This window comes from Colius striatus, chromosome 3 (genome assembly GCF_028858725.1).
Source record: "Colius striatus isolate bColStr4 chromosome 3, bColStr4.1.hap1, whole genome shotgun sequence".
NCBI classification, from domain to species: domain Eukaryota; kingdom Metazoa; phylum Chordata; class Aves; order Coliiformes; family Coliidae; genus Colius; species Colius striatus.
In genome coordinates, this window is record NC_084761.1 from 12,663,841 (window position 1) to 13,240,556 (window position 576,716).

The following is a 576,716-nucleotide window of genomic DNA, read 5'->3' on the forward strand; positions in this document are numbered from 1 at the left end:
GAGCTAGAGTTAACTGTAAAATGTTCTTTCAACTTAAAGAGAAAAAAAAGTCAGGAAAAAGTTTTGGCTGAAGGGTAAATATAAATGTTTCCAGTGAAAATTTTCTGAGGGGAGAACGGTTGTTTTGGAGCATTTCTCTTTCTCAGCTCCATGGGATGCCCTTAGTTCTTCATGTAGAAATGTGAGCTGCACAGAGCAAAGCTCACTAATGTTTGAGTTCCTCCTTGGGATGGTGCCTTTGCTGCTGCTGCCCGGGGAAACAAACTCTCTGGATGGGGAATGCAGAGTTTGCATGGTTTTGATCCCAGGCTAATGGACCCATGTGGACAGTTTTAACCTCTGGAGCTGGAATGTCACCCATCATCAGGGCACGAGCACATGCTCTCACAGTTAATGACATCTCCTGTCTTAACTGAGGCTATGAGGGACAGTTTCAAAGTCATCACGTCGTTATGAAATCTGCATCTGTTTCCATTGCACAGAGCAGAGCTCTCCAAGCACACGTCACTTTTTGTTTTCCTGGCACTGCATCTCTCTCTGCCTTCCGACACATATGTCTCTTGCTGGAATTTCTTCTCCCAGCCTCCAGCACTCAAACAGCCGAGCAGCATTCGTGTGTCTCCAACAAGTAGCCACTGAGCCTGAGAAACGCATTAGCTGCCTGACCTGGTTCCAGCCAGGTGTGAAAAGATGCAGTGGCTCTGGCTCCGCTCCACCTTTTTCGACCATGTGAGGAGAGGCAGAAGGCTTCTCCGCTCTCCACCAGTTCACATCGTTCAAGTCCACTTAAAAAAAAACCCAAAAAAGGACTAGGAGTGGTGAGAGGATAGACAGAGCCAATCATGGGGAAAGCTGAGCAGATTAAAAGGCATTTACTGAGCTTTCTGTACTAGAAATGAAAGAAAAACCCTTCAATTAGCTGTCTGCCGAGGAGTTGAGCAGGAAGGGATAAAAGCTGAGAAGCTTTTGCTGGAGCAAGGGGAATTGCCAGCCAGAAGACAACCTGTGGGCTCTGAGACAGGTGGCTTTGTCAGAGAGTGTTCAGCATGTGGCTGGCCTGAGAGTGCTAAGGGGGGACCTTCCCCTGAAGCTGCCAAAGGGCTTCATCCTGCTTCTCTGCCTTTGCTTGCTTGCTTCTGCAGCTCTCTTGCTTCTTGGGGATGACCCACTTTTTCAGTCCTAAATTCATGCTTGGAGCATGGGAGCTTCACCTTGGCAGTTGCTTGTGTGCTTGAGGAGGCAACGTGGATGCTGGGCAGTGTGGTTACATGTCATGATCCTCATCCTGCACAGCCAAGGTCCTGCTGCCCCCATACCTGCATATTCCAGATATCAGCATGCCCAAACCCTTTGCCAGTGCTTTGGGTCACTTGTCACTATTTTGTGAAGCAAACAGGGCACTTGGGAAGGGAAGAGGCAGCTGTTCTGCCTCCCTGGGCTTTGAGCATCCACTCCTTGCACAGAGCTCCCTTTACCTAACAAACAATTATTTAACAAACTATGCAAATAGTATAATTACTGTTATTTGTTTAGCTGTTATAAGTGTTTAAAATGTAAATGTCAACTTTGGGATTTTTGTGAGGTACCTGTGAGTTGTTGTTAGCTTTCTCTCTCTCTCCTGTGTGTGTTCTCCCTGGATTGCAATTTGATGAATTTCTCCTTGTCCTAGAAAAAAAAGCTAACGTGATTTCTCTGCGATTACAGCAGAAGATGCCGAAGTGAGGATTACTCACCGTAACTCCTCTTACTTAGCAGATCTGAGTGGGAGGCAGGATTCATTACACTGAGCAGAGAAGCAAAGAGGAAATGTCTTTCAGCCGACAGCTTGTGTCTGCCGAGGCAGCATCCACCTTGCTGGTGCCAGGGCTTCCCTCCCTGGAAGGCAGAGGGTCAGGCAGGGCAGTGACAGTGTTGTTAGGACCTTGGCAGCAGGCTCACAGGGACCTGTACCTGGTCTGCCACAGCTCCTCCATGCACTCTGGTTTTCTAGGAGGTGATTTTGTTTCTTTTCGGGAGGCTGGAGGAATAGAAATCACGTTACAACTACCTTGGTATGGATCTACTTGCATGCTCAAAGCAGAGCCCTGGCGCTCAGTACAGTGATGTTTTCCAAGGGTATGTCCCACCATCACCTGTCCTGTTTGGCGTTTGGTATAAATTGAGCTCTGAGGAGATGGTCATTGCTAGATCATAACCTGAAGTTCACACAACTGATCCAAGGCTTGTTATCATCACCCATGAAGGACATGGGGAGTCAGTCCATGCTCTAGATGCTATTGAATGGCTCTTGCAGTCCAGTCTTATCAGCTGGTCCATGCTAGGAGGGCTGTTACAGAGAGAGAAGGGCCTCTGCAGCTGCTGCACATCTGCTGCTCTCTCACGGCATCCCATACGCACTGGGAAGGACCCAGCCATGCTGGGAGTTAAGAGCTTTCTCAGATCAGATGCACAGCTTCAAGATGAATCCAGTTGGATTCATCAACTGGCAGCAAGCCTGGCACTGGTTTGCTGTTCAGTTGGCTCAAAAGCCAGCCCAGCAGTTGGCATTAAAACAGAAAGGCTGCATCACTCCTGTATCCCACCCTCCATCCCCTTCTTGCTGGGGTATGGAGCTCGTGGTTTTCACGTGAATCCCAGGGTGGGAGAGAGATAACAGGTTTTCACCTCCAAGATGAAACAAGGGAACTGGAAAAAAGAAGTCAGTAAACACAGCTAACAGCTCAGCTCCTGGAGGGGCAGGGAGAGCTTCACACCCAGCTCAGCACAGAGAGGTGAGCTCAGAGTGTGGTGCACTCACTGCTTCTGGCCGGAGCGGGTTCAGGACTTTGCATGCAGGTGCTGGCACTGAATGGGGAGAGTCCTTGCCCAGCATGGAACCAAGTCTCTGCTGGGATCAATGGTTGCCAGTGAGGGTGGGTTGTGGGGTATAACCTACACAGGGAGGTGGTGGAGCACAAGCTGGGCCCTGTGGCATGGCTATGGCATGGCAAGAAGATGCTGAATCAGGCATTCCTGCTGCTTGAGGTTTCCCCTCTGCTCTCAGGCAGGACATGAGTTGCTGGTACAGGAGCACTTTGGCATGCTGGCAAGATGCTAGGAGTTGGTGCGTGTCTCAGACACGTTCATCTCCTAAATAGGGCTGTCTGTACTCTCTGGACTACCTTGTTAGTACCCCACTGTTGGTGCAGGTACCTACAGGCAAGAGCGATGCTGCTGGTCCCTGGGCACTTTGACCAGACCGTCGGGCCATGGGGTGGAACCAGCAAACCGACTTGTTTCTTAATTGCAAAGACAGGAATCCAATGACCTTTGGCAGATTTCATAGCCCAGCAGGCTTGTGTAATTGAAGCTGGTGATGATTTGTCATGGCTCTAGGCTCTCCCTATCTATTTCATTCCTGCTTGCTCCCTCAGCCTCTCTTATTCCCCCTTTCTCTTTCCTCCTTTGTGATCTCATTATCTCTCTGCCTCTCTCTTTTACTCTTTTCAACCATAGCACTTCCCAGCATGAAGAGGTACCTCAGGATCTATTTGTCTTCGAGAGATTTAGGTTTTGTGCCTCACACTATTTTTTCCACTGCACATCTGTTATCCAAGAAAGTCTCTTTCTACCCATGACCAGGAGACTGGCACTCACCAGCAAATCTCAGCCCATTCCAAGAGAAATCATAAATAATGCATTGCTTCGGTCAATACCCCCAAAGCAAAACAGCTCTGAATCCCAGCTTCCCAACCCCCATCAGGTGAAGGCTGAAGCAACTCTATCATTTTTATTCAAATTCCCTCATAGGTGGTGGGTTCAATGCTATTAACATACTTCAGTTCAAGCCATTCTTATTTTAATTAGCCTTAAGTAATTAGTTCTAATTCATTGCCATTTTTTTGCTCTGCATATTTTGGGTTATTTACTTCCCTTGCTAAGTAACAATTTGATGTAATTATGTGCTACTCATTCTTTCTATTTACATATGCTCACTCAGATTTTCTCTTGAAATTGCTACAGATCCTTTGAATTCCCTCTTGAATTGTTTTCTGAGTTGTCAGCGGTGTGGAAATTGTGGGGTAGAAAGAGAATTGATCCTCTTTCCTGGACATCCTTGGTGCCAAAGGCAGTGACAGTGCATGTGAGCACCTGGGCTGGCAGTGGGCTGCTCTTGGCAGGGAAGATCCATTGCTAGGCTTTGTTCTTGGGAGTCTGGATTCCCATCTGAAAGGAGTTTGGGAACTGTATCCAGCTCTCTCTGTCTTCCTCTTGGGCTGCTTTAGCCAGGATGCCAAAGGGACCAGTCACTGTTGCCACTTCCCTTCATTTTCTTTGTGCAGCCAAAGATGCTTTCACATGGTTTGTCTTTCCAGAAGTGCAGTGCCTCCATTCCTCAAAAACCTGTCCCCTTTAAAGTGCCGTGGTTTGTTAAACATTTTGAGTTCTTTGAGCAATTTTGCCATGTTTATATGTATCAGTATCTTATCTGGAATGTACTTTTATCTCAGCCATTTCTCCAAATCCTCTCAAGGACCATATTCTTGTCTTCATCTCCTTTCCTCAAGGATTGCCCTTCTCTTAACACCACCTCTATAGCTGAGGTTCTCAGAGGGTGATGGTTTAGTCATCTGAAGGTATTTGCTGATCGACTACTCTGAATCCATCTTTTCCACTCCCTCAAAGCTTGATTCTGAGAGCCCTTAACATGACTTCCTGCAAAAATGTGGATTTCTTGCTCACATAGAATGTGTGTATACCTGTGTGTATATGCCTAGCATCTTTTAAGTGCTTTATCCAACTCCAACTGAATTTGGTAGAGGGTAGCAGTCTCAAAAATAGCAAGTTCCCTCAAGGTTTGAGCAGACGGGAAGAGGTAGAAGAGCAATGCCCTACTTCTACTGAGGAAAAAGATGCCACGTTGTGCTTAGCCTTTATTTGGTGCCGGCAAATTCATTTGGGAGAGAGCACACAACTCGTCCCACCCACAGGAAAGACTTCAATCAGCACACTCACCTTCTCGGGAGCCCAAGACAATCAAGCTCAGGGAAAGTAGGATTTCATAGTTCTCATGGAACCACTTGTTTTTTTTTCAAGTAGCTTTTTCACTAAAATCTTATCAGCCCTTTGAATCCATGTACCATTAGCAAAGCTGCTTGCTTCATGAATATGCACGTTCACAATGTGTAGCATTGGCTTAACCGCTCCCATTGAAGTTGATAATAAAACTCCTGCTGACTTCAAAGAGAACAGAGTCAGGCAATGCTGAGTGCTTTGGAAAATCCCACCCCTGGTTGTTATTTTATTTTTAACACATCTACTCAGGAACTGTGGGGTGGGACTAAATACTCAAGAATGAGTAAAGAGGGAAGAAAGAAAAGATCAAACAGGCGAAAATGAAAATCCAGATTCTGAAGTAAATATTTAACGACCTGTTCTTGTATCTAAGACTCACAGTGAAAGTAGTTCTTCTTTTGTGTGAGGAAGGGTCACAAACTGCTGCTTGGAGGCATGAGAGAGTTGCTGAGCTCCTCACACTGGCCTCCATCCATGATCTTCTCATGCAGTCCACCAGTGGAAGTTTAGATCAGAATGACACAGTGTGGGACCTTCAAACTGTGTCGAGGCTACACATGGTCATGGGCTAGAGTGGAATTGATTCCTTAAATTCTGCCCCTGCACTTGAGTTTTCCATCTCTAGGAGGGCCAAGAGATGGATTGATCCTCTCTAGGCAAAGACCCAAAGATCTGCAAACTGGCAGACTACAGTTCCCTTCAATCCCTTCTTAAATATTCCATTTCCAAACTCCTCTCTTGGCGTCTGTTGTGCAGGAAGAAGACATTGCAGAGTTTTACAGCTCTTCAGCTTTTTTTTTCAGCTGAATTATGTTTTCAGGTCTCTGTTTTCACCGTACTTAGTGCCATTAGCTTCCAAACTGCCAGGGGAAGGTGAAAGATCCCTACTATCACCCAATTTAGCAGAGAACTATTAATCCAACTTGACTTCAAGGGGGCACAAACAAAATTGTAGCGCATGAGTGATTTCAACCAGGCAGAACTCCCTGCACGTAAGCGCATATTTACCTGTTTTACTGAATCAAAGCATGCTCTTCTTGCAGGGACTTTGTGTTTTAGTGTTGGCTATTTTGGTATCTTCTTCTCCTAAGATTATTTCCAGTGGAAAGAACACAGTATTTTTCATTCCAGCAATATTTTTGGTAACAGTTACTATTTCCCAACAATATGTCTGTATTTTAGGACAAAACCAAATTACATGTTGGAAGTTCCTTTCCCCACTGCAGATTCTCCAGCACTACTCACGAGCCAGTTACATCAAGACTATAATCTGGAAGAGGCACAATAGACGCTATATTAAGTTTTATACAGACTTGCCATCAAATTACATGCAATAGCTACTTGATCATGTTGTATCAATCCATTTTTGCCTGTCCATCTGAAAAGCAATTGCTTTTGTCTTGATTGCTTATTTTTTAATTCAGACCCTGCAAAGGTTTTACCTATAATTTTTGTCTGAGGACAGCAGAATTCTCCTGCTCATCTGTTTTAGTCCAATATGATTTTGTTGGTGCATAGTTGCAAGATAAGGGGTATAGGCAGAAAGGACCATCTCACTGTAACTCATTTTAATTGCTTTTTTCTGATTCTTGTCGTTTATTATCTATTCCTCAAAGACTGGCGGCAGTGAAGACTCGATGCTGTAAAACAGTTGTGCTAAAAACAGTGACAAATATTTTTTTCTTTTGCTCTCCTGCCTTCCGCTGTGCTCCAGAAGACTGTACATTTTACCATCAAACTTCAGCAGAGTTAGAACCTGTCTTTTCAGCTTGGTAGGCCATAAGTAAAATCCTACTCTGTGGCTATGCCATATTATTGTTATTACCATACAAATCCAAAGTACTTTGTGTAGGCTGTTTTCCTAATAATCAAGTACTTTAGGAGAAAACAGGAGGATTGTGATTGTGGAAAATCATGCGATGTTCCATCTTTTGCCCATTCCCTGAGATCAAAAGGGTTACTTTTTTCTAGCTCTGTACCTTGTACAAACTTTGTACCTGTACAATTAACTCAAGTTGGTGTGAGTGAGCACAGAGCAGGGCATTATCTTGTGGTGCTGTCTTGTATAACAGACTTTTTGTGAAGGTCCATCCTTTAAACCTGGTCATGAAAAGGTCTACAGAGGTGGAAAGAGTCTCCAGTTTGGATTCAATACAAACCACTTCCAGCTTCTGTTCTGGACATCTGTTGTTTTTCTGGTCAGTACTTTTACTTGAAGCTTAATACGAGTTTGCTCTAAAAACAGTTGTGAGGAACTATACCTGACTCAATAGGTTTTGTTGTTAACAATTAAATAGGTTTTGTTATTAGAAAATTCTAAAAATTGGCACCCTCTTTTTTCTTTTCTAAATGCCAAAGGAATCTTGGATAGTTGCAGAAGTAACCCATAGAATGAGGAGAAATCAGGAAGAAATAAGTACATACAAATGCTGCATTATCTACCTAGTTCAAAACGGTCTACTTTGCTCTAGACTACAGTTTCCTTCTGAGACATATATAAAAGCACCTTATAGCTTGAAACCTTTAGATGTATTAAACCCACCCCAAAATGTTTATTTTTGTGTATGGACAAGAGATTGCAGCTTTTGTTTTGAGTTTCCAAAGTCATAATCAAAAGCAGTTGGCATTTTTTTGAATACTTACTTTGTAGTCTGGTATCTGTCCTACACTACTTAATTCATGTAAATTTGAAGGAATGGTTGCAGGCAGGATGGGATCAGAAATATGGAAATATAGCATCTGGGTAGAAAGAGTTGGGTTTTGCAGCATTTCCATTGAAATGATTTTTTTTCTCTACCGGATGAACAGATGCAATGAAAACAGAGAGTCTTATCTGCAGCCTTTCTTTTGGGGAGATTCAATGAGTGAATCATCTATCAAAAGATTATGTCATTTGATTAAATAGAAGTTATTTATAGCATTTCTAAATATAAACCAAACTGGGGCAAAAAAAAAAAGGAAGGTTCACAAGGAATGGCCACTCTACAGAGTCAGATGCTTTTCCTGTACCCAAAAGTATTTTTCAATTCTTGTTTTTTCACTTTGGTTGAGTGAAGGCAGTTCGCTGTGCACCCAAGGTGTTTAACAGACTACAGTCCTGACTCTCATATTTAGATCTTATTCTATGGGCTGAGGATATGTTTGCTCGTAGATTTCCTTTTGTTTCACAGTAGAATAACAACAACATACCTCACGGTTTTCAGGAATCTGCCTTTTTCTTAGGTTTCGATACAAATTCTGGAAAGCCTGAAAATGTAGCAATGAGGTGATAGGAGAATTTGTATCTTGCAGGAAATAAAAAGATTTTGACATTTGTTTGCATTCTGAATAGAATATTGAGTTAGTATTAAAATAGATTTCAGGTTAATTTTCATGTCACTTAGACAGGAATGTTTGAAGATTTTATTATGTGATAAAAAATGAAAAATTCTCCTGAAATCTTGAAAATGAAATGTTTGCTTTATCAAAATGTCTCTAATTCTTTCCAAATTTGATTTTACCAGAACTGATTCATACCAGGAGAAGTTTCATTTTTGCTGAAATGCAGCTTTCTGGTGGGAAAGTCAACTAGTGTCTGACCAGGGCTGCCTGACTGTAGAGCCATCTGGTCACAGCCTTTGCCAGGAATTAAATGTTTTTTAGCCCTTTGACCATTGGTGTGATATCGTAGTGTTGGGCTTTTTGGTTTTTGTCTTTTTCCCGACTGAGATATGTCTTCTTATTAAAATAATTCTTCATTTGTTCTGAAAAATTTCCATTTTTTTGTGCATGTATCTAAATTCCCTTGTAAGAAGGCAAGCCAAACTCTTTTATCTTACTTCCCCTTTCATGAAAGTCTCCTTTGGCCAGTTTTATTTGTGGTTTTGCCTTTTCCCTTGATTATATATTGGAATTTATGTTATTCTGTCTTGCTTTTGGTTTACAGTGTTCATTTTTGGAGCTTGAAGCCTTTGTATTTCTTTATCAAGGGAGGCAGGTTTTTTGGTAACTATATTTTCTTTACATTGTTAGCAATTCCAAGAATTTTTTCTGAAATTAGAGCTTTCACTGCTTCTTGTAAGATATCACCATGAGTAATCCTGAGTCATTTAATTTTACATATTTTAAAATATCTAGCCTGCAATGGTCATACTGACATTTGTGTTCTTTGTCAACATACTATTTAATACTGAGTCTAATGCTGTTTTCTGTGCTTTCCAGTGAACAATCTGAATCAAAAGAATACTGTTATCTGAATGTTTTCGATCAAATATTTAAATGTAAGCATGGAAGGTGATTATTGACTTTTGAGTTAAATGATGTAGTCTTCTGCAGAAATCAATTTTCCTTATATATTCACCAGCTGTATTTAAGAACTAGCATTTGGCTAGCACTTTTCAGGATTTAAAATAGAAAAATCTCTCATGTGGTATCTTTCCTTAAGAGATCTCCCAACACTTCACAGTCACATTGGCCTGTTTTTTAAATACAGGCAAATTGAGGCACAGCTGAAGAAACTTATCCCAAGTAACTCAGTGGCTAAATCATGCAGAAAAAAGAGAAACCAAGCCATCAGTGCTGTTATCTGTCCTGCTTGGCTGTCATACCGTTATGTAAATCTGTTCAGTTCACTGGAGTCTAATTTATATCACTAGGCTCCACGAAGCCCGTGTGTTGAATGTGTGTGTGTGTGTGTTCCTAGATAGACAGGTTCATACTTCATATGTCTACGTTACTTCTACTGTCACACCATGAATTGAAGGCCTTGCTCAACTCTGTCTTGAACACGTTCCCATGAGCTCTGTGAACAGCCCATTGAATAAGCACGATCTATCCTGGTTTTCCACACGAGTCGCGAAAAACACTGCTGTTTTGTTTTGGGTTTTTTTTCTGAGAGGTGTAAGTCAATTGGTATAGAGAACCCAAATCTTTGAGGCATTTCCCTGGCCCCTAAGCATGGCTTCCAGCCATGGGGTTTTTGTCATCAGCTGCATTTTGCTTCTGGCAGTAGTACAAACTAGGAAAGAGCACAAATCTTTCTCTTTGTGAATTAGACCCAACAACTCAGGGAAGTTTAAAAATCTCCATCTTTGTCTTCAGACTTGTGAATTTTAGTCCCACTCTTCCTGCATGTTTGTTGGCTTTGGAGAAGGATCCTGACATGCTTTTTGTAATTTATCTGCCTCACTCAGAACCAGTTGCAAACATTTCCTTTAGAAGACTATTTGTGAATGGTAGCCTGGCCTTCCTTTGGCAACTTCTCCCATTTATTTCCCTATTTCTATTTGATTTTCTCATGTTGAACTTTGAAGTTCCAATGTCTGGTTTTCCCGTAGAGTTCCTGGAGCTCTGGTCCTGGGTTTTGCACAAGTAACCTGCCCCATGATTTTGTTGCAGGAGTGGAAGCTGGAGAGGTTTTGCTATGATGGCTCTAAGAGGTCCACAGAAACTCTTAGATATTGGCACCCAGTGAAGTCACAACAGTAATCATCTCATTGGTTTCCAGAAGATTCATAGCAGGAAGCTCCCTGAAAGACATTAGGATTATTTTTTAAGTGTAGGTTTTTAGCATTCACCCTGGACTAAGGCAGTAGTGAGACATGGAGACTTTTGTATACAAAAGTTTGTAACCAAACCCTTAAAATTGCAAGATGTGGTGGCTCAAAACTGGGAAGATGGATACAAGAATACAGATGATTTTTCAGAACTAAGTTGTTGATTTTTTAACAGGTTGCTAATCTCGGGAAAACCCAAGCTTGGAGAAAGGCTTGACCTCAGTTGAGACACCGGTCCCTTCTTTCCTTCCAGGACTGCAAAATCACAACTTTCAGGCCACACTTTAAAAAGGATTGGATATAATCTGTGCCTTTTGTGTAACATAGATGAATTAGATGAGATGATCTGGCACCAGAGTGTCCTTGGGTCTTAGTTAAATATCAACATCACCACTGTGTGTGCTTATGATGAGTAGAGGATCGTTTCTTTTCCATCTCTTGCCTGCAGAAAGGACTCACAAGCTTCTCTCGTGTCTGTTCAAGGTAGATATTGGCCAAGTGTTTCACAGCCTACCATTGCTATGACACTGTATTGCCACAACTTGGGTTGCTCTCTCCAGTTAAGCACTGCCTGTTTTAGCAACATAAAGGTTAAGTGTCTAGGCTAAGTTCATCATCTAGACTCCTCCATAGTCAGGGAAAAAAGTTCAACACCTCCAGAATGTAATTCATCCCATCCAAAACTAGATGTCTAAGACAGGAAGAATGAATCACTCTCTGGGGGTTGGTGCACATCTCTCTGTTCACAGATGATAAAAGAAGTCTAGACAATTACTTTAACCTAGACATCCAGCTGTAAGACACCTTCAGCTGTGAGAGATCTAGCTGTGCTTTCAGCTTCCTAAAGACAGATTTCAAACTCCTTGTTGAAATGCGAAGTAGCTTTCTGATTTCCCTGCAGCTTTCAAGCTGAAGTCACTTTTGACAATCAGACTTCTTCTGTCTCAATGAGACACATATGGCAGTTTTACCATAACTGAATAGCTTTTTAATGAAAGGGTTTTCACCCTCGGTCCCATCTGGGAGTTATCCATGAGAAGCTGATGATGGTCTGAGGAGTATTTCTTTCTAGTACTTGCTGAATCATTGCCACTGTTAAATGTTGCTGCATAATTTCCTCAGAAGGAATCTGTTCCATGTAGATAATATTAAAAATGTGGTCCCCATTGGTCACTTTGGCTGAACACATACCACACAGCATGTCCTCCATGAGCAAGAGCACAAGTCTTTGGCAGCTGCAAAAACATTTGTGAGTTCATTTCTCGTGGTCTGAAATTCATCTCTCATCCTCCCTCTTGCCTTCCTGGGAGCTCATTTGTTAAAGTGTTTGGGGAAAGACAGACAGGGAAAGGCAATGGATGACCGCAGAAGGAAAGGGAGAAGGCGATAAAGTGAGGAAACTTTAAGGAATTGCAGCATGTCCATGGACCCCCAGAGAAGGAGGCTGCAGTGGAGGCAGATGAGAGGAGGTAAAGCCTCTCACACTGGACAAGCTAAGAGCTTCCATATTCACTGCTGCAATTTCTCACTGTCCACGTTGTCCCATGGAGATGACCATTGCAGAAGCAAGACTGTCAGAGCAGCCCAAGATGCTTAAACATCAGCTGCTTCCCTTTCCAGCCCACATCTTAGAGCAATATCACCTTCAGCTGGTGTTTCCATGAAGAGATCAGTGAGTGGAGGCAAACACAACCCGAGTCCAGCCCCAAGTGTCTGTCCTTGCTCCCAGGATGGTGTTTTCTGTCCTGTTTGATTGCAGAGCACATGGGTAAGGACAATGGTATCTCCAATGGGACAACATGGTTCTCCAGCAGAGGTGGGCAGATGTGTTGCTCTGTGGGTAAGGTGGACTTTCGTAGGGGGGACTTCAAGGTACCAATTTGTCAATCTAAAGCTTTTGTCTCAGGCAAGTTGGAAAGAGGAGAGGCTACTCACCTTTGGTAGCTCTGTAGAGAAGATCATCTCAAATTCACCTTGAAATACACAAAGATTTCATTCCTTTGATTTTTGCTTTTAGATTATTTTTTTTGCCCCTGCCGTTTTAAAAAATTCAATTAAACATGGAAGCATAGTCTTCAAGGAAAATACTGAAACATTTTGGCCATTATGGTTAATAGAAAGCATTTCATTTTTGAAGATGCCTCTTGTCTCTCTTTTTTTGGGAAAGGACTGTAGGTTTGGATGAATCCCGAAATGGGTTTGTTTTTACTTGTGTATGTGAATTTTCTAGTTGCCAGAGAAAATAATTTGCCCAGTGATGTTACAGGTGTCTCTTTGGCTCCCCTGCCAAGACATCTGCCCACTGCTGCCTGCAGGAGCCTTTGGTGGAATCTGAGCCGAAGCGATGGATGTGTTTCTCTCTGGGAGTTCCCCGCTTCAGTCCTCGCTGTGTCAGCTCTGAAGGCAGCCTGCCAAGATTCAAGCAAATATTCAAGTAAAGGTTGAGGTATTCACCAAGCTTGAACTATTGTACAAGAAATACCCTGAAGCAAAAACAGAGCCACGAGACACCATCATACAGAGTCGCTTCCCCCACCCCGGCAGGCACCATGCCGTACCAGACAAACTCCTCCAGATAGGATCCAGGCAGAGATGTTTGCTTAACACAGCAGCTCTTTGAAAAGGCAAATAAATGGACAGTGAAGCTACACAGACATGTCACTGTGCAGCGATTTCCGTTTGGCATTTACGTTTAGTGCCAGGAAACCCTGACTCATGAATATGAAATCAGAAGGAAAGGAAGAAAGCAGTTGTTCATTATTAGAGCTTCAAATTGCGCATGTGGTGGGAAATAGCATTGAAATCCACATGGGTTAAAAAGAGAGGGGCTGGCTCTGATGATTCCAGAAGGCTGGAAGACCCTAGCTCTGCAACCAGGGGATGTGCTTTTGTGAGGCCCTCTCTACTTGCAGGCTTTGCCCATGGGGTCTTACTGCGAGAGAAGAGCCCTGAAGCTCGGGGCTACCTGTGATGAGACTCTTCATTGCATAGAAGCAGGGCAAAGCAGATCCTGAATATTCTTAGAAATCGTCCAAGTTTATGCTGAGGCAACGGTGACCAAAGGCAGGGAAGATGAGACACTTAGTACTTATCAGGAATAGGAGAAGTAACCAAGAGCAACCTCTGAGGGAAAGGAACAAACTCAGATAGAAATCCTGAGGTCCGGAAAAGGAAGCTCACATTTAATTGGGTCTCAGTGGGATCAGGATGAAGGAGCCCACAGCTCCAGTCCTTCTGCAGGTGGGATACCTGTCTCTGTCCCACACCTGTGCTCCAGAACTGAGATAGCTTCTGTGAGCCTGGCACAAGCCTGGTTCCCTTTAACACAAGCTGGCTTTCTTCCACCAGTGAAGGTGGGATACTACCTTCTTTCTGCACGTCTATCACTTTGCAAAAGATGAGCTTGTTCTGCCTCAGGCCCCCAGGGCCAGGCCCCAGGGAGGGATGTGGGTCAGAAGAGTGGATGCTATCATGACAAGTATTTTTGATGGCACTGATAAGGAAGAAGCAAGTAGAGACATTGGTGCAAGGTGGCAAGCAGCTCTTAGCATATAACCCTAGGAGCAGCTCAAGGCAGCAAGGAAGTGTGCCATCCCCATTATTGTCCTTGCCTGAAGCAACCCAGCTGTGCTGTATAAGTAACCCTCTATTACCTTGTATCTTGGTAATTCCATCTCCCTTAAAATATTATGAGAGCCAATCTATCAGCGTGGTGCAGAGCAGCTCACAGCAACAGCAAAACGTTTGGCAGATACTCCAGGCCTGGAGCATGCGAGATGCCGTAGTGATGGCCACAGCGTGGGCTGGGCAGGTGTCTGGGTGATGGGTTGGGTGGGCAAGCAAGGATGTCTGGCACTGGGCAGATCTGCCAAGGTGCTTCTCACTCCCACGTCCCCGTGCCACCTCTGCCCTTGGTCTCAACAGCTGATCATGGCTGTTTTGCTGGCCCAAGTTTTGCCCCTAGGCCAGGCCATGGGAAGCTGCCTGGCAGGGCCCTTCTGCACCCCATGCTGGCTATGACAGCTTCAGAGAGTCGTTAGCAAGCAAGGCGCGCTCGATGTGAATAATTAAAATACCTGCTGTGCTTTTAAATAGTTCAGAGCCAGCCTTGGAGCTGTGTGTGAGTGATGGTTGCTGTCTTTGGAGGAGGCCTAAAGAAAGAGGAGGGAGGAGAGCTGATACCCAGTGGGCTCAACGCTCCTTCTGGCAGGAGGAGAGGTGGTGCTGGCAGCTCCCATAGGGATGCAGTCCCTACCCCTGCGTGGAGACCAGAGGCTGACACTGCTGTTCTTGCTGATGAAAGGGCACTTCTCAGTGCAAAAGTCTCCTCTCTGCCAAAGGTTTGAGAGTCATCTGAGCTCAACTCACATGCTGGTTCAGCCCCACACACCCATAGGATGAGGACATGGGGCTGGGGAATGGGGACGACAGCATGGCTTTGGGTGCAGCAAGTTGCTCCATCAGTACAGGCAGTGTTGGATGCCTCTCCTGAGCACATGCAGGCAGAGTCTGGGGAAGGATGTGCTGTCTTTTCCAAAGATGCCATTTCCCCAAGATATCAATTAGACACCAAAATGAAAGCAGTTTCTACATGAGCAATTAACAAAGAGTTTCCTGCAGTCCCTTGGCAGCCGGACTCCCTCTGTTCCTGTGATGCTGTCACTACCCCCAGCTGCCTCTGAGGTTTTATCACAATAGCACTGAAGGGCCCCGTCCCCCACTGCTGAGGAGCTTTATGCAATGGGGGAAGATATCAAACACCATGTCGGTGTCAGTGCCGCTGGAGCGTGGAGCTGGGAAGCTGTAAATGCGTCTCTTCTTGTGAAAAAAATGGTTTTCTCGGCAGGGGATGGAAGGAAAAATGACATTCCCCATGAGTTAGTTTCAGATTGAATTAAACAATTGATTGACCATAGAGATATATATTTATATATATATATATATATCTTTTGCCATGGAGAGCCTGGGCAATTCCAATTTGGGGTCACTGTGCAGTGATTTTTTTCCTCCATTGTTTTTTAGTTAAGCCAATGATCCAAAAAATTGGTTATTTTCACAGCTTTGCTGTAAATACCTCCAGGGTAGGTGAAAGCAGAGTTTCTAGTAGAGACAGGAACAAAAAGGCCATTTGAGGCCTGGGGCATGGCATGGTGAGGGAGGGAAGGAAGGAGAGGTGCATGCTGGCAGCTTTGCAGAAGTATGTGAGAGGCATCCTGATGTTTTTGCCTTTCCCTAGGCTCACGTTGGGAGTGGGAGCTGCCGCCTGCCCCTCTCACCCATGGCCTTTCACCAGCCAAAGGCAAGGGCTCCTGAGCTGAAGACAACAAATTAGTCTTCTTCTCCCCTCTCGCAGAATGCTATCCATCTAAAGATTTCCTTTAATTTAGAGCTGTGTAGAGTTTGAAAAGCCCTTCAAGTTCACTTGGGCTGATGAATTGGTAATTGAGTGTACCTGGATGTCGGTGCTGTCTCTGCCTCTCTCTGCATTTGTATCAGTCCGTGTTTGTTTTCCCGAGCCGTAAATCACTTGGAGCTTGGAGAGGCTTTTATCAAATCCTGCTAGGAGCCAGTCGCTTTCCCTTTCACAAACACATCACTACTGCCACATGGAACCCACTGGCTTTGCTGCTCATTTAAAAACAATGAGGATGTTATTAAATGGGAAAAAAAAAAGAAGAAATTCCTTAGCAACAGGAGGAAGGAGGAGGAATGGAATTGCTTGCTCCTTCAGTCTCATATCTGTCCCATTGATCTCCTAATATGCTCTCCTTTGAAAGCCTGATTTATTGCCCCGTGCCCTTTTATCCCTCTGTGTGTCTCAGTCCGTTAGAGCACACGTTGTTCTCAGCTTCATTAGCAGCCAGGCAGGTCAACTGCCAGCCTGTGGCACAGCCTCTCCTTCTCTGCAGGATCTGGCACACCAGCAATGGGCATGGAGAGTTCAGTACATGGTTTAAGGGAGTCAAACTCTTCATCTTAAGATCTTCAGAGTCTCCAATGTATCCGTGGTGTCCACCTCTTCCATGGCCCTCTCCATCAGGTGTAGAGGGACCGTGACTGGCTCTCTTCCCACGTTACCCACATCCACGGCTGATATTCAGCCGTAATGCTCTAATGCTGACAGGTTTGGCGAAAGGGTGTTTCAAAAGAGAGGGGCAACAGTCCTGGTTTGCAATTCTTGGAGCTGCTCTGGTCCCTCACCCAATGGGGGAGCTGAAACGGCAGTGCTTTCTCTCTAGAAGGAGTAATTAAATTTAACTACAGAATCCCCATCTTCTCATGCATGGCAGCGTGCAACTTTCCTGCATCTTCACTAACTAGATTAGAGATTACGCATGCCGGGATCACTGAATGAGAAAGCACAAGCTAGGAAGAATCTGGTCTGGCTTTCAGATCCCAGCTGGTATTTGCAGGACTTACGCCTAGGAAAAACATCCTTTTTTTTTTGTTTGTTTGTTTCTAACCTCACAAACTTTGTCTGGCAATGCAGAAGAGCAAGCAACAGGGAGCCACACCATCTGTCTTTCAACAGCATTTTCTGAAATGGAGCTACACTTTAAAGCCTCATCAGTTCAGCCTTTCACTTACGTGACCATCTCTAAAATAGCCCATTATTTTTTCTTACCCCGATAATATTCTCATCTGACTTTCACTCTCCTGGAAATGACCAATCCAACATTCACCCACCTGCATTCAAATATCTCTCATTGTTCTTGCACTACCGTCCGTCTTCCAATTTAGAGTTTACATGTCATAACTGACCTCCAGCTACCTGTTGCCTCCCTGTGACACTTCTCAACCTTGTCTACCTGATTGATTAGCCTATTATGCTCTCCCCTCTCCTGATGACTTACAGATTGCCCGATGTCTGTCACAGGCTTGCTTTTGTCCTCTAATATTTATTCTTGGAGTTTTGCAACACCCTCCGGCTGGCATTCTCTCTCCCTGTTCACTCTCCTCCACCTGCCTCTCTTGTGAATGTCTAGTTTGGAAAAAAAGAGAAGAAATCTTTTGTGAAAAACCCCTACCTGCTGTGAGTTCACACATATGCTGGTTAAAAACCACCTTTAAGATGCTGTTGTTTTCAATGGGGCTCTTTGTTTTCTTTGCACATTTGCAGGTAATAAAATGTCACCAGATCAGACTGTGATCAGTGATACTGCTTAGAAGGCAGCTTTCTCCAGAAAATGTCCTCACCTGCATAAGTCAATGAAACAGCGACAGAGCTGGGAGCAATGTTGTGTTTAAAGATGCGTGTGGGTAGGAAGGTTCTGCCTCCACTGGGGGAGAGGTCTGGGACGTGTCCCAGATCCATCCATCTCCCTGCACTTGTCAGAGGTTGTCCAGCTCACTGATATTGTTCCAGGCTTGTCCCAGCTCTGTCCATCACTCTGACATTTAATTAACTGCCCTGCTCTCCTGCATCTTGCACTGGATTTGTGTTGTTTTTCTGAAATACCTCTTAGGTCATGTCTTAATATTACTATCAGGAGGAATAATGAAATGGTTGTCACTAATATTGCTGTTATTGTTACTATGCTGATGATAATAAAACAAGACGTTGAATATCACAAAGATGAATACTGTTACCATCAGTGTCACTTCTTCTTGCTATACTGGTTGTCTCTCATGCATAGAGAGCCCTGGCCAGCCCAGCATCCAAAAGTGAAAGAAAAACAGAGAGGATTTTGGAAGCAACCAGTAAGGGCAGTAAAATCTCACTTAAGATTTAAAACCCCATTTATGAGATCAATCCTCAGGTGTAAGGATGATTATTCAGCTTATTAAAATCTATGTGTGCTGGGTGAGTGGTGCTGGTGGTGGCTCCTCACTCCTCCAGAAGCTCTGCATTGGTGTCTGTCTTGAACCATCTCCACTGTGCATGCCCAGAGCTATTCACCTTCCCTGCATCTCTTTCAGTCCCCATCTGACACTTGTCCTGTTCTTCTTCCTCAGTCCCATGTTCCCTTCCAGCATTTCTTGCAGTCCCTCCTCTACTGTCGGGTGGATTTATTTTCCCTTTTAATTACTGTGTTGAGCAGCTGATCTCATTTGGACCTCCCCTTGATCCTCTTCTTGTTCACATCTGGTCTCTCCATCTCTGTGTCTGATCCATGACTTGAGTAGCCGTGTTGTCCCTGGGATGGCTTCACATTAATCTAGCCATCAATCAAACTTTTATACCCCCTGATGAAACTCCCTCTTATGTTTTCTTTTTTTATTCCCTTGCAGTTCAGATACTGGGCTTGGTGACCATCTTGCAGCATCCTGAATGCTGTGTCCATTGTGCCTCCCAACCACTGCAGACAACAACTAGGAGACATTCATGACTGTAGCAGGAACCAGCAGCAGAACACAGGTGCAAAGGTAAGGGGTGACGTTGTTGACTGCATCTTCAGAGTGAGAGAAGTAGTTGGCATGAGATTGTTGGCCATAGGAGAGAGCCAACAGGGATCCCGAGGATGGAGCAAGTCTCTCAGGGGAGAGTTCAAGTACCTGGAAAGCTTCCCCAGGAGTGGATGGTGAAGGGGAAGCCTCATGGCATTCATTTCCAAGTGGGAAGAGGCTGGTGCAGACGTGGACAGGGATCCAGAGTTGTGTTTCTCACACTGCAGCTCTTGGGGTGATTGCTGGTGGGCTTTTTCTCTGAGTGTTGCCCATGCGTGGACCTTCCAGAAGAAAACCTAAATGGCTGAGCTGTGCTTGCTGCACTCCTGAAAGTGTGGTGGCACATCATGGTTATAATTTTAATATTTTTTTTAAGACTAAATCCACATTTTTCTGTTAAGATTTAAGGAATGTAGAAAAAATGCATTTTTTCCCCCGGATGGGAAATTCAGTGTGTGCCTTCACGCCGACTTCTACAAAATCGTGTTTTGCAGAGCAGAAAGAGAACATCAGGTTCATGTTGGTGATGTAACTTAGTTTTCTAAGACCAAAGTTTTCCCTGTGTTTCCTGTGGAGACGACTAGCTGTGCTGGGCACTTGGAAATTTTCTCCCTCTTTCTCATCTCCACCTTGACATTATGAAAAGGGTTTTCATCAATCCGTCAATAGAAAGATAACTTTTGTATAAAAGTGCGCAGTCGACAGGGCTGAGGTTTTTTTTGGGTAGTATATAATTTTTTTTTTACACTGTTATTATTTAAAATATGCTTTTTAAGAGGACAAAAGGAAATAGTTTAATGGAAACAAATTTCTATAGCAAAATGTGCAGCTGGATAAAAAAAGATTATTTCCGTTATTGCTTGGGTAGACAGGTGAATTTGGAATTTGAGTACAAAAGGTGTTAAAAAGTGTGCTTAAACTTCTCTTCAGCATGCTGTTGAGATTGAAAAGAGTAATTTTTGGGGAAAAACTTTCCTCCTAGCCTCCATTTCCAGCATTGTGAAGTCTATAGCTGCGGCCTTTTCCCACAGCTATTATCATGTCTTCACCTTTTCTTCTTCCACCTCATTTGTCCTTTTTTTTGAAGAAAATGTAGTGGCTGGGGAAAGGTGTGCAGGTCTGCAGGCTGGAGCTGGTCTGGGAGTGGGGAACAGCAGTGCTGGAGGTGCATGGGCATCTCTGAAGGTCAGATTGGACTGAGAGGATACAGTCCCTGATGGGAGGGAGGGAATGAATGATGAACAGCTAGTCTGGCCTGAGGATAGTAATTTTGAAAGTATCTACAAGTCTACAGCTCTTAAGACCTCCCAGAGTGACTTTTAACCAATTAGGAGCCTAAGCATCATTGAAGATAAGCAGAGATTAGGTGCTCAGCTCCCTGCAGGATGACACAAATATCTCAGTAGTGCAGACAGACTTTGTCACTCTATAGCTACCCTGACAGGAGGTTGTAATGAGGTGGGAGTTGGTCTCGTCTCCCAAGTAAGAGTGATAGGACAATAGGAAATGATATCTAGTTGAGCCAGATGAGCTTTGGATTGGAGATGATGAACTTTTTCATTGAGAGAGTTAGACACTGGCACAGACTGCCCAGGGAAGTGGTAGAATCCCTATTTGTGGAGATATTCAAGAGCCGTGTAGCTGAGGTGCTGAGGGACATGAGCTAGTGGTGGGCTTGGCAGTGTGAGGTGAGTGGTTTGACTTGATGATCTTAAAGGTCTTTTCCATACACAATGATTCTATGATTCTATAGAGAGTGTTGCCTATCCTGATGGGTCCAGAGTCAGACAATGAATTACAAATATAAGTGCCAAAACAGCAGGCTTGGGACACAAAGGATAAAAGACAGTTGTGTTATCTGAGCTGATAAGCCCTGTGTCTTGAAGACACTTGCATCAAAGGCTCCTGCAGGGTTTTCACAATTGAATGTTTTACCATTCAGCACTGAGTTACCAAAAATGTAAAATAGGACTCGCAGAGAAAGCTTCCTGCCTGCCACAAAGGAACAGAATAAGTTTGTTTTGAGAACTATTAGGCTGAATAATTTGGGATTGGTCTCCGTGGACACTGTGAGATATTGCGCTCTGCCTCCTTCTTCTCCCCAGCCTCTAATTATTGTCCCTTCTATTCATTTCTCAAAAGCCTTTTCACAAGCAAGAGGTATTTTCAAGGGTTGCAAGCATTCATCTCAATGTACATTTTCATGGCTATTCTCCTTGGAAGAGCTGCAGAGCTAATTTATTTTATTAGACCAAATGAAGGGAGCTTATGAAGGTAGCCTGTGCAGCATTGTGTAGGGGGTCAGGGAGCTAGAGAGAAGAGTCTTCTGAGATTGCCACATTTTCTTGCAGAAGCTGAAAAGTAGATATTGCTCTTTAGTTTGGTACCATTCCTCTTTACATCAAGTAGACTCTGTTTCACACAGCCAATGCCCAGATCTTCTGCGTGGTCCCATCAGTGGTCCAGCCACGAAGGCTTAAGAGCAGTAACGTTTGTAGGGAAGCATAACATCTTTGTGTTGCTCCTCCTGGGAGCAGGTACCAAGGTGACTGATGAAGGTCCATGTGATGGGGAGCCCTGAGATGGGTAGGTAGCTGGCGACTCCTGACTGAGTGGACCCTTCTCTGAGCAGCTTCATGCAATGAGCAGATGACTAAAAATCATCTCCTGGGCAATTCACTTCATCAATTAAATTGTTTGCTGTGAACAGTTTGGCCTTTTCCAGCTCCAGGATTTCAGCCTTGTAATTTTGCTGGCAGAGGACAAGGATGCCATGTCCGTGAAATCTGCCTGCCAACTGCTTCCCCTGCTAAGCATTTTCTAGGCTAACAATCCTGAAAACCTTGCCAGCAGCCCCAGCTCTGTCCTTTTCAGGGCAAGCCACTCATTTAAACGTGAGCACCTCTAAATGACTCCATCTGCTAAGTGACGTTAGTAAAGAAAAGATTATAGCAGGAGTTATTGCTGTGTCCTCGGGTTATAACCCTGTTATAAAATGGGCTGGAAGAACAAGGGGACTGTGAGGAGCAGAGGCTGAAAACCACCTGGGTGACTGTCAGCTTGATTTATTTTCTTGCTTATTAGATAAATTAGAAGACTGGCAAAAGAAATGGTTTCCCACTCTTAGCTGCTTGGTAACCTGCCACGTGGCACGAAATGCTGGACACAGGGAGATGTGGCTCCTTCCCACCTCCCTGGCTCCTCTCCTCCAGCCACCCCAGCACCGGGACAGGAGGGCAGGGACATGGGATAGGACTGAAGTCTGCTGGCGCCAGGCATCTCCTTGGCTGTCCTGTCATCCTAAACCACCTCATTGACCCCCCTGACCGACTGCTGACAGCCACTAGTGTTTCATTTTTCTCTAATACTGTTGATTTTTTGAATAGCAGCACTTTTTTCTGGGTGAAAAACAACAGTACTGGTATCATTTTTGAATAGTAGCTTTGATGACAGAGCTGTTCATTACATTCATTTCACAAATCAGACAAACTGAAGCAAAGTAACCCTGTTTGTGGCAGTATTGCTGCCCCTTAGAGATGGTGGTCAACGTTCTGATCTTTGGTATTCGGGTGACTTGTAATCCATCTGCCTCGAGCAGACACCCCTCTTGCCTATGAACCAGGCTAACTTTTGTCTGTCAGAAGGATGGAGCTTAATGGTCAGACTTGCTTTAAATCCCTGGGTAAAATTCACTATCCAGGAAGTCAGATTACAGTTACAATGCCTTCTAACCTAGAAACTCACTGAAATCTTCAGACTACATCACTAAATGTTGCATTTGGATCATTTAAGCCATTTTCAATATGTTTAGCATCATCTGATGCACTTCCATAGCATGAAACGAGGCCGCTGTTATACACACAGTGTTTACATATGAGGAAAGCTTCCAGCCAGGATGAGCTATTAAGAAATGGCATTGTGGAGGAATCTCCTCTGCAAACAGATGCCACAACCAGGGGAGAAACAGGGCAGGGAACTCTGAGGGAAGGACTCCTTGGGGAGCCCAGCACTGCCATGCCTATGCAAGGAGGTAGAGAAATACCTACCCTGCAGAGCAGATTTTCTCTGTTCTCTGTGCCCTGTCTTCTGCCTGTGGGACTTCTGCAGTAACTGCACAAAGTCCTTGTCATCGGCAAACATTGGGAGGCCGTGTGTCTCCGTGGCTCAGCCTGCTGCCAGGTGTGCATACCCATGTGTGCAAATACTGCTGGGAGGAGATGGGGCTAATTCCCTGAGACTCGCAAGGAATCGGCTTATGGCCTGAAGCTCTGATTACTCTTATCTTAGCGTGTGTGATGGTAACCACATCCTGAAGTTATCCAGCTTTTATCTTAGCGTGTGTGATGGTAACCACATCCTGAAGTTATCCAGCTTTTCTAAATATCCAGGGGCTGGTTTATGAGCAAATTCCAGCCCCACTTTCTCCCCCAGTGGGTTTGAGGTGCTGTGAGTTGGCACAGACGCAAGGCTGAATGTAGGGGAAGAGGTTTGGATCCCGAAATACAGCTGATGGGAAGTGCCTGAGTGCTATGCCTTGATCCCGCCTGCCAGACCCGATGGAGCCCGGCGCAGAGCTGCACCATCAGCCCCTTTCCAGCCACCACACCGGAGCTGAGCACTCAGGCAGACTCACCTGCAGGGATCCTGGCAGCTAACAGGCCTTTGAAACAGACGGCAATGGAGAGATGCTGTCAAGTAAAAACACGGAGTGAAGTGTTTGGCTGATGGGATTAAGCCACAGACAGATCCCACCCGTCTGCGGCGCGAGATGCGGCACCGCACGCTCCCAGCCGCCGCTGCTCCCCGACTCCCACTGCTGCCCGCCAGGCCCAGCCCGCTTCGAAATTAAAGTGGGCAAATCAAAGTCCTTCTCCCCTGGCTCCCGCTGTGCCTCTCAGCCACTGACATTAACACCGAAATGGCTGACATTAGCGTTGAATGGATTTTAATAACCCCCTTGCGAGCCTGAATTACCCGCGCAGCGTGAGGTACGGTGTGTGTTTGGAGACCTGGCAGTGAGGAGTGCATCGGGGGCTAAATCAGCTCCCCAGGCTCTGGATGTGGGGCCTGGCCCTCTCGAGGAGCTGTGATGGCTTCTGGCGATGCAACCCCTGGCATGGGACCCTGGCAGCTGCTCCGGCACCTGCTGCCTGCACCAGCAGGTCTGCAAAGGGCCTGTGGGCTTTGTGGCCCTGAGGATGCTGGTCCAGACAGCTGCCTCCATAGGATATTTCCCCCATTGGAGCAGAATATGGGCTGCTGCAGGGTGGTAGGAACCCCCTAGTGCCATGAAGGAGAGTGGCCTCAGTGTCTACCAGCACGTGGCATAAAGCAGCAGCCCTGGTTTAGCAGAGCCCTGTGGATGGAATGCTAAATGAGATCATGCCTGGCCCAGCTGAGACTCTGGACTAGTATATGAAAAGGTAGCAAGAAGATTAAAAGGTGTCCCCAGGCAGAAGAAGGTATTTATTTCCTTCTTTATGGCTGAGATGCGCGTGGTGTGGCAGTCACAGGGACAGTGACCTTCCCTGAGCACTGGCACGTGGGCAGCAGCATGTCCCCATGGGAGCTGATCTTGAGGACAAGGCGCTGGGCAGAATAGCTCCTCCTGAGAGGCCACATCTGATTTTCCCTCTTCCATTGGGGAAGGGTATTCTGCCTGGGCTGAGGTCTTGACGTCTTCATTGCCAGCCCTGCAGCTCCTCTGCAGAGCTAGAAACCCACACTTCCTCCCCTTTTGCAAGAGAGAAAGCTAAGATTGGTAGATGGTTCTCACTTTGGGAAGATGAAGTGCCTGGAAACATACTCCAAAGTCACTTTTCCTCAGTTGGAGGTCCCAAGATCTGAGTGATCTGCAGCCTCCTTGGCTGGTCACAAAATTTCAGCACTGTTTGGGTGAAGAATGATGGTTTATAACTGCTGTCAAAACCCACATGTATTTCCAGCATGGAAACAGGACTATCCACAGGAAAAACGGACACCAAACCACAGCTGGGATAGGCCAGCAACTGCTTCAAGTCAGACTTGACAAGGCTTGTGAAATCACAAGGCCCTTTAAAGAACTGAGGACTAAACCCAGCCCCTTAAAAAGAGTCTGTGCTGATGATTGAGTTATATTTAAGAGGCTCATTCATACTAAGTTAATGCAAATAGTTTACATGGAAAATATTTCCCATTAAGCTCATCTCTACGTAAAATGCTAACAGATTGAGATTATGACTCTAATGATTATTTTTATTGCTGGTTTGCATTTAAATGGCATAAATTTCCCCCTACTGTTCTCTCTTTGGGTTAAATCAATAAAATCTATTAAGAAGGTTTGTCTTCCTCTAAGATTCCTCCCTCTCTTCTTTCTGTCTCATCCCCACCGTTGCCCTTTCTATCCACCCACCACCAGAGATTTTTCAGAGCTGCCTCCACGATATTGGTGCCGAGGATTTGAAAATCCCCTTTGGCAGTGCAGATTGAATCCGGTCTTTGCCGAGATGGGGGACTACAGAGGAGCTCGAGTGCTGTTTCCTTTCCTCAGCTTGGGCCATATTGCAAGGAGATCGGAGTCTTCTCTCAGCCTCTCCACTTCTGTTTTAACAGAGAAGCCGTACCTATCTGTATACCTGTACCTCCTCAGCTATGGATGCTTCTCTCACCAGCATCTATGGCTTGCTGAGCAGGTGCTGGATTTCTGTTTGGAGAGGAATTATCCTGGTATATACACAGAGAAAGCCATTAAGACGCTGACCTTTAAATTGGGCTTCTTCCTGTTCTTGTAGGGAGGAGGTGGGTTGAGTGCCCAAATCTTATTCATTTTAATGACAAATCCCTCACATGGAACCTTTGAAATGCTCAGCTTTAATGCAATTCATCTCCCTCTGCTGCAGCCTGGCTTTCCTGTGCAGGGGATGTCTCTGCTTCCCCTGTGTAGTGACAGACCCTATAGATTTGCTCAATAACCGCTGTGCCCAGGTATCACCACATGGATTTATGAGCTTAGGGCAGTGCCAGTGCAGGGATCTCCTTGCTCCTTAATCAGTATCACTGACCTTTCTTTCCTCCATTACTCTCAGCATCACTTTTTTTTTCCTAGCTTAATTTGCATAGGTTTCATGTTATCCATGTTTTTACTTTGTCCCTGTTATCCCATTACCCTGGATAATCAAAGTTGGCTGTAATAGGAGCAGCAGAAACAATTTGCTTACCCTCCTATTATAGATATTCCCCCCACTAAGTCTGAGAATACCTGCAGTTCTGTAGTAATACTAATTAACCGTGCATACGTATAGAAAGTAAAGTGAACAGCACTGGGATCCTTTGGGATGGTGAGGATTAGAGAAAGATAAGATACTATTCTCCTCTTTCTCTGTGCTTCAGTGTCCCTACGCTCAATGAAAATTGCTTTGCACTTATGCAAGAAAATGTAATATGTGGTGGCTGGAGTCACTGACTGCAGAGAAGTGGAGTTAGAAGGAGCAGATTTCCCTGCCAGCAAACCCACTGTGAAAGTAGTGATCCTCTCTAATGTCTTGGTCCTTTTTCCTGTTCCCAGAGTGGTGTAGGATGGGGCTGGTCTTTACCCTGTGCTGGTTGCCAGGCCTCAGAGCCCAGTGGTGCTGGGCAGGGCTGTATGTGGGCACTGGTTTCGCAGGACTGCAGCTATGCCCCAGAGATAGGCTCCAATATCATCCAATATCCTGTCCAACCTCAAGGGCTGGATCAATGGCAGTGCCCATTGCAGTACAGGATACCTGCTGTCAGACAGGGCTGTTGCATCCATCAGGATGCTCACATAATCTTCCTTCATCTTGGGCAGCTGGCACAGCAGCAGTTACAGAGCAGGCCAAAGTTCCAGGGAAAATAAGGCACTTATTCCTTCATGAGAGAAGGAAAGTCATCAGGAGAGGGGAGATTCAGTGTCTGGACAGGTTGCTGCTACCACCCCAGCCATCCCTCTTTATTTTGCACTGCACAGCACCACAGGCTCTGGCTCACCACAGCCCATCTGAGACGCTACTTGGGGCGATCTCACACCATTTGTGTGCAACACCCTCTACAAGGCTTTCTCTCGAGTGACAGCCAAATGAAGAGTTACTTAACGCAGCCAGGCATGCGTGGAGGACTGTCAGAGCTCTCCATGCAGGAGAAATCCCACTCAAGTCCACCCACCAGCTCCTCACCAAGCGCCCCAGCAACTCTTCCGGCAGTGGGGACAGACACCCTCAACACATCCCAACAGAGCATCTGGGACTGGATCTGGAGCCACAAGCACAGACACACTGTCTGGACCCTGAGCCTTGGGATGAAAGCTCCAGGAAGGTGGTTAGAGAGCCCCAGCTCTCCCCCTGCCCCTGAAACTGTGAGGAAGCTGTCATTTATCTGTACTCTGATAATCAGTGTACCGTTGATACCCTACTCATGTTTGGGATTTTACCACGTCTCTCATCCCCCAGGTCTGTCAAGGAGCTTTACGCAGCCATGACTCAGAATGAGGCGTCAGTGGCAAGAGGCTGTAGATACAGCCAGCAGCTGTCATGTGGAGGGGATAAATAATGTATACGCACGGATACATGCGTGACCTACGAGCTCAGGACCTTCCCTTCCTTAATGGTATCAGCTCCCTTAAAGGATCCCTGCATCATGCCATGGCTCTGGCCATGCCAGAGGGCTTGGATGACACAGGTTCCCCACAACTGTCCAAGGTATATGGGGATGGGCAATAAAGGGCTAATAGGGGTGAGAGCTTTGTGCTGCAGGTCCCTCTTTGCCTGCTTGGAGCAATTTAATAATTCCGTCCTTGTCACTGAAACTTTTCCTGGTTATTGCTCACCATCATTTCTGTGTGCAGCTTTAAGAATAGGTACCTAAAATGCCTTGTTCTGCTCCCAAGTTTTGTGATCAGTAAGGTGCTTTGAAACTGCACCCATGGTATTCATCCTTTAAAGCAACCCAGGTGCAGGTTGTTGGTACGGGGAGCTGCAAAGGGCTTTTAAGGTGCTTGGGTGCTAGCCAAGGAGATTTGCTGGTATAGTCAGGACCCAACCGGCTGCACATGGAGGAGCTACATGGAGCCTTGTGCTGCAATGATGCAGGTGCCTCACCCCAGCAGGGAACCCCGTCCTGAAATACTTGAACCTCAGCTGAAGAAGAGGGGAGACTCAGATTTGAATGCTGGCTGATGTCAGCCCTGAAATCAAGCCCTTTGTCTTATTGCCAGTCAATCAAGACATTTTGGTTCTGATCAGGCAGAGTAAGCTTTGATTCTAAGAGTGAGTTTAAAACTGAAAATATGGGTTTGACTCATGGGAAGGGATGCTTAGGATTGGAGATGGGACAGTGTATCACTATGGGGAATTTCTTGTTGATTTTACATAGCTGAGGAAAAGGTAAACTTCCTATTAACTTCCCCAAGAGAATTTGTAATGATTTGACCCTTAAAATTAAAGATCTGGAGCTAAGTGTCTGAGCTACCAACTCTGCTGGTGGAGTTCAAGCAGCGTGCTGAAATTGCCAGCAGCATTCCACAGCAATTGCACTCAGCACTGTTCTGTCTCTTCAGCCCCTGACATCATCTGGGAAAAAAAGAAGGAAAAAAAGGCAAAGGTTGAATGAATTCATGGGCTTCGTTTCCCTGCTGTTCAAAGAATACAACAGACTGGGTTTTAACTGGCATGGAGTTCTCCTGCTTGGTCCTGGAGATGGACAATCAGCAGGCAACCCAGGGAGGAAGGCTGTTTGAAGTACTGGGTGCCAGCCACCCATCTAACAGGTCCTCAGAGGGCTCCTTACCAGTGCAGCACCAATTTGGGGACAGAGGAGCATTGCTTCATTTCTGATCATTAATGCAACGGCCTCTCCTCTGCTTTCCTTCCACTGATCTTCTCTGTGTACAGAGTGAGCCACGTATTGAGTAGTTTGTGCTGGAGATCACAGTGCAGAGATAATGAAGCTGTTTTACTTGTTGTGTTTCATAGAATCATTTCAGCTGGAAAAGACCTTTAAGGTCATCAAGGCCAACCACTCACCTCACATTGCCAAACCCACCACTAACCCATGTCCCTCAGCTATGCAGCTTTTAAATATCCCCAGGGATGGGACTCCACCACCTCCCTGGGCAGCCTGGGACAGTGTCCAACAACCCTCTCAGTGAAAAAGTTCTTCCTCATCTCCAATTTAAACCTCTCCTGGTGTAACTTTTTCCTCTTGTCCTGTCACTCGTTACTGAGGAGAAAAGACTGACTCTCCTTCCCCACCTCACTGCAACCTCTTGTCAGATAGTTGTAGAAAGTGATGATGCTTCTCCTCAGTCTCCTACAGCCTAAATAACAGCTCCCTCAGCTGCTCCTCATCAGACTTAATCTCCAGGCTGTTTCCTGATGGTGCTGCTCAGCCTCATCACACAGCTCTGCCCCACACTGGGTCCAGGGCTGGAGCCTTTGGAAGTCAGATGCTCTTCAAGCTGTGGCAGCATGGGCTGCATGTCCTTGTGGAGAGAAGCAGGAATATCTCAGGCTGGCGTCACCCTCAGCTGAAGCTCAACACCTTGGCCAGATGTATGTCAGCACTGAGGTACAAACCTACTTGGGTCAGTGGAGATGGGGTGGGTGTCACGGGGGCCATGAAGCTCCTCCAGCAGCTCAGGGGTGGGCTTTGCCTGGGGACAATCCTCACCCATGACAAGGGTCACAGGGAGGCTATGGCAGTGTGCAGTGATGCACGAAGCACAGGGCTATCTCAAGCACAGGTAGGATGGTGAACAGTGACCCACTTCAGTAAGCACAGTCATCTTCCACACCAACGGGAGATGAAGCTTTTGAATCTCTTCTTGATTCAGATCTAATAACAGCATCTTTGCCAACTCCTTTCTCCTGTGCCCAGGAGCAGGAAGGCTCTCTGGGCAGCAGCTTCAGTTGATGATTTCATTAACATTTAGAATGGGATCCTGCCTGCTCCTCTTTGCAGGTTCAGCATCTCTTCCACCTTTCTAGTTGCCTGCTTTCCTTGATCTCACCTCTCCTTCCTGAGCTGGCTCATGGCTTTGTGTCCTGCAGGCTTCCCTGTCCCTCCATCTTTCTTGCTCATCTACGATTTGACCCCAGGAAAGCACTTTTACGTGTGTCCTCTGCTCTCTGCTCATTGTGCTCCATGTAGAGACCTGCTTTGCCCCCAGAGCCTTTATCATTGCCACTGACACACTTTCACGTAGTCCTGTGTAAGACAAAAACCTTAGCAAAACATTGTCAGCCTGCCTGTCCCAACCCAAGCTGTAGATCTCAGTCCCCAAAAGCCCAGTGGGGTGGATATAGTTATTGCTAGGAAGTTTTATATTTATCATGACCTTTCTGACATTACAGTAAATGCATTTCAGAGCCCAAGAAGTGTAAAAATAAACTGCAAGGAAATCAAGACAGCTAATTAGCCAAAGGTTACTGCTGGGCTCTGTGACTGTCAGCCCTTTTGAAGTTCCCCTTCACACAGGCAGATGTGTGTGCAATGTTACTGCTCCTTTGAATAAATGTCTTGGTTTCCAGAGTGGCTTCATAGCTGGATGTGACTGAACACATGTGAGGCCTGTCACAGCAAGCCTGGGCAGGATGCTCATGTCCTTTAACCTCGCACTTCTGCAGTGCTGAAGAGCGTCTCGTGGAGTGGCTGATCAGCACTGAGCTACCTCCCAGCACCTCGTGAGAAAGGATGAGCTGGGAGGTGAGGTGAGGCTGGAGAGCTGCATTTCTGCACACTCAAGCCTCTGTCCTGGAGATGCTCTTTCCTCCTTGGTGTCCCTGCCTTCTCCACAGTGGTCACAGTGGAGGAGATCATTTGTTTGTTTCTCTGGCTGGGCTGAGTGCTGCACCTGTGACCCAGTGCCATTGGAGTGCTGCTTCCTTGGGATGAGGAGCCTGGAGAGTACTGGAACACATCCCCCAGCACATCATGGTCTCAGCTGCCTTTCCATCACTCCTCAGTATCTGATATTTTCCTGAGAATAAGCATCTTGTGTGGTGTTGCAGGTACACCAGACATCACAAGAGGAAGGGGAACAGGGTCCCTGGCAGAGCTGAGAGCTGACAGAGAGGTATGATTTCCATGCCAAGAGCAGGTCATGACAGAGGCCTAGGCAGACTAGTGTACTGTGTCCACAGGAGTGTTTTGTTCATATGTGGGCAGTGAAGGACCCCTGGGACTTTGAGCTGTGTCCCTTCAGCCCAGCCATTCACTGGCCATGAGCTGTGGGAGCTTTCTCTTCCCTTGCTCAGAACTGCTCTGCATAGGGATTAGGGAGAGTTTGGGCACAGGCACCTAATAGGTAGCACCAGCATCATCTGTGCTGTCCTTTCCCTTCACCTCTTGGGTTTTCCTCCTTACCTTGTTCTGCTTCTTTTGAGCTCCACTTTCCCTTGTAAAACCCTCCTGCAGCTCCCCTGTTGCTCTCTGCAGGTTTCTTCTCTCTCCCCTGTTTTCTGCTGCTGCTTCACTCCCTCCTGCTCGTGGCTCGTGGCTCGTGCTGAGTTACGTGTTTGCTCAGCATCGCTCCTCCTGGAATGTTAATTTGCTGCTCGTTTCCTTAAAGGCTTTACACCACAAGTTGAGGCTTTGTGTGCATGTGTGTGTGTGATTCAATTAAACAAAACACAATGAAATCGTGGTAAACAGAGAGAGACACAGACAGACAGCAATTCCCCACTCTCTGAAGGCTAAGCCTGTCTGCCTGTGAGCTCAGCCCCAGCATGGCTTTCTGGTGTCACCATGTGGGTTTGCTTGTAGCAGCCCTCTGGATCTCGTGGTTGGGGTTTCCATCCCTCTGCTGGGACCCTGGGATGGCAGCTGCTTCTGTGTCGCTGTCAGGAGCTGGGGCTGCTCCATGAGATGAGAGGTGAACCTCGAAGGAGCTGGCTGTTCACTTCAAATAAGCCCTGAAATGCTGAGACGTCTCCAAATGTTCAGCCTCCTCCATCTTTCTGCACAGCTCAGTCCCTGCAGCCCTTGAGGTGCTCTAAGCCTCCCCATTCCCTTCTCCAAGCCAGCAACTTCCCTGCTCCTGTCTTATGCTACCCACATTCCTTGTCACCCTCCTGGTGGCAGATTTCCCCCCTGTCAGGACCAAGCTTTCTCCCAAATCCCATGTTCTCCTTCCAGTGCAAACTGAAAAATAGCAGCTGTGCCTTGGTGGGTTTGTTTCCTCAGCTGACGGATGAGCTCCCCTCTCACTGCCCCGTGCCCTTCTCCATCATTCCTTTTCCTCCCTCTCTGCCTTCCTGCCTTATTTTCTTTTCCCTTTTTCCCCTCTAATCCATTCATACTGTGGCAATATGCTTCCTTAGCATCCTTTGCTCCCAGCCAGCTCCCTGGCAGGTTTCTCACCTCTCCCCACGCGTGCAGGTGTGGGTGTCTCTCTCCTGGAGAGACTGTTTCTGCTCACTCATCCCCCGCAGGCTCCCTGGCTCTGCACATTTATTCTGTGAATCCAGCCTCTTCCCCCGGGTGAGCCGCTGGGCTGTAAATCTGATAGCTAAAGTGGGTCAGTGTGAGGGGAAGGAGGTGGTCCAGGGAAGGGCAGAGGGAGAACAGGCATGAGAGGCCGCCGGTGCCAGATTACGGGGTGTCAGGGAGAGGAGAAGGCGAAGACGATGTTCTTAAAAAGTGACGGTTTCAGGGATTTTTAAAATGTATGTGAAATGTGATTAATGAAATCCTGGCACTCAATATCTTCTCCTTAAGAAAAAATACCGACAGCAGGAGTGATCCCTCTGCTTCCCAACAGCAGCCCCCAACACACACAGCCCTCCTGGGGATGTGGAAGCTCACGCTGCCATTTCTGCTCCTCTGAAACCCTGGCAGGGACCTTGTGCTGCTGAAAGGGAAACATACCCAGGAGAGCAGACTCTCATTAATTCCTGAGGCTTATGTCTCTTCAATGGGGCAATTACCTCTTGCCTACATACCCACCAGCCACGTTCAAGGCAGGCTCCAGAAATGTTGCAGAGAGATGATCCATGCTTTGAGCCTTTGCCCTCTGTCCCTTCCATGTAATACCAAGCCTTCTTCTTTTACCTTTGGAGGGCTGCTTCTAGTACCAGACAGTCCCATACTTATTTGAAGAGCAAGAAGGGGCTCTGCTCCCCATCCTCTGGGTGATGGCAGTTGTGGTGGCTGTGAGCTGACACTGTCTCTGACTCCTGTCTCTGGTGACTGCGTGAAGCAGGATGAATGTAACAGCATGCCCCAACATAGTTTCAGCTCCTGGCTTTCACAGACTGAGATTGTCCTCTCACTTAGTCTATGTGGACCTTCTTGCTGTGCAAAGCCAAAAGATGTGGCTGTCTTTCCTGATATACAAGCCCAGTCTTGGAGACAGGAAGGTGAGGAGCTGCCTCATGGAGCAGAGAACCAAGGGACTGTCCATCTCCCTCCTGAGCATGGCCAACACCTCCATGTGGGCACCCATGATCCCCACACTTTTGTCCTCATGGACCACATGGGTCCAACAGCACAGGAATGAATTTTAGCTGACAAAGCTTCTGCAGAGTTTCCCGTGAATGCAGCCAATGCACCTGGAGCCGTTCCCAGATGTCTCTCCTCATTTATGCCCCCTTAGCTATTTTCTGAGGACCAACCTCCATCTCCAGCATTAAAAACAGTCCCTTCCTCTTTGATTTATGGATACTAATCCATGCCAGCAGGTAAGAGGCATTACATGTCTGAAAATGTATTCATTATTAAATTGCTTTTGTTCCTTTCCTTTCTCCTCCATCTCTAAGGCTGCACCTTTCTTATCTCTCTGTAACGTTTGAACCTGCACACGGCACTCAGAAAGACAACTTCCAACATGGACCAGTCAGCATCACTCGGTAGGGCAACCTTACAAGTCCCTGCTTCCTGCCCAGTGGCCACACTCAGTGTCTGGCAGAGGGAAGAGCCCCATCTCCCAGGGCATGGCTGCTCCAGCAAAGTGCTCAGCCTAACTGCTGCTGTGGGGGGGTTCGTGGGCTCCAGTCAGTCCCACGGCACTTGTTCTGCTCATAACACAGGATAGGCCAATGCATGAGGTTGCTGGCAGCCGTGCCTGAAACAGTGCCCAGGCAGAGATCCAGTGAGTGCCAATTTTTTCTGCAGCCATTCAGATGCTGGCTCCAGATCAGTAGTGGCTAAGGCTGTCCAGCCCTCTGATTCAGGGACTGAAACTCAGATAAAATAATGTCAGTTCCACTGGCTCCAGTCCCTCACCTGCTCAGGCCGTGCTCCTGGCTCTGAGTTGGTGGCACCTTTGCAGCACGCTGCTGACCGGCGAGGCCATGGCTGCTCACAAAGTATGTGGCAGATTAGATTTAACAGCCAACATTTGGCTCCTAGTGAAGAGAGAAAAGAAAGATCTCAGGACCTTGGCATAGGGCTGGTTTCATTCTCCTTTTCCATGTCTATGATGTGTCAGAAATCAGCCTATTCTGCACCCTCTGCACAGCCCTTGGACTCCTTGTGGTACCCAGGATGATGCTTCTCCAGGATATAAATCTCATCCCACTACTCTTAGTGCAGTGTGCTTCAGGGACAGCACCCTCCAGGAGCGATGGTTATCCCCCTTCTCCTTCTTGACTGCTGTGGTCTTTCCCAGCCCCGATTCCTAGTGGCAATGCTCTTCATCCCACCAAGACGCACCCTGCCCTCCATGGCGATACCTGCAGACTCATCTGCCTGTTCTGGTTGTTTTTTCTGGTCAAGGATTGGCGATCAGGAAGTTTTGGGGATCCCACCTCCTTCCAGGCTTTTCAGACCCCTCAGCACATTCATTTCCCATCTCTGGACCTTGCTATTGGTAGTGTGGCAGCTTGGCTGGGACAGTGAGGTAGAATTATCTCAGCTGTCCTGCTTCATAACCCAACTCTGCAAAGTCCCTGAAGCTCAGACACCTCCCCACCACCATAGCTCTGAGCACAGTACCTTCACAGTGGCAGGAACCTGCTGCACACTCTTGGGCTCTGTGCAGCCCACATCCTCTCTGAAAGTTGTGCTTTTCTCTGTTGCTTAATAGGAAGTGAAAGACAAGCTTACCTGAATGGCTGGACTCCTGACAACACAACCTGTCCCATCCCCAGCCCTCAGCTCCACCCGGGATAAGCCACTGGTTTCTCCAGCCCCCCTGTTCCCCCACTGTAAAACAGCAGCTAGAGAAGAGGTCAACTGAAAACTGACAGTACCTCTCACTCTGGCTTAGCCTGGCTGAGCTGAGCTTCCCCCACGGTGCGGTGCCTCCCTCTCTCTTGCCCACAGCTGAAGGGATTGTCCCCGCTCTGCGCTGCCCACGCGACTCCCCCCGTCCCCACGCAGCTCTGGGCCTCCCGCAGCTCCCCACCGCACAGAAGAGAGGAAGCAGCAGGACGTTAGCAACTTCAGGAGCTCAAGAGCAGCTTGAAAAATATTTGTGTTCTTTTCGTAAGAATGAATCTGTCCCAGTGGTAATAAGGCTGCTTTTGTTCAGCAGGCTCTTAGCAGTGATTATTGTTGTTTTTCAATTTAAAAACCAGACGGTCTATTTATAATGTATTGCGTGTGGACTGAGATGTTTGGTTTTCTTTAACCCAGCCTTTAAGACATGCTCTCAGTTCCACTACTGACAATCCAAGAAAGCAGAGGGGTATCTGTCACTGTAGACCGCTCAAGTGGATAGTCAAAAACAAAGTTAAGGGAGAAAGGCTGCAGTGATGCTTTGAGGAACTAGTGGAAGATGCCAGATGGGAAAGGTCTGGGGCTGTAGCTGGGAGGTCATTTCGGTGGTGTTGGAAGGACTCTGGACATAGGTATAGAGTACTTGGACTACCTACAGCCATGCTGCTATCTTTTTCTGTCTTGCCCAAAGCAGAGGTGGATCGGAGCTGACATCAGCACCACTCTTAGAGCTCTCAGCATGGAGACCAGGAGAAAAGCCAAGCTCCAGTCTTTGGCCTGGCACTGGCTCCAAGCTGGCAAAGACCTCTGAAAAGTAGCTAATGCCCATGGATGCTGAGGGGACAGTGAGAAGGATGATGGTCCCAGGGGTGTGTTCTGGCCTGGGCTGCCCAGGTCTTGCACATGTGATATGAACACCTCTACATGCTTTGGGCATTGGTCCAGCACTGTCCTGGCATGGGCCCTTCCAGTGTAACAGTGTGGATTGCTCTGGCATGCCAGCCCTGAGTGCTAGTCAGCTACCAGGACTTGCTTTCGTTTGCCAATGCAAGACATTTGGAGCATCCTGGCCAAGGATGCTTTAGCACAAAAACATCGTAAGCTCCAGTCTTCAGATAACTTGTAGCAGTGTTGAAGGCGCTGCTTTGGGTGCTGTTGAATACTCCTATACAGGACGTGAGCTACTTTGGCACCTTGGTACACTGCTTTCCATGCACAGTCCAGCATCACCACCAGCACTGAGCAGGAGTGAAAATTCACACTGAAATGTGAATGACCCAGTCCCTGTTGGCCAACCTTCAGTTCACCTGTTGACCCAAGAAGCTGCTTGTGGCAGACTTTACTGTAGGCAGCTCTTCTGCAGGCCTAGTTGCCATGAGTTTGTGACCAAGCCAGAAGCCACGGCTCTGCTGTCTCTGCCATGCTGAGGCTACCATTTGTTCCTCTGCTTGCTGCAGCTTGTCTCACAATGTTTCTGTCTCCGTTTCCCCACGTAGCCCCTTTTATTCCCACCGTTTACTTATTTTCTTAATTAAATATAGATTATGGCACTGGGAATAAGGGATTATTACTTATTCATGAGATACTTAGATTTTGTAGTGTGTGCAGAGCAGAGCCTATCACATGTCTGTGTCTGTATCATTACCATGTCAAGGGCTGGGGCTTCATCTGAACCTTGCTCCTCAATTCTCACCCCATGGGCTGTGCAACCAGAGGAGCTCTCTCATCTCTTCTTTGCTGTCCCTTTTCTAGTTGAGGTTTCTCAGCCTTTTCCCAAGGGAACCATTCTCCCTGCCCCTCCATTATGCCTCTGCTTTGCCCCTTCCCAAGTTTGTTTCCATCTCTCTCTCTCTGGATGCTTTCCCCAGCCCTCCCACTGTGCCTGCAGCTGAAGCTCAGCCGTTTTTCCTGCCCCCCACAGAAGAACGGGGACTTATCAGGAGGCAGCTCTGCAGGAGATGCTTTTTTACCAAAGTTTTCTAGGAAATTCTTCGCAGTGCCTGGGTAATTGTTGACTGAACTTCAACCTGCCCTAAGGAGCAAGAGGAGGAGGAGGAGGCAGAGTAAGATAGTGTTGGCAAGTTGGTAAGAGAAACGGGGGGGAAAGTGTGGTGGGAAGCTGGGTTCTATTATAAGTCCATAAAGACCAAAGGCCTTGTATTTCTTCAGTGTGCCCAAGCAGAAGGGTTAAGAGCTGCTTCTTCCACCCTAGGACAAGCAGCAGCTTCCTTGGCCTCTTTCTCTGCCTTAAACAGTGGAGCACTCCAACCTCTGGACAACAGCAGCAATAATAGTAACAATAAAACCTTGTTTGTGCACATCAGGGTGGACTCTTGTTTCCATCTTAGACCATTTTTTGCTGTTCCCAAGTAATGCCACAGTACCTGATGCTGCAGGACTTGTCCTGGTCTGCTGGTAAGCCCCAGGTGGGAACAGAGCAGCTCATTACATACTGACCTGAAAAGAAAGAGGGAGCATAAAATCCCAGTGCTCATCTCCTCTCCATCGTCCTGGGATGTAGGGCTGTACCTGAAGCTGCAGAAAGGTCCCAGCATCTCAGCAGGTATCCTGCTCTCACCCTCAGGACCCATTGGCATTTCTGTCACGCTCATTCCATCTTCTCCTGTTGCTTCTGTGCCTTGTCTGGCTGAGATGGCAGCGTGGGGCTGTTCCTGCGTGAGCCATCCTGACACATCCATCCTCTACTGTCCCCATGCCTCCTGTGTGGTTCTTTCCAACTATTTTAAGGATTAATGCAGAGTCCTGACTTGATAGCCCTGAGGTCTAAAGACCTTTTGTCAACAGAGCAGATACAAGACAAGCTGCTGCAAGATTCCTCAGAGCAAAATGATCTTGATAAATTGGAGAAATGGCCTGAAATCAATACACTGAAATTCAATAAAGTCAAGTGCAAAGTGTTTCACTTAGGAAGGAGATATCAAAATTGCAGATATAAGCTGGGGAAGAACTAGTAAGCCAGCAGGAGAGCAGCTTGAGCAGTGAAGTAGCCCTCAAACTGAGCAGCAGACAATAATCTGATGCTTTAGGAAGGGAATGAAAGGGCACATCTTGCCCACAGATGTATTAATAGTTTCAGATGGAAGATGGCAAAAGTAATTTATTTGGCTCTATTTAGTGCTAGTGAGGCATCAGCTGGAGACATATATCACTAGGTTTGGGCATCACAGCTTTAAGAGAGATTCAGACAAATTGAAGAGGTTCAGAAAGTTTGGAAAACATGCCCCAGGAAGATGGACTGAAGGGGCTGTGTTTGTTCCAGGGCAGAGATGACTGAAGGCATGGGGATGTGTAACATCCATCCAGTGTGGAAAAGGCAGTTATACAAATCACAGTGATCAATTGGTCGAGCGTTGGACAAGCTGTAATAGGCTTAAATTGCAGCCAAGAGGCCTTGGGCTAGGTGCTCAGGAAAAGCTTGCTGTGAGCATGGATGGCTGAGAGATTGTGCAGGCTGTAAAGGGTGTGTGGGAGCCCTGTCTCCTGGAGGGCTTCAACAACCCGCTCAAGAAGCATCCTCATGGAGGTCATCTCCAAGCAAGTCCCACTCTTTTCCCCACCACTAGAGTGAGGCTTCACCAGCGCCCCAAGCAGGATTAGCTTTGTCCTTGGGGTTACCAGGCTCTGACAAGCAATTTACTTCCTCTTGTCTCATGTCCTCTTGGCAACCCTACCAGCACATGGCTAGCCTCCCAGTGCCCACGGGGATTATTATAGAATCATAGAATGGTAGGGTTGGAAGGGACCTTTACAGATCATCTAGTCCAACCCCCCTGCAGAAGCAGGGTCACCTAGATCAGGTCGCGTAGGAACATGTCCAGGAGGGTCTTGAAGACCTCCAAGGAAGGAGACTCCACAACCCCTCTGGGCAGCCTGTGCCAGGGCTCCCTCACCTGAACAGTGAAATAGTTTTTTCTTATATTTAAGTGGAACTTTTTGTGTTCCAGCTTCATGTACCCAGTATGCCAAATCCAGGGTCTTGCTGACTGTGAATTTCACACACCTGGGCAAGATGCTCCCAGACACACTTCTGCTCCAGGTTTCTTCTGCTATAAGGCCACTATTTCATTTCTGTCCATTGTGAAGATACTGAAAGAGCCTATCTGGGGTCTAAGACTGGGGAAGAAGATGGAGACGAGTGTGACTTTGCAGTGAACAAACTACCAGGTTGAGCTGTTCCAGCATCACCCATTTAAGAAGCATCTGCATCACCCATCCCTCTGATGTGGCTGCAGTGACTCCATGCATGAAGCCTGTAAGATTTGACTGTCATAACCAGGAACACCTAGATATGTCTACACATATTAAATTCATCCATTCCTCTGACTTACGTCGTGAGCTGGAAAAGCCAATCAAAGAAACCAGACACTAAAATGGTCAAGCCAGATGTCTCCAAAGATGCTTTGCTGTTTGGACCACACCATGGCCTCAGCCCCACTGACTTGGTTTTTGGTAATTTGGTGGCTAGCTGTAGCCCTCCTCCAGATCAATCCCTCTCAGTTGCATTTGTTGATCATAATTAATGTTTGCTGTATAATTACATTGTTTTTTTTAAACATACTCTGAGAGATGAGGGGAATTCATAGCCCAAATGTGTGAGTGAGGGAGGAGACATGGTGTGGTAGCTCACTGTGCTGAGGGAATCTACCCAAATACCCCACGTTACACAGGGGTGTTCCCAAGCTGCAGTGACAAAGGGTTGCACATGGAAATGTTTATACTGCTCTTCCTTTACTACTGGCTAAACCACTCTTTTGGCCTGTGCTCTCTACCTCTGAGCCCCGCTGAAGCCCAGTGAAGGCTGATTGTCAGCAGCCCCTTTTCCACTACCGAGCTCAGCAGGGAACAGGATTTTCTTTATTTACCAAATCACAGTAGAAGACAGATTTCAGGGCAGCCTGAGCTTCCAAAGAGCTGTGAGGATAAAACCTCCTCCAGCTTTGTGCAGGGAGGCTTCTGCAAGTACAAAACCTCAGCCTGGGCACAGCCAGAGCTATGTTCCCCTTGCTCCTTGCTCACTCATGCTGGCAGCAGCTTTGTCATGAGCACGTATAAATGTAAGAGGCACCTGTAAGCCTCCCAGGCTGCTTTGTGCTTTCTGAACAGCCAAACTGTTATATCCAGCACCTGCACAGCAAGTGCAGGAGCTGCTGCAAGGAAGCAGCTTTTGGGAGGAGCTGCCTCAGCACTCAAGGCTGTCAGGACTGTGAGGATTTGGGTGGTAACACCACCAATGAGCTTAAGGATCATCTTACTCATGGTAAAAACTACGTGGGGAGATGCTGGGGCTCCAGACCTCATGGTGAAGGAGAAAGATTCTGAGCTTTTGTCCACCCAGGGATGTCTGCTGCTTTATGCATTTGCTGCGGCAAGGTCCACAGCTGGCAGGCTTGCAATGCCAGTGCTGCAGTGGGTCCCCATTCTTCACAGAATGATAGAATCATCTCAGCTGGAAAAGACCTTTAAGATCATTGAATCCAACCACTCACTACCAAGCCCATCAGCACCTCAACTACATGGTTTTTAAACATCTCCAGGGACAGGGACTCCACCACCTCCGTGGGTAGCCTGTGCCAGTGTCTAACAATGCTCTCTGTGAAGAAGTTCTTCTTAATCTCCAATCTAAACCTCCTCTGGTGCAACTTGAAGCTCCATTGTTTCAGTTGGAAAATACCTTTAAGGTCATTGAGTCTAACCCTTAACTCAAGGTGCAGCAGCACAGGTGGTGACACCTCCCAGCCTCCACCTGGGATGCTGCAAGTGTGCACATGTGTGTTAGCACACAGCTGCACATGGCAAGTCCCCATGGCTATCGCATTGCTGCTGTGTAAATGGCAGAAGGGCAGGTTGTATTCAGGTTGCTGACTGCCACCTCAGGCTTAGCAAATACCAGAGCAGTAAGTCACTGCTGGTGGCATGTGCTACTGCAAAGGGCTGGTGTAAGGGGGGAGGTGAGTCTTGCCTGTGCCTCTCACCAGCCAACTTCTGGGCTAGAGGTGGGGGCAGCTCCAAGGTGGGTGCCTGGCAAGGACTGGGGCACAAGCACTGCCTACAATGCTCATGAGAAGGCCAAATCCCCTCTGCACCTCCTCTGACCATAACAACAGAATTAGATTGGCAACCCAGCTCTCCATGTGAGTACCAGCAGGCATTTCTTCATCTCCAGCTTTCCCCTTGTTAGAGGGGCTGTCTCTCATATTTTTTTTCCACAGCGTCTTGTTTTGTATCACCTGTCAATTCTGTGCCCTCCAAGGATTGTTCTTGCCTGAGCAGTTCAGCGGCGGCTGTGTAGCCCCAGCTCAGCGTTGCCCAGATGAGAACGCTGTGACAATCGCTGCTGAAAGCAGCCCTGGCGTGCACAGGTGTTATTAAGCAGCCACAGATGTTAGGCTTTTTTTTTTTTTTTTCAATTAAAACCCCATAAATTAAAAAACCCCCACAACGAGGCAAGAGCTCTGCTTGGCAGAGACAAAGCAGCGAGCCGTCACAGGCATTGTGCTGGCCACGCTTGCCCCTCTGGGCGGCAAAACCCTCATCTGGTGGAACAATGTGGCAGCTGAACATCTGCGGGGACTTTGTGTTACAGCACTGGGGTGAGGAACAGTTGCTTCCTGCATTGGCGAGGGGCCTTCGGTCCCGCTGCCCCCCTCCTCCTCCTCCTGGCTGGTGTTGGGGGGAGGTAGGACCAGCCCTCCTCGCATTTGGGTGGATGTTGCAGGAATTGGAAATTAGCCCTTTAAGTAGGCTGTGAGCCCACTGGTACAACAAAAGTTTTGTCTTCGGGGTTTGAGAGCTGTGGTGTGTGGAGGTGGCTCTCCTTTCTGTGTTGTGTGCGTGCCCTAAATGCAATTATTTGGCTCCTACCATGTCTGATATTATTATTGTTCTTGCTATCTTTGGTACTTTTATGGCCCCATCACCATAGTAACTGAGCATCTCAAAACCCTGTGAGGAGGGAATAATATTATTCCCATTGTAGAGTTAGGGGAAGTGAACAACAGGAAGGCACAGAGCTGGAGACACAGGTGGACTTGGACAAGTCTGTCCATGGACAGGGACTTGAGGGTCATACTCCTGCTACTTCTGATTATAAGCAGTCACCCTAACTTTTCCTGGGCAGCCCCAGGCCATGTTTCCATCCCACTTCTCTTCCTCCTGTCTTGACTTAGCTAAATAACAACCTCTCACCCAGAGCTTCTCCCTCTTGGGCTCTCTCTTGCTGTCCCCCTGCCCTGTGTACCACCAGCAGACAGACACTGCCCAAGGCAGGGGAAGGGTTGGTTTGCTCTGCTGAAGACCTCTCATTTTGCACAGACTATTTGAATGCATCTCAGGCCAGCCCCTGCTCAAATGCATCTTTAAATATTGAATGAAAAATGGAGTAGCGTCAGAGCGAGACATGTCAGATTTTCTTCATCCCTGATCTATTCCAGACTAATTTCCACCCTGAGGGTTTAGCTGTTTTTCTGGAGAGACAGCTGATAGAGATTCAGAAAGAAGGATTTGAAACAAAGTCTTCTGCAGGACAAGAAAATGCTTCAACAGGTGAGGGTAAGCCAGCGTGGTGGCCAAAAGCCTGACCTGGATGTCCACTTCACTGCCTCTGATCAGGCTGTTCTCCCCTTCCATGGACACCTTCTCCCAGCAGGATGGGGCTGCTCCCTCTCTGGCTCCTGTGCCGCTGGCTCCCGGTGTTGCCATCACATTCCCTGACATGCCAGCTCTTTGCTGCCTTCCTGCCTTGGGTTGTTCTGGAATAAAACTTATCTTCAATTATTCCTCTCCCTTTTCCCCCCTTTTGTGCAATATATCATTTTTTAATTAAAAAAAAGCCTCGTGGAAGTGTAACGGGCTATTAAATGTTTTGGTCCATAATTAACATCAAACCCCTGACTTAAAATCTTTATGGATTGAGTGAGCTCCATTTGCTGCGACATGAATAATTCTGTGCAGCTCTCGGAGGCCCACGGGGTTCAAATCACCCCGTTTCCCCTACAGAGGGTCCTCACCGGGGACTCACTGCTCCTGTCCCTGCAGCCATCACGTGGAGGGCCACCCTGGGGTGAGCAAACCCCTCCTGTATCCAGCGCTTCCCCCTGGGAAGGGTGTCAGAGCCCCGTGACAGCTGAGAGTCCCGTCGCTTGGCGCCAGGGAAGGCAGGATGCGACCCTGGAGGGAAGTTATCTCCCTGCACGAATCACTCTCTGGTAAATACAGCAGCAAGCGGCGGGGTGGAGATAATGCCGTGCTATCTCTTGAGGGGATCAGCGGACCCCGTCAGCAGTGACAGGCGCAGCTGATGGCGTGGGTACCCTTGCAAGCAGGAGGGAGTGGGTATGAGTTACTGGGGACTTGCAGCACGTTGCCCAGCCTCCTTCCTGGCTCCCAAGGGAAGGGCGAGAGCTGGCAGGTTGCCTTGTGGTTTTACGCTGATGCCAGCAGGTTGGAGACAAAGCCTGTGCATGGAGAAGACAGAAGGGTCCTGAGTGCAACGGACATCATGCTTTAACTGTGCCAGAGCTGACCCCAAATCGCTGCCCAGTGTGACCTGCTCCCCATCTCCAGCCCAGGTGTAGGGTGCTCAAAATATGGGTTTGAGGCTGCCTAATTTCAATGGGTCATTGATCATCATTACTGATGCATGTCCAAGGCACATGCTTGCTGTCTCTTCCAGAGGACTTTGGGATTGGGGAACTTTGAATCCCCACTATTCAAATGATGATTTTCAGCATTTGCTATAATTAATTAATTGCATTTCGTACCCCTGGATCACCGGCTGGCGTTGGCTCTTGGCATCAGTGACACATCTGTTGGGGCTGCTGGCAAATTTTAAGCATTCCCACCCATAGTTTAAGGTGGAAATAACATTGGAGCCGAAGTGCTGGTCTTGGATACTGCTGGATTATGGATGACCAGCTCTTGTTTGAGCTGATGAATGGAGCATGCCAATTTATGGTATTATTCCTTCTGGGCATCTCCACTGACATGTTCATTATGGCCATTGGACACAAATTGGCTCACTTCTGTTCTTGGCTTTCCAAATGAACCTGGAGGTAGCAGATATTGGTGTTCCCATTTGGTTTTTGCTGTGTACTTAGCTATTAGCCTGCTCTTGCTAAGCAGCTCTGGACTGCCTTTTGGGCTTTGCTTGCACATGGAATGAGCTGTCAGTTTGAAAAGCCTTGGCTGTATTGCATAGCCTGGCTGTCACTTAAATGCCTCGTAACAGCAAGGACATCAGAACCAGACACTCTCCAAAGCATGAGAAGATGGTTGACTTTCAGCACTGTTTGTTTTTCCATTGAGCCTAAAATGAATTTTACCCTGAAGTAAAGGAAACTTGGTCCACCTGGGACAGGATCCCACTGCAATCCCCAGTGCTACATTGGTGTGGCAGCTTGACCATCCTCTGTGACCTATCTTCTCCTTCTGGCTCCAGGTGTCTGGGGAGGAGGAAAGCCTGAAGATGAAGGCCAGGCTTTAGCACTGAGGAGAAAACACTCATCTCCCAGGCAAGAGCTGCTTGGGACAGCACTGCCCTATGAACACAAACAAGCAAGGTGTGTGCCAGGCTGCACCAGAGGCACAACTAAGGCAGTTGCAACATCCAAAAAAGAAAGTCAAAATCAGGCTTTGCACCACGAGCTACATTCAGATTAGTCCAAGTCCCAGTATGCCCCTGTTGTGGTAGGGGAGGGAGCTGGGACTGTCTTCCCAGAGGCAGGGCTTGCCTGTCCCAAAGCATCCTGGGAGGAACCAGAGTGATATTTTAGTAAGCTCAGTATTAGTTGCATCCCCAGTCCCCTCCTTGAGACTGATGCTGTGCAGTGAGGCTGAAAATTAATTGCTCACAGGGTTTTCGAGTTTTATTATTATTTCTTCCTTCTTTTTCTTTTTTTTTTTTTTTTCCCCTTGTATTTCTCTTCTCAGTTGTACTAAACTTTAAGTCAACAGAATATGGGATACACATCAGGGAGTCTGCTGGCTCCCTTCTGCTCTCCTCCACTTCACCCGCCACAGCCCTGCAGGTCATCTGCAAGGTTTGCTGCACATAGCCAAGAGCCTGTGGAGAAAACAAAGCAGAGGGAGAGTCCAGTTTCTGCTTGTTTTCAACCCAGCCAAGGCATGATATAAACTCAAATAGGTAGAGCTTCAGGCAAGCTAGCTTCTGCTGAGTCAGCTCCATTTAAAACTTGGCCTTTCTGAAAGTCCGCAACTCTCAGAAGCTCCGGCCAAGATTTTATGCGTAAATATAAAATGAATTAGGTGGCAGGTTTTGAAATAAAGGATTGCTCTTGGAATCTAGAAGTAATAATAATTTCCCCCAAGAATGCAGAATCTCTTAATCTTTACCCAAAGGTGCACGCTCAGCAGTGCAGCAGGGCCACTGCTGAGTGCAAGTGGATCGTGGTGCTCTTGGAAACCTTGGTGAATCTCCTCTACTGGCTGCTGGCACATCAGCTCCTGCCCAAAGGAGCCCTTTTATTGTTTTCGTTTTCCCTCTCTGGTAACAACAATCCTCCAAGCTGGCTGAAAAACATTTCAAGGCAAGTCTATTCACTCAGAAACCGGTGAATCAACTCTGCCTAATTGCTTGGAGGGGAGAGATTGATTTAATTGATGTTTTCAGCAAGGACATTATCAAACAGGTTTCATCTGGATGGTGCCATTTCAGCTTGCCTGTGTGGCGTGGCTGGGATGATCCTCTTTGTGTTGCAATAGAGCATCTGAAAGAGATGGTGGGGGTGGGGGAAATCCATTTTAAAGTATTTCTTTGCTGCAAGAAAAAAACCCAAAATGTTGGCTTGTGCTCCCCAGTCTTCCACAAAACCAAATTTTGCTAGCTTGGAAGTTCTCACAAGCCGAAGTGGCTGGGGTTTTTCCAGCCAGCTGTAGCGATTGCTGTGGGATGATCTCACTTTGGACAAGCCAGGAGCACCAGACATCATGTTGAAGGCACCACAGGGACATGAAGAGGGTGCAAGTCCTGCCCCAGAACATCCCCTCTCCCTGTGGATGTTTGCCAACCTGTCCCCAAGCAATGTATGTAGTGACAGAGCCCCTCCACCTCTCAGGTAACCCTCTGCCATACTCCATGAGCTGTTTTTGTCCTGATGTCTAACCTGATTTCTCTTGCTGTAATTTAAGCCGATTATTTCGTGTCCTGTCCATCCTGGACATAAAGAACAGATTATTCTTTTCCCCTTGGCAGCATCCTTTTAAGCACTTGAAGACTGTTATCACATCTTTTCTTCCATCATCTCTTTTAGGCTAAATAACCCAGTTCTTTCAATCTTTCTTTGTAGGTCATGTCTTGTAGACCTCTGATTATTCTGTTTCCCTCGCACTGCCTGCAGCAGCACCACCTCCTTTTTGGTACGAGCTGCCAATACCAGAATCTACTCCAGCATAGACCTCACCAGCCCTGAATGGACAAGAAAGATGATTTTGTGAGTGTTGTAGGCCATGCTGCAGCTTGTATATCCCTGGGCACTGACTGCCTCTTGATGCGACACTGATACCTCATGTTCGGCTCATGACCCCCTGTAATTCATAGACCTTGTTCTGGGAAACTGCTGCCAATTGTTTGTAGGCTTGGTGTTTCCCGTGGGGTTTTGAGGTGAATAGGAAAAGGCAGGAATGAAGTATTCTGAATGCAGGTTGTGTTCTCTTGTAGTTGGTCTCCTCCAGATCCTGATCTTGGTGTGTTCAAGAGTACACCTTTGCTCAGGCTTTTGAGGAGGCTGTGTGATCCCTGGGTTGGATGCTATACTGAAGAGGCTTTACGATGATCCTTTAAGTTGCTGGCTCTCATTGCCTCATAGTTTCTAGTGTTTTATCTCCTGACTGCATGTCCTTTCACAGTCTAAGACATATTTGTATTTAACACTGGATAATCAGCACTTTATGCAGAAAAAAAAAAAAAGAAATATATATATTTGTAATTTTCTGCAGTCCACAGGGCACTGAGAAGCAGACCAGAATGTCCCAGCCCCATCCCCAGTAGCTGTGTTTAGAGTGGGCTGGGTGCTTTTCCACATCATGATTTTTTTTTTCCTTGGAAACTGGAGGTTTCTGTTCAGAAGGACTCACTGGTGGAAAGCTGAAGACTGGTCCCCAGGGCTCAGAGCTAAAGGGACTCAATGTGGGGATTCCAGACAGTCCCTGGGGAAGCACTTCTACCACTCAAACACAGAGTCAGTCTCTTGCTCATAAGGAACATTTAAATCATTTACCCAATGAGGAGAAGCCACAGCCCTAGAGATGGGGCAGGACCGATGCTGCTGCTCAGGGAGACAAGGGGAGAAGGGGAAGGAAGCCTCCATGCTCCAGCTGAGCCTCCAAGCCTGGACCAGAGCTGACCTGTCAGCAGACCTATCTGATTCCCTATTCTTTTTCCCTGGGGCTATCCCAGCATCAGCTTTATTCTCTGCAGGCAGCTGTGGTGGAAATCCCAGCCATGGGAAAGGTCTCTAGGGGAAAGAAGTGCAGGTGACTGCTAGGACAGACTCTCCAGGCAAGGGAATTCATGAAAAGGTACTTGTGTTATGATAGTAATTCATGTGGACATTGCTGGTAATGGCAGAGCTGGTGCTTCACCTAAGTGCACGGAGGTAGGAAATGAACCCCATCAATTTTTAAGATGTCAGTTGTTTCATGGGGTACCTGCAGAAATGGGAACAACTGGACCTTGGTTTGTTAGGAAGCCCCTGCCCACAGCTGGTGAAGGATGCAAACACTCTTCTCTTGTGCCGTGAGATAGACCTGCCTAGCTGCCTGCAGGGAGAGGGTCTCAGAAAGCTGGAAGTGGTCCCAGTTCAGCCAGTGTGTTAGCAAGACTATGGTGGCAGTGAGACAGTCGACCATTCAATCAGAAGGTGCATTTACATGGTGGTGATTTAGGTGAGGGTCTCTGTGGTGCTGGTTGTAGCTATTTGGTCTGTGCTTGCAATCGGTCCTAATTCAGCAAAGCATGTTTGACAACAGATGGAGGAATTTTCACACCAAACTCTTCTCATGCAGTGGAAGAACCCCTTTTTTGTCTAGGACCTGAGGGGCATTTCTGATATGTGGGATACTGTCCTGTTCCCACTGAAAACCAAGCGTCTTTTGTCCCCAGTTCCTGCAGTCAGGACAGACTGTCGCAGAGCGGCTTTTTTTTTATGGATTGGCTGCTTTCTCTCTTCACAATGCTAATTACATTGTATATTTTGGAAATAAAAATGTCCTTTTTGATGATATCAGTCAGGAAAGCTCTCCAGCATTTCCAAGTACAGAGAGGGGGAGAGGCGAGTGATCAAAGGCAGGCTGTAATGAGCCATCGCAGGCAAGCCCAAGGTCACTGGGAGCAAGAGGCCCATCATCACACTGTCTTGTGATGCTCATCTGGCTCCCTGCTCCCACATATCCCCTGTTGGTGTAGCCGAGTGTTTGGGTCTGCACATCCTAAATGCACACTGATAGAGTCCCTGCCCAGTGACCACCAAGGTTCAAACAAATACACATGGTGGAGGAGTGGGAGGCTCAGCTCACTTTACAGATGGGACAGGCACATAACAAGACCAAGGCCATACTCTTCACAGGGGTTGCTCTGGAAGAGCTGGAAATACTGCATGAGTCGTCTGCTGGGAGAGGTCTTTGCATCAGGTGATCTAGGGCACTGATGAGCAGAAATCTAGGGCATCAAAGAGCAGAGATCTGGATAATCACAGACATCTAGGGCATGGAGGAGCAGAGATGTAGGTAATCAAGGAGCAGAGATCTAGGGCATAAAAGAACAGACATCTAGATAATCAAGGAGCAGTGATCTAGGGCATGGAGGAGCACAGGTCTAGGTAATCAAGGAGTAACATTGTAAGACAGTTGTTGTTGGGTTGTCAGTAGGGTTGCTCTAGGGCATAAGTGGAGACCTGGGGCACTGAGGACATGATGTGTCTCCCAAGGATGCTTGCAAAGTACTGACATGACTCCAGGGCTCACAGCCTCATGCCAAGGATCATACTAGAAGTTGGAGATGAGACTAATGCCCAACCCTGGGTGCTGAGTGCAGCCCTGACCAGCCTATCATAGTCGGGGCAGAAGGGATGAAACTCGTATGCAGCATAGTAAGCTCACAGGATTGTTCAGGAGAGCTGAGCCTCGAATGGCAGTCACAGGCTCCTCCAAGGGGGGAACCACGGAGTTTCTTCAGCCAGTGGGAAGGAGCCTGCCTCCACGTCACCAGAAGCAGTAAACGTGATCTGTCTGAAAAGAGAGTCATGTTAACAGTTATTGATCTATAACTTTTAACCAATTTCTTTTTACAATATTGGATTGCATCCTAATTTTAGCTTTTTATGCTCGGCACTAGGCAAACTCCACTCCATCAGCAAAAAAACAGCCCCCGTGGGCCAATCTGCGCCTTCCATTGAGCTGAATGATAGAGGACTGGAACAACATTTTGCGACAGATCAGTTCCTGTTCAGGGTAGCAGTGGCCATTATGCAAATTGAGCTATAAGAAGTTTAAAAGTCTGGAACCATTATATTTCTTTATTTCATTAACATATACATAATACGAGTGGGCGAGTTAATACGACAGAGTGATCCCATTCCAGGGCTGTCACAAAATGGTCCCCCCATCATTTAACAAGATTGGTGATTTTCTCTAACGGGTGCTCCCAGCAGCTGTGCTGGGGGCACTGAGGCATTTTTTTGCAGCCTGCAGCTGGGCAAAGGGTGGGTGACAAATGTCTCTGAGCAGATTAGTACACAGGAATCCTCTGCCCTAGCTGGCAGATGGCTGGGAGGGCCCTGCTTGTTGCATCAGGCAGACATCCAGGAGGATAGGGGGACAAGTTACTGATGACAAGGGCCTGATTTCCTGCTGGCTCCTTGGGGATTTTGCTCGCCCTCAGAGCACCTGCAGGAAATCCCTTACGTGGTGCCCTCACCCCTAATTCGCTGCACAGGCCAGGAGAAGTTGTTTTGGCAGAGGTGCTCTGGTGTGCACAGAGGTACAGGCATGCAGGGTTCAGCTTCACAGGGCAAGGTAGGAAGTACAGAGAGCAGTGCTAACCCTGTTTCCTCGTGCTCTGGTGCTGAACACACATGTTTTCCAAGAACGACAGCCATATGAGGAGCTGAGGACTGATGTAATAATATAGGTATGATGTTACAGGGCCACACGCTGGTGTCCAGGTGTGGTTGTCCCTCCTCTTCCTCCCTCATACCAGCACTGCATCAGCACTGCCACAAATGTCTGCCTTCACAGTCACTTCTACCCCTCCTTGGAACAAATACATACACTAAAATAGCAATGCAGAAAGACACACACATCCTTCTTTGTGGCCCCATTCAGCTGGGGATATTATCAACCAGCTCCTCTTTACAAATAGGAAAGAAATACTTAGCACTATCCTTCCAGCAAGGGAATTATGGGGTCCTGAGACTCAGCCCTTGCATTAGTGTCTTAAGGAAGGGCGTGGACAATACCTGGCCATCCACAAAAGCCAGCCCACCTTGATGCGCCCCAGCAACCCTGTAAGAAGCTGACTCTTTTTCTTATGCCATACACCTTCTTGCAGCCATATAACTCACACAAAAGAGACACAGACATATGCACGCTCACATATATGTATGTATTTGCATAGATCTGGAAAATAAAGATCACAGCGTGCCACACTAATGCATCCCAGCACTATAATAGCTCCATTATAAATGGCAATGTCTCGGAGCATTACTGCTAAAGACTCTACCTTTTAGTGCTGGAACTTTTAATTGATTTTAAAATACACAATCAATCACAGTAATCAAGGAATCATGAAGAAGCTATCGTACACAAATACACAAAGACAGCATATAAACCACAATTAATGACCACTTAAACAACGGTAGGAATGAAAGTAGGATTATTTATTAGTGTTTGTAAACAGTAATGGATAAAGTAATGAAGCAGTAGCACTGGGGTGTGTGAGAAGCCAAAGTTTGTGATGTTTAACATCAAGTGGCCATAAGTGATTCTCAGTGAATGGGTCAATGACACAATTCAGAGCAGTCTCTCCAAAGGAAGGAGATACTGTTTGTCCCTCTCCAGACCCTACCATCACCCCACGGTTGCTGGTGGAGGTGACCTATCCCAAAGGAAGCTGGGAACCAAGGCGAGAGCAATTCCTGGGCTCTCATCACAAATCCAGCCTCTGCTGTAGGGCCGGGCTGCAAACTTGTTGGCCACAGCCTTGCTTTGCAGCAATAGGACCTGCACGCCACTGACAAAAATGTCCCTGAGCTGCCTTTAGCCAAATGTCCATCCAGATGTGCCAGGTAGGTTGTCTCTCCTCCCCAGGGCTGTCTCACCAAACAGCAGTGCAGCTGGACAGCTCTGATTTTAATACTAAGGAGAGTGATTAAAATCCAGCCAGGTACCCTGTTCCAGTGTTGAAGAGCTGCTTCCTCATGTGCCAGGGTGGCACATAGCCCAGTGGGCCAGAAAAGGGTGGGCAAAGTGAGGCTGGAAGGTATTAAGCTTGTGCCCAAACCAAGGACAGAGAGCTTGGGCAGTGCAAAGGAGGTGAATTCCATGGAGGCAGCTTGGAGGCTTCTAAGGTCTGTCCTTGACCACAGCTCCAGGTGGTCTGTCTGGGATTTAGCACAAAAGACTACTTTGGCTAAGCTGGCTTTATGCACACCTACATAGCAGGAGACTTGCAAGCCCAGAGTCATGCAGTCCTGAGGCACACACTGATACAATCCTATCTATGCTGCCTGCATATCCATTTTACTCTTTGCTGTGCTGGATTGAGATCTCTCCATGCTGCATGGCAATGCCTGCTGTCCCCAGGGTTAGGCAGAGACAGAGCCTTGCTCCCTCCCATAACACAGCCCTCGTCTTGCTGCCAGAGCCATTTAGTTTCTCTAAGTTAATAAGAAGCTGACTCCTTGCTGACTGGTGCAATGGAGAGGCACAATAAGGAGCAGGAGAGAGTCTTAGTGCACCACTCCTTTGAAGGGAAGCACCAACTGACTCCAAAACAAGGACCCTAACTGGTGTCCCCGCAGAAAGAAGGGGACTGGATGAGTCCCTCTTTCTCTTCCTTGGCAGAAGCATGGGGATATGCTTGTGCAAAGACATTTCTGTAGTGAGGTAGAGGTCTGAAGCTTGACCAAAGATAGGTTTTAACATGGGACTTAAACTCCTATTAGTCCAATCAAAACCTTATTGCACTGCCAAGACATAGTACTAGAGGCCTGAAAAGGCGCTGACAACAGATTCCATAACCACATCTTCCCTGGAGTTTCAGTGTGGGGCAGAGGATGCTGCACTCCCTTGCTTTGAGCCCTGCCCACCAGCAGCTTCCCTTCCCACAGTGCTTGCTCACAGATCAACATCTCCCTCTCCTTCTCCGGCTCTTTTATTGCCTTGCAAGTTGGCCCCAGGGTGTTTTATCACACCACAGCACGTAATACAAATGAAAAACAAAAGGGAAAAGTTTGAATCATTTTTTTAATATATTCATCCCTGTGCAGGGGGAACAATGATCCATCTGATTAAATCCACATGCTAGAGTTTATTAAACCAGGTTGGCCTCTCGCTTTCTCTCTCCTTTAGGCAGGGACAAGCTCATTAAAATGAACATGCTCTGCTCCCTCCCTGTCGCAATCCTGCTTCTCCCCATCTCTCACCGCTATCTTGGGGGCATCGCCAGGAGCTGATGAATAGAGTTCTGCCCTATCTCTGTTTTCTCAGACAGCAGCACAGAATCTGAGCCTTGGTGTGGCTTTTTGGCAAAGGGTAGGAGATGCCTTCAGCCTACCACCGCCTCGTGACTGCTGTGAAGATGCATCTTAGATGTAAGAAAAGGCCCATTAAAAATGGAGGGAGCCGGGAGGGCAAGGGCTGACTACCTGGCTCTAGCGCTGCCCCAGCACCTACCACGTCATTTACCTCCTCACAGGCTGTTTCTCATCTGTAAAACAGGTTTGATGGTCACTGCTTCCCCATTAGGATAATTAATGGCTATAAAGCGCTTTGGATCCTGCACTAAGAATAAACCCATCGGTAATGCCAAAGTGACAAGTGGGCATCTAAGTCCGTCTCTCCCCTGGCACCAGGTCCCCATGCAGGCTCTGAAGTCTGCTGGCAGCAGCCCTCGCCTGTGGCCCCCATTCTCTTTGGGCTACTCCAGGAGGGTCTCTAGCTCACCAGACACCCTAACTGGGGAGGCATTTCCAGCTGGCCAATATTTGCTGCAGCTCCTCCTCCTCCTCAATAGCCCTTCCGATGCAACCTAAGTCTGTTACACCCTGGCAACAACAGTGGCTTAGTCCATATAATCCCTCCTTTACTTGACTTTGAGTTATTTTGAGCAGGAGATTAAAGGAGATTATCTGCATCACCTGAGATCCTGCACTTTCTATCGCTACCCCCTTCTCTCCATTCCTGGGGCTCACCCAGTCCAAGGAAACAAGAACCCTCTCTCCTTCCCCTGTCCTCTACTATGCTCTTGTCTTGGGACAGCTACCACTGCTGCTGTGTGCTGTCCATCATCAGCCTCATTTCCTGGACTCAGCTTCTCACCTGGCCACCTGTGCATCCTGCACATCCACATCCTGAACTAAGTCCAGAGATGCTCCACAGCAGGGGAAAGAGAAAGGAGGGCATCCCGTCACACAGTAGTGCTAATTGGGATTAGCTGTTCAGTGGGCTTCTCCTTGAGGAGGTGGTGGCAGAGAGGATAGAGTGAGCCTTCCTTTGGGCTTTCGGAGCTTGTGGTAGGGTGTGCTAGGTTTGACAGGAGCCACTTGTCTCCACAGCCAGAGGATGAAGGATTGGCCGTTTGAAACATACCACACTAAAAAAAAATGATAATCACAACACCACAGGAAAAACACTGCAAAACATCTGTGTTTCATGGCCACAGAGGAATCCCCATCGCCTGGCAGCACCTAGCCATTCACATCACCCAGACAGGGCAGGGAGGTCTTTTCCAGGTTCTGGAGACCCATGCTGAAGTGAGCTGGAGAGCAGCATATGATTTAGCAAAGCACTCCAGTGCTGGTTTGAATTCCTCTCAAAGCCTTGCTGAAATCAGCAGCTTTGTTGAATCGAGGTCTAAACAGTCAGAGCTGCTAGCAGTGACCAGGAAAGTTAATTCTCCTTCCTATCTGTAGGAGAGATGCTCAAACATCCCAGGGACAGGGAGCAGGTACCAAGAAGTGGAAAGCAAACACCCATAACACATTGTCCCACCAGCACGTGTGACCTGCACACACGTTCATGGCAAGCTCATACCTTCACAGGCTGTTTTTTCTCATTTCAGACTACACCAGGCGAGAATCCATCTGCCACCCTGGAAATTAATAGCAATCATTAAACAAAAAGAGCTGGCAAAAAGAAGCCTGAGGTGAAAAGCAGCTATTTCTGCCAGAAAAAAAAATTAAAACTATTTAGACATCCAGAAAGTCATTTATTACTGTGAAGTCCTCCCTCCACCTGGGGTTTAAATCTCATTACAGTTTGTCCAAAACAGATGTTACCCTTTTAGCAGTAGATTATTAACGATAAACTCCATTCCTCCAGAGAGTGGGGGTGTTCTGGGTTCACTTGCTTTTTTCAACTTGAGCAACCTCCACAGGAAATGATGATGAAAAGGATGGGCAACTCAAATCCTGGCAGAGCTCCTTGCTTCTACTGTCTTGGACTCCAAAGTTTTTCTTTCCACTCTCTGTATCTTTTGGAGGTCTCTGCACAGACAGGGAAACACAGCAGCCCAGAGAGTGGCTAGAAACTCTGCTGAGGAGCAGATACTCTGGTGAGGAAGGATTTTTCCATGCCACAAGCACATGCTAACACATCAAGCAGCTCCTACTGCTGCTTTTCCACCAGCAGTGTGTCAAGACAAAACCAGTTTCTCTTGCAGGGACCTTGGCATGTATGTGATCCAATTTTTCTAAGCTTCTCTCCTTCTGCTTACACATTTTGGGGTAGAAGGCCATTTGGTTGGGTTTTAGGTGTGTTGACACCATAGAGGAGACCCAATGGTCCCTCATACCTATGGACAAAGATGGCCTTTGGTTATTCCCACAAGTTCGTGGGCATACTTCAGTAGAAAATCAGCTATTCTTGAGAGAAACAGTGCCAGTTTAACCAGCCAAGCCCACAGCAGAGTCATATCTTTGTTCTGTTTAGATTTAACATAATAAAGATACTCACTCAGGAATCTAGGAGCCCCATTAACTATGCTGTAAACACAATCAAATGAGACATTAATATCAGCTCCACACAAATACGGCCATCTGGCTGCCCAGCCATCTCCGTGACCATTTCAGGTAGGAGGAAATGCATCCCCAGCACTCTCCAGAGACCCTGCTAAATAGATATTCTCACAATGCCTCCTGGATCATGCCTGGGAAGCCAGCAAGTGCCAGCTATTTTGGGACTGTTGGTGGTGAAGCCAATACTGGCATCTCAGGGCTTCCTTGAAAAAACACTTTTTGCTATCAGTACAACTTTTTCTGTAGTCTGAGGGAAGCAGCAAGAACTGTGCTGCTGGCCATGTCTGTCAATGAGTACTTGTTGCTGGAGAGAGCCATTCCCTCAGCCCATCTCAGGCCGTCAGGCTTTATGGCTCATAATCAAATCCCTCATGGAGTCCTGAGGGACCTAAGGGAAGTTCCAAGTAAGCAGAGTACTCCTCTTCCTACAAGTGCAGGGTATCCTTGGGATGGGTCCATTGCATGTCAATTTGTGCTGTGTCAAAAGCATGTCAGAATGACTGCAGGGGCTGTGCTGCTGAGAGGAGAAGGCTGTAGGTTCCTGGGTGAAACTAAGCTGTTAAACTCCCAGGACCATCTCACGGGCTCTGCCCTCTGCCAGAAGGTACAGTCAGTTATCTTTTGTTATTTCACAACCTCATGTGCTAATGTGCACCAGCCCTTCACTCTCTTACCCACATCTCAGACCTGACTAGAGCACAGACCTGCAACCTCCAAGCTCACCAAGCCATTGCCACCAGGCTGGGACCACTGGCCCACACCCCTGTGGCTTGGATATTTGTTTGTAGCATGGGTATTGGACCTGTGAGGAGTATCCTATAAACTTTTCTTAGGAACTGCGAGTGCATATTTCCCCTGCTGAAACAACAGACTCATAGTCTGTATAAAGTGTTTTTCTGTAGAAGCACAGCATCTGTTTGAGTCAAGAGGCCAGGTCATAGGCAGGGTTGGAAATGTTGCAGAGGATCTGTCTTGACCTCGGGAAGGAGAAGAAGGTCCCTCTAAGAGCTGACAAACCTGAGCTCCTCTGGCAGAGCCGTCTGCAGGAGTGGGATGGTGCTGGGTAAGCTGTGCATGGAAGGTGGTCATGCTTGGTTTCCTCTGCAATGCTGTTACCCTGAATAAACATTAGATTGGTTTTGGAGAGCTGCCCAGATGATCATTAACCTTCTCCTGGCCCATGACAGAAAGGCAGCCTGCAGAACTGAGCTAAAATTAGGCCTGTAGGGCACTGGGGCTTGCCAGATATTGCTATATCTGTGCAGAAGCCGCCTTCAAAAAGTGGACAGTTGGGGGTTCAGCCTTAAGCTGGGCTCCTCAGCTGCAGAGGAGAAGAGCTAGATCATTAAACTCACCAAATAATTTACGTTGGAAGAGACACCTAGAAATCTTCTCCAGCCAGTAAAGCAGGACTAACTTCAAAGAAGAACAAATCAGTGAGAGGTTAGCAGAGGTGTTTAAACTACAGAACAGCCATAGTGACTCCTGTGCATAGGACACTCGAACAGGTGAATTCATTTTTGTCTACACAGACATCACAGCAGATTATTACCATGGAGTCCTACATGTATATATTTTGTCATCTGCCAACACTCAGCAGTACAGTCCACCTAGAAACTGACAGGTGCTCACTGGCCAGACACACACCTTCTGGCTTGAGACCCCTTCACAAGGAATAGCAGAACAGAGAAAAAAGAGTCCTTTTGAACACATGACCATGAAAAAAAAAAAAAATCAGAGCAAACAAAACACTTATGCCTCTGAAAATAATTTCTAACAAAGTTAACCTTTTCATGGATCCATCCCCAGGTTTCTCTGTATAAGATAAGGCTTTCCTGTCTGGAATGCAATGGGTTATGTGGGCCTCCTGCAAAAATAAATGAATGCACAAAAGCTGTAAAACTCCCTCCCAAAGAGCAGCAAAGATCTGAGCGAGGATGACAATGCAGCAGAGCCAAAGCACAGTTCAGACTGCCAGTGCCGAGGCACAACAGGCAGCTTCGCTTACCAACATGGAGCTGGCTCCCTCCCTTGCATCAGTGCTGGGAAAACATGCTTTGATCTCCAGCATTACTTACAGGGAGGGGAGAACGGGGGTTCTGCTTCCACATCAGAACTCTGCTTTCCCCCAGCCTAATGTCAGCATAACCATCCCATAATGGAGCTGTGATTCAGGCTGATTACTTCTGAGGAAGAACTCCATCAAGTAAATACTAGAGAGACTTTCCTCCATGGAAACACACTTTTCTTATTGCTACTATTGTAACTGATCAGAGTTCTTAGTTTGCATCCCCTAAAGTCTTTTTCATCTTCCTCTAACACTGCCCTTCTGATTGCATTCCTTGGCTCTTTGAGGGCTCAACTGCACTGTCACGGGCTGGGGCTGACATTTCAGATCTGCTCATGCAGATATTTCTGAAGACTGCTTTATTGCACAGGTAATCCAGCTGGGCTTAAGAGGTTGTTCACCAGCAAGATCATTTATGCATTTACCTAAACCCAGCAGAGAATTTTGCTCAGTGGCCCACAGCACTGTGTGGCAGCGTTGTCATCTTGATAGACCCTGGAAGCTAAGCAGCATGAGATGGATGGAAATTACTTCAGACTACAGCAGAGTGGAAAACAGAGTATCTCTATTTCCTGAAACCCCATGAGCCAGACTACCTTGAACGTATTGTCATTTTAACCCAGAATTTATCTTCCTATGGAACAAAAAGGTTCCTAGAAGGGTTTGTGCAAAAGAGGTTTGTTTGACCATTCCCAGGTTGCAGTGCTGGCCTCAGCCTGGCTGATGGAGGCATGACAGCTTTGCACAAAGGTTGCCATCACACTGCAGCACCCACAAGTTTACAGCTTCGTTGGCCTGAATTACAACTTGGGCAAAAGATCATAGCTTTTCAGCCCAAGATTTAATTTTGGAGAATGCATTTTATATCTGCAATCCATTTTACTGGAGAACTCCCCTTGTGACCAGCTACAGAGTAAGCTGCCACCTATGGAAACCTATGTCAGGCAGCAGCAGGGGCTGGCTGCTCAAAGGGAAGGCAAGGCAGGAGGCAGCACCCAGGGTGATGTCTCCCAGCACAGGAACACAACAGGCAAGGCTGTGGCAACAGAGTCCAAGGATAATGCCAGGCAAAACAAGAAATGAACTGTATCCAGGGTCCATCCAAGGAATCCGGGCAGGAGTAAAAGGAGATGAGGTAGCACTGGACACAGGTTACAGTGCATGGCTGAGAGGCCCATCCAGGAGATAGGTCACTTACCACAGAGGCGTGAGGTTTGTCCTGGAGACAGCACCACAAGCAGGACTGGAGGCAGTCACCCCAAGAGCAGAACTCAAAAGGGAGCTGGGGGCTGAGCTTACACGGAGCTCCCGAGCCCATGGGTAGAGGGTGTGGAGAAGGCCCCAGCTGAGGCTGATCAGGGTCATTTAGTGTTTTTAGGGCCCTGATATCCAGATGCAGTTCAGGCTCCTCAGATTGACACTCATGTGGCCACTGGTCTGCAAAAAGTGTCCTGTGCTTCCTGCAAGGAGACTGCAAAATGATCCAGAGAATCTATGGACACCAAAGAGCCGTCAGTGCCTTGGTCTCTATTGACTTGTGTTCCCCTTGACAGGAACAGGTCAAGGAGAGAAACATTGGCCCTAGCACTATATAGAGCCCATGGGTGTTGATACACTGGTAGTAGTAATGCCCCTGTTTAGCGACTAAGTGTGTAACTTCTGTTTGTTTCTTCCTGCCCACCCCAGAAAAGTGACCAGTTTCCCATCCCTCTCACTTGGCTACTTGTCATCTAATCTGTGACTTCCCAAGATCTTAGTAGAAGCTATCCTAATTGTGATGCTGGGCACTTCTCTCTCAGCCCCCCTTTACCTCTCTGCTTCATTCCTTCATCTCTCTTCAAACCTCAGTGGAAAATATATCTCTTCTCCCTTGCTTATTTTTCTTAAATAATAAATAATAGCAGGAGAGAGAATAGAATTGACTGGAGAACTCTATTATCTAACACTGTGAGGCATTTGGGAATAAGGTTGGGATGCACAAAATGCTGCCTAAAGTCTATCTGTGGAGGCAATATTAGTACCAGGACCTCTGGATATAAAATGAACTCAAATTTTGCAGGCCTGGGCATCTTTGTTATTCAGCATGGTTGTGATTCTGACCAACATCACCCGGCAGGAGGCATGTAGCTAACACCAAGAATACGAATGAGCAGAGAAACCTGTCTGGAAGCTTCCTTTCCCCACCTGACATATACAGGATGGACATCAAGCCATTTAGGGGAGACTTTCATCACTAATAAATATTTTCTCTGCCATCTCGGAGCTGACTGCTTGAATTACTTTATAGATAATGAAGAGCCAAGGTTCATTTTAAAATTTGGTGCCTGTTAGCTGAGTTTTCCCTCCCCACCTCTTTGGGTGGCTGAGTATTTATCCTTTGTAACATATCTCTCCCATTTTTCTGTGGCTCTCTCTGTAGTAGGGCTCCTTCATTTGTTGATAAAATGGCCTGGTAGGCTGTGAAAGAGGATCTGAGAGAAGCTGCAACACGAGCAAGCTGGAGATGGGGCAGCTAGGGAGGATGACGTTTCGGAGGTGCAGAAATGCCAAGGAGAGGAGCAGTGTTGTGTGCACACGTGTATCCACGCACACACAGGTGCACATGTTAATCTGGCTCCTTGCCTTCACTCGGTAAATCTAATCCACAGTTTGAAATAACTCATTCAGTAGAATAACAAAATTAGGAATTGAGTGCCAGGACAGCATATTATTATATGTGCTGCCCAGCTTGCTCTCCCTTTACCTACCCAGCCCCCACGGCTGCTTTGTTTGCTTCCTTGCAGCTGCTGCCCTGGTTTAATTTACTGAGATGCCATTAGTTGGGAAATGGAAGCAAAAATTTACCAGCCAGCCTGCACTGGTTTTTGGAGCCCGAGCTTTACTATTTCCTTTCCACCTCCCTTGCTGTGGGTTTTCAGCCAGGATGAGGTTGCTGCTGTACATCCAGTGGACAAAATCACAGCAGTCTCTCTTTGCCATTGGGTTGTTGATGGGGGTGGAGAAGCAGGGACAGGTAAGAAGGGAGGACATCACAGGTCAAGGCTGAGGATTAGCAGGATGAAGCACGGATCCAGGCTCCAGTGGGGATACTGTAGTTCAGAGGCAACGTGTAGAAGCAGCAAGGAGTGAGCGAGTTGGCATTGCCCCTTTGATGGTCTCTGCAAGCCAAACCATGCTGCCTGGTGAAAGCAGGAGGAAAGGGAAATACAGGAATGTCTCAGGAGTAACTCAGTGCAGGAATGGTATTTCCTGTAAGTACTGGATGGACACCACCACAGCATTCCCATGGACATGGCCTGTTGTCATTGTTAGCATGGTGATACAGTTCAAGATACCTCTGAGAGTAAATTCATAATTTCAAATAATTACTGTTGTTGTTCCACGTCATCCTTATTCCTCTCTTTTTCTTCATTCTTAATCAGTGAAAGAGAACTACAAGTCTCCCCTTTCCTGGTTGTTTTTCACTTTAGAGTTGTAAGTGGTTTGTTCTCAGGTTTTCCCAGGCCGTTCCATGGAGAGTCAGAGGACTGGGAAAAATGGTGTACAGTTGTATTACCAGGAGAAGAAAACCAGACAGCTGGATGAAGACAAATCAGTCAGACAGGAGGGTTAAAACACTAGCTTTTCTTACTGATTTTTGTCCAGTCTGTGGAGAATCATGGAATGGTGGAGGTTGGAAGGGACCTTTAGAGATCATCTAGACCAAATCCTCTGCAGGTCTACCTAGATCAGGTCGCACAGGAATGTGTCCAGGCAGATCTTGAAGACCTCCAAGGAAGGAGACTTCACAGAGAGAGGCGGAGTCTCCTCTGCTCTCCAGAGACACATCCCAGCTTCAGAACCTTAGGGATAGCAAAGGCTTCTCAGCCGACTGGCTGCTCTATTTCTAACCTGCAAGAATCAAGCTCTGGATTTCAGACGGAGAAACAGAGAAGGTAGATTAGAGGTGAGGTAAAAGGTGGAAAAGGGAAGGAGAAACCTCCTATCTCTCTGTGATGTGCTGTTATGGGGAGCTGAGTGCCCCCACTGCCATCCTGCCTCATGGGAGGCACATGTGGGCACACACCCCCCCTCACCCGCCGTGGGTTGGTGCTGGGAAGAAAGCTTTCAGAAGCCAACTAGATGAACAATTATGCCTTCTGTGCAGAGCAACAAGACCCACTTCTCCACTCCCCAGTCATGTCCCGACAATCTAATAAAAAGGGAGATTAGCCCCTCTTTCCTATCTTATGTCTCCTTAATGCTGTCATTTTATTCACACTTTGCAAAGCAAATAAACCAGCAAATTGCTTGCTTTAATGAGCTGAAATTAAACTCAGGCTGCTGATAAAATGCCTTTTCTCCTTTCTGTTGTTGGGAAGGACTCGTCTGGTAGACAACGTATAGGAAAGAAGAAGAAACACGCAGCAGGAGCCTTATTGAACACATTTGAGTCATTTGCCATTACTCTTCTTCATCCCTGACATCTCCAATTAGATGAGGGAGGCACGTGGTGATGAGAAGGCTATAGGGAATCAGCCTAGTGAGGGCTGTGAAGGGTCTGCCTCTGCTCTTTGCTCACAGGATGGTCCCCCTCCACTAGCTAATGTCCACTGACACAGGCTGCAGCCCACAGCCTCCCCAGGGAAGAGTAACAAGAAACCTTCCTCTGCACGAAAAAGGTTGGTTTGGCTCTGTGGAGCCATCCCAAACACAAGACTGCCCAGAGAAAATGGTTGGGTCAAAATGAGAGTTGGAGGAGAAAGAGTAAGCTTGCTAAAGAGAATATGCCACAATGCAGTCTATGATTCTATGATACATCACTCTTCACTGCCTGTGCTGTCTCATTTCTGCATAGCTTCTCCTGCTGGTGCGAGGCACAAAACCATGGAGGAGGACAGGGAGATGCTCACACCATAGGCAGGTACCACAGTGCAGCAGGGAAGGAAAGCACCCTCTGTGCCACTCCTAGAGGACAACTGTGAATCATGGCTTATGGTTGTGCAGGTCAGGGCTACCCTTCTCCCACACCCTCAGGAGCAGTGTGAACCCCCACAGGAGGCAGTCAGAGGAGCTGGAGACCAAGCTGGTCCCTGCGGCAGAGTGGACACATCTAGAGCTCGGCTTGCAGCTGGAGGGAGAGAAAGCAACATGACACATCTGCTAGGAGTTTGATTCCAACAAGAGGAGCTCAGGGCACTTTCAGTCTCCAAGAGCCCTGTGAAGTGCTGTCATTATCTCATGGTACCAGAGAGGAGGCTGGAGTGCTGAGAGGTTAATTGAGTTGCCCAGTGCCAGGAAGGATGTGGCAGCAGACATCTCTCAGCCTGGCACTGCATCCTGTGCCTCCGTGTCAGCTGGGGAGGTGGTAAGGGGGGACATTCACCTGTGGTACCCCAGGCAGCACAGTCTTTCTTTTCTTCATCGCTATCTCCAAGGGCTTGACTATGCCAAAATGGGATGCTAGGTCACAGAATCATAGAATCATTGAATCATAGAATTATTTAGGTTGGAAAAAACCTTAAGATTGAGTGCAACCACTCACCTCACACTGCCAAGCCCACTGCTAAACCATACCCCTCAGCATCTCAGCTACATGACACTTAAATATCTCCAGGGATGGGGACTCCACCACCTCCCTGGGCAATCTGTTCCAATGCTTAACCCTCTCAGACCTGTCAAAGTGCTCCAGGTCAGCGAAATCACATCCTTGCAAATGTGCTTCTGCCAGTGCAGCAGGTACTGCGCCCCAATCTAGAGTTATCCTCACTAGCAGTATCACTGTGGTGATTTGAGGGCTTCAGCTGGAGCAGCATGCAGGAAAGAGGAGATCAGCCACCTTGCCCTCAGCATCCCTTCCACCCAAGCCCCATTTCTAGTAAACTTTAGAAAACCTGTGTTTTTGCAGAGCTTTCTGCCGATTGTAGTGGGGATAGGACAGCATCAGGCACAGAGAGAGACCAGCAAGTACCCAGGCAGTACCTCTGCCCACCTCACAACTGGGCAACCACTGCACACAGCACAGCCTGCAGAAGGGTGTACACACACCCTGCCTTCTGGGGGGGAGGGGAATAGGGGGTCTGGGGTGTGCTTTCCCCTCTGTCACCTCCCCTAGAAGCTGGTGGAGTGTTTACTGGAGGACAGGCAGCCAGAGAGTCTCATGTGGAGAGAGCTGATGTGAGAGAAGATCTTGTTATTCATGTAATGGAAACTCAACTGGGGCACCGGGGAATAGACTCATTGCTCACAATCCAGAAAGAACAAATAAACTGTTTTACTGCTTATTATTACTGACCTGTTTACCGAGGTATAAACTGTGAATGGTTAGCAGGGATCTCTGCAGTGAAACACGGTCTGCTTCATTGCCTGGTATCACGGGTGGAGAAGAACCTGGTTTCTTCAGGACAAAGGCAAGGGTATGGCATCTGCCTCCAAATACCCCTTGACAACCAATCTCATGTGATTTTCAGGTGTGCAGGCACTGAGAAATGGTTTGGAAACCAGTTTCTGGATTTCTACTATTTTGCAGATCCAATGAAGGACAATTTAGATGTAAGATGTGCCCCTTTCTTCTTTGTGGATGCCCAAGAAACCTCTAACTGTTTATGGCTGTGTTTTCAAGGAGTGCTGGAGGTGTTTTCCCTGCCTCTTACAGTCTTGCCTGGGTCAAGGGAGACAACCAGAGCTTTTGTTCCCAGCAAAAGTCCCAATGTGTATTTTTCTAGATAGGCCATGTTGTTTTCTTCCCATTTGTGGGCAGCTCTGTCTCTGCCACAACACCTCACTGCATCTGATCTACCAACTCAGAGAGCTGTTTGACAGTAGAGATATCCATGGATATTTTTGACATCTTGTGGAAAAGCATGACCCAGGAGATGCTGATGCTCAGGCAGTTCCCTCACTTCCACTTCTGCCCTCCTTTTTCCCTAAGAAATTACAAAAGGAAGCGGAAGTGCTGCCCATGGATATTTATGGTTCACCAAAAGTGAAGGAAAAAGTAATGGAAAATTCAAGCCAAGAATGAGAGTTCTTTTGTGGGAAGTGAGGCTTCTGTCAGCCCCATAGGTTTGTGTTTAGTGATGACACTTCCTGGTCTTCAAACAGCTGTTTCTGGCTGAGGAGTGAAGGTCTTGTCCCATCATCTACAAATACTCTTGTTATGCCACTGAATGGTTGAAGGTCCTCCCCACCTCTGCATCATTTCACCCTGGAGGGAGAGAGAGGTCTTGGAGACAGGCAGCAAGCCCCAACCACAGACAGGGACATCGGATGGTGAACAGTCATGCTAACGTGTTTTGCAGTCAGTGCCCTGAAACTACTGCTCAAGTTCCCAGAAACAGGATATGTGCTTGATGCTGGGCTTTATCCTTGACACCACACAGCAATGCAGCCAGAGAGACACGGTGTCCTCAACCAGCATCCCCTTCTGTGGGCACTGCTGCTGCTGCACACACCAGCACGCAAGACAGTTCGGATTCCCCTCAGCAAAACGCTGCAGCATCAAATCTACATCAGAGCGAGTTGTCTAGACTTCATCTGCTCTCAGCGGAGAGGAACAGACACTTCTGGGGCATCACTATTCTACTCCTAAGGTAGACACCTAAATAGGTCAGACAAACAGCACTCTGGATGTTTGTTGGTCTCTCAACTGCCTATAATGTGATGGTGGACAATAGGCTTAGACAGTGACCTCCATGCTCAGTGAGCACCTTCCCTCGTGCTGCCAAGAGTTAGAAGGCAAGTGCCTAACATTAAGAGAGTAGTTGGACGCATCTCCAATATCTCCAAACGCTCTTTCCTTTGTGTTTAGTTTGTGCTTGTGTTTTGTTTTGAGCAGGTGAGCCAAGGGACTGAGAGAGGACAACCAGACCCACAGAGGCACACAGAGATGGGGACCAGTGTCGTGATGGGCAGCAAAAAGAAAATGAGGAGATGTCCTATAAAAAGTGAAAAGGTGGCTTGTCTATAAGCCAGAGGGACTTCTCCACACGGGCACCTAACTTCATGAATCCCTCCCTGAGATGCCAGAGACCTGGTGATGCAGGACCAGCCTCAGCCACCCAGGCCTTGGTAACAGCCCCTGGCCGGTGGCTGCCGAGTACCGTGGGCACCGAGGTCCGCCTTCTCCACAGACACTTCCCCCCTGTCTCCGAGCCATGAGGAGAAGGGAGAGGCGAGTGAAACTGCCACAGAAGCACTAGCCCACGTCTTCCCAGCCCCCATCCCTCTCCCCGCTTCCGGCAGACCAGGAACCCCTTCTCTGTGCTGCCCTTCCAGATGGCAGGGCGCCGGTGGGCCGCGACGTCAGCCCTCTGCGTGTGCGTGGCAGCCGTCTCTCTCCTGCATGCTGGCGGGGTGCGGGCAGACTGCTGGCTCATAGAGGGGGACAAGGGCTTCGTCTGGTTGGCCATCTGCAGCCAAAACCAGCCTCCCTACGAGTCCATCCCCCAGCAAATCAACAGCACCATCGTGGATTTGCGGCTGAATGACAACAAGATCAAGAGCGTGCAGTATGCCTCCCTCAGCCGCTTCGGCAACCTGACATACCTCAACCTGACAAAGAACGAGATCTCCTACATCGAGGACGGTGCCTTTTCAGGACAGTTCAACCTCCAGGTGCTGCAGCTGGGTTACAATCGACTGAGGAACCTCACTGAGGGCATCCTCCGGGGCCTGGGGAAGCTGGAGTACCTCTATCTCCAGGCCAACCTCATCGAGTCTGTCACCCCCAATGCCTTCTGGGAGTGCCCCAACATAGTGAACATTGACCTGTCCATGAACAGGATCCAGAGACTCGACAGCAACACTTTTCGGGGCCTAAACAAACTCTCTGTCTGTGAACTCTACAGTAACCCCTTCTACTGCTCCTGCGAGCTCCTTGGCTTCCTGCAATGGCTGGAGGCTTTCACCAACATGACACGCACGTATGACCGGATGCAGTGCGACTCCCCACCTGACTACATGGGCTACTACTTGTTAGGCCAAGGCCGGACTGGCTACCGCAATGCTTTGAGCATGCTCTCTTCCCTTTGCACCGGTGGCTCCTACACTGTGATCCCTCGTTTTATCCCTCCCAGGTACCAGGTGACCACGGTGCCCTCCGAAAGCCCCTGCTCCGAGGAGGATTGCTCCTCCGGTGACGGCACAACCCCGCAGTTCTCCCTCTTCACACCCATCGGCGAAACGGAGGTGCGTCCCAACATCCAGGTGAAGCACCTCAACCACAACTCAGCCGTCCTCACCGTGCAGATCCCTTACCCCTTCAGCAAGATGTACATCCTCTCCCAGTTTGAAAATGGCTTCTCCTCCATGATCACCAAGCTCAGGAAGAAGGAGGAGAACATCACCGTGAGCAACCTAGTAGCACAAAGAGATTACACCTACTGTGTAGTGTCTGTCCACCAATACTCCAAGTACAACCACACCTGTGTCACCATCACACCCACCAGACCCAACCGCAAGGAGCTGGTGCCCACCCCTTCCACTGCCACTCATTATATCATGACAATCCTGGGCTGTCTCTTTGGCATGGTGATTGTCCTGGGCGTTGTGTATTACTGTCTCCGGAAGAGGCGTCAGCAGGAGGAGAAGCACAAAAAGGCTGCCAGCAGCATGAAGAAGACCATCATTGAGCTGAAATATGGGCCAGAAATGGAGACCACCAGCATCACCCATCTGTCCCAGGGACAGATGCTGGGCGGGGAGACGGTGACCCGCATCCCCTACCTGCCTTCTGCTGGTGAGGTCGAGCAGTACAAGCTGATCGACAGCAGCGAGACCCCCAAGGCCACAAAGGGCAACTACATGGAGGTGAGGACGGGTGAGCAGCCTGAGAGGCGAGACTGCGAGCTGTCCCTGCCACCGGACACCCAGAGCTCTGTGGCTGAGATCTCCACCATTGCCAAGGAAGTGGACAAGGTGAACCAGATCATCAACAACTGCATCGATGCCTTGAAATCTGAGTCCACCTCCTTCCAAGGGGTAAAATCGGGGGCAGTCTCCACGGTGGAGCCTCAGCTAGTGCTCTTGTCAGAGCAGATCCCCAGCAAGCACGGATTCCTCTCCCCTGTCTACAAGGAAAGCTACAACCACCCTCTCCAGCGACACCACAGCATGGAGGCGGCCCCCAAACGCTCCAGCACCTCTTCCAGTGGCTCCATACGGAGCCCCAGGTCGTACCGCTCCGAGGGATCGGGCCACAAATCAGAAGCCAAATACATCGAGAAGACGTCCCCCACCACTGACACCATCCTCACTGTGACACCGGCTGCGGCCATTCTGCGGGCAGAGGCGGAGAAGATCCGTCAGTACAGCGAACACCGGCACTCGTACCCCAGCTCGCACCAAGGGGAGCAGCACGACAGCATGGGAGGGCGAAAACCCTCAATCCTGGAGCCTCTGACCCGTCCTCGCCCTAGAGACCTGGCCTATTCCCAGCTTTCGCCTCAATATCACAACCTGAGCTACACCTCCAGCCCAGAGTACACCTGCAAACCATCGCACAGCATCTGGGAGCGCTTCAAACTCAACCGCAAGCGGCACAAAGACGAGGAGGAGTATATGGCAGCCGGCCATGCTCTACGCAAAAAGGTCCAGTTTGCCAAAGACGAGGATCTTCACGACATCTTAGACTACTGGAAGGGTGTCTCTGCCCAGCAAAAGTCCTGAGTCCTCACACAACTCGTGACTTAACACACTAACTGGACCAAAAGAAATCCACAGCAGCTATTTTTATTCAGACTGTCTTTGAAACAAAATTAAAATTAAAAAAAAACAACATAAAAATAAAAGAACAAATTATGAAATCTATAAATATTCTATATAATATATAAAGAGAGATATTAAAACGTCCTCACGTTGGTGAGACACGCACCAAATTCGTACACAAACTTTACAAAACAAACAAACTGTGGAGTGAAAAAAAACACAACAAAAAAAGTTTTGTTTCATTTTGATTTTTAAAAAAAAAAAAAAAACCAAGAAAAAAAAGAAAAATTCAATATGAAAAGGAGAGAGCAGGCAGAGAGCTCTGGCGTTTCCCAATATTGCATTGCATGAGTCCCTATTCCGTGATTTTGTGGATTCTTTGTGAACAGTTTGTGTTCTTCATTCCTTCCTTCCCTTCCAAAATCAACAGCAACAAAAACAGCGACAAAAATAACCAAACCACCAAAAAGAGACCAGAAGGAGATCCATCCTTTGGGCTGTTTTTGCAAACGGAGTCTTCCAGTTTAGACTTTTACCCGGCTGAAGGCCCGTTCACATTTTCACTCACGGAGAGGTTTTACCACACATTGCATTGTAAACCGAAGTCGTTAATTGTACAGAGAAAATTTCTATATTTGCAATGTTTGCTGTATAATGAGAGAGAGAGGAGAAAAAAAACAATACTACATCTACTAAAAAAAAATATATATATATCTATATTCACCTGTTTGTACCAGGTTTTTATCATGGATTTTAGAGAAAGAGATGACATTTAGTTTGAAGGACTTGTTGTTGGTTGCTTGGTGGTTGGTTGGTTGGTTGATGGGATATTCTGGGGAGGGGAGAGGCAGATGGAGAGTGTTTGGTCTTCTAAGTGTTTGATTTAGATTTCTCCCAACAATCAACCATATCCAAGTTCTTGTCACTTCAAAGTACACTGAGAAAAATGGCACATACCTAGAAAAGCAGGATCCCCCATTTCATTCCAAGTGTGAGACCTCCAGGAACAGGGAAAGAGATGAGAAGTGAAGGGATTTTGGCTGAGCAATGGAATTTCTCCCACAACACCAAAAGTATTGGTCTCTCCCAGTCATATCTGGAGAGTGGTGGCCCTTGGGGCTGGTTGCTGAGGTGTGGGTTATCCCCTTACCTTTCATGATAAGGAGTGAGAAGTGGGTTAGAGGAGAAAGCCTCTTGCCATTCTTCAGAGACGGACATCATTGGTGGCTGATTTTTGCAGAGGTACAAGACCCCAAACATTTACAGCTTTCCCATAATGAGAGATCTTAAAGTAGGAATGGATCCTGGCCCAGGAATCCTGCCCCTCACCTCTGGGACTCCCACCAGTGCCTGCCCAGCAGCTCCTCTGTGGCTGACCCCAAATTCAGGCATGGCCTCTAGCGGGAGTAGCTGGAGGTAGACACCACAGGGAGCCCCTGAAAAGCCCTTGGGATTCCAGGACTGGAAAGGAATGTTCATGTCTTGTGTCCACCCAAGCAGCCACATGCCCCTCAACCATTGCTCTCCAATGCCTGTCCAAAACTCCACAACTGTTTGCCGCATCTCTGAAATACTCACAGATAATCCCCTACTCATGGGGTGAGGAGAAGATGGAAGGTGTTGAAGCCACGAAGGTAATCCCAGGCCAAGCTGGTGGCTGAAGGACACAATCTTGCCCCCTATTAGATCCATCTGAGTTGCAAGCTCCCTCATGTGTCACCCCATGACTGACATGAAATGGTGGGCACAGGAGGGTCAAGGAGCTGCTCTGCTCCCCCATCGAGTGTGTGGCAGCCCAGCAAACTAGCACAGCGAGATGATAGGCTCCCCAAATGCAGCCCTTCGGGACCCTGCTGCTTGCTAGAGTTTCTCCCTTCCATTCTGCTCATAAATCTCTTGTATGGACATCCTGAGTCCTGACAGATGAGCACTAGGGCCCAGGAGCAAACCATATCCCATCCTGTTATTTTGATATTTCAAAGCGATTTTGACAAGTATTCATGCAAAAGGTTATGTTTGTTCAGAAAGGAGCTGAGCCAGGAAGACATGGAGCAGGCTGGGAAGTGCATGAGTTTATTCTCCGTGGTTATTTGTGTAGACAACAAACCATTAGCAGGGCTTCATAATAAAAGGCAGTCAATTTCCCCGGGAACATACTCACTCTGCACGAGCAAAGGCGTTTTCCTCCACCTCCTCCAGGAGCCTCAGATCTTGCCCGCAGCACACAGCTTCCTAGGGATGTGTCTTGCTCCACATTCACTGAGCAGGACCTGGCAAGGGGAGCTGAGGATCACACCTCTTTTGTTTTGTGACATTGTGGTGGGTCCCTTCCTGAATTTCAGCTGTAGCACCTGGACCAAAGCAAACCCTTCAGCTGAAACCACCTTCCCTCACAAACCCTGGGTGCCTCCTGGAGAAACAGGACTTGGTCAGCCGGGATGGAGAGGGAGAAAGGTAGCAGGGCCTTCTGGCACTGTTTTGTGGTGTAAGGGGATTCCTCAGCAAGAGGCTGGGATGGTCAAAGGTGGTGGCAGTTTGTGGGTTAATTTTCTACCACTGATAGACACTGAAAGACCTCCCCCCATTGAGATCAGTTCCCAAACCAGTTTAGAAAGGACACAACGTGACCAGGAGCAATGGCAGAAGCACCAAAGCATAATGCCTGGCTGTGGAGGCCACAGCGTGTTGGCAGCAAGCTCATCTCTTTACCTGGGGCGAGACATTTTGCTCCACTCTGCCTCTGTTTCCTCCTCTGCAAAATGCTTCCTTCTGGCATTGAGGGCGTAGGCTGGTTGGGGAAGCTCAATTAATTAATTGCCTGTCTGTGAAGCCCGTTTAGCTCCTAGAATAAAAGCCACTACAGAAATGCAAAGTTATTAGTGGCATAGAACAGCAGGGGCAGATGGAATCAAAGCCTGATTCTGTTTTCACACCAGGATTTCACTGGTCATAAACCAACAGAGACTAACACAGGAAATGTGATACAGCAGCACTAGCCTTTCTAAATTAAACACTTCCAGATGCAAACTCTCTGCAATTGAGAGAAAATGAGAGTTAGAAAGGTTCAGGCCCCTCCAAGAGATCTCCAAGGGAGGTACCTGCACATGTAGATATGGTTGGTAGGTCCTTGCCATGTGTCTCGGCTCCAGATGGCTCCTTGGGTGAGGAACGGCCATGCTGCTGAGCACCTTCCAGCCTCCTCACTCTCCCTCCATGATAGTGTGCTGTGTCCTGGCAGCTGTGGTCCACATCCCTTGGCATGAGATGCCAGAAGATGAGCTGAGAAAAAAGCCAGGGAAGAAAAGGGAAGTCTCACTGTCCCCAGAAACCACCTGCGACCTGTTGTGTGCTTTTTGTCTTTGTCTCTTCTTCAGCCACTAAAGCTCTCAAGCTGCCTCTGCTTTTCCCATGCCCTGTCCATCCAGGCAGTTGCTATTGCCCCAAATCCATCTGAAGCAAGAAGGCCAAGCGAAAAGGAATGGACACTGGAAACATGTGCCCAAGTGAAGAGATGGGGAGGTCAGACAAAAGGTTGTTCCTTTGTTTTGCCCCATGTCAAGGTGTAATAGGGACTAGTGAATTGGGAGCCAGCATAGAAAGCCACTGCCAGCGCTGAGGACCCAGAGATTCCCATATCCCCCTCCTGCAGCAGGAGGAGAGTGGGAACAAAGGGAAGAGAGAAGAAAATGAGGGAGGCAGATGAAAGGCTGGGAGAGGCGTGTGATGAGGAGGGGGGGGAAGGCAGAGGCAGTGGGAGCCACTGTGCCCAACACAGTACAGGCAGCAGCCCCTGGAGAGGCCAGTGAAGGTGTTGAGCAAAGCTGCTCTGAGACAGATGATTTTTTTTTTTAAGAGAAAGCAGTTGTTTCCCTGCAGTGATTAAAGAAGAAAAGGAGCAGAGGGTCATGCTGCTTCTTCTGCCCTGCACTGCTCTGAGAAACTTCCTTGCTGGCTGAGGTCAGTGGGAGCTGTGTCTACTCCCAGAAGTGCTCCTGGAGAGCGTCAAAGGCAGCTGCCCATGGCCACCCTAAGCTTCAACATTACCATCATCATCTCTCCAGGATGCCCCTGGTGAGCCCCAAGAGAACAAGCACTCCTTTACCTCAGGGTCCCTGGGCTGCCTGTCAGGCATGTGGGGCAAGGAGAGAGGGGCAGGGAATGCAGACTCCAATCCACCTCGGAAAGCACAGCTCAGACCTTCCTCTGTCCCAAGCACCGGCCATGGTGGTGGCAGGACACTGACACAGAGGATGTGTGATGGAATAATGACCTCCAACATGGATTTCAGTTTCCCATCACCCTTTCCCAGACTCTGCTCCACCAAACTCTTTGGGTGCTGGGGTGCACCCGTGCTTGCTCTCTGCTCCCTGCTGCTGGGTTGTGGGCCTTGAACCCCTTCCCCCTTACTGCTCCCAGCCCTACTCCCTGAATCTGCCCACACCTATAGCTGCCACATGGGAATCCTCTTCTAGGAGGGCTCTGCTGGATGGGCAAATGATAGTCCTGGGGCCATATGTAAATGCATTCTGCTGATGCCCATTCTTTATCCACAAAATTGTTTAAACCACTGGTCTTCAAAATCGAAGCAGGACTAAAAATTCCCCTTATGATCCCCCCAGCATCTCAGCAGAGACAGCTTCTTGTTGGAGCATAAATCCAAGCCCTCATTACCCACAGCTCAGTCTCCCTCGGGGCCAGAGTTAGCAAAGGACCATGCCACATGTTGCGAAGTCTGTGTGACATCTAGAGCCTGAACATTATTTAAAAGCTTGTAAATTGGGACTGAAGCATTTCTGTCAGAAGCCCAGTGTTCCTAGGGGACCCACCTGCCCCAGTCCTGTTGGCCCCACTTAGTGATACAAGCCAGGATGCTAAATGCTTTCCTCTGTCTCTATTTTCCATCAGCCCTTCCCTGAATCAGGGCCAGACCTTGATGAACTCAGAGCTCCATTGCCCAAGACCTGCAAACTCATCACTGTGGTGGATTTGGCTGTGCAGAAATCAGGAGCTGCAACACAAACCCCCTGGTCACACCTTGCTACAACCTGGCTGCAATAAATCACCTCCTTGTAAGGAGAAGGGGGTCAGGAAGGGTGGAGGGGACTGGTCACACAAACCCTTTAGGGAGGAGTCGTCTGGGAATGAGCACAGGCTGCCGAGGAGTGTTTTTGGACAGGCCCCAAAAGCTGCAGATCGATGAGGGTGATTGAGGCCAACACACACTGCATTGGGCTATTTTTAGCACAGCTGTCAGAGCAGGAATTTGGGAGCCCAAGTCAGAATTTATGTGCTTTCTGTGAGTGTTCAATCAACAAGGCAGCAGCACCCTCCCTGCCTGTTTTGAGAGCAACTCACCTTGGTTTCAACTCCTCTTTGATGCACATCACGTCCTTCTCCTTCTCAGTCCCTGTGGGAACAGTGGGGACAATGCCACCACCCCAAAGCTTGGAGCTGTGAGCACCTGGATGCACATGGACAGAGCAGAAGAGAGGGAGAGCATGAGCTCCAGGGGATGAAGGGCTTATTTGTAAGAAGCCCCAGTCCTACCTTAAATGTGCAGTGAGTGTGAAGATGTCTTGTCCTGTAGCAGCGTGGCTGCAGCACTGGCTCCACAGAGCAGTACCAGGCGGGTGTGGACTTTGGAGCTGCCCCAGCCCTCTCCTCCAGCTCCTCCCTCCCCATTTACTCACCACAGGCTTTCCATCATAGAGCCCTAAGTTGGTTTCCTTGGGTAGGTGTCCGGAGATGAAATTGCTCTTTGGAGAGAGAAGTGTAGCACATTTCCACTCCCTCCTCTCCAAACCATTGCTGCTAGCAGCAAAGCTGCTGGCGGGCACGGCTGGCGGTGCTGGAGAAGCTAACACAAGAGCCACTTCTTGGCTTGTACCAGTGACTTTGGCTTCACTTAAATTTACTTAACTCCACTTTCTCACACCTCCTTTATGTCACACCCTCTGGTTTACCCCTCTCAGACAGCTCACCAGCACCACCAGAAGGGTGGTAGAGATTATCCAAGTGCTGCCTTGAGAGTTTAACTCATTTCCCTCCTCCTCAGTACTTAATGAAGGGAAACTATCTGATCCAGAGTGAAGCCAGTTTTCTGGACTCAGTTTCCTCTGTGCAAGGGATGAGCAGACACAAGAGTATCAAGGATATAGATTTTCACCCTGTGGGGAGTAGCCAAGCAGTAGTTTTCACTGTACTTTTGCTGTCCTTTCTTTTGGTCTGAATTGGATGTGAATGTGCCTGTTTCCCCTCACTCTGCAACTTCTCTGTCCCTGCAGAGTAACCAGAAAAATCTACCAGGTCTCCAGGTTCACCAGTGTGTGCCTTTTTAACAATTCCTGTATGTACTGATTGCTTCTCATGTCCCACCAACACCTGTTTTCTCACACTCAGCTCAGCTGTTTGGAAATAGCCATTTGCTGCTCACCTTTACTTGTACTCCATCCCTGCTTTCTTTGGGTCTAAAAGGATTCCATTTCTGTCTTTTATCAGCTTTCTCATGGCTTATATGCTCACTTTTTCCCCATACAATGCCCTTTTCTAATAAGCTCCTCTCTCCTGACCCATCTTCTCCATTAAGTTACACAAGTGCTGTCCCACATGTTGTCCTGGGCTCTCTTCTGGGTCTACCATACTCTTCAGTGTTTCCAGCTGTGAAAAGAAGTGATGAGCCCCACATCCATGCTTTCCTCACACTCCACTTGCCTTCCTTCCAGCTCCCCAGCCCTCCAGTCTGCCCCATCCCACCACAGCATCCAACTTTGGCAGCCTCGTCCATCCTTGCATGAGGCCCTGGCCAGCTTGCCCTGATCTGCAGGGGTGTGATGGGATGCCTCAAAGTTTCTGTTGCAGTGCCTGCAGTTTGTCTCTGCTGAGAGGCCTCTTAAACCTTTTCCTCTCTCTCAGCATCACCTTTACACAGCAGAGTCCTCCTTGGGCATCTCCTACCCTGCAGGCAAAAGCTGCCCAGTGCATCCAAGCAGCAGGAGGTCTCTGGGTATGGCAAAAGCTCATCTCTGCTCTCAGAAGTAAACACTGGCACTCTTCATGCCATGCAGCTAAATCAATTAATCTCGTTCCACCACATTTGTAGCCAAGATGCAAAGGTTCCCATTCCCTGCAGTTGAGGCTTGAAGTCTGCTTCTCCAAGATGTGCCCTCCTGCCCCCCCAGGAGCTGTGTCACAGTAGGATGTGAGGAATGGGAGCAGAGCAGTTGGGAGCTGCTCCAACGGGCTGGCAGAGGCAGCAACCCCCTAGCCAAGTGGCCACAAAGTACATGGCCACAATCCAAAATATCCCTGATGCATTCAGCTGAGTTCAGGCTGAGAAAGACTTTGCAGGCACAAAACCTCTTGTGCTTTAGTGTTTAGTGTTTTTTTTTTTTCCCAAGCCACCTCAGGTATTGCAGTAAGAGATATTACCTCTCTGTACAAACCTTACCTCAATTATTTAAATCATTCTGTCTGTAACACCACTGCCATCCACTCCAGAGTTCATACACACATCCCTGCCTGGGAAATCCTGGGCAGAAACGTGGCAGCCCTGCTCACAAGAAATCCTTCAAGAGCTGACAAGTCTCTGAGCTGCTCCACAGTCTCATCCAACCTTGCAGGGTGATCACAGCTCCTTAAAAGACAGTCAAATGCAGATACTGGGGCTTGGGGCAAGACTAGAAGCAGAAGCTGGGGAGAGCAGGTGGCTGGCACAGCCACCTCAAACCTCCTTCCACAGCAGAGCTCACAGCTGGACCAGAGGGTGAGATGAGAGGTGGGCTGGTCTCTGACCTCCCACCCATCTCAATATTCCATCCTGGAGATCAGCTGGGTCCTGGCACAGCTGCTGGGAAAATGAGGAAGCAGAGATGGAGGTGTTGAAGCAGAGCTGGGAGCTGTCCCTCATCCCCCAGAGGTGGTTGAACCCTTTCTGAGACAGTTGTGGATCTCCTCTGGCTGAGAGGATGGAGAAGTCCTTGCCTCAGGCTGGCTTTGAACAGCATGCCCAGAAGAGGCTATGTGTGGCTGTGAAGGACTCAGCCATCCATTATTGCTCCAGAGCTGTCAGGAGAAGGGGTGGACTCACCTCTGAAGTCAGAGCCAGTCCCACTCCTCTGCAAAGCCATACATGTATGCAGCTGGGGATTTCCAGGTGAGAGGAGGGAGCTTGACTGGCACCAGACTACACAGCCCTCAGGGTACAAAGGCATCAGGGTACGGCTGAACTTTCACTCTTTCCCAAAGCTGAAGAAACAGAAACAGCACAAAGAAGTCGGAAGATGCCAGCAAGTGGGGGGAGACAGCCTATCCAGGGAGCTAATTTGGCTGGAAGGAAAGGGAAAGGTTGCAAGATGTTCCCCTATTAAGAAAGAAAAATAGATATGCAAGAGCAAGACGCCAGAGGTTGAAGTGCCTGTGGGGAAGTGATGTGGATGCATTTGATTTTAAGAAGCCAAGGCAGGGCTGGGGCAGAAGCTGGACCCAGAATGAAGGTCATTTCAGCCCAGGACTTAGAGTCAATGATTAGGACGTGTCTTGCAGAGACCAGGAAACTGTAGAGGTGAGTGAATTGTAAGCGGCACCGCATTTAATCTGAGCAGAATGCACGAAACCGGTTAATGCAATTGAAAGGGTTATTTAAGCTGAATATTCAGAGGGAAAAAATAAAGCATTGCAGGGAAAATAATAATACTTAGCACTTGTAATGTGCTTAGAATCTTCAAAAACTGGTCAGCCATTAACTGATTGCTCCTCTGCTAAGTCCAAAGGCTAATAAAAGGGGATGGTTCATTTAGTTGTTTCACAGCTGAGCTTCTCAATAAGGCATGAGGAAGACATCACTGCTCTCCAACATGTTGGTAAACAAACAGCTGGAAGTGGGAGAACACAGTAACATCTCAGCACTCAGTCACAGCCTCTCTCTTGGCTCCTCTTTCCTCACCTCGAGCTTATCCAACCGTACCCATGACAGGGAGCTCGTCTGGAGGTCTGTCTGGGGAACACACCACAGGTAGGTCCAGCAATTACAATACTTGGTGTCTCCTGACTGAAAACTGCCCCTGTGCCAGTGTCTACATGACTGTGGATGGGGCATTCACAGGGCAGGAGCTTGGGCGCCTCTCCATGGGTGGATGGGGTGGGTGAAAGACCCTGACTGTGGAGCCCTGAGCCCGGAGGCTGGAGGGAACACAGCAGCCTTTAGAATGGCAATAAAGATGGAGGTGTTTTATGGTTGTTTTACTTAAAAACGAAACAGTTCCTTTTGTGTTTGATGAGCAAGCCATTTTGTAAATGCTACAGAGAAAACATGCCGCAGTTGCACCTCAGGGATTTCCAGCCTGTTCCCTTGGCAGTGGTGGAGCAGATGAGGGCCGGAGTGGCTGTCCCACACACACTCCCCAGTTGTCTGCTCAAATCAGCCTCCCCCTGTCAGTGCTGCCCCTCACACACCCCTGGGACTGAAACCCCCTTTTTTCCTATTGCTACTGCTGGGAACCAATGTAAAGTTCATGTCTAACCCCAACCAACCATTGTGGAGTTACAGTGCTTTGCAAAGCGACTGCCAGTGCATTCTCCGCATGTACCCCAGCCTGCCACTATACCACTCCAGCCTTCCTCCTGTGGCACCCACTTTCATGATGGATTTTGGCATTATCAGTTTAGATACCCAGTAAAACACCAGCTTCCTCATTTCAGAGGAAGGCAACTGCACAGCTGCTCAGCTGCCCCCATAAAGATGTTCTGGTTTTGGTGTAGTGATGCTCCAGACACCACTTTGCTGGGGCACAGGTATCCCAGAGACCCTGCCCTGGGTGCTCCAGCCCTGTGGTGGAGGGATGTCTCCATGAGGCTGTACACCTGAGTCCCATTAGTCATCCTCAGACCGTGCAAGGTCTCCAGCTCAACCATGAGCTTTGGAGCTGCAGCCAGGAGAGGACAAGGGTTCACACACAACCTCAGCAACAGAGATGAGCTCCTGGAAGATGCTGAGGAGCTATTTCTTCACTCACCTCACTGTTGGGTAATCCAATAGGGAATCTGCTGCTTTATAGAAGTGATGCACAAGTATTCATCTCTGAAAGCATTTGCTGGGCTAAAACAGACCCTCCCAGAGCAGAGCAGAGTCAAGCCCAGGGCTGAACTCAACTTTCCTGGGACATGTCCAGGAGCTGCAGTGCCACCGTCAAAAGCTTTTGGTGGAAAGGGGTTGAGCGATCTTATATTCCTCTGCCTTTTTGCCCCAGGCACTGTCTCCTCTGTGCTTATGGGCTCCTCTGCTCCTCTGCTCTCTCCACTGTGCTTATGGGCTTTGTGTTTTCTTTCTCTTTCTTCAGGTTTTCTTCTTGTTAAGTGAAATGTTCCCTATGACTGCAGCTAGCATGGCCTTATGGACCCTGTGCTGAGAGGATGAGTCAGGTGAGAGCAGGAAGAGGTGAGCAGGGACTCCTTAAAACAGTGTTACCACTAAGTGCCTCTCCCTCGAGGCATGTCTTGCTTGAATGAGGTGTACAGGTCAGGATCTTGATGATTTACAGTGCAGGATGAGTCCTCTTAATCGTCTGGGGGACCTGGAGAAGATGCTGAGCACAGAGAGCAGCAGCCCTGCTGGGTCAGTAACTGGGGTTTCTGACTGGAGGAAATTTGAGATGCAGCATGCTAAGGATGCCACTCTAACTTCTGCTAAACACTCACGTCCACCCAGGTAGCAGAACCATGGACTGTGCAAGGCACTGCCCGTTTCCCTCTGCCTGTTTTTGGCATAACGAAGCCCAATGGGTGTGTGTACAAACAAAGCAAGCATCTCTCTCGCCGGACCTCATGCATCATTTATAGCCAGCCTTTCCATGGCACAAGAAACATTTACATATGCCAGCATTAATTCTGAGCGCCACTTCAAAGCCATCTCTGTCTAATGAACCCCGTGCGCTGTGCACAGCAAATTCCACCCGAAAAATAATTAGCAGCACACGCCACCAAAGCCTTACAAGGGGAACGCTGCACACCACCTGCTGAAGCAAAATGAATGCCTGATTTATTTATTTTTTCCCACTTTTTAGCAACATTCAGGCGCTGACTCAAAGCTGTGCTCTGTGCTCAGCTTTGTAGGGCCCTGGGAAGCGTCACGTTCCCTCTCTGCTTTCCAAGCTGAGGATATGATTGATTAGGGACTGGGGGGTTATGTTTTTCATAGATCATGACTGGACAGAGCTCTGCAAGACCCTGCTGATTTCTCTGTGCTGAGGGTGCCAGCTGGGATTTAGGGTGCTGGCAGCTCTATGCCCATTCCTCTGAAGTTGCACAAATCCCAGGCTTTTGGGATGCTGTCACCTCCAGAGCAGAGCATCACACTGATGGCTGGGAGCAGGACAGGACATTGGGCTGACATAGAGCTGTTAACCCCCAACTAGCATCTGCCTCACTGAGTTAAAAAAAAAGAATTTGGAGATGAGATCAGGAGGTGCAGGTTTTTGGGGCCCCTACCAGCCAAGGGTGCTGCTGGCTGCAGACAGCCCTGCTGTGAATGGCTCAGGGAACCCAGCTGGCTTTACTGAAATTACTTCTTAACTCTGTGTTAGAGCTGCCCAGCCCAACGTATGCTGGGAGGAGCAGCATGTTTTACTGTGAGGGTGAGGGAGCCCTGGTATAGGCTGCCCAGGGAGCTTGTGGAATCTCCCTCTCTAGAGGTTTTCAAAACGCATCTGGACACCTTCCTGTGTGACCTGATCTAAGTAAACCTGCATTAGCAGCAGGGTTGGGCTGGTGATCTCTAGAAGTCCCTTCCAGTTCCTATCATTCTATGATTCTATGAGGTTCTGCTCAAGCCCTGAGGTAGTGGCATTGCTGTGAGAGACTCACATCACAAACCATCATTGTAGAGTGAGAGAGGCCAAAGTCAGAGGTGGCACAGGAGGACCAATCATGCTGGAGTGATGCTGGAATATTGGACTCTCCCTGGTCCTGTCCTCCTTGGGTGGAAGGAAGAGGCTCCAGCTCAATGCTGTGCTGCCCATGTGTCTCTCCGGTATCAAGCCATGGTAGTCAAATTGTCAGTCTCCACTTTGCTAGGATGCAAAGGGTTAAACTGTTCTTCCTATGCAAATTAGGCTTAATTAATCCTTTTCATCAGTTGCAAATATACCTTCTGAACCCTATTAAAAAGATGAATATGCAAATTCAGACCTTTTTTAATACTCATTTTCAAGGACTTGGAGTCAGGCTTGATTATTCGATTCCCGTTAACAGCCTGTAAAACCTGGTGCAAAATTTAATTTCCATTTTAAGTTACCAAAAAAAACCCCTGAATCTGTTGGTAATTAAGCTAATTACAGTGTTACACTAAAGAGGAGACAAACAAGGAGGACAAGATCATTCATTACGTTTAACACTGGTTACAGGACCTGGGGACTGTGCAGCGCCAGAGTTAACAGTGCAGCCAGGAAACAAAAGTGACAGAAATGGGGTGTGTGTGGGGAGGCTGCAGCTTTTGGGGAGCCTGGTACCTTCCTCACCTTGGGAGCATCTCTGCTTCAGCCCCGAGAGCCATCTTCCTCCTCCTCCTCCTAAGGAGAGAAGTGAGGAGGAGGAGGTACAGCCAAGCTGGATGGGTGTTGCAGGTGTCCTGAGGTCTCTGTATGTGCTTGGGGTTTCTTAGGGTGACCTATAGAACCATCCTATCTACTAGTGTGACAGGATGAGCACCCCATGTAGGTGGCATTTCCATCCTCTTTGAGCATCTTCTCTGTATTAAAAATGTGCAGAGGAGCTGTTAGCTGAACTGGAAGCACATGGGACAAGGAGGCCCTGCAGATGGGGTTGCATGTCCTGCTGCCCCAGAGGAACTGTGATCCTGCAGCTGATCACCAGCAGTGACATCTCAAAAGCTAGTAAGTCCCTTTGCCGAAGCCAAGCCATCAGGGAACACCCATGACAAGACTCTGTTGAGGCACCTACAAACCACCACTCCACAGCCACAACAAGGGGTCAAATGGAGTTACAGGATGTGACCCCTGTAGCTCATGATTGTAGCCAGCATCTTTTGGGAGGTGCCAGCCAAACCTACACTGTCCAGACCTCCCTCTTGGTCACCTGTCAGGGCTGGGCAGTCAGTGCTGGTGGCTCCCAACTTGCTCATCAACCTTGCTGTGCCTCCCAGCTCTGCCTGTGCATAATTAAATAAGAAGTGCTGCTATAGACTGTTAATTATGGTTTACCACTGCAGTGATCCCTTAAAATCGGTCATTAGCATGCCTAGGATCTATTCTGCACTTGGCGTTTTCTAATGAGTTAGCCAAGTTAACAAGTGATTTGTCAGAGCAGTAATCCTCACCTTGGGACTGGCAGCTCAGGAAGGCAGCATGCCATTGCAGGCTTGTGCCATTGCAGGCTCGTGCCACGGCAGGCTCGTGCTGTCTCCAGACAGGGTGAGGAGTCCCATGACCTAGGTGAGAGCACCCTGGTGATGCTCTGCCACATCAGGCCAGGGCTCTGCATCCACTGGGCAGGAGGCTCCAATGTTGGAGTGCCAGTGTTACCTACTTACCCAAAGGCATCTGTCACAGGCAGGGTGGATCCACCTGAGACTGGTGCTGCACGTGGGGGTGTGGGGGAGGAGGGGGGCTTTTCTGGTTGTGCCTCAGTACAGCTGTGGGATGAGTGGATGGGTTCCCTGTGTGTTTGGTTCACTCCCCTCACAGTCAGAGGAGCTGTTACGTCCAAACATGCCACTCAAGGGCCATTCTGCCTCCTAACAGCGGGATGGTCACATCGATCTCCAGAGGCATGAGTGTAACTCCCACACCTGCAGGCGGAGGAGCCACAGAGCTGGGCAGGGCTGAAAAAGAGACAGGGCCATTTGCCTTCACCCTGTTACATGTAAGGTTTATCTCCCCTGTGCACTCCACAGTCAACAGGGAGTGGGAGGCACCTCTGAAGTGAAGGGCCTACGTGAGGTTCATGCTTTTAATTTCTCTTTAGGGAGATTGCTGCTCAGGAGTGGTTATGGGGACAGCCTGGCAGATGAGCCAGCCTCCAGCCTCAGCAAAGTGCCTTCAATCGTGTGGCACAAATGTTACCAGCAGATGCTCATGGAGAGAGGGAACATTCACCTGCCAAACTTCAGAGCCTTTCACCTGCCTGGAGAACATTTTCCATCACGTTGATAACAGAAGCTTCTGACCACCAGATAAAAGGAGTGTGATGATAGAAGTGATAAGAGAAATGCTCTCACTATCTGAGCCAAGCCCTGTGCCTCGTGTGTCCTCCTGCATGTGCATCCTCCTGCCCTTCGACCTGTCTGGTGCATCTTATCAACTGTATCACATTTTGGAGTGAGTCAGGGATGCAAAATTACCTTCTCAGTCCCTACAGGCAATCAACTTGCTTCCCGAACCATGAGATATGATTGCTCTTATTATTTTAACTTGCATAGGAGCAAGTCTTGTTAATGGTCATAAAATTATCTGGTTCTTATTTAAATCCAACAACCGTCTGTGTTTCAATGACCTCCTGATGGTCTCTGGCTTTGTTCCAGGTTGAAGAGGAATCAGAAGGACCAGGGAGGAAAAAGAGGCAGTGGGAGGATTAAAGAAAAACAACAAAAACCACAAGAAGCAACAGCCAACAAAGAGAATTCAAAGTAAACCAGGGAATATTAAAGAGAGCTCAATCAGTCAGCTGGAGAGTTCAAAAAAACACAACCTGTCACGAAGAGAAGGAAGCAGCATCAGGTAAAATTAGCAACACTAATAAACTCATCAGCACTGGAGCCCAGGCCAGGAAACAGCACAGGGAAGATGAAGGGGCCAGGAGATGCTTGATCCCACGTTGGGGAAGCAGGAGAGAGAATTGATACAACCTGAAGGAGTGTGTTTTGGTGGAGAAAAGTGGTTTGGCTGGAGACCAAAGACGTGCTTTTCCCAAGCCTTCCAGAATTAAGGAGCTGCCTTTATGCTCTCTAACTTACATGGCAGTATTTTCTTTGAAGTGTGTTTTCCTTTGGTTTTGTCCCTTGTTTTTGCTTTGAGGGAAAACACACACACACAAAGAAGGATGGAGAGCCAGTCACCATAGGTGAAAGGAGCAGGAGCAGGCACTGGCACGGCTGCCCAGGGCTGGGGTCTGCAACAGTCCCTCAGTGAAGGCTTTGGCCAGTGGTTTCTACATAGAACATTTCTGAAGCAAAAAGCTCCACTCCCCTGTCTTTTCAAATAACATCTACGAGCCCCTGGAGTACTGAAAGATTTCACAACAACAATCCCCCCCCAAAGAGAAACAAGAAATGGAAAAACCCCAAGCGGCTGAGAACTATTTCAATGCAACCCAGCTCTGACACTGATTCCCATCAATTTCTCAGCAAACCTGAGTCATGAAATTAAAAGTAGCATCAGCGTATTTCCTATTAGCTAGGGCTCCTTTTTCAGAACAGATCATACATTCCTACCCTATTTTTCTAGACACTTGTGTCAATGCGATATCATCAGATGCCGTTCAGCCGCTCCTCTTAGCCTGAAAAAAAGCTTTCCTGTTGGGAAGGCTGGGATTTTAATATTTCAAAAAGACCTCGTGAAAAAGCTCTGCTGATTTTCTCCATTTATTTATTTATTTAATATCCCTCCCCTGATCAGAGTGGGCTGCGTTTTGTAGCTTTTAAATATCATGCAACTTTTAGCATCACTGCGGTTAAATCCGAATCTGCTGTCACAGGCGTAGTGTGAATGGCACTCACAGAGCTCGCTCTGCACTCCCTCCCCAGCAACCACACTGCTCTCACTGACAGCCTGCCATGGTCAGCTATGGTCACTTGGTATCTGACATCATTTTCCCAATGTCTTCAAATGGCTAAAAGCTCTACCAGCCCCAAACCTGACCCGGCTGCTTCATTTCCCACTCCGAGCAGCACTGGAGCTGAGGTCCAGCATTACCTCGCTGACGTCCTAGGAAGGCTTTTGCCTCTCTTCCCCAGGGCTTATTTTGACATGTCTGCCCATCAGCCTCACCCCATTCTCTCAGCCCACTGCTGAGGTCAGGACATGAAAAGAAACTGTGTTCCTTTGACGTACTGGAGCGAGCGGAGGGGAATGATGGAGAACCAGCAGCCACGCCGGTGCCATGGGAGGCTATGTCCCGCCTCCACCAATCATCAGCCCCAGTGGGATGCTGCCACCCATCTGGGATGTTTATCCTAGGAAAGAGAAGACTGAGGGGGCACTTCATCAACGTTTAAGTACCTAAAGAGTGGATGTCAGGAGGATGAGGGTGACACTTTTTCTGTGGTGCCATGTGACAGGACAAGGGGTAATGGACATAAGCTGGAACACAATCTGTTCCCCTTAAAAACAAGCAGAAACTTCTTTGCTGTTCAGGTGAGGGAGCCCTGGCAGAGGCTGCCCAGGAAGGGTGTGGAGTCTCCTTCTTGGGAGGTTTCCAAACCTGCCAGGACACGTTCCTGTGTGACCTGATACGAGGTGAACCTGCTTTAGCAGAGCATTGGACTGGATGATCTCTTGAAGTCCCTTTCAATCCCCACCATTTTAGGGTTCTATGATCTGATCTCCCCAAAGGGCTGCATTTGAGGTCAAATACCCCTCACCGCTGACCGCTGTTGACTGGGAGTGACATTCTTGTTTTACAGAGCCTGGTGTAGTGTGGAAGGGCCTTGCTGGCTTGTCCCAGGACAAGCAGAAAATACAAGAGCCAGCAGTGGGATCGCTCCTGCCCGACTGCTCTCCACACCCCAATCATTTCTGCACCCCAATGAGCCACTGCAGGCTCTAAAGATGGCATCAGTCAGTCAATGGGAGAAGATGGCTTTTCTTTATTTTAGAAACTGTGGCTTCTCTTTCGATCCAGCACCCTGTTTCTTCCTCTCTATCCATCAGCTCCTCTCCTGCCCTTTGCTCCTTAGGTACTCACTTCTGTCGCAGCTCCATCTGCTTCCTTCTTCTCCTTCCCTTCCTCCTACAGTGTTACACAGAGAAGATCCATAACTAACATCTACGAACCCCAAGCTTCTCATGGTTCATCCCAAAAAGGTTTCTCTAGTCTCTTCTTAGGTATCACACACTTCCAGGACAACTGTCTCTCTTCAACAACGTGCAGCAATGCCAAAAGAGCCAGGAGACACAAAGCTGGAGGAAAAGCCTCCAGGTTCAGAGATGCAGCCTTACGAGGGGCATAAACTTTGCAACACCTGCCTTAACCAAGAGCTCCTTTCAAGGACCGTATGGCAGTACTTGACAGCTCTTTGCCTCTGTTTGCTATTTATATATGCACGCAAATGAAAAGGGTTGATCAGTAGAGGAGTGGGGGCTTGCAAGCAGTTTGAGTGAAGAGAAGCTTCAGGCAACACTGCAAACAAGACAGTGCTCCCCCAGCCATGCATTAATAAATCATGTTTTACAGCTTATAGCACATAAGCCCAGCGAGCATGCATGGAGAGCCAGTGAGCATACGTACACTACTCTAACGCTCTCGCCTCTCCCCTCCAACCAACTGCAAATTTATTACCCATCTCCCAAGATTTTCTAAAAGGATTTCCCGTGAACAGGGCTGGAGGTTTGCGAGGGATGAGATGGGACTTGTGCCACCATCAGCTGGGGTGGTTGAAACCCGCTGTACCATCGGTGCCAACCAGGTTCTCTGCTTGCACTGCCCGGGGGGGCTGCCCCATGGAGGGGGGATGTGGAGGCTGCAGGTAAGCAGGGTGGCAGGGCCCAGTGGTGGGCTGCAGAGCCCTCTCTAACTCAGCACGGAAGGAGCAACCACTGTGACATTCAGCGTGGCAGTTACTCCCTGCAGCTCTGTCATGGTTGAGCTGAGCAGAGCAGTGATGGTAGCAGACACGGGAGCTGCCGTGCACAGACACATGTTTGAGGCTTCATCCTGAATTGAGTGTTGGAGCTAGGAACTGGGGAATATCAATTTCTCTTCCCCTTTCCCAGTTGCAAGACTGTATACCATAGGTGGCCTATGTCACTTTGCAATGGTCATAGTTCCACATGAATGCTCCTGGGTCTCCATCAGTGAGCCTTAGAGCAGCCAAACTTCCCCAAAGTCTCAGTTTCAAATAGTGCCCAACCCTGTTCACTCTGCAACACCTTAATGCCATGAGTAAGGCAGGGATGCTGCTGGCCAAAGCAGGCCAGTTACCCTACAGCTTCTCAAGCTACGATCAGGACCAGGGTGCTGCCCCATGCTGCCATGTCAAGCCAAGCACCCATCCTCATTACACACCTCTCCCACTCATGCTGCTGCATTAAACTTAGTTGAAACAATCAGTTTTCCTGACAGAATGAGGTGCTGAGGGGTAATTCATCTGTCTCTCCTCTGCATGGAAGGAAGAATGTCCCAGAAGAATACTGTGCCTTTTACCCCAACTTATTATCTTTTCACTCTTGGGAGACAACTTTCCAATGGGCAGAACGTGTTTTGCCTTGTCACTCTCCAACATCACTTCTCACCACACTCATGTTTTGCTAAGATAGAGGGTTTATTGTAAACTTATTAATTACTTCATTTCTCCTGCAAGGAGCAAGGAGAAAAAAACTTCCCCCATCAGCCCGGATCCGCTCTTGTGCTGCGGAGCAGCCGCACGCTGCTGACGTCACCATTCATTTTCCCCATGACTGAGGAAGGCGATTCTTGGAGCCACGTCGTGCATACGAATCAGGCAGCCTTCCTCTGGCACAGCACAGCACAGCACACCAGGCAATTTGTCTTCCACCAGTACTTCTTCACGCAGAAAATGCCAAACTTTTGCTGTTGCACTTCCTTGCAAACCCTGCGGAGAGGAGGGTCGGGGACATGGGGCCTGCAGCCTCCCCAGAGCACACCTTGTCCCTCCACCTTGGATCAGTTAGGTCTGCAGTGGTTATTTTCATAGAATCATAGAATAGTTTCAGCTGGAATAGACCTTTCGAGTCATCTACTCCAACCTTTGTCCTAGCCCTATCACCCACTAAGCCATTTCCCTAAGTACACGAAATTCATAGAATCATAGAATGGTAGCAGCTGGAAGGCACTTCTAGAGATCATCCAGTCCAATCCCCCTGCTAAAGCAGGTTCACCTCCATCAGGTCACAAAGGAATGTGTCCAGGTGGGTTTGGAAACCTCCAGAGAAGGAGATTCCACACCCTCCATGGGCAGCCTGTGCCAGGGCTCCCTCAGCATTACAGTAAAGGCACATTTTTCTACATTTCCTGTGCCTGTAAACACTTGGATATATCCCAGAGTGACCTCAGCATGCATGGCCAACCCTGCAGCCACTGTCAGCATTTAAACTAACATTCTAGCCTGCTTACTGTTACCTTCTCTCCAAGCTTGAGAGGTTTGTTCCTGCTGATATCAAGAGGAAATCAATACACACAGAAATTCATAACAAACTAATGTGGTTTACAGCATGAAACAGACTTGCCTGGAAAAATGGAGATAATGATGTCCTCTCTCCTCAAAGCAGTGCCAGCATCAGATGGATGATTCGTTATCATGCTGTACATGTGGGAGAGCACAGAGGGAGCACAGCACACATCCCAAATAAAGGAGTCACGCATGCAGTTTCGGAAATGACACTTTATTCTTAATGACAAGAACAATATTCATTGTAACACAAAATATTAGACTTCAGGGGGTGCTGCATCATCCTCCTCAGAGGAGAGGAGGGAGATCCCAACAAGGTGAGCAGGCAGCCAGCTAAAGCCATCAGCAGTGAGCACATCCCAAATTGCTCCCTCCTACCTTCTGCCGTCCTGAGATAACCAAGTGCCCAAGAATCTCAGAGAGCTCACCAATAACATCTGAGCAAACCACACAACACAGAGGTGTCAATGCAGGAACAGAGACTTCAGATGGCCATGTATGCTTGTGCTCATCTGCTGAGGGATGGCAGACTCAGGGAACTCAATATTTTGGAAATAATTCCCACCTTGTTGAGTGATGAGCTGTTTACAAGAGCAGGAGATATCCACAAAGAACCTGCTATTCATGACTGGTGCTTCCCCTGGTCCCTTTCTATTCAGAGACCATGCTCTTGGCTCCCACTGGGGGAGGACAAGCATGGGACCAGGAAGCACCACCCTCCTCACTGCTGGGGCCCAGATTTGGGGGCTCCTTTTGGGAAAAGCTATGAACAGTGATGCTGTGGCTCCTTAAATCAGCAGTTCCTACCATATTCTCAGAGAGATGCTGAGACAGCCTGGGCAGTGATGAACACATTCACTCATTCAAAGGCAGGGACTGGGTCTTGGCATAGGAGAGCCTTGGGATGGAGTCACACTCCCCCTCCCACAGGAGGGAAATGATGTTTTCCTGAGGAATTGGTGGGATTTGGGAATCAGCATGAAAGAAGGGAGAAGAAGGAATTCTCTGCAAAACAGAAGCAACCCAATACCGCAAACTAAGGGTGGGAGGGTAAAATTTGTCCTCGCTACCTCAAATGTCCTGCCCAGGGGCGCTCGATGCCTGGCTGATGGCTTTGGCAGGACGCTAAACAATGGTCTGGCGGCTGAAGAGGTCGAGGGTGAGGGCACTGAGGAAGGCTGGGATGCTGTCCTGGCGAAGCAGGTGCAGCTCGATGAGCTCCCGGATGGTGCGTGAGAACTCGGTTTCCAGAAGCTGCATTTTTCCACCAGAGGAGCTGGAGGCCTGAGGGAAAAGAAGAACAAGGCCGTTAATAAAGGAGGGTTTTACCTCACGTCCTGTGCTGCAGTGCAGGGCTCACGGGGCTGCCCTGAAGCCTCCTTGGCATGGATCTGCCTGTGATGCAAGACACGTCCTCTGCTGCAGCCTGGCTGTGGGGCACAGGGCCTAACTGGGCTGTTACTGAGCTGTGTGTTTCCAATGCCCTCACCTGCCTCCCCCAGTGACAAGCAGAGTGACTGGGAGACAAGAGGTTCAACCACCCTGGAAAGAGGCTGCACAGTGGACAGGCCATATCGCTGGTGTGTGCCCACACCGGTGTCACCACCCAGCTCTCAGCTGGCAGGAGCTATGCACAAGGGCTTTCTCTCCATGAAAACACTTATCCCTGAAGTCATTCCGCTTCTGTAGGAGGAAGTAGACCTGTTCCTAATTAACACAACTCCCTCCCAATGAGCTGCTGATCTGCTCTGAATCCCTGAGATGTTTCTGGATGTTTAAATCAGCCCAGCAGCACACAGCCAAGAGCTCCAAAGGAATTATTCCAGAGATGCTCTCATGAAAATAAGGAAGCTCAAAATGTGGGAAGACACTACAAATCTCCTGCAACATATAAAACAAGTGAAAAAAAGCTAAATGCAAGAGGAATGCTTGAAGCCTCTCCTGCCTCCAAAGGCATGAAAGTGGCTTGTTTATTAATAAACAGCAAAAATATCACAGCACAAATGTTAATTTTCCCCCCTGCCATTTTCCTCTTCAAAATACTCCCATTCCTAATTGCTCTGCAACTCTGCTTCCTCTTGGAGACAAGTTGGGCAGCACAGGCTGTGCTGGCATCCCCCTGGGATGTGCAGGAACAAGGCAGACCCCCATCTCAATCAAAAGGTGGCAAGAGCCAGGGCAGAGGATTGCCAGACAAAGGGAAAAACATGGCTTCACCTCCTAGGAGAGAAGGGAAGTGATAACCACCGAGGGCCCCAGGGAATCTGCTTGTTTCTGTTTTCATGTTCGCAGGAGCCTGGGCACATTTGATGATGAACTTTTCATGTATGTGTCACTTTGGATTGTGAAGAGCATATGGTACTGAGGATGCCCCCATCACCCCTGAGCCAGGAAGGGAATCTAAACAAGGATTCTGCATGGAAAAGTAAATTAACTCTTGTTCAAATCTCCCTCACTTTGGCTTAGTTGTTTTGTTTTTCAGCAGCTCTGAAGGATGGCAGAGCTTTAATCTGCTGCTCACTGGAGGTACCTGACTTGCTTTCAGCACACCTGAGGTCCTGCCGGGTCAGATCGAAGAGGCTGAGTAGGAAGAGGGTAAAGATGGCAGATGATGGAGGCAGCTGCAGGCACAGGGAGGGACGTACATCCCCAGCCCATGTAAAGCCAGAGGTGCCACATGAGGCTGTAGCATAGCCAGGAGCCAGTAAAGGGGCTGGTGCTGTGAGAGCAGCCCAGGTTTTGTTTTGCAAGTCCCCCTTGGATCTGGCTGATGGGAAGCGCTGGTTTCAGAGGGAGGTCTGAGTATTATGAATGCATCGCTTTGCCTCCAAAGTCAGCTCTGAATTGGATTCATCTAAATGGGAATTCAAGCTCTGTATGAAACACACACTGCCTCCTCCGCAGATTTAAAACACTCTTTGGGCACAGAATTAATTTTCTAAGAATTTACAAGTAAATCCATTAATTGGTTTACTAGTTTAATTAATTAAAGCAAGTTCCTTAAGAAATTTAGCATCCAGTGCCAGACCATTTGCTTGTGTTTTATGATCTTGGAAATGGAGTAACATAAATGTTTTAAATCTCCTCTCTACTTTGAGCTTGCTATTGTCGTGGGTGAAGGTTATATTTGAATAATTTCTTCTCTTTTTTTTTTTTGGTGAGATTAATGGTAATTTCTCCCTACTATTCTTCAAAGCTGAAGTTTCCTCCTTCAGTTGAAGAATAAAAACAACATTTACAGAAAGTTCTGCGAACAAATACATGCTTCTGAGAAGACTTATTTCCCACTGAGTTCAGTGGGACTGTGGTTTCTCTCAATTGTTGGTTTGGGGAGGCACTGTCCTCCCACCCCAGGGCCTCCATCTCCCTGAGAACTCAAAAAACCAATAATAATAACTAAAAAAACAAAGGCCAAAGCCTCCAAATCCCAGATTTCTTATGATCTTTTCTGTAGCAGGAACAAGGAGAGAAGGCAGCCACCTGGAAAAAAGGCAATTGTTCCTCTGCCAGATGTTCACATGCTAATATTGAGGAAGGATGCACTTGCAGCTCAGTTCATTCAATCTCACACTGCTTTTAAAAAAATATAGAACTTTGTTGGTTTTTTTCCCTAGGAGTGTATTAAAATTGCTGTCATTGTTACCTTCCTTATTATTTGTTTTTACTCTTCTCTTTTTTTCCTTCACCCATTTGTTCATCGTGTAGTATAGACCAGGATATATCGACAGATCTGTTGCTTTGAGTTCCACAGCGGGAGTACCTTTGCAGCATGTGCTTTGTAAATGAAGTGATTATATGAAATAATAGCACTATGTTCTGAATAATTGACAGGGTTTCTTTTCAAAGACCAGCCTGCACCCTGCTCAATGCACTCGGTGAGGCAGAGGCAGAGCAGGGAGCACGGGGAGGGGTGGCGTGGGAGCGGGAGTGAGCGGGGGCCCACCACTGGGCAGGGGCCATGCAGGAGCACTGAGCAGGGTGACACAGGAGGGGATGCTCTGCTGAATGAAGGCTGCAGGCTCTGGTTGTTTCATGCTGGTTTGGATCAATGCAGAGCATACCTGCAGCTCCATCTCTGAAAACTGGATTTATGAAACAGGCAGATGAAATTTCAGAGCTGTAAGGGTGCTCGACTCCTGTTCTTCACAGTCAGAGCTAGGATGCCCTCCACTTATTTCTAATCATTTTCCTTTCTTTAATTAAAAAGAAGTATCAACCACCCTCAAAGAAAAATTGCTGGTCACAACCCCTGCTAACAAGAGCTTGCAGGTGACAGCGCATACCAACTATTCATATGATGCTCCATGTAATCCAGTTGCCATTCACCCTGATGATACATCCCTAGAAACTCCAAGTTTAGATGAAGCCAAAAGCCACCCAAGCCCATTCAGGTAGGAAATGCCCAGCAGAGCAACCTAAACAAGCATCATGGGTCCACAGGGACAGTCACAGAACCATAGAATCATAGAACAGTAGGGATTGAAAGGGACCTCTAGACATCATCCAGTCCAGCCCCCTGCTAAACCAGGTTCACTTTGATCGGGTTGCATGGCAACCTGTCCAGGTGAGTTTGGAAAACTTCCAAAGAAAGAGACCGCACATTCTCCCTGGGCAGCCTGTGCCAGGGCTCCCTCACCTGAACAGCAAAGAAGTTTTTCCTTGCGTTTAAGTGGAACTTTTTGTGTTCTAGCTTATGTCCATTTCCCTTTGTCCTGTCACTGGGCACTATAGAAAAATTGTTGCCCCATCCTTTTGATATCCACCCTTTAGGTACTTATTGATGAGTCCCTGAGTGGGAATGGGGCAAGAGAGATTTGATTATACAAGAGCATAATCAAATCCAGCCCTAACTGCTCCGTGCCCAACACTATTGACATGTCTTACTCAGAACTACATTACTATAGCGTGTTGTTGCTTTTAAAGACAACTCTGAAAGAAAAAGTATCCAGACTCAGAGTATAACCAAACAGATGGGGCTGAATGAAAAGCTGGGCCTGTGAGAATCCCCACCTGCCCTCTAGTCAATGTGCAGAGGAGTCAATGCAAGAGGAGACTTTGGGGACCACCATCACACTCCATTCCCCAAATCCCACAGTGCTGAGCCAGTCAAGTGCAGCACTTCAGTACAGACGTAAATATGTCCCCCACAACCCCAGTCTCCCTGAGCACAGAGCAGCCCAGGATGCTGAAGCAAGGTACTATGAGAATATAATCTCACAAGTACTCTTTACATAGACCTATATTGGTTTCTTATAACTCATGAAAAAAAAATCTGCCAGGCTTACTAAACTACTGAGATTCAAGTCTATGTTATGTTTTATTCAGATCTCAAATACTTGCAAAAGGAAAGATTCCAGCTTTTGCTAAGCTCTGTTGCAAGTTCAGTCTGATTTAAGGCCTATCGGGACCTTTTCTAGAAAAGCAACGGAGATCCATCTTTGCCCTCCTGGTTCTGCTGGTGGAGGGATGAGACTCCTGCCACAGAGCTCAAGGGTGACAACACCCCATTTTTCTCCTTGCAGGCCGTGCTACCCTGTAGAGCAATCAGATCAGCGGGCAGATTGCACTCGGCTGTAAAACACAAAGAAGATGGGTCTATTTACCACATGGTGACATAAACTGGCAGTAGCTGCTCCTGGATCTGCTTGGAGAAACGAGCTGTTAGTACAATTGTTTTTCCATGAGAATCAAGATCAGCTGCCGCCTGCCAGAAGGAAACATCATAAATCTTCCTCTTAACCCTGGAAATTGGTAAATTATTCAAAGCTTTATAGTTTAGATATACATATAAAAGCCTCTGAAATAACCCCCAGCATGGTAGAAAAGCAAGTTCTCTCCAACAGGGACCATCTCAGCAAGGAACAGACAATGCAGAGGAGAAATAGGCATTGCCAAAAGTCCCTGCTGGGGGGATGGACCTGTAGATGGCTGGGCCAGGCTGGTAACGCAGGTCTCTCAACTGCTGTTGCTTCAGCCTAACATATATAGGGCTTCTGACAGCACTGATTCTGGTAAGCTGGCTCTTTGCCCCCATGCTGCTGTTGCACAGAAACACTGCCCTGAAAGCCAAGTCCTAGCATTTATTTCTCTGCTTGTTCCACCAGCTGAGAGGCAGCTGTGTCAAAAGTTTGACAGGGTCTCCTTCGTCACTTATAAGCTAATATATAGTTCAGAAGCACACTCCAGACTACAGACGCCAATTTTTACTTTTCTCTCTGACATATTTTGGTAGCTAAAAACGATGGATTCCCTAATTCTGTCTCCAAAAGCTATAAGCTGTCATGCAGTGTGACTTTACCACACAAAGGATGCTTCTTGAAAAATATTGGTTGAACATGAGACTCAACATTCTGTAGACTTTCAGACTCTGGAATAAGATTTGAAATGAGGGTGGTCACATGTGACAAGAAGAAAGCTGACATGGGGATGTAGTATCATGAGACAACGTGGGGCAGAAACATGGAAAAATGCAGAAAGGGGCTTCTGATAATCTCATCTAGGCTCCCTTTCCCATGAAAGGCTGAACCAGATAATCTCCCAAGATCCATTCCAACTTGGGCTGTTGTATGATTTTAGCATAAAGTGGAGATATTATATGTCTGATTTCTACACTGAGAAAGCGCAACTGCCTTCATGGTTTCATCCATGCAGGACATGCACTCCTGCATCTTCACACACCCAAGTGATGAGCATCCAAATGCTGACAACGGTGATGGTGGAACTTTGTACCAGGCACAGCAAGCAAGAGAGCCGTGGCTCAGCTTGGGAATCTCAGTTCAAACACCTCCTCTGTGTGAGGAAAGGTGAAATCTGTGACTTTGGCAGGGCTGCCAGAGTGGCTTTCCACCCCTTGGCACAGTCACAAGTCTTTGCTTTGCAGATGCCGCTCAGCCATGCTCTATGGTAGATGGTACTTTTCAAGGCTAAGATGTATGAGGGGTCAAAACGAGCAAGTGAATCATTGCTTAGTGACATTTACCCAGCAAACGTATCGTGGAGGCTCCATCTCATCTGCTATGTTCCTTCTATTAATCACTGTCCATGCATCCCTATGCACAGCTGCTCTGACTGCACACACAAACAGCCCCGTGCACGCTGAGGGAAGAAGCACCACAGTTCACAGCCAACACTTCATGCAGAGCTGCTCCCTGCTCTGTACGGGTCCATGGGCCTCTGATGTTAAGGACCATGCCATGGCCATGCTCTTCTCTCACTGCCCCAGTTCTTACTGTCATTTCCCTTGTCTCTGTGTTCCCCACCCCACCTTCAAGCCTACTTTGACATGGGTTATGCACATCTCGCCACCAGACTGATCCCTTTGACAATTTGCCTTCATCATTCAAATCCCTCAGACCTCCTTTTCAAGCAGAACAGTCACTCACTCTTCCTCAACACCTTCCCCCATCAGCAGAACTCCTCAGGGTTGGCTGTGCTGTCTGGTCACCTCCTGAAACCTTCACAGCACTATCACACACTGGTGTGCCCACGGAGCCTCTGCCACCAAGTGCCTTGGGCACATTGGTGGTCCTGACGGTCCCTTGCCTCCCTCTTCCACCTTCCCTGCAGCATCCACCACCTACCTTGGCACCCATTAATACATACAAACCCTGTCACAGCCCAACAAACTTATTTGAAAATATCTTTTAAGAAGCTGCCGCCTCTGACCTTTAAATGAGAAAATCCTTTTGTTTCTGCCTCTTGCTTTGGATGCTGAGATTTTTCTAAATGTCAAAGGCTGCCTTGTCCACGTGCAGATGTTGAGGGGGGGAAGTGTTGATGCCAAGTGGGCTGGCACCCACTCCTAGGTCTGCAAAGCTGATCAGTCCCCACTGTGGGTTGCTCTGGACAGGCACACACGCAGGGCAGCCCACCAAGCACAGAGACAGACAAAAAACTGAGGTGCCCAGAAAATACCCAGGGAAAACCTCTGTGTGTGTGTGTGTACATGTGGAAACTGTCTGCTGAAGTTATAACAACCCAAACACGAGGTTCTGAGATTTAATTGCTCCAACTTGGCTCTCTTGGGTGATGATATCATTATCAACATCCCCCAACTGAGTTACGCCTCACCAATCAATCTCTCCTAAGCATCATGCACTGCTCAAATACCAGGTCCCCAGGTAGCCATTAAATCACTTTAATTAGAGGCTGTTCATTTAAAATTACAGAAATATTAAAAAAACAACGAAAAAAAAGCAAATTGTACCACAAGATGTGCTTATGGCTGGAAATACTTATGAGGTTATTTAGCAAACTGTTTACCGGTTTCCTTCTTCTTTTTTCCTGGTAATGGCCAGGTTTCAGCTGGCCTGACAGGATGTCTGTCCAAGGTAGCTCTTGCAAGATGTGCAGCTCTTCATCAATCAAGTCACCTACCTTTCACAAATGACCATGCCTTGTCTGCAGTCAAGTTTTTCCCCCTTTAATATCCTCTGTAACCCGAAAGAGGAAGAGTACTTCTTTATAATAATTGCTTCTTGCCAAGACCTCTGACCTCTGTGTCGCTGGCTTGCTATATAAAGTGAATTTATGAGGCAGAGAGGGATGGATGCCTGTAAAGGGCCTTCCAGGAAATGTAATGAAAAAGCTGCTTTTAGCTGCTGAGCAAAGAAAAGCAAGCGCCTGGCAATGCCAAGAAGAAAATTGAAAGCTGGGGCGGGATAAGTGAGAAACAGCCCTGCATGCACTAAGATTTATAGCAAACATTTCCTTTCTCTTTCTTATTATTCAACACTGAGATGAACCACAACCCCACAACGTCTTTCGCGCAAGAGGTCATCTCGTATCCTTCCATCTTAATCAGAAACATAGCCCAGGCACTATGCACCTGAGTGACAGAAGCGATGGGGCCCTGGATGCTGCACCAGCTCAGCAGCGAAGAAACACAAGAGCGGGGCCTACTGCACAGCAGTGATTTTCTCCCTGTAGCTACTCGTTTTGATCTACGTGAGCTCTCCTGCACCTCATGTTGAATATGAAATATGTAGAAAAGAGCAGGGATGTGCACAGAAGGGCCTGTAGCCCTCTCGATAGGGGAAATTGCTCGGTGTTAATCCTGGGGGACAGTGCTCTGCGCAGCGGAGGGCAAGTCAGCATCTTCTCTCAAAAGGCTTCTCCAACAGGTTAATGCCCTTTAGACTGTCAAATGCGATGCCATAAAAATAAGATCAAAGGCTTTAAAATAAGGGAAGCATATTTTTGATTCATACTATTACTATTTTATATCTGAATATTCCTATACAGCTTTTCATCCTGGAAGACAGGTCTTTGAACTGCTGTGATTTCACCTATCACTGAGGAACAACCCCGGGGGTAAAATGTGACAGCTATTATCAGGGTGCATTAACGTTACTCAACAGTTCAGCACAGACAGAGACAAATATATCCAATTTAAATCATAGGTTTGAAGAACTACTGCTCAGTGTGGTTTAATATCCATGCATTTTCCAAAAGTGCTTTGAGAGTTCTAAAGGACAAGTGGTGAAACTAAAGTTTCCCATCTCATCTGTACGATGCATTCAGCCTCACACCATTGTGCTGTGAACTCAACATCGGCATAGTCAAAGAGGAAAGATGGTAACATTGATGATTCACCTGTTGCATCTGCTTTTGCATCTACAGATACTGATGGCGACCTCCAAACTATGGAAGTTCACCCTGGGGAAATTTGTTGAGGTGACACCTAGAAATGGTTCAGCTGAATAGAAGACTGGTGAGAGCAAATCATAGCAGACTGTTCATATCACTGAGAAAGGAAATTGCATGGGATGCCCACTCTAAACTAACACTAGCTGTAGGCTGTAAGTCAGAGCTTGAGATTATAAGTCATAACTTTTTAACAGGCCTCAGGATGTTCACCAGTGTTCACCAGCCAAATATGTTTATAAATGTCAACCATGAAGAAGTGTGGATGAGAGCAAGGCACAGGGCTCACAGAGTTTTTCTAACCCTATCCTATAAAAACCCAAACTATGGAATTAAGCTATAAATCCAAAACCTCAATAAAAGGCTCAGGATCAAATCAGTGTCTTTCCTTGCCATACAGGGAAGCCATGCTGATCCCTGAGCCACAGGTATCTCTGACCTACAGTGAAGCCCTTCAGAAGCGGCAGTCAAATGCACGTTACCCCAACTGCTGTCACAGCCACACGCTGCAGAGCTGGGCTGCTCCAGCACTCAGCTGCAGCTTTCCAACCATCTGTGAGGTGACCGTATTGGACCGGTCAAGCTGCACAGTGAGTCGCTAACAAGCATTAACAACATCTAGCCCATGTGTTCTGTCTAGTAAAATGCCGACCCATCTGTCTGAAACATTAGCGGCTCCATATGCAGGAGAGGCATAAATTAGGGAGAGAAAAATCTCCCGTTACTTCCTCTGAAATGACTCTGTGGTTGCAGTCTGCGATGCTGGGGACTGGGTGTTATGGAAGTTCTGTTTCCCCAGAGAAGTCACAGCCTCATGTAGCTCTCCAGCCCTGCCATCCAGAGGCAGTTTCTGGTCCATGCCTGGCCCAAATGAATGTGGTGGCTTGGCACAAAGGGAAAGGCAGGTGAAACTCAAAACTAGTCCCAAACTTGTCTCCCAGGAGAGCCAGAAGCAGGGAGACAACTTGAGAGAGATATCAGGGACTGGCAAATAAACCCAGTGCACAAGAATCTCTCACTGAGACAGGCAACTCCTCTCATTAACCAACTAGTTGCTTATCACATTCCTCTCCAACTCCCTTGCTAGGAGGAGAGCTGGAAGCAACAGAGGAGCAGAGAACCAAGAACAGGGACTTTCTGGAACACAAGAAACATCATGTGAACATGAAATATGTGAAACATCTCTCCTGTGAGAGAAATGCAAAAAAACAATCTGTGTGGGCTTCAGTTGAGATGGCCTGGTCCCCAACATGGGGAGGTACTCCACTTGTGAACTGCAGCTGTGAGCAAGAGGTCTGTAAGAGAACAGGAGCAGTCAAGTTTGCAAAACCCTGTGTCAATGAGAGATGGCTGGAACCATGGTGAATTTTGATGGCAACTTCTTGCAAGCTGCCATGCTGCCTAGGAGATAGGTGCTCGCTCCCCAGAGTGAAGCACCTCTGCCCAACAGGCAGAACTTTCTGGAGCCTTCACCACTCACTGAGTCATGCCAGGCATGTGCCGTTCCTCTGCTTAGCAGCTTCTCATCTTTCCCTTCTGCTTTCCCTTCTCCAGATTAGAGCAAATAAGCAGGAAAGCCCAATGCTTTCCTGCATTAGCCTAGCCAAAGTGCCTGCATGTGGTGCAGGGTGCAAATAGGTCATACAGACTTCAGGACGCACCAGCTGACAACTGGAAAAGAACACTCTTGTTTGGGAGCTGGACATCTAGTTTTGCAAGAGATGGAGGGTGAGCGCATGAGGCTGGGAACAGCTGAGCAGATTACACACATCTGTGAGGCATGTCTCACTGGAGCTACTGCTACTCTGCCATAGAGCAGACACCAGTGTGTGATTAACACATTTATCCTCCTCGTCTTTTTGGCATCCTTCTGGAAGTCTTGTCATGAGCAGAGCGGAAGGAAGGCTAAAGAACAAGATGATCTTGTGACCAGTAATGGCTCAAGAGACCATAAGTGATAAACCTAATGACAAGCAGACAATTATACCTCAGATACGTGGCTGGGATGGGACAGTATATGGAGCATGTCTGTTCCCGGCTCATTGAGTTTGCAAGGCTTGTGGGGGAAGGAGTAACAGATGGACCTGATCTCGATTACAGATGAAATTCTCACCATCTTTATTCATTATGATCTCCTAGCTCTTGTTTGTCTTAATCTGGCACCCCAGGCTAAAACGCAGGTTTAAGCCTTACATCAAGGAAATTGGTGACACGTATTAGTCACCTCTGCACAGAGCAGTGCTCTGCCTTACACTCCGTACTATGGGGATTGAAGCCACTGCTCAGCTCAGAGAAAGGAGAACTGATCAATAATAACGTCTTCCTATGGGACTGTGTGACTTGCTTATAGTTATGATCTACCAAAGTAGAAATTCAGTGCTGGCTTTGGAAATAACATCAGTTGCTGTTACAACATCTATAACCAAATTTTCACACTCTTAGCGTGATTTGAGGAAGGCACTTTTATTGCTCTTGCTTTTTTTGCTATCTCACATTTTCTTTGGTTTTCTTCATTTGAAATCGCTGTCATCAGCAAGACTGTCAACAGGACCAAAGTGAGCATGAGCTGTCACTACCCAGAAAGTCAAAGAAGGAAAGTTGATTTCAAACAGGCAAAACATTTTTCTTGTGTCTTCAAGAATGAGTTTTAACCCTGCAGCTCACAACCCCCCTGTGGTTGGAGGCACATTTCTCAGACTACATCTATAGCCACAAGTCAAGATTTATACTGGGAGACAAGATGTCACCATTTCACACACGTCACCATTTCTTTCTCAGCTTACAAGACGTTTAAGTGCATTGAGCTGGAGGTTACCAGTAGCTCTGTTGGTGGAGTTACTCAACCACACTAGTAGTCCACAGACATGAAAACCTGAAGACCAAAACTGTGCAGGTTATGTATATTCTGCTTTCACAGAATGGGCTTTAATGCTAAACTCAGTGTGAAACAGAGAGTCACAGGACTCTCTCCTTGACCAGATCTGCTCTCACCATCAGAAGGAAGTCCACAGCTGAAGAGACAGAGGTTGCAGCTAAGGAGTGAATAAATAGAAAGATTTCAGTACTCAGTGAAAAAGGAAAAGAAATTCCACCCTGTCCCTTGAGGGGACACTCAGACCTTTGGGCTATGGTGCATTTGCTGAAAGCTTCTGCTGTTGCCGCCTGTGCTGTCATTTGGCACTAACCTCCTGAAGAACATGGCAAGACAGGACTGCTGGTTCTCATGTCTGGATGAACATGCTCCTCTTCCCGTAGGGAAAAGGAGAGGTTTTCTATTTAGTGAATGCACCATGTTCAAGCATCCTCCAAGGAATCTGCCCCAGGCCCTGGCCCTCCCCATCTGACACACATCTGACTGGTTGTCTCTTCCTGCTGGTGCTCTCTCCCTGATGTGCTGCCATCCGCCACTCAGCTCCTTTCGCTGGAGGTGTGTAGGGGGGAAAGATTTATGCAGACACCATGTATGCAATTATGAAAACAGAAGACAAGACACCCGGATATCACACAAATTGATGCATTTTTGCTGGCAGGCTTTTTGCATGATCCAGTAACAGCTGTCATGCTCCAGCCTCTCTCATCTGAGCTCTGCTACCACTTTAGCATCCTTCCACATCCTTTAAGAGGGCTTTCTTCCCTTGTGTAGCTTGCTGCAGATGCCACAACAAAGCAGGCAGTAGCATGGGATGCAAAGGGGAGACAGTGTGATTGGTTTTCATAGCAGCATTAAAATGTAATGTTCACTTCTTTAGGCAAGATGCTGCTAATTAGCAATGACCTCGAGGCAACCAAGCTGCTCAACCAGCAATCTCTCCCACTCTTGAGCTCTTTAAAATTTGCCCTTTTCCTGTGCCAAGTCTTTGGGCAATCTTCTCCAAAACCCAACAGCAACCTACAGACATCCACATATGCCATGCATTGACCTCTGGAGCAAGGCGGTAGTGGGGAGTCAGACAGCAAAGGCCAACTCAAAGAACTGGAGCTTCCTATCTCCTCCAACCACGTCCCCCACTCTGCATAATGTTGAGAAAAGGACATGCCTACAAGTTTCCCTGCCAGATCAGCTCCTGCAGTGAACTCTGCAGCCTGGGAGCCTGTTACTCCCCACATCCTCCTGGTTTTCATTACTCCATGCTTATGTTTGCTTTTGTAAATAGATTTAACCTTTCTAAAATTAACAGCAGAAGAGAACTTCTTTTGGCAGAAAACCAGCTTTAGAAAGATGGAGGAACAGAACATTTTCCAAACATTTGAAAACTGCAGACTAAAGATATGTGTTAGTCTCTCCAGTGCATGCTGGTTTTGCTCATTATTCTGAACATTAATAGATCCTCTCCTGATTAACGGCTGTACTAAGCTCTCTTTCTAGGAACACATATGGTTCCTTCTTGCCACAATATTGGAATAGAGAGCCAAAATATTTAAACAGTGATACTAATAAAAGACTTTATTCCCCCCATCCTGATGTAAATAACTAAGGCTGGAGCCAGCCCTTAGCTCTAAATGCTTCTTATCTTTTAAAAAGTTCTTAATCAAATCTGAACATACTGGCTGAGGCCCATTTGAAATAATTGGACTGCTTGTGGTTACAACACTGCAGCAATAAAGCCACTGTCTCACATTCACTCAGCCTGTGAGATGCTCTGCATCTGGTCGAAAGCAGCACACATTAGTTAGGCATGCAATGAAACAGGGTTTTAGAGCTAGACATGTGTTTACACAGGCTGCTTCTATCTGCAAGGTCCAGGACGCTGCATGCAAGGAGCGGGAACACCCTTTTCTTCCCCCCACACCTGCAAGGTTAAAGTACTGCCCTGAATTAAGATGATTTTCAGGGGACACCAAATGCTTCTTCCCAGCTGTCTGCACTCAGCAGCATTCATCTCACTTGCTGGAGGACCTGGGAATCACCCATCATACAGCCTAGAGGGTATGGTGAAAAATTTTGGTTGAGGATATTGGGCTTGTCTTGAATTGCAGGTCAATTGCCAATGCAGCACTGCCTAAAGGATCTGTTCCTACCTCATTTTTTTCCCATGCTATGTGATTGCCTTTCCTCTCTTCCATAGGTCCTTGTACTAATCCTACCTGTCTAATGCCATCAGCCGCCAAGATCAACAGCACTTTCCACTTTGTGCTGTTTGCCACGCAGCTGATCAGCCCTGTTACTGGCTGAGAGTGACACAGCCTGACTGCAAGCAAACCCCTGAGATTTTTAAAAATACCTTTTTACATTTAAAGGAGTGAGTCCTGCAAGGGGAGGGGCTCTAGGTTTGTACTCCAGAAAACATTTATCACTACAGAATTGAAACATGGTGTGAAAACAAAAGCACTTGAAACCTGCTTTCACACATTCCTCAGTTCGCCCAGAGGTGTTCCTGCTATGATACACCTGACAATGCTCTTGAGAATTGTTTTCACAGGCAAAAAATACAAACAAAACAGCAAAAGAGTCAAGAAGCATTTCTTCAAATGGCTGAGATCTAGGCTACTTATGCTCTAAATACATTGTAGAAACAGTGTTAATATATATTCAGATGTTACAGAAGGCCACAGGAAAACACTTTGGCAAACAACAAATGCCATAATGCAGAGCACGTCTGGACTAAGGTGTCAGGTTTATTTTAAATCACTGGCCTCTGTCCTGCTCAACCAAGCTGCATTTCACAATTCAAGTTATACTTATTTGTGTCTATATATAAACATACATGAGATCCTTACATCTTGTGTAAAAAACACATAGGAAGCAGAAGATGCAGATGAGTAAACCAGCAGATGAGTTTCCTTGGAGGTTTCACAGACAAAGTTTAAACGAAGTAATTTTCAACCAGAAAGAACCTTACAAATAAAGTGCTTCTAAGCATCGCATTGCACTTGCTTGTTTTCAAACAACTTTGAAAAAAACAGCCTCAGAGGGGACCAAACCAATTTAGCTGCTGCTTCCTCATTCCTGATGTCCTCTGGAGAACTTCACCAACCTCCTTCCCTACCAGTTACACATCAAACTTTCCAGAACAAGTTAAGTCTACAGCAATGAGAACTTAAAACATTAGCTAGTCAGTGCTCATAACAGCACTGAAGGGCAGGGAAGCACTAGCATTTCCTGAGACGGAGAGACAAGAAATGCACTTCCTACATCTGCAAGGCAATGCAGAACCATGCAAAGGACTTGGTGCTAGAGTGGCATTTGCCTCCTTTGCTGCAGAAACCAGAACCATCTCAAAGGGAATGTGAGAGGTATGGGATTAATAACATTTTGCAATACATCGTTCCTAAAGCCCAAAAGTGGTAAGAGGATGCTCTGAATAAAGCCTGCAGTGATGGGGAGAGGCACCTGCAGCAGCCATCCCCAGCCAGGGCTCAGCCTGTCTCGGGAAGGGCCCTTCAATGTGCAGAGAGCAGTTCCAGCCCAACAACCAACCTATTCATCCTAATGACTGCTCCATTCAGGACATGCTGACACATCCTTCCCACAACAGGACCCTGCAAATGACTTTATTTAGCCAGGAAAACAGATTTGTGTTGTTTCGAAAGGCAAATGTATCTAGCTTTGGCTGCAGAGAGCCGAGCTGTGTGTCTCTCTGTGCCAATAAAAGCATCAGGACTGCGGAGGAGACTTCAGAGACTGTGTTTGCCTTCAGTCTCCCATGGATCACATCTGAACAGAAAAAAACGGCTCACGCAGCACAACAGATCAGGCTGCAACTGTAAAGAAGATCAACACTTTTGAGGCTGTTTCTCTCAAGTTCTCAATGAATTACTTTGTATTTAGCTAAAGACTTCCCACAGTTTACTGGTCTGCAGAGAGCGTGGGGCATCTTGGGGAGGGGATGGTGAAGCATAACATTTCTCAGGCTGGTCAAAGAAGATGCTTCTCTTTATTAAATATTTTGCCACTTTTCAGCACATAGGTGGGCCCACATGGAGCTAAGCTCTCCCCAAAGATGTAAATACCAGTTTTCTATGCTGGAGGTTCTCGTCTCTGTGCTCCAAACAGACCAAAAAGGTGAATGGGGAAGCATGATCCCAGATGCAAATCATAGAATCATTATGCTTGGAAAAGACCTTTAAGATCAAGTCCAAAAAGTGCCCAGAGCCTCATAGCAGGTTAGCAGCAGAGCCAGGAACCACATACAGCTCCTGCAAGTCCTCCAGAAGCACCCAGGCTGAGGGCCTCTCTGCAACCACACATCAAGAAACCTCTGCTGCTAAGGTACAGAGGCAGACACAATGAGATGGATTTATTCGTAAGTCACCATCCAGAGATACACAATCTTTACTTTTTAATGCCCAGTTACTTAACCTTAATGCTCCACTGACATTATTTTTTGTGTGGAATTTTATATACATGCCTATGGATGAATTTGTAATATATAAATAGTGTAGATCAGAGGTGACCTTTACATTTGTGCATGTGGAGATTCATGCAGCATGAGGGCTAGCTAGGAGACTGAAGTCATTAAGATACATTCTCATCTAAAGTTTCTTATGAATTATTTGTAAGCTATTTTCTCACTTAATTTGTTATAATACTCCCACATACACACCAGCCAGTAAAAATAGCTTAACAGTGAATACATGTTTCGGAAGTCTGTTTGCCTATTTTTCTTTTGTGCAGCAGCTGCTGTTGCCAAGCTGTCGTTGCTATGTTTTCCCTTTTCTTTCTTTTTCTTAAAAAAGGAAAAAAAAAATCTATTCCCAAAACATGCTAGACCCAGTTCATGGAATGAAATACTTGAGGTAATGCCTAGAGGAATAGAACACAATCTGGCTGGAAGAGCAGAGCTTATGTGTAGAGGAAAGTTCCCGTGACATCATAAATATACACATTCTTCTCTGAGTTAATGAAGCTAAAAATACTATTTAGATAGACCATCAAAAAGCTACAAGAAAAGAGCACTAAGAAACAGTATTAATGTATCCTGGAAGCTGGTCAGTGAAAGGAAAAGTCCATGCTGAAGTAACAGGCTGATAAGGAGGTCAGGTAAAAGAAAAGATTAAAAAGAATGGATGTGGCCAACTCTCATCTGAAATATAATGAAGTTGCTCAGTAAGCTTGTGAAAACAGTTCTTAAAGCTTGAGAACTGAAATTTGTCTCTGTGGGATGGCCCTGAGAAATACACACATGCTTTCCAAAGGCCACAAGTCTAAAGTGCAAAATTTGACTCTGGGTTGTGGGTCTCAGGTTGCCACCTTCTGCCTCTGGTCCCTGTATGAAGAGTGGAGAGAGTTTCTTGAACTTGGGTTGGAGCTTAGCACCTAAGCTCTGGAAATACATTGCTTTGGGCTGCCCAGTCCTCCTTTGCCTCTCAGCTCCAGAGGAACTTGGGTGATCCTTCTATCCTCAGTCATCTGTCCACATCCATGGAGGTCCGTGGAGGAGAGTGGTAAGACAGTGACAAGAATCAATGGTTTCGGCCTTAGGAGACAGAAAAAAACTCTGAGATGGAAAATGACTTACGTGAGTAGGAGTGGGGAGAACTGTGAGGGATCAGCAGGACCTGTGAAATTTGGGTCATTGGGAAATGCTACGGTGGATGAAATTCAATACAGACCAGTGCAGTGCAGTGCATGTTGTTCTGCCAATTCAAAAGACTTTTAACAGGCTGATGGGTTTGGAAATGGTGTAACCTCACAGGAGAAAAAGCCAAGTGCCACTGTTGCTAGCTTAAAGACAACTTCTCAGTATACAGTGTCACTCAAAACACCAAGCAAGATGTCAAAATAAGATGTGCTGGAAGAAAAAAAAAAGGCTAGAAGTGTCATGACATGTTTTTATACAAGTTGAGAGCATGTTCTCTTTTGCTGGGCAGTGAGTCAGCCTTGGTGAACTCAGTATAACATGAGGGCAAAAGATAAATTAGGTTTGCCTTGTTTGAGGCATGTGCTATGTAACCTGCCTCTTTCCTCTGAAGAAGATCTCCATCACTGACTGTATCGCTGGGTCACCAGGAGAGACATTGAAGGCTGGAACAATTTACTGCAGAATTAAGAAGGGCAATAGTAAAACAGAAATGGTGAATGTAGTGAAATGCTGAGAAGGATGCTAGGCTAGAATAGAGACTTCCAGTATTTCAGGTACTCTTCAGCTATTACCCTCCTTGACTGAGGTGGGTGAGAGTTACAAAGCACAGCTGGACTGAAGATGCCTCTCTCTCTTTCTGGAGTTTGTATGCATTATCTGCCACTTTTCTGCATGGAAAACCATGTTTCCATAGGTCAAAAAACCTCCAAACCCCTACTAGTGTGGATCATGAATGTTACTCTTGACTTGGCACAGCACTATCAAGACCAGTTCTGCCATTCCCAGTGTATTAATTACTCCTGCCTCTAACCCCATCCTGTGAGCCCCAGACTTGGAGGTCTGACAAAGACTGTCTTCCTCAGGAAGAGGACCACCACTTCCAGTCATGCCAAAGAAATCACACAGAGCTGCATAGTCCCAAAATTAAGACCAGGGAGTCAGGAGCTTCTGACTTTATTCCTCACTTTGAGACTCAGCATGAACTACACAAGCAACATCATTTCTCTGCATCTCAATATCCTCACCCTCCACTAGAACTAATAACAACTCCTCCACCAAGCAGGCATGCTGTGAGAATCAATTGGTATTTGTAAAGGCCTTTGAGAAATGTAAGGCACAGTCCGTATGTGAAAATTATTGATATGATTCATTACCAGGCATTCATACTCTATTTATACAACTCCCAGTCTATTACTAAATACTATGTCCATTTGAATATTGAAATCACTGCTGCCTGTAATTTCTGCTAATGTTACACTGGTCTTTTGGAGGTAGCATTTGCCACTTGAATGGGAGAATTGTGGAGGCAGTGAAAAGGGGAACAAATGCCAGAAGGGGAATTAAAAAGAGGACAACAGCTCTGTGCAGGCTTCTTGGAAAACAATACAAAAATTAATTTCACAAATAACTCTGTGCTAACACTGATCTGATTCCTCTTCCCCTGCTCTTTCTTCTCAACCGAATTCGTGTGACAATCTGATCTCCATTAGGGAAGCATTAACCATTGTCTATGAGATGAAAATCAACAAACTTGAGCACGTTGTGTCTCTCCAGCCAGCTGCTCCCTGCACATTGGTCTGAGCGACGCCCGAGACCTCCCCCCATGACCAGGTGGCATTCTAGGGGGCAAGGATGCTCCATCCAAACCCCCATCCATGATCTCTCCATCAGCAGCCTCTGCCATCTCTGCGCAAGCGCCCTGCCTTTTATTTTGCTGTGTTCCTAAAAGGAGCACAAACTGGAACTACTCAAAAGCCTCTGTTTCTGAGAAGAGAGAGCATATGTCTATACATTATATATTTATTCACACACTGAGGCATGTTCCCACTCCTGAGACACACACGGTATGCTCCAACTTTCTCACTCCAGCATGTTTTGCAAATCTGCTCTCCACCCCCTCTATTCCCTTGTTTCACTTTATCAGTATCTTGTTTAAGGGAAATGCTGCTTACTGTAAACTGGAAACGTTAACGTCAGGTCAACAGACCATTTATTAAGATGCAGCTGTGGGAGAGGGAGCAATTGGGCACAGCTATTTTCCTGGCTCAGCTTCTTTTCCTTCCAGTTGGAATATTTATTTCCTTGCTGCGATCCTTCTACTCACTCTTTGCTCTGACAAGATGCTGCCAATATCTGTGGTGTGGGAACTCAAGGACAATCGATACCTCACTTGAATCAAATACAATGATTTCTTTTTTTGTTTGTTTTGTTTTCAAAGCTCAACGTTTTGCAATTAAACCTCTCAAGACATGGGGAAAGTTGAGGTGGGGGTTCTTTTGTCAAAGGCAGGGGAGCGCAGCACAGAAGTAGAAACCAGAGCAAACCAGCAGCGAAGCCAAGAGAAATGTGCTGCATCATTTCTTCTTTTTAATACATTTTTTACGAGAAGTGCGATCTTTGATTACATTTTTGATTAGGAGAGACAGGCATTGCCCTGCCCAATACACAGTTAGAAGGAAAGGAGCCTTTCATGTTCATAGACATCAGACATCAAAACAGCCATTCCCAACTCTTAAAAGGATCAGACAAAACTGCAGCTCAAACTGTGCCAGGGACTTTGGTGCAGGCAGGTTCCCAGCGGAAGGCAGTCTCAGAGCCGTAAGAAGTTATGTGGATGCTGACACTCCTGTTGGGTGTGGGGAGAAATACAGGGAATTTCTCCCAGGGAAATCCATGACCATTGTAAAGGGACTTTGGGATGACAAGACATGACAGCCAGGCTGTAAAGGGGGCTGCCAAAAAGAGGCTCCTAGTTGTAAGGAAAGAGTGGCTGCTCCATAGAGGGTTGAGGTAGGACAGCTCAGTGGGGAAAGCAGCCAGCACAGCACCAACAACAGCAGGGTTTTTACCTATATTACATAGGGGTCAGAGCTTCCCCTCTCTCTCCTTCCTGAGACTCATGGACTTACTGGACCTCCCAAACGTGTTGATGCTGACTTACAGGACAAGTACAACCAGCTCCACTGCGCAACACAACTAGTCTTGGTCTTTAGAGCTGCAGAGTCTCCCACGTGGCCTCCCTGCTTTAAGGGTCACCTTGAGTCCCTGATAACCTACAACAGTTGAATTGCATGAACAAGAGATTAGAGTTCTGATCTTGCACAACTCCAGTTGAATACTAACAATGGCAGCATGGTGTCCTGGCTTATCCCTCACCATCATTGCAATGACCCTTCATTTGGCTGTGGGATCTGAAAAATCTCAGTGGCTGGAATGAGACAGGATAGCAAATCAACTCATCAATTCATTCAGAGTTTAGTTCAGTGCAGGCAGGATTAAAGCACCTTCTCCTGCCACAGCTTGCCAGCATGCCTTACAGAAGCAAAAACCCAAACCCTTAACAATTTGTCACGGTCCAAAGCAGGGGCTTCCTAGGTTGGTGGCAAATATGATGCCCATCTTACCAGAATTTGGCTCAGCTGTGTTAACAGATGTCCTGAAAGCATTGGCTGCACCTGAAGCTAACTTGGATGCTAACTCAGACACCTGAGCCTTCTCCATGTGTCCTCACACTACTGACCCTCAACCATAAAACAGATTTGCTGGTGCAGAGGTAGTCATATCTCATCACATATAGTCTGGCCACCAGCCTACTTCTAGCTTTTGTTTACAGATGAGTGTCCTTCATGGCTTTGCAGCACCATCTCACCTTTGCCATCACCCTCCATCCTTCCTCTGAGTATCACATAGAGACTGTGTTGAGACTGTGTGGCCACTGATGCCAGGACACCATCTAGCCCAGCCTGTCTCTGTCTGTGGCCTCCATGCTTGGCTGGCCCAAAAACCTGTCAGCAGTGATCCAAATGGCATTAAGCTGACTCTACTCTCAAACTGGCAACAACCAGGTCACCATGGACGACTGTTGCTTCCGTCAGGGCTGCTGCAGATTTTTATCCTCTTTTTGCCTCCTAACACAGCAATAATGTCAGACAAGGGAGCGTGGGAGATGCCCACAATTCACTCTCAACAGTACGTTGACACCAGGCCCTACATCTACATTAAAGATGAGCACAGCTATCACTCAAACAGCTGAGCGTCTGGGTAAGGTAAGTGCTTGGATGAAAAACAGCTGGCTCCAGCTCAGTCTGGACATTGCAGAGGTGCTGCTGGCAGCGAGAAGATCTGCCAGAAAATTCAACCTCATCTTCCACTGAAGTACCATATCTATCTGGGAGATGAATAGTCCTTATTTCCTTCTGCACACACCACTGCTACTCCTAGGCACCAGAAGTGGCTGCAAACACCTCTTTTCCCAGCTCAGACCAGCCAGGAGGTTGCAGCCTTTTCACTCTGATGTAGGCTTAGCTAGTGGTATCTCAGCCTCTCTTCCAGAGGGTATAATTCACATGTACACTTCTCAGCTGGATCAGCTCACAGCAGCTTGTCCACTTAGCATAGAGGCAGGTGAGAACATGCTGTACTCCAGTTCTGTGCTGTATTGGCTTGCCATTAAAGAGCAGATATGTTGCCATTGATTTTAGTTAGATTTTTGTTCCTAGCACACTCTCCAGAAATACTTAGCCCAAGGCCTGAAGTGCTTCTGAACACACGCCCTCCTGGTTTTCTATTGTTTATTGATGTGTTCAGTATCTCTCAGTGTAGAAGACAGATTGGAGGAATGCAGCAATCTGATTTTCCCCAACAATGTCACCGATGGGATCAGAGCAGTGATGGGAGCGCAGCTGTTCTGTTGCTCTTGTGGCTTTTTCTTCCATGAGACATGTAGACTTGTGATTGTGTTTGAGGCTTTGATTTCACTAGCTGCACTGATTGGATGACACCACCAATTGTTATTTTTTAATCTCTCACAAACAAGGGTGAGCTGCTGAAGCTGCAAGCACAGCCCCATGCAGTGATTAGTTCCATAGTGAAGAAGAGTAAGATTGCCCCAACATTTTGGTATGAATAATAATTAAGTAGATAGTTTTTTTAGGAATGCTTTCCTGTAAAGCAGCCTTTAGAAGAATGTTGGTATCATTGCAGGGATGTTTGGTTCTCTGGATGACAAAGAAGAAACTGCAAATTAGTTCTCTCTGCAACCTGTAGAAATGCTCCTGTATGTGGTCTCAATGTTAGAGGAGAGGAACAAATTAACAGTAGGCAATATGCAGCCCAGAGGATTTGTGTAAACACCTCCTAAGTATAGCTCCCTCCTGCAGACTGCTGCCCTAGGTCCTGCCATCCTGCCACACACCATTGAAACACAGTAAACCCAAGACCCCACGCTTTGTGGGTGGCATGCCTGCCAAAGCGGTCTGGCCTGTATTCCTGTGCTACAGAGAGGGGCAGGTGAGGAAAAACAAGAAGAGAATGCACTGTATAGAGGAAACCTGTGCTGGTGAACAAAGGAAAGAGGCAGGAACAGGATGCGGCACTGTGGAGTTAACAGGCCCTGGCTGGGCATGTTCAGCTCACGCAAGCATTATCCCAACCAATTTATATGTAACCGCCTTAGCCGAAATACCACTGAATTTAAAACATCCAGGAAACAAAATAACGTCTTCAAGGTCAGGTGGGGCCAAGCTTGTTAAGGACAGGACAATTTTATTTCCAGCTGACTTGCCACCCATACTAATGGTCCCTTGACGAGAGTGCTGTCAAGGTGAAAAGAGCAGCACACGACTCCAGACTCCAAGCAGCCTGTGACAACGCGACACAACCAGCTGCTGCTTCGCTCTCCTGGCTGGCTGGAAAGGAGAACAGAAACCTTTGAGGAACATTTCAGAAGACGAGCCTCTGCTTCTCCCGCTCTTCATTCTCTGGAATGGTGCAGGGTACACAGTTACTTGCAAGCCTTGAAGTCCCCCTTTGCCCCGAGTTCCTGTGGTGATGCTGCTGGCACTTGTAACGCTAGTGAGGCTGAGGGCAGAAAAACTCAACCCGCTGGTGCTGAGGGCCACCCCGGGCCTTGGAGCAGCGTGAGCTGTCACTGCAGCAGCACACAGCACGTGGCCACCTTACGTCCCTCTCTTTTTCTTCTTCATAAATGACTCACCATTCCCATAAAGGTCAAGGTATGTGAGAGGAGGAAGGTGTGGTATGACGAACTATGCAGAGTCAATCAGGAGACAGCCTCTGCACCAGCTGCAGGACTGCACCCGGAGAGCAGGCAAAGCCCAGAGGCCAGGCCCAACCTGATTAAAATAAAGACATAATCCCCCACGTACTGTGCTGCCTTGTACACATGCTGTTCTCGGTTCTTCAGTTTGTAAAATAGAGGAATACTTGCTGTACATCGCAACAGTCCTGGAAGGCTTAATTCATGTTTGTGAAGTGCTTTCAGGTCTTAAATTGGAAGGCATGAGAAAGCACAAGTTGTTATTATAATTGCATTATTAAGTGCTGTTAAAAAAAAGAATTCAGCTTATGTTTCATAGAATTCAGGTCTTTCTTCAGACTAGTTTTATGTCCCTTGACACATGTATTTGACAATAACCCAAATAGCCTTGATCTTTTATTCCCAGCAGGGTTTTCTTTATACCTTAATGAGGTCTCTTCTTAATCTTTTTTCCAAAGGATTAACACCTCATCTCAGCATAACCAAATTCTCTGAGCTGCTAAGTGTGAGACTGTTTTCCCTCTGATGGACTGGGTCTGCTTCTGTGACCAGTACGCCTGCTTACCAGCCCAGTAAGGCGTCCAGACTCACATATGTCATGGTATACTTGCAGATTTGCGTGCAATATCTCTATTTCTGCCAGTAAGGACATTCCTGAAATGCTTCACTGCTCCTGAGAGCTGTGCCAGGTTATTTATTCCCAAATACAGGAGTATTTTTATCCCTCTTGTCCATAATGCCTGATCTTCAACCTTATCTCTGCTTTGTAGCAGAGGATGCTCCCTGGATATATTCCTGACTGTATTCCTGTCTTCAGACTCCAGTATTTCACTTCCCTTACCCTTACCATTACCAAATCACCTAGAGATCTATAGCTTTCATGATATTGACTTTCTTCTCCTCTCAATCCTTCTCTCAGGTTTCCTTTTCTTTTCCCCCCCCTCCTCCTATCATCTGCAAATTGCATCGTTTTTATCTTTTGCTATGCTGGAAATCTTATCATGAAAGAGAGACTTTTCTTTTTTCTTTTTTTAATTAGTACTTGGTAATATTACCAAGCTGTGAGTTTATGGCTTTGTAGATCTTATATTTTTGACACTAATTACTCACAAAGGCTTTTAAAGGAGCATTTCAACATAGCAACTGCCATGACTGTAATTAAGTAAGAAGCAGCAATTTTTTTTGTTTTACGTTTCAGAAAAAGTCTCCAGCATCCCTGCCCCGGATCACAGCTCAGCCCCTGGTATCACTCCGACGAACGAGACCTGGCGTCCAAAACATGTCAGTCCCGATGCACGCACAGCTCTCCCCACCCTCACCCAAGCACTTGGCTGATGTATTAATAGTGCTGTCAGCACAGAGGATCCACAGGGATTCGCCACTTGCCTATTGCCAATCTGGAGGGCTCGGCTAATTTTAGACTTGTGGTTTCTGCTTCTTGCAGGAGAATGTTTTTCCCCTGTTCAAACCTCAAAGACTCACGTTGTACCAACCACATGACTGTGCTTGATTTATTTCCCTCCCATCGTCTCCTCGCTGGGACCCCTAAGGAACATGTAGGGATGTATTGGTTTCCACACTGATGCTGGATGTGTTGCCTGGAAGGTGCCAGGGCAGCAAGCGCTCTCATGATATGATTGTAAACTAGCTGTTACGGGGATGATCAATTAAAGGCATCTCAGTGGGGAGAGTCTGATTCCACTGGCCTAATTCATTTTCACATTACTCCAGGATGCTGCCTTTTACTATTACATTGTTTGTTCTGAAACTCCAAATTAAGATTTTATTGCGCCATTAATTTTTATGCAGAAATTACCATTAAAATCAATGTTTTCTGCTTAAAACTTGACAGTTTGAGATGACTGATGGTCAAGCCTGTTTCTGTTTGCTTTACTGCCTTGGGTAGATCCTGGCGTGCTGCTAACTCTGAGCAACGTTTTCATTGCACCTTACCAACACTTGGGCACATCCATCCTAGGCAGCTGGGACATCAGTGGCAGAACATTGTATATTTCCAACGTTACAGGCTGCTGCTTCCATCTCCTGGGGGATGCAGATCGTCCTCCTGCTAATGAGCCAAGGACAGCAATAGACCAGGTCTCTGGTGCAGGTTGGAGCACTGCCCTCCCTTCTGCCCTGGCAGGGGGAGCTCAGGGGAATAAGCTGGGCACAGGCATCTCTGTCCATGCCAGCTCCTCCCGGTGTGCTGGGATGGCTGCCCATGCAAGGTCTGCACATGGGGTGACGATCCCAGCCAAGCTGCTGAGACCAATGCCTCATTGCTCCTTGCTGTCCCTTAGCTGCCTATCCCCATCTGTTGCCTCTTGGCCTTATAAATAGCCTCCCAAAGTGATTTGGTGTGAGGTTTGGACAAGCGACCTTCCAATCTACAGCAGAGACTCCCATGCACAAGTTACACCAATACCGTGCGGCACCAGTGGTGATAATGACTCTGCAGGTACAAGCAATGCCATTTCATGCTGCATTAGAAGCACTTTTACACTGATGCTGGCAAAGCCAATGGCAGTATCATAGCCAGGAATCACTCACACCTCACCTTCCCAGCATGAGGCAGCAGGGCATGCCTGTGACTCCACCGCTGTCATGGGCACTTCTCCCATCTGCTGTTTGCTGACCACAAAGCTCACTCAGCCTTGGCAGGTGTATACAGGCACAGGGTTTGCTTCCTTTTTATTATTGAGATGAGCTATCTGGGTTTCTGCTTTAAGACAATTTTGTCTTCTAATTCTGGAGGTGCCTGCAGGGAGGTGCACAGCAGGTAAGGGCCAGAGGAGAATATTTTTTGAACTAAATAAAAGAGTATTTGTCCACCCTGTGGCAGGCAGAAGGAAACAAGGGGAAAAAAAAAAGTTTGATCCTCTAAATATGAGGCACATTAAGCAAAACTGAATGTGATACATAGTGAGTATCTGTGACAAGAGCAAACCGATCCTGCTGTTGGAATATTCATGCAAATAGGAGCAATTTCACTATGATTAAAACGGCAATTAACTGAAAAAAACGCCAGCAATTTCAGACACAGCCTGTGTGTCAGTGAGGCCTCCACACAGTGCTGAACTGACATTTTGCTCACTTTCATATTCCATCAACGAGGTACTCACTACTACAGCTTGAGAGTACTAATTACCCCAACTGGAGGCAGATGCTCTTAGAAAGACTCCAACAAAGTCTACACAAGGCACTTCACACGCGGTGCACAGAGAGGGGGTTGCGCCAGCATCCTGCCTTTCCCACCCCCGCTCGCTCTGCCGCTCGGATGAAAGACACAGCCATAAAGAGCATCCACAAAAAGAACGGGTCCAAACTAAAAATTTTCAGCCTGTAACACAAAGCGTTCAGGGAACGAAGCGCAGGCAGAAGTGCGGTGACAGAGTCGCTGCCTCCTCCGCTGTCTGCTGATGGGATTAAGAGCATTTTCCCCTCTGTGGTTGGATACAGAATAGGTAAATACTGATGAAAAACCTTAAATTATCTGTGTGATCATCTGCATGAACAAGATAGCGAATAATCCCTCACAAACCAGTGGGGTGTTAAAAGCAGCATCCCCTGTTGACACCTTCTGGAGATGCCTAAATAACTTGCCCTCACTCCAGAGGAAAGCTCAGGCCAACGCTATCACCCAAGCACTGCTAAAAAGCACAGAACCTCCCATTTTCAGAGCTCTCCAAACCCCAGATCACCACGTGGGAGATCTCCGTGTGACCGCCACACACCCCACGCATCCAGTGAACACTACGTGCAAAGCAGGCTGGCTGTCACCTTCCAAACCCAAGCTATTTATTTCCAGGACTGCAGCCTGCACACGCTAAGAGACATCAGCAAATTTCTCCCTGGCGACTGCTGCTCCATCAGCACCCCAACGCCCGTACGGATGGAGCCGCTGCAATATGCATGAGGAGGCTTTGGACTTGATCCCTGTGCAAGCTGAGTGTCCTCTGCTTGTCTTTGATGATTAACTGAGCAAAAGTCTTACCCTCTGCTTGGGACTTTCTGTGGCTGAGATATTTTGCAGCTAGCCACAAACTCAAATATATTTCCTGTCCAGCAGATACTGTCTACTCTTGAGAGCAATTTTTATTGGATTTGTAATCCCCTTTTCAGTTCTTTCTCTCCCCTTTTAATATTGCCCTTTAAGCCCTCTACCAGGAGTTCACTTTCTGAAGGCCAGCAAGGAACAGTGGACAGAGCCTTTGGGTTTAAAAAGGAATATGCACAGAATGTTAATGCAAGAGAAACAGACAACACTCTGACCCCTTTCAATTAAGGTGCCATCTCTATCACCTTTAGCTGTCCTGGAAACTTGGGTGTGCCCTGAAACAAACAACCAAAGACATTAAAAAAATAAATCAGTGCTTTGAGCTGAAGCTGAGGCATTTAACCATTTATCTCCCCAACACGGCATGTGCTGTGACTGCCTTTACTCGTACAATCTCTCTAGATCAGAGTCAGTGCCAAGTACTGAACAAGGGCAAGCAAGAAATGCAACTGGAAGCTGCTAAGCAGAAGAGAGGTAGTTATGGGGTAGTGCGTCACACCACAGAAAACCGCAGCCTCCGGTACCTGGAGAAGCTCTGGAACCTATGGCTGAAATGTGGCACTGAACGAGGACAGGATACACCTATCTGGATAGACATGAAGGGCAAATACCAACAATCCAGGGAAATGTGATGTGTGTCCACACCACTTCCCCTCAGATTATACATCTAACTTGTAGAGAAGACGGGTAGGCAAAGAAAATGCTCCTTCTGATCCACTGCAATGTAGACTGAAAGGTCACATAAACACAGGGAAACAGGAGCAAGCTCCTAATTTTTCTCCAAAGGAGGTGAGGCTCCTCCACTCATCAAGCAACGAGGAGGACTGCAAAACCCTTCAACAGGTTCTCCAACCACATCAGACTTCACTAAGACTGAGAGAGGCAGGAGGCAAGGCAATGTGTAGCTTATAGCTGAGGCAAAATTCTGAGGAGCAGATTTGGTGTGGTGCTCTTGGAAAGCATCCTGTGGTCTCTTACTACACCACGTGCTCTTTACTTTCAACTGACCAACACAAGACTCTAAGTCCTCTAAAGACAAAACCCTCATCATTTTTAGACCATTCTAGCAGGTAGAAGTACACGTTTACATCTCCTTTGTACCTCTAGACAGATCTTGGATGAACCAGACTTTTCTAATCACAGGTTTTGTGAAACTCGGGCTCATCTCAGTGCTGCAAAGCCCTCTGCAAATTGAGAGGCACCTGAGGTTCACTAAGGTGCTTCAGATCTACCTTAATTAAGAGCAACAAAGGAGGAAACTATTTCCCTGGCTTGCTGATCTCTGGAGAAAAGTAACTGAATAAAGTGATGTGTAGAAGTCCTTTTGTGAAAAAGGAAAAGGAGAAAGCTCCTTTTTTCTTAATTAGGGCCACAAGAGATTGGGCTGGTGAGGCCTTCATGGCTGTATTGCTGACTGTGGCTCTGCGGCCCAGAACCTGCCCTGAGTACAGCCAAATAACTAACAAATAACTGTGAACTCCATCCTCTCACACCCACATTTTTTCTCCCCCTTTCATGACCCTTCCAGTACTAACTCCTTTACAGGTGAAGAAAAGTTCCTTATGTTTATTCTTCCTCCTGTCCTTTTAATTCCTCGTGTTGGCACTGGCCTCTCTGTACAGAACGGCAAACAGGATGCTACAGCCTCCCTGCATCATTTTGCTTTATGTCTGGAAACATCTGTATGTGCAGAGAGCCAACTCCTTTTATGTCCCTAAATGAGTAGTTTTAATCACTGTCATAAGAAATCAAACCCTGGCTGGGCAGCACAATTCAATGACACAATTCTCTGAGCGGGATCTCTGAGCGTGCAGGATCAGCCCTCAGGAGAAATCTCCCACCTAGGGGCAGGTCCTCCAGGCTTATCTTTGCCATAGAAGCTTTTTCACAAGTGTAATTACAGGGAAGCAGTGAGATGTTTTCCTGCTGTGCTGAATGAGTTCCGTGGTGCCGAGAGCCTGAGCTGCAGGCGCTGGTGCGGGCTGGCTGCGATGTCAGACGGGAGCAATCATCTGCCAGCTGGGGTTTGGCATGCAGCAATATACAGGGGCTTCCTCCAGGACAATTGAGGCAGTTACAAGGGGAATTCTGGGATAATAACAATTAGTAAACGCAATAGATGCCTGGATTACCCCAGAATCACCTCTCTCTTCGTCTTCAGCCTTTGTGCCAGCCCTTGGTATCGTGCTCTTTTTTTCTCTGCCCTCCTCTGTCATTTCTCCACCACCACAGCTGAAGGTCAGACCCTCACTTCAAGCCTATTTTCCCCCAGAACTACCCATATGTACTCCACAGCCAGCCAGCCCCCACCAAAAGCGATGGCTCACCAGAGGCTTGCTGCCTCCTCTCCCAGCTGAGGAGAGCTTGTCTGCGTTGGGCAGCCCATGGCACAGAATCACGGGATGGTTGGGGTTGAAAGGGACCTCTAGAGATCATCCAGTCCAACCCCTTGCAGGTTCACCTCGATCAGGTTGCACAGAAATGTGTGTACACGTGGGTTTGGAAATATCCAGAGAAGGTCCAACCCAGCTCCTGTGCCTGCACGGTCACAGGCCTTTCTGCCATCTCACCCTCACCTGAGCCTGCCTCTGGCTTTCTCCCGCCCTTTCTAAAGTGATCTCTTGTTTCCACATTCATTTTCCAAACAAGATCCTTCCCTGAGCAACCTTCAAAGCCCATAATGCCAGAAAAAGCTATGGAAAAACAATGCACTGAGACCAACAGTATGAAGCATTTTGTCCCCTGGAAGAGTACAGTTGATGTAATTTGTATATGTGCAAAATCTATTAGCTTCATTTTCCACTTCATCAGCCTCCTGTGCCTGCACAGAGGTTCAGCTTGTTCTCAGCACTCAAGTCTTGAGGAGTATTTTGTTCACCTTGCAGTTAAGATTTTATGGCTTGCTTTCCTGTGACCATTTCAGATTCAAAAGGAGTGCTCAAAATATATGCAGTCTCAATTTTTTTTCCTGTAGATATATGACCTGTTCCTCTTGTATGTAGCTTTAAGTCATTTTGTTTCAAGTAGGAATAGTTTAAAAGAGTAATCTGTATGTGCATGTCAGGGAAACGAATTAATTATCGCTCTAATTAAAAGGACACTGTTGAAAATAATCTCTCTCTTTTCCTGCTGATTTTGCCCTTTTTCTGTGAGTAAGCTTTACATTTTTGCATGTATATGTTTCTGAAGGAGTTTGAAATTAACAGCGCTTCTTTTATTTATGCAACAGTATCAACAAGAAGTTGTACATCAGCAAAATGCACATTAGGCGGATGGCAAAGGCAAAAATGTTGTGTAGGGCCAAGATAATAATAGGAATAATATTTATCATTGTTATTAATTCTGCTTTTAATTCTGTTATTTCTCCTCCTAGGTTACTTTAAAGAAGACTAAAAGGCACAGCTTCTACCCCCAGGCTGTGCTTCAGGTTTAAGACTGTGAAATGTGTCAATTAAGTTTTATGGCTACAGCGTGCCTCGGAAAGGCATATCCCCACATAAACACCCCCCTGAGCAGTGCAGCTCTGTCATCAGTCTAGTTGGACGGATCTAACCACGGTTCAGTTGCCCACTGTGGGTTTGGGGTCCATCTGCACAGCCAAATTTCCTCCCCACGTTGCCAGCTAGGTGGCTTGCATCCTTCCTCTAGCCCATGGCACCCAACGGGCTCCCCAGGCAGGGGTGTTCAGACATGAGGGAGTGGTGGCTCTGCCAGGGATGAAGGCAGCTGGATGATGCCACCTGACTCTGCAAGCCACTGCCAAGCTTGGGCACAGCTATCAAAGATAACGTCAGTACAGCCTACATGCATCTCTCTGTGTTTTGCCTTAAGGGAGAAAAGGATTCTTTAACCACAGTTTTATGGTAGTGATAGACAAGGAGAGATAGGAACTGCATAAGCCAGCACAACACTAGTTCCAGAGATCTTAGATTAAGCAGGAAAAACTCAGATTAATCCCTGGGAAAATGTCATAATTCAAAAATATCTGGCTATCAAAAGGCTAATTAAGTCAGTCATTTGAAACTAAACAAAAAAAACTTGTGAACACAATGCAGGGAACGAGCCACAGCTCACAGGGGGATGAAAGCGATTCACAGAGCCCCAGGACTATATCAACAGTACATAAAACCTCAATGCATAGAAAGACTGGCCAAGGCTCACATTTTAAATGTAAAGTCTATCACCTAACCTAAAAGGCAATCCTGACCTCCCAACTGAATGCTACAACTATTCTTCCAGTGATATCCAAAGCAGTAAGAGAGAGAAGAAAGGGAATACCCAACCACTGCATAATTCAGTGTGTTTTGACAGTCACCTTCAGGGCACATCACACTTGACTGCTCATCACTCTCAAAGATGGATATGAAAGAGGGTGGAGAAAGGGACGCTAGATGATATAATGGAGAGGTATTTGAAGACCAGGGAAAACCAAAAGGCAAACATGGATCAGGAAATACAATTGACTGTATGTTTCTCATCCTATCAGGAGGAGAGTGTGTCTGTATCGATGAGAAGCGCAAACTATGTGGCCCTTTGTGACATGGCACTTTTCTCCCTTCCCAGGGGAATGCTCATTGAAAATCCATCAGGGTTTAGCACTTTCTCCAAGTGTCAATACTTTAATGAGATACCTGCTCAAAATGTGGCCCAAATTCTTGCACTGAGTCCACAGTACCAGCAGAATGGCTGTACTAAATGGTGGAGGGACCTCAGCACTGTAACCTCCACATGCAGACTCAAACAAAACTAATGCATAGTTCCAAACTCTAAAATATTGTCTGTTGGTAATTTGCGGTAGATCCTTATCAGGTGATGCCTTGGAAGAACAGAGTTTTCTCTCATTTTCTGTCCCTAAACGTTCAGGCAACTCTTCCTTACCTTATCCACTATCACCCCCTAGATGCTGATGGTTCACCAACAAGCACATCAAATACCTTTCCCATGTATCAGTAATTGTTTCATGACTGGCTTCATCTTCTGTGAAAAATGTTAAAAATATCATAAACAGACTGTTCTATCTAACAAGGAGATAAAAAAGACAGAAAAAGCCAAGGATCGATGTGAAAAAGCTTATGCTTGAATATCTTCAAAGTGTTCTCTGGAAAAATACAGATGATGGACAAGAAAAACCATGCTGGACTGATCTGGGCAGCTGTCCATAAATCCAGAAGAAAATTAAGTCCCCAAAGCTCTGAAAGTTGCCATTGCTCTCCTTGAAATGAGCAATTGGGTAATCAGCGTTAATATTAAACAGCTTATTCTTAAAAAAAAGGGACAGTTCAAGAGATTCTGCCTTCCAGCATCAAGAGACAGACAGAAAACCTTGGTCTAAAAAATGCAACATTTGCCTTGTTCCTGAATCCACATATCACCGTGTTGGCTGTGATAATTAAATACCAAAAAAATGAAGGTCGTGCCATCTCTGCCTGTCCCCTTGTCCTGCAGCCCCTCAGCTCTGTATGGGGAGGATTTACATGGTGGGGAAACAAAGGGCTTTGTGATCCACAGCAGCATTGCCTCGTGGTGTAACCTGCTTGCACAGCCAGTCCACCTCAAACTGGGCTCCCTCCTGTCCTAACTGTGAAACATGGCATCGAGCAAAAAAGAAGTAAGTCCCATAAGAGATGAGATATTCCAAAGCTGAGCTTATAAATGCTGCTTTTAAGATTGGTCAATTGTTATTCCACATATATAAATATATAAATATACATAATCTCTACACCTGTCACACCAAGTTCCTTTCACTAGTTTAAGTTCAGAGACCTTTAAAAACATCAGCAAGGAGAGATTCTCTAGTTAAACATGTCACTAAACTACAGTGCATTAAATTTAGGACTTTCCAGGCCAGATGCAAGTTCTGGGGCCGCTGGAAAGCAATGTGTCTTCCTATCCCAACAGGATGAATGTCTGTTTCCTGACTGTGTGACACTAAAGGGAAGATTTTAAACCAGCCTGAAACAGAAAGCTTGTCTATTCTGAGACTTCAGCAGTCAAAATTATTTTAGGAGGAGGGAGGCTGGAGGGATAGATGAAGCAAAATACGGTAAGCAGAGCAACTTTTCTTTTCAAAGTGGCATCTACGTGCCATCACTGGAGCAGGCTCAATATTAGCGTGAGTCCCTGGAGGTATTATCAGGGAGCGTCACTGTATTGCTCAACAGACACAGCACTCTCATTTGTACATCCCCATGCCAGTTCTCTCTGGCAAAAACAGGTATTTCTATGTATTTACCTGCAGATCAGTATGACTGCAGCATGTGGATAAAACACAGCCAGGCACACACAGCTCTCACCGTCCTGTGCACAGTGGATACAACTACCCATCTTAGAGATGGCTTAATTTCCTGCCTTTTCAACGGCTACTTACTGGCACTGGTGGGGTTAATTCCTCTTGGTATCTACTCATATCTGGGTTGGTAGGGATGAACCACTGAAATCTGCCAACACATGAGAAGAGCTTCCCTGGGGAGGGTGCAGAAGGCTAACTCTTGGATATTTCCTTTTAATGAGCACTGGCCAGGGGGAACAGAGTGTGATATAACAGCATAAGCACAATAAACCCCAGAGAGGTGGGGACATGGAAGCAGAGTTTGCAAAAACCAGAGAGGTGGCCAGGATAGGCTCCAGGGAAGCATGGAGCTGAAGCCAAGGCTGCTGGTGTGCCCGTGCCTTCCCACTCCAGCTCACAGCCCCACTGAGTAATACCAGCTGATTCCAGGGCAGGGGCTGCTGCAAATGCTGCCAGTTGAATAGCTCAGGGAAGGTCTCCAAAAGGGTGTGAACTCACAGCAACCCACCTGAGCCGTGTTGACACAAGGCAGGAATGTGGAAAGAGGGTCCCAGGTTCAGGGCAGAAAGGGTACAGGACTGCTGCTGGAAAACCTGGGGAACCAGAGACCACCATTAGACTCCCTGAGAGCCCGTGTTAAGGGCAGAGACACAGGTCCTGGTGAAACAGTATTTTTTGACATTTGTACTTACAAGAAACCCTGAATTTAAATATGCCTTTATTAGCAGATTATGGCTTCAGGAGCTGAAGACTCCTTAACTTGAAATAAAAATACAGAGGCTTCTCCATCCCTCTCTTGCTCCAGTGGTCTTACAGCAGGTGCACTTCTCCAACTCAGCTCTTTCTCAGGAGGTGATTAATTTTTGGCTCTGTGTGTACAGGTCTATTACAGGCCCATTCATAACCAGCCTGTAGAGTGCTTGTAACATTGCCAAGCCACAGACTTGGAAACAAAGGGCAATTGCACCAGGTTCTCTGAGTTTATTTCGCATCACCACAATATGGCATGACACCGTCCAGGGGGGCAACAATAGCCCTTCTCCAATGGGTCCTCAGTCCATGAACCTAACAGAGCCAAAGGAGCAAACGCTCCCTCTGGCTCTGGGTGCGGGACACCCTCTGTGCATCTCCCGTGCCTCAAGCCCCGGGCAGCGAGCACACACTTGTCCCCAGCTCCCTCCTCCCCTTCGCCTCCCTGTCCCCTTGCTCCAGGTTTCACATTCACAGGCGCATGCCTCCTGCTCCTGAGGAGCCACAGCTGCAAACGCAGCAGTACCTGCCTGGAATTGAAAAGCTGGACATTACCAACTCGTCCAGCTCTGCTGACTTATCATTTTGCTATCACCTATGCCTCATTATCATGCAGTTTCTCACCAGGTTCTTGGTTTTCTAACTACTCTCCCCCCCTCCCTGGCCCTGCGCCTCTCTTATTAAACATGGGCTAGATGCTATCTTTCAGACCTGCTCACTCATCCCCACGTTCCCTATATTGATTATTTCCAGGGAGCTCCCGCTGGCTGCTCCCCCAGCACCACGTTTGACCTTCCCCAGGATGAAACAAAGCACCAATGTCAGGCGACTCTAAGCAACGCAGCAATGTGAAACGGCCACTTCAGCTCACTCCCATTTCACAGACAGAGAGAAAAAAAAAATGGAAAACTTGGTCAGAAAAGCTGCAAAGCAAAGAGATCAAAATACAGCATCTGAACTGAATGGCTCCTCCCTCGCTCAGAGCTGACTGCGTGCCCTTGCATCACTGAAGTGCGGCTCGCTCCAAGGGTTTGCCATGCTCTGATCCACTTCCTTCCCTGCTTTATGGAAATGGTGGAGCTTTTCTACTTGCACATTGACTGGCAAGAGAAAAATCCTGGGAGCTTAATGACATCCTGCAAATTCCTCATTACTTGAACTGCCAAGGGCCTTGTAACAACCATCCCACATACTCTTGCAAGGTGACGTTGGCACTACACAGTAATGGTCTCAGGAATCTTTTGGTTTGACTTGCATTATGTAGGTTTCCTGTTTCTAACGCATTCAGAGCAGAGCACAGGGAAGAAAAAAAAATGAAAAAAGCTTAAGAATCACTTGGGTTTCTGCAAATCGGCCGAGTTGGAGGGTAACATCCCAGACAGTGAGAAACATACCATCAAAGGAGGGACCAGAAGCACAGCGGGACGGTACAGAGCTGAGAACAGCCCAGCTCACACTGCTGAGGCTGTGGAAAGAGCTCAGGCACAAAAGGAGGAACTTTAAATAAAGATGAAGCAGATGCAGTGACATTGTTGCATGGCCGATCAATTCAATCTCCACCTCAGAGGTTACCAGAAGCGAGACCTTTTTGGTGGCCTCTCCCAACCCCTCCATTTCTCACCAGCAGGTTTTTTCATATTTGTATCTGGACTGTTAACTCTTAAAGTTTCCCATTTTTTTCCTCCCATTTGTTATGTCCATGCACTACTTCAACCCAATGCTGACCTCTTTGCTTCTTGCTCCACAAACCCTCTTCATCACATCCATGCCAGCAGTCCTTGGGCCTCTCTCTTGCAACACTCCCCCTTTCAGTGAATTTTCCCCTCCCACACTCAGCCACCATTTCTATGACGATAATTTTCAGGTTGAGCTCCTATCTCCTCTGGCTTTTCTCTCGGCTCTCTGCTTAGACATCTCAAAGGTATCTCTCAATTATTTCCTTAAATCTTAAATGAGGCACTTTGAACTTGAAAGTGCTCAGCAAACCCCAGCACCTTCACCTTTTTACCTCCTCTTCTCCATCAGTACTAATAACTTCACTCTTTTCCATTTATATGGGGTTTTTTTTAACAAAAAACAATGAATACCCTAAAGGATTAGCCCTAAAGGTTCATGTATGATCCCTCTGAGATTCAGCTTCCTGTGCATGGGGTAGTCTCAGTTCACAACAAACAGCCTGGCTGTGAGACACAGACCACTTGGGTTGCTCCCTCGTTGAGGCTGAGGCAAGGACCAGGTAATCTCATGTTTTAGCTCTTTGCTATTCTGCTCTAAATGACTACAAGATGCCATATGGATGCTGCCATATGCATTTACTGGCTCCAAAAGCCCTCACATGGAAATGCACGTCTGGTCCTTTCTTAAGGCAGGAGAAACACCAGTATATAGGCAACTTGTAACAGAGAAAAGCACAGTTAATATTAAAGACTTCCCTGCCAAGCAGCTTTAACCACCATGAGACATGTTTCCTCCCTTCCTAATGCACAGTGTCCTCTGTTTGTCAACTGCTAGGCAAGACCATCTCATGACCAGGAGCATAAAATTGCTGTATGGATACAGAGCCTATGAAACCATCAGCATAAAGTTATTCTGGAGAGCAGAGATGCTTCACTGACCCAAAGTCACATGAATACCACTCGACATCGACTCAATGGCAACATATTTTGAAGCCTTTATGCCTGACTACAGACTACTTCCTTTGAAGAAGAGCACATCTTGTAGGGATGAAAAAGGTGGAGGAGAACCGTGCAGCCTCCAGAAGGGGATTTTATCAAAGACAGTAACTGAACAGAGCTATAGCTCTTGCTGTCTCTTAGGCTTGTAGAATTCAGAAAGGTTTCCAGGTGACATTATATAATTTAGAAGTTAATTAAACTGAGTGATAGAGCATAACAGCCCCAGGTGTTGATTTCAAGCTATCCCATTTCTACAGCTTTTAGAAGGAAAGAATGGGGCGGGGGGAAAAGCTAATAAAAAACCTTATGAGTGTTGCATTAAGAAATAATCACAGCGTTAAATCATTCTGGGTTTGGACCACTTCTAATACCTTCAAATCTTGGCAGTTCTCTCCAGCTCAGGCTCGTTTCCATCACTGTGCTGTCCTCCTTCCCAAAGCTGGCAGGTTTTTCCTTTTAAGAACCCCAGGAGAGAGCTGCACAACTCATCAGTGTGTGCAGCAGCCTGGGGGCTTTGTGCATCAACTGTGTCAACAGCTACACCTTTGCCTGAAGGCACTTTAGATCCCTTCAGAGCACTAATGGACCGGCTGGACCAACATCATCCCTTCTGCACTGCTGCTGGGCTGGAAGGGAAAGACAATGTTGGGTACACAGCAAATGCTGACAAATCTGAGAAAAATCAAGAGAGTGGCTGGAATGTAGAGGACATGTGAGCAGGGAGGAGCAGAAAGATCCAGTGAGAAAGACCTTTCATAAAACAGGAAAGTTTGGGAGAGGTTGTCTCCTTCAAAGACATATTTTATGGAAAATGCACTGACAAGAAATTGCCTAGGCAAGACTGAAGTATGAAAGTTTCTGTTGCTTCTTGGCAAGTCTCCCAGTGTGGGAATGTCTCATTCATGGACACAGATCTGTCCCCAAGACAGCACTGTTGGGGAATCCTATTTTGCAGGATTTTTGTCCCACATGCTTGACAATTACCTGACACCAACAGCTTACTCTCTTCCTTTTCAGAGGTTCAACAAGTTTTCTTATATGAGTTAAACTTCTGATCTTCAGATCTCAAGATTTGTGAATCTCTAGCTGAGCATCATCTCTACGTAGCCTAAAACCAAGTGACAGCATTTGAGCAATAGCAGAGAGAAGGAAGTCATAACAGTCAGGGGTGGCATGACGGGGCAAAAAGAAAGGAAGGAGGTTTCAATATCCTCAGTGCTCACCAAAGGCCCTGAGATATCTCAAAAGGCATCACATCCACAGGACAGCTCCTCTGCATTCAAAGGAAAAGTCCATTTTTCCGTAATTCGTCAAGTTAATAAATGACTCCCTCTTCTCCCTACAGCCTCTCCTATTACCAATTCTCATGCAGCATGCCAGAGCCTCCTTTCACTATTAATACCACTCACTGTGAAATGTAATTACCAGCTCTATCACAAAGCGTCAGGCACATTTATCCACTGTACACACTCGCTGACTCCAGATCCCATCAGTCACTAGGCTGGCTTGTTCTGACAATGTTGTCCAAAGGAAAAAGTGTCTATATGGGCTTGCAGCTAACTTGGGCCACTTAAGCAGAGCATGAAACTATTCTGGGGTTTCAAAAATGGGTTCAATAAGCAAAAACAAAAACAAGAAGCAAAGAGAGACACTTAATTTAATACGGACTCATAATTTAAATCCAAAGGCAAGAACGGTGCTAGGCAGAGTGAAGTGTTTGGCTGGAGAAGATGGATGAGTAAACGCTCTAGAAAGCAATTCAAAATGATGGAGTGAAATGAATGGCTCCCTCCTCGAGGCTGACACAAGCAAAATCCCTCCTTTGCTTTATGCTTTAACTCTCGTCATTATGTTTTGATTAACGCCAGTACAAAAAGCTCACTTACTGTCCCTTGCTTGTGGCTTTCTTCTCTGCCTCCCTCTTTACATCTCGCTGCAGCTGTTTCCAGCAAGCACATAGGATACCCAGAATTCACATTGTGCAATCCTTTGCCATTTGGTGAAGCTGCGACTCTCACAAAGGGCAGGGACTCAGCCAGACGTATCAGCTTTAGCTCTATTTAAAAATCCAATTAGTTGGAAAAGAAAATAATACACATTCTTACTGATATCCAACTGACTCTTCTATTAAGTGTTTCCAATTCCATGGGGCTGGAGGCAGCCTTTCCTGTCCTGTCTGAATATCAAGGACATGCTTTGAAGGCGGTCCCTTCATTACACTTGATATTCTTGCAGCTGTTTAAAAGCAGGCAGCCTGTGCTTATAATGGGGAGCAGATGAAAGGTGAATTTTATTTACACTTGAGTGTTACCACGGGGCTATGAGCACCAAAATAAAGCCAGAGAAATGCAATTCAAAGTACTGCTGACAAAATAAAGTTACAATAATCAGAATACTTGAAAAGGATAGAACTGGAACCAAAAGAGGATTAGCTATGTTAACTGCTTCTCCGTCGCTGTGTCTAAAGCCAGCTAACGACATGCACGCCGGTGCCCAGCCTTCTCCCAGGCAGAGCCAGGGGAGAGAGGTCTTCTGATAAACAAAAAGGGTTTGGAGTTTTCTTCTTGGGGAAAAAAAGAGAAAGAAAACAGTGAAGCACAGCTTACAAAAACAGTAAGGTTCTAAAAAAAATAAAGAGGATTAGACTGCTGCAGATGAGAAAGGAAATGAGGTAGGCATCTTCCAGTTAAAACAGAGGCTAATTGTGTGACCTGCTGCAGCGTGTTTGTCCTAGGTATACAGCATAGTATAAATCTCTGTGCTCCTAGGAGTACCATGGTGCTTCCAGGAGCCTGGATGGATACAATGTGCCTCTTTCCACCTGACTCTGCTCTTCAAAACCAGCCAAATGCAACTGGTGGGGGAGAAGAGAAGGAAACAGCTGAACTTCAAACCTTTCCCACGCTCTTGTAATTTTGGTGTCGCTTTCAATAATGATTAATTTGTGGATCATCTTCTTCTAATCTCACACAATAATGATATTTCCTGCTTTGATTCAAGCCTTTTTAAGCATGATGGTGGCAGATGGCAGGCTATTACACAGCATGGCCACACGGCAATGGAAGCAGGAAGGATTATTAACAAAAATAGTAGCTCTTCAAAATCAAAGAGGTGAATGCCCATAGAAGAGCCGTGGCTTTATTTTTACACCTCAAATCAGTTATTTGAATGCATTATGAATGCTGTAAATATACCCAATGGATATAATGAAAATGCATTATTAATTTTCACTCATTATTAATGAACTTATAAATTCACAAGTGATGGAGCCATGACGGTGTGAGGAAAGGGTCATGAATAATAACTGGAGATGAATAATATATGCACAGTTAGCTCACAGGATACTATGCTCATATGACTGTAGTGCCTCATGTTTATTTAACTCAGCAGGGCATTGACTTTTTATTCTTTGCTAGATAATAGCAGAAAGAATTGCAGGGACAATAATCTCTATTAATTCAACACAACAGATCACAATGGACAGCTGATGTTCCTGCATCCTAACTAGTGCTAAAGAGGCAAGATCTTCCTCTCTTTCCCATCATGCTCTTCCTCCATCACATCTTGCTTTGCCTCATTCACTTTCTTGCTGGTATATGGAGAATATTAGATCTAGAAAGAGCCACAGCAGACCCAAAGATAAACTCATGACCCATCCACGTGGCATGTGAGGGTGACTAACCTTAAATAAGTGCAGACATGCCAAAATCACTGGTGCTATCTCAGTGACAAATAGGTGAAGGCAAGTTGTGTGCTGTGTGCACATACAGACAGTTTTATTTTGGTTCCATCTGTTAGGACTAATTTGTTAATTATTAAACAGACAATTTATCATTGCTGCCTGCTTGATCGGTGTTTATTACCCACAGTCTGAGGCAAAGGGAGTGCTGCGTGAATAAAGATGGGATTAATTAATAGCAAAAAGTTCAGGCAATTGCAAACTTGTGGTGTCTGCTTCCAGTCTCTGTCTATTCCTGAAAAAAAACGAGGCTGGGGGAGGAAAAAAGCATCACGAATTAAGTCTTTAAACCTCAGATTTCCTCCTTTTCTCACAAACTAGACACTGTCAGAGGACGGAAAACAAACTCTTATCCCTTAAGACATTCTCCGCATCACTTTCCAAACAATTTCTTCTTAGACTGGATCCAGCTACACTGTGAATCAAAAAGTGTGAACAAGCAGTTCTCAAGGTTAGCATCACTGTGTCACTCCCAGCCCTGCAGAGGGCAATGGCACCACTGTCCCCAGCTACTGCTGTCCAGGAGATCTATAAACCACAGTCAAAGTTAAGCTGCAGGTCATCCACTTTGGGTTTGAGTTGGGGCTCTGCCTTTTCTCTATCAGCTGTTGATCTCTTGGTGCCTACACTCCTCTGTAGGTCCTGCCACACTGTAAGATTCACATTTTTGTGTCACTTCTTCAGCAGCTACTCCCTCCACATTGGTTTAAATTTACGAATTTGCATTTACCGTTCTTTGAATGGAGTCTCATAACTGGCAAAATAACCAATGTTCAACAAATAGGTGGGAACAGCAGGAGGCAAGAAAGGAAGAAGCTTTCAGGAAACTTCTGATACACTGAAACTTGCAACCCTCATCTCATATGGTAAAAATTGAAAGGAAAGACACACCTGTGATCCACCTTCATTCATGCCCAGAGACAGGCTGAAGTCCCCATCCTTGGAGGTATTTACAAGCCACGTAGCTGAGGTGTTGAGGGACATGGTTTAGTGGTGGGCTTGGCAGTGTGAGGTGAGTGGTCAGACTCAACTTTAAAGGGTCTTTTCCAATCAAAGCAATTCTCTGAGTCTATGATTACTGAAAGGTGTTCATAAAGGTTCAAACGATAACATTCCAAGAGGAATCTCATACGAGTAGAAAAAAAAAAGTCTTCCTAAATATGCCAGCCTATGCAACAGGCCACAGACAAAATAAACACCAACCTCCCTAAACATATGCGAAAGATCCTGAAACGCAGGGATGTTGAGCCAGAGAAAATCACTCACATGCCATCAATTGCTGCTAAGAGTACACAGGTAAACGATAACTTCCAAAGAGCCAAGTATCCAACTCACCAGCTATTCTGTCTTCTAAAGGGAGGCATCAAGGGAAATCAAAGCAAAAAGATGGTAAGTTATTTGATCAAAGACACTTTTAAGGTTAACGGACAGGCCACAAACAGCAATCACGCCTCTAGTCATGTAGTCTGAAAGAAAAAGATGCAACACATTTGTTTCTTGGTAGGAAAAGACTTTCCCTATAAAACTTAGTCAGCCAGGTCTTGAGAGAACCTCAGGTGACATTTTGGTTAACTGTTGCTCTTCTACACCTCTGTGTAGCTGCATCTTCCCTCCCTCAACCGCTCATGATCAATTTAACAAGTGTTTTGTATAAACAAAAGTTTTCTTGCTAAATAAATTAATTACGACAGAGTAAACAAAAACTTTTAAAAAATGCATGTTTTGATGTGATTGCTTCTTTAATTGGCTGGTTTAACATTTGAAATTTGATTTAATTTTCAAGTTGATTATCCTCACCACAGGGTCAGGCTGCCAGAAACACAAATGAGCATTGAAGCCTCCGGTGCTCCCCATCAGGCCTCCCAATGGAGCCTGCTCGGTATTTCGACATTCCCCCAGCCCCCTTCCCTCTTTTATTATTCTTATTTAAGAAAGGAAGATCAAATTCAAGCCAACAGCAGCCATACGTTTCCTAGCTCTCCATTAGTAGTTTTAAAATGAGATGGTGCTCTGGAGCCCGGAGTATTAATCCCAGCTCTGACAACTTCTTTCCTTAATTGCCTGAATGAAATCTCCACGCCACCCCAACTGTCCTTACCCATAAAATGAGTGATGATAACAAGAAGCCAGTAAGGTATGCCAGTGAGTGGATTAATTATGCTTGGAAATTGCTTGAAAGATGAATGCTGTGAGCTGGGACAAACAAAGCCACTGTATTTTCAGTCCTGTGATAGTACGCACACAGTATGACGAGGCTGATGAGATGTCAACATCTCCAGCCACCTCTGATGTAAGGTAAGTCTGCAGCCCAATCCCTATTGAAGCACAGGAAAGCCATTTTATTTTCAGCAGAATTACTGAATTGTTAGTAAAGGCTGATGCAGATCTCTTTTTCCTACTTCAAAAGAGTCCTTTGCACTCTTGTACCATTTCCCACTACTAGTATTTGCACTACCAGGAGCTCTGCTCATCAGCAGTATCCATGATTTCTCACAGGTTCACAAATTGCAGAGCTCAAAAGAACTGTAAGAATCAGCCAAACTAAACTGATGAAAAGCACAAGCTGGTGAATTAAGCAAAGCAGTTCCTGCATCAGGCTCATAATTGCTAGCTGACTTAGAACATTTCTTGTACCAGAATATCCCATCTTCATTTAGACACTTCAAAGTGATGGTGAATCCCCCACATACCGAGATAAATAATTCCAATGGCTAATTACCCCTGTTGTAACAAAAGCATTTCTTTCTTTCTAATCTTTGCTGGTTTCTACTTCCAGTATTTGATCTTGTTATGCTTTTGTCCGATAAAGAGCTTTTCACTAGCCAAAATCTCCTTCCCATATAGGAACTCAGACTATGATCAAGCTACTTATTAACCTACTCTTTGTTAAGTTAATTAGAAACCACTCACTGGTTTTAGATCTTGAGGTGAGGCAAGAGAAATAGACTGTCCAGGAAGAACGTCCCCTCTTTTCAGAGAAAAACAGGTTAAAATAATGGTGTGATAAAACAGAGGTGCAAATATCACCTGCTTTATGTTGTTCATCTTTATGTTACCCCTCCTGTCTCCTCTTGTGCTGGTATAGGTTGATGTAGGAGGTGACGTTAGAAGCTGACTTTGAGCTGAATTTGCACATCTTAAAGATCACTGACCTCACCTCAACAGAGACAGAAATAGAGGGAGGCAAAGACTGATATGCCAGGAGATTCTACTGAAATACCCAGAAAGAGAGTATTTTGTCAAAAGGCTGCCTTCTATGTTAGTGCCTGTTTTCTTCTGTGAAAGCCTTTTGCCAGTTGCTTTCTCCTCCCAAGGCTACTTTGCTCTCTCCTGACTGTGTGGCAAATTACCTACAGTCTTCTCTTCCCCTAATGCCAATGGGAGCTCTTGGATGCCTTCTCCCCTCTCCTCCTACTTCTCTCACACACGTGCCTTCACTTCACTCTCCTCTTGCCAAATTGCCTTTAAGAGTGCTTTCTCTCCTCCCATCCTTGTTTTGCTTCACATTGCCTCTGTGGGAAGACTCAGAGGGTTGGTGTTCTCCCCTGCATGCCATAAGATACCTCTTCTCAAATCCTGTTCTGAACAAGAGCTGATTTTCTGCTCTGTCAAGGAAGCTTTCTCGGTTCTCAGCGCTATGAGGTTAGGTGAACACACTTCCTATGTGAAAACCTTCCAAATACAGACCCAGTGTGTTTTCTTCTCCTTTCCAGCCCTTTGCATCACTGCTGTACAACTGCTCAGCACTGACATGCTTCTTGCTGTTTTAGATATGAATAAATCTGTCCTCCAAGCATCGCTGTAAGCACAAACACAAAGCAGCACAACTCCAGGGCAAAATCGCTTTGCTACCAGTGGGATCTCCAAGCAGTATCATCTTTCCATGAGTCACTTGCTGGGAAAGGAAGGTGGGAACAGCTGTGCTGTCACCTCAAGACTGATTCCTCCATACCCGCACTCCTTCACAGTCACAGAAATGTCTCTTCTCAAGAAGTATCTCATTCTGACTTGTGCTAACATCTGGTTGACTTCATTCATCACTGATTGTCTTCTCTCTGTGAGCTGCAGTGCTGCTGCAGATGCATTTTGGTTTGCTTTAAGCTGAGTGGTAATGGTAGTTTTGTTATGCTTGTGTTGGTGCTGAACACCAGTTGTGGGAGGAACAGTGAGCATCACCATAGGTATCTTTAGTGGGAAGCAGTGAGAGAAATCCACTAACCAGCAAAGGTAAAACTGGAACCACAAACCCAGGGGTGCCAGGTCACTTCTTTCTGTAGTTTCCAGTGGTAGGACAAGGGGCAATGGACAAAAGTTGGAACACAAAAGGTTCCACTTAAACACGAGGTAAAACTTCTTTGCTGTTCAGGTGAGGGAGCCCTGGCACAGGCTGCCCAGAGACAGTGTGGAGTCTCCTTCTCTGGAGGTTTTCAAAAACCTGCCTGGACGTGTTCCTGAGTGACCCGATGGAAGTGGACCTGCTTTAGTAGGGAGTTGAACTAGATGATCTTTAGAGGTGCCTTCCAACCTCTACCATTCTATGATTCTGTGATTTAACAGCATCATGCCCTCGATAAAGGAGTTCTAGGTGGAGAGAAGGATCCACCTTGTCATATCAAAGGAAAAAATATCTGGAGACAGCAATCAGGCTGCAAGGGCTGGAAAGAGCTCACTCATTTCCCCATTATCCCAGTCTAATATCTGGGAACAAGGCACACCTGGGAGAAAAGGCTGGTGGCACCTTGGTGTAAGAAGAGAAGGGAAGGGGGAAAAACCATTGCCAACAAACATCAAAGGAAGAATTTAGAATATAAAGATCCTTCCATTTAGTTTTTTTCTCTACCATCTTCTGGTACTTTCTCCTCTAAACAATACCCCAATGCTTCACTCTCAGCAGTACTTGGGAAATGGTGGGTTTCAAACATGGCTTGGGCCATCTACAGAATAAGATCCCAAGGTTGCTCTTTATGGCTTTCTTCCCAGCAGTTACCCACAGAGCTTCTCCTCACCAGCAACTGCCCTAATGCTCAGCACACACATTGCTCCCTCCTGGTCTACTCAAGTGGTTTAATTAGAACTGAATTTAGTGCTGATGGGAAGGAACCAAGGGTAAACAGCAAGACTGAAATGAGCAATCCACAGAAGAAGAGTGATGAGACAGGAGGAGAGCTGGTCTCAGTGGTGCCATGAAGTCGCATGCCTCTGTCTCCTGGATAGGGCAGACTCAAGGCCCCTCCTCTTCAGATAACAAAGATTAGCACGGTGGACCTGAGGCCACTGACAATGAGACACAAGGCTGGGATTGTTTCTGTTTTGTTCATGTATCTGCTGTTTAATAGGAATAAATAATGCTGTTTAAATGCCATTTAATAGATAAAAGGCAAACCTCCTTCCTGGAGAGAAAAACTACTGCTCAGTGTCAATGATGTTCTGTCACTCTGGCCTGGACCCAGACCTGGTCTGAGGACCTCTTGGTGAAAAAAAAACAGGTCTCTATTGACTTGTATTCTGGTAGCAACAACACTGGCAAAAGATTTTTTTTCCATCAGCTTAGGTTATGATTTATTGGTACAGGGGTTGAAATTCAATAAAATGAGCTTCTCCATCATCACCTCTCAGCAGCTGCCTTGATGCTCTGTTAATTTCACAAAGACAATCTGGGAAAAAGCCCAAAGCCCAGTCCCAGTGAGACTAGAGGCTGTCAGATACATTTATCTGTGCAACCACATGTTCAAAGAATCATAGAATGGTGGGGGTTGGAAGGGACCTCTTGCGATCACTCAGTCCAACTCCCTGGCCAAAGCAGGTTCACCTCCATCACGGAGCACAGAAACATGTCCTGGTGGGTTTGGAAGCCTCCAGAGAAGGAGAGTTCACATCCTCCCTGGGCAGCCTGTGCCAGGAATTCCTCACTCTCACTGCAAAGAAATTTCTCCTCATGTTCAAGTGGAACTTCCTGTGTTCCAGCTTGTGTCCTTTACCTCCTGTCCTGTCACTGGGCACTACAGAAAAAAGACTGACCCCATCCTCTTGACACCCACCCTTTAGATATTTATAAGTGTTGATCAGATCCTCTCTCAGTCTTCTCTTCTCCAGGCTGAACAGCCCCAGGTCACGCTGGAGAGACATTGCAGTTCCCTCATCATCTTAGCAACCCAGTGCTGGACTCTCTCCAGAAGTTCCCTGTCCCTCTTGAGCTGGGGAGCACAGGACTCCAGATGAGGCTTCGCCGGAGCAGAGTAGAGGGGGAGCAGAAACTCCCTCAACCTGCTGGCCACACTCTTCTTAATGCACCCAGGATGCCATTGGCCTCCTTGGCCACGAGGGCACATTGTTAGCTCCTGTTTAATTTGCTGTCCAACAGAACTCCTCAAGCAGGTTGCCTCCAGTGTGTACTGGGGCATGAGGTAGTTCCTCCCCAGATGGAGGACTCTGCACCTTGTAACCAGCTGTCGTGCCACAAAGCTGCCGCTTGCAAAGGAGGCTGCAGAGACAGAGATCATCCCAAGCGCAGAACGAACCTGAAGTCCATACTGGTGGCACAGCTAAAGCTCTGCAAATGGAGCCCAAAGAGTCAGAGTAAACGCAGGAGGCTGTTAAAAGAGTCAGTACATCTCCCACAGAGGCCTTTAGGCAATAGCAGCACTGAGAGAAAAAAGAAAGCAGCTCCTAAGAGTTGGTTCGGACCAGTTGTGAGAGTACTCTGGACATAAATTTTGTTATATTAATGAGTCACAGTGGCCACATAACCCGCTGTTCCATCATTTCTTCCCCTCTAACGGCCCCTTTCGGAGATCTAATCTCAGTAAAATGCTAGAGGAGCCTCTCAAATGGCCATGTTTTACTGCTGTCAGTCTATAGCCGGCTACTCACGCCAAAGGGCCACGGGGGAATAATCTCTTACATCAGAGATCCAAGTCCCCTATTAATGCCCAGGAGCTGCCACTCACCCCGAGCACAAGCCACCCAAGAAGCCTGCTGCCTTTCCCCAGCTAAAACCCTGGTTTGTTTATAGCAGCAGCAGCAGCAGCATTAATCTGGTCAGTGGCTTTCTAGTACAGTCATCATTTATTATTTATCTAGTGCCCAAAATGCAACAGGTATTTGTGGACACATGACAGCAGCAGAGTCTCTTCCTTGAAAAGCCTTCCAGCTGATAATAGAAAAAAGACCAACCCAAAAAACTAAAAGGAGATGAATAGGGACAAACAGACAAGGAGGATGGGCTTGCAGAGATAAAGCACTCTTCACTGCTCACACTCACAAAGCTATTTTATACAGCTTTCTATAAGTATGTAACACACACAATGACACAGTTCCTTTACTTGGATGTAAAATGAGAGACTTGAGGGGAATAAAGATGGAAGTGGCTGTATGGACTCCAAAGAGAACAAATAGGTGTAGAGATAGGAAGGAGAAGGAGCCTGAAGCCGCTTCCAAGCTTTTCTTGAGGCAGATCATGTTAACTGTCCAGTTTTCCCCTGGATCCAAGGCTCCCACTGCAAACCCAGAACCTGCTCATCCTACCTGCTGCACTTCATATTGGACTGGCTTATATTAAAATTTGGCAGTTCACACCCAGCTGCTGCAGAGCTGTGTTATCTTTCCTCTTTCCCATGTCCCAGAGATAAAAGTGTGGAGAAAACCAGCCAGAGAACTATTGAACTGGCACAGTCTTCCCCAGAGAGCAATCCATGCTTTTTTACTTCATGAAAACAAGGACCTAGTTTAAAGCTCTCAAGCAGTTTTTAAATTCAGGTGCTGAAAAATGCTTCAGAAGAAACTCAAGAGCATCTCTGTTTTACTTGGGGTGGTGGTCTTCAATCTGCATCTCAACAGACAATATATACAGATATAAGGCGAGGTAATCTAAGAAAAGCAAACTTGGTGTCACTGTAAGTTTAAACCCCCTAGACAGCATTTATATCTTCACCATGAAACATTTAGATATCTTTGAGATGAAATCAGCTTCCACAGGTTACAGCACAAGATTTCCAGGCTCAGAGAAAAGCCACAAATGAGGGGGAGATAGTGCCTTTGGACAGCTCTGCACATGGTCTGCACCCTACCAGTGCTGTTGCTAAGAAAAAAAACAACTTTTCTGATTGTTTCTTAGACGACTCTATCATCTATACCAGTCATCTGAACACTTCCAATGTTTATACAGATAGTCCAGGTAAATAGAGTCTCTGTATGTGCTAAGAAGAAAAGCATCTGAATTTAGAAATCCAGATTGAGCTTTACTGGCAGCCAGAAGAACGCATCTGGAAGCTCCAAGATCAAATAATACCAAAAATTAGGCTTCTACAGTGGAGATGGACAGTATTTCTATTTTGGGTTTACTGTCAGCATTACAAGGCACATGCAATCTGCCCTGTTTTTGCCTGTGGTCTAGGGTTGCCTGTTAAAAGCCATCTCAGAAAATAGTTTGCACACTGAAGGCTTTGATGACTGCCAGCTGAGGGCAGACCCAGCAGAAAGGGCTGAGAGGGGCCACCCAGCCTTGAGGTGTTAGGAACAAGAACAAACCTTGTTAGGACGCAGACTGGCATGTTAGCAAAAGCTAGGAAAGAGAGGTAGGTAAAACTGAAGGTTTTTGACATTTCTAACCACGACTAGAATTGTTATTGCTTTCTTTTTTTGGCCAAGATCTCTTTGCATTGCTAACACGATATGTTACTTCCCAGCGTGATTCCCATCAGAGCTGCACCTTCCAGATAAGAAGCTGGGGAATAGGATGCATTTGACACCAAGAGAACCTGCTCACCACAGCCATGCTGTGCTTCTGCTCTGGGTGTGTGCCAGTGGACTGACTCTCCACAAAACACAAATCCAGTGCAAAAAGAGGCTGCTGTATAAGAACAGGAGCAAGAGCTCATCCAGAGAAGGTGTTATTTCTGCTGGGATTAGGCAACATGCATGGAAAGCCATCTGCTGGGAAAGAGCAGCTTGCCTGGCCTCACGAGGATGCTCCCTCCTGTTTGCCACTGTTCTCATCTCTCTGCTGGACTGCTTTCAGACAACTGCCTTGTGCTGGCTGCCACTCCACAGCAGCATCAAAACCCCATCATTTCTAGTTCTCTCTAACATCCTTCACGTATTGCCTGCCCAATGATCTCCATTCATTTGTTCAGGTGGCCAAATGTCTACCGATTGTGCTGTCCACCTCCCTGCACACAGCTTCTTCCCACCACCTCCACCATCACCACGAGCAGCACGTCCTGACTCAAGGGACAAGCCCAAGATCAGCAATGTGAAGAAATCTGTAACCACACTGTCAACTCCTACCTCTCTGCTTCTCAGCTCATAGATGGAAAAAGGCAGAGGAGGACGAATAATGAAACAGAAAAGAAAGGCATTGTTTGCATTGCTTGTATTACTTCTGCTACAGACGTTAAAGACAACAGCCCACAGTACTCCCCTGGGGACCTATTCCAAATCCATACACACAGACCTGGACATTTCCTGGACAAAAGCTTCCCTGCCAGGGTTCATTTCAACTCCAACAAGATCTCTACTTAAGAGAGAGATGGAACTAACAGAAGGCAAGGTTGGGGGCTGAGAATTTGATGGATTTGGGAGGAGCTGGGGAATTGGTAGTCCCTGCTGGTGTGTGCTCTGTGGTCCTCCTTCTCAGCACACCACCCAGAGGACAGATGGTCTCTGCACTGGAAGGTCTTCTCCAGTCCAGGTGAAGGGAAGCTGTGGCTGTGCACATACACCTTAACTCTATAGAGAAGAGACAGTAACAAGCACCAGCAGTAGCACTTAATGCAGGATACCACAATGACAGACAAAACAGTACTTAGCTTTCTAGCTCCAAGAGAGCAATGTGACCTTTCCCGCGTACCTAGATATTTAGTACTGTACAGTTTGAATAAAGAGGGTTTGTAGAAAGGGAAACAACAACAAAAATCCCAGCGGTTCACACCGACAAAAGCACACACATAAGGCAGAGGAATAGCAGATGAATTTCATGCCTTGATGTGAAGACTGAATTTAAATAACATACAGCACCACATTTCCCTCCTGGCTCCACTACATTGCTCAATGAAAGAAATCCATATGGTTAACCTGGCAGGGAGAACATGCCTCTGTGATTTCCACCGAGCTAATGGGAGCCAATATCGTTACCTGTATCTTGGAGGACAGTGTTCCCACCCATCCCAATATTTGTCTAATAAAAGGTCAGCCCATTATATGGCATCTATTTGCAAAATTAAGAACCTCTCTCCAGCAGCTAAACGCTTGCTTTAGATTTGGAATGACTGTAATTAAAGTTCCATTGTGCTCGGATTGGTGCCAATCACTGCGGAGCTGCCGGCGCGACCTGCCGCTCCCCGCGCCATGCGCCTGGGCGTCCCACTCCATTAGCTCCAGGGAATTAGCTGTCATTAACGAAGAGATGCACACTCCTTCGTGTTGTCAAACCGCAATCAAGCGGGTCACAGGTGAAGAATAAATACTTTCAGAACAAGCCCAATTACACCATTTACATTTCATTACAGAACCTGTTTAATCCACTGATGGGCTCCCAAGTTCTTCTGCCTAATAAACAGCATTTCAGAGGAATTAATAGGCCCTGCAAAACATGCTAATTACACTCTTTTGCATTGCATTTGCAATATTGATTTTAAAGTTGCCACTTCCCCCTCCACTCTCCTTTCCCAGCCCCAAAGCCTTAACTTTCAGCAAAGTACACTCAAAACCAGCCTAATTACTGGTGAGTTTAGAAGCTAACGCATCTCTCCTGTCAAAGCTCAGTTCCAACGCAGGCCGACGTACAGCCAGAGATTTTCACGTCCACAACTTGAGCAAGTTCCTCCAGACAACCACTGGAAACAGCTGCTGAATAGCAATTACAGGCAGAGAGCAGGCATCAGCAGAGACTTTGCCATAGCAACGAGCCTAGCTGGACCTGCTCCCCAAAGACGCCTCCTCCTCCCAAAGACCACAGCAGCGGAACGGGTACGATGACAACACAACCACCGCAATCTCGTTTTGATTTGAAACCGAAGCTATTTGATGCTCTCCTGGGCACTGAACTGTTTGAAAAACAAAAGGAAAGTTTATTTTCAAATTGTGGTCCTCGGCTAAACTGTTCAGAAGAGAGAAACAAATTAGACACGCTCATGAAACACGCCGTCTGGCTATTTATTCACCCTGGTTATTCTGCCCAGCTCCTGCCATCAGCTTGCTGTTCTTTTCTTCCTCTACATGCTCACTCCGCACTCCTCTCTGCTTCTCCAAAACACATTTTCTTTACTCAGTTCCTTTCCAGCCTCTGATTTTCTGCATTGGCTTGGTGGCTGTCACTTACCTTCGTGGTTCCATCCAAAGCTTACTGACAGTTAAAAACACTCAGAGATGCAGAGAGGGGCAGCAGGGCTTGTGCTGTTCTTCCACAGCACCTGCAGATTGATTAAACAGAGTCAACAACAAAGGACAACAACCTGTCTTGTTTAATTCCCTTGCTAACAAAGCAAGAAAGAGAAGTCTAAGGAAGCCACTCCTAGGCTATCAGAAGATGATAAGATCCAGAGCAGCCAGAAGCTGAAGTGACAAGGGGTGAAAGAAGACACAATAACGTCTCAGGGGACCTGCAATACAAATGGCAGACAGCAGAAGAGAGCTCACAGAGAACTGAGGTTGTCTCAGATGGGTGTTGTGTGAAATGGAACATGGCCTCAAGAAATGCAATAGAAAGGGTCCATGTCTACTACTGCATTTACTCCTACCCCTCAGAAGCTTTTCTCAGTAGCCACACAAGTTTCTAAGGGAATGGATATGGAAGCAGATACTGCAAAAACAGATAGAAGAGGCAGTCAAAGTTTACTGAAGATGACACATACTGTATTGTCTCTTCACCAGGAATTTGGGCAGATGAAAGAGACCATAGAATCACTGGTTGGAAAAGACCTGTAAGGTCACTGAATCGAACCACTCATCTCACACTGCCAAGTCCACCACTGAACTGTGTCCCTCAGCACCTCATCTGCATGTCCTTTGAGTATGTCCAGGGATGGTGACTCCACCACCTCCTTGAGCAGCCTGTGCCAGTATTTAACAACCCTTTCAGTCAAAAATCTCATGTCTCCAACTGCACAAGTACAATTCATGGCCAAGGATTTAATCTCCTGTATCTAGTTTTACCTGAGTTCTCATACAGAAGCAAGTTATTGCATCAGTCAAAACCGTTTGTGTTAGCGCAATCAGCCATGTAACCTTCTTTCTGAAGTCAAGACCAGGTGCTCCCCAGTGCCCTGGGTAATCCAGCACATTCAGAGGCCTTCCACCATCTGGTCAAAGAAACACCCACAAACTGCCTTGTACACTCTTTGTATAACACAAGAAGCCTCCACCCCTCCATGCCCACACTTCTCTTGCTACTTTTAAAGAGAACATCTGGCACGCAGGAGGCAGCTGTGGTTGCAACACATGCAATAGGCATCCAAGACATGTAGGAAGGTTGGCATCTTGTAGCATTTTATAACACAATTATCATGTATACGGGATTTCTTTTGCCTCTCAGAGATTCTGGAGGGATTTATGAACTTAAAATGCTACAAATAATACTGTGGGATCTCTTTCCCCTCATAAGCTCCAAACTGGATTAGTTAGTTATTGTCTGGAAAATGCTTCAAAGCGTCACACTACTAATTTTGCAGACCCTGTTTAACACCAGCTACCAACACTGGCACTGGCTGGAAAGGAGATATAAATGACAACCATGTTTTGTTAAACTTGCAGGAGTGAGGTACTTCCAATAGCTAAAATGTAATTACATGAATATTTGTCAAGAATTATCCTTACTTTCATAAAAGTGCCACAAAAAATCAAAACCTACAAGCAGCTCTATGTCTTCTGCAGGGCAGACCCTTAGGCAATACAACATCTCTTGACAGCATGCCATCCCCATGGCTTCCTCAGGCAAGGGTGCTTTTTAATGCAAAAAAACCCCTGACAAACAGTTACTTCAGGTTTTCTAAAGGAGACCTACCCCAGCCTTGCCCTGCATAGTTTGCAACAGCAAAAAAGATTACAAGGAGAGTTTGCAAAAGAACAGCTGAGACCATCTGTAATTTAAAGTGATAGAAAAGCAAACTGAGAAAAGGATATAGTCAACCATTTGAAACTTAGCCCTTCTTAATCATCCACAGAAGGCAACAGCTCAGTCTTGCCATCTCATTGCACAGGTAAGATTAAAGACAGGCAGGAGATTTTTATCCCGTGGTTACAATGATTAATGTTTCTAAACAGATATACAGTTTGAAAGCACTACTATAGGAAAAAGAAAAGTTGTTGCTTCATATTCTCAACCCACTATTTTCCCTGGGCATTGAGCCAGAGACTGAAGAATGAAGAAAGTTGCTATTTAGAGAGTTCTCTTGAATTGCAAGGTTCAGTAATGAACATGACTTGTTACAGTCCCCTTTGCTAAAATCAGGGGCAAATGAAAAAGCTGTGGATGAGTGCTCTGCTGAGCACTCTGTCCTCAGTCAAAACTCAGAGGAGGAAGACCGGTGATACACTTCTGACAACTGTCTCTCCATCCCTGTTTCCCTGGTGGCATGAGAACAAACTTCACTCCTTCACTGCCAGCAAATAACCAGGGGCTGCTCTGCACAAGTTACCTTCCCTGTCTGTGGCTGTCAAGGAAGATCCAAGAAGATTATTACACTGAATTCAAAGAGCAAGACACAGCAGCTTTCACTTTTTATACAAGCTACGAGGCTATATAAAGCTACCAGTCTCATAATTGTGACATAACACATATTCTATGGGGGAATCATGCTGGGAAAAGAAAAGGCATGAGCTTCCATGAAGACAATGTTCCTTCCTCGTTAGTTGCTGCAATACTTCTGAGAACTACTCCTGCCAGAGCAGAGATGCTACATGTGTGCTGGTTCCTTGCTAGGAAACACAGGAAATAGTTCCTGCAAAACCAGCTTGAGGTCTGCAAGGGCATGGGGGGGTTGCCCTCAGCTCCTCATCATACCCCAGTACAATTTAAACAGTTCATGGTGGTGAACGAGAGGAGAATAAAGTCCACAGGTTTTGTTTCCCACTTAGATTCAGGAACACTGATGTTGTGAGTTGTTGCTGTAAAACCTCTCAGAAACAAGTCCAGCGTGACCTCCTGAATCCAGGGCTTCCTGCTATTATAAACTCTGCAAAACAGTATGCTGTGTCCTGCCCATAAGGCAGATAGACAACAGACTGTGGTCTAATTAGAAAAGACATGCTTCCCACATCCTCCATACAGCTGCCTCAGCCTACAACTACGGACAAATAAATAACTGTCAGGGCTAATAAGCCCAGAATCATAGAGGGAAAAAACAGAAATTGGATCTACTCAGATCTCATTTTTATGGTCATAAAGAACGTGTACTAATAACTGTGAGGACAAACATAACCAGCTATAGTTGAGCCAGTTCCTCTTCAGCAGGCTCAGACATACTCCACCTCAACAGACTGTTCCAACCCCTTGACACTATTCTGTGTTTCCAAACTAATAAGAGGCCCAAACTACCACGGGTGATTAATTTGAGTGTTTAAGCATCACAAGAAGACCTTTTCCACTTTGACATGCCAGAGCACAATAAAAGGATGTGAGAAGATATCCAGGGTGGAGAGCTGGAGAGAACAATCTAGCAATGATGAAGATGATGAAATTAGCACACACCACCAGGCCTGGCCATATCAGGTGTTTATGCTCTTGGGACAAAAAAGTATCACAGGGATGATGTCCAGAAGCTTTGTGTGCATTACTCATATGGATCACAGCCACTTAATACAAAAGCTCTGAACGGAGAGCCCTCCAATTTTGCATCCCCTCTCCCCAAATCCCCATAAGTGAGATACACCAACTTCAGGTACTCTGCTGACCTTCCCTGAGAGCCAATTGTGTTGCTGGCAATCTGAACTGGACAATTTTACCAAGCAAGTTCCTCAGCCTGTTGCTGTGGTTAAAAAACAAGTGCAAGAATCTACATTATGTAGGGAGGACTGGTTTTATTCAAATTGCCTCAATCCATTCCTTCCTCAACCACAGAATGACCATTCAGGCATCTGTTCAGAATCAATGCTCATGAATCTGTTTCATCAGTCTGCTCACAGGCCTGAGGCAGGGCCTAGCCCCTGGATATTTGCAAGGCACTGGACAAGTTTCACTCCCTCCAGGAGCCTATCCCTGCCAACTAACAAGGGAGAATTCATTGGACAAAGCAGCGCCAGCTCCCACCTGTCAGTGGTACTGGATGTCAAGTGTCACTCCTTGGATGCAACTACACACTTGACAGAACCACTAGTGTTTCCTGCACTCTCTTTTACTCAATGAGGAGAAAGCAAGGGCGGGACTCAAGACCAAGAAGCTGCTCAGAACTTTTCCCACAAAAACAGTGACAGCAGGAGCCACCATATGGAATATGACACAAAGCAACTTTGCCTTAGCCTAGCTGATTGAACAGGACTAATTAGGCTGAATCTTGGGGCCCATCTGCTGACCATTCCCATCATGGGCTACGTAAACAAGAAACTTTACCCATGAGCTGGAAGGACCATGGGCACGTACGGTGTGAAGGAAGCACCATCTACATGCTCACCCAGACCTTGGTTCCTCCAACACTGCTCTGAAGGAAACCCCCTCAGCTCTGTTCTGGAGAGATCAGTCTCTGAGACAATGAGGCAACGTTACGTGTTGCTGCTACCTCAGATTACTAATCAACCTGGAATATGCATCATTTGAAACAGAAATTTACTGATTTATTCTAAAAGAAACACCTCCACATTGGAGAGACTTTGAAAGACTTGGTCCTCATAAGACGCTGCTCAGCTCCTGGTGGCCAGTGGACATCTCTTGCTCATGGCTGCAGAGTTTGAAAGAAGCAACAACCTCATTGCAAGGCTGTAGAGCCCTGGCTGTGCAGAGGTTAGCAAGAGACCTCATCTGGGCCAACGGAGCTGTGTGCACTCTGTCTCAGCTTCTTCTGCTTTTGAGAAAGGTGAACAAGAGGAGCTGGTCCCAGAGCCATTTTGGTGGTGTGCCACTGTGTGAAAGAAGGTAGCCCCAGGGAGGTACAGGGACATGACTGGCAGAAACACAAGCCCTGTTAACAAGCACTATATTTTGACTGAAAGACAGGCTCAGCACAAAATCATAAGCTCTATACCCTTCAGCTTTTGTCCCCTCCAACTTGTGCGTGCATCAAAGGACCAGTCTGGAAGCTGAGAAGGTAGAGATCCACCATGGAGAAGGTAAAAGGTGCAACAAGGTAATAGATGACAGCAAAAGCCATGACTCAGACATTGGGTAACGGCAGCTTGCTGTCCATGACATCTTTGCACTCTTGTCCTGAACTGATCTGAGGATTCTCTGAATCCTGAGATAGAGATGGCTGGTTAAGGTGGCTGTCCATGCCAGATACATTGATTGCTTTCTGCAAACAGCTTATCTGCAGAGAACTGGACTAAACCCAGACTCATTTCATGTGGGTCACTGACCAAGAAGGCAGGACATAATGACATCTCATCTCTTATCTGCACAAACTAGATCCAAACACGTGATTTATAGCACCATTGAAACTCCCCAGTTTCACCCCATCTCCTCAGTTGAAGGACATCTACTCCTCACTGACACCTTCCCAGTGACTGCGTCAGACCCAGCAGAGCTATTTCTCTGCAATGCCTAAAGGAAAATTCCCATTTCATAGGCTCAGTTAAACAGGAAAACCTCGGCACCTGCCCATGTGAGTCAGCTATTCCCCTGAATCCTAACCACCTTGTCTGCAGGAGCTGGTTGGGAAAGGCAAAACCAGACAGACAAAAGGGTTGTGTCCTAAAAAAATATATATCTAAATACTTGCAAAAAAAAAAAAAAGAGAGAGGAAAACCACATTTAGCTTTGTAAGGCAGTAACAAGCACAGCAATATGCAGCTTCAAGGCTACACAGCCAGGTCAGAAAACTCTCTAGAGAGAAAGAACTAGGCCACAAAACTCTGCTATTAGCAGCTAAATATGCTTGCGGTATCCAAAGTTTGTGGGTGAGGCCCTTCTGACAGCTGAGCCGGCTGGTTGCTGTCCTCTGCACAGGCATTAACATGCTCAGGAGCTGTGGGAAGCAGCTCTCAACTCCGGCACTGATTCGTGCAGAACCTGGAAATCTAGAGAATCGCAATCCTTCTGCTCTCTCTTGGATCCACTGATGCCCACAATGCGAGGGCTTGCTGCTGGCTTATTTATCTCTGCCTCTAAAATGTGTGCACTACAACTCCAGTGTAGTGAGTGATGGCTTTGGCAGACAATTTTATGAAGGAAAACTCTTTGAGGTTATTTGTCCCCTATCCTCCTCAAGGGAAATCATTTCCATATTATGAGCAACAGCATTGCTGAAGAGAACATGCAAACCCCTGGAAAATGCATAATTTTATCAACAGAAGCAAGGTCATCCAAACCCGGAGACGACTACGTTCAATGCCAATACCTCCCTTTCTCTGACCAGGGTTTGAACCTCTTGGTAACCATCCATTCCCCAGAGAAACATCTTCCAGTAACTTTGATGTGAACTAATTAAGTTTGCACAGCTAATAAGTGCCATCTGCCTGCCACAACACTGCCCGAGACTCCACGGAACGGCAGAGGATGGGCTGTCTCATCTCACATCACCTGCTGTGCCAGCATCCTCCTCTCTTTCACAAGCTCCAGTCTACCCTGGCATCTGGCAAAGGAACTCTGGCAAAGGAGACAAAGATGCCTCCTTCCTGACACATGCAACTACCTCATTCGAGCCCCGGTTTATTTTCATTTCCAGGAACTTCATTTGTTTCTGCTGTTCCAGCCCTAAGCTTTTGTGTACAATGCTTTAATGAGGTCCATTCCACTGATATAAAGGGCACATCAACCAGACTGCTCCACTTATTTCTACTTGGAGCATCGCAGATCTCCTTCTCAGAGTTTGAGAAGATCTATTAAGAGCCTAGCTCCAATGAGCAAACAATGTCCATTTCTGGACTGGCCTCGTTAATCCAATCAGCAAAGGCATTTAAGGCCAGAATGTACAACATTGGAAAATGCAATTGCTTTGAAAAAATTCCTCCATGCTTATTTGCCAGATAATCTGAGGGTATTTTGAGAAACGATCCTTATGCCCAGGCATCCCTTTTTTCCTCTCATCTGCCTAAACACATCCCACCTGTCGGTCCTCACCTGAGCCCAGGGAACACCTCCAGAGGCTCCTCTCATCAGTGCAGAGGCAGCAAAATTCTGAGTGTTGCATGATCAGGTAAGTTGGTGCCTTGCTTTTGTCTCTCATCATAAAATACCCTGAATTTTGCACTTTTCCCCCTCACTGGAGACTAAGATGTATTGTTGTCTTCCACTTGTAAATATTTGCTGTTGAAAACCATTTGCAGTGTAAAACTTCTCTAAGGAAGGGGAGAGAGGCTGATGCTCTGCTGTATTTGATACTATTTCTTATGTCATCCACGGCCTTTCCCTACTATTTTTATATGTACTTTGAAGAAAGATCAGATGCTACTTGGCAACAGAAATAAAAAGATAAAAAAAAAGAAGGCAACAAAACTCAGCAAGCTAAACTCAGAGAGTTAAGTCTAAGTTTGGGAGATCTAGGCTCAATTTCTTGTGGTGCCAGACTCCTTACAGAATCCCAATTACCAGTACAGGTTGGCGAGTGAACTCTTAGAGAGTAGTATAGGCAAAAGGGACTTGGAGGTCCTGGTATATAACAGGATAGCCATGAGCCAGCAATGTGCCCTCGTGGCCAAGAAGGCCGATGGCATCCTGAGTGTATAAGAAGGACTGTGGGCAGTAGGTCGAGAGAGGTTCTCCTCCCCCTCTACTCTGCCCTCGTGAGACTACATCTGGAATATTGTGTCCAGTTCTGTGCCCCTCAGTTAATGAAGGACAGGGAGCTGCTGAAGAGAGCTCAGCACAGGGACACAAAGATGACGGAGTGGAGCATATCGCTTATGGTGAAAGGCTGAGGCAGTTGAGATTCTTTAGCTTGGAGGAGACTGAGGGGTGACCTCATTAATGTTTACAGATATGTAAAGGGTGGGTGTCAGGAGGATGAGGCCAGCCTGTTCTCAATGATGGCCAATGATAGGACAAGGGGCAACGAGTACAAGCTGGAACATAAGAGGTTCCAAAGAAATACAAGGAAAAAATTCTTCACTGTGAGGGTGACAAAGCACTTGAACAGGCTGCCCAGATGGGTTGTGGAGTCTCCTTCTCTGGGGACATTCAAAACCCACCTGGATGAGTTCTTGTGTGACCTATTCGAGGAGGTCCTGTGCTGGCAAGGGGGGTGGACTAGACGATCTTTCAAGGTCCCTTCCAACCCTTAAGACTGTGTGATTCTGTGACTCTCCTGTCCATCTTACAAAGGGATTAACCTTTCCCAACAAAAAGCCACAAACACCCACTAATAGACTCAACAAAAACCTTGAGCGGGTTATTCACAAGCACTGTCTGAAGGATCACTGTCAGCAGCAGACTCCAGCTGCCCCAGTGGTCTTCCAGAGCATCATCTAATCACACCTCAGGCTGTGCCCCATCCCTTCCCCCATGAACTTTCATACAGCAACTAGAAAGTGTGACAGGCCTAACTTTAATCATGTTCCAACCCGCGTTGGTATCATTAATCTCACAGCCACTGATGGGTAATTTAATTAGGGTGCATTTGTAATGAATTACAATCATCATTTAGAGCTATTGTTCCTAACATGAGCAGAGGGGAGTCAGAAAACTGGCATAGTTGATCTTCTTAATTACACTCGCACATGATGCAAGCCACCCCCAGCCCCAGCCTTTCACTGCTGGTTTCATAGATAAAGGAACAGGAGCATCAGGGACCCCCCACACTGAGCCCAGAAAACATCTCTGAGTGTGCTCCCTGCCAGCAATCAGCAGCTACCAGGGCTGCAAAACAGGAGCTTTGATATAAGAGGTGTCAAATTCTAAGCAAACAGCTCAGAGCTGAAGCAGAGACAGAAACAAAGTCAAGACAGAAACTGTGCTACTTGGCTCTCTTTCTCACCACTTGTGAACATTTGATAGAGATGTTAAGGTACGGTCAGATACTCAACATAAGTAAATGGGCATATTGTAAGCCCAGAAGTATCCCAGCTAAAGAAATTGATTTATTAAAACATGCTCGCTTGATGGTGGTTATACAGTCACACTGATGCTGTAAGTACATGAAAGGCTGTAAGTACGTGAAAGTCACTAATGATGTTCTAACAGAAGGAGAATAATTTGCCCCTCAGCTTTAAATCCATCTTTATAAGACAGTATCAGAACTTCCCAGACAAAAATGTTTATCTCCAGTCAGCTCCTTCACTGCTCTGTGCAGGATGCACAGCAGAAAGTACATGCATTTATTTCAGACATGACTTCAGTCTGCAAAATAGGAGCAATCTGTTGATGTGGCTGAGAGCCAACCCATGTCCTTCAGATCTCCATGAAGAATATACAGACTCCACCATGGCTGCTGTGTTCTGGCATCCTGCTCCTGATGGCCAGGCCAAGCTGCTTTTTAAATAAACTGCATCCAAGAGCTGCTCAACTTTGGTTGGTCTCAGTGAGGTATTTTATACAAAATGCAAAAGCTCTTACAAATAAGACCTAGGGGAAGCAAGTCCAACATCTCTCCTCCAAGAGGGTTGTCAGGACAACTCTTTGGGTATTTTGGACAACAGTCTCCACCTTGCAGCCCATTTGGGTTTCCAGACATCAGCATAAGTGAGAGGAATGGCTGTTCCCTAACCAGGACACCGTCTGGTTGCTAGTTCTGGCACATTTCTATGGGTAGGCAGAAGTGAGGTCAGGCCTTTAAGAATCAAAGAGAAAAAGAAAATCCTGGGCTTTCACAGCCTGGGTTGGTGTCCTAAAGGCAACATCATCTTGTCTCTCCACTCCTCAAATGTATTCACTGAGGGTTCACTCTGTTTGATTTAAGTAAAAAGTTTCTCAAAGGGCTTTTTTTACAATTAATTTTGCCAAATAACATGAAGGACTCTTTCCTATGCATGTAGAATTTACCTTACCAAAAGATTCCCCAGCAAGGCAAAATGTAATGGTTTTTGGCAAAACTCGCTTTTAAATAAAGGCTTGAAAATAAGCTTATCAATTTGGACTGGCAAGCCATGCCCTTGTGCCAGCAAAGTGAGCCAGGAACATTATTAAATACATGTGCAAATCCTCTGTGACAGTATAACATAGCAGGGGAAATAATGTGACGTGGCTCAGAGCAGAGGATAACTGTGCCTTTGTGATTTGATAGTGCTCTTTCCAAGAGTTAACAAAAACATTGGAGAAAGTACTGGACAGGAGCGAACAGGAAACAAGAAGCAGTCTGAAAAATACAATAATGCAACTTTTTTTAATTAGTTGCTTAGACTTATCTGAAATATTGTGCACTTTATTTAAGATAGGCCCAGGAGAGTACTGAAAAGCACTAAAGAAAGAAAGAGGCTTACATAAAAACCCTCAGAAATTCTGAGAAAACTGTATGAAGGAACAAAAACAAGAGGCTCATAAAAAAAGGTCTATAAAACACTGAGATTACAATAAAGGAAGAAGGAGCACTGCTATTTGTTCTGGAAGACGAGAACAGGAGAGAACTCAGCTGAAAAACTAAAATTTAAGGACTTTAATTTTCATGCAACATATGTGTTAATTAACCTGTGCAACCACTGCTGTAGGGGAGCAGAAGCATGGAATTGAATGAAAATTAGAACAGACAACAACATCCCATTTTCTAAATGGCATTTCTGCCATCTCCATTTTGCCTTGCTCCATTATTAACAACGGAGTAACTGATCAGCATTTCATTATGTCTTCCTAAACCAAGAACAACTTCTGTGGCAGCACTCAGCTGGTAGCTCAGATGGAGAAATGCTGGCGAGGGCCTCTTTCTGGGCAAGGTCTTGCCTGCTCTGCTCCTGCTCTGCTTCAAGGCCCAGGATGGCTGTCCTGGCCTGCCTTCCCCGCTGCCACAGAGTGCTGCTGCAGGTGGGATGGGGCACAGTGGGGAAATGTGTAAATGTGTTCATTGCTTAACTTCAGAAAACCCTTACAGTCATGGGATCATTTTAGTTGGAAAACACATTTAAGCTCATCAAGTCCAACCCCTCCCCTCACACTGCCAAGCCCAGCACTAACCCATGTCCCTCAGAACCTCAGCTATACAGCTTGGAAATACCTCCAGGGATGGGAACTCCACCAGCCCCCTGGGCAGCCTGTGCCAGTGTCTGACACCCTTCTCAGTGAAAAAGTTCTTCCTAATCTCCAATCTAAACCTCCCCTGGTGCAACTTGAGGCTATTTCCTCTTGTCCTATCACTTGCTACTTGGGAGAGAGACTGATCTCCACCTTCCTATAACCTCCTTTCAGGTAGATAGTGCTCGTATCTCCTCTCAGCCTCCTCTTCTCCAGGCTAAATGTCCCCAGCTGCCTCAGCCATTCCCCTCCAGACTCTTCCCCACCTCCATTGCCCATCTCTGGACATGCTCTAGCACCTCAGTGTTTTTCCTGTAATGAAAGGCCCAAAACTGAACACAGTATTTGAGGTTCGGCCTTCCATTTAAATTGGATCAAAAGACTGGGACACTGCCCAGCCAGAGACACACTGCAGTTTAACACAAAGTTTCAGGCAGACCTGTTACCTTCTCCCATTCCCTGACAGTATAAAAGCTGAAAAGTACAAGGGGGAAAAAAAAAATCTATTTATTGTTGGGTTGCTCACCAAATGCAGAGTCAGCATTTTTGATAGGTACCATCAGCATTTCTTTGTCAGTCACTCTTCTCCACCTGATTTCATGTAGTGAGTGAAAAGGATAAAATACTTTTTCTTCTTTCTTTCTAGCAAAATGATTGCAAAGCCACTTCAAATTAGTGGAGGGATGCAGGCACAGCTCTCAGCTGCTGCACTTGAAGATGACAGTTACATGCCAGCACCATCACTCTGGCTGCAGAACCTCTACTGCAGCAGCTCTCAGCCCTACAACCTTCCTCCACTCCCAACTTTGCGAAATCCTGACTTTTGAGAGCTGACATCACTCAGTCATTTTCTCTGATAGAACTGATATTGTTCAGGGATGCACTGGTAAAAGCACAGAGTGCTCATGAGATGTGCTATCCCAAGTGTAATTTTCCCTTTGTAAATAGATTTTGGCCACCACCCAGTCTGGGTGGGATGACTGGGAAGCAGCTGATATTTGAAATCTCAGCCATAGCATGAAAATAGTCTTTAATGAACTGTGTGTCTGAGGAAAAAAAGAATTGGCTGCAAGATAACAAGTGATAACCATTGGAAAAACAAGCGAAGCATATGCAGGACAAAAGTCCATCAGAGCACTAGCCATGCAATTAAAGATGGATGTGGCAAACTCGTGTGCAAGCAGTTCACGGTGCTGCTGTGACCCACAGCCCCATTAGCTCTGGAGCAAGGGTAAGCTGATTAGCTCTGGAGAAGGATGATGGCAGAACTCATCAGCTAAGCTTGTTAGCTGCCACACAAAGTTGCTGTACCTTGGAAGCTTTGCAAAGTGATTAGTTTGGGGTGGGAGGAGGCAGCAGAGCCTGTTACAGTAGATGAATAACCCAAAGCAGTCACTGCGTGGGCATGAGCTCCACATACAGATTTTGTGCCTGGGCTTTGGCTGCCTGGCAAATCTGGGGAGAGGGGGTCTTATCTTGGTTAGGATGTGGGGGAAAGAACACCTGTTCCAGGCCACAGTGTGTGTGTAGCCTGCTAAGCCTGTGTCTTCGTCACAGCCAAGGTCTGTAGCCTTCCTGCACAATAGAATTAAAACCCCTTGGTCTGCAAGTCCCTCCTAAATCGCTGAGCGAGCTGGGATCCTCATCATGAAACGCTGGGGAGGCAGACGCTGTCCCTTTGCCAGCCCAGGAAAAGTGCCACCAACTCTCCCAGAAATACCTCCTGACCAAGTTTATTTTAAATGCAAACCAGAGGAGCAGGATAATTCAGCCCTACAAGAAACGACAATTTTCTTCCATCTCCCTTCAGTCTGCACAGAGATGCCCTGGGGTCATTCAAGAACAACAACTCCTTTCTCATTTGGAAAACAATCTAAACAGCTCTCTTCTGTGGTGGGACCCTGCCTCAGCCATCTAGCTGGGAATATGACCAGGACTTCATGCACTTTCATACAGCAAGGTAACCATTTTGATACATCTCAAAATGGCTCATACAGCTTGTTACGAGCCGCCTCAGCCTTCTGAGAACTACACAAACCTACTTCCACTCAAACTGCCTGCCCACAGTCTGAAGCAGAAAACCACAGAGCTTTGGGTCTTTTGACAATTCATTACAGCCAAAGTCTTCTGATTGCCTTTTAAAAAAATCTATTTTTAAACTTTTTCCATAAAGACAAGACTGGGACAAGAATATTAAGTATTAAAAACACAAGGAAAATGAATATTAAAAAAGGCTTTAATCACAAACCCACAGATTATTTAGGCTACATGTGGCTATATGAGCGTAGCAAATGTCTAGAAGGGTGTAGAAAGTTAATTCTCTAGGGTACAACCGAAGAGGGAAAATATGTGCTTTAACTTAATACTTTCTAATTTCAAAGCGCCTACCTGGAAAAGTTCATTGTGAATGCATGGAGATGTCTTGTGCATTCATTAAGTCTGTTTAGTTAATCTGCTTTTACATAAAACTGAAATAGATTCATAAACTTCTCTAAACTGCCCCAGCATCGCCAGCATCCTTCCCTTTCTGCCAAGCTTCTCAAGACTTGATTTGATTAAAAACTTCTCCTAAATTTCCATATCCTGAAGTCAAGGTACTAGATGACAATCTTTGTTTTTGTTTCAAAATAAAGAAACTTCACAGTTGCAGAGAAAACATGATGCAAGTCTAACCGACAGCTCAAAACCAGATGGCAAATAAAATTATCTCAAAGCATATTGTTATTTTTACATTGCATTCACAATTTTCAACACTTATATTTGGCAATACTGCTGTCCCTCATTTTATGTAGGTTAAAAGTGAGAAGCAGCTGTCTGCTCACTTCAAAGTCAATCATTTACCCCCAGGTAGGATCTATTTATGTGCATTTAACCAACTATTTATAGTCAGTCGAAACCAGAAGGTTTTTATGAAAAGTGCTGGCACAGCCTTCACTATAACAGTGTTGATAACATCTCTCTGTTCCCACCAGACCTTCTAATTTGATAACTCCTTTGGTAAAGATGAGCTGCAATGTCGGGACCTGTGATTTTAAAATTTCTTTGAGTAAGCCCTCTACTTCCCCAGTTGCTTTTCTGCTGCTTGTAGCAATAAATCTTCCAGTTGTGCAGCAAGGCACCAAGGCACTTACTACTTTTATTAGATAGGCTGCTATGGCTTTGGGAAGTATTAATAGTCCATCAGAAGAGACACTGACACCAATCTCCAGGTGCTCAAGGCAGAACATCTCTGTGCGACGTGGATGGCGATGAGTGCAGGAGAAATGCATAGCTAGATGAGATAGAGTGTCACCCACAGACATAATCTCCCTTCATCCCACAAATTTATTCTCCCTACTGCCCTTTCTAAGAAACATGACAGTCACATAGTGAGATTTCTAAAATGAGATATATGCCCCAGTCCCTTAGCAAAGCAGCAGCAGGAGCAAGAAAAACAAATTGTTTCTAGAAGATGACATTTGTCAGCAAACCCCACCTCTTTGCCCTATGCACTGCTCCTACCACAGCCAACAGGACCATTCTCATTCCCAAGCCTGACTGCACAAGGATCCATCAGATAAAAAAACATATCTAAATAAGAAATGTGTCCAAAAGAAAAGAGTTTAGACAGCTCCTCCTCTCTCATCTTCACTATAATAATTATGTCCATGTCATATGAATTCATGGCTGCAGATCTTAAGCATAGCTCATTTTACCCACCAAGTCCAGAATCCACTTCCAGCTGTTTCTCTCTCTCTTCTCTCACTTTTCCAAGTATCCAAAGATACCCTCATTTCTCTTTACCATTAAGGCTTTCCATTACATGGCCCTTCCTTAACACATAGAAACATCTTGCTCTGCTAAGGAAGGTTTGCAGCTTTGAAGCTCAGAAGACAGTTTCACCTTTGAGCCCTCCCATGCTTTTCCCCGTGCCATTCATCCAGCCTGGAAGAGACTTTTGGGAGCAAGCCATGCAGACATTAACACATCTTTCTTTCAAATCTTTCCAGACACTCTCCTGCAGAGAAAGCCACAAAACCGTGGCAGTCGATCAAGACAGGCAGGTGACAAGCCTGCTCTGTCCCTTTTCCTCTTGCTGGCTGCCAGGTTCCTGCTGTGCCCTTTGACCTACTTCTCCTGCCAATTAACAAACCAAATGAACCAACAGCCACACGTGTAAACTCATGACACTGTGCCAACCACCACCTAGCCCATTTGCTCATGTGCTGCTCCTTCCTTCATCCGTGAGCTTGACAGAATAAAAGCACCTATCTCCACTTATTTTTCATACAAGATCCACTGCTAATGTGGTTAATAATAGCAGCTAACCTTTGACTGGTAAAGTATTAGCAATGCCACCCATAAAGCTGTGTCATATTTAGTGAGTTGTCAGAGCAGCAGTATCATTAAAAAGCACAAGAATATAACTAACATGTAAAACACTGCAAGAGATACAATCAATGGGTTGGTTGGTGATTTATTCCAGAACTCATGGAAACAAAGGGCTCAGCAGTGAGAACTGCTGATAGCAGGGAAGCAAGGCAGGTTAACACTGTCAATCTGTAATGGTCCTACCACCTGGCTTGCAGCAGCAAGTTCTGCTGAAAGCAATACATGTGTTTGTTGAAATCCAAACGACCTCTATGGTCTGTGGACTCTCACTGGCACACTACCATCCACCTCGTTATCCCATCCCTTGCACCAGGGCTTCTCCTCTGTTATCTCTAATTCTTCCTTCAGCTTTTTACTGAGACCAGTGCTTTTAGGAGTACCCTCGCTCTCCTAATGATCTCTGCCTGGATTTGCAAACTCTTTTATTCCTTCTTTTCTTGTTTCACATCAGAGGAACGTCAAGACTTTTGCTGCCTAGTGTTAGCTGTGTGTCTGTACACGATGTTCTCGCTGTGCTCACTGGGACCTGCAGGCTTTATAATTAAGGCCAGGATTCAAGCAGCACCAAGCACACTTGCAAAGATTTTTCTTCAAAACCAAAAGGAAACTTCCCCATTCCATCCCAGCGCAGGCTCTCCCTCCTGCTGCAGCTCTGCGGGCTAAAGATGACGGCTACAGAAAAAAAGCATTTGCCTTCCTCTCCCCATCACAGAGAGCCTGGCTTGCTCTCTATGGGCAGCAACCCACCAGCCAAGGCTGCAGTTCTGGGCTGCAAGCTTCAGAGCTCTTTTCTGGTGTTGCATTAACCAATCTCTTTGTAGACAACGAGGGACTGCAGCAGCCTGCCTCCCTGCAGAGCTGAGACCCTCAGCAGTGCTCGGGAACACCGACTGCCTCCCGCACAGCCCCGTCAGCCACTCTGCACGCGCCAGCATCACTCACAGCACCCTAAGCTTGTGTCCCAGAGGCAACTCCCTCTGGCCCATTCAGCAGCTCCCGTGGTGGGACCTGTTGATTTCTGCAGTTTTGTATAAGTGTGAATTGATGAGCTACTTCAGGAAGCTAATATTAATTCTTGGAATAGCATGTCAGGGCTGCCTGGCTGATTACCCCTCATTCCTGTCTGCTTACAAACAATGATTACAGTCTAATCTCAGCACTCTTGGAGGAGCTGCAGAGAGTACCCTTCATCTAGCGTAATTATGCTCCAGCTCCCTCGGAGCTGAGGCTCTTATTCTCTCCTAGCATTATCTGTAGACTAATCTAGTCAGCTGGAATGGAAGTGAAAATTACTCCAAAGAGCTGTAGTAAGCTCTTGCACTGGCTCCAAAGCTAAGTTAAGGAAACCCAATTGTTTTTGTGATGGCTAGACAAAGTCATGGGATGATGGAGAGATGGATCCAGCACACGGCAAAAGTGAGTCTTTGCTAGCACTGCTGACAGTCGAGGTTACTTTAATGCAACTCATTGAACCCTGTTTTCCTCAGAGATGCTCAGCCTCCTGTGTCTCCTTCAGCCTGCAGTGTGCTCCCACCCATTCCCAGCAGAATGGACACATAGCAGACAGCTCTGGTAGTTCTTTTAAAAGAAAGCCTTTTCCCAACAAGACCTGGTCATATGGTCTCTCCAAATTGCTCCTCCACACTTCAGTGAGACCTCACATGGCATTATGAGGCAGTAAGTGCCAAAACGGCACCAGCCTTTTCAGTGTAATGGAAAGGCTTAGCTGTTTCCAGAACTTTTGTTCTAAATATCAGTCGAATACAGTATACGCCTGATTTAATCCTGCAAAGGCTTCCAGGCAACTTCATTTTGCCTGAAAACCACTTCTGGGTAACCATGTACGTCAACGCCCTCCAACAAATCCATTTTCTGATTATGTTATTTTCTCCAAGACCTTCAAATTATTATGTTGTAACTCTGTTTCCCTTCAACATAAATACATTCTAGAAGGACATCAACATTTCCTGCCTCTCCTGTTAAAAGCACACGCAGTCTTACACCATCTCCCTGCACACACAGGACTGCAATCCTCTGCTCAGCCACAAGGCATCTCCAAGGCTGAGAACAGGATCCTGTGCTGCCTTCCCTTGCTGGTGACACTGGTGGTGGTGGGACATGAATGATGGTGACACGTGCTGGCAACCCCAGCACGGGCTCTCCAAGCAAACACAGCATGCACTGTGGTTGTCAGCACAGGCTGAAACTCTGACCATTGTTTCTTATTCAATACTGCTACAGGTACCTGCTAGACTAAGCATGCAAAAAGTCTGTTTGCACATGCTGTGATCATGTTTTGCCCTTGCTAGGGGGACGCATCTGTAAGCAGCAGCCTACCCCTGTGAATGATGCAAGGGCTCGTACTCCACGCCTAAAGCACGCGCAGCTCAACTGCAGGAATCTGGGAAGTGAGACATGACTCCCAAAAGCCTGATCTCCCAGAGGGCAACCTGATACCCGTGCTGCTAAAGGTCCTGTGTTTTAATTAAGTGTTAAATCTAGTTATTTTTTTTAAATCTAGTAAGACATTTCTCCTTCCCACAGTGCCATCGCTCTTTGCTGTGCTGTAATTCAGTAAGGAGAACAGTTAATTAAGTTTGAACAACAGTGTCTAATGACTTCTATTTAAAGCTGTTCATAAAAAAATATTACAAGCCCTTAGAAATTATCCAACTTTGGAAACTAATGTGGTACCTTAAGAGAACAGAACAGTATAGTCCTGTACATTCCCATTTTGTAGGCATATCTTCCACCCCAAGCTGAACAGTGGAGCAAGGCATCCACTACTGTCCTACAAATGCTCATTTAAAATGTAAGTCACAATGAGAACATAATAAAAATAACAAAATGCCCCTGGATGCAGGGATCAAAATGAATACTGGCAGGATCCCTGTTAAGTCCAGTTTCATTTAAAATACCTTCCAGATGAAGGAGTAATACAGCTGTTTCTAACCTGTGTGGAGCTCTGCCTTCCAGGAAAGAGATGGAAAAGTAAAAAAGTCCCAGAGAAATGGGAAATACAGTGGAGACAACAAAATGAGACACTCTAGAGAACCAGAGAGTAGTCCAACTAAAGCAGAATCACCCAAACTCTCAACAGGAGAAGGTAATCTTATCACAAGTGGCTTGAAAAAGGAAATGAGAGTAGGAGAAGGGGGAACAGAGAGTTAGCTATTCTTTTTGGTGTCTGTGCCACTTGATGATTACATTCATCTCTAGTATTCAGCAACATGTGCAGAGGTTATGCTGAGACACATGGTGGTATAGGGCTACTTCCAGCCTCTGCACCATTGAAGCTCCAAGAGTAAAACACACAGAGATTTAGACACGTCACTAGTAGATAATAAACACTGGAATTAACAGTGAAATTAATAAGAAGGCTGTTCAAATATTAGCCTAATTTAGCACAAAAGAGGAGATCTTGTGCAGCATTAACCTCAGACAGACCCTTTAAAAACACATCCTGGAAGATGTGTGCTCACTACACCCACTCACCAAAGTATCTCTAATGAGTTTCCTCCTACCTGGTATCTCAGAGATCTGGAGGGAACCCCTCAAGGTAACTTGTTTCCTAGTCTCACCTCCTGCTTAAAGCATATATTTGGCATTGTTATGACTGAAAAAGGCAAGCCTTACTTTTCTTACTTGCTGTCAGAGAAGTGACAACGACAACTATCCATCACTGCTCTTCATGAACATTGCATAGCCACAATGCAAGAATCATACCTGATTACCTTCCATACAGCCCTGTCCTGATAAAAAGACCTCTGCTCTGCCTATGCTCAAACTAAATCTTGCCAACATAATAGAAACATGAAAATGAAGTGTCGTTTCACCTTCCTTCTTGAAATCAGCAAAGGGACATGCTGAAGGGAGTTCAGTCTTTCACCCTCAAGAGGAGATGGATTCCACTGGTCCCCCATGATGGGAACACATATTTCCCTCCTTGATGTCAAAGCCATCCTAGATGTCATTTCACCATAGAGCCCTCCCTGTATCTTGGCAACTTTAGCCACTTCGCAAAATCATCTGCAAGCTCCCATACCACATTGCTTATCCTCAGAGGATCATGAATCACCAAGGCAGGATAATATTTGAAGACCTAAAAGTACTGCAGTTGTTAAAAAATAAATTAGCCTTAAAATTCGATGTGTACACCAGCAGGCAAAAAAGGAGCAATATTGTAGCCTGATTCCAGAAGGTTTTCAGGAGTGATCCAGAGAATATGAGGCCTGTAAAACTGATTTCTGTACCAAATAAAACTAAACAAGAAACAATAAACCCTCAAGTGAAAATACTACCTATAAATAAAGAAAAACATTCTTCTATGTAGCAGAATTCCCTAAAATTCTTAAGAAAAAAAGAAAGAATATCTCTGTCACTGGTTTGTGTGGAACCACTTCTGGTAATGGGGAAGGGGCTGTAAAGATGGCTCCTGTAAGAAGGTGCTTGAAATTTTCCCCAGCTCTGAGTCAGACCCACTTGGGCTGAGCCCATGGGGCACCTCCACAATCACTTTTTAATAAGAAGCCAGAAGAGGAGGATTCTTCCTGTTCTTCCCAACCTTCCTTCTTTTCAGTTGTTGGTGGTGGAATGAATTGGAGGAGAGAGAAGCAACCATGTGGACCCCGAGGTCAGCAAGGAAAGAGAGGAGGAGGTGTGCTGGAGCAGAGGCTCCCCTGCATCCTGTGGGGAAATGGCAGCCATCTCCTTGCTACCTGTGGAGAGGAGTAGTGAAGCAGAGAATTGTTGGCAGTTGGTAGAGAGCCCCACATCAGGAGTAGTGACTATGGGCAGAGGAGGCTGTGTATTTGTGGGAGGGCAGCATTGCAGCAGAAGGCACTCAGGATGCTGCTGGCCACAGAGGAAACCCATGATGGAAAACTTTGAGAGCAAAAGCTTTAGCTCTTGGGAAGAACTCATGCCAGAGAGGTTCTTAAGGACTGTGTCCTATGGGAGGGACTCTGTATCGGAGCAGGGGAAGAATGCCAGGAGTTGTCCTCATCTGAGAAGAGAGAAGTGGCAGAGCCCATTGTGAGAGACTGACCACATCCCCCATTCCCTGCCCCCCCGAGCCGTTGCTGGGGGAGGAGGTAGAGATATCGGGAGCAGTGAGATGGGCCCAGGAAGAAAGGAGGGATGGGAGAGGCAGATCTTAAAGTGCTGGTTGTATTTTATTTTCTTGTCATTCTGCTCTCTTTTTGCTTTCTGTCTGTTCTCTTACTATAGGTAGCAGAATAAACTTTTCTTACTTTCCTCTCAAGTAGTGGAGTCTGTTTTGCCCGAAACTGTAATTGGCAGTGAGTTCACCCTGCCCTTGTCTCAATCCACACAGTCCTTGGTTATCTTTAATGCTGCCATCTTGCTGGGGCCTCCACTGTCCTAATGGGGGTGGATGGGGGGAAGCGAGCAAGAGACTGCGTGGTGCTTCATTGCTGGCCAGGCCTAAGCCACAACACTCTGAGGATTAGGTTTATTTGGATTTTAAAAGCCTCTGTGACAAAGTACTATCAAGAAGGCTACCAGAAAATTTTCTGACCAATGGTACAAGAGACAAATCTAGAAATTAGCAGAATGAAATGAAGTAAGGAGGTATAACACACGATCAACATTCAACACAGCAAAAGATCAGAGTGGTGTTCCCTGAGGACAGGCTTTGTCTAACATATTCTTCAGCTATTTGCATAGAAAAGCGAGCCGTGATGCGATGAGACTGCATATGACATAATTGGTTTGGGGGGCATTGAGCTGACCTTGGCTAGTTTCCCTCTTAGGAGCACTAAAATGCTTCATCTTCACTGCAGGTTATCTTGGGAGAGGTTCACTTGCTTTAGTTACAGAAAAATATAAAAACACAGCTGTTTAGCAGTTGAGAAACCTATGAGAAAGCACAGAATAATGAAGATATTTACTCTTTTCTTGCAAGATGCAAGGGAAATGATACCCAGAGGAACTGAATGGCAGTTTTAAATAGATATAAAAAACTCTTTTCTCAAGCCCTGCATTGACCTCTGCAGCTCACCATCACAGTCGGTCTCAGATCAAGAGTTCAGAAAAGTACAAAACTGGATTAGATACATTCATAGCAAGCTAGTGGTGAAACACATTTACCAAAGCTTATGAAAAACATCTTTTATAAAGATATGGCAGCAGTTTCTTAGGCAGGGTTACACCACAATGTGTTTTAAAAACTGAAAATAAATCTATGTTTGAACAAGCCTGAAAAACCTCCCTCTAACTTGCAAACAATAAAAATTAACACTTCACTAGCAATTTGCACACTAGCATTGCAACACCTTGACAAACTAGCAGACTCATTACTGCTCCCATTTCACAGATGGGGAATGAGACAGAGGGAAACAGTCGCAGAGCTGGGGAAATTTGCTTGCCAACAAGCTACTGGATCTGCTGACCAACGAGAAACAAGCATAGCAGCAGAGAACATCTCAATGGAGCATCCTCAGCTGTTGTCAATCTCTCACCCATCTCCTCCAGGCCAGCTTTGTGCTGCAGTGGACAGCTCCCCAGGGAGCTGCATGCTTCAAGAGCTCTTGCTGGAAGCACATGCTCCTCTGTGATGTATACAGGATAACCACAATCACAATGTATAGGGTAACTTTCCAAACCAATTCCATCAGCTCCCTCATTCCCCACAGACTGCAATTTCCATGCAGGTGTTTATAGGGGCAGAGGCCTGGCAGGCTCAGGAGGATCAGCAGAACTGTCAACCAACTTGGCCCAGAGTTCCAGCAGTGCTCCTTTGTCCCTTATATACCAGATGGCTTTCTGAGGTTGAGCCTGTCCACTGTCAGCTAGGAAGCAAGTGTTTAAAGCAGCGTGTGGATAGCTGAGGAGAGCCTTCATGGTTTCCTCTTCTGTGTCAGGCCAACACTGTGGCCAGCCACCAGCTCCTTCCACAATCCAACTTCTCCCTTCTCTCCATGTGACCATATATGCTTTCCAAATGTTCTTCTGTCACACCTGTCTTCCCATTGAACTGCACAATCCAATGTCTGCATACATTTGCTTTTATGATTTAAAAAAAATTAGAAAGGAAGTCAACTTTAAAAGCTGTAATGGCTTGAGGAGTCTCTAGAGTGAAACAGGAGGAGGGAAGGGGGAACCCAGGTTAATAAAAGCTGTTAATTAGAGCTAAATTTGCTGCTTAATGTGTCAAGAACTAGTGAGTTACGAGTTAATCAACTGTTCTGAGTTCTTGTGAAAGCAATAAACCTGAAGCCTGAAAATGGAAGGACAATGTCATGGCTTTCAAAGAAGGTGTCTTTAAAATTGCTTAACCCTAAGGTTGAAGATGGAAGCATCCTCAAAGAGGCCAGGACTTCCCCCATTCTGAACATCCTGTTGTATCACTAATCACCAGCACTCCAAGTCTTTTATAGTACTGTCAGGTTCAGAGATATTTCCTTTTTTCCTTTTTATCTGCACTAGTTGGGACTTCTATAATCTGTGACAAAAGGCACAGAAAAGATCGGTAACTCTTCGAACCCTTGATTTTTTGTTTCCGTTGTTTCCTTTCAAAGGATGTTGCAAAAAGCCTCAAGCGAAAGGCAGAAAAGAAACATAGAAGAGTTGGAGAGTATCCCATCAAGCCCTCAGTTCAGGATCCTGCATTCCTTGTGTGAGAGCTATGAGCATCTCCCTACACCACACAGTAAAAGGAGCTGGCGCAGCAGGAACAACCTTGAAGAATAAATTAATAAAAACAGCAGAGAAAAGAGAGTGAATAAAGCCTGTCAAGAAACGAAGGGGTATGGAGATTGAGCATTTCCCACATTTTAATGCATCTGAGCGATAGAAGGAAAATGACGGGTGATTTTCTTTTGCCATTGAACTACGGAAAGATTTAATCTATTTTCCCTCCAATTTACTCTTTGCAAATCTAGTCTAGATGGAGTACATTCTTCTCCCCTGCAACTTGCTAGCCATCATTACTGTGACTGCTAAGAGAAGAAAAGCTGCAGTTGCTATGGGATCTCTGCCATCACCCAAGAGCTTTCCCAACGGGTGAAAAAAAAGGAGAACCAGAAGATAAATATTTATAGTAGAGGATTCCACCAGACTTTCAAACTTCTGCTAAAACAGGAGGAACTAAAACCATTTTTTTTCTTTTTGATTGAGACACAGCAGTTACAAACCCCATCGCCAAGTATACACCCAGCTCAAAGTTGTTAATCCACAAATCACAGAATGGCTGGGGTTGGAGGAGCCCTCTAGAGATCACCCAGCCCAAATTCCTGCTAAAGCAGGTTCATCGCTATCAGGGTGCACCGGAACACGTCCAGGTGGGTTTGGAAGCCTCCGGAGAAGGAAACTCCACACGCTCCGTGAGCAGCCTCTGCCAGGGCTCCCTGACTCTCACAGCAAAGAAATTTCTCCTCATGTTCAAGTGGAATTTCCAGCTTGTACCCATTACCCTTTGTCCTGTCACTGTAAACTACAGAAGAAAGACTGGCCTCATCCTCTCAACACCTGCCCTTTAGGTATTTATAAGTGTTGATAAGGTCCCTTCTCAGTCTTCTCCAGGCTGAACAGCCCTAGGTCCTGCAACCTCTTTCTCATAAAGTCCAGTCCTCTCATCATCTTGGTAACCCTGTGCTGGGCTCACTCCAGAAGTTCTGTATCACTCTCGAACTGGGGAGCCCCAGAGTGGACACATTACTGCAGATATGGCCTTATGAGAGCAGAGTAGAGGGGAAGGATAAATACAATTCATCCTTCAGTGGCTTTTTAATTGGGCCACCTTAGTGGTGCAGGTGAGGTTTTGCCAAACAGAGGAGGTAGGCTCTTTTACCTGGAGAAGTTTTGCTTGTATTCCTTCCAGTGCTCTGCACCGTGACAGCAAAGTCCTGCACTAGGCTGAGTTACAGCTCTTTCTAAGGATCAAAGACAAAGCCGCAGCCATTTCCCATGCCAGACAGCAGTGGGTGCTGTGGGGAGGCGGGGGATGAGGGAACAGCATGGCATGAGGCTTCCTGCCAGCTCACTGGGGCATGGCAGACCCAGACGTTGGTCAGGGTGGGCACTACGCTGGAGCATGCCTTGTCTGCTCCAGCCACCACGCTCTGCACCCCTCTCTTCTTCCCTGCCTGGACACCACTAGAAGTTTTTTAAAGAAAAATCATTTTCCTGAGAGATCTGGGGCAAATGTGTGATCTGACTGTTGTGAAGACAACAGAGACTCCTGACGTTGGCATTTGGCACAGAAAGGAAGAGGAACAGATGTTCATAGATCTCATTCCAAAACACAATTACGTTTCGTTTCGAATATTACACACAACATATTCCTGTAAACATAAAACCAAGGGGATGTGCCCTCTGCGTCCTTCTGGACATCTCGGGTGTTCCTCCAGATCTCACCTGTATCTTCCATACCACAACAGTTCAGCACTGCAAGCAGCAGTCTTCAGAAATGTGGGGAGCACAGAGGATGGCTTCACACATAGCAAAGTAATCTTTTGAGCACTAATTTTCTTGTTCCTCTACAACATCGAAGTCCTGAGGGAAAGCAGAGCACACAGCCAGCTCTGGATAAAAAGATTAGTTGTTTCTGCATTAAGATACTTGTAATGATTCAGCAACTTAAAGCCATCTTTCTACCAACAAGTAGTCTTTGTGGTTCCTCTACAAGCTGATACTTCAAAGTGACAAATAAAATAAAAGAATTTGACAGAAGTCATTATCACTTACAAAGCTGTTGTACATTTGTGAGTACAAATGGGTCAATTGTGCCCAAAACTTGCAGTTTTATTCAGCTGGGAGAATAATCCCATTTGTCTTTCCAAAAAGAAATCTACAATTTTGCCTTCCCTAACAAGTGAGTCACCTGAAGCATTTAGCAGTTAAACTAGTAAAAGCAAATGCAGTGTCATCCACAGCCTCTAGTTATGGCTGTCATTTCCCAAAAGGCACTGAGGACAGCCAGATCTCCTCATCAGGAGAGTGACCACCTATCTCCTATCTGACATCCATAATAATTCAGACTCCTTTAAAACCAGGCACTTCCAATAAACACCAAGAGCAATCAATCCTCCACTCCTGCTGAAAACTGTTGCTGCATGGAGGAAAATAAACTATAGAATATCTCAGCAAACAACTCAGGGTCCAAAATTTTTCTCCTCTAACAATTAGTAGAGAGCCTTTGCATACCTCCTTCAGCAGCTGCTGAGCACAGAGGGAAGTGGAGAGGGTCACAACCTTAATTGTGGACACAAATTGGCTGCTGGTTCTCCACTGCTGAAAGGGGGAGAGGAGGTTATGGCCACGGAGTAATGAGTGAGATTACACTGCAATCAGGGCACGGAGATGTGAGCTGGAGAGACGTGCTGAACGCAGGGAAAACATTCCTTAAATTAAACTCCTATTGTTCACCTTGTCTCTGTCTCGGCGGATAATCCACGAGGCTCTGAGCTCCTGCCAGGAGCCAGTGTGAATAATTCCAGAGCATTTTTCCTACCTGTCGGAAATATAGTAGCCTATACATGCACGAGCTCTCCGCTTCTTTGGGACATACCTAAGGGAAGGGGAATTGTATTTAATACCTGGAAATATCCTTTCCTTTCGCCTACTCCCAGTAAAATCTATACTGTAGTCTTTTAGGATGAAGGGGAGCGAGCCACACTGAAGAGAAATCATGAGCACAGTACACAACTCCTCAGCACCTTGTGCATCATTAGCACAAAGTTATTAACAGGACTATGGAGGTGCTGAGGGCAAGGTGACTGTCATCTGTCTGGAGGATGATGTGTGAAAGCAAGGAAGGCAAATGTAAATTGGCAGAGGAAACATGCTCCATTTGTGAGGCTTTCCTCCTCTGAGATTGCCTGTGAAACGCCTTACACCTGAAGATAACCTGGTGGTAGTAAAAACCTTCCTAAAGAAGGCTGCAGGACAAGAATTCCATGAAGCTGGTAGGACTAGTTTCCTCAGCAGGCACCTGACCCAGCTCCCACGTTGACATGAGCTGTATAAGAAAACGAATACAGCAACCACTGGCAACTGTAACTCTCAACATCACAGCCTGCATAAGAATTTGGGAAATAGTGCACAGGAATTAGTGCAACGTGCTTTGAGATCTTCAGTCAAAAGACACTCTGTCGGACTGTAACAGCATACTATATATGGTATGCTGTGATGCTAAATATATCCATGCCCACAGAGAACAGCAGCAATTTGATTTGAGTTCTATCTTTTAAACAGATATGGATATCAACTCGTGCTTCCTTCTTCTCATTAACACTGCTGTAAACTGCCTGCCACAAATCTACATCAAATGAATATAATTACATAGCGAAATACATTGCATTAACTTGTATGTCTGGCCTACCCTTGCTTTTTCTGTCCTACTGCTGCTCTTTCCTTCTTTAACCTTCCTAAAGTACGGCGGCTTCCTTTCTATTTCTCTTCACAATTAATCTTCTTTGTTCCTTTTCTTTCAGTCTTTCACCTATCCTTTGTTTCAAGCCCGAAGCTGATTGCTTCCCCCCTTCTTTTTTTCCCAATTTTGATTGATTTATTCTGCACTTACGTCAGTCATTTTATACAAAGCATATAAACTATAGAACTCCCTGCAGAATGCTATAAGCACTGCTACCACCCGTGGAGGTAAGGAGGAAAAAAATGTGAAGTTAACGAAGTGCTAAATTAAGTAAGATTCTCTTACATCATACTTTGAAGCTTGCCAAAGTCTGACTCCTCAGAGGCACTGCAACAGTAAGTTCCTAAGACATAGGTCCTTCACAGGCAGAAATCTTTAGTGTCAGATAGGAAAAGAAATACAGATGCTCCAGCTGCTACAGCAGGGAGCAGGGGAGAAGGTAATCTTTCAAAGAACCAGGCCTCAAGTCACTAGACCATTGCTGCTGTGTGGCACCCAGAACAACACAATTCTTCTTGCCTACTATGGAAAAGAAAGGGAGGGAAGATGAGGGAAGGTATTTACTTTCCATATCTCATCTGAAACACCTGCAGGACTTCAGGCAAGTGATCTTTGTTGAAATTCATTGTATTGCTCAATCCTTCCTTGCTTAATTCATCTCATGAAACTCTTAAATGGCACCCAGGCTATAGGCTGGCTCTCTCTACAGAGATGGGAATTACATCCCTAATTACAAGATATGGTACTGCCCTAATAATAAGTACTGTGCTCCAGAAGTCTCCACCCAGGGGGGTGAGCTTTGACCTCTTTCAACAAAGACTGCAAAATAGTTGATAAGAACATTAAAGCAAGTTACTGCTCCAGAAATCATGCATTCAACTTGTTCTAAGCACTCTGGTGCTGGCTGCAGATACTAGCTTTTGAGCATATTTCACTATTTTGAGTTAGTGATAGTTGCCTGTCTCTCAGTGCTCTAACACAGATTTGGGGCAACAGCACATGGAGGTGTAGAAGGGGAACTACAAAGGCAGACCGCTTTGCCTCCACCAGTATTCACTTGTTTTACCCCACAGCCCCCACACAGAACCAGGGCAAGCTCAGTTCAATAAGTCCTCTTCAAGCATTGCTGGAAAAATGAATCTGAATTTTTCATGCATCTGCAGGATAAGCCTTCACAGCCTCTGGAGATGAATGGCTCCTCTACAAAGCACTCCTTACCCCAAAAAGAACTGGCCTTTGCTAAGCTGTCATTATTGCTCCTCACATTTCCTTTCAAGCAGCACCTCTTGCCCTAAGAGTGCTCTCCTTCCTCGCACCAGCAGTAAAAGACCGCGGCAATCTCTAACTGGGGACATGTTTTCTTCTCCAGCACAGATTTGTAGCATTTAACAGCAAACCTTCAATTATCACAGCATATGACCATAGAACTTGCTGAACTGGAAATGTTTGGCTATTTCTAACCTTGCCTTCAGTTGTCTTCTTTCTCTTGCCCCCAAAGCCATCTAAAATGGCATTCTCCCGGCACCTTTGTGCAGCCTGCCTAGCACAAAGGTAAACCATAAGTCAAAATGATTAAAATTATATGGAAATAGATACAATCTCCTTCAATATTGTACCAGGAATCTGGCTCCCAATGGGACATCACTACACATTACTCATAAGGCCACAACGTGTGGCATTTCCCAGAGAACCTGCACGTTCTCCTTTTTATGTTGGATAACTTATAAGGAGCAATCAGTCCATCTCTTTTGGAGCTACACCTTCCATACGCATCATTTGAGTCCTTAAAAGGAACCTCTCTGATCTGGATTCCACCTGCTTGGGAGGAAAAAAAAAACCCAACACCACAAAAAGAAGTCTTGAAAATATACAGCAACAAGAAACTGGCAGGACAAACTCACACTCCCACTGTGCCAAATTGCAAGTTTAGTAATTCTGTTTTCTTCCCGCTGAGTGGAAGGTGTCATTAGCTGCTCTATTTAGAGCCACAGAAAAGGTTCTTGGAGCAATCCCCAGTCTCTCTCTGAACCAGGTGGCTGATGACCACGGGAGCTCTCTGCAGCTGAGGACCTTCACCTTCATCTTCCTGCAGCCACCACTTCACTTTAACAGAAAGGAAACAACATGGCAAGTGGCGTTGTATGAAGAGAAACCCTCTGGCTATGCCCTGGTCCTCCAGGCTGAAATTCATTCCTGCGCCAGGGCCACTTTAAAGTCCCTGCACTGTGTAAATCACTCGTGGGTGCTTTTAACTCAAGAATAGCTCTCCTTGTGGGAGAGGATTTCTCCTCTAGGCTGGTCTCTGTGGAGCACCCATTGAACCAAATCCTTATTTCTGAAGATTAGTATAACAATTTGAAGAATCATCCTCTTAGCACGAGCATTGGAGGGGAGCACAAAAGACTTGGAGGTGTCCTGTAATCACACACATATGCACCTGGGCTTGAGTCTTGTCAGCTGGCAACAATCCTACCTGCTTGAGAGAACCTCAGCCCATGTGACCATGAGGAGACCTCCCGCCTGTGCAAACGTGTCCGTGTGCTGCGAGCATTTGCACTGCCTTTGCTGGCAGCACTGTGTGCCAGGCAGGAGGAGCAGCAGAGCACGGCTCTGTTTGCTCAACGGGATCTTGAATAAATAAAGATACAAATCCATAGCTGTGGGTGGTCTTCGTGATGCACGCAGCGAGGAGGGGAAGGAGAACATGAGGAATTGCCCCTTCTGTGTGGTGACTGAGGACAGCAATGCCCTGCTGTTTCCAGATTTGTTTGAGATGGTTGAAATAAAGACCACCTGTGCTGCTTGAGAATTGGGGAAATCAGTGCAAATGTTCATTATTTATAAGATGGCTGTCCAGAGGCAAATTGCCTGGAATCCATTAAAGGGAGAAATCCCAGCTCCCTCTGGCAAGTCGCCTGGCACAGGCCTTTTCCACTGACACAAAGGGAAGGAAAAAAATCACTTTCATTTCTAATTAATCTTCTGATATATAATACTTTTAATTAGGAAAAAAAAAATCTGCATGCTCTTTGAGAAAGGAAGGAAGGAGCCAAAGCAAGGCAGAAAGCTCTGGTATCTTGGCTGCAGCTCAGGCTTCGTCCTCTTTAAATCTGCTGGAGCAGGTGAACCTGCAGCCCCCTGCTCTGCTCTCTACAACGTGACCCAAGCTGCCACAAGACCTCAAGGTGCTGCTTTGGAGGTGAGGAGTGGGACAGTATGTGTATACAGACTTGGCTATTTGCCCTGGAAAAAGAAAATCCAGGTGAAGATAAGCAGGAGGAAAAAGTAATTTTGAAAGATGCCTCTCACTGAAATGACGGGACTCTTGGACAAAGCATGGACCAGACAAGCAGAAAGGTACAGGTACAAGGAGATCCAACCCACACATTATCTATCTCTTCAAAATAACAACCTCCCCAACCCCAAATTTCCTAGCCCTTCTTCCTCTTCCTAATATCACTCTTCGCTACATTCATTATTAATGCCACTGGGGGTACAGATTTGCACTTTGGTTTCTGAAAAATTAATTAAATGATTAAAATTTCAGTCCCCGAGTGATGGAAGCAGCTCAGCCAAGCTGGAGATGCCCCTCTGCAGTTTGAAAGCCTTTGGTGTGCTGCCCGCTTACCTCCTGCATGAGAAGCCTCCCTGTAGACCTAGCTCAAGGGGAAAAATGTGGTAGGAAAATGCGTTTTTAAGTTGATCAAGTTCTGCTTTTGTGGAGAAGACATTTTGGAATAACAACCTACCAGAGCTTAACTCAGTGCAGGGTGTGAACCCCAGGTTCTTCAAAGGCTCAACTACTCATGGCTTTCTACATGATCCCCTGGGTGAGGGAAAAGCTCCAAATGAATACAAACGCTAATTAACAATACCGTACATCTTTCACTCACTGGCAAGCTGATCACTGGCTGAGAGATGTTCAGTGTGGCTAATGACAATTTCTATGATGCTTTGCTTAAAGTGAAAAACTAACAGAGAAAAGCCCTTGGAGAAAGACACCTTCTCAGTTGACAAAAAAGGACTAAGGGACCCTGTGAGTGCACTTACATATCAGCAACAGTCTGAGAACATTGTGGGAACTCAGGGCAGCACTAGCAGGGTATTCCTCACCAGTCGAGACAGCACTGCTGTCATGGGGATAAGAAAGGGGCATGGAGGAACAGAAGCTCTGTGAGGAACTCTGCTGAAATCCTCTGCAGGCAGGAAAATAGCAAAGCTCTGAAACTGAAAACTGATTTCTTCCAAAGCAACAGGATTAAAGACAGCCCACATTGCACTTCACTGAGGTCATGACAACTACAGGAACACTGAATGCTCACCAAAGCCAGCTCCTGGATTCAGAAACTGTGCATATGCTTCTGAAATATTTTAGCACAGGAAAGTTTCTAAAAACTCCACTAAATCACGAATTTAGGGGCAATTTGCAAGCTCCAGAAGAACACACCATGTATATCACCGGCACAGGACTGTCAGAAACAAAAAGCAATGGAAACCTTTTTTTACCACGTCTGCTGAAACCTTGCAGGGTGAACGTGCAAGAACATTGGTTGCCCAGAAGACTCACTGCTTTTCTTCCTCAAGATATGGCTTTGTGGAGGTTTCAGAATATATGGGCTTTTATATGCTTCTCAACTCTGGAAGTTACTCTGAGCTGAGTGCCTTTAGCATCACCATCCCATATCTACAGGACAGACAGACCATCACTACTTGCAGCAGGATTCCCTCTCTCACATGCTTTCATATGACAGCCTTCCCACCTTGGGACAGGTTCCTTCATTCTGCTCTTACAGAGTCGAGGTGGTTTTACTGAATGCACGGTTGTTAAAATCTCTCCCCTTCTGAAAAGGCTCCAGAGTAGGATCCATCCCACCATCCAGCAGCGCTGTGACACCAACACACCTGAGAGATAACACGCTGGGGCGCACAGTCCTGACGCGCTGTGCAGAGCAAAGAGGAAATGGAAATGCTGGAACAAGCAGTTTGGCACAGCTTCTTGGCTGGGCTAAAGGTTTATTCCTAGGATGCTGCTTTCCTGCAGACTAAGGAAAATTAAATTTAGCACTTTGCAAATAAATAGGTTAAGGCTGAAAGGACACTATTTAGGAATTTACTGCTTACAGCAGCCTCAGAGATTATAGATCCATCACCGTCTATTACCTTGCTAGTTACTGCTCCCACTCTGTCTATCTTCCCTACTTACAGTGCGGTCCTTTCATCAGGTCTTTTTCTGTTCCAACTTGAAACTGTCATCACTCTAATGGAATTATATGAAGAAAAACAACTTTGGGCTGCCGTGATTCTGCCAAAAAGCCAAGGACATCTCCTGAGCTTTCCCAGGACAACGTGGTGCGATTCTTGCCTGACAGAGACAAGCACAGATGTCTGACAAGCTCCTGGGAAATACAGCGATGGACAGCTGGTTACACACATGTCCAAAACCTCTGGGCCTCTGTGCAACTGTCAGCTGGGCCCTTTCAACACCCAGAAACACAACAGCTTTCGCAGCGACCAGCAAAAACAGCTGACTGGTAACCCTTCCTGCAGGTTCATCATAGCTGTGTTGCACATGGCACAAGAAATAGCCACTGAATGATTATAAACCCTTGCCTCATGCTGCACACACCTCTGCCACTGTCTGCTTCATATAAAAATCATCTGCAGACAGTATCCCTCTCCATAGTTGGACACATCCCAGAAATGTAAAGTGACAGGTAGCACACGAAACACTCTCCAGAGCCCTCCAGTAAGACAGACAAACCCCTCGGTTTAAGGTTGAAATTTATGTCAGCTCCCCAGAACATGGTTGAGAGACATCTGCTGTTACCAGCTACCTGCTTTAGCTGAAACTGAATACAGATTAGGGACAAATTAAAATTTTCAAGCCTCAGTTTGATCTACTCCCTCCAAGATACAGGCAGACAGGCGTGTCGTCTTCTAGAAGCTAAAGATGCCATCAAAAGCTAATCTTGGGAGTTATCAAAGCTGGAGGTCATCCTCAGCTCTCAAATTCCCTGCATCCCCTGTGGAGGAGAAAGCTGCAACATGATTTAGCTATGAATCCTTAAAAGACAGATTTGACATAAAATACCTTTCCGCACTTCTTCCCCAAAGGATGTTCTCGTGTAACTGGCAAAAAAAGAAAATACATTAAATCCAAAGCCCTAAAATAGCACTAAGCTACTTGCTTTTACCAGTACTGTTCACATTGGGCAGAATGAATGGGTTTTGTGTGAGGTGTTGGGATGATTCATGCACTTGTTTGAACCAAGTGTGAGAACAGGACAAGTGTTTCACTATTGCTACACGTATGAATAAAGACAGTTGATACATTATTAAATCCTAACATGAATCTGTACCCATTAATCTGTATCCATGTATCCACTCCTGTATCCAACCCCTACCATTCTATGATTCTATGTTAAGTATTAATTCCTTAAATATACTGAAGGTGAAAAGCTGAGCTGCAAAAACTCTTGTTCTGTGTCATAGGACTCCACCAGAATCACAGCAACCAGTCCCCATAACAAAGCTCTCCAGAAGGATTTTCAGTGTACTGCTGCATTCTGTCACTGCTCCACAGATACAGCATCGTGACAAGGACACCAGCATTAATAGATTCATATTGCACCACTGACAGGACATGTTATGGTATGGAGAACCTGTATGGTGTGTTCTGTTTAAGACTCCCCAGTGCTATGAAGTACATCAAACCTTCAAGAAATGCCATGACTGAATGCTTGATGTGCTTCCAACCCTCTCCAGCAATAGCTGCTTCCAAATAGAGGTGGAATGCTTTGGAACACAGCAGAAGGTACACTCAACAGCAGTTACTATTTTTGCTTTCCTGTAAGTGGTTTCTCAAAAAGAAAATGTGAGACACCGCTGTTTAGGCAAAGGTCTCAGGGAATACCCAAATGTGTCAGAGGCTGGGATCCCATGAAGAAGAGCTGCCTAACAAGCTTTTAAATATGGGCTCTTATCTTAAACTGGCAAGCTGGTTTGAGAGAAAGTGTATTAACTGGTTTATGCAACACTAACCTCATGGTTAAGAGCCATATAGTAATTGAGCATTTAGACTTTGAAGCATGGAAGCAATATAAGGATGACAGAGGAATGTGTGTCTCTCATATCCCATCTCCCAGCTCACTCCTGATGGTTGCCATCTCTCTTTGGCTGCCAAATGGGACCTGTGACCGTGACACCCCATTCTCTCGTCCTCACTACTCCTCCACTACATCCCTCCCTGCTCACCTGCCAAGCCTTGTGGGAAATGGCAAACCGCCTCCTTATCCAAACTAGGATTTAGGTCAAAACCTTTTGACCCTGAAATCATAGATGAGGGCATAACACAAGTATTTATATTCACAACAAATAGAGGAGAGGCCCACATCTCTTCAGACGAAGACTGTACATGTCCCAAGACTGCACATCAGCATGGGAATCTTCTGCTGTGTATTTGTGAATGTTTTTTAATATACACAGACACACCTCTCCTCTCTCCTTGGAGATCAAACATCTTTTGCCCCAGTCAAGCACGGGCAGTAGCTGTAACTCCCAAAGCAAGAGATAAGTCCTAATTACATTTGTATTTAAACAAAGTGCTGCTTACTCGAGAAAGAAGAGAGGCAGCAACTGCTTCTCACTGGTGGCTTCGTGCAGGTTGGGTTGTGCTGCTATGACCTGAGCACTCACATGCTGGTAGATGCTTTGCTGGATGTTACCAGCTGCATCTCACCTCAGAATTGTTTCTTGGAGCTATCTGCTTTTCCTAGAGGTCTTCTCACAAATCTGTTCCTGGAACATATAGGGAAAATAAGCCATACAGGTACAAAAGCCATCCTGAAGTCCCTTAGCAACACTCCAACTGCATGCCCTCTGCACCACCAACCACTCCTTGCTGCCAGCTAAAAAGAAGCTTCAGGGACGTCCCTGTGGGATGACAAGTGGAGGGAAGGGCCACAGTGACTGATAAAGTCTCTGACAGGGATAGCAGAGAAGATGATGTTGTGACAGTCTCGCTGAGGCTGAATATGATGGCCTTGGAGCAGAGCGGCACCAGCACAGAGGCCCGGAACTGACCCAAGGCAGGAGAGATGGCTTGTCCACTCCCCATCGTGTCCAAAGACAGATGAATAATTGAGACCGTGGGGCAATCAGGGAAGAGGATTGTGAAGTGGGGTACCCAGAAACTCAACACTTTTCCCCCACAAAAGGATAAAAGCCTCCATCAGTTTCCACTCCTTTTCATGTGCAGCTTTGAACATAACCATATGCAAGCAACTGGCGTGTTTGCTGACACGGCTCTGCGTGTTCTGCAAACTCACAACAGAGGCCAGAGAAAGAAACAAGTGTGCATCAAAAGCTGCTTTTCAAAACACCCATTTCATGTGTGCTGCAGTGAGGCCTTGCTATTCCCCCACCACTCAGACTCAAAGGCATTGCTTTTGCCTTCAAGAGCGCTGATCACACTGGCTCTAAGTAGAACATCTTTTGAAATACCAGCGAATCTAATTAATTAATTAATTAATTAAATTGAGGAGATTTAATGCCAGTTGAAGGTGGTGAGTACCCACAGAAAAGGAAAGGAGCAGTCATGCTGCCCCAGGCCCCACGGCCCATGTCAGCTGCACCACGAGTCTCAGGGATGATTGCAGTGTCCATTTGCATCCAGCAAAAGCCTACTGCACCCATCACACACCCAACCCACTCACACACTGCTTCCCCATCGCAGGACACTTGGAAAAGCTTCTCAGACTCCCGGAGAAGTCCACGAATGGCAATATCTCGGTCACTTGGTTGAGTGACCGAGAGCAAGGCCATGCGGTGATTTAGCGGCAGAGATAGGAACAAGAATCCAGGAGGGGCTTTGCTTACATCCCCTCTACTTTATCCATTATTTCGCACCATCGTTGTCTCATAGTGTGTAAACACAGTCCTGTCAGCCCACACAGTGCTTTGTAAGCTGTTCAAATACAACAGCGGGTGGATGCAGACATCCTTCTCCCCTGAGATATCCACAGGGATACCAGCCACAGCCAGGGACAAGAACGGGTAGTGGGAACATGGTGAGGGGGGCTAAAGGAGTGGAGAGGCTTTACTGTAGCAGTCAGACAGGATCTGCTCTGCCTCTTGCGACCTCACCCTGGCACAGCAGCAGCTTGTGCTATCTGGACTACAGGGCTGTGCTGTGGGGTGCAGGGATGCCTGGCTCTGCCATGTGGCAGCAGGCTGGCGTCCAGGGCACAGGCAGAGCTAGGGCACAACCTGCCCCACGCATTGTCCTATACCACATATCCCTCTGGGGCCACACGTGTTGCTACACCAGTATGGACGCTTTGGTTTAATGAAATTGTCATCAGTGACCTGTGCCCTGTGCTGGTGCACACGACTCTCCCTAGAAAGCATAATCTGCCTCTACCATTTCATTAAATAAGTGATATTTCATGAAGGAAGAGGGGATTTGGAGGGAGGTGAATTGTAAACATTACTTTAAAAAAAGGCATATTCCAGGAATTAGGTTACTTATTGTTATTGCAGTCTCATAGAATCATTTAGATTGGAAAAGATCTTTAACATTGAGTCCAACCATAAACTTAACACTGCCAAGTCCACCAGAAGTCATGGAAACAGATGCTGAGGTCCTTCAGCTGGGATGGCTGATGTCTGCCGTGTCCCATTGCTTGGATGAGGTCATCAGAAGTACTAACAGTGATGGTGGCTGAAGCAGGTGCAGATTTTGTGGGAATATCTTGAAAGTTGCCTTTTTCAGTGCCCTGCTCTTTTGCTGAGAGAGGGCAAGTGCAGGCAGAGAAAGCTGCTGCCCTGACAAGCAGAGTGCTGTGGGGAGGGAAACCTGGAGATAAAGCAGCAGCACTGCCGTGGCCTTGAGGAATGAAGAAGCAAAGGAAAAAGAAACTGCAAAAGCAACTTGGAGGCCAACAGCTGATGATTACAAAAGAAACAGGGAATTGCAGAGGGATGGCCTGAATCTCAGATGGCCTCTTTGAGCCAACTTCATGTTTTCTGCTCAAAAACATGACTGTTTTTTTAAAGTGATAGGTTATGTATCTGCCTCACAGTCTAACACATCATTCTCTCCAACAGAGAGGATGCACCCATCAGCAAGAGAAATCTCTGACCTTTCAGAGAGCCTCACATGTACCATCCACTTGCTAGTCAGGAAAGACTCAGTCACCTGGACAACTCTCCAACATCATCAGCATTAATTACCTGCACGGCTGGGCCTACCCTGGCAGACTTGTGGGCATGGCAGGGAAGGAGAGCAAGTGGTGCCAACACACTGGAAGTGGGTATTGCACCAGAGTGGCAGGTAACAGGGGAGTGTATTCCCCAGCCCAAAGCTGTTCTACGTTCCCCATCAGCACAGACTACTTATCCTCACAACAGCCTAGTGACATTGGCAGGAGAATCATCCACCTCGTACAGATAGGAAACGGAGGCAAAGAGCATTAACTTTGCTCAGTTGGAACTAGGCTTCAGCCCAGCCTTCTGAAGTCTTGGAGCAGCAGCATTTTGCTAAGAAATTCTGCAGTAAAAAGAAAACATTCTTTTAGATCTCTCTGCTGTCCTCGAGGTGGCTGGTTTCATTTGAGGAAAAAAAATACAAAAGGGAAAAAAACCCCTTACTCTGTCCTAGGGGATAGACAGTTGTTTAAGGAAGCACAAGAAGCAAGAGCGAAACTGTTGGGAGGTAAAAAAGCATGAGAAAACACAGAATAAGACAAAGACAGTAGCAAGAATTAAAGTTGGGTCCTACCATAAAACAAGCTGCTACAATATATGAACAAAAATGATGCATAGGAAGTTTAAATACAGGATTCGTTGCTGTGACACCACAGGCTGCTCAACAGCTCCCATTTTAGAGCTGCTGATTAGCACAGCCCAAGATGGGTCTTTGCTGACCCTTCCAGGAATCCCAGTGCAATCATCTGTCAGGAAGGCACCACGCTCGCACAGCAATGGCAGGCGCTCCCGGAGCTGAGCAGAAATCAAGTCTCCAACAACTACATGGGCAAATTGAAAACAAAATATAAAAATAAAATGACTTGTAATTAACAAGAATGAGGAGTTAACAGAAGCCTACAATCTCTAATCAATCTCTCGCTGCCTGGCCTGCTTTGCCGATGAGCCCCATTGTTATTTTTGATTGTGTGTGCAAGAGCGCGAGACGGCTGCTGGAAGAATAGCACTCCATCAAAATTGTGATTTCTTTCTCCCCTTGAGGCTCATCAAGGGTGAGGAGGAGGAGAAGGGAGAAGATAGAGATGCAAAAAGAAACAAACAGCTAGAACATGCTTCTCAGAGATACTCTGCTGGGTTCAAGGAGGAAATAACAGAAACTGCATGCATGCCAAGCATGCGGACTCAGCCTCAGAGCTCCCAGCAGTGTTGTCAGCCTCAAGATGAAAGAAGAGCACTCAGGCAAGTATAAGTGATCTCTACGTTAACCATCCTGCTTCTAAGATGTACATTGCTCACTGTTGTGCCCTGGCCAAACTGATGCTAAGGCAGTGCTGGAACCTCTGCAGTCTGGATTCTCTCCCCATATTTAACTACATGAGTTTTGTCTCCACCTTTCAGGTAGTAGTTTGCCAGCATTGCTTTGTGTTTGAAAAATAGCCTCAGTTTTTACTTATTCAATCCAGCTTCATTTCCCTCCTCAAGAAAAGAGAATTAAGCTATTTCTTCTTATGCACATTGCTGCCTTTTACACACCTTGTCAGTACAGAGTCATGAGGAGAGCAGGGTACAGGAGCAATGGGGCAAGCAAAGGAAGACTGGAAAGTTAAATGCAGTACTGTTATTCCACTGTACCCTTCTTCCATATATCCTGCTGTGTTCTGCCCCTGCACCCACAGTGAACCACATCAGAAGCAAGTGTTCCCTTTTCAGATCGCCTTGAAGTTTGATAGTGACAGTTCCCATTATAGATCTGCAAACTAGCTCTATGTACCTCCTTGAAGAGGTGTGCATCAAAAACAGCATGTGCACACTGGCTGGTAATTTAGCACGTTACAGAAAAGCTGTTGATTTTGTGTTACCAATCCAATGAGACACCAATAAATGTTTTATTTGCAGCAAGAAGTGCCAGTCCTTTAACTGGCAGCACTCTCAAGCTATGTCAGGATGCTTCTGGTTTTGTTTGCTGTCTGATCTCTTAGCTATTCTCTCAAGGCATAAAACCTACCAACCTGGGGATGCTCTTCAATGAACTATTGCTGGTGTTTGGTTTTCCATTTGATAATTTTGACAGAAAATAACAACATGGGCAAGACCTGGAAGCAGAGAGAATTCTGTACTCTGCAAGACTGGGCTCTGAGGATTTAGAAAATCTGTCTGAAGGCAGCCTTTTGGCCAGGACTATTTATTTATGAGCTCAGACATACAACACTGCTGCGATACTGGAAAGAGTTTGTTTTAACTTACCTATCAACTTAGACTCAAATAATTTATATATGAATTATTAAAAAAAAAAAATCTGGGCACTCCCTTATGAGAAAGTAGAGGAATTTGAAACCAGAAAGATTTCAAACACTGTCAGATTTGATGTAGCTGCTACAGAGGATCAGATCGATTGCTTTTTCAGTCCAGGATCCTACCCAGAAAATGATCAGCACCACACTCATGCCACAACAGTGGAAATAGTTTACCTGAAGCACAGTGAATAATCAAGTACAGATTTCTCCCTCTCTTAGCACTTCTCTTGCTCTCTCTTCTCCACTCAAGTCTTCACTCTCAAGTATTTCCAGAGGATGAAGTTGAACATTGTCAGGTACAGCAGCAGCAGCAAAACCACATATAGATGCAACTCAAAAAATAAGCAGCACGCATGAGAACTTCCTTCCTGATCTCTGCAGTAAGAGGCTGACTTTACACCTCAAAGCAGAGCAATCTACATGTCCCTACTTAAGTTAAATGGAAATATATAATGTAAAACTAAGAATTATGATTTGTTCAAAAAGATATGTTACCATTTTAGAAAATGTACCGAGCTTCTGCTCTCAGCAGTACCCTGAAGCCATAGGGTCTATAAAATATAAGGATTTTCACTCTTTTCATTTTAAATTGATTGGCTTCAGATACTTTGGCTGAGATTGTGTCTTTAGGCACACGAAAAGAAAAAAGCTCATGATTTAATTTCTCTATACTGTTTGTTCATTTGTACAAGTGTCTCCAAATCATCTCCTCTTCAAATTTGACCAGTCTTTCTGTTTACTGAAGGACTTTCTTTGCCTGAAACAATTGTCATTGCCTTTGTAAAGGCCTCAATTCCTTACTCTCATTCAGGATCTAGCCAGAGACAAAGGTAAACATTTAAATGTACACACAGCCAAGCAATGACGTCCTGATCTGCCACCGCTTAATTCTAAGTTGACCAAGCTGATTTTGAGGTTCCTCGGCAATGTTTGTTTGTTTGCTTTAACAGATATGTTTAATAGATAGTTACAAAGCAAGTCAATGCAGTTCTTGGATCTCTCATGGGTGGGCTGGCCTAGACATCCCAGTCAAGCATTACACAGGACACAACGCCTGTGTCACGGCCTAACACGACTCGTGTACCAGTAATGGGAAGAGAACATGAATCTGTCAAGTGCCTCAATAACTATAATGCATTACAGCTCACCAAAACAAATAATCAGAAACAAAACTCCTGGTGAGGAATCTGTAACGTTGCTTTTCACAACATTTAATTAAACGAATAAAATAGAGCAAGCAAGTGTGAGCAAGCTCTGAGGCCTGAGATGCACCTTGCTGCCTAGGCATGCACATACCGAGGGTCTGGAAATCACTGGAACATCCTTCAAGTTGATGAGCTCATCTGTTGCATCGATAGAGATTGCCAATAAATGCTGATATGGTTTCATTGGAATTCAGTGCTCATTTATAGATGCAGTCATTTATATTCCTAGCATGGCGCTGTGATTAACCCTTTCACTGAAGCTGCAATTCCAATTAGTGTGAATTGGCTGGACACATACAGCATGTGGATAATAAGCTCTACTACAGTAACAGCATACCTTGGCCAGGAAAACCAAGCACATCTTTCATCTTCATTTAGCTTTGAAGGGGTTACATTACAGTAGCTCCTGTTGCATTGCTGTTATTGAAGCCTCACTAAAAATTAAATGCCACCAGCAGTGCTACTGAAATATGCTCTAAAGTTTACAGGCAAACTACAGAAGCTTGTAAAGTGCCAGGGGACTTCTCTGGCTTAATTATATAGACCTTGTTCCATAAATTGCTTGAATGGAATAAATACAAATAGCATTCCCTGCTTTGTGACCTCTTTGGGTTAATGAAATGCACACAAACACCCACCGTCTGCTATGGCTCAGAAATTCCACAGCATAAACACACAACCTCGCTGGAAGCTGTCTCAGGATTCAAGCTTTGGTACATACATGAGATCCAACTGCCTGGACTCAGCAAGGAAATAATTTGTTGTTTATATTCTACTGCTGTTCTAAGCTGCAGACAGGAATTGTCTGTGATTTACTGAACAGGGAGAAAGAGTCTGAGATTTTGTTGTTCAGGTTCGAATTAGCAAATCTGCTTCTATCTGAAGAGGTGTGTGAGGTAAGACAGCCTGAAGAATTCCACGCATCAATAAGCAATCCACCCTTGGCTTTGGGAAACGAGAGATCTGCTCTGCCTGGTGACACCCCTGTCCTCTAGACCTACTTGGGAATAAAGACTTGAGTGAAGAAGAGAAAGCAAAGAGAATGTTTAGGGAGAGGAATCTTTACTTTATTATTCACTCTCCTGCATATAAATGATTTCTATTGCCATGACACAAAGGAAGATTTGATCCTCCTGGAGACAGACTACTATGGCCAGTAGGCAATTTTCTCCCATTTTCTTCACTTTCTCCAAGCACGTCATCTCTCCTACAACGCAGAAAGGCTTGCTAGTTGTACTATCTGGCCATGGCATCCAAAAGACATCTCTAGGAGTGTGCTGAAGCTTCATTCACTAAGTATTTAACACTACAGGTGTCAGCACCAACCTCAGGAGGTGTTATTGCTAACAGCATTGCCCCATCTCCACAGAGACCTGTTTCCAGGATTCCAGGACAGTACCTAAAAAACAACAGTTATTCTCCTCCCTGGATACTGAGCTTTCTTTTCCTGCTGCCATTTGTCTTAGTCCAGAACCCTCGTAAGGTCAAGCAACACAACTGGTTGGAAGGTATTTTCCTAGTTGTACTGAGGATCCTACATGTTGTCTTACACATATCCTCACTTGCTTTATTCATTGTGGGTTTCTTTCTTTTTTCTGAGGCTCTAAAATTGCAGAAGAGGAGAATGTTTGTCCTGATATGTAAAGAAACACTACTGCAGTAATCCACATGCGACACGCTGGGTCTGCAGAAACAGAACTTGTCCAGTGCTTGTAGAGTTCCCTCCTGTACTGAACATTTCCAAACTCCTCATCCTTCTCACCCCACGGGATCAGTGGGATTTTACATGCCAGTTGTGTTTGCCACTGAGCGGGAGAAATTTCTCCCACTGAACTGGAAACTTGAGCTGCTAACACTCAAAGCAACATAAAGCTGGAACTTAACATCTCTAAGGTCATACCTCAGCTCTATAATGCATTAGCCCAACCGTGCTGGCTGGAAGGTAAAACAGATGAAAACCAGCACCTATCAAGCCACAACCCAACGTCAGACCACCCAGCTAGACCAATAAAGGTATCAGACTGACAGAAGACAGACTGTTATTGCTACTCATCTGTGCTGTTCACATAAATGACACTTCACACACACAAGGATGAGTTGCTGCTCAAAAGGTATTCCAATTTACATAAAGACAAGATGATGACATGCAGAGAAGCTAGAGGATAGCAAAGTACGGACATATATCTTGTAGTGAAGGAAGGATGAAATCTTGATGGTTACATAAGGTTTTATTGCCATGGAATATATATCTGATAATATAAAAATGTGAAGTGCAAGGCCAGATGCCTTAGGTATTATGCATATATAGTCTCTCCTCTTTACTCCTGACTTTGATACATAAGTGGGAGACCAGATGTCAAACATTTTAAAGTAATTTTTAAAAGAAGAAAGGTTCTTTGCTTCCGTCATAAGGAACACCCTGTCACATAGCAGGGAGACAGTGATTTTCCAGTCTAACCACTGAGAAAGAGCAAATTCGTCCAGGCATGCTGAAAAACCATGAACCCAAAGCGGCAGGTGGAGCAAAGGGTGTGTAGACCTACCTTAAAAAGCAGGCAGTCTCCTTGGTGCTCGGCGTAAATGGAGGAGAGGCGATACTGGTTCTCAGTAGTGATGTCAATCTGGTAGCCCGTCAGTGTGTAGCACACCTTGCGAAACTCCTGGATCTTAGTCTGGAAAACTTCTTTCAGACGCTGGTTCTTTAGTTCTGCACTTTCTACTTGCCTCTTCAGCTCTATGTAGGGGAAAAAAACGGGTACTTTACTTATATGTCATCTGCACAGAGCCCTCGTGCCGAATTTACAGTGCTAGCCAAAGTAAGTGAATTGAAAAGGTTAATTAGATTTTTAAAAAGTGAATTAAGCAGGCAGAATAAAGAAAAGGCAGACAAGTCAGATTCCTCTCCTCCTGGCCTCAGCAGATGAAAAGATAATAAACTGGGGAATATGGAAAACAGACGTGTCTTGGTGGGATGGATTTTTCTTTTTCTCAGACAGCCTTTTAACGGCACACTACAAAATTCAAAGCTACAGCACTCATTTGCCTCCACACACACATACACACAACTTATTTTCTACATGGAGGCCAAGAGAAGGGTTACAGGAAGCATTAAAGTGAAAAAATTGTAAGACATTAACCTCTGTATGGCTGCATCAGAAGAAAGCTGCTTATAAACATGTCCTGGTTCAGAGTTAATTTTCTTTCTAGTAGCTGGTACAGTGCTGGGTTTTGGATTTAGTATGAGAAAAAAATGTTGATAACACACCAATGTTTTAGTTGTTGCTAAGTGGCACTTGTCCTAACTTAAGGATTTTTCTGTTCCCCATGCTCTGCCAGTGAGGAGGTACAAGAAGCTGGGAGGGAGTAGGGCCAGGACAGCTGACTTGAACTAGCCACAGGGCTATTCCATACCACAGAACATCGTTCCCAGTATATAAACTGGGAGGGGCAGATCTGACAGATAGTCTGGGCATTGGTCAGCTGGTGTTGAGCAATGGCATCGTGCATCACTTGTCCTTCTTGGGTTTTATTGCTCTCTCCTTTTGTGATCTTCCTTTTCATTGCTATTTTTATTACTATTTCAATTATTAAACTGTACTTATCTCAACTCACAACTTTTACTTGGTTTTTCTGATTCTCCTCCCCATCCCTCTGCAGTGGCAGGAGAAACAAGCGCATGGCTGTGTGGTGCTCAGTTGCTGTCTGGGGTTAAATCATGACAAAGAGAAACCTCCTCAACATTCTCTTGATTGGACTTTAAGTACTTTGATCTCAAATTGACACACTGCTTAGGAATCCCTCAAGATTCAGGAAGGGCCTTTATTGTAACAAAAACCCTGAGGAGTACCACTGCCTCTTTGCATTTGCTACCTTAACTGGACTAGTCCCTAGAAGAGAGGTCCTGTGAGACTGCCTGCCACTCACCCTGTATTTTATTGCTACAAAGGGAGCTGCCAGTACTGTGAATCCTTCAAGAGGATACACAACAATTACCATGAATCTTTCACCCAAGGTGCCTTCTGAGTAATTAAACCTCGATTTATCCCCCCATTAATTATAAAGATTGGCTTTACTTTAATATGCACTAGAGATGGCTCCTAAGTCAGCCTGTATTATCAACACTGTAGTCCAGGGTTAGAAAAAAACCCACCTGACTCTTTCTAACAGCAAACAAATAGACCTCCTCACTCAGATACCTCTTTGTCATTCTAAGGCTTAAGGCTTTGTCTGTGCGTGATAAGAGACATAATTAGAGCACATGTAGGCCATATGTCTTTATTTTAGCTAGTTCAGGGTTCATCAGTAGGACAGCAGAAGCTTCAGTGCAACTGGAGACTGCTTGAATATGAAAGGAAGGGTTTTGGCTGGGCTTACACAGCTCATGCTAAAGCACTATTGTTTCCAAAGCATGCTGGAAAAAGTTTTGCTCGAGCATTTGCTGAAAAGTGTTTTCATTGTCCACCCAAGTGAGCAGAGTGAAGGAAGGATGTAGGATGGTAACTGTGAGGCCATAGACTTGCCTGGGATTCACTTCTGAGCAGCTGTAAGTGCACCAGGAGAATGCAAGTCTCCTCCTATCTTCTGTGCTGCTTTAGTTAGGACAAAAGGATAATTCAATGTGTTAAGTTAAAGTGCCTTAAATGCCACTGAGGATGCCCCTGCTCAGAAGTACTTTGGCATTAATCCAGTTCAGCTTAATCCCCAGGCAAGGACAGAAACTCTTTAATGGTTAAAGAGAATTACATGTCCCTTTACTTCTGAGTGAGAGAATCCACGCAGGGAGAGTTAATGCTGGCCAACTTCTTACCTTCAGTTAATTTAGCTCCACCTTCCTGAGCAGCTTGTGGAGATGATGTATGAGCAAAGTATTTCCTTCAAGTCTCTCCCCAGCTATATCTTGCTTTATCAAGGGGAATCTTGCTTTATCAAGGGCAACAAGCCAGTCTTGGAGAACACCCCTGGTTTGTTCATTAAAATACTACTATATGAGGAACCCCTCAATTGCTGGTGAATGTGAGGTGAGTAGAGTATCCAAACCCTGCTTACCAGGCCAAAGGGTTATGGCTTACATGCTGCCTCTTCTCAGGAGCTTGAAAAGGCTGTGTCTTTCCTGATCATCCACTTTCCCATTCAACTCATTGCTGTGTGATTAACTCAAGCCTTCCTTGGATTGTTCCAACCTTTTCCCCATCAACTCAGATGGGTCTAGTTTTTGATTAATCAAGTAATCGGCCTCTGAAATCAGGAGGGTTAATTGGCAGCTCTGACCTCAATATTCTCACAGTCTTCAGTCAGCTATGGGGAACTGTTAATGACAAAATCCTACATAAGAAAGTAAAAATTCAGTGTCCACATTGCAGTGGTAAATAACATTTTGCCACTGTCAGAGACAGCACTGCTTTTAATATATCACACATGTCCAATAGTGATATTTTTTTCCTAATAAATGCAACCTAACCTTGAAAAAGTAAATCTGCCTTTTCCCACTGCATCTCGGAGACTGCCTTTCCTGACTTTTATAACCTTGGTGGTGAATGGCACCCTAATTCATGAACTCCTTGAACAGCTTTCATTATTCATGAAGAGTTAGAACCTTCTCCACTATTTTGCTTCTCAGGCTTGGCACTGCTAATGGCCATCACAAACATCCTCCCCGCTGGGTTGCAGCCTTATCACCCACCTAACAGCACTAGGCCTAGTTAGACTACAACCATGTGAGTCTAGAATAGCAACAAAGCAATGGCAACTGCTTTTCTCCACTACCCTCAGGGTGAAAAAGGAAAAACTGACTACAATCAGTCTTTTATGCAAGAAATCCTAAGCTTTTCAATTTAGCTGAAGGACTAGCAAGCCTTCACTCCCGACAGCGTGCCCTCACCTCCTCCCTGCAGTTCCTCCTGGCCCTCTTTCCAGTGCCTGCGGCAGTTTTGGTGTATTACAGCATCAGCCGTCCTGGCTGAAGGATTTCATCTGCATGAAAAAAACTTATCACCTTGTTAGAGATGCCTTGTGTCAGCCACTGGCACAAGGTGCTGAACTCAGTAACTGCTAATGTAGATGCAGCCGAATGCGCCAGCACCAGCCAGGGAAGGAATAAAGCCTTGTCATCCCCTCCGTGGCTCCATTAGCAATTCTCCAACAGTGTTTTTTTAGCTTGGGGACAGGGCAAAAAAAACCCAGGCAGGCATGGGGATATGATAGGAATGCTTAAATATGGAACTGCCCCCAGTGAAAGGTCCATTGAACCCTGACTGTAAAACAGAGATTGCTCTTCCTTTACGCCCAATTAAATTGCAGTCCCCAATAGTTCAGCTCTAGCAACTGCTGATGCCTGCCTCCTGCAGAATTTATCCTGTGGAAACAATTCAGCTAGGGGCTCTTCCCAGATTAACCCAGGACAGCACTCGAGACTCTCACTACTCCCCTGCTTTCTGTTGAGAGCTCTGCCAACACAACCAAGAAGCCACATAGCGAGGAGGATTCAGGGAAAAGTAACTTGATAGCAGGGTAACCTGAGACTTGAGAAATGTAGGATGGGATCCCACTGCTGAATCAAAGCCATTTGAGACAACTTAGAATATTCTTTATATTTTCATCTTTTCCCATCACACCTCTGCAGAAATTTCTTATGGGTTCTGTACCATACCAGCCAGCCCCAGGCCAACATACCAGACACTTAAAAATGTCACAGGATACCTGTTTTTAGGCACTGGGTTCCTACGTAGCTTCTCTGCACTACAGCTCTGTCCGCATAAGGCCCCAGTGCTGCAGATTCCCTGTGCCCAAAGAGCAGCAGAAGCAGCATATGCACTGACTTAGGGACAGTAATTAATCTTTCTAATATTTCCCCCATGCAGTAAAGATGTTAAGCTAAGAGGCAGCTCATTGTTTGTGTCTGAATTCAAAGATGTGACAGTGCTAATTCTTAAGCCTCACCTAATACCCCTAATTCCCGCCAAATTTCTAGCACAGTCAGGAAAAATTAATTTAAAAGTCATCCTTTGCACAGAGTGCAACTCAGCACATTTCAGAGCAATGTTTAAGGCACAGCTATGAAGGCCAGTGAACAGACGGAGAGCCTTTCAGGATGGGTCGCGGTGCATTGACAGAGCAGGTTCCTGATGATGTTACTGTTTCCCCTGTTTTATCTACCACGTACAGAACATTTAATGTCTTGGTCCTTTATGATCTTTCACAACATTTGGAGAACTAGGTTCAATGTTACAAGACAGTGTTTGGAAACTAGAATCCCTGTGTTTAGAGCACCTGTTTGAGTTCTTGAGTTTGACTGTTGCACAAAGCAGGTGAGAGAAGTTGCAGGCGTGCTCTGCAGAAGCCATGGATGAGGAAAGTCACACCATAAACATCCTTCATCCCAGAGAAGGGACACCAAGGCATCCCTCACCAAAGTGTTAATGAAACAAATAAGAGTTGAGAAAATAAGCGTGAGATTTGGCAGGCTATGCCTTGGTCAGGGATAATGACTGTCTGTTTACTCTGTCCAGAAAAGAAAATAAAGGAGGAGAACAGAAAGAACACAAAAATGTAAGAAAGTTGTACTGAGCCATCTCCTGTGTTTTTGAGCCAAGAGTACGTACAAAAAGTTGCCCATTCTGAAGAGTGATGAGAGAAAAAAAGATCCTTGCTAAAAAAAAAATCATGAATGTGTTATCAAATTAATATTGCCAAATGATTAACTTCCCCTTAATGAGGCCGCTTCTTGAAACACCCTGTATTTTCACACACTTATATCAACTTTAATGAATAATTCAAATTATTTTGGATAAATAAATAAAATATGAGTTGGGCTTTTTTGGTCTCGTATTGAAAATGTCACTGCTTTTATTCCATTGCTTTTACACTCCTTACATCTGAAAATTTTCACAGCTGCCTGGAAATACCACAGCTTTGGCTCTTGCTCTGAGTTCAGCTAGGTCAATCGATAGCAATAGCAGTCTCTACACCAAAGAAAACCAAATCCACGCTTAATCTTTTCCCCAGGGAAAAAAAGGAGGAAACAATGTGGCTCTGAGCATGTCAAAAGCAGCATGAAATTATATGTAGCACTAGTCTTTTCCAGGAAAACACAAATTTGTTCTGCCCATCCTCAAAAGACGCCACAAGCCATGTAGCTGCATTAATTCAGTTGAGATCCCTCTCTCTCAGAAAGGCCAGAAGTCCTTTCTAACTCTCCATTAAAGGTTACTTTTCCTTAGTAACATGTCTGGGGGTCACTCACTCCAACACACACAGGATAAAGTATTTACACGTGAACTCCCATCCCTGCTGACCTTGCCAGAATGCCTCAGACAGAAACCACCCAACATTGCTATGGAGGATACTGTATTTTTACCAACCCAGCTCTACAAATAAACTGCTGAGAGATTTTATTTCCAGCCTACAGAAAAGATGACAGCACCATCTTGTTCACAAAAGGTCCACAATGGGAAGGGGCAACGTTATTTTCTCAACTCCAAGAGGCATAGCCATAATTACCCTTATTCTCTCCCACCTACACAAGCTGCATCTCTCCACTTCCATAGCGTTCTGCCCCTTTATACAACATCACCCATCAATCATTCCCACTTGCACCTCCGAACTGTTATTTAATTACACTCTCCTACTGCAGCTCTGTCCTTCCTGCCCGACTCCCTGCAACTCTAATGCCACCCTTCTGCACCTGAAATCCTTCCAGTCATTCCCCTGCTCAAACCCTGAGCTGATATTTTCTCTCCCAGCTTTAGTTTATGAGGAGCAGCATCTGAAGAGAGTTCTGTGATATTCTGTGAAGGACACAATATAAAAATAAATTGTATTGTATTAAATAAAGGCTAATAGAAGAAGAGCTGAGCATTTTACAAGTTTATGACCATTGCTTTTGAGAAATAAAATTCGCTTTGCTGGATTTTATAGGTGTGCTTTATGCCCTGGGAGAGTGAGTCCACGCAACCCAACGGGTGGAGCAGCCCCACGCCACCCTCACTCGACCTTACAGCCTGGCAGGCTCAAACTGCTCTCTGCAAAACTTGCAATTTGTGGCATTACAACCATGAATTATAACTTTTCTTGAAGGTAAAAACATTTTTATATTCAACAGACTGCACTGGCTGTTCAATTTTAAACCTAAGTGGTATTTATTTGATCAGTCAACATTGGTTTATTTTTAAATCGTGTATGTACCATATGGTTCAGTGCACATCCCAGCCCCCTCCTCCAGCCACCAGCTTGCCCTTCCAAGCTCAGGGAAGAGTTTTCAAAGGCAGCACATGGCAAGCTCTCCACCACCATGGCCAGACACAGCCGTTGCACTGACCAAGAACTCTCCACTAAGAAAATTTCCCATTACATGTTTCTTCACTGAAGACAGTTGTCTGAAACCTCTGTTTCAGGTAACCCAGGTACCTTTGCACAGGTACCCTACTTCATGGAAAGAAGTCCATCATTAATATTATCCTCAAATAACCCGCACAGAGAGTGGCAGCTGACACCAGAAGGCTAGGGTGAAAGACACAGAGTGTTGAGGACAGAGAAAGGAAGCTATAGAAGAGGATGAACCTCCTCTTGTATTATCTGTGCACACGTATAATCTGGATTAGGATTAAGTAAAGGGTTCTTTGCTTTTCTGATAGCACTGAGATTACAACACAAGGTTTCAAAACTCACAAGCACACTTGAAGTTGACCTATGTATAGGATTCAGCCCTGGCAGATGAAATCTCATGAGGTGAAAGGCTCCCTCAGGAGACCCTGGCCTGAGCACTCCTTGGAGCTTTCTCTGCCCTTCTTCATCTTATTGGCAAACTGTTTCAGAGCAAGGTAAGGCAGGAAACAAGTGGGTTTTTGGAATCCAACCCTGCAGTGTGCCCATGCTGTTCTCAGTGAAGGCAGTGCAGTGTTGTGTAAAAAGACCCTCGATAGCTTTAAAATCACTGGCTTAAATGATGTGAACAGTCTGTTTGCAGCAGTACAGAACTCAGTGGAGATGGCAACACTCACCCCAGATGCAGGACAAATTAACCTCAGGAGAACTATTTATTGCCCAAGATGGACTTCTCCAATTAGTATGATATGGCACAACCTGTTCGGAAGGTAGGATTGTCACATTGGTCATAAACTGTGAACCAATCAGGAAGACATCTTCCTCCACCTCACAAATGATGATTAAAGTCTCCTAGCCACATTTCCCTTCCATATGGCAATTATAGACCATCAGCACTTCCCAGAACAAAGCGATTGCAGACAGAGCTGGAGCTAGTCATTATCTTGAGATGCAAAAAATAGACTCACCTTAAAAATACAAATACGTCGTGTCACTTAACTTTACAGGAGACTAGTTATCTTCTGCTTCTAGAAACAGCCAGAAAATATCAGGCATAAGTCTTCCAGTCTACCTGTTTTCCAGATAATCTATTGAAGACTTAAAAAAAAAAAGCCACTGGGACTTTTCACAGGCTGTAGTTCAGGGGAGTCTGGTACCAAGGACAGGGACATAATTTGTCTCACTTGTCAGAGGAAGGAGAATCACTACTCCACTAAGCTGTTTTCACAAAAAAGAATGGTTTCAAAACCACTCAGATGTCTAATGCAAGAATTAATCCAAGGGACTATATAATTAACACATATAATATGCATTGTTAATTACATGGGGTGGTCTGCAGAAGCATCTAATAGATGAATTTATTCCCTGTCTGATCACCTCCCCTGCACGCTGCCCATTATTTTGTTTCCACCGGCACATCACTACTATTACTACTACCCCAGAGCACTGGATGATATTTAAACCTCTGAAAGTGCATCCAACATCTGCTATTAAAACAAACACGGAAAAACTGTTCCAGAAATGTTTGTTTGTTCCCTCTCAAAGTAAAGGTTTTTTGCAAGAGTTATGGTCATTCACTATGCAGAGTGGACATTATTCAATCATGCATTAGAGAGTACTTTGCAGGTTTATTATCTAATGATGTTCACTGAGGCTACGAAGAGGAGCTTTTCACTACTGGCAAGGGGTGATTTCAAGCCTTCCCAGGAGCAAAGCGACTACTCCAGGAACTTTCTATGCTCAAATTTTGATGCTGAGATTCACGGAAATGCTATTTTGACTTGGTGATAGTGTCCAAGATTATGTTACTTACAGTACCTTGTCTCCTTGCCTTCCTGCACTGTGAAGTCTGTGCTCACAACAGAAAGTTATCGTAGCTCTGCAGGCGCATGGAGTTAAATATAGAATTAATAAACACTTTAAAAGATTCCTCCCATTTCTAAAGTAGCTTACTGAATAACTATGTAGTGTAAGGCAGGAGTCTGAGACGAGACAAGGCACCATACAGGCATCCTTTAGTTCTTATTTGGGATGCACAGACCAAACTCTAAACCCTGCAGATTCCCTATTTGGAGCATGACTATAAACATGCACTTCCTACCCATGAATGGCTTTCTCTTCTTGCCAGACATCATAATGCCATTGCTGTCCCCAGAGGTCACTTTTTTTGGAGACAAAGCCTGGTGCCCCCATCCCCCTGGGAAAAGGCAGCTTTGCTGAAAGGTCAGCGTGCCATTTGGTTTGTGTGCATGGCCGGCGCTAATGGAAGCGCTTCCGCTGTGCGCAGCACGCAGGCAGGGCGGCGAGGAAAATCCGCAGCCTTTCAGCCAGCCAGCGGGGATGGAAACACAATTGCACTGCAACAGATAAAGGCAAATCTCTGCAGCACGCCATCTTAGTTCGATTTTTAATGGGAGAAGATTGTGGAGTTTGTTTTAAGGCTTTGGTTCCAAGGGAAACTAAGCTCTAAAAAGCCTCCACTCGCTCCTTCTATTCAATCCCTCATTTTTCCCTGTTTATCCTCTTAATAGTGTTTTGAAGTGTTGGCACTGCAAATGTATTGCTCTTAGACTGAAAGCACTCTGGATGCCAACTAGTCAAACCTTCCCCAGACTCTTCTCTTTGCTCTTTGTGCTCCTGCAGCAAGCCCGAAAGGCACTTATTCTGCTCAAAAATCACACCAGACATTTCCTCTGTGAACTCTTCCAAGTGCCCTGGACCTCTTCTTAAAAGATAGCAGGTTCTGCCCTATTTTTATTGGCATATTTTTCACATTCCACTTAATTTCCTGGTGTCCACTTTATGAAAACAGTCCTTTAAAGATGATCATGCTGAAGCTGAATGAAACGCTGGTTCAGCACGGAGCAGAACAGCAAGAGGGGAAAAGGGGCTTTCAAATAACAAAACTGCAGGAATGTGACAGACGTAAAGACAAGCAATCTTTTTTTCCCTGGAGCATGAAAGATGTTTGGAAACAGAGCCATCTCCTGGATAACCAAGCTTTCAATCACATTATTCCAGCCTTTGAAGCTCATATTTCCACTGCTGAGGTCTGAAGTGTTATTATGGATAGGGAAGGTTATCTCCCCTAACCTTGTACTAATGCTCTTGAGCAAGAGGAAGAGGCTTGAAGTCTCCAAGCAATACTCACAAACCGTCCCAAGACTAGAAGACTACCAAAATCATCTCTGGGCAGTGAGATGAGAAACATAACATACATCTCAGTCCAAGCACTGAGTCTCCTCTCCTGATTCTGAATTATTCATCACGTGCTAACTTCCAAGCCAGTTCAGTTTTAAATTTTTAAATATTTAATAATTGAGTATTAAATATTCATGTAATTTTATTAGAAATTTTGGAAGATGGGCACTAAGGCTCTAATTGTCAAGTTCATCATTAGGACTGACTGCCTACTCAGAGAGGCTTTCTAGCTTCCTAGAGAGAGAGAGAAGGAAGGAGAAAAGACAAGTATTTATGGATCTCTCTGGCTCTAAATCACAAGACAACAGAGGTACCTGTACCATTTCTTGTTTGTTTTTTGTTGTTTTTTTTTTTTTAAATGGGGACATGCTAGAAAGCCCTCAGCTGCAGTTTAAAGAGTCCTTAACAGCTTAACTTCAGTGTCATAAGGAAAGATGTCCATCTCCAACATCTGTAGTGTACCTGACTGGTAAAAGGACAGTTGAGAGACCAGCTGTGTTTCAGGACAGATGCAGAGAAAGTTCAGCTCCATACATACCTAGAAGACAGATTCTTCCCTGCTTCTGGTGCCTACTCAGAGGAGACAGCAGGATTTATAGTTCACTCTGAATTGGTCTGATAACTTGGATTCATGAAATATCCACAACTGTTTCTCTCCATGTAGCTCCTGCAGACCACATTTCCTTCTTTTCTAACCTCTTCTTTTTAGCAGATGACATCTCTCTAACCCTGCTCCATGCCGAGAGCAAGACCATGTTCCTGTCTCTCTGTATCATGAGTGCATGTTCCCTACTGTGATGGAAATTGTACAGTTTACACAAAAGATGACACATAAGCCCTGAAATTACATGCAAATGAACAGACACGTTCCTCACTTCTTACCATTACAACTCTGACTTTCCAACAACTGCATGGGGTAATTTCCGCACCAGCTTTCAAACAAAGGGCATTTCTGTGTTATTAACATCTCACTGTGGCAAGCATTTTGTCACCTTTCACAAAAATGATCTGAAAAGACACCAGCAATTACTCCTAAGGAGATTATTGAGTGGCCATGTCCCGACACAGCAGCTGGAAGCTAAAGTGACACAATATTCATTGAGAAAACTCCTTTTTCAAATCAAGAGAACATGGAACAGATTAAAAAATGAACTAAACACAGAACTAGATGAAGAGTCAAGCTTGTTCCCTTCAGTTTTGCTCATCTCTGTACCAATAGTAAAAGCATATCTTCAGAAGAGAACTAAAAGCTCCTGATTTTAGAGCTTTTGGAGACTTATTCTTGATATGTTACAAATGAAAGACCCTGAGGAAGAACAAGACTCAAGGACCTCTTCCAGCTGCAAAAATCCATCTGATTCCTAAGTCTTGTATGTTTAGTTCTACCAACACAGTTTAAGCATCTGTAAGACAGACAAGTGTTGTCTTCTTGAGATTGCTGTATAATTCCTGGTTATATCTTGTAATGACCCAAACCCCAACATTTACTAATGTTCACAAGTGAGGCAGAGCAAAGAGCAGAAGCCCTATCAAATTTAAGAGTAAGCAATTACTCATAGTTCTTGGAAAGAAATGAGTAAGTAGGGTCCATGTCTGTAAAAGAAGGACCAAGCGATTCAGTCACCCAAATGTCCTCAGCAGTGGGAAAAATAGTGTTGGAGAAGGTGATGTTATACTGGTTGTCCTTTGAGGACAGGTCATTTGTAGTTACATGGCAAAGTTATTCTAAAAACAACCCCAACCCTCCGACCTAACAGTCTGCACTTGGAGATAAAAGTAGAAGTTTCTTACAAAGTAAAATACTTCTGCTTAGTGCTGAACCAGCTCGTTACCTATGTGAAAAATGCTTTTCATTACTTTGATGAAAGCTCTTTTAAATACCAACACCCAGGTTGAGTGATCTCCTCTTTGGAGCCAGAGAAGCATAAGAAAACCTGGGCAAGTTTCCTGTTTGCGATGATGGGGAAGAAAGAACTATTGCTCCACTTCTCAAGTGCACGTTGTCAACAACTCTAAGCTCAGACTTTTCATACAACCTATAAACATATTAAAAAAATTATGAGCTCTGCCTATTTCAAGTCCAAGAAACGTCTGTACAGCACCTCATCGTCCAAAGTGGAGCACTTCAGTGTGCTTGTTTCTTCACCAACATTTTTTTAAAGTTCCTCTACATTTTCTAGGAGATCAAGTCCAGAGTCAGACACGAGACTTTCCACAATCATAGGACAAGAAAGCCAATATGCACAATACAACCTGGGGACATAATAGATCCATGAAGGGGCAAGAACACACAGTGATTTTCCAAAGTGAATTTAAAGGGTAATTCATAATATTATTTTTTTTTTTTAAAGAGAGCAGGAATGAGATTTTCAACCATAAGAGAGAGAGTGCAGGAAATATTTCAGGACTGAGTGAAGTCCTCTAAAATCTAAACCCAAAAATGAAACAGTGGGATTTGGAAGAACAAGAAGACAATGAGACAAACACAGCCAGCCCACAACCACACAGAAGGCTTCTACAGACCTATCTGCTGAGGAAAACACCTTCTGTGGATTCTTAGAGCTCTGCTCAAATGCAGAACAAGGGCAGTTTGAATAAAGGATCTAGCAAACCCATTAAGGAGATTAAAATTAGTAGCACTTTTAATTTTTATCAGCTGAGGGCCTTTGGTGGAGGAACAAACAGGAGCGGTGACTGATTTCACAGCTGCATGATCAAATTAAGCAAGGTGAGCAGGACCCCCTGGGAAGATCTCAAATCACAAAATAATACTTGTTGATAGATCTAATAAGACAAAAGTCTTTTCTCTTTTTTTTTTTTCAAAGAAGAGATATTTTAATAGCCTATAAGCCTTTTTTTTGAAGCAGTAGTAAAAAGTCAAGACCTAAATGAGAGACTTCTGCTACTGTGCAGAAGGCTCATTATGGCTTTCTTTGAAGGGAGGCCACTGAAGGAGTCTAGTAAGAGGACTCAATAGCTTGAGAGTTTAAACTGGAGCTTTTGGTGTAGTTTTGACTGCAAATAATAATAATTTTTAAATGCTCTGACAGAGGGGGTTTGGGTGGAAAGAAAGAGTGAGGGAGGAAGTAAAAACATATTCTTAATGAAAATTCCATTTAGCATTTTTTTTTAATGTACTTAAAAATTCCACTGAGGTCACCATTCTGGAGAGATGACAAACTCCTGGGATAAAGGCTGGAAAATCCTGGTAGTTGTGTCACATTTAGCAAGTCAAAGATATGTTTGTATAAGGCTGTAGAGGGCTAAATCCATTTTACATGCTGTATGTATTATTAATTTCTGACAGTGGGCTTAGAAAAACCTAATTCGCTGGAATACGAGCTCCCTTTGAGCGGAGGGAAGCCTTTTCAAAACTCATCTTTTATTGACTGAGTCATTTTTGAGTCAATCTGTCTGCTTTCGGCAAGACAAGAGTTTTAAATCTTCTCTCTTTTTTTCCTCCTTTTTGAGTCGTGGCAAGTCTATTAAAACCTGCTAATGTATGCAGCAAGGCCTCTGATTTGAAATGTAATGAATTCTTCAGATAGTGGCAGATTAGGGGGAGAAGATGATAGAAACAGCCAGGGATGCCAAAAAAAGAACTCTCCAGAAAAAGAGGAGGAGAAGGGTGAGAAGGAACAAGAAAGATTAACCCTTTTTATCCAGAAGGAGAAAATCTTTAAGCTCCATTAATAGAATCGGTTAAGAAAGTGGAACTGGAAGAGGCAGAGCATCTTCAGGCTTGCCTGGGGCTGAATGAGACAAAGAATAAATGAATCTTTCCTCCTAAAGTCTCTTGTAAGATTAGGCAATTCCCTATGTGAAAAATGAATAAGTTATAGAAAATTAGCTCCATCCATATAAATAAGCCTTCATTTTCCAAACTCGTCACTCAGAGCTTCCCAGGCGAATGCCCTGAAACATTTTCACTGTTGTGTAACAGATGGTTTCCTCCTCCCCCCATCCCTGGTTTGGTTCCAACCGCAGTATCTTTCAGGTGATCTTGTTTTAGCACAAAAATGAGCATTTGGGGTGTAAATCATCAATCCGGCTAGTGAAAGGATGGTTGGCAGTTTTATTGTATCTGGCATCTCTGAAGCTCCGGACAAACATTACAGAGTTACACAAATGAGGAATTAGCACTGTCTCCATTTTACAGATAGAGAAGCTAAGGAAAGTCAAGGAGCCTACTTAATTCAACAGCACTGATCTGGTGACAGCCTGGGCTGAGAACACAGAATCTGCTGAATCACAGTACAGATCTGGGATATCTTCCCCTTTAATGGGAAAATGTATAGCTCAGCCTTGAATTTGATGGCTTTTAAAAGCACAATTAGCTCTATGATAAAGTTCTAATGAAATAAAACCTTAGAGAAAACAGTCTGATGGAGCACAGGTTACCCACTGGATTATAATTAAAATTAAGCTCAGCAGAACCGATGCAGGTGAGTAAATACAGGAGACTGAGAAGCTGGTTCTGTCAACCTAATGCCCCTTCACTAATGACAAGCACTGAAACGTTTTATCAATCGAGAAATCCCAAATAACAGAGGCAAAATCCTTTCATTTAACATGCAGCAGAGATATCTAAGTCCATGCATGTCTTGAAGGAAGGACTGTCTTTCCTTACAGATGCAAGGCATTCAATCCTCTTTCACACAAGGCAAAACACAAAAGGAAAAAAAAAGTTTAAAAAAGTGCAAAGTTTGCTCAAAAGCTGCTGGAGGAAAGTAAGCATGAGCTGGAAAAAAACAGGAGCTGGAAATCTTCGCAGTGGGATACAGGACATAGGTAAAAATGTTATCCTGGAGGCCAGCAAGCTATAGGAGTTAGCCTTGTTTTTCAGATTGCTTCCAGGCATGCTCTGCCCTTGCTGGCAAAACCTCTTTTCTCCACGCTGGAGAATAACAATGGCTGTACATTTGTGCCCACTACCTCCCCACTAGGAAACTGCCTTTTCCTACCTGTGTCTTTGCTTCACAACCCTGACACGAGAGCTGCAGAATTCACAGATGGGAACTTTTACATCTCCACATATTAGTGCTTCTGGAAAGAAGAAGTTAGGCTTGCTTTCATGTATGTAGACACAATCCAGACTTTTAGCTTGGTCCCAGCCCTTGAATTCAGTAGCTGGCACTCACTCTCTGAATCAGCAATGAACTAAAGGTTATAGCAGGGAGCACACTATGCTGTGGATATACAGTTTTTCAGAGAAGATAAGAAACTTAGATCTTGGCTGTTACAGAAGAGGCAAAGTGTTTTCCTGGTAGATAGTTTTTCTTTGGGGATGAGGGCATGAAGCAGGACTGTGGTACCAGCCCTCATAGCCTGTACAAATGGCATTCAGGTAACTCAGGTAACTGCATTCTGCTCCCGCACTTTCAAGTTAAAAAGACACTACTCACTTTCTGCCAGAAAGAAGGTTCCTGTGTGGCACTAAGCAGTTACTATATTTCACACTAGCTGTGGATGCATTTTAGCGATGGATGAAGCAATCCCTGTGCATATTTCCTATTGCTGTGAAGTTTACAGAGCACTTTGGGAATCCCGAGAGGCTGACACACTTACTGCAGCAAGTCCTGCCAGCACCAACTGCTGTGGCAGGCTCAAAGAATAGCCTATCCCAGAACATCATTACTTTTCTTTTTCAACTGCAGTCTGCATTCCCCCTTACACAGCTTTCCTTCTCTTCTGCCCTGTTTATTTGGAAGGTCTTCTTGCTTTTTTGACATTGCTTGAACTCTTCCATCTCTCTAACTCCTGAGAGCTATGAACCAAACACTGCCTTAGTGCAGGACCTAGCCTGTTTGATGTAAGATCAGTTGAGAAACCAAGGTCCACGGTGCTTATTAGTCACCAAAGAGAATATTTTGGTATAGAAAAAGAGCATAGCATATCGGTAACTTTGACTTTTGATCTCCAAGGATCCATACGCAAGGAGCAAGTGCACAGAGAAATCTCCTCTGTCAGTCTTCCACAAGAAGGATTAAGTTTTAGGTTCAGAAAAAGATTTCACTCTTTTCCGCTGTGAATTTCTCCCACTGGCGCCAATGACACCAAGCGCCACAGAGACCGTGATGCTGGCATGAATGGCATTGCTGGACAGGTCAGCCAGAGCTTTAGGAAAAATATATGTTGAGGGAAAATTGAGGAAATGGGAAAATGGTCCACACAAAAGGGCTGTGTGCATTCGATGTGCAAGCAACGAAAAAGAGATTAACCCAACTAGGCTAAACCAATGAATTAGCTCTGTGCTCAAAATAAAAGTTATCTTTAAAGGCTGTGCTACTCAGTAACTCACTTTACATCTGAGAAAATCTGCAAAAATCCTCTCGCATTATCCCTAGTCTTACAGATTTTTTTCTTTTCATCTGAGGCTCAGAGTGGGGATTACACATTAAGGTGCAGTGGCCAAATCACATTCAATCTATTCTCTGTTAAAACAACAAAAAGCTTTCGTCTTTCCTGTCCTCTTCCATCTAATTCCCTTCCCATGTCCACACACAAAGCATTTACCTCCAACTTTCAATAGGTGTACAAGTCCTGAATACTAAGAGGACATACAGGATGACATCTAAACAATAATACTTCTCTATTTTACAGGCTGCATCCTACTTCTTCAGCACCAAAGAACAAGAGTTCACTTAAAACCTTCATCTGCTTCTAAACCCAGTAGAGATACAGTCAGCAATGAGCAGTCAGCACTGACCAACTCGGATCTTTTGTGAACGGATGGGGACGTTGCTGTAGCTGTGACAGCAGTATGGGTTGGTAGCAGAGTATCTGGGCTCAGTCACACCACAGTGCTGAAGTAGCTGCAGCAGTTCACATCTGTCCACTTTGATGCTTGACCCATCAGCAGCACAAGCAAATGCGCTAAATGAGGGATTGAGCACCCAAAGGAGACACCTCAGAGCTGTGCCAGATTTGTTTCTTCCCTGGTGCCTGGCACCCTGGAGGGACTGTAACCAAATGGAGTTAAACAAGGGAGATAATAAGTACAGCTGGGGTGAGGTAATAAAAGCAAAAGAAGACTAAAGAAACACCTTCACAGGCAGGTAAAGCACAAAAAGCAACTAAAATGCTTTTAGCATGCTGAATTTATGCAGAAACATGTTTGCTTTTTTCACAGCCATAGAAGTCAGAGACAGTAAACATCTGCTAGTTCACACAGTCTCTCTCCCACAATGTTTTGATTTAGGTATTTTCCTGTAATGTTTGCAACTTAAACACATCACAATTGTGCCAAGGCTTCTGAAACAGTAAAGGCATTGGAGCTATTAGAAAAATGAAAACTTAATAAACCCAAAGTTATTAAAACATACTTGGAAGAACCTTGGCATTACTCTGGAGCATTCCAAGGCAGAAGAGCTGAAATTACCTTGAAAGCATCTTTCCAGCAAAACTAAAACTACCTTCCCTTCAGTGTGAGACCTATTGATCCTTTGAACATTGTAATCTTCCTTCTAGGCAGCCATGTGTCAGTTATAACATTCAAATATTTCAGATGATAGGCTTTATCAACAGTTGCTTCCAAAAGTTAGTGAGCCACAAGCAAGGCATAGTTGTTGTACTCTCAGGGCTAATTATTCTACTGCTTTCTTAATTTTATTTATTTGTATTAGGATTCCAAAACAAAGGAAGTCAATTATGGCTTACTGGGACTTACAAGGAACTTGTGTAATAGGCTTCTGATTTAGTTATCAACACAAATAGACAAACTGCACTAAGAAGTAAAAGATAAAGCCAAAAGGCAAGGTTTACATTATTTGCAGCAACTCAAAGAGTAAAGAAAAAAAAGAGAAAAGCTAAAGAGATTTTTATTAATGCTGTAGATGACTTAGGAAAAAAGTTACTTAATCATAATATTGTAAACAAGGAAGTTCTACAGCAGTATTTAAAAATACCTGAAATAGTTTCAGGAGCCCCATTGATTTGAATTAGGCAGCTGCATAATCACAGGGTCTGCAATTTTAATGAACATTTCAACAGGAAACGTAGAGTTGATTATATATATCAAAACAGGAAAGATTCAAGCTCTGCAGCTCCTTTTTTTTGTTGTTCTAGGTTTGTTTATTTACCTTAGTATGCATGTTCAAATCAGCTCTAGAACTAACCCAGGACTTACCTGACTGCCCCTCTCTTGTTGGCAGCAGCTCCCAATACTTCTGGCTGCAACTATGATCTTCCTGTCTTGATACATGTCATTAGGCACAGCATTTTGAAAAATAATTAGCTATTCAATCAGATTTTACACTGGATCAAGTGACTGGAAACTTCAATGCTGTGCTGCAGTTTTCCCTTAACATACTTTAGGGCATGTTATATATACTTAATTAGATGATGTTCATACAGTGCTTTGAAGAAATAAGGAACTCTGTATGGGCTAGGTTATATTTTCAGAGAGGAAAAGAGCAGTATGGAGACAGCAGAGGCACAGAGGGAGAACAAAGCCCTGAGAAACAGAACACCACCGTGTTTTCAGAAAGGTTTCAGGAAATCTGAGACAAAAAATACGTCAGCAGCTTCCAACATCTCAGCAGTAAGAAAGAAACAACGGGATGCTGCGAAAGCACTTAAATGACAATGTTGCCAATACCAAAGTGAGAATAGTGGTAACAGTCAGAAAGGCAGCAGCACCTATATAGAGGAAAAAAAATAAGGTATACACAAGCAGAAAGCATTGATTAATACTCTGTTAAGGCAATTTGCAAGATAAAGATTCAGAGTCGGAAGCCTTGATGAATCAAAATGAATGTGCTTCATTCCTGTGAATGCTCTTATTCATATGAGTGGGAACTAATGGAATAAAAGCATCTTGCTTCTTATCATTTTATAGTGAGGGCTCTTCTTGCTAGAGTTAGGGTACTTTGTCGGCTACATGCTAAAACTAACATACACTACAAAACACAAAAAGCCTTCCTAACAGAAACGGGATAGTTCTTCACCAAAGTCTCCAGAGCAAGCACTGAAGGAGAGGCAGGTCCCAAAGAGAGAGAGAAGGCCAGGTTCTCCCATGGATCAAAATGAAGCACCATACAAGTCCTCACAAAAGCTATTTAATACCAACCTCTATTAAAAGAATTTGGAGAGCAACAAAGCAAGCTGTGGCTAAATCCACTCAGAATGGCAATGAACAAGTGATGGTTCATCCTCCCATTAGCTTCCCTACAGGGCAAGTGGCACAGATAGCGTTCCAAAGAGCTTCCAGCAAGTGATGAAAGTGAACAATGTATGTAGGGAGCTTTAAAAATGATTGCAGAGAGCCCTGAGCTTCTGTTTTGTGCATTTTTTCTTTTTTTTTTTATTTGCCTGTAACTAAATTACATGATTTCTTTGCAAGTCTAATTAAGCAGTTAATTGATGCTGGTGCCCTTTAGCATCTGGCATTTAAGATTAAGTAAATAATGGAGAAAAGTGCATGCAGCACCCAGCAATAATTAAACACAGCAAGGGTTTATTCCCCCACCATCCCCTATTTTAATGTTACGTATATAAGGATAACTGTCTTTAATAGTTTCAAATACAGTTACACACCTTATAATGATATTTGACAACTATTTCTCCTCTTAGAGATGGTGGATAGTAAGTGTGTCTTTGATCTTAACCAGCAGGTTTTATTTTCTACCTTGCACTCAGTGGGAGGAAGAGTTTCACTGCTGCAACTCTACCCAGCTGAAGTGTAGGTTAAATGGACCTTCATGGGAACACACTTTTGAATCCATGAGTGTGAGTGCTGGGATCGTGCATTAAAGGTTTGTGGTTGAATTTCTAGCATTCTAAAACATTTACTCCTTCCCAATGGCCCATTCAGTATTATTCATCCAATTCCTGCAGATTGTAGTAATAAAGACTAGGGAAAAGCTCTCCTATTAGGTCTTCCGTGAGAAAGACTGACTTTTGTAGAATAAAATTAAGCTGTTTCAAAAAAATTCAGTCTCTTTGGGGGAAAAAAAAAAACCCATCCAGAATTCCAGAGACCCCTACAGAACGTGGATTCAGCCAGGGTGAACCTGTGTTATTTGCCAGTGTGTTTGGGCACTGTCCCAATGTTCCTGGTGTGAAGCTTTCTGTGGATTGCTATACACAGGCATATCAACTCAGGGAGTGACAATTTCATGGTCAAAAAGGCTGATTGGGAGACACATCTGCTGGGGATTTGGGTCTTGGCTGTAACTTTCATGTGCAGAACACTGCACTGAGTCCAGTTTCCTAGAAGGCAATAGATTAAAGACTGGGCTGAAGTACTAAAACCTACTCCACAGCTTGTTCAAAGCAGTGTAAGAACTCCAAAAGAGCTATAGCAGACCCAGCTTCTGTTGCTCTCCCAACAAGCCTACTTAGGAGCATGAACATCACTCCTTGCCTTACACTCCAGCAGGTTAATCCGAGTCAGACTGCCTCTCTAATACAGCTCTGATTTAAACTAACAACAGTACAAGAGGTTTTTAGTTCTTCTAGAGCCTCCTGATGGAAGGAATTGCTGCCTAAAGATTAGTGCCACAATCTCTTTAGACTCTGCAAGCAAGAAAATCTAACATAGAGACTCATTCCCAACTCCAATGGGTGCTGTGAGTCTTAATTAGTATCTCCAGCATACTCAGAGACCTTTGGACAGAGGGTGCTACAGAAGTGGAAAATATTATCATCATTATGCCTGCTATCATAAGTGCTGGCATTCAAGCCAGAGACTTCACAGCAGATGGTGAAGTCGCTAGCACGGCTGGCTGCAGTTATAATTTCCCTCATCACAGACTCTCCGTGTTGGAGCAGGCTTCACCTCTTGATGTCTGAAGAGCAAAACAGAACCCTTGCTGTCAAGATTGCATCGTGCTGGTCAGTATTGCTGACACAGTCAAACCAGCCAGCACTCAAATCACTAGAAAGTAAATCATCCAAGGGACTTTCTAATTAGAAAGAGCTTCACTTTCATGGCAACACTTTCTCCTGTCTGTCACATCCAGCCCTCCCCTGAATTCTCATCATTAACAGGACACAACAAGGAATTAGGCAGCTTTTGTTAAGTGTCAAACATTCCCACTCTAAACCATACGCAAAACAAGGAGAGACATTTTATAGCTCTCAGAGCAACTTTATACTTTTCTAAGCACTATTTCTGTACCTCTTGCTAATTGCTCACTTGCCCTGGTTTTATGGAACAGCCTGGCTCACTCCACCTTTGACAGAAGAGAACAGCAGCATTTAATGCGCTGCAATAAGTGGGATACACATAGGTTTAATTTTATCCTTATTTATTTCTAACTGTTGGGGTTAACAGCCTAGGACTTGGAGCTACCTGAGGCGTAACTAAGATGCCATTAGCTTTAAATCTGTTCCCAAGTGCTACAGGCATCCTCTCCATTTGGCCTAGGACATCGTCTTGCAGACAAAGACTTTGCCTACATGGGAACATGCTGCCTGAAGTTTTCATTTCACCAAAAACCTCCTAGAGTCTCGAGAATACAACCACTGGGTAATGCTCCTCTCCTCCTTTTGTGGGTTTTTCAGGTTGTAAAATGTGAAGTATCCTATAGTAGAAAGAAGTGCTTTAAAATGGAAGTGAAGAGTAATCTCTGCTACTCCTTCTGGTGCTTTGGGAGTCTAAATACATTCTGTGGTGAGCAAATGCATGAACACGCTGCCCACGTACCGAGGAAGAGATTTCATCACAGAAACAACCCAACCAGGGTGGCTGATGATGGAAATGCCTTTAGCTCACATCTGTTGCAGAATACTAACATCACTGGTTTTAACTTAGGATTTATTTTTACCACTTTGGTAAAACAGGACCAAAACTCCTCACCTAAATTCTGCCTCATTTCAGGGAAGTCATCGCAATATGGCAATCTAAAAGGGGAATCACATGTCATTGTCATTATCAGCCTATTCAGAAAAGCTTTGCTGAATCTTTCAGATCTGTGCATCGCCTTTGATGCCACCAGTAGCGAGATTTTTGATGACACATCTGCAGTCTTAGCAAAGGTGGATGCTGCTGCTTGCCTCTGGCCCTTCCTTACACAAGTCTCTGATCTATTTAACCCAAATATTTCTGCTGCACACCTAGGATGGTATCTGATCATTGCAGAAGTTAACTTCACAAAGTTGCATACCTACCCAATAACCCACCATGCCACAGTACTTCATCAGGATGCATCGAGCCTCTTCTATTCAATATGGACAGAAACACACTTAAGATAGCCAGAGAGTGAGATGCCAATTCATGAATCTGATTTCAACCAGCTTTTCATCTGTCTGATTTTCATCTGTCGAGCTGGAGCTGGTTGTATATAAGAATATGCTGTTTCCTAATGGAGGCTGGACTGACTTACTGCTCTCTAATTGGAGATCATGCCAGATAACCTGCCACTGAAACCGAGAAAATGTGGAAACACTGAAATAGAAAATGAAGACTGCATCAGCTGCTGTGACTCCATAAACGACAGCAGGGTGTTTTAGTTTGGTCTAAATAACAGATTGGTCCCAGATGCTCAGAAATTCCTGATGGACAGGCATGACTTTATCCTGAATTGAGACTTGCTATGATTTAACTCCATGCCTTTGTCTCCTCAGCACAAAATCCCATGGGAAGCGTGAGATGACCACCCCAAAGCTATGCAGAGCGCTGCCCTCCCTGACTGCTCCATGCCACGCCAGGAGCCCATCACAGCAGTGCTCCAGTGGCTGGGTTGGCTGGTGTCGGGTTCTCAAGGGGATTGCAAGGTGCTGGCTTTTTTCCAAATAAGCTGGGAGAGTCTTACACCTTTTTGTTTAGGATACTGTGTGATTAGTAACCACTGGACAAGCTGCCCAGAATATCTGGACATTCCCCGTGTCTTGGTAAGGTCTCATCTGGAGAATTGCATCCAAGTTTTGGGCTCCCCAGTTTAAAAGTGATAGAGAACTTCTGGAGAGAGTCCAGTGGGGGCTACCAAGATGATGAGGGGACTGGAACATCTCTCTGATGAGGAAAGGCTGTGAGCCCTGGGGTTGTTTAGCCTGGAGAAGAGAAGGCTGAGAGGAAACCTTATAAATACCTAAAGGGCAGGTTCTGAGAGGATGGGGCGAGTGAAAGGACAAGGAGTTGCAGGCACAAGCTGGAACACAGAAAGTTCCACTTGAGCATGAGGAAAAACCTCTTTGCTGTTTAGGTGAGGGAGCACTGGCACAGGCTGCCCAGAAAAGGTGTGGAGTTTCCTCTTCGGGAGGTTTCCAAACCCACCTGGACGTGTTCCTGTGTGACTTGATTGAGGTGAACCTGCTTTAGTGGAGAGGTGGACTGGACAATCTCTAGAGGTCCCTTCCAACCATGACCATTCTGAGATAGGTGTGAAAATACTAAGAGAAGCTTCTCTCTCTTCCTATTGACATTCTTATGTCAGCCCCACATTCAAAAGGCTATCATAATGTTACCACATCATGGTACTGATGTCAGTGCTGTGATTAAGATGGCAAACTAATTACAAGTGTCTGCTTTCATACGCTGATTGCTTTCCAAATAAATGTTCTCCATTCCAAATAAATCCACTATGGATTAACGTTTCTCCTACTTTCTCACTGCCTAGAATGTATTTGATTAGAAAAGCCTGATCAAAACTCCGCTTGACCATTTTTCAGCACTTCACCGTTTTTCCTTTCCTCATCAGAAAGAAAAGTGTATCCATTAGTTAACCTTTTCAAACACATTCTTTTTGTAGTCTCATTCAAAGAAGGATTATAAAAAAAAAGAAAACCCCGTCAGGCTTGGCGTGTGAATAGCTTTCTGTGAGCACAGGGAACAAGCATTCATATATCAGAACATCAGCGTGGGGAGATAAGGGTAGCTGTATACGTGCACGCTTATCTGAATGCAAGATCAGTACTGTGAAACTAGCATAAACACCAAGGACAGAATCCATATATTGATGTAATTCTTAGTGGTACTAGTGCATTTGTGTGAATTTGCAATTCAATAAAGCTTACTCCTTAAAAAGAAAACAAGAAGTTAGGGATATAATTCAAGGTCTGTTGAGATCAATGGGAATTTTTTTCCATTGCATTTGAATACAGCTCTCTCTTCCACCCTCCCAACGTGTCTACTAGAATATTAAGAAAGAAATTACCTGGAATTTATTTGTACTTTCTTTTTAAACAGACCAAGACATTCTCAATTCTCTTAACTCTGCTTTCTAACCCAGCAAATCCAAAGCTCTCCTTTCTTCCATGGCTAACACTGAATGTATTTTAAGCCACATTAGTTTCATACCAAATAAAGTCTTTCAAAATACTACAAATAGATGTGGGTGACAAACGAGCTGATGCAGGAAACATAACTTTGAATCTCCTGACTTTTATGCAATTAAAATATCAACTTAATTGTTGGATCTGTGTAGCTTCTCTCATTTTAATATGTAAATCAGTCTCTATTACTCTATAGCTCAGAGAATGTGTTACTCGGCTTACTTGATTAGGCTGGGAATTGCTGGTCCTGCTGTCACTATGTTTACACTTTAGTGACAAGTTTGCACATCAAATTCACATAATGCAATGTCATCAACTTACTCATCAAACATAAACTTCTTAAATACAGCCGCAGCTCTAGAATATTGAAACAGCCTTATTTTACTTCATTTACAGCCCCTAAATCATCTGAGCAAGTAAAATGAAAAATTTGGAATGCAACTGGAAAACAGTACTTCTCAGGAAAACCAGCTTCCCACAGACAGACAGACAGGCAAGCCAGAAAAACAGCCCGTGCAAAAAGTTATCCTTCAGCTTCTGAAGTTTAGTTGCACTGGTTTCCCCTTTAAAGCGTGGAACAAGCAGAGAAACTTTATTTCTCAGTCTGTACACATTCACCCCACCTCATTTGGGATTCTGTGCTAAGGAGTCCCTATTTATTCTGTGAAGACAGTCAGATTTCAGCTCTTGGCCATGTATACTTACCTGGAAATTTAAATGAGGACTCCAGAGAAAAACAGCAAATTCAGTGGTTTTTTTCCTTGTTAGGAACCTGCCATAACAAGAATACTACCATCTTGGATAGTACTGGGAGGAAAAGTCTAAATAAGTTCAGTATTTTCCTACATCAGTTCCTCATATCTTCCCTGGATCTAATAAAGGGGACATTCACCTTGCCAGCACAAGGCTTTTCAAAACATTCCTGGTAACCTCGACACCCCTCACAAAGCTCCTCGACAACATTTCCACTACTTTCTACCGCTCACAAAGGCATCAAGCTCTAATTTCCAGGAGAAATAACACATTGACAAGATGCAGAGCAAAGATCTGAGGCTCTCCCCTGCCTGAGTGCTCTGCCATGCTGGCAGGCTGGTTTTTCTAACGTCAGGGAAATCGTGTCGGCCTGAATTTGAGACATCAGCACAAGCCTTTCTTCTCAATCCTGCTGATGAATGAAAGAGCATTTTCAATTGTGTACATCCACAGGCCTATGGCACATCGTTCCTAATCAAAAGCTGCTCTGAGATGCAAACTACTGCAAGAGGCAGCTCATATCACAACCCTGCAGGAACCAAAGGGCAGCTGCAGATAATACTGCATTTCCTTCCCTTCAGGAGAAATGCTGGACTGGAGAGATCTAGTGGGAGCATCCTGACTGCTACATAGCCATCAACAAGGAAACAACCAAACAAGAGCCTGACACAAATATCCATGTAGGAAAACATGGCTGCCCAAGTTTACCAAGATCCATAAAGCTAAACAGTCTGTTGGCCTGTCTCTGGATGATAAAATGGGATACAGAAGAATCAGGAGTATGCAGGAGAGCTATGGCCACAAAGGGTTCTACATGTAATATGGCACTTTGCATAGGGAACAAATATGATGCAGTTTTATAGGGATTTGGAGGGTGGGAAGGGGTTAAAATGCAGGAGGGAACTGTTTCAGGTCATTCTGCTGCTCATTGACTTCTGTCTCCTTGCAACAGTTCTGAACTTCCACTGGTTATAGATGGTGGAACACAGTTACTTTAGGGAACTACTTCTGGTAATGAGAACAATTCATCCTCATGGTCATTTCGTGTTTCACTCACCAACCAACGGACTGGGAACTAGAAATCCAAGTCAGCAGGATTAAAAATCACTGCTTCTCCTCTAAAGCCTGATACAGAGTAAGCCATGAGGAGACAAAACACTCTTGTGTCAGTCCAGGTTTCTCTAGGTATGCTCTCACATCTTCTCCTGGCTTACCTGGACCCAGGAGTTACCTCTAACCTTACCATCTGCCTATCTGTAACTAGATATTAATTATCTTGGGCTTTCCCATCTACCTCAGCAAAGGTGATCTCTTCCTTCTTCCACGATTCTACTGAATAAGGAAAATGCATCTGCTTAGGAAACAAGCCACCTTCTCCCAGCACTATTTTCTTTCACTGCTACTCATTTCCATTACATCTAGATTCAGGACAGAATCTCTAAGTCCAGAGACTTTTCCCTTGGGAGCCTCCTTCCTCATAGTGACACAGAAAGCCCTGTAGATATTCTCATATCTCAATGTTTACATTTACTCCTTGTCACATAGACTTTTATTTTCATTTCCAGTTCCTTCTCTCTCCCAACATAATTTCCTCTTTCTTTCCTGATAAAGTAGCTTTATTTTCTCTGTTGCAAGGCTTCTGGTTCTACTAAATACTTTGTAATCAACATCTACCCAGTGCCTTGCAAGAGGATAGGAGATACTTTAAAAAAAAAGCGCCTTCTATGAGTCCCTGGAGCTGTATGGAGTTATTATGCAGGTTCATGGGCTGCCTCTTACACAGGCAGGAAGATCGAGGCCTGCAGGAACTCCACACGTGAACTGGATGGAAAAGAGGGGCCAGGAAGAAAGCCAGCAAGTTTTTTTGCTCCTTGTGGAGGCTAAGTACAGTTTGGGAAGTAATCTTTGAGTGACACCAAGTTTTTACACATTCAGTAGCTACAACAGAACTACGTTACAAGATTTATTACAAACCCCTGGCTCCTTGGACAGCAGATAGAGCCCAAAAGTCCCAGCAGTGTCTCAGTGGCACCTCCCATCACAGCTTCACAAGAAGCTGCAGGCTTCAGCCATCCTCAGGGGTTTGTTGGGTCAGCAACCTCTGCATGCCCGCTCCTGTCCCCGCTGTCGCAGCACACAGATTAAGTCGTGCTCGGGGGCAAGTCTCTCTGGTTGTTTAACAGACTCATGGCATGCTGCCATAGGCACAGCACACTGTTTTCAATGTATTCAGTGCTGCATGACTTCATATCTGTGTTATCTCCAAAAGAACTTGGGAATGTATCTGGATGACAAATGCTATATATGATAAAAGCAACTTTTCTCTTTTTTTAAACCTGGGAACATTTCTTTCAGCCCTCTCAGCTGAAACTATACTTTCATTCAGACCAGGAAACCTGGTTCTTTATAGGCACATGTGCTGACTTCAGTAGTGCAGAGCACTTGCCATCAAAGGCCATGCTGTTGGAGAGCTTCAAGGTACTTTCCCCTTGTGCCTGAGCTGCCTGAATCTATTGACACCATCGTGATGTAAAAGGGTTTTATAGGCTCTGCCCACAAACTGCTGAAACACTGTCACTACTGAAGTACAGGAGGTCCCAGCTTGGCTCTAGGTCTTTTAGGAAAACAGGTATATTTAGCAGCCCCATCTCATTTCTTGTAGTACTGGTCTGGGACAAAGGGACATCGATGATATGGAACAAAATCAAAGTAAGCTCTATTTAAACTACCAGCTTATTCCCAGATTTAATATGCTCCTTAGGTCCCAGACTGGTTTAAATGTCTTGCAGTAGAGAAAGTAACACCATAAAAACAATGATGACAATAACTAGCTGAGAGGTGAGGAGATTGCCCCAAGGAAGCCCTGCTCTCCAGCTGCAGAGTCAGCATGGGAACGAAGGCAGCCTCTGAGCAGGTCAGGCAAAGCAGCTCCCAAAGACTGCCAATGACTTCTGCCTCCTGTATGCTACTTTCACATCATTTATGTTTTGCAGATTAAAGCTACCCAGCGTTTCTGATGCAGGTAGCAGTTGGGAATGATTTCTTCCCCATCAAGAATATGTGGCCATCTCTGGAGTGAAAGAGGACAGTCCTTCATCAGTGCTCAGCAAAACACCAGAGGCAAAGACAAGCTCTTCATAAACTTCAGAGGAAATTGGGATATGCAGAATGCAATTACTTGAAATACAGGCAGGGCACAACCTTATCCTTACCAAAAATCCCTTAACATTTGGAGATGGCAAATGCCCTGGACCTTCACTTTGCATCTCTTTAGAAAGAAGGCAATTCCTTCAGTACAAACTGAAGAAGGATTACGTGGACGAAGAAGAGCTGTCATTTGTGCACTCACCTGTTCAACCTTGTTTGACCAGTGAGATGCTGGGAGCCACACAAAGTGAGGTGTGGATACTATGCTTGGACATATGCACCCATCAACAATTAAGGTCACAGAAAAATCCTTCATCAGGTGGACTCAGCTTTCATTTGCAGGTGCAGCCCTTATCGCATGTGGATTTCCTATACGCAGATGGTAGAAAGCACCAAGGCTTCCAAGCACCAACAGCTCAGCCAACTGTGGATGGAGAACAGTAACTTTCAAATTCCATCTGCTCCTTTTTTGTCACCTTCTGTACTCAGAAACACACTCATCAGAAGCACAAGCATGCCAGGACAGTGACAAATTTTACCATTCCTGGCTTGTCACTTCAACAAGATTAGATTATTTTAATATTAATTCATTACCCAATTTAATTCCAATTAATTATATTTTTACAAGGCTCTGACATGTCAGTGATACTGGAGACAGCCTCTGCTGAGCACCAGATGTAGCATCTCTGTTAGGGTCAAACACCCGCCTTAGAGTGAGGCTCCCCACTCCTTCATCAAGGACCCCTTTCTCCTACTTTTCCCTAACAAGGGAAAAAGGACACTGAAGCCATCAAGATGAACGAATCTCTTTCTTTTTTGTTGGGATTATGTTCAGGAAAATGGTTCACTTCCGAAAGTCTCCACAGATGGTTGAAATCAGAGTTGATTTCCCCATCCTCCTTCCTGGTAGGGGTGCCAGCCTGTCTCTCAGCAGAAAAAAATGTTAAAAGCACTTTTCCTCCTTCTCACGGGGAGAGGTTGCATGAAATAAGGGAACACTCCACTGTAACTACGGGATAGCAATAAATCACAAGAACTCACGGAAAACTTGCATTACCACATTCTTTAGTTAGGAACCAGCTTCCACAAGTCATCCATTCCTACCTTCAAATACACTACTTTTAAGATGAGAACAGAAATGGAAATAATCAGCACCTGAAGCATTCTCATTTCCACCTATGCTTTGCTACACTACACAAGTCATTACTTCTGTCAGCTCCCCATTAGCTGCCACCTACCTATTTGCTTGCATCTAAAGCCAAACTCCATCTCTAGCAGCGCCAGAAAGAAAAATCAAGAGGTCCACTGGGACCACACAAGACCAAAAAAAAAAAGAATTATCTAAACAGAAATGGCCTGTAGAGGAACAGAAAACAGGAAAAGCTATGGAGCTAGAAGGAAAAAAGCAAAAGCTGCAGCCTGAAGTACAGAATGGGAGGGGCGGAAGGTGTGAATTGTACAGGAAAAAGAAATACAGAACTGGAATAGATTCCAAAACTGGGCAGTGATGCCCTGTACCACCTTTCCAAAGCTGTTACAATCTGCATCGCTGCTTCAGAGACAGAAGGACTTGGAGCCTCTCCCCAGATGGTAGCCTGACCTTGGTGCACCCTTACACAACCTGGACCTGGGCAGCTACCGGCAGAGAAACAAAACACCCATAAAGTTCCAGCCCATTCCCATAACGCGGCTGCTACAGATCTGCCCCATTAATACTGCACAACCCTGCCTGCAAATTTATACTTTGAAAAAGGACTGCGTGATGTTATAGCTCACATTGTTCAGACTTCTCCTTTGCATTAGCCCTGGTACTCATTTTAATAGAGACTATCACGGCACAAATGAGAGGCAAGGACCACTGAACTGTGTGGCAAGTTGCCAGGATGTGCTGCAGCCTCCAGCGGTTATGCTCAAAGAGATTTAAAGTCCAGCATAACCTTGATTTTTAATAGAGTCACATTTAATGAGCTTTAACGTCCACAGCAATAATTTCCTTATTACCTATCCAGGAGTTGGAATCATGATCAGAAAAAACGTGCTGCACTCCAGTCCAATGAATGGGCTAAATAATGGCCAATACATTATTATCAAAACCATCAACACCATTGTCCTTAATGCCTTTTTTTTGGCTGGTATAATTATAATTCTTTGAACCTTAAGCGTAATTGTTGCAGATCACATAAGCTTGCTGAATGCAGCAAACCTGACTAGCTAGGGGCCACCTCTGCCAATACCCCACTCAGGGTGTATGGAAAAACAGGACAATAAAACCTTTCATTTACCTTGATCTGTCAAAAAGCAAAAATACAAAGTTACATATGACCCTTGTTGTCTTCCCAGCTTTTATCCACACTCTCCCCACTCCATTTTCGGTGTCCTGTCATTCCATTCAACTCTAACACAAGGGACCTCCCACCTCAAAAGCTCAGAGACTTGAATTTGCCTCTTGCATATGTCACAGGAATGAGATGGATAAACAGACATATGGGTATTGCAGCTGACAGAAAGGGGTGCAAGCAATATTCTAACTTTTGTTACATTTGTACAGAAATGGCTCCACAAACCTCATTGAAACCTTCTCCCTTATTATCATAGAATCACAGAGTGGTAGAGGTTGGAAGGGACCTTTATTATGCACAATAAATCTCCCTCCCCAAGGCAGTCAATTGCACAGTGGCAAACAGAGCAGAGGGAGTTTCTGTCACATGCTCCCCGTTTCACACCTTGAAAATATACCAAAATGGAAGGCATATGGCAGCCGCTGCTGTGGGCAGAGCTGTTGAGATCATAAGAAAACAGTGAAAGCTGGATCTTCCATTTCTTATCCAGAGGGAGAGAGTGTAAGTTCCCTGGCCAGGCAGATCTATGTTGTTAAAGCACTCCTGGAACAGCCATGGCACCCACGCTGCGGATGCTGCATGAATTAATCAGCACCGAGTCAACCCAAAAAATGGATGCAGCCTGCATGGCATGCTTGATGAGTTTTCCCCTAACCCCCTAGGAGCTCTGCTCTGGCATTCATCTGGCTAATTTAAAGCCAGCTCAGATACACCTGATAACCTTACAGTCAGTGCCACAACATCCCCAGCACACAGTCTTCACCCTCTGACCATACTGCTGAATGCTCCTGCAGCAGAAAGGAGGGTTTAGGGCTATTTATGACAACGTTCCTGACAGTGATGCACACAAGTACATAAAATACAAGAGAAAAACCCAAAAAGTTCTCATATAACCTGGCTTACTATACACATGCCCTGGTCTCAAAGACAGTCATCCACAGGGCTCCTCTATCCTTCACTCAGCTCTTTTTCCCATTCTTTTTACACAAACCACTTCTATACGCACTCACAGGCACTCTGAGAATGCAAATGGCCCTCTTGTGACTGTGATAAATGACACTGAGTTCTTTCCCACCCTGCCAGGCTCTGCAACTGATGCTCTCTCCCATGGGAGTTGGTGACCAAAAAGTCAGAATGATGTAGCATGGAACTGGGGCAAAAGGGAAAAAAAAAACCCATCACATATATGAGAGGCTGGAAACACCTTGAAACCCAGGGAGCTGTTTGTTTTCCTGTTGGAATCAAAGGTAGAAGAAAAAACAGCTTTAAAAATGCATCCCTTCTGAGCTAAAGACAAACCTGGTAACATCCCAGCACAGAAGTACCTCACAAACAGCTAAAAGCAACTGCATGAAAAGCAGCAGAATAATAATTATGAATAACAAATCACAGGAGGCATACGTGAGAAACATATTCTCCCATAAGAAATGGTATAATTACTGGAGATGACACCCCAGAGGTTCATTCATCAGTGGCACAGACAAATTTGACCTCACCTCTGCATCCTCTCTGCCCCTGACCAGCACTCTTCTCCCTGGGCGCAAGGAGTACTGTCAGCCATGTGGGTTTGCAGCATTAGATGTGCTGGGTACTCGGGGGCATAATGACAGACAAGGACACTGGGCAGTAGCACCTACTGTAATTTAAAACCCAGTGCATTTCTAATTCAAACTGCAATGCAAGAACTGTCCCCAAGAACTGCTCGAGTCTCACCGGGGTCTTAGACTGGAAGCTCCTGCAGGCAAATACAGCCTTCCTTGAATGTTCAGGAAGTGTTTAATGCTTATGCATTTGTTAGAGCATCCACTAACAGCAGTGACCATCTGTCATGGCACCTCTAACACCCAGTCAGCTCTTCCCTTTATAAACCACCCCATCTACATTTCTCAGTGTCGTATTTTTAAGGCTATCTAGTACTGTAATGCACCATGAGATGCCAGAACAAACACATTCTTAGCAGTAATAAAGTGCTATTGTTTGAGCAATGGGAAAGCAAGCAAGCTACTTTCAGAGAATTTTGGTGTCATAACAGTGAAAAATATTTTCTTCTGTGCATTTTCTTTAAACCAGGGCTCTGCCATTTTGTGGGTCTCAAGACTCCACCACGCATGGCCTTCAGTGAAAGCTCTGCCCTCTTCGCCTCATCCACGGGAGGATCCTGACCTCCAGACACTCAACACGTACGTGCTGCTGGAATACAACAAGTTAGCTCCACACAGACCTTCAAGCTCTCTTTTACTTTTCTCTTCTCTATTGAAAATGTTTTGAGGGCGAGGTACATGTGAGAGAGAACAATAAGATCTCTTGGGCTCTGCAGTATGACTCGACTTCTTCCTGGTCCCCTCGCAGTGTTGTAGGTGATGGGTCACGTCTTATTGATATCCTTACCTTGATTTACAGAGTCTGAGAGCATGTCTGGAGGTGTTGGCTTTGGGGTTACTATACTAAAAACTCTCATTCTAGTATGTGAAGGGAAGACAGACTACACTGGAGGAGAGCCACAGATTCTGTGAAATGTATTTAGCTCAGTGAAAGATGTACTCTATTTTCATGGAGTATTGAACGTAGCTGTGATTAATGGGGCACATATCCACTGATAAACAATATTAATTTGTTTTAAGCCAGGTCTGAAAAGATTTCAACCACTTGCTTCCCTGCAGCTACGAAAGTTATTTCCTGCTGTCTGTACTACCTCAAGGGCTAAACCAGCCCTGAAAGGAAGGAAATATTTCCTTTTACTCCATCAGCAGCACCAGCCGATGAAGGCTGTTGTATTGGTATTTCATTTATCATGAGCAAATGATATGGATTATTACTATTTATCATCCTTACCACCTACCTTCAGTACCAAACTGCCACAGGATTGCCACCACACATTCACTCTCTCCTGTATCAACCCAGCTTTTTCCATTTTCCTTACAATTGTTCCATCAACACACCGTCTGCAATGTCTCCATCTGCTTCTGCAGCCAGTTCCTTTGGCAGTACAGATGAATAAGTGCATCTCCGTGGCCAGAAGCCAGCAGCCTACCTGCAATTTCCTGTGGTGACTGAAAACTCCCAAGTCCTTCCAGGTTGGCAGGGATGGAGCCACCTCCTTCGAGTACCCTCACCAGCTCCCTCAGCCTTTCGCACTCCTCCTGGAGCTGCTGCTGCTCCTCCTTGCGCTGCTGCTTGGCCAAGCTTGCTGGGTTCATGCTGAAATGAAGAACTTTGGTTCTGCTGGGATCATAGTCACCCTGCATGGTGGAAAAACAACAGAAGCAGACTGAGTGACTGATCCAGCCTCCAAGTCCAAGGTCCTCCAAGCTTGCTCCTTGGCTGACACCCCCACAGTTAAATTTAACTCCAGAAATGAAGTTTTATAGCTGTATTTTAAATCTCCCAGTAGCAGGAGATTATAATGAACAGATACACCCTTAACCTACAGCAGGACACCCAGTACTAGCCTAATTTATTACTCATATGAGACAGAAACATCCATGTGACCTCAATGGTGGAGTCATTAGCAAGTTGTATCAGTTCATGCCAAGCAAGTGAACAGACATTTCATTTTATACCCTTTTTTTTCCTTCTCAGAGTTGAGTTGTATTTATAGCAGTTTAAATAGTCATGCAAGTCCTGAGACAGCAAATTAATATTCTTTCAAAGTGAGAGGGAAACACTGATGTTACATTTGTGATTTCAGAGAGACAATTTTCATATAAACTACAGGAAGCCTCACGATCATAAAAGTAGTAAAGCATGTGCTAATGCTGGCTTCCACGGCACTCTGCCCAGCTGAAACCCTATAGCAGTGCCTGCATAAAAAGGCTTTTTATATGGTAATATTTTTCCTTCAATTAAATCTCAGGACCTAAAGTGATTTTGTAAACATTAATTAACCCTCAAGAGCAGTATGAAGTAGGTATTATCCCAATTTTAACATTTCATTTTCATTAAAGACATGCTAGAACTTTATGTGGTTTTTTTTCATGCAAACCAGAGCAGAGATTGAGCAACTTCATCCTGAATTGCTTGCTGGTTGTTGCTGGTAAGAGATCCCAGAAGATCCCATTCCCAAACATCTTTTATCGAAAATAGTCCATCCACATCTGTAAAGCACCTCTGCCCACAGCAGGCAGTGAATTTCCAAGACTCGCTGCCCCAGAGTCTACGAGCAGACACAGGCTGGTTAAAAAATGGTTTTGACAAATTAATGGACAACAGCTCCGTATCTGGACCCCGCCAGGCGAGGACAAGGGCGTGTCTTCCTCCCAAAAGAGCCTCTTGCATCACTGCAGTCAGAGATGCTCTTCTGGGATGGCCAGACCACAAGTAAAGGATTAGCTGGTCATTATTTATGTTCACATGCGATGCTTGCTACATCTCACAGCTGTTCCAGTGCTCTCTTGCAGGAACTACACTAAAATTCTCCTTTAAATCCTCACTTTCTAGACGTTCACTGAGCAGAAGGCAGCTGGCAGAGGTGTGCTCACCCGCAGAGAGACGGGTGCCCGTGAGCTGTGTTGGGGTCTGGGTCCAGTGGCGCAGGCAGCGATGTGCAGGCACCACGGTGCACAGGGCTCCCCGCAGTCCCCAGGGCTGGCTGCCCCTCTGCCAGCTGGCTCCCAGGGCCACGCCAAGCAGATGGGCCCCACCACGGAGGAGAAGCAGCCAAAGCTGAGGCTGGCAGGACGCAGGCAGTCCACAAGGGGAAACACAATTTAGAGCTGGGAGAAGGTGTGGACTGAATTCCAAAAGAACTTTTGGTCAAGAGCATGGGGTCCACATGCTGGTGAATACAAGGTTAATGCCTTCTTGACTCTGCCACCAAAAATATCCTTCAACACTTCTGTAATTCTGTGAACTAGAAACTTTGACTTCCATTGTGCCTGTCATGGAAAGCGTTGGTATTCCTGGCAACTAACAGATGCTCTCACTGCTGGTTTTTCTAGACCCAAAATTAAAGGAGATACAGTTGTTTCTCATACTTGCACTCTGGGCAATCAATATGCCGTTCCTTGTGAGAAACCAGTTTAATCACATCTGTCCATCTGGTGGATGACAGTGTCACTATTGCACGGTGTACGTATAACTTACAAACAAAGGGAGGTCATATCTGCATCTATATGTCTACCATGGGAAGACACAGGAAACCCAAAGGGCCACTCTGGCCCAAGGAACTCACTCCAGAGATCTAGAAGAAACTTTGGGGATGGAAACCTTGGGTATCCTTCCTAGTTGTGCAGGTTCCCTGCAGTCAGAGTTCTTCACAGCCTTGGCCACATACTGGGCGGGTGCTGCACGTTCTCAGCCTGCCCAAGCCTTGCAGTGTTCAGGAGACCTACAAGAACACCTGGGAGAGTAGCACACAGCAACAGCGGCTTGTGACTCCATTTCAATGGAGAGGTTGAGACCAACAGTCCAGGCTTGACAGGCAGGCCAGGAGGATGAAGAGAAGAAATAATCCCACTGAGAAACTTAGGAGAGAACTGAAGGACCCCATGCAGCAGCTTGGAAACGTTAGCCAGAGGGAGCATGAAGACAGCTCTAACACCATCTTATTAGATATACTTTCCCCAGCAACACACTGTCATTTACAAACCTCTTTCTCCACCCAGCTATCTAACGACTCAGGCTATTTGAAACGCAATATTCTTCCAGACAGGTCGGGGCACTCCCCACTCTCCTGTTTGCCTTTCAAGAGAAGAGATTCAACTCCAAAGTTTGCAATGGGATTCACACTGGCTGCCAAAAGGATGCTCCTAAAATCAGAGCTGTGAAGGTGGCTTCTCCCTACACAGCCAGGACCCATGGTGCTTCTGACCAGCTGTGAAATAGCCCCACCAAGGTCAGGTAGAGATCATCTCGTGGCTCCAGCTCACAGCGTTGATTGCCCGCCCCTGCAGACTGCACCATCGCTGCGGATGCTCAGATAGAGGCATGAGAGGGCAGAAGGATCTGGTGAGGAGGAAAGCCCTGCAAACCTGGAGACTGCTACTCCCTTCCTGCCAGGATCACTTTAACCCATGCTGCACTAGTCTGTTTATTTTGTACGTTATTTACTCTTTTAGAACATCTTTCTGGCCTTTCTATAAAGTCCTGCCGTAAAGCTGTAGTGCTTTGGCTCTTATAGATGTTTCAGCCCATTTATTTTCTCCTTTTATAACATATGCCCTTGAAAAATCATGCTCTAAAACCCATCACTAGGAGTCAGCCTTATTTTTGGGGCTCACCGATGCTCAAGAGCATGTCAGTCTGAAGCTACACTGAGACAGGTGAATCTCTTAAAAACCCACTGTGATATGAAGGCTGTGGCAGAATTCATCTAATTTAACATTTCTGGGAGATCACTAACATATTTGCTATGCTGCTCACGTTTTTGGGCTAGGGGCAGTAGCTTTCTCTTTATTCCACACAGCACACATCAAACCAGTACATTTCTCCCTACAGCTAAAGTATTAGTGCTGCAGGTTTACATTATAGTAACGCCTAAAAGAAACTGAGACACGGATCCCAGTGTGCTATATCCTGTGCAAACCCCACAAGAAACCATCACCTAAACCCAAAAACCAGTCAACAAAGCCTGAAGACGTGGTGTGTGACGAGAGATGAGGTATGGAAAGATGCAGTCTCAAGTTTGAGACTCCTTAGCAGTACTGTGGCAGAAAAGGAAACATATCATCAGAGACGACCTTCCTCAGCACCAGGCCAAGCTGCTGCCTTACAGAGTTGCACCAAGCAGAGTTACTTAAGTCTCTGGGAAATTTCCTGATATCCAGGAAGCTTTTGATGGAAATGGTGCAGACCAGAGACAATTTCTGACATAAGGGACCAGTCACTTGTATGTAATACCAGAGAGACAAAACACAACTTGAATCGTTTGGAGTGTTTTCCCCCATTCCTGAAGGCTGGGAGTGACTTTGGTTGGCTCTAGGAAGCGCCATGGTTGGAAACTGCTAAATATAAACAGACAGCAAAGCAGCATTAAAAACTCACTAGCATTTAAAGGAAATTAAACCCAACTGCTAGTAAGAAACCAGAGGCTGAAGCAAGCAAACAACCTCCTCCTGGAATCCCTTTAGCTCTGGAAAACGTAATTTGCTGTTTTTTTCTGTCAATTGCTCTTCCCCCCCAACAAATTAGCCTTACTGATCAGAATTTTGTCTTTTCATCTCTGCAACAGAAGCCTCCAAAATGGTGCTTCAGGCACTGGAAGAGAAGACTTAAACCAGATTTGCCCATTTAGAAAATAATTTGTAATCTAGGGCCACTGATGAGGAAGACCAAACAGTGGCTTTTCAAAGACATAGTGCAGAAGAGACAGGCACGGTCCTTGAACAGGAGCTGGGACTCCCCAAGCAACTGTCAAGGAGCAGCTCCAGATGCTGCTTCTGCACTGAACCAACACAAGCAAGGAGATATAGCTTAACAGAGTTAAAAAAGCATCTTGCAACAAATGGTAATGTATCCCTGGTTTCTCCAAGAAGCATGAAAGTTATGCTTCAGATTTGGAAACTTGGCTGGAATGTGGTAATTGACCAAATCCACTTAAGCTCATAGTGCCATTATATAGAAATACGAGACATTTGGGGTATACAATCAATACAGGATGTACAGACAGTCCCTTCGTTGGAAAGCCAGCCTGTCCCAGGTCCATTCAGTAGATAATTTGCTAGACTGCTCTGCTTATCATGGCCAGTGTCTCAGACAGCAAAGACGATACATTACTACTAGTCTCTCAGCAGCACTCCCTCTTTACTCCTATTCTACCCAATACTTTAAAAACTGGAAATTGTAGAGATGTTGAAGAGTAAATAAGTTGAACTAGAAAGAACTGCTGGCGTTCATTGATTCTTCTTTCAAGGAATAACATTGAGCTGGTAATTCAGATTTGTCAGAAAAATGTACACACAGCCTCAATTTAGAAGGAAGCAATAAATACCTTGATTGATTGCAACCAAGTCTGCTTGACACTTAATAGTACAGTGAATTATGCACTCCTGGAAAGCAAGATGCTAACTAGCTGATTTGGTGCTTAAGGCAGCAAAACCATTTTTGTGCTCTCAGAGGGGCACCGGACATTTTAGAGATGATTTGTTGACTCCACATGGTAATATGTGCTACATTTTGTGAAATAATGTTGTTTTGATGCATCATCCTCAGCCTTCCAGACACATGCCCCAGGGTACACACAAGGGAAACTCTCACAAACCACTGAGAAGAACCATTCCACCACTTCTGTCCCGACCACACAGTCATTTATGTGAGACAGCCACTGCAGATGCAACGCACAAATATTGTCTTAATGCAATATGTTCTAAGCACACACTGGGACATGTCAGAATTACTTAGTAAGACTCCAGCTATCAATAAGCTTTCTGACAAAAAAATTTGCAACAGGGCCAATTTGCCATTTAGATCAGAGATATAAGCTCAAGTCAGATGTTGCTGCCTTCTTTTCCACTTCCATCTCCCAGTTTGAAAAAAAACCCCACCCCAAGGAGATAATTGTGCTGATGCTACGTGTCGTTTTTTAAAACTATATTATTGGCAAACAGTCGGTATGTTGGTCTACATGTTGAATTTATAGCTCAAAAACTTCCTAAGTAATCTCCCCATTAGGGAAGAATCAGTCAAGTGACAAAGCAATGAATGAAGACAGGATTGCTTTAATCTCTGAAAAACAGAAACTTTTCCTTTAGAAGAGGAGTTGTTTAGAAGAACAATGAAAGCTGCCAGTGACAGCACCTTGAAAAGGGCTGAACTTATTCTGGCATCTCTCTTCCTGGTTGTTTGAAAACTGCACAGTCCCAATTCAGGGATGTCTTTATCCAAGAGCTATAAAAGCTTTTCTCTCTACTTGACTCACTTTCACAGGCCCACAGGTAAGAATAAAGTACTTAAAACCATGTGGACTACTTTACATTTGATGAAACATTCAGTGCTTAACAACTCCATTTAAGGTCTATTCATCTACTGCAGCTATTTCTAATCAGAAGGTAGAACCAGTAGCAAAGGGAATAGTCTCAACTGTTGTGAATGCGTTTATCTAACATCATTAATGAAATTAAAGAAGTTCACACATCCCAAGGAGGCAATGCCTGTCAGGATACAGTGTCAGCAAGCATTGTCAAGGATTTTCAACTGATTTCACATGCTCATAGGCTCCTCCTGTTAATACACTTCAAAGTAAAGTCATCAAAACCCATAGATGAGGCTGATATGCACTTAAGTGACTTGTTTTTTCATAGTCTTATCAACCTTAAAAGATTGTGATTTCTGAGCAGCACAATAAATTCTGGTGGAGCATATGGACAGCTGAGTTTAATCGCTACTTGCTTGCAATGCAACAGATTGTGCTTGCCCCTGGCTGAGAAAAGGCTGATGACTGGAAGCTCTTCAAGGAAAGGGCCATTGTGCAACTCTCACACACAGTGAGTGCCACCCAAATACAAGCAACACACACTGCAGCTTTCACAGCCAAGGAATTTGTTTCTGTGCTGACTTCTTCAGAGAAAAACCTCCACAAAGTTTCCAGTTTGGGACGCATTATTCAATATCTGGGAACTTAAATAGAAACTATCTCAGAAGCTTAGTAGATTGTATCAGCTTTAAAGAAATAATGGATCAGTAGTTACCTTGGAAGAGCATCCAAAATAAAGACTGCATCTATCTTTAGAAGACAGACGGCAAAGTTTCTTAAACATAAATTTAAAAAATAAAGCATTGATTGGAGAGGAAGGGGAATGTTTGAAAAGCATCCAACTGGCCAGGGAATGTTCTTGCTTCCATTTGCTACCTCTCACAGGCAAAAAGTAGCTTAAGGTGTGAATGCTAACACAGAGCAGATGATTGGGTACATGCATGTGGTGAATGTTCCTAATTGAACTTCTGAACTCCTAAGCAGAAGATGCTACCTGCTCACTGCAAGCACAGCCCAGTTATAAATTTTGGTTCCAAAATTTTGGGGTTCCAAAAAAGAAATGAGGTGCTGAAAAGAGGGCTTCCCAAAAATGAGAAGTGGTCCTAGAAAAAGGGCCCGCAAAGGAGACGACGACAATCCTGGCTGGAGGACAGATGCTGGAAGTGGAAGATGTTGGAGAACAGATAGATGCACAGGGGTGAAGGCCGGGGGATGCCCATGGACCTTGGTCAATAATACCTGAGGCTGGTGACTGTGAGCAGACAGGACTTTCTGCCCAGTCTTCCCACAGCAGCAGCAAACTCCCTTGCGAGGAAAGGATGCTGAGCGTGGGAGAAAGCAGCATCGAGGTGAGGGAGCCAACAAACAACTGTGTGAAAAAAGCAAAGTGGGGTAAAACATCTGATATTGTTGGTTCTGAAATGAACCCCAGTGTTCAGATCTACCAAGGGTTGCTGCTTACCATGACTATCTCCTGTCCTTGTTTTGTCACAAAATGTTACCCTAAATCTCTGGTTGGTCTCTTGCTGTGTCAGGCTCCAGAATCCAAGTTTCTGATGCTTGCACTGCTAAAAGGGCTGATGCTGTTTTTGGGGGCCTGCAAGGTTATTTTTGGGATTCAGCACCTCCTCCTTACCACGTATCCTTTACACAGTTCATGCTGCAACTGAAACACATGTCTTTCCCAAGGCTTCAGGCTTCTGGAATTACTTTTACTTTTCCAAGAAGATGCTACTTATGAGAAAACACAGCCACACATGCACACAGGCTTTGCATACAGCTAATAAAAACCTTATTTCTTTTACTAAAGTATGAAAGCAAGGAAGTCACAAATCATTAGAAATCGTCTTTGAATGAATTTATCTTCAGCTTACAGTTAACAGTATAGTTGTTAACTGTATTGTCTGCTGTTAGTCCTGCATCAATACCTATTGGAAATTTTACTCAAAGATGGAGACAAAAAAAGCAGTAGGAAGGCAAAATTGGAATTTATCACTTGAAAGGCACATCTTCAACAACCATAGCTCTTGTTGCAGTAGCTTATTAACTAGAGTCAGCGTAGCTATACAGGTGAGCAGCTACTGCTGGTCCACCTTTACTTTAGTAGCACTTTAATAGCTTATTTTAAAAACAGAAAAAATTGGTTATTAAGCTCTTCCCTACAGAAAGATACAGGAGGGATTTCTGCACCTGGTACAAGGCAGTCTGGGAAAGCTTAATCCCATCTCTGGAAATGCCATTTTAATGGAAATTCTGTTTCTTGGTTTTGCTCTTTTTGTTTCTTTGCTCAGGCTTGTTAAAGTGATTAGAGTAAAACCCAAAGTAAAGCGCATCCCAAAGAATTCCCTCTGTACCCAGCGCACGAAGCTCAGCATGCTCACCAGCTTCAGTTCCCTCTGTCACAGAAGATAACTACACCACAGGATCTTTAAAGCCCTTAGAACAGGAGCTGTATTAACAAAAATGGATTGCAAAGATGAGACAAAGCAAGCTAACAAATTAGCAACAACCACCACCTGCTCCTCACAGTTTTGCCAGTATATGTACACTTGAAATCAGAAACAATTGTGGGGAAGAAAACAAATCCAAATCAATAACAAAACAGCAACAGAAGGTGCTGGATGTTGGGCAAAAGTTCACTTTTTCCCACTAGGTCTCATGCCAGTTCCCTACCTTCTTTCACACATTTCTTTCCTCATCATCTTTGTGTGTACATATGCAGCACACACAACCCTGAAACCTGGCAGCAGAAATTCACTTGGGCAAACTTTTCATCCTTCTCTTAGGTAGTTCTTGGTCCAACTCCTGCTACTTCTTCCCCAAAAGAGGAAGATCTTTCTCCTTGCCTCAGTGATGTGACCTCTTGTCCACACACCTTGATTTCAGGCAACTCTTCTCTACGGCCTCCTGAACACACAGGTTAGCCATTTCCAGAACAGTGAAGGTGAAGATAATCTGTGTTAGTCTGAGCTATATCTCTTCATCCCCAGTGGCTCCTCTATAGTTCTCACCAGCACAAGAGATTTCAAATCCTTACCCTCACATGCAATTGCACGAGTAATCAGGTGTTACTTTCCCCACTCCATCAGTAATGCCACCTCCAACACATGGATCAGCTGCTCCTCCCATGAAGACTTTTACAGGGCTTTTTCTTTTCCTTCCTGAGCTGATCTGCCACGCTACATGTACTCATTGATATTCTTCCCTATGGCACTCTCTTACCTCAGCATCTCCAGCAAATTAACAATGAGCTAGAGAGGCGGCTGGAGTTAGGATGTATCACAGACTGAAAAGCCCTAATCACCCTAATCACACTGCTCTAACACCAGACCATGTCTTTTGGTACAACATGTAACACACATTTTGGGCACTGCTGCAATACGAGTAATAAAACAAAATGTCTCACCAGTGGTGCTGAAGCCCTTCAGGTACAGTTTTAAAAGGGAGATATTTTCTCTATACCCACTTTCAGATGCATTATCCCCCAGAGGATGCGAGACTAGGATGAGCATTGAGTGAGGCATTCAGATGAGGTCTGGGTTGCAAATAAACGTGACAAGAAGGTTAAGAGTCAGGATAGCGAGACATGGAATGGCATGGAGCTGAGATAATCTAGAAAAAAAAAAAGCATTGAAACATTCACTGTCCTTTTCAGTTGCTGCTTTTCCTTTTACTGAAATAAAAGAAAATCACAGTCTGCTCTAGGATGGTTTGTTACCACCTGGAGATTTGAATGCCAGGGTTTCTACACTAGTTTTTTCAAGTCAAGGATTCCTGTCTTTCCAGAGAACAAAGTCCATAAAACGTTGCTATTATTTACACTCTAGTAGCGTGCAGAGGAGACCTGTGATGGTTCAAAAACCTCTGATAAAGACACTGAAAATAAAAAGCACATAGGTTCTGAAAACAGCCCCGAAGAGCTTATAGTTTGAGTTATAAAAATTCTTTTTCAGAGGTAAGACGATACCGTGGTGAGAAACACTGACTTTCATAGAACTGAATTTCAAAAAATGTTTTATCAACTTTCCCATACAAATAAAGTAACTTTGGTTGAGAATACTGTTGAGAAGCACCAGACCAAACCTAGCTTTTCAAGAGAAGTACATAGTTTAAAAAAAAAAAAAATATAAATACTTCTTGGCTGATCTGTTTTCTTATTCTGCACAAAACATTCACATACAGATACTGTACAGACAGACCAGAAAGACAGAAGATACTTAAGTGAGTGTTTTCTGTAGTATTTACTCCAATTCAGATATTCAACCACTCAAAACTTTCTCTGCCAACGATGCTCTATAAATCTCACTTTAATGCCTCTGTAATTCTACATTTCCTAGTAAAGCTCTACTTTGGAATGAATTCAGATGGGATTTCCAAAGGAGATCCCAGAAAAGAAAAACAGCACGAATCAGCTCTGCTAGCCTGGGACCCTCAGGACTCAAACAGGAGGGGAAGAGTCGGAGTGCAGTATGACCACAGAGATGCCTCTTTCAAGATTTTTTGAAGGAAGTAAAATTGCAATGTAATACGATTTTCCAGTTAATATATCTCATTAGCAGAAATCAAAACCTCTGCGGGTGTTTTTTTATTTAGATAGTATCTCATATAAAAAGGAAAATGAATAATTAAAAATTATATAAAAGCCACTGCCTTCATGATGTGGTGGCAGGACGCATTGAAGTTCAGCAGAGCGTATACAAGCCTGAAAAGTAAGTGACAAGAAGAGCTGTCACCATGTCATGTATTTGTATGGCAAATACATTGCATAGGCTGGTTGCTGAGGTCACCCATGATAGCATTAACAGCAATGCTAAAACTTCCTGGCTTCGAGTTCACCAGGATGTTTTGATCCTGTAATTTAATGCATTTCATAGAATCATAGAATGGTAGGGGTTGGAAGGGACCTTTAGATACCATCTAGTCCAACCCCCCGGCAGAAGCACATCAACCTAGATCAGGTCACATAGGAACGCGTCCAGGCGGGTCTTGAAGACCTCCAAGGAAGGAGGCTCCACATCCTCCCTGGGCAGCCTGTGCCAGGGCTCCCTCACTCTCACAGTAAAATAGTTTTTTCTTATATTTAAATGGAAGTTTTTGTGTTCCAGCTTCATCCCATTACCCCTTGTCCTGTTGCTAGATACAACAGAAAAAGGTACTATGATATGCTCTTACATATATGACTCTGACCTGGCAGGGTACCAAGCAAACTCCGACTAGGGTCCTCTGCCTTTCAATGAATGAACATCCAGCCTCAGTCTTGGCCGCACTATAGAGCTAAGCTGCCATCATTAACAGATCCCCTGACTCCAGCTGGAAGCAGTTTCGCTTAAAAAGCAAGTCAAGTTCCCTTTTACATCACACAAACTGTGACAGACGCACGTGGTTTGGAGGACTCATTTCTGACAGTCTCCTCGAGCAGGCAGACAGTGTGGGCTTTACAGTAAACGTGCTCCAGGTTAAACAAGCTCCATTGCAGCCTCTGACTGTGAGAGGTTACTGCCTCCCACACTCCTTCTGCTTTGGCCACACAGAAGAGAAAAATGAGGAAAACAAGACATGTCCCTGCAACACACCAAGGGAAGAAGAGCTAGAGAAGCACTGCCAAGTTTTATTCCTTTTGTCACAGCCACTTTGCTTCTTAGCAATGTGGTGTTTGTCTTGACATGGTTTGCCCCTGGGCAGAGCTCATCTCCCCCAACATTAGAATTTCTCTAGTAATGGATAATTTGGTAGAGAAAGGATTGAGAGAGCAAATAAGGAGCTTTCAATATCTCAGATAAACGTATACTATATGTGTGTATATATATATATGTATTTATCTTTCTTAATTTTCCACATTACTACCTATGCTATTCACCAGAAAGATTCACTGCAGTTTCACTTAGATTCGTTGAATATGCAGAACCCTCTTTTGTTTGCTCTGCTCTTTCTCAAGTAAGTGACCTGAGTATCTAACACATCCAGAAATCGATTCAGAGGGTACATTCGCCTCTGTCTACACAGGGCAACTAGGCAAATGTTTGATTTTTCCCTCCCTTTTCAGCTTTTGATCAAGTTACTTTCTTAATGTAGTTGTAGGATCCCTGATGAAAAGAGCTCTTTTCCCCATCTCCAGAAGCATGCAAAAGGTCTCATCTATCACCTTCCACCTCTTCACCTGGTGATGATTTCCTTTTGATCTCAAGTTTCCTTACCCAGCTCCTCAGGGAGCTGGACTCTTCTCCCTTGGGGCCCCATGCAGAAGGGCATCGCTTTGTGTCCTTTCATTCCTTGAACGTTAAAAGTTTTTACAGACCTTGGATTAACAAACATTAGAGAGGTCCCAGGCAGTGAGAACAGGGCTGTCACAGAGTAGCTTGCTGTGCATACAAAGAAACCCTCAACCAGAAGAGTCAGCAATGCAAGGAGAATTAAAAAGCACAGTTAAATAACCCTAAATCCTCATGCATATTTATAAATTGCATCACATCAAAACTAAATCAATATCCCTCACTAGTTACATATGGGCTGAGAAGGTAAGAGCTGGTAACTTGGTTTTGCTTTACCCATTGTACTGATGAGACCTCGAAAATCTCCATATTGGAATAAATTCTTGTCTTGAGAGGAGGAATTTCAATCTCAAGCTGTAATACAGCAGGGTAAGATGGAGCAGAGGGGAGAGGAGAAGCAGCCACTTACACCATGCTTAAGGCACAAAGGGTCCACCTGAGTCTTCTATACGGAGAAAGTCTCAGTTTAAGTCTCCTTCTACTCCCATGACAAAAGCTTTTCTGGTATGAGTGCAAGTGTTTTGATTTATGCTGCACCTCTGCAGATGACGTAAGCTACATCTCCCCACCATTTCATATCCATGTGCTGTGTGAGGCTGTTCATGTGTGCAACTTACATCAGCCCAACCATCTGCTTAAATAACCTTCTTGGTCTCCAATAAGGGAAAATACTTCTTGGTTGTCTGCAAAGCTTCAACTACTATTCATCCATGTTTTTTCCCTAAATGTAATTTGAACCAAAGATATGGGAAAATTTGGAAACATCACACGGGGATCATTGGCCCGTTAGCAAAATGATTATGTCAACATGCTAAACCTGCCTTATATCAATTAATCTCCCAACAACACATCATCTTTATTTAAGCTCAGACTGCTACAAAGTTGAGCCAAAACCAATTCAAATCTATCTTGAAATATACCTGGTAGACACAAAACTGTCTGGACATCAGTGCACGACTTAATGGTCTGAAATACAACTGTCCTGTCTCCTGTTTGACTTTATTTCACTGGTTTTACTTCACCATGCCAATGGACTGGAGAGCAACAAGCACATTTTGCAGACATGCGAAGGGGCAATGATTTCAAATTTTACTGCTGAGTTTCCCCAGAATTATGACTGCCAGGTTAACCTATAAACTGTTAAGACCCTACAAAACCTCTTTTGAAACACTTAACTTCCTGCTATACAAAAACCAGGCTTTGATTTTTAGCATCACTTTCCTCATTGTCAACAAGAACCACCACATTTTTATGAAAGAAAATTGTGAATGAGGAGAAATTCTAGTTTTCTAGTGTTTCTTAGTGGGAAACCAGTTCTCCAGCCTTCGTATAACAAACCACTGAGGACAGTTCAGCCCTATACAACAGTTATCACAACAGGCTCTTGCACCGCGGTAGTTACTTCTCTCTCATTAAGTTTTAGTTAGATAACACATGTATAACTCAGAAACATAGACTAGCTGCAGCTGAGAACTCATCTTTTCAACTTGAGCCTTGAAAGACTTGAAAGATAGTTTTTTCTGTGCTTTGCCAATTACAGATTTTCTGATGTAATCTTTCAGCACACAATCAAACCAACTTTCAGGGGTCAGATCATATTTGCCATGAAGGAATGCATTTTTCCTTCGTTAGACTTTTGTAGCAATTACCTGGTCATTTTTCATATTTCAGCTACTGTTTTGCTTTTAATGCAGTTTTAATACCTTAAAATTACCGCTACTTCAGCTGCAATCTTCAGCAGTACATAAGTTGGCCAAGGGAGCTAAAGGCATTTATTACGAGTTGCATTCAAAGGCAGAACCCCCAAATAATCTTTGATGCATCTGGGATGTACTGACAGAAGTCAGAGAGTTTCTGCCTGAAACTGATACTGTAGATGAGCACCTCAGAATTCATCTACCTGAACCAGCAAAAAGTGGCTTCAAGAACAACGATAAAAATCTCCCTTGCATAAATTTATACGTTTTTATCCTCCAGCAGGTCAACCATGAAAAAAAAGATCAAGAGAGGTGATAAGGGAAAAACACATTTGATGTTAGTGATTTCAGAAAAAAAAATACATTATTTTCTGTAATCACTGTGAAAGGAGCACAAATCTCTGCCATCGTCCTGCTTAACAGTGCTCAACAATGCTTACATTTCACTTGAGAGGAAATATCTGTTTCCGTTATTTCAGCCCACTCAATCACTCCTCCTCTACTTTCTTCTCCATCTTAAACATTGAATTGGATGAATTCACTTACTGAAGTTTGCAAATTACTAATCACCCATTGGCAGTATTGATCTTCACATTTTGCATTTACTGCAGTTGGAATGAGACAGCACTGGCTGGTGAATAGACTGTGAAGACCAAAAAATTAGATTAACCAGCTAGCCTCATACAGATCAAGTTATCTGCTGCCTTGTTCACTTTTCGTGAAGCTTCCAGAATGCAGCAAACTGAATCCCTTTAACTCACATACAGGACTGATACAGAACTCCATTAGAAGAAAAGATCAGAAAAAGCAAGTAACACAATTTCATGGAAAACAGGTCTTGTCAAATAGACTTGAGGAGATTTCAAGTCTAGTCAATTAAGATAACTGTGTTGACATAACAGAATAGGAATTCTGTGAAATATTTGCCTCGGTATCAAAATCACATTTTCTTTTAAAGCCAGCATGATGCAAAAATCAGACTATGGCAGTTTTTAAATGGCCCAAAAGCTGATGAACTAATACTGACATTTCTCAGTTACTTCCAGTAAGAACTGCTTCTTTCACCCATAACATGCAGCCTACATTCTTTAAGATACACAAGACAATAATAAATCCTTACTAAAATATGCAGATAACACAAAGGCAGAATTGTAGCAAACAACAAAGCCCACAAAGACAGCTCAGAAATCTGATTGTGCTGGGCACAATAATTTTCCATGAATTCAAATGCATCATGAGACATCCCAAAGCACAGAATATGTCTGAGGTATACATCACAGCAGGTACTTTCTGGAAGACAATGTCTGTGAGAGAGGGTTTTTGGCCATGGTTAATAACTAAGGGTTACCTCCAATTTAATGCTACGGGGAGGGAAAAAAAAGGGAAAAATAAGAATCTTTATGTACATATGAGTAAGACTAGAGAAACAATATTGTCTCTGAATGCAGCACTGATGAGACTGCTACAGTGATAATGCATCCAGGTGAGGAGTGCAACCCTAAGAGGGTTGTTGAAAATTAAGGAAAGTTGTGAGAAGATTTCCATGAATGATTCATGGTCTGAAAAACACTTCTTACTATGAGAAATGAATGGAAATCAAACTATTTCATTTACTATGGAGAAGGCTGAAGCAATTTGATCAGGGTCTTCGGTGGAAATCTGACACTAGATGGTTCTTTAATCGAGCAAACAAAAGCATAGCGAGAACCCAGGAGCTCGCGATGAAGTCGGCCAGCTGGAAATCATGTATATTTTTAATAGGGATGGCTAACCAGGGAAATCAATACATTGTCTACTGCTTGGTCTCTTTAAACCAATTTTTGATCTCTTATTAAAAAAAGGCAGTGGCACAACCACAAATCACTGGGTAGAGATTTCTCTTAAGACTGTATTTTTGTGTTATGTAGCAGACCAGACTAAATGGGTATTCTTTTTGGCCATAAACCTCTTAATTCAACTCCTTCCACTTCCTCCAATTAAAAAAAAAGTGTTATCCAATACTTTCATCCACTCTTTCTCATATTGTTAATTCCCCCTCTTACTTTCTAAGCCTCCAGACAATTCTGTAACTTCAGCATTTATTCCTCTTAGACATAACAGGAACTTAGATGTTATCACTGACGGTTTAATCTTTTTCAAGGAGAGTTTTAATTTGTAGAGAAATTATATTAGAATCAATGCCTCTAAATATAAAAATACTTTCAAATCTACATTCCTTTTAATATTTCAGAGCAGTAGAGCTACTCAAATCCTCAGGTGATGGAAATGGAGAATGATATGTAAGACACAGTCATTGAGATTGTGCTTTTCTTCCCTAAGGGAAATGCCTTTTTTACAGTCGTAACGACAACTTGAACACGCATGTGAACGAATCCATTGGAAAAATACATGGGTTATTTGGTGATTAAAGTGCAAAAAAACCAGACAATGGAAACAGGTTTGTCACTTGCCATCTTTCTCAGTTACTAGGTCTTAAATCATGGAGTACCTGTCCTGCTTTAAAGGAAGTAAAGCTAATTTAAGGACTCCTACTTTTGGTGAAGAGCCAAACAAAGATGTATTGAGATGTGAAAGCTCTAGAAAAGAAGTTACAGAACATAAACAACTCTGCATACATCTCTAGACCACACGTGTACATATTTTCATCTTAATGCTAATGTCCCAATTAAAAAAGCCCTACAGGAGACCATAATATGGCTGTCTCTCTATACTAAAAAGAAAAAAAATCCCTAATTTCTCAATACATGCCTGCTTTCTCTGGATCAGTAATGAGCTTGTCCACGTTGAATTTGAGAATACTATCCAATTTTACGAATTCTGCCTGGATGCTTACCAACCACAAACTCTAATTTGTTTTCTGAATGCTATCTCAACTGCGAGAACTGATCGGTGCCTTCACTTCAGCTCTGCAGCCTGTATATTAAGTTAAACCACGCACAAATGTGTTTGTCTCTCTCAAAAGCTGTTAAATGAGATAGTCTCCCATTCAAAATGAAGCACTACTAGGCAAAGAACCAGTGAAATCAGAAGTAGTGTTCTGCCAGGTGAGATGGAAAGACTGGGTTACCAGGTCGGGCAGTCCACACAACCTCCCTGAGAGGAGCACATGACCCCAAGGGCTCGACCCCTGCAAAGACCAATCAGCTGTACCCAAGAGCTTAACTGTACTAGAATCTGACAATGTACCAAATCTAGTGGATTTAGACAAGTGTAATAGATGGTCTGAGGAAAATTGTTACTGCAAAACCCTTTTCTTTCAAAATTGAATTGCTTCCCTGCTGCTGTGTCCTCCAACCCACATTGCATCAAGGCGGGCTGCTACGGCCAAGGCCCTCAGCACCAGCGAACAAGTTTCAGGGTAATTATCCATAAATCTCTAAAGCAGTGACTTACACTCTGTGTACCCACAGCAGAGCTGGGATTTGCATCATCTCTTTCCTTATGGCTGCCAGACCCATGCACATTTGATGAAAATGCCCACATCTCAAAACCTTTTGGTATTACCAGCCCGCCAGCTTTCCTGTAGCACCATCTTACTCTTGCTGCTGTTGAGCTTTCTCTCCTGCCTCTACACCTCATGAACATTTATGAGAGAGGTTTTAATTCTCTAGAAATAAGCTTACTTGACCAAATATTCATAAATAAGTGAGCAAGAGAGGCTGAGCCCTAGTTTTGGTGCCTATGACAACCTCACTGTTGATTTATGCTTGTGTCAGGGATGGGTATTGCGAAGGTGCTGCCACACTTGAGCATCACAGCAACCAGTGAGCCTTTGTTTTCAGATTATTAACTTGTTCATGTGTCCCTGAAACAGGGGTGGAAGCTGGAAACTATTTATATTGTGCATGGTCACTGTGCTGCACTGCCAGCCCCTGCCCAGGCAGCTGCTGCTAGTCCAGATCACTCTCATCTCTGAAACAATGATATGAAAACAGATTGCAACGGGCACCCTCAAATACCAAGGTACTTGGAAACAGAATCATAGAATGGTAAGGGTTGGAAGGGATCCCCAGAGATCATCCAGTCCAATCCTCCTGCAGAAGCAGGTCCACCTAGATCAGCTCACACAGGAACACATCCAGATGGGTCTTGAAGACCTCCAGAGAAGGAGACTCCACAATCTCCCTGGGCTCCCTCATCCTCACAGCAAAATAGTTTTTACTTATGTTTAAATGGAACTTTTTGTGTTCCAGCTTCATCCCATTAACCCTTGTCCTGTTGTTTGACACCATACAAAAAAGGGATGTCCTAATCTCCTGAGATTCATCATTTATATACTTATATATATATTATTCCTCAGTCTCCTCTTCTCTAGACTAAACAGCCCCAGTTCCCGCAGCCTTTCCTCATAAGGAAGATGCTCCAGTCCCCTGATCATCTTGGTGGTCCTGTGCTGGACTCTCTCCAGAAGTTCTCTGTCCCTCTTGAGCTGCAGAGCCCAGAACTGGAAGTGGATTAAAATCCATTTTTTTATATATTACTCCCTACAAGTGAGCTCTCAAGTGCTCAGTCTCCAAGCTCTTGGGAAAGAACAGTAGCTGAAAAAAAAGGGACACTAAGAGCAACAGGGAAGTGGTGTAGTAAGAGATATGGCTGTTAGTGCTAGAATTTTGAAGACAAATGTTATTTATTTTCAAACAAGCAAAATATTTTCCAGTTCTCTCTCAGGAAATGGGAACGTGCAGATAGACAGTGGACTCAAGGCTGCTTAAAATCTGATTTACAGTCTCGGTGTCATGGCACACTGCAAGGGATTTGCAATTTTCAGCCTTAGCTAGTCTCTCTGAAACATGCATTTCAAGCAGTTGTGACAGGTATGCCAAAAATCACAGCAGAAAGGGAGCTAGCATGAAGGAGAGAAGCTGGATTAAGAGGCTAGAAACAGTTCCCATGCCAAGCACAAGTGAAGAGAGCAGAGAAGCCCCCTCCATGAGACCACACTGTTGCTAGATGTCAGCAGATCCCTCCTGGGATGAGCTAGAACTCCAGCATGAGGTAAGGGAAGATATTCCAGGCTTGATTTAAATGCCTCCGTTCATTGCAGTCACATCTACCAGAACCACCTGAAATCTCCATTTATCACCTCCCTATTCTAAAACTAATCAATACCACTGCAGGACAGCAACTTTCCGTGCAAGTAGGAAACAAGATGCCTCGAGCCCTTGGAAATTCTCCCTGTTCCCTATCAGCTTGATACCAACTCTGCTACTCTGTCTGCATCACGCACAGCCAGTGCTGTAACACAGCCTTAAACAATGCAGCAGCAGTGACTACTTTGCTTCCAGCAGCTCAACAAGCCTCGAGCCATGAGTAGAGAAAGAGCCCCCTCTGCTTGCTTCTCAACAGCTGTGAAAAGTGTGTGTACAGAGACTAAGTGTTTAATAAAATGAAAGTACTCCTTTACTGAAGGAGTATATGGTACGTAGGAGCTGTTAGCTAAGTTAGAAACCCATGTGTGTGTATTGGGAGAGGAGTTTTGAAGGGGAGAACTACTACTCGAGAAACAGAAAAAGGTGCAGTCTGCAGACACACACAGTGCTCCAGCTGTAACTGGCTTCAAGTAGTTCATAGTCACCAGGTGGCTAAAAGCTAGAGAGGATGAGGGATCTAGTGTGCCACTCTCCATGAGGACACACAGCAAAGTGCTATCCAACTGTCGAAACAGTTTTAAAGTGTTTGGACAGAAACGCTGGGAAGGAAGTTAACTAATGGAGGAGAGTCACCAAGAGATGGACAGAGGGTGGCACAAGTCCAACAGTAGAAGGAAAAGATGAGAGACAACTTCTATGACCCCTTGACCCCAATAATTTTTTTTTCAGATGCACAATTTCTATGGTCGATGACACAGTGGTTCAAGTGTCAGAGCCCATCTGAATCTTGTCACTACAACAGCCCATATTCATGCTACTCCCTGAGGAGATACACCCACTGGGAATTAAATACTCTGGCACAGACAGCTTTTAAAATAATTCTGCCCTCTCACTCATTCAATACTCTTGCAGTAACACACACATTAAATATTGCTGAAGAGCCACGTGTGCTTCTAAGACAAACCACAAGCCTTTGCGTTTTTACCACACTCGCATGTAAATCAGCCTGTAAAGACTGGTAGCCCATTATATACTATTCAATTACTACAGCAGGCATCCATCCTGTGTCTTTCACAGTGATCTGTAGCCTGCAACAGGTTCATAAACAGCTCAGAAAGACGACTCCTGTAGATTTCACTTAACTCCTTATCTATCTGCTTTAAACGGATTAAATGACTGTGTCATTAAAATGCTTGAAGTAAGCCTTTGATCATAAACTGCTCATCATTTTACAGTTATTGAATCTGATCCCTAATAAATCTTATGCTGCCATATTTCTCTGTCTTCTGTTACCAACCTTGCTCCCCATTAGTCCTGGCTCCTCAGTCTTAATGCGACTGCTTTGTATGCCAGACCACTGCCTCCTTGCAGACCTCGATCGTATCTGCTGATTACCCAGCCCCGAGGAATGGATGAAGTGCAGGAATTTCATTTGAGGTGGGGTCAGAAGGAGAGAGAAAATCATCCACAAAATACAAACCACACGAAGCACTCTTTACATATTCACTGCACAGCTGCTTGACTGCAGTTCCTCTCAGATGGCCCTTTCCTACAGTGACCCGAAGGCCCCTCATGCGAGGGGGGGAGTTTGGGCAGTGTGCTCTTCCACTCTTTAAGGAAAAAATGTTTTTTTATTTACATGGTAAAGAGGTGAGAGGGGGGAAAAAAAAGAGCAATACCGAGATCAGAGGATTTTATGACACAAAGCACCATCAGATTTTATCAGCCGTGATGAAGGATGTGCTGAAGGATGTGCCTGATCTCTGCAGCGTGCAGAGGCAGAGGGAAAACTAAGCTTGTGTTTCTATGAGTGTCCCAACACAGCAGACAACAAACAGCCAACGTCTAAGTACAGCAATGGGAATGCCACTGCAGATCCTGGACAAATTTAATGAGCCTAGTCAGTTGCAGCCAGTGAAAAAGGAAGGAGAAAAAATGTCAAATGACCCGGTTCATGAGCAACTGGAGCTGTTAGTAATCAAGGAGAACAAATATTCAGCGGTCTGCAACAACTGGTAGAGATGAGGGACCACAGGAGTTTCACTGAGGTAATTCCACATTCAGAGTTTTACCCCAAACTCAGTCAGGTTGCAAAACCACTGAACAAAGCTGGTGCTAAATCTAACTTCTTCATCAGTTCAGTCTTGGTAAATCAAAGGGATTTACTAGGGGCCCACACAGGAGGGCTGGCAGGGGGAATCTGCAATCGTTGGGGTAAAGATAACAAACAGGCAGAGGCTTTTGATGCATCAGACATTCATAAAAATCTTTCTCAGAAGAAAACATCAGTATTGGATCTCCTGAATCCTTATATTTTCTCCTTGAGAAGACAGCAACCATTTTCTGCAGCACTTCAGAGATTTATTGTTTCAGGGAAGTCCATTTTCATTGGGCACAACAGGAAGAGTACACTTTAGGAGCTCACATCCCCCTATCACTCAAAACAATGTACAACTCCTCCATGGTCAGAGTGGCTTTTATCCTCTGTAATTGGTAGACACAAAAGGGAAAACAAGAAGGTCCTTCTAATAGCCACAGGAGAGGAAAAGTACCATGCAATGTTACATGAGAACTGAAAGCCTGTTTCAGCTGTGAACTCCATTAAAGTCATACGAAAGTGTTAAACTGAATGCTAAAAACCCCACACATTTGATATGGAAAAAACCTATTATGTCAACTCGCATAGTTCTTGCCAATGCAGTACACTGACTAATGTTAATCATTCTGCGTTCTAATTATCTCACCATTATAGTAATTTCCATGATGATCATCCCTTTTTTTCCCCCCTTTTGCTGTTGTTCAGTTGTTTTCAATGATGCAGGCTGTACAGGCTGTATGGCTCGGACCACCTCTTTGCCACCCAAGTGTTTCCAAAGAACATACCAGAGAGTGGGTTATTATCTCTCTCCATCATTCCCTTGGCTTACCAGGATATACTTCATACTTTTAAACGAGAGGATGCGAAAATGGAGGACACTGCTTTGCTTCTGGCTCCTCATATGCTATACAGTGAAAGAGGTAGGCTGTGGAAACCTCCCAGATGAATCAGTGCTAACCCCTCTTTGCACTTGGCCCAGTGGCACAGAGCATAAGCAGTGTTGACTATGATGGGACAGCAGGAAATTGCATCCTTGCTACTGCCCAACTGGAATGAGACTGCCTTACTAATTGCAGTAGAGGAAGAATGAATTTCATTTATTTTCTGCTTTATTCCAGAGAAAGAGGCCAGATTTACCCAGTAGCCTCATTCCTACCCCCAGAGCATAAATTACTTGCAGATTTCACAGTGAGTAGATAGAAGCAAAGACACAGGCAAGTCCCTTGAACCAAGGAAGTGATCAGTCCTTTCCACCTCATCACTCTCATGTATATACAGTGACATTTTAATTAGCTTCCCTCATGTCTGATAGACATCCTGGGTCACAGAAAGAAACTACCTTTCACTTCCTACCCTCACAAAAGTTGGAAGCTTTAAAAAAATAACCAACCTAAACAACCACAAAAAAGCAACCCAGTCCCTTCTTGCTTCCTGTCCAAGCAATTCAATTACTTGCCAGATAGCACTAAGAATCCATTAAAGAAGACTATATTCTGCATTCACTGTGGAAATCTCCTGGTGATCTTATCTCTCTCTCAGTTCAAGCTCAAAGCTCAATTGTTTGGTTTTTTTCTGTCAGCACAAGGAGATTTCAAGCAGCACTGAAATCTTTTCAGATGGGGAGAGTCGTCTCTTCATTTAGAATTTACAAGAATAAGACAGATTTATAGATAAACTGAAACAATAAGAGGAATGGCTATGAGGCAACCTAGTGGATTCTGAAGGGCTCCAGTTAACTGCTCCAAGCAGTGAATTTAACATTATCTTGATCTGGCTGCCTAAAGAAATAAATACTTCAGAAGCAGCCTTGCCCAGTAACAAGTTTTCAAGCTATCACCGAGTGAATTGGTATAAGGGGATCATCTCTAACTTTCACACATATCTGAAGGACTCAGACTATCTTTTTGATCCCCTGGAAGCAGTAAAGAGCATTACGTTGAAGAGAATAGCCAAAGAGCTGAGGTCAGGGGGATGAAAGTGGAGGCTCAGGAGGAATATGCTGGTGAATTGACTGACAGGTCTGTTTTACAGTACATCCAGTGGTTTTTTTTCTCTGGGATGCTGGAGGGAATGGACCACCAAAAGTCTCCAGGTGCAAATGCAGATCTATCATCCAAGTGTTTAGTGTCAACAGCAGCAGCATACTTAAAAGATATCAGAGACCCTGCGAAAGCAGAAAGGCCAAAAGACGTTGTACATTGCCAATGCAGCACAGTCACCAGGCAGCACCAGGGAAACCACATTGTACAAATATTATACAGTCACTATTCCTTCCCACCATCTACCTGAGAAGGACTCTAATGAGTGTTTATAGCATTGCCATCCTCTTCATTTCAACTTCTATGAACTTTAAGGGAACAGACTGACAACTGCCAAGGTTGCAGCGTGACCAGGGAAGAATCCCCAGCCTATACCCTCCATCTGTTCACCCTCCTGAGCAGTTATTTCCCTCACTGTTTAGCCACCTTCACAATCCCTCTGACCACACTCCAGTTGGATTCTGTTTAAATAATCTGGGTGGTGTCACCTATTTTGCACCCACGTATATCAAGTCATATCTACATAAATACAACTGCATTCTAAGAATTGCCTGCAAATATATTTATAGATAAGAAATTAAATTCCCTGTCTGCTCCACCATAACAATATTAACCATAAGAGCTCACATACATCTAATCACACTTTTCCTTGCACACTGAACAGGTTAACCTGTGAGCAAGCCCTGACTCTTAGGGACACAGCCTTAAGGTCAGCAACTCTAGCTGTGATGAATCTAGAGGGAAAGCAGTTCCACAGCTGGGCTTCCTTGGAGAGACTGCTCTGCCAACAGCTTTTCACATCCCCCTATTCATAAAGCTGAGAAAATTTCTGTAACTACTACTGATTGCAACTGTGGTAGTATTGCACAGAGAGAAAGGATGTATCCACTGGAAGACAACCAGAAATACACAAGAGGATCTCTGCGCAGCTCATCCTTGCTGCAAAGCCTTCATGTTGCTGTTTTTTCAAGTTTTTCATCTTACTAGAGCTGGTAGCACAATGAACCCCCTTTTCAAAAGCAGTGTCTTTGTTCTGAAAGGTCACAATCTCAGCTGAACATCTTCTGTCGTGTCCAACATGCACAATAGTTTCCAGAGACTTTTTTATTTCATTTTAAATGTCCTGCCAAAAATGCAAAGAGCAGGCACAGCTTCTGTATTGTTCAAGATATGTGGAGTTTAAATGTTGATCAGCAGTGTTCCTGATGGAGCTGAACCCCATGCCTGGGTAAACACAGATGTGATGGGTCACCTGGGAACTCTCCCATCTGTATTTAACACAACTGGACATTACAAACACCACCAATTCTTCGTATACACAGAACCTCCTCATGTGATAACACTGATTTTTTTTTAAAAAGATAAAAAGAAAATGCCCTTTGCACAGCATTTCACTGACCCTGCTACCCTGATTGTCTATCTTCATTTAAAGAGGACATTACGCATTGTTTTCCATTCTATTGTCACCTGTCTTTCAAATCTAGGTAGGAATGTTGTCAAAAACAATTACTTTTTTCTGACTTGTCTGGATCTATGTCTCTCTAGAGTGTTACCAAGCAAAGGAAAATTGAGGTGGATTTGGAGACTTAGACCATATCACGATCTGTCTGTGTTTGGGGTGTGCTGGCAGAGATGCTCTGACATCAGGGTATTACTTCTCCCCACTTACACCCCTGGGTTCTCTTCAGGCACATCATGAGCTCTGATCCTCAGCAAGCCTGGACTGCAGACCGAATTGCTCAATACCAACTGTTTAAGAGACAGAGGCACATCAAATTTCCCTTCTACTACTCAGTAAAATTCTTTCGGGGAAACACATTTTTTTAATGCAGATCTCTGCCTCCAAGCTGAAAATAGGTGGTAGGTCAGTCTGATCAAGGGGAAGGGTTCTGGGATATGTAAGATAATGCATCAAGATCTCACACGCTGAATCTCCCTGACATAGGTCACATAAAGAAAACGTGTTTCTCTGATTAACACTGCCATCTCCATCAGTGGCTCCCAGTTTGGTATCATCAACAAACTTGCTGAGGGTACACTCTGTCTCCTCATCCAGGTCATTGATGAAGATGTTGAACAAGACTGGCCCCAGAATTGATCCCTGTGGAACTCCACTGGCCACAGGCCTCCAACTTGATTCTATGCTGTAACCACCACCCTCTCTGGGCTCTGTCATTCAGCCAGCTCTTGATCCACCTCACCATCCACTCATCCAAGTCATACTGCCTGAGCTTTCTGATGAGGATGTTGTGGTGGAAAGTGTCAAAAGCCTTGCTGAAGGCAAGGTAGATGACATCCGCCCTTCTCACGTCATCTAGCCAGCTGGTTATGCCCTTGTAGAAGGCTATCGGGTTGGTCAAACGGGATTTCCCCTTGGTGAATCCATGACTTCAACATCATTACAAATGCTGCCCACTCTTCACTGTGACATGAAACAGGTAGATTCTCCTCCTCATCACACACAAACACAAAATTGGCTAAACTGACTTCATCTCTTTTCCATAAGCTTTGTAATACATTCTGGTCTTCTGTCTCATAGAGATGGTGTTTAGTTTTTCACATACCAAACAGGAGGAGACTGTAACCAGAGTCTCCTTACCAGAAGGTTAAAACTGTTCCAAGAATATTATTGAAAACTCTGACTTCACAAAGACCAGTGGCAAAAAGCCAGCCCACAACAGAAGAGACAAAGACAAGGACAGCATAAAACTGTGACCTATTACTTTGTTTTAATCAAAACTTCAAAAATAATTGGGTCATCAAGCAATGGCTGAACTGATAACTAGTAACAAAAAGCTAAAAGTCTAAGATGGAGAGAGCAGTTACTTACGGATGTGGTATTCAATGTGAGGAAAAAAGCACAGAGCTTCAGTAAACAAACTTGCCAGGCGTTATTTTCCCTACACAGGTCTAAACGACATTTCTGTTTTGTTTCTGTGACATTGCAGCAGAATTCAAAGCAGCAGAAGAATAATAGAAAATGAAGAAAGAACAATTGAAAACTAATTCATGCCATCAAATGACTACAGAGAAAAAACAGAAAACTATAAAGGGACAGCCACTTTTATCGTTTCTTGAAACTTTGCTTTTTATTTGCCGTGTGATAAGTAAGATTAGAGGAGCTTAAAAGTGAAGTCTGTTTTTAAAATGGTTGTGTCTGTCTCCTCAGCCTTGGCTTTCACCTGAAGGATGGTTCTGGGAAAGCAGCAAAACGCTCTTCTTCCACTAGAATCTTCAGTAGTTGCTACTTTCCTACTTTAGCAGGGGGATTGGACTACATGATCTCTGAAGGTCCCTTCCAACCCCTACCATTCTGTGATCCTGTGATGCTTACTACTGCTCCATCAGCCAGCATTAGAAGTTATTAAATGGGCCATTTTCTAAACACCACACTGTCTAAATATGTAGTTGTAGTTGAAATTACTAATGTTGTTATATCCTTGCTCATTCTACCATACAAGAACACTGCATGGTGTCTCTGTCACCATACTTTCCTGACAAGAAAGCAGCACACACAAGCAGAATATCCCCAGATTTAGTGGTTTAGTGACCCCTTTGTGACACAATCAAGTTTTGCACAACATCTTGCATGACATCATCATTCTGCAACACCTGTTCAGAAAAATCAAAGCTTGTTTCAAGCCAGTGTTCTTGTACCACAGGAGAACTTAGTGGAACACACACACTCCAGAAGCACCCTTCTCCTCAGTGTAGCTGCATCCTCATCTGCATGGTGCTCATCACCAATTTCTACTTTAACATGAATGTCACCTCTTAGAGTTTGTGCTTTGTCTGTGCTAGGTACAGCGACCTTTTCCAACAGGATGTTTCCCTGCCCCAGCTCTCTATTTGCTCTGAGATCTCTTGTGTTACTGCTCAGGTACTGATGCTGAGTGCACTGACCTTTCCCTGTTTCAGAGCCGTTCAGGAAATCCAGCGCTCACCCTTCTGCTCATCTAATGAGCTGTGTGATGCCACACAACTGCCGATGTTTCCAGGGACAGTGACAGAAGTACATTAATGAATTTATTATAGATTTTTTGTGTTAAATGTATTATGCAAATATTAATCAGTTTCTGCAGAACTTCGAGAAAGGTGCTGCATGAAATAAACAATACCCTGTTAGCTCTGGCAGCAAAATTTATAGAGTTTCAGGTGTTTAATATTCAATGTGCAAACTCATTTTTTTTAAAAAAAATCTTTTAAGGGCACGTTGGTAAAATTTCCCTGCACAAATCTGAATCTATGCACTCCTGGTCCCTGATGTTAACAAATATTAGCAAGTCTGTACTCTGCATGTCCTTGTTTTAGTCGACATCCACTTTGCACATCACATTTATCAGAGCCACCGAGGCCACGAAACAGCTTCTCCTTGAACCACCTAATGACAAATCTACAGCTTTGTGACATGTTTATGCTGCTCCTCTGTTCCCACAGAATGTTTCTAATTCCTGTTAATTCTAATAACTACAATGTATTCAGAATTAACATGTACAAGCATTTGCCTACACCTAGGTAATTCCATGTCACGTAGTCTTGAGGAGGGTTACAGCATGGCAAGTTCTACACTCCTTCCATTTTACCCTGGTTCTAGGACTTTCTTCAGTACCTAATCCACATGGCACAAGATGTTTTCTCCCAAATAATACATATAATCCTGTCATGTAGCCACATTATAGGGGCAAGCTCTTTTCCTTCACATTCATTTTGGTGGCTCTTCAGCATATATCTTTAGCAGCTAACTATAAACACTAGACACACCCCCACAGCAAAGCAGTTTGACCACAGTTTAACCTAACTAGGTCAAGCAACAATTGAAGTGAACCAGGTGTAACCAGGGAGGTTTTTGCTCATGCTAACCACCAGTGTACAGGCTCAGTGACTACACGGTGCTTCTCTAAGTTACTGTCTGAGCCCCATCATCTCCAGTGCTATTGTCACACAGATTCACTCAGTTCCTACCAACCCCAGGCAACTGGCTGTGTGCATGTCCTCCAATAGTTCTAGGCAAGCACTGCATACCTCTGATGGGTATCATTCATAGGAATGGTACAAATTTGACCACAACAACATAGATCTTTATCACTTGTTTTTCATTTGTGTTTTGAGCAAAACTGTGGGGTGTCCCCTAGAGTGGTCTCTGCTAATATACACTTGAGCAGGTATACATTTCCTTACCTCAGTGAAGACTTGCTGCAGCCTGTGAAATTTAGAAGATAATACTTTCCTGTGATGATGCCTAAGACGAGCTTATTGGGAGACTGTAGAAAGGATCACAATTCTCTCTGCTCCACATCCACTCCCACATGCTACCAGGAAACTATATGTACTGGATAGGTGAGGAAGCACAATATGATGTGATCTTCTGCAGACCTGGACCTGCACTTCTCTCCTTAATCTTCTTCTTACTGGGTCTCCTGCTGGATGTTTTCAGTACGCTATCTAATAATTAAATCCCTCTGAAGCACACACACATTTGGTCTTACACCTTGTCAAAAGCTATGCCAAGTGATTTGCCCAAACTCATTTAAAGAAACCTGACTTTTCTTTAAAGGGGCTGAACTTGACCACCTGAGGTTTTTAATGATGACCAGCTGTACTGTAGAGGCTAATGCAGACCATAGCATCCATAGATGGAGGAAAAAGGACAGGATGTTTGTGAAAGGGCAAGCACAGAGACAATCCAGGAAGAAGACTCATGAGCATTTGAGAGGTCAATTAAGGAATGTTGAAAGGTTGACAATATCCCTTTAAGATTTATAACAGTGTAAATGATTCATTCATCATTCTTCACTGGTCACATAATGAACAGTTAGACTGTTAAATGACCTCAACTTTGCCTTGGGCTCTTAACTCGAAGCTGGTTATTGCCTGCCCGCCAAAGTCCTAACTATAAAATGAGTCATTAATGCTTAAAGAGGAGAAACACTCCCTGGACACCCCACAGAGGAATCTGCACTTGGAGTACAGCTCCCAGATGTTTTGTTATTCCCTCAGAACACAGTGCTAGGCGAAGAAGGAGACTAGCCCATCCACAAAGGCTTCAGAGATAAGAGAAAAAAGAAACATGAGAGCACTCTGGATGCCTCAAGCACCTTCATTTTCCATGGAGTTTGACTCCTGGAGAACTTAATACAGCAGCCAGCCACTCTCCCTGCAGAGCCTCCTCTGTACAGAGCTTCCTGCTTTGGTGGGACCAACCACTTCAAGTCCATGCTAGCTTAGGCAGACCAATTAAAATAACCTATCTGGAGTTTAATTTATCTCACCAACCAGCTGTGAACTAATTACAAGGACTTCTAACTAGTCCTGCTCCCTCTCCAAGCATATGGATCCAATTAAGTCAAACTGCAGCTGATTTTAATCAATCTTCCTTGAAGCAGCCAAACTTGAAGAATCTTTTTCTCCTTCAGCTTGAAGAGTAGAGGAGAGCAGGAAAAGCAGGAGAGTAGTATTTGCATAAGGAACACTTCACATCCGCTTGGTTGCCTGTAAACACAAGGCTCCTAGCAGTAAGAAATGCTAATTGAACACTCCTCACAACTCTTTCCTCCCACTTTATCCAAAAAGCACTGATTTGATCAGTCTCTTTTGTTCCTGGCATTGAGTTGCACTTTTCCACCAGCAGCTTGAGAAGACAGCCCAGATCATTTCAGATAACTAAACAAACTAAATCTTTCACTGAAATCTCAGCAAGTCTTGAACTCTAGGCCAAGCAGTAACAGCACATTTGCTTTCCTGGAAGCCTTCATCAAAAGAAAGAAGGGTAGGGGAGAGGAGATAAAACTGTTTGGTTAAATCCACTTTTTTTGGGTATTATTTGAATCCCTCTCCTGAGCCACAGTTGAAATGTTTGTCCTAAGAGAAGGTCCTGGGCAATGGGGAGGCACCCTCAGCAGGGTGTCATTTCTCTCCAGTTCCACTAGTTCCTGTGGTTTTGTAATCTGAGATTTTTATTAGCAGTAAAGACCCGACCAGTGAGTAATATCCATGCTAAAGTCTTTATACCAGTGAAGGAAAATCAATGCAGCCTGCAGCTAGGTGTCAAGAGCTAAGGGGCTTTGGAAGAAGGGGTGCGGGGAGCTGGAAAGTGCCCTCAGCCACAATTCAAGCTGTCCCCACACAAGCACAGAATGCAAAGAGATGTCAGATATTCTCTATCTGCTGCTGCAGATAGCTATCAGTATCTCAGTTCCTTTGCTAATACTGAGCTCAGGGAGCATGAATCACACACCTAACACAAAAGTAGCTTTCCATGTGCTCACATGCCAGTCTATCAAGGTCCTGTAGTTCACAAAGTGGGCTATTGTTAGCAGCAGCCAAAGCAGAAATGAGCAAATTCATGTGTCAATACTCGGATATAAAAGGATGTGAAATGAAGCAAGAATTTTTGGAACTTTACTCCTTTCCACATGTCAATACAGTCAAACATTGACATTTTTAATTACTAAATATTAGCAGTATCTCCCTAGATTTCATTCACCACCTGCAACCTTGTGAACTCAACAGAGTAGTCCATCCTTCCTCTTCCCCCTACAAATACACAACTTTAATACACCCCTTCTATGTATCTTTCATTTAGTAGACACAAGCCCAGAAAGTCAGAGTTTTTATTTTAAAAAAAAAGTAACTGCAGATAAAGATTTGTCAGAAATCACTCACGTCCTGTCTTGTTTAATGTCACCCTTTGCTTTTTCTTATACCTCTATTTGACTTGATGCCATGCTTTTCCCATGATTTTAATTTGTCGTCTTTCTGTTCAGTAAAATTTTCTTGTGACTTCTCCATATAAAATTTTCCTTGCTTTTCTCTCCTCTTTGGGGTAGAGACTTTATTTTTACCCACCATTTCCCAGTAATTTCTTTCAGAGGTGGGAATAAATAACATGTCAAACTAGCATCATTTCAGTGACCTTATCTGAGTGTACAGTGTTTTCAGCATATTTGCTCAGCACTGATAGGTGAATTTCTGAGCTTATCCTTAACTTAGTGGGTTCCCACTGTAAGGAACTTCCTTCCAATGGGTTTATAAAAAAGGTAATTCTAAGCTTGGTCTGTCAAGATATTTGATTCTCAAGGTGAAAAAGAATGAGAAGGCTGATGTTTTCCCCTCTGAGGAGTTCTGAAACCCTGACCATTCAGGTGGGACCATGCTGATCAATGCTGACATTTTAGCATTCAGCTTACATATCCTTATATTTAAGACTTCCTCTCCTCTTTCAGAGAAGCTGCTTTTGGCATCCAGTCCTCTAAGACACAAGCAGAGTGAGAATCTAAGGAAGGGGGGAGCTACCTCTTGTCTTGGCAAAGCAGAAGTAAAAGCATGATTACACTCTCACTAACTAGCCTTTTGGGGGACCTGCTAAGCCAAATGACCATCTTCCTTGTCTTTTTCCTACATGTTAACTCATCCTCCCTATAAAATTTTAATTCTGCTCTATCTGCAGGTCATTCCCACTCTTCCTCACTCCCTCCACAAAGCCCTCCACAATACTGCATTCAAACAGTGTGCACCATTAATGAGACAGGCCATGGAGATCCCATGACAAGCTTTCAAAGCTCTGTCGGTGAACAGTACAACAGTTACTGTGTAGTAGCCTTACCACTACAAATGTCCCATCTTATTCCTATTACCACATTACTTTTCTACACTGCTAAAGCTCATGTATCCAAATGATAGCTGCTGCCGATCTGCTCTACCAAGGACCAGAAGGCAGACAATTAGTGAGACTACACACTAAAGACTTTGGACCTTTCCTCTTTGAATGAGCCATTTAAAAAGCTTGGGGATTTGGCATCTCAAGAGCAGTATGAGCAAAGAAAGCAGAGCATCTGGACACATCATAAATAAAATAAGGAATTCCTCTGGTCAGGTCTTCTTGAAAAGTCAACAGCAACTGTAATATAATGTTGGCAGATTAAATGTGACCTGAGCAAGTTGTAATCTGCTCTGAAACCAAAGCTGCTGTTGTGTTTGTTGGAGACCTAAGCATCCAAACACCAGCCCAAAGCTTTCATCTCTTTCTGATGACTGAAACCCAATTAAAGGAGAGCCAAGTGACAGGTTTCTCACTAGATGTGGCTCAGCAGAGATGCTCAGCAGCTCTTAGCTCCCTGCTTTATCAAAGCTGTCACTTCCCCTGTCTCTAGGAATTGGCAATAAAAAAAAAAAAACCATTGATTTGTCTCTAATAGGTGTCAAGATAAAATCAATGGTCTGTCTGAAATCTGGGTAATTTCAAACCTGCAGGTTTCCTACCATGAAGCAATTTACATGAAAATGGAAAAAAAAGAGAAAGTAAAGATGGAAAAATTAAAAGAATGAAACACTACAATGCTGAATTCTTCAGCATCTCACAGGGAAGATAAGGGAGTAATAACACTGTTCATAGCAGGATGTGCTTTGATTAAACAAACAGGCTCAGGTTCTTGTTTGCTCCATCACCTTTCAAACAAGAAACAACAAAAGCTTGAAGCAACCCCCACAGCCCTTCTCTGCACAGGAAAGCTGTTTCCAGAACGAGAGCAAGCTGAACAGACAGTCCACTCAACTGCTGCAAGTGTCCTTGCCCTCCTTCACAGAGAGTGAAATTTAACAGATCTATCTAGACTGAAAAGCTGAAGACCTTCTGCCACATAGGACAGCACTACCTTAGGAAAACATAAAATACCCACTGTAGCACAGTGAAAGAAACACACCCTTTCATCCTTCTGACTCCACATCTTCAGCTCTCCATGTCTGTGATCTGAAGATGCTGCCATGTCATCCTAACTACTAAAGAGGCCAGAAACCGGTGGTCTCTGCACTGCTGATGGCAGCAGTGGAATCTTCAGTACCAGTGGAACTCAAATGGTCACATCACCTTTGTTCTGTTAAGTCCTGTCTACGCACCTGCTTTGGCACAAATTTGGAAACAGACAGCTTCTGGTAGTGGCGTTTTTTAAAGTTTTAAAGGTTCCAAGAAGGAAAAGAAGAGGTTCTAGGCAAAGGTACTAAGAAACACATCTGCATTTGTGAGACTGCAACTGACATCAAAACACTCCAATAACACAGCCAGAGATACAGGTGTGTTAGGTAGTTTGCATTAGCTTCCAAAAAATGCCTTGCCCAGACTGAGGGAAGTGAAGGTGTGCACTGTGAGCATTGTGGCACATCTCTTAAAACAGCTATAGCAAATGGACCGTGTCCCGCTCCTCAGCTGCTCTGGACCTCCACATTTCCTACCTGAAGAGTCAGCTTCTCCAGTTTCATTTCTAGACATCTGTTCTCCTCTTCCAGCTTGCCTCGTTCAGCTTCCAGCTCCTCAATTTTCAGCCTGGAGAAGAAGTGAAAGTTAATAGACACAGTGTTCCTGCACATCCCCACCACAAATAGGCAACTAAAATATGAAATCCCAAGCAGCATTATTCCTATGTTCAGTTTCACAAAGCTATGCTACTGATGCAGTTAAAACATAGGACTAAAAGACACAAGTTTGTGTGATGAAGATATAATTTGTAAAAGTATATTAAAAATATACAACTTGAATATACAGTAAATCCACTTAGATACTTCCTGAACCACAGACTGAGTCTAGAGCATCACGTTTAATAACCACCAACAGCTAAAATCTCCATGAGTGCATCAAATCTCTTCTTGATCTGATTTATACTTTTGGCCTTCACAACATTCCTTGGCAGTAAGTTCCACAATTTAATTATGTGCTGTATGAAAAATTAGTTCATTTTGTTTCATACTTCACATGTGATTATTTCACTGAGTGCCTGTTAGTTCTGCTATGAAAAGCTGTGAATAATTGCACCCAACTCCCCTCTCCATACCACTTTACAGGCCTCCTCCATTATTTACCCAAGAATCTCAATTTAGTCTTTCTTCACATCAAGGATTTTCCATATTTCTGATCATCTTTATTGACCTTGCTTCTTATTCTTCTTTAATATAGAGTTTTTGCTATGAAACGAGGTAGAACTACAAACAGCATTCAGATGTATTCAGTGGTATAATGGGGCTTTCTAGTTTGTTCTCAACTTCTTTTCTAATAATTCCTAGTATTCCGCCTGTGTTTTTAACTACAGAGCAACTTATTTTTAGCAAACTGTTCACAACAATGCAAGATCTCTTTCTTGAGTGATAACAGCTCATTTAGAGCCCACTACTGTGGGAGCAAAAGTAAAGGTGGTTTTTCTTATGTGCATGAGTTTTACAATTATTGATGCTCATTTTGCATCTCAAGCAGTGTCATACATTCTTCTGAAACACTGAACAGCCTGACAAGCTGAATAATTTCATATTATCTCAAATTCTCACAAACCAATCATAAACTCCTCCAGCAAGTTCCCAATAAAAACCATTCTAGGACCTAGCGGAAAACCCTCAGCATTGTGAAAACAACATTTATTCTTTGATTTTCCATCTTTTAACTTTGTACTACATACACAAATTAACGAAAGAAAAACACATCAAGCTTTACAAAGTAGAAAGACATTATATCTATTATCTGTGTCTCAGGAGACACTGGAGACAAGGTAGTAGAAACTAGGAGAGCTTTCTGGCAAAATACCCTATTCATATGGCCACCAGTAGCCATTCCTGTAGACAGTACATTGGGACAAACAGCCCTCTATGATTCTTATATTCTTATTAATCAAACAAAGAAAAACCCTTTTTTTTCTTATCCATCAGAGTAAGGTTTTTGTGACCTTTGGCTCAAAGCTTTTTGAAAGAACAAATACCTTATATCAACAACATCAACCTTAGTCTAATGACCGGTGAATCCTTCAGAGGACTCTATCAAACTTTTTAGCAGCAGATATTATTATAAGCATTTGATATAACATTTTTGCTTGCATTCAGGTACAGAGCACAAAAACCTTAATGCCGCTCCAAGGACCTCACCTTTGACATGTTAACTTCCTGATATGAACTGTGCAACTAACACATACTAACACTGATCTTTGCATCCAGTTTTCTCAGGACATTTTTCCCAGATTGTTTTTCAAATATGAATTATCTTGCTCGATAATGCTCATTTTGAAATGATCTACATTAAGCTAGAAATCCTTGCACTGTGACAATGAACACTGTATCCAACTGTCAATAACCCCAAATCTTTCAACAGAATTGTCAGGTACAACAAAGAAGTCTTCTCTCCTGTTCACTGGGCAAAAGTTACTAACTTTTCCACAGAAGCCGGTTGACCTCCAGCTTGTTCAGCACAGAAATGTCTCCTTTACGGATCTGCAGCTTGAATTGCTTAAATTATTTGTAAGCCCGACCCCTGCTGGTAATTTTCAGATATTACAGAACTTCATCTTTTTTCCCCCTCCTCTTGAAAGCTTCTAAACCATCGGAGGAGTCGCCTTTAGCGTTGTCTAGGCCATTTAAAAGGATCATTAATAATTTGCAGAAGAGACACAAAGCTAGAGGGAATGGAAGATGCCAAAGAAGCAGGAGACTGAAAAGGTTGAAAAAAATGGAAATTCAAAATGGAATGAATGCTTTTACCAACGTGTTTCTAAATGGATTTCAGAACAAGCCACAAGAAGAGCAACATTTTTCTCTGAGGACCAACAATGCGGCAGCTACTGAAAGGTCAGAGCCAGACACAGGACTCTCATCTGCACTTTCTCGATACTTGACATGCTGAATGTTAATTTCAAACAGATTTCTCCTCATCCAGCTTCCCAAATAAGCTGTGATGTTGCTGTTATCTGCCCACAGAACTTCTCTCCATGGGGAGGTTTAGGCTTAGCGGTCTTTGATGCCCTTTAAAAACCATGCATAGCACTGACCAGAAAACACCAAGATACAAGACACAAGCAAGCTGTAATAAGGGGAGGTTTAAGTTGATATTTTTTCAGGCTATTTCACCTGCAATTTAAGATTTTAATGATTTGGTTCATGTCCTTTGTACCTCTCCAAAGAAAGAGCAGTGACTGGAAGCCTGGGGCACCCAGAGGGCAGACCCAGGCTGTGTACTTTGTGACTGACAGCATGAAACTGTGATCACAGCCTCTTCCTCACGAGCTTGCCCTTGGGCTCATCCCTCAGGTGCCTGCTCCTTCCCAGTACTCCTGCTACCAGGGTACCCTTCCCAGGGTAAGGTCAGCCTACCGAGGCACAGGGAGCTCCCCTCCATGCTCTGTTCTCCCTCACAGATAAAACTCACCGCTCCTTCTGTGTTGAGGGTCAAGAACATTGCTGTAACCTCTTTGTACCACAGAGGTTTTCTAGGACTGACTAGTGCTTTCACTACTTATCCCTTTTCTAACCTATTTTTAAGACTGTTAAGTGTCCCGGATCTCCAGTGGGAAAGCGATAAGAACCATTAGCAAACAGTTTGTGTTATTCTGGCTTTGCTTTCCAGCCCTGGGGAACACTTCCCAATGGTAAAGTGAGGGAAGCAAGGGAAATCCCATCTAGATATAAACACAGCAAAGCATTTGCAGCTAGTAGTTAAGATACAGCAGTCAAATACTGGAAAATATTTACTTGCTTGGCACTTGAATATTTCCATTTACATATATTCAGGTACTGGGCCAACTGTGTACTGTTTTTGGATGCACCAGCATTCACAAAGGCAGCCTTAGTCTGCGTGCACCTTGTGCTCTCCCTGTCCAGGGACATCTGCACAAGACATGTGATGCTATTTTATCACTAATTTGCATGCTTCAACTTGATACATATGGGAGTTACTTTCAGGTAAGGAGAACAATCCAAGATAAATTCATCTAAGAACCACAAAAAAAGGAAGTACAGGAACATATGGGTAGAGCCCAGCCATCTATCAAGTTAATGTTTGGCCTGGAATGAATGCTGATGCCCATTTTATGAGCCTTGTAGCACGAGAAAGGAAGAAACCTCAGATACCAGTCTCAATGCTGTGATTCAAGGAAATACATTTTGGATTAATTTCTGGAAAAGTTACCAACTTTTCCACACGGGGATTTGAAAATACAAAACCACTTTAAAACTCTGTCAAAGATCTCTTTGCCTTTCTTTAAGAGTTTTTTTTCATCAGATACAGAGAGCTTGACCAGAGTCAAAGGCTTCACAAGCAGAAGGTACATTTAAGCAACCTCTACAGCCTTTGACAAGATCAAATATAGTGCAAGAGTACCGATTCAATGGCATTTGCTCAGACTTGCCGATATTCAGTCACTTTTCAGAACTGTGCTTTATATTTCCTCCCCACTGCATGTTTCATAGTCCCAAATTAGAAGAGGGAAGAAGAAAAAAAAAACAAAAAAAAAGGAAATAATTACAGCCTCAGGTCTCCTGAAATGACACTTGTGAGATTCAAGACATCTCACCATGTGCATTCAATCATCTAATAAAAAGTGCTTAGATGGTGAGCAACAGCTGCTAGAGAGAAAGGCCAGGGTGCTCCTATTTTAGGAAGGAAGAAGGAGGACAATCTGTTTTTCGACAGTATCTAAGCAATTCCTCTCTCAGTCCGGAGCTTTTCAGTGGAGTTAACCAATTACAACTCCCCATCACCATCCCTCTCCCTTTCCTTTATTAATTTTGAATATTCTCAGATGTGCTATGTGATTGCCCTTAGAGCAACACGGATATCACCAATGAAAACATGTCTCACAGAGGCCTCATCTTCAAAGAGGACATGGCCATGTGGAAAAGCTATTGCTGAACAGGAAACTATTGAACGGAGCAGAAAATGTATATGTTAGGAAGATGCTATTAAGGGATCCAGATGGCATTGAGATGGTGTTAGGAGCAGAGCAGACAGAATTCCAGCAAGTGTGACTAATAGGCATTGGCAAGGACATGAATTTCTTCTGAATTACTGTAACTCTAACCAGTCACCAAATCCACAGAAAACATTTAGGATTTACTGGGGTTGCAGTTTGACAGCAGAAAGAAAAAGTTCAGATTTGTTCCAGATGAAAAAGTCCTTCAGCTGTTGCCACTTAAGTCTTCAGTGAAGTTCTTTTTAAATGCATTACTTTTATTTATGGGTTCTGAAATACTATTTTCTGCACAGTTGTTACCTTCCCTCTAAAAGGTGCTAATGCCTAAATGCTCTCTGCTTTGCTATACCCCACAGTGCAGGAACTCAACAGCTTGACCACCTTTTCTCCTCATAAGATCTGCAGAACATAAACAAATATTTCAGAAGGAGCAGGCAGAAGTGTGAGAAATGACAGTGTTAGCACCAGCTTTTATTGTCTCCAGAAACGATGATGCTGGGAGAGAGTTTCACATTTAAAGTTATAAAAGGTCTGACGAAAGAGCACTTTGTTCTCATGAGAAGGAGGAAAAACTGATAAAAGTCTTTCAAGTTTCTCGCTGAAAATTTACTTTCCATACTAAAGAAAAATGAGACAAAAGATATATTTTTAAAAGCTCTCATTCACTCACAGGAGGTGATTACGGATTCAAAGGATTAATATGGATGGTTTTTTCTCTCCTTTATGTCTCTCCTGCTTTTGTTGTCGGAAGTTAGCTTCTAACCACGGGGTGTATATGGAAATGCCTAGAGGCTCACAGTCCATTCCTGCTTTGCAAATTCCCCTCACTGGCTTCTGCTGGTTTTTCCTCTATATTTCATATTCCTTCCTGACAGCAGCTAACTGGAGAGGCTGGGCTCAGCCCAGAAGACCAGACTCATTGTACTGTAGGTTAATGGGATTTCAAAGACCGCAATCAACTACAGAAATGGAAAAAAATGCCTCTTAAGCTGTGGCATTTCTTTCCCCACTTTCCAACTTGAATGTTTGCCTTCTTCCCCTGTTTTCTACCGTAAATGATTTCTGGTAGCACTCTATAGAAGGAAGGAGTAACACTGAAGCTTGGGTTGCTCACCTCTCCTTACCAGATACATAAAATTGAATAAATTTGTCCTGTTGAAGCCCATGAGGACAGAGGAGGAGAATAAGCACAGCAGATCTGATCTTTTCCCACACTAATCTCTGTTCTTCTCCAAATCCCTTCTGTTCTTTACCCAGAGCTACTCATTTTGCCTTAGCTATATGGAGAGGACACATGTAGCTGAGCCACGAGGAGTGTTCTGGCATGGACCACAGCACATTTTTCCCGAACTCCAAAAACTTGGGGGACAATAGTTATTAATTTCACACTCCTTTGAGAAAGACCCTCTTCTGTGAAGAATGAATTTGGCCCAGTTTCTTCTTCAGTGCACAGAAAATATTGGAAAACACAAAGTAAGGCCCAACCATATCCTTTGACATCTTAAGTCTAGAAGAATAAGAAAATGAGTCTGTATGGAATAGACTCTTCAATGCTGAGTGGACTGAGAAGACACCTGAAGCGTAGGAGTGGCCAGCAGTAAGGAAAAAGAAGCAGGGACTGGCTTACCACTTCTCCAGCAAAGAGAGCTCCAGCAGAAAGAGCATTTTGCACCAAGTCATTTACTGTTAGAGCAGAGCAGTGAAAAGGGTGATTAAAACCAAACAAATCCATGCTTTTTGGAACAGCTTTGTGGCTAAATGACTACCATCAGCGCCTGGGACAAGTATTTAAATCAGGCATAACAACAAAAAGTGGTTCAGTAAAAAGCGACATGAAAAACAGCCCGGAATTAGATCCTGGGCCTGTGGCCTCTGTGCATCCACAGCCTCGGGAGTACACCATGCTGAAACGGGAAAGAGAAGAAAAGCCAAAATATCACCATGAAACAGCTGCAGAAGCTGAGCCTCTTTGTTGAAACAGCTTTCAGCACCAGAGAGTTGCTCTACTTCATCAAAAGCTTTGCTGGGAACAGGCCTGTGCTTCTGTCATACTTTGTGTGATAGGTTTGACATAATTTCATGAAAGGAGGGGAGAGATGACATTAGTAGTCAGAGAAATTCTTCATAAACAAAGAGAGAAAAGCATTACCACGGGGAGTTTAGGGCTACCTTTGAGTAGAATCAAACACCACAATCCTATAACAAGCAGGTATTTGCGAGCTCCACTTGTCCCTGCCCAGGAAATAGATTTTAATTTAGGGCAAAGCCAGACATCTCAATCCCCAGTCCCAAGAGTCTCCTGCAATATGAAGTGGTCCTGGACTATGTGGCAATCCAGCTGTCTCCTCCTGCACACGCTGTCCCTGAAGCTGCTCAGTTAATAGATGGCAAATGCTGTTTGGTGAAGATAAACACAGAATAATGAGTCTCAGAGGTGAAAATAAAGAGGCAGAACATGAACAGCACCCTACACGAAAGGATGCTGCAGCCCATACTAACCCAGGGAGGGAGAGACTGAGGAAGTACTGTAGAAATACTCGGAAAACCTTTAGCTCCCTAAAGAGAGCAAACAGGCTGCTGGTTTTACTGATACAGAGGTGTATTATTAATCAGGAGTGACAGATTTAACGTGGCTGAGGAGGTGATGAATACTTCTGCAGCGTAAACATCAGATTCAGAGGGTCTAGTGCACATCAGCAAAGGAAAAACCTGAATGAGCTCAGGTCAAACAAATATCCACAATTATGCAAAAAGAGATGGAGACAGGCTTATCCCCCTAAAAAAGGGAAGCTACACTATCCTTTACCAGAACTCAAACATATGATAAAATCAAAAAGGGATTCCTTAGGTCTCTAGGACTATTGCACCACTTAAAGGGAACTATAGGAGTGAGTCCCTAAGATTACGTTCCTAAAACATCTCAGAATAGCTTAGCTGGACATATGTTGTTTTCAAACACCTCCTCTCTGACATGGAACTGGGCTTTCAAAGCCATAAAACAACATCCAGAGGCAAAGCACAAGAGCAAAGTCATAACATACAGGACAGTAATTTCTGCTTTCTGCAAGAACCTGCTGGCTGCAAAATCTTGCTTTCAAAGTCCTATGAGGCAGTAACGCTTTATAGTGATGGAGCTGAAAATATAAAAGAATTAAGAACTGAAACTCCAGCTAAAGTCTTATGTCAGCTGAGAGTTCAAAAAACTCAGTCTTTCAAGACCTGATTTCCTCAGCTTAAATAAAAGAAACTTTATCAAACATTCAGAAACAGATGAACTTTTCTGTGCTCAGTATTTACTGTCACCTGCTTTGGAATGGAAGCTGTAAATGCTTTAATAAACACATGGAAAGGTTGTCTAGATTCACTGCAGCATTTGTAAATGCTCATGCATCCTCTGCTGAAATGCTGGTTTGTAACTCCTCTTTCACTGAATCACAACAGGTACCCCTTTGCCATCTGCAGCAACGCACAAGGGGAAACATAGCTCTTACGTCCAGTGCTACACACACATCAGTATTACAAAAGCTGGATTCTAAACCTCTTCACACACATGCCAAAAAATCCTGTATTTACAGTCGAGATTTGGTCTAAATAAGAAACAAACAGCAATGCTTTTTCCACAGGAAAGAAAGTCAACAGGGGGAACAGTGATGCAGTAGCCAGTCTTATGAACTGTGTGCAAGAGACCCCAGACACTAAAAGAAAAGAGCCTGCAGCCTCCAAAAAGATAAAAAAGCTTATAAAGTATCTAAATGCAGGAAAGATCAGAGGCTGAGGCTTTCTGTTACTGCTTCGTGGATTTCTCATGGCCACAAAAGCTGGTGGGAAAGTTGAAAGTGTGCTCAGGAAAAGAGTATGATACTTCAGAAACAGAAGGAAAATATGTTCTGATTGATGCTGCCGTGCTGTTCCCCAAATAGCAGGCAGCCTACGGACACAGGCAGCTTAGATGCATACACCTTTTCATGCATTGTAGCATGGTGAGATCCTGTACCTGTTGCTCTATCATGAGATGGCAATAACCAGAGCAGGCAGTGAAACTACCCTGGGCATTTCCCTTCCCATTAGTTCCACTGGTAATAGTACATTCTTCTTAGGCTTTGCCTTGGTTTGCCTACCTGAGCGTGTCAACCTCCTCCTTGGTGATGATGGTACTTTGCTCAGCTGTGCACTCCTGAGACTTCAGGATGTTCATCTCCACCTCCAGCTGCAGAAGAGAAAAGGCATTAGCTCCTCCAGCACTAACATTGGGCACACACAAATAGCAAAGGGAGGAGAAGGAGGAAATCATGATATTCTGCACACACCAGACCTTTCTCAGGATATAGAAGCGAAACACAACCCTCCATGTGTTGAATGTCGAAACCTAGGTTAACCTTATTTCCCTTTGCAATCTCTTTGGCTTCCCCAGCATTTTCTCCAAGGCAGATGAGGCACTGAAAGTTGATTGTTACTAATCAAAGCTTGTGCTTCTCTTTCAGATATTTCCCCCACCCGTCCCTCATGGATAATGGGATGCAGAGAATTGTCTGTATGTTACTAGGAGCTCACTGGTACCCAAGATTCAATATTGACAGCCCAACATCATTTAGCTTCAATTGCTCCCCAGAAAAAATGAACCACAGGATTCCTTGTCTTGTCCAGGATAACTGAGACACACAGACTGAATCCAAAAGACTGTGGAAGATTTCCAGCACTTTCCAAAATAAATTCCTAGTCCAAGCTGCTCAGGTCACTCTGGTGGAACAAATAATTAAGAACAAATTCTGCCTCTGGTCTTGTTGTGGAAGGAACTTACAAGAAAGTACTTAAACTCTACAGACATGAAAACTTACCCAGATTCTACCATTCCCAGGCTCCCTGACTTATAGGAATCCATATCCCTAGTTCAGCTATCCAGACAATGCACAGATCGATAAACTACAGATTTTGTTTGTTTCTAAACACCTCCTGATTTATTATGAACTGTAAAGCAGAGACCAATAACCTAAAGGCTACTCAAACTTCTGTTCTGGAACCTTCTCCCATCTTAGACCTCCTTTGCACTCATTCTTGAGAAAGATCTCCTTTTGTCACCTATCTTTTAGCACCTGGTGACTACTTCTAATAAATCTATTGACGTAAACAATATGTTTCACTCAGGAGGAAAACAATAAGCAATCCAGCCCTGATTATAGATGCAAAACTTATGACCACAGAGAGCTCACTGCTCAGCATCAGGGAAATAATCCATTAATATACCATTCCCTTCAACAGCACCCATTAGACTTGTAGAAAAAAAAAATCACACTGCAGCAGCAAACTTCTTGCAAAAACAGCAAGCTGGCAGAAACTCCCCAGTTTTACAGGGAAGAGGAGCATAGTGACACGTGCAGTCATATTGCTGAGCCAGAACAGGAATTTTGACATGCTGCTCTTTGCCTACCAGAAAAGACAGAGCATGGCAGCACTGTTAGCAGGAAAGGGCAGAAAAGAGATGGCTGGTATATTTTCCCTCTCCTTTCTGATACCATAGGGACAGAGCAGAAGAGAGAAGGTAGTAAAGAGGTTTCAGCCAAATTTCCCCCAGCATCCCAAAGCCCTGCATTCTTCCTCTGCCTGTCAAAAGACATCCAGGAACAAAAATTAGCAAAGGCCCACCTGCATCATTGGGCTGGACAAATGTTAATGTATATTAGCTGCCCGAGAAGATTATCACAGCCAGAAATGCTTCCCTCAATTTTCTGACTACTGGGCTTATCTCTCTCAGCTCAGCCCATCACAGATGGCTGGGGATAAACCAAGTATGCCAGATAATTCCAGGAATGTGAATAAAAGGTACCAGGGTGAGGAGAATGCTTCAATTCCAACCCACTTCTAGCAGGAAAACACTCATCGTATATCTCCCATTTCCTGCGTCTCCTGAAGCCTGGATGCATTTGCTATCTTAGACTTTTGTGCTGCTTTCTGGACTGTATGTGGACAGCATTTGAAGATGGAAGAGCTGGTAAATATGTTATTTATCATAGGCTAAGTGGGCTCAGCCTTGGGTCCAGCTGCCACCTGCTCACAGACACAAGGAGATAAATCACAGCAGCCTTCTCGGGAGAGAAGGGGGGACAGAGGGGATGGGCAAATGATCTGCTGTTGTGATCTGAGTTCTCTTGTCTTGGCTGCATAGAGAGGAAAAAATGGAGTGTGTAATGCGAAAAGGAGATGGAAGAGTGAATGCACAGAAACTTAAGTGAATATTGTTGTGGAAAGCACCAGCACAGGTCTCTCTTGGTACCCAGCGGTAACAAATTAGTGCAAGGTATGCTGGGTTTGGGGATGATGAAACTCCATTGGGTTTCTAAGAATAAGCTGCTGGAGGAGGATGAGGAGGGAAGGGCACAGGAACTATAAAGGCATTTTATGTCATTTCTGTGTCCTCACAATTTTCAAGTGCCAAAACTAGCTGGACTGAAAATCTGATGTGCCTGAGGTGAGAAGGGAGAGGAGGGCACAGTGATATCTTTACGGATGAAACTGGCTTGAGCAGTTAAATGTTGACACAGATCTGCTTCCTTCAACTAGGATTAAATCTACTGGAAAGTTTCAACTTTGTGCCACAGCAAAATTATTCTTAAAACTTCATTTTATGAAAGAAAAATAATGAAAAAAATATTAAAATGGTTCAGGTCTTAAATACTTCATTCAAAACATCCATCTTGTTTCCTTGAATTGTTAGGGTTTCGGTGAGGAAAATGTCTCTGGCCTGCCAGTTAGTTTCACAACAGACATTTAAAATGTTCTTTATATCTTTTCCAGGGCAAAACAAAAGTTATCTGGGGTAAGATGGAGTAGCTTGTTGCTGGGATTCCGCTCTGCTTTTCCAAAGTCCGCGTAGTGAAGGTAAATAGCTCTTCACAAAGCAAGAATTAAGAGAACAGCAAAAAAAGAGCAAAAAATAAGGAATCTATTGATAAAATCTTCCTGTTGCAGTTTCATCTGCTGGACAACCCAAGCAGAATGTGATCTCAGCAGCCTCTGGTCAGATCTGGCACACTCATAGCAGCTGGTGCTGTGTCAGATGTTGCCAGTACCCTGCAGCTGGACCTGTGCCGTGGCTCTGCGTGGGACACAGTCAAGAAAGCAAGCAGAGAACAGAGGAAGGAGCAGCAGAACTGAAGGAGGAAAAGAAGCCATTAGGAAGGAGGTGACAGGAGAATTACAACCCCATGTTCTAGATAATTTTCAGCACTTTGTGTAAGCTTAATAGGTGGGGAGATGGCTAAGACCACTCCCTTTGACACAGCTAATCAGGATAGCTCTGGGAATTTGGTGACAAGTGTGAAATGACTCATTGCAGTGACAGAGTCTGTCCATTCCTGCCTCCTTGTCCTCTTAGTACCAGTGGCAAAGAATGGCATCAAGAGAGGATAAGAAGAGAAAAAGCCTATCTTCTCTTCCTGTTTTCCTGCCTAATTCACATTACATCCCTCTTCCTCAATTAATTTCCAGTTCCAGTCTCTCTTGTTCACCAGATGCCACTTCCAGCAGGTATTTTTCTGCTGAATTCTCCTGTCTAAATTCTTCCAATTTTTATCAATAATTTTATGTAACTGGCTGAGCTAAACTTTTATTACTTTGAATAAATTAAACTAGTAGAAGCCATTACCCAGCACAGAAGGGAAAAGGGCTGCTCAAATTACAGCTCATTGCTGTATTCCCCCATTCAGTACCAAATGACCTAGGTCAGGCATGGATCCTTTAGCTCTCTTTTATGTTGATACGGCTCTTTTAACTAGCATTGAGTGCAGAGAGAGAACATTGTCCCAAAATACAGCATTGCATCTCTTACCCTGAAAACTGCACAAGAGGGTCCTAAGTACCTACAATTTCTGAAGAACGCCAGGGTTAACATCACCCAGGATCAGACCCCCAGCAATGTCCCCACTGTAGAGAACACAATCAGCAACTTGAAATGACACTAACCTATTATTTTGCCTTTTTTTTTTTTTTTTTAAGTTATCCAAGGTTTTTATGACACTAGAAAAGGCAGAAAAATGAGGAATGTCAGAGCCCATGACTTGTGAATAAACCACATAAACAGGCATTTAACATTGTGGCTATGCGATGTTCACTTCTCAGAATCTACTGGAGCCTCTTGCTCTCAATCTAAAACGATGCTGTTTATCCCAGACCTTTTCTACTCTCCCTTCATAAGCACGAATTTCAGTCCAGCTTTATTGCTGTAAAAAGAAAGGGATTAGGATGCATTCAGCATACAGACTAATTTTAGAATGTCCACTTCCACAAACACGCATGTGCCCCAACAGACTTTTCCCAAAATGAGTAGTCATTGTTATTTACAAACTGAGAAAGAGAGGCAGGAGGAAGATGGATGGATTTTCATCTAGTGTTTAATTGAATGAAATATTGTTCTTCTTTCAGCCTTGCTTTTAAGCCTGCCTGGACAGGATTTCAAGATGGTGATTCTCCTCCAAGTGTTAATGACACAGCCAACACCCACAGCAGCGTAAGAAATATGTTCCTTGCTGGTTCTCTCTTCTGTAGAAATTATTTAAAGATGTATGAGATGACAGGAGAAACATAAAATTATAAATTCATCTCCTGACAGCTAGAAGAAACAAAACTTTCCTTAGAGAGCTGATTTTCTTGGCGTGTTTCTGGCATTTGTCATTTCTAACCCGTATTTGTCCCCTCCAAAGCAAGTACTCTGAGTTTCCGCAATGCCACGGACCTGCTGTACCTCTCACTTGATTACAGTGGGCTTCAGCATTGATGAAGACAAACCTTTCAAAAGCATCCTACTGACCATTACTGCCCACAACTCATCTTCAACATGAGACCTACTGTGGGACTTCAACTTCTAAATGAATTCAGTCCCCCTTCAAAACCACATTTTCAAACTTCTGGAATGTTAACACGTTGCCCAAAATAACAGGCAAATCTCTGCTCATGGTGCCTCATTTTGGGTAGTAAAAGACTCACAATCTGAAGTGAGGATTTGCATGTTGAAAAAAGGGGGCTGGTTTCTTCACCCACACCATGTACACGTATTTCACAGAACACATGCTGAAGACATACGGTTATTATTTGAATAATGAGTGCATTTTAGTGAGGGGCTGATACAGCAATCTTATCCTGATGAAGTGTGTCTGCACGTCATTCAGCATTCTTGGAACTGTAAAAAGCAGGAAATGCTGAATCCATTATAAATGTCTAAAGGTTTATTTAACAATGGGCTGATGCAACATCCTTTGAAAGGCCTTCCTCAGCAAAAGAGCTGATTTTAAAAGGCTGAGATAAATAGGAACTGAATTGCATGGAGCCAGCATGGCAAGGTGAATTGAGAGGTTGTGTTTGACTACAAGTCTCAACATCATTCAAGAAGCTATTTAAATACATAAATATTTAAATGTATGAAAACCAAGCCGACTTAGAAAGGGTGTACACCAAAATAGACAAGAGCAGAGAAATGGGGCACGGAGTACGACCCATAAGCTGAGGTTTGAACTACTGTTCCCCAGGAGCTTGACACACCAGTTATTCTAGTGATGCTATTTGTGCTTCTTTCCAAAGGATGTAGCAGTAACTAAGGATCTTATTTGCCTCTCTTCTCATAGAGCAGCATGGCAAGCTTGGTGACCTCCTGTTGTCTATAAGCTAACACATCTGGTGTCAGGACAGAAATTAAACATACATGAACACCAGTGAGTTTTATTTGGGTGTCCACTGAAACTAAAAGGTAGTAAGACACCATGCTCAGCACTGCCATAGCTCATTCTGCTCTGCAAAAGCAGCATCACCTTCTCCATACACCCAGACCAGCACACTGACATTTTGAAGGGCTTTTCCCCTAAAACATCTACAGAGAAGTAAGTACACACAGGGAGAACTAAGCCTCCTCAGATATCTTAATAAACTTCTTCCAAGAAATAGGACAGTACTTGCAAAATACAGCATTACTTGTCATTTAGAAACAGACAAAGCAGCCCAGGATTAGGTGGTATCTTTTCCTGGGAAAAGTAATCCTTGATACTATTGTGAAACAAAAGTAATAAAGCCGAAGACAATCAGATACTCAATAAAAAGTGGTTTAGAACTACCTATTTCCCACTTGGTTGAAGCCAAGCATATTTTCTTTTTCGCTTTAAAGCCGAAGTCTAGCTGGATCACAGTTGCCAGTCTCTGTGGTTTACCCAATCTGTAACAAACTTGATGTGTGCTTTTATCACTGAGAAGACAGGGCTAGAAGCAACCTTCCAGCAAACAGTTTCCTAAAAATGTACTCATGCATATATATTATTGTAGATACACACAAACTGGGAAATGGACATATGCTGACCTCTGCTTCTCTCCAGTACAGTCTGGATTGTGGCTTTTCTCCTCCTGTTGCCGTAAAAAGAGAGCAATTTTTCAAGTTTATACCGAATGTCATTCTATTTCATTTCCAAATATAATCTCCCAGAGAGAAGGTTCGCTTGCCCTATTTCCAGTCTCTAAAGTTAATACACAAATTTATATTCCTTTCTCCCACTCGCTCTCCTAAATTAAGAGGCGTAATTACTAGGAACGCTTGCTACAAAGGAATAAAGTGCCAAGGGAGAGGAGCTGTCACTGCTGGACGTCTGCAGCAGCCACCCTCCTCTCTCTCCCATCCCCAGAGGATGCTGCTTATGAGGCAGTTTCTATCTTTCCTATTAGCAGGGGTAGCTCACACACTGGAGCAGACTCCAGCCCCTCCATTTCCAGGCAGGGCTATCATAAGGAGAAAAATTATAAAATAAACTTCAGCCTGTCAGGGAGCCACTGGTGCTTGCAAAGATCGTTCCTCCCCAATTCTCCTTCTGCCTCTCCCCAGTTCTGATGGCCTCTTGGGCGACATCAGGTTTCCTTAATGACAGCAGAGGAACTCAGATCTGTGATCTAAAAATTCAACCCCAGTCTCATCCCTCTCCCCTCTCCCTATCTCCAGCACCCTCTCAAAAGGAAGATTGATTATTATAATCAGACTTCGCTCTGACACAGCATTTGCATTTTCAAAGCACAGCATAGTCATTAACTAATTCATCTACCCCAAGGGAGCCCTAACGAGCTTTCACCTCTCTCCCCTCTGATTCCCAATCTGCAGGCAGCCCACAGCTTTTCTTCAAACAGTTCCCTTCTACATTGTGCTGCACAAGTGCAATTCAGTGAAACTCCAGACAAATTCAGTGGGCCAAATTCAGCCCTGCTGAAAGGGAACACAGCTCTGCACCCACAGGCGCTCCACCAGCACTGGGTTACTGTAGGTAACCCTACAGTTGTTGGAAGTGCTTAACCTGGATTCAGATGGTCCTTTTCAAAAACTCTGGTCTGAAATATTTAAGAGGAAAAAAACTGGAGAATACTTATTTTCTCTCTTGCTTTTTAATCTACAGTGAATAGAGCTGTTACTTAAACAGGGGGATAACGTGGCAGTACTGATACCGTAACCCTGCAGCAACTTACTAAGAACCAAGATTTGGGACCTTGCCTGAGGTGCAGATGGGTGTGCAAGACCCTTCAGCTTTGAAGAGCCTGGATGCTCCAGCCGTAACACTTGGGGCCCTTTTTCACAAAGGGCATATCAAAAACCATACATTGTCACTGGGAGAAGCCTGTCCTCTGTTTGAAGGACAGATGCTCTGCTGATACTACAGCATATCTGAAGGCAACTGCTCTCGCCACCAGCACAGACCCCACGTCAACAGTAAGCAGAGTCGTCATATGGATACCAACTTCATATGGTTTTAATAGTTTTGTTTTCTGAAGCTTTGTTCCCCACTTAATGCTGTATTTATTTCTTTCTGTTCTCTGGGCTGGGTGCAAGATGTGACAGTTCTGGACATTTCGGCAGCATGGAAGCTGGCTCCGAGCTCAAGATGAAGAAAACTGAAAAGCTCACAGAGAAGAAGAGCAAATATTCTGTGAAAGAAACCCACCAAGCAAGGGAACTGGAGATGTTAATTTAAACCCATGAGTTTATTGAAGTACATATTTCAATTTTCACTCCTAGAGGAAGGAGCAGACAAGGAATCTCTTCCTCTCTGCTTTACAGTCCTGTCCATGATCCCAGGTGTCACTATGAGGCCTCACTACCACTGTACAACAGCAAAAGCCCCTGACAGCTCTACTTCCAAAACCCTTCTCTTTTCCTCTGACAGTGCATTCTGAAGAAGGATCACCTAATTTCCAAGTTCGTTCAGCTCAGAGACTCTCTGCTGTTATCAGCCTCGCTCCACCACTTTCACCAGCAAGCAGATGACTGTTTCCTTTAATTATAACTGAAAGCTCCTCCCACCAGGGAGAACACAACAGCTGGTGTCCACTGAGAGAAGGGAACTCTGGAGTAATTAGTCTTAAATGGCTGACACCTCCTACCCATTACTCCTGGTTAGAATGGCAAAACACAGAACAACAGTCTCTTTAGGGAATCTGTCAAGGAGTCGGACTGGAGGTGTCACAACCTTGTTGAGTGCAGACGTGGCACTGGTGCAATGGAGTTGTCTGCTCTCAAGAACATCATCACACATCACTTGTTTCCTGCAGCTGTAGGCACTTTTGCTAGAAGCAATTCTTCTAGCAGCTGTAATTCACAGGCAAAGCAACAAAGAAATCTGCAAAGATGTCATACCTCCTCTGTATAAAGTCTGAACACAATTTGTTTCCTGAAAATATACCCTTGAGGAGTTTCTGGAGCATTCAGTCAACAATTCTCATTAAGTGGTGGTTTGTAATCCCACTCTTCGGCCTGCCTCATCCCTAATCAGTTTTCTAGCTGAAAAATCATCACACAATAAAGAGTCAGAGAAGAATCTACACATTTTACCAACCACCTAGGAAGATCAAAGGGGAAAGAAAAGAGGAATTTAACATTCATTTTTGCTCCTTCTTCTCCTAACATACAGTGGGATCAATCTCTGCTTAATACTGTAAGAGAGCAAAGAAGACTTCACCATGTGCTAGACTTGAAAATTGAACTTAATCCTCTTGCTCTGATTCACATGGGCCAACCCATAGCCCGTACTTCAACACGCTTTTCAGACCAGCACTCCAGCTCCCGCTGCATCTCCAGCCTAATTTAACAGTTTGTGACATCTGGGAGCACTGTTTTCTGGCATGTCCTGGCAGAGAGAGGCAGGGTGAGCAGGGGCCAGCAGAGCTTCATGCTCAGTATGCTTTCTGAACTCCCAGAGGTGGAAATGTAAGGATGGGGCAAGGGATCCAGCTATAGGAAAGTAGCAGCTCTCTCGACACAGCCTCCCATCTGCCTTCAAGGAAGTGACAGATGCTTGAAGGAATCTTGTTCCCCAAACCCTTCCCCACAGAACAGGGTAAGAAGAGCATACTTAAGGTTTTCTCACTAAATGACCCACCCTAAGGCCATCCTGCAACAACAAGCAGAGGGCTTTTAATGCATAAGAAGTGGGAAATCTCTCATGCCAAAAAGCAAAGGTTAAAGAGGCCTGCCAAGACTGCTCTGCCCATTTTAGCCTCTCGGGATTATGCCTGCAGTCCCCTTCAGCTGCCAGCAAGCAATCACAGAACAAAAAGCAAAAAGCAATTCCCTTTCAAATACCGTATGTTTAGTTCCGGTGCCAAGGCAGAAATTTGGCATTTTAACCTTTGGTGAACATGTTCATGCTGCCAACAACAATAAACTCCGAGGTCCAGCTTGGAGGAGAGGGAAGGTGTAATAGGATGTACGGTGGATGACATTAGCAGTGAACACAGCATCGACAGGACAAGGCCTGGCAGGAGCTCGATTTTATACAGCCAGTCTTTAGAGGTTAATGAAATATTCATAAATAAGTTAAAATTCTCCTGACAAGCTAGATCCTGTAATACAACAAAGAGTTGTCAGCCTCAATTAAGTGATTCCAAAGAGGCAAGGCACTGCCATTCATTATTTACCAAGAGGTCATAGGAAAAATTCTGCTCTATGATCTTCTTGTCTCTGTGGATAAATTAGGTTTCACAGCTCCTGCTGGAGGACTCTGCTGCCCTCCTGACAGAGCGGCTCATGGAGACCCCAGCCTGCTACCACCACTATCTACCCCAGCATCTACCAGCCAAAGGCAAAAAAACACTGGGGACAAGCTATCCAAAGGGCACCAAGAGACAAAAAGATCAAATGCAAAACAAATAAGGTAGCAAGCTGATTAGGCTGTCAGTGCAAGGGCTAAGACAGTCTTGAAACTTCATGGGTTTTAAGCCTTTATCTCCCTTTTTGTACACACCAAGCCAACCCTGGACAAGAAGAAAAGTATCCAGCAACCTCTGATCTGCAGGCAATTCCACTGAACATGGCCCCAGTGCCTCCCTAGATCCCACAGCTAGAGATCTTCACATCCTCCCTCATGCTCAGGATAAACTGTGCCTACAGAATTGCATTTCTCAGACCAGATCTCTCAGGATGGCCTGATACCTCTTCTGATGCAGGTACAACTTCCTGGGACTGTGAAAAAAAGGAAGAAACTGGTCTCCACCCTTGTCACAAGCAAGCTGGAAATTAATGATTACTTTGCCCCATTCTGACGTGACTGTTCCACAGACCAAGTCTTCCTTTCGCTCCCTGGAAATGCACATGGAAGCTTTTCCAAGCTGCCTTTTAGGTAAGGCAGAAAAAACAAAGAAGCAGATATGAATGAACCTCAGGCTGATTTTTCCCTACCTTCCAAAGTGCTGAATATAGCAGAGAGCCCCTGCACGCTCCAGGAAATTTTAGCTTGACTAAATGGAATCTCATGAGTCTGAGGTAGCCCATAAACTTCTTACAGATTGTAAAGATGAATGAAGACTGGAAAAGCACAGTACTCACATGCATGTTAATCCCATCTTTTTTATCTCAAGGCTGTGCCTCCTATAATAAGGTCTCTGATATCCCTATCACATTCATGTTATTTAACCAAGTGTAACAGATTTTACAGTGACAGCAGCAACATTGACAGCAGGACCACTCTGAGTGCAGCACAGCAGTGTCCTTCTGCATAGGAAAACAATCTACCCTTCTCCTCTGCTCAACAGCTGAAGGTAAAGAGCTCTAACTACCTCTCCATCCCCATTCCTTGTTCCAGTTATAATCCTGCACTGCAAAGGTGAGAGTACATTATCAACTCTCAGTCTGTTTCCTAGTTGAGAAGTGGAGCATCCTTTTTCCCCAAAAGCCCATTGTATTTGTCAGTACAGGGGGTTTTATGGGTACACCTGCAGCACGGCGGCCTCTCCAAACGATGGACTGAGAACTGGATCATTGTCTGTGCATCCCACCTGAGCTCAAACTGCTACTCAGGTTTGGGTCAGGCTGTACCTGTCCCACAGGGAGCAGCAGCAAGACAGCTCTCCACTCCAGGCAGCTGTCTGTCTGTCTGAACGTCCTAACCCCATGTCAGCTACTATCGATGAGAAAATGCAAACAGTCCTGTTGAAAGCACACGGTGCTGCTCAATTCCATAAAACTTTCACGTTAATGGATCCAACAGCAGGTTCATTTGTGTAATGGGACTTTTAAACAGACCATTTATTTCTTTTTAATTTGAAGGGAATGTACTATTTGATCCCATGTGTCTGGCTAGATTTTTAAAACAGAGATAAACCAGAAGAATTGACTCACTAAGTCTCTTCTTCTAACCTAATTAAAATAGCATTGAGATATTAACATGCAGAAGTGTAATGTACAGATCATATCTCCAGACTACAGGCAGTTTGTCAGCACTCATCCACCAGGATCCCAAAGCTTCCACCACCCTCCTCTTTGCACAGTCACATGCAATAGATGCTTCTGAGGTTGCCACAGTTTTGTGTTGAATGTGAATTTTCCAAGAGGGAATGTGCAGCAGATGCAATACAACCAGCCAAGGCCATTCATCATTCCCTATGCTAAGAGACAAAAAAAAAGGTCTCAGTTCCTCAGAGCTCACTATATTCGTATGCCGTGGGGAATGGCAAAGACTGATTTTAATGTACTTGTTTACAATGAGCACTGAGAGAGAGCTCTCAGCCAGGAAAAGGTGAAGAGTAACTGAGTACTCCTATTCTTCTGTTTTAGGGTTTACCTCACCTAGAGAACCAAAGCTCTAAAGTGAAAGTTGAAACATGGCATTGGTGACTCCTGCACACTCATCCCCCTCCTTCCAACAAATCACGTTTTGAAATTACCCAGAACCACAATAAAGTGAAGAATAATACAAACACTGTGAAGTATAGACAGAGCAAACAAGCAGCAAAAGGCTCTGCTGAAGTAAAACTACCTGATAAAGATGTCTCAGACATTGCTCATGAAAACATACTTAAATAAAATTCACTTAAGATCTTGGGTCAAAAAGTACAAATGCACAAACACAACTTCTGATAGCACAAAGCAAGGAGGCTTTATCATAGAGAAGAATAAATAGACTAGGAAGAAGCAGCTAGGTGAAAACTGAAAGGAACAGCAGCATAACTGAAATGGAATAGTGCAAGTCCCAGAACAGCTAGAACCTCTCCTACAAACTGAATCTTTGCCAGTCAGAAAACAGAGAGGAGGAGGACAAAGAGCTGGGTGGATTAATCAATCCCTGGATGAACATCAATGCCATGTGGCAGTGGAAGTGGGTAATGTGATTCTGAAATGGAAGAGCTCAGCTATATGCAAGACAGAGAGGTACCTGCCTGTATTAGATACTCCCGTAGAAGATACTTCTGTACAAACTACTGCTGGAATATCACCTGGAATGATGTGACCACTCTGGTTACTCATCTTCAAAAGAGACAGAAAATAGGAAGAAATTTTAAAAAAGCTGTAGGATTCACAAGGAGACTGAAGAGCCTGTGTTAAGAGGAGACTGCTAGAGCCTGATTTGTTTAATCTAGACAAATGAAAAGCTGGGAGAGAACAATTTTTCTCAATAAATATGTCACAGCATAAATATGAGGAAGGAAGAAACAGTCGCTGTAGCTTAAGGAGAACATTAGCACAAGGCAAGAAATGGATATTAACTGCACATATATTTTCAGTTGGAATTGGAAAGATTTCAGCTATCAGAGCAGTCTTTCAATGACAGTAATGGTACGAACAATCAAAGCAGTTTCAAGACAAGTTTGATAAATTTATACTAAGGTATATGCTGCAATTGCCTCACCAAAGGACTGGACTTCATGATCTAAAAGTCTTCTTAAAACCTTCTGTTATTATTTAATTTCATGCTGGATCGGCCCTTTTGCTGTCTCTTTATAACCAGATTCATGTCTTTCAATCTGATTTGAGAACTGAGCATCTCCCTAAATTGCCTTACTAAAACTATTGCCATGTTTATGCCGCTGCTCAGAGGACTGCCATGCTACTCATCTGTCTTGGGTTTGCTAGTATCACATAAGGTGCTGGGATAAAATCTGTCAAATGGTAAGGAGATTTGCTGTCACCTTGCAAAATCAATTCAGAAATGATGAAACACCCTTTTGATGGATGGAGACTTCCTGCACCAGTTTGTTCTACACAGGTTCGGCAAGGCTTTTATTATTTAGAACTGCCATGGTTCAGTACTCTAATCCCACCTTTAATTGTCATCCCATAGTAGATAATACAGAGAACTTACATTTCTGCTAATGAACAATACTTTTGTTCTTATGCTTGGTTCATTTTATTTCTTGCTTTACATTTAATAATGCTTAAATAAGACTTAAATGACCTATATTGGCAAGCTATCCAGGGCAGGTCTTTTATACTAAAAAGTAATGGAATTTTTACCCTTGCCAGGTGTTTCTCATAAGTATTAAAACTTACAGTTCTTAAACTGTAAGCTTAAGATGCAACCACTAGAAAGCAACATCAGTAATAATACAAATGCATAAACTTTATGTGTCTCTTCTTGTTTATGTATTGGTGCCTGTAGCAATTTTCTCAAACTTTGCTATTTTTCCATGTTGCCTTTCAGTTAACAGCTAGTTCCCAACTACATCACACACAGTGTTCTCTGGGTTTCTTTCTTTCATGTTTTGTCCTTTCTATCTTCATTACTTTGCCTGATAACCATCAGTGTAGGTAGTCACTGACATTTAAGCTAATCCTAAACATTATCATTTCATCAGACTGAAGAGATGGTTTGGCTCCTTAACTATTCCTGATCTGCTGCCTTTAAATAAAGGTCTCCTGTTCTCTGCTGAGGACTAGCCAACACATTTACTCAAAGTGAGGAGCATTCATTATTTGCATTTTAAGGTGACTTTATTTCTTCCGTAAGGACACTCAATTTATGCCATTCATTTTGTGATGGCTATATTCTTGGACTTCAAATCTTCTTTACCTCCTACTCTGCTAAGCAATTCTTCTGATTCCTATATCCATCATTTTTAATCTGCTGGGAGGTGAAATAGAATTTGTTCCAATGAGCAGTCTATAGATTTCAGAGCCCACATGGGCCAAGCTGTCTTTTGAAGATGAAAGCCAAAAGATACCCAGAGCACCTCAGGGCAATGAAAATACAGGTGATACTTTTTTAATACCAAGCTGACATCCCTCAGGGATTAATGATGGATAAAAAAAAAAATTGACATGAATGCCCCCTGCTACAGAACCAGAGTGAAAGAAAGTGTAAGATCAGGCATCATAGCCATCACTTCGATGGCAACCTTGTGCCAAACAATTTCCTCCTGTCTGTAAAGGGATATGAAAAAGGCAAATGAAAATTAGGAAAACTAACACATCTTCTGCTTCTCTCCCTCAGGGAGAGAAAAAAAAACAGTATTCACAAGTAATACCTTGGTGTGAGTGAAGCTCTCAGCTCTATGTCAGCAGCACATTAAACTAACATGCCTTAAGTAGTAAGATCCTGGGACCACAAAACAGGGAGCCATATCCATGAACTCTTTAAGCAATCTCCTGGCACATCCTGGAGATCAAGATATTGGAGCACTAACCTTCATAAAGAAAACTTCCAGTGCTGATAAAATTGTCAGAGAAGCACACATACATACACAAAAGTTGCAGGAAAGACATGTGCTTAGGCTCAAAAAAATATTCACAACAAAACCCATTATTTCAGCACATAGAAGAAACACAAACCCCACAGATCTATGGGACAACTAAGCCATCTGAGCCCTATTAGACTAGTGCCCCAGTGATGTATCATCTCTCAGAAGACTGGGCAAGCCCTTTTCCTTACAACAGGAACACACTCAAACTCTGAATAAAGAAAAATAAACAAGTGAAGGGTTAGAGGCAGAGAAAAAACAAAGTTTCATTGTTATAATTACACAGCACAATGATAAGGGTGATTTTTCTTAAATCAGAAAACAAATTCTAGGCTCAAGTTCCCTGAAGGATATAAAATATTAGAGGATTTTTATGGTTGTAATCACAAACTCATTTCTCCAGCCACTACTGGCCGTGTCTAATTAGGGCAAAGTATGTTAATGATACAGCAGCACAGCCCAGAGACGTCTTCAGTTGCAATATTAATTGCATTTAGGGAAAGAAGCATGAATTGTGCTTATACAAGCTAATTAGTATGGGTTTGCTAATTAATACTGGAAAGTCAAACTGCCTTTGTCTTGTCAACTGCAATTAGCTGAAGATGTTTAAATTTCTTTTCTGTTTTTTGTTGTTGTTGTTGTTTCAGTAGTAAACTCACTTCAGCCGAAAGTGAATGAAAAAGCAATGAAATCCTGCTCTGGAGTACTCACTGGCAGTTAGTGCAGCACATCCATCCCACTTTCCACTAGCAAGACCTCGTGCCCTGGCCTGGCAAAGTGTCCCTTACCACACATACAACCCTTCATCTCATATTGTCTCTGTGGACACAACTCCCTGAACAAAGAGCCCTCCCCTCCTAAGGGCACAGAGCACGCAGATACTGTCCTATTAAGGCCAGGAGTCTATCAGATTTATCCTACAAGTATTTTACTTTTAAATATTGCTATGTGAAGAATGAATTATCTGCCAGGGCATCTAAGATGCTCCCCATCACATAAAAGAAACCACATCAAACCCATCAGTGAGATCCAATCAGCCAGTTCACTAACCTCAGAGCACATCACTTCATTTCCAGTGCTCTGGGGAGGGTGGCAAAGCCATTAGCACTCTTCAGGGTGGCAGGAGAGATGTCACCTCTATGGAGGTTTATCCCAGAAGCAGCCCAAAGACCCATCAGACTGTATGATAGCACCTGGCAGGTGTTTATTCCATTTCACTTAGGGCCATAAGCCTGTTTGCAGAATGGCTGATGAAAAGCAATATCCACATCTGTCAGCAGTCAGAGCAGGACGAGCCCTTCTGCATCCCCCCAACCGCGGAGGCTTAACAACAAACTAACAAGCAGTGGATCATGGGTGAAAATGGGGAGAGGGATGAAAGGGAAGGCGAGATGCCAGGAATCCAAATGAGTCAAGAGGAGCCTGAAAATAAGGCCATCCAGGTGAGACCCTGATCTGGAGGCAGGGGAAAAAGAAAGCCAAACAACTATGTAAAGAACATTTTGTTGGATGGCAGGGAGGAAAGTGAGGTTGACGGTACAAGTGCTAGAGCCCTTCGGCCGGCAGCCCCATCCAAAGGGGACAGACCTCTGCCACTCCTAACACAGTGGAAGGCAAGAAGTGACAACATCTCTTCCAACTACGAAGATTTTACCTGCAGGTGGAAGAGAACCATCTGCCACCAGTGAAAAGATGGAACCATGCTGTCAGTGAAAAAAATGGGAAAACAATGCCTCTTCCTGTCTGTGAAGGAATTTTTATATACTGAACAAAATTTAAAATGCTGAATAAAGCCCACACCTCACAATCTGCAATCCATCGTCTAAAGGACTACAGAATACAGCCTATTCATGTGAGATTGATGTAAGCTTTACTGGAAGATCACAAGACCTGCTGTTTTCTACTGAGTAACCCTTGGGAATAGACGCTGAACACTGACTGCTGCTTTATCCTCTGCTGATAGATGATGCACAACACCAATTAATGCTTTAGTGCTGGAAGTTCCAGTTTCTCCAGCTCTTTGCTAGCCTGTTTAATACAACAAACTTGTGAAGGCAAATAAATAACTCAAACCTCAGGCTTAACGAGCCAAAAAGAAAAACTTGGAAATGTTTAAAAAAATCCACACTTTAGAACGTTTAAAACATAACAGCAAATTCATCCTCTGATACATCCAGCGAGCACAATGCAAAATTGATTGTATAGAATTTAAAAGTATAACAAGGCAGCATGTAATGAGATCAGATGGTAAACAGGATTAATTCAGTTTTCTTTGGAAATATCAGTTCTGACCTGCGTCACCAGAGAAAACAGCTGAGCATACAAAAATGTTTGCCCACAATGTGAGACCACCCCAGAACTGGAATCAATTAACATTCTCATTATAGAAATACTGATGTTGAAACAGCAAGGAGCACAAATTAAAAAAAAGAAACTGGCAGATGTATGGCAGCTTAATAATGGCACAGCACAGGCATGCTAGTTCTGCCCTTCAGTGTCCTAGTAGAATTAAACAGAAGACTAAAAAGACTAGTGTTGGCACTGTATGATTTGGGTTTTAGAGCAGAACTTTGTTTAGCATCTACTTACTAGTCAGTGATGTAACAAAATCAATCCAGTGTAAAACAGACCCATAGAAAAAGCATCTACATCTTTGATACTGCAGAGAGTTTTTCTGTAACTAGAAAAAGTTACAGGACTCCCACTAGTCACCCATTAGCTAAAACACTGGTTCACGACACAGCTTAATGCAGACACCTCATTTATTCCTGAGTATGAACAATTGTATACAATAGCCATGAAACTGCACATAAACCTCCCTGCTGCCTGGTTCTGTGGTCTCTATTATTTTTGATAGTTGAGGGAACTGCCAATAAAACAAACAGATCCAGCAGAAAATTAACAGATATAAAAAACTTGTGGTAATTCTGTTGCATCTCATCTGCTTGTCCGTTGCACACTTGAGACTGAATCAAAGGCTCTCAAAGAAAAGAGTTAATTCAGTATGAAATTAAATGCTTGCTTCTGATCTAGAACTGATAACAAACAGAGAGGAAATTGCCAAAAAAAGGAAGACAAACTACTACATCTCATCCAATGCTTGTTCCAGGTTGGTACAGAGACAGAGAGCAACAAGATTAACAATAACAATACAAAGTTTTACAATGCTTATTTGTTAGTCATTTCCGAATATTTAGCACTGACTCATTGTTTATATGAGCTGAACTTTCCATATGTTACTTCTCTATAAAATAAAGGGTTTTTAAAAAGAGATGAATACTTACCATTTCTGCTCTTTGTTTATGATTTCCCACCTCTTCCAGAACTTGAGACAGCTGAGCCTTCAAAACAAAAAGGTAGAAAATTAAGTCTTGGACATACTTTTGGCTGTTTAGTAAGACTGTAGTCCTCCCTCTCAACCAAAAAAAGCCCCCAAGGCCAAGATGATTTTCACAGCATTGAAAAGGAATGATAAGCATTGGGTTATGTGTTACACAACACATTGTTATGTGTTATCAGCATTTCATTCCATGAGATAATTGTGTCTTGAAAGACCTGCAGACTACACACACAAGAAAGAAGTTTATTGCAGAACAGAAATCCACTGAGCTAGCTATCCCAAATTTCAATCTCATTGTTCAGTTAGAGAAGACTAGTCTAAACCCCATCCAGCTCCACCAAGTTTAACTCTAGAGAAAGAAGAGGCTTGTTCCATTGCTCCTCAAAGGTGTGTTTGTGTCAAGCTAACTTCACGGAAAACATTCTGTTAAAGTTCAGGACTATAGGATTGGGTTTGGCAGCCTCTGAAATTGTTCTGGTAAAACGTCAAAAAAAACCTTACTGCATTTCTGTGAGAAAAGGTCCAAACACAAGGTTTTTTTCTTTTTTTAGGAGGAAAATTGAAAATCAAAGAATCTCAAATGGGTGGAAATATCTAACATTATCCCTGTGTAATTTGGGAACCTGACTCAAGACGAGGAGCTTCCACAGTTTTGTTTATTAAAAGGATTTTAAACAAAAAGGGTACTTTGGAGATGGTTATGAGGAGCCACATACACTACTTGAGTTTTATTACTTCTCACATATTTTATTTCACAACATTTGGCTAGCCTGCAATCAGCCTTTCTCTGGTTAGCAGAAAGCCCCAAAAATAGTCACAACTGATGACAGAGAAGCTAATTTGAACAATGCAAACAAGACAAATCCTAAAAAAACTCCAACTTTCCTACAAACTAATTCATGTAATTTCAAGCAGATTAAAACCCTCTGGAGTCTTTCTTTGCCACACATGAAATGGGTCTTTTGAGTGCTACATCCAAACCAGAGACAAACACTAACAGTATATTACAATGAAAACACTAAGCTTTGAAAGCTAACTGTGCTGAAATGCAAACAAACAAACAAAATTAGTGTTCAACACAGCAGAAGTTCAATTCTGCAAACAACCAACCAAACAGCTCAAGACTTCCTTGGTCCCAGAGCTCAGGGGAAACTGAAAAAGTTACAGGCTCTTACTATGCAGGGCCTGGGATGATGTGACATTATTTAAGGAACAGACACTCAAGTAAGACAAAAAGGGTTTTCATACTAGCCTGGGACCTGGCACAGGGAAAATGAAACACACTCATTAAAAAGAGCATGGGAGATGCCAGTCCCAGTGGAACACAGAGTGCATGTACAAGCAAGTGAGAAGTAAAAAAATAAAATTATCATCAAGTTTGATGCTGAACCATCAGGAAACTATACATTTGTAGACACCTAGAAAATATTTTTTTTCCGCTGTTACTATTGAATCAAGTAGAATTACACCAGCAGGCTGGAGCCAGAAAAGAGTTGCAGGGATAATAATTAGAAAACATATCTTCTGAGATGTTATTTTTGAGATGCTAGCATAGCCTTTGCAAAACACCCCAAGATTGACTGGGTATTTTTGATAGAAATCAACCCCAACTTTTCTGTAGGAACCTTATCTTGATAAAGATGCACATCAGGTAGGAACTACTGGCCCACTCCAAACTAGATGTAAAGAATTACATATTTGCTTACAGTAGCTACCATTCCTGAATTTGAGGGTCCAGCCTCCTACTAGCACAGACTTCTATAGAATCACAGAGTAATTCAGACTGGAAGAGGCCAGTTCAATTCCCTACCCAGGGCAGGGTCAGCTACATGAGGATTGCCAGGCCTCTTGGTCAGCTGGGTCTCAACTACCTCCATTTGGAGAAGAACTCCAAAACTTCTCTGAGCAACTTGTGGCATGCTTTGATCAACTTCACAGTGGAAATATTTTTCTTTATAACATCAAGGAAACAGTACCCTAGGAACCTGTGCAACTGGAAAAGTATAAGAGCATTTTAAAGTACAAGACCTTGATAAAATTCAGGAAAAAAGCAATAGAAAAGACCTTGACACATTTTACTTCAGGAAGAGGCTGCAAAAACCTTTAAACAAGGGAGAAATAATACAAATGGATGGGATAAATTGGAAATACAAACAGGAAATATTCCATCATTTACCTTGTATGTAATATGCTTGGGGAAAATAACCAAATACAAACCTCTTAAGCTGCTACGCCTGCAGAGACCTAGAGGCAAACCTGGATGGCAAGTCCAAAACAGCAGCATGATAACAGGAGATCAATATGATTTGGAGAAGAAATCAGATAAGAATTAAATCACAAAGCAGGTTTTCTTCATTGCATTTATTTACAGACAGCTCATGTCAAAGGGAAAGAGTAGCTAACTAGTGGGAACTCGGAGAACAGCAACTAAACTTACAAGATTGCTGGAAGAAATGATTTATGAAGATTAAAAGATTTTTAAATGTATGGTTTGACTACAGCTCTCACAGAAGAGCAAAAGGGACATATTTAATGCATTGAGAGCTGTTACAATGATACAGCTAGAAACAAGGAGGCTTTTCCAGCATAGCTGATGCTGTCTGGAGACAGCTCACTCCCTGCCCGTGCCCACGGACACAGGCAGGCGCGAAAGCACAAGACAAAGCCCAACCTTTTGCTGGGGTCCCCTGTGCCTGCTCTTGCCTGGCTGTGAAACAGATGATCTGAATGCTTTATCACATCCAGTTTGTAAACATTAGCCCTACCCCAGAGTTTTTATTAGCTTAAATCAAATATTGAACCTAGCTCAGCTGTTAGAGGACAGCTGCTTGCAAAGTGATTCACTGCCATATTCCTTCTAGGCCACCAGAAAATACAACCTAATCACTGACAGCATGACAGATGCACACATTTTTAATTATGAAGAAGAAATTAGGCTCTGAACTTATCTCCACATCTCACTTAATCACAGTGCTTCAGAGGAGCTGCCAGCCGCCACAACCATGGAAGGAAGGAGCTGCAGAGGGATCTGAGACTCTGCACCCACTCCCATTTTGGGCATTTATCAGGAAAGACCTGAAAGAAATGTTGTTTCTCCAAATTTACCTTTTCAGGAATGAACTGTTAGATTTCTCAATTCAATCATCTCTGGTCACTTTCAGCCAACAAAAGTATGAGCAATGAACTAGAGCTATTTAGGGTGGAAGATGGTTCTTGACCCCTGCACTAGCAGGCATGGGACAGTTATCTGCAGCAGATAATGGAGCAGTTTGTCAGTCCTATCTCAGAGTTCTGCATTGGGAAAGGCAACGTCCTACCTATACGTAGCTTAGGTCTGCTTTACGGGCTTTTTGACTGATCACATTCAGCTTGGTATCCCAGGAATCTTTCAGTAGGATAAACTTGCATGTTGAATTTTCAGACTATGCATGAAAGTTAACTTAAAGCTCCAAGGAAATTCTCATTACTTGATACACATGTTAAATTCCCACAGATCACTGAGCTCAAGCATTAAGAAATCTGATAAACAAACAGATATTAAGAATTAGATATACATGCAAAGCCCAAATTGTCCACTGAAGGCAGCACAACCAGGTAAAGAACATTAAGTAGCAAAGGAGGAAAAACAATCCTCTCAAGTATTCAGTCGATTACTTTAAGCCTCCAAAAAAAAGAGTTTGTCAATTCAAAACATTCATCTTACATGACAACACAGTCTAATCTACTGTCAATGCTACTGTCATCCTCCAAATAGAGAGGAAGGAGGGGAAAGATAACCTGTGCTCTGGCCTTGCTGGCATACTGCAGCTCAGGGCTGAAAGAGGAGAAGCAACAGTTTCCACAGAGAGGAACCGATTTGGCTCCCAAGGAGACATTTCTGAATTGTTTAGCTTGCTTCCCTGCATCAATAATTCATCTTCTACACCTTTCAACAGTCAGCCTTCACTGGCAATGCTGGAGGAGGCTGGTGAGGAAGAGTTTAATGAATGAAACTAAAGCAATCTGGTGGTTACAATGCAGGTGTTAACACCGGCTGCATCAACAGCCCCACACTCTTCCCCAGGGGCTAAACGTGAGCCGACTGTTCGGACTGATAGGCAAGCAGCTCAAATGTGAGACTCACTTGTAGGAAAAAAACAGCCACTCAATCTCTAATGAACAGTCTTTCTCTACACAACAATACCCTCTGCTCTACAAGCAATTAGCAAATCGAAGCACTCTCTTTGTGGATCTGCATTAATTTACTCCTCAATGTTGCACATTAAATAGCTCATAGGTACGACACAGCACAGTAGTAGCAACAGTCACAGCCATAAAATTAAAGCTTGCTTCAAAGAGTTAGGGAAGCAAAATTATGCATGCTGCATACAGGAAATAAATTAAGACAACCTTCATTTGGAAACATCATTTCAGTCTTATGCTTTCATCAAAAAACATGATTATCCTAACAGTCATATTAATACAATGTAGGTCCTTTACAAGAGAGAGAGACAAGTAGCACATTCACTACCTCAAAGTAAAGAGAGTAATTTTTATTCTTCTTCATCAGGGTGAAATACCTGAGAATGTACATAGCTGCCTATTCTGGGGCTGTGCTTTCACAGCTATAAATCCCAACTGAGAGTACCCAGAAGGAAGGCCACTTGTTGGAAGTGCAGCACCACCGCATGGGAGGGGAAGAGGAGGAGGGTCAGCCTGGCAGAGCTCTAACACAGCTGCAAAACGTGGCATTTCTACAGCACGCTGAAGCCCAAGATACCCTTAGCAGTATTTTATATGCAACAGTTGTATGCAAGTTCAAGTCAACCGTGATGATTGGCAAATTTAGGTATAATGTTAATTAATAGCTATTTCAAATTAATTAACTTCTAAGATAAATTCTTCCCTCTCCTCTTTGAGGAGGTTAACACACAATTTAAATTTACAAGGATGTATCAGCTACCCATCGCAGAACTATGCAATTCTGTATGTTCTAACATATCAAATAATTTCTGTTTCCTTGGCTGCCCCCCACTCCCTGGGTAATTTCACAGTAGCTTATTTATCTGATCACTTTACAAAAGAAGATACAAGATGAAGTTTCTTGGCTCAAGCTAGATGGTCTTCATGTGTGGCTAAAGTGTGATGTGACCCATAACAGGGTCCAAGCCAGTCTATCTTATCTGGTGCCACAAGTTGGAGTAGAAGGGGAAAAAAAGCACACCACCACCTCTTTCTGTCAAGTTAAGGAGACACAAGGAAAATACGGTGCACCAACACTGCAGCTGAAATACAGAAGGAAACCTGAAAATGTGGCTGTACTCCCAAGACAGTTCTGGTAAGGAAAGCACTGATTGTAACACTTAGAATTCAACCAAACCTAAACACATGTAGCTAAATATCATTCTAAATGTCATTCTAGCTCTATGCACCATGCTGGTGAGTTACAATGAACAACAGAGAGATATCATGAGAATGCTTTGAAGAGATGGGTGCAGTCACTAATTATCTTGCACACAAAGATATTTGTATAAGATTCTGGCTTGTAGGGAACAAAAGGAAAAAAAACTTGGATTTCACAAAAGCCACAGATAGCTTCTTATGGGGGTGGCAGAGATTGTGACAAAAGTAACTCATCAGCCACTTGCAGTTAGACTTTGGTTTATTTGCATACTGTGAGCCTGCATATTAAAATGTTGTGAGAACTGAAATGAAATTTTCATTAGTGTTCAATCTGAAATCTCACCCGTGGGATTCAGCTTTCAACAGTTAATGCACAGATTTGCCTATTTCAAAGTCATATATCCGTTTATACCGTGCTAGCCCATAGCTTCCACCTGCAATCCACCAACCAGCGCACTGGTACTGCAGACTGGGAGCAGTGCAGCATTGCCTTAGCATCTCTGAGGTTCACTACAAAATTATGCTGGGTTAAATGGCCATTTCTAATGTAAAATATTTTGATGCTTTGTGGATGAAATGACTGATCTTTCACAAAATTGCGTCTGCTGGGGTCACAATCAGGAGCCACTTTAGTATCAGACATTGCTAAATAATTTCTTTGCTGCTTTAGATTCAGTTTTGCTGTTCCCAAGAAGTTTCTCCTAGTTATAAAGGATGTTCATTTGATTTTATAAAATGAGAAATAACAGCTACAAATACACTCAGATGTTGCCTCAAAAGCATCAAAACTACCACATTATCTTACACAAGCTGGATTGGAGGTGATGGGGTGGCTCAGCCTGATGCAAAGGTGAGAGGGAAAATTCCCTCAATAGCTTTTGAATGTGTTTCAGAAGTTTATATACAGTGAAACCACACTCAGCCTGACTTGCAGAAAAGCTGTGATAGGCAAAACAGAGATCTTTACTTATTGACATAATCTACAGTATGTGGATAGGCTTCCAGCTGAATGAAAAGAATGTGTCTCAGCCCACAGCTTATGTGGTTTTCCATGTAATTTAGTCCTCTGAATGTTACCCCAAGTAAGGAAAGGAAACACAGGGAGCTAGAATGCCTGTAAGCAACATGTCCTACATCTCCAGGGACTCACGCTCCTGGGCACCACTGCAAACTGCAGCACCCAGTGACTGGAGGCAACTGCTTTATGCTGAGTAGCGAGGGGTGTTTTTCAGCAAAAAAAAAGAGCAAGAGCTGCTACTTCTTTGAGAACCAATTTTCTACTGGCTTTGATGTGCAGCAGGGAAATGCCGCCCTCAAGTGAGAGACAAAACGCAGCTGGTTACCCAAATGAAGGATGAAGAAAGCAAAGGCTCTTGGGTGCTAAACAAAAAAATGATACTGCAAATTGAAAAATTGCTGAAGTCATAGTTATAATTACTTAAGATACTGGGGAAACATCTGCAAGATATGGGCTTCTGTCAATACACTATCAAGATTTACTTGACAAAGAGATAATAACCAAACTTTTCAATTGCTCTTAAGTCTCAAGGACAGACTAACCAGAAAGATTCTTCTCTTTTAAGAGACAGTCACTTAGTAATGTCAAGAATTCTTGACAGTAAGGTTATTGTAATGAAATCACCCCAAACTCTCATTGGTTAAGGTATGAGAAATCAGTGTAAACAAAGCCACTATGGAACAACTGATACGAGAAAGAGAGGATTTCAAGCAGAAATTGCCCACATCCTTATTTCTGGCAAGTCCGTTGACCCAGCTTAAAATAAACTGCATAATTCTGCAGCAGAGACCTGGCTTTTGTTCCCACTCTGCTAACAGCTACTGAGAGACCCAGGGCAGAGTATTAAACTCTTTGAAATTCCTTTTTTCTCTCCCTCTCTAATGTAAAGATAATATTCACTTTCTAAAACCATTCAAAAAACCTTTGACAGAAGGTAATCTCTGAGCACAAGGTGCCACTATTGACACAAAATGCACCTGATGGGCCACACCACTCAGGCAGTAAAAGGATTATGCACCGTAAGTGCAGAACTCAAGTACCTCCACATTCAGAGGTGACAGTAACCTAATCTCCCTGATCCTCAAAGCAAAGGCCATCTTCACAACCGCAATAAAATGTAAAACTTAGAGAAAGATTCTGAACTTCTCTAAATCTGTTCTATCAACACTGTTCACATAATCTCTGAGGCAGATGCTGTCAGGTAAGGAACACTACCAAAGCAACTTGGGAGCATTATATTCAGGAAAGGGGGAGGCTCTGCAGGCTGGATAGCCCTATGCCAGACTGAAACACTTATGCAGGTAGGTAGGAAAAGAAGGGGCTCAGGTGCTATCAGAGTTTTCATGTGATAAAAAAGCATCAGATTTGCAAACATCTCAAAACAAGAGCAAGCATTTGTTGTTTTACTCTCTGAGCTGGAGCCAAGGTTGAAGCGAGATTGAGGAGCAACAGCTGAGCGACTCTTCACTCCTCCTGTTCCTCCTTGATGTTTTCATTCAACACCTTGCTAAGATAGAGTACAGAGACCAAAAGATTAGCACAGCTCTGCTGGGAATAATGCACTTTTGCACTAGGTCTCCTTCCCTCTATCCTAATCAAACGATGCTGCAGCCCCTGGGGAGTGAACAGAGTGCCAAACAAAAAATGTGAGTTTGCAGCTGCTTCCTCAACAGCAAAGGGCAGCTTGACTGATAAAACTCTGCCAAGCCAATTGCTTCGAGCATTATGCAGTCGGCCAGTACAGCATCTCCCGACACACACAAACAACTGCCGGATGCTGATGCACTCTCCAAAGGAGTCATTCCCCATCACAGGAACACACATCTGAGAAGCATCTGCCACTAATACTCTCTTTGTGTGCTCTGAAATATTCCTACCTCAGAAAAGCAGCTGAGTGTGCAGTCGTAGCAGGGAGTCTCTTGCCGGGAGTAAAACAGATTATTAATATATTAGTGCAACTAAAAAACATTAGGAGAATAACAGCTCGTTCCATGGGGAAATAGCAAAACAGGAAAGGAATACAAATCATTTGCAGGACACTAAAGAGAATTCATTTTACTGTGCTGTGATCAAATCTCCAAAGCCAAAATGAAGGGATACCTGCATCAGATTCTGAAACAAAGGTAGCACCTCAGGGAATCTGGTTGTTCACCACTATGTAAGTGACCTGAAAACTGATACTATAAGGGGTTCCAGGATGCAGTGAGCATGAGTGAAGCACACTTCAAGTTGTATTAACTCTTCTTGGACTGGGAAGCAGTGCGTGAGAATATAAGCAGAAGACACAGTAGCATTGATATTAGATCTAAGAATGAAGCTGGTTGGAGAGCAAATGCTTGTACATTTGTTTAACTTTTGGCAAAATTTTAACTCTAGCAATTTTTTTTTGTTTTTTCCTTTAGATTATAAGCAGAATGAGTTCACGCTTCAAAAATCACTATCTTGTGAAAGCAAACATTAGTATTCACCAAACCCAGAAAAGGGGAATTTCAAAAACTAAAAGTGATGGCAGAGAAACTCTACCAAACTGTGAACTTTGCTGCCACTTCACTTTTTCCAGTACCACCTCTATGCAGGTAGGTTCTCCCCCTGTCAGTTGCCTCCAACGAGGTTTGATAGCTAGGGGGAAACAAATGATATTTGGTTGATGAAGTCTGTAAATTAGCCAACAAAAATGTTAGCTCTTATCCATTCATCAGAAAAAAATGGTGGAATTACATCTCTACCTAAAAAAGCCCTTCTAATTTCAGCCTGATGAGTCAGCATTGCTGCATCTTGTCACTAAGAATGATTCATTGTCACTGCACTTCTCAAAGTCAAGAATAAGGGTATTCACCCCAATTCACTGTCATCTCATTACTACTCTGGATCCAGGCACTGTGTTTGCATACCGCACTGCTATAATGATTTCTGTGACTGTGTCACTTTTAATTTAAAGGTATAAAGCACTATTGCCAGTCTACCAATCATAAAATAACACCTTCTCTTCAGTGGGCTGACAGTTGAATACCTCAAAAATCCTTCTTGCCAAGGAGAAGTTTCCACGCTTCTGTAGCTGAAGGGTGACAATGCTCTGAAGACATGAATGGATGGCCAGTATCTTTGGAAAGGAACGTTAACATTTGGTTATGAGTTAAAAGAAGCTCTTCAAGGGAGTTAGAATCTGAATAGAAATTCAGACAAAGGCAGTAGGGATGGAAAGCCTCTGCCTCAAGTGAAGTAACGGTGACAAACAGGGTTTGGTTGGGGCATGGATTAGACCCCAGCCAGAAGATTGGTGGTTGGATGAAACACAGAATATCAGAAGCTAAGCACAGATGTAGTTTTCCTTCTATGCATCACCTAATATCACAGTTGCTTTGATTAACCTATTAAAACAAGGCTACTGAACAACACTGACGTTAGCATCTCCGAATACCAAACAGCAGTACCTTCCTCTACGCTGCCCAAGGCTGTCTGGCAGCTGGTGAAGTGTGGTTGAGAGCTCAGAAAAGATGCCTTTAACGACGTAGGTGTGCTGTGAGCCCTGTCCCCAGCTATATCTCACTGCTTCCTCACACACTCCCAACAAGAGCCCTCAGGTGAGTCAGCACACTTCCCAGTGCAACCGTTGCCAGCAATCTGGCAAATACCATTGGGGAAGTGAAGATCCATCCTTAAATTCAACTTCTTTTTCTTCTGAGTTAATTTTCATCTAGTTTGGTTTCTTGTCCTATGTCTCTGTACTTTTGGCACAGGTTGTGCTAGCTCACATAAAGGTCAAGGAGGGGGTCAAGCCAGCATTACTCTTGCCTTGCAAAATTATAGCCAGCATATTTTTGGCATCCAGTAGAACAGTGGGTAAAGTGCCTAAGCCTCAGAGGGTCTCCAACAAATTTCAAACACTCCTGCAAGTTGCTAGGTAACAACATTCGCCCCCAGGACAAGACTGAGTGCAATGTTTGCTCTCACAAAGCAATTGCCCTTGCTTCCACCCTGGGAACACGTTTGCAGAGGACCTGCCTCCTCTGCTACCAGAGTATTACCAACTAGGTGTGTAGTTGGATTTTGCTCAATAAAGCAAACATTACATTTTAAACACAGCTATTATAATTAGCAGAAGCTCATTGCTTAATTCCCCTTCCAGAAAGGGATTTCCAAATGTCACAGTGTGCTTAGCACAGCTGATCTGTGCCGACAGCTGCTCTAAACATCACTGACCTAGAGGGTCCAGAGCAAAGAATCAAGTCCTATCACTCAAGGTGAGATGAAAAAACTAATAAAATAATTGTCCTTCTTTATCTTGTACCTTCTTTTTCTTCTACCATCTGTACAGCACTGTGAGCAAGACAAGTGTAACAGAGACTTTCCTCTTTGACACAGAAGGTTTACTCACACTTGAATCTGAGCAGGAATGAATTTCTCTTAGAATTTTATACCCATTTCCTGGATCAGCTCCCCAGGTAATTTTGTCTTGTCCAGACTGTCTTGCCAGAGTATCATGACATAAAGACAAAGCAGTAAAAAGAAAATTAAAAAAGTGGAAAACCCCCCAAACCAATACAGTTACTGGCTGCTAAAACTATTTTGCAGAGGGTCTGGCAAACGCAGATACAATTTAAAACAGTATTTGCTTTCTAAATCTGTTTTGGAAAAGCAAACTCAACCTTATTCCTTACCAATAATACATGCATTAAAAAAAAGGAAATTGCAAAGTATCTTTTCCCAACACATATCTACTCATAACAACAAGCTTTACCCTTGAACGAGAACGCTAGCACTCACATTTCAGGTATTGCACAAGTAGTTTTCAGCCTCCTTGCAGACAAGCTTCATTGCAAAAACCCTGGCAACACTCCACAACTCAGCATGTCCCATGGAGCCAGCAAAAGTCCAGCTGAGTTTATTAATGTAGGTCTCATGCAACATCTCACCTGTGATGTACTCGTGTCTCACTCACAACTCCTGCCCCACTGTTTGGAATACGTCAGAACAGACTTCCTACACCTCTAGAATGTCCCATGAAGGACTGAGGAGGATTAGCACCAACTCCGCTCAAAAAAAGGAGAAATCAAAGCAAACATAACGTGTGTCTTTTGCAAGACCACAGAGGCAGTCAGAATTTACAGTTATAATATTATACCTCTGCAGTTTTGTACTACAAATAGACTAGGATTTAAGGGCAGAATTTGCCTGAAGGTGTAGGGGGGGGGAAAATAAAAAGAAGAAAAAAAGAAAATGGGTCAATAGTACTTCTAGCCAAATACATTCTTCAAATTGAGAAAGTAAAAAATTCTCCAAGATGACAACTGAAAGAAATAAATTCCTGTAACAGGCATTTTACCACCCTGAAATAAAACCAAACATCCCTTCACACCACGGTCATGCTCCTGTAACTTCCTTGAAGAGCAGCAAAACTCTTCTTCTTTTATTTGAGAATTTATTCAAAACAAACAAATCCCAGTGGAATTTAAGCACACTGTACAGGCTCCAGCAAAAGTCATAAAAAAAAGCAAGCAACTTAGAAAGATCCTCTCTTGGCATGCTCCTGAAAGAAGGATTCACCACATTTCTATTTGACTGCCACTGTGGCTTAAATGAATAATCTATAAATGGGCAACAATTGCAAGGCAAGAACTTGAAGGAAATAGCAAGATTTTTTTTGCTGTTCTCTCTTGTTATTGCTTAATGGTTTGTGGGGAAGGAAGGAGCTACAAGGTATAAGAAATGTGATAAAAATATAAAGAAACAGAAAAGAATGGGATGTGGGAAGGTGAGACGAAAAAACATGAAGACATTCAAATTTATGAAGTCCAAAGGACTGAAGGATGAGAGATGGGAGAAGGCACACAGCTACGCCAGAGCATCCGTTAGGTACTGTGCCACACCTGAAGTAAGCAGGGGGACACAGACAAAGAGGTAACAGGCAGTATTTATCACATGCCAAACACAACAACTAACCACAATTCATTCAAAATCAGTGCTCAGGCTTGAGTTTATGATGGAACTGCTTCCTATAGGCAAATTGAAGCTGGTATTTAAACCACAAGTACATGGGGAAAACATGCTTGCAACTTAAGACCAAGGATGCCCTGAAGATTCCCACATAACTCACAACTCGAAGGCGGCTGTTATGTTATCAATAGAGTCTTATCTGAAAACTCAAGCTCCTGTGGACCATCTTGAACTAATTTCTACTCTTTCTACACATCAGATTCAACATATTTTTAAGTGCAGTCATTAAAGTGAAGCACTGGAAGTGTTCATGCAGCTGTCTTTTGGTAGGAGTCATCCAAAATAGGAGTGGACTCAATGCTATTAAATTTAAGCAGCCATTCACATCAAAAGAAAGTGAAAATACTCACGTCAATGAACAACAGAGCTGGGGGAATCTGAGTCATTCCCTGAGAAATCTAGAGTCTGGAAAGCATTTGCAGGAAAATTTCCAATAAACTTCATTTTATAATACCAAATAAACATTTCTCAAAATAACTGGAATTTTTGTTTCACAGCTCTTGTTCCAACCTGTCTGCTCACTCTTCTCCTCTTTCCCACAACTAGTCTGACTGCCTACAACATCTCCAATCTCCAGCTTTCCAGTACTCATCAAGGCAGCCAACTTAATTATCCTTTTTAATTACTCCTCTTAATCCTATGCTCCTTCTTTCAAGCCTGAAGGAGGCTCTCACGGACTCCAAGGAGCAGAAAACCTTCTGGTGTCTCTTTCAAAGGCGTTTGACTAGTTTTAAGGTCCTTCACTACTCCTTCTTGCAGCTACGTAGCAGACCTTGTTCAGCATCTGAAGTTCACCAGCAAGCAGCCCAGGACCTTCTCAGAGCCTTCTCCATTGTGGAGGCTTATTCCAGGCCAGAGCTGCATTGATTTACAGCTATTTACGTTATTTCCTCCTGTGGGGAAGTAGAGAAGGCTATCAAAATGGCCTGTAATTCAAACTTTTAAACTCCAGCAGTTAATATCTTCCCTTACTTAAAAAGAGGTTCAGAAAGGGTATGTAAGGGGTAAAAAAAGCCCCCAAACTAAAACTGCAGTGAAAGGAACTGAACAAATAAACCATCTTGCATGCACAGGTGTCATACATATTTTGTGTTTGGCAACCATCAGTTTAATTTTCATTGTAAAAACTTGCAGGAGAGATACTGTGAGGTCAAAGTGGAGGATTAATCAATCTGGAACCAAAGTCCTTTGTTTATCCATAAAATAGACAGAGCAGAAGGAACAGGAGTCCTTACATTGCCCATCGGTTTTGGGCTGAAAAGATTAACTCCAGAGGGAGCCCTGCAATTTTATCTTAGACACGGTCCATTCGTTCCTTGGCCCTTCTGCCGAGACTGCCAACAAAGATGCCAGACAGGATGATATTTTTGAGATGCAAGTGTTTATCTTCTGTGAGTGAACCAAATAGCAACTCATTTCAGGAAAGCAATCCCGCAACTCACAATCGTTTCTTGCTCTAGCAAATGCAGACTGACGAGGCAAAAGGTGAAACAGCTTGATGGTCCCATTAGAAACCTTTGAGTTTCCTCGCACCTGAACACCTGTCTAGCAAAGCCGTGCTATAGAAACATAAAAGACCTCCATTTGGCAAGGAAAGGAGAGAAGTCAGACAGAACATATGCCAAGATAATCTCAGTTATTAGCTCCTGCCACAAAGGTACAAGATGTATTGAATTGCTCCTCCATCGCACAGCATGGGATGCTCTGAGGCTGGGAGCTCTATTTCAGAGGCATGTACAGGCTCGCTGGTGGATGGACATTACAAGGGATGTGGTGAGTACACACACAGCTAACGCTGCAGGCAAAATTAAATCAAGCAATAGAGCTGGGCTATGGAAACATGGAGCATGACAGATAGCTCCCTTCTGTAAGATAGCTCTTACAGTTGCAAGTAAGAACTGCGAGTGCTTTTTAAAAACTTCCTGTTCATGCTTAAATTTTCTTTCTTCTTAGCCAAGCAGATAGACAGCTACAAAGATTCACCTTTGCATAATAGTGGCTGACCTCGGGGCAACACTACCTTGGTTGTCCATTCTAGGCTGCTCCATGCCAAAATGGTGACTTCCACTCTTAGTGGAAGAGGCCATATGGAGAGGGTATATAAAATGCACATTCATCGTAGGATTGGCTGTATTTGTGCCATGCAGCAGCTCCTGGATGTTCATGAAGACTTGAGTGTGCCCTTTTCTCTCTCTCAGTCCCCTTTGCTGTTCAAAAACAAGTGGAAACCAAAGAGCAAGTGGAACGGAACAGAAACATCCACAATAATTACAGCAATGAGTAAAGTGTTGATGGGCTGCAGAAATCAGATACAACGAATTTGGGTCTTGCTTGTCCTAAATAAAAAGGTGCTCATTATTTTGAGAGGAAATGCCACTTATGAACGATTAGGTCATGCTGCACTGTGAAGATAAATGTCAATTATTTATATAGCTGTGATAATCTCACCTGCTGTCTTCAGAAACTTAAATAAACAGCAAAGCAATAAAAAGCCTGTAGAATTAGGCTGGGACACTATGTTATTTTAAGAGCATAAAGTCAGTCACCTAGAGTTCTTTAGATATCCTTTGCTGAACGTGCACTAGGAACACATATGTATGTGCACCCATGTATGTACATTGTGCTTCTTGATAGCAACATTACATTAAAAAAAATAACTTACACTTTCAAACAAGCTTGGATATGTTTGCTGTCATGTATGTTGAAGGAATTTAAGATCAATCATTTCTTTTATACTGTTATAACCATTCCCAGGAATTACATACATCTCCATAGGTAGTTCTGTGCTCATCACAGGCCTCCAGGCAGCCTCTGCCAAGCACAATGAGTGACTTTGCTTTAAACAAATACCACATGTAACGCTAACAACTTCTCTCTTTTCAACAACTCTGCATGCTGCCATGTTGCAGCTGAGATACAATTAAGTACACTCTGATGATCTTTGAGCAAACAGCACAGAGTCATCTCCACCTAGTAAGAACAGCAGTGTCAGAGCCCCTGGTACCTCTAGGCAATGCTCTTTGAACAAAGAGGAGGTCTCTTTGCAGCACTCTGCAAGTAGGTGCTTTTGCCCTTTCATAACCACACACACAGAAGGCAAATAACAAGTGAACATGGTTTAGCTGCTGCTTTAATGCTCCCACCTAGGGAAATAATGGGTTTGCTGCCACAGTCATGCAGGCATCTCTCCTAGCTCTCCACAACACCTTTCTTCATACAAAAGGTCACAGAATGCTTCAGAAACCAGCAAGCTTACGTTGCCAGGTGTAACCAGATCCACAGAGGTCAAAGGAGCACACACTTTATTTGAATATGTCAGAAAACAATCTATCCTAAGGCTGCATCTTCCACTGATGAAATCATCTCTTATAGTAGGGAATAAACCAGAGCATTAGAAAGTGAAAAGCACTGCATCTGGATGAACTGTTAATAAAATTAAGAGTAGTCAGAACATAATTGCCAAAGATAGGTTTGGTAACAACTAGCCTAGCAATAATATCTGCCACATAAAGATCATTGGTTTACAGTCTCAATCATTAGGTCAGTTCTCAACTGCACTGCACAGCCTTGACTTAAAAGTCAGAGTTTGTGGGCTCTCAAGAGATGCTCCCATAAATTAATACTGATACAAACATCCATCCTTTCTGTGTGTATATAAATAATGTACAGTGGCAGCCTTTACACAAAGAAGCCTCAAAAATCTCTCCCATTACAGAAACTGTTCTACTTAACTTCTACAACATAATTATTCTGTTCACGTTCATAGCTAATAAATATATTATTGTTTTTCTATGGACCAAACGTTTTGTTGACTTCCTTTAAAAATCAAAAATATTTAGGGTTAGAGACACTTCCACGAACCAGCTTTCAAATGGAAAATGAACTGTTTCTACAGTTTTCCAAAAGGAAGTTGATGTTACAAGAACTCGTGTTTGCAAGTCTCACCCGTGGAATGCAGGCAACAGAACAAGGAACAGACAGAAATAAATGCTTTAAATCAGAAATCAGTTTTGGTTTTAATGTGGTCTTGAATAGAACTGAAATTTGAGTATATATTAGTCAAAGCTATAGCCATTGTGAATCACATGGAGTTTGGGGTTTTTTTTCCCCTTGGGTTTTATTTTTCATTTAGTTATAGTCCTTTCCATTATTATTCTTCTATATTTTTATTATTGCTATTATAATATTTTACCTCAGTTAGTAAACTCTTCTTATCCCAATTCATGAGGTTTACTTTTTTTTTCCCTGATTTTCCTCCTCATCCCACCGGGAGTTGGGGAAGCAAGAAAGCAGATGTGAGGTACTGAGTTGCTGGCTGAGGATAAACCCCGACACCATTATAGCAATTTAAACAAACTGAAAACATAAATCAGTTCAATATGTCAAATTGATGTACCAGGCATTTTGTATCTATATTAGATCCATGGCACATGTACTGTACAGTAGTATTGCCTATATCATTAAACAGCATAAAAGAAATGCAAAAGAAAAACGTTACAGATTGCATTATAGGAAGACTGATGCTTTTTCCAAAACTTAGCACTTTCAGTTTGTTTTGCTGAAAAGCTTTTAGCACAATCAAAGCACATTTGACATTAACACTGATTAAAGCAAATAGATAAAGTGCAAAGCCTCTGAGAAAACAGGATTGTTCCTTACAATTTACTTGGACCACCCCTGAACAGAGGAGAGCTATATCAACAGCTTAGTTTTTATTCACAGCTTGGTGAAAACTGCTATCAGCTGGCTTTTTCACTTATTCTCTTCCCAGCCTTTTCCAAATATTAGTAGGCTAGTCACATTGAAGTGGAAAAGAGAAAAATAAAGAGAGAATTCTTTTAAATTCTGTTCAAGTTATGACTTGCAATGGTGCCATACTCAAATTCACAACCTTAACATGAAACCAAGTTGGGGAAATGGAGATGCTGCAACCTTTGGACAACCCGGTCCATAGAGAAAGACAAGGTGAATGTAGGGGAGCCAGTGCAACTCAGAACTATGGAGAAGCATTAAGGATGAATAATTATATATATTCTGAAATAAAACAATTGTAATTGGCTCTTGCATTTAGACACCATTCAACTCACTGTGCTCCAGCTGAACCAGTCTTTTTATATTAATTAGTTCCCTGAAGAAACACCTCTTCTAATGCTGGTAATTAAGGCCAAAATAAAGAATCAATGAGCTTCAAAAAGAAAACCAAGACAGCAACTACTGTTGTTCTAATTGCCACAATAACCAAAGTATTAGGAGTATTAAAGTGGATCTTGTACTCCTTGAAAACTGTGATGAGCAGGAACATTAGGATCCACAAGAGCATGAGAACAAGCTTGTGTTGTTTTCTCAAAGCACTTTTTCTGTGGCTATATTGTAAGTATTTGATAACAGGATTTCAACAAAACTCTGTAGCTAAAGCCCATAGAAAGACAGTAAGCAGAAATGTCTTGAGCCTCCTCCATGGAGGCCCTGCAGGAAATCTGTGGAATCTTTACAGCATGTTTTTAAATACAAAATAATTGTTAAAAATATTCATCCCTCTTTCTTAATAGGAGACCATCATCATGAATTAAAAAAAGACACGAAAACACTTACAAATACATACTTTGAATCTTAAATTATGCAGAGATTATGTAATTATTCTGAAATGAAGCACTACAAATCACAGAATTCAAATCCAATCATTATAAAAATCAACAAATCTAAAACAAGTTCAGAGCATCTCTTATGATGCCCAGACATGAATTATTTAATGTTATTAATACAGTGCAGAGTTAGGGGATAGTTAAAATTTCCATGGCATTTTCTGTGTAAAACATTATTCAGATGGGTGGGTGACCTTAGCTTTTACTTTTTTCGCAAGACATTTACCTCCCTTCTCCCCTAGACTCGCTTGGTCTCCAAAAGCTTTCATCAATGAGAGTTTGTACCCAAGTAGTAGGTCTAAGACTTAGGAGACAACATCAACCTTATGCTAGCATTGAAGCCTGAATCACCCATATAGTTCAAAAAATTATGAGATGCACTGGCCTAAGGGCACTTCTGGAAATCCAACATAAATGATCTGGCTTGTAGTTTGGAGAGAAATTGGCCAGGACTGGTCAATTTTCCAGTCCCTAATGCACCAGGCAGCAAAATATTTATCTGACGGTGAGTCATGTGAACCCATATCACCCACTGCAAGCACCTTTGGGCTGGAAGTGCTCCAGTGGATGTGGCACTGCCTCCAACAGGATCTGATCACCCTGCTCCAGAAAGAGACCATGTACTATGGGAGCTGTTGGGAAGCTTTGATCATTCCCATGCAAGGATCATTTGAGTAATCCTAAAGACAAACCTTGCTACCAGATTTGTAGCACAGCAGCAACATGGGCTGTAGGTGCATGGTCCACATAGATGAGATCAGTGCTGCATAAAATCACTGTGCTTTCCAGCTTGGAAGAGATTCAAGGAGGTTAAAAGCAGAATGCAGTTTGTCCTATTCCTTGAATGTTTCTCTAACATTTCAAAAAAAACCTAAACAATTCTGTAATTGTGGAAAGCAGCATTTGGAAAATGGTGCAAGCATTGGAGGAACCTGCACAGCAGCCTCCCTACCGACTCCCAGCCCTTCCCTCTGCACTGCCTGTCTTGCAAAAGTAACTGATGGAAACTGCCATAAGACAAAACAACCTATTTCTACATTTTCAATGCCTTTGAAAAGCTGGAAGCCACCTGTTCCTAACCTCATTCCCCAAAGATGCTCAATTTGCCTTTTTCCTTCTGTCTTTCTCCTGTGAGGAGAGACACGTTATCACTGCACTACCTGCATCCCAATACAGCCCCCTGCTCCCACAGCTGCACACTCACAGGAGGTGATATGCACCATATTGCACAAAAGCAGCTCTTTTATGTCGTCTCTTTGTCTACTGCCATTTGCCGTGCATGAGGCCACTGCTCCCACTCCAAATGTATTCTTGCTTCCTCCTCCACCTAAAGACATCTAATTGCAGAGCTTGTATCTCTAGGCACAGCCATGCAGGCTCTCCACTCTAAAGTGTTTTAAAGCTCTCAACACCATATGAAATGCTCTACCCTATTCTATTATGGTAAATATGACTCATAACTGCACATCAGTTATCTTCTCTTTCCCAAACATCGCTAAAAGGAAGCCAATTTTACATCTTCTGCAGAAATTCAGACCTGGTTCAAAAGTTTCTCTTGTGTCCTATCACCAGGCACATCTGAAGCTAATCCAAATTTCCTAGGTCAGGCCTCGTTTGTGCTTGGTTATTTGTGACATCATTGGAGGGAACTATAGGAGGATTTGTTCATACCAAGAGCATTTTTAGGGTAGCATAGGTTGGGGGGAAGGGAAAAATCTTTTTGTTGCTGGTATTTTTCAGTCTCTTGGGGGCCGAAGCAAGATCCTTCAGAGGCTGAGTACAGGAACATTCCCAGGTCCTCTAAGCGTCATTGCCTAGACAATAGGTTGACGATATGCATGGTCTTACACGGGCTAGGTATTGCCTCCTGCAGACTGAAACACTTGACAGCAGAGGTTGCAGGAATCTAGCCCAAACTCCCTGCATTGCTAATACAGGTGATAGTTTATATGTATCATTACTAGAAATTCTTCACTTTGGAGAAAGACAAGACATGACCTAGTCAGAAAGAAAACTAGGGGCAGAGTGTTGCAGACTACATCTACGTCAGGAGCAGGACTTTTAGCAAGAGGTGAAGTAAACTACAATGTGTCCCCTTGTTCTTACTGTACCTGTAGCACAAAAAGGCAGCAGGGCTGGAAAATGCTTTTCTGTCCCACACACCTCAATAGTCTACATTAATATGCAGTCAAGAGCAGCAAAAGGGTCCTTATGACTGCTTGTTGTTCTGCAACTGGTTGTTTTTCTGAGAGCTTGTCTACAAAGCAGTTTATCATGGGCTAAAGGTACAGATATTCTCTTAGTTAATGATTTCATTTACTCTATGCAAGTTGCTGCTCAGACATTCTCACTTCTTAAGAATGACGGAGGCTTGTGGTCCCTAGGAATTGCTGAGTTAAAGCCATTCTTAAACTGTCAGAGCATCCATGCATTAATAGTAGCTGTAAAAATCTAACTGTAGTGAAAACAATGCTGGTTTCTGCAGAGTACCTCCAGTATAAGGCAATGCCATGGATGACTACACTTGATCAATCACTAACTTTCAGGACAGATGCAAAATGGTGCATCATCTCAAAATAAATATCAGCAATTGAGTTTTAAAATCCAGTTTGACTAAACAGAAAGTCTCAGATGCACAGAGACAAGCTATGCTGCAGCATCAAACAGTTTTAAGAGGCACTCTTCTTCCACAGAGCAGGGACTGTCACCTTCAGCAAATCATTAAGCCCCTCCGTGACTTGACTTCCTCATTTATATGGTGGTTATTTGCAAGGTGCTCTCCCAAAACACAGCCACTGACAGGTGAAAAGGGAGGGGAGGAAACAAATGGCTCCTTGGCTTGACAAGGTCACTCAGGTCTGAAGGAAGATGAAACATGTGAAAGAAGAGAGAACCCAAGATAATCTATTTTGCAGGACTGCCGGAGGACATGGAGCCTGACCTACTCTCCTTTAGAAAAGAAAAGAAATGCGAAGGACTGCAGTGGTTCTCAGGAAGGCTCGAGCCTGCCAAGAGATGTCAGTGTTCAGGTTCAAAATGCTATCTCGACAAGGTGTTTGCTTTGTCAGAGGATGATGTCCAGCCCTGTGACTGCTTCAGCAATCAGTGGTAGCTGATGCATGGAGCACATTAGCATCATCTCCAGAAAGAGGCTGCTTTTTCCCACATGAGTCACAGATAAGATGCTACAATGACAGCAGAAGTCTGGGCAAGTGAAACATATGCCATTCCAGAGTGGCAGGAAAGCTCTAGTGACTTGGATTTCCTCCTTATGGACAACCAAAGCAAGCAGAATAATCTTCTCATTGCTTCTTACTAGTTGTCACCAAGAAAAAACAGTGTGCAAAAGTTGGATGGCAGCAGAGAGGTAGAGGAAGCAAGCAAAAGAAATCTGAAAATGAAAACAAACTCCTCTGTACATTGCACAGATGAGAGGAAATGTCTCTGTAAGTTCCCATCATCACAGAAATCCATTTTGCTACGTAAAGGAGCAATTTACCTTTGAGGGGGAGAGGAAATTCGACAGAGGAAGGATAAGGAAAGATAAAGCATGGATCAAAGAGAGAAAAAAAACAGAAGGTAAAAAAGTGGAAAAGCACCGATGGGGAAAGCTGGGTGAGAGACAAGGAGGAACTGTTAACTGCTCAAACAACATTTTATTGCATTGGCACATAAATTTTAAGCACTTTAAACACCAGGGTGACTGCTAAGTAACTCCCTTTGCAAGGAGCAGATTTGTGACTAACAGCACTAGAATCAGCAATGCCCAATTTTCACCACTAGCAGATGCACTGCAGTTATCAGGTGCAGTTAAGGTGACAATATTTGGTCAATGAGTTTTGAGGTCACCATTAATGCCCGTGGTGGAACAAAAACACAGAACATATGGCATTTCATGTGCCGAAACCGTCAGGCTCATAATTAACTGATTAGAGTACATATGGTGCTCACAGACACTGTAAATCTCTCAATGTAAAAAATGCTGGAGATCACTGAAGGTGTCAGCATGAGTCTTCTTTGCAAATCTCTCTTCATTAAAGTTTCATATGGAGCCGAGTGTGTTGTAATAAAATTGCTATTAATGCAGTTATATTTACGATGATTTCTCTTTTGTGCAGCTGGATTTAACTTTTCAAACACTAAACTCCACATCAGAGCTTTTTCACAGTAGCTGTTGCATCCACAGGAGCTTCTTGTTTTGTCATATTTACCTTGAAATTAGAAGTAATGGGAGTTAAGGTAGTAAAAGTTAACCAAGATTGGTAAGAAAACTGTTAATACTACCAGTATCAAAACAAAAACTCATGCCATGATATAAATATGACTACAGTTCTGTTTGAGTATTTACAGCAGGGACAAAATCATTCCCTCTTCAGTACCAGAACACGCTTTTTAAAAGATGGTGAGTGACACTTCATTAACCATGTGAAATAGGCTGACACAGCCTGCTTGCTTTTCCAACCACCATTTCAGACGGCATTTTTCTTTGCATCTTCCTCCTGCTTTATATTCCACACTCTGTAAAATGCTTTCTTGAACCTCTCGAGACAGATCAGCATTATGGAGTAGAGGGTTGGGCTGGGGGCACACAGTTCTGGGGAAGATAAAGCAATCATTTTTGGTCCCAGAACAGACAATGTGTTTGCATGGCCATGCATTAGAGATCCAGCTTTTCTCATCAGTCATCAATGAAGGGGAATTAAAAAGTTCCACATAAGCCATTCCTTGCCTTCCAGTCCTCTGCCTCATCAGGCTTTGACAGGACTTGCTCTTATGCAGTGACACTGCGTCTCTGAAGTGATTCGGGATGAAAGTATCCTTATGTATTTCAGGTTCTGGAAAGGTGTCTGTAATTCAGGCGATGTCTGCGATGCAGAGGCAGCAGCGCTCCCAGCAGTTGTCCTGCCCAGCAAGGGCTGGGGAACGAGAGGCATAACTCACTACATCACCTAACTCCATCTTCCCAGCATATATTAATAAACTACTCACATACAACCCTCCAGGGCTTACACACTCCTCTCTCATTCCCTGTGTTCTTCTAAATGATTTCCCACCTCCATTTATACATCAAGCGAAGGACTTATCAGAGACCTCATCTCCCTAAAGAGTTACAAGCTGATGCCTCAGCCCAAAATCTTCCTAGTTCTACATAGTTTCCTCCTCTTTTCTACTGTGTTATCGCTGTCACTCTCTGTTTACCAGAGAGCTTCCTGCCTCACACAGAGCTATGGCTGGAATGGATGGGAAAATCTCCCTTTTCAGAACAAGGAAAAATCCCTGTCAAGAACTTCACTTCTTCCCTCTATGGCTGTTCAGCAGTGGGGCTGCTGGCAACAGATTAGGGCTGCCAGAAGAAACAAGAAAAGAAACAGTACCAAAGAGCTCTCTGCTAGGGAGCACAGAAAGATTCGGTAAATTAAGTATTCTGTAGGAAAAAAAGAAGAAAACTAATGGTGATAAAAGAAGTCAGGGAAAGGAGACTTGGTGCATGGTGTGAATTTTAAGGTTTATGAACAAAGCTGAAAGGCAGAAGCTACAAAATGTAATGCAAGAGGATGCCTTCGCCTTAGAGGCTCTAAGGGCTGTTTTTAAACTCAGGATATTCCTGGAGCACAGCTATGCCTGCAGCTATGCCTCCCCAGCAGAGCTGCAGTGCACAGGGACTGATGGTGCAAGGGCTGCTCCTGCAACAACCACACAGCATTCCCAGTGCATGCTGAGCTGCCAGAAGCACTCCTCTGTGGTTATGCACAGTGCTAAATCCTCAGTTAACCAGGGATCTTTCCACAATTTAACCAAACTTAGCAAAAAGTGATAGTGTCAGCCAGGTCTTTTCAGCTCAGATCCATCACTCACCCTCGTCACAGCCTTCTCAGACCTTGCTTAGATCTCATCAGAACAGTTGTGTTCATTGTTGGTTTGCTGCCACATGCATTAGGTTCACAGACAGGCTCCTCTCATTCTCCTGTGCTATCATACAAACTGGTTATGTGCTGCCCTCCCAGCCCATCCACATCAGGAGCTCCTGGTATGCACTGACGCTTCTGCTACACTTAAGTGTGTTGAAGTTTTCCTTCCCTTCCCAGCCTACTCCATCAAAGACTTTCTCCCACATCTCAGAAACAACTGAGGCTCCAAGGTGCCTCATTCCTGCTGTCTCTTCTGTTTGTGAGATGAGTCATTCAGGTGTCAACATTTCTAAAATTTGTAGAAAGGCTCAGCAGAGCTGGGAGGGTGCAAAGCATTATGGTGGAAGTTATTAATAGCTGTTATCGACCAGTTCTTTGATCTAATGGCAGTTGATTACAGCTGCTGCTCCTGATGATGAGGCACCAGGAGTTCTGCCTGTACCTCAATTTCCCTTTCCAGCTTTCAAATTTTTACTAGAACAAAAAAACTTTCCCACAAAATTTCTACATGGATGGGGTCCAGCAGTCATCATTGCAGTCAGAAAGGCAAACACAATTAAGTGAAGTACAAAATGTTGCTATACCTGGGGAATACCAGCTCTTTGAATCCTGTTTCTAGCAGTCTTTGAAAGGCTTAAAGGTTGACATCACGCACAACAAACTTCCAGAGAATACAGGCTCTTTCTGAAATTTTCCATGTGGCCCTTATCCATATCAGTGAAAGCAAACTTATAATTCACTTTCCATAAATTGATTCCCATGCTCTTACATGCTTTCATCTGAAGAAGAAATGGTAATTTGCCATTGCCCAGACACCACATACATTCGACCTGTCAAACAACTCAGGAAGTTTCCCACCAACAACCAGAGCCACTGTTGGAAACAACTAAGAAAACAGGATAAAATAGTCACCTATCAACTATATGGCAGCATCGTTTAATCCTGCTCTGTCTGGTGGTAGGCAATACAATGATCAAAAGACAATACAGAAAAACAGCAAGGCAGAGAAATTCAGGCAAATTTCCATCTCATCTAATGTAACCAGCTAATTTCTCTATCAAGTTGCCCAAAACTTCACAGAACTGTTTGGAGAATCAGGGATGAAGTGAATCTGTACCATAACACTGGTCTGTGCCACACTACACTTCCCTGCTTGCTAAGGCTTTAAGGGTTACTGGAACCAGTATCACCTGACTGAAGCCCTCACCTACCAACAAAATAAAAGAGCATTTTTAAGGATGTCAAAGAAGTTTGTGCATAGTGGGACAAACTATATGGCTTGAATGTGAACCCAAAGAGCACCATTTTCTACAAGTTTTACTCCATTTGAATTATGGTGTCTATAAATATATATGACAGTGGAACTAGGCATGATTAAAAGAAAACTCACATACTTATGACTATTGTAAAGCCTATGTAATAAAACTGCCAAGCTTTAAGATCACAGACAGATTCCAAATATTTCAACATCTGACCATAAAGAAGTCTATGACAAAGTACAACAGAGAAGAGAGGAACTATTTGGTAAATACATGTTAACATTTAGCTCACTACAGTCACATTTTGGATTACAAATTTTCAAAAAGGGAAATAATATAAGAATCTCTTCAAGAACTACTTCTGTCTTTGGAAAGAATGATTTTTCTTAGAGAAAACCTAGAAAAAGCATTTAATAGGGTTACTGGTATTCTGGGGTTTTCAAGCCCAACACTAATAAATGAGGAATTAACAGCAGACACACACTTTATTTCCTCAACCCTTAAAGCTCTTTTAAACACACACACACTCTCACTCACACTGCCTACAGAACAGCCCTGTTACACACACAATATAGTGAATCCCTTTGACTAGATCACAGAGAAAACACTACACCTGGTACATTTTATCACCCCTTTACTTCTCCTTTATAGAACCTTTTAACTTGTGGAGTCTAGCTGTCACTCCAGCCACGCAGTACAGCTGTGCTTAACACACTCATCACACCCAAAGTTGATTATTCTCAGCTTCTGCCGGCTTCAGGTGTAGAGCAATAACTTGTGGGGCTTATTGATCCTGGAATTTTCAAGTCTGAATTTTGCAAATCTGTCTTATGTGAGAGGAGATCACATCACTAGGCAATTCAATCTTAAAGGTCTCAACTACTTTACCCCAGCAGTTAGAGCATGATGCTTCTTTATTACCTCCAGCTCGGTGTTATGAGCATGCAGCTTCTGCACCATCTCCTCAGCCTCACGCATGCGCCGGTTCAGCTGCGGCGAGTGCTCCGAAGGGGTCAGCTCGCTGTCGTACGACTCCAGAATTGCTCTCATCCCATCACGCTCCTGCCAGGAGGAAGAGTAAACACCTTTAGGGATAAAGCCCCTGCCCTCACTTGAAGGAGATGTTTCCCAGAACAATAGCCTACATTTTTATCTACTGTTCTTTCTACAGCAAAGAAACCTTGATGGATACACGCTCATCATTTTCACATCAGCATCAAGCCACAGATGAACACACAGTTCGAATAAATGTTGCTGCTCTGAAAACTGAAAAACTAGTCAGTCTTGTGTGTATAAACCATATATCCCTTGTAGGAAAGCAACATGCATACACTCGAAGAAGCAGATGGCAACTCAAAAACAGAGCTTGACTTCTTTTAGAAGAAGCTATTCTTATTCAGCATGGCTGAATGGATTTCTTCAGCGAAATATTTGGTGTAGTACTTGACATTTTTCCTACCGAAGAGTTCCAGCAACGAACAAACAGAATTGTCACAACGAAAATGAAACAGATTTGACAATGAACAAAGCAGCTGAGAGCAAATATCCTCTAAATGGTATGTGACTTATCACTCGTTAAACACTGTGGTGTTTACAATAAATATTTTTTTCAGAGGTTAAAATCTCACAGACAATATGTTTGGCTCACTTGGCTGGCAATTATAAGCAAGCATTTGCAGAGAACTACAAAAAGCAGAATCCCTCTCTCCTCCCTGAGAGCATTTGCAGTCCCAAGTATAAAGCTTGGGCTGAAAGCTAAAGGTAAAACTTTTTGTGGGGGCTCATTTGAAGTACTTCCTAATGCATTCCCAACTTCAGACAGCACCTAACACCTACCTCCGAGGCACTGAAGGAGAAGAATGGGGACAAAAGGCTGAAAATTTCAGAAAGTCAGGTGTGTTTTAAGGAGATTACCATTTAGAGTGCAATATGCATACAGGGATTAGCCAGCTGATGAAGTGTTTTATCTTTTCACTGCATGGAAGAACCTTGGTGTTTGTGAGGCTACAGAAGAGAGTGGAAGAAGCATAGGCCTCTGGCATAAATCCAAAGAGCAAAAAACTCAGGAAATCTGACAGTGCCGCCTCTCTTTCACTGCTGAAACTTGCTACCTTGCCCTGTTACAGAAACACACAAGTGCTCTGGACAAACTAGTTTTCTCATGTGAATTCTGCCATTGCAAACATCCAAAATATCATAAGATCGTTCAGCTCTATAGTGATGCAGTTCACATCCAGACCAGGTTATTGCCACATGGAACCTGGAGCACTTCATAAACCCAGCTTGGCCACACTGAAATGCATCACTGTGATCCTGCTCTCTTGGGGAAATCAGGAATTGACAAGGTAGGAAAAAGGTCCTTTCCCCCCATCCCCAAATGAAAAAGGCTGTATTTCAGATAGTGAAGGTGATGCTAACTGCCCAGCAGAGCAAGCCTGTACACAAAGGTTATCTCCTCCTTCAAAATCTAAAGGTCAAAGACTGAACGTGGATAGCAAGTGAACGCATGTGGAAAGGAAGGAACATTCAAATTCGAGGTGTGAAAACAAGACTAGGGGCACTGCCAGAGGTACAGTGTGAATTCAGAACATGTCAGGGATTGTAAGGTCAGACAAGATGGTTGGGTTGGTCAGCTGGTAAAAGGACCCCAAGACCAAAGGACAGCCTGAGGCTACAGGAACTAAGTTAATAAAATAATAAAAGAAAATCTCTTTTAACACATATAGTACTGGAAGCTATTAGGAGTTCCTTGCTCGAGCCTGACTGTAAAGAAATATTTTTCCAAGGAAAGAACAGTTTTGCCATAGTATAGAAAGAATTATTTATCTGACAGGCATAATAAAGAAAACAGTTCCATGTTACTGCAAAAGAAAGCACAAACCCAGCCACACCACACCTGCCTTGTAGAGAACTTGTTTAGCAGAAAGCACTACAGGATCACTCCACTCTCCTTCTCCCACCCCAACATAAACACACATCACCCAGTCTGTCCAGTGAACTCTCCATAATGCAAACTGCTTTTGCTCAGGAGGTGGCTTTCATTCCCCATTTATCGCAGAATCATTGCCTAGAGCAAAAACGAGAATGTAATGATGGCATTTAGTGAAGGTATTGGTTTGGTCCTTGCATGTTGTTGCAATTAGACCTGCAATTACAGCATCCTCTCTCTTTCTCTCTACTCCTAGCTGCTCTGATATCCTGATTTCCTAGCAAGTATCTTTCATTCAATGTGATAATTTAACACTGCAATGCTCTCCATTACAGCTGGGCAGTCCCAAATCCTTAGCATTTTTTCAACAGCAAACAGGACCCATGGGAATTCCCATCACACTCAGCTTCCAATTAAAGGCTGAATATTAGGTCATTCAAGTCACCCCCCGGCAAGATCCTAGCAGTTCCCTGAGCTGCTCAGCTTCAAGAGGGCAAACTTATGCTTCCATGTTAGGATGGGAAAACTGCATAGGAGCAGGATGTCCCTACAGGCTGTCTTTCCCCTAGAACTAACTACAAACCTTGCCCTTCAAAGCCTTTCTCTTGAAGCAAGAGTAAACTTCTCAAGAAAAAACATGTGCGGTAAACACAGCACAAGCTATATTGGAAAAAAAAGGTGCTGAAATAAAGGGCAGTACAATTAAACACTTGATCCTGGAGCTTAGTTCTCCTTTTTAATTATTTCTAACTATTAATACTGTAATGAAATCAATTCTCAGCTTCCAACAAGTGGTCCCCTGCTCCATTTTTAAAATTTCTCCCCATCAAGAGCACTTACTGAAAGCTTTTCCCTCCCTCCTAAAGATCTTGTTAGTTTGGCAGGAAACAGAAGTTCTTGTTGAAAAGTCCTCTGTCTAAAAGGATTCTCTAAAATGTAATCCTAATTTAGTAATTGCTGGAATATTTCCACATCCCACACAACAGGATATTGCCCAAGCCCCATCAAAACCTCCCCAGGGACCTTCAGGTGCCCTTTCTAACCTCATTCCAACACCTCTGCTTTCCTGTTTTCTATCAAGACAGTATTCATCAGAATTACCAAGAAGTGGTTCCTTGAGGAATTTCCAGACTTTACCCAGCACCTATGCTAACTCAACACTGACCTTACACTGGCACACTTTCCGGTGCTCTTCACCTTGACCAGTTTCAAATCAACACCAGCACAGAAATGTATCTTACTCTGAGCTCACTTTTAATGCCCTAAAAGCAGAATAATCACTTTTGATGTTCATTATAAATCTAGGAAATTAATGCCCTACAGCAAACTCTGGTGCTGCAGCTTGCAGCTGTGTTTGAGGAGATACAAGTTTGAAAAAGAGAAAGGATAGGGATTTTTTTCAAAGGTTGAACAGTTTCCTTTCTTTCCGCCAGCAACAGCCAATTCACCAAACAAATATGCCTCCTACTACTGCATAAGTAACTAAAAAGAAAACGTGTTTTATAATCTTAACTACGAACTAGAGCTAATCCTATGAAATTCCGCTATGGGGAAGTACAAGATGGCAACTCTACAAAATGCCATCACTAAGATAAAGCTTCTGTCCAATCCTCTCACCAGCTCTTCTTCTACTTCCTCTCTGTAAAGCTGAAATTTGACCCGGTTGGTGAGTAGCTTGAAGCTAAGGGAAGGTCTCTTTCCCCAGCATTCACACACCAGAGAACTACCAGAGTGATTTAGAAACAACAGCAATACACAGGGGGCTACTCCGGGACTTTTGGGTTAATTTTAGGGAAAGATCTGAGAACTGTTCACATAAGCACCACCATCACCACCACTACCAGCATTCCCCACATCACTGCAGCAGTGCTACTACACATCTCCAGGGCTGCCCATAGCCTCCAAAATCTGCACACCGAGGGGTATGAGACTGATTCCCAGCTGTGTATTAGAAGCAACTGCAGAGTAAAATATGGACAAAAAAAAATTTTGAAGCCATCTGACCTCACAGACATAGATATAAACTTGAGTCCAATTCCCATTGATGCCTGTTAGCCCCTCCTCAAACATACATACACACAATTCACCACAGACTTTCTAATTAGTTGAAGAAAAGAAAAATCAATACAAAAGAAATTAAAGTTACAAATCTAACTGAAGTCAGTCACACACCCAGGGAAAATTTGTTCCTGGGGTAAAGTTTATCTAGTGTCGTAATTTTATTGAAATCCTATATCTTCCTATTGACTTTTATCGTTTCAAGCTGGATGCCAGACTTATCATTATTAGAGTCTCAGTGTTGCTTGCAGGCCCGAGGTTTGGGGTTGGTTTTTTTCCCTCTTATAAACAAGCTGTAATTGTCTGGTTTATTGATCAATAAATCTTTCAACTGCCTCTCTTCATCCAGCTTCTGTTCTGGTAAGTCTCCTGCACCGTTCTCTGAAAGAAAATATAGGGTGGTTGTTTTTTAAAGAACAGATTGTTTTGTCATTAGCAGTGAAAGAGCAGGAATTGTGCTGGTTGGTTCCGATAATGGCTTTTTAATGACAGATTCTAGTCACAGTAAAATCTGCTTTATTTCCACACGAGTGAACTTCAACTATTAATCCACAACCCAAATGCACAGCTCACTTGCTCTCTCACTTCTGCATGGGTTAGAGCCTGGCAGAGGAGACAGACTTTTTAAAGTGGAATCATAATGACATTTCCCACTTGGTGGTTTCTTGATGGTACAGAAATATTCCCGTTCCTAGTGTTAGATGAGCTTTTTGTTTAATTAATGATAATTTTTGGAGAATGTTAATAGGTTGCTTCATTATAGGAAATCAGTGGCAAGATTTCCCCCTCCTCTTCCTCTCCAGACTTCTAACTCCAAATTAGTTGTAATAAGAGAGAATTTCAAGACTGAAGAAAGATATGGAATATCAACATCAAACAGATGCTATTTGCAATCAGGTATAATTTAGCTAACTATTCCTCGTAAAAACACAAATAAAAGAGAAAGATGGCTGTGTAAGAGGGGTCTATGCTTTCTCGCTTTAGCTGTACAAATACATAGAAAAAGGGAGATGGTAACTGGGGCCTCACCTGATGTTTAATGTTAGTAAAATTAGCAGTGTGAGGTATGGGAACATAAGCCAAAATATGGCCAGAAATAAATGAAGAATAATTAAATATAATATTAGACTGTGTCAGGACCTATTGACATAACATATCCTTAGGATCCTTCAAAAATTAGTCACATTAATTTCCGGTCCTTGAGCTCCATCTTTGATGAACTCGGAAACGGCAGGACAGGCCCTAAAAATAGGACAGAGGAACAGACCCAACCTTTTAAAAGAAAGACGGATGTGAAGATACAGTGTCTGGCAATTACAAACCACTTCAACATTTTGGTATCTCATAAAACGCTTGAAGAAAGTATTAACAGTCAAACTGTAAGTACCTACAGAAAAATTAGGGACAAGAAACAATCAACTGAGCCTTAATGTGAGTGATATCAAACCATCCTTATTTCCTTCTTTGACAAGTAACTTGTCTACTGAATAAAGGCAAACAATAAATGTGATAAATCTCAACTTCAGCGATGTGTTTATCAAAGACGAGGATTACAATTCAGCATCTCTGTAATTTAGAGAAATGAATTTGTACCAAGGTGATGAAATTCATGAAATCAAAGCAGAGAGCCCTGCATGTTGTTTAGCAACACTGATAGCAGGTACCATTAATAAGCTGCAGCATCAGTTAGCATCTACCCCTTCTGAAAGGTGCCTGTTTGCACCTTCCTCACAGGAAACAAGCTCATTAGGATACAGGCAGCTGCCTTATCTAGTGAATGGACATGAGGCTGCAGACAATTAACAAGCTCTGCCCCAACCTGATGGAGGGATTGATAAGGAATTGATATATGGTTAAGACTTACTTTGTAGCTAGGCTTCTCTCTTCAAAGACTATGTTCACATCCCATTGCCTTACAGAAAATGGTTGGGGGGAAAAAAGTAAAAGTGACAGCAAGACACAAGAAACAGGGACCTGAAGGCTGAGCTGTAGCCACAGCACATTTGGTTAGAATTTGCTATTATAGAAAGGCAACTGAGAGAGCTACATCCCCCCTCAGCTCATGACCCTCTTGGAGCACTGCTAAGAGAAGCTAATTGAGTCTTCCAAAACAGATAAAAAAAACCCCCAAGAGTTCCATGCCAAACAAACCCATCAAAAACTAAATTACCAGAAACTTTTCAAATTCTCCTTGTCTAGAGCAGCATCTACTATCACCAGAAGGCAAGTGATTTACCCTTTCTCTGCCCACCCTTAACTTTCGTAGTAATCATCTGTAAACCAAGTTTTCTACTCCCAAGCCTCCAAAAAATTTCCTTCTCAGCTACAGCCATTTCCCAATGTTCCTCTCTGTGGCTGACCTATTTTCACATTATTTTGCAAATTAGAACTGACTGCAGACACATATGTATATACACACCATTGACTTTCTACTCAAGACCTCAATTAAAACAGCATTTACAAAAAAGTCCATTAACTCCATAAAAACATCCAGTGGATTTCACTATCCTTGCACTGACAGGAACACTAGAGAATGGTTTTTCAATATACCTTTATTTCTCCAATGTGACTTTCTAGACATCAAACTTCTGTTTGCATTTTTTCCCCTCAAGCCAATGTAAGGCTATAGCAGGAGCCTAACGGCAGATTTAACCTATAAAGAAGTCCAAGTAGCTCCATCTGTGTCTTACCTGATTAGGTGGAAGAGAGGTCAGAAAGACTGCTGTGTCCTATAACCACATGCACACGGCAAACTAGGAACTAAGTATCCCCATCTCTCCCATCATCTCCCTACAGCTCATGGTTTTCGTCACTCTTTCTGTGACTCTAATAACAGAGACATTTTCCTCCTCCGAAATGCACCATAGCATTAAGGTTGAACATGACCTTTCCACTCAAAGTTGGAAGTCTGGAGAAAAGCAGCTACCGGGGAAATTGCGGTGAGAAGAGAGCACAGCCAAGCAGAGAGTCTGAGAAAGAGGATCAAGGCTAGTTTTAGGTCCCATAACAAGGCATTCAGAAACTCTCTCAGCTTCCCAACCATCATCTCTTATATTTTGGAGAGGCTCTGCAATCTGACTGCTCTTTTGGCAAGCATTGAGCAGGAAGCTTAAAATGTACACCTACAAATACCCATGTATCTTATATTTTCCTCCAGATTTATAGCCCTTCCTTTCCAGCTCTTGTCCCTCACCTCCAACACTTCTCTGCAGAGAGCTCAGCTTGCCTTATATCCTGGCATTGGACCAGAGCTAATAAATCCACTGTAACTCTTTTAATCTGTCTCTGATAAATCCCCTGCTTACTATCTTCTTGAAAATTGTGCATGGTCTCTAAAAGCCTCGTTTTGCTTATAGCACATACATATGCCAGCTGACAAGCAATCATACAACTGACACTGCAACAAACTAAATATTATCTGACTAAAATACCCCCGGGGTCCTCTTGCTTCACAGCGAGTTTAACATGTTTAGTTATGTTTCCTAACCTCCTGCTGCTGTGAAATAGTTTTATGATTTTTCTTTATTTAACTCCCTTCTACAGGAATGCTCACCACTGCCTATCTCCAGCACAAGCTCCCTTTTCTATCTCAGTGTATTTCTCATCTCTTCACTCAAAAAATCCCCTCTTCTTTCTACCATTTTCTATCTCAGTGTATTTCTCATCTCTTCACTCAAAAAATCCCCTCTTCTTTCTACCATTTCTCCTAGCCCCACTGCTTAAGTGGTGGCCTTATTCACCTGCCTCAGCACAGGGCCACTCTCCATCTGACACTGGTAACTGACACCATGTGCACAGTTCATATTTGAAAAATGGTCATTTATTTAAAAGAAAACAAAATTAATACCACACCTTCTTTAGCCTAAGCCAGTAGATTACCATCACTGGCAGAGGGATGACATATAACTGAATAGGAAATGTATGCACCCTTACTTACTGGCCATAGGAAACTAATATTTTATTCATCTATTCAAGAAAAAGAAAAGAAAATGAAAAAGCCTTATTCAACCCTGACAAGAAAGTTTTTGTGAGGGTGCATCAGATTCTTCTATTCTACAGCACATAAAAATTCAGCCCTATATTCATTACTTACCCTCAGATTTCTTTTTCCTCCTGCCTGCTAAGTAACCCAGATATTGGCCTCTAAATCTCCTAACAGCCAGTTTCCTGTAGTTTTAAACACTTAAATATCATGAACTGGGGGGAAAAGTAAACTGAACCGTGCTCTAAGCCAGTGCAGTGATCTCTGCAAAAATAAAGGAGAAGGAATCACACCACCATTTGGGTTCTGTTCCTGTGGTATTGAGGTTAAAACAGGACTGAAGCAAAAGGCAAAACTCTTGCATCAGATTTTGAGAGGAGAGCAAAATCAGAGGCCTGAGTTCATCCCATCAGCTTAACACAGCACATACCGTTGAACTTGAAAAGTAATTTCTTGGTCCCTTTATGATGTGCCAATGATTTCAGAAATATGACAGCTGTGGCTTTTCAACAAAGGCAAAGAAAAAGGGCTTTTAGCCAGTCCTTCAGAATATACATCACCTGACTGCTTCATTAGAAAAACATTAGCAATTTTCCATATTTTCTTAATGAACACAATATTCCTTCTACTCTCTCTAGCATATAAAAGACCAGTGATTTCAATAACTTTCCAAAATTACAGAATCATAGGATAGTTTAGGTTGAAAAGGACCTTTAAGATCATGAAGTTATCTCCTTGGTCACCCATTGCATATCTGCATTATCTTTAAAGGATCCTCGTGGGCACAGGAGCCATAGCTCCTTGCCTTCAGAGCCCAGCAATGACTCGTAAGGAAGAGGACACTACACAGAGTCAGCTGAAAAGTCTGCTGCAATAAGAATGTCTCGGGCAAGCAAGTTAAGTAACATGCACCTACACACATGCGAAGCCTACAGACAGACACTCACAGCACCTACGTTGTGAATCATCCCTCCTGATCAAATTTGCAAGCCATAGGTAGGGTTGAATGCATCCATACCAAAGGCCTTTCTGTCCACTTTACAGTGGTGTTACAATGTTTTCACTTAACAACTGTTTGAAACTTCCTTCAATACTGTCCTCTAACTACTGGAGAACTGCCCTGAAGCCCACAGCATTCATACATCCCCACAGTATTCACACATCCTCCTTGATGCAGAATACAGAAGGTAAAAACCCCAACGGTCCACACATACAATGCCACATCCAGTGTCTATCCAGCTCTGATGCTCAAGTGGTTATCTAAATCCATAAAGTATTTTTTTAAGTACAGGAGGCATAGTGTGTAACTTCTGTACTACATGAAGCAAAAGATACATAAACATATTCTTCTTGAAATGATAATAATCATAAAGGGTCATTTCTCACCCAAGCCATGCTCCCAACAGTAAGACTGGTCTAGCTTAAAGGACAGGTTATTTAATCACATCCAATGATTTATCTAGGGCAAAGCAACAAGAAGCTGTTACTTCCATCTAAAATTCCATGACTTACCTGGATGTGGTCAAAACACTAACATCACATTACCCAACACATTTCACATCACCCATATGATGTGTGTTATCTGTCTTAACTTGTACCTTTTGAAAATATGAATGAACAATCATTTTAATACTTTGAGTATATAAGCCAACTAAAAGAGTTAAAAACACAAACTGCACCAAGCAGCATCTCCTCAGCTTTTTTAAAGATCAGTTTACTCTCTCAACCTAGAGCACGGTTCAGACAACACCCACACAACATGTCTCATTAGTTTAATCAGGAGCCATCATCAGGGTTTGCTCTCAGACAGCAAGTAAACACCAGGAAGCTCAGCTGCTCTTTAACCTTGTGAACTGCACTTCTGAAAGAGTTTTCTGCATTTAAAAAATAAAATGTGTCATCTCAGTGCTCTGGATTGCAGCTTCTCAAGCAGAGGTTTGTCATATGCTGGCACTCAAATCCCACATAAACATCAGCACGGGCTGGCAGCAAAGACCATGAAGCATCTCTGTGTACCTGGGACCTTGCTCCTCTAGAGACCCAAATACGGTGAAGAACAAATTCGGATGCTTAAGGACCAGGTACAAGGAACCCATCAGGCAGGTACAAGATTGTGGTGCTTTACTACCATTCAAGTTACACCTCCTAACTCAAAAAAACTGACATTTAACAAATACTTTTGGAAAACAAGCTCCCATTGACAACTCCTCCAGGTATTTGTATTGATCATATAAATATCCAGTCTCTTTCTGAACCCTGATAAATTACTGACCTTGCCAGTTTTCTGATGGAAATGAATCCCATTGCTTTTCTCATTGCTTGAAAATGTATTTTCTTGTATCAGTTTTTAATTTGCCACCTTTCAGCTTCATTGAACACCTTTGTTCTTGCATTGCTCAGACAAACAACAGCTCCCAAACAACTTCTCTAAACCGTTCATTCATTAGACTGCGCTTTCAACTTGTCACCTCTTATTCAGCTACTTTTTATGGTAAACACATCCAATCTTCAGTTTTCCGGCATAACTGCTTTCCCAGTCTCTCACACTCCCATCATCTGTTTCTGACTGCTGCTCTCTTTCTGCAGCACCCTTAGCTGAAGTGGGTTGATGAGGAATAAATGAAGAGAAGCAGTGAAGACGTATCCCAAAGTCACTGGTACATGCTCATCCAGCCCCTGGCTGGCTGAAGAGCTCACCATGCCAATGGCTGCTGCCCACAAAACTCTTCACCCACAGACCCCACTCCACCATCACGACCCCACATATGAGGACCCCCTAACTGTGCTCAGTGCCAGCTACATAGGTTGGCGAACATCTACTGCTCAACAACTTCAGAGGCCTCAGCCCATTGTTGGAGATGCAGAGCAAGATGTTCTCCCAAAAGCTGCTGAGCCAAGGGATAGCAAAAGCCCAGTGACTTGCACTTTGGCAATACGGTAGGTAATAATGTCCTCAAACACCCCTTAGCCAAGACAGAAGATAAGAGGATGTGTGTCTGCACCTGAGAAAGAATCTCAAGTCTTTGTGACAACAGCCCACGGACAAAGAATTCCTCACATTTTAAACATTTCAGATATGAAACTATTACCTTAAAATAGCCTACGAGCTAGTAGACCTAATATTAATACTATCTGCCACTCAGTGAACAGCTTCCTTTTACAGTGTCACCAGAGTGCTGGTTAATTCATGCAGACAAAATGACGCTCCTTTCTTTGTTCTCCCTCCGCTGCCTCTGCAATATTAAGACAACAAAATCTTTCCTCAAAACTGCACTGACATCAAGAACGTTACGCTCAAACCATTAGACAAAACATGAAGCACTTAAGTCATGCTTCATTAAAAAGAAGTGGAAAACTCAGTTTACCAGAAGAAAAACGTTATTTAGGAAATATATTCATGATATACATCTGAAAGAGAATTATGATTAAATGTATAAGACCAAAACATTCATCAGTCTTTTAGTTAACATTTGACCACAAAAATATGAATGCTTCTATTTGTTTACATTTTATTTTCAACAAAACCACACAGCACTAAAGAGCAGAAGCACACTATCAAAAAATCTTCATTGCAAACTAAAGCCACTGGTTTGCTTTCACACTAATGAACTGCCATGGATTAGAGAACAAAAGGGACTTTTGTTTCTCTACTTCCAGGCACAACTTCAAAGCAAACAGAAAATGGTATAATGACAGAAATGGTTGTCAAAAGGAAAAACAGAGAAGTCTCTCCCTGCCAAATAACATCACGGAACAAGGTGGACAGTTAATGATGAACTCCCACCTCTATGCTGTCACACACCCACAAATGGAGAACTTTCTGGATAACTTGGAGGCACTCAAATTGTAGTTTACCCTTTACCATGTTCCACATATCAGAAAGACAATACAAAGGACACTCAACCCACCATTAGCAGAATTACAGAATGTAGAGTTTGCAATCAATAAGTCCTCAAGACTAAAAACTTGAGAAAAGACCCATTTGCACTGCAATATTTAAGCATGCAACAGACTCATCACCAAATCTGTTTCATCTCTGGAAAAAAGACCATTTTGATGTGTCAGGAAACACTATCAGAGCTATTTTTATTAGTCTAAATAATCTTTTTAAAAGAAGTTTAAAATGAAGTTACATATCTGTTGCTACATAGGGTGGTTCTGCTTCCATTTGTAAAATTCATATTATATTATTTAATAAATTGCTTTTCTCTCTAGATGCCTTACAATAAATCTGGCCACTGCTTTCCTGACCTAGTATAATCTTTCTCAAATACAGCTTTATCTCACCAACAAATTCTATATGAGATGATGCCATTTTCAATATAGTCTATTAAAAGCAATAGACAGGATCAGACTTCCACAGCAGTTATGGTTTGAAAGCTGCTCTGGAGATTGTCTACCTCAACCTTCTCAGCTCTCCTGGACGCCCCATTCTCTCCAGAAGTGTATTTCAAGGGATTCTTCCAAGCATGAATGGATCAAGCTCCACTATTCCTGAAGTCCAGAGCTGCAATTCCGCTATTTGCCTTGTTGTCTTCTCTCAGGAGTCATTTAAAATTACTTTAACAGCATCCTTACCAACTACTTTAGATTGTGCAAAAGAGAAATCAACAGAAAATCACTTGATACCACAAGCACATAGAAAAGGTTGGTTTAGAAATGAAGGGAAGACAAAAGGTAACAAGAACAAATAATTCCGCTATAATTTATGACCACTTCATAATCCCACTCGTCAACTTATTCCAAAAAGTTGTTCTTATTTTGCTTTCAGGTATTAATTTTCAGACTTGTTCTTATCATCTCACCTCCAATAACAACATACATGAGCTCCACCACATTAAAAGAAGGTGTGACTACTATATTGTCTTTGTCAGTGCAGTCTCAAAGATGCTACCCACAATTACTAATTCAGTAGGACTCTTCAGCTCATTGAGGGTAAGAACAGAAAGACCCAAAAAGCAGCAAGCAAGAAGTTTCTACCTCTCTCTTTCTGTATATATCAAGGATGCTAAACACACACATAAACAAAATCAACAATCAAGGTTATGCAAAAGACTTCTTGTGCAAAACACCTGCCTCAAGTCCACGGGAGAAGTAGTGCAAATCTTACAGCATATGTCAAATCTTTTCAACTTTTTCCCTGAATCAAATTAGTTATTAATGAAACAGTTTATGATTAATACTCATTTAAGTCAAGAAGTAAATTGGGGAAAAAGCTGACAGTTGAACACGAGCAAATCAGATTGGCTCCAGATATACATAATGAAATGTGTCTATGTGAAGAAAATACTATTGCTGTATCTTCAGAAGTCTTTAATTTCTGAACACACTCTGTTATCAGATCATCAAGTAATATCCTCTAATGGCATTTCTGAAATGTGACGCAGAAGGTACAAGTAGTTGATGTACCTGCGAAATACAGATGTACCTTCTAATGATCTAAGTGGGTGAGGTCTCACAAAGGCTTGTGCTTCACTGACCACATACACAAAGTTCCAACAGAGAGCTCCTTTCAGACAAATATTGATCTCATCCACCTCAGGCTCACTCGTGGAGACCAGCCTTGCTCACAGGCTCTGTTGTTTGGAGTTCTCCCTCTGTTCAACATGGTAGGACCAAGGAGCTACGGTCACGGAGGGAGAAGAGGGCAAAGCACATTCCATCAGTCCTGTCAGTCCATACTCTGAGCTGCTGGGGCGCCGCCTCAGAAAAATGAACAGAACAGAAAATACCTGCTAGAAATGACCTCCTAAGCCTAGATACTAGGCAAAAAATCGGTACCTATTTCTCTAGAGCAGTCTTACATATTTGAAGATATGTTTCTCTGCAGTATCTGTTAGCGTAATTCTTCACTATTTCCTCTTACTTTTTACCATTTCACTAGATGATAAAAACCCACTCATCTCGAGAAACAGAGAGGAACAGCTGTAGCATCTCTCACACAGAGTTATCCAGACCTGACTGGAAGGCGAGCCAGGAATGAACGAGATGGGGATTAAGGACAAGAAATCACTTTGTAATTGAAAACTCAGAGCCAACCACCATGAAGTAAAATGCAGGAAGGCTCACAAAGCCACACTAAAAATCAAAGCAGAGAAGAAATATCTGTGGTCTAATACTGGATTAGGACCAAATTTTTATTAATATTCTGTACCTGCACATCCCACAAGTTAACCCATAAATTTAATTTTAACACTGATCCCTAGAAGCTTTGAATTTAAAACCCAATGTGGTACTAATTGAAAACCCTTCCTCATCAAGCCTGTGGTATAGATTGTGTAAAGACCTGCTTCTCCAGGGGACACAGAATGGAAACTAATTGTATTTAGCTTTCGGATGTGTAGAAAAAAAAATACAGCCAGTTCAGCATGTATGTGGAGGAAAACATGAAAAGAATAAATAGCTTGAAAACTAGGGAGCTCTGAAGTTTTCACCTTAAAAGTAAAAGCAAGAGAATTACACATTTAAAAAATTTCAGAGGAACACAAGCAAATAAAGGAATTAACCTCCAGCTGAAATGTGGGTGCTTCTAAAAGGATGTACCTATTCAAACATATTTTTCTTTATCAACACTTTATAAACAAAAGAACAGCAGCATAACAAATGAACTTTTTAGAGAGAGAATCTCCCTGCCTCTTCCTGTGGTACCAAAAGGCAAACAGCTGCTCACTTTTTACATCACACACACCGTTCTCACATGGGCACACTGATGGGTTTTCTGACAAAGCAAACTCTTATATAAGATACCGCTCTTATTAGCTCAGATCAGAGAGTGTGCTGTTAAACCCTGCAGGTACCACACTCTGCAGAAGTTGCTCTCTTTATTTCACAAATTATATGTAATTGCCTCCTTAATATCAGCCACTGAATCGAGTTGAACACTATAATTCTTCTCTAAAGTCAACATTCGTGCACTTCAAACATATATTTCACACTTAAAGAATACTTTTTGCAACAAAAGCTTAGAATTGAATTACTAGACAATTTAATTCCCTGATACAAACAACAAAGAGAAAAAAAAAGCCACTCCTCCTGTGCTCCAAACAATTTCTTTTTCACTAGCCACAGGAAGAAACAGGGGGTCTCTGAAGTGGTTTTAAATTCTTCCACTTGAATGAACGGTACATGATTGATACGGTTGTTATTTGTAACACCACAGGAGCGTGTTATAAATAACTTGGTGTTATTTATAAGGGTTGTTGCTGTTCGCACACCAGTGCAGCCTGAGAGGCACGGCATCCCACAGCAAACGCTGGCTGTGAGGAAAAGTTTTCCTGTGATGCCTGCACAAAGTAAGGCACATGGGTGATCTTTGTTGGCAATTGCTGGAGGCTGGCACAAACCACGGCACCAGGGACAGGCATGAGCCTGCTTGGGCATCGCACGCGTGGGGCTCAGCAAGTGCAAATAGGCAAGAACCTCGCAGGCGTGATGGGAGATGGGAAACAAACACGAGCTGGGCTTACTTCTGCACTCAACGTGAAGAAAACTCATGTTGCCTCTACTGTGCCTGTTTCTACAACATTTTAAACAGCCGCGAGGCTGCTGACCAAGAAATGACAGCCTGCCTGTGCTGGGTGGTTAAAGCAATCATTAAGCACTTGCTCAGTGTGGACCTGGAGCTCGCTGAAAGGGGAGGACAGTTACTCATCACTAATGCCTTCCTTCACGCCATTCTCCTGCTAACCTTGCTAATGGTCTGGCATACTAATAGATATTCAGGATTATTTTCTTTTCCTTTCTTCTCTTCTACAGTCTTACCCACTACGTTATAACTCATTTAATTACTGATAAATCATCTCCAACAATGTATGCCAAGTCTAGCTTTGAATTTCTTCAAGAAGTGTGATTTTATCCCTTAGCTTCTCCTGCTTTTTCACTTCTTGTGGGAATAGTTAAACTGCATTTCTCCAATTTGCTGTTAAATGTAAAAGATTACAGTCAAGTGGTGCAAGTTTCACACTTCCCTGCCACTCACAGATGACATTAGTCTCTTCATTATTCATACCTACCGAAACAATGCTGTCTCCTGGCACGTCAACTTTGAAAAGTAAATGCAATTGAAGTCTTCACCATGCAGCTCACAAAGAAAGATATCTGCACGTTATAATTGATTCCTCTTCTGATCTTACCAGTTAAGAAAAATAATTGAATTTGGTACCCTTTTTAACATATTCACATCTCCTTTACAGTTCTGAGTTGAACATACTCCCTGCTTTTGTCCTTGGTCTCATTTTCAAAAACTTTTATCTTTAATTCACCAGTCTAGCAGAAGCAAGAGACTCTCCAGTCTGGGGAAAACTGGAGCAGAGACAATTAAGATGGGAGAGAAGCATGAGGAAAAATGTGGTATAATATATGCAAAAGCAGATGTCTTTCGAGGACACTGTTATAAGTAACTTGCTCATGAAACTCGTCCACTTAGAAGCACAGAAGTGAAGAACTACCCACTTTCTAGCAGTCAATCTTTAAAGCAGCCTATTATGGAAGTTAAGCACCATCACCTCCATTTTCCAGAACAGAAACACTAGGTGAAGTAGTTATGGTCATTCATCAGCTCAGAAGAGCTGGGCTGAAACAGTAACTACCTGAATCAACAAAAAAATTACTTTGAATTGTAGGAATAAAAGAGCAAACATGAAGGTGCTGCTTTGTGACACTGTAAGGAGATCATCTCTAGAGATGAAACCCAGAATTTCTACCTGTAGCCATTGATACTTTGTCTTGCCTCTTATGTGTGCAAAGGAACTCATACAAAGAAATCATTCACAAGTAAAATCTTCTCACTTTATTCTAGAGTTAGCTTTCTGCTGATTTCGCTTCAGAAACTTTGTTTTCAAACCAATTCTAAGCAAAGAATATTATTGAATTGTTTAGTTTGGGAAGGGAACAAAAGAAGAAAGACCATTTCTTTCACAGCAACACGTTGGATAGGCTCATTTGTGCTGCAAAGCAGACTACTTGTCAAGCAGAAAAGCACAAGTTTTAGGTCACAAACCCAGAAATGGCTTCCCGTAGCACAAAGCCAAAGGCTTCCTTGTAGTTTGCACCTCATATACAGGCAAGGAAAGAAGCCACCCCTGATCTCACAGATAAAAAAACCCATCCTTCAGCAAAACTGAACAGCGCTACATCTGCAGGCTGCGTCGTCAAGCTGCTGAATTTATATGCAGCAACAGAACCATGTACGGATCAAATAAAATTAATTCTGTCTAATAACAAATTAATTGTCCATGCCAACCTCTAATGTCTCCATCATCAAATGAATTTCTGTGTTATTTACCCACCACAACTTCCCACGGGGAAGGAGAAAGACAGCTGCTTAGATTAAAGAACGAAACAGAAGAGCCTCCTAGACAAAGGATCTTTTCATTTCCTAAATGATTGCTCTACTCCAAAACATCTTATGAGAAATAACGTTGGGGGCTTTTTGATTCTTTCAACAAAACCAAGATGCAAACTGCCTGATTTGATGCTGCTATTTCATGGTCTCAGGACTGAATGCAACAACAACTAGCAGTGGGAGAGATAGGCTCACTTACAAATAATGTTCCCATTACAAGAAAAATAAATTGTCAACAGACCTAAAAAAGTGTATTTTTCTCATTTTACATTCTTTGAGGCATGGATCACTGTAGCCTTCATCTTATTTATTGACAACAGGAACGTTTTTAAAAGGCGTGTAAGATGACAACAACAAAACCCACTTTACAGTAAAACTAGGCTATAAATTCTTTCAAAAGACCAGAAAATTGACACATGCTGCCAGATCCCCACCGTTCTTATTTTACAATCTTATTTTAATGTTCTAAAAGCATCCAGAATTGTCCTGGTTGGCTATACCACAGAATAACTCTCAAAATCATCACCTAATGGACGAGTTTTTCTGGGACATGAGAGAACTTTCTCTGATAGCAATGTCAATGCTCCATCCCACTTAAACAATCTACTTCCATGTCCAAGGACTGCCCAAGCTTAGGGAACTAGCTCATAAAAGAGATGGACCATTTAATCCTGTAGAAGTTGTAGGAAGAGAAAGGCAAAAGGGGAGAAGACATTCCTCACAGAAGATTTGGAGAAATTCATGTCTCTGACTTGATCAGTCTGACAAGTCACTATTTTTCATCAGGAAAGCAGCAGTAAAAGATACAAGAGACCTCTTACTTAGATAGAAGTCAAAGAGCTTTGTCATGCAACATACAATGCTTACTTGAATGGGGTTTTAAAAGTTTATTACTTGCAGAGTTGTCAGGAGAACGGGAGACTGAGGGGAGCTCTTATTAACATTTATAAATATCTAAAGGGTGGGTGTCAGGAGGTTGGGACATCCCTCTTTTCTATAGTAGATTGTAACAGGACAAGGGGTAATGGGATGAAGCTGGAACACAAAAAGTTCCACTTAAACATAAGAAAAAACTATTCCACCGTGAGAGTAATGGAGCCCTGGCACAGGCTTCCCAGACGGGTTCTGGAGGCTCTTTCCTTGGAGGTCTTCAAGACCCGCCTGGACATGTTCCTATGCGACCTGATCTAGGTGACCCTGCTTCTGAAGGGGGGTTGGACTAGATGATCTCTAAAGATCCCTTCCAACCCCTACCATTCTATGATTCTATGATTCTAACTGCCCAGTAACATCTTTCAATTGCTCGGGGTATCTTCATTACAGAGCCAACAGCGGGACTGTATACCGTGTTTGAACTTGTCAGACCTACTGTGCTCAAGTGTTCTCTACAGTACGGAGTAGTCCTACCAAAATCCTGACCTGAATGCCCCCCCACACACAGAGGAGAGCAAAACCTGTGAACAGCAAAACTATAGGGTATGAACTGGAAGAAATCTTACAAAAATGAGCACAATCTATCAAACAGGAATTTAATTTATCCTAGTTGCAATGTTTTTCTACACAGAGAAGATTAGGAGCCACAGACTCACTCTTCCATAGCAGAAACAAAACAACTCTTAGTTAAGAAATAAAGCAGATGGCCCATGTAGATTAAAGAGTAGGTACACCACGCTGCAACAGCACACTGCTGCGCACAAATCCCACAGTAATTACAGCAGCAGTGTTATTTCACTAATGATGCCATGCCTGTGAACTGGGACAAATTAAGGCAGAGACACACGTGCTGGTGACTTGCAGCCCAAGGGAAAGTGAACATGATGGAGGGACAGACGTTGAAGGGAATCGCAACAGATTATACGCTGCAAGGTACAGGCAAGCAATATGCAGCCCCAACAAAAAAGGAATATGGGAAAGGATGTATTCATCTGTCCTAGATTTGTATGAAACTGATGTTCTTCCTAGAGACTATACAATGGAACTTTCTCACCCTGCTAGCATTTCAGGATCTTTACTTGATAGTCCACTTTTCCCTAACTTCTCTAAAGGCTGAAGATCACAATCCCTGTCCCTGACATTCTTGGTCTGCCTGAAGCAGCATAAGCTGGAACATAAGAGGTTCCAAAGAAACACAAGGAAGAATTTCTTCACTGTGAGGGTGATAGAGCACTAGATCAGCCTGCCCAGTTGGGTTGTGGGGTCTCCTTCTCTGGGGACATTCAAAACCCACCTGAACAGGTTCCTGTGTGACCTGCTCTAGGTGGTCCTGCTCTGGCAGAGGGATTGGACTAGATGATCTCTCGAGGTCCTTTCCAACCCTTAAGATTTTGTGATTCTGTGTGTGACAACCACATCAAACTACATCATCAGTATTAACACATAACTTCCAAACATCATGAACCACCAGGGCAGTTAGTCTGGACTCTTATGTCTAATGATCACTGCACAGCTTTCCCCACTGAAGAGCAGATCAGTGTTGTGATGTACAGGAGGACCTCAGGGGTGTGCAGTGACAAAGTGATTCAGTTTATATGCTCACAACTTTGCACACTCATTCAAGAAAAGCAGAAGTGCAGCCTGGGCTCAGCTTTATATCCCCAGGAATATAAGTGTGCTCCAGTTCAAAGTGTTAGTAAATTCCAGTCAGAGAGCAGGGTGCAGGAATATGAGTCTCACTTAGGGAAAAACCAAGGAAAAGCCATTTGAGGCAAAACCATGAACCTCCCCTCAAATGAGTCCCTGGATTAAGTAATGTCACACAACCTACACTGTATTTGAAGAGGTGTGGCAGCTAATACTCCATGACAATGATTTCAGGCTGTTCAACCTGTCTGTAGCAGCTCTTTTTCTTGGACCTCTAGGGACAGAAGTGCAGTTTGTAACGTGCCTTATTGGATGTTATTGATGCTGACTATTTCTGGGCTTCAAGATTTGGCAGGTGGTATGAGTTTTCCTGGTCTGGACCAGTGGAAAGCAATCCAATATTATTTTGTACTCTGGATGATTTTAAGCTAATGAAGGTCCTATTCTTTTTTGTAACTCCCCATGCAAATGTTAATTTTTAATAAACTTCACCCAAGTAGGATTTAAAGCTTATCTCACAAGACATATTTAGAGCAGTGCCATGGTAAAGTAATTCTGGGAAAGAAATATGTACAGCTGAAAATAGGATATTTCTGCATGCTTGCTTCAAAGTCTACCAAGAGTTCTCTGCACAGACTGACTTGTCGTCAGACTAGTCGTTGCGCAGGACTGGAATTATTAATTAACAGTCAAAACCTGTGCCTCTCAGGCACACTGCAGATGAACTTCATTGTCACTGCGAGTTCTGCACTTCGCATCAGTGACGCAGGAAGGCTGGAGGTAGTAGAAAGGGTGGGAAGAGCAGACAGATTTTGTTTAAGCTTCACAGGGCTGGAAAGGTTAATCTGATGCCAACAGGCAGCATGTCAACTGAGCAAGAAGCTTGAGTGTCATCGGTCTTTGATGATGAGGCTGGGAGCTGCTTTGAGGAAAAACACGCAGAGGCTGCAACATATTGTAGGCTAGCACGGGCCACACTGCCAGATAAACACGAAAGAGGAACTCTGTACTTGGCTAGGCTCCAGTTTAAGAGGGCTTCAAAAAGTTGCTGTTGCTGAGGGGCAACATAGAGCTTGTTACATATCTGTCCTTAAGACCTTATAATTAATTCAAAATAATTAAGCTTAATTACACGAATGGCAGAAAGACTTCTACATATCGTTTTCAAAACCTGTTGAACAGTCTCTTCAAATCTGTAACCCCCCGCAGTCTTGTGTTTTACTCCTTCAGAAGTTAATTAGGGAAGAAAGAGTTTCAAAATGTATTCAGAGCTACCACATATCTAGGGGTCATTTGCACTGAAGACAAGCAAACATACTAATGGGAAAGGTGCTGTGAGCATCCGAGCTTTCTTCGCAACATTCACGGATGCAAGGACAGAATTTACAACCTCCCTTTTCTGTCGTCAGAGCCATTCAGAAAACAGTGAAAACACTGAGCCAGACCTTGTTAGTGCTTTCATTTGCTTTTAAAAAATATTTTTAAATATATTACATATTTATAGAGATGTATTTAAGACTGCAAGTCCTCTTTGCAGCCACCCAGATAATTACTTATCTTTTTTCAAGCACCATCCATCCCAATCAGCTACAGCAGAGTTGTTGTCCTAATCCCTGCTTGGAGAGCACTTCTGCATCGTGTGATCTTACAAATTTGGAAGTGACTAGACCTACCTCCAAGGGGCTATCATTGCTCTCTTGTAGCAGTACCTCCAAAAGGAATTCTTTTGTAAGACACAGTGTACTGCATGATGTGGCTCCAATGCAGTCTCAAAATAGACCAACTGTTTTGACTGAATAAAGAAACCATTTGTTAATTTGTTAACAAAATATAAACCTCCCTTATATAAAGTACACAAGATAGATGAAAGGGAAAAATGTATATATGTTGTCTACAGACCCACACACATCACTGTTAGGAAAGCTTGAGATTAATTCTCTGGTTTTGTTAAATGCTTTGATATTTGCTCAAAACCAATATTGCACACACAAAATGATGAGTCTTACCACTTGTGCAAGGGAAATAAAGTGTTACAAATTAAAGTACTATTTACTTTTTTAAAGCATCAGCCCTTGTTTCCATCTGTCAGAGCTCCTGGAAGCAGTGTTGGGTTGGCCCTGTCAGGGACTGTACAATTTATCTGCTCTACATCACACACACATCTCCCATCTTCAATAAGTCCGAGCACTCAACATCTTTTCTGCTGGCAACTATATCACATTCCTTCAACCACACTTAGCAATAGAATTGAGTCAGCAGAGATATTAAAACAATATTGGTTTCCTCTACTATAAGGAACCAAGTGTAACATGTTACTCTCTGAATTATTCAGATCTCCACAGGTCTGGGTAACAAGCCTTTGGCAACATCTAGACACCAGGGACATTTTCCCTAGTGTAGCTCAGACGATGTTAGCAGAACCACAACAGGGAGAAATTCAGCCTTAGGCATAGAGCACGGCGGCATTTCATCTTGGCCAGTTCCCCTATCCTTGCTAAGGAGAGGATCTGGAATATCAAGTACAAGAAAAAAACTTCAAACACCAAAATCCCAGGGCATCTCTCGCTTGACATCCCTTTCACAGCATCTGTTCAGAAAGCTGTGCTATGAAGTCGTAAGCATGCTGGGGATCGCTCATGACTTTTCAGTATGGATGACCTCTTCCCCCTGCCTGCCCCCAACTAAGTCTCCTAAAGGTGCTTCCCTCTCCCTCATCTTTAACTCTTTCACAAAATGTCACATTGATTTTCAAGGCCAAAGAACAGCCATCTGACATCTTAGAGTAAAGCCATCAAGTTTTCCGCTAGGAAAACCACAAAAGACTGAAGTGAAGAAAAAGACTAACGCCAAATAGATGATTCACAAAGGTGAAATGAAACACAGGGACTCTGGCCTCAGTGGCAGCCCATCGTAAAAGCATGCCTTGTTTTGCTAAGCTAACGACTTCATATCTCACTTGCACATTGGGGAACAAAAAGCCGCAGGAAACAAACCTGTCTTTGACTGTCCTTGGTCCTTAGAAGCTTAATTACCTTCAGTACCCTCAAACTATTTGGACTGTCCTCACCAGCTGAAAAATCTCTTTACCTATGCTTATTGATACAGATGGTTTTGATAGTTTTGTTTAAAAATGCAGACAGCAAGGCTTCTCATTTTCTTAACACACTGAACTCCCTCTTGAAATGTAACCTGAGATCAACTTTATTTCACCTCCTATGTAGTAGTTTTAATAAAATCTTAAAATGGAAGCTATTTAAAAACTACATGAGAAAAAAAAAAATCTCTGAAATAATGTGAAAACACAATGGGCAAATAATAATGCAACTGGAGCAGAAAACCATTACATCTCCTCTCAGTTTGCTTACACACCAAGATTAGCAACAGTAGATGCCAGTCCTCACCACAATCTCTGCTCCTGGGTTTGTACTCCTACTAAAACTACTCATTACTTCTGCAAAAAAGAAGTTTCCTCTTTAGAACAAGGCAGACAAAAAAATCCCACCAAACTTAAAACTGTCTATTTATAAAACTGCTTATGTAAAGATACTATAGTGAATGAAGTATTAAATTATGCAGTGCAAGATGTAATAGAGTGAATTATATTCAGCAAGATCACACACTACTGAAAATATGCAAAAAGCAGTGCTGCTGACTTTCAGTTCTCAAGCTACACACACACACATATATATTGCTCATCTCATTATTTTCTACTGCTTCCATGTGTGATAACATGCCCAGCGCTGACACTTCTCCTATTCTCCCTGGCAGACCCTGCATTAGCATGTAAATAGCTGGCAGATATGAGGAAATGAAAGCAAAGAAGAGCTCTTTAATTAACTTTAATCCTCTGAAAATCCATACAGCAATCTGTTCTGACAGTTTTCTACACAGGATCTTCTTAGGAGGTCCCTAAGTGCTGCCTGCGGATCACTGCCAGGCGAGAACGAGGAGAAAGAATGAACAAACCAATTTTGGAGACAATATTTAGACATTTTTCTGCTATTAAATGACGACTGGTGACTGCCATCTGGCATTATCAGAGCTGTCATTAGTCCGGCTCTGGATGGGAAACAAAGAGATGCCATAAGCAAGATGATAGCGCACTTCACACCTGTCTGACAGCCAGTCCCCCGTGCCTGGGGTAAGCGTGCCAGGGCTCACACACACACTCAGCTACACGTATACATATTGAGCAGCCTCCTCTAGTTTCCAACACTATGCATGCTATACAGCTATGCCCTCTGACTCACATTTTCTCAGCCTGTAGTAAACACAAAATCCTCAAGGTTTAAGAGAAAAGCAATTTCATTGTTAGTAGTAGCAAAATGGCAAAAAGGTTTGCAGAGTACAAAGGAACAAGCTCAAATCATTCTTCAAATCATTCTTCAATGACTTAACATTTTCCAAATGCAACAAGTGTTATTCATAACTCTATCACAGGAAATCTCAAACAAATTTTGGTGAGGGGAAAAAAACAAAGGATAAATGAAAGGAGACGCAGTGCCACACAGTGTTTGGCAACGTAAGATTGTCAAATAACTCTCACCTAGCAGGTTAGATTTAGCTCTGGAAGTGGTATCCTGCTGGTTGATGGGAGCTGGTACAAATCTCATGGAAAGGTCACCAGTTGCAGCTGCGACTTGGAGTGACCACTTTGAGGCCACTTATGGCTCAGAGGGCTGACCTGTAAAATTCCCCGAAAAGCTGAACAAAAATTGAGTTCCCTGCAGAGTGACAGCTTAGGAGAATACACCAGCCAGAAACACAAGGAGTCAGCTCTCAGTCCTCAGGGTTTCTTCAGGGTTGAAGGAGTGAGTAGTAGAGCTTGGAGAGCACCGGGGATGCGGGAGGGAATGACATTAGCAGTCTGCTCCTGTGCAGAGATTTCAAAACCAATGCAAGATTAACAGGTTGTGATGTAAAGATAAGAAACCTGAAAACCTATCTGATGAGGTGATCTAAAAAGTAAGACTGAAAAAAGAGGACAAAGTAGAACAGATGCTTCTTTAAGGCAAATGTCCAGCTTTTGTAATGTGGGAATAAGACTGCTAAATCCAGGTCAGAGAACAATGACCAATCAAGAGGGTCAAAGGCATACATTTCTACCTGCCACACTCAGGGTCCTGCCATCCTCTTCCTCTTCAGTCTAGACCTCCACAATATTTACAGAGCTGTTTTAACAAGTTTAAATTAAATTAATGCAGAAGTTAAGTTTAAAACTCTACCTTGCCAAACCTGCTACTCCCAGTAGATTCAAAGAATAAAGACACAGGAATAAGCAAAAGATGCCTAGGTAACAGACATACTACTAAGCAAAGAAAATTTGTTACACAGCATCAACATATAGCTATCTACAGAACTGCTTCCTCAAACCTGTCAACTGGTTCTCCCGTTCCTATAATTTCATGCTCTCCTGATAATTGATTTACAGTAAGTTGAGAGACTCTATAATAGAATATAAATACTTATACAGATGTATAGACATCATCACAATCCCCACTCCTAATTTTTTTAATGCTCTGATGTATCAAGAATAGAGATTTCACTTTATTCATCACACCAGATTCCAGTGCTAGAAGATACAGAAAATATCCAGCGTGGCAACTTCCAAAACTTGTTGGCTGACAATGCTCAGAAGAATGCACACTTCTGTGAAGCATGAATTTCAATAAAATGACCTTTAGCACAACAGATTCCATCTGAAGCAAGGAGGAAATCTCTACTGACACATAAATTACTGAAGATGAAGGTGTTTCTTCTAAGATTTACCTAACGCAGAATAGTCCTTATACATACTGATCACAAATCCTCTTTAAACTATGCAGTAGTTCCCACAGCTTTGAGAAGCCATGCTCTGATCTGATTTAAATTTTCCAGTAGAGAGAAACACCACAAAAAGTGCACTTAACAGCTATGGAAGCAAATAAAAGATAAAACAGGAACAAGTTCATAAAAATATTAGAATCGCCTCCACGATCAGTTAAAAGATTGCACTTTGGTCATCTGGTAACAATACCTGCCACTGATAATAGCTGAACTATGGCATTTCAGCTTATCTGCCATTTAATTGCTTCATTTTAAATAAGCATGCAATCACTAAACAGACACAGCTTCTTAAAAAAAAAAAAAAAACCAAACAAATAAAACTTTAAAAGGCTAAAGAAATGGGGAAAATTCATTAAATAATATCCCAGATTAGGTGCAACACATCTGAAATCTCAGTCTGATCACAGAGAATAAGATTAACTAGCTCTACACGCTGCCCACAGGTGCACATTTCAGTAGACTGATTCATCTTCACAACAGACAGGAGTGACAACAACTATGATCCAGTTATACCTTTCTTTGCCTGGGAATGCAGTGATTTGTTTACTCATTGCAACAGTGTTAAATCTCATGAGATATTCAGACACTGTTGCCAGGAGAAAACAACTAACATTTCAGAAATTGATAGTTGCAATACATGAACTTGCACGAGTATCTCAAATGGTTATCTAAATTTGAAAGAAAATAAACCTACCAATCTCCACAGGGTTTTTTTTTTACGTTACTAGTTTCAGAAAGATGAAAACAAAAAGCAAACATCAAAACCCAAAACGTCCTGACACTTGCATAAGTGAGGAAAGGCCATGGAAATGTAAAACACGATGGAGAATTTCAAGTAAAAGGCACAGCAATAACTTGTATTTTAAAGGCAGACAATGAAAACTTAAAACCCCAAAACAAACCAAGATGGACAGCTGCATATACAGGCAATTCTTTGAGTCTATCAGAATCCAGAAGCATGACTGACTGTAGCCACACTCTGACTCTGACCCAGCAAAAACACAGGCTCTGAAAAGAATTAACATAGGTTGTCTACTGAATTTTAACTGGAAAAGTGTGATATTTTCACCTGAGAACTGACAGAGGCACTCATGCTTCAAGAAATTAAAACTGCACTGAGGACAAGATACAATAATAAGCTCAAAGGCAGATATTCACTCAAGACCAAAACAACAAAGGTGTTAACAGACAAAAGTAACAAACTGATTTGTAATGAAAAATTACTATTGTATTGGAGACACTAGACAGCAGACATTCTCCTATCTGTTTTGAAAGAGGAGATAAGGCTGTGCTGGGAAATCAGAGTCACTGGAAATGAAGTTTCAACTGAACATTAAGAAAATTAGTTGAGAAGGTTGAGAATTACAAAGCATCTTTTTTAGTTGAGTGTAACAAGATAAAATAGAGATACTGAAGCATAAGCTTTGTTAAAGTAATTTAAACTGAGCCAGTTAACAATTCTTTGAGAGAACTCACAGGAGAGCAAACTAGTTGAATGCAGGGTTTTGAAAGTCTCTATAAATGACCAAGCATCTCTCACTTTAATCATTATGTGAGTCAAATACCTGCCGGTAAAAGCTGGCTAATGGAGGAGCACACTATTCTTCCTTGCCATGGAAAGCAATTAGCAGCAGGCTACGCTAGGGATTAGAGCCAGAAGTTTCATTCAGTATAGTTATCAGTGTAGAAAAACAGGGGCAAATAGCAAGATGTGTGCTGACAACATAAAATATTAATGTTAGCAGAGTCTAGAGACAAGGGCGAGGCATTCTGGAGCACCTAGAAAAATTAATAATGAGGGAAGAGCAAAGGCTGATAAGCAGATTGAGCACACAGAAATGCAAGTTAATGCAAAGTGGAAGGAAAAAAAATACTAGTTTTTGTGCATCCCTAAGGCACAATCTCCAAGGCATTTGGTTTGGAAACCCATTGGAGCTACAGCCTCCCTACGAACACGGCCTGCAGGGAGGAGAGAAGGGACTTCAGTCTGTGCCTATAAACCAGGCCACAACCTCCATAAATAAAACCACTTTGGCAACACAACTCCAGGAACAAAGACAGATCCCTGTACTGATACAAGTTCACTAAAATCATACTAGATACTTCCAGGGTATGACAAGAGTTGGCAGATGTTGAAAATCAGTGAAATGCAGATGCAAACACAGCTGAGCAGGCAGCGTCAGGGAATACATACACGCATGCTACAGCAAAGGGCTTGTTATCTGAAGGAAGGTCATTGTCACACAGGTAAGGCACAGAAAACTGCAGTCTGCATTGCAGGACTCCATAAAAAACAAATATTCACAGTAAGAGATGGAAGAAAGATTTATCAGCTCTTCCACTGAATTTCTGTTTGACTTGGGCTCAGGTCTTCAGCGGTTTCATCCAAGCATTTCGGTTACCCATCCTCTCTTGTAACTAAGATAACAGTGCTTCTCTATCTCACAGGAATTATAGAAGGAAAAATGCAAATCTAAATCAAGTACTGCTAAAATATGAGTGACAGTGCCATTCAGGTTCCCAAAATAGACAGTATTTAACCTTCATTAGTCGTTAACAGCTCTTGTAAGTCTACCGAGCATTGATATTCAGATATTTATAACACACTGAACTCCAGACCAAGTCCTAAGACAAAAAAGAGAAAGGACAGCCAATGTAACAAGAAGATTCCTCCCCTCAGAGTTTATTACTACTTCTTGGGGGAAAAATTTACAAGGAAAAATAACTCATTGGTCTGGATGAATAAACCTTCTAAGTCCCAAAGCCCTCCCTGGGGAGAGAAGCAATCTTGCTGCTACATCTTAACAATACAGTAAAATGAGAAGATACCATTTTTCTCAAGCTGCATTTGTGTCAAAAAGATGAACTCTCTAATTTATATCTAATTTTATTAGCTCTCTTTTTAGCACACTAAAATCTAATCGCAAATCAAAACTTTTAATGTGGATTGTTGGGCATCCATTCATTTGCATGGAGGCATAACCACAATCCATGTGTAGAACCACAGTAGATGAGGAACAGCTTAAAGGTTCTGTCAGCTAAAGAGCATCTAAAATACAGCAAATTCTCCATAAAGCAAACAAAGTATGATCCCATGCCTACTAGGCTAGGGCCATGAAGAAGCTCTCTATCCTCTGTTATTGCTAGTTCAACTGGAAGTGCGTCTTTTGATGTTTTGGCTGCACTTAAGAGATCCAGCTTCTTCAGCAGAGCAGTTTGACATTAAAACTAAGTCAGTGTTACTGCTTGTTGATGAAGGACAACAATTCCGCATCCTTGCTCCCTCTCCTTGAAGGAAAACTAATCAGACAAAATCTACCTCTGCAGAAGGAGAAGTAGTGAGTACACAAACACTGACAAAGAAAACTCTGAACTCACCCTAGCTAGATCTAAAAAGCCCTCCTTTGATAGGAGAGAGATTCAGGATTTAGCTGGTCCCTTAGAGGGATCAAATGATTCCTAATCTTTGGAAGTAAACTCCAAGGGAGATTGCGACTCGCAGAGGATGTGCCATTAGCTGCAGCAGAAGGACCTTCAGAACCTCAGAACTCAATAATCCATGTCCAGGCAGGAAGAAAATGAGGTAGGGAAGGTATGCACATTTAATTACTTTTGTCTGTATTTCTGGTTTACTTGTGTTATCTGAAGGAAAATATCAGACATAGAACATATGTTTCACATCCTTCAGCTTCCCTATGCCTCTAGAGAATTAAACTATAAATCTGGCTATTATTTACAGCTATTTAGCACCCTATTTAGGATATTTTCAAGAGATTCAGTAGTGAAAAAAAAAAAAACAACCCACACACACTGGAATGCAAAGGCTACAAACATAGCCTCGGGTTAACACCACACATGACAAATTCATGTGCTTAGATATTACATAAGGAATACGTTGGCTAGTAAAAAAAAGCAGAGGGCAGATTAAATGGCTTTCTTGGGTTTTTTAATCATTTGTTTTTGTAGAAAAGATTTCATTTAAAGCCTTTAAAGTGTGACAAATACGCTCCTTTATAAGCAACCCACTGAGGAACCTGTGAACTGTATCTCTGTGAGAATTACACCGCAGGGAGAAAGCACAGGGACGAGCAGAATCAGACACACAGCATCTCCTGTTGTAACATTCAAAGAAGAAACAGCCACAAAATGGTACTTTTCTGCTCAGCAGCAGAGAGGATTGAGGCATATGAAAGTAGACAGCTCTCTTGGAAAAGGCAAGCATCAGGACACTGAGGCAGAGCGGGAGGAATGTGCAGCTGCTGCCATTCCTTGGTGTTTAGGGAAGACCAGAAATGGCTCTGAGAAAATTAATAGCTTCATGACTTTAAATTGGGAAAGAAAGATATAAAACAAACAGATGAGTTGCTTGGTATTTTGCTAGAAGCAAGGAGAAGAGCTGTGAGTTACTTAAAGGATCGGCACAGTGAACTGGAGGTAGCAAGGAAACTGCTTCCAGGGAGACCCTCCAAGCACCACAATGGCAGAGGGTGCTCCCACCCCAGCCCTTGCGTGAGGCTTTGGGTTTATTTGGCTGAGCGCTGCAGCCTCGTGTGTAGAATGGGTAAGAGGAGAGAAGGACGATGGTCAGGGTTGCAGCAGGTTAAAACAGAGAGGAAGAGACATCACTGGAGTAAGTATTGCCACTTGTTCATGTTCACTTCATGCAAAAGGTCAAAAACTCCCTCGGACAGTGGTTTTTATTTTCAAAAAAACAATCTAGATTGGTTCACAATCATTTTTTTCTACCAGCACAAAACTCTCACATATGCTATCTTAATAAACATCTTCACATTGGAGAGGGATAAAAGGCACTTTGTTTTGATTTCATTATATTTCCAGAAATTGCTTTTTTCTTTCTGCATTTTTTTTCTTGCCATTCAGTTGTGGTGGCCCTCATAGAGGGATAATGCAATAACACTTCTGACAAGGTCAGCCTACCAATAACTTTGCAAATGGCATTTCCCAATGACAAAACAAGCACAGCTTTTCTTCTTTTGTAATTAATATAATAGAAATGCCAATCTGGAAAGTTGGTCTCCAAAGGTAGTATGTTATCAACAGAAAATTAATTTCTTAAAGCCAGGAACTGTTTGTTTATCTGTAACCTGAAAATACTATTTACATAGTAGAATTACTGTTACAAGCACAAAACGAAAAATTTCTGCAGCTTATGTACATGTCTGAAAAAAAACCACTGGAGAGAAGAAGAGTTAAATTAGTTGAATTGCTAATTCAGACACTAGATCATTTTGAGAACTGCACATTCATTTTGCAAAATCATTTTGCACATGCCCTGTAGAAGCACACAGCTCTATGGTGTATGCACGGAAGGAAATGTTGCTTATCTTTAATTTAATCATGTGTTTAATATATAGAATTAGTCTTCCCAGCCACTCTAACATCCACGTAAGCAGTAAGAACTAGCTGTTGGTCCTGCAGCTATCTGTAAGCTATGTGTCTCCCATGCGAGGCAGACAAGAAAAGAGGTGGGAGCAAGGACTCATCCAGCTGCTTTCCCCAGTGGAAGACAGACCCTGATACTGAGAGGGAGAAAAATGAATTCTTGGCACTGTCTCAAGGAGAAACATGGAGTAATTATCCCACAGATGTTGAGACCACGAGGCTTCAGGCACATTGGACCCCATTTACCTCAATACAAACCTACATGCTACACAGTCAGGTAGACCTGAGCTCCACCTAGGACCTGCTGCTTGTTTTGGTCTGAATCCTTCCTTCAAAAGTGTACAAGGACAGTGAGCCTTAAGTCCTGTCATCCAATTCTTTCTATATCTATCTTTACAGCTCCTTATAGGCATCTGGGACAAGCAACAGTGAGCTTTAGAGTGCCATCAGCAGGGTAGAGGAAATTGAAGGGAGAAAGCTGCACTCACAACTTGGGTGGAGCAAAGGGGTGGGGGGTGGGGGGGGGAAGAGCACTCAGCTGCAGCAAAACAACACATCTTGCAGTTACAGCATGGGCTGTTACAGCAAGTTAGCAGAATGCAGATTTTTCTGTGAAAAGTATTTGCCATCAATGCCAAACCCATCCTTCCAGGTGTCTAAAGCTCTTAGGCACGAGATCAGCACAAACCTCCTCAAAAACTTGCAGAAAAGTGATCCGTTTAAAACTGTCGTGTGTCTCCCCCCCCCCCAATTCAACCACTTCCAATTCAACCACTTTGCCTCAATTCCTTACACATGGCCTGGTACTACCCAAAATAACAGTGACTAGAAGACGGCGTAGAGTGCAATCTTCTGTTCCCTTGGTGCTGTATACAGTAGCCAGTGCCTGGGGAACATATGGCACTGCAGTAAAGCTCATTTCACTTCCTATGGACACAATGTAGTGGCAAACAAAGTGACACATTTGCTGGAATCCTTAGACAGTCTTTTTTTCTTCACTACCCAAAGAGTGTAAGTAGATTTAGACACAACTACAGACAGACATATTATAACATTGCTCTGGGTCTGCTTCTGTGCACTTACACGAAGCAGCTTAGTGGTGCCCCATGGGTTTGTAGGATCTCCCTAAATGCAACCTCTCCAAATCATAAGACTCTAATAAAAACAGTGCTCCTCCTCGTCTCCCTGACAGAAAGTTAAACATCATCATCATCCAAAAAAAAGCTTATCTTCTTTTCCTGTCTCATCCGAACACTTTGTTTACCTCTTAATCCCCCTCCAAATTCCTAGCTTCAAAAAAGAGTGATGTTTCTGGGGAAATCCTGAATCTCTGTACTCATACAGACAGAAAATTAACCTCAGTTCCCCCTCTGTCCCAAATTGCTTCTACTTGAACAGAAATATTTATGTTTAATGGTTCTTCACAGCTCACACTACACTAAAAAATGTCCCAAACCAGCAGACGTCCCTTACATTGAGAAACTTGTAATACACTAACCTCATGACATCCATCAGTGTTCATTAACAGAAACTAGACTTAGAAACAAATAGAAACTTGTTAAAGTTTCTACTAAATAATACTGTTGACTCTGAAATACTACCTAAGCAAATGTGCTCCTAAAATAGGGAACAGTTTATTTCTCCTCAATGCAACAAATCATGGGTCAAAGATTATTTCCACAATGCTTTGAAAAAACTCATTTGACTTCTAACATATTCGTCAATTGACACAATTTTTTGATTCTTTGAAATTGCTTGACCTGTGACGTTGTGAAGATGCACTGAACAAAATAGTATTGCAAAATACTGTGCCAGGAGCAATCAAAACCTCCTTAGTTCTCCAGACAGTCCTTCAGTTTTACAAAGATTTTGGGTCTTCATTTGAAAGGATGCTCTGAGCGACTGGTGTCTGAGTAGTGCAGCTGTTCTTACCAGAGGCTCACATCACATGTTGAAATAAGCTACTGTGCAATTACTTAATTATCTCTCTCTCCTATCCTTCAAAAATCCACTGCGATTCAACTTGAAGCAAACCCAGTTAATCCAGTTTTATGGCTCAGAATTAAAACAGAGAGAAGTCAGAGATTCAAAGTTGCAGTTCTTGTGGCAATATCACCCCACTAAGAGGCAATGATATTAATGCCTTGAAACCACAAGTATTTGAGGAACAAAGAAATGGAAAAAAACCACCCTTTCTGTGCAGCTTATCCTAGCTAGTATTTTAGAGCCTGCTGTTCAGAAATCCTAAATCCCTTCCCCATCCTTGGATGTTGCCCAGTCCCACATCTAGCTGCTTCCCTCGGCCACCTCTTGCTGTTCGCCTTTCCCTCACTTGCGAGGTGCAGAAGTGAGTTTGTTCTGCCTGACTTCCCTTAACAATAACTCCCTCATTCCAACCATCCATCTTCCTACTTGCTTCTCTGCCATATCCACTCGACCATCCTTCATAATTCAGGGCTGAGGAGCTAAGGAATAAAATGTTACAGCACACACATCAAGGGAACTATAACTTTAAATTACCTGACCTGGGTGAGTTTAAATTCTCAGCCATAACATTGGATTAACCTAATTTCTTTTTATTGAATATTTTACCTTTAGCAGGCCTACAGTCTTTTCTCCCAGAGAAGTACAAGAACTGAAGGTCAAACAAATTCTTTTATGGATATATTCCTAATTTTCATAATCTAACCTCTTAGCATTGAGCATTAATATGTAACGGCGATAGGACAAAGCAGAATCCAGTCAGTATTCTGGGGAAAAAAAGATCATATTTCCATAGCATTTCAAAAACACCCCATAAAATAGCACAAATTTCATTTTGCTGCATATTCGGAAGTGTTATTAATTTTAAACCTTCTAAACACCTTGTTTAAATAGAAATTATGTCGGATATAACATCAATATGAATACAGAGGCTGTCCTTGTGCCTCCACCTCAAAAACATCAGATGTAAAGAGAGTAATGACCAATGTATTTTTATCATTGTAATGTTTTCCAGATATATAAAAAAGGAGAGAGAAAGAATTACACAGAACTGATTCCCAAAAAACTGCTCTCATAATTATTATGAGCTCTTTCATGCTTCTGAAAGGAAAAGGGAAGCAAGGCCCACAAGCCAATTTATCTTCTGCCTCCAGGCTGGTCATTTGAAGCTAAGATTCACCATTTTCATGCCAAAACCCCTCAGATGACTAAGCCCTACTCTAACAAAGCGTATCACTGTCATGCCAAGGGACAAATTCCTATAGGTACCCACATAAAGGTGTACACACAGAGAAGCAGAGTACCCAAAGTCAGTGAAAAGGCAAACTTATCCACTAGTTATGAAGAATCAGGGCAACACCAGACCAAGAGTAAAAGATCTCACTAGAGAGGATCCAATGGAAAGCAAGAAGACGATGGCAGACCTCGCTCACAAACACCTGCCGTTACCACAGCCAACGACTTGGTCAACTCAGATCCAGAGATCACGTCAACAGATGCAGACTGACAAGTCAGAAACTAAGGGACTTCTTAGGCTTCAAAAAGTCATTTTGGAACAGGATAAGGAAGAGAACTCAGCAACACAGCTACACTGCTATTTTCTTCCTTGAGTAAAAAAAAAAAAAGTGAGTAATAAACCTATGACCAAATCAGACAAAGTAAGGAAGCTAAAGTCAAACAAAGGAAATGAAGCAAACGACAAGCAGGCACTTGTCTGGGAGCCATGCCTGTTTCTTTTGTCTTCCATAAATCTGCAAACATCACTTGAGCAACTGTAATATTCTCTGGTTTAAGGATACTTCCACTTTCTACGTGGTCTTTGTACACTGCTTTGAAACTATTACAACCAGCCTCTTATCCATACACATCGATTTCAGCTCTCCTTACTCATTTTTCGTAGATAGATTCTGCAATTGTATTAGTAAATGATATTAGCAGACCCCATGGAACAGCCTGTTTCAAAGGAAAATGGCCTGTATTCATTTTATTCTGGAAGATAATTTCCATTTGCTTAATATAGTCATGATATTTTACCGAGGTAATTATACTCTTAGCTATCAGTAACAATTAAACCCTTAGACTGAGGTTGCTTAATAAAGGTCTCAAAATAAATAACACATTCCAAACACAGTATTTTTAAATGTCAAGCATGCAAATAAGATCCTGTAATGAATTTAACGAAGCATCAAGTATATATCAGCACAAAGTTAGTCTGTCATTGTACAAATCTCCGCAAAAATTGCCGTTGGAGTATTGTGGGATTCTGATCAGCATGCAACAGAAAGGGCAGCACAGCACTGCAGATGAAACCATTTCATTAAATGTTATGACTGGTTCATGGGAAAGGCAGGGTGAAGCCACCAACACTGCTCTGTTTCTATAGCTGCAGAGCCGAGTGACTTCTGTAATGCAGTCAAGACAATGGTGAGGCTGATAAATTTGATATTTGCTCTTTTGTATTTTCTGCAGCAACTTCCACGGGAACTAGAGTCATCATTCTGTTACAAGTGAAATAAAACCCTTAAGTGGACAAATTAGGGGGTACAGACAAAAGGGAAAAATCACTCTCACACTGTGAAATCTAGAGATATTTGAAGTCAGGTCAATAGATCCTAGAAAGTTATTACATACAGAAACTGAGAGCGTGGTTTAAAGGTTACAGAATCACAGAATGGTAGGGGTTGGAAAGGGGTCTTTAGAGTTCATCTAGTCCAAGCCCCCTGCTAAAGCAGGTCCTCACAATGCAGGCAACAAGAAGATCAACAAAGGTGAAGCAGACCAGTGACAGACATTTACAAATAAAAACCAGACAGGAAAAGTGTTGTCAGAATAAATATTAGCAGAATGTCTTTGTAGAGCACCCATTGCGGGCAAAGAGTGGTACAGCAAACTACCTCCAGCACTGCTACATTTGGGAGGCAGCTGTCCATGGTCCAGAAGGTGATTGGGTGATCAGGACTAAAACATGACACCGTAAGTAACTGAAAGAAGTTACTCAAAAAATCACAACAAATTACAAATTTTGGGGGGGGGGGGGGGGGGGGAGGGGGGGACGACGGACAGATAAAAAAATTAAACCTTATTGTTAAAAGAAACCCTCCCAGAACTCTCTTTCCCTGAAGCACCTCCAGCTCACAAGACACAAGGCTGTCAGACACCAAGAAAAGCCAACACGGTATCTCCTCAACCCCAATGAAAATGTCTACAGCTGCGGTCATCAAACCTCCAAACCACATGTTCTCCTCACAAAATTTAGCGTGCTTTATCCAGAAAATAAGACATGCCTGTGTAAATCACAAACATGAAGCCCCACCACCACCCTGCACCAGACTGAACTCGGGATCAATATAGCACGAGCTAACAGTGGGGAGAAGGGAGATTTTTCACAAAAGCATCCACCTCATCTCTGACCTGTTAATGCTCATACTTTTAAAAAGGCACCCTTCAGGAGGACTCTGGGAATTAAAATTCATGATGTTACTGGATACTGAAAATTACAATGCAGCAGAGACCTGTTCAAACCCTCTGCACTCCACAGGCAGCAATTACCTCTTTCTCTCTGTCCCACAGCAGTTAATGATCTTCTCTCTTCCCTCGCTATCATCCCCTTCTGTCCATAACTACCAATCACCTTTTCTCTGAAATTATTTAACTGATTAATATAATCAAGTTGAAATTAAAGGGAACTGTGCTCAATCTAAAAGGCTGCTGAGTCTCTTCCAAATACAGAGTGCCTTGTCTTCCCACTTCTCAAGCATGCAGAATGATCTAGGAAGTGCTGCCTCGCCCAACAAAGCTTGTCATGCCAAATCACAGAAGAGGGAGCAGTGGTATAGCTTTAAAATGCATTTATTTGCAGGCATAAAAAGGAAGATAACTTCCATGAGTTTATAAAAATCTGCGAAGGGGAGACACGGTGAGCAGAGAGAAAGGATTGGCAAGGGTCAGGCTGACAGCAGATAACAATTGCTCACAGAGTGGCAGCACAGCTGGTGATGCATGGGTAATGGCACTGCTTAAATCACATACACGGAGTTATGAAGTGGATCGAAGGAAGGATGAAGCATGGTATCATAATAGCCAGGGAAAAGCATTTGATACTGCCCATAATACAGAGGAGCAGCTCGGTTCTGCCCCAAAGCTGTCTGTGTTGGATGCAGAGCACAGGGTGCAATACCCAAAAGAAGGTCTGTTGCAAGGCATCTCTGCCAGACTGTTTGGTTTTAATGCTACTGAGTGCAATATTGAGTACAATATTTAAAGTCCAATTTTTACATATCTCAGAAAAACGCTTAATTCTCCTCCCTTATTGAATCTCCAAAACTTTAAGATCCTTTCTTGAACTTCAAAATAATTAGCCTCCTAAGAAAAAAATCATAATGCAAGACCCAATATGATAGAGGAACCATCAGTGTTATTTTAAGTTTTTACTTAAAATAAAGCAGATGGCAAATCAAGTCATGACCTCTGCGTCGGCCATGCTTAATGAACAGTTTAATTACCTAGTCCCTTTTCTGGTGCATCTCTGCCATTCTCAGCTCTGGGAGTCACTTAAATACTTCATACTGCCTCTTGCAAAGATATCTTCAGCAACAAGTGGTATGAGGAGCCAGCTGGAGTTAGTTAATCAATAGTTGTTTAATCTCCAACTTTCTTGGCAATGGCCTAAATTATGTCTCAATAGAAACAGACTTCCTATCAGATCACACAATCCAATTGAATGCTCAGAGAACAAAATGGACTACTTCAGCCTCTTCTCTGGGCAGTGGAGTACCCAAAAGCAGATAAATGCACAGAGAAGAAATAAACACAGCAAAACAACAACATCCAGTAAAACCAGATTCATTCATTTGCTGCATTATGCTTTATACCAGAGTAAGGGATGCAATTAGAACAATGTGCATTCTCAAAGTCTACAGTCTGAGAGGCAAACTGGACTCATCTGGGCTAAGTTATAAGAAGTGAATGAAATTGCACTTGAGGTCTCCTGTATGCAAATAGACTACAGCTTCCTGGGAAGGATCATTTACAAGCTGTAAGCAAGCAGGGCATTTGGCCTCTGGTGAAAACCCCTGCATGTACTAAAGGCTGTTCCTACTCTCCAGATTTGTGCAGTTACGTCCAACAGCTCTGTACACAGAAGAAACAACTGTTTTAAGGAGTCACTAAGCTGCACAAGTGAAGTCTGGACTCTAACAGCAGCTCAATAGTGACCAGGCAAAATGACACAATGGGGGGAGAAAGTGACAATCCTAAAAAGGTCCATGCATGCCAACGTTAGGTCCTTCATATCAGAAGGCTTTATGAACCCTTAAATGTACCTTGATTGCTTTTCTCCAACCTCATTTGTCCTGCACAAGGTCCATTTCTGCCTCTTGAAACACAGAGACCAGAGCTTTCTTTCCTTTAAATACTGACTCAATCAGCTGCTTGTATTCAGATATTTTATGAAAGGGGTTTTGATTTTGGGAGACCTACATGTCATACAGTTTCATAAGAGATTCAAATTTTAGCCATTCAGTAGCAGAATTGACTGTTTTTAATAAGCTTACTTCATGAACAAGACCCAGGAGCTGTCTGCAAAGCTCTCAGAAAAAGAGAAATACTCACAAGCTTATGGACAACACAAAAGTCAAATACAAAACTGTGTAGGTAAATGTGGCATTCAAAGCCAACAAAATAGTAAATGAAACAGGAAAAAGGACAGAGGTAGACTAGGTCTTTCCCCAGCATTTCAGATGTCTCCCACTACTGCTGTATCAGAACTACCTCAGGTAATAAAGCATATTTAAAGATTTCCCTAAAACTCTGAGCAAAGCCAAAGTAAAAAGAGCATGACAGACAGCAAACCCAGCCAAGTGGATTTCTAAAAGAGCAGGTGGATACATCCCTTCAAATATCAATTTCTTTTTCATCACTTTAAGTGAATAGAGATACCTTCAAGCCATCAATGTCTGAAAACGTTCAGAGTGTCCAAACCCAGACTTAGGTTACACTAAAAACATGTTGATCAGAAAACTTAAGTACTGACCTGATTTACAAAGACATATAGGAGAAAGTAATCAACTATCATGTTCTACACAGCGATTTGTCAACAGGAAGCACCAGGATGCAGCTCCTATGCCAGCCCACTGTCAGAGGTGGAACTGATGGAGTTGTACCACTGAACTACTATGTCAAAGACTGGAAAGCACTGTTCTTCAAGTCTGCCTATAAAGAGAGATTTGTAGTGACTCACCAGACTATCCTAGATGCAAACTGTGCCAATCCCAAACAGTAAACTGACAGGAAAGGCACACAAAAGCTCAAAAGAAGTAAATGAGGCAAGGAAGCAAGCAATGGAGGGAGAAGTTAAATGCATTGAAATGGAAATATGAGAGTAACCAAGAAAAAGAGTATTGCTTGAATCTTGAAGAAAAAAATCAATAGCCATAACAGTAAGCTGAAAAGGAATCAGATTGGCAAAACAAGTACCTTCTGAAGAGAGGATATTTACTACTACAATATTGGATACTGATGTACTTTATGTACAGGAGACAAACCCTTCCCCAGTCCTGCTGGCCATACTATTTCTGATACAAGCCAGGATGCTATTGGCCTTCTTGGCCACCTGGGTACACTGCCAGCTCACATTCAGTCAGCTGTTAATCAACACCCCCAGGTCCTTTACCTCCACACAGCTTTCCAGCCACTCATCCTCAAGCCTGTAGTGTTGCCTGGGGTGATTGTGATCCAAGGGCAAGACTGAGCCTTATTCAGCCTCACACAACTGGGCTCAGCCCATCGATCCAGCCTGGCCAGATGCCTCTGTAGAGCCTTCCTGTCTTCAACGGATTGACACTCCTTGACTGCTTGGTGTCACCTGCAAGCTGACTGAAAGTGCTCTCGATTGCCACAGAGCAGGAAAAGGGTACTCACATGTCTCACTGGGGCAAAAGTTGTACTACCTAGAATTGCCAGAGACAAGAGGCAGGTGGCCTCTCCCCTTGGCCAGCAGAGACCCTCCTACAGCCATCACCGTGCTTCACCTCACCTTGCGCCACCACCTCACCTTCCACCCGACAGCCTCTGTGGCTGCAGCCCTAGGCCTGGGGCTGTGAAAGGGACCAGCTCAGGCCCTTGCAGGGCCACCAGCATTGCCCAGTCAGTCCCTGTCTGCCCAGGAGAGAGGCTAGGGTGCAAAGGACAGCAGGATAAGAAGAATTCTCCAGGCATGTGCATCAGCTGGGTCCTTCAACTTGGGGCACCTTCAAATGCACTCTCACAGCAGCTGCTGATGCTTTTGGAGTGCTCAGCTACCCTGGAATCTGATTGATGGCTGATCAGCACACATAGGCAACCCACACGTGCCTTCTGCTCTTCTGCAAACCAACTGTGGCCCTCAGATGTCATCACCCACCTGCTTCTTGGTTGATCTCAACATCCTTGGAGTCAGGTTGGCCACAGTTAATTCTGGTATGTCAGACCATGGGCATGTAGTTTATAGAAAGGAATTTTCCTTTAAGCAATGACAAGGAGCCGAGTATCTTGGGAAACAGGCTCTGGTGGTTAGAAGAAGGAGTTAATGCCAAGGCCATAGTACCACTGTTGAGGCTAGGAAGACCATGAATCAACAGCTTCATTGTATGACCCTGACTGCTCTCTAAGAGGGATCAGAGACTGATAAGGAGGGAACCTCCTGCCTCAGAAGGCCCAGAGACTGATGGTGCCAAATTAGCATGAATTCAGCAAACATCTGTGCTAACTGGAGGAAAAGTAAAGGCAGCAGGGGAGATCATGACCACTGACTCAATTCACGACCTGAAAGACCTGCCCCTCCTGTAAGGCACATGTATGCTAATTTAAGTGGTGAGCAGAAAGAATTGTACTTTCTGACCAATAAGTATAAATTTAGGTAGGATTTTACTGATCAAGTAACAGGATAAATACATGAAAGTTCTTCTGTGTGGTGTACTGGCTTTTTGGATGAGTGGACAGTGAGGTGGATCGAGAGCTGGCTGAATGACAGAGCCCAGAGGGTGACAATCAATGGCAGAGTCGAGGTGGAGGCCTGTGGCCAGTGGAGTTCCACAGGGATCGATTCTGGGGCCAGTCTTGTTCAATATCTTCATCAACAACCTGTATGAGGGGACAGAGTTTACCCTCAGCAAGTTCGCTGATAACACCGAACTGGGAGGACTGGCTGATTCCCCAGAAGGCTGTGCTGCCATTCAGCGGGATCTCGACTGGCTTGAGAGTTGGGCAGAGAGGGACCTCATGAGGCTCAACAAGGACAAGTGCAGAGTCCTGCATCTGGGAAGGAACAACCCCAGGCACCAGTACAGGCTGGGGGTCGAACTACTGAAGAGCAGCTCTGCAGAGAGAGACCTGGGAGTCCAAGTTGATAACAAACTAAATATGAGCCAGCAATGTGCCCTCGTGGCCAAGAAGGCCAATGGCATCCTGGGATGCATCAAGAAGAGTGTGGCCAGCAGGTCGAGGGAGGTTCTTCTCCCCCTCTACTCTGCCCTGGTGAGGCCTCATCTGGAGTTCTGTGTCCAGTTCTGGGCTCCTCAGCTCAAGAGGGACAGAGAAGTGCTGGAGAGAGTCCAGCGCAGGGCCACCAATATGATCAGGGGACTGGAACATCTTTCATATGAGGAAAGGCTGTGGGAACTGGGGCTGTTTAATCTGGAGAAGAGGAGATTGAGGGGAGATCTTATTAACATTTATACATATCTAAAGGGTGGATGTCAGGAGGTTGGGACATCCTTCTTTTCTATAGTAGATAGTAACAGGACAAGGGGTAATGGGATGAAGCTGGAACACAGAAAGTTCCACTTAAATATAAGAAAAAACTATTTCACTGTTGAGGTGAGGGAGCCCTGGCACAGGCTGCCCAGAGGGGTTGTGGAGTCTGCTTCCTTGGAGGTCTTCAAGACCCGCCAGGACATGTTCCTATGTGACCTGGTCTAGGTGACCCTGCTTCTGCAGGGGGGTTGGACTAGATGACCTCTAAAGGTCCCTTCCAACCCCTACCATTCTATGATTCTATGATGCCACCCAGCACAAATGTGCAATGAAGCAGTAGCTCAACTGTGTATAGATTGGCTCATTGCACACCAGGTACTAAATTCTGTTTTGTAGGACAACAATATGAAAGGAAGAACAGCTTATCAGTTTCTACTGATCTTTTAAGACATATCCAAATGCCTGAGACTTCCAGGTTACAATTTGAGCCCAAAGAAAGGATATCTGTTACTGCATTAAACTTGCATTGTTAAACATGTCTGATGCCTTTTAATCCTTATTTGCTCGGCATGGGAGAACAGATTCACTGCCCTACTACAGGGTCAAATATACACAAATGCAAAAATCACACTATCAAAAGCAATAGCAATTCAATCATATATATAATAGTTTCCCCCAAATTAGATTTTCACAGTCCCATTTAACAAGACAAAGATTCAATACAGACAGCTCATCTTTTCCATTCTCAAATTACATAGCAGCACACTGTAGTACTGATGCCACTAATTAGATGATTAAATACCATTCTAGGTGATATGCTTTCAATGTAAAATAATTATTTTAACAGGCAATATATTTGCTTAATCTCATTTTAAATCACAATATCATACTTTTTTAATTAAATGAATTTTTTTCTTTGATTTTGCATGAGAAGAGCAACCAGTGGGAGAAACAGTGCCAAGGATAGATTGACCAAGTACCATAATGCATGTACTTCTTCACAAAGGACCCCTAGTATTCTCTGGATAGAATATAAATTTTCAGAGAAGAGTAAACTCTTTATTCCTTTAAAACAGGTCAGTTGAGGAATCACTCTAGCATACTGAAAACTTCCACTCTCAAAACAAAAATTTATTTGTCCTGGTCTCATGAAGGGCATTTCCAACTTTTCCTCTACTCTTCAGGGGGAGGATAACAAAGCAAAGGCTGTGTCCTTCTGTATAAATTAGGGTACAATCCATGACATGACAAAGTACTGTTGTCTTTTTGTTCAGTACTGAAAGAAACTAACAACAAAACATGTTTCTGCAGAAGACTGGAAATTAGTTAACAAAGGGTATACTTTAAAAAACGTATCAGAAACTTTCTTGAGGGCTGAGCAGCCCAGTGCAATGCTAGACAGCTGAAAAACCTGTAAAGGAAGGATTTTTACTTGGTTCAGTATTTGCCTGTGTTGTATTCAGCCATGCTAGTACCAAACTAGAACAGTATGGAGGTCTGTCTCCTGCTGGAGGTTCTGACTGTGGAGAAAAGATGCCTTTTCTGTTTCCATGGAAAGAGTTTGGTCCATCCACCCAGACTGCAGCGCCTACCTCAGTGTGAAGCAGAAAGAACTGCTATCATTTTTCTCTTCTCATTTATGTGACTATCCATGGCATCAAAGTCTGCAGCAAGAAGATCTGATAGAATATCCTCTTGTAAAGTGGTTGCCTCATGCTTCAAGAAGCCCAGCTTAGTGCACCATATATCACAGACTCTTTGGCTTAACAATGACAGGAAGTTCCACAGAAATGCGTGCAGTGCAATTAAAATAGATCAAAGTGCTTTGGTTGACACTGAAAATAAAAGCTTAACACACAAGCAACAGAACAGCTCCCTTCCCTCTTGCCCAGACACTCCCATTCCAGCACCTTTCCTCCCCATACACAGTGAAGTGCCTGGCTCACTCTCACACGCTCTAACTACTCGAGTCTGACCTTATGCACACACACAAGCTTACTTACGTGGGCAGCTTTATAATGTATGGAGATTGCTCAGATGAGTGAAGTTTTGTGAGAAGTATTCTTGGAAAGTGAAGTACCTATCATTCTGACTACAGAGAATTATTATTCCCTTTGGGTAAAGAGTGCTTTCAGAATTTAATAGAAAGTTTTCAAATGCTCTACAGACTTCAAAATTATTGTATAGAATTTCATCACGAGAGCATACCTGATACGGGGTAATGCAGACTTCTTTGATATATCCTATAGAAAGAATCTTAAAATGTATTTTCAATTTACTGGTCTAGTGCCTACCATTACATTCAAACAGACTTTCAGCATAAGAGGAAGGCGAATCTCTTACTCTCTGTAAATTGTTTTTCCACAGGAACAGTTGACAAGGTGCCGTCGTTTCGTTCTCTTTAGGAAAGGAGGCAATGCAGCCAAAAGCCATTATAAATTCCCTTCAATGGCTCAAAACACTCTAGTGACAACATGATTCAATTTTCTGCCCTCACACAAATGCCAAGCCCGAGACAATGTCACATATTGCCAACACAGCATGAGCCCGGCTGGGGGGAACACTAGCAAAGCCTCAGGATGTACTGGTACTGTTAGTCTAACGCAGCCCAAAAGACAAGTTTCATGTCCCTTATAGCACCTGCTATGTGAAGACCCCACGGCAACTTTGTAGTACCAGTTACAGGGGTAAAGAATGAAGAAATAGCAAGGACTAAACCTGGAGGAAAGAAATAAAGACATGGCCTTTTCCAAACATGATCAGGAAACTGACCTTGGTGAGTAGCAGTACACGTTTCTGCAGCCGTCTGACCAGCGCTTCGTGCTGCTCACGCTTCTTCTTCTCATCCAAGAGCTGGCTCTGAATTCGCAGTATTTCCTCCTGTAGCTGCTGCCGGGCCTTCTCCAGTATTCGGGCACTAAAAGATAATACAGACCTGTGAAATCTTGACCACTGCCTCTTAGTTAGCTCAGAAAAACTTGAGAAGTATCACCATGATACCAGGACAGTGGGACTGGTGCCATTTCATCTTACAGCTGCACCACTGGAAACCGAGTAGTTGCAGTCTCATTAATCGCTGTTCTCACAGAAAGATATGAGAGAACCACTATCCCAGTGACAGCCTTCTTGTTCAGCACAAGAAAATTACTGGAACCTCACATATACAATCATTGCATATCTATTTAAAAAATCAACCATTTTGCCTTTGAGAAGATGCCTTGTTTTCAACAGACAATGTACAATCTTAAGTTCTACTTTATCTTTTCTTCTTTTCTAACAAAGTAGAACTGAGGTTTAATATGATCAGCTTTGACAGGCAGATAATACTCAGCAAGTAATTATAGTCACCACCTGCACGTTGCTCTTGCCAGCAGCCTGTATTGGAAGAGAAATGTCTTCTGAGGCTAGGTGATTAGCACTTCTTTTGCAACGTGGACTTGATTCTCAATTAAGCCAGCATAGCTTAGTCCCTGTTCTTCTCAACTCTCTGTGCAGCATGACATGGTGACGCACAATTATCCATGTATTCTTGGAGATGTTCTTCATGCATGCCCTTCAGGCGCTCAGTCTGCTACTGGGACACTAATGGACAGCTGCTCCAAGGCACACATCAACCAGCTCAGCACAGATCAAGTATGCTGGCAAAGAACTTGATCGGTAACAAAATCAGAGTGAAATAATTCTTGCAGTTAAGAGTCAGTTCATAATTTAAGTGTGACATGTTTATCTGAGACTGCACTAACTTCCAGTATGTAAAGAGTGAGCAGTATTGCACACAAGTCAAAAACCCTCAAAAGCAAGCTATAAAAATCAAACCCAATGTCTCTAGTTTACTCAAGAAGAGATGTTTGTTTCTCTGATGCTAAAAACCACACCAGAAAATGAGTGCTTCAGAGGGGAATTCTTTATCATTATAATTAAAAGAAAATAAATTAAAATGCTTTTCAAAAAATAACACTAACATTAAGGTACTGTTTTGATAGACCCAAAAGGGAACATTGCCTTAAAAGACACTCTTAGCATCAATCAAGTACGTTTTGCACTGCCACATCACCAAATTGTACCTTTTGGGATATTTATGTAGGTATTCACCAAAATCCTCAAGCAGCTGTCCCCCTAACTCAAAATCCTCCTCCTCAAAGAAAAATATGCATTTTAAAACACTGGATGAAGTAGAAGCCTCTTTAAGCTCCAGTTCAGTTTGGAACCATTGACAGACCAATTTACTAATCAGGGACTGTGAAATAGTCTCTTCATTGTATTCAGGTGGGAAAGTTCATCAAGAGGGCTTCAAATCTGCATTTGAAAATGGATAATTTCATTACCAGGGCACCACCACTTCCTTGGTTCTGTTTTAATTAATCAGTTAAAAGGGGAATCTGTGCCCAGGAGTAGTATCTATGATGATGGAACATGAAGCAGTGCCAGCCTTACACTGGATGCTCCTATCCCCATCAGCAGATATCTCAAATTCAGTTTTGTGGAGACTTAATAGGACATTAGAAAAACAAGCACAGAAACCTTACTGCAAATATTATTTGCTCTATCAAAGAAATTTAGTCCTGATTAGAGTCAGAACAGAAAAAACCCTCACAAACATAAGATTGAATACCACAAAACAACCAGAATCTCCTCACATTTAATTATTGCAAAACATTTTGATAGGACAATGGAGAAATCTTTTTTCTCTAATCTCCCAGTATTGTGACCTATTTCTATAAATGCCGAGTGAACTGACAGATTATGATTGAGTTGACATTCACAAAGAAAAATGAGATATGTGCCAGGTTTCCCTTCTTGAAATGATGAAAAATATTTGTGATTCACATCTCATGGAGAGTACAGACCTTCAGCCACATATGCACCTCTAGAACTAAGTTGGAAAATGACTGGTTTAGACAAAAGTTAAGTAAAGAGAGACATATGGGCAATTTCCTCAGCCACTGCCTGCTGTTGGAAAGAAAACCATCATCTGTTTACATTTCAGCCTCAGTTCAAATGTGATGTTAATGTACAAAAAAATTAAATGCCAGAGAAGTCTATGAAAGCAGAGACAAGACTCAAATTCTCCGAACTGACTGTTACTGTAGGTTTCCTCGCTATAGGAAGCATAAAATTCAACGTCCTTACAACACTCCACACCATGCCAAAGCAAATTATTGAGATCCTTTCTTCCTCTCTTAGGACAGATTGGTAATTCTTCCAGCAACTGCAACAATACAACATAAACTGTCTCTATAAGAGAAAATCTAAAAAGAAAAGTCATACTCTTTATTGAAGCAAAACAGGATTTGCAGGTAGGTGCCCAGCAGCAGATGCCATTCAAGCTAGACAGGGGCACTCTTTTTCCACGCTAAGGACACTTAACGGCTTTCCAAAAGTAACTTCTCACTCAAAATGAGCATTAAAAATAAAATAGGCCCAAAGTTCTCCATTCAATATAAGCTTGGAGAATTGGCACTTTTAAAAATCTTTGCAAGTTCAAAGTAAATCTTTAAAGCCTTAAAGAGAAAAAGTCAGTTCTGTTTATCAGCCTATTAATGTTCCTTGTTCCACATCCCAGTGAATGAGATACCAACATCTTTCTGTTCTGAGTTGTTGAGACTCTTCATATTTTGCTCTTCCCTTCTTTAATCCACTTTAATGTAATCTTAATGATAAAACTTAATTTTCCAGAATGTTCTTTGAAAGACTGAGAACAATGATGACAGACAGTGAATACTAAGGCTATATTTAATAATCTCCTTCAAAACATTACAAAAAGTATCTGACAGCTTCCTCCCCCCCACCCCTATCATCTCCATAACATTATTTTAATCATTTCACCCTTTCAGTAGCCAAGTTACTACCTCAGAGATACTAAAATGTAACAGGGAAAGCAAACAGATGACAAAACCAGCACATATTATCAACCTGAGAGGAAAACAAGAGGTCCATGGCAGCACAGAGACAATTAGAAGAACAAGACTGTCTGGGTCACGTTGCGACTCGGGAAAAGATGAGACACTTGCACATACCAGGGCCAACTGTCAGAAACAAGGATCACATCAAAGAGAAAGCACTGAAAACCAGAATGGGAAGACTGAGGATGCACAGAGGGAAAACACGATGACAGTGCTATTGCATATACATAACAGAAAAAAGAAACACACTGCAACTATCAACGTCTTCATGACAGAGTCCAAAATAAAAAGGTTAGCACCAAGCTAATGAGGCAAAAACGAGCAAGGGAAATTGTTCTGTAGCAAGACATTTGGATGAAGAAAAGCACATCCATTCCTGAGGCTTGACAACTTGCAGCCTTCTCAACGTAACTACACATTTACAGACAGTACAGCAAATACATAAACCACACTGGGAAAGAGAACTTAAACAAAAATGTTATTTTTCATTCCAGTTCTCCTCCCCCAGGTCTTATAAGTCAACATGATGGTGCAGCATGTCTTCCAGTGGATAGCAGCAGGAAATCCCTGTCTGAGCCCTCCCTCAAGGCTCCTTCCAACCTCCAATTTCCGGCAGACTTCTCCCCTCAGCCTCTCCCTAATCTGCCTCGACAGGAACCACCACCATCTGGGATGGGAATTAAAATGGAAAAATAGAAGGGAGAAGATGATGACAAAGATAGTTTGACTTAAAAAGGGACAGGACACAGGAAAGAAGGGTTGGCAAAACAGAAAAATTTCATTTTACATTAAAAAGGAAAAAAATGATTCATTATAAAGCATTGCTGAAGAGATGGATGGGAGCTCTGAGAACACTGCTGCAGTATAGAGCTGCCTAAACTAATAAATTTAAGCCAGGTAAACTAGAAAAACAAACATCAGGGAGGAGGAGATTATTTTAGTGCTACAAGTATTTCAGCTCAAAAGTCAAAGGTTTGGGTGCTAACTTTTATTAAAATAAGATTGTTTGACATCTAATAAGATGCTTCCTTTACTCTTTGCATACAGAACTGTGAATATTCTGAAGCGGCAACATCTATCTCTGCTGTCAGACACTGCGCTGCTCCTGTGATGTGCATAAGTGGGAACCGTGGAGGCCAATATTTCCGTGGTACCTGTTACTTGCTTACTCCATCCAGAAGGAGCAGTGATACAAAATATTAACATCTTTAGTGGAAGTTATCACATGGGCTATATTTTATATAAATTGTTAACTGTGCCTTATAGAGAGATGTATGAAATACTCCTACAGAAAATCAGTGTGAAAACAAGTTTTCTTCTTGTTATTTATTTCTCCCAAGTCTCCAGCAAACACCTGCAAAGTTTCTCAGGGTTCACACTTCATATTTTCTCAAAGACCTTTTATATAACTTACCATTATCAGGCTTCCATAAATCAGAAATCATTCAAAAATAAGCATTCATATGTCCCACTGCTGCTCTACATACAAAGAAGACTTGAATCATACTGAATTTATAATGAAGGAACAACATAAAGAGATTTTGCTAGTGTGGACAGATAAAATGGGTAAGAAGCAGACAGATGTTTGAAGATTTATTGGTATGGCACACTAACAATATGTTTTATCATTGGGACAGTATTTAATTTTACTGCCTAACCAGCAGCATAAATATCAGACAGAGAAATGCAGTTCCTTCAAAGTGAACAGTTACAGAATAGAAATGACACAAATTTTTTGTCTCAGCTCTGGTACAATAGCCATAATTGACTGGCAGGAGTCAGGATTTAGTAAAATAAATTCATATCAGGCACCCTCTGCTTCCTCTCATTATGGGGTCAACATGGTTGGTACACCACACATGACTTTGCTGACTGCAACAACCCAAACAAATCAAAAGCAGGAACATTGCCAAAACAAAAAGGTCAGTGTGGCTCTATCTGAGCAGATATTTAATCAGCCACTCGACATGAGATTTACTGGCACACCGATAAACATGCTTTCTACATCCAACATCAAGATGAGAGTGAAAGCACGGCTTAATTAATAGAGAGACTTCTGTGGTTTGTTTTAGTTTTAAGTTGAAACATGCATAGTTTGTCAAATACATCCATCACTGAATTCCAGAACATAAAATACTTCAAAGGTGAGATAACTACAGACATAAATGTCCAAACCTGAAGTGTTCATAAGGCCAAAGCTTCTGTTAAAGGCATTTATTTGGTGAATAAAACTTTTACTGACACTTAAAAACCACATTGCTTGTTGCATAATTACTAACTTAAAAATGCTCCTGTCTTCAGTAAAACTGGCTACAGGAGAAACAGTAGCTTACGTAGACGAATCTGTTTAGGCTTGTGGTATGTCCAAATGCTCATAGTTCTTGTTCTGAACCAGCAATATGTCAAACACATCCGCATCCCGAGCAAACTGATTCCCTTTGCAGTGCTTGGCAGAGAAGGAAATGCTAAATATTCTTAATAAATGCATGTAAATAAAAAGCAGGAGTTAGAAACAACAGTTCTCTATGATTATTGACACAGCAGAGAGCCTGCACAGCATGTATCATCTATCCTTGTACCATAATTTTGTATGTGCCATTTGGCAATTATGGAGGACTGCTTATTTTTAAAGAGCATTCACTGATAAGGATTTTCCACTCCCACTCTGAGATAAGAATAATCCACCCTGTACAAGTTAAAAGTGTCTTTCCAAGACTGCAGAGAACAGGAAGCATGCTACAGCAATGCCTTCTGACCACAGACTGATAACAGCAAACTGAGCCAAGATGTTCCTTAAATTGTTCAAAATGCATTCCAGCAAGCTGGGAAGAGAATATCTCCATTCTGATTATTTCAATAAGAGAGCCATTCTCTTCTGGTCCCCTTAGCAGGTCCAAGCTTTTGCTCTCCTAACAATATTGGCTGGTGGGGAAGGTAAGTCTGCGTGTGGTACATCAGCAAGGAAACACATGGAGCTTTAGAGCCAAAAGATGGAGAATGGCTGCTCCCTTCCACAGCTCAGCGCAGAGCAGCTTTGAATGTTCAGTGCATTGCAAGGGGGCGAAATACTGAGGAAAGGGAACTGTCAAAGGAGAGAGGAAAAGCAACAAACAAGCAAGCCCCCAAAAAGTAACCCCAAGGAGGAATTTTGAAAGAAAACCTTCTCTCCAACCAGGATCCAAGCATCCTCTTTGCAGCCGGCTTTATTTATATCACCTAATTCAAATTCTAAATGCTTCAAAGTGTTATTACACTTTTCTTCTTTGAAAACAAAAATGACAACAACTGAAACAAAACTGGGAATGATAAAACCCAGAGACTGAAATAATTACTAATCAAAGCAGAGGCCTGTACATGGGATGGTGAAGTCACTGGCCAGCTCTACTCAGTAATTTCTCTTCATGTCGGCTCTGATGAGTTTTATATTTCTAACATTTCATCAATTTGAATCACTAAATTCAATTTGCATTCACAGATAAACAGAGAGGGAATAATAAATACTCTCATCTGACCTTGAAGTGTGAGACAGAAAATTGCCCTCCACGATTTCATTTCAATTTGAACCATAATGAATAATGCAGTTGGCCCCATCAGTTACCAATTTATAATCACACTTGTAGGCTGGAAGAATTCATGGCCATGCCTAAATATGATGAAGAAAAGTCAAAACTTCTCACTCTTCTTGTACTAGTCTTTTCTGCTTCTCCATCTACTTCCATTCTTCCTCATCAACTCCTCTCATCCCTAAATACACATGTTAAGGATTTCAATTTGCTGCACAATAAAAAGTGGGAAGTCAAGTGAAGGCATTGCATTGTTTTCTCAACCCAAACCAGTACCATGTGCACTGTAAAAGATCTCCTGTAAATACTTTAAATTCTGTATGTATTCTCCCTCCCTGCAAGCTGTCAGGTCACGGGTCCAGCTCACCAGCACTGGTGTGAAGCACAACACAGCACAGACCACTGGTGACGTGAACATCATGAGCAACTAAGAACATTTCCAATTTCCATTATACAATCAAACCAACTCTTATCACGAGAGACGAAAAGTCATCTGGGAACAGGCAGCATGAGAACTGACTATCTGTAAAGGATGAAAGACTGATAAACAGGAGCAAAAAAGAAAAGGGAAAATTTGCTTGAAGTAAGGAAAGGAGTAGGAGAATGGCTGGGCTGAACCAAATTGTCAGCAAACAAATCTGCTGAAATTCTAGGCTCTTGACAGTTAGATAATAGCTTATCTTAATAAAATGAAGAGGGTCAAAGTGTTTAGATGAGAAAAACAAAACATTAAACCCTCCATTGCAATCTAACAAGTAAGCCCTCACCAACTCGTGACTCATTACAGCTTCACGAAGGTTCTGCGAATCTGTTTCAAATGACCTTTTCCAATGAGACCTCATTTCCACTGAGCATTACTGTACTCCGCAGTGAAATGAGTATTGAAATGAGTATTGGATATTACTGTTCCAACACTTTCTTCTTTTTTAATATTTGAATCTAAGACTACCTGAATGAATTCACAGAAACACAATTGTCTGACATATTTCCTGCAGAACAATTCAGTGATGGACCTCCATCATAATTCTCAATAACATTCAAAGCCACGGCTCAGCAGTTCAGCATTAGGCTTTTGTCAGGGAAAAAGCCCTTCCAAGTTACGTGATGAAAACCTGTCCAGGTTTTCACTGGGGACTCAGAAGAGAATTCATAATGGAGACTTGTTGACAACAAATAAACCCAAACAATTAAGTACTACCCTCTAGCACTTACCCATAGGACATTGGCACAGATAAACATAAAGGAGTGCCTGAAGTCACTTAGGTATCTGACAAGAACTCCCAACTCACTGCTGTTCTTGGCTTTTCTTTTTCACAAGCACCAAATTAATCTCATCTCATATCTGCCTCCCACCTGCTTTGACTCAACTTATGTCAAAGCAGTCTACCATGATACAAGCCATATTAAACACAGCATTGTAACAGACCTGCTAATCATTACATCCAAAATATGGAAGCATATTAAGATGCAAAGATCTTAAAAATTCCATGATCAAGTAACCTGACCTTTAACTATTAATTTTCCAAGTGCCATCATGTCCTTGGGCACAAACAATGTGACACGTATTATCCTTTCTACTGTGCTCTAACAAATCAGGATTCACTGCTAACTGCATCTGTTTTCTGCAGGATCTCTGCCTCATTTGCTGCAGAATTTAGAAGATTAATGAAGCACAGAAATTGCTTAAAGTGAACGGTCTCACATTAAGGCAACTGAAAGTCTCCAAAAAAACCTAGTTCCTGTGCCTGTAGCCAGAGCTCCAAGTTGATACCATGAACTTTTCAAAGGCAGTCCTTGGTGCTTAGTCATTAGGTAATCTCTTGTGCTGAGCTTAAGTGCTTGGCACTGAAATCAGTAGCAGCTACTTGTAACATATGAAGCTTTGGGTTATGCTAAATGTTTTTAAAGACAAGTTCTACATATTCCAGAATGGCATGCCCAAAATAAGGCCACAGTTCCTCCTTGGTTTGCACCTGGTATAACAGGACTAGTATAAGAAATAACTAACATAATAATGGGTTTGTTTCTGTAGAAAAACATAAATAGCTGCTCATTAAGTCAACGTAATCCACCATCTCTGCCAAGGGAAACAGGAATTTGGCATGGTATAGGAGGTATCAAGGTGAATTTAGTTCTGCCATTTCCTAATCTCTGAGAGTATCACCTTGCAACCCTGATGTTGCCTTCCAGGTACCTATTTTCCACATGTGCAAACGTTACTTTAAATTGAAAAAAGCATAAAAGCAAGAACATATATCTAAGAACAAGAGTGAGGAATAACAGTAGAGCTAGCTGAATCTGCCCCCAAAACATCCAGTGAGGGGTAAGTTTCATCCCAGTTAAATTACTTTCCATCCTGGTATATATCTGTTTTGGGTACACATATAAGCTAATACAGAGTCAACAAAATAGAGAAGAGCTGGTCTCCAGCCCTCTGGTGTCAGGTAATGAGATTAAAGAGACTGGGATCTTTCCAAACCAGATTGTCACACCGTGAATATTTTCTGTTTCTTTTACAGTGGCTCTGTAGCCCCACTCTCTGTATAACTGTACACTCTCACTCTGCTCAAGCAGAGTATTTGGGCAGCTGAGCAGAGGCAAACTGTTTTCTCTGACACTGTTTCAAAGCAGTGACTTCTCCCATGAAAAGGATATGCCCAGATCAGACTTACTAATGAAGTCCTGCTAACCTTATTTCTAAAACATTCAGTGGACATTTGTTTTCCCTGTTACCACTCAGAAATCCACAGCACTATTTGAATCTTCCACTGTACTGTTGACACTGTTAGGACTTAGCTGCAGGGCAAAGAGACTTACTTTCCTCTGATTTCCACCCCCCAAATTAGCTCAAAGAACCCTTAAACCAATATAAGGCATGAGGAATAAAGCTGTCACCGTGGAAGGAGAACTGCCAGACTACTACATTTATAGCCCTGTTACAGTAACTCTTCTGCATCAATATTTTTTAATGTTTAATAAAACAACACTATATGCTATGCAATCTTTTTGTAATGAATACTTGATACAGTAACCAGTCAGGTGGACATGTAAATAGCCTTTACATGGCAGTTTCAGGTTTCAAAATCACTAGATAAGCAGCCAGGTCAGATGCTTTATTTTATGGTAAAGTTGTGATAGGGAAATGAATTTAAAGACTTGGTAACCAAGTCATTTTGTTTCTGTATCACTCATAAAAGAACAGCGTTGCTCAATGTAATTTGGTTTCACCCGGTTGGTATCACAAATCACTCATCAACCAGCTCCTTGGGCCAACATTGAAATGCTGGAAGTTCAGTGATGGTAATCCAGTGTGGATTCAACAGGTATGGTGTGAAGAGTTTCTGTCTTCAGCAGCACATCATCATAATCCATCGTACAAGCATTCAGATTGTTTCTGTGGTCCTTTTAACCCAGCAGTTTTACACTGAATTAAAATGCAGTAGGAGTCCTTGCACAATCAGTGAGTGTCTCAGTTGCAGGGTTTGTAACAGCTCATACCATCGTATCTACATTTGGAAACACTAAGTCTGATCCAGAATGATAGAGAACTCACCTCTTCCTTTCCAAGCCAAACATCAGCATCACTGAAGTCACACAAAAACCTCTAATTCAGGTTGCACCAAAGTTGCCTTTGGGCTAACTTGTCTCACTTTCCTATGGAGTTGCTTATGAGATGTTTTTGGACATGGTGGTTGATTCAACACTCTTCATCTCTCTCTTTCCCAATATGTGGAAGAAGCACAGCCTTTTTTCACCTCTGTGGGAGTTTCTCCATAGCAAAATCAGCACACAATTACAGAGCTACTTTGTGGGATACCAGAGCTGTTTGAAAACAGTGCTTCCCATAATGCAAAGCAATACCAAGTGTTGTGCTATTCCCAGGAAGAGATGGCATCTGTCAGACCCTCCAGTCACACTGGGATCAGTTCTGCTTCATCTGCTCACTTCCTAGCTCCCAGTCCACAGTGATTTGGGTATGCATTTCTAACATAGCAAACATTCTTGCTCCTGTTCTGTTTTTTAATACTCACTTGACCACACTGGCACAATTTCTCCATCTAATGGAGAATAATGAAGACCAGCCCTGATAAATCTTTACCACCCAAACTCTTGTGCCCCTGTCAGATATTACTCTGGACAATATTCAATAGCTAGAAAGAACTGATTTGATGCAGAAAATTGGATGTTTAGCTGCACTATATTCTGCCACTGCAGTCTGAGAAGAATGAAAACAATCGTGAGTCTGCAAAATCATGAGTGGCAGGAGGTGAAGAAGGAGCAATTGTTCACTGCCTCTTTCAATTGAAGAATTAAACAAATTAATGGAGGCAAATTCATCATGGGCTATTAAATACAAAAAGGTATTATCTTCAGCTCAAGAAATCCTTAAGATTCAAACTGAGGAAAACATGAGAAGTATCACTGTGTATTTGCTCCTTTATTAGATTTCTCTCAAAGCTTCTGGCATTGATGTTTGGTTTAGGTTGATTTTTGCTCTGATCATAAATCTGGAGAAAAGAGTTAAAATAAGAGGGTTTGTTTATTTGTAATGCACACCAACAGGTCTCATCTAGCTTAGATTTTACTCAGGTGCACATTTTTGTTGAATTGTCTTAGGTGAATATGTTGTCATTTAATCTCTTTCATACATGAGTCATATTTAATTTCCAAATTATAAATTAGTAGCTGGGGAAAAAAGGTCTATTCTCACAGGTACAATTTGCCACTAAGTGGTCCAGCTGATCTCTGATACCATAAGCTTCCCATCAGAAAAAAAAAAGGATTCAAAACCTGCCAAAAATCTCCTAATATGTAAGAAGGCCATAGCTATCTATTGTATACACTTGTGTTCAGGTCTTATCAGTGCTTAGAACAGAGAGGGCATTTCCACAGAGAACTGCTTCATTCCCAGATGCCACCACACAGCACAGCTCCAACTACATCCAGACTTTGCTATCCTAAAGGTGCAGCCTTTGCAGAGGACAGCGGAAAGGACAGTGCACCAAAGAGGAGACAAAAAGTGGCTGTAGATCACCGACATCCCAATGACACAGATGAAGATAAGGTTGAGGTGCATAATCTGTGCTGTTCAACAGCTGTAAGAAGAGGTGATTGGAGCAGCAGATGTTACAGACCAGAACAATCAGGCTGGTCCTCACCTTCCCCTGCCAGGAAGAGCCAGGACTCTTTGCAGCACCTGTCTTCATGTATTTCTGTTAGAATGCAAACAGGAACTAAAAGGACCGTGAATCAACTTCTCATGCAAGAAGAGGTCAGCTAATGATCTTCCCTCTGGTTAAGAGGCACACAATGTTCATTGTTAGCAATCTCAGGTGACAATAACAAGTAGGGCTTTCCAAAGAAAAAATTCAAAGACTCAAACATTCTAAAGAGCTCTTCTTTCAAATATGTATCTAGAGAAAGCAAACAGGAACTACATAAATCCCCAAAGGGCATAAAAAAATAACACCACGTGATTTCACATCAAGTGGCCACCTGCATGTAGAGAAAAACAGAAAAACATTTCTATTTTAAAGGCATTTGGAAATGCAGCCCTTAATACACTATCACCACCATTTTCCACAATAAGATGGGCAGGCAGAGCATGCCTACTATTAAGAATTCATAGCTGTACCAGGCAAAACAAGAAGGATTAGAATATACAATTGGAAAAACCAGATACTTGGCAAGACTGATTTATCTATCACTTCAAAAAAAATCGTTTGTACCACAGCAAAAAAGCTAATGCTGCTGCTATGTTTGTTTCTGTGAACTCCTCTGTGAAGGAAAGAAGAAAATTTTAGGTTGAAAATCTTCAGTAAGAGCTTACATGAGCCAGCAAAACAAACAGAAAAGGAAAAGGTTGCCAAGACCAAATCCAGCACAATAAACGGGATGCACAGCCTGCTCTCTCTGGAGCTACCCAACATCACAATTAGCAGTGCTGGTCCCTCCACAGCCTACGTCTCCCACATTCGATATAGGCACTTTGGCAGCCAATAGATGGTCTATGCTCAGCATGCCCTTCGATTGCCACCTGTCTTCCCTTATCATCTCCCCTGCTGCCTCCATTGCACCTGATTAATAAAGCCCATTCCTCCTGTTTATTTCTGTATCGATTCACTGTCTCCTGCATGGGAAAAGGCGTCAATGCAGTTAAGGGCAAGCACCTGCTTGGAGACTTTACCCTTCAGCTGCTTTCCGAAAGTGCATTTTATTCTTACTGGATAATAAGATTCTGTGGTTAAAGGAGCTTTTAGGTATTGGCATTGTCATAAAATGTTCCTTGTGTCCTACTTCACTGGAGCTGACAAACTCTCCGCTTGCTGTCAGTGGACTAATGAGAAAAGAAGCACTTCTAAAGAGCTTTGGATACTTTTGCATCGCAAAGTGAAAAAGAGAAAGTGAGATATTTCAATGATGTTCCATTTCATTCCAAAGCTCCATAAAGAGGAAAGAAAAATGGGAACGTTTCTGCACAATCACTGTATCAACCAAGCAGCTCACTTATTAATCTCTCCTTCCTCCGCATTCACTGGCTTGGGGGCTTGGAAAGTTGACACTTGACTTGAAAAATGCCAACTCTAAGCAGTTTATTTCCTCTTGAACTTTAAGAGCTGACTGAGACAGAAATGACCTTTAAAAAGGCAGGGTTAGTTCTTGTATGAATTGATAGAAGGATTCTTTGCTTACACAGCACAGCAAGGTACTGAGCAAATCTCCTATGCAAACATCCCTTTCTCACCAGGGGCAAGAAGAATACCATGTTCCATCATCCACAAGATTCGCAAGACTGAAGAACTTGGGACCTGGTGACCTGACTTATCTGCATCAAGAGAGTAAGACTAGCTATGTTACAGCATAAACTGATGACCTTATATGTAAACAGCACAGACACTACACCAATATTCATAACCTTGAGACACCTGATCTTCAATCACAAGGAAGCAATGGAGGCATAACCAAAATTAAGTACATCCACTAACTTGTACTTGAATCACACCACTGGCCCAGACTACAATACAGGCAAGTGGGCCTGCTGCCAGTGAAACACAGCAAGATAACAGGACTCCTGTTCTGGGACATCTCACTGGTTGTTGCAACCTTGCTTACAACAATCTCTGCTGAAGCTGCTGAAAAAGAAACCAATTACCACATGGCTCATTAATGGTATTCTACAAAAGGCAGTTTGAAAATGCAAATCGATATATACAACAATAACTACTAATAATACTTGCTGCCACACTAGTAGCCAGAAACGTAACTAGGCAGAATATTCTTGTCTGAGGTCCACCATTCAATTTATACCACCAGATGTCCAAAGAAAGGCAATTGAAGGATTTAGTGGCAGCAGAGGATAACCCAGGAGTTTTGATAAAGGAAATTCACAAAGCAAATATCTGGGATGCTAGTGGACGTGAGAGTACACGGGAAACAAGTTTAGTTTGCCTGTGTGCTAATATTAACACTTAGTTGAACACCATTTGAAGATAAAACGTACCTTGCTGACACTAAGGCCTGTGCATTAAAGCAAGGTATCTTCATTTATCCCAAACAAGGTAAAAGTATTCATGTTTCTCACTCTCTAAGGGAGGCAGACATTACCATTTCTACAATGGCAAAACATTACTGGAGACAGTGAGCAAGCCTTCCACTGCTAGGCAGAAAAACTCCCAAAAAGAAGGGTTGAAACTATGCCCTTCAAAAAAAAAACCACATTAAAAAATTCTAGCCTTGATCTTCATCTACCAAACCATGCTGACTCCTAGCAGTAAAGGACTGATGAGTTTCAGAAATCTCTTTGCCATCAGCAGCAATGAATTGCTTCCAATCTACTAGCAGCCCACTTAAGCAGAAACAGACATTTTATAAGAGAACCCCACAGCTATTCTGGGCAGAATTTACTTTTTTCTTTTTTTTTAGAAGGAAAGTACACATTAAACTCACCAAGGCAGGGAGTAGAAGTCAGTTTCTATATAGTCTAGGTTAACTTCTTAATAATGAACCATTTTTGTCATTATTCCTAAGATTTAGTATCAGGCAGTATGCCTGGAGGAAAACTGGCAGCAGTGGAAAAAGGAGATGGGGAGTGGTATTTTACTCTCACTGGAGGCATGACAAAGAACCACAGTGTCAGTGGGATATTGAGTGGAAGCTCTCAAATGAGAGCTTGGCATCTCACTGTTGTGGAGACCTAGGAAACTGAAATAAATGTACATTTATATAAATAAATATACATTTCTATATTTGTGTGTGTATAGACACAAACACATCGTACTTACCAGTGCCTCTTAAAAAGGAATACCTGCACTGTTTTATTCTACATGGTGTTGCAAAACTAGCAGGTATTAGGATTAAATACTGACTAATCTCTGATGGGACTTTTCCTATGCATATAATCACCAGAGGTCTCAGAGAAACCTGTTCACTCCTGCAACACCCGAGAGAGACTCCCAGTTTCTAAGTTATTGTACAATCACTTCTTCTTAATGGTCAATTTAACAGTGTTTAGCCTCCAACTGTTGCTTTTATGCACAGAATATCATATTTGAGAACCCGACTCTTGTGCATAAACAAGCTTGTTAACATCTGTATGGCAATCTGAAAATACAAAGATACAAATGCATACAGTAAGTGTATAACTACTGCAAAACAGATTTGCTCAACTGTAATACACATCAAACAACATTAAAAAGCAGTAAGACATTGCTGTCTTATTTACATGAGAAGTACTTTGAGACTTCTAACTTTTGCCTGAAGGTTTTAATTAAAGCAATTCATGTCCCAGGGCATTTTTCTTCTAGTAAGTCATCTTCCTTGTTCTGTTGCTTCAAGGACTTGCTCCCTATGCTTTGGCACAACCTTATCACTCTTATGGGATGAAATGATAACATGAATGTAGATCAGAAAAATACCTTTAAATGAATGTGGAAAGAGGAAGAACTAGATAGAAACAATTTCACACCCTTTATTTAAGAGTCTACTAAATCTTTGGAAAGACAACAAAGAGGGGTAGTGCCAGTGTGTGTAAAATGTGGAACTCCTGAGTTCAATCACTGCTTATTGAAATAGCCATAACTCTTGTGTTCCCAGATCTTAAGTCTGATAGGAATTTGCTTCTATTCCATTTGTTAAGGAAGGAAGGAAGGAAGGAAGGAAGGAAGGAAGGAAGGAAGGAAGGAAATATCTACATTTCGCAGATCTTTCCTTTGTCATTGAATTTTGTCAGAGGCAGGAGAATTTACAAGTTGCATCCACTTTGATTACTCCAGGTATTCTAGCAGAAATGTACCCAGTGACTCAGAATAAAGGGTAGAATTTCCCCCCAGATTCCAGACAACAATACAGAAAGCAAAGTAACTGCAGGATGAAGAAATGTCAACAGTCCTAGGTAAGGCACAATAAAAAATCTTACTACTATGTTGTGCAAAGTAGCTTCTAGCAGCACTACACAAAGCAGGACAAGGCTTTCACTGACAATGGGAAATCTATCTCTACTATATGGACTTGTGACTCAAATACTGCAATAACACATTGCTCAGTGGGGAAGGATTTGGGCAGGGGGCGGCGAGGCAACACAACAAGGAACTTGCTCAATAAATTGGACTAAGGAGGGTGGTTAGAAAGGAGAAGGTTTCTGTTAAGACCATGCTTCTTTGGGATGTGCCGCTAAAGTACCACTAGCTACACCATTCTCAAAGGCTGGAGGTACCAGACTCTTTGATGATGCTTGCTAACAAAGTATGCTACTGTGCATGTCTCGGATGTCTGTGCAGCATTAGTCTAGGTGGACCTGTTAATAGCAAGAAGTGCAAAACCAAAAACCAGTAATTGTTGAAATTGTCAATTTTGCACAAATATCTAAAGTAAATGTTCCTACCAAACTGACGGACACAATGAGGAAAAAAATGACTAAAATGGTCTTTTCCTAAAAACTTTAAAAAGGAATTCAAGCAGAAATCTGGACACTTTATTGCAAATATACAATACTGCAGATTCATAAGAACCTTGTACGAATAGAGAAAAGATTTAATTCCCCAAACTACAACAAACAATGTCACCCTTGAATACCAGTACAGTTACTTGTGATTGACTACCATTTGGTGATGCTTTACACAGAGATGATGTACCATCTGCACCAGCTGTAAGTGATGTTCCAAACCAAAGAATATTTGGAGGCACTCCATTATATGCAAGTGGCAGCTAGAAACAGCCAGGAAGTGCTTCACAGGCTTTCTAAATTGCTACATAAAGACGAGGTGTTATATATATATGCTAACTTGCAGAGCAACTATACACATGGCCATCGTTCCTATTATAAGGTTAGAAAAAGGAAAGTAAAGATAATAGGGGAAAAAAGCAACCAAGCAAGCAAGAAAACAAAACAAACCAGGACAGAATACTAAAGAGAAGTGTACCTAAGATTACTGGGACTTAAGGAGGTTGTTTGGTGCATGTATACTGCCTGAACTGACAGCCTGCTAACGTGGGAAAGATTTTTCTTTGCTGTTATGGCTGTTCAAAGTTATCCTCAACTTGAGCAAAAACTGTAAACAGCAAAACCTCAAATCCACAGAAGTTTCCAAATACACTATATTGCACCCTATGCTGTAATAACATATGTATCTAAAAGAATGTTCTGATTTCTACCTAATTTTATGACATTTTTAATATCTCAGAATGAGTATACAGTGAGAAGTCTGCATGGAATCATTTAAATCCATTGAACAGTCAATCAATTTCAGTCGAATTCATTTATCTGTTTAGAGATTATTGATTACATAGCTCCAGCTATTAGCTACTGATACCACATATATATTTAACAACCTAAGAATTATTTAAAAATCCATAAGCCTGTGAATTACTTGTTACAAACTTCATGCAGGAGTGTTTTAAAAGCCTAATCTAGCTGATTTCATTAGTGCTTTTCTGATACTCCTCTACATCTAGACAACACTAATCAATTCATTCCAAGGCTGTTCATGCTCTCATTTTCAGGATCTTGGTGTTCCAATATTTGTGTTCCTATTAAGGCAAGACAGTCTAGTGAAACAACTGTTTTCATGGGTTTATAAAAATGTATGGAAACATTTCTATCAATTGCAAGTTATTAAAGGATCCTTTTTGAAAAAGATGTAAATGTAATGTTCATAGTTTACCACTAGTGTTTACAGAATAAAACTAGTTTCATAAGTTCATCATTTTTTTTTAATAGTTCATTTCATCCATCCGTGGTGCAATAGAAAAGCATTGCACTGGAATTAAAGAGAAGTAAGGTACAATCCAACATTTACATTGCACTGAACTTTCAAACCATCACTGTTAACCACAGCATAGTGATCTCTTGTAAAGATTCTGTGAGCAAGTGGTTATTTTTTAACCAGATGAGATACTTTTGTTTTTCTGCAACTGTCATTGATGGAACAAAGGCTGAGCAAAAATATTTTGACTGTCAGCTCTTCTGACTCTATTTTTTTAAGGCTGAATTAAAGTATTAAACTGAAATAAAAGATTGCATCTGAAACTAAGACCACATTCTTTCCCAGGTTAACCACATGACACCTAGAATTCCAGTTAAACTGTCACACCCATGCAATAACCACCATGACTAAATGCATGGAGTAACAGTTAGCTTTTACATAACACAGAAAGAATAATGTTTTGTGAAATACCAGTAATTTGTAAAACAATTGTACACTACCAAATGTATGTAATGTTCCTTTGGTTAACAGACATCTTACCTCTTTGAGCCCGTTTCAGCACATAGAACTACTATTTGCTTTTTTTAGTAACCAGTGTTTCTTTACTCCTAAGCTATAACAGAAAATGTAACTGCTTTAACCTAAGGCACATAAGAGAAATAACTTTAGTTTTGCCCAAAACTAAGACTAAATTTAACCAAGTCTTCAACTTTTATTTTAAATGTGGGGCACAAATTTAGTTTGAGCCTTTAGGGCCTAGGTTAGCATATTCTCCAGTTACAGTTTTTGTTTTGATGGGTTTTTTTTTCAAATGCTTCTTTATCCCATGAGAAAAGTGCTCGCAATTTGGTTTGAACAAATATCTATAAGCTTCCTAGGATTGCAACAAGTTAAGTAGAAAACAATGCTTTTAGCACTTTGCACGTTTCTGCACTGCTAAATGCTGGTATAGGGCAGGGAAGCCTCGTGAGCAGATGCACTGGCATTCACTCCATGTAAAACACCAAAAGGCAGAGCACCAATATTGGAATATTCAAACAACTTCCAATATTTACTTCACCTTTTCTTCAAGCTTCTATAAAAACTTCATAAGCAATCGTGTTAAATAACATCAAATCTATTTATATAAAGCTAATTGCAATACCTATTTTCATTGACATCCCAAGACAAATCTTTCAGCCAGGAGAGTGCCTGGAAGAGAGACATAAACTAATCCATACAGCTGCCCGAACAATCTTTGCTTGCCTTCACGAGACTCCCTGCTGAATCTTGAAAACCAAGATCAATTTGGCATCAGCTAATTGTAGTTATTCTCACCATCTTTCTAAGTGAGGGCTAGCCAGAAATCCTAGGTGTCACAAGTTACCTACGCTCCACGCAGCAGAGTTCCAACCTCAGAAGGTAAAATCTGGATTGCAGAGAAGATTACAGGCACCAGACTTACATTTCGTTAGAAGAAATTAGTGTGTTTTTGCATAAGGTGCAGAGTGCATTGATTTTTTTAAAAATCTGAAATATTGAGTGTAATCAACTACATGGATCTGCTGGTAGCTCTGCATTTAAAAAAAAATCAATCTGAAAATCCAATGCCTCCAAAAAATAAGGTAAAAACACCTAATGATTACATTTAATAGCATAGTAGTAAATCTAAATGTAAATGCAAGGAGAAAGAGACTACAAATAAATATGAGACTGTAATAGCTGTAAATGTCTTGCCTTGAGGAACATCTAATTTATTTTTAAAGGTAGGTTCTAAGTATCCTGTTTTCTCTCCTCTGGGTCCCATAAACTGAGACTTATGTTAATATAAAGCTTAGTCTGCTCTTGAAGAACAGCTGAGCAGCTTCATTTCTATTCCAATCTTCAAATAAAGGTCATATCTCAAGGAGGCTTTTTCCACTCCTTTTTGTTTGTATACAGGAGACATGCTGGGGTGGGTTGCCCTTCCTCTGAACAATTCAGCCTAAGTTTCAGCCCAAACTGGTTTGCAGGAAACACTGACATTTCTCATCCAGTCACATCCCTTCTTAAAGTATTTCAAATCCATCAAATTCGGAGCTCATCTGCTTGGGAAGATGCCCTGACAAACAGGTGATCTGTGCTGTTTTACACAGCCTGCAGATACATCTCAAAAACAAGAGTGAAGATTTCCTATTCACTTCATGCATTTGCTGTGGATAGTAGTGATAATTAAACTGAGAGATGTAAATTAATTTCATAATGGATAATTTCAGTGGAAACATCCAGATGTCCTGAAACGTTGTGCTTGGAATTGAGACTAAAGCTGGGCATTTTCCACCCTCTCCTCTGAATATTGCCCAAATGTATTCATTCCCTAACCCCTGCACAGAAGGAAACTGACTGCTTGAGAAAAACTACTCAAAAATTGTGGCAGCTGACGTGTCTGGCTAGGAAGCACACCCATAGCTAGAGGGTTGCTTGGCTGAGCAAGTGGCTTAAGCATTTACTGTTAACTTATGAGCAATTATGCATTTTAGTCTCTAATCCAAAGTGTTTGTATGTTTTCGTATGTTTACATGCCCACGAAGTCCTATTTTAAAGCGTGGCACTTATGGATAACATCACAGCTTAGGAAGGAGGAAATTTAAGTTTTAAATCATCCATAAGCCTGCAATAACACTTAGTTAAACATCATCACTCCACATACAGAGCCCTGCTGATAGCATTCATCCTCAGACATTTGTGTGCAAACACCAAAGAAAATAACATAAACATTTTCGCTTTGCTTCGATTCAAGATACATTAAGCCTGAAAAGCAAAGAATGGCATCACTGTATGCTAACTAGGGAAGACGTTTCCAAAACTGCCTCTGAATCACAGCAATTAAAAGAATTAGACGGTGACCCTTTCAGTCTGATCAGCGTGACATTGTTCAGATGTGGAAAGAATTAGTATGAAGGGGAAAATGGACTTTGCCTTACATCTACCATACTTTCTCTGGTTTGGCTAGTGGTCAGGCTCTCACCATCCCAGAGTATCTCTGGCTGTGCTTCTGCCTCGTGCGTGGTAATTTTTCCCTGGAAACGGACAATGCCTTTCCTGAAGAGATAAGCCAGCAGACTTGGGATCAGATGACTTGAAGTGCATTTCTTAGCAATACATTTCAAAGCTCTGTAGTTCATGACTAAGGGCTTTACCAGATCTGGCAAGAACAGCGCTAATCTCCTCTGTTTCTGTAGCAATTCAGGAAACTCAAAAGAGTTTTGGGAAGAAAAAAAAAAGGGTGCTGTGTGAAGTGCTGCTCTCCCATGAGCAACCTGCTATCAGCTGTCAGAGAGCCAAAGCAGTCATCATACGGTCTGCAGGGTAAATAATTCTGTTGTGGCATGCAAGTGCCAGGACAGTAAGACTAAGATCCGTGACTCCCAATTAGTTCTGTCCTAATGCTTTATTCACAGAACTTTGTACATTTTGCCCCTTTTCTTCTTAACTTTCTCCCTCAAATTGTTTTTACTGTACATGAAAAGTGTGAAGTGATGGAAACTGAAGATAAAAAACCTCCAAACTTTTCTTAAGTCCCTCTCATGCCACATTTAAGCTGTGACAAATAGTCCAAACCCAACAGCCTTACTTTCCAAACAAATAGAGGGACAGGTCTGAAGTAAAGCTTTACAATATAGAGACTCAAGAATTCTCTTTTTAAGTTTCTCATGTTCAAAGACAGCAGGCAATGCAGCCCCACTAAAATGGGACAAAGAGCCATTCTACACTGAAATACTAAAAGCCCTTCATATTCACAAGTTCTTCATCTCATTTTTCAAGAAGACTCTCTCTTGCAGAAATATTACAAAACCATTTTCTTCCTCTTTCATCTTGGTGAAACAGCACATCATTTCCATGCGGGGAGCTAAGGTGCAAGGGCATTAAAATACAGAGTCATTAAAATGACCGAGCAGTCATTTCCAACAGAACTCAGCTGCAAATCTCCTGCGTCAGAACACGACACCTCTGAAGCTCCCCAGACTGAACAAAGGCTGAAGAATTTCATCTTCCACCCAAACATAAGTAATAAAGTACATAATCCCACTATAATTTCCTTAAATGGGACTGAATTGGCAGACTGGTGATATAGAAGGTACAGAAATGCTGGGCCAAGTTAAATTAATCCTATAGATTTTATGCTATATATGGCAGCTCCTAGAAACACTCATTCATATGAAAAAGGATCCTTAATCCTCTATTTCCAGTTACTTATTTTTGACACACAGGAAGTATTTTATGAACAGAAGTTGATGCATAGGATCAATTAAGAAATTTAAGTCTCTACCATCACTCCATTCCATAATTTCATTCTGAACACTGAAAACTCAGTACCAAGCCTCCCAACATTGCAAATTACAGTGAATACTTCTGTAGCACTTTGAAAGCAAACAGGCATTTCACCTGCACTCTGAGCTAACTAAAAAGTCTCTTAGCAGACTAAATCCACGAGATATGTCTTGCTGAGAAGCAAGGTATGTTAAGGAATCTCCCTGAAATATTAAGCCTGGTCATCTGGAAGCACAGGCAAATGCTTGTGTATGTCTGCCTAAAAAAAAAAATCACAGTGTATCCAACATTTTCTTATCCAAAAGCCTCAAGTTGCAAATACCAGCATAGGTGACCAGTTTTAAGAAACATCATTCTCAAAATGCAGTCCTAGATATCATCTTGTATCATTCTGAGCCTTCATTTCAGCCTTCTTTTTTATATAATGGAGTAACACTACTGAACTTGCTCGCAAAGTCATTTTATTTCCAGAAGAAATATTCCCCAGAAAATAAAGTAAAACTTGTTGCATCTTCAGTACAGGTCTGGAAAGAGAACAAGCTTTCAGACATCTCAGCCTTTTTACAATGCCTGAAAGCTTGTCTGCTTTTACCAAGATTATTAAATGCTCTAGTAAAAGATACTGAACACAAGCTTCTTTTACATACTCGGAACAACAACATTACAGTAATTTCACTCCTGCGAGAGCAACCTGTTGTTACCTTCCTCGATGCTCTTCCCAACTTGCAACTTTATTCTAGAAAGGCATCCCTGGCAAACAGGTGTCAGAGCTGTTGCTGCCCTTTTTCTTTCACAAGGCTGAAATCCAGAAGCTTGAAGAGAGAATGCAGTGGAAAAATCTGTGTGTTTCCACAAAACTGCATTAAAAATGTGAGTTCTAATAGCAGCTCTATAACTGACTAGGGCATTTCCACAATATACAGGCTCCTAGAGTACATCTACAGGAGTCTTATAAGGTTTGCACCCTCACTGCTCCTCTTCCCCTCCGATAAATAATTCTCCAAGTCCTCTCTCTATTCAGTTGCTAACTTTCACAAGGCTAGCAAGAACTTCATGTCTTTGAAAACACTACAACAAAGAATTTTTTAAGTTATTGGATAGTACATCTATGTGTATATTTCCTGTGAGTTTTTACGTGAACAGACACTTAACTTAGGTACCTGCCAAGCTACAGGCATCTAGAGTCAAGTCTTAGCCAAATGCCCATTGCACTAGGCTTCAAGAGATAGATAAGCAAATAGTACTGAAGTTATACTTTCTAAGTAAAGAAATCTATTTTTTTTTTATTCTTTAAAAAAAACCTCCACAAACCTTGAGGAAGAAAATCACTTTGGAAGACTTTAAACTGCTAAAGAACAGTGTTAGCAGTTTAGCCCATCTTAGAAAAACCTATCACATATTATGACCAAAGAATAATTCAGTGGATATAATAGGCTTTCACAACAGCCACCATGGGAGAGAGTGATCCCTGCAAAGTGGTCAACTTCAGTCCCAAGGAATTGAAATAGTACATAAAATCTCCCAGGTAACTGCATGGACACAGTTACAAACAGGTAAATCTTTAGCCTAAAGACAGGCTTAAGACTTAAAAAAAATTTATATTCCACTTTCAATAATACTTTGAAAATATTTATTAATAGTTGTCCAGTTCTTAAAACTCAATTTCATCTAAAATTGATAAAATAACTCTTTTGTGTTTAGTCACTAAAATATTTTGCATTTGATGATATGGTTATAAATTAATTGCAGCAGAAAAATTAACAGGTTAGGGCTCTTATCTGTGATTCAGCAGATCTAAGTTGAAAGCTTCATTGAGCCTCAGGCTTTCAACTTAACTTCAGGCAATTCTTTTATCCTCCCCTGTACCCGTTACTCATATGTACAACGCTGTATTTAAGAACGTCACAATGCTTCTTATCTACAGCCTCTATATGACAAAGATGCAAAAGACTGGCATCAGCATCTATATGGATATCTATGGACAGGCAGAAGACTCAAAATCCAAACCTTTCTCAACAGAACCTTCAAGAAATAAATGATATTTCCTCTCTAAAAGGGAGTAAAAAAACCCATCTCCCAAAAGCTTAGAAGTTGTCATAAAAGAATGTCAGAAAGCAGATATAGCAAAGTTTTCTCTCAGCATCAGTAGCCCCAATGCAAGAGTACCATAAATGAGAAGTACAGGTCTGAGATGCAGACAGACAGCTCGGGGGGTAAAAAAATCACCTTAATTTCAGACAACAAAAGATAAATGAGGGGAGACAAATCCAGCTGGTTCTCCTCCAGTGTTATGGATGGGGAAATTGGCTATTCCCTGCCGTTACAGAAGGGGACACACTACAGGCAACACACAGTGCCTGTGATTTCCAAAGGGGAAACCGAGGTAGAAGCAGATGGTCGTGGTTAGTGGACAGCATAGCAGTATCTTCAGGAGAGGCATTTTTATTTTCCACCTGTCCTGACGCATAGACTTCTTTGCAAAGGGAAGTCTGGACACAATCCTGGCAGAGGAGCCCAGAACACAGAGAAGGGGGTGGATTTTAAACCACGATAAGAGAGTCAAGAATAAAAATCAGCAGGTTTCTGACAACCTTAGCACTTGCAGTAGCCTGTGGTCAAGGATGGCAAGTAATAACATATAGTATGTTTCGTCAGGTAAAACAGATTTACTGGCTGAGCCATATATTAGATTTCCCAATACACAGCTGTGATTTAGTCATCTACTAGGGATGAGGAGGGAATGCAAAGCAAAGGACTGCACTTCTGCTTCCTTACAGACTTTCACGAAGCAACTTCTGTCCAGAGATAAGAGGGAAAGGCAGCCAAGCACTGATCAAATGAACCAACTGAAGATGTTCAAGGTTGTCACTGGAAACAAACCACTTCTAAAAAAAGGCAGCTCAATTAATAGAGAGAGAATTCCGAACAAATACCTAATGCATTTCAAAAGAAGATATTCATAACAGATTCATCATGGGCAGCAGCACAAGCAAGCTGGCTGATATAACAGATTCAACTACTAAAGCAAATGGAATTCACATTTGCATTCAGTTAGTGGAAATCTACTAGATACCCGAGGGTGATGAACATTAAACAGTGTGAAATTTTATTGCATTTTTCTGATTCCCTCCTGGGATTTTTATGACGATAACCATTTTTTCCATATAAACAGCATGAGCTCCAAAGGCTTCATTTTAATTGAAGATGTTCCATGAAAATTCAACACGCGCGGAGGCTTTGAGTGCTAAGGTTTCTTCATGAAGAATGCCATATTTAAACAGTTAGTGAATTAAACCCATATTCACGTTGTGAACGGTAAGGTGACTTACAGATTCAAACTCAGCAGGTTCTGGAGTACACTGAATGTGCTCCATTGATAATTCACAATTTATTTGACTATTCCTGGTGTACAGAAACTTGTTTAACTGTCTTGTCATGCAGAAGATGGATTTCCTGAACATCCACCTAGGTTGTTATTAGCATTTATAAACCAACACACTTTGCACTGAGTACAAGTGTAGTTCATTTTTAAAGACTGCCATTATTCCCCCCAAAATATTATTTACAGCAGTCACACAGGGTCAGCCCAGCACTGTGTTCAGTGGCAGCCAAGGCAGATGCCTTTGGAAAAACACAAGAGCAGGACAAAGGCACAGCAAAACTTCTGCAGAATATATGTCTCCAGCAACTTATAGCTCAGATTCTTTTTTAATCAAATGCGGAACCTTTGCAATAATAAATTCCAATGTCTTTTTCTTTTAATGTTTTCACTCCCTTTTCGAACCTCTTCAACATCCTACAGCGCAGTATCCCAAAGCTTAACCACTACTCATTGTGATTGTGCTGGTTTAAGCCTGCAGATTTTACCTGCTGGTCTCTAGTTCCCACTGAGCAGACAGAAACTAAACATTAGAGAAAATTGTGAGTTATCCCAAACGCAAGACAACAGCAACAAGAAAGCATGCAAAGGAAGTTGAGGTGATAAAAATGTACGTCCAGACTGTGAAGAGAGACAATTCTTCACTAAGAGATATTCTGCCTAGCTGCAGGAACTACTGCATAGAAATGAACAAAAATTCCCTACAAATTAAATTGTCTCAACACATCTTTTACTGGTAGCACACAGTTAACAAATCTCTAAATAAAATCCCAAACCAGATTACAACAAGTTTTTTATAGCCCCAAGTATCAGAGAAGTTTTATGAGACAGAGGAAAGAGACAGCAGCTGCACAGAACACCTTTCATTTAAAAGACAGGATAATAAATGAATATAAACAGAATGGAAGGAACAAGGAAAATAAATATTGCCTTGTTATCCTTACATGCTTACAGCCTAAAAGGCGAGTTGGGGGTTGCAGCTATGATGCATCCAAAAACTAACCACCACTTGGATTTTAAGCAAGGAAGACAAACGATGAACAGAAGGGACTAAAAGAATAAAATGGGTTTTTATAGAAAGATGGGAAAAACAGAAGGGAAGAAAAATCTCAGCAATATGAGCAGCTCAAAGACTTTGGGGCAAATAAAAAGATGATAACAAAAGGAAACTAGCCAACAGTGAAATGCATGTTAAAAAAAATCCCCAACAGTTGCTACTGAAATTTGAGCACCAGTCAAGAACCATTGCTGCAGTCAAAAAGTTACAAAAGTCCCTCTGGAAAACAAAAAAGTAGCTCTGAACTCATGAGATTCAGAGGGACATGCTCTCAGGGCAGTCAGAAAAGGAGGACAAAGCAAACTTGGTGCTTCCTGTCTCATAAAAAATATTGCCCTGACATGACAGAGTACTGAAGGAAAGGGTATATGGTTTCTTCTGCAACATTATGAAAGGAGACTCAGGAACATACAATGGGGAATGATCTTGCATCGACAGAATGCACTAAGATCTTATATTGAATTCATAGCACAAAGCTGTAAATTTGCAGGATGTATGACAGAAGAAGCTTAAGAAACCTTCAATCCAAACCTAATGCACTCTCATTTACGTAAATAAGTATCCAAATAGAAGCCACAAAGGAAGATTTCATTCCCACTTAAATTATTTTGTTCAAAAGAAAGTGTTTTCCACTGCCTTCATGCCCAAATTCACAGAAGAAAAACTACAGACCATTTCTCTGTCTACTCTAAGAAAAGTCCGGAGAAAAATAATTGGAAGTCTGTATGAGCAGAAGAAACTAGAAAGTTTCTGTACCAAAACAGTTTCATCTACTTCAAAATCTCCCCCAACTGCCTTTTTTGTTAGTTTGGTTGGTTGGTTTTTTGGAACATTTTAGCTACATCTATTGATTTTCCTCCTCCTCCTTCAGGGAATATTCACAGATGTGCAAAGCCACCTCTAACAGCAACATTAGCTGAAGCAAAAAATGAAATTTACACTTGACTGCCTTCTTCAACAATGTGCAATCACCATTTAATAGGAAAATGGAGCAGAGTGCAAACAGGAAAAGGAAAGGCCTGATTAAAACCCACCAGTCCTAGAGCTGACGATACCCCCACTACGGAAACAAGGCACACGCCGAACTCGGAGGAGCACAGCCCCTCACCAGCACTGATAAACTCAAATGAAATTGATACAGAAGTCCCAAGGGAAAGTACTTTTCTTTCAAAAGTTGGGTGCTGGCTATCAGTATACATCAGTTTGCTTTCCTTTTTGTTAAGGAAAACAAAACAAGTGCTGAAGATATGTAGTCATGAATCCTTTTCACTAGCTAAAAAAGGCAGTTCTATCAGGAAGAGCCAAGAAGATGAGGTTTGAGCTCTGAGCATTCCCAAGCCCAGCAGTGACACAGCCAGCTTTTCTCAGATAGGATGCCTCACTCTTTTCCCAGGTAGTGGAGCTTAGCCTTTGGGTAGAAAAGGATGGGCTATCTCAGTAGTGTGATTTCACTGACATCTCTGAAACCCTGTGGCTGCACAAAATGCCCTTTGCAGCCCACAGGAGTAGGTTTCAGGTGCCCCCACCACCACTCGGCACAGGCTTGGGCTGGCTGACTTACCCTGTGATTGCTGCCAGTGATAATCCCACAACTTCCCTTTACAAAGCAAGCAACTGAAGAGCCAATCCCTTGTTCCGACTTCACTTCAAAACCACGTGCACACATTCCCCACTCAGAAACCTACCAGCTAGATCTGAGAGGCTGCACTAAAGGATATGCTTCTTGCTGCTATCTATATCTTAGTGATCCATAGGACAGTTTCTGAAAAGATAGCCCTGACTTGGCCTCACAGGTCCACCTGAGTAATCTAAGAGTATTCAACTTCCAGCATTGCCCAAAGATTTACTTCCACGCTCAGACCATACTTGACAAGTTGATTTTTTTGTTGTTGTTTGTTTTCAGTTTTATCATTTATGTTACAGGTCTGTTCCTAATGGATTCTCATTTACACATGTCAGAAGATGAGAGAAATCACCTAATTACCTGTGTTTGCCATCAGTGAAGGAACAGGGGGGCTACCAATTTGCTCTCCATTCCTCTCTTTTTTTATGTGTGAGATTTACCATCCCCTGTCAACTGTGAGCTGGAAGAATAATTTTCTAATTATCAAGATTTCTCACTCACCAACTGTGAATCACTGGGCTTTTCTTCTTCTCTTAAATTAGGAAAGTATTCCTTTGAAACAATGTTTTCATTTTCAATTGGCTCTGAGAAAAGTCTGAATTTCTGCTTAGCTTTTAACTGATATTCACAATACATTATTAATGACAAAACCAAAGGAAACGGCTGGAGCAAACAAGAAAACAGCCCCATTTCTGTAACGTACTAGCAATCAAAATAAAATTAGTAGAAAAAGACTTTAATTTCTTTTTAAGCTAAGTAGAAACTTTACCTTTTTATTTTGCCAAGTATAGCTTTATTTGTTACAGAGAACTTTTAAAACTGCTGCTTTTTTTTTTGTTAGCTTACTGTCTCAAAATCTTAAATTCTACATTTATGTTCAAGTTGGTGCTGTGATGCTACACAACCAGACAACAGCAAGATCAATACCACTGGGGGAATGAATGTCTCCCACAGCTATCTAATGCTCCAACCAGAGTGTTGTAGAAGTTAACACCAAACATTCCAGTCACTGTGAGATAAGTCACTTGCCCCATCCTAGTTACTGAGTATTTTCTGAGCATCTGATTTTCATAAACCTGCACACAGCTCAGCACTCTCATCTCCCTCCTCAAGTTACGCTGCCGAGTTGAAGGCAGCCAACCTGTCCTCTGAATGGAACAAATGGGAGACATTTCAGGGGTAAAACGGGCTGTAATTACACATCCTAGCAGAGCTAATACATACAACGCGCTCCATAAGCAGCTGTCAGGATGGTAAATTATAAGTTAAGAGGAATCAGCTACCAAAATAGGCTCCTAGACAGTGGCTCTGACAATGAGAAACTCCACTGTGCCCAAGAAAGAAAGATCCTAAGAAGCAAAGGGCACTACTAATTACAATCTTGCTTCTGTTGGCCCTTGCAAACTGAAAATACTGACAAATCTCACTCATACACGTTGTAAAGGTGCAGCAGTAGCTGCAGCATTATCCAGCTAAACTCAAGTTGCAGATTCCTTCCAGATCCCTAGATTGATACGATGCAAGACTAAATAACCACTACAGACAATCTTCAGAGCAAAAGCCTTCAAGAGAAGTATCACAGAGAAAGGAGTACATTGCTAACATCTAGAAAACTGAAAGATAAAGATAGGAATTTATCTAACCAGCTGCCTGGGGCAAAACATCTATGCTCAGATAAGTAATGATCAGAGTTTCACTGCCCAATTGCACGATAGGCAGTATCTGTTATTACAGTCACTGAAGACTGATTACAAGAAAGCTGTATCGAACAAATATGGATCACCCCTCATTTTAAGTGAACATGGGAAGAGTGGCAGAAAGAATAACAATGGTGTTGGGGCACTCAAATGCACAGTGATTTAACCGAGTTTCTCAGTGGCAGATTCTAGCTCTGTGTATGAACTGTTTGTCTGACATACAACAGTAATAAAACAAATCCTGGAAAGATCCTGTATGTTATTAAAATGTCATTCATTTTCCTCATCTGTTAAAAAAAGAAACAATCACAGAATCACAGAATCTGAAGGGTTGGAAGGGACCTCAAAAGATCATCTAGTCCAACCCCGCTGTCAGAGCAGGACCACCTAGAGCAGGTCACACAGGAACTCATCCAGGTGGGTTCAAGATTTACATCAATGTACTGCTGGAAAAAGTAGGCAGAAAGTACGAGATGTAACATGAGCCTGGGGGGTGTAGCCAAGGTGTGAGCAGCCAGATGAATACAGGTACAAAGTTCAGACATTGTCCTTACTAAGAGATGTTATTCCAGAGGACAGGACATCAAAACAGCTAAACTGGAGCTCTGAGCCAATTCAGCCATAATTTCTCTCTTGAAAGAGCTTTATATAAAATAATTAAATGAATGTCAAGAATAAAGCTCTAGTTACATGTTTTACAATAAGGCAGTTCTATTAAGCCAACTGTCTCAGTAAATGATTACCTAGATAAGCTGAACTTAAAAATGTCATTGTTTTATTCTTATACATCTAACTCCAGCGTTGCTCAACACATTTAATATAAAAGACAAGTTCCAAATCTCAGAAACCAGATGAATCTAAATCTGGCTGGCAAAACCAAAGAGTAACCAGCTGCATCTTTCTGGGATTTTTTTTGTTTTGTTTGTTTTTTTAACATAAGTGATATGGAAGCTGGAAGGTCCCAGCTTCTGCAGCATTACAGGGAATTAGTATTGTGGAACTGGGACTCCTCCCTTATCCCACTCACAGGCACAGGTGGCAGCCACAGGTTATGGAACTTTGATGCTTTGCTACCCAAATGGAAAAAGATTTACCCTAATCTATAAGAAATGAAGTCAAAACACCAGCATCTTGTAAGTGAAAAGATTAATCCTGCTTTGAATTAGATCCAGCACAATGATACAGTGGCCAGCAAATTTTCCAGTAGTGCATATAGCACTAACAGATATGATTTCCACCCTCTATAAACTTGGGTTCTCGCATCTATGCTGGCACCATGGCATCAATATGTTCCACTACAGTTGCAGTATTACAACCTTAACATATAACACATAGCTCATGAGTTTCTTTCCATCACCAAAGAAGCAGTTTTAACTCATTACCCATCTTTTTAGAGTATCTGAAACAAAATTCGTGAAGTTATTTTACTTTCAGAGGGTGATATCAAAATATACATTCAGTTGAGAAAGAAAGAGTTTTGTGGTGAGTTTAGATCCATGAAAAGTGTCATTTTTTTAACAACCTGAAGAAACAACCTGATCTTTAACCTAAGAAGGTTCTGTTATACATGAACTGAAATGTCATTACAAGAAGTCTTAGATATCCTGATAGGCACTGATAATTAGGATAGTGAACAAAACCACGGAGACCTGAGGTTTCTCTGGGAGATGAGTACAAAGATTTAACAGCAGATTTGATCTCTGTGCCACAGACCGTGCAGATGAGCCCGAAACTGCTGCATTTTGTAATCCCAGGGCAGAATCACGCTTCAGTAAATTGCTGTACATTCTAGTCCAGACAAGAAATTACAGAGGTATATGTGAATGAAGACAGGTTGCCATCCAGACGGTCAAAATACAGTCTCTTAGCCCCAATATGGGTAGAACACAATGCTTACCAAGACTGATACAGAGAATTTTGGCTTAAGTAAACAGACAAGGGAAATCACTGTAGGTATAAATCAGCTTGACATTCCCAGGAAGCTGTACCATAGCTTCAGATCCTTCCCAAATGCTAGTCTCCAAGCCAATGTTATCTCTAGCAGCATTAATAATTCATTTTCATATTTGCTATTAACCAAAGAATTGCTTTGAGACAAATATGGAGACAGATTGAAGACAAAATGGTGCTGCCATAAACTAACAGAAGTAGCAAAAGAAAAACACGCTTAACAAAGACAACCCATCCTCCAAGAGGTTCAATCCACTACTGAAAGACAACGTTTTGATTAATTCAAGCAGTTATTTTCCTCCATATAGCTTTACTGATCTGTGGGGGTCAGTTAATCATAAGGTGTTACAACAGCGTAATAGCATTTAACATTTCCAAAATCCTATTTAAAAAACTACAAACACCCTCAAAAGACAAGAATTATACTTGTTTAAACAACTGAACTCCCTGCCACAAAGAAACCCCAGAGTTAATACACCTTATAATACAGGACAAACAGAAAAGCCCCAAGGGCTTCCAACCTATGAGTAATACAAGAACAAATTAAACTGTACAGGAAGAATAGAAAGGAATTTTCTCCTTTCTTTTCTAGTATGTCCGTGAACCCTTCCTTTATAAAACTACCTTGTGTGACTGACAATACACAAGTCAGACATGCAAACAAAAAATTTATACTTGTATGGCAGAGAAAATAAATCTGACACTGAATTATTGACACTGACACATTACTGGCAATCTAAAAAAAACCAGGCAATGCCTATTCATCCTGAGCTTCAGCATACAACAAGGATCTCAGTGCAGCATTGTATGGGGAGCTCCTCTACTTTCCTACCTAGCAACTAAGTCCATTTGAAGTGAATCATTCATAGAATCATAGAACTGTTTCATTTCAGCTGGAAGAGATCTTTAAGATCATTGAACCCAGCCTTTGTCCCAGCCCTATCAACCAGTAGACCATTTCCCTAAGTGCAACATCCACCCATCTCTTAAACCCCTCCAGGGACGGTGACTCCAGCACCTCCCTGGGCAGGCTGTTCTGATGCCTGACAACCCTTTCAGTAAAGAAATTCCTCCTCATATCCAGTCTGAACCTCCCCTTGCACAACTTTAGGCCGTTTCCTCTTGTTCCATTGCTTGTCACTAAGGAGAACAGACCAACCCCTGCCTTGCTACAACTTCCTTTCAGGTAGTTGTAGACATCTGATAAGGTCTCCCCCGAGCCTTCTTTTCTCCAGGCTAAACAGCCCCAGATCCCTCAGCTGTTCCTCATGTGAGACATGCTCCAAATCCTTTACTAGCTTGGTAACCTGCCTCTGGATACTCTCCAGCACCTCAATGTCCTTCTTGTAGAGAGGGACCCAAAACTGGACACAGTATTTGAGGTGCAGCCTCACCAAAGCCGAGTACAGGGGAATGATCACCTCCCTACCCCTGTTGACAGCACTGTTCCTGATATAGGGCAGGGTGCCATTGGCTTTCTTGGCCACCTGGGCACAATGCTGGCTCATGTTCAGCCGCCATCAATCAACACTCCCAGGCCCCTCTCTGCCAGGCAGCTTTCCAGCCGCTCCTCCCCAAGCCTGTAGCACTGCTGGGGGTTGTTGTGGCCCAAGTGAAGGATGCAGCACTTGGCCTTATTGAAACTCATGGCATTGACCTTGGCCCAGCCATCCAGCCTATCTAGAGCTCTCTGTAAAGCTTCTCTACCCGCAAGCAGATCGACACTTCTACCCAGCTTGGTGTCATCTGCAAACTTACTAAGAGTGCACTCTATCCCCTCATCCAGATCATTAATAAAGATGTTAAAAAGGAGTGGTCCCAGGACCGAGCCCTGGGGACACCACTCGTGACTGGCCGCCAACTGGATTTAACTCCATTGACAACAACTTTTTGGACTTGACCATCTAAGCTGTTTCTCACCCAGGAAAGTGTATGCCCATCCAAGCCAAGAACAGTCAACTTCTCTAAGAGAATGCTGTGAGAAAGTGTCAAATGCCTTACTAAAGTCAAGGTAAACAACATCCACAGCCTTTCCTTCATCCAACAAGTAGGTCACTGTGCCACAGAAGAAGATCAGGTTTGTTAAACAGGACCTGCCCTTCACAAATCCATGCTGACTGGACCTGATCACCTGGTTGTCCTGCACAAGCTACATAAGAGAACTTAGGGTGATCTGTTCCACTAGCCTCCCAGGTACTAAAGTCAAACTGACAGACCTGTAATTTCCCAGATCATCCTTCCATCCCATGATGAAGTGTTCTGACTCTGATTCAGATCCTGGCTAAGAAGCCAGCTATTCTCAAAATACCTGTGGCACGCGAGTTATTCACCAGTCACCAGAAGTCATTTAATAAAAATACAAGAATCAATTACAAGTACTGACATGGCATTTCACTATAAAATCAGATATGAACCTGAAAAAGATGCTTAGATTATGCTCCCAAAGGCCTATTGATCTGCACCAAGATCCATCAGAGATTGAATCTTTTGCCTGAAGATATTCTAGTAGATAAACTACTGAGTTTTCTAGGAAATAGAATTATGTCTTCACAGTTACAAAAAAATTTGTTTGATTATGCATCTTTCATGTTCAGGGTCTTTTTAATGCAGTTGATTAAAAGAGGACTCTCTTCTGTCTCTAAATACAGCTGTATTTCTTCACTCCTAGGTATAGCTTACCAACCTAGTTGCAACGAGTAACTGGCATTTACCTCTTGACTCAGCATTGAGGCCTATTTAACATCTTTACCAATGATCTGAATGAGGGAAATGAGTGCACCAGATTGCAGATTATACAAAGTTGGGTGAGTGTGTAGATGTGTTTGAGGGCAGGAAGGCTCTTCAGAGGGATCTGGACAGGCTCAATTTATGGGCCAAGGTCCAGATGTATGAGGTTCAACAAGGCCAAGTGCTTGAAGCCACAACAATCCCAGGCAATCTAGAGGCTTGGGGATGTGTAGCTGGAGAGCTGTCCTGTGGAAAAGCTCAATGGCTGAACATGAGCGAGCAGTGTGCCCATGTGGTCAAGAAGGCCAATGGCATCCTGGCTTTGTGTGACCAGCAGGAGCAGGGAAGTAATTGTCCCCCCCCATACTCGGCTTTAGTGAGGCCACACCTTGAGTAGTGTGTCCAGGTCTGGGCCCCTCACTACATAAAGGACACCGAGGTGCTAGAGTGTATCCAGAGACAGGCAACAGAGCTAGTGAAGAGTCTGAAGCACAAGTCTGATGAGAAGCGTCTGAGAGAGCTGGGGATGTTTAGCATGGAGAAGAAGAGGCTGAGAGGAGATATGATCACTCTCTCCAACTACCTGAAAGGGAGTTGCAGTGAGGTGGGGGTTGGTCTCTTTTTTCCACTAATTAATGATAGGACACGAGGTAATAGGCTCAAGTTGTGCCAGAGGAGATTTAGATTGGACATTAGGAAAAATTTTTTTACCGAAAGGGTTATTAAGCCCAGGGAGGTGGTGGAGTCACAATCCCTAGAGGTATTTAAAAGATGCATAGATGAGGTGCTGAGGGATACGGTTTAGCTTAGTGGTGGGCTTGGCAAGTGTGACATGAGCGGTTGGACTCAATGATCTTAAAGGTCTTTTCCAACCATAATTATTCTATGACTTCTCTTCCTCATCACTAGCTGTGATGTTACACTCTGTCCTGCTTTAAATATCCAGCAATCATTCCCCCTCCTATTGACACTTTGTTTTGCATGATCATTCCAAAGAAGATAATTTTAAAATGACAGTATTAGATGTTAGTCAACATTTAGAAAGGGAAAGCATCTGCTTGTTTTGGTTTATTTTGGTTCTGCTTATTTTTATACGCAGGCTATATTATAAAACATTTAAAAATTACATTTATACAATAACATATTGTTTATTTTTTATATGTAAATATATTTACATGTGCACACACACATATTTTTACATCATGAATTCCACATACTCCAGTTCCCAAGCCTGGGGCATGTGTAATAAAGAAATATTTAGATTTTGTGGAACTCTGACACAAACAAGGCATGAACATGCAAGAAAACTCTGAACTGACAAAGACATCAAACATGTACAAAGTTTTCTTTCAATCTGACATGACTATAGACAACAAAACCAAGATTACCAACCTGAGACCAAGTGTACATCTTCTTTCACCATATCCCAAATTGAACATATTTGGGGATTTTTTTGTTTTATTGTATGTCTGGAAGTTTTAATAGAAGTGTTATTGTACATTTGAAAACAGAACAAACTTGAGGGATTATATCAAATCAATTCCACTGGGATTTGTGTCCGCTCTAATCCCCTATTCAGTCTCAATCTCATTAACATACCAGGCTTAATTGGCATTTCATCCCTGCATTGTGTCTCCAAAATGAACAAGGTGTAATTATGTTAAAAAGAGCACTTCAACGGTTTTAGTATAATTCATGTCATTCATCCGCGTCAGAATGAACGCAGATGTTCTATTGCGGGATACAGCAAGAGATGAGCAGCTTTGAAACCACACTTTTTAGTTGAAAACTTTATGTTAAAAAAAGTTATTTAAGTGAAACGTAAAACACAGTATTTTCTTCTTTTGTCTCAGTTGCTATACAACATTAACTTTCAAAAGCTGGTTCTGCTTAATTTGATTTTTCATTTTCAAATGAACAGCTGTGTTTAAGTCTAAAAAGCCTTTGTTTAAGCATACAGAGCCTCAGAGAAGGTTTGAACAAAGCATCTTTCTGTAAACACTTGATTACCAGGAAAGGCCTGGCTTTCAAAGTAATCTAGGGGTGGTTTTGCTCTAGGTTCTCTTTTAAATGAAAAAAATTGCATCACTTCTCAGATGTCAAACAACAAAAGCAACAAATGTTTTACTAATTGCATGGGCTTCTTGTATTCAAGGTAAATAAGGGAAGACAGAAAAGGGTTTTCCAAGCAACCATTTTCAAACAATTTTTCCTCTTCCCTCAGTTTCAGGCACAAACCCACGTTAATGAAAACCACAACTATCGGCATCATATTTTAATTGTCAGCAAATAATCCACTCTTGAATTTTGTAGTCAGACATATCCACTCTAATACTGACAGCTCCTGGACACACAATGTTTGTGTACAATACACTATTTTAATGAACATTTAGGTTCAACAAAGCTGGAAAAAAAAAGTTGTCAGGTAACTGTCATTCAATACGGATTCTTAACCAAATATTATTGCTTATTAAGAAAAGGGCTCAGTGAGGAAGCCCAGACTTTCAGTTTTAAATTCATTTTGGTAGTGCTGTACTCCCCATTTCATGGTTCTTGTGAGGAAGGAAATGCACAAGTATATATATATTTTTTTTTAATTAGGTAAGCTTTCTTAAGTTATTACCTTGGAAATTTAAATACACCTACTAACTCAATTCCTGTTATATTTTGCCAACTGTGAAACCTCAAAAATACAACATCTATTGTATAAATTCAGTAATTTCCTAATTACATGGCATCAGGTAAATATGTGACAATTTCGAGTTGCATGTAAATGTGTAATTAGGGAATTGAAATTTATTATTCAGAATGCATAATAATGATGACTGATTCAAAGGTGCATCCAATCAAAGAAGCAAGCAGAAGTACCTCTATAAAATCACTGTTATAGTAGGCAATGGTGGCTCTTTATTCATTACAGGTGACTGGTGTATAATATCCAAATGCATCCTGAGTAATTCATTCACAAACTGATTAAAAAGATCATGTAAAAGGTTCTGGTCAAAGTCAGTGTGATGAAAAATCGTTAATAAAAGTACAGGCACAGCATTCACAAAAAATATTGGTGTCTTTTTAATAGAGTAATAACCAGTTAATGATGCTTTATCAAAATATGACTTGGATTTGGAAATCACAATGCAAATTCCTCCTAGCAGGTACCTACACACAACATTATGCTTTTATCATCTTCTGAAAGAAAAGAACATTAAATGTTACCATATCATTTTGTATGCAAAGGATGTAAGTTCTAAATTATTCTCATAAAAACCCATAACAGAGCTATAAGCACCTCTGGGTGCAAATCCCATGTTTTCAAGGTTTTTTTAATCATCATTGTTTAAAATCAAGGTTAGACAACCATATGATAAACAGTAGGCATCTCAAGGATAATTCTCTTCCTACAAGTTTTGTGAAAATAAGCAGCTGCTGAGGCGACAACTCGGAATTCACAAATTCACCCTTAATTCTTTAGTCTCTGATCTAGTGTCTGGTGCTGAATACAGTAGCTCACATAGTGCTATCCAAAATGTAGGAAAAGAGGAAGGGGGAGAAAAGGATGGTGGTTTTCCAAGCTAATGCAGAATAGACGTAAAAACTAAGCACAATTCAGTTTAAAGAAAGCTAATTAACCAAAACAGAGAAATGAATAGGAAATTAAAGCTTTTTCATTGCTCAGGAAACTACTTGTTTGATCTTTCTGATACGAGTTGCTAAAAGGTCTGTTCAATATTTAACCTACTTAACTCTAAAAAGTACATTTCCCAAAGGACTGGGAAATTTCAGGCCCTGAGTACAGAGATATTTAAGCATAATCCAAATCATCCAGTTCAAATCCAAACACAGAGCAGCCCAATTCTTCTTTGGACTGAGACCCACACTACCTGGATACAGTATTGCACATCACTTGTCTTCCCGTCTCAACTAACACATAGGAAAAGCATAAAAGCAGCAGAAGCTGATCAAGCAGTTCATTTCAAGTTTATCTTCAACTAAGTCAGCTTCAATACAAAACAAAATGTATTCATTGATTGCCAGTAATAAAAGTCTGTTTATTTCATGCTGCTGCAACTTGGGAGCTAGAATGTATCTCCAGCAATACCATTATATTTAGTATTCAAAACTTATAAACTACATATGACCCTCTAGGCCTGGAAACAAGTCCAAAATCTGATCTGTGCTTTTATTTCAGTATTGCATTTATGACCATACAGTGTGGATGGAATATAAACAGTTTTCAAGCCACCTGCTTTTGCAAGTTATTTTCCATAATTAAATCTTTTCATATCAAAGTCATCCAGGTTATCTAAAAACATTTGTTTTTCCTTCATACATATAATCAAAACCAGCACACAGTATGAAATAAGATTGTAACTATAAGAACACAAGCAAAATAATGCCACTAAAATGATTATTGCAATTCTCAAACCTCAGAAAAAGCAAGACCTTAACCTACATCACTGTCTTCATTCAAATAAGAGATGTCATAAAAATCTAAGTTATCCGCAATGCCAGTTGCATATTTTTCTATCTTCTGTGACTGTGCTTTTTGACAGGGTCTAGCATTTATCCTGTTAAACCACATCAAGTCTTCTCTGCAAAACCCCACATAGCTCATTATATATCAGTGATGGGCTATCTTGCTGGGGACACTGGAATGTACACCCTTTGTCTCTGGATACCAGCAGGTACCCAGTTCCCTGATCAACGTTAGCAACAGTGCTTATTTTGCATTGCACAGTCTCTTGCTGAGCACAGGCCTCAGTAGCCTGTTACAAACACCCTGAAGGTAGGAAATGTCTGTCAGGCCTGCTCAGGAGATGGGAACTATCTACATCTTGTCACACAGCAGATTTCCAGAGCACTAAAGAGTATACACTTCATGGCATAGCCATAAGGTAGCCATTACTCTACAGTATTTCCCATTACACGATATGAAGCTCATGCACACAGACATCAGATGACATAATAGGGGTCCAAGAGGTGACAATCACAAGCTTCTGAGAAGCAGTGCAGGAAAAAAGCTGCAGGGAGTGGGCTACTGAAATAATCCATATGTCTTGCAATTTGCTCCTCCCTGTACCTGCATGTTCATCAAGAAGCAAAAAGCATCAGCTGAACTGTTCCTAAACATCATATAAAAGTCAGAACTGTCAAGTGAACCATTCATTTTAATAAAAGTAGAATTGTATGGAAATCAAAAGCCACACAGCTTAGTTGCTGAAGAATTAATGAAATTGCAATAAACAAGATTTAATTAAGAGACTACACAAGTATGCACAGAAGGTACACGGAAAAGTCATACAAATATGGACTTTGAACAAGAATTTTAAGCTTGCTCTTTAAATCTCTAGTTCTCAGATAACTTGTCTAGGACTCATGCTAAGGTAAATTTAAGTGTATGAAAAGTTTTTAACATACAGCTGGAGAGGTTACAAACAAGTCTTCTTTCTTATAAAGTCAAGCATGCTAAAATGGCACAATAAATCAATGAAGTTAGGTAGCAAGGTAAAGAATAGTACAGGAAAGCTTGCTTAACATGAAGGAGGAAATACAGGGGACTGGTAACACTGGTAAGTGTAGTCAAAGGAAAAAAAAAATGTAAGATCAAGAATTATCTTCAGAAAATGCTGAAAGCATATAGCATAAAAGAAACAGTTGTGTACATAATGATAATTTTACCAGGGATGAAAAAAATATTTCTTTATATAGGCACAGAGTACTCTTCTTGTATACAAGGAAGATAAACAAGAATACCACCTATGTGAGCAATCAATGTTCCAGCAACATCAGGAGATGGAGCTGAGTATTGAATAGGTAACCAAAAAGATTAGGAAAGAGTCAGGTGTAGTGAAAACCAACAGAGAAGCACATTTAGGTAATTCTCCACTACTGCTATTAAAAGCAATCCCACTGCAGACTCTTACACGGTTACACAACCCCTTAAACAGGAGTTGTAACAAGTATTTCCTAAAGTCTAGAAAATTCAGCTCAGTTTTAGGTACAGTATCACAGAATACAAGACTAAAAAGACATCATTAAATTATAAAGAAAAATATTTTGGCATCAGATATTTTTAGCTAGCATTGACAGAAGATGACACCATTGTAAATCATGAGTAGCAGAACTGTGAGAGAATTCTGTAACTGAACAGAATTTATCTTAATCCTGTTTTGGATAAAAATTCAAGGATCTGTCAGAAGCCACACTGTAAGTCAGTTCTTGGCTACAGTACTGTGTGTACAACTTCCACATATTTTACTGAAGCTTTCATTATAGGTAATCAAATTAAATCAGCAATAAGTCAACAGTTCTCCTCCAGAAAAAAACCCACACCTATAGTCATTTTGGGATATATCAAAAAATAGATGTCTCATGGATTGTGATGCACTCCTATTGATCTTTCCCTCAAATACAGAGGAGAGGATGAAATGCAACATTCAAAATCTCAATAAAACAACCAAAAGGATCTGACATGATCCTTACAAATTTGAGATCAGGTCTAGAATCCAAGAGGTTCTTGGCAGTTCCTTCATTTCCATGACAGTGATGACCAAGCAGCAAGCTGCTGAGCAGTCCCTGCCTGGATGTAATCATCCAGTGTACTCTGCAAAACCCCAACTACAGAAAGGAATTAATATTATTGCAGGAATTAGAAAAGCACAGGTAAAAAGACTTAAGGTATAGAACAGCACTAAGACTTCATCACAAGTGATAATCACTTGGGGTGCTTGGTCAGGCCTGCCTCCTGGTGTCTTCATCTGTCCCTGCTGAGAAAAGAAGCAGCCTGGTGATTTACAACACTTTTTTTTTTAATTCCATGTGTACTATGCCAGAAAAAGGCGCCTTTTCTAGAAAAGCCAGGGAGAATTGCAAGAAGTATTTCTTTAAATTTTAATGAAACATCAAAATCTTTGGGGTCCCTCCCTGCTCTTGTATGGAAATCACACTACATTGATGGGAAGCATGCTTTCTTGGTAGCTCTATTACTAAGCCATCATGAAAAATTTATCAAAGACAGTTCCACAAAACTAGTATTTATTTTCTCAAAAGTCAAAATACAACAAAAAAATACCAACTTATCAGCGTAAAACCATGCAAAAATCACAGTCTAACAGAACATTAACAAAAGAATCCACTGGAAATGCTGTAGAAACAGGAGATTTGACAAGTTGCACTACACAATTTGAAAACCTGCACAAATCTAGGCCAGCTCTTACGCTATCCACCGACCTTCTACCTGGCTGTTTCCCAAGTATAACTCAACAGCAGCACTGCCATGAAGGAATGCCCTCACTTCTATATTACACTTTTCATGTCCAAAAGCCACTTTTTATGTCTAGGGTTGAGGTGTATGTTGAGAGCCAGATACATCTTCTCCTCATGGATTATCTTAGTGATCTCTGGAGAGTCCATGTTAAAGAGGTTCCTTACTTGTAGCAACTTTGATCAAAGTGCTACGTCTAAAATGGATGGTGGAGTAAGCACCACTGCAAGTCATTTCTCACTTGTGATGTTCTTTAAACCTCATGTTCTTTCAAAACCAACATCAAAAGCCTTTCCAGTGTTCCTTGTGAGGACTTCCAGAACGTTCACTTTTCATCATGAATCACGGTAGCTCTGATGCTCGCAGGGTGTAATGTCATGACACTTCATCTCTGACAATGCTAAAATCTTCATGACTTCAGAGCAGAAGACACATAAAGGGAAAAGAATGATTAATCCTTTCAAGGAATAAATCACAATGGTAAGATCAAACTGGAGTGGAGGAATGCTGCATCCATTGACTTAATAGTGAACAAAATCCTCTAACTGCACATTTGTTTGAAATGCATATTTTCAGGTCATACGGTCCTAGGAATTTCAGTAAGGGCCATTTCAGGAGGTAGAAGTGAAGTTTGTGCCTCCATGTCCTCCATCCACAGAATCTCAGCTGTAATCCCTATATAAGTAGCACTTTGGGGGATGTTAAATCTGCCCAGACAAATCTACATCATCCCATGTCTCCCATGATGGAACTTGGGCTGAATGAAGTGTATTGACAGCAGCAGACAGCTCCCAGAGTGTGCTCATTTTCTACATGGGCTGCTCCACTTTCCTCTGACAGGATCAGAATATGTATCAGGAAGAAACCACAAGCTTCTGAGAAAGAAGGCTGAAAAACAAGATGCCACATCTGCAACAACTCCTCCAGCTCATCGCCTGTGGCTGAAACATCACTTTTGGGGAAAGCAACAGACTAGGCTGCTGTCCCTGGGCAGCTCACTCTCACAGACCCATGAAACAGGGACAAACAAGTCAAGGCATGTGTTGAGTAGCACATGTAGATAATTTTGATGCTTGTGAGAACTGTCAGATCCCCAGTGCACATGTTTCACCACTGATAAAAAGCACACAGTAAATTGGACACAGCACATCGACATGTCAGTAGGATCATGTACAAGGTACTAACACAGGACCATAGCATAGAGTTGTTGAGAGTTCCCATACTAGGCTCTGAAGAGCTGCAGTACACAGACTTTTTATTTCAGAAAGAGATACTTCCCACGTTCCCCCCCCATTAAGAAGTCTGTTTATTAATAAGTCAGCGAAACTTATTTGCAGAATGTACTGATGAAACAATAGTTGCTGGATCTCCCAAGACCATCTGATCAGCTAGGTCTTTTACTTTGCATGTTATAAATACAGTATCTTGATAACTGAATAGCGAGAAGTCCTTGAAAATTTTAGTGTGCTAAGAAAAAGATTTCAAGAACACACCACCAAGTTCTAGCTTCCTGGATGCTGCTAGGAAAACATTTGTCACTCCCTGCAGGTTTTTTCCTTTTTTTTTCCCAGTAAGATTTCTGCCATCCTTCTTTTGCCTGGTACAAAAGTACTGAACAGGATTTCCCAGCACACCACACACCCATTCCTCAGCTTGGCTGTTCTCCTTAGACATGAACACTCTATAATCCAAAAGAAATAACAATCATCATACAAACAGCTGGATTCATATTTCCCTCCATAGATTGCAAACCCATCTATTTTCTGTACAAAGATGTGAACTCTGTATTTCTTATGGCTAAATAGTGTTTGTGTAAACAAGGATTGCTTCATGCTGAGCTGATGGTTTCACTTTTGTAGGGTTTTATTTTGTAGTAACTCTTCTCTTCACAAACCACATTTTTTCCTCCAGATGAGGAGGGGAAAGCATAATAGCAGGGGAAAATGGGAAACACAAACACTTTCAGACTTGCAGATTTAAGAGTTAAATACAACACCTATTTGTTCGTGCAAGATTAAGAAATGTTGGCTTGCTACATTCACCCAGTTTATATTAGAAATCCTCAGTGTCTGTTAATACTTATCATGACTTTGCTTCCTGAAATATTCATCGATCCTACATTGTAGCCTCAGTTTGTAAATGACATTTGATTTTTAATTCTATGTAAGCAGTGACTCCTCACTCTGTTTTCCTTAATAACAAACAGTGACTCGAAAACAAAAAGCACACCAATGTATGGCAGCTTAAAGGCATCAGTTCTCATTCCCTCAGTCGGACAGGGCATGTAAAATCAAGCCAAACCATTAAATCCCTCCACAAAGAAAAAGTCTTAGAAAAAGTCTTCAGTCACTGGGAGTTTAGGTAAATGCTATATGAATGATTTATTGCTATTCTGAAAGCAAGTTTTTTCTTGATTCCAAAATGAGAAATGGTACACAAATAGCCTTGCGTCACAACATACACCAAACAAATTCATTTGATTTCTTGCCTGAGTTTTGATATTTTCTCTTCCTCCATACACCTTATCCCAAGGAACCTTTTCAGTTGTCAAATTCTTGGGTGGCAAACAGAAAACTCTGCATACTAATGCATTACCCAAACAAGCCAAAGCTGCAGCAGGCTGTCCAAAAAAACCAAGCTGCTTGTAGGGAACATTAGCAGCCCAAAAAGAGACAAGAAAGTCTACGTGTCCCTGAGGCCTTCGGATAAGCTTGAGCTGGTAAACTTAGTGACAAGGAATTAAGTAAATTATTTTAAAGCCCAATTAAATAAATGAGAGAAGCAGATAAACAAGAAAACACACAAACTTCCAGTATGATGCAAACCGTGTTCCTTTAACTTCTCTATATTTTAACCTCAACAACTGGAGTACATGACTATCAACAAAGAAACCCCTAACTTACCATCTCAACACTTTTCTCTGTGTATTTACAAGCACTGAATTATTCTTGCTGTCTAAGAGCCTATAAAGGAAGATAGATATCCATACATGTAGAAAAATAGAGAACATAATTCCCCGTCACTGGAGTCTTTTGTTAGAAAGCGATGAGAGATGGTGCCAAACTGTGATAGACAGTTCAATTTTACCAAATTTCTGTAAAACTTCAGTCTCTAAATTACTTTGATAGTTAAAAATTTACCTTATGTTCACAATCTGCTCTAATGCTAATCACATTACTCTGGGCTACAGCTCAATTTCATTTTTCTAGCAAGGAACTTTTATTGGCAGTAAAGCCTAAGAGAATAAAACTTGGCCTAATTAGATTGTTCACAGTGTCTTTCCTACAGGAAAAGCACGTGCCATACTGACAGCCACTGAACCTCGGGTCTATCTCTCTATGTTACTCCACGGGGAATTTTCACTCCTAACACAGCAGCAGATCATCACCACGTTACTGTATATGGAGCACTTTATGGTCCATGAGGTCAGCAGTCATAAATGTCAAGAGTCAGAAGTCCTTTGGTTTTCTTCACACAGCTCTGATACTGTTTTGTAACATCAACCCTATGCTATACCTGGGTAGCAACTGTATCAGAGGGTTTGAAGTGGTCAGCAGAATCCCCTCAGGACCGTGCTACAAGCCAGTCCAACCAGTGACAAGGACTTTTTGGGAGTGACAGTAAAAAACTGAAATTGTTTTCTTGGCACATGGACTAGATGATCATTCGAGGTCTCTTCCAACTGAACTATTCTATTTTCTTCCTTTTACAACTTGCAAAATTGTTTTCTTCTAATGTACCTCTTACCAAACTGTTGTCACTGTTCCAACACTATCCCACTACAAAGGCTTTTCAACACATCTCCTCTTAAAATTAGTCACCCAACAGTTATCCCCACAGCTTATTAAATTCCCTCTGCTCTGCAGTCAACTGCAACGCAGCTGCGCAGTCAGAATGATAAATACCCCAGAAAAGCACAGAAGAATCCAAGATGCACTGCTTAATTTTGTTTGCTCCTTTGCCCGAAGCCACTTTCTCCTCTGACACAATATTTGATATTGGCTCAGAAACCTCGCATTTCTCCAGGCCATTGCGGGAATCTCATCCCTGCACCGCCCTGACAGGGGGACTATAGAGATCAAGTAAGGACTGTAAACAAACCACATCCTGTTTATGACAGTCGGCACAGAAGAGCCATTTCCCTCCTGCTTGGCACTTCCCAACATGTCACTTGGCATTTCCTCACTGTTTTGGAAGGAAAGCTCATTAGCTAATTCATTTACTGCTAAGAAATTCTCCTCCTGAAGGATGGTATCTCAAGCAGGAAGCATTGGGAAAGGATCGCAGCACATCCACAGGGGTCTGGATGCCAATGGAAATTGTGAATTTTCCAGGTAAAAGAAATCAGATGTTTCCAAATCACTGCATTTCCACATGAAAATAAACGGGTGAGAAGCTGCAGCTATTCACTGGCCTGTATGACAGCCTCCCCGGCAGATGCTGTGTGCTTCAAAGGCTATTTCTAACTAATGGATCTTTCTACGATGCATTTTAGTCTTATGACAATTCAATCCTATCTTTCTCTACTAAAATATAGATAGCATAACACAAATTCACCTCCTACAGAGTGGGCTATTGTTAGAATGTCCTTCCACCAACCTCAGCAGGAGCCTTTCAGAGAGGAAAAAAAAAAAACAAACCAAAAAACTACACACACATCTTCCTATTTTCCAAACTGCTTTGTTCATAACGCCCAAGGCTGGATTGAGTTTGTCAGATAGAACGCTGGAATTCCATCTAACAAACTATTTTATTCTTTCCATCATCTAGCACCAGCACAAATGATGTATACAATCAAGAATATGATAATACACCCCCAGGTCACACCACAGCTGGGGGTAGGAGAAAGGAGAAGCAGCCCAAAGTCCCGATCAATCACAGCAGTCTACTGTGTGCTTCTCTAAAGGTGACTTGAAAATGGAAAATAGTACCAGGTGAATGTTGTAAAGAAGAAAATAACCTTACAGTTGACAAAAGCAGTTTTCAAGGTTGTTTAAAAAATTGTAAATTTGACTTATTTTTAATTTTTTTTTTTAATAAACCACAGCAGCAGATCTTTGATTCCCAGAAAGGGCTTGAAGACTAGCAAGGACTGAAATTACGACATGGTATGAGAGAAACTGAGGCCACAGTCATGAAATCATTGCTGACACTGCAGGAATAGTTTTGGATGTCACCATGTCAGAGGTGAGGCAGCAAAGAAACTGCACCAGCTCAGTTGACTGCACAAGGCACTGAACAAGTAGGTAGACATCTTTACAGTGATTCCTCTGAACAGTCATCTGCTCACAACACTTGAAAATTATCAGATTACTATGTTGAGTCTCTACAACAAGATTATCATATAGTTTAAACTCCAGGTATTGTGTTAATTATTTCACTTTGGCACAAAGCTGATACACAAGGCAATGCTCTTTGTTTTGGTAAACATTCAGTACTCCTTCAGCCTCATAATCATTTATCAAATCAAAGTTCTTCACCATACTCAGAAATATTGTTTTTAAATGTAGGGTAAACTGGGGGGTGAGGACTGTCAGTTAAGCAGCAGAGGAATTACCATTCTTTAGACCTTATTTATACACCTTTCACAAGGTGATGCACAAAGGACACAATGATGTTTATTTGCAGTCTTTCCAGGTCATCATTAATCAAAATCCTGCTCTGGAAAAATTTAAGAACAAAGCCTTAGTACAACGAGTGCTTACACAAATTAGATCTAACGAGCTTCCATATGAAGCACCTCAAATCTCCATGAAGACAGGAAGAAAGAGATAATCCCAAATATTTCCAACTACACTGAACAACACAGAGACTGAAAATCTGGGGCTTTGCCAAAACTAACTTGATAAAAATAGCTAAATCTGTAGCAGATGTGTGTACACAGACACACACACTCAAAAAAAAAAAATCAAAGAATGAGAACAAATAGCAGCATGTTTGGAAGATATCAGAGGAGGAGAAATGGTGTAGTTCAGGCTGGAAAGGCCAGTCTGAAGGAACCACCTGCAATCTCAAGACAGGAATATCAGATGGGCAAATGGATGACATGGACATCTGGCAGAATGTTAGTAACCACTTCATCTCTGAAATAGTTAAAACTAGGAATAAGTATCCCCTAATACACACATCTTAAATACTGCTGCAAACTCAGAACATTGTTTCTAAAGTTAGCTTGGGTAAAGTGAAGTTAGTTAAAGAGCAATTAAGTATATTACAAACTGGGTTCAGCTAGCTGTGAGGAATCGATAGATTCCCCTGGTCGTGTGTTCCTACAAGTAACAAATCTAGCAAGCAAATGCCTTGCTCTGCTCCCACACAGGAAGCAAATCTGTTTACAGTCTTGGAATAAACAAATAAATGAAACATTAGACAACACCCCAAGTTTTCCTCAGCGCATGATACTAACAGCACAGGACTGAACAGCCAATTGTGGCAGTTGCACCCCATTAAAAGAAAAACAATGAGGGTGAGTCTGACGTCTCTGTGTAGTAATAATCTGCCAGCAATGCACACAAACAAGAAAACATCTGATATAAACAAACATTACTCAAAGGCATGAGGGACACAGACATAGCAATATTGTGCATCTTACATCAGAAAGGTTTGATTAAAACTACTTCATCACTGTAGAAAAGTTACCTAGCACCAACCCACTCCAAGTACTGAACAACTGACAAACTGGAGACCTAATGTAATGTATTTAACCATAGTTGCAATCTTGATATTCAAGAAAAAAAATGCACTTTTTCATTCTTACGGGAGAGAGAAACATATCTGCATCCAATTTCACTTCTGCACTGCAGTGATTTGATGCATTACACTGGACTTGGTCTGCTAACTGCCAACTTCTGATGCAGCCAAGCTACTGCAAACGTCTAGGGAATACACAAAAAGCCATTAAGTACATACTTCCTGTATTGTTATTTACCCCAAAATGGAAATAGAGGCTTAATTTTGTACAAAGCCTTCATATCTGCCAAGGAAAGGTACAACCTTTGAAGGTAAAAACAAGGAGAAATATCAAATTGTCCTTTAATCATAAATCACCTTTAGAACCATTTGGCAAGGAATCAGTTCTGGACTTCTTCAGTCCTGTGACAAAGATTTAAAAGGAATAAAAACAATCTGAATTAACTGTACAGGATTAGTGAAAACCAACAGTCCCCCAGGGAGCTGAACCTTGGGCTCAAAAGACGTGCAAACAAACTCAGCTCAAAACACCAGCAGAAGAAAAAGTCTATTGCAAAGCGAAAGGCACAAAGCAACAACTCTACAGAGGAGAATGACTGAACCTGAATTTAGCCATTGCTTCTATTATTATCCAGCACCCTCTCAACCTAAGGGAAATGGATATCAATACAATAAATACATTGATGCTTACTGAGCATTTTATTAAGACCTGTATCATTCTGTGATGCAAAATGAAAACCAAATCAGTGCTGCTTGGTCAAAGCTCTAAATCCAGCTTATTTAACCCAATTTAAATTTTCTCAGCTGTCTCATCTGTAGAACAGCTTTTGCCAGATAAGCGCAACACTCAAAACAGTTCAACTAAAAACCATCTAGATGTACTTATAAGAGTGCACTCAGTGAGGCTTATCAGTCCTTCCTGTTTTCCCCTACCACCTGTTTTTATACTCACTTGTTACATCTTGAATTCAATTACATACCAAACTAATTAAGATAATAACCACTTGGTGTTTTTGTTAAGCAACTGAAACAATGGGATCCCTCCTGTCTCACGTGGACTCAGGGGTAATAAAGAGCCAAACAGTAACTTAGCTACCCCAGGGATGAAGTTTAATGTCTTTACGTATACAACACAGTATTAAAGAAAACAAGCTGAAGTACACAAGAGAGACAGAATACAGCCATGTGATGCATAGCGCCCTTTCTCATTTTGTGGGACCAAGTATTTTTCCAGTGAAAGTGAAAGGTGATCATTAAGGCTGATACAAGTTTTCCAAGTGTTATGATGTAGCTGACATCATTCCAGCAAGCTCTCATGCAGAAAAAAGAAACGTTTCGTTTTCATCATCTTTCATGGATACTCAGTACTAAGCAGAACTGCAACACTGAGACACCAGCAGCTTTTGAGAGGAGCACACAAGTACTCAGCTACTTTGATTAAACAGCTTGAGTAAAACACACACTCATTCTACTCCCACTTTCCTGAAACAAATTAGATGTGAATACTTAGATGAGGTCAAAGAAAATCCAACTCACTAGTGGGAATGCTGTTTGAATGTCAGTCTTACAGCACGCCTACTGTGGTGACTGAATAGTAGAACATTTGCACATTAAAAATGGTTTCATTATTCTGCTTAAAAAAAATCCCAGTAAATTTAATTGGAAAGCCTCTCTCGTTAGATCTAAGTGAGAAAGGTCTGCATGCATGGACCCAGGCATCTTCTAGTAAATAAAAGACACATCAGTGCAGATGACATTTTACTTAGTGGTTCCGAAGGATTCTGTGCTTGCCCTAGGCACTACTTCAAGAAACACAACTTATTGTTTTGGGGATTGATGTAATTGTATTGTTTATTACATTTCATAAATTGCTATTCTGGGTAGAAGTGATTAATAAACATAATTCTATGTATCATCCTCCAGAAATTTTCCAACAGAATGATCAGAATAAACAGAACAGCATTTTCATGGCTTGCTATAATAGTATTTTCCTAGCCTCTGTAAAACAGTAAAAGTTAACTTTGAAATAACATGTCAATCTATAACAGGTAAGCACACATTTCATGAGTTAGTTACAAGAGTTCTGTAGCTTTTCTCTTTTTCACACTACAAAATTCTATGTGACGTCCAACAAAACCATATACTTTACTGTAAGACTTGGAAATATGCAGCACTTATTTTTAAGGAAAGAGAATAATTTTTAAAAGCCAAGAGTTAAAACTGAAAGTTATTTTTGATTGCTGGCACTTAGCTCAAATTTCTACTCACTTCAGCTTCCATTTCTGTCACATGAAGCAGGTGGATCCTGATGGCAGAGGAAATACTGAGGCCATCACTGAAGAAACCAGGAACTCTAATTGCTCCAGAGAAGCAAGACAAGCACGAGGGATACAAAAGGGGAGGAGGAAAGGATGTCAAAGAGAATATTTATGAGAAAGTATAAAGAGGTTGGTTCAAGGTAGACAGATAGCACAATAATTATTATATTGAAATCAAACCCGTTAGATCCCAAACATGGGTATATCTGAAGGTTCAAACCCTTTTTTTCTTCAATGTCTGATTTTTCCCCCTCTCAGTTCTGCCCACGGCTCAGTCTCTTCTGGATGTTTTTAACACTCTTGCATGGAATAGACAGCAAATATCTGAATTTCCTACAGAGATCACAATCTATACGTAGTAAAGGAAACCATGCAGACATTTTGATCCACAGGTGAGTTGGCAATTTAGAGCCAAAGAGAAAAGAACTCAGCATTTAAGATGTGAGTTAAAGCCAAATAAACTAATTTCAAAAATACTGAGTATATTTAAGTCCACTCCCTGAAATACTTTCTCACAATGTTCTGCCACAAAGTTCTTTATAATTAGCATACCACCAAATCTGTTAATCCTCAGAAAAATCAATGGACTCAACTTCGGAAGACATGAAATGAAACTCTCCATACCGAAATGTCTCTCTAGCTGCATAGTCATTAGGAAAAAGAGGGTTTAAGAAAATCAATTACGGTCTTAACCTGCTCAGTCACAAAATGTCAGAAGAAAAATACAACTCATTTACAGCAGCTGTTACTAAGCAAGTGACCTTACAGGCAGCCTCCTCTGCCCATGTGAAATTATCCTATGCACACACACATCAGATACTTGTGTAGCCCACAAAACCACCTAACTGGTAAAGCCCAATTTCCTTTGGATTTCTGTTGTATATCTTTTAACTCTTCCCATAAGGTAATAAATCAAATGTCCTCCCACATCACCTTTATCAGCCCTGCATTGCCCACGCTTCCTCTTCCCTCACCTCCCCACACTTTCTCTCCAAATTCTCCACTACTTATGAACGTGTGGGCTAAGGAACGCATGTACCCTTCTTCTTGCCACTGTCAAACTAAATAGAACAAACCAGCTGTCTCTGCATTTTGCTTAAGCGAAAGTAATGTATTTGGCTCCCTCCTTTGCTAGCTCACACAAAACTTCTTGGCCTGAAAAGATCCACCCCCGTCTCTAGTTTAACCAAGTTAGTCAAGAGGCTGAGAAAGGAGGGCCACAGGTACCCATACTTCTGTAACACACAGCTTCATGAGGTGGCCACTGATGTTGGAAAAATTAAGGGCATTCGAGACCAGTATCAGGCTGACAGCTCGTTGAGGCTGCACTACAGAACTGGAATTAGGTTAATTGAGCCAGCCAGGCAGTGTGAGAAGAACAACATTTCTGCCAGCATTCCTAGGTTTGGCATGAAGAACCCTCAGCAGACCAAGCACCAGTACACCTTTGGTGTGATCCTTAGCACAGAACAGGCTCAGAGGAATGAAGTGTTAGCTTGGGCCAAGAGGAACAAGACCAGGGCTTAATCTTACATATGCTACCCCAAGTAATAAGCCTTGCTCTTGTAGTGACCTTACAGGCACAGATAAAGTGTTGGAATATACTGTAGCTGTAATAAAAACCTACTCTAAAGAATCCTCCCCTTCATTTTAAGAAAAGTTCAGCACTTTTCCTAAGAATGGACAGGAAGGATACATTTTGCCTATTGTCTGACAGTCTTTTGCCCTGCTTAATAGTAAGTAGATAAAACCATAAATATGGTAATTTAGAAGAAATTTAAAGAGGTTGATTTTTTTTTTCCCAAGATCTAAATGTTTTACAGCAGTAGACACATATCCCATATTTCTGAGCATCACCAGATGCTCAGAACGCATCAGATGCTTGGGAATATCCAGGCTTTACAATAAACCACACGTTCAGTCTATTTAATTTTTTTAGATTATTTTACATGCTCCTACGAGTTGGGTCTATATGATGGATCTTCAGTGGATGATCACTTTTAGTGATTCACATCTTGTAAAATGACCAAAATATTCTTTTTTATAAAAAGAAATTTGGACCATTACAGTAAAAAAAAAAAAGAACAAACTCATTCACATCATGTCACACCATGTTGCTACTACATGATAGCTGGTATTCAAATTTCTGAGCAAGTGTTGTCCCTGTCTCTCACCAGTACCTCCTTAAGCTCCTCAATCATACACCAGCACTGTGCAGCCCATTGGTGCTCCACCCCAATGCACTGGAAGGGAAAACCAGGCAACAGTCAAAAATTACACTAAATCTTCATGCCACAGTGAAGACACACCAGGAAGATTGCTTTCTGCTGCAATCCATCATTAAATTATTGCAACTCTTTTTCCTTCACCATTCTGAAAGGTATTTGTCCTTGTTGAATATCAGAGTATATGAAGCAGTTTCAGCTTCATTTTAACAGTGCAGTACGCATTCTCAATCATTTATGATTTACTTGGGTGCAAACAGAGCTAAGGACAGTAAGAAGAAAAACTCATTCCACTACAACTATTACACATGTAAAAAATGTATTTGAGATTACCAGGCCACATAAGAACTGTGAAGAACATCCTAAATACGAGAAGTTTTATATTGTATTACATGTATTCTAGAGGTATCTAGAAAACAATTTAATACTATGGCAGCAACAATTAATACTTGGACAAAGAGGTAATGCAGAGCAGATAAAACCCAGTTAATATCTAAAGACAAAAGAAATTTTACAAATAAGTGAGGATTTCACAGTGGTTTTCCAAACTACAGCGATATATCAAAACATGCCAAGTCAAACCAAAAACCTATTAACCTTTCACCAGAAAACACAAAAGATAATTTACACACCAACAGAAGGAAAGAAATCACAGGAAGGGTTTTAAGAGTTGGGATATTTAGCTTGCCATCTTCCGACAGATTTGACTGAAGCTTTGATCTGCAGTTATCCTGGTCACAGAGCTCTAGAAAAACCTCATTGGAAAATGAACAATACATTCACCATTTTCTTCCTTTACATTTGTTTACCAGTTTTATTCCTCAACTAACAATAGAATCAGATATGTAAATTACTATAGAAGCAATTGACACACATGAGAAGTGCTGAGGGGACTTGTGTACTTTCTTCAAAACATTTAACATCTGGAGAAATCCTCTTCTTCTACTATGTTTTTAAAAAAGAAACTACATCTACACATCATTTCTCTAGTGGCAGTAAAGGTTTTCCAAAGACAAAAAGCAACCAAAAAGATAAGTATCTGCCAGCAAAGCCTTTAGCTCAATGTGCCAGATGTCATTTGAAATTCAATGTCAGATGTAGCCTCTCCAAGATAATCATCTATGTCCTTCACCAATGGATTTAACGTTTCCAGAACAACTAAGCTAGAATACACTTATAGCATGTTTAGGTGTGAAGATTTTAATACACACACACACACACAAAAAATCTGTTTAAAGTAGGAAGAGAAAGAAGTTTCCTTTGTTTCCCTTCTACTAAGTAGATCACAAAGTAAAGATTATCTCTAGGGAACTCTTTAGCTGATATCATTATTTGGCTGTAGCATGGGTTTAATATTTTGGCCTGCAGTGCGCTGAATTACAGGCTTTTCCCTTCTTCTAGTTATATGCAAGTCCAGTGCAAAAGTGAAAGAGATTTATGAGACAAACTAGAAAAGACTCCTTTGGAGTCTTTTTCAAGACTCCATTGGACCCATTTTCAATACATTAAATTGCCACAAATACTAATTAGCTGAACATCCTTCTCAAAAATAGCTCACACAAAAGGCTAACTGAAGATATGCCCAAATAACTAGGCCTTTCCTTACCCTCTAAAGTTTTTTTTTGCCCATACCTCTAGCACACATCCATGCATAATTTAACTTGGTCTACACACCCTCATTCATTTCTACCTTTCCAACATTTAACTAAACTACTCATTTTTCAATTGTCAAGCTTTCTAAATAACTTTGCCAGCAGCACAACTCATCTCTTTCATAATTATGAGAGATACTAAGAGTATCCTTTCATCTTCCGCTGAACATATATTTAGCTAGTTTCCAAATACCTGCTGCAATTTGTTATCCAGGGCTGCTGCTTGCCCCTGGCAGTCTCCTTTCTGTAGTTCAGTGACATTCTGAGGATCCAACAATGCATTGTGCAGCAGCAGTACATCACTTATTTTAAGACGTTCAAATCATTTCCTGATATCAGTGAGAGCATTTCTTCTTCAGCCTTTCAAACTACTGCTACATATCAGAATTCTTTTTTCTTTTTCAACCACTGAACACAAGAACACCTGAAACAGTTCTTCTTCATCAGGGTATACAGGCAGAGTATCTTTTCAGTGGGCTCCTCACTCACTAAAAACTAGTTTAAAATTCTCAAATATGTACTCCATTTATTAAGTAAATTAATCTACATCCTTTTGAGTCTGGGTGAACTATTATTACTCAATCAGAATTTGTTCTGCTTTCCACTTCCAATCACCTTCAAGCTGAAATTTCACTTAATGCATTCATTTCCACTTTTAATATGGCCAAATCAAGGAAACATATGGACTTAGTACAATTATTAAAAATGGAGGCACTCTCCTTTAATAGTGTGATCAACTAATCAAGCAAAAACTCATAAAGCCAATATTATGAAGCGTTATAACAGCATTACAAAAGACAACAATTCATCTTTCTCCAATTTGACAGCACTGAGAAAAATGCAGTGACTGCTATCACAGAACACATCACACAAACAAGAAAACATATTTCTATTGAAAATGAGTTTATGGCTCTGGGTCGCTGTCTTTGTCCTGTAGGAACAGAGTGGTTTGGTTGGCTATTAACTCTCTTGTGTGTTCACCCTGAATGCTGTACTTCTTATCTTACAATCCCTATTGACATAAAATCTCTTTCCACTTTGTACCGAGTCTGTCTTCTGCTTCTGCCCTATTAACTCATGTCAATATAGCAAAGGGAGCAAAATAAAGCAGCAGGATCGATACTCATCCATCACATTTCTGTGCAATTGCTACAAGGAAGAGGAACAGATAGGTCAAAATCAGAGACACCTTAGGGAGTCGCCCCAACCCTCCAGCCCTTGGCATCAGATGTGATCACAGCACCACTTTCCTGTGGCTCACACAACATTAGTGGCTGCATAGGTCAGAAGTTCATCTGCCCAATTAATGTGGAGCATCCCGACTATTCAGAGCAAAGACCACAAGCTGAAGCAGAAGGTGCTCTGATCTCCAATGTGCTTTTGCAAATAAAAGTCATCCACACTACAAGTTGTCCTTGTTTTAGGAAAATTATGAAGTGTGGTGAGATTTACCAGACAGTTCCACCTTCTTTCCTATGCTTTTTCTGCCCTTCCCACAATTGCAGGTTTTTTTCTACCTAAATCAGAAAGTAACTCTGGGAATAAAGGAAGGCATCATCACTGAACACTTAACTGGACAGGATGATCTCTCTTCTCCCCCAGTCTCTGCAACAATAGTAACACTAGAGATCTGAATTCGGAACAAAGAAGAAAGCATTTATCAGACAGAATAGAAGAGATTAAAGCATTTCTACCTCTGATTGAATGACCACAGTGTCACATTACCTCTGCTCCTGCTGCTGCAGAGGAAGTGATTGAGCCCTGGCACTGGGGCCTTGCTGAGTGAGGAAGGGGGCAAATCTTCTCACCAGAATTTTAATCTCCTGCTCCTGGAACCAGGAAATCATTACCCAGTGCAGCAGAGAAATGAATGCTACATGGCATCCCATCGTCTCCCTGCTGGTAAGTTCTACGTGAGATAGTTTATTTAAAAGAGATTGTGCAAAGCATTGCAGACCTTTACATTGTATGGGACTGATGAAGGGCTAAAAAATCCCAAAAAGACAAAAAGAAAGGAATGAAAAAGAGAAAAAAATGAAATGAAAAAAATGAAATTTGAACACAGTTTAAAGACAGGTGAAAAGAACGTGAGTGAAATCCATGACTTTCACTGTGGAGCAGTAAAACACGTTAATTCATCTTACCAAAATAATGTGCTCCAAAAGATATTATTTTACTACCTTTTATATACACCTAGGCTTAACTCATATTTCTCCTTTCCAGTGGGCAACGTTAGGGGTAGCAGGAAGATAAAAACCTAAGAATCCAAGTGCCAGATTGATTCCTAGATGAAAAGACTTGTGACTCCTCTCCAATTCATGCTAGTTTTCTGCTTAGCAGAGCCTACTATTGCACAGACACATGCCAGAAGCACAGCTGTACAAGGTGGGAACACAACAGACCTCACAGGTGTTTCTACAGGTGACTTCATAAAAGTCAAAACACGTGCAGTACCAGAAAAGGAGGGTTTGACTCTCCTCTGTCCCCATATTTGCAAAGGCCAGCTCTCTAAACAGAGGATTTTTTTTTTCTAAGTTACGGAACTATTCAGAGATAGGTCTATCAAGCCACATAAGCTGCCTATCCTCTGTTACAGAAGCACCTCAAACATAACATTAGAAACCTTAACAACATTTGCACACATAAGAATTCTTGAGACACTCAAAAAGTGGGAAGTTTTTTTCCCTAATGAACCATGTCATATTAACTTAAAGAAAGAAAGCCACACAGTATAAGTTGGCTTCTGTTATCACAAGTCTTAGAATACTCAATGGTTTCTCTAAACTGACAGTTGCTAGACATGGATTTTCATACTAAGTTACTGATCTTCATACTTACGGAGAAGAATTTGTCTAAAACAGCAGTGTTGGTAAAAATTAAAGCAAATAGAAAGAAAATTTGTTGACTTTAAAAATGCAGCAGGGTTGATTATGGTTGCATTGCCGAGATGCAGCATCAGCTCTTCTGTTGGGCAGAATGTCAGTCTTGAAGATATGTAAGGCTTCCAGGTAATAAGGACAGATTTTTTTCCAATTCCATTTAACTGAGAACTATCATACTTACACTAGAGAACAGGTATAATCAGACAACATCCCCAAATTGTTGAAGAATCATGTATTTATAAGTTACATTATTTGCTGATTTTTCCAGTCAAACAGTATCTTTCACAAATATGGCAGGTACATCCTGAGTGTTTTTTAAAGAAACAAAAAGTTGCACACTGTTAGAACAGAAAAATATTGAACTTCTAAGAAGTGGCAAAATGAAGACTTTTTCCTTCCCATTATCTTCAAAACAACTACTAAAGGTACAAGAATGCAAATGCAACCTGATGTAGAATTTACACAGGACTGCACACAGACAAGATTTCCTAAATTTCTTTCTCATTTATTTTCTTCTGCTACAGAAATCAAGAAATAGTGGGAAAAACATGAAGGTTTAAAAGAAAGAAAAGGTTAGTTATACAGACATTTGTTCACAAGTGGACAAATCCAAATGACTGATGAGATACCTGTTTTGCAGCTATCAAAAAATCTATGTTGGCTCCTGGAATGATTAAACAGATGCAATAAAGCAATTATTAAAATTATTTTCTCTAATGTGGTTCTATGACTGTTACATCATTTGCACAAAATAAAAGCAGACTTCTTTATCATGAACACTGCTGGCCGCCTGTGAAGTCAGTACACTTTACATTGAGGCTCCAGGTTAGCAGATTGGGGATTCTATCATGCTAATTGTGCCTCAGACATCACGTTTTAAGCTGCTCCTCACTTGTGACATTTTAGACAAACAGGCACTTGTTTAATAATTCTGATGGATTAAGTGGTTGGGTATTTTGTTTTGGCTCTGTGGTTGGTTGGTTGGTTTTTTTAAACAGAAGCAGCAAAACAAATAGTCCCTGTTCTAATATGGGAAAGGCTCCAAGAAAGCTTGCTCAGTATCCGTTTCCTCTGTAGCTCTCAGTTTGTGCTAAGCACAGAACTTGGTCTAAAGAGGCTGCTAAGAGATACAGGTTTGTGATGTGGGAACTGAAGCTGTCACTTGCAGAAATCATCATAAACATTTTACAGGAACATTTACTATCTGCTAAGGTGTGATGAAATCAGAACTAACAGACAATACCACAGGCACCAGTTCTTGAACAGTTTTAGTGTCAAAAGGTATTAACTGAAGTTCTGATCCTTGTGGAGATCACAGAGACCAGCCTTGCCACTCTCTGAAGGAGGTTTCAAAGCCAAAGACTCAACAGTTAAGAAATGTCAAATACATCCATGGAACCATCCTCCAGCAACTTCCTATCATCCCAAGCTATTTTAGCTTTAAAAAGCTGTAGGAGTAATTGACCTCCTGAAAGCAGATGTATGAAATATTTTTCAAGGTCTGTGAGTTGCAGAAAGAATAACTGCAATTAATAGAAAAACTACAACTGCTCTTCACCTCTACATTCATAACCCAGCCCTGGGTTCAACCGAGAATCCATGGACTACAGAGGTTGCTTGCTTACTCCTCCCCTAGCAAGGGTTCTTGTTTAAGCGGTCAGGAAGGTAGGAACAAGCTTCCAACAGTTTTTATCATTTGGTTCAATTTGTAACAGAAAAAAATCCTTACTGATGGCTTAAGCTTGCAGCAATAGCACCACTATATGCATATGTCTCTTGTAGCATAGAAGTTATGAAGATGGGTCCATTCATAGCTCTTGGTTAAAAATGAGCAGTCAGCTATGAAGGATCTCAGCTATACCATATAATAGCTGTATATATAATGTACACTGTATAGCTATATATATAATAACTTGCTGAACCTTTTTATGGAAAGGAAGGAAACAGCCTCCCTCCTCTCCTCACATGTGGATTGATGCTTCAAAGTGTAAACCAGCTCCTCACATGAAAGGAAGAGGAGGAATTTTTTAACAATGAAATTCATTCTCAGCCGTGACAGGCTTTATTTCTGAACTGTCTTCACTAAGCAGATGATTCCAGAGTTTCAGTTTAAGCCTTTCAGTGACTTGCAAGCATCCTCCCTGCACTAAAAACATCACTGCAGTGGACACTACCTCTTGTTTCTAAGATTTTTATGACTTCCTATATTAAAACCAGTTTAAATGTAATAAAGTCTGTAACATTTACAGTTAGAAAATATGGAAGGACAATAAAATTAGCCAAGCATAAAAATAAGGGAGTCTTAAACATCCTCTGCTCCCTTTCCAGGGAGAATATACACAGAACAGGCACGAACTGCAAAAATCAAAAGGAATTTAAATCCATTTAAAATTCAAACAACCTTTTCTGCTGCCTACTGGGGACTCAGGGGACATTCACATACACAGACTTGCTCTTTTGCATTGTTTCCTTAGGTTTTCATTCTCACTTTCTAAAATTTGTTTATAAAAGTGGTGATCTGAAACACTGATGATTTACTCGTCTCTCACGTATGGTTTTGCTCAGCTGCAGCTGGTTTTGCAGTAATGACGTAGTTTTCTCTCTTCACTTCACACTCCACCCCTTTTCTACAGAAGATAGAGTTGGAATATATGATTTTTAGATGGCTCTCTAGCTCTTCCTACCTCACCTACTCTATTATTCACTTAATACATAACATTACAATATGACAAGAAAACCAGCAAATTCACACTGAAGCAAAACTTTTGACTGTAGTAACAAATCCTTGTCATAGTGCTTAAACAAAGCTGTTTTACACAGTTCCTATCGTTCTGTCACTCCTACAGTACAAGTATGAACTGTAAAAGAGATGAAGGTAGGGTCTCTGCATAGTAGTCTACTCCAGAACCATGAAATACTGTCAGGTTCTTCCTCTCCTTAGGTGGATTTCCACAGCTTTCTTAAGAGGATGCTATTTAACGAGTGGGATACCAAGCTGAGTCAAACCAAAGTTTGTCTGCTTTATAACATGTTTATATTAAGCAGACTGAAAATTTGTTTGGAGCATAGACAAAAGCTTCAGGAACTGCAGGTGGCATGAACGGCACTTTGGGAAGGCCCTGTACAAGCAGTGAAGATGGTCATCTATTTCTTTCAAGTAAGATAACTAGAGAAGGAACTTACTCTTTAAAAGTGCTGTGGAAAAACTGAATTAAAAACTAGTCTGATCAAACAAAATGGCATCTACAGTGACTCCGTGGCTTAAGTTCTTTAAGGATATGAGGAACATCTTTAAAGCCTGTACACATTAACAAAAGATGCCACTCACTTTATTTTTAAAATATCAAACCCAATGAAGGCTGTCTGACCAGGACTGCTGGGATTACAAGAAGGAGGACACTAACTTCTGCGGTCTCAGTGATAGCTATGTTACCCATGAGAGCTGCAACTACCCTTTTCTCTCTTGTTCAGTTCACATTCAAGAATTTCCCATCCTTTGAAGACCAACAAGTCTAGAGAATAGGAAAAGATAAACTAATAAAACTTCACCTAGCCTCGCCTTCTATATTCAGTTCAAGACCTTCAGCATTAACTCAGGGAAGAGGTGAAGTAACTAATTCAAGACAAAATTAAAATATCCAAATTAAAAAACTTACAAAAACCTGAAGTATTTCTGACCTATACTTGGAAGATGTATTTGAAATAAGGTCTGTATTTCATCGCCTCACAAGTTTGACGCTGAGCCACAAACTTCCCAAGGGAGTCAGAATGAATTTCAAGTTTCCTTTGCCTTTAAGTATTAATGAATATTTCCTCTGTAAGTTCAAGAACATTCCCATGTCACTGCTTTTACACAGAACCTCCACCTTCAAGAAGGAGCCTTGTAAGATGACATAGCCTGGGCGCTCATCTTCCCTAGCAGGCAAAACTCTCCCTGCAGTTCGGAAGCCTGTGATGGAGTTCTGAAAAGAGGAAGAATCTACTGACTGCAGATCTGCATTCTGGGTTTGCATTTTTAATTTGCATAAAGGCATTTCTTCAAATGTCTCTGCAATCCATGCAAATGAAAGGTTTCCAAAAGGTCACTGGCAATATAAAATGTAATTAGCTTAAAAACAGCAAGTATTTTTAGGCACCACTTTGCCCCAGGTTATCCTACTGCTACTTCGGTTTTATAATCACAGTTCTTATTATCTGCATTTTTTTCTTCTTTTTGGATGTAATCAGGAACAGAAAAAAGTCTCACAAATACACTGTTAAAAGATATCACCTTACTCTCAAATAGGTGAGTTAGAAACTTACCACCCATGGCTATGCACTGCACTATACATGATGATACTAGGTAACACAGCAGCAGGTGCACTTTATTAAACAGGACACGGTTTTAAAAAACAGACAAAGAAGCCACATTATGCTGTGCTATTAAATCCAAATGGTTACTCAAAACTGACAGCAGATTTTGCCAGGAACATCAACACCCCACTCAGTAAGCTACAGCTGGCCTTTCCCAGCATCAGTACGGCCCACAGTACTCCAGTACAAGAGGCAGAAATACCGTGTCTCAGGAAACACACTTCATCCTAGAACACATTTGGACAAATGAAGCAAAGCTCATTCCACAGTCACTGTAATGGCAGGTTCAGACTTGCTGCTGCAGCTGAGTGCCCAGAGGAGATACATCAAACTATACAATAACATGATTTTATTGACACTACAGAAAATCATATTTTTGGTTAATATAAGATGGGAGTTCTAGCCTCTTAATTGCAAATCCAACATACCAGTGCTGAGTCAGTGAACCACAGTATCTACTTGTACATGGCGCCAGCAAGAACATGACACATACTATCTGCTTCAAAGCTCCATCTACCTGGAAATAGTTCACACTACTAATTGTCTTACCAAAGTATCCAAACCCTGATCATGTATCAGAATGACTTAAACAGGAGTCTCTCTGTCACTGATGCTAACAGTCCTTTTATCTCCTGCCCCGCCACATGTGGCCACTACCTCTATCTCAAATTGTCCAATTGATTAATCAAGTTAAACTCAGAGCAATTGCTCTCAACCTGCATTTAGCTTGAAGGCTTTTGCTTCTATATCAGATCTGAGTATTGGCTGTGTGCCCAAATGCATGTCTGTCTTCTAATCCTATCAGTTGGTCTAATAAAAGGTATTACCTCTCCCTACAAACCTTCCGTTGCCGATTCTTCTGTGAGTCATGAAAATGCACTCTGACTTCAACAAGCTCCAGTCCTTACACCAGTACAAGATTTGCAGAACAAAAACCAAGGCATAAGAACCATATGAGCAAGTTCACTCAAAAAAGTGAGAGTGTGACACATTCAGACCTGTGTTGCAATTTTATTCCGAGTGGCACAGGATTCAGATTGTTTCAACTGGAGAGGATGCAAGCAGCACTGTTCCACACTCACAGCTACAAGAGAAAGTGTTACAAAGTGACTTCAGTCACTTGAACTTTAAGTACATAAAGACACATCAACATAAATTACACATTTCGTTTACAAGAGTCAACTAATGCATTGTCTTGATGCCAATTTTTACCTCGGATGAAATGTGGATTTTTTCATTAGGATAACCCATGGATATGTGCTACTTTGACAGTAGTGTGCTATAAAAAAACCAAACTCAACTCACAGCATTTTCTTAAAGCATACATCTGCTTTTATTAGTTTGTAGATACTTTGGACTACGTACTGCAATTGCCATAGACTAAAATTGATAAGTCCTTACTCTTACAGCCAGAAAGGGGCACATTTTGGTTTATTTCCATAAATACTTCAAAAGTGTTTTCTGGCTGAGAAACAGAAAGTCTCTCCAGTAGTTATTCCACGCCTAAGATTTTGATTTTTGTTGCTTGAACAAAAGGAAAGCTCAGGGAGTTTGTTGGGTTATTTTTAGTGGTTTTGGGTTTTTTTTCTTACTGATTTCCACCTTTTATAGTGAGAAATTTATGATTATGTGAATACTGTTTTAAATACTGAAAATATGTAAAAACAGCTCATACATAAAATATGACAGAAAGAAAATTACATTTTGCTAGAACACTGCACTCAGAGTACAATGCCTAAGCATTCTGACCAAGCACCCAGTCCTCTGAATGTCAGATTCTACTACAGTTCTCCTATGGCTGAAGTAAAAAACAAACAAAAAATCAAAATCCAGAACAAAACCAAAGCCATTAGCAACAAAATAGTTGGACCAGTTACCAATCATTCCTCCTGAATCCATCTCCAACTCTACTTCATCTCATTTCCTAAGGAGTGATACATTCCTTCAAAGTAATGACCACATAGTCCTAGAACGGTGAGGGTTGGAAGGGACCTCCAGTCTAATCCCCTGCTAAAGCAGGTTCACCTCCATCAGGTCACACAGAAACATGTCCAAGTGGGTTTGGAAACCTCCAGAGAAGGAGACTTCATACCCTCCCTGGGCAGCCTGTGCCAGGGCTCCCTTATCTCAACAGCAAAGAAGTTCCTCCTCCTGTTCCAGTGGAACTTCCTGTGTTCCACCTTGTTCCCATTACTCCTTGTCCTGTCACTGGGCACTACAGAAAAAAAAGACTGGCCCCATCCTCTCAGCACCTGCCCTTTAGGTATTTGTAAGTGTTGATGAAGTGCCCCTTCAGTCTTCTGCAAGACTAAACAGCCTTCGTCAGAGAGATGCTCCAGTCCTCTGATCATCTTGGTGGCCCTGTGCTGGGCTCTCTCCAGAAGTTCCCTGTCCCTCTTGAGCTGGGGAGCCCAGAACTGGACACAAGACTCCAGATGAGGCCTCACCAGGGCAGAGTAGAGGGGGAGAAGAACCTCCCTCAACCTGCTGGCCACACTCTTCTTAGCCATGATGGCACATTATTGGCTTATGTCTAGTTTGTTATCAACCAGGACTCCCAAGTCTCTCTCTGCAGAGCTGCTCTCCAGCAGGTTAATCCCCAGCCTGTGCTGGTGCATGGGGTTGTTCCTTCCCAGGTGCAGGACTCTGCACTTGTCCTTGTTGAACCTCATGAGGTTCCTCTCTGCCCAACTCTCAAGCTGGTCGGGATCCCGCTGAATGGCAGCACAGCCTTCTGGGGAATCAGCCAGTCCTTCCAGTTTGGTGTCATCAGCGAACTTGCTCAGGGTAAACTCTGTCCTCTCATCTAGGTCGTTGATGAAGATGTTGAACAAGACTGGCTCGAGAACTGATCCCTGTGGAACTCCACTGGCCACAGGCTTCCAACTCAATTCTGTGCCATTGATTCTCACCCTCTGGGCTCTGTCATTCAGCCAGGTCTCAATCCACCTCACTGTCCACTCATCCAAGCCACACTGCCTGAGCTTTCTGATGAGGATGTTATGGGAGACGGTGTTAAAAGCCTTGCTGAAGTCAAAGTAGACAACATGAAAAAGTTGTTAGAATTTCTTCTAAGCAACAGAGCATGGCTGTAGCACTATTGTCAGAAAACACACTGGCTACTGTCTTAAAAGACAGACAGGGAGAGGAACTGACTATAAACGTGTTTCTCCTCTGTGATGCCCATACAAGAATTAAGCAATCAGACTGATTCTGAGAATTTAAAAATAAATACAATCAATATATTTCCTTCAGCAAGAACCCTTGTGCTCAAGGACAGAGAAAGAAGATAATACTGTCAAGGCGCGAACACACCCTCAGGATCTTTCCAACATTTAAGATAAGATCTTATATTATCAGCACAACTTCCTAAGAAGGCCTTTCCTTGTTTTCCTCTGTTCAACTCTTCCAAACCAACTACTCCTTCCTTAACCAGATGTCTCAAAAGTGTCTGATGCCTCATTGAGAGCTGCACCAGCCCTGCAGTGTAAGGCTACATCTGAGCTCTCCATGGGAAGAGTTTCTGAGACAGGCATATTCACATCAAAATACTCTGCAGCTTTTAGTTTCTTTCCTTTCACTTGTAACATTTTTTAGCTAATTGGCTCCAAAATTTATAATCCTGGTGACAGCACCCTGGCTGTGCAAAACAGAAAAGGTGGAGGAGGAGGGGAGGGAAGACACAGCAGCTGCCAAGGCTGCCGGCACCATCTTCTGTTCTCAGCACGTTACTGCAAAGCACCAGCTACATCTCAGGATGCTGATCCTCCCTTCGCTCACCCAGACCTCAGGATATCTTGCACTTTGAAATAGCATAAAACAACTTAGGAGGTTTTATGCAGACTCCAGAAAAAGCAGGAATCCAAATATGAAGTGCAACTAAAACTACCCAATTTGAAAAGGAGAAAATTAAGCAGACGGGGGGCGAGGGGAGGAATGCAATTGCAGCAGAAAAAAATGTGTTTCACCATTAGCATTGCACAATAAGAAGGTTTGTCAGGCACCGGTTTAGCCTACACATGTTCACATCCGTCAGCATTTCCATGATAAATCCTAATTTTCGCCATTGTTGATCACATTGAACTAAAACTTGGTATGCAAGTTTTTAGCACAGATGCTCAAATAAATTATGCACATTAGTCATTTAACGTTCAGAGCAGCAAAAGAAAGCTGCTTTGGGGGGGGGGACTGCAATTTATGACAAGTTTTTTCTTTTGCTTTACACAGCTAAAAAAGACAAGGCAGCTTACTTTTTATTTTTGATTAATTTTTTCAAGCAGCATGTGCTTTGTAGGGATGCACTGACTTTGGCATTAGGAAATTATTTATAACTAAAAATGCCCTTCCCCCACCAACAGCTATATACTCACAGTATTTAACTCCACTATACTGCACCATGGTCTGTACATTCACTTGTGCATAGAAGCAGACAGAGAGAATAATAAAAAGAAAATATAGAACAATAATAGCAGTAAAAGCAGATTGAAAAAGTCTTATTGGTAGAGTTGATGTGATCCAGATGAGAAATTGCTAAACAAGTGATTAGTTATAGTGATTAGTTATAGAGATGAACAAAGTTTACTGGCAGGTATGATCAACTGATTGAGACATCCCAGCCAAGTAAAATCTAATTTTTAGACATAACTATGTTCTGTGCAGTATTTGAACTGACACTCCTTCACAGCAGTTACTAAATCCTACAGAATTCACGTTTACCTTGGTAACATTTCTCAGTGTATTGTGGCTGTCCTCACTCTCCCCAAAGAACTGAGAAGTCTTCAATCTGTTATTTTAAACAATATAAACGCTACTCTAAAATACTTTAGAAAAAGCCATAGTCTCTGATACCCATTATTACAGCACCTACAGTAGGCATTCAGGTAAATGACTATAAAAAGACAGAAAACCAATCTTCTGGCTTCTCATGACTGCTCAGGAAAGCCAAAAGGCAGTTCTAGCATTACTAATTAAGAGACAAAACAGTTATACACAACTTTGTTTGACTGTTGATGACTTAACATAACACATTTCAAAGGAACAGTCCAAGAGCCATGGTCAGTACCATAATTTTAAGATGTGGGAAGAAACAAATATGTATTGTGGTTTTGGGAAGGGAACAAAAGATTGTTAACAGTTAGAGATAGATTAAAAATAATATATTTTTAATTGGCCTTAGAAATTATTAGGTGCATAATAGATATGATATAGGAAGTAGAGATGTTTGTTTTCATTTATGTAGTTGCTGTGAGAATATGAGAATCTCAGGTCACTGTATGAAGTGACTCAGCATAACCCAAGCAAACACAAACCAAAGCTTTTCTAGAAACTACATCCAGATTCATCAGGCCACATTCTTCCACCTTATCCACAGGACCATCCTTACGGTTTCAACACTGATTCTAAAGATATTACCAAACTGAAGGGCTCTCCTCTTTTTCAACTCACATACAATTTTTCAAGGCTTACTGCCACATTTCAGAGGCAATACAAGACAAATCCCTAAGCAGGGGAAATCTTAAAGCACTACAGTTCCCAGAGCTCTATAAGCCTGGCAACAGGTTCAATTCCTGATTTTACATAATACTGTTGGTTTCAAAGTAGAATATTTTTGTACTGCTGTCTACTGCAAAACTGAGATTACAAATCCTCCCTTTGTATTCATATTACAAATATATCATGAATGTGGGGCACTCTTCCTTTGGCCCATCAGCCCCATGTAAATCATTAATTCAGTCACAGCACCTCACTGCTAAAAGGAAAGAACGATACTGAAAGCAGATAATAAGTTTTTACTTCAATTTACTTCTTGGAAACTAGAATGTTTAGAATTACTGAACTCCAGACTAGTATTAGCACACATCTATTTCATCTAGGTTGTTAGGAATTTCAGTCATACAGAAGTGAAAGATTGGTAGCACAGTTGTGAGTCAATAACCAGAGAAATGCTAGGCAGACTTCTCCCATAACTTTTACAGTGCAGCTCCCTGATGAAACACAGTGCTTGCTGTATAACACACCATCAAGAAGTCTCTGCTTCACATCAAATTAACTGATTATTTTTACACATTTTTATGGTCAATAATACACACTGCTACTGGGACACCCAAGGGAATGCTGAATCAGCATCTCCAGAGGAGAGCTAAGAAATGAAAACTATTGTTCATTCTAGTAATAAAAAGATGCAAAAGAATTAAGGATGCTCATAGGAACACCAAGGGTCAATTACAATCCTGGAATAAGAGAGAAATATTAAGAATAGAATTAAACAGTTTCTACAACTTTTCTAATCATTAGAAGTGATCAGAGCAACGAACGGAGGCATTTCACAGATTATCCTTGAATGTTCTCCAAGAAACACAGACAAATATAAGGTAAGAAATCAAACACAAATATTTTTACTGGTTTTGCACTGTAGTTTCTACAGAGCTCCAGGCTGAAAAGATGGTGCAATTATTAGCTATGTCTGTCCCTGTAGGCTGTTCTTGAGGCTTTCTCTATACATCTTCTTTTAAGCAGCATAAGAGACTAGTTCCATCAGCTCCAGAAGCAAAGTTACCTGTTTTCCTATGCATTTCTCTCCCCAAAGGTGAGTACTGACTCATGCAAACTTTCATTTCTCATACCAACAACATGAAAATGATACCCCATGCCAACAACATTACCACAGTACTATCAAATACCACAAGCCTTTGGGAAACATGGTAAAGAAGAAATTACGGATTATGACACTCTGTTGATATCAGAATAGTGCTCACTCACTGCCAGCCTCAAGCCTGAACACACAGTAGCTAAACAGGTGCGATTCACAATATGAGCCTTTCTTTCAACAGGACACTTAAGAGAGTCTTTTGCTTTCAGGGCTCTGATACTTCACAGGGCATGACCTCTGGCTGTAGGAGATGGACACCTGTTCTCCTTAAACTTGCTGTAAATTATTATTTTTGTGACTTCTACCATCTGCCAAACTTGATGGAACACTACTAGCAAGTTCAAAAGTGTAGGGTAGGCACAGACAATCTCATCTACATACACACACAAAGCACAGTAATAAGCCTCACTTCCTCAGGAAATCAGACTAAAAATGGTACAATCATGAAAAGCAAAGGTCTGGGCAAAATCCCATGTTTTTCAAATTGGAAGCACAAGTCAATGTCTTGGTTAAATTATTTTTGCCTTCCTATTTTCTGCTAGGAGCTAACTATATGATAGAAAAAAAATGGAAAAGCTTTGTATCTACCCAATTAGAGTCATGGATAACCAGATGTTGCTCTGGAAGCTTACTATCTGAATACATTTATTTTGAGAGAGTAAGATTGGTCACTTAATGGGACACCATCAACTGCTTTCTGGTATAAAAATGCATGAGAGATCCATTTTGGAGAAAAGAAAAAGCAATACCTACAAGTCATTTCTTTGTAATATTATTCTATAAATGAATGCAGAACCTGCCAGCAGTTAATATTGCCCTGAAGCGCTGTGAATAAACATTTGTCTGGTATTGGGTACACACACATCCCTCCACACATAAATCAAAGTACAATGTGCCATACAGATGAACAAGAGAGAGAAAAAAAATAGACCCTTACCTCGTCCTACGTTAGACATTAAGTGCTTCTTTTGATCACAAAATAACTCATAAAGCCTATCAAAAAGCTAGCACTTCTCTCTCTGTCAGATAAAAGACATTCCACTGTAATTAAACTTTTGTCCAACTTTCCAGAAGATTAGGGAAAGAAGTCTGACATGTTCTATTTATATTTGTGACTGACACTCCTTGGGAAATCCAAGGAAAAGAGAAGATGTGCAACAGATTTACAACACTTCCAAGCAAACAGTGCTTCTGGAGATGGATGGTTCTGAGCTTATCATTACTCATTCACTGGGGCTTTTTTACTTTAAAAAAATCCCTGTTGCCCAACTCTAAAGCATTTTCTGTTCTCCTTGCAATCCATGTTCCCCAGTCTTCAGCAGTTTAGGTTTTTATTTCATTTTTAAGCGACAACACACACAGCGGGTTGCTTGGGTTAATCAGCTTTACATGATTTATATGCATAAAGGTGGTAAACAACTACATCTCTTAACAGAATTCTGTGAGCACTTGGAGTAGGAAAATATTTTTTCAACCATATTCCATGTATCTCTTTTCACATATGAAACTACATCAAAACATCTGGCTGTCTTTCTGACACTAGGTGAAGGGAATGAGCTGCCAGCTCCAGAAACCCAACACCAGAAACAAAACTTTTTCTTTCTCTTTGTGTCCTTTATCCTGCTCAATACGAAATTCACCTTTGTGTTTCCTTGTAATGACTTCCTACAAGAAGACTCAATGGTCCAAAGTCAATATCACACTTACACAAAAGCAAGTGTAGAAAATAATTTATCACACTGGGAGGAACTGCAAGTCATCAAAAAAATGTCATAGCCCATCCTTCAGAATTGAAGCAAAGATCAAACTGTAAGCAGCATCATTCCTTCATGCTTAGCCATCTTAGAGGACAACACTGATGAGAAGGGAAGTTTTCCCTTACACTTCACATTCCAGAATGTTTTACCAGGGTTGTTTTAGGAAACCTCTCCAGAGACTCCAAATGTGTAGATAAGACGTTGTAAAAATAAATATGCCATTTTTCTCACTTAAAAAAAAATAATGGTGCAACTGCTACACCATTATTTCCACAGGACAAAAGCTTATAAACCACTAGGCTCACTTTCCATACTACAAGCTACAATTATCAACTCTTCCTGAAAATGTCCATTTCAACATACAGTACCTATAGCACTCACACTCTGGCGGGGGAATGTGCTTAAACTATTGATGGCTGCATGGTTAAACTGAGCCATTGAACGCCTTTCTTTCATTACCTTTTCCTAAAGAGCAGAACAGGTACACCTCATGCTATACAAGTGCCCCTAAGCAATGCTTCTTTGGAGCATTTAAACCATTGGATTGTTATCTTTGTTCTGCATTTACAGCTCCATGATACTTCCCTGCTGTTACTGCTGAACGTATAATTTACTCTATTTACACAACTTGTAGCAACACACTCCAAAACAGCAGTGAGATTCCATCATGCTCTATTAATGGCACTTTCAGCTACATTACTCAGCGATCCTGAAGTTGCAAAGAGGGGAAGTGACTTGCTGCTTATGTGTTCAAGTGAAGGAGAGACCCTCTCCTCTTCCCTCACACTAGCACCACAGATTGTCCTCCCTCACAAAAATAGCAAGCTCAAAAGCAGTCTACACAACTCAAACATTTAAACAAGCAGTGTTAAAAGAAACTGCTTTAAACCCACTCTTCAGGAAAATAAGTCCTGTGGTTCTGTGTCTTAAAGCATCCAATCTGAGCAATACAGCAAATATGATAAGTATCACCATTTGATCTCTTGAGACACTGGCAATTGCACAACTTACACAAAACACAGGTTGCACTTCAGATCCCCAAGCCAGAAGCAGAGGGAATATGAATGCAAAGGCTGAATTGTAATGATGTAGCCTTTTTGTAGTGTGATGATATCTCTTGCTTTTTTAATAACAGAAACATTGGCTTTAAAAATATACAGTAATAAATAGAAAGCAGTTCAAGAATGGAAAAAGGAGAAAATAGATGTAGTTTGTTTAGTGAAGCCATATGCCATTTAGAAAATGTTGTTACTAGTGTGTTTGTGTATCATAATTCTCCATTCTAGATCAACTAAGGGACACTGAGAAGCAGTTCAGCTAGATCTGTCTCGAGTTTTACAGAAACAGATGGGACCTTACACAGAAAATTGTTCCCTTGTGATACCTTTTCCATGCCTGGTTTGCTTTCTGAAGTAAAGTCCGGCTCATACTCTGCTACATTAGCAATTAACTCCTGCTTCACTATCAAGTGTTTCCTCTTATCCAAAAGAAACTGGGGACTATTTGTCAGGCTGTGAGACAAATAGTAGCTTGCAAGTGTCAATCACAGTTATTAAACAATGTGGAAAAGGTACCATAACTGGGAATAAAAACCAAGACAACTGCAATGTAAAGACTGAGGGGAAAAAAAAATCAGCTTGCAATAAACCCTTCCAGGCACTCTTCTGACTGTGTTTAAAAGCTCAGTGATGACCAAACACACATTCATTGTACAAAGATTCAATATCAGCCATTTAGAGAAGAAAGTCATACCATCATCTTTAACAGCACACTCAGACCTCTTCTACTAAAGCGAATTTTGCAGTGTGACAACAGGAAAGTCAGGACTATCTGTGATTCTCCACTGTCATAAAAAGAAATTCAGATGCCAACTTCTGATGCTGTTCTCTTAAGCATCTAACAAATCATTAATTTTCAGGGAGAAAACTAATCAAAGCTTCCTAGAATACACAAAAATTTTTTTGTCTTTGTACTGCACATGTAAGGGTGACAGAGTCCTGGCACAGGCTGCCCAGAGACGTTGTACAGTCTCTGGAGGTCTCCAAACCTGCCTGGGCAAGTTCCTGTGTGACCTGATCTAGGTGAACCTGTTTAGTTGGACTGGATGACCTCTGGAGGTCCCTTCCAACCCCTACCATTTTGTGATTCTATGATTCTATAACCATTGACTTTATAAATCATAGAACTATCAATATTGAAGGCTCAAGACGTTTAAACTACGGGCAAAAGAACTTGTAGCTGAAAAAACAATAGAAAGCTGAATAAGTGCTGGGCTCAATCACTAGAGGGAGTCATGATCACATTAAGTTACTGTAATACAAGACCCAATCTGAACACAATTATGAAACAAATAAAAGAGAAGACCATCAGCTAAATCTGGATGCTGTTCAGAGAAAAGAGAAAATCAGATTTGCTTCCTTAACACAGTTTTATTTCCAAAGACTCAAGACCTTCTCCTGGGAACTTTCAAATCATCTGTAATGAATGGTTTTTAAAATGTATCTTATTGCCTACATTTTAAGACAGAATAAGGTAAGTGGCAGAAGAAAGCTGAAATCATCAGTTTCGGAAATGACACACAGCATCGCATCAAGAAAATGTTAGAATTTTAATTTAAGCAGGTTTACAGCCCATTTCACTTGAAATCAAAAAGTAATCTTAATCATGTTTTTATTTTTAAACTAAATTGGCACAATTACATCCAGCATGAACAGGCACTACCAAAAGGCTGTTTTTTCAACAGATGATTCTCCTTTGTTATTAATAAATTTTAAAAAAGCATTTCTCTGACAGGCTGTGAGAAGCAGCCTAGAAAAAAAATGACATCAATAACATTACCATCATTCTTTTATTTGATCATTTGATCAACTGTGGGTTTGAGGGCTTGCTTGGTCTATTTTTACTATATATCTTTTTTTTATATATATATTGGTAAGATTTTCCTCCCCCTTTAAACTTCCTAGCAAGAAAAACACATAACAATTTGGCCAGCTGCACTCATTGGAATTTACACTTGGCTAACAATTTTACAACTGACTGAACAGTTTTGTTAAAAGTGGCAGCACACAGAAGCTTTTAACACCCAGCTAAAATCCTGCCCACCATTAGTAAGGCAGAGCCCAGAACACAATCGCTTGAACCAAAATCTACCACATACCTCAGGAGACACATTAGCAAATGCTGCTCCAGACAAACTAAGAGTGCTTGTTCAGTGCTCAATTACACAGTATTTGACTGCTTTATGTTCAACATGATTATATCAATGGTTGAAATTTTCCCCACTTCTGTTGCTTAGAAAAGCCACGTTACATCCTGCCAATACAAAAAGTCTGAGAGCCTTTCTGAAAGACTGAGGTATTGCTTTCAACAAGAACAGACAATGGGACCCTCATGTGAGGAAATAAAACAGTGTGGGAGGCAAGAATATGTGCACTGAGGATAAGCAACACTTTCTAGTATGCTACAGAACTGCATTAAGAAAGGCTGTGTGTAACCAACACTGTCTGGAAAGTTAAGCTCTGGCAGACAAATTCATTTCTCCTATTAGATATTCACTCCCACATGAACACAAAGGCTTAAACAACCCCTCATTTCAAATAAATATTTCACTCTATGGATAGACTGCTACTCCCAAAATTCTAGCAGTACTTTGCCACCAAAACTGCAAACATACTTTTTCATCATCATCTATATGAACTGGTCCTTTAAGTAGTCAAATCACAGTCCTCAAGGCTCTTATTCTCTTTCCCATGCCCAGATAGCTACTTTACACATTTTTGCTGTGACATTTTCTTTCCAGATGAAACGGTCTGGGAAAGCGGCACATTTCCTCTGCAAACACTTTAGCTCATAAAATAAAGCTGTATAAACTCTTCACTGCATCCACCCACGGTTCTTAATCTTTTTCTTCCTGCAAGGATTTAAGCAAGCAAAAAACTCTTCATCAACATGGTAAAGAACACAGGACAGCATAGAGGGTTCCATGAAACAGCACAGAAATCTAAAGAGTCGTTCTGTCAGTGTGCAGTCCTTGTTTTCTTTCTACATGCCTTAATAGAGCAGCATCTTGCTACTAGCATTCATTACTAGTATCACTCACCTGTTTGTGATAGTAGAATTCTGCTCTTTCAGTGCAAGCTCCCTTTGCTGCAGGGCCACAATTTGCCTTGAGAGATCATCAGGCGTCCTACACAATTAAAACAAAAAAAAAAAAATTAATAAATCACTGGTTGAAAAACTATGTTCCATACACCAACATAAAAAAGGCCTCACCAAAAGCAGACAAGACAATTTCACCAGGCCAAAGTTGATGCAGTCCATTAGAACAACACAGGTTGCATCCTGTCCAGCTTACAGAAAAGCCTGTTATATTAAAGCCATTGCTGTATGCTTTAATCACTATCCAAGCCACAACATCTCACCACTGTTCAACCCATAAACCAACTGTAAAGCCATAGAGTCAGCAAGACCAAATTCTTCAAAGCAAGCAGCCTTCATAAACACTCATACCAGATGGATGGCTAATCACTTGAACACATACACGTTTCACCTATACTAGAATAGGTGTTCACAACCTCCTCCCCACCCTAGGGCTCAGCACAAACACACAGAGGTGAGCACACCCAGTGTTACTCTAATTGCACACAGCATGATCGCAGGATTACTACCAGAAGGAGGAAGTAAACGTACATACAGACTCTACAATTCAACACCTCTGGCTACTGCTGAATACCCTCTGATAGCATACCACTTCAGCCACATCGCAGGTGACTCAAAGCAGCGCTCCCACACAATTGCCAGTGTGCTGACTTCAGAGTCCTTCACACAAGCTGTGACTCCAGAGCCATGGGGAGAAAAAAAAATTAAAAATAATCCATCAATTCTAGATGACACTTCAAATACCACTCTGATAACCTTTTCTTGTCGAAGAGATCAAAGATTTCTACAGATCGATCAGCCAGCAATAGCTCTGCAGTTGTCAGCAGTAGGTTTATTTTTCCATCAAGCCAATGATAAATTCTCTAAAGCTAGTGGAATGGGATCAAGATAACACTAGTCCAGCAGTCCCAGAAACCACTATCCCACATCAACAGTCTCTAAAGGGGATAACTATTCTTTCCTGAGACCTCTCTCTAAATACCAATGTAAGAGATTCAATTCTAAATGAAGGCAGCTTATGAAAAAATACAAGATCTTTCTCTTGAGCCATCAGAAAGGATGTCCTGTCCCAAAAGAGAAAAATCTGTATCACACTTCTCAAAGGAAAGAAAGCTGGAAGGGCATCACAGAATATACTCGATATATCCTTTTGCTACAGCAAGATGCATCAACCCAAGGTGGAAGAGTGACCCAAACCTTGACAGGGTTTGGGTTTTTTTTAAGAGGAAACTAGTGAGAGGCTAGTTTTGCAGAAATGAAATCTGTATGAACTCATTCTGTTGAGTTACTCAATATGCAAGTCAAGGCTTCACTGTTGCTGGCAGACGAAATTAAGCCTGGTCAGATTTCACAATACAGACCTGGAACAAGGTTCCTGCCACTCCAAAAACTGAATAGGTAGGATATGCACTTCTAGCTTCACTGTTAGGATGAATCTAGGTCTAAAGAAGCCATTTCTCTGGTGATACTGTTTTTCAGCCAACTATTCAGATGCAGAAAAGGCATCACTTTTTCTCTTTAATCATCTGTCACTGCTAGTAAAGTGAAAAATCAGCTAAACACCGAGTTGATGTACATAGTCAGGCTTCAATTCTGGTAATCCTAATTCAAAGGGTTCTGCTCTTTGCTACCAGAATTGCACACTTGGAGCTTTCCTCGGAGAAAATGTTGAAGCCTCTCATATCATTTGTGTTACATGCAAGTCTTCCCAGACAATATTTAATAAAACAGATGGATGTGGTCTCCCCTCAGACAATAGAGGCACATATTACAGCACTCAAATTTGTCAGAACAAGATGGAATACTATCCTTCAAAGACATCACACTCGATGGCAAAGGCAACTATGAGATGAAATCAAGTCACTCACCTGGAGATGGCTTGACTAAAAGATCTAAAATTCAAATGCTGGTAGCAGAGACAAGTCAATTTCAAGCCAACACGCACCTGGGTTTTCCAAATGTGCTGCAGCACTAGATAACACACCTCAAACTCCTGTAGCTGAGTCTGAAGGGACTCCTAATTTAAGCAGTTCTCCATTTCTTTACTGACAGCTACTTAAGGGCTGGGCATCTGAGAAAAGACTGGAGAATTAATTCAGCCCAGACTGATGCAAACCACATTTTCCCAAGAGTAAGGGAAAAACAACACAAGTTCCTTGGAATATCAGTGCTGAAGAGCTCAAATTAACCCTTGCTCTAACTTTGTTTTCCAAGTTAAAGGACTTGGGTTCTTTCTACCAGCATATAAAATGGAGAACCAAATAGCAATATATACCATGAAGTGGAAGACAGTTGGTTTTGTATGCTCCACAATTTCTGCAGTGGAAAAAATAACTGCAAAAAACATAAAAGAGAAGTCTGTGAAGCTACAATCTCATTTCAACAAGGGTTCCACATGCAGGAAGTGGACCTCTGACACAAGAGCTTTTCCCATGAATTAAAGAAGTAGATGTTCTCTTTCTGCAGTAGTTTCTAACTAGAAAAACCTAGAAATAAACTAAGGATAAAGGCAATTTCATATTAGAGCTGATAAGAAAAAAAAGAAAACCAAATTACAGTTCCCTTTCTGCTTCACAATCTTTCACCTATTAGAGTCATCAGAAGCTAAAAACCAGAAAACAGACAGAAATGAACTGGGCATCCTTAGCCTGTTTGGCAAAAAGAAGCTATAAGCAGACACATCAGCTTCAACATGGACAATCTTTGTAAAATTTAATGTCAAATCCACAAGGCTCTGAAAAATGCAGTTCTAAGCCTCTCATAATTTATCCATATATAGTAGATTTATCACTACACTAGAACACTATAGAACACTAACTACCATAGGGATAGTTAGCATCAAGCATCTCTCTGGCCATGTTGAGTGTGAGCCCCCAATACCAGTGTTGGGGATCCCTGTATCAATTAAATACTTATATATATATCTTTGCCTTGATTTTTTCTTCTCATTTTCTCAGAAATTCATACCATGACATATTAGGAGTGAGACAGAGAACTGAAATGAGACTGGATTATAAAAGCCACAGATTTCTAGTAATGATAGCTACTGACAGATTTCCAATAAAAAAACAATTGGCCTCGTCTGTTCGGCAGTTCAAATCAACAATCAGCTTCCAATCTCAGTTTCAGCAATTGGCAGCTCTAGGTTTATACTTTAGCTCTGGAGGATGTTTTATTGGAATTAGATACTTTTTAATTATTTTTTTTTTTAGATACCAGAGTGGCATAGATATATAACATAAAATAAAGTCAATGGATACTTAGCCCCTCAAAAGAAGAGTTTACTTTCTGTAAAACTGCATCATATTTTGTGATCAAAGAAATCTCCTGAATGTACTTTGTCATCAAATAGCTTTATTGAGAAATTTCAAATCCAGTTTTTGAGATCTAAATCCTATCCCAATCACACATAGATTTGGCAAAACCTAAATTTACACAGTTCCAAGTAGTGGAATGACACTGCATGCACAATGAAATTAAAACAGACATGCTTTCAACTTGAAGATTTGTTGGTCAGCTCCCAAAGAACTGCAAATACCAACCAGCCCTTATTGCTGTGAACAGCCCTCTCATTTCACAAGTTTCTGAAAACACTGTCACAAAGAGATAGATTTCTGAGCATCCCAACACTCATGTAACATGTTCTGGCCTTGAGAGCCTTTGTCTGATAGACTAGCTGTATAGAACTGTCTTTTCCCCATGGAACAGTTGATATTAAAACCAGCATTAAAGTGCCATGAAGTCCGCTTTAAGAGAACACGTATAACAATATAGTTCAACACTACTTGAATCACCACAGCTACTTGAGGGAAGTTTGCAACTCTGTCCTCACTTAAACATATCCAGGATTCCCTTCTGAAAAGCTGCTTCATGCGCTGTCATTATGCTCATACTGCAAACCTGCAGACAACTTCCCTTCCCAGGTAACCATAGAGCCCATGGAACCACAAAAGAAACCCACACCTAGCCTGTGTCATCCATGCAAAATCTTCTAAATGAAACACACACTTATCAGCATGATCTAAGTTATTAACATTGAACCATATGCTTTGTAGTTATAAAGATAACATGAGGAACAAATGACAAAGTGGCTTCCAAAATGCAGGTGCAGATTTAAATCACTGACTTCAGCTCCTTTCTCCTGGGTAAGGCACAAGGAGTGAAAAGCTAGAACATTCTCCCTCTGTCCTATCGTCCCATCCTGAGGTTGCATTTCCTTCTGCAACAAGATATGAGCAAAAAATTAAACAAAATCATCCAACAGGAGAATTTGAGCCTAACTTGGAAACAAGATTTTTTCCCCAAACAAGCAAATCAGTCCAGCAGACCTTAGCCGCACAGTAAGGCAGGAGAGGGACAAAATTGCTGTTAACCAAAGCTCTTTGACTTCCTCTGAAGTGCGGATAACTTGAAAAGGAGCAACTGAAGAATGACGAAAATCTGTAACTGTTCAAATTAAGTGAAAAATTAACTTAATGGGATGCCAATCCAAGTCACTCAAAGACTTTCAAGAACCTGTTGGCACACTTCTTTAAGTTTTAACAAGGAAAATGGCTTATGCCTTCTTTTTAATGCTTTTTTTTTAAATGCACACAACTGACATTTCATAGACATTTGCTAGAAAGCTCAGTTGAGTTGTCTTAATTAAGGATTTATTAGCCTTTCAGTGTGAACTATTACAGTTACACACTGAGAGTTAGGTGTTGAAGGCACATTAAACCAAGACTCAGTAAGCAGATGAAGATGTTAAAGTAAAATTCTGAATACTTTTTAATTTATAATTTATTAGAACATCAACTTGTTATTACTTCTATAAAATATTTCAAAATTCACAGCAAAGGAAGTGGTTTGATTGTAGACACATATCTGACATCAAATTCTAACAATGGAAGTGCAAGACAAAAGGAAAATTAAATTGAAAAACAGGCATTTAGTCAACTCTCTTTGGAGGACTCAGTTCTTGGCTGCTTTTTGTCTTCAAATAAATTTGCTTGAAACTACTATAAATACATTTATAATACTAAATTACTCAGAATTACTTATTTTTGGAAGTCTGTTCAATTAACATTTCTCCCCATAGTTTTAATTTAGTATGAAAATACAATGACACATATTTCATTGTCTCAACTAAGTCATATTAAATTGAAATGGAACATCCCCAGATTTTCAGCACAACGCTTGAGGTTCATTCATAGGCAATTTTACACTTAAGTATAATTAACTGACAAAGACCAGAGACTGAAGTTTTACTAAGGTGTTTAAGAGAATCAAGCACAGAAAGGGAGGGCACTTCTGCTTCTTTCTCTTCAATTAAAACAAAATTTCCTGGGTTTTTTGTTTTGCTAAATGTGGTCTCCTGAGAGTATAAACTCTGGACTTTGTTCATCTGGTTTTATATTATATATAAGAAACAAAAGAAGACTTTCAAGTTTTCTTTTCCCCAAGAAGGACCTCTACCAATTTTCATCCAGAATTTTAACTTCCTCCTAGGCAGGAAAACAACAGCACCTGAAGAACAAACCCTGAATGGTAAGATGACAACAATAGAAGATTTTTGGAACGGCATTTTAGTAGTTCTAAATATTTCTGTGTGATCAGAAAGGCTGTGGAATGTCTGTAATAGTCTCTTCCTGTATGTTTGAAGTGAGCCTCCTATAGATCATTTTCCGTATTTGAGCTCTGTGACCACTTTAACTCCTCTGTCTCTGTGGTTTACAGGACTCCTGCTTATTTCTTAAACTTCGCCAGCAAATCCAAGAGCAGCTTAGTTCCTGTGGTGACTTGCTCCCTTCAAGAAATTACAGCATATAACAATAACCACAATAGCTCATACAGACTTCTCAAGATACAAGACAGAGTCCTTAATTTGGTCATATTAACGCAAAGTTTGTAACAGAAGACTGCAGCTTGTTGAACATCCTTTTTCCTTTGAAATATACATCACCTTCCTTGGAGCACATCCCCGCTCCTCTTCACCAGACCAGAGGAAAACATTGCTACCGGAATTCGGTGTCCAGGTCTGGAAGTTCTGAGAGTAAAGTTTTGTAGAAATATTGTTCTTGCAAAAAAACCTGTTAAAGTTCCAGTCCAGGTAGTTAACACCAATTTGTTAATGTCTTCATGCTTACATTCTCCCTTTTTATTGCTAAGTACAGTAACTAAACCATAGGGTAAGGACTCTGCTACACATATTGTTCACAAAAATTAATTCTCTACATTTCCTAGGCAATTAGGACACATTTAGTGTCTTGTAAGACTGATTAAAATGTATAACTTAGACTGTTTTTCCAATAAATTGCATACTTAATACTTTATGTACAAAGTGAATGGAGGAAATCTGAAGTGCCAACTGAAAGCAATAAGCAATCTCAGTTTCCAAGGTTTCCTTCATTTAGAAAAGAAATCTATTCCCAAATATGAGGTGGAAACAACAAATTCAATTACTCTTTAACAAAGAGAATGTCCCCATTAACTACTTGAAGCAAAAGAAAAACTTATTTGTAAGAAATCGTTTCAATTATTTCTAAGTGTCTTGATGATTCTAAGGACAATTGATATGTCTCTTTTGAAGTAACTGCAAAATTAGCAATTAATCCAACCAAGGCATAATTTGATTTTAGATTCCAGTCAATAGACTATTTGGGGATTTAATAAAAAAGGGGTTTTTTTCCTCCCAAATTTAATGATATAGCATCATAATAATTAATCTTGCAAGTTCTATTTGTACTTTAAAGATATACTTAAAAGTGCAACAATATAAAATTAATCTTAGTTTTGAAAAAAAAAATACTAATTTGCCAGACATTTCACCATTCCCATTTTCTTTCTGGTCTCTACCACTGTAAGCACAGAACAAACTCCTGAAACCTTGTGAGCACACACATAAATTTACATAGACCCCTGAGAGAGGGACTGTAAACAAAGCAGTAACAAACCTGCTGATTTGGAAGGTAAGATAAAACTGGTCTGCTTCTTTTTTTTTAATCTTCATCCAGAAGTCAGGTCATTGCATACTGAATCATATGACACATGATTTAGGGCTTTGAGGGGCCATGGGTGAAACAAGCAATTTGCTATAGTTTCATTTTTAAAGTGCTAGAGTATATGGCCAAACTTTTCACACAGCAAGTCAAAGTGTTGGCTTTCCAAAAGCAGTCCAGCTCATGCAAATTGTCGCTGTAGACTTCCAGGCTTCTCTTCTCAGTGTGCAATTCAGTGAAAACAGCAGAGTAAATCTAATTGCCTGCTGCCACTGAAGTGGCAGTCACCGGCTTCACTTGGGTCATTTTCTGCCACTGAGGGTCTGAATCAACTAGTTGAAATTTCCCCTTTCAACAAGAAGCTGTTAACTGGCTCAGCTGTCTTCTCATCAAAACATATCCTCAAGCTCTCATTGAGCTTACACTGCTACACTCTGAGAGCCAGGTAACATGAGCCACATACAAAAAGCAATAAGGAGGCTCAAGGGTCTGACACGTCAGCTGTCAGTTTGGCTCTCAAAAACTGGTGAGACGTCAGGCTACCTATGTTGCAAGAAATCCACAATCATATCATCATTTTGGTTTTCAGAGTGGATGAATAATTGTATGCTATTTCTCAAAGATACTGTCAAGACTAGAGTTCATTAAGAGTCAAAACTAATCTATGCTTTAAATGGAAGCCTATGTGTTAAACAGACCCACTACCACAGGGCAAGGACGTCAGTAGCAAGAGAAACAGAGAGTTAACTAGAAAAGGAGAATCAACTATCTTGAGCTCTTAGTAATGACTAGTATATCCCCACACAAGCTTAATTTGTACTGCTGCTAACCACATGGATATCCTTTAATTGCTCTGCTGTTTCACATTACAGCACAAGGCTGACCACTTGGTACAACCAGAGCAAAACATACTTTGCTCTGCACTCTATTCTAGTGCCACTCCTCAGGTTTTTTGGCATTGGTTTTGTAGCAGAAATAAGGAACTAAAAAAAACAAAAAAACACCACACTAAAACATATTGACTCTAAAATTCTTACTTATGCTTGACATTTTCAAAACAATCAGAGCATATTCTGACATGCCCTGTTCTTGACTCTCTCCTTAGACAAAACAAAAAAATCCCTATCTTTTTGCTATTAAGAGAGATATAAAATCAATTCCTTCTTGCAGCATGCACTTCTATGCCTCATCCCACAGGCAAAAAAAGGGGGGAGAAATGGTCCACATATTTCAATCATGCTGTAACACAAGAGAATCTTAATTTGGCTTAAATCAGTTCCATAAAATGAAAAAGTTTACAAAGGTAATGACAAGCCATTTAATACACAACTCAAAAAACGTGGAGAATACCTACAAAGCTATTAAATATTTTGTACCTTGTGTTTTTCCAATATAGGAAAACAAACAGTTCTTAAGGTCTTCCCTTTTTCAGATTATCAAGGGGTTACAACAAACTTATTGTATTTACCAATCCATAAGTACCAGCTTCTTTGAAATGCTTTCAAATCATGGTTTGATATCATGCAAAGAAAATCCTTAGTCTCCAGCAATAGATACTTCCTACAACATCTACAGCATTTTCCAAGTCAGACAGCACTGCCCACAGGACTGTACTCTCCATCTCATCTCTTCTTTATTTTTTGACTGTATCTCATCATTGCTCTGTCTCTTAAAGCAAACATTAAGTCCTGTATTAAGGAGGGCAATCCTTAAGTACCTTAAGGATTCAGTTGCAATCAGTTTGAACCTCTAAATCAATTACAGCCTTGTACTACTCAAGGCTCTAAGATGACATCTCTGGATAACTGTTCTTTTTACTTTTTTTTTTAATAACATACCTACACAGACTAGAGGAAAAAACGTGAAAAAAAAAAACCCCACGAACTTCTAAAGCACTTTTTAGCTATTTACCAGCAGTAGCAGAGAAGTAATGAAGTCAGAAACAATCATAAAGGATTTTCAAAAATGGCTGTTGCTTCTCACATACCAGATATCAGCACGATCTTTACAATTAAAGAAGCAAATGGTTTTTTTCTCAATTTGCAATTTAATTTAGTGAATGTAATTATGTATTAATGATGCTGCTGAAAGGAAATTATTGTGGCATATAATTTCTTACCTACTGCCCTTAAGATTTCAAGAACAAAATGTAAACACATTTAATAATGTAATGTTTCATTTTACTGCAGCAGCAAAAGCTATTTTAAGTCTTTTATCCCTCGTGAACTTAATTTGAGGAAAAGAAACAGCTAAAGGGAAAAATAATGCTGTGAAATTAATAAAATAACTTATTTAGGGAGTCATAACTAGGACAGTTTTTCCTATAGTTTCCATTTGTCAATGGAATTGGAACAGTCATCATGACAATTTAGAGCTGGGCAGAGAGGACAGTATGAACTATTTGCTGGGAAAAATTAAGGCTTCACAAGGAGACTGGGAAGTGGGGGGTAAAATCAAACTAATCTAAAGAATAGAATTGCATCAGAACACAAATTATTAATTCTAACCACAGGAGAATCTAAGATTTTCAAGGCATTTGGATAATTTAAAGTTACCATAAGCAAAAAATTAATATCTGAAAACCACAGGCTGAAATACAGAGACGTGCTCACTGGAAACATACGCCGATACACAGATGTTGTATCTTTCAAAAAGTTACCATTCAACAGAGGATCACTAGAAACCCTGAAAACTATTCCAGGACAATTGCTGATATTACATAAATCTAGGAAGGTGCCCTCACAGCTAGAATAAAAGTAACAAATGAAACTTACAGAACATGAGGGAGAAGCTTCAATGAATAAAAGCTGGTCAATGGATAAAAGCTAGTTGAGGAACTTGCTCCTCACTAAGCTGAGGGCCAGCAGAGATGGCTGATTATGTGAGAATCTCAAGTAACAAAACTTCAGTCCTTACCTTTCAAATTAGGCAAGCGTATTTATGCAAATAAACAGTCTGAGTCAGTAATCGTGACATAATTTTACTAAACCTCTGCCAGCCCCATCCTGCCAGGACACTTCTAAGACATTTGAAGACAGACTGGCCTAGAAATCAGACATCAGCTTCTTTTCAATGAAGAGGGGGGAAAAAACCCCAAACTAAAAATACACAAAAATCCTCTCAACTCATGTATATCCAACATACCTTCCCAGCATAATTTCTACCCACATGGAAATTACTATCACAAAAACATCATTTTTACCAATAGCCAAGACTTCAATCTGATAAGAAAGCTAATACTGTAACCAAGACTAAGTACTGACACTATAAGTATATTTGACTTTTACAGGTTTCAATAAATTGATAGACTTGTTCTTTTGTCATCTGCCTGAGATAATACTTGGAGAGTATTAAGTTACTTAAGTTCTTGTATTGTTTTCAACATCTTTATTGATCACATCATTTTTCCTGACTCTTATCAACTGAAAATACTAGCCCACAGTAACACAAAGTCCCTAATCTTGTGCAAGAGGAAATACTATTAAAGACTGCCTATAGGTCTGTGTGAGAGCCTAGACCATATTTTCAGCTAGTTTTATATTAAATTATTTGACATCTCATATATTATTCTTGTTTACTTCTGATTACAATCACATACCTTTTCAATCTCATGGCAGGAATGGCCACTTTAAGCTGTAGTAAAAGTTACTTTAACAGTTTTTTTAATATCATCCAATAACAGTCACAGGTAAATTTACGATGACAATTTTGGAAAGAATGAAAAACATACTGCTTATATGTTTACCTGGAATACTCTTATTCTTTCAGACAGAAAACTGAGGTTAAGCCTGTTGCTTCAATTAATTAAAAACTATCCAAACTCTAGCAAAGATTATTTCAAAGCTTTTCACAGCAGATGTCTCACCTCTGGCAGAAGCAGAAAGCAAAACATTCTCATTTCAGCAGTGGGAGGTTAAAAATCTTACCGAAGTACAGAAAACACATAACTGATAAATGAATACATTTCTCATGAAAATCAATAGCGGAACAAATCAAGTAGAAAACGCCTAAGGAAAGAGCTTTCATTGGCAATAGCGGCATATTCCTACAACTTACTTGTATTAAAATGGCACAAAAGGCATCCGCTGCCACTGAGGCTCCGTTCAGGGAGGATACATCAAATGTGTAATACAATTGAGGTAAGACTAGATTTCTCTAGAAACCAGACCAATGCAAGGCCTTGATTTTAGGATCTGAGGCACACAGAGCTGGAGCAATCTGAGTAAGAACACCCAAAATGCTCCATAATTCAACTCCAATATTGGAAAATTTAACCCCGTATTGATTTAAAAGATGATTGAAGCTGTCAACCGTAAGAGCTGTACCCTAAATCGTTTGTTTCAACTCGTAGAGCGGTAGAATATCAGTATTCAATGCTAATTTTTAGTGCCACACTAATAAGTTAATCCTAAAACAGGAGTTTAAATCCTATCTTTTTGCTTAGTTTAGCCTCGTATTTAGCTATCGCATCACTTCCCACTGAGTTCATTTACCATTCAGAGCCTGTTGCTCCATTACTGGTTTTAACAAATCCATAAGCACGTGAGCTCACTATCTATAGCCCCCCACCATCTGTTTCAGGCCTCCCCACTTAATGAAGCACATTTCTCACTCAGCTGTCCACAAGCTGGCAAGTGAGCTTAACTTCAGGAAAACGAATTACACACATCCCCAGACACATGTAAATAACATGAAGAAATTTCAGATTTACAGTGCTGCCTCCAAACCCTTTCCCCCAGCTCAGGGAGGATTAAAAAGGACTTCAAAGAAGCCTGAGTTCCAATTAAAACACTGTGACCACCCTGGGGACGTAAAAATATTCCTCTGATTAGTGAGATGCGCTCTTTGAACTGTTTAGCTAGAAAAAGCTTTCAGAACTTTAAACAAATGCAGTAATTCTCTCACAGTTTGGTGGAGGGGGTTTTTTTTGAAAGTTTCCAAAAATTTAATATTTAAAGTGAAGGACAAATAACATTTCAGAACAAAAGTTTTATGGAAGCCCATTTACACATTAGCTCTGGGCATCTAGTAACAAACATGAGACATACAAAGACCTACATATTGCAGTCCCAGTACAAGTCATTACATTGAAAGAACCCAAAGAGCATCATCATTGCTACAGCAGTGCTGGCACCCCACTATTACAGATAGATGGCATAAAACCCCAGTCGCATCAGCCCTCAGAAGTACTCTCCCTCAAGGGCAGGGCATATCAATCCCACCTCATTTAAAAATTCTGCTTGCTTCCTTTAGCATCCAAATCTCCCAAGCTGTACATACAAAGCACCTCACATGCAAGTCCACGACAATAAAACACTTGCTCTCAGCCTTGGCAATAAGCAATAATAAAAATCTCTTCCTATGCTTCCCACAAAAAAAACCAAAACAAAACACAAAACCCTTCACCCCATCCCCTCAGTCTCATTCCCAGAACCAGAGTTGGATTACATACTTCCAAAGTTTTGACATCAAGAAGAATGACAAACGTTAAGAACAAATCCTGGGAAAATAATGTAGTCTTAGAGCATACCAAAGCAGTCAGAGCTAAGTAGATATAATAAACCTGCCTGTGAAAGCCAAACCCCAATCACCATCATCCGTAAATAATGAATAATTCACATCGGAAGGAAATAGCAGCCTTTAAGACTTGTTCATAGAAAGTGGAACTGCTATAGTGTAATAGCATTAAAGATGTAAACACTGGCATTTCAGCAATTACTGTTCTCCTTTTGCCAGCTCGCTCTCCAAAACCAGTACATCAGTTCAGCTGCCTGCATCAAGCACAGGGTTCAGAGCAGCCAAAAGCAATTATACCTTCCCTGTATCTTTGCCACAGACTCCTGTGACGGGGATTAAGATAAAGACTGGACTGGTGTCACTAGCACTTTGACACCATCTTGGTTTATTGCTATCATCAAGTTTTAGTCATTTACAATGCTGGAAGCTACTGAGGGAGGCACTAAACAAATTAGATGCCAAACAAATTCTAAAATTTGAAATGTATTCACAGAAGAGAAAGAGCTCATATTCTCCTCATTAAAAGAAACAAACATCCATGTTTCACACCACTTGCGCGTCCTTCCTAGCACACACATTTATCTTCAAGATCTTATTTCATTACACTGTACAACACAGCATACAGGACTACCCACAACCATTTACTTTTTCGTTGGTGAATGGACATTACAGAACCTAACAGACAACAACAAAGAGTTCAAGACCATCCTTCTAGAAGTCTTCACAATTCCTACCCCCTGGAGACCTCCTTCTCCCAGTTCCTCCAAGATCTGCAGCTTCACGATTGTGCTCACTGTTGGCGTGATTGTAATTTTGTACAACAGCTCCACACTTGAGGAAGAAGTGCACCAGATATTTCTAACTTCTTAGATCCCATCTGAGCTTGATTGGGAAGATATTGCAAAGCATTTATAACCTAAGTGTAAATGGGAGTCCTATTTATACAATAAGCATTACGTAAGTCAGATGCTAAGGTTGTTTACCTTAGACAATAGTTCCAGTGAGCAAGTAGAATTAAAGCCACAGCCATTAAATCCCAAAACAATTTACTCACTGATGCAGAGCTACCTCAGTTAGCTTCCTTCCTCCTGAGCTTGTCTGGATTCAAGTTTTTCTGTTATTTTAGTGAGAAAAATTTTAATTTACTTCAACTGTTCTGGTTTATAACTTGAGCATTTGCCAGCTAAAAGCTCCAATCTCGGCTCAACCCTCCTTACTCTGCTGAACCATAGCTTCCCTCACAGAACTCCTCACTTCAGAAGTGTCTCAAAGAAACAGTGCCAGAATTACACACTTATACTTGCAGAACTTGACACCATTGCTATGTTTGGTAACCTCTAAGACAGGATTAAAACAAAAACATTAAGGCACATAGAAAATAAGTCCCTCTGCTCAAAAGTAACTTTGCAAATGTGAATGCTTACAGGGCATTTACTTTTTGCAGAGTCATGTATCAAGTGCAGGATTTATGAATTGTCAAAAAAGCTTTTTTCTACTACACTTATTATATATTTTTAACAAGAAAAAGAATCTGCACACAGCATATGGCAGAAAGAAGATACTCTTAAAATTTTGTAACTAATTCTTATGTGTGCAAAGAGCGTGCAAAGAGCCTTTTGCAACCTTAGGTAAGAGGATGACTGGCCAAAACAAACAAACAAAAAAAGGACACATCTTAAAGTTCTACCTTTTCATGTAAGGAAATTAACTTTTCAACTAGGGAGAGAAAAGTTCAACAGGATGAGCCTCCACATGAAACCAATGCCTCTCTACACAGGCACCTTGCTGCCCTCTGCACCTGGTTCAAAAAGCTCAAGTCAGACAAGCAGATTCATCCTCCACTGGCACTAATTTTTCCATAGAAGACCACTTTTAAAATCCTGAGGGAACAGGCACAATTACTGTAGAGAGAGATTCAAATATATCCTACAAAGAAACTTTTTGCTTCAAACCCAGGGAATGACATAAACAATCACAAATCCCATGTGCACATTCACCATGGTCTGTAAAACTATCTATTTTTTATCAGGCTTAAAATAAATGCTCCAGCATACAACTTCTCAAAAAGGAGAGACGAGAGCTGCCTATTGATTTTGTATCAGGGCTATGTCAGGAAAAGAAGAACAACATAATGGTTGAAACATATGTTGTGTATCCCCCTCCTCCATCCTCCTTTCAGAAAGCACAAAGGCTTTAAATACATGAAACCAGCTCAACTCTGTAGTTACCTCTGAAAGGCCATCAATTACCTAAATTGGCCTGTGTGGCAGAGAGGAATAAAAATGAGACAGGGTCAAACCAGCTCTGAAACTAATTGTGGGAGGGAGAGGGTATATTTCAAAAGAAGGAGGGTTTTTATTCTTGCCTTCCCTCCTCCTCCCTCACTCTGCAGCAATCGTCATGGCCCAAAGAGACAGCAGAAGAAGATTTCATTAATAAATTTATTTCAACTTTCTTTTCAATGGTGCTAAAAATGTATGCAAATCCATTCATAATTAGGTTTAAAAATTCCATTTCATGGGATAATCAGACTTCAAAAAACTCAATTTTAGTTTTAATCAGATTTTAACAAGGATATTAAGTCCATTTCGTTCAGAAGAGGGAGAAACGGTGAATTTAACACAAAATGTATTCAAGCTTAGCCCTGGGAGATAATTAAATAAAATTAATTTGGCAAGGGTTGTCTGTAAATGGAAATGCTCCAGACAGTGGAGCACGTTTCTGAAGGAAACAAAAGCAGTTCATTACTGTACAAACAGATACAAAGCTTATTGTTAAGACAGAAGGGAATTGCAGCTCTTCCACAACAGCAAGACAACCTGAGCCCTCAAGCTGCCTCTGACAAACGCAGCAGTTTGTGGAGGAGGAAAAGGTAGTTATTTCCTTCTTGTTTCGGCTAAGTCTCTTAAACTCCCCTAGCACAGCAAGGATGGAAAACGCGGGGGACAGCATATACAAACCTAACGATTTCAAATTGTCAAGCACAGAAAAGGAAAAGAAACAACCTAGTGAGAGACAGGTCCTTAAAACTTTGGAAACCCACATGCAATTTGAGGCTGTCAGCAAGATTCCTGTCAGATACAATTCCATCACACTCCATGTAGTTATTTAGTTCCTACACCATAGGTCTGAATCCCAACTTATTACCAAAAGCATTCCATTCTCCCTGACAAAACCCATGGACTGATACAGATGCTAAAACTTTGGTAACCATCCTTCTGATGTTTCTATTCCAAAAGTCTAAATATTTGTTTTGTAGCCCTTACAATCTTAGACACAAAAGTGCAGTTCTTTCAACACTGTATATTAACAAATTTCTCTGATGCTTCACATAGCTTATGAAAACATAACACTGAATGTCCAACTCTAATGAAAAGTTAAAGGTTTAATTTGTGTCCTTCAAACTTTCCCCCAACATTCGATGCTTTTAAGATTTGGCTGGAGAGGGTGCTGGGCCACCTTGTCTAGACAGTGCTTTCACGATGAGAGGTCAGATCAGATGATCATTGAGGTCCCTTCCAACCTGTAATTTTATGATTTTATAAAACTCTGCTGACATTTCATCATCATTCAAAAGAACTGTACAGGATACAAGAAACAGAAAAAAGCTGGTTTAGATACAGTGTGTTTATCTTTAGCAGCTATCATAAACCATATAGACAGGAGTACACACATTTTCCAAGACCTCCGTCTGCCTGATAGGAAAAGGAAAAAAAAAAAGATCAGAGCACTTTTTCACTCTTCCTCTCTACCTGTCTTCCAAATATATCAGTTATTACAAAGTGCCAATTGCATTTCCCCTTGCCAGTTACTTGCAGACAGGCAAGCCAATAGGTGTTCTGTCACCTTGACAAGTAGACCAGCTACCCAGAAGGTAGATGATATCTTTGCCAAAGTCACACTGGAACCCATCAGGCCTAAATGAAAGGCTTGTCACAAAATAGGCTTGATGCCATCAACTTTGGCTGCTAAATTTACAGAAAACCACCCAAAGCCACAAAGCTTTAACTCTAGGAATACAAAAAGCATACGGTCAGAAGTGTTAGTTGCCAATGTACAAGCAAAACTAAGTAAAAAGATTTCTAACTAGGTTATAAAACATCACCTTCTGAACCAAGCCAACAGCAGAGCTGTGAAGTATCACTGAAAACTGTCCCAGCTAACTAACTGATGAACAGCTAACTTCTCTAATGGAGGATACTAATACTGAACACATTCTCAAAGCCACATACCCCATTTCCATCCTTAGAAAAGTTAGTAGGATTTCAAGCCCTCACAGAACAGCTTCATGTGTACCCCAGAAAGAAAATGATTGTTTCATTAAAACAGAAAAGAAATTAACTTGGTCATAGGGTATAACTCAGGAAAACCCTATATTTCATATGTCATATTTCCTCCTACCCAAAGATTGATCTTTGATTCACTATGCTGTTCATACCAGAGTATCTCTGGAAGAGAGTTTAAACAAGTAATGAGAATTCAAAAGCAATTCCAGCAAGAAAAACTTGCACTAGAAAATCATCCTTGAAATAGTTGCTTATCATTTTCTACAAAGAGGCAATTGTTAACTTTGCTGACAAGGGAGTTGAGAATAACGTAGAGAAAGGGAGTCAGTGAGGATTGACTCAAAGTGGTACTAGAAAAGGAGAGAAGAGACGCTCAAGATCAAGTAAATACAAGAATGTATCCACAATACTAGAATGTATCCACAATGGAAGGTAAGGCTTTCTGATAGATCCTATTTCCTTCTATAGTAAGAAGCAATAAAAGTTTAGAGCTGCTTCAATGTGCAGAGGTTTCTAATACCCTGTTCCAAAACATATCATCCAGTTAAAAGAATACAATGCAGAAACAGACATGATCTCATCAGATGACAGGTTTCACTGCCAGCTGATGATCAAAATACATGCAGGACATTTTAGTGCATCAGTCACCACTAGGAAAAAAAAAAAAAAACACAACACCAAAATCCCCCAAAAATTTGAAAAAATAAGCTTTGTCAACACATTCCCTGCATTTTACATCAGTGGCAGGGAGGGAAAGCAGGTTCCATGCACCTTCACCTCTTAATTGCCTTGGCTACACAGAATAGCCAGGCATGTTTTATCTTCTCTCTGCTGAAAAGCCCTGGCTCCATTTTCTACAAGCTGTTCTAACCCCCTAGAAAGCTTAATTTGAAAACAGGAGTCCTGAGCTCCTACTTCAGCTGCCCATGTCAGCACTTTTAAAAAAACATCCAAACCCTACTAGATTCCAGCTCTTCACTAAACACAGAGATCTGCTTAGTGCCCAACATCTCCCACCTTTGCTTTCAAAATGGGCATCTTTCCTATTATCACAGGCCAAATTCTCTTGACAGCCAGGTGTAGTGTCTGCTCTCACTCGGGCAGCTAACTTCAGGCTGATCTTTCCAGATTATAGTTCTTCCTCATCAGTTCAGAAAGAGGAGAGATATGCACTGAATGAACCTGCATAACACACTTAACAGCACAGTATGTAGAAGCAGCAGCCACACAGTAAAATCAGACCACAAAGTTAAGACAAAATATACTTTTCATTTTGTCTCAAATGGAACTGCAAGAGAAAAAGGCATCATTTCTATAAACAGCATCCATTTAAAAAGCTCGCTTTGTTGCATATTGTTTCAAATTAAAAAAAAAGATTATAACTGAAATAATATCAAAGCAAACCATTTCTCTATTTATTCTATGGACATCATACATAATATCTCCCATCTGCAGGAGTTTTTGCTTTTAAAAAGAGGAAGACACATCAACTAAAAATTTTTGTGCTTCAGTGAAATTCAAGCTGATAAGAGTTAAACTTTCATTATAAAAGCCTGCTTTGTCTCTGACACTGGACCAGAGATGGATTACTAAATAATCCAACCCAACATGGCAATTTCTGTGCTCTAAACTCATTTAAAATAACAAACACTTATGTAATCACTGCTGGTTCAAAGAAAACCTTGAGGCACTTACCACATTAATCTTTTAACTCACTAACATTTCAAGTTCGCTATGCCCTTTAGGAAATGTCTGAAAATATTGTGCAGAGCTTTTGCTACTACAAGCCACATTAATTTCCCATGCAAAGGTATATTTACAAACATATTCCCTTTAATAAGGTAGCTTGTAAGGAATGAGAATGTAACCCAGCTAAGATGTGCTTTGGTCAAAAATATTTACTGGCAAAGAGGTCGCATGGGAAGAAAGTTTGAAGCTTAAGGACAAGGCTTACATAATAGCAACACAAGGCATTTAAACTAGCTTGTCAGAACAAGGAGCATTTTAAAGATGTTAAAAAAAAAGGAAACAGTTTAATTTTTATACATTTCCAATTTTCTCCCATCTCATCCTGATGTTGCTATGCTAGATAACCTACTAAATACAATTAAAACTGGAAATTAGACCTTTCCTGGTTGATTCAGTACAGAACTCTCTCCTGAGCTGATGACAAACCAAAGACAGATGATTAAAGTAACACCTTCCTAGCTGCCATCAGAAGTATGAATCCTTGCTCTAGGCATTGATGAGGCTAAGCACTAACCAGGAGTGACTCATTTTCAAAATGCCATCAAGACGACGGGCACCAGACAGGCTCAGAAAAGCTTTTCAGATGATAAAAATCATATTTTTGGTCTCATCTACACTGGCAGATAAACTCTTCTTAATAGTTCAGTGCATTTTTCAGCAAACCACTTATATTTCAACATGAACAAAGGTCAGCTATCCACAGTTCTTGTTTTGTGTGGGCAGAAAGATAGACATGGTCTACTTTTATTTGTCAGCCCTTTCCCAACTGCAGTTTTCAGAACCATGGTATTACACAATGCCCACAACTGCAAATTAAAACATACTGCTCCATTCTTCCTGACCTTGAGCCCATTGCCTTGCTTACAGACTGGTTCACAAACATTCCCATAAAAGTGGGACGGAAAAGGATCTCTTCCTTTAGGTCCTGTCTGGTCTTTTGCTATTATAACCTCAAGTCATGTCTTCCATAACCTTGTGGAGCTTCATTCTGGAAGCAGTAATTTGTGTCCTTTTGACTCCACTGGAAGCTTCATTCAAAAATTAGTCTTTCTGAAGAGTTAGAACCCCCCCTCTAGCTGTATTCATGGCTGTATTCATTAATTTAAATGCCAATGCCAGTCTTCAGTATGGATGGTTCTTTTCCTCATTGCTATTGATCCCTCTTCCTTCTCCTTCCCTCCATCTATGTATTTCTTGGCAGCAATTACATCTCACGTTAGCCTTTGTCAGAGAAGACCAGTCCTTCCTTTCACCACTGGTTCAGAGGAATAGGAATCCTTTTCTGCATCTAGTTCCCACTATCTTCCTCCACGATGGGTGACCAGTACTCAAAGCAGCATCTCCCAGGCCATCCCCAGAGGCACTGAAATCTTTCACCTACCTTCATGAAAGTTTTTCTCCTGGTGCATCCTATGTGTGAGAACTGTATGCTCTACATTTTACAAGAGAAATTTATATTCAGCTCCCAATTCTGTGGAGCCTTGTGCTTTGTTTCACTGAATTTTGTCCCTGTTCTTCACTCTAATCCTTAGGGTCACTCAGTTCTGCATATCCAGCTTTTTTGTATTTATGAATCCTTAGCCAAGTTTTATCAGCACACAACAAATTTTTGCACCAAACCCATTAATAGAAATACTAAATAAAGCTGATCCTAAGGCTAATCTTTGAGGAATTCTACTTATACTTACATTCTCCTTTCAACAATTCTAAATCTATCCCTGCCTAAACGATTCCTTATATACCCTACAATCCTTCTATTAATTTCCATCTTGTCCCTCATGGTTTATACTTTCCCAAGTGTCTCTCTTGATCCAATGTTCCAATGAAGTTCAAATAAATAAGATTTATTGGGGTTTATTTTATAAGACAATAAATTCTCTAGATAAAGAAAGCTGTTACATTAGGCTGGCACAATCCATCTTGGTACTCCTTGATCCAATAAAGAAGGTAGATTCCTTGCCCTGTAGATTAAGGCCATGCCCACAAGTACAAAGGAGTAGCACTGTACAAGAGTTTGAATACTTACTGAAGCGTTTTGTTTTGCTGCTATTTAGAGAAGGTCTGTGCATTTTGGGAAGGGTTTTGAAAAAGGTATTACTATGTTGAATCAAAATCATCCTCCATAAACGTGTACATGATCCACTTCTACATTTTTGCTTAAAAGTTTCCCTGCAAGAAGAAAACTTTGAGGACAAATGAGGCGTAATACACTGCACACCTAAAGGACAGGGAACGCACAGCACATCAACAGCCCCAGTGGAAAAATTAGATCTGAATACTGAAAGATGCTAAAATGGAAATGGAAAGGTAAAATTAAAAATGAGCTAGAGATTATAGTGGTTATTGGGTTTGTGGAAATTACCAAATAAGAGGCTGAATAAAAATCAAGCACAAGCATTTGAGCTCTCTGACAGCACCAAACCATTCCCTTGCTGATTAGTCTCTGCTATTTAAATGATAATTTCACTTTACGGCAAACAGGACTGCTTAATATAAAGAAAGTGGCTCTTTATAAAAGTGTGTGTATTTTTGAAAGCTTCTCCTTCACAGCAGAGTGAGCAGCTAAGTTGAAGCCATTTACACATAACATGGGTCACTACATGCTGGAAGAAAGCAAACTACTTTTACCCAACTGTTTTTCAACAGTCTCTCAAAAACTACTTGCAAGAAATATGGCAGCAACACAAAATGAAGTGTCTGAGTGGTGAGTTTCACACAGCAAAACAATCACCTGCTATGCAGAAGACATCATCAGTACACACTTCTAAAACCACTCCTGTTCCTAGCAAAAGAAGAGCCTTAAGTTGGTTGGTTGGGAAACACATACTACATGCAAGCTGGGACAATGCTCTGCACTTTGATAGACAAGAGCCAATGGAAGAACAAGTCGTATTTTCCAGTCAAAATGGGTGCATCATCATCTTCACTTCCAAAACAAAGTTCTTACTCTTGTACTAAGAAACATCCACCTTTTCTTTGATGTCATTCTCCATATAGATTCTGTGGGGAAACCACCAAAATTCCTCAAATTACTCTTTGAGGATGGATTGTGTGTTTAACAGCTTTGTCTGTCTCTAGAATGCCAGATCTGTGATCCTGGAAAGTTTCTTTAACTGTTCCCAGAGCTTTGAAATGCAAAGCAAGGACACACATATTTTTGATGTGAGCTTGCTTACTTCTTACTCTGATTCTCTGATTATACATTACAGCTTCAGTCTGCCTAGATGTCAGGTGCTCATCCCTTATGTTTTACACTCTTCCTATCTTTTCTTTAGTCTCAGGACTTACTACTCTGATATATGCAAATGGAAATAAAAGCATTAGCAGCAAAGGAAAAAGAACACTAATATTTTTGAACATCAGAACTAAGTAGAGTGTTTTTGGACAAAATTTATGTCAGGTAGGAAAATATGGCTGGAAGCCTTGCCCGGCATTCCAGTGAAGTACTGGAAGGAACAGACCTACAATATTTTAAGAAAATTATGAAGACAGGCACAGGTGGTTGCCATATTAAAATTAAGAAGATCAATATCACGAGAATGAGAGAAGACTAAACTCTGGCTAAAGCACAGATTTGACACCAGGCTTTCCAACATCACATTTAAAAACATTACTTCCTTCCAACACCCAAACATGGCCTCAAGTCTCCCAAAATTGTATTCTGACTGCTCTGAAAACTCAAGCTTCAGATTTTGAAATGACAAAGGAACATTTTTTTCCCCATCACACGCAAAAAGCATTCTGTCAAGAAAAGCTAAAACCTAAGGCATTGAGGACAGTGAAGAATAATGCACATTTTAACATAACAGGATAATGAAGAACAGAAGAGCTTAGAGCAATACTACAGCATATGCTGCATGTCACATTCAATAGGTGACAGCTTCCTCCAACACTTCTCTAGGTAAAGAATGGTGGTTTCAGTACATATACAATTATTGTAAGACAATCACAGTTTTCTCTTGAACATTCTACCTCACTCTCTAAAAACAAAGATACTCCTTGGAACTGTCCAGGCACTTCTCAAAGATTTTAAATGTTTCTAAGCCAATTTTTTCATCTCTTACACATATTAAGTCCTGAAAATACTGAGAACATAACCTTTCAATCTAAATAAACACAATGATTATCCTCAGCATCCCTTCCAACCCTGCTCGTTGCCACTTCTTTCCTGCTTTGTAACAGCATAATTATTAATGCACCCACACAGGGAACCTGGTGAGAGAACTGATCTGGCTGAAAGCTGGTTTTCATTTTACATTACTTTTTGCTATGCAGGCCGACCTCTTTCAGCTGCAGTGTTCACAGAACCACAAAGTACCAAGTAGGAACAGCACACAGACACTTGAGTCAGAAGCCCCACATGACAAGAATATCAGAACTTCTCTCAGCCAAGACTACCTTGTAATGGCAGAACTACGCAAGAGTTCACAGGTCATTAATGTCTGTGCAGAAGCAAAAATCCCTATTTTGAAGGACTTTGCAGAATATTAGTGACCTGCAGACATTGTCCTGTTCAGAGAGTTAATTTTCTGACATTTATAAAACCTTCAACTTTGGTGGAAGGCAATGTTTTTTATGACAAAATTAAGCTCTTAAAAGTAACTGGAAAATGTAGTACTGTGTCTACACAAGACAACTGCAGAGAATCTTTCCATGAGGTAAGCTGAGGCCTCATAACTAAAAAAGTTTTTCTAATAAGCATTGTTTGGGTTTTTGTTATTTGTTTGTGGAGGGGGATTAATTAGTATTTCCTCCTATGTAGTGTTTATCTCCCTTTTTGGTGCCCTGGGAATTCCCACTGCAATGAGACAGCTTGTTTTACACTAGGAAACTCATAAACAGCAGTCATGCAATTTTCAGAATGTTCACGGATCATAAATTACAATTGTTTATATATAAAACTTCAATGTACAAAATGAAGTTTCAGTATCTTCATACTATGCTAGTTCTAATTTTCTTTTCCAAATACAGACTTAGCTTTAAAGTAAGGGCCACCATTTGCCAGACAATCCCAGCCCCTAACCCACTCCAAACATAGAAAGTAGTCCTTAAGTTCAGGTCAGTGGTACAGTTACAGACAGCATCAGACACTTTGAATTAGATTGATTTCTTGCTTGGTGACAAAAGTTCAGAGGGCTGCAATAGGCTACTCCAATAAAAATATTTGCTCAACTATGGAGCAATCATGCCAGAATTATGGCATTACTGGAACTAGCAACAGTAACATCCAGTCTTATCTTGATTGGTTGCAGTTAATTAAGTACCCAGAAACGCATATGAGCAATTCAAATGATTTCAACGTGCACTGCTTTGTATATCTGTCAACAGATTTTTTTTTTTTAAACCAGTAACCACTTATTCATAATGGACATTCAGAGAAAGGTAAATTACTACCTTGTCAGAAAGGAGAAGATTATGAGCTTCATTCACTACTGCAAAGATATTCAATGCCTTGGATGGAAGAGAGTGCAGAGTAGCTAAGCATAGTTAATCAAGATTCAAAAAGGAAAGTAGAGAACTCCAATATTCTCCCTTCTTTTCTATTCACTGAAAAAAAAAGAGCACTAATCCACCACTAAATGCAGAATCAAGAAATCTGATTCCCTTTTCCCTCCCTCTCTCCTCCCTTCCTTACAATTCCAAAAGCAAGATCTGCATAGAAGGACTTCCCGTACTGAACGTAGCACCTGTGTAATTACAAATTACAACTGTGCTAACCACTGTACTAAATAGAGATGCTTGCCACTTAATTAAACCCTTTCTTAGAGAGGAAATGCGTACACATTCACACTATCTTCTCTTCTTAATTGGTCTCAGACATTGCAGGAAGCTAGTCCCCAAGATTTGTCAGGCAGCCAACCCACAGATGTTTCAGAAAGAAAACCAGGTCAGCATTAACAGGTTCACTTCTTTGGCTCTAGGCGACAGGTTAGCAGATCAGTGTCTGCCGTCTGCAGCTGGCAGGCTCCACTAAGTGAAAATGGTCCTTAAGCATTGGCCTGAATTCCTGTCAAATCCGCACTTCTCTTTACAGGCCTGGACAGCAAGCATGCAAAACAGCTATAACAGCTTAATGCAACATCATCACTGAAGCCAACTAAATTTACCCTTGCAAATTGAAGGATATCTATAGGTACTCTCCAAGCACATGCTTCATTAAACCTAAGAGTCCCTCCAGGTCAGCCTTACATTGTAGTCATCGGGGAACTGAGATCTGCCTTCCAATATATCCACAATTAGATGCAACTCAGGAATGTCCAACACCATGACTGGAGCCTCTGAGCAACACAGAAGAGTCCAAGCATACTACATTTCTGACACATCAGCCTCACCTTTATTTTCCATACTGTACTCCATGCCCCTTCAGAAAAGGGCAGCTGATCTCTCCATTGCTTCCCTGCGGTGGGCATGGAAAACAGGAAAAGAATTCTGAAAAGTAATGAACAAAATCTTTTGCTTTCTCTTCCACACACAAACATTGAGCCTAAGCTGACAGTACTACTTGCAACAGAAAATGGTGCCCCAGAAAGGAAAGACCTGCTTAAATAGGTCATTATCAGTATACTTGATGGCTTTCTAATCCTTGATTACTCCAACATCAAAAATATATCACAGATATAAATTGATTCTGCTGTGTCTAACATGATCCTTGAGTTCAGCAGATGAAAATGTAAAACTTCATACAATCACTACTTCCAATTAGAAATAAAAAAACCCAAACAAGCTAAATCAAACCCCACAGCTACCACCACCACACCAAATCCCACATCACACATTACTACTTATTCTCTCTCTCTCTTAAAGAAAACCCAACCTTGGACTAAAACTCCTCAGAGTTGCTTGTGGTCCACCTGTCAGCCTTCAGATTTTTGGCCAAACTTCAACCTTTCAAAACCTGCAATTTTCTGCCACTTATGGACAAACACAAAGGCAAATTTAGCATTAACCCTTGACAGCTGCTATCAATGACTATCAGTATCTTCAGTGTCTGACTTGCTAACTGCCTCATCTTTAAAACATACCTGCTGCACATAATTTTGCATCATTCTGTGTACTCAAGGGTGCATCTGGTTACGGATAGCAAAATCACCTGGCTAATTCATTAGAGGACAAAGCTAATACCAGCCAAACACAAACAAGCAGTAGCAAAAAAGTCTTATTTAAATCTCACAGAAAAAGAACCCTGTTTTTTATTTTGGTATCTTCCAAATGCTGCAGCAAGAATGGTCAGAACAGTAACAGTGCTGCACTAAAGGATGCAATTCTAAGGCTTGGAGTGAGGAAGAAGGAACCAGGCTTTGAACAACTCCTATAAAGAAGACAAAATGAAGAATGTGTGGTGTAAATATGAAGTTTACAGAGCTGGCTGGAAAAACATTCTACCTGCTATGATGTTAGAGAAATATGCACAAATGTTTTTCATACCAAATTACTACCCTAAGTACTGGGCAAGGAGACAGAGACTGCATGCATGTAGCATTAAGCAGATTTTTAAAGACTTTTAGCAGTGAAGAACAATTTTTCTTAGACTAGTTGATCCTTCCCTAAGGTGCCCAGCTGATGGTTTTTACATCAGCCTGAGCCTGCCAGACAGTGCAGAAAACCAGGTTTCTCCAGCAGCAGGAGAAAGGATGCCATCTCCTGGATGGCTTTGCATACTGTTGCCCAAGTAACACACACAACCTTCTCTCACACACAACCTTCCACAAGTATTTTTCTCTTAAAATATATATTGTTTAGTGGCAGTAAAAAACGACCTGGAAAATATTTTGAAGTTAATAGTCCAGCTCTGAATAAAACAACCAAGTGTGCCAACATTAATGTGGTTCTTCAGTAAAGACGGTCAACAACTCAACTACACAAATACTGGATCTTGAAGAAACACAAACTGCATCAGCACATCCTGGAGATGTCTTCTCAACACAACTCCCAGTAAACAAAGTCTTACAATAGCCATACATGAACATACTTCTCAAAGAGAGTAAACTCCAAAATAAATAAGACTTCCTCCTTGCAAAGCAAGAATTTAAAAATTCAGCATTTTTTCCTTTTACAGTTAAAACCAAATCCTACAGCAGGAATATCAAGTCAAAGCAACACATTGCAAATGCATGAAAATCCTTGGCAAGATAATTAACATAGAAAAAAATCCCCTACAGGACAAAGTAACATCCATGATAAAAGACAGAGCCAACTATACTGGAAAATAAGCAGTAAGAAGATCAAGGTATCCAAAGGACAGATAATTAAACACAAAAAATATTATATAGATTCACAACACATATACATGAACTACTCATAACTATAATGTATATTATTTTATTACCTGGCTATTGAAGAGCTTCCAAGGATATTCTATAATATTTGCATAATGTAGGTGTAATTTTATGAGCAACTTTGGAAAATAACAACAATGCAAACACACCAACACACTCTGAGGCTAAAGTTGTCTTTGTTTCCATAGTTTATGAGATCAAGAGGAAAACCTAGGAGCTTACATACAAGTGGAATTCAGAGCTAGTAAACATAAGATTAGCCTTTGAGTAAACTGTTAATGAACTGTTTCCCCCTAAAATATGAAGCACTATAAACACTTAACTCCTTCACTGTTACCAAAAACAGACCAGTACTTAAAACAGTTGGATTATCACCACACTCCTAAAACCTGATTCGGCTTTCCAAGTCTTATTACATAAAATGACACTCAAAGGTCTGATCATAAGCCAATCTGACAAAAAGCCTGCTGGGACCAGGCAATCAGTGAACAGAAACCAGAGAGAGTAGACACAGAACAAGCCCTGTGGAAGTGCTGGAGGAAATGAAAAACCATTCTCTGCTAAAGCGCCGCACACTGTACACACTTCCCTTACACTCCCTGTGAAGAGCGTGATAAGAAAAGATGTGAAATCCCGATTCATTCCATTTTCCTTGCCTATCTAGTTATTAGCAAACAGCACATTGCTCTTGCTCCTTGGGACAACCATCCAACTTCCTATTTTCTTCTAACTATAAGATGGGCAATTAACTCTCCTCAAACTTTCACCAACAACATACTCCAGGAACCTAACTAGGACAATGATCTCTCATCATCTTCATAACCCTGACCAGAAATTAATGCAATTCATGCTGTAAGAAGTCTGAGCAACAAGGAAAAAAAAAAAAAAAGAAGGGGGAATCATCCAGTTCAACTTGCTACAATTGCATGCAAAAGATGATTTTTCTCAAGAGCAATTCTCTCTTCTGTAGGGGAAGATGCCATTAATAGCACTAAACAATATGGCCCAATCAACAACCTAACACTTTATGGCGAATATTCTGATTTTAAATGAAGGAGTTATTAGACTTCAACAGGCAGAATCACTTGGTTCCATTTCTCTCCCAGTGTGAAATTACCTCATTAAACCTTTAACAGCTTGAGGTAAGTAAAAAGCTTTTACTCCACTGTCTGATAGAACAGGTTTTGTGAAAAGGATTCATACTATTTCTGCCCATTCCTTGCCGTAGGAGGTTTAGCACAATTCTAACTTCATCTAAATGTATGTATCCTCAGCAGATGCAGGAGAGAATCTCAAGCATGCTACCTACTAGCATGCCTCTAGAAGAAGGTACATTATCCTCATTAAACAGAAAACACTGAGAAAATTAAGGGGGCTTTCCCTGAGTTGAACACAAGTATCTTTTACATGAAGCAGTATTGTGACCAAACCATATGTGCATATCCAAACACTCCCACTCCTAAACAATCCCAGTAGTGTACAGGTATGGCTCTGTTGCTGGGCACATCTAATGAAGGGAATAAAGAAACAATTGGGAAAATGAGGTTCTGTGGTTCACGTTGCAGCTCAGGCCTTGTTCCAGTATCAAAGATGATCTGTGGCATCGTGCTGATATTAAGACAGTTATTTAAAAAGAACCATCTCTCCTTCTAGTGATCACAGGAGGCACCATTTCCAGCCCCTCTTTATATCACATACCTTAAAAAAGTCTCATACCAGAGACCATAAAAATTCTGATTCAGTGCTCCTGATGTCAGGAAGGCTTATTAAGTAACAGCACACAAAGAGACTAGCTGATGTTACAAGACACCAGAGATGGGGTTGGGGGGTGAGAGTGGGGGTTTTCCTTTTATAGGAAACTGAGCTTTTCCATTTATTTTGATACACAAAATAAGTAAATTAACAACTGTCCTTCAGCTGCTTTAGGAAAGAGAAGTCACAACAACATGATTTGGTAGTTTATTTTGATATCCAGATTTCAAAGATATTTACAACAATTTGTCACAAGTAACATGCATTTTCTGTTTTGGATGGATCCTAAAATTCTTGCAAGTTCACTTATTAACTTAGCAGGAACTCTAACTCTCAAACTAAACATGAATGTGGTTATATGCAAGAAGTTCAAAGAACTCAAAGCTGAACCTTGTCTTCAGAGACATGGGTCAAGCTGACTTAGTGAAAAATATTTGTTAGTTCACAAAGATACTTGACAATAGTGTGTATCTTATGGATCTTCACATATACATAATAAAAAGTATTGGAAAAGCTTCCACATGAAGAAGAGATAGGAAAAAAGCATGACCAAGACACTTCAGAGATCAGATGACTAAGAGGAAAGGAAATTGGTTTAAAAGCTTTACCTTCCTCCAGAGCTTTGAGCACATACCTGATATTCAAGCCAGTGCTCTGGTCCACTTTCTCCCAGCTTTTTAATTTTCCCAGAAGTTTCTAAAGCAGAGATCAAAAGAAGAGTTAGAGGCCCAAACAAACGTTCTAGCAGCTCATTTTCCACACAGTTTTCTCATAATCTTCCATTCAAAGTCAGTGTCTTACCTCTTCCTCCTGTGGATTTCACTATCTTCTTATCTAGCACCTCTGGTTTGGCATTCTCCAGCCCTCACAAACATTTTCCCTGTCACCACACCTCTGTGACACACAGAACCCATGCTACAGTTCAACCCTATACAGTAACTAAACTTGTGAGCTACCATCATTGTACTAGACCTTGGTAGACTAAACTCCTGGCAGTGGAGAAGAAAACAATCTGTATTTTCAACACTGGTTCCGTAGCAGTTGAAGTGCCCATTTCTCCTCTCCCAGTTTCTCCGACAGCTTCTTACTTTCAGTCAATACCAGACAGTATTATCTAAACCAGTAAAGCTCTGCAGGTGAACAATTTTACACAATTAGGTTAATCTGTTGACAACTTGCTGCATGCTTGATATAGGGTGGGATAGAAGCAAGACAATTTTTTTCATCTGAGACCACATTCCAGCCCACCTTCCACTGGCAGCAGTCCAGGTGTGTACCAAGGCTCTTACCACATGCTTGTTCAGCAACATCAGGTGTGGGCAAGAGCTTAACACCCAAAAAAATATATTTCCAGCAGAAGAAAGGTAAAAGAGAAACAGCAAGGCCAAAAAGACACTATGATTAAACTGTTCTTTACACAAAATCTCCAGCTGAACAGTAGATATCCTTTTGCCTTTTTAACCTTCACTGCTGTAGCTCCCCTCATGCTGACATTTAAGTTAGGGAATGCCTGCTCTGAACCTATTAATTGAAACAGGTATCATAGCTCAACTAACACAATACAGGAAAAGCCTAAAGGACAAGACAGGCAACAAAGGAAATCCCTATTCTGCTCAGCTCCTCACCTCATTTTCCAATTCAACGGTCACTAGCTGTGCTTGGACTTTCTCATAGCGTTCCAGTTTTCTTTGGAGACCTTCTACCTCCTCTTTAAGCAATCCATTGTTTTCTTTCATTTCTCTATGGTGAAAAGAGAAGCAACAATTAAAGAGCCACGCATCTGAATTCACTCTCACAAACTTCCAGGTACACATGGAATTACAAGGCACTGAACAGACATTTTGACATTCAGCTGACTCACATCTATAACCTGATTGAACTGGGTTTTTTTCTACTCTTAAGTGCCGTCCTAATTACATTCAAACAACCTGAAGCTTTGTATCTGCTTTACTGATTGGCAAAACAGCATGAAGAGTAGCAAAAGGCTCCTAACACTGGTCTTCAGTCAGGCTGAATGCAGGGTTGGGACACAGCAAGTGGTAGACTCTCAGGCTTTTTGAGCACTGGGTGATGACTGAGTGCACAATGGGGAGATAAAACTGCTTTTAAAAAAATGACCTCTAATTGGTTGGTATCATGTTTCTGTGCACAAAAAAAAAAACAAGCATGAGAAAAGATTCCAAGATAAACAATTTAAAATTATAATGAAACAATAACAAGAACAAAGCCAAGGGAAATTACTTATTTTTAGGATAGGAAAAAGCTGGCAAGATCATGTGTAATTTAGGCTTTTTGAAGATGCACCAAAAGACAGAAATTAAGATTACTCTAAAAAGAAAAGCTTTAAGGCAAGTTATTTCCTAATGCATGGGATTTTTTTTTTAATTGATTGCCACTTCAGAAACCCAGAAAGTCTACACTACCAAAGGCTACATCAGAGTGCTTTAGAAATTTAAACAAAAAACTTTCCAAACATTATGCTGGTGTAACAGGCCTTGTGGTAGCCATAACTAAGCAAAAAGAGTCATTAAAGAAATGTTCATCTGTCTCTTTTCTTTACAAGGATATCTTTCCCCAAGCTGTACAGAGTTCATCACTACCTTTAAACATGGAATTTTGTCCTAACCGATCCCACCACCCAGAACATTCAATGCACATTCTGTGACACTCTTGTGGTCAGGAAGCCTACCCAGATCTTGTCAAATCCTCTCATCTCACAACCAACACACCACCACTCAATTCAAATGCATCATTTACATGCAACATTTAATGTTTTTTTTATAGTGGGGATTTGAGAGTGCATACAGTGCAACTGCAGCAGGTACAGAAGAACACAAGATAACCCTCTCAACAATTTCATCCTTCTTTCACCTGAAGTAGGCATTTTCCTCCCTGAGCTGGCGCAACTCCCGTTCCATTTTTGGGAAACGGGCCAGTTCTGCTTTCATGTTCTTGACAATTACAGCATCGTGTTCCTGATGGGACAGCTTCTGTTCCAGATCCTGGAAAACATGGGATGACAAGAGGACAGCAATTAACTTGAAACTCCTAAGAGCTACTTCTCCACTGGACTTTTTAGACTCAAATCGATGACTTGAACAAAGCTGGAAAGGCAACTCAGTAGGTCATCTGGTCATTGCTCCAACTCTTGTTCCACCTGTAACACTCGGGCTGGCCTCTTCTCTACACCTGTTTACCTTAAGTTCATAACAAAAAAAGATCTCTACTAATCATTAAAAGAACCTTCCTATATTGACTAAATCAAAGCTGTGATTTTCTTGTCCTCTATTCCTCCAGCAAGGAAGTGTAGAGGGGCATGTGGATGGCCTGCACAAATCAGGAATGAAAAGAAACACAACTCTGCATTTTAGCATTATGGTAAATGTTGCCCTTTTTTTTCCCCCCTTCAAAAAAAAAAAAGTTTATTTAGAGCTGCATTGCAGTCATACTCTGTTTCCTGACCTTTCCTTTCAATGGAGAAAGCCTCTTCTTGCAATTGCAGAACTGACAATGACACCAGCTTTCAATGTAGCTTTACTTTGCAGCAGCCACAGGCAATGCCACTATCAGCACCCACTCAAACCAAAGTAACTCTCCACATCTAGTGGAGACAAGTGAAAAAGATACACTCTCATCAACATACATGTTAGTTGGAAGTGACCAAAAGCATCTCTGTTCTCAAATTTAAGCCACTGTAGTTCTGACAGCTTTTAAAAGAGCTAAAACCAACTTCAGAGGAATTATTTTCTGGGAAGCAAAAAAGTAGCAACTAGCTGCTAGGTTCATCTTCCACTGTTTGAAAGAAGACTGCTCTAGAAGCAATTTTTGTGCAGAGCAATCTTGTGCTCTGGCACAAGATCAAACAGAACATTGCTCTGGAGCAGTGCATAAGAATATAAATCACTTGTCTATAGAGAAGGCATGGGTAGAGGGTTTTTTCCAATCAATTGGTACAACAAAGGTGAAGCATGCCATGTTACAGTTAACTGTAGGTAGTCTGGTCCATCCAACTGAATTCAGCCAACTTCAGCTCTTGCAGGCCAGATTCTTATATGACAAACTAATAACCTTTTATTTTTGCAGCAGTCATTTAAACAAAAAACAAAACCAACCCAAACAGTTCTGTTCTTTCAGGGAAGAAAGCTTTGTATAGGCCACAAGGTTTCTTACCTTAATCTTCTGTTCATATTCTGCCAGTAGAGATTGGCTTGCTTGCAATGTCTGGATTTGCTGACTAGCCTCTTGCCATTTCCTATTAGATGTGGACACAAGAGGCATTCTGCACTCAGGAACCACATACCAGAAACAACCTACATGCAGAAGTATCTCTGACAAACACTTCCAAACACCACTAGGAAGGTATACGGTACTTTTATAGAACAGTTTCACACAGTTTCACACTCACACAATCTACTTTAGAGACAGAAACACCCATTTTAATTAAAGGATGCATTTTGAGAAGTATCAAAGAATCATGTCACCTTAAAACAACAAATATACAGACACATTAAACAAACAGCACCTCTGAAACTAAAGAGTTGAACTTTGTAAGCAAGAAAAAACCCACTCCTACCTTTCCACTACCCCTCAAGTATGACTTAAGGCTTGATATTTTTGTTCTGTTCAGTATATAAAGTTCAGACTAGCCTTTCCCACCCACATGCCTTCTGTTAACTCACTATCATTGAACATGAGACACCATTGAAATTTTAAGCTGAAGTAGGTTTTTTTTTCCTCAAGGTACAATTAAATTGCACCTCGAGCTACTTTCAAATAACAGTTATAACCCGCACATCCAGATCAAAGAGCCCCTTTGAAGAGTGGAAATCAAACACTGTTGAAAGTTTTCTGAGTGACGACAGCTGCAGAAGGCTGAAGTTTTGTTTGCCTTTTCCTCCCTACAGTCAGTCATCCTCTGCTTACTTCTGTTGAACATCCAGCTGTTCCATCAGTTCCTGCTTCTGAGAGTCTTGGCTTGTCATCTGCATCTCTTGATTCATTATATTCCACTGCAGCTCTGATATTTTGCCTTTTAATACAGTGATTGTCTGAATTAATGGGAAAAAAAAGAAGCAGACAAGGCTATGAGTCTCCAAGATGGCCATTATAGATGGTGATAGACAGAAATCACATCCAACTAAAAAGCAGAAATACTGGATCTAGAAACAATTCCACACTTGAAATCTTTCAGACCTGCAAACTCACTTCAAAAACAAAGGCAAGAGAAAAATCATTTGGTTGCTTTCATCTGTAACTCACATTGTCATTTCCATTACCTGTTAAGTGGGTGACCTCAAACTGGCATGAAAATACCAAGTTTCAAAGCCAGATGATGATAAAACACAAGTGTGTATATATATATATATGTGTATATATATATATATATGTATATGTATATGTATATAGTAAAGTAAAAAAATATCCAGCAACCATTCCAAATACATTTTGTTTGGATTTCAAAATTGAAAATGCCTGGGTTTGCCTCAACCAAATAACAAACTACTGTGCTTTCCTTAAAAATAAAGGCCAGTGGTTTTTATAATTCTGTTCTAAATATCATAACTTTAAAAGAAAAATTCACAGGTCTGTTTCAAATGGTCATTACTCATCTCCCTTTAACAGAGAAAAAAAAATCTCAAGACATTGCATATGCAGAGTGTTTTCTACACTGAGAGATATACAGAGTTCTTGATACTGATGGATAGGGAAATATAAAGAACAGAAATAGAAGTGCTACACACATTTCATAGATGGATTTTGTTTCTCTGGTGCAAGAAACCAAATTAGAAAGTAACTAGCTGAATTTAACCATAACAATGTCTGAAAAGGTTGAAAAAAAGGTGAATTCATCTGGAAGAATTCAAATTATTACTTAAGCTCTTGCTCTACAGTGGAATACTCAAGCTCCTAAGACACTTGGGGAAGACATATACTTTGTACATAACTTTGTCTCATCCACTCTCCCTACTTCCCTAAACACCTTCCCATCTTACCTCCTCCATCATTTCCTCTTTCTTTACTCAGTGTCACAGAATCTGACTTCTAAACCTAGAAGCTGTATGCTACCTTGCACTTTTTTTTTCTCCTTCTCCATATGAACCTAAGAAATCTCTTTTGACTCTTAATTAACACAGTGACATCTTCTGAACAGCTCACTTGTGTCTGGGCTTGGTTAGGTTCTCAGTTTTGACAGCACAGAACATACCACCAAGTTTTATTCATTTCCAGATGATGAACACAGTGACTCCAATTGTTTTGTTTGTTAGATTTTGTATGTTTTGTGGTTTTTTGTTTGTTTGGGTTCTGGGTGTTTATTGGTTTTGTTTTGTTGGTTTGGTTTGGGTTTCTGTTTGCTTGTTTTGGGTTTTGTTTGTTTCGTTTGTTTTTTTGGTTGTTTGGTTTGAGGTTTTTTGTTTGTTTAAAATCAAAAAGAACATTTTCAATTCACAAGAACTCCAGAGGCACCTGAAGCTATGGATGGATTAAAAACATTACTCTGTTCTTACTTCATTAGCTTCAGCTAATTTGCTCTCCTTCTCTTGCAGCTTCTTACTCATTGCCTCCATGCTCTTCTTATAGGATTTGTTCATCTCCACTTGTTCTTTCAGTTTATTTTCAGCTTCTGTTTCCCTTTCCTGATATTGCTTTATGCGTGTGAGCAGCTCCTGGTTACGGTCAGCCTCTCTCTTATAGAGAAAAAGAAAAAATGCAGAGAGACATAAGAAGAAAGTAGCACAAAAGTGAAGCTGTTTTCGATTCTCTCATCTCCATTCCTCATTCCTGTGGTCACCAAGGCATCACCATGAGGCAATAGTACTTAGACCATAGCTTTAACTTTTACACTAGCAAGGACACAAATCTTACCAGCAGCAACTCAATGTTAAGGAACTACTCAGGACAATGGAGCTAGAAAATCAAGAGACAGAGTCTTCCAACTCTCTTAGACTAAGACATGAATATAAGAACACAGACTACTGCATAGTCTCCAGTATATCAAAGATGAAAACATTTGATGCTCCAATTTAAAGCTGACCCATACATAGCAAATTACTTTCAGAAACTCAGGACTCAATAGTCAGGTTAATGAGACAAACTTTCCTCTGCAGCTTCTGGGAATTGTATGAGGCTATGTAATAGAAAATAGAAAAGAAACCAGCTTTAAATGCAGAGTATTATCAATGAATACAATAAATATTTTTGCACTCTGACAACCTTTCATACATAATTTCAGCTTATTCCTACCACAAACTGATTAACACTTATTGAAAATGTGTAATAAATTGGTTTGCTAATCAAAGCAAATCAAGAGATAGATTTACATGGTAAGCAAGGATTATGCAAAGCAATGTGAGGTTCCTAAAAATCTTTCTCCATATGACTCAAAAAACCATACAGTCTGAGCAGGGTAATTACCACAGTGCTGGATTAGTGCTGCTCCCTTTTTTTTCTACCATATTTCAAGCATTTCTGTGACTGACTCAGCTACATTCCAGTTTGAACTCTTCACAGTTTAATCCCATATCACCTGACTTCAGAGGGACGAGGAATTTAGTCACTGACTCCTCATTTCACAACTACACACTAAATCTGTCACCCGGTACCCTTGTAAAATACAACAAAACATGCTTATTGAATTGTAAAGATTTCTTTTTAAATAAGCAGATGCATATAAGACCTTTATTATGCTAAAAAACCCAAAGACCTACTATTCATTTCAGTAATGTAGTCAAGTAAACATATGTGGGCATAAAACCAGAAATCAATAAAAGCTATTAGTCCCTGAGTGAGGCTCACTGTTTTATCAGTGCAAGCTCTCTTGTGTGACAGTACATGGCTGGCACTTCTGCCATTCCAATTAATTACAGTCACACAAACTAAATGCTTGCAACTGTGCCAGCAGAAGTTTAAATTCATCTGGGAGAAAAGCGCTTCAATAGGTCTGGGAGAAACAAATAACAAATCCCTTTTGTTATTGTAACCCACAACAACTTCAGTGCTAAACTAACAGGATCTAGCAACCAGATCATCAGTTTGTGGGCCAAACAAGGCTTAGACATTCACACTCTTGTGTACTTTAGCAAGTTAGTGCAAAGCACTGTGAGGAGATCTGCAAAGCAAAGCAGTTAGTACTGGGAACTTGACACCCACACCACCAGCACATCTGCAGTAAATGCAAATGCAGTAAACCCATTCCAGGAGCATTTACTGCAGATCCACTCTGAAGCCAGCATCTATTAGCATTTGGAGAACGTTCAGCTTGTTCCTTCACTGCATCTTTCAGTTTAGTTTCATCGAAAAAATAGTTGACTATACATATTCTACACACACCACTGCAAACCAAAGGACAGCACGTGAGAAGTCAGAAGCATATCCCTGAGCCAAATTAAAACACCAATGCAGATGCACCACACGTGTTGTGACACGAGGATATCGAGCCACCTGCAACTGTCAAACTTACCTCATAGTTTCTGGCATTATTATTAGCTGCCTTCTCTAGCTCAATGCGAGCTCGTTTGTGGCTGAGCTCCATCTGCATCTTCTCTCGTTCCACTTGCAGGAGCTGAGATTTCGAGTGGATCTGCCCAGCTTGTTCTTCCAACTGGCCAGGTCATGTGTGAAAAAGGACATTGCACGTCATTAACAGCAACAATATCATTACCTCCCACTCTGTATTATTCATCTGACACTTCCATGATGTTTAACAAATTACCAGGAAACTATCACCTATCACCATATTTGTGGTGCAGATGGGGAAATCAAGAGTTCAACAACACTCTCAGAAGCCCACATCAATTCAGTCTTAGCTGGAAAGAAGTAAACTTCAAGTACTTACTTCAGAATTTCTCATTCAATCTCTAGAGGTACTCTGACAAAATATACTTCTCTGTATTATAACAGGTTAATTATGAACTCCCCAAGCCTCATAAAAGTAACAGAAGCTAACCAAGAAGCAGAGATCACCTTCCCCATGAAATTTACTGGCTGAGCAAAGTAATATGTTTTTTCCCTACTATCTGCTACAACACTACATCTCCCTTTTTCATTCAAATTACCTTAAGGGCACAGATAACATTAACAGAATAACTCATGTCTAAGCCTCCTCTAATTACCTCTGCAACCAGAGGTACCACAGACAGAAAATGCATATATTTTTGCAACATTCTAAATGTTGTGAGTCTCTTGTATGTTTCCAGGTAAAGAAGCTTTAAGGAAGATTATGAAAAAGCTAACAAAGTGACTTACTAGAAAAATATTAACAGTTAGAAAGTTTCTTTGTTTGACAATATGAAAGCAACTTACAATTTAATTTCCTGAGCTGGTACACAGATAAAACAAGCAGGGAAGAAATTCAAAGGGCTTCTCTTAAATTTTTACAAAACAGAAATAAATATGTCTGGCTTCAAACAAATCTAAAGATTCTAGAGTGTCCATCAAAAGCAAGCTTCCATTGTTGAGCTTGCATGAATATCAGTTTTAGAAAGAATGGTCAGATCTTAATGAAATCAGTCCCGATTCCTGGAATCTAAAGGCGTTTACAACCACGCTGAAGTAATACCGTAGGCACCACTGAGCTGAGGACATCTCACCTGCATCCTCTGCTGGTACTGAATCTGTAAGGAGCTTTGAGATGATGCTGGCGTAGCCAGCCCAGACACTCCTTCCATACGCTGTGAAATGAAGTTGTTGAGGGATCTTAGGGTGGAGAAGACAGTGGTATTATCCTCCAAGTCCTCCATGGCTCTGGAAATAGACAGAAATTAACCAGTGAAATAGACGAGCAAGCTGCTGTCCAGAGGCTGCATTGCTAAAAAGAAATACATTGCTGCCATGAGGAAACATTAAATGCAAGGTCTTCCAATCTACAGGGTACAAAAGCCAATCTGCTAGCCACTGCTGGGAACCACAGATTACTGATGGAATCAACTTGAACCAGAAAACACTATCCAACCGAGGCTGAAGTTATATGTCCCCAAAATGAGAAACTGACGAAAGACAGTCTCTTCATCCCCGAGTTTCCTACCTGAAATGGTTTCATTTTATATGAACACATTCTCCCCTGAATCTCAGCCCATAAACATACAAATAAGAGCTGTCATTAGCCACACAAAATTTCATTCTTTCCTATACAACCAAGACAGATTCTGGGACACAAGTTAACATTGTGGGACATGCAGATCTACAGAATGTAACACTAACAAACAAAACCCACTACTCTTCCTCTAAACATGAGGCTGATGGTAGAAGGGAGAACTAATTCCGTATTAGCAGCAAACCCTATGTTCTACACAACTTGATTCTGGTTTCCAAAAACCAGTTTAGAAACTAACTTCCAGTAAGGAGATTCCAGCTTCACAGAACACTCCTGCAAGTAAACCACCATCTCCTCACTTACAGGAAAGTTTTCTGCAACTCTTCTTTCAAATTTGGAAGGGTACTAAACAAAAGGCCAAAACCAGATCAAGGCTGGCTCTCAGAAAAACCTGCAAGGTTTCTCAGGATGCTCCAGGAAGCCTTAAGTGAGTCCCTCTAGTGACTGGATGCCCCATAAAGCCCCATCAGCATAGAAGCTTCAGGATCAGGAAAGGACACACACAACATTCCCACAGGCTCGTACCAGAACCAAAGAGTTGGGACCAACTTTCAGGGTAATAATGCGTTGGATTTCTATCACCACGAAGAGGAAACATAATAGAAGCACACTGGTAACAGATCAGCCAAAACCCACGTGAAAACGTTTATTTACAGTAAGCATCTCAGTAGAACACGTAAATAAATTCAAGAGAAACCACTGCTAACAGGTAGCTGTGACCCAGCACGCCTGTTCTGAAAGCAAGAACAGCGCTACAAATTCAGGCTCTGCACGTCTCCACCTCCCCGCTGCAGGAAAGCCTTTCGTAAAGCGTCCCTTGCAGGGCACCAAGGCACCCTCTCCCCCCATAGCCCGACCCTCACGCACTTCAAGCGAAGGCGCGGACGGGAGCGGGGCCCCGGAGCACCCGCAGCCCTGCCCCGCCTCGGGGGCGGCGAGCGGCCGCCCGGAGGTGGAGGCACGAGGACACGGCACAGCCTCCCTTCCCCGCTCCCACGCTGCGGGGCTCGGCCGGGCGCGGGGTGTGCGCGTCGGGCCAGGCCGGGCTCACGGCGTCCCGCCCGCACTCCCTCCCTCCCGCCGTCCCGCACTCACCCGCCACGGGCGGCGGCGCGCGCCCCGCTTGGATCTCCCTCCTCGCCCCGGCGCCGAGATCTCACGGGAACTTGCGCCGACATCTCGCGAGCACAGAAGCGCCGACCGCCGTAACGACGGCACTAGACGCGCAATCCCGCCGCGGTGTCCGTTCCGTACCGTAATGCCTCGCCTCGGCGCGAAAGGCTTTGAGCTCAGCCTTCCCCCCGCCGCCTCTTTGCAACCCACCTCCCCAAAACCGCTCCATCTCCCGAGCTGCAACGCTCCCGCTTGCGTAGAGCCGTCCTGGCCCAGAGGAGCAAGAGGGAGAGCACAGGCGCAGCCTCTGCACTGCTCGTTGTTGTAAATTTCAGGTAACAGAAGTGTTTTACAGCCAGCCAGCCCCTCCTGGAACTCGTGCCACAGTTGGCCTGATAAAAGTGCTATTTAAGGAGAAAGCTGTCACCCACAGCTAAGGCAGTGGATAAATTTACTTTAGCAAAAAGAATACTAGGACCTCAGATGTCGCTGTCTAGGATCCAGGGGACACCTCATCATTGCACCTCAGAAACACCACTTGTGAACCACCACTGAAAACACGGGAAAATTCTCTCCTCGGTGGTGACAAGGCTGCCCCAGTGGCCTTGACTGGGTTTGTGGTCACCAAGAAGCAGCAATTTCTAAATATAACCAGTGTCTTCAGAAAAAGCAGCAGAGCCATCAGGCTAAAAACTCCAGAGTCGATCGTGTCTGTGGAGCGGCTGCGCTGTGCAGCGTATATGATGATGCAGATCCTGACATGCAGGAAAAGGTTACTCATTTTTACATGTGCTAAACTGCCTCATCTTTTAGGAAAGGTGAAAAGGTAAGAAATTGTCTCAAGCTCCCCTTGCTCTTCCCTGTCTTTCTGGCAACTGCTTTTATGGTTAGTCTCCTAGGTGACAACATTAACAGTGAAATAATTTCCAAGCACACATTAAAAACTCATTTAATCATTGTTTTATTTTCATTTGCATTACTCCAACTCCAGAGGTTGCCTCTCACATTATTCCTCTCCATTTCCAACCATTTTCTCCACAGCTGAAAAGCTAGATTGGACATCTCTGCTTGTATAATTAGTGGATCAATGCAGTAAGACACCACCCTGGTTTATTTTTGTACTTGAAAAGCACAATGTACTCAGTAAGAACTGTGGCAGATTTTCTCAGGGTCTCAGTGGTGGGATTTTTCATTAGGCACATGCCAGATTCAGACTTCTAGTCACTGTCTCATCACCTCTTCAATGACCTGTGGTTCTCAGCTTTCATTTCCCTTTGTACAGTCTTGCCAAATAATAAGATTCAGCAGAGTCCTTTCGGCTGGCCTGAGGCTTTATAGTTCTCACGTCTTGGAACTGCTCCTTCAGTCTGTTTTGCAGAAGACGGGAGTCTTGTCCATCCCAGACTTTACAGAGCATTGTTCCTTTCGGCTTTAGAATACTTTGGGACAGATTCAGGAGGCCTAAACATAGACTGATCAGCTTCTGATGATCCAGTTCTTTAATGCCTGTTGCATTAGGTGCCATGTCACTCAAGATAACATCCACCTTCTCTGCAGGAAGCAGACTCTGAATCATGCTCAATGTGCACGGGTCTGCAATGTCAGTCTCCGAGAGGAACACCGCTCCTTCCAGAGGAGAAATCCGCAGGAGGTCAACACCAAGGACGAAGCCAGTGGGGACAGCGGGATCTAGATTATAAAAAGGAACGACACGTTGAACACTCAGAACGGTTGCAATCAACCTGCATACACATGAACTCCACACTAGTCAAGAAACAAGAACATATCACCAGCCATGTCTGGTCTTCTTGTCTTCAGACAGTTTGCTGCATGCATCTGGTTGGATGGTGTGCTAGAAGGTAATCCATCCAAGACATGAAAACTTAGTTACTATTTTTCTGGGTTTAGTTCTGCTCCTTCAAGGCTGACAGTCCAGAAATCCTGGACAACAGTACAGATGATAACAGCTTATCTTGTAAATATTAAACCATAAACCATATATAATGTTTACTATGGGGAATAAAAGGGAAAAAAAACCTCAGCAAAGCCAAATTACCTGCTGGAGGCCACGTCAATTTCAGAACTGAATGAAGGGATTGTTCCCCACAACAGTTCATCAGACAACTAGCACCACATTGTAAGGTTTTATTTCACAAATATGATTTCTCCAGACTGTATGAAGACTTCTGTTCTTCACTGTCAGGCGAAGAACACTGCCACATCTTTAGGCTTCTATTGGTGACTCTGGCATTTGCCACTGCCCATGTCCCTTACCCACACCACCACCATCACAGCTGAGCTTTACCACATACTTCAAGATGAGTATCATTCCCATCTTGCCTGTCAGAAATGTGCACTTACCAGTACCTAAGGCATTGACTCTCTCTACAGCAACCTGGCTCCAAGCACCAGGTGCTGCTCCACAGTCAAGAACAGAAAGTCCTGGACGAAGAATACGGAGCTTGTCATCGATCTCCAGTAACTTGAAGGCACTTCGGCAACGGAAGTGCTGCCGCTTTGCTGCCTTGACATAGGGATCCTTCAGGTGCCGCTCTAACCACCGGTGTTCAGCTCCAGTTTTCTTCAGAAACCCCACTGTAGTGTGCAGACATTTATTCACCAAATGCTGACAGCTGCTTGGAGGAATGGTGAGTTAACTGGTTAGTACACAAACACTATGTCTTTCAAAAGTCTCTAATTCTAACCTCGACTCCAGCTCCTCACATGCTCAAAAAATAGCCTCCAAATTTGCGATTCTTGGCACTTTTACTTATCTGGTCCAACCAGAGAAAAAGGGACGTATTTTGGACAGAGGCTGCAGGGGCTGTATCCCGAGCAAAGGTGGAAAAATGAACCATATACCTTCGCTTCTGCTCTAGCGCTTGTGTTTATTGCCTGCGGCGACAGGGCATGGCCGACTGAGGCCGGCAAGGCCCTGGGCTGCCTCCGAGGGTCTGGCAGCCTCTGTGCGAGGGAGGGCCAGGGGTATGTCAGCCCCTCAGGGAGGGGAAGCCCCAGCCTCTGGAGGCTCCTTCCCTGAAAGCACGCCGACAGCCACGAGCACTGCTGCCACTACTTTACAAGTAACTCACCCCCCAAGTCCCCGGCATTTCCAGCAACTACAAACCCCAAACGCCTCTTCCCCATCTCTGACGAACACTTAAGGCGCCGGCACTAACGCCGCACCCCCGGGGCAGAGCGGGACCCAGTGACCCTACCTGGCCTGCCGCCGAGCTCGCCTCAGCATCCCCTCGGCGCATCGAACCGCGGTGGCAGTGGTGGTAGTGGTAGTGGTGGTGGCGGCGGCAGCGGCAGCGACCCCGACCAGCCGCGCCATGGCCGCCTCAGCCCGACCCGCCTCCTCGCGGGGGCCGGTGCCGGGGCGGGAGCGGCGCCGGGCAGGGGCGGGCTCGGGGCGGGCTCGGCGCCGCGCGGGAAAGGCCGCGCTGAGCTGGGCTGGGCCGGAGCGGCGGTGGGCGGGAAGGTCGGGCGGAGCTGGGCTGGGCCGGAGCGGCGGTGGGCGGGAAGGTCGGGCGGAGCTGGGCTGGGCCGGAGCGGCGGTGGGCGGGAAGGTCGGGCGGAGCTGGGCTGGGCCGGAGCGGCGGTGGGCGGGAAGGTCGGGCGGAGCTGGGCTGGGCCGGAGCGGCGGTGGGCGGGAAGGTCGGGCGGAGCTGGGCTGGGCCGGAGCGGCGGTGGGCGGGAAGGTCGGGCGGAGCTGGGCTGGGCCGGAGCGGCGGTGGGCGGGAAGGTCGGGCGGAGCTGGGCTGGGCCGGAGCGGCGGTGGGCGGGAAGGTCGGGCGGAGCTGGGCTGGGCCGGAGCGGCGGTGGGCGGGAAGGTCGGGCGGAGCTGGGCTGGGCCGGAGCGGCGGTGGGCGGGAAGGTCGGGCGGAGCTGGGCTGGGCCGGAGCGGCGGTGGGCGGGAAGGTCGGGCGGAGCTGGGCTGGGCCGGAGCGGCGGTGGGCGGGAAGGTCGGGCGGAGCTGGGCTGGGCCGGAGCGGCGCCGCGCGGGAAAGCCGGGCGGAGCTGCGCGGGGGACAAGGAAAGGGAGCCTCGTACTGCGCTTGGGGTGCCGGAGGGGTTGAGGATGGGTTGGAAAGGGGGGCGTGTAATGGGTTTGGGGAATGAGGTTCTGAAGGGACAGGGATTTGGGAAGGAGGGGATCAAAGATTTGGGGAGGGGGTGCTGGGGGAGAAGGAGCCATTGGGAGAGGCACTGGGGGACCATGGGTTTGCGACAGGCATGGTGTGGACCAGGCATTTGGGAAGGGGCTGGCTGTCCCCCCTCGGGCTGGAGGATCAGCCTGGCCTCCCCACTGAGGGGTACTGGGAGCCCTTGGCACAGTGTGCCCTCCTCATCTCTCACCCAGGAACCATGTGCACGTCCAGGCTTTTCACCCTTGTCCTGGTGGTGCAGCCGCCCCGTGTCCTCTTGGGCATGAAGAAACGAGGGTTTGGAGCTGGTCTCTGGAATGGCTTCGGTGGAAAGGTGCAGCCAGGGGAGAGCATCGAGGAGGCTGCTCGCAGGTGAGGCCTCGGCTGGCATCCTGGGGAGAGGAGGGTGTTGGGGCAGAGGCAGGGCCCTGGAAATGCTACACCATTTGTGGTGGGCTGCAGGCAGAGTTACTGCAGCTTGTCTGATCAGTAATGCCCTCGTAACCAGTGCATTACCCACCAGGGCAGTCATGAGCCTTCTCTGAACAGAGAAAGTTGCTGATACAAAGCTGTACTTTGCCACCTCCTCACTTTACGGCATGCCTAAAGTTGCCCTCACACCTGCAGGAAGATCAACGTTGGTGTGCTCAACAGCTACCTAACAGCTTTTGCCCTGAGCCATCTCCTCAGCTGTGTCAGTACAACCGCCTGGGTTCTGTGGTGAGCTAATCCAGGGGCCAGATGGGTCCTCTCTGCAGATGTGCACAGTGTTAACATCTGACACTCACTTTTCATGTCATTTCTGATATGGACTGGAACATCTTTCATACGAGGAAAGGCTGTGGGAACTGGGGCTGTTTAGTCTGGAGGAGACCCAGGGGATCTCATTAATATTTACACATATCTAAATGGTGGGTATCAGGAGGTTGGGGCATCCCTTTCTTTGTTGGTAGCTAGCAATAGGACAAGGGGTAATGGGATGAAGCTGGAACACAAAAAAGTTCCATTTAAACATAAAAAACCCTATTTTACTGTGAGAGTAATGGAGCCCTGGCACAGGCTGCCCAGGGACGGTGTGGAGGCTCCTTTCTTGGAGGTCTTCAAGACCCACCTGGACATGTTCCTATGTGACCTGATCTAGGTGACTCTGCTTCTGCAGGGGGGGGGTGGAATAGATGATCTCTAAAGGTCCCTTCCAATCCCTACCATTCTATGATGATTCTGTGATGATCTCTTGAGTAGATATCACAAAGTCCAAATCAAACCTAACTCTCACCACCTCCGCTGTGTATTTTGAGTGGAGAGAGGAGGCTGTAGTTCCCTATTGCAGTCTCAGTGGGGTTTGCAGTAGCATAAGGAGTCCTTGCAGAAAAGGTAGTTAAATATTAAGCTGAAACATGAACAAAACTTTCCTGTATCAATAACATTTCTATCCTTCTCTATCCTAGTCACCCTCAGCCCTTCACTGACACATCTTACATGGGGAGCACTTATCTCGTTCATTATTTCTGATTTGCTACCTGTAATGTTTCCAGGCACTACACAAAGAGACAACAGATAAATGGCTTATAGAACCATAGCAGTATTTTGCTTTGTTCTTCAATTATCACAGCCTGTAAAATGAGGCTTTTAGCATTGTTGCTGCAAAACTGCCTCTCTTTTAGACAGTTTTGCAGGAAGATAAACTAAAATTACCTAAGACATTAAGTTGAAAGATAATTTTGAAGGATGGGATCCATGAAGTTGATGCCAAAGAAAACTGGTGCCTTAAAGATCATTTCCATTCCATCTTAAAATTGTGAAGTTACTGCCAAACATGTAACTACATTAATAATTAACTGAAGATAGGGTGTTGCAAGTATTCCTTATTTTTCTTCATTAGAAGAACCATGACTGACTTTAAGCTATGATGATTCTGTCAGAGGTAGGTAAAAATAAAGAGAGCCTGAAGTGTGGAGCAGAAACAGAGCAAGTAATTGAATGTGCTTCAAGTAGTTGTGCGTGGTGATGCATGGAAGAGAGCTGCCAGGCAAGTCTCTCAAAGTGTTCTTAAAAGTCTTGCCTTCTAGCCTCTCCTTACGATAAATGTAATTCCATGGAGCTGAATTGAAAGTTTACACAATTGGTTTGTGTTTGTTGTATGGGCATTTGAAAGGGAGACAGCAATCATAACCTTCTGTGTGCAAATGATGTTATAGCTAGTGTTCTTTAAATAAGCTTCGGTTAGCCTCAGAAGTGTGCCCAGCTTTGTTTTACAGGTGCAGCTTTCACCTTTATTTCACTGGAGGCATTTTGAACCTGCGAGTAAAGCTACTGACTGCTTTTTTGTTCCCCCACTGCTCCCTTTCATGTAAAGAAGGCTGTTTCTCATGCAGGGAGCTCCTGGAGGAGAGTGGACTGACTGTGGACACCTTGCAGAAGATGGGTCAGATCACATTTGAATTTGTGGGCAATTCTGAACTCATGGACGTGCACATTTTCAGGGCAGATGACTTTCACGGAGAGCCAACAGAAAGTGATGGTAGGTAGCTAAAGAAGAGGAAGGAAGGATGCGCTTCCTCTCCTGAGACAGTATTGCTCTCAGAAATGCAGAACTATTAATGCCAAAATCTCTTTAGGAAGGGAGGCAGTGAAGCTGTAGAGGGAAGCAGCCCTCTATGCAGGAAAGCCCCAAGAGAAAGTTTCATGGAAACATTTTTGTTTTCTCCCACCAGAAATGCGTCCACAGTGGTTTCAGCTGGATGAGGTGCCATTCCATCACATGTGGGCAGATGATATCTACTGGTTTCCCCTGCTGCTTCAGAAAAAGTTGTTTCGTGGCTATTTTAAGTTTGAGGGGCAAAACACTATCCTGGAGCACACCCTGAAAGAAGTGGAGGAAGTTTAAGAAAACAGAAGCATTCCACCCTGGGCTGCTTCTGCCCACACTGGGCTGGAACACCATCAGTACTACTTGAAAGGGTCTGCTTTCTCAGCTCTCCAGCAAGGGAGACTTATTTGCAAGGTCACTGGAAAGTAAGGAAAATAAGGGGGTTTCTTAGAGCAGAAATAGAAGTAACAAGATTTTCCATGCTGTGAAGTCCCTGGCTGTGATATGCTGTAGTGGTTATGTGATTAGAGCTATTAAAAACTTAGTAGTAACCCTTCTCTTTACAGGTGGTTAATTCTGTAAGCTTTTCCCTTGTGGCTGGAAATGTTTTCAAAAGATCAAGAATATTTTTCAGTAAAAGCATGTGGTGTTCTCTTGTAAACAGCTGTCTGCCTTCTAGACTTTAAGGGCCTTTTAGGAGTTGGCTTCCTTTCACAGAAACATTAAGTGGTCTGTGCTGCAGCAGAATCAATTATCTTCTCAATGCCAGTTTCTGTACAGTTCCCTGTTCAGCATTACTCCAGCCAGATGAGGCTGGACTTGCACTGTGAAGGCCTTTTGGACAGTTTTTGTAGAGATCCCTTCAGGATTCTGCAACAGAACGCACTGTAAGGTTAAATGAGTTAAGAAAACAGGAGGCAGAGGGAGAAGCATGGCAGTGTTCAGGCCCTGCATCTGCAGCTCCTGCTGTGAACTTGACTCTTTTGAGTATTTCAGGTAAAAGTATGCTGAACGCAATCAAAACTTCAGCAAGTCCACGTTGCAAATTACCACCTCCTGTGGCTGCAGGCTTGGCCACAGATCGGTAGCAGGTGACCTGTTCAGCACTCAGGTCAGACTAACTTTGCATGCAGAACAGCACAGGCATAATCAAACTGTGCTAGAAATAACACATCACATACATCAGTTCTTACACAAGTCTGGGGTTTGTTTTTGTTTTGTTTCTTTAAACACTTCTGCAAACACATATAACATAGACAGAATCTTGGAATGTCATATAAGGATCTGTAAACGTTTCCAGTCTACCAGCTCTAGTAATAGTTCTTTAATTCCTGCATTTGGATAAAGTGCTTCATACATAAGGCTACTTGAGCAAAGCAAAGATACATAATATTCCAGGCAGGCAAAACTCACACCTTCAGAACAAGATTGTTTCTTCTTGTCTCCCTCCAGCAGGTCTGAATAATTTAGGACTCAAAAATGCCCTTCATATGCTTAGTGCGCCACAGCTCTGAGGGTAAGAGTTAACCTCTTACTTTTCCTTTTCTGCAGCACACCAAGTTATTGACAGAGTTTTTGACCCTTGCCTCTGCTGCAGACATGGCAGTAAGGGCTCCTGGCTGCTCTAACAGAGAGAACATCCCCAGGTGAGCAGAGGAGAGAGAACATCAGCCCAAGGGGACAGGCAGCCTGTCACAGGATGCAACACCCTACTCTGTGGTAGGAGAAGGAGCAAGTGACAGCCAAAACTTGTCACCTTGCCTTGGCTGGTGGAGCCTGTAAATTAATTGCACAGTGAGAGAGGGCAAATTACTTTCTGTTCCTCCAGCAGCTTAGGTAGAAAAAGAACAAGTGCAGCTCAGGCTTGTAGTTCTCTTTGCTATCCCCTCCACTTCATCCCTTGCAACACTGTTACAAAGATGTTTTCTCCAGCACTGACTCTGAGCTCATGCCAAGGAATAGTGACATTGCTCCTGCTCCAGTTGTGGAGACAGACTTTAAAATAAATTCTCACCCCAGCTGGTGATCTTTGTATTTAGGAACCAGCACAAACTGCAAATTGTAAATCAGCCTGTTACAAATTTCAGGAATTAAACCCCTGCATGATCCAAGTAGAAGAGAAAGCACTGGAATGTAGCAAGGCACTGTTGAAAACGTGTTACAACTTAGAAGGAACTTACAAGGAAGATGGAAGGACAGGGAAAGAAAGATCAAAAATTAAGGTTGTACTGTAAGTGTAGTTTGGAAAGCCTTTCACCACACAACGCTGGTCAAAAAGCCTGTATATTGCCACTTTTCACAGCTCAAAGCAGAGACCACCTCAGAAATGGCAAAAACACATAGCCCTTTGGAGAAAACCATTTTCATTAAAAGATTGAAGGCCTATTCTACCACAACTGTTTTGAACACAAGCCCAAGCGATACAGAAAGCTGACACTCAAGAAGGCACATGAACTCTTTGGTGCTACATTTTACAGGAGCATTGGTTCTTGGACAGGCAGCATGCACTGCTCAATCAGTCTTCTGCTTTGTTTAGTGTTTATTGCAATCTACCCTGCTACCAGCGACAGAACCAACTTCCTTGGGTGGAAGGAGGCTGTTTGCTGCAGAAGGCAATAGCAAGAAGGGAACCAGAACCATTTCCCCTACCTTGTCTGGGGAAATGGACAACTGGAGTCAACATCATCTATTCCCTGCCACATTCCTCTAGAGGAAAGAAGCTGTACTTGATGCTGCTCTCCAAGTCTGAGAGATCCTTAAAGAGAACAAATGCAGTAAGGAAATCCTTCACACATTGAGGTAAACACTATAGTGCTATTTGCACACTGAACAGTCTTCCAAAAATAAGGTTGTATGGGTTGTATGACAGTGTATGCATGGATTTAGGAATGAGACAGAAGATGGGCAGTCCAGTATGAAATAAACTCTGAAAGTGCTGTCAGCTGTATCAGCTTTGAGAATAGGAGGCCTCTGTTCCCAAAATACCAAGTGAACAGAGGAATATTAAGGTAAAAAAACCCCACCCCCAAAACTGCTCTTCTTGAAGAGGCAGAAGCTTGACAGAGGAATGGGTGTTCTCTTCAAAGAAGGTAATTCCAGTTCCTTTATAGGCCATGCAGTCTGTGTTTATCATTACTCCAGCCTCTGCACTTGGACTGCAGAATGCTTGAAGGAGAATAGGAAAGAGGAGTTAGTCCAAAGCCTAAATGTGGTTTTGATGTTTGGGTTTTTTTTTTGGGGGGAGTCATTTTTAAATAAAGTCCAAAAGTCTAACTTTTGTCTACATGTGTGAAGTGCAAAGTTCCATTTGGGCTAATACTTTGCAAGTGCTCCTACAGAACACAGCCCAGCCATCCACCTCAGACAAGTTACACGGAAGATCCATTACACAGATACCAGACCTTGCCCTAAAACACATGGTATTTTCTCAGTTTCACTGTTCGCATCAGGCAAAAACAAGGCTCAATGAGTGAGGAGGGGTACTAAGACCAAGCAAATGACAGTGCCAGGAGTGAGGAACACTTAACTATGGTAACATGCTTTCTGCACTTTAACCACAAATGATCTTCCTTACAGAGACAAAGGCAAGCAGAAAAACCCGTGATCCCATTCTTGAGAGAGTATCTTCTTTTACTGTACTGTAGAAACATTTCACTTCCCAGCCACTTTGCTCTGGGATAATCTCTTCTGCACCACTACGAAAATCTGCAGCAGAGAGTATTCAACCCATATCCAGCCACAGGCATTTGCAGTCCATCTGTCTCACTGGACAAGGTCAATATGCAGGAAGAAAGACTCAGAAGAAGAGAGTTAACACTTGCATTGTCATAAAAAGCTCTTAATAATGCCTTCTGAGCAAGATTGTTAAATAAGACACCCTACACACTCCTTCAGGCCCAGCACACAAGAAATTCACTCAAGTGCACTTCACTATGTTTTGAGGGGTGTGTGCAATAGTTTTGCTGGTCTCATGAAACAAGGCAAGTAACTTATCAGAAACTAATCCACAATTTCTACCTGGATTAGGAGAAGCTTCATGATGCGCTGAATTTTCTAGGTTTAAAGAGAAGAAAAAAGCCACTTTTGTGACTGGAGGATTTAAATGTATTTCCTGCTAATGGGGAAGTCCCCCAAGGGGAAAATACTGTAGCAGCTCAAGTTTGACAGCAAGCACTCGTCCCTGTTCATAGGCTTCTTTCTTACACACTCAGAGAAAATGCTAAGAAACCAAGTCTCAGATTCTCCTTTGGCAGCTATTTTGGCCCCAGAGAAATCATGTTTAGGGGCATCCTGTTCACATAGAGTTTTGCTGCATATATTTGCAGTTTCTTTACTTATCAGTTTCTTTGGAGGACATGCACCATTTCCCCTAAGCTAACAGGATATCAAGTTCTCCTCCTCCTACCCTTTGCCTCATGAGGGAAAGTCACCAAAGTGAAATATGAAGAACGTTTAGTCCCTTTATCACAAATCATTCCAAAATCCCCACTATCCAGGGCTGTGCTATTTTTAGAGAGACAGAGAACTGTCACTTCATTTTCTTCTTCACAAACACACTCCAATGCTACCCACAGCTGAAAAAAAAGAATGATAGCAACAGCCTGATAAATACTGTTTTGTTTTTGTTAATGAACTTTATAGGATTGTGTCCCAGTCTGCTGGTGTAACAGCATACTTCATCTGATATTAAACCAAAGAAAACACCTGCCCTGGGTGAGCAGGTCTCCAATAGTTCTAAATAGCTCAACAGATGGATGTCAGACCTCCAGAAGAATAGAAAAACCTTGTAGCTGTTCTGCTCGGATAATACAAGTAGGTTACAATTATTGAGTGCTTAATTATTTTCTCACTTATGCCAGGCAAATTGCTCCGAGTTCCTGAACCCAGCTTCTTTGGCCTCAAACTGAAAAACATAAGCAAGTCCCTAGGCTGCCCTGCAACCATGAACTGAAGCACACTAACAGTACAGCCTGCCTGCCTCCCTGGGAAAGCCCCTGTTACACAGCAGCACCAGCCCCTACCAGCTGGGTGAGGGAACCCAGCCAATCCCCTCATGTATTTTGCACTAAGGTCTAACACTAAAAAATCCAATTCAGACATCAATCAATGAGATGGGCGTGGCTGTAGGCTTTTCTTATGCCTATGTGACCTTAACACGGGCCCTCCCAAGCTGAAAAGGGAGGGCTACAAGAAACTGCTTCACATAGCCTGTTCATCTCAACACTTCAGAGATGTGTCAACACGTGTGCAGATAAACATTACTGAAGGACTGTTAGTACATGACGCAGAGGCATCAGCAACAGCACTACAGTGCTCGCTGCACCAGGTCACACCCTGACCCCAGGAAGTGTCTGCAGGATAAGTAACATCAGCTCTGTCCCAGAGCATTTCAAAATTAAGAGATTGTCTTTATGTCCGTATGTTCTGCCCCACATCCAGTCTGTCTAAATCAGAGAGCAGCTCAAAGCAGCTGTAGTAAAATAATTACAAAAAAAGTAATAGCTGTTTGGAGGATTCATTCTAACTTCTGGAGGTAGAGGTCCCACCCCTTCCTTGATTGCACTTCTTGCTCCACACTACATCCTCGGTGCATTAATTGGAGAAGAAGTTTCCCTCTGGAGGTGACAATGGTGGAGTTGGCATATTGCTAGATCCCACAAAGAGGCAGCTCAACTTCGGCTTCAATTCATTCCAAACTTTACTCATCTGTGAGTGGAAAGGAGAGGAAACAAGACATGACGATACAGTAGGTAATCATCTCACCACACTGTGTTTTAACAGGAGTTTCAGAGTACTCAAAAGCACAACACAAACTTGCTGTAGTATTTTGAGGAAGTTCAATGAACCTGCATTGCCCCTTTTAGGCTGGTGCTTTAGTGTAGCTCTCTGAAGACTTTACTGAGCATATATAGAAGCAAGATTTCCCATACATTGGTCAAATTCCTTCACTGAAGGGAAGGGAGGGAGCTGAAGGAGGGACTTCTCTGATATAACAAATGTAAGAAAGTTTGTACATGGACAATACTGAAGGTCATATTTAGGGGCTAACAAAAGGGAACTCCTGTATTTGGAGCAAAAACAAGGAAGTTGGTTCCTTGTCATGTAAATTTCTGCATAGCACAAGAAAATCCAGATTCATCTAGCAAAGACACATCATTCCTCACAGAATACCTAGTTATTTAATGGTTGGGTCTTCTTCAGCTACCCATGGGATAAGGCTCTCTGTAGATGAGAGAAGAAGAAAAAAAAGACAGACACAGCCACTTGCTGCAAGAATACACAGGACAGCGCTGATTCTCATCCCAAACTGGAAAGATCTTAGGCTTTAGACTTTAGAAGTTACGGAAGAGCACAGCTGGATAGATGATTAGAGGAGGAAGGCCCACAAATGAAAACAAATACATTCAAATTCTCATTCAGATTTTGGGAAAAAGAACACAGTCTAGAACAACTCACCTCTTTGTGACCCTGGATCTGGGAGTTGACAAAGGCCCCCAAAATGTGAGACGTGAGAGGCAGATAGATGTGGATAAGCTGTGTCTCCTGATGCAGGCAATACAGAGAGAAGTAATTCCGCAGCTCCATGGTTAGGATAGCATTTTCTTGCTGAAAGAAGAGGAACTTGGTGAAATATACTGTCAGGAAGAGGGTTCACTTATAGCAGGAGAAAATGGCATTCCTCACCATACAGAAACTCAAACATATACCAAAACCCTAAAAGAGCAGTTCCTAGAACCATCTGATGTGACAGCCACTGCCCTTTTCATCATGTAGACGGAGGCTTTCCAAATGACATGTTGCCAAAGAGACAGTAGTAAGTGTGGAGAAAAACAAACACGGAACACGGCAGGTAGCTCAAATTACCCCCTGCACAGGTTACCCTGTACAGTCTAATGGCTTCTTGCATATATGACTGAGGTACACAGTGGTGCATATCTAGGAGACCAGTATCACCCTTCACTCTCCCAGACATCTGCCCTACCTCCACAATCCGAGACTCCAATTGCTCCACTGATTCAGGTTCTTTGTTCTGAACAGTGGCACTCATCATCTGCTTCTTCATCATGCTGTACTTATGCAATGCTCGTTGGTGCTTGTGCAATACCCCCTTCTCATGTCTTTCACACAAATCCTTTATGGGAAAAGGAAAAAATAGGTACTCAGTGGAAGTTAAGAGACAACAAGCACGCAAGCTAAGTACATCAGGAACACAAACACAGGTTCGCACTTTATGTAATTTCTATGCTGTAGATTTTTGTCTCTGTTTTCAAGAGGGTCAAGAAAATACTGGCAGCTAAGAATTCAAGAAACAAAAGCGCTTGGATCCAGACAAGTAAGCCTTAGAGGCAATCTGGAGCATCACTTGTGCCAATATTTTGGCCCTTATCAGGCCTCTTATCTTTTATGCCCTTCTCAGTATTAAGTGCTGGCAATTAACCATGCTAAGAGCTTGCCTGTATCTTTCAGTCCAGGCCTGGGAAAGTCAGGAGAGGTTGTCACATACAGTTTCAGTAAGTGCTTGTAAAAAAAAAAAAAGTGCCTTTGACCAAAAGATTTGTATTAACAAAAATTATTTCATTTGAACTCATGTCTCCATGAACAAACCAGCAGCAATCTCATTCACTGCTTTGACTCAAAAGCGGTCAAATCTGGAAAGATAGTTCAAGCAGTCATATTTTTAATTCCTTGCAGGGTTTGCTCTTTGGCAAGTTCTCATCACAAGATGACTGGATCAGTCTACAGAGCTGGCTATGGTCAACAGCCCCTCCCCTCTGCCACATGCCCAGTTTGCCTCTGAACTGGCCTCCCAGAGTTTTCCATCCAGTTGGCGTTACACCCTCTAAAAAGCACAAACTTGCTCTAAACAACTTTCTCATTGGCAGAAGAACAGCAGAGCTCACTTTATAGGACTGGAGTAAATCCAGGAAAAGGTTCAGCTTCTCCACCACATCATTCTCTTCCTGTTTACCCTAGAAAAAATGGATAAAGTACATTTTATGTAAGCCTGGCAAGAACCAACAACACAGTTCCTCATATCCTAACACCATGCAGACCCTCCACAATATTCTTCAGGGCATATCTACACTCACACAACTGCACCAAAAAAAACCTTTCACATGGTATTGGAGTGCTTAGTCTTCAGTATGCAGAACAAAGATGTGACTGAGGCAGGAACAGCTTTTCCAATTGACTGATCATTGTAACAAAAGGAATTAGTTTCACAGTCCCAAGTGTCTGTCTCTTCAGAGCTCTGCCTGGAACTTCTTGCTCTTGTAGATTCCTCCAATCTTGCATCTTCCCTTCTTACAAGATAACTAATCCACTAAAGCTATAAATACCTGTGCATTCCCCATAATTGTTATGCATCAGAAGGCAGGGATGAGATATCAGGCCAAATTTCACTACTTGGTTTGGTGGTTTGTTTTTTGTTTTTTTTAAATTTCACAAAATATAGTCTTTTCTTCTTCTAGCTAGTGTCTTTTTCTTCCTGTATCTTCTTGTAAGAGACAGAGCTCTATGGAGCCTAAACTCTGAAGAAAGAGACTTGGTCTGACTGATCTATAAAAGTATGCTGAGTATTTTAACACAATGAGATGAAGAAAGAATTGAAGACAAAACTTATCTTTCCTTCCCAGACTGCCATGGTCTCACACTACTCTATCTGTCATTATCACACTGCACACTTAGACAGGAATATGGTGCTTGTGTCTGAATGACTCTAGTGTAATGTTGAAGTACATAAATGTCAAAATTTGATTCAGAAATAAGTCCTTTAGATTCTCTGTAGCAGATTAATACGACAGAACGCAGAACTTTTGGACAACTCAGATTAGTAGTACAACTTAACTCGTCCAATAACCATTTGAAAAAGAAAGCAAGTTTTTTCCTCCTTTCCCTTGCCCATTATATTTTTCTCCCATTTAAACACAATCCAAGTTTTTATCCAAGCTTGAACAAGAAGGCCGGTGGCTAAAGATGGGAGTTTGAACTACAATCTCCCTCTTCACTCTAAATGCTTATTGTCCACAGAGCTCATGATTCAAGATGAAACTTAAGGCAGCAAAGCATCTCCTTCATTTTACAAAAAAAAGCCCCACAAAAAAACCCAAAACTAAAGAACTCACCTGCTGCACAGCTTTATCTGCCAGAAGCGCAAATTCAACAGACAGACCCTTCAAGGCTTGTTTCAGAGTCCCCCATGTACTGTTATTCAAAGCAGCCCAGGAAGGTAGTGGTGTAGTGTCTGAGCCCAAAGCACTAAGAGGATAAGAGTAGTATTCAAATCTAGGAGACAAATTCCACTAAGCAGATACACTTATTTGCAGAGACCAGTTCAAAGTTTCAAACCTGTCTAAATAGCTCACAGTACTGATCTACAACCACACGATCCCAAATACAGAGCTGTATATATAAAGGAGGAAGAGACAATAAAACCAGTACCTGATTGCCAAGGTATTTGTATTTTCCTTTCTCTTGCTTTATGAAATGTATGCCCTTTCTGTGTATTGAAATAAACATTCTTACAGACCATTTGTAGGTAATCCTTTAAACAGTTTTGAGCTATGAAATAACAGTGATGTTAGCAAATCCTCTTCCTCCATACCTACCTTAGCTCCTTTCCAAATATGAGGAGATCTGAGGCATTATCAATAGCCCGAGAAGCTATCCTCTCTGCACGGTCTCGAAGCTTATAAAAGCTATTATAAATATTTCTGATGAGCTCCCTGCTGGCAGCAAACTGGGCCTGTATGTCAGCTGGAAGGAAGTCCTGAAGAAGTGCAAGAGAGATTATTAGTGGACAAATCAGAGGCACATTGACATATGATAATTTAGGCACACCATTCAGCCAGAAGAGGCAGGTAGGTTTCCCTCTTGCGCTCACTTTCCGAAGCCATGGTGTAACAATCCTGAAGAGATTAGTTTCACAATTTAGAGGTATCCAAGTCAGATGTCATACAAATATCCTTAATTTTCAGAGGCAGAAAGAGGTTCAAAACCTCTGTAGATGATGTTGGCAAAAGCTGCAGTTCTGCTATGCAGTTAAAATGGGGTTTGCATGCTCACAGGTTTTCATCTGATGCTACCACTAACTGCCAGCTTGGCAAAGTTCAGCTCTTCTTGACCTGTGTATCACTGGTAAAAGCCAGAACTAAGCTCCAGTTGCAAAACTCTCTGCTACCATTGCAGGAACCTGAACAAGAACTCACTTGAAAATTGCTCAACAAACACAGTGAATGTATACTTAAAACTTGCCATAGCACTAATCACTGGGATAAACAGACACATAAAGAACTTAGATAACTAACTTCTCTATAACAGTCCAAATTACTCTCCCACAGGGGGAGGATGACAGACAGAAACAGGGCATGGGAACAGGTGGGAAAGACATCAATCTAGATATTATCTTCTAAGATGTACAGTATGTGTATTTGTTTGTTATGCAAGTACAAGTAATCACTGAGAAGCATGTTTCAAGCAGGATTCATTGTTTAATGTTTATCATATAAATGAAATAGCATTTAGCTATAAACATCAGGCCCTTAGGAGTCAAATATTTATTTGATCTTTTTGATAAAATTACAAGTTCAAAAGTCCTTCTGACTTCAGAATCAACTCTCTCCTACCTAAAAGTCTTCATCACTCAACAAATGCCACAACTGATCTGCCTGGAGGAAAGAGCCACTTAAACCAGAAAAATACATTGCAAGAAATTCATACACATACCTTGGCCTGGGTAGCTAATCTGCAGGTCATAAATTCATCTCCTACTCCCTGGACCAACTCTCTTAGCTTATTCTGTACATCCTGAAGAAGATACGGAATCAAATAAGCATGAAAGAACTAACACAGGCAGTTCACACAGGACTCAAATATATTGCAATAGTAAGGCACAACAAGCAGATATAGCTTTACCCATTTTCAAAATACTATACTCTTAGTTTTGAGTGAAATTACCTTCCCTTTTCCAGTTGTACAAATACCCCTTGTGAGAAAATTCTCCTCGCCACAGGGAGCAACAATGTGTAGTTCAAAAGCAATTCTGAACTCTGTGCCCAGAGAAGCAATTACAGGAAGATATGCAAAATCAAGACTATTGCTAACAAGTACTCACTGAGCCACTGAACGACAGGAAGAGTTTCAAGAGCACATCTTCTGAGAAAGGGGGATGTCGAGCCACCAGGTTTATAAAACGCTTCAGCGCTCTCCTCCTGGATTCTATGAATTCTCGATCAGCTACAGGAAGAAACATTAAATTTCAATTAATGTACACACATTACAGCTTCTCAGAAAGAGAAAAAATAAAGTGCTCAGTCCCATAATTTCCTTGTACTTATAATCCTTGCTAAAGCACTGTAACAAAACCAAAGAATGGTTAACTATAGTCCATGAGCACCCTAAGACAGATATTTCAATTGATCACCAGAATAAATATCCTTTCAAGTAGTTCTTTACATGTTAGTGAAAACCAGCATATATAGCTATGTGTTACTTCCATGGTGTGGGTCACGTAAGCAAGATGAACAACCAAGTCTAAGGCCTCCACTTAGAAACTGCGTACATACAAAGATTCTTCTTCCTCCAAACCAGTTCTGCAGCTGGTCCTCAGAGGGCATATCAATCTATTTAGGACTCCTGGGAAATGTAGCACACCACACTGCTTCTTGCCACTGCAAAGACCACTGTCACTTATTTCCACAAATAAGTATGGGGGGTTTGCTCACTATTCTGAAGAACTAGCTACAGTGTGCTGTACCCTCAGCTGTCCCTCCATCACACTTTTAAGCATCTTGGGGTTAGAGGAGAGAAAGGATTGAGTTTTTAAAAGTTGTTTCTTTAAGATCGGTACACATCTTTTTCATACAAGACATCAGAAAGTACTTTGGAAGATCTGCATAGCAGTGTGCAGTACAGGTGGCAAGAGTCACACATCTATACTAATCCACCCAGAGTCATTTGTCAAACTGAAGAAAAGAGTTCTGCTCATCTAGTTGAAACAGGAAGAATTTCAATCTGGCAGTACTGCAGTAAGGCAGTATATCAAAGTTTCTGCAGGACAGATGCAAAAATCAAACTAAAATAAGATTGAGGGAAAAGAAAGTAGAACAGAATGAAGTTAAACGAATGCTCTTACTCCTGACCACACTCTCATATGATGAGAGTTTGCTCAGTTTTAAGTTGGGACCCTGATGCCTTCATGGACTTTCTATAAGAAGCCTTAGTACCACTTATCAAATGAGACTTCTGTCGTATGCAGATCTTTCTTTTATTTTCTTAAGATTTCAGTCTATATGGAGATTTCTGATTTCATCTACTCATTTCCTACTCAATCTGCCTCGGTTTGCTACTATCCTCCCAAATGATCAGGGCAGATCATCAACCTTTCTTCGACAGACAGAAGAAAGTAGGCCATCATGGAAATAAGAGTGTAACTTAGTAGAGCAGCATACTGAGTATAAAAGCATGTAGTTTTGCCCATCCAGCTCTGGAACTCAGGAGGTTGCAAGGGTCACACATCCCTCTAACCCTTCAAAGTCTGTATCCTGCAATTCCATTTGTCAGTCCATTAATCTACTCAGAAACAAGAACTCCCCATTCCATTTCCTCTTTCCTGTTTGTAGTTTCTATTAAGACCACTTACACAGCTTTTCTAGATATAGAATCACTGGACTAAAGGTAGAATAGAATTTTGGACTCTGTTAGAACTCTACTCCTAGCACAGTCTGGCAATTAATCTTAGCATTTTTTTCTTAAGCATACAGTATCCGTGGGAAGAAATACACCAGGGAACACACAGAAATATTAACACATCAGCAACGCAAAGAAATAACAGTGACAGACAAATGATATACATTGGTAGCTTCACTGAAGCATTCTCTCTCTGCTGAGGTTAATCAGAGAAGGTCAATTCACTTACAGGTGTTGGATAAAGTGGAAATTCTTGCTGAGAACACTAAATCAGGCCAAATTCAACAGACGGGTTTTCGCAACCCCAAAAGAAAGGTCTTCACAACTTACATTCCATCATGAGAATATATAACCACTGAAGCTTTTCTGCACTGTTATTTTGCTTTGTTCTAATTCATTGTATGCCCTGCTCTGCTCACTGTTTACCAGTCCCTCTTTACTGCAGCAACACATAGACTCCTTGACTGAAATCAATTACACAGTAAGCTTAGTAGCATGGGCAGGAGACAAGACAGTGAAAAACTTGTTCTTTCACAGAAAGTATAAGACAAATCAGGAATTTACACTGTTATGCAACATTTGAAATAACAAGAGATAAAAAACAGTGCCAGTATTTCAGATTAGTGAAAAACATACCTGAGGGAGCTTTGATATGCTTTCAGGCTTAGGATATTGCAATTGCTTCTATTTTAACAGCTAAAATATACTTGAATGAACTAACACTCTGATTTCAAGCCTCACTTTTTACTTTCTGGTTATCCTAAGAGGATCAACAAGCTCCTTTTTACAACAGGAGAAATAAAAAAATAAGGGCATAGCTTCTTTAGGGCAATTGTCTGATCTGCCAGAAAGATACATTTTTGTGAATAAACTGAGAAAGTGTTATTACCATTGCCTGCATCATAAAGCTTCTGTGCAAGTAACATTCTAATAGGCAGCACTGAAGCTATTCACCTAACATTACTGTTCCATAGTCCTTCTTAGGCTCTGCAGTAATTCAACAGGATCAAGTATGATCTCACTGTAGAAGCAATTTTGCTGGTTTTATACAATCAGCTCCTCTGTAGTTTTAAGCCACTAATACAAACTCTTTTTTTTAATCTTTACTCTTCCCTCATTGTAGAAAAACGATGGGATTTCTACAAAGCTCTTCTATTCTGAATGCTTCACAAAACAACATACAACACATATTACAGCTGTTCTTCAGTATGGTAGCAATTCTATACTCATAGCACTACAGCACTCATCATCATAACCTATTTTCCTAAAAAATTTACCTGCAACTCTGCCATGCTCTTGTGCAGAATTACACCTCAAATCTTACAAAATAAGTCATTATATATCCAACTTCCACAGAAAGAAATCCCCCTGAAATCTTACACTAATATCTCATCTATAGGGAATTGCTAGCATTGCAGTAATCCACATCTCCAAATGTGGATTATAACCTCAAAGTTGTTTTCTGAGCCAAGCAGAAGCAAAGATTTTTGATCTTTTAAATACGTATTTTCAAGAGGATCAACTTTATCAGATTTGCACCACAACCCCTCCAGTTAAAAGACAGAGCCAAGTTTACCTCCCAGCATCCTCTTTGGCGGAAGCGCTGGCACCATACGGTACGGGAATTTCTGAAGCAGCATCTCATGGAACACCACGAAATCATTGTATCTCCTGTATACTGAGCATTTGAATCTCTGCAATTAAGGAAGAGAGTAGAATAAATCAATACTCAGGCTGGACCATCAGCAGTATTTCCATAACTTCTTTTTGCTATCAGCTGCACTAACAAGGAAAGAAAGAAGAAAGAAGTCACAGAGACCGCAGAGGTGACATATTTCTTCTCTTCAGAGGCCTTGCGGTGGGAAGGAGGGAAAAGACTCCAAAGGCAGCCACTTTTTGATTATGAATAGAGATGGTATTCTTCTAATTACAATCCTTTTGAGAATAAGGCTTTCAGTTAAATAACAAGTCAAATTTCTTTCACACAAGACAGAAAAGGCTATGAAATGGAGAAGAAGGGGTTTCCCAAGAAATTACAAATATCCCTGAATCTGCTGTGGTTTCACACCATTACTCCCTCAAGCTCTCTGGTCTTCCAAATTAGAACACTTAGAAATAGTGCTGACACTCAAAGTGCTCTAGAGAGCTCTTGAAGTACTGCAAGTCCCTGAGCTCTGACTCTTAGGAACCTTGTCTAAATCACTTTCAATCCCAGAGGTGGCAAGATAGCCTTAGATCATGTTATTAGCCCAAATGACCAATGTTTTAAGTGAACCTCATAAGAGAGACTTCTCAATGATGTTACATCTATAAACAAAAACTGAATGTTCCTTTAAAACCTTAGTCCTTCATTCTGCATGTCTTAGGTTAATATGTAGAAGAGGCCAAATAAAGTGGTTTGTTCATTCCTAAAGGAGCTCTAGTTGCTACCTTAGGAGGTAGAAATCATAGAATCAGATATCCTTTTAAAATAAAAAATAAATTAAAACCACACAACTCACACAATTAGTACAGCTTAAACTATTAGAGCAGCTAATAAGAAAGGCTACACAATGTCATTCCCACATTGGCATTGCACACTCAGCCACCACTTACTGTGACAATATGTATTTTCAAAAATAAAGCAATGAGACATAACGGGAGCACAACAGACATGGCCCCTAGAGCTTCCTGCTGCCTGCTTAGAAATCTGATGTTGATTTGTGTTGCAGATCTTAGATGAAGTCTGAGCTATGCCTCTTTCTGAGGAAGTACCATTATACAGCTACAGGCACAGGAGAGGCAACAGCAACTGACTCTGTAATGGGGTCCTAAACTTAAAATCTAGAGAGAACACCAAGGTGCCCCCAAAACACAGGCAAAAAGAGCCCACAGAAGCTTTCACTGTGTCTGCCCTTTCCCCCTCACAAATGTCTTTGACAAACTTAGAGACATCAATCTAAAACACCTAAAGCTCCAAACGCCACTACAGAGAAGTGACCCAAATGTGTCTCTGAACATGTACAACAGTGACTGCAACACTTTGTATGCTACTCAATAACTGACACTTTGGTGGCCTGGGAGATGCAAATAGTTCATGGGCTACTTTGACGACAACAGATTTCCTTCTTGAAAACACACACAGAAAATACTGGAGAGCTATTTCACTGGCCACTCTCTACATAGGAGAATATATATCATCTTCAATCTTCTCTTACACCAAGAAAGAAATCTACAGGTCAGGATTGGGGCAAGTAAACTGGAAGTGGCCTAGACTCTGCAGAAGAATTTGCAGTACCTCTTCTGTTTATGGAGGATTTCAGTTTAGTACTGTCAGTACAATTTCTTTACTAGCTTGAAATCATTTGAAATGTCCAGGTGACCAGACCAATTCATTATGAAAACATTCAGCTACACATCTGCTTTTCCACAGAGCTCAGGTTTCAAGCAAGCAAAACAGCAGACCTCAGAAGATGCTCCATACTGAAGAAGCCCAGATCAAGAGAGTACAGTGCTACTGCACTAAAAGTAAGCCCATACAACTGGCCTACTCAAAACTGGCATCACTCAACACATCTATCAAATTAGCAACCGCACAAACATTCTTAAGAGGATATATTCTCACTAAGACCAATGCTTGTTCACATTACCTTGCTGGAAACCTCATATTCCACATGTTTCAGAAAAAGGCCCTTCTTCTCAGGTATAAGCTCCACCTGCACACTATCCTTGCTCAATAGCTCTTGTAGGGTGTGGGAAAGCAGCAGTGGATTTCCCTGGGGCGCCTGCATTAGAAACTGTTCCGGTTCCCTCAGTTCATTTACTGGAGGCTTTGCCAAATCTAAAAGACAAAAAGAGAAAAATAGTAGACCTGAGAAGATAAATCTGAAGAAATAGCCTTAAAATATTCTGTTCCCTCGCTCAGTGCTCCCAAAGTGGTGCAACATAACCAGAACAACAGTCAAGCCACTCCCTTAGGAGGCTATGCTACTTCGCACACGTTCAGGACTTTGGTACCTCCCTCTTCATAACACCCAGGAGCACCACCAATTACACCGAGTCAGAAAGACATCTCTACTAAGCAAAAGCAGAATCACAGGCCAAATTTGTTCCATGAATCAGCTAAGAGGCCTGCATTTCCTGTCTGTCCAGCTCCCACCACAGCAGGATCTGCCAAAATGAACAAAAGCCTAGCTCAGCACTTTTGGATCCTGCCTAGAACAACTCATGGAAGGAAAGAAAATGTGCTCTTTACTGCACTGCAGAAATTTAATACACTAATTTTACATGTCATTACAAAGGAAGGAGACAGTTTATTTGACATAAGTTCATTAAACTCTGACAGTATGCTAGAGTGGTCATGAATTACAATGATTTACTATGTTACATTTACTATTCTTAAATTCAAGAGCAGGGAAAAGAGGTTCCTACTAAGGGCTACCAAGCCGGCAATTCCTCCGTCACAGAAAGCTCTGGCTTCCACCGCTTGTAGCTGAAAAACAAACAGCTTTTGAGACTGAATTCAACCACAGCTGGACAGCTTTGGACAGAGAGATTCTAACTGTATCCCAGCCAAATGAAAAAGTGAAAAAAGATGTCTCTAAAGAACATGGTCCTGCAGGTCAAACTACATCAAGGAAGAGGCAAAGATGATGACTCAGAGCACTCTCTTATCAAATGACTGACCACAGCCCATTATTTCAATTTGGCCTCGTAACTACACATATCATGGGACTGTAAACTTAAGTTTGTTGTTTTTCAAATAAATTTTTTTTTTTTTTTTCCTATTTCACACAGCAAGAAACAGAGTGAAAAATGTGGATATAACCCTGGAATCTATTCAATCCACACTCAAGTTCTGTTCTCCAATCTGGAACAAGCTAGTTGTTTCCTCTCTAGGTATGTCTGAGAGGGATACTGCAAGCAAACTCTTTCACAAAGCAAGTCCACTAATGAAAATTTACTTAGAAAAGCTAGGCAGTATTAACCATCTCTTCCTTGCTGCTGTGCAGAAGTTACACTCCTTCTTAAGCATATCTAAAATTTTAAGAACACAAAAATACTTGAATACTGTAGAAGCAAGAATCATTTATTTAAGCTTTGATACCTGGTTCAAATAGTCAGTAACCGTGTAAGAGATTAACTTGGGGACGATGAGAACTACCCTTAACTTGAAAGCCCTAACCTCCTCCTGATAAGGACTTCCCACCTGTTCCTTCATATGCTCTAGGCCCTGATGAATGGGGAAAATGGGTAATCTCCAATTCCTCAGATACACAGCTTCAGAAGAGACACTTTGTTCTTCATTACATCAAACAGAATTTAAGGAAACCAAACCACATCCACGACAAATGACCTTATCCCACATGTCTCATCAGGTTTCAGATTCCTGCACAGATTCTCTGACTCAGAGAAGCAAGTCTTAACACCTCTGCTTTAATAGACTAATGTACCACCTACTAACCCCACCTACACATCGGCTTCTAAAAAGTTCCAGCTACCTACCAGAAATTTGTTGTGTGATAATGCAAATTAATTTGATGTTGACATGGGATACCACTGAATAAAGTGCTAAGACATCCCCATAGCCACTTTTCATAGAATCATAGAAGGCTTTGGGTAGGAAGGGACCTTGTTCCACTCCCTCCCCTCCCTGCCACAGGCCGGGACATATTCCACTCAATCAAGTTGCTCAATGTCCCATCCAACCTGGCCTTGAGTACTGCCAGGGATGAGACATCCACAAGTTCTCTGGGCAACCTGGGTCAGTGCCTCACTTGAACTAAAAAGGAAAGGATGAAAGAAAATTCAAAATGCAGATAGCAAGGCATAAGACTTCCTAGCGTAGAAAAATCCTTGCCTGCCTGACCTTTCATGAGGCAGCAAGGTATAATAAAGCACGCTATCAAAAGGAAGTGTTCAAAAATACTCACAAAAACAACTATGAAAAGCACAAGATGGCCTCACTCGTCAGAGCAGCGGTTCTCTGGGTACACACCCCTGTAATTCTTGCATTTAATTGCTCAAGACCCATCAGTGAAATGCAACGTGACACAGGAGATTTTGTTACTCCTCCAATGTACACACAAAGAGAATTCCACAGTTCCCTGTGATACTAAACCACTGGCTCATACCACAGAGGGAGTCACTGCAAGCCAGCCTCCCAAAGACGGGCCAGGCAAAATGGAACCCACCTCTTTCCCCACATGCAGTACCAGTCTGTACTAACACAATACTCCTGCCTATTGACTCACTCTCCCTACTTTCTATCTTTCTGATGGCCAACTGACAAAGCAGAGCTTTCATGGAGTAAACTGTTCCTTAAACTCAGGCTCAGCGCTGTCTGGTAACTGCTGAAACTCCCAATAGCAAAAAGATAGCTATCAGGAGAAAAGACTTATAGCATGAATCATGAATCTTTCAGCATTTCATTTGTAAGTCCTGGAACCTGCAGCATGATCAGCCAAACTGATCTTGAGATGGACTCTCAGATTCATTACAGCGCTCTGAAAACACATTACCCTGTCAGACAACTACAGCTTGCAGCCCCATAGAGGGGTCTAAACATCTCTGACGACTTGGTCATGTTGATCTTTTCATTTGTAATACTTTGCCAGTTCTCATCAACTTATTCTCTAAATTTGCTTTCTGAAATTCACCACAGGAAATATCTCCTATCAGCAGTTCACACACTTGACTCTTCCTGAAATATTTTGTACCTTCTCTAGATCTCAGCCTCATCTAAATGTGTGAAATCATCCAATTCAGGCAACCATACAAACAAAGTTTTAAAACCACCATTTAAATAATAATCTCAGCCTGTTCCATATCAACAAGACAACTACTCAGAGTGAATTCACACCCTCAAACAGTTGTCTGAGAATATAATAAGATGACTTTGGTACAGCTGTTAACTTGTTTTAGAAAACATTTACCACAGCTTTAACATTAACCCTGCAGAGCGATATATACTGAAGCTATTCTTCAGTCCACTTTTCAGTCTACTTACTAAACAGTCCATTCAGCATCACCCTCAAGAGCCCTGGCCAGGAATAGTGGATAATAGTGGGAACTCATTGGTATGAGCTCCTGTGTTCAAGCAGTAAAACAATTTACATGCATTGTAACAAAACACTTAATGTTTCCTATCACACTCTCTCTGCTGGAGAAAGCTAATTTTGAAAACATTCCCTTTGCTTTCAACAGACCATTATCTAGTAAAGTTTATATACTTAGAGCAGCAAGTGAATACAGAAACGAGATATGGAATGGTTCCCTGGAACACAGACAAGCAGACAAAATAAAACTCAGCTTTTTTTTGTGCAAGCTAGGCTTTTGCTACAGCAGAGTTTCTCAATCTGTTGTCAATAAGGTATCAGGAAGTGGCCTGGTATAACTAAAACCATTTTTATACAAAAGTTAAAAAGAATACATATATATACATACATATGTAAATAAGACGACACAAATCACTAGAAAGAAATGTTTAAAGAAGCAACTCAAAGCTAGGCCTAATTTTTGTTTGGTTAAAATGAAAATAAGGAAACATTGCATTACTCTTTTTTTTTTTGGTAAAAAGTCAGGTAGCCTTTGGACTGAAGGGGGCTGAGAAACTTATCCAGAGAACAACTCAAACAGAAAGCTTTGCTGCTTTATACCACACATTTCACGCTTTAGTTAGCATCTAACGTTCATTACTCCCATTCATACAACTCGATGGCAGCCTGCCCTCCACAGTTAACAGTTTCCTCAAACAAAATTCCTCAAGTCATCCATTTATCAAACCCAAAGTAGACATCAAGTGTCTGATTAGCTGCACAGAGGTTCAGAGGTTTCACATGTGAGAAAGCACATACAGTACCAAAGAGCAACGCAAGAGCTGGAAGCATAAGTGGTAAGTCACAACACAGATCTCCTTTCCCCACTTTTAAGTTCTGTCAAAGAAATCTGGAGACCTTAGGCTGCTACATAACAACTCTTTCTTACACCAAGGCACTAATGAGCTAAATTTATTAGATACATTTAAGTAGAGGGTGCCACAGAGTTACTCATTACATTAGTAGGAAATTTTCTAGAGGGAGAATGAAGTCTGAAAGGAAGCAAAGCCTTCAAGAAAAATAGTTAAGATTTCTTCGCAATCACCACAAGCTGGGGCCAGGCAGAGCAAAGGTGATCCAACTCAAGGGAAATGCAGAGGAGTATGAGATACACAGATACCTCAGATTTCTCCCTGGCATAAAACGAGAGCTCCACTACAAACTGCTGGGCCGGGAATACTAAAGCAGCAATGTAAATTCATTCATCAGCACTTCCCTTTCCTTTCTGTCTTCTCAAGAAAGGCCTCGGGAATTATGGAAATGCCTTTCCCCCCTTACTGTGTCAAATTCCTCTGTGATGCCACAAAGCAGTGTCCACACCAACTTCTCTGAAAGCTGGTGCAGATTTTAACTACAACTCAAAAAGAAAAAAAAAGTGAGGAAGGGAATATTTTTGAATTCTTAGGTAGTCTGAAATCCCCTAAAACCAAGAAAACAGAAGTCCCATAAAAAAAAAAAAAAAACCAAACTTTCTTCCTGTTAAAGGCTTTTATATATTTGATGCTGCAAACCAGGCTCTAACATTTTGGGTTTCTCCTTAAAAAAAACCCCAAACCACCACAACTTTCTCAGTGCATATGTCAAACACATCCTGCACTAACTGCTCTGGATTAGTGGGGATTTTTTCTTTTGTTGTTTGTTTGGGTTTTTTTTCCCCCCCTATTTTGAGGTGTTGGGGATAGTTACGGTTTCGGAGGGTTTTTTTCCCCAATTAAGTTTAAGATTGCTATTCAGCACTTGGTGCTTTTCAAGATGCAGCAGAGAAGTAACAGCAGAAATAATGCAAAAATAGGTGAGGCTATCCAAGCTTTATTTAATAACAAAAAAGCACTAGTATTTCTGCATTCCCCTACAGCTGTAGACCTCTTAACTGCTTCTGAAAAATATTAATCACACAGAATAAAAAAAATTCAACACCGTCCCATGTCACAACAGTAAAAAAAATAAATCTGTGTGACAGAACAAAGAAGTAACTTTAAGCCTAGTGCCCTGCTCTTTTGACTATGCTGTTAGACCATCAAGTGATTGATTAATTAAGCAATTCCCCAAGCCTGGGAATGCAAGGAACACATTCCATTCACAAATCAGACATGGACTTACAGACTCAAGCTGTGGCAAACACCATAAAACGAGATGGAGTTACACACATTTAAGAAAGAGCAGGATTAGGGGAGAAAAGTCCATCGAGGTATGTTCCCAAAGACTACAGAGACACAAGTCAAACCCTTAAAACAAGATTGCTAAACTATTATTTTTCAAACCCAGCTCTTAACAAAGAGGTTGGAAGTGAAAAAAAAAAAACCAAACAACAAAAAAACCCTCCAAACTAAAAAAGTAACTCAAAGTGTAATTTCACACACAACTGCTCTCCTGGAAACTTTTCAATGGGTATTTTTGCTTAACTACAAAACTGCCAAGACTACAATCACCCTTCCTTATACAAGTCAAGAAAATCACATCAGAAAAAAACATGTATCTTTTTGTTTTGCTTTGCATCTTCGTTTCCCATTACTCTCTTAATTATGCTGGGGGAAAAAAACTTCATCTTAGCATTTAAGCCTTAAAGAAGGGCATTCCACGTGCTACAGTCACTCAATGGTCTTCTCATATATTTTATACTTAGAACAAGTACGTCCATACCTGAAACCCAGTTGAAAAACAATCATTGAAGCTCCCCTCCTTTTGTAGCAGTTCCATGTACCTGTAACTGATAAATTTCTCTCCATCAACCCACTAAAACTTGAAGATTGTGATGGAAATTGGAGTAGTTATGTGTAAATTCTGCACTTTGCAACTTTTACAGCCCTCCCTGCCAAGCCTTCCTAGAAGCTGCAAACACCATTGAAGATTCACCACCAGAAGGAGACACCTCCCCTCCTCCCCCAGCCAACACACCTGGATTAGCTCCCTGCAATCACTGCAAAACAAGAACAAATGGGAGCAAAAGCAAGGGGAAGAAATAAAAGTCAATGCAAGTGAATTTGCAAAACAGACTTTAAAGTACTGGACATCACCCTTTTCCCTTTATCTCTCAATAATGTTAAAGTACTTTTAAGCCTGAAAAATAAAAAAAAGACACCATTTATATGCAGTCATAGATGGGCATCAACAACCCCTGTCAGGGCTCACAGTACTCAGGAGACTTAGATTCTCTAGAACATTCACTGAAAAACTGCTGATCTCCAAAAAAAGTTACAAATGGGGGTGAAACTTCCAAAATCACTGAACCTGCATCACGATGCCAGAAATAAAAACATTCCTGCTTTCACAGCATTATTTTTCTTCTTGATAAAATCATCATATACCTTCTCTCAGTGTTCACAATATATTCTTTGTCAAAGAAAGACAAACTTTCTAAACAAGGCTGAGTAGATCAGACAGTTACAGAAGCACCATCACCAGCATTGAAGTGAATCAGATCAAGAATACTCTACTCAGAGGCAACTGTTTTATCTCTATAAGGCTCCTGAAGCAGACAGTAAATCCATAATAGACATACCTGAACAAGCTCTCTCTTTGATACAGTAGGACATTTTTTCCACAAAGGCTGCTGTTCAATATCCCAATATCTTACATCAGTCCTGGACAGAAATATTCCAAAATAATTTATTTATAAGCATTGTCCACATCAGGAGCATTACAGGCCTATCAATAACACACACTGGATCCTGAATACAATCCAACTAGATCATTTTTCCCTACAAAAAGCTTACCCATTTGTAACCTTTACTAGCTTTTCCCTCCAAATAGAGAAACAAAAACATATTCTTCACAGAGCAGTAGTTGCCAGCATGAAACTTCAGCCACTTTAAGAGAACTTTAGAGAGTCATATTATCCAGTTTCCCTCTAAAAGTTTCCACCAGTTCAACTGTAAGGAGTCCAGCATGTTTATTTTCTCAATTCACCCAGGAGCTCCCTCCATTTCTCATTTCACAACAAGTGCTGGTAGCATTTGGCTGCAAGTTTCTCGATCTCAAATTCGGTTGCACTCTCCTCAAACTTCAGCGTTCGGAACTGCTTCTTTTCAGGCTGGACCTGTTTTTATCACGGGTTCGTAAGCAGCAGACAACCTCTGTCCGAGGTTGACCTGGGGTACTGCCTACTAAACTGCTTCTTAAACTGTCCCCCCATGCTCTAACGAGCCCTGGAGCCCATTTTGGCGGGCAGGGTACAAGGAGACGCAAAAAAGTCCTGTCAGCACCCCCAGGAGCGCCCAGCCGCCTGACTCACCGAAGGAGAGGTTCTGGTTCGCGCCCCGTGCCCGCACGCAGCCCCGAGGCAGAGGAGCTCCCTGGGCAGTGACCAGCCGCCGGGCACCGGGGCGCGACCGGCCGACGAACGCTGTCCGGCCCCGCCTTCCCGGTGGAGCCGGCAAACCCACTGCCCGCCCCTGCTCCCCCTTTTTATCAACCAAAGGGCAGAGACCACCTCCGCAGGGGAGGTGAGCCCTCCGCCACACGACACGGGACCCGCCGCAGCCTGGCCGTTGCGTGGTGGTCAGGCAATCCCCGCGCGGGCCGGGGACCCGCCGCCCCCGGGCGAGAAGGAGGAGGCGGCAGATTTTGGCGGGGGAGCGGCCCTGACCCAACCCCGAGGAGCCCCGTCACCCTACTCGCGCCGCTGGCGAAAGGGAAGCGGCACGGCGGCGGCTCCCCGGCGCCGGAGAGCGGACGGCGCTGCCCCGACAGCCACCCCCGCCCCGCGGAGCGCCCGCCGTCCCGTACCTGTGCCGGCGCCCGCCGTGCCTGCGGGCAGCTCGCCGTCCATCGCGGCAGCAGTCATGTGAGGCCGGGGCCGGCGGCCGCCCTCCCCTTCCTCCGCAGCGCCCGCCTGTCAGCGCGGGCGGAGCGGGCGGGGAGAGGCCGCCTCCCCGGGGGCCGGGGCGTGGGGGCGAGGGGCGGCGGGGGCTGCGGTTGTGGTCACAGCGCGGGGAGAGAGGGCTTTGGCCGGCTTCTGCTCCTCGAGGGACGTGTCGAATACCATCGCTTGTGGCAGCAGTTTACGATAACGTCCCTGATCAGGCAACGCGCTTCGACACACGCTTGAGTTCTGGGGGCTGCAGCTGTCGGGAACGCGCCGGCTTTCTCCCAACCCAGGGCTCAGCCACCCAGAGGCAATTCACTGTCCCAGCTGTTGGCTGGATCGCTCAAAGCGCTTCTAAACCGCTTCCAGATTAATAGTAAATCTCCCAAACACCTTAAAGCACAGAAGTGATCGGCTCATGGGCTTAATACAGGCTTTACTCCGAAATCAAATTAATTTCTTTTTTCCTGAAAACTGGAAAGGGTGCTGTTTAGAAACGTGAACTTGAGGCACATCTCATTGGGTGCTACAAAAATAGTAGATAAATTGCTGGTAATGGTAATAAGACAGTCCTTGCAGTCCCGCAGCGACTGATGGGAGCCTGCATGCTGAACTTAAAGTCAGATGAGATACTCCAAGACGGTTTTGGTAGATATTCTTAGTGCCTTTTTCCAAGGCAATCAATTTCTACTGCTATAAATCAATTAATCAGGGTGTTTGCTACACTCATTTTTTTTATAGTGGGATGCATTTGGATTTTAATGAAATATTCTTGATAATAAGTAAGAAGATAATGATTTTCCAAGGGAAAAACCATTGTAGTGTTTTGTGCTGTGAACCAGAAGGGATGTGCTAATAATGGTAAATATGGTAGAACTGGACATCATCCTTTTCAGGACGGCACAGAAATATGAGCATTCTGAATGCAAAATACACTTTCTCAAAGTGTATTAAAATAAGCATTTCAGGTATGAATGCCTCTCATTTGATTAGGGATCTTTTCTTTCCACTTTCTGTACTTTATTAGTCGGGAATAGTGTGGTTGACAGTGGTGAAAAACAAGGCATATGTTTTGTACAGGGGTTTTCCTGAAAATACCATCAAAACAGCGAGACACAAAAAATACTTCTAGATTCCACATCTCCAGATTAAGACGCTTCCAATCCATAATAATGCTTGATGGTTTTAATATCCAAAGTATTGGATGTATTCACTAAAGTTCCTTGGGAAGATTAAAAAAAAACCCAGAAAGTGATAAAATGTGAATTATTTAGGGTGTGACTAATTACAATGATAATGTTCTCCCTTGGAACTTTTCATGCTGCTACAAAGATATGACTTGAGTGATTCTCCTTTTCTTCCTGCCTCTTGCCTCCAAGCTGTTCTAGCTGAGATCCCCACAAGGCTAAAGCTGTGTATGGCATTATTTAAGCTGAGAGGCCCTTGAAACCATGTTTATCCAGCAGCCGAGCGGAGAGTTTTGCATGCTCAGCACTTCTGAAAACTAAGCGCTCCACAATTTTTCGCCTATATAGCATTTTTGGAGAAAATGAATGGGGGAATCAACATGTTCTCATTTAGCTATAGATTTTTGATTGGTCTGTACTTAAGCTAATAGCATAACTATTTATTTGGTATAAATAAGACATTCTCAACTGAAGATTGCTTTTTAAATCTATGGGAGGAGTCCTAAAGAAAAATACTGTGAAAGATAATTCAACTGCAGAAACAATTTTTGAACAGGGCTAGAAAAATTGTGCTTGATGTAAATTATCAAACACTTTCATATTTGCTGTAACTGCAGCAAAAGCTTTTGGAAAACCTATAGCATAAAGAAACTATAATCACCAAAGAGAGAAAGGACAGGTGTTAGCAGGTTGCAAACATAACGTGAAAGTGTGTGACTACCTGCAGCCCTGGCCTTTCAATTGCTCTGTGCATGCCCTATAAGTATTAACTAAAATTTCATACAGAACTTGCTTAGTCGTTCAGAATTCAGTTTAGGAAACAGACAGTGCCGTGAGTTCCACTACTCTCAGGTCACTTGCATTCAGTACAATTCACAAGGCTTTGCTGTTTTGACAGGTGGGTTACAAAAAGCCATTCCTGGTAGATTTCGTTCCCCAAATTTCCCACTGATTAGAAGTTTTACAAGTGGAATACTTACAGGAACAGGCTCCAGCTGCCAGCACCAAAGCATCTGGTTTTAAAAGTTTTTCCACTCACCCTCAGATTGCTTTAAGGACTGGAAGGGAAAGAAGAGGAATGAGATAGTAGCACAGGGACTGAAGGAAAAATTCAATAGAAGAAATGAACGGAGGAAGGAAGACAAGATAAATCAAAAGTTGCTGTAAAGTAAGGGAAAGTGCAAATAGCAGACTATGCAAAGATAGGAAAGGAGGATCCAACATTTAGATTCAGTGTTTAACCAAAGTGATTGTAAAAGTAGTAGTCAGCTTACAAACAGGAAAGAAAGGTAATATACAAAAATTATGCATTCCAATAATACAGACAGCTGCAGTGAAACACAAGCAAGAGAGAGCACATACTGGCTCCTGGAAGAGCCATGTTATCTTTAGGATCTGGTTGGGACTACAGAGTGAATTGCAGCACAGCCTCCCTCACATCTGGAAAAATACATGGTCGTGATAGCAGGAGAGGTAACAGCATTTTCTTTGCACTTCAGCATGTAAATGCTGCTGCAAACCAGGAAGTCAAAGTCTGGTCAACCACCTTGATAGAACTAGGCGATAAAACCCAAACCTGGACAAAGCACCAGTCGTCACTTCCATTCATATGCATTTCCCATAGCTTAGAGAGGGAACTGACATGCTCAACCAACTGAATTTGAGTGGAGTTAGGAGGCCATCTCGTGACTAGCTGATAAATTACAGAAACGAGGTTTCTTGCCTTAATTTCTTAAACTCTTTCAAGATTTTATCAAAATATAAAAGCATTAAAAATGCTAAGTACAATACCTGCTCTGCACTTCTCATCAGTTGTTTTACGGTGGCGTTCTTATTCAGTCATATATATTTTGATGATTTCATTGAAAGCAAAGGGCCAAAAAACACCCCAAAACAACAACAAAAAAACCTCTTACATAAAATACAAGTATTCATCTCAGAAGTGAACATGGGTGAACTTTTCCTCAAGAGCTGTTCTTTTTCCTCTAAAAATGTCACTGAAACCTCAAGATGGTATCAAGATAAAATCCAACTTCCCTTTGCAGCTTCAAATGCATTGTTAGCATCAATGCTGAAAAAAAATTTATCCCCTGTGCAGTTTTGTGTCAGGCTGAGGTGCTCAAGTCAGAAGGCAATGGTTTAACTGAGAACCAGAGGTCGAGTGTCTCAGAAGTCAGTCAGCATGAGAGAACTTCACCAGTTTGAAAACCACACTGAGATGGTAGGATGATGCAGGGTAGCACTTCACATCACTGGAAAACACTAGAGATACTTGTCTTGTCCTTCTGTCTGTGCCACCGTGCTGAGATCACCCTGTCTAGCCTTTGAAAGGTTTCTCCTGCTAACTAGAGCGCTGCAGTGGTGATGTGGGACAGCAGGCAGCGTTTCGTACCTCACAGAAAACGTTATTTTAAAAACACGTAAGTCTCGTAGGGACTAATGGAGACAGCTTGGCACATGTGACCCACAGCCGGCCTGGACGTGGCTGGCGGCGAGCTCCTGGCACATCTGACCCACAGCCTGCCTGGACATGCTTGGTCGTGAGTTACTGGCATTTCCGACCCACAGCCGGCCTGGACGTGGCTGGCGGTGAGCTCCTGGCACATCTGACCCACAGTCGGCCTGGACGTGGCTAGCGCTGAGACACCCAGCTGCTCCCGTCGGTAGATGCCCACAGGCCCCCAACGCGCGCCCCGCCACAACCGGAGCTCGAACCCGCCCTGTCGCCGCGGCTGATATGGCGACTCCCGTCGGGCCGTACCATCCAATCCCGCCGCCTGGAAGTGAGGGGTATCGCTGCACTGCGCGGTCTCGCCGCGCCCCAGCACAAATGCGCCGGTGTCGGCGCAGCAGGGAGCGCCTCCCCCACTACACGAGCTTGGTAGCGCCCGCATGGGCAGCGCAAGCCTTCGGGCGAGCGCATGATGGAAGGTTCGTAAGGGGGCGATGGGCAGGTTTCGCGTTAGTGCGCTGTCCTGTCACCTTCCGTATAGCCCTGGACAGGGAGATACGCTGAGCTACGGAAAACGCAGGAAGGTTTCACTGTACGTCAGCACTGCCAAGTGTTGCAGTGCCTCCTGCTTTCCGCGTCCCTAAAAATGGTCCGGCCGAACCCCACCTCAGTAGACTGGAAGGAGGCGCCATTTTGGGTTCAACCACAGCGAAGCACGAAATGGGGGGAGGAACCCACAACTGCTGCAGGGTGAGAAGAAGCGAAAGCCGCCGCTGGCTGAGCGAGGACTGTGCGGCGAAGCGGACTGTTGCTGCCTCTGAGCGGTGCGGGGAGAAGGCGGCAGCGGAGGGAAGTTGTGGCCAGGCAGGCAGTTCCCCCCCTCCGACCCACGGCAGTTGGTAGGCGCCGGCGCGCGAGGCTCCCTGGGCCTGGCGCACATGGCCCGGCGGTAGGAGCTTCCCCGCCCCTCCCCCGCTCCTTTTCCCGTCGCGCTCGAGCAGTGAGCGCGCGGCCGGCCCGGCCCCGCACCGACCCCCATGCAGGACACCGAGGAGAGCCCGGCGGCCGCCGCGCCGCCCGGCGTCCAGGGGCCCGGAGAGGAGCCTGAGCACACCGACGGGCCCCCGCCGCCGGTGGAGCAGCCGCAGCAGCAGGAGGAAGAGGGAGAGAAGCGAGAAGAAGAAGGCGGCCAGTCTGAGGCGCCGCCGGGACCTCCTGAACCGCCACCGCCCGCCGCGGAGGAGTCCGTCGCCGACCCCGAGCAGCCGCCGCCTCGGCAGCCCTCGCCTCAGCCGCCGTCCGGCCGCGAAAGCCCCGAGAAGGCGGAGGCCGAGGCCGAGCCGTCGAGCGGGGCCGAGCCCGAGGCCGAGCCAGCGGCCGAGGCCAAGACTGAGCCGCCGTCGGAGGCCGAGCCGTCGGCCGAGCCCAGCGCGGCGCAGGAAGATGGGGAGGCCGTGCCCGCCGTCCCGCTCGAGCCCGAGGACGAGATTTCCTTCAGCGACCCCGAGGACTTCGTGGACGACATCAGCGACGAAGGTGCGGGCCGAGCCGGCGGCGGGGAGCGGGCGGCGACGCTGCCAGAGAGGGCGGCCGGCGCCTGGGCCTGGTCAGGCCGGCCGGGAGGGAAAGGGAGGGGCCACGGGGAGGCGGGAGAGCCCCGGCGGTGGGCCCCGGCCCTGGGTGCCGCGGAACAGTGGGTGCCCGGTAGTGCCTGGTGTACGAGCGGTGCCTGGTCGCACCGTTGCGGGAGAGTGCGTCGCGAACCGGGTCCTCTGCTGGGAAACACTCCGCTTCCCTGAACCCCCCTGGGGCCGGCAGTGGACTCTTAGCCTGCGTGCCAGGGCGGTAGTGGACTGCTCGTCATGTTGACTACACATCTTCATCGTAGTGGTGTTTCTTAAATGAACGTTCTTCAGGTGTGTCCACTCACTGTATGATACTGCTTAATAGCTGTTCTTAAATGCATTAAACTTCAGGTATCGCTCTGTGGGCTGCTCTCACAATGTGGAATCATGAACTCGCGTGCTTTCTCTTTGCACTCCCTTTTTCCCCGTAGTTAAACTCAACTGTAAAACCAGAAGTTTTAAATTATTGACCTGATGCTTCTAAACTAGGTCTCATCGGTTTCTTGGGGTGTTGGTTTTTTTTTATGTGTGCATATGTGTCTCCAGAGCAAAATCCAATAGATAAATAGTGTGGGACAGTTGCTGCTCATGAAGATGTGACATAGGTACTTGGTGGCAAGAAAATAGGGGACATTTCTTTCTGACAGTTGAAAAGTCACGCTGAGGCTCTTTTAAAAGTATTGGATGTTGACCATCTTAAAGTGGTCAAGCCGTTGTGTTACTTTATAGACAATCAAGAGAATACTCGATTTTGACATACAGGAGCTAAAACCTTTTTACTATTTTGCGGATAAATATTTTTAGATAAGTCATCTCAATTCTTAAATAGAAAAAATCCTTATTTTGCCTATACTTGTTCTAGCATGTTTTGTAGGGTCTCATGTACATGTATTCTATCAAAAGTGGAAAAAGGTTTCCTAAAGCACATGATTGTAATTCAGTTGGTTATTTCCATTTGTAGTGGAATACAAATGGTGTGTGTGCCTGCTAGTGTTCCAGTTCTGTGTTGAGCTTGATAAAATGGTAGCAAAATATCTTAGATTAAGAAAGTGTTTGCTGTTCTCAAGGTAGCAGTCTGTATAGCTCTGAATTTGTACATAAAAAGCCTTTAGTAAAGCTGGCTGCAAGTATATGGTTGGATTCTTTTTGTCTAGTTAAGTGCTTGTGTGATATACTCTACATCTGAAATTATTCTGTTCATTTCTGTCTATTCAAAACCAGCATATTTTCCATCCCAGGCTGTTTTACTAAGGATGAGTTTGTTTTTTCATCTGTATGAATAATACAGTGTTAGTGTCTGAATTAGTGTTTGAAGTTTAGTCACTCTGCTGGTCTGGCTTTCCATCTGTGAATGTTAACTCCTCACTCTGATGACTCCCTACAGAGAAAGGCAGTTCCTCAGTGTCACTGAGCCAAGGCTATTCCAGTGCTCACGATAACATCACATCTTCAAGAACACCTTTGAGCTGGACCAGCTTTAGGATTGGACCATCTCAGATGCGTTACTTCTTTTTTTTTTTTTTTATAAAGAATGGTGGCAGAATAGCTGATCCAAGTTCAAGCAGGAGAGATGTGTCCCATAGCCACCCAGATGCAATGAAACTTTCTTTCAGATAATAAGTGGTCCTTAAGGTACTGCCAGCTGAAGATAGCTGCATGCCCACCCCACCCTGCTTTTGTTGTGGGTGGAGTAATAGCTGGCAAAACCAGCTTCTTACCTTTTGTTGAAGATTTCTTTGTTCACAGTTTTGAATTTAAGGTACAGGAGGGGTACAATGCAGGTATTTGTCTTTAATCTGTTACAGTTTTGGTCCAATGCTGAGTATTGCATTCTTGTGCATGACTCTAAATACACATTCCTTGGTTTGTCTGTAGACCTGCAAAGTCTTTTTTGAGAAGTGGTTATGAAAAAATGATGAATAGAGCAAAATGTTTATCCTTTTGTTGGATTTTTTTCTTTTTCCTTGTAGATTTCTGTGGAAATGTCCTTGTGGGACCTGCTCTCATTTTATATGCAGGGAGAAACTAACATATGGGATCATAGGATAAACAAGAAATGTACTTGTGATATATGATTTTTTTTTAAATTTCTTCTTCTGATTCTTACTTTTTTTGTAGGCATAGCAGACACTTCACTTTGTGTGTCCTAAATCGTAGGCAAGTGATTACCTATCCACCACTTCAGTGTATTGTCAGCTACCTGGAGAATGGCTTATTCCTGAAAGATTATCTTGAGATCATTTGTATACCAAAAAGTTAACTTGTTAAGTCATGTGTGGTGTTCTCTTCTGGATCTGTAACAGTTTGAATCAGCTTTCAACTTTGCAGCAGAAAGCTAGAGGAGTAGGGGAAGGTGGTGCAAAATAACTTCAGTAGTAATTTGCACCAATTGTAGTGTGTTAGAAAATACTGTCTATGGAGTGATTCGGTTGCATTTTTTTCCATTTCTTTGCTGTTTCTTCCAAATAGTGCTCTTTAAGTTATCATTGTCTGTGACAGTATTCATTGGGACTGGTGTCGCAGTCTTCCTGTCAGGTTTTCTGCTCATCCTTAGTGATCTGCCTGGTTTTGTGCTCTCAGAATATTTGTGATTATCTCTGGGGCTTTTGATCAACTTTTTCTGTCCTGGATTTTTTTCTTTTCCGAGTTTTCAATCTGCTGCTCCTCATTTAGGGCTTTCTTCTAACTTATTTCTTAAACATTCTCCTGCTCTTCACTAATATTTGCATTATGCACCGATCACTGACTATTTGACTTGCTGTATAGCGTAAACGTGATCTTAGCCATTTTTTAATAGTTGCTATAAACTAGTTGATAGAAATGGGAGAAGTTTCCAGGTGTAATCTAAACTGTGTGGAGTATGTAAAATGATGTAATATGGAGGTTTGTTGCTCTAACCTCTTAATCTTTCTTTAGTTGCTACCATCAATAGTGGGTTTTCAGAGTTTCTGAATCTTTGTTTTTATTGTGTAAGTTTGTATCTTTTAACTTTTTGTTTGTAGTTCCTACCTGCACAGGAGAATATCTTTTTTAATAACAAATACCACAGACAACAACGTTCTGTGAATATGACATTATCTGTGATAGCACCTGTTCACACACAAGATTTTGTGAAGCATATTGCTCCAAATCATTGAATAACCTACTGAAGCTTTAAGTTAAGAGAAGGACAAGATATTTTTTTGTTAGTTTGAAGTTCCAAGTAAGCATATCTCTTCACTGCTATAGATCCTTCCAGTGCTATTTCTGAGCAGAATAATTTCTAGAATTCCAAAACCAGCACAGTTCTGTAGAACTGTCTTCAAAATACTACACATCTAGAACCATTTTTCATTTGTTCTCATATTTGAAGTCTTTCTACATGTGCTTGGATTTTTTCCTGGTCTATGAATGCCATGTATAGTCTGACTCCTCTAGTTTTACCTCACATTCTAATTTGGAAGTATAGCACTTCAGTTCTGTCCAGTCTTGCATTTTATAGTTGTCTTTACATAAGCTTAAAACTTACTGTAGATCTGCATGTGTATTTTTCCTATTTATATGGCATATGTGTAACTGCAATTCACTTCAGCACGTTTGTCTTTTTTTGTTAGCAGAATGTTTTACTGTAGGCTGTTTAAGTACACACAACTAAAAATGTCAATAAAACAAAATAATCTGCCACTTTGATAGTTTTTTAGAATACAGTAGTGAAATGATGTCGATAAGTTGTAGGGACATGACCAATTACACACTGAAACAGTCAATGATTAGACAAGAGTTAAAGTGTATGTTTGGATGGGATTGGTAGAGATAGTGAGGGATTTTATTCCTTGAAAGGTTTAAAAATGACCTTAGGCTAAAATTTTTGAAAAGTTTGTTTGGGTATCCTTAGTTGTAGCCCTTCTATTTCAATCTGTTGAGGACTGAGTCATTGATGTAATTTTTCTGACTCTTTTTGGATCTACAGGTCAGTACATTTCTGTAGTTGGGTAGTGTTAATTTGAGAAGTGTGTTTAAATTTGTACATTACCAATGGGATTTAGTTGGTGAATACAAAATAATCTGATGGAACTGACTTGAGTTAGATATGTCTGGAACTCCACAGAATGTATGTCTAGAAGCCTACCATGTAAAAACAATGCAACAGTTTCTGAAGCTCCTAATTTTGTGTACAGCTCACGGGTGTACTTTGTTCCTTTTGACTGTTTTTATCCCAGCATGGTATGCAAGCCCCACTGCAGGGTTACAGTCCTTCCGAATGAATGTTCTTCCCTCTGTGTGGGGAAACTTCAACGATGCTTTAAGCAGGCTCTTTGCTGTAGAAAGCTTGAAGCAGACAGTGCAGGGACTGAACAAACCATCCCACCAGCAAGCACTCTCAAAACTTGTAAGATAATGTAGGAAAGGGGAATTACTCTGGCCAGAGTATGAAAAAATATTTAAATATGGCTTTAAGTATCTTGTCTTACACCTTCAGTACTGTGCTTAATTAAAGGTTTAGATGGTGTGTTCTCAAACATAATTATAGTGATGCTAAGACATGCACAGCTTCCAGTATGGCAGATAGTTTTGAATTATGCAAAAATTCGTGTAAGTTGGGAGGTACATTTTACGTTTCTTTTTATCCCAGTCCTCCAGTTACAGTTTGAGCAAGGCTTACTAGTCAGAGCTTGGGTAGTAAATCTTATAGTTTTCTGCTCTGACATTTTTGGAGACCATGTGAGCCAGTTCCAACTCTTGAAACAAGCTAATAATGCTAATTGTTGATATCCTCAGTGTAAGATATTTCATTAAGAAAGACTTCAAGAGTTGGCTGCTTGAAGTTTGTCAAGCAACTGCGTAATCCTGCCTCTTAGCCTGGAACTGCTGCTGGAGTAGTGTCTATTCACTTCAGTTATTTCCCTGTTAGAATGTTCATTCACTGCCAAGTTTCTTAAATGATTCTTGACATTTCCTGAAAGATGAAATCTTCCTGTTCTCTTTCAGTTACTACTCTTTTAGTCTTCTTTCTCCTTAACAATGTAGACTCGTGCCTTAATTTCTTGTATGGTTTTTCTTTGCAGAATTACTTGGTGATGTACTGAAGGATCGGCCGCAGGAAGCAGATGGAATTGACTCAGTAATTGTCGTCGATAATGTTCCCCAGGTTGGACCAGACCGACTTGAGAAACTGAAGAATGTCATCCACAAAATATTTTCTAAGTTTGGTAAAATAATCAATGAATTTTATCCAGAAGCAGATGGGAAGACAAAAGGGTAAGTCATGATGAATGCTACTGGAAATAAGATTGAAACATTGCTCTGACTTACACTTGATGATTTGTCTCAACACTGTGTGGCCAACTTTTACGGTGACCTCATAGTTCTACCTTGGTCTGTACAATCCTGACATCTGGTCTCAGTGACAAACCTAAGTTCCTTAAGAGAGCTGAGAAGCCTAATAGCTCATTATGCTACAGTGGGAAGGGAGAATTAATTACGGAAACAATTCAGTGATGTTTTGTAAGACAAATTTCTGTGCAGTACAAAATTAGATTTTCTTGTTAATTTTCTGTCATGGCTAATAAATACGTTAAAGGTCCATTTTAGTTAAAAAGTTAGCGGATGTGCTGGTTATTGCAAAATGATCTGTCAGTATTCTGTGTTTGCCAGTGCTTATGCTTACATTTGTGACTAGAGCTTCCTGCAGGTCAGTGAGCCTTTCCCAGTACCCTTTTCTCCTTCACCAATTTCTGATCCTTGTTTCTGTTGAATTGTAGCATTTGAAATGGAGGAGAAAATGAATCAGAAATTATCAAGCCCAAAGAGAGAGTGCCAGGGAAAGGAAGTTTTAGGAAGGAAAAACTAGGTAAAAAGCAATATGATAAATAAAAAGTTTTGCTGTGGCTTGTTACCGTGGTTGGAGTACCACGAATTCCTGTCTTTGGGAGGAATCCATAGTTTAGAAAGCATTAAAAAAGTGGATTTTCTGGAGTAGAGGGTTGTTTCTCTAAGTGATCTAAATCACTCATCCATGGCAGTTGGTTCTGTAAGGGCAGCGTGAGAAGCATGAGAAAATGATTCTCACTCCATGCTCGTGCCTCTTTGAGACAGTGTCTGACAGTCTTCAGGATACTGTCTTATTTTAAGTCTACTGGAGTACAAGCTTGATTGTATCAGTGGCAAGAAAGAAGCTGAATGGTATTCAATGTAAATGAAAGACAAGAGTGATGCTTTGAGGTGCCTAGGACAGAAATACCTACAATTTCTAAATGTGATCTGTCATTCAGCTGGAGAGAGCTGCATACTTAACGTGCCTGTTACTGGGTGTCATTGTTGTTCCCTGTTGCATCAAACTTGGATTCATCACTTGGTGTAGAACATTTACAGAAAGGTTACCAGTTTAGTTCAGGACAAGCCAGTACAATTAAAAAGTGAATCTAATAGACATTAATTGATTTTGTCCTTAACCAGTTAGGGATAAGACAAGAAGTTTAGTAGATACTCTCTACCAAATTGTTAGTTGATCTGCATTGTTTCTTTTTCAAATTTAATTTATTTTTATTATTCTGATGAGCTTGTTAGTAGTCAATGATGGCTTCCTACTTTTGTCTTTCCATGTAGGTACATCTTTCTGGAGTACATGTCTCCATCTCATGCAGTGGATGCGGTGAAGAATGCAGATGGATACAAATTGGATAAACAACACACTTTCAGAGTCAACCTTTTCACAGACTTTGATAAGTGAGTGCAAGTGTTGTGTGTATCTGTAAATTTGGGGGATTCTAATCAAGAGTGCCTGCACTGGGTGTAACCAATTAAATTGCTCTTTCAGGTACATGACAATCAGTGATGAATGGGAAATCCCTGAGAAACAACCATTTAAGGATTTGGTAAGGATGTTTTTGAAAATTGGAAAGAATATTCAGCATAAGATTAAATGATTACTGTATTGCTGCAGTGCTCATATGAAAATAGAAATGATGTGTTAATAGTACTGTGCTGTTACAAAGAGCAGTCATGATCATGTACTCCTCTTCATTCTCACTGTTAAAAAGTGACAGGAAGAACTTAGTGGTCTCACATAAGTACTCTTAAGTCATTTAAAAATATAATTTTGAAAGCATCCCTTCTATTTTTAAATGTTAGAGACAAACTCCTGTGTTGGTTACCACTAGTTTTTTATGAAGTCCTCTGGAGGAGGGGATATATATTTTATTTTTAATAAAAAACAGAAAAAAATGCTTAAGTTATTTTAGGCAAGAAGTGTGAAACATCATCAAACCACCTTGGAAGTCCACCTTTTTTATGACCTGTTCTCTTAGCCTTCAGTAGGCAGTAGTTTGAATTATTTAATTTCACTTTTACCATTGCAATCAAGTTTTAAGACTCCAAAGTTGCATGCTCTGTGTAAGACCAACTTCCACATTTGGACATTCATTTGGGGGATTTGTCATCCTAACTTGTGACTCACTAATAATCTTTTTGCTTTGTGTTTTTTTTCTTAGGGTAATCTCCGATACTGGTTGGAAGATCCTGATTGTAGGGATCAGTACAGTGTGATCTTTGAGTCGGGAGACCGGACCTCCATTTTTTGGAATGATATCAAGGAACCTGTTCAAATTGAGGACAGAGCAGTGAGTGTCCTGGGAGTGCTGTACATTGCACGTACACTGTCAGTCTCGCTTATTTTAAAAAGATACTTTTTTCCTCCCATTACTGAAATACTTTTGTCTTCCTTTTGAAGAGGAATGAAGAAATTCCATCCTTCATTAGCTGCTTAGGTGAAACATGTGGAGTTAACTTGTTTGTGGTGTTAGATTTGTTTGTTTTTTTTTTTTTTTTAAACTGGTCCATCATGTATATTAGTTTGTTTCGTCTGTATATTACAGGTGATTCAGAAAGACCTCAAAATGCAAAGTCAGAGTTCAAGGAGTACTATTTCTTAGAGCTGAGTATGTGCACAAGTATCCTGCTTCTGATCATTTCTTTTTTTGCTGACCACAAAGGTGCTAAAGAGGAATAACTGGTTTGGTAATAGCATATAAAGGGGAGAGTTAGTGTGCCTGTCTGCTGCAGGCAGTTGACTGGCCTGAGAACTGTTGTTACCTAGAAACATTTTCATTAATAATCACTGTGTGTTACAGTGAGTGTCTCTGAGATGATGAGTAGTTTTGCCTATCATAGTCTGTATTGCTGAAGCCTCACTATCTTAGGTATATTGTTGTTAAGAAATTTAAATACTTAAACTTACTTCTGAGAACAGTATGTTCTCACCAGGGCTGAAAGACAACAAGGAAACCCAAGTCTGTTAGGTGGGTTTAATTGTTACTGTACAAAGATTATCATTGTACTAGGAAAGTGATATATTTTTTTTTGGTTATCAGCAGTTGAAAATACCTCAACTGCCAGTTTTCAACCCGAAAATCTCCAAAACTAGTCCACAGTATCACTAATCCGAAAAAAGTCTTTACTTAGTAAATGGAGTTGCAAAATGTAGTGCTACAAGCCACGTGTTCATTGTTCCCACTTTTTTTTTTAATCCAGAGATGGACAGAGACCTACGTACGCTGGTCCCCCAAGGGAACCTACTTGGCAACGTTCCATCAGAGAGGCATTGCACTTTGGGGTGGAGAGAAGTTCAAGCAGATTCAAAGGTTTAGTCACCAGGGAGTGCAGCTTATTGACTTTTCACCCTGTGAAAGGTATGTGCTATCGCTTTGTTTTGGGATAAGTGATTATAAGCATGAAGCACACATGTTCTAGCTGCTGTGCCTTTAAATTTCATGTGGTTGAGGTCTTTGATTTTGCCTTATGTTTGAAATTACTGCTTTTCATGCATAAATCTTGAGATGGGTCAAGCAGAGTTTCCTCTCTCTTCTTTTACTTCAGGAAAGACTATTAACATAATCTGTAATATTTGGTGTACAGAACCGAGCTGACAAGTTTCCTCAAAGATGATGATGTCATAGAATCACAGAATGGTAGGGGTTGGAAGGGACCTTTAGAGATCATCTAGTCCAACCCCCCTGCAGAAGCAGGTTCACCTAGATCAGGTCGTATAGGGACATGTCCAGGTGGGTCTTGAAGACCTCCAAGGAAGCAGACTCCACAACCCCTCTGGGCAGCCTGTGCCAGGGCTCCCTCACCTGAACAGTGAAATAGTTTTTTCTTACGTTTAAGTGGAACTTTCTGTGTTCCAGCTTCATCCCATTACCCCTTGTCCTGTTACTATCTACTATAGAAAAGAGGGATGTCCCAACCTCCTGACACCCACTCTTTAGATATTTATAAATGTTAATAAGATCTCCCCTCAATGTCCTCTTCTCCAGACTAAACAGCCCCAGTTCCCGCAGCCTTTCCTCGTATGAAAGATGTTCCATTCCCCTGATCATCTTGGTGGCCCTGCGCTGGACTCTCTCCAGCACTTCCCTGTCCCTCTTGAGCTGAGGAGCCCAGAACTGGACACAGGACTCCAGATGAGGCCTCACCAGGGCAGAGTAGAGGGGGAGAAGAACCTCCCTCGACCTGCTGACCACACTCTTCTTGATGCATCCCAGGATGCCATTGACCTTCTTGGCCATGAGGGCACATTGCTGGCTCATATTTAGTTTATTACAAATCAGGACTCCCAGGTCTCTCTCTGCAGAGCTCCGTTTCAGCATTTCAACCCCCAGCCTGTGCTGGTACATAGGGTTGTTCCTTCCCAGATGCAGGACTCTGCACTTGTCCTTGTTGAACCTCTTGAGGTTCCTCTCTGCCCAGCTCTCAAGTCGGTTGAGATCCCGCTGAATGGCAGCACAGCCTTCTGGGGAATCGGCCAGTCCTCCCAGTTTGGTGTCATCAGCCAACTTGCTGAGGGTACACTCTGTCCCCTCATCCAGGTTGTTGATGAAGATATTGAACAAGACTGGCCCCAGAATTGATCCCTGTGGAACTCCACTGGCCACAGGCCTCCAACTCGACTCTGTACCATTGATCACCACCCTCTGGGCTCTGTCATTCAGCCAGCATGTCCCAAGAGAGAAGACCACATTTTTTTTCCTCTTGAGTTGGATGGGACGCCTGTAGTGTTAGATTTCTCGTTCTCTGAAAAGTTACCAGTTGAGTAGCTGTCATGGTTTGGCCCAACTAGCACAGCAGCACCATGACAGTCTCTCACTTGGTGCCCCCGTTCACCCCCACCCTCGTTAGGATGGCAGAGGCCCCAGCGAAATGGGAGTAAAAAGATAAGCAAGGTTGTTGTGGATTGAGACAAGGGCAGGGAGGGCTCGCTGCCAATTATGCTTCTGGGCAAAACAGACTCCAGTACTCGACTTACAGAGGAAAGTAGGAAAGTTTATTCTATAAGAAACAGAAAGGAATAAAAGCAAAAAGGGAGTAGGATGATGAGAAAATTACAACAAGCACTTTTAAGATCTCCCTCCCTCATCCCTCCTTTGTTCCCAGGCCCAGCTCACTGCTCCCGATATCTCTACCTCCTTCCCCTTCAACAGCTTGGGGGGTGGCAGGGAAGGGAGGACGTGGTCAGTCTCTCACAGATGGGCTCTGCCACTTCTCTCTTCTCAGATGACTCCTGGCATTCTTCCCCTGCTCTGATATGGGGTTCCTCCCCCGGGACACAGCCCTTAACGAACTTCTCTGGTGTGGGTTGTTCCCAACAGCTGCGGCTTCTGCCGATACAGGTTCCCTCACACGGGACACAGTCCTTGGTGAATATCTCTGGTGTGGGTTCTTCGCAACGCTTGCAGTTTCTACACAGAGAGGGTCCCTCCCTCGGGACAAGGCCTCTTCTGGGCATAAGTTTAATGAGCTGCTTTGTCATGGGTTCCTCCCCAGTTACAGCTTCTGTGAATATTAGTTCTCTCCCTCAGGACACAGCCTCTTCCAGCCATAGTTTTAATGAAGAAAATCACTGACCCTGGCTCGGGATTTGTAGTAAAGTGATTGGTCCCTCCCACGGGACATGGCCTCCTCTGGCCATAGTCACTGTCCCTGGCACAGAGCCTTTAATGAAGTGAATCTCTACCCCGGCTTGGGGTTCTTAGCAGAATGAGTTGCTGCCCCTGATACAGGGTCATTATCAAAATGAGTCTCTACCACTGATGTGGGGTCTTTAAAGAAATGAAAATAAATCTCAGCCTCACCAATCCTCTCTGTAGAATGCAGGGGAGTCTCTGCTATAGCACACCTCTCTTTCATCACTGACCTTGGAGTCCGCATGGTTGTTTCTTCCTACTCCTTGCACCACCACCAGCTGGAAAAGAAGGGACAGAAGAAGGAAGAAACAGGAAGAAGAAGGAGGAAGAAGCCTCCTCTTCTGACTTCTTAAAAAGTGATCATGGAGGCGTCTAGTTGGCTCAGCCCCAGAAATGGGTCTGGCTCAGAGCTGGGGAAAGTTTCAAGCAACTACTTACAGGAGCCATCTTAACAGCCCCTTCCCCCTTACCAGAAACAGCTGTCATGTCAAATCATGACAGTAGCATCCTCCAAATCTGTAGTACTGAAATGAATTCCTTAGGCTTCTTTCAATGTTAAAGAGCTCTTTAGGGAAAGTTTAAAATACTCTCAGAACTGAGATGCTTATTTTTATTGCTAATTTTTGAGTAATAGATTTGGAAGCAATTAAGTTTTATGTTTGATTGTATTAAGAAGAGATTATTTATCTTGAAATGGAGATGTCTAGCGTACCTATAGTTCAGGTTAGCTAAGGTCAATGGTTTTATATTTGGTTTAAAACTAATGATATTCTTGTGGCAAAACTGTGTAGAAGCTAATGATGTATTTGATAAGTTCCTCTTTTGTAACATTAATATGGGAAGACTTACACATAAATCTAGAGTATGTTCAGCCAGAAGGATGCCACAGAAGTAATGTCTTGTGAGCTTTCTCCCCCTTTATCATACTGTTCTTACTTTTTCCTACTGACTAAAAAGTCCTGTTAGAGACACTGCTGTTTAAAAGTGCATTGTATTTAAATATTGTTTGGATGAAAGCCTGCTTGTGCTGGCATTCTAGATGAAGATTTCAATAGTGAAATTGATTCTTTCTTTTATAGGTATTTAGTGACCTTCAGCCCTTTGATGGACACACAAGATGACCCTCAGGCTATTATCATCTGGGATATTCTAACTGGGCAAAAGAAGCGAGGATTCCACTGTGAAAACTCAGCTCACTGGCCTATTTTTAAGTAGGTTGAGAAACAATTAGAGTAGAAAGAAATAATCTTGGACTTCATTTAATAGGAACTGTCTTTTAATCCAATATTATCTTTTTTCATTTGGTTAGATGGAGTCATGATGGTAAATTCTTTGCTCGAATGACTTCAGATACCCTCAGCATCTATGAAACACCTGTAAGTTCTTGCTTTTTTTGCATAACACTCATTGCCTTTTGATGTCAGCCTGTCCCATGGTATCTGTTTTAAAAGATACACTCTAGAGCTGGGCTTTAAAGGGAGGAAATCTGTTTGCTCTTGGTTTTTCACACAGAAAAAAAAAAGACTTTATTGAACCCTGACAGTAAATTTCACACAACACTTTTGGAAGGACTAGACAACTCAATATCCTACTTAAAAGAGTCAATAGGATCAAGGTTATATGTTGCCTCCCAGCTCTCAGTAGGATGTGAGTGATAAAGTGCCCAAAGTGCTCTATAAATTGCAGCCTAATTGAGTCTGTTTTGCTTTATAATTCAGGCTGCTGTACTCATTAATTCTGTGCAGCAATTTTTATTTTCCTTGAAATTGTGGTATATATCTGTTCATAATAAAAAATAGGAACACAAGATCTCTGAGCAGAGAGGAACCTCATGAGGTTCAACAAGGACAAGTACAGAGTCCTACACCTCAGGAGAAACAACCCCATGCACAGGTACAGGCTGGGGATTGACCTGCTGGAGAGCAGCTCTGCAGAGAGAAACCTAGGAGTCCTGGCTAACAATAAACTAAATGTGAGCCGGCAATGTGCCCTTGTGGCCAAGAAAGCCAGTGGCATTCTGGGATGTATTATGAACAATGTGACCAGCAGGTTGGGGAAGGTTCTTCTTCCCCTCTACTCTGCCCTGATGAGGCCTCATCTGGAGTACTGTGTCCAGTTCTGGGCCCCTCAGCTCAAGAGGGACAGAGAACTTCTGGAGAGAGTCCAGCACAGGGCCACCAAGATGATCAGGGGACTGGAACATCATTATGAGGAAAGGCTGCGGGATATGGGGCTGTTTAGCCTGGAAAAGAGAGTGTGGGAGGATCTCATTAATCCTTACAAGTATTTAAAAAGTTCATGTCAGGAGGATGGGGAAACACTTTTTTTTGTAGTGTCCAGTGATAGGACTAGGGATAGTGGACAAAAGCTGGGACACAAAAGATTCTACCTAAGCAAAATCTTCTTTACTGTAAGGGTGAGTGAGTCCTGGCACAGGCTGCCCAGGGAGAGTGTGAGCTCTCCTCTCGAGGTTTTCAAAGCTCACCTGGACACATTCCTGAGTGACCTGATCTGGGTGGCCCTGCTTGAGCAGGGGGGTTGGACTAGATGATCTCTAAAGATCCCTTCCAACCCCTACCATTCTATGAAAACTACACACCATTTTCTTGTTTATGTGCTCTGATAATAAGAGTAGAAGGTGCGTGTATAAGAATGTTATGAACTTCAATCTTCACACCTTTCTCTTTTTAGTCTATGGGTCTGTTGGACAAAAAAAGTTTGAAGATCAATGGGATAAGGTAAGTGTGTTCCTTTGTTAAGATAAATGCTCTTAGTCAGTTGGAGTCTGGGGCTTTTTATGGTGAGAGGAATCTGTAGACTGTTGACTAGAGCAAATGGCATTGTATGCTAAATTAGTGAAATTAGACAAACTGACAAAAAATAATGGAAATTTCTCCATTTCTTGATGTCCACAGTTGACAGCTTGTATGCTTCAAAAGGCTCTTTCTGGTACTGTGTAATCTAGGGTCTACTTTGGGAGTCCTGTTGCTTGTGTAGAAAAATCCCATGGAACCAGGATATAGTCTGTTAGGGAATATCTCCCTAACAAGATATATGTGCTGGCTAAAAACAACATAGCACATACTGCTTGTTGGCAAGGAATGGGTTGAGTTTTGTGTGTGTCTGCACAGTAGACACTTGCCTCCTGTGAGATCTTTTTTGAGATACCTCTCTACAGAGCAACAAGAAAATTAAGTGTTGTCACGTGCAAGAAGATGATCTCTAGTGTAACTTAGTTTTTCTTTCGCCTTGGTTTAGTCCTCCTGTTTCTTAGGTCTTTGTCAATTGTACTGGGTGTAACCTCAACTCTAGTGAACTAACAATGTAACATTGGTCACTCAGCAAGTTTAAATAACAGTTTAAAAATCTGTTTTGCTGTGATATCTGTTATTAAACTGTCTTCAGTTGCTTGTCTGTATCTGTCTTTGGTACAGTGATGAAAATGGTTTCTGCTTATAGTATCTCTAAATAAAAGTTAAAATGCCATTTTAAACTGGTTTTTTTTTTCCTGTAGAGACTTCTCATGGTCTCCAGGTGGTAACATAATTGCTTTCTGGGTACCTGAGGACAAAGACATCCCTGCAAGAGTGACTTTGATGCAGCTGCCTTCTAGACAAGAAATTCGTGTGCGGAATTTGTTCAATGTTGTAGATTGTAAACTACACTGGCAGAAGAACGGGGATTACCTGTGTGTGAAGGTAGACAGGACTCCCAAAGGCACACAGGTATGGAGATTCTGGTTATATTAATAAGACTTGACTCTATTTTCTGACATCATATTTTCTGACATCTCATTTTCTTAGTACTGCCTTCTAAGATAGTGTAAATTATATGTCAGAACTATTTTTTTTATTTCTCTGTTGAAATCTGAGACGTGTGAAGAGCGAAATCTGAGATGTTTGCATCTAAGTTTTTCCTTTGACTTTAAAGGTGTTTTGGACTTGGATGAGAGCTATATGCCTCACCTCTTTTCCTATCCACAGTTGTTGAACAATTCATAGATCATGCTGCACAATAGACCACGTTTACCTGTCTTAATTACATTTTGTAACAGCCTGAAAAAAACCCCCAGATGTTTTTGTACAATTCAGTAGTTATTTATCAGAATGGAAAAACTTGGGAAGATTGAGTAATGAGGTATAATGTATTTATCTGCTCTCATTAAAGAATCAAATCTTGCCTCTGTCTCATGCTGTGTCCTGACAGGCTAATTGTGTACTTGTCTTTCTGTCCCTTGCAGTAAAATGATTTGCTCTGCTGCTTCTGTGCTGGGTAATGGGCTAATCTTTGCCTTTACAGGGAGTAGTGACCAACTTTGAAATATTCCGAATGAGGGAGAAACAGGTGCCAGTGGATGTGGTGGAAATGAAAGGTAATGCCAAGTATCTCCTTACTCTTCATCTTTACCTTTTTTTGAGCAGGCACTGTGTGTTTCTTAAATCTTGTCAGCATGTGACATAGTTAGCAAGTTCACTGTTCTGACAGGAGCTACAATATTCATGTTGTAGGGCATCACGTGTAAAAATGAGAACTCAGAAATTTCGTTGTTCTTCATGATTGTGACTGACTTGGAAAAAATGACAAAACTGAAAATCTATTACAGTTAAAGATGATTGGGCCGATCATATGAGTGTATCTTGCACAAGATGTGACCTTTTGGAGCTATTTGAAACACTTCTCCTAACTCTCTGCATTAGACTTATCAACCTTGTTTCAAAAGATAGTCTATACAGCAAAGTCTGTTAACTGATGGGGTCCCTCTCTTCAAAGTCTTGATTTTTTTTGGTAACTGTATGAAAACAAGGCTTTGTATTATCTGTTGATAGAGTTTTGACTCCTTTTTGTGTGTTACAGAAAGCATCATAGCCTTTGCGTGGGAGCCAAATGGAAGCAAGTTTGCTGTGTTACACGGAGAAACTCCACGAATTTCAGTTTCCTTTTACCATGTTAAAAACAATGGGAAAATAGAACTCATAAGTAAGTGACTGACAAACAAGTGAAAAGTGCAAATACTAGGCATTCTGCATGGTAACAGATGCAGTAAACTCAAATTGTGGCTGTATGTGGTGGATAGTATGACTGTAGTTGCTGTGCCTGACATTGTATTCTAGAAATCCTCCTGGTGACAGCTGAAAAGTTTTCACTTAGAATTAATCCATGGTCTGGGAATAAAAGGCCTACAAGCCAGAATAATTTTGTGGCCTTGGGAAGTTCATGTGAAGTGATAGCACAGACATGAGGAATGGATTGACTGCTTGAGTTGATGACATTAGATTGGGATTGTCTTAATTGCCTTGTTTCATTCCAGAAACATTTGACAAACAGCAGGCAAACACGATATTCTGGAGTCCTCAAGGGCAGTTTGTAGTTTTGGCTGGCCTCAGAAGGTGAGTATTTCAGAGGTACATCAACACCACCTTGATTTTAAGGAGCAGAAAGACTGGAATATATCATGAAGATGTTTGATATTTTCATGAACAATATATTTTTTTCCATTACTGTATAATCCTGATCCAGCTTTGCAAGGGAAAAGAGATGCAATTTCATAATGTACCTTAGTCCTTTGTTACTTTTGCTTGCTATTTTTGCCCTGTCAAATGAAGAATGCATTCAACAGAAAGTAGATATTTAGAAACATTTTTCAGCTGTTTAAGTTAAATGGTAACACAGCTAATCCAGTTGGCACTGTGCACATGACTCTTACAATACACTTATTGTCATAGCCTTGTGCCTCCTCGTGGGCAATAGCTCTTAATGACAAAGCTGTTCTGTAAAAGAGATACAAAGAAAGTTTCATGTTAAAACAAGTGAGAATGATTTGTGTTAACCAGTTGAGTAGTGTTTTCCTTTACGTGCTTCCATACAAGTGCTACTGTTCATCTTAGAAATCTTTTCCTTCTTTAATCTTCACTGCTTCAGGATGTCTAAGCATATGTTAGATTTTGGCTATAATTTGCCCATAGTATGTTTTAAGAACAGAAATGAGTTAAGGGTCACTGACTATACAAACAAAAGTGTCATTCTTACTTGGATTGTTGTCTGTAGGAGTTGTAAAGATGCAACCTATGAAATGCTCCTAAAACCACGGTTAATACAAGCATATAAAACAATCTGTTGTTTATCTTTTTTCAGCATGAATGGTGCCTTAGCATTTGTTGATACATCTGACTGCACCATGATGAATATTGCTGAACACTATACAGCTTCGGATGTGGAATGGGATCCTACAGGCAGATACATTGTGACTTCTGTGTCTTGGTGGAGCCACAAGGTACTAATTTGGGGTTTTTTACCTCTTTCTCTTCCAGAGGTATTGGAAATGGCTGTTGGTTAGAAAGAAAAAACATGTACCTGTCACTGTTGGTGTGCCTTCAAACCTTCACCGTAGTTTTATATGTTAGTTTCTGAACATGTTAGTTTATATGTTAGTTTCTGAACATGAGTACTTATTTGGGCCATTAGCTTCCCTAGTTGTCCAAAATAATTTCTCATGAGGTTCATGAGTCTAAACTGTGTGTCCTTTTTCTGAATCTTCATTGTATCTTCAGCAATGTGAAACTTGATCTCCTTGTGGTTCACCCAGAATGGCAGCATTTATTGAACCTGTCATTGCTTTTGTATGGTTCCAGCCACTGCACCGTAATCTTCTCCTCTACAGTTATACAATCTGAGACTTAGTATGGTAGAAGGGCTGGCTTAGTTTCAAACTGTGATCCTTTAGAAGATAATTTCTTGCAAAGCTTCAGTGGAACAAATACTTTACTGAAGAATTTGACATGCAAAGAGGGCACTAACTAAACGAGCACTCTGGTTCTGTTGACTAATGGTGGTGATTTTATAAAAAAAGATGCTTAAGACATGGAGTGAGGGCTACAGTGTTTGGGTTATAGCTTATCTTGACTGAGATGATGTACAACTCTTCCAGGTGGACAATGCATATTGGTTATGGACCTTCCAAGGCCGTCTACTTCAGAAGAACAATAAAGACAGATTCTGTCAGCTTCTCTGGAGACCACGACCAGCCACCTTGCTCAGTGAGGATCAGATAAAGGTAGTATTAACTGTTCTTTAAGCTCAAAATAGAAATGGCTATCAGTTGTTGGAGTGAGTTACAGTGAAAGGGTATAAATAAGTAACAAAATTGATTTTACCTGTCCAGACTTCATTAATTGCCTGTATACAGAAGCATTTACATGATCTCTTGGCCAGGAACAAAAAAAAAAATATAGGGAAGGGAAATAACCTGGAAGAGAGATGTCTTTTAAAAATGTATAGTCTGCTTAGGCCAACTGGAGGAATTCTTACAGAATATGCTACTGATGACTGCTAGTCTAATATCCTAGCTGAAATAAAATTCCTTGTTTTACAGCAAATTAAGAAGGACCTGAAGAAATACTCCAAGATATTTGAGCAGAAGGATCGCCTGAGCCAGTCCAAAGCTTCAAAGGCAAGGCACTCCTAGAATATAAAAATGTAGACAAAACTCTTGTAACTTGTCCTTAGTTAATTTGTAATGGTGATGTGGAAGTTCAATTTCTTTTATAGCAAACATCTGTGTTCGTTTGAATCCAGGTGATTAGAGTTAGTTCCGATAGGTAGTTCAGGCAGATGCTACTCAACTGTGAGGTTAAACAGTAAAGAATCTGGAGAGGCACTGGTATTACTTCATTAAACAAAGGTGGTAAAATTTTTGGGAGTTCTTAGTGATTTGTTGCATTAGCCTGTCTTTATATTAAAAAACCACAATCCTTCACCAAAATAGCTTTTCTGTTGCATACAAGAAAGGTGTTTTGTCTTTTAACTCAGTAGCAAGTATGTTCATGAGGAAAAAAAAAGTTGTACTTGCTAACACAAGTGCCACACATGGCATGTGGACTGGATTTAGTTGGGGAGGCTGAAGTACCTTTTCCTGCCTCCGTAGGAGCTGGTGGAAAGGAGACGTACGATGATGGAAGAGTTCAGAAAGTACCGCAAGATGGCACAAGAGCTGTACATGGAGCAGAGGAACGAGCGCTTAGAGCTTCGAGGAGGTGAGGAACACTCACACATACTGGACTTGCTACCAGAGAACAGCTGCTTCTTACCAAGCAGCTACTCTGTTGTGGGGATTCATCTGCTGCTTCTCTTCCTCTGTTTTCTGACAGAGCCAGTCCCTTGTTCTCTGAAGGTTGTTTATACTTTTCATCCTGAATCACAACAGGATTTTTTTATTTTCAAATGAGAGAAAGCTCAAATATTGTTGGCTCACAGATTTTGGTATCTGTATTCCACTTCTCCTCTTTATACTTTAAGGCAAGCATTGGCTTGACCTTGGGATAAAACTGGAGAGACTTGAGTGTTGCACTGAACAAGAAAATCCCCAAGAGCCCTATAATGGGAGACAGTAATCCCTTGCTTGTCACTTAGTGAATTTAGCATGTAGTTGTTACAATTTTAAAGCACCAAATACCTCTTATTTTGCTGTTGTTTTAAGGACTGTTTCTGCCAAGAGCATCAAATCTTTCCATTGCTACCTTTTTTGATGCATCCATTGTTGATGTTTTCTCTGTTCCAGGTGTAGACACAGATGAGCTGGACAGCAATGTCGATGACTGGGAGGAGGAGACTGTTGAATTTTTTATCAATGAAGAAATTATTACCCTTGCAGAACCAGAGTAATTAATAAAACTGTGGTAAGATTAAAGAGATTTTTTTTCTTGTCAGCTATTGCAATAGATTCAATTATTTGCTTGAGAAAGTAGGTCTGTTTGTTACATGAGTGAAGGTTCTCTGAGTGGGTTTGTGTTTTCCTTGTGGCTGTAGAGGGGACAAATGCTTTTTCTAAAAGTAATTGCAGATTATCAAATTCATGAGTTGTACTGAGCACTCTGCTCTGTCTTACCAGAGTGATCAAACCTGCAGCAGTGTCAGGGTCAACTTCTAAACACAGTGTCTTGCAGACTCTGTAAGTGCTGTCAGTAGGAGACATTGTAGTTAGTATGAGAGAGAAATTTTGCCTTTTGGAAGAATTCCTTCTTGGTTCAATACTCAACAAGTTAAATACTGTACTAAAGATTATACAGCAAGCTGACTGTGAGTTGATAAAATTTTGAGTAGGTGTTTAAATATCCATGTGGATATTTGAACTCTGTGGTCATTTCCTAGAAATGCCGGGTAGAATTCAGGTAGCAGCAGATTCCTGTGTACTGGCTGTCACTGCTTGTTGGTGACATCTTTAATCCAGTGCTTTTCCCAGATTCTTTTTGTGAATTCATGTTATATATTTGGATGTTGAAAATACAGGCTACTTCCAGCCTCTCTTGTGGGAAAAGTCCTTTGGAGCGCTTGACATTGTTGTATTGGGGAGGAAAAAGGTATTTCGATACTGAAGGCACTCACATAGGACTTAACCTGGAATGGGTTCCTTCTCTGTCATGTTTAGGACTTCCTTTAAGGAAGGGAAGGGGAGACTGGAAATATGCCTTCTGTAGCTGTAAGTCACCCTATGGCTCTTTAGCCTTCATATAGCTAAGGGATTTGAGTAAAATATAAGCAGTATACCTTTTGGACATGTAGCAAATTAATAGCCTTGATATCTTTGAATATGGACCTCGCTTATCTGTATCCCATGCATGGAAGATCCTTCTATGGAAAAAAGGAGAGAACCAGCTTTTAGTGTATGGATTTAAACAAACAGCAGTTAAAGAACAGATGAAACACACACACAAGCTTATGTAGCCTCTCAGCAGCTGGCATCTGTGGTGAGGTTGAGGTGTTGGTATAAAAGCACAGTGACTAACCTCTTTTTTCCTTTTCCTGCAGCACCACCATATCTTGTGCTGAAAAGAAGTTTGTTCGTTTTCAGAAGAGCCTACATCAACTTTGGAATTTTTAATCCATATTCTTCTACTCTGGAAGGGTTGGATGCACCAGATTGTCTCCATTCTGACACATTGTAGTGCCTTTAAGCCTCGCTGCCTCCTGCAGCGAGAGACAGGAAAGGCGCTGCTTTTAAATTTGTATTCTCTTTTGGTTTTTTTTTTTAGGATTTGATTTCTTTTTTCCTTGTTAAATCCACTGCTACCAGTATTTACTCCTGACTCCTGTGTGGTACTTACCAACTGGCAGTTCCTGGCTGTTGCCAGTGAGGTGAGATTCATCAGTGCACCTCTTACACACACGCACGATGTCTCTGTTTCAGGACTCTTTCTGTGTCCCGAGTGCATGGACAGATGTTCATTTTGATTGGGGAAAAGTCAACAGAACCATTTTTCGTATGATGTGTTTTAGTGTGCTGAAGCAGCACTACAGTGGGCTATATCCTCCTCCTTTCAGATTGTGAAAGGACATCTCCCTGAAAGAGCTGAATATGGAAATAAAAGCAGACCTATACTAAAACCAGGCTGGCTTCGTGTTGTTTGTAGGGAATCTTTCTCTGAATGATCAAAATCAAACATACCTACAGTAATAAGAGTGTTTGCTGTATTGACTATATGGTTCTTCTGGGCTTTTTAATCTCAGTTCCTCATGGCCATTTTGGTTTTTGTGTTGTGGTTTGGTTTGTTTTTACAGTGATGGTGTGTCTCTAGTCTGGAAAATTGACCTGCTCACTACAGTGAGGTAACTAGAAAATGAGTGAATTTCTTAAACCATGTGCAAAAACTGATCATAGCCTCAGGAATTACTGGATTAATCCAAGTCTTGTGAATGTTGCAATGTATACACATGCCTTAAGCTCCCTCTCACAGTACCTGGTTTCATGTCCTCCATGCTCAGAGGATAAAAGTGCAGTTAAAGCTGATGAAGCAGCTTCTTCATATTTGAGTAGAAATTCTTTACCAGGTATTGTCAGAGCAATGAGAGAGACTGGCCTGCTGATTGCCCTTCAGTGGGCAGAGGAGAATGAGGATGTTCCTGTCTCTTTTCCTGTACTGGCTAGTAAAATTGCTCTTGTGAGCCCTATTGACTGGCTCTTTTTGAACCCTGAGCTCACTTATGTAGCTTACATGTCCTGAAGTGTAACTTACAGATCTGAAGTCGAAATCAGAAAGTACCCTTTGAGTAAAGTGTAGCCCCAGTCATCTGGGGGCAGCCAAGGGACAATGATCTGTTTAGCACTTGCTTTTCTTTGTTCTTGGGTGAACTTGCTGTGATAGCAAATACAAAAACCCATTCAATTAACTCCCATAGTGTCTTCTCCAGGAAGATTCTTAGAAGTAATTGTTACATAATGATGGTATTGACTTAGTTTCAATAGTTCACTCAAACCAGCAAGTGTGTTATTCCAGAAGTGTGTATTGCTTTCTAGTTTTCTGCATTCGTTCATTCATAGTCTATATATACAGACATAGATGACTAAAGTTTTGACCACAAGAATTACCAAGTTCATCTCTCAACTGGACTGGAAAAAAATACCTTCTGGCAACACAGTGCAGAAAAACTCTCATTCATCAAAGTCTCTAGTACTGGCTTGAACTTCTCTAGCAGAAATCATTTGAATTGCCCTAGAGAGGTGAAGGGCTGACTTCTCAACCATTTTCTAAGTTACAAATTGAGTTGAAAAGGGGTTGTTTTCTCCTGTCTCCATGCAATGAAGTTTCAATAGGCTACAGTGTATTATTCCTGGCTCTTTTCAAAGTAAAAAAATACATATATTGCTGATGTTAAATAAATTGAGTTCTATTCCAAGATGCTTCTCTGAAGTGAGTCATCAGTGAGGGGAGGGGAGAGAGGGGGGGAAACTAAAAAAATAAACCTGGAAAAGAAGCAAAGGTCCCTGCAGTGCTTGGCCTGGGAGGCTCAGCTGGGATGGTCAAGTGAGCACCCCAGGGTGATCTTCCTGTAGGAGATGGCCCAGGTGGCCAGAGAGCAGGCCAGTGTGGTCAGATAGAATTAACCTTGCTGCCCAAACACCCCTGAGTGGTCTTTAGGCCCTGGAGTGCTTGGCTGGTGAGGCAGGAACTGGTGGCAGAAGGCCCTCATCATGGTCCATGTCATGTAAGCTGTGTGGCAAGTAGCATGAGGTGGTCCCCTGTTAAGGCTGATCCAGTTGCAGCTGAAATAAAGCCCCTGGATGGTGAGAAATCAGAAGAAAAGGGAGATGAAGAGCATATGAAAGAGGAAAAAAAAAAAAGGAAGAAAAAGGAAAGGAGAAAAGGAGGGGCGGGGGGGAGAAAAAGGAAGGAAGGAAAAAAAGAAAAGAGGGGGAAAAGGGAAGAAGGAAGAAAGGGAAAAAAAAGGAAGAGAACAAAAAAAGTACAGAAGCTCCCAGCAGTGGTTGTCCCTTGGTGTCAACTGGGGTTGCCAAGTGAACACCTCAGGGCGCTCTCCCTCTCTGGTATGGCCCAGGTGTTCAGAGAACATGTCAGAGTGGTCAGAAGGTGGGTTAACCTCGCTGCCCTAGTACCCCAGGGTGGCCAGTGAGGCAGGTCAGAAGGCCCTGATGATGGTCAGAAGATCGTAGTGGAAGGAGAAATCTGACTTTGCAGAGGGCAGAAAATGAATTGTGTGGCCTGCTCACAAAGGGTGTGTGCAGATGGATCTGCATGTAAAATCTACTTTGGGTTTGCAGATCAGTCATCTGGCTTATCCTGACCCTTTGCCATGTCCTGTGCAAGGGGCAGTGGTGGCACAGTACTTCCTGCAGCCCAGATCAGGAGGGAGCTTCTGCAACCCCTTCCTGCCCTGCAGCTCAGCATTTCACTACTGCCTGTCCTCCTGCTGTCCCTGCAGTCATCTCCCACCTGGGATTGTGCAGGTGCAGCCTCTCTCTTCCTTCCCTGGGGGATAGCTGTTGCTGCCACAGAACCATTCAGCTTCCTGCCCTCACAGCCTCCTGAAGGGCTCCCACTCCCTGTGTCCCTCCCTGGGCAAGTCCCCCAGCTCTGAGCTGGCATCTCCTTGCACCTCGGCCATGAAGGAGCAGCAGCTCACAGTGAATCCTCTTGCTCGTGGATGGGCAGGGGATGAGGAGGAGCAGCTGGGTTGTACCCAGCTCAGCCACCCTTTTCCCATGTTTGCTAGCAGTCTTCTAGTGTCTTGTGGCCCAGAGATCAAAACCCAGACTTGCTCTCTGTGTAAAGTTCTTGGTTTCAAAACAAAAGTTGAGTGTAAGTATCATGCAGATGAGAAAGATATACAGTAGAGGAGGTGAGGCTGGGTAACCTGGCAGGTGGTGCTTAGTCCTTGAGCAGTAGCAACAAGCAGCTGGGGTTACAGTCCTGTCAGAGTCCTCACCATTGCTCCAGAGCCTTGATATGTCTCTGTTGATCTGAGTAAGAGGGTGGCTTTGAAAATGTAGTCCTTTCCCAAGTTTCAACCTTCAGCCCTGTGACTCTCAGTAAAACTGAAGCATTACTCTCACAATGTACTGAAACATGACTGGGGCACACACAGAAACCTCTATTCAAAGTGGAATTGCTTAAAATAAAGTCAATAATGTCCAGAATACCTTGCATTCCTCTGTAATGCAAGGAAAAGCCATAGCACTTGGTGTAACCCACATGCTGCTTATTTGGGTTTGTTTTCTTACCCTCAGTGGCTCAGGTTACCAAATATGGTGATTAACCTGACTGTTCCCGAGGTTAAGGCTGTCCAAGAGATACCTGCACTGTCCCCTACTCCTCCTGCAGGATTTGGGATTATGGTGTGCAAGATAGTATTTTCAAATGCTTCTGAGTTCAGCCCATGGTAATGACATGCTCGTAACTATATCCCTCAGATGGTTTTAGGGAGATGACAAAGCCAAATTAATCATTGCATTCTTGGGAATATTAAATGCTATCCAAAGCTGAGAAGCAAAGATTGTACTCTGAGATATGTTCCTTTGCTGTTGCTGGAACTACTCAAAAGCATCTACAACAGTGCTAAAGACTGTGAGCTGTTCATGAAACCCTCATTAAATCGACAGCTTGACTTGTTATTGCGTGTCTTGATTTAGACCCAGCTGCCAATAATTGATCCACACAGTTACCCACTCCTCCCCACCTCAGCAGGATGGGGAGGAGATAAGGACAATTTCATAGAATCATAGAATGGTAGGGTTGGAAGGGACCTTTAGAGATCATCTAGTTTGACCCCCCTGCAGAAGCAGGTTCACCTAGATCAGGTCACACGGGAACACATCCAGGTGGGTTTTGAAGATCTCCAGAGAAAGAGACTCCACACCCTCCCTGAGCAGCCTGTGCCAGGGCTCCCTCATCCTCACAGGAAAATAGTTTTTCAATATGTTTAAATGGAACTTTTTCTGTTCCAGCTTCTTTCTATTACCCTTTGTCCTGTCACTGGATACAACAGAAAAAAGGGATGTTCCAAGCTCCTGACATCCACCATTTAGATATTTGTAAATATTAATGAGATTTGTCCCCCAGCTTCCTCTTACCTAGACTAAATTTAATAGAACAACACACAAAGAGAATATAAGCAGTCATAATGACAGCAAACGAATACAGAGAACAACAGATACACGGTGGATGTGCCTGGGGAAACTTAACCCTATCCCTGACAAACCCAGGCCACGGTGGAAATAAATCTGGTTCCCATAGAAACTAGTGACCTATGGGGCTGTAGAACAAGTCTGTGTCAATAATTGCACTTGCACACCCTCCTGACGATACATTATTGATGTGCATTAAACAGTGTTTTACTAAGATCGTCTTTCCTGCCAGGAGCTGCTAAGGGGACGCCGCTGTAGCTTATGAAAGCCAAAACAGGCATGGAAAGGTGAAAATAGAATGCTTCAAATCTGTTATTAGTTATGATGGCAAGGGGAGCTTATGGGTGGTATTTTGAATTGGTGGTCTTCTCTGGAAACCCTCCACTGGGCACACAGGTTTGGGATCTGGGACTATGCAACTCACCCCCAGATGCAGTGAGTCAGGGCCAGAGCAGGACCCCAGCTTCAGGGAGCCCAAGTGGTGTCATGGATCAGTTGGGGGATTACATTTTCTCTATGGCTTCACCTATAAACAGGCTGAAATATCCATGCTCTTGGACATTAATAATACTGACAAGTTATAGCGTGTGTGTTTTAAATCTTGATGTCAAATTATTGCCTGTGTTTCCAAATGGAGTAACCATGTTTCTGACTGATTGAGCCATGGCACAAGGCACTGGCAGTTAATTGCTGCTGTATAATCGCCCCAGTCCTGCAATGAATTCCAGCTCTTAAGGAACCCTGCGGGACCTGCACAGATCAGGGCCAACTTGCTCTGATCTGGTTGAACAGGCTCATAATGATTGCTACCTGGGATTAAACAAAATGGGTACTTACTGAAATGCAATTCCCTTTATTTGTCACGGCTAACTTTAATCAGTGTTTTGGGAACAGCAGAGCTCAGCTCTGTGGCTGCTAGTACCATGGTCTCAGATCTCCAAAGGTTCCTGCTGGCAGCAGCAATGACACGGCTGAGTACATTCTGCCACCTTCTCTGTCAATCAGTTGGAGTCCTGCTGTGTTGTTAGACAGAAACGGGGGAAGAGGGAGGAAGAATTTGTCAAGATAAAAAATGCAAATCATGGGAAAATTAACTAGTTTAAAGTTCATAAACTTCCTTAAACTCTCCAGGCCCCAAGCTTAAGGTTTTAAGACTGATCAGCGGAAGAGATACAGTGAGAAGCAGTAGATGCTGCTGATGTTTCCACAGAGCTGAGCCCTGTTGCAGGGAAGTTCAGGTGGCCTCAGCACATGTAAGCCACGTGTGTGTGTGTGTGCTGTGTGTGTGTAGGTGGCCCTCCACATCTGTTCCATCAGCAAAGCAGAAGCAGAGGAGAGAGCTGCCCTCATTGCCCACAGAGTGGACAAGCAGATGAGCTGAGGGATCAAGCCTGGGCTGCAGGAGAGCCCTCATCATGGGGATGCAGATGTGCCTGGGTCACATACAGAGACTTGCTTTCCAGTCCTGCAAAATCCTGGCCTTGCTGTGGCACAGCAGGGCTGCAGCCTCCTCTGTGAGTGGAGCTTCTTGCCTCCACTTCTGCATCTTTCACCTCTTGCTCCTCTTTTTAAAAGGCAGGAATTGCAAGAGGTCCCCACTTACCTTTTCTACATTGTTACATCTGTTTGCATATTTTTATTGTGCCCTTGTTATTTACCTTCTTTCCCAATGTAAATCCTATTATTTTCTATTGTGCTTCAGCCTTGTGCTGAACGCTTTCTGAATGCATTCTAATTCTGTATCTTGTCTCATCTCCATGCAATACCCAAATGATATCAGCCCTTAGAAGCAAAGAGAGCCTGACTCTCTGTTCTATACAGATTATCTTAGAAATGCAATTTTTGTTTAGCACCTTACTGGTGAAACATCTATTTTATTTTTTCTTTCCTTTTTTTAAAGTAGACATTAACCTTGCAAAGATATCAGCTTTGTTTTTGTGCAGCTTATTCAGACTTGCATCATTTGCCCTGAGGTCTATTTTCTCTAATGGAAATCTGAGAAGGAAATGTGCATTACATTAGTCTCAGTATCTTCTATCTATGAGAATGAGGTTCTCTTAATAATGCAAATAACTGTAATTATGAAAGCAAATTAATTGACTGGGCAGTTGAAGTACTTAGATTTCTTGGTGTATTTTGATTTACATCATGTTCCCTGCTATTTTTACCCCAGCCTAACTCGTTTAGAACTACTTCTGCCTGCTTATTAATACTAACTCAAAATTGATTCTGTTAGTGTCTTGTTATGTGTTAATGCTTCTGTGCAATAGCAGAAGACTTATGCTTTTAGAATACTGTTAGTTAGAGAAGGTGTTAGCCCCAGATGGGAAGAGGAGGACTCTTTTGTATGCATGGTTACACTGAGCAAAATTTGGACGTTCCAAGGACTGAGTGAAAGGGGCCTGAAAGTGCTACAGAGCAGAGACCAGGAGTTTCCTTCAGAGCTCCTTGCAGATAAAAAATAGAGATAGTTTTTAGAGTCTTGGAATTTAGCAGGAAATGCAAAAGGAAAAGAAAACCCGAAATCTTGACGTTTCCTGAACGCCCGTGGGCACTTGTCCTAGACACTTGCCTCTCTCCCTTGCCTGACACACCAATGCAGTTATTCTGTAGGTCAAGTGGTGGCTGATCTATGCTAGAAGTGCTTATCTACTGGTTTGTTTACCTGAAAGAGAGTGAAAATTGGTCTGGAGTAGGAGGCACATGGTTCTCTGTCCTTTCCCTTGAGGCTTGAGCATCTCCTCCTGAGTTGTTTCAGTGGAGGAGAAACAATACTATTCTCCACAGTAATTGTGTACTGTGCTAATTATGTACTAAAATAGATTCTAAGGGACTGGAAGAAACAGAATCAGTTCTGTAACCTACTGCAATTCCTCTCCCACCTTTGTTTTTACCTTACCAGAACTGGAATTGAAGTTTCTGTTGAGCAATGCAGATATCAGTCCTTCAGGAAAGCCTTTGGAAGATGACTTTGGGTACCTTTGTTCCAAGGAGCTCAATGGTTTTCTTTTACAGCTTCTCTGTTTGCATATTAGCTGAAAATAGAGGCAAGAGGTCCTGATCCCCTCCTGCTTTCCTGAGGATTGGTTGGGTTTCATGTCTTTACAACCACCACTGCCAGCAACCGTTTCTCTGCACAACGGACCTTCAGCAGCATTTTGCAGCAGCTGCTAGTTCTCCAAATTACAGAAGTTGGGACATTAGTTGCAAAACACAGCTCGTCAGCCTCAGCATTGTGCACAATAAGTGTGTTTTCTACACAAAGCTGTAGTGCAACATTCCTCCTGTAAGAAATCCCAAGAGGCTGTTAACCAAACCCAGACATGATGGTTCTTCTTCTGACTTTTTCTTATAACAGAGAGTGGTTCTGATGGAAGAGCGAAGATCCAGATGATGTCCTGCGAGCCAACAGATCCCGGGAGAAAACATTTGTATTTGATATGGTTTTTGATCACAGAGCAACTCAAGTAACATCTTCCAACTCCCTCCCCACCTTTTTTTTGTTCTTTTAACCAAAAGTCTTGACATTAAAATTGTTTTCCCTGCTTAAATGAACGTTTTAGCAGGTGAGTAGAACTGCACATCCCAGAGACCACATATCACTCAGGTAAAAGGTGAAGGTGCTGAAGATGAGAGGACTGTGAGGGTTTTCCTGTTGTCAGAGTGGGGAGCCATATGCAGTGTTCAGTCTGCCTCTCCCTCCCAGCTCGGGACTCCCCAGGTGCAGCACACTGAGCAGAACTTTGTCTCTCGAGGTCTCCAGTAAATGAGATCATTGCCGTGTTGCTTGGATGCATGGCTCACACACTTCTTCCCTGTGTCCCTCTTGTTTCAAAGCCTAGGAAAGTGACCTCAGGTATTTTTACTGAACTGTGTTTTGCAGACAGATGTAAGGTGTAGTATAAGGACTTCATCAGCAGCTGCATGTTGTCATCACCATGGAATGACTGCAGCCTTGCTTCTCACAAGCAATTTGGTTGTCTGTGTTCTCTTTCCCATGAAACCTCAGTGTAACACCCTTACATGCTACCTAAGATATTTTTGGAGGCTCAGTGGCACTCCTCAATAAAGGATAAGGTCAGGGAGAGAATTTACTCCCTTATTCAGCAGACACAAAGGAAAAAGAATGCATTCTGTGTTTGGAGGCCAAGAAAATAATCACATTTAAGGATATTTATTTTAGTAAGATCCTGCATCTTGCCTGCCTTCAGAAAATTCAATAAACTGCTTTGCTTTTCTGCCCATTTTGATGATGTATCAGAATTCAAATGGCTCACAAATCATTCCAAAGCCCATGAAATTTGTAAAACAAAGTAAGAAAATCATAGGGAATGCAATTAGGTATAGATTACTTGCACAGCTGTTGTGCCTGACTAGAAATTTATGCTTTTTTGACTCAATTAGGAGGAAGTACACCTGTCCACGACCAAAAGCCTGATAGAAGGAGTCATTTCTGGTTACAATGCGACCATTTCTGCATATGGTCCAACAGGTAAAGTAGTCCCTGTAGCTATACTGCTCCAGATGAATGAAATGTCACTGTACAAACCAGAAATGAGCTATAGTGTCAATTAATTGCTTATTGTGAAGACAAGACTGAAGCATTAAAATACCACTCTCTTTGGGAAAGGTGAATCTCCTTTAAGTATTAAAGTAACAACAAAGCTGCCCTGTTTGAGGAGTTACTTAATTGAGGTGGAATTCAGTGGAGACTAATTTTCCCATTAAAAAGGAGAAGATGAGGGCGTCTGTGCTACAGTGGAGACTGGTCTCAGGAGAACAGATATAGCTGTAGAAAGCACTTACAGGCTGTATGAAAATAGATTTCTATTCTGTCTCTGAATACCTGGGTGAGCAGTTAACCTATCTGCCCATCTGCATGTCCTCTTCCTCATCCTTTTTGGATGCCATGTGCCATGTCTTTCCTGACGCAGTGTCATTGTGGGGTGAGAAACTGTAGTAACTGGACGATGAAGGTGGATGAAGGACAGAAACTAGTAGGAACCAGGCTTCCTTTGTAATAACTTGCTGACATCCAGGTTGGACTTGGCTGCTCTTCTTTGTATCTTTAACAGGAGCAGGAAAAACCTACACAATGCTCGGGACAGACTGTGAGCCAGGAATTTACATCTGCACTCTTGATGACCTCTTTAAGGCTCTTGAAGCTACCACCCAGGAGATGGATTACACAGTCTCCATGTACCCCCTGGAGGTGAAGTGTCTGCGTTTCCTTGGATCCAGTCTCTGTGGAGCAGGTGTAATTGGAAGTGGGGAGTCTGAGGCAGATCTAAGGATCCAATGCTAACCTCACACCCACCCCTCATTTCTTCAGATCTACAATGAAGTGATCTGTGACCTCCTGAACCCATCCTCGGGGTTCTTAGACCTGAGAGAGGACCCCAGAGGCAGCATCCAGATATCAGGAATTACCAAAGTCTCCATTATAAGTACTCAGGAGGTACCATGGTCTATGGTCTGCCATGAGGAGAAAGGGAGGGGATTTGTGTTTTCATGCATCTGTGCTTGAAAATTGCTTGACAGTTTCCTGTTGCCTGTGCCTTGCTCAGCAGCAGGACATTTTGTAGCAGGATCTTGGTGGAACTGGATTAACCTGAGTAGGGCTGAGGAGGACTGATCATGGAGCCACAGGAGAAGTAGAACCCAGGCTAAATTGCCCAGCAAACCTCCTGCTAGCTCTGCTTCCCCAGGGTGCGTGCTGCTGTCTTGGAAGGACAAGTACTTTGACTTGTGCACACTGTCAACAAACCATTTGGAGATGGAGAAGAAACAATGAAACACCTTCAAGCTATGCTGATATGCACTTCTAGGTGTGTCTGGGACACAAATAAGCAGGCCTCCCAGGAAAACAGCCCCAAACCCAACAAACCAAAATGATTCTGTGATTCTATAGATGAGGTGCTGAAGGACATGGTTTAGTGATGGGCTTGGCAGTGTGAGGTTAGTGGTTGGTCTCTTCCAACCAAAATGAATCGATGATTCAATGATTTTATGATTCTAAACCCACATTTCCAAGGTCCCAAGCCAAAGTGCGGGGAGATCTGGGGAAAACAAACAGCAGAATTCCTGTCAGCATGAGCAGGACCAGTTTGCCTGCGCAGGGCTCGGTCTGTGAGGAAGGCCATGCTGTGGCTTGGGCAGAGCTTGCTTTTCTGCATCACTTAGATCACGCAGCTGCTAATGAAAGGAAACAAGCAACGCACCCAAGAACCCACTGCTGCCAACAAGGCGTCCTCCCGCTCGCACGCGGTGCTGCAGGTGACGGTGACACAGAGAAGATGAAAGCAGGAGATAGAGGAAGTGAGGGCTGGAAAGTTGTTCATGATGGAGTTGGAGGAGTCAGAAAGAGCAGCCCAGGTACAGCTGGAGCTCAGCAACTTTCAGTAGAAGTGGGGTAGATTCCCATCAAGGGTCTGCATACCTGTCCGCACTCCTGGGGAAACCGCACTGCGTGTTTCTCTATTGCTTTGGAGCAGTAGTTTGCACCTGAGACGATCTGAAAATAACTTTGATTATACTGGTCATATCTTTTATTAGATCAACTAATGTAATTGGAAAAAAGTAAACCAGCTTTTGGGTGCAGCCTTTTCTCAGGTCTGAAAAAGCAGCAGCCAATTTCATATCTGACGAGAAGATGAGGTCTGTTAGACAGGGATCAGCTGGGCTGTCAGAGAAAGCTGGTGCCAGTGGAACAGAGGGATGCTGGTGGGTGGAAAATAAGGCAGCTGGCTCCTCCAGGAAAGAGGAAACACTGGAACTCGGGGAAGTGATTGGAAGGAGGGAGATTTTACACATCCAGTATTTCTACTGTGAACAGCAGTTCTGGAGTGATGTAGCCATGTGTCTTAATTTCTGAAATAATCTTTAGAAGGTCATTAAGAGCTGTCTTTTAAGAATGAGGAGGTCAGAGGTGAGTGATCTTTTCCAAGAAATGTACTCCTACCAGCACCTCTGTGCCTCAGAGTGGGGTTTAACCTTTCACTTTCAGGTTGATTTTACAGGAGTCATTGCTTTGGCATCCAAGCCTTGATCCCCAGTGATGCCACACATCTTCCCCAGGTGCGGACCCATCATTCTAGAGTGTGTGCTTTGTCTATCTGTCCCTCCTCCCTCCCTACAGACTTAGAACCAGGGCAAGAGGATGAAGGAAGGAGCTCACATCAACCGCTCACTGCTGGCCTTGGGCAACTGCATCAGTGAGAAGGGGGGAAACTGAGGCCACTTTGTCAATTTTCATGTGTAACGTGACAGCAAGCTCACATGCCTGATGAAGGTACTGTATGTTGCCTGTCAATGAGGAGCCTGGGCTGTCACTGCCCAAACCAGGGCTTTGGGGCTGGGCCTTGAATATCTCTGTGCATTGTCTTCACCCATTGCCCAGCTTGGAATGCTGCTCTGGCATCTCCCGTGAGCTTTACAATGCAGTCAGGCTTGACTCAGGCAGGGCTGTCTGTAGTAAACGTGGTCATCTGTGCTGTTGTGGAAGCATCTCTTACAGGGTTAAGGAAATCCAACAGCTTTGAATTGTATGTCTCTAAGATCAAGGGTGATAAGTGATTCTCTGTTTTCTCTTTTTTAAATGAAATTAAAGTCTTTCAGTGTTTAATCCCTTCTATAAGATTTGGCTGAAATTGGCCAATAAATTTGTTCTTGGGACAGAAGGAAGAGACTGAGAGTAACTGTGTGATGTCACAAGTTGTCTCTCCCTTAGGAAATCAGAAAGGTTGTGGACAGACCCTTTGTTACATTGATTATTTTATGGATCCTTTGCAACTTCATTTATGAACCTCACCTCGGGCCTTGGTGCTGAGCTGCAGATGTGTTCTCTAGAGGATGGCGAGGAGGAGGAGGGATGGAGAAAAGGGCAGGCTTCTGTTGTGAGCAGCATTGAGGAGCTGCCAGCACATTTGTGGAAATTGTGATTTTCTTGCAAAAAAACCCTTACCATGTAAGAAGTTAATTACTTATTGATTTTGCTGTTGATGGAAAGCAGGCCTAATGAATGGTCTTTTAGCAGCACTTCCTTCCCTGCTAATTGGGATTCTCCACCAGAATCTCAATGAACCACAGGAGTGCCCAGACACAGTGGTAACCACAGAGCAGCAAGCTCCTGTCTGTCCATACTAACCACACCAACACTGCATCCCTCTAGGACTCATTAGGGGGCAACAGCAGGACTGTGATGCTTGCACATATCAGCCCAGCCAGTACCTCCTTTGAAGAATCTCGAATGACTTTAATTTATGCCTACCAAGCCAAAAACATCAAGACACAGGTAAAGAAGCAAACAATTGACAAGGAGGTGGTGGCTGGAGATTAAAAGCTTGCCAAGTGGAAATAGAAAGTATAGTGGAAGAAGGGAGAACAAATTTCAGGAGGGGGCAGGGTGGGATGGTGTAGAGCTTCAGTGTGAGGGACAAAAGAGAAGCAGATGAAGCAAACAGCAGAAAGCAAATTGCATGAATTGTGGATGAGAAGAGGAATATGAAGGACAAAACAAGAGAGCAGAATAATGGAAAGGCAGAGAGGATTATGTGCCTGGTATGACCTGGGTGTAGAACATAAGGAATAGTGGTTAGAAGATAACTCTTGGGAGGATGATGAATGGAGAGTGTCACAGTGGGGATGCTGGGCCTGGAAGAGGAACTGAGGGGCTGCAGAAAGAAAATGGAGAGGCTTGTGGGTTGAAGAAAGGGGAAAAACAATCTACAACAAGTTTTTTACTCTTTGTGGATCTCTATTTTCCCTGTTTGCACAGGCTCTTCTCTGTTACCTTTTGGGAATTTTCCAGAATTAGGGAAAACCACTGGTTTCCTCCACTCCTGAGGGCCAACTTTTGCCCATCACAGGATTCAGTGCCCCCCTCCCCCCAACTGAAAACATTAGCTTTGTTTGCAGCCATTGTGCCAATAACAGACCATGAGACAAATGCTCACCAATTCTGTTTCACCAGGTAAAATGTAACCTGCAGAACGTCTCCTACCACATCGACCAGTGCACCAGCATCATCACAGACCTCCACAGGGAGACAGAGTGCCTGAAGGCCGAGGTTCCAAACCAGGAGAAACAGGCAGTCAGCTCCAACCTTGGGGATCTGCAAGGTACAGCCAGGAGCAAGAACTATCCTGAGGCATCTGGAGGGAAGGGAGCTTGCAGAGGAGCTGCGTTGTGGTAGCACTTGGGGGGCCTCCATGCTTGAGAAACCCGGATCAGCAGTGTTTGTAGAGAATCAGTCTGATGTGCAATGGAGGCAGGCAGGGCAGCTGAAGTTGTTTTTTCTTTGTAAGCCTTTCTCTGATATTATGGGACTCTGAACAGGACATTCAGCCTTCTCAGCATCTTCCTCAATAGTAAAATGTGTTCAGTTTTACAAACCTGCCCCTGAGAGGAGCTTTGACAGAAAGCAGTGGCATTTGCTGTGGGCTCTGTGGCCGTGTCAGGACATGGAGCTCTGTTGGGTAGCTTGTTACACTTAATTGAAAACAAAAAACCAAGAAAATAAGGAAAGAAAAATATGGAGGAGGGCAGAGCAAAGCTTTTAAAATGCTGATTGTTCTGCCCTGGGGATTGTTCCTTTTGTCAGTGAGTCTGCCAAGGAACGAAATAAAAATAGTCAACTTCTGACAGACAAGACATGAGTTAGAATAGGCTTCTCCTACCAATACCCAAGGTCATTTCTAGATAACAAGCACAGAAAATAGATGCCTTTCTCTTTTGGGATGTGGGAAGGTGGAAGAGATGTCCCTGCAATGCAGCATCCTTTTAATACTCACAAAAGCAGTAGCAGTGAGACCTATTTATTACTCATAATGCAATCATAGAGATATATCAGGTTTCTTAAGCACATGATTCACTTCAAGAGACTGGAGAATGAAGCAGAGTCCTATACAAATGCCTTCTAACATGTAGATGGAGCATCTTGGCCCCAGATCAGTTTTGTGGGGAGCTGGCAGAAGTTTACTTGGCCTAACACTGGATCAGAAATGTCCTCTCCTGCAGCAGGAAGGTACCAAGACTCTGGGGCACACAGTGGTCAAGCAATGAAAGCCTTTCAGGAGCAGTTGATTGGGGCTTTCAGGGAGCAAATGGAGATGCTTCAAAGCCTGATAGAGCTGGAAAATACCAACAATGAGCTGCATGTGGATACCTGCAGGCACCTGCTAACAACTGCAGCGTGAGTAGTTCCTTAGCTTTCAGCACCATTCACACATGGATCTCCAAACTCACCGTGGGAAATACCAATATCCCATGGTCCTCTCAACATAAATGCCCAAAGGATGAGGTCAAGTGTAGGTTTGAGATTTACCTCTGTGATGAGGGAAAATATGGGAGTATTGTGGTCTGTAAAAGGTACCCAGGGATTTAAGGTAGATGAAGTCTCTAAGTCTGTACAACTCTGAGCCTCATATCAAGGTGCTATATTTGCAGTAGGTGATTTCTGCTGTTGGAAAACATATCACCAATTCCTCCTGATGCCTGTAGGGAGACTGTAGCCTGCATAACGTGCTGCACTGCAGTGCAGTTGACTGATGTAAGCTCTGTAAAGAAGTCAGCTACCTCTGGTATCAAGTTTTAAGCTCAAGACTAAAAGTATAAACAGCAGACACTTCGCCTCTATTTTGACCTTATTCTGGGCTTGTGTTTTAATGGAAAAACTGGATGGCAGACTGGGATTGTTGGTCCTTCTGTAGCCCAGTCACTCTGTGTGTGTGTGTGTGTGTGTGTGTGTGTATAAAAAGCAGCAGCATCCTTTTCTTCTGGATAAACTATAAGAACATGTCAGTTCCCTCCCATTATTGTTAGTCACTCACCTAATGTCTCTGTAAATTGTGTAGTTTCGCAGGATTTGGGTGACTTGTAGTTCAAATGGTCGTCAGAACATTAAAGGTATTCAACAAGTATGTCAAGTATGTTCAACAACCATGTCCCAGAAGTTCCTTTCTGGTTATTATTTTGCTGGTAGCTGGGAATGAGAGAAGGCTCAGGGTACATCCAAGTATGACAAGCCAGCAAAGGAGGAGAAAGATGAAAACACAGAGGAAGATAGAGAAGTGGGTGTCACCTGAACCTCATGAAGTTCCAGTAGCAAAATAAGAGGTCAACCTGCTGCTGGCAGAACAGCGCAGGACGGCAGCACTGAAGGTGAGGAGCTGAAGGTTTTGGTCCTGAGCCTGGAGGCAGGATGGTAGCAGCATAACTCAGAGAGGTTCTTGTGGTTTTGGGCCAGCACCAAAAAAGCAGCATGGCCCCTGTACTGCTGCTGGACTCCAAAACACTTTGGACTGTTGAAGGAAGCAGCATGGGAACGTTGAGATTTGCATCCTGCTTCTGTTTCTGTGGTTTTTTAGGATGAGGGAAAAGCACTCACTGGGCTTGTGCAACTGTAAGTGAGCTAGTTCTTCATGTTTCCCCTTTCAGGGACACTTGGAGGGTTTGTCACTGACTGGTTGTTCAGTGTTCTGGTGATCACTTTGGGGATGTTTTTTTGGTGGCTAACCTTGAGGTCTGAGTTGTTCAGGGCAAGAACTGTGTGTCTGGATAGATCTGCCATCTTCACCATGACTGAAGCATGCTGGCTGCCAGCAGAATAAGCAAAATACTTTTTGTGGATGTGGCTTATGATCTCAGTGTGAAGAATGTAGCAGAGAATTGCTCAGATGCCTTATCCCAAGAAGATGAGCTGCCTTGGCAATCTCCTATCTACCATTTTCAGACAGAGCAGGAGCAGCTCTTAGCAAATGCCAGGGAAAAAGCTTCTCAGATGGAGGAGTTTTTTCACAGACATATCACTGGTGAGGATCATCAGGAGGTGCTAAAGCTCCTCTGCAGAGTCCATGAGCTTGAGCTTGGCAACACAGAGCTGCAGGCAAATACAGTATACAAGGAGAATCTACTGTGCCAGAAAGATTTTGTGATCCAGCAACTACAGCAGCACATGCTACTATGTGAAGAAATTATTCAGCAGCAGCAGATGCTAATAAAAGGTAAAGCAGCACCTTTGCTGCTGCTCTGTCATTATCTCCAAGCTTTGTTTTCTGAAGGCAAACTGTTGAATGATCCACCTGGAAAACTTTGTCTTAGATGTCATGACTCCACAGCTCTCAGCTGTTTCTCTGTGAGTGACCTTTAACTCCCTTCCTGTCTCTGTTCCAGCCCAGAATACTCCTGTCACAGAGACACTGGCGAGGTTGCACCACCTGCACCTCTCTGAGCTGGAGGAGGGGATGCTGAACCACCTGCTTCTGCTCCATTCAGTGGTGTCTAGCATGCTTGGGTTAAAGCAGAGCAAACCCTTGTGCTAGGGAATCCACACTATCCCATGACCTTATGTCATGGCCACAGACACCCAAAGCCTGGCTGGGTCTAGGTGCCAATCAGGAGCTGTACAAACCTTTGTTTTATGAATATGTTGTCTGTCAAACTGTGTTCTCCTTCCTTCTTTCCCTTTGACTTGGAGATTTAATAAGGCTTTTACAGACAGAAAATGACCCAGGCAGGGCTGTGCATAAGCCAATGTGTTCATCCTCCTCCCAGTTGCTGTTGCATCAGATTTGAGAGAACTGGCTTGGTGGCAAAAAGACAAGCAAAGATGGACAAACATGCAACTCTCCAAGTGACTGCTGGGGGCCTCTGTTTGCACATGGCATAGTTATCAAGATCCTCATGTCTTTCCTGCAAGGAAGGAAGGAAGGATGCTGCTGGCCTCTTTCTCTTTGAAAACTTGTATTTTGAGACAGTAAGGGGCTGCCAGGAAATTGCCAGGCTTCAGCAGGGAGTTAAAGCAGCAGCGTCTCCTGTTTACTCTGACAGCCTATAATGAACAGGGCAAGGAGCTGAGTTTCACTTGGAATAATAAACTCAATGCTAGTTATGTTGTTATATCAGAGATTAATCTTCTTGGGTCACCCTTCCACAGGAAGGGAGCAAATAGCAGGTGGCTGGAACTATGGAGAAGCACATGAGGTATCAATAGTGTCTTTGGGCCCACAGGCTGGGAGCCAGGGCTAGTGAGAAAAATCTGCTGAGGATCTCATTCTTCCCTCATCCTGCAGCCCCACAACAGCCCTTCTCTAGATGTAAGTCAGCATCTGGATATTAATAAAGAAGAGATCAGAAAGGGTCTACCTGGGAATGTGAAGGATCATCTGTGAGGGGTGAAGTTTGGCATTCCCTCCATCTCTCTTGAGTCAGACAGGTAATGTGAACCTTTCTCATTATTAAACTTATTCTTTAGGGCATGGGAACCCAGTAGCTCCCAGATAAGTCCCCAAAGCTGAGTGATATAAAACTGGAAAATGTAAGAAAACTGTCTTGGTATACTGCTTTTGCAAAGTAGTGCTGTGTTTTAGCAGGGACCCTTTCTGAAGAGATGGATATGGGAGATGTTTGAATTTGCTTCTGTTGACTGGCAAACAATTAAACCAAATAAAGCAACAAAGTCGGTGACAATTGGGTGCCAAAAATTTCTCTCCTTTGTGAATCCTAAAGTCTTTCTTTGCTTTGTACTTTATTACTCCATTTACCAGGCTTCTGTCTTCCCCCAGAGATTGAGAGATCTCAGCTGGACATGTTTCATTTCTCCCTGTTGATCAAGGGCCTGTGCTTTCCTCCATTCTTTTCTCAGTAGCAACTGTAGGTCATCTAATATGACACTTTGTAGGAAGGAGGAGTCCCTGGATACCCATCTTAGTCCACCTTTCTCTGCTTTGCCAAAAGGCCCACTTCAACAGGTCAGTGTGGTAGGAACTGAATTCAAGGCACACTGGTAGGGGTTAGCACTTTCCTCTTGCAACATCAGAACATGCACAAAAGGCAATAAAATTATTCCTCAAGCCTTGGATTTAAGGCCCGGGATTCACTTAAGAGTCCAAAGCTTAGCCTTATGCCTCCTTATGCCTCCAATTTGGGTTCTCCCTGTGTGTGTCTCCAGTGTGTTGAATGGAGTGATGGATTGTAAATAAAGTGTGTGTGGACCTGTGTTGTTCAGGATGATCACCTCCTCTTATGCCATTGAGGACTGTGAGGACTATCTGGTAAGATGGATTTCACTCAGCATCCTGGAACAAGAGCAAAAGTCAGGAGCTCATCAGTCTCTTGCTCCCCAGCTGACTGATTTTGTAGCTGTAGCTCTACATGAGAGATAGAAAAGTCAAAAAGCTTTATCTTTGTTTCTCTGTTTGCAGAAGTTGTTACATTAAATTTCCCCCAAAATATTGTTATATTTCAAATGTTTGAAAGTGCTTTGAAGGGGAAATGTATAAAGGCTTTGAATGAAAAGCAGATTATACTGCAATTGCTTTGATTTTTAGCAGAAACCAACATGTGTTGTCACAGGAAAGATGATTCCCAGTCTGTGTTCCCCCACCTCTCTAGACTTGCATGAGAAAAAATCACCTGCAGGCATTGCTGCTGTTTCACTGAGTCTGGAGACCTTGGAGGAAATTGTCAACACCAAAGGCATCTCCCTCATTGCAGCCCATTGCCATTCCAGAGCCCAGCGCAGTGATCCTGGGAGCAAAGTCTCCTCAGCCCACTTATCTCAGGATGATAAGCTTGAGTTGAAGTATCTGGAGGCCAGTTCCAACCGAGATTGTCAGATGAGAGACAGTGCACGTATTGGGGGTTTGCTGTCGGAACCTGCAGCTGGTAGCCAGCTGTGCTCCTCAGCCAGGGAAGTGCTGAGGAACATGAGAGACCAGGAGATGTCTGCTGAGAGGACAGCCCTCAAGAAAAGATCTCGCTCTCTGGAACCAATTTTCCACAGGGTAGGTCTTTTGTGTTTCCTTCTAAAGGGGATGGGTTGAGCAGAAGGCATAGGCCCGGTGGAGCTAGGGTGGTTTTTAAATACAGAGAGAGAAACATAGTACAAATTGCATGAGGGAATAAGTTAAATATCTTTCTGTAATGCTCTTGACCTCCTGACAAAATAGCAAGCTAAGCCAGACAGGTGGGAAGGGAATCTCTTTGGTACATTGTGGCAACAATCAGAGGGGAGACACACTGCCACTGAGGTTAATTCAGTGTCTTTCAGAGCTCAGGGCTAAGCACTGCACTCCCTCAAGCCCTGATACAGACAAAGCTTGTGAGAACCACCTGTGCCAAGCTAGGCTCTTCCATCAGTCCAAAGCTGGGAGCAGCATACCCTTTGCTGTGAAGGCCAAGGTTGCCGTTGGGCACCCTTCAGGTAGGGGCTGAAGAGGTGCTGGTGACATCCTGCATCAGCCCTGTTGGGACAGATGGATTGTCATATGAGAAAGAAGCCAGAGTAAAGGCTAATTATCAGAACTACCAGCAATCTGATCATAGGGGTTTTTTAATATGGTCTAAGTAGATTTTGATGGGTAAGAAGGCATATCCTTTGCAGAGCACTGCCCCAGCTATGCCTCTGTGATCTAAGGGGGAGAAAGTGTTCAGTTGCAACAAGCTACTGATCTCAGTCTAGTCATTTAGACAGCTCCATGTCCAAACCAAGCCTCAGCAAGGCGACCAAGCCTTGACAGACTGCACTGAACATCTGTCAGCTCCAGTTGTTTTGCTTTGTGCAGACATGCAAGGGTAGAGTTTGGTTAGGGGAACTGGATACCCATAACCTCCTGAAACATGGACAGAATCCTTCCTCACTCTGGCAAGAGGTGCCTACTGTTGCTAATTAGTTTTTCAGGATTTTTGTTACTAAAAAGTGGTTAACTTTTGATTTACAATGTTATAATTTATTTTGGCTAGTTATTGGTGACTCATACATTGCAAAATGTTTTGAAATCATGCTCAACTCCCTGCTTTTGGTAGAGAGGACTCCACTAGAGGTGCTGTCAAAAGACAATGCTCCTGCAAGCACCATCCAGCAAAGCAACGCTGATCGCGTCAAAGCACGGGTCCTTCAGAAAGTCAAGGGTGAGTGCATGGAATGTCCGGTTGGCTGGTTCAGGAGGCACTACCATATTCTCTTGCACTTGCTCTGTTGCAATCTAAACCTCAGGAGCTGTAAATGCAACACAGACGGTCCAGTTGCAAAAGCAGTCACATGGGCAGGGCTTTTACAGCCAAGTCCTAAGCCTCCTTCTTTTTTTCTCTGTAACAGATGACATGGGCAATGTTCCAGAAGGAGTTACATTCCATCTCCCTCTTAGCCAAAAATAACCTTTTAGGAGGAGAAGCTAACATTTTCAGAGGTGTTCACAATCCTAATCCCATCCATATGTGAGGAACAAAGCTTAATCTGAGTTAGCCATGTGACAACACACTGGAAGTGGCACCTCAGGACTTTCTTAAGGCAGTGGTGTGCAGATCTCAGTGCCTCTGCCAAATTCACCCTTCTGTAGCCCATGGCAATCTCTCTTCCCCAATTAGACTGGCAGTGAGACTCAAATGGAAGCATGAGGAACTTTACTGAGTGGTTCTTTTCCCCTTACTTGCAGGGCCTGCAGATGGTGCCAGCAGTTGGCGAAAGCCGTGGCCAGTCGCCTGCTTGGGGAACCAGCTGAGGTCTAAATAGAAGTCACTGGGGCAGCAGGACTCTCTGTGGCCCAAAGGATTGCAATCTCAAGACTGCTTGGCAGTTGTGGGGGGCAGATGCAGGGGGAATGTGGCTTAAAATGTGTTTTAGCTTCTGTGTTGTGATGCTGAGAAGCAGCAGGAAGACTGCCTGCGAGGAGAGAGACCTTATAAGTTGTATCTGAGGGTTTTTTTCATATCCCTACTGCAAGTCAGTCCTCTGCACTGTGCACTCTAGCTGTTAGCTTCCATTTAAATCAAGCAGGGTGTTAACAGCCCAAAAGGAGAGGAAAACCTCATTTTCTCCAGCAGTGTTTGCCTCCCCGAAGATGTCAGCATGGAGCCCAGGCCGTCTTTTTTCCCAGGGCAAAAGTGTGGATGCCACCCATGCATCCAAAAGGCTCCCTGACTATTAAAACCAAATGTAAATGCCTGAGAAAGAGTTTCCCTGTTCTTCCCTGCTGTCCCTGAGTGTTGCTGTGAAGCTGGGAGGTGTAACGCATGCCTGGAATGCTGTTTGGGTGAGCAGATGTTTGGCTGTGAGAGCAGCCAGAGATTGCTCTAAGTTCTTTTCCATCCACAGAGCATTTCAGATCTGACTGCAGCCCGGAGAAGCAGCATGGTGATAGGTGAAGACCCTGATAAGAGCTGGCCTAGAGGTAAACTGTAGGAATGTATTTTTCTTTGTGGAACAAAGGTCTCCAGCCAGCAGCCTTCTCCATAAGAGGCTTTTAAAAAAGTATTTTCACTGCTTTTTAAGTATGCTGCAGATCAAGTGGTTCTGGTCAGTGCACTGGATAAATAGTGACTCCATGCCCCAAACTCCTATGTCTGCTGAAGTATCTAAAATAACAATCTCAGCCAGGTCTGTGCATTTTTCAAATGGATAAAAAACCTATTTTTTTTTTCCCCAGCTGCAGCACTTGCAAAGAATTCTCCTGTGTGCTGCGTGATACTTTGTACACTCCCCATTCTTCTATGCCTCTTGCTTTCCTGTGTGTCAAGATGAGGGATAGCTCACTCCAGGGACGAGGAAGCTTAGGTTACTTATATTTATGAAATGCCCTAAACCTCTGAAATGGGGATGCAATGCAAGTGTGCTAGTTGGTGTAAACAAGCAGATGATTTTCCTTACAAAGCAGAGGCAGGAAGAGGTGCAATGCTGAAGTAGAGGCTCAGGAACACTTGTTTCCCGGGGCTGACTCTTTCAGATAAACAAAGATATAAAAAAAGGACACATAGATAAAATAAGCACTGACTGTGTGTAAAACGAACTCGTGCCAGCAAGTCGTGAGCCAAGCCTGTGTGTACAAGACCTCACATGACCTGCAAACACTGAAGGACCAAAAGTGAGGGGAAAACTGAGTTTCCCATCTCCTCTAAATACCTTTGGCTGTAGTCACCATGAAAAGTTGCAGCGTTTGGGAGTTATTTCACACAGAGTGGGATGTGTGAGCTCAACGCATTGATTTGAGGCTGTATCTCTGAAAGGAGGTTCTGAAACAAATAATTTGATCATTTGTCATGATGGTTTGGAAGAGTTTGGAGCAATGTGATGTGCTGACTTCCCTGTTTGTAAACCCTGTGGTTTAAATCTGTTAATAAATGTAGAAGATGGGAACTCGGATCTTGGAAGTGGAATCTGTAAATTACCAATTATAGCTTTGATAATTGTTGGAGGTGAGGCTGTAGCCCTTCTCCTGTACCAAGTGGGACCGTGCTCATTTTCAGTGCTTGGGTAACAGCTTTTTGTGATTGGATTCTTCTAGATCACAAATGATGAGTAACAAAGACAGCTTAGATTCCTCTGGCCTTTCCAAGTGGCATTTTCTAGCCTTGCTCTATCCTGCCATCTATGCTCCAAATAATTAAAGTCTGCTGGACTGGAACTCAAAAGGCAGTGTTTTGTTCCACAAAACAGCTGGAAACTGGCCACATCTACTTGTGAGCTCTAGCATACAGCGATGTCGTGTCTTGGGATGCTGTCTGTGTCCATCTCAGGATGACGACTGTTGCCACGGCACCCAGTCTGGCTCTTCCTTGTCCTGTCCCCAGGGCAGAGGCAGCTACTGGTTCTTATCTCTGTCGGGAAATTAAATACCCATCCAAGCCTACGTTGTGATGCGAGTTCGCCCTTGCAACCTGTAGCAAATTTAAAAGTGAGTTTAACTTTGCGTAACTGCTCGAAGGGGGGGTCTGGCAAGGCAGCCCCCTTTCGTAGCGAGTGCTGAGAGTCCTCTGTGCAGCGTTTGCCGCCCCAGCTTCCCGCAGCGGTCTCGCTCGGGCGGTGGGAAGGAGCCGGGGGCCGCTGTCGCCGGGTGCCGCAGCAGCCCCTCCGCTCCCAGCTGGGCGGGGTGCCCGCACCCCCGGCACCCGCGGGGGTCCCCGGGCCGGGAGGAGGCCGGGGGTTGGCCGGGGCCTCCCGCCGGCGGGCGGAGCGGCGCCTGCGCGGCCCCGCGGGGACCCCACCGCCCCGTGCCCGGCATCTCGCGAGAGGCGGCGGCGTCCGGCCAGCGGCGGGACGGGCAGCGGCAGGAGGAGGAGGAGGAGGAGAGGAAGGCTGCGCTGCCCGGGCGGGAGGTGAGCGCGGGGCGGGGACGGCCTGTGCCCGCGGGCAGGGCCGGGCCCGGGCGGTGGCAGGCGCGGGTGAGGCGGTCCCGGCGAGGCACCGCCCCGCGGTGGAGCCGCGGCCGAGCGGGCTCCGGGTGGGAGCGGTGGCCGGGCACCGCGTCCCCTCTGTCTCTTCGGCGCTCTGCCCAGCAGCCGCGGCGGTGCCAGGTAGGGTGAGCGCAGGGCACGGCTCCGCCGGACCCGGGGCGTCGGGGGCCGGGCCGGGCCGGGCCGGGCGGCGTTGCCCATCCTCGTGCCTCGGCGGTAGCAGAGTCGGGGCTGTGGGGCGGCGAGCGGCTCTGCGAGGCAGTTCCTCTTCCCCAAACCACGAAACGCTGGCTTTTTCCGCTCTCTCTGCCGCCGGTACTGGGCCTGAGGCTCGTGAAGAGCCCGCTTGTGCAGTTTGGCTGCGTTGTTCCACAGTCTGTGTTGCTTCTGGACTCCGGAGCGTCTGCGGTCCGGGCGGCTACAAAAGCAAACCCAGGAAACGGTTTCCTCCTTTCCCTCGGCGGCACAGCCTGGCTTTTAACGCCGCTTCACAGAGACGGCTGGTAGCGTGATGAGTCCCGCTTGAACTTCACTCGTGGAACTTTAGAGCTGAACTACTTACAGCAGAACATGGTGCTTGAGTCAGGTGTCTGTAGGGAAAACGCAGGTGGTGAGAGTGGCAGGGGCTGATTTCTGGCCCCTGCGTTGACCTATGAGAAATGTTTTGGGGTTTTGTTGGCACCGAGGCTTGCTGAGGCTCTTCCAGCTTCATTGCAAGGCCAGGAATGATGGATGGGCTTGAAGTTTGTGACAGAGGTGACGAACAAACAGGACATGCTGCGTTTTGTGAGTTTCCTTTTGGAAATCTGAGAAATGTGGCTATTAAAAAAGCTTGCAAGTATAGCTATTGAAAAAGAGGTGACCACTGCTGCCAAGGCTGTACAAACCAGGCTTTGTGGCAGTGACAGTAGAGGTGCTGAGGTAGCTACATAGATGAGAATGTTCTTTTGCTATGCACCTATGTGCTAAGCAGGGGTAAAACATGCAGTGCAAGCCCTATTTTTTGCATACACAGTGTATTTATACTAATGTAACAGCTGGTGTCGTTACATGGGGTAAAACTTCCCGGCTAAGCAAAGGATGCTACATTTTTGGAAAGCTGGGGAGAAGCAATTTATTGGGTGGTGATCCAAGTGCATGAAGCTAATCTCTGTTTACTGGTACAGTGTCCGTCTGCTTTGGCTGAGGAGAGCTTGTTCATGGGCACCTGCAGGAAGATAAATTGGTTCCACTTATCTAGAACCTGCGTGTTCCTGAAGTGTGTAACTAGTAGCAGGTGTGTACCATAATCTGTGGGTGAAGAAGGCTGTATGGATCGAGTGGTTGCTGGTGAATGCAGCCGCCCCAAGGGAAAGTAGCAATCCGAATTTGGGGGTTTTGTATGTTCTTAAAAGCTCTCGTTCTGCCTCTTTCCATCTTCAGAAGCAGGCAAAGCCTAAGCAAGCTACCTTAAATCCCATATCCTCTCAAGTTGAACTGGGCACTGGAGGAGGTGAACTGGTGCTTAGTGCCTGACCTGTGCCCTGTGCTTCTCCATGGGGAGTGAGGAGCAATGGGAGAGGGACAAGCCTGGGAAAACACAAAGCAAGAAGAGATGACATCTGCACCCAAGCTTGTGGAGACACAGTCTATTTAAAACGATTGCTGTTGATAGAGAGGGGTTATTGTCCCCTGTCTCTTGCACATACTCATATGTTTGCTCATTTATTTTCTCTAGGCCTTACTGCTCCTCTAAGTAAGCCTGAGATGTTCTTTTGCAAAGAGAGGATGTGAGAGAGTGCAATCGTTGCACAAAGCCAAGAGGAGAGGAAGAAAGAGACAGGAATTACTTAAACTGCTGTTTGCCCAGAGAACAAACAGTTAGAATTGGTCTGTGAAGTGCAAATAAGGTTTCAAAATCCCTGAGGAGGTGCAGCGGCAATAACTTTTGCAATTAGAGCACTGGGGATGCATCCTCCTTTCTGGTTTTAAAAGAGAGTTTGAGAGGTGGTTGTTCGACAGCACAGCTTGTGGGACCAATGACCTTGGACCTCAGTGTCTCTTTTGAGCCTGGGATGTGAAGAAGAGTCCTTGGTTCACACGCAGGCCAGGTTCAGGTTGGAGATGATGACAGGATGGCTGCTCAGGGGGCTTTGATGGGTGATTGTAGCTCTTGGTCCGTTTCCCGGTTTGCCAGCATCGTGTCACAGAAGCAGCTTTGTGCGGATCCTGGTGCACATTCTTCTTGGCTGGTGACTTTGGGTTAATCTTGAATGTAAATTCTTGGCTCCTCCTGGAGGCTTTTCCTTTTGATTCTGGCAAGGGGAGGATGCAGGCGCGTTCCCTCTGATGTGCACAGAGACCTCTAATTTGTGCTTTCAGTCTGGCGTCTTTTATGAAGTGCTCAGGAAGAGGATGTATCCTAGTCAATAGAGTAACTCTGTTTTCTGCAGCGTTTTTTCTCATGAGAGGGAGTTAAGCTGTGTGGCTGCTCTTTTGCAGGGTTCTTCTCTGGTACTAGTAGAGTTAATAGAAGTGGAGTCATTTCACTTCTGTTCTGCATGCTGCCATGTGTCTTGGAGAAGCCAAACGCTCTGGCACGCCTTCCTGCTGTGTACTGGAAAGCAGACTCAAGCCCTCGGGGTATGCTCAGTGAAGCTACATTATGGTGGTGGCTTTGAGGAAAGAGCCTTCTTTCTGTTTGCCCCAGGAATGTGTGTGCCACACACAGTGTCTTGTTGGCATCCTCGCTGCTACTGCTGCTGAGAGGGTGATCTGTCCACACCAGGGTGGGACAAGCTTTGCAGAAATGCCAGCAGGCTGCTGCGCCACCTGAAGCTGTGGAAGCTGCTGGGTGGAGAAATGGCGGAAAAGGATGCTCCATGCAGCTCTCTGGGCTTACTGTGTTCCAGCCAGCATTCCAGGTCTCAAGCAGCGCTGGAAACCCAGTGTGCTAGGGGTTATGTGCACAGTGGGCACCCTATTCATCCAGAATAGGCAGCACTCCCTGCCCTGAACAGCTAACCAGCTCAAAAGCAAGAGCAGATTCAGGCAAAACACAAACTCAGAAGCGTGCCAAAGCAGTAGGCTTGGCAGCATCACTCCATTATCTTCTGCCGTTGGCTTGACATGCTGGTCCTGAAGTGCTGACGCAGATATGTAATTTGCCCCTTCTTTAACTCTGTGCTCATCTCTCTGAGTGTTTCTTCTTAGACTTGCTCTATCCTTGATCTTGACTAGATAAATGTAAAGAATTACTGCTGAGTAATACCTGCTGCTTACTCTGCAGAGTGCAAAGTGTTATGTCTGCAGTTCCTCCAGCTCCTCTTCACACGTAAAGAAGGAGCCTGGCTCCAGGAAACAGTGTTTAATGTTGCAACATTACAGCTACAACAAATTTCTCCTGAAGTGTAAATAAATACACCAAGTTGGAAAAACCCTGAACCATGGGTCTGTGTTTTATGTCTTCCAGGACAGGCTGAGTGTCACCTTCTGGTGTTTTAAACGTGGATTTTGGTAAAAACCCGACATCCCTGGGGCATCAGCATAGCTGTGCAGAGGCTGCTGCTGAACATGTTTCCCCCAGTAATGACACGTGCAGCAGGAGCTGCATGTGAGGGGCTTGCTGGTGGAAAGGCACTGGCAAAGTCTGCAGGGAAGCAGGTAGCAGTGAAAAGATGGAACTGGTTGAAGTAAAAAAAAAACCTCAAACCTGCTGCACCCTCCAAAAAAAAATCTTCTGAGCTGCCCTTTTAACAGTGATTTTCTCACCTGCGTTTGGTAATCAAGAGTTGTTAGGTATGAGTGTGACAGAAATATAACGGATGTTAAAGCAGGAAAAGTGGTCCTGACTCAGCAGAGTCTGGGCATGGACAGAGTACCCTTAATCTGAGAAAAGATTCTTTTAAAAGTAATCATTCCTTTAGATTTTTACTCGTATGACTTTTATCAGGACTTCTTTAGAGTTTCTTTTTTGGTGAGAAAATTGTTTGTGTAATCTCTTTTCTTGACAAAATGAAGTAGCTACCAAAAAAGGTCATGGAGGTGACATCTACTGGGTGCCTTCACACAGAGTAGATAAGGTGGTAGGTTCAAGTCAGTAAGGGGCTTGCCTTAGGCACTGAGGCAATGGCATCTCCAGCTGTGTATTTGTAACTCCCATGAGGTCTTTGTTTTCAGCACAGTGGTGCAGAGCATCTTCATGGGAAGGTGAGACCACAGTGTGATACCACAAGCTAAATTGTGGCTTGAGCACTCTTTGTTCCTGTTGTGTGTTAGGTATGTTTATAAAGGATGTCTGAAAGGTAGCTGGCTCTGCATGCTTTCTGTACAGAGTTGTATTTTTTTAATGTTCTCAGACTTTCCTCTGTCAACAAGCCATGAAATCTTTATTTTTTTAATGAAAATAGAGCTTCTCTTGAAATCATGTGACTATAGAAGCTTGAGATTGAGTTGAAAAGCGTGCTTGCTATGGAAACTGGTAAAATTACAACAGATGATGCCTCCTTTTGGCCAGTCAGCTTTTCTCCACGGGGTCTCTATGGGTACCTCAGGCTCACAACTCTCCCCGTGTGGAAAGAGGTGCTCAGTTGCACGGCTAGACTTGATTGTGCAAAGTCATTCTCTCCGCATCAGAGTGTTTAAGGGTTCAGCTAACTTTCTGTTTCTCATCCTTTTCCAGGCTCCTGGTCTGCAGCACCATGTTGGATCCCAAGCCACGCTCTGCAAGCCAGAGGTGAATCCAGGTGAAAGCCAGCTATCACAGTAGGCGTCAGGATGACCAAAGCACGGCTCCTCCGTCTCTCTGTGGTGCTGGTCTCCATCTTCATGATCCTCTTGATCATTGTGTACTGGGACAACGTGGGAACGGCCCATTTCTACCTGCACACGTCCTTCTCCAGGCCTCATTCCTCAGGAGCCATCCCTGGTATCACAGCAGGTGAAGACTGGGAAGCCTTGCCAGATGTGGATGAATTTTTGGCAAAGCTGCTTAGTTCGAGCCTGAAACAGAACAGCTCTATGCCCCGAAAGACGGAGCAGCTGCTTGTCCAGGGCTCCAACAAGCCCGTGGTGAGCAATTTAGAGGAGAACGTGCGGGGCTATGACTGGTCTACGCACAATGACAGAAACAGCTTGGACCAAGAGAAGCTGCAGATAGAGAGGCAGAGAACGTTGCGGGAGTTTTGTGCCAATTCCAGCTTCACCTTCCCCAGCAAGGAGCGCTCCTTCGATGACATCCCAAACTATGAGCTCAACCACCTGATCGTGGATGACCGCCACGGCATCATCTACTGTTACGTCCCCAAAGTGGCCTGCACCAACTGGAAACGGGTGATGATTGTGCTGAGCGAGAGCCTGCTGGACCAGGGGGTCCCGTACCGGAACCCTCTGGATATCCCCCGGGAGCACGTCCACAACACCAGCACCCACTTGACCTTCAACAAATTCTGGCGCCGTTACGGGAAGTTCTCCCGGCACCTGATGAAGATCAAGCTGAAGAAGTACACCAAGTTCCTCTTCGTACGAGACCCTTTTGTCCGCCTCATCTCTGCCTTTCGCAGCAAGTTTGAGCTGGAGAACGAGGAGTTCTACCGACGTTTTGCCATCCCCATGCTCAAGCTCTACTCCAACCATACCAACCTTCCCACCTCCGTTAGCGAGGCCTTTGGGGCGGGCCTCAAAGTCTCCTTTTCTGACTTCATCCAGTACTTACTGGATCCCAGGACAGAGAAGTTGGCCCCTTTCAACGAGCACTGGAGGCAAGTTTACCGCCTGTGCCACCCGTGCCAGATAGACTATGATTTCATTGGAAAGCTGGAGACGCTGGATGAGGACGCAGCTTATCTATTGCAGCTCCTCAAAGTGGACAGGCTGCTTCGCTTCCCCCCCAGCTACCGGAACAGGACTGCCAGCAGCTGGGAAGATAACTGGTTTGCCAAAATCCCGTTGGCTTGGAGGCAGCAGCTCTACAAGCTTTACGAAGCAGATTTTGTACTCTTTGGCTATCCCAAGCCAGAAAACTTGCTTAAAGACTAGAAGTTAAAAGGGCTATGGGTGTGGGAGGGAACATCTGAAATACCAAAAATGTTTAAAGCCTCCTCATTTTTGCTTTTAATTCCTTTCCCTGTACAGGTTGGTACAATGGAATATATTTTTTCTACTGCTTTCCCTTCCATGTTTGCAATGATGCCAGAGTGCAGGGTATTCCAGCCAGCTGTGCATATGCAAAAAAATGCCAGGTTTTTTGTCTGTTCTCATTTGTTTTCTGTTGTTTTTTTAAACGTCCCCATGGGTTGCTGCCCTTGGTCACTCTGCCAGCTGTGTTCTTCAGTAGCTTTTTTTATTAATACTTTTTAAAAATTAATATATTTAAGATATTTAATACAAAGTGTGTGTCGTGGCAAAGGAAGGGAAGGAACAATTAAAAGTAAAAGAAAACCCCAAGAAATTATGCCTCTGCCTCTGTGTGTTGTCTCAGGGCTGCTGTTGGGGAGGTCTCATGCTTGCAGAGCACTCAGATCTCTTTGGGAGCTGGGTTTGATGGTGGTGCCTTCACCAAGAATGTCTACTGGTGGCCACTCAAGGCAGATCAGGTGGGTCAGTGGTAGGCTCAGCCAAACAGCCCTGGAAGAATGCCAGTGTTCCCAGCTGGTGAGCGTGACGCCAGGGTTGCAGGAAGGAAATGTCAGTTGGGAGCAGTGACACCAAGCTCTGCAGGATGTTTGAACGTTGAGGTGGCTAACACACCACCTCTGCACTGCTTCACTTTTCAGCACAGTGGTGTTGGGACTCTGCTTTCCAAAAAGCCGAGGTTCCTTGGCCCCTGTGTACCTGTATGGAGCATCTTCTGTGACATGTTCTGTTCCAGGACCGTGCCTACAGTTCTTGTGAGTGTTGGCCAGCCTGGATGGGCAGAGCATGCTCTTGAACGGACATGCTGTCTAGAAACTGGCACCCAGGCTTCACACTGCAGCAGTTTAGGCACAAACATGGTCACTGTATGGCAGCCAGTGACAGAATGGGGAGGTGGTGTGGTGCTCTGTGGCCCTGCCACTGCTGCCTGCAGTGCAGGTCCCTTGAGAGCTGTTCTGTCTTCACTCCTGTGCTTACTTTAAGGGGACATGACAGGGAGGCAGATGCTTATCCCTGGAAGAAGATGATCTGAAAGATTTCTTTCAATCAGAAGGCAACAAGGCAAACTCAAGAGTTCGTTTGTTTTCAGTGACCGCTGCTCCTCGTGATACTGCATCCTCATCCGCTGCCTTTCTGTTGATAGCAAAGGACTGATGCAGATTTAATCATCTGCCTTGCTGGAACTGTAGTTGCCCACTGTGCTGGGAGCATGTGGGCTGCTTCCCAGAGGAAATTAATGTTTTTAGAGAGATGTTTTTGTGTCTTCTCAGCTGAATCTGCTTCTCTTTTTCTCTCTGAATTTCTCTGCAAAAAAACTGCCTGCTTAGCAGATTGGGCAGGCAACCCTTTCAGAGCTGGGATGCTTAATTATTTCCCTGGGCTGTGGATGGTATCAGTGATTAAGGTCCAGGGTCAGGTCTTGGGAGGCAGCCCTGTGTTTTGGGCAGACTTCTTTATATCGTCCTTTTGCTCCCTTTCTCTCCAAGGCCATCAGCAGTTATGACCTCTCCCCTCTTTCTCCTTGCTTCCCCAGCCTCTGTACACATGCATCTTCTTGGCATTGTACTCTTCCTAGCGAGTACCCTGTATCAAGCTCCTTAACTTATAAATGGGAGATAATTGCTAGTGGTTATGCTTGAAACAAAGAGTTTGTTTCTCATTGTGTTCACACCACTCTCCTGTAATTTCTGCTGCTATAGTTGAGGTTTAAATGAGCCTGAAACCGTGATCAAGGTCTCGGCGCTTAGCTCTTCACAGCTTGGGGAAAAAAGGACGTGCTGGTTTCTGAGTCATTATTTAAAACTAATAATAGAAAAGTGTTGATCTGTTCATTTTTTTTTCCAGTTACCAGCTAATTGCTGCAAACCAGAAAGATGTTGAGAGTCTCGTCTCCTGTAATGAGTAATCCCAGGAGTCTCTCGGTTCGTGCTCCATTTACATTTCTTCAGGGTGGGTTCATCCCGCTTTTCAGACATACAGCATGGATGTTTTCATCTTTTGTCTTTGCAAAGTGTTTATTTTTTTCCCTTTTAATTGAAAGGTAATTGATGTTTAGTATGTGTAGCAGTGGGTGGCTGGGAGCACAGCACAGTGCAAACTTCCTTCCTTCCCCTGCACCTCTTGATCTGGTCCTGTCTCTTCCTGAGCTTCTGACCAGCCCTTGGCCAGCACACCCCACTGACACCAGCTTGCCCCACGGACCAACTCCTGCCTTCTCAGCTGAAATTATCCTGTGATTCATGGCCATGGCTTGGCCCAGGCAAGAACCCAGGAGCAATTACCTTTTCAAGGTCACCCATCCAGGGCAGAGGAGAATTCTTACCATCACTTTTTGGCAGCAAGGTCCTGGTTATGGAATTGGTGGAGGAGGTGCAAAATGGCTGCAAATTCTGCACATCAGCTGCTCTATGTGATATGAGAGCATATCCTCTCCCTACAACTGCCTTGTAGTTTCACAGCAGTAGAAGAAAAAGCCCTCCCTTCCCTTGTGGGCTTTGGCTACAGAGGAGGAGAGTTTGAATGCATTGACTTTTCTCTCCCCATCCAAAGCTAGATAAAGGGGGGAAATTCCAGCATTATGTGCTAATCCATGCTAAGATCCAAACCACCCCCTGTGCAGGGCTCAGGGAGCTGCCTGCAGGCTGCTTGCATCTCAGCGGCCTCCCCCACAGCTGCAGACAGGAGAAGGGGTAGATGCTGGAAGGCCAGAGGACTCTGTCTTTCACGCCATCAAGTCCAATCTTCTTTGACATACATTTCTGTATTGGGCGACCCATACCAAACCAACGTGCTGAAAGCTCTTGCCTCTCTCCCTTTGCCATGCTTCAAAGTGCTTGCCAGGAGGAGCAGTAAAGCTCAGATGGAGAGGGTTCATGTTGTAGTGGATGGCTTCTGGGTTCAAAATAGCTTGTTCCTTGCTGCTTTCTCCTTTAGAAGCCCTCCTTCCCCACCCGTCCACCACTGTGAATGTATTGTTAAGAAGTCAAAGGGGATCCAGGCTGTGCTCCATGGGTTGCCAGAACTGGGTTATAGCCTCTGGCTTCAGGAATGTGCATTTTTTGTGGGTTTCTTACTCTGGTCTGATGATGTAAAAGTGTGGCAGGGGGTGGAGAGAGGAGGACAAAAATTTCAGCCAGCCATGCTTCCTTCCCTCTGGTTTCCTAAAGGAGCTGGAATTTGGTATGTGACAAATAATAGCAGAATGATTGGACAGGGCAGGCAATCTGCATCCATGCTGGCCTGGAGTCAGAAGAGGGCTAAAAATCCTGGAGTGGGGATGGTTATGATGCTAGTGCTGATTTTCTAAGGTGTGGAAAAATGCTTTGGAGCAGCTTATTTGTGTCTGAATAAACCTGGCTTTGTCATTTCATGCTCAGGCTGCAAAGTTACGTCCTGTTCCCCTCCTGGCTTGTGTTTTCCTGGGGTTGACCACTTGACCAAATTCAGCACAGAATCTCTAACCAGGCAGAACTGATGATGCAAAAATAACCTTGGATTTGCCTAAAATGTTTCCAGCCGGGTGGAACTGAGACCGGCTTTAATGCTTGCTCAGTGTCAGAGCCAAAGTCTTTACCCAACCATTGGACAGATCCGATTCCTCACTGATTGATGTCAGATTCACTGCTACGATGGGCGAGTGTGACCTGGCTCTGCAGCCCTCGTGTTCTCCAGGGAAGAACTGTCAGACCTCGGAGCTCTTTGCATTTTGAACAGTGACATGGTTTTGCCAGGGTACAGAGCATCTTTAACACATGGATACCTTTTGCATCTCAGTAGTTTTTGCCTTAACTCTTTAATTCACTTGTGGCTTAGTGGGATAAAATTATAGACCAGTTACCCACAGACAACAAAAATTCACCCTGGGATGTGTGAGATGAAGTGGTTTGGCTGTGTGTTTTGCATCCCTCAAGGTGGCACTGGGAGGAAGGAGGGAGGGGATGAATGGCAGCATTGAAAGGGTGGCAAAGAAAAGCTAGTTTGTTCCTTCTTATGTAAGCTGGACCTTCTCTGCAGCCTGCGGGGAGGCTGGTGACTTGGCAGGGTGCTGCGTGGCTGTGGCTCGGAACGGGTCCAGGGAGGGTGTGGGGGATAATGACTTACAAGAAAGTTGTGTTGCTTGAATCCAAGGGCTTGCCCAGCTTGGTCTTGCTCGGAAACCCCTAAGAGATTTCCCCTCAAGGGCAGGAGAGTGGGTGGCATTGGATCTGGAGTAGGCATAATGCAGCTCTTCTCTCTCACCTTGATTATATGAAATCAGGGATCTAGCTTGGACTGTGGAGACTGATACTTGCCCTTGCATGTAGCATTTGGCCTGGGTGCTGTGGGAGACCCCCGAGCCAGGACAGGAGCAATGCGAGAGAGCTCTGTGCCAGGACAGGAGCGATGCGGGAGAGCTCCGTGCTGGGACAGGAGTGATGCGGGAAGCCCCGAGCAGGGATGGGAGTGATGCAGGAGAGCCCCAAGCTGGGACAGGAGCGATGTGGGAGAGCTCCGTGCTGGGACAGGAGTGATGCGGGAAGCCCCGAGCAGGGATGGGAGTGATGCAGGAGAGCCCCAAGCTGGGACGGGAGTGATGCAGGAGAGCTCTGTGCTGGGACAGGAGTGATGCGGGAAGCCCCGAGCAGGGATGGGAGTGATGCAGGAGAGCCCCAAGCTGGGACAGGAGCGATGTGGGAGAGCTCCGTGCTGGGACAGGAGTGATGCTCGGCGGGACACTGGGGCTGTGTGAGCCTCTTGGTGCAGTCACTGTGTCTGTGCAGGCACGATGGGAGCCGGGGCCGTGCAGCTTCTTCGCAGTGGCCCATCTGAAATCCATTTTCCCTTCCTGGGCTCTGACAAAGGCTGCCGCCGCTCCCCCCGGCCCGGTTCCAGCGGCAGCAGGGGTCTGTCTCATAACACTCGCTGCCAGAAGCAATTCCCGTCACGGGTCCCTGTGAAATGATTGAGCAAAGCACAAACCTGCAGTCAGGCTGTTACCCTCAGCAGGAGCTTTTCTTTCTACAACACATTGCAGGTAGTGCCCAGCCTTTGGATCTCGAAGGGCTGGAATACAGGAAAGCAGAACACACTTAAAAAATGAATGACCCTCCTCCTTCTGCCTTCTGGCACCCAGCTGGAGCTGGGAATCAGGCCCTGCTGCCTTTTTCCTGCAAGACGTGAAGCTCCTCTCCTTCTCCTCTTGTCTCAGTGTCCCCTGCATCTACCACCACCAGTGTCCCCTCGAGCAAGACATGCTGCATTGCCTTCCCGTGGGGCTGGCTGCAGTGGCCTGATGTCCTCCCAGCCCTGTAGCCCCACTTCTTTGCTTTTTGTGGTTTTGCCTCATTCACACATGGCTTAAAATAAAACATTTAAAAAATAAATAACAAGTGGAGAAGGGAAGTAGAAGATAACAGCCTGACCCTTGACAAGGAGGGTGGGAAGTTTCAACACCAAAACCTTCTGATTGTTGGATTTGGGCCCCCTCAGCTGAACATCTTCAAATTTGGGCCCTTCTTGCCCTTTAATGCTCAGAAAACCCAGCTGCCCCACCTGAAGGTGATGTTTCCTTGCTTTGGGAGGCCTTGGGTCACAGCCTCAGCTTCTCCTCTGTGCTTATTCCTGCTGGAGGAGGGGGGTCAAATGCCTGCTGGCAGTTGTAGTGGGGGTGATGTTTGCCAGCAGCAGGGTGCAAAGGTTGAGGCTCTTGCCATCAACAGGCCAACAGAAACAGTAAATCCAGGAGCAAACCTGACACTTGAAGCCCTGGAGGCTCCTTGAGAAAGGTGTGTGATATTCAATGGAAAGCAATCACCTTTCTGCAGGCTTTTTGTTTCTTTGTGAGCTTTTCCCTGACACTGGAAAATTAATTGCTGGCAGAGAATACCACACAAGAAAAGCCAGAAAGCCACACAAGGGGAGTGATTTAAAGAACAATCCGTAGGTGCTAATGGAGAATGGAGCAGGAATTTTAACAGCCTGCCCCAGAGGGGAAAATGGGGCAGGTGAACAGGGCTCTTTGTCAGCAGTTTGCTCACTGTTTTTACCTTAAGGCTGTGGCTTTTTATTTCTTTGGCTTTTCTGATATTGATGTCCTGGCCATCTGGGCTGTGAAGTTTGAGTGCTGCTGGTGGGTCCATTGCACTTGGAAAGAGACTGTGACCCCCTAGGCTGTGGTGGAATACAGAGCAGCAGGGATTTCCTTGCAGGGGCTGATGTGAACACAGCTGTTACTAACCCAGGGACTCATGCAATGGACAATGTTCTCAAAACTCAAGGCAGAGCTGAGGAGCACGTTTTTAATTATCAAGGCTGCTGGTTGTTTGCTGTAAGCCTTGTGTTGAGTTACTCAAGCTGCATTGCTTGTTACCCATCATGGAGGAGTGGGAGATACCTTTTTTTCTGGAGAGCTCCTGGGTGTCAGTTGTGTCCACAGATTTGGAGGTCTCCAGAAGCAGTGCCTTGGGTGGGAGTGTTGAAAGGCAGGATTGTAGTGTTCTGCTATGAAAGCCACACAAAACCACCTCAATCCACACTTCTCTTACCACAGGGTGAGTCTGGAAGCTATTGGCATGAAAACTACCTGTATTGATTTGAGAAGTACATACCTTTTGGAGAGCTCAAAGGCTTGCATAGGTCCATGGGAAAAATTTGGCTGTGGAAATGCATAGAAGTCATGTCTCACTATCCTGCTCTGTCCCTGGCTGGGTTCTAAGCAGCTTGAGGTGCAGGGGAGCTGCAGAACATGCTATTCCTCTGAACAAAACATCTTTCTTTATCGTGGAAAATGCTGTACATCCTTGAGCAGAGGGTGCTCAGCCAGCTAAGATGGCAGGGAGCATTAGCAGGGCTGTTGTTTTTCAGTTAACGAAGGGGTTCGTCTCAGGTTCTCATCCTCAGACTGTGCCAAATCCAGATATTAGACTGTACCAGACTGTACCAGTGTCAAAATACTCCCAGCCTTGCCCACACCGTGTGTTAAGCAAATGAGGGAGACTTTTCCTGACCCAGCAGGCACTGCATTCAGGAATCTCATGTTTTATCTCCCAGGCAGATGGATCATACACAGCTTTGGCAAAGCCACATTTTGTGGCAGAGAAGCTGCAGTTTCAGTGTTTATTTCTCTGTCATTGTAGGAATTCAAAATGGATGAAAGAAAATGCCATCAGAATTGGCTCTTGTTTTGTTTGGACCCTGGACAGGTCTCTGTGGAAAACATGGGAGGAGCACAGGGGACAGAGAACAGCCAAGGAGACGTGTTGAAAAGGCAGCAGTAGCCAAAAAAAGTGGTCAGCAGGGAGTGGAGCGGCATTAGGGATGTGTTTCTGAAGGATAAAAAGGGTGAGGAGAGTTGAAGTCATTTACAAACAAAATGGGGATGCCATGGAGTGGGTAAATACTGAGATGAGCAGGAGGGACTGCTGAGAAACCAAGCAAATGCCATCTGCTGCAGCTCAGAGACCTGCTCTGTTTGATTTTCCAGAGGTGGGAGCAGGGACCAAAGCAGAATAGAAAAGGAACAATAAAATATTTAAGCAGTAAAAGTTTATTAGAATACAGTGGCCAAAATCCAAGGGGTTCTGATGCACAATGCAGGGTCACATTGTCTGAAATAGATGTGGCTTTGTTGAATGGTGGTGGGACTTAACAGGCTTCGGCCAAACAAGTGGTCATTTAAACACAGATTTAAAGTAGCAGTAGACTAGGGTGCTCCTTGACTGTTCTGGGAGAGGAAGGCTTGCAGCTTCATCAGCTGTCAGGCTCTGCAAGCAGGGCAACACCCATGGGGAGTGAAAGTTCAGCAGAGATGGTGCCAGTGACCTTTCATATGCTATTGAACACCTCTGTCTCCATTTTTTTCTCTCTCTTAGCTTCTGCATACCTTATTGATTTCAGACTCTATATTTTGGCTCTTGGGTAAATCAGAAGTATTTGTCACCTGGAATGATCATACTGAGAGTATAAAGCTTTTAACAAAGCCTTCAGTGACCTTTAGCTAATGGGAAATCAATAAACTGAGTGTATATAAGCATTTCCCAAGTACTGGGTAATACTGTGCACAGTGGGAACCCGCCTTGGCACAATACAGCTACCCAATAGTAGTCTGGGCACACAGTTTCTTCTGGATAAAGGTTCTTGCATCAGGTCAGGATGACCTAGACTTCTGTTTCTTGATTATGTTTATTTGTGTCTTACTAATGATGAGTGTGAATGTATGTGTATGTAAAGTCAGGTATCAGAATCAATCCACAGTCCTGGGCAGGTGAACACGTTTGAGGTTTAAATACATGAAGTGCTGATGAGGTGACATATATACAGGTTAGGGCCTTCTGTTTTCTATAGGCAGAGAATTGTTCTTGAGATTGCAATGAATATGTTGTGATGGATTTTCATTTTTAGGGTGGTCACTCCCTATTAATGTGGTTTTATTCCTCAGTTCTCCTAAGCAAGTCTCTGTGTTGTCCTGGGGATGCCTCTGCTCAGCAATCATCAGGAAAAAGTGGGTATTGTGTTGAGTGTGGGACAGTCAGGTTCTAAGAGTAGCTGTGGACATCCCCCAGGCTGTACATCCCTGAGGCAATCAGGCTCCAACAGTGGCTGTGGATTTTCCTCTGGCTGTACATGCCTGAGCTTGCTTGCTTTTTTCCTGTTCCAGCTGCTGTTGGCAGCCAAAGAGTGAACCCAGCACATGTAGACACGGCAGCTGTGTGCACGCTGCGTGGATCCAGGGACTATAGCAAGTCTCTGGTTAGTGGGGCTGGGAGCTAATCCCTGCTTCAAAATGATGGAATTGAGGTTGTGTTGGTTTTATCTCTTCTTGTTTAGGTGCCTCAAATCTGAGCTTTCTGGATTGCTTGGATGCTCAAAATAGCATCAGGTTTTCTGCTAAGACCTGTGAGCTGCAACAGGAGAAAGAGTGTAATGGGGCAGTAAAACTTGTAGTGTTATTCCACAGGTACTTGCAAATCAAGGCAATTCTCAGATTGATTTTGCATCATCTGCACAGCGTTTTCTCAGTAAAACAAGAGTGCTAGGAGCCAGCCTGAAAATAAAAGCCCTTTGCTATACCAGAACAAACCCTGTTTCTGTTTTACCCACACACCAGGTAGGTGCAGAGTAACAAGGTGAAGCTGCTACAGGGTGAAGTTCCCTTCACAGACCAAAAGTGAGTGGACTTGGGACCAGGTCCCCCAGCACAGGCACAACTTCAGGCTACAGCATCACTTCTGGGAGCAAATCTGTTTGAAACAAGATGCAGAACATCTTTCATAAGCAAATGAGAGCATGAATTCTAGACGTCAGAGCAGGCTCCATGTGCTGTTGCACTTTGCATTTATTTTTAAAGCTTAGCAAAAGGACAATGTGCTTGAATGCAGTTCCTGACGTTTGGCAGGTTTGGGAGTAACACTTTTCATTTTTTTTTTTGCAATAGGAAAGCAGCCTGCTTGCAAAGCTTGCCTTTAGAATGAAGATTCTAGCTGAAATCTAGCTCTTGAGGTTGTCAGTTTAGCCTAAAAAGACAGCTAGGGACAAGGCTGGGGTTTGTTTGTTTATCTGTTGTTTGTTTGTTTGTTTTCCTCCAATATACAGGAAAGAGCTTTCCATATATGTGAGGCTGCTGTTGTCAGTGTGAGCTTGTTTTGGTTTTTTTTTCCTGGCCATGCTGATCGGAAGGAAATTTCCAATGCAGCATAGTTGCCAGAAACAGATTCTTTGCTGGAACATTTTGGTTGAAATATTCTGACTACCTCCTTGCAGTGATACTGTTTAATGTGAGAACACACAGCAACCCGCTGCTTTGTTCTTTTCTTTACTCTGAACTTGACACCTTGTTCATTTTTCTTGGCTTTGCTATTTTGCTGGTTTTTGCTTTGGACAAGTCTGTTATCCCATCACGGAGACCATGATGCCACTTAGGTGTGCACAGAATCTTTCTGTAGGATCCTTTCCTGGCCCTTCTATAGACCTGTGCTGTACTGGGAGTTGAAAGCAGCAGCAGGGGAATCTCAGCAGGATAAAGTTAATATTCTGGTGAAAGACCAACACGTAGGCAAGGAGTTAGAGACAACCTGGGTTTCCTCTCACCTTCTGACCTTCTTCCTTCTGGGAGTTATGTATTTGCCTCCAGCATCTCACTTGGTGCCTTCCCCGTAAAAATGGGGAAACTCTACGTGTTTGGCTTGATTCGCCTGACACCGGCAAAGCGTTTCTGAGGCCATTGTGCTACTGCAGCTCCCTGCCTCGCAGCTGCAAGGCTTGACAGCGTGGTGCCGAGGCATCGCTCTGCTCAGCCCTTTGCAGACAGTTACCCAAAGGCAGCGTGAGCTGGATTTGGATTTGTTTTTCTTCTTTTCTTGTTTGTTCAAAAGCAATGGGGGATATTTGCCCCCACGAAACAACAGTCGCGTTTGGTTTGAGAAAGGATGAGGTCAAGAAAAAGCAGGAAAAGGCTGTCTCATTGTGTTTTTAGTTACTAAATTGCTTTTTTGCACCTGCACCAGACATCCACTGGTGAGAACTGGGGCTTTACTGGGCTCCCAGAACGGTGCTGTCGGAGAGGAAACATCTTCCACTCCCCAGTTGCATCCTGTATTTTTCTTCTCACTCTGTCATCACGTTAGAGTGAAACCCTGAGCTCACATCAATCCCTCCAGGGTCTCTGGAGCAGCTCCGAGCGGGCAGCTGTGTCTGCAGAGCCCACTGTAGCACCAAAGAAGGCACCATCTCCATCCCGAATATGAAGGAGTTGAAATCAGCTGCTCAACAGGATTTTTCTGTCTCGTAGCTCTATCACAGCTATGCCATTTCCACTTCTGCATTTAGCAGCACACATTTTGTGTGCTCTAAAGCTGCCTTTAGGATCACAGCATTGACATAAGCAACGAGGATAGAATTTATGGGAAGGTAAAGCCATGTCTTCTCCAGCAAATGCGACCACCACATGGCACATAACTTCTGTGCCTCCCTAAATACACTGTGGCATGGAAGAAAAATAAAGGATTAACTCTAACAAATCTGTGAGCTGTGTCAGTGGGACTTTATTCTCCACATCTGGGAAAATGCAAGTTTTTATGGTTTTTGTCTCTTAACACCAGCAGAACAGAAAAGAGCTGAGGCACGAGATGGAGAGCAGTTTTCCCTTCACTCCCTGCCAGGGTTGTGGAGGAAATTAGCACATGGGCAAGGGCTCAGGCTGGGCTGCAGAGGAGGGCAGTGCTGGTGTTTGTGCCAATCCAATGTCAGCCCCATCACCTGTGGGCTGCAGCTTCCTGGTGCCCTAACAGCAACCTGTGTTCCTTGCTGTGCAGCACAGGTTTGGCAGGAGTTTGGGCTGGAAGGCTGCAAGACTTTTAATGCTTTGACACTTACATCTATACATGTCTTCCTGGCTTTCATCAGGCCAAAAGAGTGGAAATGACTAGCAACAAAGGGATTTAATGAACAGGTGATTTTAAAGGCTTCCTTCCCATTAAAAACATATCTCTTGGGTTTTTTTCTCCAGTAAAGTTCTCCAGAAATAAAGAGATTTTACAAAAGGAGAAGTTAAAGAGTAAAAAAAAGAAGAAATGAAGAATAAAGTGATTTTTAAGAAAAGAAGAAAAACACTTTAAGAATAAAAAGAAAGAAGAAGGAAACAGAACTGACAGGTCACATTTCCAGGGTTTTTCAATAGCAATTGAATACAAATAAATCTCTGTGTGTGTAAATGTCTTGGAGCTGCCTTGGTGTTGCCTTTCCCAAGAGCAGAGGGCACCAGGAACACACCTGTACCAGAGAGCTGAGATATATGACTGAGAGGTCGAGGCAAAGGGTTTTCCACTCTTACTTCTGCAAGTGGGCCACACTGATCTTCAGTGAGTCACTTACTTGATGCCTCCAGCTTGCCTGAGGTTACAACTACTGGCTCCCTTCTAAGGATTCCAAAGTGCCTTTGGGCCAGACAGATACAGAGAATTCCGGAAAATAAACGCTTTTAGGTTAATGGCTGCAACAATGAAATGGTTTCAGTTATTTACTACCTCAGGCTGTGGTTAAATGGCAAGCAATTAGGTTACTGCTGTGGTGCCTGTAGGGAGGCACTGACCCATTAAAAATCTTATTTTGCTGGACACCTTGTACAGAGGTTTTAGATTATGCTGGTTTTCTTTCTTCTAAATTATGCACAGTTTAGTGTGCTGCAGCTGGATTCTTTCCTGTTGTGTTTTTCAGGGATGTGTGGTACGTGCCCTGTATTAGCTCCAGAGCACTCTGCACAAGATTTCCTGCATGCAGTAGTCTCTGGATTTTAATAACTTACTGGGCAGGTCAATGGCAAGTTGACATCTGTCTAGTGCTGTTGGCACCCTCTTGGTTTTATTTTGACTTAGGAATCTGCAACGTGAAGCAGGCTTTTTTCCTGCCAAGTATTTTTTTTCCTTGTGTGGGTTTTTTTTTCCCTTTTCCTGCTTTAACTGTGCCTATTCTGCCTATTTTAAAAGATGAAGTAGGCTAGCCCTTGTTCTCCTTCCCTACTCCCACACAGGCACCTTTTCAAGAGTACTACAGCCTCAGTTTTGAAGTCTGTGCAGTTGGAGTGTGCTGGATACTTTGGACTCTAACACCAGCTATTAGGGCTGTGTTTAGTCTAGCAGTATTTGAGATTATATTTGAGCTGGGGGAAGTGGGAGAGGACTTCAGGGATGACAGGGAAGAAAAGTTCTATCAAGAAACTGATATACTCTCAGGAGCCTCAGGGGCAGCAAGAGAGAGAATAGAAATAGGTTATTTAAAGCCCAGGCAAATAAAATATTCTTATTGTAACTCCATGGGCACTATGCCAGCTCTCTGTAAGCAATATTTCTCTTCACATCTCACTTTGCCAGTTAATTGGACGCCTATTATTTCATGATTTCAGCAGGAAACATAGCCTGAGTGATGACTTTGGTACCCAGCCCAGAGCTACTGTGCATTTTCTGAGCCTTGATTTGTGGAAACACTTCTGGTCAGACTCTGCTGCTTCTCCAAATGTGTATGTGAGTACTGCTTGGTGAAGTTCTCTGGGGACAGTGGTTCTGTGACATGCTTCTCCAGCAGACAGCTCTTTCCATGATGCTCAGGACCCTGCAAGGATGGAGTGTGGAGGCAGCCTCTCCTTCTCTGTCTCTTGCTCCTCTCCCTGCCTGGGGATCAGTTTTGCTGCTCTCTCAGGGACATTGGGGCAGCTGGAGGACAGAGCCACACACCTTGTGCAGGGATGTGGCAGCCCAAGGGTGGCTCCCCAATGCTCTGTTCCCTCTACCAGACCGCTTCAGCCACGGTTACACCTAGAAGCATTGGTGGAAGCAGCTAATTTTAAGCTGATACAATTTCTTTTTTTCAAGATCCTGATTTTGTAAACAAGTTTATTTACCCATCTCACCCAGCTCTGGGGTTATCCACACACAACCAGGGAATGCAGACCAGAGTCTGAGCACAGTAGAGATGCCTGCCCGGATGTTCCTAATGAATTGTTTGCAGACAAGCTTCAGACCTGCAATTACTCATAGAAATTATTCAGCAAATAGTTTTGAATAATGAATCCCTTTGAGAAATTCGAGCTGTTTTGCAAGCAGATTCCAGACAGAGAACATGCTCTCAGAAGTCCTAGCTTTTAACACATTTTCCCCTCTATTTGCCAAGCTGTGGAGCTGGCATTGCATCCCTTCCTGATACATTTGAGCTGGAACTAACCGCTCCACCAGACAGGTGTGACTCAGGCTGAGAGTGCCCACTCGAGAGTCTCCTGCTCTGCTCCTGGGCCTCCAAGTCACCCCACATCCCCTCTTTGATTGGGGTCTCAGTTGCTGTTTTGCCAGTCCAGCTTCCCTGGAGTGAGGCAGCGGGGATGTCTTTGCCCACAATGCTACCAGTAGTGCAGAGCATCAAGGGCTTGAGAGCTGGCCCCTGCCTGATGTCACTCCTTTTGGCCAGTGTTGCCTCTATGATCTGCAAAATCTGCACCTTAAATTGCCACAGGGTCTTTGAGCAAAGGAGTTGTGGAAGTGCGGACTTAAGAGAGGTATGGGTGAGAATTTGACATCCTGAGAGATAAAAGAGGACAAAAAAGCAGCTTGTGAGGTTAAGTTTCTGTGGGTTCGTTCCAGCTCCTGCCCATCAGACAGTGAAGCACAGTGTGTGATGTTTTATAGCTGGAGGATGGAGGGCTATTGGCAGGGAAGGCAGAAATGACTGACAGTACTTTGCAAACTGAGGCTGCTCAGTCCCTGAGTCCCCTTGAGGGGCTGATCACCGTGGAATATGAAGATGGCACTTACTGGCAGGGAATCATGAGTCTGAGGAGATGAGGATCTGGCTTTTTTAGGAGCAAGTAGCTTTCAGTCACTTGCTCTGGACCCTGCAACTAAACAAAGCAGTGGAGGCTATAGGAGGGACAGGCAGAACTGTCCTGGTAAGTGAAGGATAGAGGTTCTGGGGTGACAAGGAGAGTTCAGCCTGGCAGCACATGACCTGATGGTTAAATACTGGGTCCTGTTACTCCTGGCCCTAAGTCCTCTGTATGCACATGTACAGACCAGGGAAAGGCTCAGGCACCAAAAGAGATAGGGGAAATGGTTCGCACCAAGAGGTCTGCTTGAGCCTGTTCAGGAGACCAGGTTTGGGGTAAGGCTCAGAGTGTGGTTCAGATGACTCCTCTGCACATGCAACAAAGAGCAGTGGGAATCTCTCCCTCATCAGACAACCTGCAAGGCCAGGCTGCATCCCTGGGGCTGAGAACCCTTCAGGGTGAAGGAGAAAGATTTGGGAGGTTGTGATGGGTGTCCTCTCCTCCAAACATGGTCCTGTCCCCTGCAGTCAAGGAATGGGGGTCCATAAAACCAAAGATGTCATTGCAACAAAGTTTGTGCATCTTTGCTCGATGCCCTGCAGGACAGATCTCCTCCACTTCCCCGTGAGCTCCCATTGAACTGAGGCTGGATTCCAGCCACTCAGGGATTTGCCTTAGTGAATGCAGCAGCTGCACCTTTCCCACCTCAAAGGGAATCTGGGAGGAGGGGAAGGGAAAGTCACAGATGGCATGTTGAGGTTTGGGGGAGCCATGCTGCCAAAATGGTCCATTCCTCATTTTGGAGCCACTAAATGGAGAAGCCATCAGTGCTGCTTGTGCAAAAGGCTTGCAGACATCCACGGACCACGTGCAGCTTGTCTCATGACTATTGCAAAGAGCCAGCACATCTCTGTGAACAGATCTGCTCTAATCTAGTGGCCCTGCAGTAATCAGGGGCTGTTGTTTGCATATTTGAGGCACTACAGCCACAGTCTGTCAGCGGGAGAGCAGCAGTGAAGGAAACCGCTTCAGATGCTCGGACGCAAATACTTCTGCCTGAAAGTAGGACGGGAATACAAATGAACTCGTGTCTCTGTTGGGCTCTATGCATTTAAACTTACCACTTCTGCATTTTTAGCTGCGTTTGAAAACAATCCAAAGCTCCCACAGCCCCTTCTGAAGGGGTGAGATGGGAAACTCCCTTTCTCGGGATGTTTTGCCATCTAGTGCCCAGCTGGGAAATCTCAGCAGACAACCTGCTGTCAGCCGAGCAGGGGCTTCATGGAGGCAAAAGCACGAGGGAGGATTGTTTTTAGGAGAGCATAAATATTTTAGGAGAAGAAGGTGATGCAGGGGACTAGATTTAAGGACTTCTGTGGGCAAGACTCATTGATAGACAGCTGTGCTTGTTGATATCTCCTTTCTAACAGTAGATCTCAAATCGTTCCACTGCTGTCATTCTTGTGGCTACTCTGAAAAGGCAGTGGTGGAAAGCATGAAGAAAGGAGGGGAGCAAAGACCTGCTCACTTGGGAGATGAATATCACAATGGATGGTAGGTAGAGTTGGATGTGAAAAGAAATGGTAGAAGGGACAGGGATGTCATGGAAGAACATCAGGCAAGAAAACGAGTTGCACCAGTGACGTGTCTGGGACCATCTGGCTTCCCTCATCCATCAGATGGCAGCTCACTCCTGCTGTCCAAGTGTTTTGTAGATCTACTGCTGATGGTGGGGCTGAAGTTCTGAAGAGGAAGCCCTCTGCCTTGTTTTCAGTCAGTCATGACTTATTGCTGTTCCCTGGCTGCTCAGGAGATGCTTGAAGAGATACTGGTGACGGACAAGACCTGTATGTGTGCAGCAGGCAGGATGTTTGTCAAATAGCAAGGGAGACCAGTGACACAAAGGACCCAGACAGACCCAATACCAGAGCAAACTCCCTGTCTGCTAGGAAGGCAGTATCAGCTGAGAAGCCAGATCCATGATGATTTCTCTCTCATTGCTGTAACAGTTTGCAGGTGATGGAAAAATGCCCATCTGGTGGAGAAGGGAGAGAGGAAGGGTCAGAAAGTAGAGATGGAGCTGCTGAATCACAGGTAAGCAAAGCCTGCTAGAGGATCCTATTTGTCCATTAGTCATTGTGCCATGTCTTCTATAGACAGGAAATGAGCAGCATGCACAGCAACTTCCAGCACAGAGATTTGGCATCTCTCACTATCACCAGGTTTCACTGGGAAATAGGGACTTGTAGAGGTGAAGTCCTGCTTCTGTGAGACAGCCTTAAAATGGCACTTGGGAGCTGCTGAGGAACAAATATCACAGTGCCTGGGCAATGGCTTGATGCTTTTCCTAGTCAGGAGCTGACTTAGGAGAGAAAGTTCTGTCCTAAAAAAAGCCTCCCACAAGTGTCCCACCTGCATCTGTAGGGTGCTCTTACATTGACTATATTGACAGGCACTTTGCCATCCGAGGAACTGGTCTGGCCAACTCCAACATTAGCTATGGCATCATCACTGCATCGGGTGCTGGGGCTGCCTTAACAGCAAGGAGGGGCAATTGTGTGTGTTCTTCTGTCACTTTGTATTCCTGCTGCCAAGTCATCTTTTGCTGCTTGCTTCTGATACCACCAGGAACTTTGTACTGACAAGGATCAGATTTTTAAAGCTATTAGCCTCCCAAATATGCCAATAGGTGACTAATGGCTTCTAAGTATACTGTGCTCTAACAAACCAGAGACACACAGAGGAGCTGAGAAAAGGCAGGAGAAGGCACAGGTCTTTGTATCATTTGTAAAAAAGCTACAACTCTCAAGTGTTTTGAAAGAATATGTTTAATGTCTAACATAAATTTCTGATGCAAAGAAAAACCTGAAAGAAGTACTTTGAAATATTTCAATGGCTTTATCAATTAGTATTATAAAGCAAAAGCTACGAAACCGTGTTCTGTTGTGGTTCTGCAGCAACTGATAAACAGCATCCTTGGCAAGTGTTTTCACAAGCCCTTTGTTTATTTTCCCCTAGTTTGCAAAATGTAGCAGTGGAGTTCAGCTTTCCCCTGTTTATTTATCTTAAAAAACAAATGACCAAAACATCACTGTAGCAGATGAACTAATCACGTAGTGTCCTTCTGATGGTCTTAAAAACTGGAAACAAAACATTGCAAAACGTAGTCATCATCAAAGGCTGGAACAAAAATAGAACCATTGCTACATGCATTTTAAGGAATTATTTTGCAAGTTTAAAGGTCATACAAAATCCATCTTTTGTGTTTGCTTTAAAAGATCAGGTATCGGAGGAGTCTAGGTCAGAGCAGAGATAAAACCTTTCTCCCCGTAAATGAAAGCTGAAGTAAATAACAAAATCCATGTCTCTGTCCCATGAGAGACACAAGCCTGGTGCACAGGGAAGAAGCTGAAATTCAGAATCACCATAAAATCATCAGAAAATATTTATTGGGTTGGTTTTCTCTCCAACTGGGAAATGTAGTGGGATCTAGACTTTCCTCAGGCCTGGCAAAAAATGGTGGGTAAAGCCGGTCATCTATAAGCAAAGTAAGTTCCACTTACACAGAGTGAAGATTTTGCTAGCTCATCAAGTCATCATAAAAACAATCAACAACTTGTCTCCTGTTTCATCGCAAATCCCTGTGGAAATGCCCTTTTCTTTCACGTGAGCCACAGTGCTTTAGTCTTGGTGCAGGCAGGCGTGGGATGCAGGGCAGTGATCCTGCTGAGGCACCAATTAGATTTCGAGGTGGGATTCTAAAAAAAGAACTCTCTCAATTTTTCTATCTGATATATGTTACAGGAACATGGGAATTAAATTTAATGGCCTTTCTTTGTAGAGTCCAGAGATTCAGCTCTTCATGCTACGTTCTTTTCAAGCTGATTTTTAATTTGACATTACTATTTAAATCGTGTTTCTTGCAGAATGGCTGCATGGTGCAATTCAGGAATGGGCTAGGAATCCTGAGCTGTTTCCTACAGAGCTGGAACAAGACACAATACAATGAATCACCGGTTCAGATACCCCAGAATTCGCTCTCAGGACACTGGAGTGTCTCTAGAGCACAGTGACTTGCCCAATTATCATGGAGACCTGAGCCATAAAGCATTGATAGTTTCTCATTAGGTCTAATGAGGTATTGCATTGCATCAGTAGACTTAAGAAAATGCAGAACTTTCTATTCATTTCATATCATCTTAAGGATCTTTTGACCAAATACATAATGGAGAAGTTCATTATGTCTTCAAGAGCCACAGAATCTGTGATGGCTGAGATTTAATCCAGATATCAAATGTTCCAGCACATATCTGAAAACAGTCTTGTGAAAAACTTGGATTAGTGTCAAGGGGTTTAACAGAGGACAATACCAAACTGGCATTTTCTTGTTACAGTTGCTTGCTCAGTGACTAGCACAGGACATTATTCTCTAGGAGCAAGTGTTTGGGAAATCTTTACGTGGTCTGTGAAAACTGGAAGGAAAATATTAAGGATGTGCATTCTTTCTAAGAATACTGTGAGATCTGCTCCTGTTGAAGGAAGCTGGACTAGGCAGGTTGGAAGCCAAGCACATCAGCTAAGGCTGAGTCCAGCAGGGAGGCTTTTATGAAGACATTGTGAATACTGTATGCTTTAATTTAAACCCTTCATCTGAATTGGCTCCATGTCCCTTCCACTGTGTGGATTTCTGCTGGACGTTCTCTTAGGTTTATATTTCTTGGATGTAGGAGGGGAAATGTGCACATAGTGTTTCCAGGCTAACAGCTAGCATGTGGTTTGTGTGCCCTCATCAGAAAAAGAATGCCTGTATCCCACTTTGTTGTTCTCTTTGAAGAATACAGAAAGAGCCTGTGGGAGAGGGTCTCTCACCCCTTGTCATGGTCGTAGGGAAGAGTCTGTGAGATGGAGCCAGTAGCGCTTTTCGATTTTGCAGCTGCTTTTGTCCCATGTTACAACCCAACCCTGTTCTGTGTTCACTGGTGTCTGCTGGATTCCAGTTCCTCCTGTTCTCAGCTGTTTCTGTGGACACCCAGTAGATGGTGCCTCTGTGTAGTGAGTTTGTTTGAGCTGTTTCTTATCGGAGGTGTTCATAATTACTTCAAGGGCTGCACATGCCTTACCATCCAGCAGAATTCCCTCCTTCCCCCACTGCAAAGAGCCTTTACCCCAGGATTTGACTATTGCCCTAGAAGGCATTTATACCTTTACATTCTCCTTAGTTTCCTCATGCCATCTAATCAGCATAATTGTTACAGTATGAATGTTTAGAAGAAAGCCCAAATAGTGATAAATCATTTAAAAATGTGTATCATTTCCCAGGCTTTTCATATTTTTTGTGTAAAATTCTGTGATCAGATTTTGTATTGAGCCAGAATCCACTGTTAGATAAACCTTATGAAGCACATAGTTGTGGAGAAGAACTGTCAGTGCTCAGCATCCCTAGTTTTGTCTTGAAGAGAGTCTTAGCTCTCCATTTTCAGACTCCTTGGCAGCATGTTTCCAAGTGCAGAAAGATCCACCCTTGGTTTTTACCTCTGGCCAGGCTGGAAGTTGTAGTAGCTAATTGCTTGTAACCAGAGCTGACAGCAAAGAAACAAATGGTGACGTCCATTTCTTTCTTAGATGTCTTCTGCTAGACCAGTCCTAAAAATAAGAATACCTTCTGTGTGGCACATATGCTTTGATAACTCAGGCTGTCAACTTGTCCACAAAAAATGGAAGAAAAGACATGAGAGGAGGCTTCCCTGAGGGCAAACTGCAATACTTCATTTCTGATCCTTTGTTTGCATTTTTGTTGGAAGTTCCACCTGTGGAGCATTTGGTTTTGTAGATCTCAAAGCATGGCTTTCCTTTAGCAGGCTGATTAAATATTTACCTTCTCTGACCTTCCCATCCTGCCATACTTCAAACTGGAGAAGGGAACATTTATCCACATGCAGACTAGAAGATGCTTTGTCTGAGGGAGTAACAAATATTTGCAGTTTAATAAAGCCTGGAGCTTTCAGTCTTTGGGAACATGTATTTCGGCCTCAATTTGGAATAGGTGATGAGGTGATTACTAAACCCTGGTTGTCATGGGGAAGGGAGGAGGGTGATTGCTTTTTGATTGAAGAAACTGAGAGGTACCTGCAGTAACTTATTACTAACACACACTCAAGCTGCACTTGGCATCGATACATCTTATGGGGAGCAGCAGTCAGTCTTACTAACGTCGGAGGAGTCGGCTTTAGCAAAATTAGTTATTGATGCTGAAAGTCAGCTTTTCATGACTGGCCATTCCTTGTAACATTCCTTGCACTTTGTGTGACTGTGGGAGTGATTCCCACAAGGGAGGTTGATTGAATTTGTGAGAGATTTGGGAGCACTCACAAATCAAGCAGACATCTGGCCACCTACAAAGCAGCACCTGGGCGGCATAAAGCATTGGTACAAAATGGAAACTGGAGGCTGAGGGCTTCTTAATAAGTCAGGTTATGGAGATGGAGTGCTGGAGAGCAACTCCTGCCTCAGAATTCAAAGATTTTAGAAGGAAAGCTGTACAGTGTTAAGGCTGTTCATGGGGTTGCAAAGCTGCTCCAGCTGAGCGCTGTGTATTGGAAGGTTTGTGTCTGTGTTTTGGTTCTTGGAGCACAAGGAAGAGGCTGGATCCTCGATTGGATGCACCAGGCTCTTCCCATTGGCATAAAGCTGCAGCAATCCTTCCCCAGGAAAGACAGAAAGACAAGGGGAATATGAGAAGGGAGCAAGATTCACACATAGCAGAGGTCATTTTCCATCACTTTGGTGATCGTTTAGAGAGAGACTCCAAGGGTCTTGCAGCTGCTGGAGGTGCTGGGTGGTCTGTGACCATCTCACAGCTCTCAGGGAGGGATCCTGACACCAGCACCTTACCAGGGTACAGCTTGGTTTGTGAAAGCAGCACCAAACTGTGAGTGTGATGGGGTTGAGCATGTCTTCAGACATGAGTAATGGAGTGGTTGGAGCAGGTAGAGACTGTTTTATCTGCTGGTGCTGAGAAGCACTGATCACTTTCACCATTTCCTACCCCTCTGTCTTGCAGAACGTGGCTGGGGGCTGCTCTCAGTGTCTTGTTTCTCTCTGAAAACAGGAAATATTTTGGGTGCAACCATTGAAAATATGAGCTAACTCCTGCTGTCTTTGCTCATGGTCTCCCCAGTATTTCTGGAGGTCTCCTGTGCTGCACATGAGTAACAAACCAACCTATTTGTCCTGGGTCACTGTAAGTTTTCCACCTTTCCACTCTGCTCAGTGCTTCTCTTGTTGGAACCAGCTCCCAAGCAGCCAGAGTTTTTGGGATGACAATTCTCTTATCATCACCCTTAATGATCAGACAGTGGTGGAGACACATCACCATAATTGTATTTGTCTCCTTCACTGGCTTTTCCTTGTAAATTTGTTCCTTGCGTTTGTTTCTGGATGGCAGATGTGTTAATGGCTGGGTAGTTTCAATGTGTTTATCTTTTGTGTGCTGTATATTTTGGATATAGAAGCAGTGAGAAGAGCTAAGCACATAGAAACCGCTTCTGCATTAATGCCAGTGATGCAGGGATGATAAATATCTATGAGAGAGTTTCCATGATTATGACTATATTTTAATGTTTTGTTTAATGCATTGACTCTCTGTGGATGAGACAAGAGGAAACCTCATTTGTATAATTCAAACGACCAGCAACAAAAATAGGAGCAGAGAAAGGACAAATTAAATAACCATGCTTTCAAATGTATGCAAACAGCATTTCCATTGAGGACTCAGTCCTTGTGATGGAGTCTGTACGGCTCCAGCCCATCCCTTCTTGGACCAAAACCTTGGGTTGTGCAGCCTGTGGGATCAGGCCTCTGGCATCTCCTCAAGGATGGCAGGACTGAGGGAAGTCAAGTCCCAGCTCATGAGGTGCCACGAGGGAGGCAAAGGCTGGCCAAAGCCAGTTGTCCTGCCCTTCCCCTGGGTGGATGGCAGACCATCATGTATTAAGAGGAGAGATTCACAGTGTAAGACCAGCTCACATGGTCTCCAGGATGGCTGTCTGGTTCTTGAAGCAACTCCTCCTCACAGAGGGAGTTTAGATGTGTGCTCACTTAAGGATACTTTATTTATGTTGCTGTTTCCAACTCTGTATGTGTTCAGATCTTTATTCAGGGTCACAGTCCATCATCTCAACCCTTTATTTGCAAATTTCTCTTATTCCAGCATAGCATGCCAAGGAATTTTAAAAAGGCAAAAACAGAAAAAAAAAAGCTTAACTTTTCTCACAGTAGAGAAAGGACTTGGGGAAAAAAGAGACTCAACACAATAATCTATGAAAACATTTCCCACGGGCAAAAGTTGCTTGACCGAACATGCTCAGGCTTATCAGCAAAAATGAAACATTAATTTTCTCTTTCTCACTCCTTTTGAGTCCTAGCCAGCAGAGCACAGGCAGGACACGGACTTTGGTCAGAATTTCCTCCAGTCACTTCCAATTGCTGACATGAGATGAGTCTGTGGGTTACTGGCCACGCTTCTGTGCTACAAGAGCAGCAGTAAAGAATGCCTCTGGCTGCCTGTCTGATTTAGTGTTTTGTTTAACAGCTTCAAGCCTGTAGGTAAGAAATTTAAGGTCTTGCTGTCCAGTTGCATTGTTCCCTTGCAGCCAACCGACCCTGGAGTGAGGAACTTTCCCTCGGCAGTGGGCATGGAGGGGAAGGGGAGCTGCTCCCATGCCACTGCCCAGACCCCTGCACCCATCACCGTGCCCCGTTTTCCTAAGTTTCACTTTTTGCTCAATGTAGCGAAAGTCTGGGGAAGGAATTGGTTGCTGTTGCTAGGAGTTCTGCCTGACAGTTCTGGAACTGTGCCTCTCAGAGAAGCTTTGCTGTTTCCATGACAATTTTGGCAGCTTTCTGTCTTCTGGGCTGTCCTTGGACTTCAGGAAGGGAATTAGAAGGATGAGATCAAGAAGAGTACTTTGTTATTTTATGTGAGAGCAAAGACTTTCCCACCCTGCACAGTCTTCCTACACTGTGCTTGCAGATGTGGACATGGGGCTGCTGTAGATGTTTTCCTGCTGGGACATATGTCTCTGTGTACCTGTTTCACTCTCCCGTGGTTGGTCCTGTGTGGCATGATATTGGTTAAGCCTAGAATTTCCATTCACAGCCTACAGTCACACAGGTATTCACAGATTTTCAGAGGGATCAGGGTTTTTTGAACTCGCTTCTGTATTAAGAGGAGACTGCAGGGGGATTTAATTAGTATTTGCAAATATCTAAATGGTGGATGTCAGGAGATTAGGGCATCACTTTTTTTTGTTGTTGTTGTATCCAGTGACAGGACAAGGGGTAATGGGATGAAGCTGGAACACAAAAAGTTCCATTTAAACATAAGGAAAAACTATTTCACTGTTGAGGTGAGGGAGCCCTGGCACAGGCTGCCCAGGGAGGATGTGGAGTCTCCTTTTCTGGACCTTTTCAAAACCCATCTGGACACATTCCAGTGTGACCTTGTCCAGATGAAACTGCTTCATCAGGAGGTTGGATTAGATGTTCTCTAAAGGTCCCTTCCAATCCCTACCATTCTGTGATTCTGTGATACCAACAACGTTCTTGTCTGGGAAGTATACTTATGTGTAAGTATTCCTTGTTTCTGAAGTATACAAGAAAAGCCCATCTAGATGGAAACCTATTTGTTCTTCATTATCTTAATTTTCACTGCAAGAGGCTGCACAGCATCAGGCTGCTGAATTGTTCTCAGCAAAAGGCAGCCTCGGGAAGGGGCTTAATACCAGTTGCAGCAAATTGCTGGAGGACTCCCTGAGGGATGCAGTTGCCTGTTTTGGCCCCCGAGAGTCCATGTGGAACAGGCAAATGGCTGAAAAATATCCAACCTTGAGACCTGAGGGTACTCTGAAAATGTTAGTGAGAATTTCACCTTTCTGCAGGGAGAAAAATGAATACATTGCAGCTCAGACTGCTTGGAAAGATCTAATGTGGCATTTATTTCAGAAATAAATTTGACTATATAAAAATGACACCTTTGCACTCAGCCTCTGGTGCCAGATCCAGCTCTGACTTGTAAATGAGAAGCAGATCCATTAAGTCGATGGAATTGCAGCAGCTGATGTGACAACGGCCTCACCTTGACAGTATTTCATTCACTGTGGGCTTCACTCTAATCTCCTGCTGATATAAATCAGAAGAAACTCTGCTGAAGTCAACAGTGATGGAGAGGGAATGAAAGAGAAGCTGGATGTGCTTGTTGGCAGGCAGCAGATAGCCTGCACACACTCTCCTGCCACGGAGAAGTTTGCATCCCTACCATGTTGCTGGGCACTTTGGAACAGCCCTGGAGCAATGGCATCAAAAATGAGTTTTGCACAAACTCCTCATCGTCCTTCCATGTGGCTGCATGGATGAGCTCTGCACCTCCTCCACTATGGGCCACGGGCACTACGTGAACCTTGCAGAGCTGCTTGTCCAGCCTGTTTCTCACACTTGTGGAGGAGTGGGCTGCAGCTTTGCCCCTGCCATGAGGATGAAGAGGAGGATTTTTTATCCTGTTGCCATTGCATGTCCTTTCCTGGATGCATTTCTGTCAGAGGCTGTATTATGCTTAGCTTTTAAGGGAGAATGTCCCAGTCTTTGTGGAGACTTTATGAATTAGCCCACTACAAATACTGACCTGTACTTCAGATCCACGTGCAGGAACTTGTTTTATCCTGTACTACCCAGAGCTCAGAGGAACAGCCTGAAGGAGCAGAAGTGGATGGAGCCTCAGGAAATCTGGGTTTGATTCTCAGATGGGAGAGGAAATTAGGGACATTATGGAGTCATGGCCACTAACTCAGCAATTGCCCTGACATCTGAGGTGCAGTTAGCACTTACCTGCTGTTGCTTGTAGTTTTCATCTAGGCATGTGGCTTTGTGAGATCCTTGGGCTGCCTCTGGTAATGATTACTGCAGATCTAATAGTGTTATTAGTTTAGCCAGTCAGACCTTTATCAGAAGAGACTGGCAGGTGCATGAGGGCTTTAATATCCTTGGCAGCTCTATTTCTTCCCCAGTAATTGCCTTAAGATGGTTTTATTTCACTGTCTGGGTTTTCTTTCATCCCCCTTTTTATTTTTTATCTTATTTCCTGAATGTTTTGCCACTTTTTTCTTCCTCATGCCGAGAAATAGCAGCTTATGGCTTGTGAGCATCAGGTAATGGGATACATCTGCCTAAAGACTCATTCATACAGCAGCAGCTCCATTCTTACTGTGAATGATTGAGGAGAAGAAAGCAGGGTTGATTGAAAACACCTCAAGTGGAAAATGAAGAAAGGCAAAGACTGTGTGGCACCTGGGGTAGCAGCACACCCAGGGATGCTGGAGCATCTGTGGGTCCTCATAGCTGTTCTCTGCAAGCTCAGCCTTCCTGGGGTGATGAGAGATGGGGATAGTTCAGTCTCCTCAGCCTGCACCAGCCAAGTGGCTGTGGCCAAACGTGTTTCATGGAGTCAGACTGCTTCATGGAACCCTCCCCCACGGGTCTGCTGAGGACGTGGTCTTTGACATGTGGAGGTGAGGAGATGAGAGGCTCAGCCTGGCCAGGGACCAAACAGGCTGGCCATCAGCAGTGCTGATTGCTCATTTCTCTGCAGATTGGATCCAGAGAGCCTGGCAGAGTGCTGCAGCTGGGCAATGCCTGCCTGATTAAGGAATGATTAAAGTTAGGGGATTTTATCCTATTGTGCACACAGCATTTTGTGCTTCACAGTGCTGTTATCATAAGAACTTAGAGACAAAAGTAAGACATGCAGGGACAAGCTGTTAGTTCCTGGATGTTTCAGGTGCATAAATATTTCATATCTATTTTTAAAAAGAAAGTCTCCTACAGATAATTCTCGCTCCTTCATTTTTTATCATCAACCAGCTGTCTTAGGGTGCAATGCAGTAAGAGGGAAAAGGTTGGGCATAGAAAACATTTTAAATCAAAGGTCATGTTGCACCCCTGTGAGACTTCCCCTTCCCCATGCAGTGAGGACAGTCACAAGGCAATCAGTGCCCTCTTCTCTGGCAGTCCTGAGCCAACTATTCACCAGTGTGCTCCAGGCACTGATATTTTTAGGGAGTTACTTGTAATCAGCAAGAGACACCAAACAGGAAGACTCTGGTGTAGATTCACCACTTAAAAAAAAATGTTTTCTGCAAGTGCTGAATACTCTTTTATTGTTGGAATATTTAAAAAGATATTATTTGAATAAAATACAGATGAAATAGCTAAATTATATGACTGCCTCACAACCTTCGGGGAGTTGGTACCCTTGTAAGGCAGAAAGAAGCATCCTTCCCTCTCCAGACTGGGGTCTTATTCTGGTGTGGCTCCTCCTCTGCCCCAGACCAGGTTTTCCTGCTTGGTTCATGGGCTGGCAGGGGTAGGCAGTTGTATGAGATTGCTTTGAGCTGCACTGTGGCAGTTCTGAGTGCTGGGACTTTGCCTAGAGATGTCTAGCAGACAGAGAAAGCAACTACTGCAATTCCTGTGGGCTCTTGCAAACCCTGGGGCTGACCTGTTCAGTAGTCATCCCCAGAAAGTTTGAGAGTCTTGTGTGATCCCCATATGTGCCAAGTAGGCAGTGTTTTCCTGGAGGCTGACTTTTTCCTGGAGGGCTCCATTGATCTCTTTGGTAGTATTTGCTCATAGCTCTCTTTTCTTTGTTCTTCTAGCAGTCTCCAGTGATTTATTTTCATCCTGAGTATAATCACAAAGGTAAAATGAGCTGCACCGATTTTTTTTTCCCCTAGAAAATTCACATGGATAGTTCCCTGGTTCTTTACAATAAAAGCATCACAATGGGCTGGAAACTCAAGACTCTCCTTCATTTAGATGTGTCAAGTCAGAAGAGGTCAGGTGTTTGTGTATGGGATGTGGTGGGGGAATGTGGGAGGAGACACAGTAATCCTGCTGGGGGCTGCCGGTGTTGCAGGTAACTCACCACGCTGCTTCCATCCTAGTTCGAATCCCAACATCAATAAGTATAATGTGTAAAATACCAACAGGTAGGAACTTCCCTT

At 43.1% G+C, this 576,716-nt stretch overlaps 9 protein-coding genes across 19 annotated transcripts; 6 read left to right on the forward strand and 3 right to left on the reverse strand.

Moving 5' to 3' along the window:
- Nucleotides 1–65,714: 65,714 nt before the first annotated feature.
- Nucleotides 65,715–68,114, forward strand: ELFN1 (extracellular leucine rich repeat and fibronectin type III domain containing 1). Its single transcript, XM_010208120.2, has one exon. The coding sequence runs from the start codon at nucleotides 65,724–65,726 to the stop codon at nucleotides 68,112–68,114; it is 2,391 nt and encodes a 796-aa protein (XP_010206422.1). The 5' UTR covers nucleotides 65,715–65,723.
- A 19,649-nt stretch (nucleotides 68,115–87,763) lies between these two features.
- Nucleotides 87,764–462,200, reverse strand: MAD1L1 (mitotic arrest deficient 1 like 1). The gene is made up of 18 exons (XM_061992527.1): nucleotides 462,157–462,200; nucleotides 460,559–460,712; nucleotides 459,430–459,570; nucleotides 457,478–457,657; nucleotides 455,895–456,019; nucleotides 455,142–455,223; nucleotides 453,843–453,973; nucleotides 452,597–452,711; nucleotides 451,606–451,667; nucleotides 422,353–422,439; nucleotides 347,845–347,989; nucleotides 303,160–303,300; nucleotides 276,979–277,035; nucleotides 258,856–258,944; nucleotides 250,251–250,341; nucleotides 216,957–217,164; nucleotides 183,494–183,684; nucleotides 87,764–88,791 (listed from the first exon to the last, which is right to left on the reverse strand). The coding sequence occupies exons 2-18, from the start codon at nucleotides 460,706–460,708 to the stop codon at nucleotides 88,633–88,635; spliced, it is 2,154 nt and encodes a 717-aa protein (XP_061848511.1). The 5' UTR covers nucleotides 460,709–460,712; nucleotides 462,157–462,200; the 3' UTR covers nucleotides 87,764–88,632.
- Nucleotides 462,201–463,137: 937 nt separating this feature from the next.
- Nucleotides 463,138–465,558, reverse strand: MRM2 (mitochondrial rRNA methyltransferase 2). The gene is made up of 3 exons (XM_061993529.1): nucleotides 465,393–465,558; nucleotides 464,536–464,807; nucleotides 463,138–463,863 (listed from the first exon to the last, which is right to left on the reverse strand). Exons 1-3 carry the CDS (start codon nucleotides 465,509–465,511, stop codon nucleotides 463,439–463,441), a joined length of 816 nt encoding a protein of 271 aa, XP_061849513.1. The 5' UTR covers nucleotides 465,512–465,558; the 3' UTR covers nucleotides 463,138–463,438.
- On the forward strand, nucleotides 465,510–466,256 carry LOC133625096 (keratin, type I cytoskeletal 9-like). Its single transcript, XM_061992065.1, has one exon. The coding sequence runs from the start codon at nucleotides 465,510–465,512 to the stop codon at nucleotides 466,254–466,256; it is 747 nt and encodes a 248-aa protein (XP_061848049.1).
- Nucleotides 466,131–469,539, forward strand: NUDT1 (nudix hydrolase 1). Of its 6 annotated transcripts, none has more exons than XM_061994155.1 (5): nucleotides 466,131–466,142; nucleotides 466,541–466,697; nucleotides 466,953–467,045; nucleotides 468,701–468,846; nucleotides 469,040–469,539. In XM_061994155.1, exons 2-5 carry the CDS (start codon nucleotides 466,546–466,548, stop codon nucleotides 469,210–469,212), a joined length of 564 nt encoding a protein of 187 aa, XP_061850139.1. In that variant the 5' UTR covers nucleotides 466,131–466,142; nucleotides 466,541–466,545; the 3' UTR covers nucleotides 469,213–469,539. The 6 variants fall into 6 exon arrangements, with proteins under 6 accessions (XP_061850139.1, XP_061850138.1, XP_061850140.1 ...); XM_061994154.1 differs by lacking the exon at nucleotides 466,131–466,142 and adding an exon at nucleotides 466,173–466,240 and having other exon boundaries at nucleotides 469,040–469,538; XM_061994156.1 differs by lacking the exon at nucleotides 466,131–466,142 and adding an exon at nucleotides 466,173–466,226 and having other exon boundaries at nucleotides 466,560–466,697; nucleotides 469,040–469,538.
- A 4,763-nt stretch (nucleotides 469,540–474,302) lies between these two features.
- Nucleotides 474,303–496,543, reverse strand: SNX8 (sorting nexin 8). Of its 4 annotated transcripts, none has more exons than XM_061994150.1 (12): nucleotides 493,404–493,510; nucleotides 492,178–492,259; nucleotides 485,232–485,422; nucleotides 483,179–483,296; nucleotides 480,029–480,150; nucleotides 479,641–479,721; nucleotides 478,524–478,684; nucleotides 478,041–478,173; nucleotides 476,817–476,885; nucleotides 475,898–476,047; nucleotides 475,372–475,521; nucleotides 474,303–474,621 (listed from the first exon to the last, which is right to left on the reverse strand). In XM_061994150.1, the coding sequence occupies exons 2-12, from the start codon at nucleotides 492,209–492,211 to the stop codon at nucleotides 474,508–474,510; spliced, it is 1,323 nt and encodes a 440-aa protein (XP_061850134.1). In that variant the 5' UTR covers nucleotides 492,212–492,259; nucleotides 493,404–493,510; the 3' UTR covers nucleotides 474,303–474,507. The 4 variants fall into 4 exon arrangements, with proteins under 4 accessions (XP_061850134.1, XP_061850135.1, XP_061850136.1 ...); XM_061994151.1 differs by lacking the exon at nucleotides 493,404–493,510 and adding an exon at nucleotides 492,910–492,973; XM_061994152.1 differs by lacking the exons at nucleotides 485,232–485,422; nucleotides 492,178–492,259; nucleotides 493,404–493,510 and adding exons at nucleotides 495,650–495,727; nucleotides 496,461–496,543.
- Nucleotides 496,544–497,604: 1,061 nt separating this feature from the next.
- EIF3B (eukaryotic translation initiation factor 3 subunit B) lies at nucleotides 497,605–520,063 on the forward strand. The gene is made up of 19 exons (XM_061994148.1): nucleotides 497,605–498,657; nucleotides 503,792–503,984; nucleotides 505,332–505,451; nucleotides 505,543–505,600; nucleotides 506,216–506,344; nucleotides 507,255–507,412; nucleotides 510,766–510,897; nucleotides 510,996–511,062; nucleotides 512,378–512,424; nucleotides 513,201–513,411; nucleotides 513,986–514,058; nucleotides 514,541–514,663; nucleotides 514,995–515,073; nucleotides 515,819–515,957; nucleotides 516,612–516,737; nucleotides 517,056–517,133; nucleotides 517,608–517,716; nucleotides 518,241–518,358; nucleotides 519,488–520,063. The coding sequence occupies exons 1-18, from the start codon at nucleotides 498,159–498,161 to the stop codon at nucleotides 518,342–518,344; spliced, it is 2,445 nt and encodes an 814-aa protein (XP_061850132.1). The 5' UTR covers nucleotides 497,605–498,158; the 3' UTR covers nucleotides 518,345–518,358; nucleotides 519,488–520,063.
- A 2,515-nt stretch (nucleotides 520,064–522,578) lies between these two features.
- On the forward strand, nucleotides 522,579–540,609 carry LOC104558447 (kinesin-like protein KIF19). The gene is given in 18 exon segments (XM_061992066.1): nucleotides 522,579–522,599; nucleotides 525,391–525,475; nucleotides 527,002–527,074; nucleotides 527,479–527,566; nucleotides 528,504–528,591; nucleotides 529,175–529,311; nucleotides 529,432–529,557; nucleotides 530,283–530,474; nucleotides 531,238–531,390; nucleotides 532,270–532,392; nucleotides 533,071–533,223; nucleotides 533,267–533,282; nucleotides 534,132–534,291; nucleotides 535,704–536,101; nucleotides 538,491–538,882; nucleotides 539,238–539,301; nucleotides 539,904–540,008; nucleotides 540,533–540,609. Coding segments are annotated over 18 exon segments (2,451 nt in total).
- A 2,521-nt stretch (nucleotides 540,610–543,130) lies between these two features.
- Nucleotides 543,131–549,681, forward strand: CHST12 (carbohydrate sulfotransferase 12). Of its 3 annotated transcripts, none has more exons than XM_061993288.1 (2): nucleotides 543,131–543,188; nucleotides 547,927–549,681. In XM_061993288.1, the coding sequence occupies exon 2, from the start codon at nucleotides 548,022–548,024 to the stop codon at nucleotides 549,279–549,281; it is 1,260 nt and encodes a 419-aa protein (XP_061849272.1). In that variant the 5' UTR covers nucleotides 543,131–543,188; nucleotides 547,927–548,021; the 3' UTR covers nucleotides 549,282–549,681. The 3 variants fall into 3 exon arrangements, with proteins under 3 accessions (XP_061849272.1, XP_061849271.1, XP_061849273.1); XM_061993287.1 differs by lacking the exon at nucleotides 543,131–543,188 and adding an exon at nucleotides 543,275–543,386; XM_061993289.1 differs by lacking the exon at nucleotides 543,131–543,188 and adding an exon at nucleotides 544,513–544,542.
- Nucleotides 549,682–576,716: the final 27,035 nt, after the last annotated feature.

What these genes read in the sequence shown, in the direction of transcription:
- CHST12 (XM_061993288.1), top strand. Translation starts at nt 548,022, where the DNA reads ATGACCAAAGCACGGCTCCTCCGTCTCTCTGTGGTGCTGGTCTCCATC.
- MAD1L1 (XM_061992527.1), bottom strand. Translation starts at nt 460,708, where the DNA reads ATGGAGGACTTGGAGGATAATACCACTGTCTTCTCCACCCTAAGATCC. An exon ending in AATTCTACTATCACAAACAG is followed by an intron (nt 347,990 to 422,352) that starts GTGAGTGATACT and finishes ATTATCTTTTAG; the next exon opens with TGCCCGAATACTGGAGAAGG. An exon ending in GAGACTGCCTGCTTTTTAAG is followed by an intron (nt 88,792 to 183,493) that starts GTAGGTCTACAC and finishes CTTTTCCCTCAG; the next exon opens with GCCTCCAGCTCCTCTGGTGG.
- ELFN1 (XM_010208120.2), top strand. Translation starts at nt 65,724, where the DNA reads ATGGCAGGGCGCCGGTGGGCCGCGACGTCAGCCCTCTGCGTGTGCGTG.
- EIF3B (XM_061994148.1), top strand. Translation starts at nt 498,159, where the DNA reads ATGCAGGACACCGAGGAGAGCCCGGCGGCCGCCGCGCCGCCCGGCGTC. An exon ending in GCAGATGGGAAGACAAAAGG is followed by an intron (nt 503,985 to 505,331) that starts GTAAGTCATGAT and finishes CTTTCCATGTAG; the next exon opens with GTACATCTTTCTGGAGTACA. An exon ending in GCTCACTGGCCTATTTTTAA is followed by an intron (nt 510,898 to 510,995) that starts GTAGGTTGAGAA and finishes TCATTTGGTTAG; the next exon opens with ATGGAGTCATGATGGTAAAT.
- NUDT1 (XM_061994155.1), top strand. Translation starts at nt 466,546, where the DNA reads ATGTGCACGTCCAGGCTTTTCACCCTTGTCCTGGTGGTGCAGCCGCCC. An exon ending in ATCGAGGAGGCTGCTCGCAG is followed by an intron (nt 466,698 to 466,952) that starts GTGAGGCCTCGG and finishes TCACACCTGCAG; the next exon opens with GAAGATCAACGTTGGTGTGC. An exon ending in AGAGCCAACAGAAAGTGATG is followed by an intron (nt 468,847 to 469,039) that starts GTAGGTAGCTAA and finishes TTCTCCCACCAG; the next exon opens with AAATGCGTCCACAGTGGTTT.
- LOC133625096 (XM_061992065.1), top strand. Translation starts at nt 465,510, where the DNA reads ATGGCCGCCTCAGCCCGACCCGCCTCCTCGCGGGGGCCGGTGCCGGGG.
- SNX8 (XM_061994149.1), bottom strand. Translation starts at nt 493,461, where the DNA reads ATGACTGCTGCCGCGATGGACGGCGAGCTGCCCGCAGGCACGGCGGGC. An exon ending in CACGGCGGGCGCCGGCACAG is followed by an intron (nt 485,423 to 493,403) that starts GTACGGGACGGC and finishes TTTGTCTTTTAG; the next exon opens with ATTTGGCAAAGCCTCCAGTA. An exon ending in AGATCCAGGGTCACAAAGAG is followed by an intron (nt 474,622 to 475,371) that starts GTGAGTTGTTCT and finishes TTCCACTCACAG; the next exon opens with ATGAGTAAAGTTTGGAATGA.
- MRM2 (XM_061993529.1), bottom strand. Translation starts at nt 465,511, where the DNA reads ATGGCGCGGCTGGTCGGGGTCGCTGCCGCTGCCGCCGCCACCACCACT. An exon ending in CGAGCTCGGCGGCAGGCCAG is followed by an intron (nt 464,808 to 465,392) that starts GTAGGGTCACTG and finishes TCCTCCAAGCAG; the next exon opens with CTGTCAGCATTTGGTGAATA. An exon ending in AGTCAATGCCTTAGGTACTG is followed by an intron (nt 463,864 to 464,535) that starts GTAAGTGCACAT and finishes TTTATAATCTAG; the next exon opens with ATCCCGCTGTCCCCACTGGC.